The sequence below is a fragment of the Leptonotus elevatus genome, chromosome 6 (assembly GCF_054856555.1).
Source record: "Leptonotus elevatus isolate MCC_2025b chromosome 6, RoL_Lele_1.0, whole genome shotgun sequence".
Lineage (NCBI taxonomy): Eukaryota > Metazoa > Chordata > Actinopteri > Syngnathiformes > Syngnathidae > Leptonotus > Leptonotus elevatus.
This window is the reverse complement of record NC_141244.1, coordinates 10182808-10752807: the sequence shown is the minus strand read 5'-3', so window position 1 is coordinate 10752807 and position 570000 is coordinate 10182808. Positions and strand designations below refer to the sequence as shown.

Genomic DNA, 570000 nt, shown 5'->3' with positions numbered 1-570000 from the left:
ATGATCACAGTGGCGAGGGGTTATCCGGCTGTCCTGGCTCCAAAGGCTGCGCCCAAAACCGAGGACCAATAAACTAACGGAGATAACTTCATTAACACACATATAATTGTTTTCTACCTTTATACTCATTGTTATAAAAAATAAAAATAAAAAATATAGTTAACCTTTATTTATCCCACGGTGGAGAAATACACAGTGTTACCAGCAACAATACACGTCATATATAAATAATATGTATCACCCAAAAATATAAATAGACATGGTTCCTGCAAGTGTATAGTTTAGTCCTTTTACAGCCACCAAATTGTCAGGTGCACTTGGCACAAAGGAAAATGCTCTCACCAGAGCCACCATTGTGCAGAGCTGTTCGACAAACTCCCAAGCGCGGAAATCAAGATACACCAGTTTTTACACTGAAGTGTCTTTGCACTCTCTACAAATATAGAGCCCTAGGTGCAAAAAATGAAAGCAAAGCATGGTATGGTGTTCTTTTACACAACTCAATATGGCTACAGGAAGGTGCCGAGTCTGTGACAAAACAGTTTTACACAGCAGCATCACATTGTTCAAACACCTGAGGAGCACGCATCCCAAGAGCTACAGTGATCTTAAAAAAACATGAGGTGCGCCAAATTCAAGTCTCCTTCACCAACTGCTGTCTGGCAAAAACTGCTTGTGAGCTTGCAAAAAGGTTATGTTTGCCAGTATCTTGATAAAGACAATGCTTTTGTCTGTTCCTTAATCCTTTAGGACGACAATCTAATTTTAATAAATCACACTTCAGGTGTAGAGGTAATTATATTCAGTTGTTGATTATAAACAGACATTGGTTTTAGTATTGCTGACTAAATATTTTGCTTAAGTAAGTGTGCCAATATTTTTTAAGTCTGGACACTATTAAGCGATGAAGGTCCCCGTTCGTTCCTCAAACAAATCTTGTACACGCAGAAGCATTTCGAGACTTGCGTGTGTCCAAAAAATGACGCTGGGGACGTTTAATGGCTGTAATGTATGTACCGAAGGCGAAGAAAGCATGGTAAGCCTTTGTTACGTTCCTAAAGGGACGATCAAAACTCTTAAATGTGTCTGGTGAATGACGAGTGTTTTTTCTTTAAGAACGCTACAAGGCTTAACTTGCTTTCTTTATAGACTTTTCACATTGCTCGGCAGAGAGCCGCTGCCATTCTACGCCAGTACTCTGAATGTGTTGCAACGTAAATAACAATGGCGGCGTACGTCCAAACAAAGTTTCTACAAAATGTATTAAACTTGAAATTATTTTTGAAAAATGAATCTCATAGTTATGTTAGTAACAACCAAATAAATAATATAGCGCAAACTTGTCATGACAGTAAGGGTTCCTTTTAAGTCATCTTGATTTCCACGCCATAAAGATGAATGTACTTTAGTAAGTTGATTATCTGCCTCAGAATATTAAAAAGATAAGAAAATAAGAGATACATATTGTTCATCTCTGCATAACAGTTCCATTCATATCTACTTCATTTATTTTACTTTTGTTTGTTTTTGTGTGTGTATTATTATAATACATTTGTATAAATGTATCATGTAATCTACCTTAAGGCTAGTAGTATCAAAAAATTGCCAAAAATCAATTATCAATTCAGGTATTAATGAAAATACATGAAGTCCAAAAAGTGTGGTATCGCCCATTCCGAGTTCATACGAATCACACCATTCAGGTTACTACCTACATTTTTTGTGTTGCTTGTTGTTTAAACACTGAAGTCAGTAGCATGACATTTGGCCAAATAGACCATCAGCTAGTGTGAAGCATAGTGTGTATACAAATACAATTTATTTCCACTCATTGGATAGGCCAACTAACTAGTTTATATATTTCTTGATGATTCTTAACCCTAAGTATACCATGTTAAAAGTTGTCCACTTGAATCCTTGCAGTGTTTTTATGTACCAGCCATACGAACATACAGGTACATCAAAATCAGGGATTTCTTAGCTTTGAATCAACTTTATACACCCATTTCAGCTGACCTGGTGGTTGCTCATCCTCAAAACTTGGTGCCGTATTAAACGGTGGTACTGTGCACAAAATGGTGCGCCATTCAGTGCTGGTTTTACTAACTGTAGTATTTATTATTATGATGATGTTTATTATTATATGTCAGGTTTAGGCAACCTGAAATATTTAATAGGCAACAATCAGAAAGGAAGACAAGAGAATTATATTATTTTGCTGGACGAGGAGAGCAGAAGCTGCACTCTAAAGAGTGGGGGGCAGCTCCAAAACACAGTCACGGATACAAATCATCGCACGGATAACAATGCAGACATGTTTCAAGGTTAAGGTTGAGGCCTCAATCGTAAAACGTTCCAGTCGCCATCCTGGGCTAAGATCACGGCTCTTGCTCTTGTCAAGAAAGATGACAGGAGCACGGGTCATCCTCCCCTTCACAGAATAAATGCTTCACAACTTAGAAAGAGTACATATGGGGTAAATACACATATATAGGATATACATCAAATGTAACAATTATTATTATTATTATTTAACTTTGTTCACCCATAGCAAGGAGGGCTAGTGAGGCGCAACTTTTGGGCAAAACATCAGCATGTCCTCTCTCAACCTCAATCAGTTTTTCTGTCCAGAAATTGAAAGGGGCACATTGAGGACACACAGCATGGCTTTGATGACCATTATCCTGGCCTCATGTCAGTGGTTATTTTCCAACAAACTGGGATCACATAAGTGAGAACTAAAAATGGCAGTGTACGTGTCTTTTTTTTGAAGGTTTTAAAATGGCTCTAAAAATGGCAGTGTACGTGTCTTTTTTTTGAAGGTTTTAAAATGGCTTAAATAAAGCAATAAATAACTACCATATCTATTCCACATCCATATAAAATTATGTGTTCATAGCATGTAAAAATTTCAACAAATATATGTTGTAACTTTTGCGCTAATGTACATACATCTTCATTGTACATAAATATAACATTGCTGTCACAATCGACTTGTCATGACCTGTGTTTTTGTTTGGATTGTATTTAGTTTTGTTTCATGGTATGTCTGGTCTTGTGGTGCATTTCTTTGCTTGTTAAGTTTATTGTTTCCACCTGTGTTTGTCAACCGGTCCATTGTGTCTACCAATCAGCTCCCTCAATTGATGGTGACTTAGACCCCGTCCAGACGGAAGCAAAGCCGGCTTCGTTCCTCAAACAAATCTCGTACACACGTGTGTCCAAAAGAAGACGCTGAGGACGTTTAACGGCTGTAATGTATATGCTAAGTCTGGAGTGGCGTTGTAGCGCAGCCACAGGGAGTTTACGGAAAGCATAGAAGAAGAATCAGCGAAGAAGACGGACACTTTGAAAAAGAAAACTTTATTGCAATCTACAAACATGTACTTATATCAAAACAACATGAAAAAGACGAACACAGGAGAAGTGACAATGGCGGGTACTTCAAGTACAACACCAATTGTTGAACGTGGGAATAAAGAAACTAAATATTTTGCTGCTAAAGCATAAGCAAGTTAAGGAGGATGCGCAAAACGACTACCACATGGCTATCCGCCATTGTTGTTGACAGACTGACTGTTTGCGCGCAGTCACGCGAGAATTGGCGCATACGTCATCAATCTACCCGACACACGGTGGTACTTTCGCTGTAGAGGAAGAAAATAAGGTGAAAAGTACGGAGCGGAAAAGTCAATTTGTTAAATTTTTACTGTAGGTGTGGCAACGCAATATGGCCACCGCCGGCTTCACTTCTCGCTACAGTATGAGCAGCCCAGGTTATTTTTACGGCCGTGCTGTATCTTTCCGCGAATCCACCTCAGAGTCTGACCATGGGCTTTTTTTAAGCTTTGAGCCAGGACAGTATGGTAGCATTTTCATTTAATTTCCTTAACTCAAGAGCTATGGTTGTACACGCGTTCGGTCGGCTAGCATCGGGCTAGTTCCATACTATATGTAAGTCTGTGGATGAGCGCTACTAGCCAGAACGGCTTTTGGGGATCATAACATAAATTGTCAAGTGTACCAGAACGCTGATAGATTTAAGTCTTAATCAGTATCAAAAAGGTATACAGGAGAGTGGGCCAATCTGAGTTAAAAGAGGATGACAGAGGTAGTGATGAACGACAGCCAGCAAAAGAAGGATTAGCCAATTCTGGCAGTACTGACAGAGAATTTGATGACGGTGGAGAATGTGCCAATCTGACAGAGCTCAAGGACAAAAAAGGTTGTTTAGAAAAAGGTTGATCCATTTCTCAGTGGAAGTACTGAAAAGAAATTCAACAATCGACTATGTTGCAGAATTTATGTACAGTCCCCGTAGCAAAAATTTACATTAACTTGTATATAGCCATATATTAAATGATAGCCCTGTCCCAATACTCGCATTTTCACCCTTGTGCCCCTCAATTACGCGTTGCCGTTGATGGGTGCGAGTGTGTTGGGTGTACCAGTTCTCTGAAGTGCAGTCATCTTGCTATGCCCCGCCCCGTTTGCGCCCTTGTTCTACACTTCGGCTGAGCCTGAATCCATGAAGGCTCAGTTGAAGTGTATTACCCACAGTTCATTGCGGAGTTAGCCAAAATAGTAGGACAATGGCGGCCTTTGATGGTAATTCCTGTGCCCAAAAAAGTTTAAAGTGAAAGTATCAAGTGTGATTCGTTTTATCATTTGTATATGTGTAATTTTAATCGAAGTTTTAACGTCACCTACATCTTTTGCCCTAGTGCCTTTCTGTGCATGTGCCGCAGGTTGTGCAGGGGCCACAAATAAATGCTATAGCTGCCGTCGCAGTTTTGATATCATCTTAAGCAGCAAACATGCCAAAACAACAAATGCTGCCACAATTTTGATGACACAATCAAAGACAGTTGTGGGGTTTCCATCCACCCATTTTTATTCAAATTTTCAAGAAATACGAAAATAAAACTGAATGGAAACGATATAAATTAGAAAAAGACCCCAAAATTACACGTCGCACGTTTTGACCGGATATTATGTTACACGTACGTTTGTAGTCACAAAGCAATGGCAGACGATAAAGTAAGGTATGTTTGGGGGGGGACAAAGAAACAATTTTTTGGGGAATTAATGAATTAAAGAAGCGAATATTAATGCAATTTTAGATGGAAAACAGCAAAGAAACACTGCAGTTTATTACAAATTTTAAAAAAGCAAACTCATACGATGTCGTTGCACGGTGCAGTCGCTTCCTGTTCTTCTTCTTTTAAATTACTGGTGGATCACATTGCTATGGTGTATACCGCCACCTACAGCAGTGGAGTCCCCTCTTAATATTTGCAAAAGAAGAACAGATTGTAACGTGCATAAGTTGCATGTCCGTTTTGCGCATTTTCAGTAAAATTCGCTTACAAAATTCAAAATAATTGGATGGAAACCTGACTAGTGGCATAAGTCGATGACGTCACACGCACTGTCCCGATTCTACAATTTTCTCACGCTTGTAATCTGCGCTCTCGAACACTACGTGCGCCTCTATCAAGTGAATACACTGTTTGTAATGTACAAGTAGTCTCTAAATACGAATACATATGAATACATCATTGCAGCAGCAATTGGTTGTGAGTTTTTAGCCACAATCAAGCCATAACTTGCCTTGATTGTACTTATTCTGTTTCAGACAATTATTATTATTATTTTTGGGACAAACCTTTGTTTGATTTCTGCATATCCTCAAATATTTGCCTGTCTTATGGACAACAAAGGCTTCACTGCATCTTCTGCTGTTGGTGCTTTCAGATAATGTAAAAGTGTCACATGTGCCCCCTTTATAGCCTGCTGTTACGCCCCAGAAGTGTAAAGATGACATCATTTACATTTTCTGCAAAAATTATCAGCCAATTCGCACATTGTACACTGCATGTGCTGTAACATTTGGCTCATATCATCAGTGAGTGTGACAGACAGATGCCAGGGGTAATTAGATCCAACCGATTAAGGTGGGTTCTGCTGTCTGCCTGAAATACACCTCTGCAGTTCTCAGACGTCATCCATGAAATGAGACAGACACTCCAAATGAGTGAACAGCTCAGGCTAATATCCCATCACAAATGCTGTTTACTCCGGGTGTCTGGATTAAGCTCAGCTCTCCGTGACTGTGCCTAGCTGGATTATCAGAAAGAGGAAACACTGCCAAAAAGAAATTTCTTGAAAAATAAGGAGTGGTTCCCAATACTCAGCGAGAATGCTTCATATTTTATTTAACCAATTCACTGTCATTTTTGTCTAAAATCTTTCTGCGAGTTGGGGAGGCAGTCACTCCAAAAATTGCCAAAGGGCCACGTCATAGCAATATTCCAACCAACATAACAACAGATAACAATTTGCAAATTCACTGTACTTTTGGAAATCTATTTTGGGATTTATATAGCGCTTTTCTATCTAAGTAGGCACACAAAGGCGCTTTACAATGGAATTTACACATTATTTATGCACTCACACATCCACACTCTGGTGGCGGTAAACTACTTAAAAGTAGCCACAGCTGCCCTGGGGCAGGATGACGGAAGCATGGCCGCCAGTGTGCGCCTATGGCCCCTCCGACCACCACCAACCAAACATTCGCACTTTCCATATATCAGTGTCAGTAGCACTGGAGGCGATGTGTGTGAAGTGCCTTGCCCAAGGACACAACGACACATGACTTGGGGAAAGCGGGGATCGAACAGCGTCTCTACACCCTGAGCCACATCGAATTCACCGCTGCGATACTTACTGTATTTATGCATTTTTGACGTAGTAACCGTACCGTGCTTGTCACAAAAACTCACAAACTTGTAGTCTCTTAGTGCATATGCACACTGCAGACTCATTTTATTGAACACAGCTCACAAGTGACCATCAAAAAACAACAATCGCTTAATCCACATTTAATCCAACTGTTACATTAGTGTAACAGAGAGGATTAAGTGTAAATTGATTATGTTTGTCTTGAGAGGAGTTGCGGTTCTAGGAAGCGTTTACCTGGTTTGGCAGGAGATTCAGTTGGTTTTCAAGAAGTTCAAACACGAAGACTTTAAATGAATCCCAAAATTTGTCAAATTTGATCACGGTCTCTTTTCTCTTTGTCCCGTTTCTTTGCAAATTTGTTTTCATGACCAAGTCATGACTTTCTTGAAACAAATTTTCTTCCTTCAGGAAGATTCTGCTTGGGGGATTTAGAGCATGTATTCCCTTCTCACCAATCTTAGATTATTTACAATTACCCTAAACGTTTCTGTACGGTCAACTCGAGGTCTCTGTCCAAGGGTAGATGTGGCGACACTATCGTTTCGTCTGCTCGCTGCTTAGCTTTCCTCCATTGCATCACTTATATTGTAATATGACATGCTTCAATTACTGTATCCCTCTGCTAAGTATGGGCCTGCTAAGCGGAGCAAGCAGCAGCGAAGCTGCTGCTTGCGGAGCAAGCAGGCACATATTACTATCCACCCTAGAAAAGGGTTTATTATGGGCCTGCTAAGCGGAGCAAGCAGCAGCGAAGCTGCTGCTTGCGGAGCAAGCAGGCACATATTACTATCCACCCTAGAAAAGGGTTTATTATTATGGGCCTGCTAAGCGGAGCAAGCAGCAGCGAAGCTGCTGCTTGCGGAGCAAGCAGGCACATATTACTATCCTAGAAAAAAGGGTTTATTGTTGCGTTTATTATGGGCCTGCTAAGCGGAGCAAGCAGCAGCGAAGCTGCTGCTTGCGGAGCAAGCAGGCACATATTACTATCCACCCTAGAAAATGGTTTATTATTTTTTTTTTTATATTATCTTCCACCGACTTTTCCGCAAAAATGCGGCCCGAACCGTAGATCGCACCGGGACAAAAGAGGTATCAAACGATGCGGCTCGATCTGACTCGCTGCGCTATTATTTTTATAAGAATTCCCAGTTACCATGGCGACACAATTCCCCAAAATGTCCCCCAAAAAGTCCCATAGGAATGAATGGGAATTCGAAAATGATCACATCAAATCAAGCACCTTTTTCCAAGACACGCTGCGCGCGCATACGTTAACCGACCGATATGAATTTTAGCTCATTTTGTTGGAATTTTTGTCATCTTTAGCTCAGTGTCAAAAAAAAAATTAAGGAATGAAAGCTCTCCCCCCTGTGCGGCTTCAAAGACAGTGAGCAAAGGGGTGAAAGTCGCCTTTCTTGCATCAGTTAGAGCGTGACTAATTAAGGTCTGAGTGGTGGGAACCAAAAAATATATTTCCAAAAGTTTCACTTCAACTCGTCACCATGGCCACAATCTTTGCTCACTAGACGTCAAATTCGCACATTTTGTAGCCACAAGCCTCTGCTTTCTGAAGAACTAAGTTTTATTTGGCTACGGTGTCATTTAGTACCTTTATTTTAACTTTAAGCGAGGAGAAGTCGCACATTTTTGATCTCTTTTCAATGTAATTTTCGCCGTTTTTGCCTCTTCATTTTCGATCAATCATAAGTTTTCAACCTGCTCTCATTTGGTCATTTTTCATCCGATTAAAAAACTGAGAACATGCTCGCGTTCCCCAAACCCTTGCCGTTCTAACGAGCCATTTCTGGAATCTGCATCTTCAACCGTTAAGTCGCGAGAGGCTTTTGTTTGAGGTGAGCGTAATCCTATACAAATCAATGGAGTGTTGGTGCGTGACGTCTCCTCACAACTTAAAATCAAATGTGTGTGCGTGAATGTGCATGTTTTGTAAAGGGGCAGTGAGATACTGTTAATTATGGTAGATTCCACATTTCTTGACCGATTTCAATGGTTTGAATTTTAAACTGTTCAGCTCATTGAAATGTTACTTAAAATCAAATGTGTGTGCGTGAATGTGCATATTTCTTAAAGGGACAGTAAGATACTTTATTTGATCTTGATTATGGTTAACTTTTACATTTCTTGAGCGATTTCAATGGTTTAAATTTTAAACTGTTCAGCTCATTGAAATGTTAGTTAAAATCAAATGTGTGTGCGTGAATGTGCATGTTTCTTAAAGGGGCAGTAATACTTTTAGTAGATTATGGTTAACTTGCACATTTCTTGACCGATTTCAATGGTTGAAAGTTTAAACTGTTCAGCTCATTGAAAAGAGTTAGCAGGCCCATTCAAAATTTCCGCGGGAATTTTTCTAGTTATTATATCATCTTCCACGATTTTTCCGCAAGAATGCGGCCCGTACCGTAGATCGCACCGGCACGAATGAGGTATCAAACGATGCGGCTCGATCTGACTCGGTGCGGCATTATTTTTCTAAGAATTCCCAGTTACCATGGCGACGCTATTCCCAAAAAACTCCCAAATAAAAGTCCCATAGGAATGAATGGGAAAAGGAAAGACAAAATCACACATCAAGCACCTTTTTCAAAGAGACGCTGCGCGCGCATACGTTAACCGATTGATATGAATTTTAGCTCATTTTGTTGGAATTTTTCCCATCTTTAGCTCAGTGTCAAAAAAAATATTAAGGAATGAAAGCTCTTCCCCCTGTGCGGGTTCAAAGACAGTGAGTGTAATCGCCACTCTGATATGCAATTAAGGCTTCAGTGACGGGAACCAAAAAATCTTATTTCCAAAAGTTTCACTTCAACTCGTCACCATGGCCACAATCTTTGCTCACTAGACCTCAAATTCGCACATTTTGTAGCCACAAGCCTCTGCTTTCTGAAAAACTAAGTTTTATTTGGCTAAGGTGTCATTTAGTACCTTTATTTTCACTTTAAGCGAGGAGAAGTCGGACTTTGGCGCCTATCTCCTCCATGTTAATTTCGCCGTTTTTTCCCTCTTCATTTTCGATCAATCATAAGTTTTCAACCTGCTCTCATTTGGTCATTTTTCATCCGATTAAAAAACTGAGAACATGCTCGCGTTCCCCAAACCCTTGCCGTTCTAACGAGCCATTTCTGGAATCTGCATCTTCAACCGTTAAGTCGCGAGAGGCTTTTGTTTGAGGTGAGCGTAATCCTATACAAATCAATGGAGTGTTGGTGCGTGACGTCTCCTCACAACTTAAAATCAAATGTGTGTGCGTGAATGTGCATGTTTTGTAAAGGGGCAGTGAGATACTGTTGATTCTGGTAGATTCCACATTTCTTGACCGATTTCAATGGTTGAAATTTTAAACTGTTCAGCTCATTGAAATGTTACTTAAAATCAAATGTGTGTGCGTGAATGTGCATGTTTCTTAAAGGGGCAGTAACATACTGTTGATTATGGTAGATTCCACATTTCTTGACCGATTTCAATGGTTTAAATTTTAAACTGTTCAGCTCATTGAAATGTTACTTAAAATCAAATGTGTGTGCGTGAATGTGCATGTTTCTTAAAGGGGCAGTAACATACTGTTGATTTTGGTTAACTTGCACATTTCTTGAGCGATTTCAACGGTTGAAATTTTAAACTGTTCAGCTCATTGAAAAGAGTTGCAAGAGTTAGCAGGCCCATTCAAAATTTCCGCGGGAATTTTTCTAGTTATGGGCCTGCTAAGCGGAGCAAGCAGCAGCGAAGCTGCTGCTTGCGGAGCAAGCAGGCACATATTACTATCCTAGAAAAAAGTGTATATTATTATGGGCCTGCTAAGCGGAGCAAGCAGCAGCGAAGCTGCTGCTTGCGGAGCAAGCAGGCACATATTACTATCCACCCTAGAAAAGTGTTTAATATTATTATTATGGGCCTGCTAAGCGGAGCAAGCAGCAGCGAAGCTGCTGCTTGCGGAGCAAGCAGGCACATATTACTATCCACCCTAGAAAAGTGTTTAATATTATTATGGGCCTGCTAAGCGGAGCAAGCAGCAGCGAAGCTGCTGCTTGCGGAGCAAGCAGGCACATATTACTATCCACCCTAGAAAAGTGTTTAATATTATTATTATGGGCCTGCTAAGCGGAGCAAGCAGCAGCGAAGCTGCTGCTTGCGGAGCAAGCAGGCACATATTACTATCCTAGAAAAAAGGGTTTATTGTTGCGTTTATTATTATATCATCTTCCACGATTTTTCCGCAAGAATGCGGCCCGTACCGTAGATCGCACCGGCACGAATGAGGTATCAAACGATGCGGCTCGATCTGACTCGGTGCGGCATTATTTTTCTAAGAATTCCCAGTTACCATGGCGACGCTATTCCCAAAAAACTCCCAAATAAAAGTCCCATAGGAATGAATGGGAAAAGGAAAGACAAAATCACACATCAAGCACCTTTTTCAAAGAGACGCTGCGCGTGCATACGTTAACCGATTGATATGAATTTTAGCTCATTTTGTTGGAATTTTTCCCATCTTTAGCTCAGTGTCAAAAAAAATATTAAGGAATGAAAGCTCTTCCCCCTGTGCGGGTTCAAAGACAGTGAGTGTAATCGCCACTCTGATATGCAATTAAGGCTTCAGTGACGGGAACCAAAAAATCTTATTTCCAAAAGTTTCACTTCAACTCGTCACCATGGCCACAATCTTTGCTTACTAGACCTCAAATTCGCACATTTTGTAGCCACAAGCCTCTGCTTTCTGAAAAACTAAGTTTTATTTGGCTAAAGTGTCATTTAGTACCTTTATTTTCACTTTAAGCGAGGAGAAGTCGGACTTTGGCGCCTATCTCCTCCATGTTAATTTCGCCGTTTTTCCCTCTTCATTTTCGATCAATCATAAGTTTTCAACCTGCTCTCATTTGGTCATTTTTCATCCGATTAAAAAACTGAGAACATGCTCGCGTTCCCCAAACCCTTGCCGTTCTAACGAGCCATTTCTGGAATCTGCATCTTCAACCGTTAAGTCGCGAGAGGCTTTTGTTTGAGGTGAGCGTAATCCTATACAAATCAATGGAGTGTTGGTGCGTGACGTCTCCTCACAACTTAAAATCAAATGTGTGTGCGTGAATGTGCATGTTTTGTAAAGGGGCAGTGAGATACTGTTAATTATGGTAGATTCCACATTTCTTGACCGATTTCAATGGTTTGAATTTTAAACTGTTCAGCTCATTGAAATGTTACTTAAAATCAAATGTGTGTGCGTGAATGTGCATGTTTCTTAAAGGGGCAGTAACATACTGTTGATTATGGTAGATTCCACATTTCTTGACCGATTTCAATGGTTTAAATTTTAAACTGTTCAGCTCATTGAAATGTTACTTAAAATCAAATGTGTGTGCGTGAATGTGCATGTTTTGTAAAGGGGCAGTAAGATACTTTTAGTTGATGTTGATTATGGTGAACTTCCACATTTCTTGACTGATTTCAATGGTTTAAATTTTAAACTGTTCAGCTCATTGAAATGTTAGTTAAAATCAAATGTGTGTGCGTGAATGTGCATGTTTCTTAAAGGGGCAGTAATACTTTTAGTAGATTATGGTTAACTTGCACATTTCTTGACCGATTTCAATGGTTGAAAGTTTAAACTGTTCAGCTCATTGAAAAGAGTTAGCAGGCCCATTCAAAATTTCCGCGGGAATTTTTCTAGTTATGGGCCTGCTAAGCGGAGCAAGCAGCAGCGAAGCTGCTGCTTGCGGAGCAAGCAGGCACATATTACTATCCACCCTAGAAAAGTGTTTAATATTATTATGGGCCTGCTAAGCGGAGCAAGCAGCAGCGAAGCTGCTGCTTGCGGAGCAAGCAGGCACATATTACTATCCTAGAAAAGGGGTTTATTATTTTTCAACTTATTATATTATCTTCCACGGGTTTTTCCGCAAGAATGCGGCCCGTACCGTACATCGCACCGGGACAAATGAGGTATCAAACGATGCGGCTCGATCTGACTCGCTGCGGCATTATTTTTATAAGAATTCCCAGTTACCATGGCGATGCTATTCCCAAAAAACTCCCAAATAAAAGTCCCATAGGAATGAATGTGAAAAGGAAAGACATCAACTCCAATTCAAGCACCTTTTTCAAAGACACGCTGCGCGCGCATACGTTAACCGATTGATATGAATTTTAGCTCATTTTGTTGGAATTTTTCCCATCTTTAGCTCAGTGTCAAAAAAAATATTAAGGAATGAAAGCTCTTCCCCCTGTGCGGGTTCAAAGACAGTGAGTGTAATCGCCACTCTGATATGCAATTAAGGCTTCAGTGACGGGAACCAAAAAATCTTATTTCCAAAAGTTTCACTTCAACTCGTCACCATGGCCACAATCTTTGCTCACTAGACATCAAATTCGCACATTTTGTAGCCACAAGCCTCTGCTTTCTGAAAAACTAAGTTTTATTTGGCTAAGGTGTCATTTAGTACCTTTATTTTCACTTTAAGCGAGGAGAAGTCGGACTTTGGCGCCTATCTCCTCCATGTTAATTTCGCCGTTTTTTCCCTCTTCATTTTCGATCAATCATAAGTTTTCAACCTGCTCTCATTTGGTCATTTTTCATCCGATTAAAAAACTGAGAACATGCTCGCGTTCCCCAAACCCTTGCCGTTCTAACGAGCCATTTCTGGAATCTGCATCTTCAACCGTTAAGTCGCGAGAGGCTTTTGTTTGAGGTGAGCGTAATCCTATACAAATCAATGGAGTGTTGGTGCGTGACGTCTCCTCACAACTTAAAATCAAATGTGTGTGCGTGAATGTGCATGTTTTGTAAAGGGGCAGTGAGATACTGTTAATTATGGTAGATTCCACATTTCTTGACCGATTTCAATGGTTTGAATTTTAAACTGTTCAGCTCATTGAAATGTTACTTAAAATCAAATGTGTGTGCGTGAATGTGCATGTTTCTTAAAGGGGCAGTAATACTTTTAGTTGATTATAACTTCCACATTTCTTGAGCGATTTCAACGGTTGAAATTTTAAACTGCTCATTGAAAAGAGTTGCAAGAGTTAGCAGGCCCATTCAAAATTTCCGCGGGAATTTTTCTAGTTATTATGGGCCTGCTAAGCGGAGCAAGCAGCAGCGAAGCTGCTGCTTGCGGAGCAAGCAGGCACATATTACTATCCACCCTAGAAAAGGGTTTATTATTTTTTTTCTTTTTTATTCTTCCACCGACTTTTCCGCAAAAATGCGGCCCGAACCGTAGATCGCACCGGGACAAAAGAGGTATCAAACGATGCGGCTCGCTCTGACTCGCTGCGCTATTATTTTTATAAGAATTCCCAGTTACCATGGCGACGCTATTCCCAAAAAACTCCCAAATAAAGTCCCATAGGAATGAATGGGAATCCGAAAGAGATCAACTCCAATCAAGCACCTTTTTCCAAGACACGCTGCGCGCGCATACGTTAACCGACCGATATGAAAATTAGCTCATTTTGTTGGAATTTTTGTCATCTTTAGCTCAGTGTCAAAAAAAAAATTAAGGAATGAAAGCTCTCCCCCCTGTGCGGGTTCAAAGACAGTGAGCAAAGGGGTGAAAGTCGCCTTTCTTGCATCAGTTAGAGCGTGACTAATTAAGGTCTGAGTGCTGGGAACCAAAAAATATATTTCCAAAAGTTTCACTTCAACTCGTCACCATGGCCACAATCTTTGCTCACTAGACATCAAATTCGCACATTTTGTAGCCACAAGCCTCTGCTTTCTGAAGAACTAAGTTTTATTTGGCTAAGGTGTCATTTAGTACCTTTATTTTCACTTTAAGCGAGGAGAAGTCGCACATTTTTGATCTCTTTTCAATGTAATTTTCGCCGTTTTTGCCTCTTCATTTTCGATCAATCATAAGTTTTCAACCTGCTCTCATTTGGTCATTTTTCATCCGATTAAAAAACTGAGAACATGCTCGCGTTCCCCAAACCCTTGCCGTTCTAACGAGCCATTTCTGGAATCTGCATCTTCAACCGTTAAGTCGCGAGAGGCTTTTGTTTGAGGTGAGCGTAATCCTATACAAATCAATAGAGTGTTGGTGCGTGACGTCTCCTCACAACTTAAAATCAAATGTGTGTGCGTGAATGTGCATGTTTTGTAAAGGGGCAGTGAGATACTGTTAATTATGGTAGATTCCACATTTCTTGACCGATTTCAATGGTTTGAATTTTAAACTGTTCAGCTCATTGAAATGTTACTTAAAATCAAATGTGTGTGCGTGAATGTGCATGTTTCTTAAAGGGGCAGTAACATACTTTATTTGATCTTGATTATGGTTAACTTTTACATTTCTTGAGCGATTTCAATGGTTTAAATTTTAAACTTTTCAGCTCATTGAAATGTTGGTTAAAATCAAATGTGTCTGCGTGAATGTGCATGTTTCTTAAAGGGGCAGTAACATACTGTTGATTATGGTTAACTTTTACATTTCTTGAGCGATTTCAATGGTTGAAATTTTAAACTGTTCAGCTCATTGAAATGTTAGTTAAAATCAAATGTGTGTGCGTGAATGTGCATGTTTCTTAAAGGGGCAGTAATACTTTTAGTTGATTATAACTTCCACATTTCTTGAGCGATTTCAACGGTTGAAATTTTAAACTGCTCATTGAAAAGAGTTGCAAGAGTTAGCAGGCCCATTCAAAATTTCCGCGGGAATTTTTCTAGTTATGGGCCTGCTAAGCGGAGCAAGCAGCAGCGAAGCTGCTGCTTGCGGAGCAAGCAGGCACATATTACTATCCTAGAAAAAAGGGTTTATTATTTTTTATTATTCCACGACTTTTCCGCAAAAATGCGGCCCGAACCGTAGATCGCACCGGGACAAATGAGGTATCAAACGATGCGGCTCGCTCTGACTCGCTGCGCTATTATTTTTATAAGAATTCCCAGTTACCATGGCGACGCTATTCCCAAAAAACTCCCCCAAAAAATCCCATAGGAATGAATGGGAAAAGGAAAGACAAAATCACACATCAAGCACCTTTTTCAAAGAGACGCTGCGCGCGCATACGTTAACCGATTGATATGAAAATTAGCTCATTTTGTTGGAATTTTTGTCATCTTTAACTCAGTGTCAAAAAAAAAATTAAGGAATGAAAGCTCTTCCCCCTGTGCGGGTTCAAAGACAGTGAGTATAATCGCCACTCTGATACCCAATTAAGGCTTCAGTGACGGGAACCAAAAAATCTATTTCCAAAAGTTTCACTTCAACTCGTCACCATGGCCACAATCTTTGCTCACTAGACATCAAATTCGCACATTTTGTAGCCACAAGCCTCTGCTTTCTGAAGAACTAAGTTTTATTTGGCTAAGGTGTCATTTAGTACCTTTATTTTCACTTTAAGCGAGGAGAAGTCGCACATTTTTGATCTCTTTTCAATGTAATTTTCGCCGTTTTTCCCTCTTCATTTTCGATCAATCATAAGTTTTCAACCTGCTCTCATTTGGTCATTTTTCGTCCGATTAAAAAACTGAGAACATGCTCGCGTTCCCCAAACCCTTGCCGTTCTAACGAGCCATGTCTGGAATCTGCATCTTCAACCGTTAAGTCGCGAGAGGCTTTTGTTTGAGGTGAGCGTAATCCTATACAAATCAATGGAGTGTTGGTGCATGACGTCTCCTCACAACTTAAAATCAAATGTGTGTGCGTGAATGTGCATGTTTTGTAAAGGGGCAGTGAGATACTGTTAATTATGGTAGATTCCACATTTCTTGACCGATTTCAATGGTTTGAATTTTAAACTGTTCAGCTCATTGAAATGTTACTTAAAATCAAATGTGTGTGCGTGAATGTGCATGTTTCTTAAAGGGGCAGTAACATACTGTTGATTATGGTTAACTTTTACATTTCTTAAGCGATTTCAATGGTTGAAATTTTAAACTGTTCAGCTCATTGAAATGTTGGTTAAAATCAAATGTGTGTGCGTGAATGTGCATATTTCTTAAAGGGACAGTAAGATACTTTATTTGATCTTGATTATGGTTAACTTTTACATTTCTTGAGCGATTTCCATGGTTGAAATTTTAAACTGTTCAGCTCATTGAAATGTTAGTTAAAATCAAATGTATGTGCGTGAATGTGCATGTTTCTTAAAGGGGCAGTAATACTTTTAGTTGATTATAACTTCCACATTTCTTGAGCGATTTCAATGGTTTAAATTTTAAACTGTTCAGCTCATTGAAATGTTGGTTAAAATCAAATGTGTGTGCGTGAATGTGCATGTTTCTTAAAGGGGCAGTAATACTTTTAGTAGATTATGGTTAACTTCCACATTTCTTGAGCGATTTCAATGGTTGAAAGTTTAAACTGTTCAGCTCATTGAAAAGAGTTAGCAGGCCCATTCAAAATTTCCGCGGGAATTTTTCTAGTTATGGGCCTGCTAAGCGGAGCAAGCAGCAGCGAAGCTGCTGCTTGCGGAGCAAGCAGGCACATATTACTATCCACCCTAGAAAAGTGTTTAATATTATTTTTATATTATCTTCCAGCGACTTTTCCGCAAAAATAGGGCCCGAACCGTAGATCGCACCGGGACAAAAGAGGTATCAAACGATGCGGCTCGATCTGACTCGCTGCGCTATTATTTTTATAAGAATTCCCAGTTACCATGGCGACGCTATTCCCAAAAAACTCCCAAAAAAAGTCCCATAGGAATGAATGGGAATCCGAAAGAGATCAACTCCAATCAAGCACCTTTTTCAAAGACACGCTGCGCGCGCATACGTTAACCGACCGATATGAAAATTAGCTCATTTTGTTGGAATTTTTGTCATCTTTAGCTCAGTGTCAAAAAAAATATTAAGGAATGAAAGCTCTTCCCCCTGTGCGGGTTCAAAGACAGTGAGTGTAATCGCCACTCTGATATGCAATTAAGGCTTCAGTGACGGGAACCAAAAAAATCTATTTCCAAAAGTTTCACTTCAACTCGTCACCATGGCCACAATCTTTGCTCACTAGACATCAAATTCACACATTTTGTAGCCACAAGCCTCTGCTTTCTGAAAAACTAAGTTTTATTTGGCTAAGGTGTCAATTAGTACCTTTATTTTCACTTTAAGCGAGGAGAAGTCGGACTTTGGCGCCTATCTCCTCCATGTTAATTTCGCTGTTTTTTCCCTCTTCATTTTCGATCAATCATAAGTTTTCAACCTGCTCTCATTTGGTCATTTTTCATCCGATTAAAAAACTGAGAACATGCTCGCGTTCCCCAAACCCTTGCCGTTCTAACGAGCCATTTCTGGAATCTGCATCTTCAACCGTTAAGTCGCGAGAGGCTTTTGTTTGAGGTGAGCGTAATCCTATACAAATCAATGGAGTGTTGGTGCGTGACGTCTCCTCACAACTTAAAATCAAATGTGTGTGCGTGAATGTGCATGTTTTGTAAAGGGGCAGTGAGATACTGTTAATTATGGTAGATTCCACATTTCTTGACCGATTTCAATGGTTTGAATTTTAAACTGTTCAGCTCATTGAAATGTTGGTTAAAATCAAATGTGTGTGCGTGAATGTGCATATTTCTTAAAGGGACAGTAAGATACTTTATTTGATCTTGATTATGGTTAACTTTTACATTTCTTGAGCGATTTCAATGGTTGAAATTTTAAACTGTTCAGCTCATTGAAATGTTGGTTAAAATCAAATGTGTGTGCGTGAATGTGCATGTTTCTTAAAGGGACAGTAAGATACTTTATTTGATCTTGATTATGGTTAACTTGCACATTTCTTGAGCGATTTCAATGGTTGAAATTTTAAACTGTTCAGCTCATTGAAAAGAGTTAGCAGGCCCATTCAAAATTTCCGCGGGAATTTTTCTAGTTATGGGCCTGCTAAGCGGAGCAAGCAGCAGCGAAGCTGCTGCTTGCGGAGCAAGCAGGCACATATTACTATCCACCCTAGAAAAGGGTTTATTATTTTTCTTTTTCTTTTTTATTCTTCCACCGACTTTTCCGCAAAAATGCGGCCCGAACCGTAGATCGCACCGGGACAAATGAGGTATCAAACGATGCGGCTCGCTCTGACTCGCTGCGCTATTATTTTTATAAGAATTCCCAGTTACCATGGCGACGCTATTCCCAAAAAACCACCCAAAATTCAAGGAAGGAAAAACCCATAGGAATGAATGGGATATCAACTCCAAACGAGCACCTTTTTCCAAGACACGCTGCACGCGCATACGTTCACCGATTGATATGAATTTTAGCTCATTTTGTTGGAATTTTTCCCATCTTTAGCTCAGTGTCAAAAAAAATATTAAGGAATGAAAGCTCTTCCCCCTGTGCGGGTTCAAAGACAGTGAGTGTAATCGCCACTCTGATATGCAATTAAGGCTTCAGTGACGGGAACCAAAAAATATATTTCCAAAAGTTTCACTTCAACTCGTCACCATGGCCACAATCTTTGCTCACTAGACATCAAATTCGCACATTTTGTAGCCACAAGCCTCTGCTTTCTGAAGAACTAAGTTTTATTTGGCTACGGTGTCATTTAGTACCTTTATTTTCACTTTAAGCGAGGAGAAGTCGGACTTTGACGCCTATCTCCTCCATGTTAATTTCGCCGTTTTTTCCCTCTTCATTTTCGATCAATCATAAGTTTTCAACCTGCTCTCATTTGGTCATTTTTCATCCGATTAAAAAACTGAGAACATGCTCGCGTTCCCCAAACCCTTGCCGTTCTAACGAGCCATTTCTGGAATCTGCATCTTCAACCGTTAAGTCGCGAGAGGCTTTTGTTTGAGGTGAGCGTAATCCTATACAAATCAATGGAGTGTTGGTGCGTGACGTCTCCTCACAACTTAAAATCAAATGTGTGTGCGTGAATGTGCATGTTTTGTAAAGGGGCAGTGAGATGCTGTTAATTATGGTAGATTCCACATTTCTTGACCGATTTCAATGGTTTGAATTTTAAACTGTTCAGCTCATTGAAATGTTACTTAAAATCAAATGTGTGTGCGTGAATGTGCATATTTCTTAAAGGGACAGTAAGATACTTTATTTGATCTTGATTATGGTTAACTTGCACATTTCTTGAGCGATTTCAATGGTTGAATTTTTAAACTGTTCAGCTCATTGAAATGTTAGTTAAAATCAAATGTATGCGCGTGAATGTGCATGTTTCTTAAAGGGGCAGTAATACTTTTAGTAGATTATGGTTAACTTGCACATTTCTTGAGCGATTTCAACGGTTGAAATTTTAAACTGTTCAGCTCATTGAAAAGAGTTGCAAGAGTTAGCAGGCCCATTCAAAATTTCCGCGGGAATTTTTCTAGTTATTTTTTATTATTCCACGACTTTTCCGCTAAAATGCGGCCCGAACCGTAGATCGCACCGGGACAAATGAGGTATCAAACGATGCGGCTCGCTCTGACTCGCTGCGCTATTATTTTTATAAGAATTCCCAGTTACCATGGCGACGCTATTCCCAAAAAACTCCCAAATAAAAGTCCCATAGGAATGAATGGGAAAAGGAAAGACAAAATCACACATCAAGCACCTTTTTCAAAGAGACGCTGCGCGCGCATACGTTAACCGATTGATATGAAAATTAGCTCATTTTGTTGGAATTTTTGTCATCTTTAACTCAGTGTCAAAAAAAAAATTAAGGAATGAAAGCTCTTCCCCCTGTGCGGGTTCAAAGACAGTGAGTGTAATCGCCACTCTGATACCCAATTAAGGCTTCAGTGACGGGAACCAAAAAATCTATTTCCAAAAGTTTCACTTCAACTCGTCACCATGGCCACAATCTTTGCTCACTAGACATCAAATTCGCACATTTTGTAGCCACAAGCCTCTGCTTTCTGAAGAACTAAGTTTTATTTGGCTAAGGTTTCATTTAGTACCTTTATTTTCACTTTAAGCGAGGAGAAGTCGCACATTTTTGATCTCTTTTCAATGTAATTTTCGCCCTTTTTCCCTCTTCATTTTCGATCAATCATAAGTTTTCAACCTGCTCTCATTTGGTCATTTTTCATCCGATTAAAAAACTGAGAACATGCTCGCGTTCCCCAAACCCTTGCCGTTCTAACGAGCCATTTCTGGAATCTGCATCTTCAACCGTTAAGTCGCGAGAGGCTTTTGTTTGAGGTGAGCGTAATCCTATACAAATCAATGGAGTGTTGGTGCGTGACGTCTCCTCACAACTTAAAATCAAATGTGTGTGCGTGAATGTGCATGTTTTGTAAAGGGGCAGTGAGATACTGTTAATTATGGTAGATTCCACATTTCTTGACCGATTTCAATGGTTTGAATTTTAAACTGTTCAGCTCATTGAAATGTTACTTAAAATCAAATGTGTGTGCGTGAATGTGCATGTTTCTTAAAGGGGCAGTAACATACTGTTGATTTTGGTTAACTTCCACATTTCTTGACCGATTTCAATGGTTGAAAGTTTAAACTGTTCAGCTCATTGAAAAGAGTTAGCAGGCCCATTCAAAATTTCCGCGGGAATTTTTCTAGTTATGGGCCTGCTAAGCGGAGCAAGCAGCAGCGAAGCTGCTGCTTGCGGAGCAAGCAGGCACATATTACTATCCACCCTAGAAAAGGGTTTATTATTTTTCTTTTTCTTTTTTATTCTTCCACCGACTTTTCCGCAAAAATGCGGCCCGAACCGTAGATCGCACCGGGACAAATGAGGTATCAAACGATGCGGCTCGCTCTGACTCGCTGCGCTATTATTTTTATAAGAATTCCCAGTTACCATGGCGACGCTATTCCCAAAAAACCACCCAAAATTCAAGGAAGGAAAAACCCATAGGAATGAATGGGATATCAACTCCAAACGAGCACCTTTTTCCAAGACACGCTGCACGCGCATACGTTCACCGATTGATATGAATTTTAGCTCATTTTGTTGGAATTTTTCCCATCTTTAGCTCAGTGTCAAAAAAAATATTAAGGAATGAAAGCTCTTCCCCCTGTGCGGGTTCAAAGACAGTGAGTGTAATCGCCACTCTGATATGCAATTAAGGCTTCAGTGACGGGAACCAAAAAATATATTTCCAAAAGTTTCACTTCAACTCGTCACCATGGCCACAATCTTTGCTCACTAGACATCAAATTCGCACATTTTGTAGCCACAAGCCTCTGCTTTCTGAAGAACTAAGTTTTATTTGGCTACGGTGTCATTTAGTACCTTTATTTTCACTTTAAGCGAGGAGAAGTCGGACTTTGACGCCTATCTCCTCCATGTTAATTTCGCCGTTTTTTCCCTCTTCATTTTCGATCAATCATAAGTTTTCAACCTGCTCTCATTTGGTCATTTTTCATCCGATTAAAAAACTGAGAACATGCTCGCGTTCCCCAAACCCTTGCCGTTCTAACGAGCCATTTCTGGAATCTGCATCTTCAACCGTTAAGTCGCGAGAGGCTTTTGTTTGAGGTGAGCGTAATCCTATACAAATCAATGGAGTGTTGGTGCGTGACGTCTCCTCACAACTTAAAATCAAATGTGTGTGCGTGAATGTGCATGTTTTGTAAAGGGGCAGTGAGATGCTGTTAATTATGGTAGATTCCACATTTCTTGACCGATTTCAATGGTTTGAATTTTAAACTGTTCAGCTCATTGAAATGTTACTTAAAATCAAATGTGTGTGCGTGAATGTGCATATTTCTTAAAGGGACAGTAAGATACTTTATTTGATCTTGATTATGGTTAACTTGCACATTTCTTGAGCGATTTCAATGGTTGAATTTTTAAACTGTTCAGCTCATTGAAATGTTAGTTAAAATCAAATGTATGCGCGTGAATGTGCATGTTTCTTAAAGGGGCAGTAATACTTTTAGTAGATTATGGTTAACTTGCACATTTCTTGAGCGATTTCAACGGTTGAAATTTTAAACTGTTCAGCTCATTGAAAAGAGTTGCAAGAGTTAGCAGGCCCATTCAAAATTTCCGCGGGAATTTTTCTAGTTATGGGCCTGCTAAGCGGAGCAAGCAGCAGCGAAGCTGCTGCTTGCGGAGCAAGCAGGCACATATTACTATCCACCCTAGAAAAGTGTTTAATATTATTATTATTTTTATATTATCTTCCAGCGACTTTTCCGCAAAAATAGGGCCCGAACCGTAGATCGCACCGGGACAAAAGAGGTATCAAACGATGCGGCTCGATCTGACTCGCTGCGCTATTATTTTTATAAGAATTCCCAGTTACCATGGCGACGCTATTCCCAAAAAACTCCCAAAAAAAGTCCCATAGGAATGAATGGGAATCCGAAAGAGATCAACTCCAATCAAGCACCTTTTTCAAAGACACGCTGCGCGCGCATACGTTAACCGACCGATATGAAAATTAGCTCATTTTGTTGGAATTTTTGTCATCTTTAGCTCAGTGTCAAAAAAAATATTAAGGAATGAAAGCTCTTCCCCCTGTGCGGGTTCAAAGACAGTGAGTGTAATCGCCACTCTGATATGCAATTAAGGCTTCAGTGACGGGAACCAAAAAAATCTATTTCCAAAAGTTTCACTTCAACTCGTCACCATGGCCACAATCTTTGCTCACTAGACATCAAATTCACACATTTTGTAGCCACAAGCCTCTGCTTTCTGAAAAACTAAGTTTTATTTGGCTAAGGTGTCAATTAGTACCTTTATTTTCACTTTAAGCGAGGAGAAGTCGGACTTTGGCGCCTATCTCCTCCATGTTAATTTCGCTGTTTTTTCCCTCTTCATTTTCGATCAATCATAAGTTTTCAACCTGCTCTCATTTGGTCATTTTTCATCCGATTAAAAAACTGAGAACATGCTCGCGTTCCCCAAACCCTTGCCGTTCTAACGAGCCATTTCTGGAATCTGCATCTTCAACCGTTAAGTCGCGAGAGGCTTTTGTTTGAGGTGAGCGTAATCCTATACAAATCAATGGAGTGTTGGTGCGTGACGTCTCCTCACAACTTAAAATCAAATGTGTGTGCGTGAATGTGCATGTTTTGTAAAGGGGCAGTGAGATACTGTTAATTATGGTAGATTCCACATTTCTTGACCGATTTCAATGGTTTGAATTTTAAACTGTTCAGCTCATTGAAATGTTGGTTAAAATCAAATGTGTGTGCGTGAATGTGCATATTTCTTAAAGGGACAGTAAGATACTTTATTTGATCTTGATTATGGTTAACTTTTACATTTCTTGAGCGATTTCAATGGTTGAAATTTTAAACTGTTCAGCTCATTGAAATGTTGGTTAAAATCAAATGTGTGTGCGTGAATGTGCATGTTTCTTAAAGGGACAGTAAGATACTTTATTTGATCTTGATTATGGTTAACTTGCACATTTCTTGAGCGATTTCAATGGTTGAAATTTTAAACTGTTCAGCTCATTGAAAAGAGTTAGCAGGCCCATTCAAAATTTCCGCGGGAATTTTTCTAGTTATTTTTATATTATCTTCCAGCGACTTTTCCGCAAAAATAGGGCCCGAACCGTAGATCGCACCGGGACAAAAGAGGTATCAAACGATGCGGCTCGATCTGACTCGCTGCGCTATTATTTTTATAAGAATTCCCAGTTACCATGGCGACGCTATTCCCAAAAAACTCCCAAAAAAAGTCCCATAGGAATGAATGGGAATCCGAAAGAGATCAACTCCAATCAAGCACCTTTTTCAAAGACACGCTGCGCGCGCATACGTTAACCGACCGATATGAAAATTAGCTCATTTTGTTGGAATTTTTGTCATCTTTAGCTCAGTGTCAAAAAAAATATTAAGGAATGAAAGCTCTTCCCCCTGTGCGGGTTCAAAGACAGTGAGTGTAATCGCCACTCTGATATGCAATTAAGGCTTCAGTGACGGGAACCAAAAAAATCTATTTCCAAAAGTTTCACTTCAACTCGTCACCATGGCCACAATCTTTGCTCACTAGACATCAAATTCACACATTTTGTAGCCACAAGCCTCTGCTTTCTGAAAAACTAAGTTTTATTTGGCTAAGGTGTCAATTAGTACCTTTATTTTCACTTTAAGCGAGGAGAAGTCGGACTTTGGCGCCTATCTCCTCCATGTTAATTTCGCTGTTTTTTCCCTCTTCATTTTCGATCAATCATAAGTTTTCAACCTGCTCTCATTTGGTCATTTTTCATCCGATTAAAAAACTGAGAACATGCTCGCGTTCCCCAAACCCTTGCCGTTCTAACGAGCCATTTCTGGAATCTGCATCTTCAACCGTTAAGTCGCGAGAGGCTTTTGTTTGAGGTGAGCGTAATCCTATACAAATCAATGGAGTGTTGGTGCGTGACGTCTCCTCACAACTTAAAATCAAATGTGTGTGCGTGAATGTGCATGTTTTGTAAAGGGGCAGTGAGATACTGTTAATTATGGTAGATTCCACATTTCTTGACCGATTTCAATGGTTTGAATTTTAAACTGTTCAGCTCATTGAAATGTTGGTTAAAATCAAATGTGTGTGCGTGAATGTGCATATTTCTTAAAGGGACAGTAAGATACTTTATTTGATCTTGATTATGGTTAACTTTTACATTTCTTGAGCGATTTCAATGGTTGAAATTTTAAACTGTTCAGCTCATTGAAATGTTGGTTAAAATCAAATGTGTGTGCGTGAATGTGCATGTTTCTTAAAGGGACAGTAAGATACTTTATTTGATCTTGATTATGGTTAACTTGCACATTTCTTGAGCGATTTCAATGGTTGAAATTTTAAACTGTTCAGCTCATTGAAAAGAGTTAGCAGGCCCATTCAAAATTTCCGCGGGAATTTTTCTAGTTATTATGGGCCTGCTAAGCGGAGCAAGCAGCAGCGAAGCTGCTGCTTGCGGAGCAAGCAGGCACATATTACTATCCTAGAAAAAGGGTTTATTATGGGCCTGCTAAGCGGAGCAAGCAGCAGCGAAGCTGCTGCTTGCGGAGCAAGCAGGCACATATTACTATCCACCCTAGAAAAGGGTTTATTATTTTTCTTTTTCTTTTTTATTCTTCCACCGACTTTTCCGCAAAAATGCGGCCCGAACCGTAGATCGCACCGGGACAAATGAGGTATCAAACGATGCGGCTCGCTCTGACTCGCTGCGCTATTATTTTTATAAGAATTCCCAGTTACCATGGCGACGCTATTCCCAAAAAACCACCCAAAATTCAAGGAAGGAAAAACCCATAGGAATGAATGGGATATCAACTCCAAACGAGCACCTTTTTCCAAGACACGCTGCGCGCGCATACGTTCACCGATTGATATGAATTTTAGCTCATTTTGTTGGAATTTTTCCCATCTTTAGCTCAGTGTCAAAAAAAATATTAAGGAATGAAAGCTCTTCCCCCTGTGCGGGTTCAAAGACAGTGAGTGTAATCGCCACTCTGATATGCAATTAAGGCTTCAGTGACGGGAACCAAAAAATCTATTTCCAAAAGTTTCACTTCAACTCGTCACCATGGCCACAATCTTTGCTCACTAGACATCAAATTCACACATTTTGTAGCCACAAGCCTCTGCTTTCTGAAAAACTAAGTTTTATTTGGCTAAGGTGTCATTTAGTACCTTTATTTTCACTTTAAGCGAGGAGAAGTCGGACTTTCTCGCCTATCTCCTCCATGTTAATTTCGCCGTTTTTTCCCTCTTCATTTTCGATCAATCATAAGTTTTCAACCTGCTCTCATTTGGTCATTTTTCATCCGATTAAAAAACTGAGAACATGCTCGCGTTCCCCAAACCCTTGCCGTTCTAACAAGCCATATCTGGAATCTGCATCTTCAACCGTTAAGTCGCGAGAGGCTTTTGTTTGAGGTGAGCGTAATCCTATACAAATCAATGGAGTGTTGGTGCGTGACGTCTCCTCACAACTTAAAATCAAATGTGTGTGCGTGAATGTGCATGTTTTGTAAAGGGGCAGTGAGATACTGTTAATTATGGTAGATTCCACATTTCTTGACCGATTTCAATGGTTTGAATTTTAAACTGTTCAGCTCATTGAAATGTTACTTAAAATCAAATGTGTGTGCGTGAATGTGCATGTTTTGTAAAGGGGCAGTAAGATACTTTTAGTTGATGTTGATTATGGTGAACTTCCACATTTCTTGACTGATTTCAATGGTTTAAATTTTAAACTGTTCAGCTCATTGAAATGTTAGTTAAAATCAAATGTGTGTGCGTGAATGTGCATGTTTCTTAAAGGGGCAGTAATACTTTTAGTAGATTATGGTTAACTTGCACATTTCTTGAGCGATTTCAATGGTTGAAAGTTTAAACTGTTCAGCTCATTGAAAAGAGTTAGCAGGCCCATTCAAAATTTCCGCGGGAATTTTTCTAGTTTTTTTTCTTATTTTTTAATCTTCCGCGTTTTTTCTGCTAAAATGCGGCCCGTACCGTAGATCGCACCGGGACAAATGAGGTATCAAACGATGCGGCTCGATCTGACTCGGTGCGCTATTATTTTTATAAGAATTCCCAGTTACCATGGCGACGCTATTCCCAAAAAACTCCCAAATAAAAGTCCCATAGGAATGAATGGGAAAAGGAAAGACAAAATCACACATCAAGCACCTTTTTCAAAGAGACGCTGCGCGCGCATACATTAACCGATTGATATGAATTTTAGCTCATTTTGTTGGAATTTTTCCCATCTTTAGCTCAGTGTCAAAAAAAAAATTAAGGAATGAAAGCTCTTCCCCCTGTGCGGGTTCAAAGACAGTGAGTGTAATCGCCACTCTGATACCCAATTAAGGTCTGAGTGGTGGGAACCAAAAAATATATTTCCAAAAGTTTCACTTCAACTCGTCACCATGGCCACAATCTTTGCTCACTAGACATCAAATTCGCACATTTTGTAGCCACAAGCCTCTGCTTTCTGAAGAACTAAGTTTTATTTGGCTAAGGTGTCATTTAGTACCTTTATTTTCACTTTAAGCGAGGAGAAGTCGCACATTTTTGATCTCTTTTCAATGTAATTTTCGCCGTTTTTGCCTCTTCATTTTCGATCAATCATAAGTTTTCAACCTGCTCTCATTTGGTCATTTTTCATCCGATTAAAAAACTGAGAACATGCTCGCGTTCCCCAAACCCTTGCCGTTCTAACGAGCCATTTCTGGAATCTGCATCTTCAACCGTTAAGTCGCGAGAGGCTTTTGTTTGAGGTGAGCGTAATCCTATACAAATCAATGGAGTGTTGGTGCGTGACGTCTCCTCACAACTTAAAATCAAATGTGTGTGCGTGAATGTGCATGTTTTGTAAAGGGGCAGTGAGATACTGTTAATTATGGTAGATTCCACATTTCTTGACCGATTTCAATGGTTGAAATTTTAAACTGTTCAGCTCATTTTAATGTTACTTAAAATCAAATGTGTGTGCGTGAATGTGCATGTTTCTTAAAGGGGCAGTAACATACTGTTGATTATGGTAGATTCCACATTTCTTGACCGATTTCAATGGTTTAAATTTTAAACTGTTCAGCTCATTGAAATGTTACTTAAAATCAAATGTGTGTGCGTGAATGTGCATGTTTCTTAAAGGGGCAGTAACATACTGTTGATTTTGGTTAACTTGCACATTTCTTGAGCGATTTCAATGGTTGAAATTTTAAACTGTTCAGCTCATTGAAATGTTGGTTAAAATCAAATGTGTGTGCGTGAATGTGCATGTTTCTTAAAGGGGCAGTAAGATACTTTATTTGATCTTGATTATGGTTAACTTGCACATTTCTTGAGCGATTTCAACGGTTGAAATTTTAAACTGTTCAGCTCATTGAAAAGAGTTGCAAGAGTTAGCAGGCCCATTCAAAATTTCCGCGGGAATTTTTCTAGTTATTATGGGCCTGCTAAGCGGAGCAAGCAGCAGCGAAGCTGCTGCTTGCGGAGCAAGCAGGCACATATTACTATCCACCCTAGAAAAGTGTTTAATATTATTATGGGCCTGCTAAGCGGAGCAAGCAGCAGCGAAGCTGCTGCTTGCGGAGCAAGCAGGCACATATTACTATCCACCCTAGAAAAGGGTTTATTATTTTTCTTTTTCTTTTTTATTCTTCCACCGACTTTTCCGCAAAAATGCGGCCCGAACCGTAGATCGCACCGGGACAAATGAGGTATCAAACGATGCGGCTCGCTCTGACTCGCTGCGCTATTATTTTTATAAGAATTCCCAGTTACCATGGCGACGCTATTCCCAAAAAACCACCCAAAATTCAAGGAAGGAAAAACCCATAGGAATGAATGGGATATCAACTCCAAACGAGCACCTTTTTCCAAGACACGCTGCACGCGCATACGTTCACCGATTGATATGAATTTTAGCTCATTTTGTTGGAATTTTTCCCATCTTTAGCTCAGTGTCAAAAAAAATATTAAGGAATGAAAGCTCTTCCCCCTGTGCGGGTTCAAAGACAGTGAGTGTAATCGCCACTCTGATATGCAATTAAGGCTTCAGTGACGGGAACCAAAAAATATATTTCCAAAAGTTTCACTTCAACTCGTCACCATGGCCACAATCTTTGCTCACTAGACATCAAATTCGCACATTTTGTAGCCACAAGCCTCTGCTTTCTGAAGAACTAAGTTTTATTTGGCTACGGTGTCATTTAGTACCTTTATTTTCACTTTAAGCGAGGAGAAGTCGGACTTTGACGCCTATCTCCTCCATGTTAATTTCGCCGTTTTTTCCCTCTTCATTTTCGATCAATCATAAGTTTTCAACCTGCTCTCATTTGGTCATTTTTCATCCGATTAAAAAACTGAGAACATGCTCGCGTTCCCCAAACCCTTGCCGTTCTAACGAGCCATTTCTGGAATCTGCATCTTCAACCGTTAAGTCGCGAGAGGCTTTTGTTTGAGGTGAGCGTAATCCTATACAAATCAATGGAGTGTTGGTGCGTGACGTCTCCTCACAACTTAAAATCAAATGTGTGTGCGTGAATGTGCATGTTTTGTAAAGGGGCAGTGAGATGCTGTTAATTATGGTAGATTCCACATTTCTTGACCGATTTCAATGGTTTGAATTTTAAACTGTTCAGCTCATTGAAATGTTACTTAAAATCAAATGTGTGTGCGTGAATGTGCATATTTCTTAAAGGGACAGTAAGATACTTTATTTGATCTTGATTATGGTTAACTTGCACATTTCTTGAGCGATTTCAATGGTTGAATTTTTAAACTGTTCAGCTCATTGAAATGTTAGTTAAAATCAAATGTATGCGCGTGAATGTGCATGTTTCTTAAAGGGGCAGTAATACTTTTAGTAGATTATGGTTAACTTGCACATTTCTTGAGCGATTTCAACGGTTGAAATTTTAAACTGTTCAGCTCATTGAAAAGAGTTGCAAGAGTTAGCAGGCCCATTCAAAATTTCCGCGGGAATTTTTCTAGTTATGGGCCTGCTAAGCGGAGCAAGCAGCAGCGAAGCTGCTGCTTGCGGAGCAAGCAGGCACATATTACTATCCTAGAAAATGGGTTTATTATTTTTCTTATTTTTTAATCTTCCGCGTTTTTTTCTGCTAAAATGCGGCCCGTACCGTAGATCGCACCGGGACAAATGAGGTATCAAACGATGCGGCTCGATCTGACTCGGTGCGCTATTATTTTTATAAGAATTCCCAGTTACCATGGCGACGCTATTCCCAAAAAACTCCCAAATAAAGTCCCATAGGAATGAATGGGAATCCGAAAGAGATCAACTCCAATCAAGCACCTTTTTCAAAGAGACGCTGCGCGCGCATACGTTAACCGATTGATATGAAAATTAGCTCATTTTGTTGGAATTTTTGTCATCTTTAACTCAGTGTCAAAAAAAAAATTAAGGAATGAAAGCTCTTCCCCCTGTGCGGGTTCAAAGACAGTGAGTGTAATCGCCACTCTGATACCTTATTAAGCTTTCAGTGACGGGAACCAAAAAATCTATTTCCAAAAGTTTCACTTCAACTCGTCACCATGGCCACAATCTTTGCTCACTAGACATCAAATTCGCACATTTTGTAGCCACAAGCCTCTGCTTTCTGAAGAACTAAGTTTTATTTGGCTACGGTGTCATTTAGTACCTTTATTTTCACTTTAAGCGAGGAGAAGTCGGACTTTGACGCCTATCTCCTCCATGTTAATTTCGCCGTTTTTTCCCTCTTCATTTTCGATCAATCATAAGTTTTGAACCTGCTCTCATTTGGTCATTTTTCATCCGATTAAAAAACTGAGAACATGCTCGCGTTCCCCAAACCCTTGCCGTTCTAACGAGCCATTTCTGGAATCTGCATCTTCAACCGTTAAGTCGCGAGAGGCTTTTGTTTGAGGTGAGCGTAATCCTATACAAATCAATGGAGTGTTGGTGCGTGACGTCTCCTCACAACTTAAAATCAAATGTGTGTGCGTGAATGTGCATGTTTTGTAAAGGGGCAGTGAGATACTGTTAATTATGGTAGATTCCACATTTCTTGACCGATTTCAATGGTTTGAATTTTAAACTGTTCAGCTCATTGAAATGTTACTTAAAATCAAATGTGTGTGCGTGAATGTGCATGTTTCTTAAAGGGGCAGTAACATACTGTTGATTTTGGTTAACTTGCACATTTCTTGACCGATTTCAATGGTTGAAAGTTTAAACTGTTCAGCTCATTGAAAAGAGTTAGCAGGCCCATTCAAAATTTCCGCGGGAATTTTTCTAGTTTTTATATTATCTTCCAGCGACTTTTCCGCAAAAATAGGGCCCGAACCGTAGATCGCACCGGGACAAAAGAGGTATCAAACGATGCGGCTCGATCTGACTCGCTGCGCTATTATTTTTATAAGAATTCCCAGTTACCATGGCGACGCTATTCCCAAAAAACTCCCAAAAAAAGTCCCATAGGAATGAATGGGAATCCGAAAGAGATCAACTCCAATCAAGCACCTTTTTCAAAGACACGCTGCGCGCGCATACGTTAACCGACCGATATGAAAATTAGCTCATTTTGTTGGAATTTTTGTCATCTTTAGCTCAGTGTCAAAAAAAATATTAAGGAATGAAAGCTCTTCCCCCTGTGCGGGTTCAAAGACAGTGAGTGTAATCGCCACTCTGATATGCAATTAAGGCTTCAGTGACGGGAACCAAAAAAATCTATTTCCAAAAGTTTCACTTCAACTCGTCACCATGGCCACAATCTTTGCTCACTAGACATCAAATTCACACATTTTGTAGCCACAAGCCTCTGCTTTCTGAAAAACTAAGTTTTATTTGGCTAAGGTGTCAATTAGTACCTTTATTTTCACTTTAAGCGAGGAGAAGTCGGACTTTGGCGCCTATCTCCTCCATGTTAATTTCGCTGTTTTTTCCCTCTTCATTTTCGATCAATCATAAGTTTTCAACCTGCTCTCATTTGGTCATTTTTCATCCGATTAAAAAACTGAGAACATGCTCGCGTTCCCCAAACCCTTGCCGTTCTAACGAGCCATTTCTGGAATCTGCATCTTCAACCGTTAAGTCGCGAGAGGCTTTTGTTTGAGGTGAGCGTAATCCTATACAAATCAATGGAGTGTTGGTGCGTGACGTCTCCTCACAACTTAAAATCAAATGTGTGTGCGTGAATGTGCATGTTTTGTAAAGGGGCAGTGAGATACTGTTAATTATGGTAGATTCCACATTTCTTGACCGATTTCAATGGTTTGAATTTTAAACTGTTCAGCTCATTGAAATGTTGGTTAAAATCAAATGTGTGTGCGTGAATGTGCATATTTCTTAAAGGGACAGTAAGATACTTTATTTGATCTTGATTATGGTTAACTTTTACATTTCTTGAGCGATTTCAATGGTTGAAATTTTAAACTGTTCAGCTCATTGAAATGTTGGTTAAAATCAAATGTGTGTGCGTGAATGTGCATGTTTCTTAAAGGGACAGTAAGATACTTTATTTGATCTTGATTATGGTTAACTTGCACATTTCTTGAGCGATTTCAATGGTTGAAATTTTAAACTGTTCAGCTCATTGAAAAGAGTTAGCAGGCCCATTCAAAATTTCCGCGGGAATTTTTCTAGTTATGGGCCTGCTAAGCGGAGCAAGCAGCAGCGAAGCTGCTGCTTGCGGAGCAAGCAGGCACATATTACTATCCACCCTAGAAAAGTGTTTAATATTATTATTATGGGCCTGCTAAGCGGAGCAAGCAGCAGCGAAGCTGCTGCTTGCGGAGCAAGCAGGCACATATTACTATCCACCCTAGAAAAGTGTTTAATATTATTATTATGGGCCTGCTAAGCGGAGCAAGCAGCAGCGAAGCTGCTGCTTGCGGAGCAAGCAGGCACATATTACTATCCACCCTAGAAAAGGGTTTATTATTTTTTTTTTTATATTATCTTCCACCGACTTTTCCGCAAAAATGCGGCCCGAACCGTAGATCGCACCGGGACAAAAGAGGTATCAAACGATGCGGCTCGATCTGACTCGCTGCGCTATTATTTTTATAAGAATTCCCAGTTACCATGGCGACACAATTCCCCAAAATGTCCCCCAAAAAGTCCCATAGGAATGAATGGGAATCCGAAAATGATCACATCAAATCAAGCACCTTTTTCCAAGACACGCTGCGCGCGCATACGTTAACCGACCGATATGAATTTTAGCTCATTTTGTTGGAATTTTTGTCATCTTTAGCTCAGTGTCAAAAAAAAATTTAAGGAATGAAAGCTCTCCCCCCTGTGCGGGTTCAAAGACAGTGAGTGAAATATCCTTTATCCCATGTGTGTGTATTGCATGAGCTAGAGCGGACCAATTAAGAAACAGAGTGAAGACAGAGAAAAAAATTGATTTCAAGTTTCACTTCAACTCGTCACCATGGCCACAATCTTTGCTCACTAGACATCAAATTCGCACATTTTGTAGCCACAAGCCTCTGCTTTCTGAAGAACTAAGTTTTATTTGGCTAAGGTGTCATTTAGTACCTTTATTTTCACTTTAAGCGAGGAGAAGTCGCACATTTTTGATCTCTTTTCAATGTAATTTTCGCCCTTTTTGCCTCTTCATTTTCGATCAATCATAAGTTTTCAACCTGCTCTCATTTGGTCATTTTTCATCCGATTAAAAAACTGAGAACATGCTCGCGTTCCCCAAACCCTTGCCGTTCTAACGAGCCATTTCTGGAATCTGCATCTTCAACCGTTAAGTCGCGAGAGGCTTTTGTTTGAGGTGAGCGTAATCCTATACAAATCAATGGAGTGTTGGTGCGTGACGTCTCCTCACAACTTAAAATCAAATGTGTGTGCGTGAATGTGCATGTTTTGTAAAGGGGCAGTGAGATGCTGTTAATTATGGTAGATTCCACATTTCTTGACCGATTTCAATGGTTTGAATTTTAAACTGTTCAGCTCATTGAAATGTTACTTAAAATCAAATGTGTGTGCGTGAATGTGCATGTTTCTTAAAGGGGCAGTAACATATTGTTGATTATGGTTAACTTTTACATTTCTTGAGCGATTTCAATGGTTTAAATTTTAAACTGTTCAGCTCATTCAAATGTTGGTTAAAATAAAATGTGTGTGCGTGAATGTGCATATTTCTTAAAGGGACAGTAAGATACTTTATTTGATCTTGATTATGGTTAACTTGCACATTTCTTGAGCGATTTCAATGGTTGAATTTTTAAACTGTTCAGCTCATTGAAATGTTAGTTAAAATCAAATGTATGTGCGTGAATGTGCATGTTTCTTAAAGGGGCAGTAATACTTTTAGTAGATTATGGTTAACTTCCACATTTCTTGAGCGATTTCAACGGTTGAAATTTTAAACTGTTCAGCTCATTGAAAAGAGTTGCAAGAGTTAGCAGGCCCATTCAAAATTTCCGCGGGAATTTTTCTAGTTATGGGCCTGCTAAGCGGAGCAAGCAGCAGCGAAGCTGCTGCTTGCGGAGCAAGCAGGCACATATTACTATCCTAGAAAAGGGGTTTATTATTTTTCAACTTATTATATCATCTTCCACGGGTTTTTCCGCAAGAATGCGGCCTGTACCGTACATCGCACCGGGACAAATGAGGTATCAAACGATGCGGCTCGATCTGACTCGCTGCGGCATTATTTTTATAAGAATTCCCAGTTACCATGGCGATGCTATTCCCAAAAAACTCCCAAATAAAAGTCCCATAGGAATGAATGTGAAACCGAAAGACATCAACTCCAATTCAAGCACCTTTTTCCAAGACACGCTGCGCGCGCATACGGTAACCGATTGATATGAATTTTAGCTCATTTTGTTGGAATTTTTGTCATCTTTAGCTCAGTGTCAAAAAAAAAATTAAGGAATGAAAGCTCTTCCCCCTGTGCGGGTTCAAAGACAGTGAGTGTAATCGCCACTCTGATACCCAATTAAGGTCTGAGTGGTGGGAACCAAAAAATATATTTCCAAAAGTTTCACTTCAACTCGTCACCATGGCCACAATCTTTGCTCACTAGACATCAAATTCGCACATTTTGTAGCCACAAGCCTCTGCTTTCTGAAGAACTAAGTTTTATTTGGCTAAGGTGTTATTTAGTACCTTTATTTTCACTTTAAGCGAGGAGAAGTCGCACATTTTTGATCTCTTTTCAATGTAATTTTCGCCGTTTTTGCCTCTTCATTTTCGATCAATCATAAGTTTTCAACCTGCTCTCATTTGGTCATTTTTCATCCGATTAAAAAACTGAGAACATGCTCGCGTTCCCCAAACCCTTGCCGTTCTAACGAGCCATTTCTGGAATCTGCATCTTCAACCGTTAAGTCGCGAGAGGCTTTTGTTTGAGGTGAGCGTAATCCTATACAAATCAATGGAGTGTTGGTGCGTGACGTCTCCTCACAACTTAAAATCAAATGTGTGTGCGTGAATGTGCATGTTTTGTAAAGGGGCAGTGAGATACTGTTAATTATGGTAGATTCCACATTTCTTGACCGATTTCAATGGTTTGAATTTTAAACTGTTCAGCTCATTGAAATGTTACTTAAAATCAAATGTGTGTGCGTGAATGTGCATATTTCTTAAAGGGACAGTAAGATACTTTATTTGATCTTGATTATGGTTAACTTTTACATTTCTTGAGCGATTTCAATGGTTGAAATTTTAAACTGTTCAGCTCATTGAAATGTTACTTAAAATCAAATGTGTGTGCGTGAATGTGCATGTTTCTTAAAGGGGCAGTAACATACTGTTGATTTTGGTTAACTTGCACATTTCTTGACCGATTTCAATGGTTTAAATTTTAAACTGTTCAGCTCATTGAAATGTTGGTTAAAATCAAATGTGTGTGCGTGAATGTGCATATTTCTTAAAGGGACAGTAAGATACTTTATTTGATCTTGATTATGGTTAACTTGCACATTTCTTGAGCGATTTCAATGGTTGAAAGTTTAAACTGTTCAGCTCATTGAAAAGAGTTAGCAGGCCCATTCAAAATTTCCGCGGGAATTTTTCTAGTTATGGGCCTGCTAAGCGGAGCAAGCAGCAGCGAAGCTGCTGCTTGCGGAGCAAGCAGGCACATATTACTATCCACCCTAGAAAAGGGTTTATTATTTTTCTTTTTCTTTTTTATTCTTCCACCGACTTTTCCGCAAAAATGCGGCCCGAACCGTAGATCGCACCGGGACAAATGAGGTATCAAACGATGCGGCTCGCTCTGACTCGCTGCGCTATTATTTTTATAAGAATTCCCAGTTACCATGGCGACGCTATTCCCAAAAAACCACCCAAAATTCAAGGAAGGAAAAACCCATAGGAATGAATGGGATATCAACTCCAAACGAGCACCTTTTTCCAAGACACGCTGCACGCGCATACGTTCACCGATTGATATGAATTTTAGCTCATTTTGTTGGAATTTTTCCCATCTTTAGCTCAGTGTCAAAAAAAATATTAAGGAATGAAAGCTCTTCCCCCTGTGCGGGTTCAAAGACAGTGAGTGTAATCGCCACTCTGATATGCAATTAAGGCTTCAGTGACGGGAACCAAAAAATATATTTCCAAAAGTTTCACTTCAACTCGTCACCATGGCCACAATCTTTGCTCACTAGACATCAAATTCGCACATTTTGTAGCCACAAGCCTCTGCTTTCTGAAGAACTAAGTTTTATTTGGCTACGGTGTCATTTAGTACCTTTATTTTCACTTTAAGCGAGGAGAAGTCGGACTTTGACGCCTATCTCCTCCATGTTAATTTCGCCGTTTTTTCCCTCTTCATTTTCGATCAATCATAAGTTTTCAACCTGCTCTCATTTGGTCATTTTTCATCCGATTAAAAAACTGAGAACATGCTCGCGTTCCCCAAACCCTTGCCGTTCTAACGAGCCATTTCTGGAATCTGCATCTTCAACCGTTAAGTCGCGAGAGGCTTTTGTTTGAGGTGAGCGTAATCCTATACAAATCAATGGAGTGTTGGTGCGTGACGTCTCCTCACAACTTAAAATCAAATGTGTGTGCGTGAATGTGCATGTTTTGTAAAGGGGCAGTGAGATGCTGTTAATTATGGTAGATTCCACATTTCTTGACCGATTTCAATGGTTTGAATTTTAAACTGTTCAGCTCATTGAAATGTTACTTAAAATCAAATGTGTGTGCGTGAATGTGCATATTTCTTAAAGGGACAGTAAGATACTTTATTTGATCTTGATTATGGTTAACTTGCACATTTCTTGAGCGATTTCAATGGTTGAATTTTTAAACTGTTCAGCTCATTGAAATGTTAGTTAAAATCAAATGTATGCGCGTGAATGTGCATGTTTCTTAAAGGGGCAGTAATACTTTTAGTAGATTATGGTTAACTTGCACATTTCTTGAGCGATTTCAACGGTTGAAATTTTAAACTGTTCAGCTCATTGAAAAGAGTTGCAAGAGTTAGCAGGCCCATTCAAAATTTCCGCGGGAATTTTTCTAGTTATTTTTTATTATTCCACGACTTTTCCGCTAAAATGCGGCCCGAACCGTAGATCGCACCGGGACAAATGAGGTATCAAACGATGCGGCTCGCTCTGACTCGCTGCGCTATTATTTTTATAAGAATTCCCAGTTACCATGGCGACGCTATTCCCAAAAAACTCCCAAATAAAAGTCCCATAGGAATGAATGGGAAAAGGAAAGACAAAATCACACATCAAGCACCTTTTTCAAAGAGACGCTGCGCGCGCATACGTTAACCGATTGATATGAAAATTAGCTCATTTTGTTGGAATTTTTGTCATCTTTAACTCAGTGTCAAAAAAAAAATTAAGGAATGAAAGCTCTTCCCCCTGTGCGGGTTCAAAGACAGTGAGTGTAATCGCCACTCTGATACCCAATTAAGGCTTCAGTGACGGGAACCAAAAAATCTATTTCCAAAAGTTTCACTTCAACTCGTCACCATGGCCACAATCTTTGCTCACTAGACATCAAATTCGCACATTTTGTAGCCACAAGCCTCTGCTTTCTGAAGAACTAAGTTTTATTTGGCTAAGGTTTCATTTAGTACCTTTATTTTCACTTTAAGCGAGGAGAAGTCGCACATTTTTGATCTCTTTTCAATGTAATTTTCGCCCTTTTTCCCTCTTCATTTTCGATCAATCATAAGTTTTCAACCTGCTCTCATTTGGTCATTTTTCATCCGATTAAAAAACTGAGAACATGCTCGCGTTCCCCAAACCCTTGCCGTTCTAACGAGCCATTTCTGGAATCTGCATCTTCAACCGTTAAGTCGCGAGAGGCTTTTGTTTGAGGTGAGCGTAATCCTATACAAATCAATGGAGTGTTGGTGCGTGACGTCTCCTCACAACTTAAAATCAAATGTGTGTGCGTGAATGTGCATGTTTTGTAAAGGGGCAGTGAGATACTGTTAATTATGGTAGATTCCACATTTCTTGACCGATTTCAATGGTTTGAATTTTAAACTGTTCAGCTCATTGAAATGTTACTTAAAATCAAATGTGTGTGCGTGAATGTGCATGTTTCTTAAAGGGGCAGTAACATACTGTTGATTTTGGTTAACTTCCACATTTCTTGACCGATTTCAATGGTTGAAAGTTTAAACTGTTCAGCTCATTGAAAAGAGTTAGCAGGCCCATTCAAAATTTCCGCGGGAATTTTTCTAGTTATGGGCCTGCTAAGCGGAGCAAGCAGCAGCGAAGCTGCTGCTTGCGGAGCAAGCAGGCACATATTACTATCCACCCTAGAAAAGGGTTTATTATTTTTCTTTTTCTTTTTTATTCTTCCACCGACTTTTCCGCAAAAATGCGGCCCGAACCGTAGATCGCACCGGGACAAATGAGGTATCAAACGATGCGGCTCGCTCTGACTCGCTGCGCTATTATTTTTATAAGAATTCCCAGTTACCATGGCGACGCTATTCCCAAAAAACCACCCAAAATTCAAGGAAGGAAAAACCCATAGGAATGAATGGGATATCAACTCCAAACGAGCACCTTTTTCCAAGACACGCTGCACGCGCATACGTTCACCGATTGATATGAATTTTAGCTCATTTTGTTGGAATTTTTCCCATCTTTAGCTCAGTGTCAAAAAAAATATTAAGGAATGAAAGCTCTTCCCCCTGTGCGGGTTCAAAGACAGTGAGTGTAATCGCCACTCTGATATGCAATTAAGGCTTCAGTGACGGGAACCAAAAAATATATTTCCAAAAGTTTCACTTCAACTCGTCACCATGGCCACAATCTTTGCTCACTAGACATCAAATTCGCACATTTTGTAGCCACAAGCCTCTGCTTTCTGAAGAACTAAGTTTTATTTGGCTACGGTGTCATTTAGTACCTTTATTTTCACTTTAAGCGAGGAGAAGTCGGACTTTGACGCCTATCTCCTCCATGTTAATTTCGCCGTTTTTTCCCTCTTCATTTTCGATCAATCATAAGTTTTCAACCTGCTCTCATTTGGTCATTTTTCATCCGATTAAAAAACTGAGAACATGCTCGCGTTCCCCAAACCCTTGCCGTTCTAACGAGCCATTTCTGGAATCTGCATCTTCAACCGTTAAGTCGCGAGAGGCTTTTGTTTGAGGTGAGCGTAATCCTATACAAATCAATGGAGTGTTGGTGCGTGACGTCTCCTCACAACTTAAAATCAAATGTGTGTGCGTGAATGTGCATGTTTTGTAAAGGGGCAGTGAGATGCTGTTAATTATGGTAGATTCCACATTTCTTGACCGATTTCAATGGTTTGAATTTTAAACTGTTCAGCTCATTGAAATGTTACTTAAAATCAAATGTGTGTGCGTGAATGTGCATATTTCTTAAAGGGACAGTAAGATACTTTATTTGATCTTGATTATGGTTAACTTGCACATTTCTTGAGCGATTTCAATGGTTGAATTTTTAAACTGTTCAGCTCATTGAAATGTTAGTTAAAATCAAATGTATGCGCGTGAATGTGCATGTTTCTTAAAGGGGCAGTAATACTTTTAGTAGATTATGGTTAACTTGCACATTTCTTGAGCGATTTCAACGGTTGAAATTTTAAACTGTTCAGCTCATTGAAAAGAGTTGCAAGAGTTAGCAGGCCCATTCAAAATTTCCGCGGGAATTTTTCTAGTTATGGGCCTGCTAAGCGGAGCAAGCAGCAGCGAAGCTGCTGCTTGCGGAGCAAGCAGGCACATATTACTATCCTAGAAAATGGGTTTATTATTTTTCTTATTTTTTAATCTTCCGCGTTTTTTTCTGCTAAAATGCGGCCCGTACCGTAGATCGCACCGGGACAAATGAGGTATCAAACGATGCGGCTCGATCTGACTCGGTGCGCTATTATTTTTATAAGAATTCCCAGTTACCATGGCGACGCTATTCCCAAAAAACTCCCAAATAAAGTCCCATAGGAATGAATGGGAATCCGAAAGAGATCAACTCCAATCAAGCACCTTTTTCAAAGAGACGCTGCGCGCGCATACGTTAACCGATTGATATGAAAATTAGCTCATTTTGTTGGAATTTTTGTCATCTTTAACTCAGTGTCAAAAAAAAAATTAAGGAATGAAAGCTCTTCCCCCTGTGCGGGTTCAAAGACAGTGAGTGTAATCGCCACTCTGATACCTTATTAAGCTTTCAGTGACGGGAACCAAAAAATCTATTTCCAAAAGTTTCACTTCAACTCGTCACCATGGCCACAATCTTTGCTCACTAGACATCAAATTCGCACATTTTGTAGCCACAAGCCTCTGCTTTCTGAAGAACTAAGTTTTATTTGGCTACGGTGTCATTTAGTACCTTTATTTTCACTTTAAGCGAGGAGAAGTCGGACTTTGACGCCTATCTCCTCCATGTTAATTTCGCCGTTTTTTCCCTCTTCATTTTCGATCAATCATAAGTTTTGAACCTGCTCTCATTTGGTCATTTTTCATCCGATTAAAAAACTGAGAACATGCTCGCGTTCCCCAAACCCTTGCCGTTCTAACGAGCCATTTCTGGAATCTGCATCTTCAACCGTTAAGTCGCGAGAGGCTTTTGTTTGAGGTGAGCGTAATCCTATACAAATCAATGGAGTGTTGGTGCGTGACGTCTCCTCACAACTTAAAATCAAATGTGTGTGCGTGAATGTGCATGTTTTGTAAAGGGGCAGTGAGATACTGTTAATTATGGTAGATTCCACATTTCTTGACCGATTTCAATGGTTTGAATTTTAAACTGTTCAGCTCATTGAAATGTTACTTAAAATCAAATGTGTGTGCGTGAATGTGCATGTTTCTTAAAGGGGCAGTAACATACTGTTGATTTTGGTTAACTTGCACATTTCTTGACCGATTTCAATGGTTGAAAGTTTAAACTGTTCAGCTCATTGAAAAGAGTTAGCAGGCCCATTCAAAATTTCCGCGGGAATTTTTCTAGTTTTTATATTATCTTCCAGCGACTTTTCCGCAAAAATAGGGCCCGAACCGTAGATCGCACCGGGACAAAAGAGGTATCAAACGATGCGGCTCGATCTGACTCGCTGCGCTATTATTTTTATAAGAATTCCCAGTTACCATGGCGACGCTATTCCCAAAAAACTCCCAAAAAAAGTCCCATAGGAATGAATGGGAATCCGAAAGAGATCAACTCCAATCAAGCACCTTTTTCAAAGACACGCTGCGCGCGCATACGTTAACCGACCGATATGAAAATTAGCTCATTTTGTTGGAATTTTTGTCATCTTTAGCTCAGTGTCAAAAAAAATATTAAGGAATGAAAGCTCTTCCCCCTGTGCGGGTTCAAAGACAGTGAGTGTAATCGCCACTCTGATATGCAATTAAGGCTTCAGTGACGGGAACCAAAAAAATCTATTTCCAAAAGTTTCACTTCAACTCGTCACCATGGCCACAATCTTTGCTCACTAGACATCAAATTCACACATTTTGTAGCCACAAGCCTCTGCTTTCTGAAAAACTAAGTTTTATTTGGCTAAGGTGTCAATTAGTACCTTTATTTTCACTTTAAGCGAGGAGAAGTCGGACTTTGGCGCCTATCTCCTCCATGTTAATTTCGCTGTTTTTTCCCTCTTCATTTTCGATCAATCATAAGTTTTCAACCTGCTCTCATTTGGTCATTTTTCATCCGATTAAAAAACTGAGAACATGCTCGCGTTCCCCAAACCCTTGCCGTTCTAACGAGCCATTTCTGGAATCTGCATCTTCAACCGTTAAGTCGCGAGAGGCTTTTGTTTGAGGTGAGCGTAATCCTATACAAATCAATGGAGTGTTGGTGCGTGACGTCTCCTCACAACTTAAAATCAAATGTGTGTGCGTGAATGTGCATGTTTTGTAAAGGGGCAGTGAGATACTGTTAATTATGGTAGATTCCACATTTCTTGACCGATTTCAATGGTTTGAATTTTAAACTGTTCAGCTCATTGAAATGTTGGTTAAAATCAAATGTGTGTGCGTGAATGTGCATATTTCTTAAAGGGACAGTAAGATACTTTATTTGATCTTGATTATGGTTAACTTTTACATTTCTTGAGCGATTTCAATGGTTGAAATTTTAAACTGTTCAGCTCATTGAAATGTTGGTTAAAATCAAATGTGTGTGCGTGAATGTGCATGTTTCTTAAAGGGACAGTAAGATACTTTATTTGATCTTGATTATGGTTAACTTGCACATTTCTTGAGCGATTTCAATGGTTGAAATTTTAAACTGTTCAGCTCATTGAAAAGAGTTAGCAGGCCCATTCAAAATTTCCGCGGGAATTTTTCTAGTTATTTTTATATTATCTTCCAGCGACTTTTCCGCAAAAATAGGGCCCGAACCGTAGATCGCACCGGGACAAAAGAGGTATCAAACGATGCGGCTCGATCTGACTCGCTGCGCTATTATTTTTATAAGAATTCCCAGTTACCATGGCGACGCTATTCCCAAAAAACTCCCAAAAAAAGTCCCATAGGAATGAATGGGAATCCGAAAGAGATCAACTCCAATCAAGCACCTTTTTCAAAGACACGCTGCGCGCGCATACGTTAACCGACCGATATGAAAATTAGCTCATTTTGTTGGAATTTTTGTCATCTTTAGCTCAGTGTCAAAAAAAATATTAAGGAATGAAAGCTCTTCCCCCTGTGCGGGTTCAAAGACAGTGAGTGTAATCGCCACTCTGATATGCAATTAAGGCTTCAGTGACGGGAACCAAAAAAATCTATTTCCAAAAGTTTCACTTCAACTCGTCACCATGGCCACAATCTTTGCTCACTAGACATCAAATTCACACATTTTGTAGCCACAAGCCTCTGCTTTCTGAAAAACTAAGTTTTATTTGGCTAAGGTGTCAATTAGTACCTTTATTTTCACTTTAAGCGAGGAGAAGTCGGACTTTGGCGCCTATCTCCTCCATGTTAATTTCGCTGTTTTTTCCCTCTTCATTTTCGATCAATCATAAGTTTTCAACCTGCTCTCATTTGGTCATTTTTCATCCGATTAAAAAACTGAGAACATGCTCGCGTTCCCCAAACCCTTGCCGTTCTAACGAGCCATTTCTGGAATCTGCATCTTCAACCGTTAAGTCGCGAGAGGCTTTTGTTTGAGGTGAGCGTAATCCTATACAAATCAATGGAGTGTTGGTGCGTGACGTCTCCTCACAACTTAAAATCAAATGTGTGTGCGTGAATGTGCATGTTTTGTAAAGGGGCAGTGAGATACTGTTAATTATGGTAGATTCCACATTTCTTGACCGATTTCAATGGTTTGAATTTTAAACTGTTCAGCTCATTGAAATGTTGGTTAAAATCAAATGTGTGTGCGTGAATGTGCATATTTCTTAAAGGGACAGTAAGATACTTTATTTGATCTTGATTATGGTTAACTTTTACATTTCTTGAGCGATTTCAATGGTTGAAATTTTAAACTGTTCAGCTCATTGAAATGTTGGTTAAAATCAAATGTGTGTGCGTGAATGTGCATGTTTCTTAAAGGGACAGTAAGATACTTTATTTGATCTTGATTATGGTTAACTTGCACATTTCTTGAGCGATTTCAATGGTTGAAATTTTAAACTGTTCAGCTCATTGAAAAGAGTTAGCAGGCCCATTCAAAATTTCCGCGGGAATTTTTCTAGTTTTTTTTTTTATATTATCTTCCACCGACTTTTCCGCAAAAATAGGGCCCGAACCGTAGATCGCACCGCGACAAATAAGGTATCAAACGATGCGGCTCGATCTGACTCGCTGCGCTATTATTTTTATAAGAATTCCCAGTTACCATGGCGACGCTATTCCCAAAAAACTCCCAAATAAAGTCCCATAGGAATGAATGGGAATCCGAAAGAGATCAACTCCAATCAAGCACCTTTTTCAAAGACACGCTGCGCGCGCATACATTAACCGACCGATATGAAAATTAGCTCATTTTGTTGGAATTTTTGTCATCTTTAGCTCAGTGTCAAAAAAAAATTTAAGGAATGAAAGCTCTCCCCCCTGTGAGGGTTCAAAGACAGTGAGCAAAGGGGAAAAGTCGCCTATTTAGAGTGTGACTAATTAAGGCTTCAGTGACGGGAACCAAAAAATCTATTTCCAAAAGTTTCACTTCAACTCGTCACCATGGCCACAATCTTTGCTCACTAGACATCAAATTCGCACATTTTGTAGCCACAAGCCTCTGCTTTCTGAAGAACTAAGTTTTATTTGGCTAAGGTGTCATTTAGTACCTTTATTTTCACTTTAAGCGAGGAGAAGTCGCACATTTTTGATCTCTTTTCAATGTAATTTTCGCCCTTTTTGCCTCTTCATTTTCGATCAATCATAAGTTTTCAACCTGCTCTCATTTGGTCATTTTTCATCCGATTAAAAAACTGAGAACATGCTCGCGTTCCCCAAACCCTTGCCGTTCTAACGAGCCATTTCTGGAATCTGCATCTTCAACCGTTAAGTCGCGAGAGGCTTTTGTTTGAGGTGAGCGTAATCCTATACAAATCAATGGAGTGTTGGTGCGTGACGTCTCCTCACAACTTAAAATCAAATGTGTGTGCGTGAATGTGCATGTTTTGTAAAGGGGCAGTGAGATACTGTTAATTATGGTAGATTCCACATTTCTTGACCGATTTCAATGGTTTGAATTTTAAACTGTTCAGCTCATTGAAATGTTACTTAAAATCAAATGTGTGTGCGTGAATGTGCATGTTTCTTAAAGGGGCAGTAACATATTGTTGATTATGGTTAACTTTTACATTTCTTGAGCGATTTCAATGGTTTGAATTTTAAACTGTTCAGCTCATTGAAATGTTGGTTAAAATCAAATGTGTGTGCGTGAATGTGCATATTTCTTAAAGGGACAGTAAGATACTTTATTTGATCTTGATTATGGTTAACTTGCACATTTCTTGAGCGATTTCAATGGTTGAAATTTTAAACTGTTCAGCTCATTGAAATGTTAGTTAAAATCAAATGTGTGTGCGTGAATGTGCATGTTTCTTAAAGGGGCAGTAACATACTGTTGATTTTGGTTAACTTGCACATTTCTTGACCGATTTCAATGGTTGAAATTTTAAACTGTTCAGCTCATTGAAAAGAGTTAGCAGGCCCATTCAAAATTTCCGCGGGAATTTTTCTAGTTATGGGCCTGCTAAGCGGAGCAAGCAGCAGCGAAGCTGCTGCTTGCGGAGCAAGCAGGCACATATTACTATCCTAGAAAAAAGGGTTTAATATTATTCTTCTTATTTTTATATCATCTTCCAGCGACTTTTCCGCAAAAATAGGGCCCGAACCGTAGATCGCACCGGGACAAAAGAGGTATCAAACGATGCGGCTCGATCTGACTCGCTGCGCTATTATTTTTATAAGAATTCCCAGTTACCATGGCGACGCTATTCCCAAAAAACTCCCAAATAAAGTCCCATAGGAATGAATGGGAATCCGAAAGAGATCAACTCCAATCAAGCACCTTTTTCAAAGACACGCTGCGCGCGCATACATTAACCGACCGATATGAAAATTAGCTCATTTTGTTGGAATTTTTGTCATCTTTAGCTCAGTGTCAAAAAAAAATTTAAGGAATGAAAGCTCTCCCCCCTGTGAGGGTTCAAAGACAGTGAGCAAAGGGGAAAAGTCGCCTATTTAGAGTGTGACTAATTAAGGCTTCAGTGACGGGAACCAAAAAATCTATTTCCAAAAGTTTCACTTCAACTCGTCACCATGGCCACAATCTTTGCTCACTAGACATCAAATTCGCACATTTTGTAGCCACAAGCCTCTGCTTTCTGAAGAACTAAGTTTTATTTGGCTACGGTGTCATTTAGTACCTTTATTTTCACTTTAAGCGAGGAGAAGTCGGACTTTGACGCCTATCTCCTCCATGTTAATTTCGCCGTTTTTTCCCTCTTCATTTTCGATCAATCATAAGTTTTCAACCTGCTCTCATTTGGTCATTTTTCATCCGATTAAAAAACTGAGAACATGCTCGCGTTCCCCAAACCCTTGCCGTTCTAACGAGCCATGTCTGGAATCTGCATCTTCAACAGTTAAGTCGCGAGAGGCTTTTGTTTGAGGTGAGCGTAATCCTATACAAATCAATGGAGTGTTGGTGCGTGACGTCTCCTCACAACTTAAAATCAAATGTGTGTGCGTGAATGTGCATGTTTTGTAAAGGGGCAGTGAGATACTGTTAATTATGGTAGATTCCACATTTCTTGACCGATTTCAATGGTTTGAATTTTAAACTGTTCATCTCATTGAAATGTTGGTTAAAATCAAATGTGTGTGCGTGAATGTGCATATTTCTTAAAGGGACAGTAAGATACTTTATTTGATCTTGATTATGGTTAACTTTTACATTTCTTGAGCGATTTCAATGGTTGAAATTTTAAACTGTTCAGCTCATTGAAATGTTACTTAAAATCAAATGTGTGTGCGTGAATGTGCATGTTTCTTAAAGGGGCAGTAACATACTGTTGATTTTGGTTAACTTCCACATTTCTTGACCGATTTCAATGGTTGAAAGTTTAAACTGTTCAGCTCATTGAAAAGAGTTAGCAGGCCCATTCAAAATTTCCGCGGGAATTTTTCTAGTTATGGGCCTGCTAAGCGGAGCAAGCAGCAGCGAAGCTGCTGCTTGCGGAGCAAGCAGGCACATATTACTATCCACCCTAGAAAAGGGTTTATTATTTTTCTTTTTCTTTTTTATTCTTCCACCGACTTTTCCGCAAAAATGCGGCCCGAACCGTAGATCGCACCGGGACAAATGAGGTATCAAACGATGCGGCTCGCTCTGACTCGCTGCGCTATTATTTTTATAAGAATTCCCAGTTACCATGGCGACGCTATTCCCAAAAAACCACCCAAAATTCAAGGAAGGAAAAACCCATAGGAATGAATGGGATATCAACTCCAAACGAGCACCTTTTTCCAAGACACGCTGCACGCGCATACGTTCACCGATTGATATGAATTTTAGCTCATTTTGTTGGAATTTTTCCCATCTTTAGCTCAGTGTCAAAAAAAATATTAAGGAATGAAAGCTCTTCCCCCTGTGCGGGTTCAAAGACAGTGAGTGTAATCGCCACTCTGATATGCAATTAAGGCTTCAGTGACGGGAACCAAAAAATATATTTCCAAAAGTTTCACTTCAACTCGTCACCATGGCCACAATCTTTGCTCACTAGACATCAAATTCGCACATTTTGTAGCCACAAGCCTCTGCTTTCTGAAGAACTAAGTTTTATTTGGCTACGGTGTCATTTAGTACCTTTATTTTCACTTTAAGCGAGGAGAAGTCGGACTTTGACGCCTATCTCCTCCATGTTAATTTCGCCGTTTTTTCCCTCTTCATTTTCGATCAATCATAAGTTTTCAACCTGCTCTCATTTGGTCATTTTTCATCCGATTAAAAAACTGAGAACATGCTCGCGTTCCCCAAACCCTTGCCGTTCTAACGAGCCATTTCTGGAATCTGCATCTTCAACCGTTAAGTCGCGAGAGGCTTTTGTTTGAGGTGAGCGTAATCCTATACAAATCAATGGAGTGTTGGTGCGTGACGTCTCCTCACAACTTAAAATCAAATGTGTGTGCGTGAATGTGCATGTTTTGTAAAGGGGCAGTGAGATGCTGTTAATTATGGTAGATTCCACATTTCTTGACCGATTTCAATGGTTTGAATTTTAAACTGTTCAGCTCATTGAAATGTTACTTAAAATCAAATGTGTGTGCGTGAATGTGCATATTTCTTAAAGGGACAGTAAGATACTTTATTTGATCTTGATTATGGTTAACTTGCACATTTCTTGAGCGATTTCAATGGTTGAATTTTTAAACTGTTCAGCTCATTGAAATGTTAGTTAAAATCAAATGTATGCGCGTGAATGTGCATGTTTCTTAAAGGGGCAGTAATACTTTTAGTAGATTATGGTTAACTTGCACATTTCTTGAGCGATTTCAACGGTTGAAATTTTAAACTGTTCAGCTCATTGAAAAGAGTTGCAAGAGTTAGCAGGCCCATTCAAAATTTCCGCGGGAATTTTTCTAGTTATTTTTTATTATTCCACGACTTTTCCGCTAAAATGCGGCCCGAACCGTAGATCGCACCGGGACAAATGAGGTATCAAACGATGCGGCTCGCTCTGACTCGCTGCGCTATTATTTTTATAAGAATTCCCAGTTACCATGGCGACGCTATTCCCAAAAAACTCCCAAATAAAAGTCCCATAGGAATGAATGGGAAAAGGAAAGACAAAATCACACATCAAGCACCTTTTTCAAAGAGACGCTGCGCGCGCATACGTTAACCGATTGATATGAAAATTAGCTCATTTTGTTGGAATTTTTGTCATCTTTAACTCAGTGTCAAAAAAAAAATTAAGGAATGAAAGCTCTTCCCCCTGTGCGGGTTCAAAGACAGTGAGTGTAATCGCCACTCTGATACCCAATTAAGGCTTCAGTGACGGGAACCAAAAAATCTATTTCCAAAAGTTTCACTTCAACTCGTCACCATGGCCACAATCTTTGCTCACTAGACATCAAATTCGCACATTTTGTAGCCACAAGCCTCTGCTTTCTGAAGAACTAAGTTTTATTTGGCTAAGGTTTCATTTAGTACCTTTATTTTCACTTTAAGCGAGGAGAAGTCGCACATTTTTGATCTCTTTTCAATGTAATTTTCGCCCTTTTTCCCTCTTCATTTTCGATCAATCATAAGTTTTCAACCTGCTCTCATTTGGTCATTTTTCATCCGATTAAAAAACTGAGAACATGCTCGCGTTCCCCAAACCCTTGCCGTTCTAACGAGCCATTTCTGGAATCTGCATCTTCAACCGTTAAGTCGCGAGAGGCTTTTGTTTGAGGTGAGCGTAATCCTATACAAATCAATGGAGTGTTGGTGCGTGACGTCTCCTCACAACTTAAAATCAAATGTGTGTGCGTGAATGTGCATGTTTTGTAAAGGGGCAGTGAGATACTGTTAATTATGGTAGATTCCACATTTCTTGACCGATTTCAATGGTTTGAATTTTAAACTGTTCAGCTCATTGAAATGTTACTTAAAATCAAATGTGTGTGCGTGAATGTGCATGTTTCTTAAAGGGGCAGTAACATACTGTTGATTTTGGTTAACTTCCACATTTCTTGACCGATTTCAATGGTTGAAAGTTTAAACTGTTCAGCTCATTGAAAAGAGTTAGCAGGCCCATTCAAAATTTCCGCGGGAATTTTTCTAGTTATGGGCCTGCTAAGCGGAGCAAGCAGCAGCGAAGCTGCTGCTTGCGGAGCAAGCAGGCACATATTACTATCCACCCTAGAAAAGGGTTTATTATTTTTCTTTTTCTTTTTTATTCTTCCACCGACTTTTCCGCAAAAATGCGGCCCGAACCGTAGATCGCACCGGGACAAATGAGGTATCAAACGATGCGGCTCGCTCTGACTCGCTGCGCTATTATTTTTATAAGAATTCCCAGTTACCATGGCGACGCTATTCCCAAAAAACCACCCAAAATTCAAGGAAGGAAAAACCCATAGGAATGAATGGGATATCAACTCCAAACGAGCACCTTTTTCCAAGACACGCTGCACGCGCATACGTTCACCGATTGATATGAATTTTAGCTCATTTTGTTGGAATTTTTCCCATCTTTAGCTCAGTGTCAAAAAAAATATTAAGGAATGAAAGCTCTTCCCCCTGTGCGGGTTCAAAGACAGTGAGTGTAATCGCCACTCTGATATGCAATTAAGGCTTCAGTGACGGGAACCAAAAAATATATTTCCAAAAGTTTCACTTCAACTCGTCACCATGGCCACAATCTTTGCTCACTAGACATCAAATTCGCACATTTTGTAGCCACAAGCCTCTGCTTTCTGAAGAACTAAGTTTTATTTGGCTACGGTGTCATTTAGTACCTTTATTTTCACTTTAAGCGAGGAGAAGTCGGACTTTGACGCCTATCTCCTCCATGTTAATTTCGCCGTTTTTTCCCTCTTCATTTTCGATCAATCATAAGTTTTCAACCTGCTCTCATTTGGTCATTTTTCATCCGATTAAAAAACTGAGAACATGCTCGCGTTCCCCAAACCCTTGCCGTTCTAACGAGCCATTTCTGGAATCTGCATCTTCAACCGTTAAGTCGCGAGAGGCTTTTGTTTGAGGTGAGCGTAATCCTATACAAATCAATGGAGTGTTGGTGCGTGACGTCTCCTCACAACTTAAAATCAAATGTGTGTGCGTGAATGTGCATGTTTTGTAAAGGGGCAGTGAGATGCTGTTAATTATGGTAGATTCCACATTTCTTGACCGATTTCAATGGTTTGAATTTTAAACTGTTCAGCTCATTGAAATGTTACTTAAAATCAAATGTGTGTGCGTGAATGTGCATATTTCTTAAAGGGACAGTAAGATACTTTATTTGATCTTGATTATGGTTAACTTGCACATTTCTTGAGCGATTTCAATGGTTGAATTTTTAAACTGTTCAGCTCATTGAAATGTTAGTTAAAATCAAATGTATGCGCGTGAATGTGCATGTTTCTTAAAGGGGCAGTAATACTTTTAGTAGATTATGGTTAACTTGCACATTTCTTGAGCGATTTCAACGGTTGAAATTTTAAACTGTTCAGCTCATTGAAAAGAGTTGCAAGAGTTAGCAGGCCCATTCAAAATTTCCGCGGGAATTTTTCTAGTTATGGGCCTGCTAAGCGGAGCAAGCAGCAGCGAAGCTGCTGCTTGCGGAGCAAGCAGGCACATATTACTATCCTAGAAAAAAGGGTTTATTATTTTTTATTATTCCACGACTTTTCCGCAAAAATGCGGCCCGAACCGTAGATCGCACCGGGACAAATGAGGTATCAAACGATGCGGCTCGCTCTGACTCGCTGCGCTATTATTTTTATAAGAATTCCCAGTTACCATGGCGACGCTATTCCCAAAAAACTCCCCCAAAAAATCCCATAGGAATGAATGGGAAACCGGAAGACATCAACTCCAATCAAGCACCTTTTTCCAAGACACGCTGCGCGCGCATACGTTAACCGACCGATATGAATTTTAGCTCATTTTGTTGGAATTTTTATCATCTTTAGCTCTGTGTCAAAAAAAAAATTAAGGAATGAAAGCTCTCCCCCCTGTGCGGGTTCAAAGACAGTGAGTGAAATATCCTTTATCCCATGTGTGTGTATTGCATGAGCTAGAGCGGACCAATTAAGAATCAGAGTGTAGACAGAGAAAAAATAGATTTCAAGTTTCACTTCAACTCGTCACCATGGCCACAATCTTTAATCACTAGACATCAAATTCGCACATTTTGTAGCCACAAGCCTCTGCTTTCTGAAGAACTAAGTTTTATTTGGCTAAGGTGTCATTTAGTACCTTTATTTTCACTTTAAGCGAGGAGAAGTCGCACATTTTTGATCTCTTTTCAATGTAATTTTCGCCCTTTTTGCCTCTTCATTTTCGATCAATCATAAGTTTTCAACCTGCTCTCATTTGGTCATTTTTCATCCGATTAAAAAACTGAGAACATGCTCGCGTTCCCCAAACCCTTGCCGTTCTAACGAGCCATTTCTGGAATCTGCATCTTCAACCGTTAAGTCGCGAGAGGCTTTTGTTTGAGGTGAGCGTAATCCTATACAAATCAATGGAGTGTTGGTGCGTGACGTCTCCTCACAACTTAAAATCAAATGTGTGTGCGTGAATGTGCATGTTTTGTAAAGGGGCAGTGAGATACTGTTAATTATGGTAGATTCCACATTTCTTGACCGATTTCAATGGTTTGAATTTTAAACTGTTCAGCTCATTGAAATGTTACTTAAAATCAAATGTGTGTGCGTGAATGTGCATGTTTCTTAAAGGGGCAGTAAGATACTTTATTTGATCTTGATTATGGTTAACTTGCACATTTCTTGACCGATTTCAACGGTTTAAATTTTAAACTGTTCAGCTCATTGAAATGTTAGTTAAAATCTAATGTGTGTGCGTGAATGTGCATATTTCTTAAAGGGACAGTAAGATACTTTATTTGATCTTGATTATGGTTAACTTTTACATTTCTTGAGCGATTTCAATGGTTGAAATTTTAAACTGTTCAGCTCATTGAAATGTTAGTTAAAATCAAATGTATGTGCGTCAATGTGCATGTTTCTTAAAGGGCCAGTAATACTTTTAGTTGATTATAACTTCCACATTTCTTGACCGATTTCAATGGTTGAAAGTTTAAACTGTTCAGCTCATTGAAAAGAGTTAGCAGGCCCATTCAAAATTTCCGCGGGAATTTTTCTAGTTATTTTTATATTATCTTCCAGCGACTTTTCCGCAAAAATAGGGCCCGAACCGTAGATCGCACCGGGACAAAAGAGGTATCAAACGATGCGGCTCGATCTGACTCGCTGCGCTATTATTTTTATAAGAATTCCCAGTTACCATGGCGACGCTATTCCCAAAAAACTCCCAAAAAAAGTCCCATAGGAATGAATGGGAATCCGAAAGAGATCAACTCCAATCAAGCACCTTTTTCAAAGACACGCTGCGCGCGCATACGTTAACCGACCGATATGAAAATTAGCTCATTTTGTTGGAATTTTTGTCATCTTTAGCTCAGTGTCAAAAAAAATATTAAGGAATGAAAGCTCTTCCCCCTGTGCGGGTTCAAAGACAGTGAGTGTAATCGCCACTCTGATATGCAATTAAGGCTTCAGTGACGGGAACCAAAAAAATCTATTTCCAAAAGTTTCACTTCAACTCGTCACCATGGCCACAATCTTTGCTCACTAGACATCAAATTCACACATTTTGTAGCCACAAGCCTCTGCTTTCTGAAAAACTAAGTTTTATTTGGCTAAGGTGTCAATTAGTACCTTTATTTTCACTTTAAGCGAGGAGAAGTCGGACTTTGGCGCCTATCTCCTCCATGTTAATTTCGCTGTTTTTTCCCTCTTCATTTTCGATCAATCATAAGTTTTCAACCTGCTCTCATTTGGTCATTTTTCATCCGATTAAAAAACTGAGAACATGCTCGCGTTCCCCAAACCCTTGCCGTTCTAACGAGCCATTTCTGGAATCTGCATCTTCAACCGTTAAGTCGCGAGAGGCTTTTGTTTGAGGTGAGCGTAATCCTATACAAATCAATGGAGTGTTGGTGCGTGACGTCTCCTCACAACTTAAAATCAAATGTGTGTGCGTGAATGTGCATGTTTTGTAAAGGGGCAGTGAGATACTGTTAATTATGGTAGATTCCACATTTCTTGACCGATTTCAATGGTTTGAATTTTAAACTGTTCAGCTCATTGAAATGTTGGTTAAAATCAAATGTGTGTGCGTGAATGTGCATATTTCTTAAAGGGACAGTAAGATACTTTATTTGATCTTGATTATGGTTAACTTTTACATTTCTTGAGCGATTTCAATGGTTGAAATTTTAAACTGTTCAGCTCATTGAAATGTTGGTTAAAATCAAATGTGTGTGCGTGAATGTGCATGTTTCTTAAAGGGACAGTAAGATACTTTATTTGATCTTGATTATGGTTAACTTGCACATTTCTTGAGCGATTTCAATGGTTGAAATTTTAAACTGTTCAGCTCATTGAAAAGAGTTAGCAGGCCCATTCAAAATTTCCGCGGGAATTTTTCTAGTTATGGGCCTGCTAAGCGGAGCAAGCAGCAGCGAAGCTGCTGCTTGCGGAGCAAGCAGGCACATATTACTATCCACCCTAGAAAAGGGTTTATTATTTTTCTTTTTCTTTTTTATTCTTCCACCGACTTTTCCGCAAAAATGCGGCCCGAACCGTAGATCGCACCGGGACAAATGAGGTATCAAACGATGCGGCTCGCTCTGACTCGCTGCGCTATTATTTTTATAAGAATTCCCAGTTACCATGGCGACGCTATTCCCAAAAAACCACCCAAAATTCAAGGAAGGAAAAACCCATAGGAATGAATGGGATATCAACTCCAAACGAGCACCTTTTTCCAAGACACGCTGCGCGCGCATACGTTCACCGATTGATATGAATTTTAGCTCATTTTGTTGGAATTTTTCCCATCTTTAGCTCAGTGTCAAAAAAAATATTAAGGAATGAAAGCTCTTCCCCCTGTGCGGGTTCAAAGACAGTGAGTGTAATCGCCACTCTGATATGCAATTAAGGCTTCAGTGACGGGAACCAAAAAATCTATTTCCAAAAGTTTCACTTCAACTCGTCACCATGGCCACAATCTTTGCTCACTAGACATCAAATTCACACATTTTGTAGCCACAAGCCTCTGCTTTCTGAAAAACTAAGTTTTATTTGGCTAAGGTGTCATTTAGTACCTTTATTTTCACTTTAAGCGAGGAGAAGTCGGACTTTCTCGCCTATCTCCTCCATGTTAATTTCGCCGTTTTTTCCCTCTTCATTTTCGATCAATCATAAGTTTTCAACCTGCTCTCATTTGGTCATTTTTCATCCGATTAAAAAACTGAGAACATGCTCGCGTTCCCCAAACCCTTGCCGTTCTAACAAGCCATATCTGGAATCTGCATCTTCAACCGTTAAGTCGCGAGAGGCTTTTGTTTGAGGTGAGCGTAATCCTATACAAATCAATGGAGTGTTGGTGCGTGACGTCTCCTCACAACTTAAAATCAAATGTGTGTGCGTGAATGTGCATGTTTTGTAAAGGGGCAGTGAGATACTGTTAATTATGGTAGATTCCACATTTCTTGACCGATTTCAATGGTTTGAATTTTAAACTGTTCAGCTCATTGAAATGTTACTTAAAATCAAATGTGTGTGCGTGAATGTGCATGTTTTGTAAAGGGGCAGTAAGATACTTTTAGTTGATGTTGATTATGGTGAACTTCCACATTTCTTGACTGATTTCAATGGTTTAAATTTTAAACTGTTCAGCTCATTGAAATGTTAGTTAAAATCAAATGTGTGTGCGTGAATGTGCATGTTTCTTAAAGGGGCAGTAATACTTTTAGTAGATTATGGTTAACTTGCACATTTCTTGAGCGATTTCAATGGTTGAAAGTTTAAACTGTTCAGCTCATTGAAAAGAGTTAGCAGGCCCATTCAAAATTTCCGCGGGAATTTTTCTAGTTATGGGCCTGCTAAGCGGAGCAAGCAGCAGCGAAGCTGCTGCTTGCGGAGCAAGCAGGCACATATTACTATCCACCCTAGAAAAAGGGTTTATTATTTTTTTTCTTTTTTATTCTTCCACCGACTTTTCCGCAAAAATGCGGCCCGAACCGTAGATCGCACCGGGACAAATGAGGTATCAAACGATGCGGCTCGCTCTGACTCGCTGCGCTATTATTTTTATAAGAATTCCCAGTTACCATGGCGACGCTATTCCCAAAAAACCACCCAAAATTCAAGGAAGGAAAAACCCATAGGAATGAATGGGATATCAACTCCAAACGAGCACCTTTTTCCAAGACACGCTGCGCGCGCATACGTTCACCGATTGATATGAATTTTAGCTCATTTTGTTGGAATTTTTCCCATCTTTAGCTCAGTGTCAAAAAAAATATTAAGGAATGAAAGCTCTTCCCCCTGTGCGGGTTCAAAGACAGTGAGTGTAATCGCCACTCTGATATGCAATTAAGGCTTCAGTGACGGGAACCAAAAAATCTATTTCCAAAAGTTTCACTTCAACTCGTCACCATGGCCACAATCTTTGCTCACTAGACATCAAATTCACACATTTTGTAGCCACAAGCCTCTGCTTTCTGAAAAACTAAGTTTTATTTGGCTAAGGTGTCATTTAGTACCTTTATTTTCACTTTAAGCGAGGAGAAGTCGGACTTTCTCGCCTATCTCCTCCATGTTAATTTCGCCGTTTTTTCCCTCTTCATTTTCGATCAATCATAAGTTTTCAACCTGCTCTCATTTGGTCATTTTTCATCCGATTAAAAATCTGAGAACATGCTCGCGTTCCCCAAACCCTTGCCGTTCTAACAAGCCATTTCTGGAATCTGCATCTTCAACCGTTAAGTCGCGAGAGGCTTTTGTTTGAGGTGAGCGTAATCCTATACAAATCAATGGAGTGTTGGTGCGTGACGTCTCCTCACAACTTAAAATCAAATGTGTGTGCGTGAATGTGCATGTTTTATAAAGGGGCAGTGAGATACTGTTAATTATGGTAGATTCCACATTTCTTGACCGATTTCAATGGTTTGAATTTTAAACTGTTCAGCTCATTGAAATGTTACTTAAAATCAAATGTGTGTGCGTGAATGTGCATGTTTCTTAAAGGGGCAGTAACATACTGTTGATTTTGGTTAACTTCCACATTTCTTGAGCGATTTCAATGGTTGAAAGTTTAAACTGTTCAGCTCATTGAAAAGAGTTAGCAGGCCCATTCAAAATTTCCGCGGGAATTTTTCTAGTTATGGGCCTGCTAAGCGGAGCAAGCAGCAGCGAAGCTGCTGCTTGCGGAGCAAGCAGGCACATATTACTATCCTAGAAAAGGGGTTTATTTTTTTTCTTCTTATTATTCTTTAATCTTCCGCGTTTTTTCTGCTAAAATGCGGCCCGTACCGTAGATCGCACCGGGACAAAAGAGGTATCAAACGATGCGGCTCGATCTGACTCGGTGCGGCATTATTTTTCTAAGAATTCCCAGTTACCATGGCGACGCTATTCCCAAAAAACTCCCAAATAAAGTCCCATAGGAATGAATGGGAATCCGAAAGAGATCAACTCCAATCAAGCACCTTTTTCAAAGACACGCTGCGCGCGCATACATTAACCGACCGATATGAAAAATAGCTCATTTTGTTGGAATTTTTGTCATCTTTAGCTCAGTGTCAAAAAAAAATTTAAGGAATGAAAGCTCTCCCCCCTGTGCGGGTTCAAAGACAGTGAGCAAAGGGGTAAAAGTCGCCTTTCTTGCATCAGTTAGAGCGTGACTAATTAAGGTCTGAGTGGTGGGAACCAAAAAATATATTTCCAAAAGTTTCACTTCAACTCGTCACCATGGCCACAATCTTTGCTCACTAGACATCAAATTCGCACATTTTGTAGCCACAAGCCTCTGCTTTCTGAAGAACTAAGTTTTATTTGGCTAAGGTGTCATTTAGTACCTTTATTTTCACTTTAAGCGAGGAGAAGTCGCACATTTTTGATCTCTTTTCAATGTAATTTTCGCCGTTTTTGCCTCTTCATTTTCGATCAATCATAAGTTTTCAACCTGCTCTCATTTGGTCATTTTTCATCCGATTAAAAAACTGAGAACATGCTCGCGTTCCCCAAACCCTTGCCGTTCTAACGAGCCATTTCTGGAATCTGCATCTTAAGTCGTTAAGTCGCGAGAGGCTTTTGTTTGAGGTGAGCGTAATCCTATACAAATCAATGGAGTGTTGGTGCGTGACGTCTCCTCACAACTTAAAATCAAATGTGTGTGCGTGAATGTGCATGTTTTGTAAAGGGGCAGTGAGATACTGTTAATTATGGTAGATTCCACATTTCTTGACCGATTTCAATGGTTTGAATTTTAAACTGTTCAGCTCATTGAAATGTTGGTTAAAATCAAATGTGTGTGCGTGAATGTGCATATTTCTTAAAGGGACAGTAAGATACTTTATTTGATCTTGATTATGGTTAACTTTTACATTTCTTGAGCGATTTCAATGGTTTGAATTTTAAACTGTTCAGCTCATTGAAATGTTACTTAAAATCAAATGTGTGTGCGTGAATGTGCATGTTTCTTAAAGGGGCAGTAATACTTTTAGTAGATTATGGTTAACTTTTACATTTCTTGAGCGATTTCAATGGTTTAAATTTTAAACTGTTCAGCTCATTGAAATGTTGGTTAAAATCAAATGTGTGTGCGTGAATGTGCATGTTTCTTAAAGGGGCAGTAACATACTGTTGATTATGGTTAACTTTTACATTTCTTGAGCGATTTCAATGGTTGAAATTTTAAACTGTTCAGCTCATTGAAATGTTGGTTAAAATCAAATGTGTGTGCGTGAATGTGCATGTTTCTTAAAGGGACAGTAAGATACTTTATTTGATCTTGATTATGGTTAACTTTTACATTTCTTGAGCGATTTCAATGGTTTAAATTTTAAACTGTTTAGCTCATTGAAATGTTACTTAAAATCAAATGTGTGTGCGTGAATGTGCATGTTTCTTAAAGGGGCAGTAACACTTTTAGTAGATTATGGTTAACTTGCACATTTCTTGACCGATTTCAATGGTTGAAAGTTTAAACTGTTCAGCTCATTGAAAAGAGTTAGCAGGCCCATTCAAAATTTCCGCGGGAATTTTTCTAGTTATGGGCCTGCTAAGCGGAGCAAGCAGCAGCGAAGCTGCTGCTTGCGGAGCAAGCAGGCACATATTACTATCCACCCTAGAAAAGGGTTTATTATTTTTTTTTTTATATTATCTTCCACCGACTTTTCCGCAAAAATGCGGCCCGAACCGTAGATCGCACCGGGACAAAAGAGGTATCAAACGATGCGGCTCGATCTGACTCGCTGCGCTATTATTTTTATAAGAATTCCCAGTTACCATGGCGACACAATTCCCCAAAATGTCCCCCAAAAAGTCCCATAGGAATGAATGGGAATCCGAAAATGATCACATCAAATCAAGCACCTTTTTCCAAGACACGCTGCGCGCGCATACATTAACCGACCGATATGAAAATTAGCTCATTTTGTTGGAATTTTTGTCATCTTTAGCTCAGTGTCAAAAAAAAAATTAAGGAATGAAAGCTCTCCCCCCTGTGCGGGTTCAAAGACAGTGAGCAAAGGGTGAAAGTCGCCTATTTAGAGTGTGACTAATTAAGGTCTGAGTGCTGGGAACCAAAAAATATATTTCCAAAAGTTTCACTTCAACTCGTCACCATGGCCACAATCTTTGCTCACTAGACATCAAATTCGCACATTTTGTAGCCACAAGCCTCTGCTTTCTGAAGAACTAAGTTTTATTTGGCTAAGGTGTCATTTAGTACCTTTATTTTCACTTTAAGCGAGGAGAAGTCGCACATTTTTGATCTCTTTTCAATGTAATTTTCGCCGTTTTTCCCTCTTCATTTTCGATCAATCATAAGTTTTCAACCTGCTCTCATTTGGTCATTTTTCATCCGATTAAAAAACTGAGAACATGCTCGCGTTCCCCAAACCCTTGCCGTTCTAACGAGCCATTTCTGGAATCTGCATCTTCAACCGTTAAGTCGCGAGAGGCTTTTGTTTGAGGTGAGCGTAATCCTATACAAATCAATGGAGTGTTGGTGCGTGACGTCTCCTCACAACTTAAAATCAAATGTGTGTGCGTGAATGTGCATGTTTTGTAAAGGGGCAGTGAGATACTGTTAATTATGGTAGATTCCACATTTCTTGACCGATTTCAATGGTTTGAATTTTAAACTGTTCAGCTCATTGAAATGTTGGTTAAAATCAAATGTGTGTGCGTGAATGTGCATATTTCTTAAAGGGACAGTAAGATACTTTATTTGATCTTGATTATGGTTAACTTTTACATTTCTTGAGCGATTTCAATGGTTTGAATTTTAAACTGTTCAGCTCATTGAAATGTTACTTAAAATCAAATGTGTGTGCGTGAATGTGCATGTTTCTTAAAGGGGCAGTAATACTTTTAGTAGATTATGGTTAACTTTTACATTTCTTGAGCGATTTCAATGGTTTAAATTTTAAACTGTTCAGCTCATTGAAATGTTGGTTAAAATCAAATGTGTGTGCGTGAATGTGCATGTTTCTTAAAGGGGCAGTAACATACTGTTGATTATGGTTAACTTTTACATTTCTTGAGCGATTTCAATGGTTGAAATTTTAAACTGTTCAGCTCATTGAAATGTTGGTTAAAATCAAATGTGTGTGCGTGAATGTGCATGTTTCTTAAAGGGACAGTAAGATACTTTATTTGATCTTGATTATGGTTAACTTTTACATTTCTTGAGCGATTTCAATGGTTTAAATTTTAAACTGTTTAGCTCATTGAAATGTTACTTAAAATCAAATGTGTGTGCGTGAATGTGCATGTTTCTTAAAGGGGCAGTAACACTTTTAGTAGATTATGGTTAACTTGCACATTTCTTGACCGATTTCAATGGTTGAAAGTTTAAACTGTTCAGCTCATTGAAAAGAGTTAGCAGGCCCATTCAAAATTTCCGCGGGAATTTTTCTAGTTATGGGCCTGCTAAGCGGAGCAAGCAGCAGCGAAGCTGCTGCTTGCGGAGCAAGCAGGCACATATTACTATCCACCCTAGAAAAGGGTTTATTATTTTTTTTTTTATATTATCTTCCACCGACTTTTCCGCAAAAATGCGGCCCGAACCGTAGATCGCACCGGGACAAAAGAGGTATCAAACGATGCGGCTCGATCTGACTCGCTGCGCTATTATTTTTATAAGAATTCCCAGTTACCATGGCGACACAATTCCCCAAAATGTCCCCCAAAAAGTCCCATAGGAATGAATGGGAATCCGAAAATGATCACATCAAATCAAGCACCTTTTTCCAAGACACGCTGCGCGCGCATACGTTAACCGACCGATATGAATTTTAGCTCATTTTGTTGGAATTTTTGTCATCTTTAGCTCAGTGTCAAAAAAAAATTTAAGGAATGAAAGCTCTCCCCCCTGTGCGGGTTCAAAGACAGTGAGTGAAATATCCTTTATCCCATGTGTGTGTATTGCATGAGCTAGAGCGGACCAATTAAGAAACAGAGTGAAGACAGAGAAAAAAATTGATTTCAAGTTTCACTTCAACTCGTCACCATGGCCACAATCTTTGCTCACTAGACATCAAATTCGCACATTTTGTAGCCACAAGCCTCTGCTTTCTGAAGAACTAAGTTTTATTTGGCTAAGGTGTCATTTAGTACCTTTATTTTCACTTTAAGCGAGGAGAAGTCGCACATTTTTGATCTCTTTTCAATGTAATTTTCGCCCTTTTTGCCTCTTCATTTTCGATCAATCATAAGTTTTCAACCTGCTCTCATTTGGTCATTTTTCATCCGATTAAAAAACTGAGAACATGCTCGCGTTCCCCAAACCCTTGCCGTTCTAACGAGCCATTTCTGGAATCTGCATCTTCAACCGTTAAGTCGCGAGAGGCTTTTGTTTGAGGTGAGCGTAATCCTATACAAATCAATGGAGTGTTGGTGCGTGACGTCTCCTCACAACTTAAAATCAAATGTGTGTGCGTGAATGTGCATGTTTTGTAAAGGGGCAGTGAGATGCTGTTAATTATGGTAGATTCCACATTTCTTGACCGATTTCAATGGTTTGAATTTTAAACTGTTCAGCTCATTGAAATGTTACTTAAAATCAAATGTGTGTGCGTGAATGTGCATGTTTCTTAAAGGGGCAGTAACATATTGTTGATTATGGTTAACTTTTACATTTCTTGAGCGATTTCAATGGTTTAAATTTTAAACTGTTCAGCTCATTCAAATGTTGGTTAAAATAAAATGTGTGTGCGTGAATGTGCATATTTCTTAAAGGGACAGTAAGATACTTTATTTGATCTTGATTATGGTTAACTTGCACATTTCTTGAGCGATTTCAATGGTTGAATTTTTAAACTGTTCAGCTCATTGAAATGTTAGTTAAAATCAAATGTATGTGCGTGAATGTGCATGTTTCTTAAAGGGGCAGTAATACTTTTAGTAGATTATGGTTAACTTCCACATTTCTTGAGCGATTTCAACGGTTGAAATTTTAAACTGTTCAGCTCATTGAAAAGAGTTGCAAGAGTTAGCAGGCCCATTCAAAATTTCCGCGGGAATTTTTCTAGTTATGGGCCTGCTAAGCGGAGCAAGCAGCAGCGAAGCTGCTGCTTGCGGAGCAAGCAGGCACATATTACTATCCTAGAAAAGGGGTTTATTATTTTTCAACTTATTATATCATCTTCCACGGGTTTTTCCGCAAGAATGCGGCCTGTACCGTACATCGCACCGGGACAAATGAGGTATCAAACGATGCGGCTCGATCTGACTCGCTGCGGCATTATTTTTATAAGAATTCCCAGTTACCATGGCGATGCTATTCCCAAAAAACTCCCAAATAAAAGTCCCATAGGAATGAATGTGAAACCGAAAGACATCAACTCCAATTCAAGCACCTTTTTCCAAGACACGCTGCGCGCGCATACGGTAACCGATTGATATGAATTTTAGCTCATTTTGTTGGAATTTTTGTCATCTTTAGCTCAGTGTCAAAAAAAAAATTAAGGAATGAAAGCTCTTCCCCCTGTGCGGGTTCAAAGACAGTGAGTGTAATCGCCACTCTGATACCCAATTAAGGTCTGAGTGGTGGGAACCAAAAAATATATTTCCAAAAGTTTCACTTCAACTCGTCACCATGGCCACAATCTTTGCTCACTAGACATCAAATTCGCACATTTTGTAGCCACAAGCCTCTGCTTTCTGAAGAACTAAGTTTTATTTGGCTAAGGTGTTATTTAGTACCTTTATTTTCACTTTAAGCGAGGAGAAGTCGCACATTTTTGATCTCTTTTCAATGTAATTTTCGCCGTTTTTGCCTCTTCATTTTCGATCAATCATAAGTTTTCAACCTGCTCTCATTTGGTCATTTTTCATCCGATTAAAAAACTGAGAACATGCTCGCGTTCCCCAAACCCTTGCCGTTCTAACGAGCCATTTCTGGAATCTGCATCTTCAACCGTTAAGTCGCGAGAGGCTTTTGTTTGAGGTGAGCGTAATCCTATACAAATCAATGGAGTGTTGGTGCGTGACGTCTCCTCACAACTTAAAATCAAATGTGTGTGCGTGAATGTGCATGTTTTGTAAAGGGGCAGTGAGATACTGTTAATTATGGTAGATTCCACATTTCTTGACCGATTTCAATGGTTTGAATTTTAAACTGTTCAGCTCATTGAAATGTTACTTAAAATCAAATGTGTGTGCGTGAATGTGCATATTTCTTAAAGGGACAGTAAGATACTTTATTTGATCTTGATTATGGTTAACTTTTACATTTCTTGAGCGATTTCAATGGTTGAAATTTTAAACTGTTCAGCTCATTGAAATGTTACTTAAAATCAAATGTGTGTGCGTGAATGTGCATGTTTCTTAAAGGGGCAGTAACATACTGTTGATTTTGGTTAACTTGCACATTTCTTGACCGATTTCAATGGTTTAAATTTTAAACTGTTCAGCTCATTGAAATGTTGGTTAAAATCAAATGTGTGTGCGTGAATGTGCATATTTCTTAAAGGGACAGTAAGATACTTTATTTGATCTTGATTATGGTTAACTTGCACATTTCTTGAGCGATTTCAATGGTTGAAAGTTTAAACTGTTCAGCTCATTGAAAAGAGTTAGCAGGCCCATTCAAAATTTCCGCGGGAATTTTTCTAGTTATGGGCCTGCTAAGCGGAGCAAGCAGCAGCGAAGCTGCTGCTTGCGGAGCAAGCAGGCACATATTACTATCCACCCTAGAAAAGGGTTTATTATTTTTCTTTTTCTTTTTTATTCTTCCACCGACTTTTCCGCAAAAATGCGGCCCGAACCGTAGATCGCACCGGGACAAATGAGGTATCAAACGATGCGGCTCGCTCTGACTCGCTGCGCTATTATTTTTATAAGAATTCCCAGTTACCATGGCGACGCTATTCCCAAAAAACCACCCAAAATTCAAGGAAGGAAAAACCCATAGGAATGAATGGGATATCAACTCCAAACGAGCACCTTTTTCCAAGACACGCTGCACGCGCATACGTTCACCGATTGATATGAATTTTAGCTCATTTTGTTGGAATTTTTCCCATCTTTAGCTCAGTGTCAAAAAAAATATTAAGGAATGAAAGCTCTTCCCCCTGTGCGGGTTCAAAGACAGTGAGTGTAATCGCCACTCTGATATGCAATTAAGGCTTCAGTGACGGGAACCAAAAAATATATTTCCAAAAGTTTCACTTCAACTCGTCACCATGGCCACAATCTTTGCTCACTAGACATCAAATTCGCACATTTTGTAGCCACAAGCCTCTGCTTTCTGAAGAACTAAGTTTTATTTGGCTACGGTGTCATTTAGTACCTTTATTTTCACTTTAAGCGAGGAGAAGTCGGACTTTGACGCCTATCTCCTCCATGTTAATTTCGCCGTTTTTTCCCTCTTCATTTTCGATCAATCATAAGTTTTCAACCTGCTCTCATTTGGTCATTTTTCATCCGATTAAAAAACTGAGAACATGCTCGCGTTCCCCAAACCCTTGCCGTTCTAACGAGCCATTTCTGGAATCTGCATCTTCAACCGTTAAGTCGCGAGAGGCTTTTGTTTGAGGTGAGCGTAATCCTATACAAATCAATGGAGTGTTGGTGCGTGACGTCTCCTCACAACTTAAAATCAAATGTGTGTGCGTGAATGTGCATGTTTTGTAAAGGGGCAGTGAGATGCTGTTAATTATGGTAGATTCCACATTTCTTGACCGATTTCAATGGTTTGAATTTTAAACTGTTCAGCTCATTGAAATGTTACTTAAAATCAAATGTGTGTGCGTGAATGTGCATATTTCTTAAAGGGACAGTAAGATACTTTATTTGATCTTGATTATGGTTAACTTGCACATTTCTTGAGCGATTTCAATGGTTGAATTTTTAAACTGTTCAGCTCATTGAAATGTTAGTTAAAATCAAATGTATGCGCGTGAATGTGCATGTTTCTTAAAGGGGCAGTAATACTTTTAGTAGATTATGGTTAACTTGCACATTTCTTGAGCGATTTCAACGGTTGAAATTTTAAACTGTTCAGCTCATTGAAAAGAGTTGCAAGAGTTAGCAGGCCCATTCAAAATTTCCGCGGGAATTTTTCTAGTTATTTTTATATTATCTTCCAGCGACTTTTCCGCAAAAATAGGGCCCGAACCGTAGATCGCACCGGGACAAAAGAGGTATCAAACGATGCGGCTCGATCTGACTCGCTGCGCTATTATTTTTATAAGAATTCCCAGTTACCATGGCGACGCTATTCCCAAAAAACTCCCAAAAAAAGTCCCATAGGAATGAATGGGAATCCGAAAGAGATCAACTCCAATCAAGCACCTTTTTCAAAGACACGCTGCGCGCGCATACGTTAACCGACCGATATGAAAATTAGCTCATTTTGTTGGAATTTTTGTCATCTTTAGCTCAGTGTCAAAAAAAATATTAAGGAATGAAAGCTCTTCCCCCTGTGCGGGTTCAAAGACAGTGAGTGTAATCGCCACTCTGATATGCAATTAAGGCTTCAGTGACGGGAACCAAAAAAATCTATTTCCAAAAGTTTCACTTCAACTCGTCACCATGGCCACAATCTTTGCTCACTAGACATCAAATTCACACATTTTGTAGCCACAAGCCTCTGCTTTCTGAAAAACTAAGTTTTATTTGGCTAAGGTGTCAATTAGTACCTTTATTTTCACTTTAAGCGAGGAGAAGTCGGACTTTGGCGCCTATCTCCTCCATGTTAATTTCGCTGTTTTTTCCCTCTTCATTTTCGATCAATCATAAGTTTTCAACCTGCTCTCATTTGGTCATTTTTCATCCGATTAAAAAACTGAGAACATGCTCGCGTTCCCCAAACCCTTGCCGTTCTAACGAGCCATTTCTGGAATCTGCATCTTCAACCGTTAAGTCGCGAGAGGCTTTTGTTTGAGGTGAGCGTAATCCTATACAAATCAATGGAGTGTTGGTGCGTGACGTCTCCTCACAACTTAAAATCAAATGTGTGTGCGTGAATGTGCATGTTTTGTAAAGGGGCAGTGAGATACTGTTAATTATGGTAGATTCCACATTTCTTGACCGATTTCAATGGTTTGAATTTTAAACTGTTCAGCTCATTGAAATGTTGGTTAAAATCAAATGTGTGTGTGTGAATGTGCATATTTCTTAAAGGGACAGTAAGATACTTTATTTGATCTTGATTATGGTTAACTTTTACATTTCTTGAGCGATTTCAATGGTTGAAATTTTAAACTGTTCAGCTCATTGAAATGTTGGTTAAAATCAAATGTGTGTGCGTGAATGTGCATGTTTCTTAAAGGGACAGTAAGATACTTTATTTGATCTTGATTATGGTGAACTTCCACATTTCTTGACCGATTTCAATGGTTGAAATTTTAAACTGTTCAGCTCATTGAAAAGAGTTAGCAGGCCCATTCAAAATTTCCGCGGGAATTTTTCTAGTTATTTTTTATTATTCCACGACTTTTCCGCTAAAATGCGGCCCGAACCGTAGATCGCACCGGGACAAATGAGGTATCAAACGATGCGGCTCGCTCTGACTCGCTGCGCTATTATTTTTATAAGAATTCCCAGTTACCATGGCGACGCTATTCCCAAAAAACTCCCAAATAAAAGTCCCATAGGAATGAATGGGAAAAGGAAAGACAAAATCACACATCAAGCACCTTTTTCAAAGAGACGCTGCGCGTGCATACGTTAACCGATTGATATGAATTTTAGCTCATTTTGTTGGAATTTTTCCCATCTTTAGCTCAGTGTCAAAAAAAATATTAAGGAATGAAAGCTCTTCCCCCTGTGCGGGTTCAAAGACAGTGAGTGTAATCGCCACTCTGATATGCAATTAAGGCTTCAGTGACGGGAACCAAAAAATCTATTTCCAAAAGTTTCACTTCAACTCGTCACCATGGCCACAATCTTTGCTCACTAGACATCAAATTCGCACATTTTGTAGCCACAAGCCTCTGCTTTCTGAAGAACTAAGTTTTATTTGGCTACGGTGTCATTTAGTACCTTTATTTTCACTTTAAACGAGGAGAAGTCGCACTATTTTGATCTCTTTTCAATGTAATTTTCGCCGTTTTTCCCTCTTCATTTTCGATCAATCATAAGTTTTTAACCTGCTCTCATTTGGTCATTTTTCATCCGATTAAAAAACTGAGAACATGCTCGCGTTCCCCAAACCCTTGCCGTTCTAACGAGCCATTTCTGGAATCTGCATCTTCAACCGTTAAGTCGCGAGAGGCTTTTGTTTGAGGTGAGCGTAATCCTATACAAATCAATGGAGTGTTGGTGCGTGACGTCTCCTCACAACTTAAAATCAAATGTGTGTGCGTGAATGTGCATGTTTTGTAAAGGGGCAGTGAGATACTGTTAATTATGGTAGATTCCACATTTCTTGACCGATTTCAATGGTTTGAATTTTAAACTGTTCAGCTCATTGAAATGTTACTTAAAATCAAATGTGTGTGCGTGAATGTGCATGTTTCTTAAAGGGGCAGTAACATAGTGTTGATTATGGTTAACTTCCACATTTCTTGACCCATTTCAATGGTTGAAAGTTTAAACTGTTCAGCTCATTGAAATGTTACTTAAAATCAAATGTGTGTGCGTGAATGTGCATGTTTCTTAAAGGGGCAGTAACATACTGTTGATTATGGTAGATTCCACATTTCTTGACCGATTTCAATGGTTTAAATTTTAAACTGTTCAGCTCATTGAAATGTTACTTAAAATCAAATGTGTGTGCGTGAATGTGCATGTTTCTTAAAGGGGCAGTAATACTTTTAGTAGATTATGGTTAACTTCCACATTTCTTGACCGATTTCAATGGTTGAAAGTTTAAACTGTTCAGCTCATTGAAAAGAGTTAGCAGGCCCATTCAAAATTTCCGCGGGAATTTTTCTAGTTATGGGCCTGCTAAGCGGAGCAAGCAGCAGCGAAGCTGCTGCTTGCGGAGCAAGCAGGCACATATTACTATCCACCCTAGAAAAGTGTTTAATATTATTATTATTTTTATATTATCTTCCAGCGACTTTTCCGCAAAAATAGGGCCCGAACCGTAGATCGCACCGGGACAAAAGAGGTATCAAACGATGCGGCTCGATCTGACTCGCTGCGCTATTATTTTTATAAGAATTCCCAGTTACCATGGCGACGCTATTCCCAAAAAACTCCCAAAAAAAGTCCCATAGGAATGAATGGGAATCCGAAAGAGATCAACTCCAATCAAGCACCTTTTTCAAAGACACGCTGCGCGCGCATACGTTAACCGACCGATATGAAAATTAGCTCATTTTGTTGGAATTTTTGTCATCTTTAGCTCAGTGTCAAAAAAAATATTAAGGAATGAAAGCTCTTCCCCCTGTGCGGGTTCAAAGACAGTGAGTGTAATCGCCACTCTGATATGCAATTAAGGCTTCAGTGACGGGAACCAAAAAAATCTATTTCCAAAAGTTTCACTTCAACTCGTCACCATGGCCACAATCTTTGCTCACTAGACATCAAATTCACACATTTTGTAGCCACAAGCCTCTGCTTTCTGAAAAACTAAGTTTTATTTGGCTAAGGTGTCAATTAGTACCTTTATTTTCACTTTAAGCGAGGAGAAGTCGGACTTTGGCGCCTATCTCCTCCATGTTAATTTCGCTGTTTTTTCCCTCTTCATTTTCGATCAATCATAAGTTTTCAACCTGCTCTCATTTGGTCATTTTTCATCCGATTAAAAAACTGAGAACATGCTCGCGTTCCCCAAACCCTTGCCGTTCTAACGAGCCATTTCTGGAATCTGCATCTTCAACCGTTAAGTCGCGAGAGGCTTTTGTTTGAGGTGAGCGTAATCCTATACAAATCAATGGAGTGTTGGTGCGTGACGTCTCCTCACAACTTAAAATCAAATGTGTGTGCGTGAATGTGCATGTTTTGTAAAGGGGCAGTGAGATACTGTTAATTATGGTAGATTCCACATTTCTTGACCGATTTCAATGGTTTGAATTTTAAACTGTTCAGCTCATTGAAATGTTGGTTAAAATCAAATGTGTGTGCGTGAATGTGCATATTTCTTAAAGGGACAGTAAGATACTTTATTTGATCTTGATTATGGTTAACTTTTACATTTCTTGAGCGATTTCAATGGTTGAAATTTTAAACTGTTCAGCTCATTGAAATGTTGGTTAAAATCAAATGTGTGTGCGTGAATGTGCATGTTTCTTAAAGGGACAGTAAGATACTTTATTTGATCTTGATTATGGTTAACTTGCACATTTCTTGAGCGATTTCAATGGTTGAAATTTTAAACTGTTCAGCTCATTGAAAAGAGTTAGCAGGCCCATTCAAAATTTCCGCGGGAATTTTTCTAGTTATGGGCCTGCTAAGCGGAGCAAGCAGCAGCGAAGCTGCTGCTTGCGGAGCAAGCAGGCACATATTACTATCCTAGAAAAGGGGTTTATTATTTTTCAACTTATTATATCATCTTCCACGGGTTTTTCCGCAAGAATGCGGCCTGTACCGTACATCGCACCGGGACAAATGAGGTATCAAACGATGCGGCTCGATCTGACTCGCTGCGGCATTATTTTTATAAGAATTCCCAGTTACCATGGCGATGCTATTCCCAAAAAACTCCCAAATAAAAGTCCCATAGGAATGAATGTGAAACCGAAAGACATCAACTCCAATTCAAGCACCTTTTTCCAAGACACGCTGCGCGCGCATACGGTAACCGATTGATATGAATTTTAGCTCATTTTGTTGGAATTTTTGTCATCTTTAGCTCAGTGTCAAAAAAAAAATTAAGGAATGAAAGCTCTTCCCCCTGTGCGGGTTCAAAGACAGTGAGTGTAATCGCCACTCTGATACCCAATTAAGGTCTGAGTGGTGGGAACCAAAAAATATATTTCCAAAAGTTTCACTTCAACTCGTCACCATGGCCACAATCTTTGCTCACTAGACATCAAATTCGCACATTTTGTAGCCACAAGCCTCTGCTTTCTGAAGAACTAAGTTTTATTTGGCTAAGGTGTTATTTAGTACCTTTATTTTCACTTTAAGCGAGGAGAAGTCGCACATTTTTGATCTCTTTTCAATGTAATTTTCGCCGTTTTTGCCTCTTCATTTTCGATCAATCATAAGTTTTCAACCTGCTCTCATTTGGTCATTTTTCATCCGATTAAAAAACTGAGAACATGCTCGCGTTCCCCAAACCCTTGCCGTTCTAACGAGCCATTTCTGGAATCTGCATCTTCAACCGTTAAGTCGCGAGAGGCTTTTGTTTGAGGTGAGCGTAATCCTATACAAATCAATGGAGTGTTGGTGCGTGACGTCTCCTCACAACTTAAAATCAAATGTGTGTGCGTGAATGTGCATGTTTTGTAAAGGGGCAGTGAGATACTGTTAATTATGGTAGATTCCACATTTCTTGACCGATTTCAATGGTTTGAATTTTAAACTGTTCAGCTCATTGAAATGTTACTTAAAATCAAATGTGTGTGCGTGAATGTGCATATTTCTTAAAGGGACAGTAAGATACTTTATTTGATCTTGATTATGGTTAACTTTTACATTTCTTGAGCGATTTCAATGGTTGAAATTTTAAACTGTTCAGCTCATTGAAATGTTACTTAAAATCAAATGTGTGTGCGTGAATGTGCATGTTTCTTAAAGGGGCAGTAACATACTGTTGATTTTGGTTAACTTGCACATTTCTTGACCGATTTCAATGGTTTAAATTTTAAACTGTTCAGCTCATTGAAATGTTGGTTAAAATCAAATGTGTGTGCGTGAATGTGCATATTTCTTAAAGGGACAGTAAGATACTTTATTTGATCTTGATTATGGTTAACTTGCACATTTCTTGAGCGATTTCAATGGTTGAAAGTTTAAACTGTTCAGCTCATTGAAAAGAGTTAGCAGGCCCATTCAAAATTTCCGCGGGAATTTTTCTAGTTATGGGCCTGCTAAGCGGAGCAAGCAGCAGCGAAGCTGCTGCTTGCGGAGCAAGCAGGCACATATTACTATCCACCCTAGAAAAGGGTTTATTATTTTTCTTTTTCTTTTTTATTCTTCCACCGACTTTTCCGCAAAAATGCGGCCCGAACCGTAGATCGCACCGGGACAAATGAGGTATCAAACGATGCGGCTCGCTCTGACTCGCTGCGCTATTATTTTTATAAGAATTCCCAGTTACCATGGCGACGCTATTCCCAAAAAACCACCCAAAATTCAAGGAAGGAAAAACCCATAGGAATGAATGGGATATCAACTCCAAACGAGCACCTTTTTCCAAGACACGCTGCACGCGCATACGTTCACCGATTGATATGAATTTTAGCTCATTTTGTTGGAATTTTTCCCATCTTTAGCTCAGTGTCAAAAAAAATATTAAGGAATGAAAGCTCTTCCCCCTGTGCGGGTTCAAAGACAGTGAGTGTAATCGCCACTCTGATATGCAATTAAGGCTTCAGTGACGGGAACCAAAAAATATATTTCCAAAAGTTTCACTTCAACTCGTCACCATGGCCACAATCTTTGCTCACTAGACATCAAATTCGCACATTTTGTAGCCACAAGCCTCTGCTTTCTGAAGAACTAAGTTTTATTTGGCTACGGTGTCATTTAGTACCTTTATTTTCACTTTAAGCGAGGAGAAGTCGGACTTTGACGCCTATCTCCTCCATGTTAATTTCGCCGTTTTTTCCCTCTTCATTTTCGATCAATCATAAGTTTTCAACCTGCTCTCATTTGGTCATTTTTCATCCGATTAAAAAACTGAGAACATGCTCGCGTTCCCCAAACCCTTGCCGTTCTAACGAGCCATTTCTGGAATCTGCATCTTCAACCGTTAAGTCGCGAGAGGCTTTTGTTTGAGGTGAGCGTAATCCTATACAAATCAATGGAGTGTTGGTGCGTGACGTCTCCTCACAACTTAAAATCAAATGTGTGTGCGTGAATGTGCATGTTTTGTAAAGGGGCAGTGAGATGCTGTTAATTATGGTAGATTCCACATTTCTTGACCGATTTCAATGGTTTGAATTTTAAACTGTTCAGCTCATTGAAATGTTACTTAAAATCAAATGTGTGTGCGTGAATGTGCATATTTCTTAAAGGGACAGTAAGATACTTTATTTGATCTTGATTATGGTTAACTTGCACATTTCTTGAGCGATTTCAATGGTTGAATTTTTAAACTGTTCAGCTCATTGAAATGTTAGTTAAAATCAAATGTATGCGCGTGAATGTGCATGTTTCTTAAAGGGGCAGTAATACTTTTAGTAGATTATGGTTAACTTGCACATTTCTTGAGCGATTTCAACGGTTGAAATTTTAAACTGTTCAGCTCATTGAAAAGAGTTGCAAGAGTTAGCAGGCCCATTCAAAATTTCCGCGGGAATTTTTCTAGTTATTTTTTATTATTCCACGACTTTTCCGCTAAAATGCGGCCCGAACCGTAGATCGCACCGGGACAAATGAGGTATCAAACGATGCGGCTCGCTCTGACTCGCTGCGCTATTATTTTTATAAGAATTCCCAGTTACCATGGCGACGCTATTCCCAAAAAACTCCCAAATAAAAGTCCCATAGGAATGAATGGGAAAAGGAAAGACAAAATCACACATCAAGCACCTTTTTCAAAGAGACGCTGCGCGCGCATACGTTAACCGATTGATATGAAAATTAGCTCATTTTGTTGGAATTTTTGTCATCTTTAACTCAGTGTCAAAAAAAAAATTAAGGAATGAAAGCTCTTCCCCCTGTGCGGGTTCAAAGACAGTGAGTGTAATCGCCACTCTGATACCCAATTAAGGCTTCAGTGACGGGAACCAAAAAATCTATTTCCAAAAGTTTCACTTCAACTCGTCACCATGGCCACAATCTTTGCTCACTAGACATCAAATTCGCACATTTTGTAGCCACAAGCCTCTGCTTTCTGAAGAACTAAGTTTTATTTGGCTAAGGTTTCATTTAGTACCTTTATTTTCACTTTAAGCGAGGAGAAGTCGCACATTTTTGATCTCTTTTCAATGTAATTTTCGCCCTTTTTCCCTCTTCATTTTCGATCAATCATAAGTTTTCAACCTGCTCTCATTTGGTCATTTTTCATCCGATTAAAAAACTGAGAACATGCTCGCGTTCCCCAAACCCTTGCCGTTCTAACGAGCCATTTCTGGAATCTGCATCTTCAACCGTTAAGTCGCGAGAGGCTTTTGTTTGAGGTGAGCGTAATCCTATACAAATCAATGGAGTGTTGGTGCGTGACGTCTCCTCACAACTTAAAATCAAATGTGTGTGCGTGAATGTGCATGTTTTGTAAAGGGGCAGTGAGATACTGTTAATTATGGTAGATTCCACATTTCTTGACCGATTTCAATGGTTTGAATTTTAAACTGTTCAGCTCATTGAAATGTTACTTAAAATCAAATGTGTGTGCGTGAATGTGCATGTTTCTTAAAGGGGCAGTAACATACTGTTGATTTTGGTTAACTTCCACATTTCTTGACCGATTTCAATGGTTGAAAGTTTAAACTGTTCAGCTCATTGAAAAGAGTTAGCAGGCCCATTCAAAATTTCCGCGGGAATTTTTCTAGTTATGGGCCTGCTAAGCGGAGCAAGCAGCAGCGAAGCTGCTGCTTGCGGAGCAAGCAGGCACATATTACTATCCACCCTAGAAAAGGGTTTATTATTTTTCTTTTTCTTTTTTATTCTTCCACCGACTTTTCCGCAAAAATGCGGCCCGAACCGTAGATCGCACCGGGACAAATGAGGTATCAAACGATGCGGCTCGCTCTGACTCGCTGCGCTATTATTTTTATAAGAATTCCCAGTTACCATGGCGACGCTATTCCCAAAAAACCACCCAAAATTCAAGGAAGGAAAAACCCATAGGAATGAATGGGATATCAACTCCAAACGAGCACCTTTTTCCAAGACACGCTGCACGCGCATACGTTCACCGATTGATATGAATTTTAGCTCATTTTGTTGGAATTTTTCCCATCTTTAGCTCAGTGTCAAAAAAAATATTAAGGAATGAAAGCTCTTCCCCCTGTGCGGGTTCAAAGACAGTGAGTGTAATCGCCACTCTGATATGCAATTAAGGCTTCAGTGACGGGAACCAAAAAATATATTTCCAAAAGTTTCACTTCAACTCGTCACCATGGCCACAATCTTTGCTCACTAGACATCAAATTCGCACATTTTGTAGCCACAAGCCTCTGCTTTCTGAAGAACTAAGTTTTATTTGGCTACGGTGTCATTTAGTACCTTTATTTTCACTTTAAGCGAGGAGAAGTCGGACTTTGACGCCTATCTCCTCCATGTTAATTTCGCCGTTTTTTCCCTCTTCATTTTCGATCAATCATAAGTTTTCAACCTGCTCTCATTTGGTCATTTTTCATCCGATTAAAAAACTGAGAACATGCTCGCGTTCCCCAAACCCTTGCCGTTCTAACGAGCCATTTCTGGAATCTGCATCTTCAACCGTTAAGTCGCGAGAGGCTTTTGTTTGAGGTGAGCGTAATCCTATACAAATCAATGGAGTGTTGGTGCGTGACGTCTCCTCACAACTTAAAATCAAATGTGTGTGCGTGAATGTGCATGTTTTGTAAAGGGGCAGTGAGATGCTGTTAATTATGGTAGATTCCACATTTCTTGACCGATTTCAATGGTTTGAATTTTAAACTGTTCAGCTCATTGAAATGTTACTTAAAATCAAATGTGTGTGCGTGAATGTGCATATTTCTTAAAGGGACAGTAAGATACTTTATTTGATCTTGATTATGGTTAACTTGCACATTTCTTGAGCGATTTCAATGGTTGAATTTTTAAACTGTTCAGCTCATTGAAATGTTAGTTAAAATCAAATGTATGCGCGTGAATGTGCATGTTTCTTAAAGGGGCAGTAATACTTTTAGTAGATTATGGTTAACTTGCACATTTCTTGAGCGATTTCAACGGTTGAAATTTTAAACTGTTCAGCTCATTGAAAAGAGTTGCAAGAGTTAGCAGGCCCATTCAAAATTTCCGCGGGAATTTTTCTAGTTTTTTTTTTTATATTATCTTCCACCGACTTTTCCGCAAAAATAGGGCCCGAACCGTAGATCGCACCGCGACAAATAAGGTATCAAACGATGCGGCTCGATCTGACTCGCTGCGCTATTATTTTTATAAGAATTCCCAGTTACCATGGCGACGCTATTCCCAAAAAACTCCCAAATAAAGTCCCATAGGAATGAATGGGAATCCGAAAGAGATCAACTCCAATCAAGCACCTTTTTCAAAGACACGCTGCGCGCGCATACATTAACCGACCGATATGAAAATTAGCTCATTTTGTTGGAATTTTTGTCATCTTTAGCTCAGTGTCAAAAAAAAATTTAAGGAATGAAAGCTCTCCCCCCTGTGAGGGTTCAAAGACAGTGAGCAAAGGGGAAAAGTCGCCTATTTAGAGTGTGACTAATTAAGGCTTCAGTGACGGGAACCAAAAAATCTATTTCCAAAAGTTTCACTTCAACTCGTCACCATGGCCACAATCTTTGCTCACTAGACATCAAATTCGCACATTTTGTAGCCACAAGCCTCTGCTTTCTGAAGAACTAAGTTTTATTTGGCTAAGGTGTCATTTAGTACCTTTATTTTCACTTTAAGCGAGGAGAAGTCGCACATTTTTGATCTCTTTTCAATGTAATTTTCGCCCTTTTTGCCTCTTCATTTTCGATCAATCATAAGTTTTCAACCTGCTCTCATTTGGTCATTTTTCATCCGATTAAAAAACTGAGAACATGCTCGCGTTCCCCAAACCCTTGCCGTTCTAACGAGCCATTTCTGGAATCTGCATCTTCAACCGTTAAGTCGCGAGAGGCTTTTGTTTGAGGTGAGCGTAATCCTATACAAATCAATGGAGTGTTGGTGCGTGACGTCTCCTCACAACTTAAAATCAAATGTGTGTGCGTGAATGTGCATGTTTTGTAAAGGGGCAGTGAGATACTGTTAATTATGGTAGATTCCACATTTCTTGACCGATTTCAATGGTTTGAATTTTAAACTGTTCAGCTCATTGAAATGTTACTTAAAATCAAATGTGTGTGCGTGAATGTGCATGTTTCTTAAAGGGGCAGTAACATATTGTTGATTATGGTTAACTTTTACATTTCTTGAGCGATTTCAATGGTTTGAATTTTAAACTGTTCAGCTCATTGAAATGTTGGTTAAAATCAAATGTGTGTGCGTGAATGTGCATATTTCTTAAAGGGACAGTAAGATACTTTATTTGATCTTGATTATGGTTAACTTGCACATTTCTTGAGCGATTTCAATGGTTGAAATTTTAAACTGTTCAGCTCATTGAAATGTTAGTTAAAATCAAATGTGTGTGCGTGAATGTGCATGTTTCTTAAAGGGGCAGTAACATACTGTTGATTTTGGTTAACTTGCACATTTCTTGACCGATTTCAATGGTTGAAATTTTAAACTGTTCAGCTCATTGAAAAGAGTTAGCAGGCCCATTCAAAATTTCCGCGGGAATTTTTCTAGTTATTTTTTTTCTTTTTTATTCTTCCACCGACTTTTCCGCAAAAATGCGGCCCGAACCGTAGATCGCACCGGGACAAAAGAGGTATCAAACGATGCGGCTCGCTCTGACTCGCTGCGCTATTATTTTTATAAGAATTCCCAGCTACCATGGCGACGCTATTCCCAAAAAACTCCCAAATAAAGTCCCATAGGAATGAATGGGAATCCGAAAGAGATCAACTCCAATCAAGCACCTTTTTCAAAGACACGCTGCGCGCGCATACATTAACCGACCGATATGAAAATTAGCTCATTTTGTTGGAATTTTTGTCATCTTTAGCTCAGTGTCAAAAAAAAATTTAAGGAATGAAAGCTCTCCCCCCTGTGAGGGTTCAAAGACAGTGAGCAAAGGGGAAAAGTCGCCTATTTAGAGTGTGACTAATTAAGGCTTCAGTGACGGGAACCAAAAAATCTATTTCCAAAAGTTTCACTTCAACTCGTCACCATGGCCACAATCTTTGCTCACTAGACATCAAATTCGCACATTTTGTAGCCACAAGCCTCTGCTTTCTGAAGAACTAAGTTTTATTTGGCTACGGTGTCATTTAGTACCTTTATTTTCACTTTAAGCGAGGAGAAGTCGGACTTTGACGCCTATCTCCTCCATGTTAATTTCGCCGTTTTTTCCCTCTTCATTTTCGATCAATCATAAGTTTTCAACCTGCTCTCATTTGGTCATTTTTCATCCGATTAAAAAACTGAGAACATGCTCGCGTTCCCCAAACCCTTGCCGTTCTAACGAGCCATTTCTGGAATCTGCATCTTCAACCGTTAAGTCGCGAGAGGCTTTTGTTTGAGGTGAGCGTAATCCTATACAAATCAATGGAGTGTTGGTGCGTGACGTCTCCTCACAACTTAAAATCAAATGTGTGTGCGTGAATGTGCATGTTTTGTAAAGGGGCAGTGAGATACTGTTAATTATGGTAGATTCCACATTTCTTGACCGATTTCAATGGTTTGAATTTTAAACTGTTCAGCTCATTGAAATGTTACTTAAAATCAAATGTGTGTGCGTGAATGTGCATGTTTCTTAAAGGGGCAGTAACATAGTGTTGATTATGGTTAACTTCCACATTTCTTGACCCATTTCAATGGTTGAAAGTTTAAACTGTTCAGCTCATTGAAATGTTACTTAAAATCAAATGTGTGTGCGTGAATGTGCATGTTTCTTAAAGGGGCAGTAACATTCTGTTGATTATGGTAGATTCCACATTTCTTGACCGATTTCAATGGTTTAAATTTTAAACTGTTCAGCTCATTGAAATGTTACTTAAAATCAAATGTGTGTGCGTGAATGTGCATGTTTTGTAAAGGGGCAGTAAGATACTTTTAGTTGATGTTGATTATGGTGAACTTCCACATTTCTTGACTGATTTCAATGGTTTAAATTTTAAACTGTTCAGCTCATTGAAATGTTAGTTAAAATCAAATGTGTGTGCGTGAATGTGCATGTTTCTTAAAGGGGCAGTAACATACTGTTGATTTTGGTTAACTTGCACATTTCTTGAGCGATTTCAATGGTTGAAAGTTTAAACTGTTCAGCTCATTGAAAAGAGTTAGCAGGCCCATTCAAAATTTCCGCGGGAATTTTTCTAGTTTGAAGTGTTCCCCTTTAATATATTATTTTATAGTTTGCCTGAGGGTCGGGCCGAAGTCAACAACTACCCCCTTTGGTAGAGATTCTCATGCATGCCAGATCCACCACACCAGCATCTACTAAAACTAAAAAAGGATTTGCTTCTCCCACTGGTTGCTGAGTCAGTGAAGGTTGGCGTTGTGGTTGTGAATTTCATTCTGCTTCATCTATCCTTCCTTTCGTCTTTCCTCTGGTCTCCTAATGACTCCCAGATCTGATTGGGATTCTGATGTATCTGCGGTTGGTGAAAGGTCCTGGATTTGTAAATCTGGTGGAGGTCTTCATTCACTTCAGATCCACCACACCAGCATCTACCAAAACTTTACGATTCTGGCAGGAATTTAGCTTTCACCTTGGGCCTTTTTTAGCACAGTAAATTGAGCAATAAAATTTGTCAGTTTGACAGTAGCCCATGTGCTTCTACAGCACTGGCAGGGTTGGGCTCATTCAAGCTTTTGTCCAGGACCGTGACCATTAGTCAGCCTGTCCAAGAGTTTTTGGCCAGGAATGATACCACAGTCCCATCTGTGTTCTGTAGTTCCCGGTAGGCCACTGAACATACTTTTTCTAGGTTTTAAGCCATCTTTAATGGACATACGACCTTGACATGAATACATACAGTTTTTCCAGTAATCAGAAGCAGTATCCAGCTTCTGGTACCCGTTGTCAAACAATCTAAAACAGAAAACATATACGGTAGCAGTGAATATAGAATGCATACTTCGCCACGTGCTTGACTGTAGCTTATATGACAGAAAACTTTTTTAAATATTATTTAACTTGACCATTGTAGCCATTTTTGTTTGAAGTAAAAGTCTTCGTAACGATAGGCCTCGGCCGAAAAATGGACCACAACGCAGATGGTAAAAGGTTGGAACAGTAAGTTTTTATTCATACAGTTGTGTGAGACAACGCAACAACCCAAATGTCACAATAAATGATGACAAACAGTCATCATGGAAAAACAAAAAGCAATGAGAAAAACAAAAAGGTGGTGGACAGCACATTCAGTGGAAGGAAGGCACAAAAACAAAAAATAATCTATCTCGACAAGATAGAAACAGAGAACATAAATTCAGAGAGCACCCAGGCTGAAGAAAAAGGGAACACAAAATCATAGGACTACTTATAAGAAAACTAAACTTAAGTACCTCAGGAGTCAACAAGAAGAAATCGTACAGAAAACGAGGAATTACAACACTCAAAACTGTAAGCATAACAAGCACCTTCCCTCCACTGGAGCCACAGCTCAATACCAGTCAAGGCTGATTACCAACAGGTGCTGCTTGTTGATTGCAGGCAGGTGTGGCAAGGGGACTCCGCCCATCGATTCAACAAGCCAGAGTGTGGGGAGAGGAACTACCAGCAGGCGCAAACCCAGAACAGGACATTGTTGATTTTCTTTTTCTTTTTAATCACGAAGAAGCTAAAAATAAGATTCAATGGTGTGATTTGCCTGATTGCTGGCCAGTCTAATATGCAATGGCTTTAATGAAAAAAATGTTAAGTGTGCAGGCTTACATGACATATACGTGAATGCTGGCACGCAAGAGTTCTCCGCACATTTTTTTAAATGAATTTGCCAAGTTTGTTTGTGCGGCATTTTGTAACGGTAAGACACGTCTGTAAAATATGTACATCCTATTTGTAAATAGGGAGAGCCGAACGGGGACGCTGGGTAAACTGTCACGAGAAGGGACATATTACAGTGTCAATGGTAAGGGGCCACGAAAGAGCCATTTAAATTTGTTTCATACAGAAAAAAAAACATGGGAGCCACAAAAAACGCTTGACATCTAAAATAAAGATTGCTTCTCTTTTCTTTGTTTCTTATTTCTGCTTCAGACACAGTGATGAGTTATGTGGCCCTTTCCATGTAATACAGCATTGTGACCGCCATATTGGATAAGGCAATCATAATAGAAATAAATTCTGCAAATTATACTTGCAAAATGATAAGAATGACATATTAAAATCGAAAGTAATGGTTCAGAATTAATACCATGATTCTGGCTTGATGATTCATCTCCAAGGAACAACTGAACCAAGTATCTTCACAATCGTTTCTCTTTGCCACATCCAAGACGGCTGTGCCGTCCATTATGGTTCAGCGCTCAAGGTGTGGTCCATGTAAAGTATGTTCTGTAAACGTTCGTGTAAACATTATTTGGGGAATTCAGAGAGGCAAAATGTCTGCATGCGTTTTCGAATTGTGAATGTTCGAGCCAGCTTTTCTTTTCTTTTCTTTTTTTCTTTTTTCTATTTTCTTGAGAGCTCAGTATTGTTCATTTGGTAATTTTACCGATTCGACATGTCATCATCATTGCTCTCTTTTTATATATATTTTTTATTTTGTATGTGCGTGAGTATGTGCATGTGTGTGTATGTGTGTGTGCATGTGTGCGTGCGTGTGAGTGTGTACTCATTAGTTCACCTAAAACCTATTAAAAATCCCATACCGTTCACCTAAACCGAATACTTCAGAATCCAGCTAGAGTTGTTAGGTTGTCAGGAGACCCGAAGAAGAATCAAAGGAAAGTGAAATCCAGCACCGACCAGACATTACCTACTACCCACCGGGTTACCAACCAGAGTCTTTCACCAACCCCAGAAACATCTAAATTCCAACAAATTAGGGAGACCTCAAGAGACCAAAGGAGAGACTGAGGAAAGGAAGGAAGGATAGATGAAGCTTTTCTTTTAATACCAATCACTGTGGAATGATCTTCTTGCCCTTGTAACGTCTTTGAAAAGTGTTTTGATTTTGGCTGCATTGGTTCATTGGCTTTAAATTTGGATACATTTCAAATGAGAGGAAAGAAGCAATTAAGATAATTAATTTTCTACTCTATGAGTATTTCGCAATGACAGTATTCTACTCAAACCCATGTGTCCACTGACCTGCTGTGTGACTGGCATAGTATAAATTTCAACATAATCATAGTGTGCTTAAATGCACATTTACAGTAAAAACACATAGGCTACAGCTAAACTATACATAAACACCAGCGAGACCTGTAGTAGGCTTATGGTCCTGACTCTGTGCCACTGTTCTTGTCTGTCAGTCCTTCTTTGTCCCCCTCGTCATAACTTTTCTGCTCTCCCCTTTCATCCCACTAATCACTAAGGTCCTCTTCAATGCGCAATCATTCCTTACTCCTGCTTTGCTCATGTTCACCTTTCTCTGTCGCACCCTTGCTCTTCGTGCTCTTTTGACACTGCTGCCTCTGCTTTTTTTTTCTTTAACTGAAAAGAAAAAAAAGCTGGGTCTGCCAGCTTTACTCTGTCAATTCTTTCCATGGCTGCTACTTGGACCTGGAGAAGCAGAGGGAGGGAGAGATAGAAAGTAAATGGCTAGGTAAGCAGAAAAGAGTGTAGAGAGAATGTCACCACAAACACCTGACCTGGCAGGTGAGCTTACGTTTCATCTGCCGCCATCATCCGTACAGTTATAAGAAAGAGTAGGATTGTGTTGCAACTGGCACAATGTGCAGAAAGCTGCAAAACAGCAACAAAACAAAAAACTGTGGATATAAGAGACACGAGTTAATAGTTAAAATCTTCCAAGCACATCAGCACAACAGCAAAAATGATTGGTCTTACTTAAACAAAGAGAGTTAGTTTTAAAAAATTATATATTTTCTGCCCATAAGGAGGAGGGATACATTAATAGTTATAATGTATGACATATTTGAGTAAACGGGCTGAGAGTCCTCTTTTTTTGGGAAATCAAAATATTGTCACATTGTTGTGCTACACACAACCAGTGAATTGTCCTGGAATGACAAAAAACATTTTTCTTTTTTTTTTCTTTGAGGGAATTCCAGCTTATTAAGAAATTGTACATGAGGAGGATCGCCTCCGTGGTGATGGTCTTTTCACACAAAACATTCCGACAACTCATATCTGGTATTTAAAAGAGGGTTTTGTGCTTTGGGTAGCTCTGTGATGACTTTGGAAGTCTTGCTTGAAGATGCAAACATAGCACCGAGTTAAAGAAAATAAATCGACTTTGCCGGTAATTTTGGGGAATCCTGCAAAAACAAAAAAAGCCACGTTTTGTTTTATTTTAATTACCCAAAGTGTGTGACAGCTAGATGCACAGGTAACATAATTGTGTTCAAAACTAGGGAACAGTACGCTGTCAGCAATATGGCATGACTCCTTACTTACTTTGACTGACTCCAAGTCAGCACTTTGATCAAAAGCGGCAGACTGAATAGACATTATGTGGTTGTTTTTGTTGCGAAAAAGTTATCTCTACCACTGCTTTGCACTTGCCTTTCAGGTGCATTATTTTAAGACACAAAATCAGTCAGTGCAAATCATCTCAGATTGGATAAATTACCTTGCACATGCTAAATTCATCTATCTACATATTCTCCTCCGACGATGTACCAAATTAACTGCACCGCAATTGGCAGACTTAAACCTGGTTGCACCTGGTTAGTATAGTACAGGGTTCACCAATTTCGGTCCTCGAGGTCCGGAGTCCTACAGGTTTTAGATGTTTCCACCTACCAACACACCTGATGCTAAAGATCAGGATCGTTATTAGGTGTGCTAGTGGGTGGAAATATCTAAAACCTGCAGGAATCTGGACCTCGAGGACCGGAATTGGTGACCCCTGGTATAGTAGATCAGATTCCACATTTGTATGCATGTGCAATAAATTTTGCACCCGTTTTTCACGTGCAAATCTTTAGGACATGAGGTCCGTCATGTGTAGGCAGTCAGTTTACTGTTCATGAGCAGTTTGAAAAAAAGGAAGTTTCGTAAAATGACACACTTATTTTTATTCTGTCCTAAATACTGAAAACGGCCTTGCAAACAGGGCATATGTGCATATGCACATACACTAGTCAGTTTTTCATGCAATGCAAAGAAACGTTTTCAGGTTGTTGATGTTTAAGAAGATTAATATCTAATGCTGAGGAAATCAGCAACAACTCACAAAGGGCAAGAAGATGTTTTCAATAAACATGCAGAAAATGCAATCCACTCATTTGTAGGAATAAAGGATCGTCTGTCTGGAATTTGACAAGAAAGTTCCAAGACGAAATTTAATGGACTAATTTGTCAAAGGCATACTTTTACAAAAGTGATGGAAAGAAAGAAAGAAAAATATCTGCCATTATCATCTACAAGCTCATCTGTGCAACACAGTGGCGGTACTATCGTGACTTGATCTTGCATGGCATCGACTAGGACAGACTGCTTATTAATGATTGCAAGAGCAAAATTAATTCGGAAGACTACAGAAACATTTTGTCTGCCAATTTATAAAAAGAGGCAGCCAAACTGATTGGGATAATGACCCCAAAACATGGTGCCAATACATCAAAGGAGTTCATCAGGTGGAAGCAGAGGAAGGTTTTCGACTTCACATTTAAAGCATAAATATTATCTACAAAATAGGAAACTGAAAGAAGTAGCCCCCCAAAACAAACAACAACTGAAAAAGGCTGCAGTGGGAAAACATCACAAAAGAAGAATGTCACTGGGTCATATGCTTCATGTAGTTATTGTGGCGGTGGCCCCGGGCGTCCAACTGAGGCGGAGGATCCACCACCCCCTTTGACGATCATTGATAAAAGGGCATAAAACAATCTCAACGGGCATCCGTCTGTTATTTAGGTGTGAATAAGTCTTAAAATCTTCTGTTAGCACTACCAAATGGACGTGGTCTGGGTATGTATTCTTGCTGGCTCTTGAGCTATTACAAGAACACCTCACTGTGTTGATGATCTGAATTGTCGTGTGCACTGCTGTGCTTCTACATAAATAAGCACACATCATGCTAAAATCACAACATGTACTTAATGAATATGTAAGAGATGTTTTTTTATTATCCACTTATGCTTGATGTACTGTAGTGGATGCCCCCCCCCACACACAAATATAAGTGCATTAGTTTTTTTTGTAATCACTCCTTAAATTGAAAACTATGAAAACATGGTAAAGGGTGCATATGTTAATGGCTGCACTGACAGAACACGTGTCTAAAAATTCCAGGACTTGTGTCACAAAATTAAATATTTCAAGTTCTAACTATACGTTTTCCCCTTCAAAATAATCCCCCTGGAGTCTAACACACTTTTCCCAGCCTTCTTCTGGTATCCAATGCAGCTCCATCTGTCCCAGTTTGTCTGCCTTAACAGGTAATCAGAATCTGTCAGCTTTGTCGATGACTCACTGTCAGATTTAAAGACGCGACTGTACTATCCCGTAAATCCCTTCCATTTTCCGCCTCTGACCAAAAAGTCAGCCATATCACATTTGCATCTTCCTGTTGCGGGTTGCCCAGCGTTCTGCTGTGAGCACATTTGTTTGCCTGTCCCCATGGCTGGTGGATTCTGCTACAAAGACAACAAAGTATGAGTTCCCGATCCTGCTCTCTGTGAAATGGGTGTTTAAGACAACTGTAGCACGTTGTTTGGAAATGTGTATTTTTATTTATTTGGAAATGTGCATTTTTATTTACTTGCAATTTACTAATTTATTTTGTGGATTATTATTACTTTTTGTTTTGTATTTTAATTTCATACTGAGGTGTTTTGTTTTGTGTACTGCGTATGTCATGAGCCGAGAGAAGGAGAGAAAGGTGCAACCGAGCGAGCCTCGGTCTAGAGAGGGTAGAATAAAGTGAGACGTGCACGAATCCTGTCCTGCCGTGTTGGTTTATTTAACAGGAAGACGCCAGCATATCAACATAAACTCGAGACCATTTGAAGCCCTCCTTTCTCACTGAGTTGCTTCTGGTGGATTATTGAGCATTACATGACTTTGGCCTAAGACAAATTCCCAATCTTCATTTTCGAGTTAATGTGCGATTTATTTATTTTTTTAAGAAAAGTCATTTGTGGCAATTTACTAGTTGTCATGTTGGGTTCTTGTTTGATTTAGGGTGTTCATGTTCTTTTTTGTCTGTGTGTTCAGTGTTTTGTTTTGTGTTGTGTTCCTTGTCTTTACCCTCGTCTCGCTATGTGTAACCACGTCCGCCTGCGTGTCTTCCCTTCCCCTGTGTGTCAACCTATCAGTGTCCTCAGCCGCTTGTGTCCTCCCCAGGTGTGTCTTGTCAAGTGTTTGGTGTATTTAGGCCCCGTCCACACGAAAGCCAGTTTCAATGTATCCTACATGCAAAGCCATGTTTGTTCTGTAGATTGCAATAAAGTTAGAAAAAAAAGTGTTCTTCTTCTTTGCTGATTCATCTTCTACGCTTTCCTTTAACTTCCTGTGGCTGCGCTACAGTGCCACTTCAGACTTGGCATATACATTACAGCCGTTAAACGTCCTCAGCGTCTTCTTTTGGTCTTGAACTGCTTCTGTGTGTACAAGATTTGTTTTAGGAACGAAGCCGGCTTTGCTTCCATCTGGACGAGGCCTAAGTCGGTTGTGTCTGTCCAATCAGGGTGGGTGTATTGTTGATGTTACGTGTGGAAGGTCGTGTGTATCGTCTGGCTGTCATAGGCACGCCATCGTCACGGCCAAGTCATCGTCACAGCCAAGCCATTGCCACAGTCACAGGAATGCCAAGCTATCGTCACTGCCAAGCCATAGCCACAGCCACAGCCAAGTCAAGACAAGTCACTCCGCGTTAAGCCAAGTCAGGTCTTGGCTTTTCTGCCCACCTGTTCATCATCACCTCTGTTTGATCACTGAGCCTTCTTGCATTTGGGTCCACATCTCTCACTCTGCCTCAAAACCTGACACTAGTATATGATGCATCGCCTCATGATGACACGGGTATTATGGAGGGAATTTCGAGAAGGCCGACATTTGGATGAGGTTTTTGATTAACCCATTTAGGCCTAAAGCGCCTGCCAAAACATGCCTCTTAAACCTATGGGTGATTTTAGAATCACCCCTGAAAAGCTGAAGTTGTCCTGGAAATTCAACAATAGGCCTATTGTCAATGCACTAAATAATTGATATCTCAGCTCCTAAAACAGATAATTCCAAAAACATTTCAGAGCTTACACCTGTGATGTTCACACAAACCTGTTTATTATTATAAACCTTCAATATATATTTTTTCGAACTCATCAACTGTGTCGCATCTGCGGGTATATTTACCTTCAACACTGAAGCGCAGTTGTAATAACCTCCGGGAATCAAGTGGCAATTGTTATTCATCCATTCCATTACAAAGCCATCTAAATTTTCAACATCCTCATTGTCTACAAACATATTTATTTCTTGACGTCCCCCTGCGCCGTCCTCAATCACCGTCAATTATTTCATAACTCCACGAATCTGCTTCAGCCATGAATGCTACGAGGCTCACGTTACCCTCTCGTGTATATTGTGATGCATTTCATCGGCTAAGAGACCAAGAATTGGTCAAAATAAAACAAAATGACGTATCCGCTCTCCTGGCTTTAAAGGTAGTAGAGCGCTAAAGCGCTCCCGTCTCTAGTGGTAGAAACGTGGTAATGCGCTTCTCCTGGCCTTAATGGGTTAAATCAGGAAAAAGAAGGGAAACATGGGTTTACAGTTGAAAGACAGTGATACAACACCTACAACTTCTAACTTAGCAGTCAATCAGCCAGGTAAGCTACATCAACTTGACAGTTTATCTGACAAATAACTCATCAAATATTAATTAGGCTTGACATTGGATATGAGTTCAAGTGAGAAGTCAAAGTAAGCGATAATGCAGGTACTTAACAAAAGTATGAAAACCTATAATTTTTTTTATTGTACAATTAGAACAGATACATTTTATTTAATCAATTAATTAATTTAATTAATCATGAGTTAACTATTGAAGTCATGCGATTAATTACAATTAAAACATTTAATCGCCTGACGCAATTTAAAAAAAAGAAAAGAAAAGAAAGATTATTAAAAATTAGGAACGTCAGGCGATTAAAAATTGCAATCGTAATTAATTGCATGACTTCATGAGTTAACTCACGATTAATCACAAATTTTATATCTGTTCCAAATGTACAATAAAAAAATTCTAGGTTTTCATACTCTTGTTAACAAAAGTGGGGGGGAAAATGTTAAACTAATAGAAATAGTTAAAATGAATATTTGACGTCTATAACCGTCAATGGACTGGATTTGCCACCTCTGCTAACAGGCGTTTATAATTTTGATAATCAGAAATGCTTGAAACAATACCATTGCTGGGATCATGTATACATATGAAATAGTGACACATAATATCTAGCAAATGAATATAATGGCTATTTTCGTACCCCTTTGGCCACTGTTATATAGCTTATGTATACTGCATATCGTATAAATTTACTGTCATTTCATATTACGCTTGCACATTTTGAGTTAGTACAGTTAAGTGACTGTGTGTTGGAGTGTATTACTGTAGTAGAGAAAACTTTTGAAAACCCTTGCCTGGATTTATTTGTGTCCATGTGTGTGCGTCAATAATGGGAGGCACTGCTGGGATGATTGACGCTTATCTCTAGGTTACTCACACACACTGCGCTTAGTGAAGAGGATGTGAGCATGCAGCAGCGGGTGTTTGGTGAATTTGGAGTTGGCAGAGATCAGGTGCCACAAATTATCACTTGTACAGCTTGACCAGCTGAAGCAAGTGTGCGGGAGGCTAAAATCCAAAATAAAATTGTCACAAGTAAAACATTAATCAGTAATATAAGTGGATCTATGAACAATAATGAAGAATATAAAGTTGCAAAATGTTATCTGAAAAAAATATTGGAAAAATTTGGCAAAAACAAAATATGGAGAGAGAAAAAATTACGAGGTGGAAAATGCAATGAGCACCGCTTAACACAGCTGTGCAGCAGGAGAGGAAGTTAGTTTGACAGAAAAATGCTCACAGCTCCAATTAAACAATCAAGCGCTGCAGGACCAAGTGTGGAAGCTGAGTGAAAGGGTGAGTGCTACAGGCTATCAGTGCCTCACCAAAACATGATGCCTGGAGCTGTCAACAAGCTTCCTGAAGTGACAATCAGAAGATAATTTAAGATTGGTGAACAGAATTGAGAAAACATACACCAACCTATTGCATCAGAGTGACAGAGGCATCAGCAAAGGGAACAGTGAGAGATTAAAGATGTAGTGAAGGCAATAAATCCAGGTTTGAGTCCGCATGACATGCAGGAGATAAAAGTGACCTCACCCTTCCCCAACTGAGGACTATATTAAAATGACATTAGAAGGAAGACAGTTCCGTGGACCTTTACCACAGACGCATGAGAAAACCATGTTCCCTCAAAACGTTCTCTTTAAACTCATTGGGCTCATTTTCGTAGCCTGGCAATAGCCAGATTGATTTGTGCTTCACTCGAGGGAGTTCTCCACAATATCAGTCTGGGGCTGCTCCGCGTTGACTTGCTTGTTTCGACCAATCACGGCAAAGGATGAAAATGTCGTCACCGACATGCGACTGTTGCGACTAGCTGATATCATGGCGTTGAGTTATGTTGTCGGTTTTGCAATGTTGATATGCGGATACAAGGGACTAATTCAGCAAAAACAGAATTAATTGCAGCGTCCACGCATTCGTCCACCGGTGTCGCCATGTTTGGTTTGTTTCTTCCCACGGCTTCGGCGCTTCTTGTTTTTGTCACAGTTGCATATCCCGCCCCCAAATACAATGTCGCTCTGTGATTGGTCCGAACCACCATTGGTGCTTGCATCGAGTGTCGGTCCCAACAGGTCGACCACCGCTTAGCTTCCACAGCTGGGGCCTGCAGGTGGTCGTCCCTGACTCCCGTAATTTGAACTCCTGTCACTTGTCACCTTCTGCTTGGCTCTTGCAAGCTTTTACTAGCTTTTTTTACTAGCTTCTGCCGCTAGCAGCTCTTGTTAGCCACTCCAGCCTATGGCTCCGACTAACTCCAGCTAGTCGCTCTTATTAGCTGCTCCAACTAAATCCGGCTCGCTCGGTCTTTTGACGTTGCTTGTCGGGCTTCACACCTGCTGCGAAGTTGCTGTCGCTCGCCGAGATGCTCGTTCGCTCGCGCAAAATAAGAATTGGTGGTAGGTTTGTCGAAGACGACATTTTTATCCGTCAAGTCCCTCCTTTCCCGAACAAATCTGCCGGGCGAAGTTCCAGATTGATAACGTGAAAAAGTCCCTTGAGCGAATCACAATTATCAATCTGGCTTGCGAGGTTATTGAGCCACCATAGTGTACGTGCTTCTAACTGACGCTTCGGCTGCATTCTGGGGATTCTGGGGGTTTGGGGTCCATCTTTGGAACAGCTTAGAGGTACAACACAAGCAATGCCAAAACATCCACAGATTCAAACTGTTGTATAAACATATGGTTTGGGTTCAGTATTTGGAGAGTGCATCTTAAACTTACATCAATCTTCCATCTTATTGTGATAGTATATGATTTTTATTTTTATTTTTATTTATTTTTTACCATTGCAGGCGTATTATCCATTACCATTGTTGGTATATTTTTGTCTTTGAGGTTTGTCTCGTACCCAAGCTGGTATTGTTAGTTTTCATTACCATTGCTGGTATGAGTTTTTGATGTCATGTTAGTGAATTAACACATTGTTTTAGTTCTGTTTGTAGACCCACCTGTTTTTCAGTGTTCATGGAAACCGCTGCTGGTTACTGCAAGCTGGCAGGAAAGTAGCAAAATTTAGTTTTCAAAGTTTGAATTTAATGAGATTGGGGGTGGGACTTAATAAGGTTTTTTTCTTCCCACTCCTTGTCAGACTAGTTTAGTTGAATATTGTCTGGAGAAATTGATATATTGTTAATGTTGATTGCTGCCTGATATAAATGAACAATGAATTAATTATATGCGATAGTGGGAGTGAATGAGACAATATTTAATCAGAATTTATATAGCGCTAGTACAAGTTCAAGCTCCTTCCTCGCCAGAGAAATGGCCATCCATGCCCTAGGAGGAGAACAGGTCACAAAGGGGTAGCCCCCTCACCCCCGAGGTGAGGCAGAGAAGGTTAATTATCTGATGGGCTTATTCACAAGTGTGATAAAGACGTACTGCTAGATTGACAGACAAATTGCTGCACCCTGTAATGTTTCAAATCACCGACAGCAGGACATGAAAATTGGACTACCTCAGCGGGCAAAAAATACAGTTCTGAGCAAAATCATCTACTCATTCTACTGTGTTAGATGTGTGTCAAATGTACGCAAGTCAATCGGTCAAACATGGTGGCGGTGTGCAATGGTGGCTCAGAACATGTGCCCGTCAATACTAACTCAAAACTGTAAGCACCATTGTAAAACCTTAAGCCTAATCAAACACAGCTCGTGAAATGGGAGCAACTGACAGTCATTGACTGTTCATTTGAAGTGAATTATGAATCATTCAAATTGTTGCTCTCAACACATGTAATAGTGCTGTTCTGACTGAACGTGTGGGGGGAAAAAACATTCATACTCGTGACGATCAAATTTGGCCATCCCTGAACTGCACGATAAATAATATGCTTAAGAAAAACATTGTAGTTGAAAGCGAACCCTCGTCTTTTGTTTTTATTTAGGGGGTTGGGGGGCATCAACAAAATACAAATAATTCCATGTATCTTAAGTGACAGTTAAGCAATAAAACATCAACTTCTTGCTTTAGTTCTTTGTCGTTTCAAACTAGACTTATTTTCTTTGCCAATATTTTATTCTATGTAGCAGTCATTAGTGCCAGAATGCTGTTATTATGGCAAAAGGGAAAAGCTGACAGCATGACAGTGTCGCTCTGTTTTAGCCTTTAGATCCGTCAGCATGTAACATAAAGTGACAGGCAAAGCTGACTGCAAAAATCAAAGCCTTCTTTAGCTTCCACATTTTTCAAATTGCACTATTTGAGTGGCTTAGAGAAACTTCAAAGCTTCAGAGAAGAGGATTTTTTTAATTTCAGATAAGGCCCCTGAGTTGAATGTGAACTGCTGGGAGTGTGGAAGCTCACATCCTAATCAATGTGACCAGCTGAATTCAAGACCGAGGAACTCATCTTGTGAGTCCTGTTATTTTTTTCTCTCTCTCTCTCTTCTTCATATTTTTCCTTCTCTTTGTAATTTGTATAACAATAAGATTTTGCGTTGAGGCATTCAAAGCGCCCTGATTTAAAAAGCTCTCGCGAAAAAATTCATTTGATTGGTTAAGCTGCAGTAGTATCATTAGGTCCATTGATTTCTGCATTATTCTGTTGTCATTATCAAGCCAAGATAAGCTCCCCTAAGCTACCTTCAGCAGAGAAGTATGCATTAGGTAGTTAACGCCAGTTCGTCCCAGTCTCTTGTGTGCCTCTTAATCTCACCTGCTCTCCTCTGTTTGTGAACTATCGCATTTCGGAAACGCTATTTTTCTTGGAGCTTATTCCCTCCAATATTGACATGAAACGAGAGACCATGCATGGCAGACTCACGTGTCAAGTCGAGGAGGAGTCTCTAGTCAGTTCATCATTCATCATGTACGATTTATGTTTGTCTCTAATCCAAGTGTGAGACTTGAGTCATTTCTGGATTGAGTCGAGCCGGGGGAAACAGCTACGGATCAAATAGCTTCCACTTTGCTACATATCGTTAAAGCTACCTGTACATATAATGGTTAGTAACAAAGAATAATGTTTGAGTCACTGTGAAATTTTGCTAAAAATTGGACTGTGTAGCTTGTGCAAGTCCCTTTGCCCATTTGAATTAGAGATTGAATACTATGGCTGTTGGGATGGTGTCCATCTTGTAATGTGGGCACATGGATGAGTAGCTACCAACTGGGGAAAACATTTTATGAGTGGAGTGATTGCTCACGTCTCTTGATATCACAATCCTGCTGCACTGAATTGTGTGTTTGGATCGTGTCCTAACACCTCATGTTGTTTAAGAGCTAGCATTACTTTGTGTTTTGTCACACACTAAAATTGCTAATGTTTGTTTCAGTTTATATTATAGATAAGTGCACTTTCGCATCTGCAGTCCCGCGTTTGAGTTTGCCAGCCTGATATTCCCTCCATTTATAGATTTTTGGAAACCAGGCAAAGATTATGTACTATGATATTTGGTAGTACCTTGTTTGAAAATGTAGTGTTTGATTTCTCCTCCAAAGATAAGGACTAAGTATACTTTTAACTGAACCGGGTTTTGGAGGTGAGCTTATTAAAGCCTCGGTTCAACACAATATTACCAAGTATTATATTTGTTTGTTTGTTTTGAAATCAATGAAAGTGGACCAGCTATAAGTGACAACACACCCATTTTTCTGTTCATTTTGGCACTTTAATTACATACTAACCAACTGGAAAGATGTACAAAAAGTAAACACACACATTTAGTACATAAGCCTTGTTTCCACCGCCGGTATCTAATCTACTCTATTCTGCATTTAGTCCTGTCTCCACCAACAAATCAACCTGGCTCTACTCTATACTTATTAATATTATTTATTAACTAACCTCAACTTGCGCTGCACTCTTTAATGTCTTTAATGTCTTTGTCAGGTTGGTGACAGCGGATGGCTACGTTTAAGGTAGCACAGGTTGTGTTTGAGCAATAAACATCATTACATGCATTAAAGTAAAGCATTTAAAAAATGTTTAGAATTTAGAATATTTGTTTATGTCAAAATATTGGGGTCATATTTTTTTCATTTTAAAATATGCAAGTAATTAACTGATTAAAAAAAGAGGAGGATGAGCGTGTGCAGTGGATCAAAAAATATTGAAGACGTCCTTATAACATTAAATGCCAAAAGAATTAACACATAACTGGTGCTCTTCAAATTTGGCGGGATTTTTTTTTTTGATAAAAAGGCCTTTTTTTATTAAGCGATTAATCGTGAAATTCTAAGATGTGATTAATCTGATTTAAAAAAATCGTTTGACAGCTCTAGTGTTTACACAAATGGCCTAATAAAGCAATCGTGATCTTCACTATCATCCCCCTATCCCCGTCTCTTAATTTAAAAACGAGTTATCCATGTTGCTGGTATTATAAAATCACGATTATGAGATCACACGTGTATGTTTTGAAAGTTTTGAGGTTCTCCAAATGTCTTGCGCACAACAAAAACAAGCTTGACACCCCTGCTTCATATTGGCAGACAGCATCAATGAAACAATGCTTTTACAAAAAAGGTTACAAAAACAGAAGCAGAAAATTAATTAACAAGAATAATAATCATGCATCATAACAATAACAAAAACAACAATAGTAATAATAATTATTATAGTAATAATAATAATAATAATAATAATAGAAGTGCGAGTACTGATACCAATACCTGGTACCGATACCCAGCCTTATTTCAAGGTATCGGTACACTTGACGGTGGCTAAAACCAGTATCGGCTGCCTTCTTTTTTTGGGCCGTTTTACGATCAAGAATTAGAAATTATAGATATAGAAAATTGCCATTAATTTCATTAGGAAAATGCTTTATTTGGGGAATATAGGTATTTCTTTAGGATTATCTGTCATTTTTTTGGGGGGAATTTGATGTTCTATTTTGTATCAGTGACTACTAAAGAGTTGAGTACTCGTACTAGTATCGATCTGAGGGGAAAAAAAGTGGTATTGTACATCTCTAATCAACAGATGGTGATGGTGGTGAAGAGGAAAAACAGATCAATATTTTTGTTTTTTAACTATTACAAATATTTTGTGTGAGTGATATAGTGATAAATGAAAGACCCGGGCACATATTTGAATGATGATATGCTGTCATGCTGCCGCATTTCTAGCGCAAGAGATTTTTGACGGACAAACAATGCAAATATTCTTAATGGAAAAATACATTTATCAAAATTATAGACCACAAGTACTAGCAAGCAGAAACACTGCACTGAAAGCCAGGAACAGGGAAAACCATATTCACTGTATATTAGTTGAAATTGGATGTTTGACATTTAAAAAGATGCCTTACGGGACTTTTTTTTCTCTCAGAAAAATAGCACCTAAATCCATTCTCTTCACGAGCACATTCTTGTGGAGTCCAAATATATAGTCAAATATGTTTGTGTGAAGACAGCCTCTTAACAGCTTGTTTCTCAGTAAACAAATGAAATTGGCAAGAAGCCATATATAGGCATTCGGCTTAGTGCTGCTAACAATGGGTAAACACACTGCAATATATTTGCTCAAACTGAATAGAGCTAATGCAGTACAACTAAACAGCCCTTAATGTAAAACATAATCAATTTTGTGTTGAAGACAGTATTTAATATACTGTAATTTTGGGGACTGAAACATCATTCACGTGAATAAATGCCACAGGTTTGTCTGCATGGTTTAACCACGGTAAACACAGAAACTAAAAGTATTCTTATATTTAATATATTTTTCGTCATTGATGATTTTAACACGTTAAAGATAAAATGATCTGACAAATGACATTTATTCATGTAGGTCGATTGTTGTTACAGTATTCAGACAGTTTGGAACAGCCACAGCATTGAGGGCGATGATGGATGCAATCACAGCTCAGTACATCCTGAAGAGAATTACAGCAGGAGATAAGAAGAGAACAGACTAGCAATGTTGGATTTGTATTTAAAATTTAATTGGATTTTAAATCACTCTCAGCAAAAGCACAGCTCAGCGATAAACTGTGTACACGGCAATGCGGTCACTTGGCTGTTGGATTTGGCAAAACTATCAGTTATTCTTGATTGCCAGTCATGGTGGCCTTTAGTCATGGGCATTATCTAAAGCACAGGTGTCAAACTCACGGCGCAGGGGCCAGTTTGGCCCTGCAACATCATTTGATGTGGCCCATGAAGACAAATCATTGTTTGACATCATGGTTTTTGCAAATTGTCTTCACTTTTGACAGCAATGAGATGTTGCAAGATTTATTTATTTTGTTAGATTTAGATCACAATGGATAACGAACAGAACTGGGATCACTGTATGTCACACGGAAGCTAGAGATGGCCCTTATCTCTTCCATTTCCACAGTGAAGCTTCACAGTCAGCAAAATGCCCTAGGAAATGCTGCAGGTCAGAGATCCAGATCCATGAACCCTCCGCACCTTTTCCATACCTATCATTTTTGTCCAATACGATGAGAATAAGGTCACCAAAATCCAATGTGAATGACTTTGACACCTTGGCCACTATGCTAACCAAGCTGCTAAGACCAAATAGCACCGAGTCCTGGTAGGGATATGGTTCAATGTCCACAAAAGCACTCGTGGACTAATTGGGTAAGCTCCCATTGGTCAGTTTTCCACAACTAGGATGAAAATTGCATTCATCCTCTTGAAAACGGCTGGACTATCTCCAGGAGCAGTGGGATGTTACATTTTAATGACCCAATGGTTGTATAATTTGGCGTAACTATAACGCCAAATGTATCATACTAAATACAAGACATTTTGAGCATTCTATTTCACGAGTATAATTTTTTTCTCCATTAAAACCCTGACGTATATGATCTGACACATGCAATGTACGGATAATCCATTAGGCAGTATATCACCCAGCAGATGGCTTTTCCACTGACCTTGCAAGATGGACCCACTTTAGAAAGGAGAGACACCTATACTTATTATCAGTGGGAAATGTTCGTTCTGACTTTTGGAAATACTAATATGTTTGATATGTTTGTTTATTATTTTATTTTTATAAATGTACGAATTTAAAGCATTGTGACCGGATGTATCAAATATGACACAAATTAAAAGTCATATGTGGAAGTTCAACCCCCCCCCCCAATTTTTTTTTTAAGTTGGTTAAAAAGTAAATAAATACACTATTTACAAAGAATCAAAATCCTCTCTCATATATTTCAGGCTTTATAAGGTTAACCAAATAATTTATAGGACATTCACACAACCTTGCTCAAGCTCAGTTTAGCCAGTTGAACGTATTAAAACAAGGAGATGAGTGGGCCTAGTAAAGATTGTGAGGCAGGGGACGGTAAAATACAGGAAGTGGTTACCAACTAACAAGAGGTAACAATGTAGCAACAGTTGTTTGATTCCACCACCACCAGTCACATTTTATGATTGATATTTAAATTTTTACTTATTTGAAGTTGAAGAACTTATTTTAATTGAATTGTCATTTGCCAGTGTTTCAACTGCTCACTTGACCATGCATTGTAATTGGATCATTATTTGTTTTATTTATAAGTGACTGATTTGAATATGCCAGAATTCACTTGCTGTTGTAAGACACTTTCCGACTTTGGATATATGCAAATGAGATCCAGTGTATGGCATATTTTCTCAGTTCTACCTAAAAACAAATGTAATGTATTTTCATGTTGGGTGTTGGCTTGATTTGCAGCCATATTCTACTTTTCCTGCGGCTGCTTAACTTGTTTCATTATGCCTAAGTGTCCAAAACAAGCCTGTAGCAATTATAATCCTGTAGTCTGTGAAAGTCTTTGCTTTACTCCAAAGAAAAATCCATCCGTGTGCTTTCAAAGCCTAAATTTCAGCGGTTGAAGCATGTAGCTGCAGGCAGGGAGCTCGCACAGGATCCATTACAGTGGAGCAATAGTGCAGTTCTCTCTCTGCGGGCAGCAAATATATTTACTTTGGTTCAGCAGTAGCTTCCAAGAGAAGAAGTTCTTAACCTTGGTGTAATTGACACTTCCACACATACATACATGCCATATACATATATAATTGTAAGGATTACATAATTCTATTTTATTATTCTCTTACATTACATTCCTGTGAAAATAATGTTTGTCCAATGACTGCTAGATTTTTATGGAGACACAGTGTTAAAGTTCTGAAAAGCAATTATACATTATTTGTGGGTGCATATCTTGCTATTGATTTAACCATTAAATGTAAAGTAAGATGTGAGGTTGGTTAGTTACTGTAATTAGCAAATATTGTTTACGTGAAACCAATCCGTGTCCAAATCTGTAAAGAATTTGACAATTAATTTATTACAACAGTTAACTCAATATAACTGGATGGAATATCAGGAGGGGCTCCTGGTTCAAGATGGCAGCAAGGTCTACACATCCCCCAACAAGCCAAGACTTTCTCTCGTGTGTCTACTGTCTCTGGGCTTCTTCTTACCCATTGGCCAATGGAGCACAACACTCCCGCTACTTCAATGTACTTTCTGTTATTATTTGACATTATTTGAATATCATACTTAGGTTTGTTGTTTTGGCTTTGTGTCTTGCTCGTTTTTGTTTTCACCTGTGCTCGTTAACCTGTTCCCTTGTGTCATCCAATCATCTCCCCCAGCCACTTGTGTCTTGTCCAAGTGTCTCTCATTGTCTTGTCAGTTGGCTTCTATTTAGTTTCCTGATTTAGGCCCCGTCCAGACGGAAGCAAAGCCGGTTTCGTACACACAGAAGCAGTTCAAGACTTGCGTGTGTCCAAAAGTAGACTGAGGACGTTTAACGGCTGTAATGTATATGCCAAGTCTGAAGTGGCGCTCTAGCGCAGCCACGGGGAGTTAACGGAAAGCGTAGAAGAAGAATCAGCGAAGAAGACGGACACTTTTTTTTTTTTTACTTTATTGCAATCTACAGAACAAACATGGCTTTGCATGTATCAAAACAACATGAAAAAGAGGAACACAGGAGAAGTGAAAATGTCGGGTGATTCAAGTACAACACCGCTTGTTGAACGTGGGAATAAAGAAGCTAAATATTTTGCTGCAAAAGCATAAGCAAGCTACGACACGGCTATCCGCCATTGTTGTTGACAGACTGACGGTTTGCACGCAGTCACGCGAGAAATCTGCGACAATGCGTCGTCATCGAGCTGCGACCATTACATCATCGCTGGAGGAGGATCCTGCACAAGGTGTCCAGACGGACGTGTACGTAGCGCGCATTGACATCTTTCCACTCTGGAGCCTGGTTTCAAAAGTGGGGGTTTGTGGTACCGCCCTTCAAGATAGTATAAGAAGGTTGTAAGTGTCAGCAATCTTGGCACTTGTGATGAGAAGCAGCCATTTGTCTGCCATTCATAAGTGACCGGAATATTCTGTAAAATAAAACCTTCGAAGGACCTGTTCACCGATCTCCAGTCTGTATTCAGAAAATCAACATTCTCTCTACCCGAAAGAAAACAAACACGCGGAAGACAAAGAGGTTCTTCTAACAAACACAAGGTGATTCCAATCAGCAGGATCGTTATCAGGCTTATGCAGAGCTTGCTGATGAGCTGATCATATATCAGCTGTGTTGGAGAAGGTAAACATCCAAAATCTGCAGGACTGCGGCCGTCGAGGACCAGAGTTTGACACCTATGGGTTAAACGGTAAGAAACTTGTGAGGATACATTGAAACGGGCTTCCGTGTGGACGGGGCCTTAGTTCAGTCTTTGTTGGATCATTGGCGTTGTCACCACTCTTGTGTTTTGTTGTTACATTGATTTTTTTTTTTTCAGAACTTTGTTGGTTGTGTTTATTTAGCTTTACCCAGTACCCCTGTTAGTGTTTTTGTTAAATAAATGGTGTTCAGTATTCCATGCATCCCTGCCGTGGATATCTTGCCTCCCTGCATTTGGGACCGTGACACTTTCTTGACTCCCGCGTGCACTTTTAGCTGCTTTTCTGACCGACAGATGAAATATGCTACACATATGCATTAAATATATTTCTGTCTGTTGAACGCCAGCATGGAGCCTATCCCAGCTGGATTCGGGCAGTGGGCAGGGTACACCCTGAACTGGTTGCCAGCCAATCGCAAGGCACACAGAGACAAACAACCATCCACTCTCACAATAACACCTATGGACAACTTGGAGTGTTAAATGAACCTGCCATGCATGTCTTTGGAATGTGGAAGGAAACCTGAGTACCCGGAGAAAACCCACGTGAACACGGGGAGAACATGCAAACTCCACCCAGGAAGGCCGAAGCCCGGACTCGATCTCACGTCCTTTGCACTGGGAGGCGGACGTGCTAACCAGTCAGCCACTATTATATATATTTTTTTACTCTTCACATTGGACAGAGCAGCACTGTCTCACCTGCCTGCCCTGACTGCATGCTCCTGGAATAGATAAAAAAAAAAAAATAGGCCTTTATTTGTTTATTTGCATCTAATTGGACAACAATCAAATATCTAGCAATACCTTTTGACAATCATTAGAATAAACTTGTGGCTAGCAGAATTAAGTTTCTCTCATTGCTGTCTGCTTTCAATCAAGCTATCACCAACATTGCTCCAGAAGACACATCCAAATCCACTAACAATGCGCTACGCCCGCTAAAAGCGCTAAAATTGCTCCACATCTGCACGCGCAGCTTGCTCCCTGTTCACGTCCTATTCACTAAGGATATCAATCTAATGTTACACCAGCGCAAACACGGCCACAAAGTTTGACAGCTGGGATCAAATTTGCGCCCGATTTACCACACATGGCAATGGATTTGTGCCAAGAGCACGGCAGTACAGTTAGAGTTGCGAGAAAGATGACATTATCAGAAAGCAAGGTTAGACCGAGGAGGTCCAAAAGCATTTTCCTCATTTAGCGCCAATAAGCTGTAGTGAGCGGAGAGGACAATGTCATTCATTTAATGTCCTTAAAATATAAATTATTGGTGCGATCATTTTGTTATATCTTTTCAGAGGTTGACGTAGGCATAACAGCAAGTGTCTTTCACGTGAAAATGTTCGCAAAATAAACCACCAACCCACCCCCACCCATCGCACCGTGAATCTGGCCCATAGTCTTCACACTCAATGGCCGCATCCACCCTACTTTATGCACCGTATCGACTACATTGAGCACACCAAATCGACGGAGAATTCAACATACTTGGAGGAGTGCCACAAACTACATTGACTGCGTCTCACATATAGAGTTTGAACTCTATACCAGTATACCACATCAGCACAAAATTTGGTGAAGTCTCAGTTTCTAATACCTGAAATTGGGAGAAGGCCATTTTAATTGAAAACAGCCTTCCTTTTAGTCATTTTCTATCGGTTTTCCTGAGACTTTACATGATCAGGATTTTTGGGGTCTATTACCGATCAGCAAGGTTAAATAAACCAATCACTGATACGATCACAAGATGAGATGGTGCAATACAAAAATATTCTCAAGCAGTTTTGCCAATGTTCATCAGTTTTTACCTTGCCAACCAAGGAAGGTAAGGAGGAAAAAAACACCTAGTGTGATTCAGATATAAAACATTTATTTGTAGACAAGCAAGCAATTTTTTCCCCCATATCTATTTAGTTGCATTCAAAACATGGAACAGAAAAAAATGACAACTAAATGCTTTAGTTAGAACCTTTTTAGAAGTACTGTGAGGATTAAAACAAGCATTTCCCACATTTTAAGATGGCAACTAACCAACATCAACCTGAACTGGGGGTTTCATAAGTTTTCTTATTTTAAGATTTTGCATAATCTAGTAATAAGATAAATGGGAAAAAATACAAGTATGAAAACAGAGGAATGCAATATGGTTCACTTTGTCATATTTACTAAACTATATTTTCCTTGTTTCAGTACCAGCTCAGTGGTCTAGTAGTAGAGTGCCTACCCTCAGACTTGAAGGTTGTGGGTTCAATTCCTAACTGGGTCATGATGAAGAAAATGGGACCTGTTACCTCCCCTGCTTGACACTCAGGCTGAGTTATCCAAGTGTAAAAAAATACTCACGTAGTTTAAGAAAATAGTTCTATGTATTACAGCTTTTCTTATTTTTCAAAATCTTACAGGTAAATTTAAGTAAAATGTTCTTGTTCTGTTGGCAAATAATTTTGTTTATTTGAAGTAATAATTTTCTTATTTTATTATATTTTTTTCTGAAATGTTCTACAGTCCTTTTTGCAGCATCTGTAGACTTTGTCCGACCCTTGAGTGTTTTTTCAAAGCGAAAATACAACACAAATAGCATTGGGTGTGCCGATCAATACTGGCAAAAACGTTGATGCCACTAAGATTGATTCTCAGACTTAAATAATGGTACTTTTGATAGTTTAGTCAGTTTGTGGTACCATATTTGCAGTGTTTTACCAGAAAGAAAAGCGGTGGCATTGATTAGCAACCGCACAAGGAGCAGAACAACAAAGTTAATACAATGGTTACATATCGACAGGTAGCGCCAAAATCTATTAGTGGAGGTGAAAGTGGATTTGCAGCAGCCCTCCACAGATGGATGCAGGACTATATGTGGCAATGTGTTAATTTGTGAATTCAATCAATGATGTCATTAATCACACCAGCGAATTAAGACGTTTCAGCCGATCACAAAATGTGCAAAAATGCACAAATATTGACCGATCCGCTATAGCCAGTCAGATCACTGGAAACACTATTTGTCATCATTTGGGTAAATTCCAGGGCTTGTATTTTGACAAATTACATTGAGAATTCACCCAAACGAGTCCCAATTGGAACCAAGTATTTTAGATAGATGTGCAAAGCTAAATTGCAAAGATTCTTTGCCTTCAAGATCCAATGCTGAAAGAGAATGATGTTCATTTCAAGGATTTGCCATGAAAAAAAAAAAGGAAAAAAGAACAGGATGCGATGGCCTGTTCGTTGTTGCTTGTAATTTCAACGTATTCTGTTGTTGCATGCACATCACACAAGGCAATTATCATGGGTCCATTTGGTTTAAAGGTCAGCTCAATTGGACAGCGCAACTATGGAATGACATCTCTTTATGAGTGCTTTTTGAATAGTCTATTTAGAGAACATAATTTAAAACACATTTAGCCTCCAGCACAAATGTATCTTCTGTCTAAGTGCATTTTGCCACGTCATCTCTCATTAGGAGAACACATTCAACAGAATAATTCATTACAGTGAAACGACCACTGTCCAGATCCACTTTCGACTTGAATATTAAAGTTTCTCAAGACATGTTTTTCTCTATAAATGCTAGTGTGAATTCACACGAGAATAAATTAGTTTTTCTTGATAAACCAAAGATAAATGTTTTTGTTTTTAATCACCTTTCCATTGTTGACCGTTCTGATCTTTAAATGTGAGTTACAAGAAGAAGAAAAAACAAGCAGAATAAGGCAAATAAAATTTTAAAAAAAATGTGTGGTGTGCTTTACTGTATATTGTCCTGATCTTTGAAATGATGATACCAAAATGGAAATAAAGTGTAGCATCTCTCTGAAAACGTCTTGTTTGTTCAATGAGCCGAGGGACAGCGACACACTTTAAATAATTAATTAGCATGAAGAATTTGATGATAACATTTCCCATTAGGCTTTTGGTACACAATACGGTTGGTTATAGATGACTGCAATTTTTCTCAGTGAACAAGCCGTTTTCGACACATTTTGATCACAGCCTAAGGAAATCCCGATGTTCACCAACTGCTGAGGAGCGTGTTGGGGGGGGGGGGGGGGCACCATCCTCAGCAGCTTTAATGGAGTAATGAGGTGACATTGTAAAGATGTGCTATACACAGTAAGTGCTCACCAGTTCCACACTTTTTCTCACACCCTATTTAGCAAAGCAGGCAGTTGGAAAACTTTCAATGTGCCATTTGTTAAATATGATGTCCTTGAACACACCATCACGCCAGTTCTCATGTATTATGCAAGGAGTGCTGATATATTATAGATAGCAATTTCAATAACCAAACAATGGTTTTGGATTAACTTCATTGCCATTCAAAAACGAAATGTGAACAAATGCAATTTGACTACGTAACTGTTTCAAAACCTGAATATTGGCAATACTCAGGTTTTGAAAGGCCATGTAAATGCAAAAAAAACCCGTTTATTTAAATTATTTATTTCAAGTACTGCTGGAAGTGATAAGTGAATCTTTACAATGTGTGTTCCAAACGATGCCCAGTGCACGGCCGCTGTGAAAAACAATTCGCCGACACTTCCGATCCAGCAAGAAAGAACCAATCGAAAGATAAGTAAAGCTTAAACACACTCGTTAAAATCGCCAAGTTAACAAACATGCATCATTGACAAAGCAAGTAAACGGTGGTGAGGGAGATATCACTAAGGCCGCCTTTTTTTTTTAACCTGGATATGTGGTCATATAAATGAGTATCGGAGTACCTCCACTGAACAGAACATTCGTTTATGCTATGCACATGCTCTATTCGCAAGGAATCTTATGCTGCATTCGAGGATGGTCGGAAGTCGGATATATCCGAGTTGTTTTCTCCCAGTTCCGACCTGAAAGTGTTCGAGGCGAAAGTAAACGACCAAAATGGCGGATAGTGATACATTGTTTTTTATTTTGGTCCTCAAAACTGCTTTTGACCTCCAACAAACTTGCCTTCTTGCAATGTTGCTTCATTTATTATTTTTATCTTATTTCATAAGCATTTCATACAGTTCAGTCGTTCAATGTATAGTTTCATGCAGGGAGATAGCGGCATACTGTCACGTTACGTGGAATTAGTCGAATATTTATGAATGAAGAACGCTATCTAGTTTTATACTCGAGTAAATTGTGTTTCATCATTCACAGTTGGGGGTCGCCATTGTAGAGTGACGTCACATTTTAGTCCGTCGGTGAAGTCGGGGTTATTTTTTTTCTGACTTCACAAGTGGGATTTCTGAGTTCAAGGGGTGTGTTCCCGTACACACTTCCTGGTTTGAAGTCGCAAAAGTCCGACTTTCGACCATCCTCGAATGCAGCACTAGTCTTTTAAGTACAATATGCGTGGCAGCCATCTTATGTTGCCCGTCACTAAGTAAGCCTAACTTGAGCACTTTGATTTCTCTGCTGTGTTTTAACATTATTATTATTATTATGGCGAAAATACCACAGTGTCTATATATATACACACATGCATGTCTACAAGTCCGTATGCAACCCAAGATGTAAGCAAACATGGAGAAACATGACGACACAGCACAGAACCCTACTTTTGGAGCGAGGAGGAAACCAAATACTTTAATAGTGTGGTGAGTGACATGAATATAATGTCTTTTATTACCCGTAGAAAGTTAAAAGCGGAAATGACGTCTATTTGCGTAATGACGTTGCCCATGCATCGCGGTTTAGATCATGACATGTATATGGGAGTAGCTCTGTCCGCTCACATATGTAAATGGTTTGTCTCAAATGTTTCAGAAACAGACATTTTTAACAATATTGACTGTATGTAAACGTAATCAGTGATGGCAGATGTGTGCTAACTCCCATTAAACATGAGTTTGAATGTTATGGTGTAATTCTGAACACAGCACGCTCTCGAAAAGGTATGATTTCATTTTTCAATTCATTTGTACAGGTCATAGGTCATATTAACCGTAGGAGAAGTTTAGACTTTTTAGGGGCGGGGGGATCCTTTTGTTTAGCACATAAACCTGACCTTTGAACTGAGTGTGGACTTTATATACCCACTATATATTAGTTTGTAATGATCATAACCCACCAATATTTGTTCAACTCATTTGCCCAGATTGGGGTTTAGACCAGGCATGTTATTGATCTTTATATAAATATTTTCTTGAGTGAAAGTGTCTTTTCTGAGTTTTGGCCAGGATGCTGTAATGATAAAATATTGACATTCTGCTGCTAAATGTGTTTGTGGTGACACTTTTTTTCTTCCGGCTTTCAATGAAATAAAAGTAGGGAACTTGTCTTATTTGCAAAACTGTCTTCAAGTTCTGTCTGTCTGTGTGCTGCAACTGTCTGTGACTCACCCCCACCCCTAATTAAACATGAAAATCTAAAGCAAACAATTCTTCAGTAAACAGCTAGAGAAAGCTTTGAAACCACAGATTGAATTAATACAAAATCTTGTAGGCTCAGTGTTATGCTAGTTTGGGTGTTCTTTGTATGAAAAGAAGTTGAAGGGGGCATCATGCTACGATTGATTGCCATCGACTTCAACTTACAAGACAAACAACCCCCCGCAGTATGGAAGCGTGACCGCAGAGCTGGCGAGCTCCAGAACGCATGGCTTCGTCAGCTTTAGATCACTACTAACCACTTTCACTGATCTACAGTCACCCAGCAAACAGGATCATCTGGCCTACAGGTTGGTAGTCCCTGAACTTGATAAGATTTGCTTCCTTCTGCCCCTTCTCAAACTTCCTTCTTATCACATTGTGCTTTTTTTCCCTTTCCTATGTTGTGTTTTTTTTGCTGTGCAATGAAGTCAATGTCAGTAATGTGATTACCAGATTCGGGTGTGAGTATCCACACACAAGTGCACCGTATGGTAAGTGCCTTGTTTGCAATAGTGATTACTTGTGCTCGATCTGAGGTGGTCCACTCCCAAGGAGGCGTTGCTATGGAGGATTTAGCATTGCACCACAAATTGACTGGAAATTTGCTCTGCTGTGACCAGACAGCTGCAGCTCCCCCCTATTTGTGAAGATTTTGTGTTTTTTTGTTGTGGGTTTGGTTATTGCATTGTGGAGCAGTTACTGGAATAAAGGAGTGTCTCTCACGGAGTTATCAAAATGCCGATGTAACCCTCTGACCAATTAAGGGTTAAAATAAAATAAAAATGAAGCTCAAAATAGAAAAAAATAATTAATGACATCTTCAGAGAATTATTTTCAATCCATATCCATTAAATTGGATTGAACAATTGAAGCCATTTAAGGTTAGTCGCTACACCATAAGTGATTTTTATTTATTTATTAATGTATTTGTTTATTAACAAAATCTGCCGTTGAGTTTCATTCTAACCGGAAGCCCCCCCCCCCCCACCCCCACATACACAGTCACATGATTGACAGGCATATGCAGACGAGCTAATCGCTAAAATATGCTAACGCTTAGCCATGCTATGTTACCAGTACATTATTAAGTGTTTTAAAAACATTTATTGATACCAAAGCTGATTGAGTGAAATTTTCAAACAACACAAAACAAAATTGAGGAAACACTTGGGAGCTAAAAGGATCGGCTCTTTTTATAAAGCCGGGCCTCCAGAACCGTCTTGAAAAAGAGTCGAAATTCCCATAACTACTTACAGGTACTAGAGTGATGGCTGCAGATGCAGCAAATTTGTCCAGTGTTAGTTCAGCATTGAGTCAATTTACATGACTGAAATGGGGTGTTAGTGAGTAGGAGGATAAGACAGCTGAGGAATAATCGTTAAGATATGAGTGACCAACAAGAGGAAAGAAAAGGTACAGTCGGAATTATGGATGTTAGAGAGAAACAGAAGCAATGCGGCGCTGTCTGCTTGAGAGTGCATTTTAATCAGCTGAGAAAGCACCAGCGAATTAGATAAAATGTTTTCTGAAAAGTGGGAAAGTGTAGGCGGGATTTATGGTACATTATGTTCCCTACCTGAAACAAGTGCTCTTTGAATTTTAGCTCACAGAAGTCATTCATCACACACGCTCAAAGCACTCATTTCTTTGCTGGTGAGTCTTTTCTCAGACTCAAAACATTTGTCTGACTCAAAACATCATTCTGAAACAAAGTTAGATTATGTTTTTCTCTCAAGATGTTTATCGTTTTTATCCATCTCAGGTGGCGGCCATTTTGTCACTTGCTGTCTACTGAAAGTGACATCACAGTGCCTTAGGTCTCAGACGACGATCAATCACGGCTCACCTGTTTTCTGAATTTGAGCCATGATTGGTCAATACCTGAACAACTGTAATGTCATTTTCAGTTGACACCAGAGGTAAATAAAAATGGCCTGAGATGGATTAAAAACAGGTGGATTTTATTCCTTAACTCATATTTCACAAAGACACGATTAATCAGAATGTAATATTTACACTAGTGGGGACACATAGAACTCGTTCGAAAGAAAATGTTTATTTACTTCCCATTTAAGCTCGGCTCTCAAAAGAGAGCTCTTTTGTTTTGTAATATCAAAACTATCAACTCGATTTTTTCACAAGAAAGCATTTTATTTTTTTACTTGCTAAATATGCATTTCCACTTTTGAGTGTTTGATGCTACAAACAAACTAAACTCAACAATTTGTGCAACACATTCCTGATTAGCAGCAGATATGAACTCGAAAGCATTTTTTGTTGAGAAAAAGGATCATATCTGCCTTTTTAGGCAGTGTGTGAGCATTCTGGATCGATAGTGTCTCCTTTCATGGGAGAACACTGTACAGTACATGCTCACTTTGAAGCGTCAACACATAAATATGAGAACACAAGAATTTCCTGGTACAGAGGCAGATTCCTCTCCACCCATTTCTTGCTGGACAGTTTGGAGTGCTGCTTTGACTCTGTTCTGTGCCTCTTCCTCAGCGAAAGGCTCCTCCAGTGGGGTCTTTGGATGCCAAACAAACAACCGTCTATTACAACGGCGGATTAGTCACCAAGAGAGAAAAAAAATAAAACAAGACGAGATTTAAAGTCATGACGGGATTTAAAGACGTCAGGATGAGATTTAAAGTCGTCACCACGATGATAGCTGACAAGAGAATTCTAAAGTACGGCGTCCGAGGCAGCATTAAAGTCAACTTACTGAAACAAGTGAGTCTAACCTAGCAGCGTCACAACCAAGTTCAACATGACTGGTTGACTTTAATTAGGGTGACTAAACGTGCACTTTTGGGAGGACAGACCATTTTCTTACGTCCTGTTCGGGTTTCCGGGAGTTTTATAAATTCATGAAAATGTCCGGTTGGCATTGCGTGACTAATAGGAGGTGTGAAGTACACTGTGTAACTGCGGCTGGTACCACAATTTCAAGGCCAGGGCAAGTGTCCTCTTTTTTTGGGGGGGGGGAAATGGGATATGGTCACCCAACTTTAATGCTGCGACGGACGTCGTACTTCAGAATTCTCTCGTCAATTGTCATTGCAATGATGACTTTAAATCTAGTCACGATAACTTTAAACCTCGTCATGATGACTTTAAATCTCATCATGATGACTTTAAATCTTGTCACGACAACTAATAAACCTCGTCACGACGACTTTAAATCTCGTCTTGTCGCGCCTTTTTTTTGCTAGGTCACCCTAATGTAACCGAGCTCTGCAAGATGAATTCTCACAGTATTTGTGAGTTCACAAACTCCCGAGAATACATCTTGTACCGAACCCATTGATTTCCACCGACCAATCACAGAGCAACATTGGGTTTGAAGCGTGATATGCAGCTGTGACGAAACCAGGAAGAATGTTGAACAGCGAGATGTGCATCGTGCATTTCTAGCTGGCAAACCGCAAATGCTCATTCAAATGACCTTGGGAACTCTCTGCACCTTCTGTTTTTGTTTGAAATTAAAACTAAGATAAGTAAAGGTAATATTTCACATATGATGAAATTATTGGACACTATAGTATTTATTATAGAAAACAATATGGAGCTATTGTCTTAAGATTTCATTCAGATCCCTGAACTTTTTGTTAAAATTTTAAAATAAATATATTGTCTAAGATTGGAAAAAGAAAAACCTTTTGCAAATCTGAATTTTTTTATTTTTTTTTTTACTCGACATGCAAGGGAGGCCCTAAGTGCAATGCCTCTACTTACTGTACATGCTTGTCACTAAGATTTGCATATAAGCTTCAATCAAAATAGCAACCCTGGAAAGACGAATATTTTACATTGAAATTACTTGGCTGTGATTGAAAAGCAAATATATATTTTTGTCTTCTTGTGCATCGCTTTTCCTTGAGGACATCAGTTCCTGCTGATGAGAATGTAATATTATCCACGTAACAAGTTCAAAACAATAGGCTGTTGTGAAGTTGATTTCAAGAAAAATGCCATATAAGGCTAGATTAATATTACAGTTGAGTTGTTGAATACCAAACATGTTGCCGTTACAATGAGTTTGGTTCTGACTTGTTCCCCACACGATGGCATATTTAAGTCTTGTGCCTGACAGCTGAGCTGAATCCCTGTGGATAGTATGCAGTGGGCCCAACCCAATCTGAGCACTGCAGAGTAATAAAAACCTGCAGCATGCATTCCCATCTGACCGATCACAGAGGATAGGTGCCTAATAAAAGAGATATAAGTAGCCTGTCATCAAAACAGTGTGGAAACAACTGTAGACCGCATTCTTATTTTATGTCATATGCACCAAAATGAAATCTACTTTTGAATTGCACTCGGGGCCAGAAAAGAAAAGACAAATCTTCTGTATGTGCTTTTATTGCACCCACAGTTCCATTATATTGTTGCCAGGTTGTTACGTCTGAGATTTACGCATGTAAATGGCATATACTAAGGAACTAACAATTAAAATGAGTACCAGTCATTAGCACCGGTGTGTTCAATGGTGACAAAAAATGCTTCAAATATGTAATCTGAAACAAATAGTCTTTAAGGTGTCTATGTAAGTTATCATGTATTTGATAACATATTGTACAGTTAGGCCCTTGGTTTATGTACATTTCGACCTCAGCTTGTGGTTACGACGCTTGTGGATATTCTCATTCATCCAGGTCATTTGATTTTCAGTGCATTTAATCGATTGCAACCGGACTGCTCTGTTCATCTTAGACTGAAACCCATTTTCAAATCCAAGACATAGTAGTAGGGTTTACTGGTGAACAAAATGAGAGTAGCCTTTTCATTGAATCTAGCTTCCAATTCCTTCAATTTAGAAAGTGTTGTGTTCTTGTATTCCCCATCTCCAGTTTTGCTAGATAGCCAGTTGTGCTGGAATAGCAAATCATGCAGTAAGGACGCTGATTCCCATAACTCAACACTATATTTGTAGAAAGCTTTAAAACAACCACCTCAGTTTTCTCAAGATGGAACCCAGAACTAGAACTGCTCTGCTGCAAAGACTTCTGGGAATTTTACAGTTGAATGTACCTGTTCTTTTTTTTTATTTTTTATAATGTTATATTCATGTTTTGCCTGCGACCCTTGTGAGGATAAGCTAAGATAATTTTAAAGTTAAGATAATGAATGAATAGATCAGGATGCTCATGTTTTATTGTAAAAATATCAAAGTTGTTTTTGACACGGGGGTAAAGTTTGGTGGAGGACCCAGTCGCAGGGAAGCAGGGCAAGGAGGCAGAGGTGATGGACAAAAAAATATATTTTTTTCAAAACAAAAGCAAACTCCAAATGGCAAGTGAAAACAAAACGTGGAGAGGACAACAAGGCAAAAACTGGTAGCATGACGGGAGGAAAATGACAATGAACCGACCCAGACAGAGGGGAGACAGGAGACTAAATACACACACGCTAATGACACAACAAGACACACCTGGGGCAAGACACAAGTGGCTGAAGGCACTGATTGGTTGACACGAGGAAGGGCAGGATTACACTTAACAAGACCAAGGGAGACACACAAGAAAAAACAGAACCCAAACATGACAGTATTAAGTTCACTGTTCCGTCAGAGTTTTAGTGTTGGTATAGTAACGGGGGCATGTGGCACTATAATGTAATCATTTCCTGAAAAGCATTTATTATTCCTTTTATTGGTAAAATTATTTCAAGGTTTTCTTTTAGAAGACAATGGTTCTACTCTTTTGTTCACATTCACATTTATCCCAATAAATTAGAGAGACACTGTATGTCCACTAGGGATGTTAGAAAAAAATTGATTTGGCAATATATCGCGCTATTACAGCGCGCAATTCTCGAATCGATTCGCTATGCGGCCGAATCGATTTTTAAACATCAATTTGTTATGGGAATATTCAACAAAAAGCCTTACTTAGGGTTAGGATTCACACATTAATCATGGAAGAATGTTATATTATTGGAACATTAAGCCTTAATATTTTATTTCAGTGCTGTTCAAACATGAAACAGACTGCAACCTTTTTGTTAAATGCAGTGGTTCAGTTATAAGCCTGAATTTTCAGATAAATAAATACAGTTTCATACAAATCTTACAGTGTACATGTACAAGTTTACTGATTAGTATTTTCTAAATTTGAGTTAAAAAAAATCGCAATAATCAATTTATAGATTTGTATTGGGATTAATCTAATCGAATCGTGATCTATGAATCGTGATACGAATCGAATCGCCAGGTACTAGGCAATTCACACCCCTAATGTCCACATACCTTTAAATTTGGTATGAAAATAAATTATCCTATCAACAAAATAAACATAACCACATATTTTTCACTCTTATGTTCCCTAGACTTTGCGTGTGTATAAAAAAACAAAAAGTACATACAAACAAGAGTGGAATGCCAATCACAGAGCCAGTAAAAAGCTCTACCGGCAATTTTATTTCCCATAGTAAAATGTAACTTAAAGCTGTATGAAAATGACATTGCCATTACTGAGCCCACAGTACTTCTATCAGACCAAAGTGCTTGGAAAAGCACATCCAATTAATCTGAGAGCATTACAAGGTTTGACATTCAGAGGCTGTTTTTGACAGACAGTGCTGTGGAACATTGAATGAAGCAGCTTCCAAAAAACAAAAAAAATGCCGGCTAACGCTGCTCAGTTCTGCTCTTAGGACTCACAAAGTGTCTTTCAGACATGAGGCTATTAAAAAAACTGCAGTGACTGCATAGTAGCCGTACTACAAAACAACACGTCGTGTGTGTAATTATGTTCCTCTTCGCTGTGCAACAATTAGCATAGATTTTCTTTCTATTGCTCAGCATTCTTTGCTGTGTTTAATTTAGTCATTGCAATTTCAAATATTGCTCTTGTGACAGAAATTATATATATATATATATATTTTTTTCACGCAATAGTGTGTGGTTTTATGATCTCTAGCAGTGTGATCGATGATCATCACTGCTTTACCAAATGGCCAGTGATCTTCTCAGTGGGCGCATGGCCTGATTGCGGAATGGAATTGTCATTAGTCGATGTCCAGACAGCATAGGTCTCTCATTTGTGTCGCCTCCTGGCCAATCATATGCCCATTAGTCTTCATTTTGCCTTTTATTCCTTAGACCTGCTAGGTTCAATCAGCTCCTGCTCTCATTTCGTCACATTGTGTTTATCTATAGAATCGAAAAGACAGGGCTGGCTTCCCTCCAGCTGGTAACTTCTCCATTACTCACTGATAAAAGCACACATGTACTTCCAACAAAAACAACCTACAAGTGCCCTGACCTCAGCCAAGGCTAAAGAATCGTAGACATTTGTGATTGACTCGTTCCATAAATGAAATTATGATGAGTCATTGATGGTGTAATGGTACTGTACATTCAACTGTTTGGGTCAGGCCGCAATGGTATGAAAGTGAGAGTGAATTGTCTGTCTATGTGCATTGCGACTGACTGGTAACCAGTCCAGTGTGTAGTACGCCTTTAAGCATGAAGTCAGCTGTGATTCCCTACAACCCTGAATAGGATTAAGCAATATAGAAAATGGATGGCATTGTGACCATTGTGTCGAGATATGCATCATTGTTATATAAGAACACATTGTTACTTGTCATCCTCTACCCAGCCACAATATTGAGTACGCAGAGGTGGGAGTAATACGGCTTGGCCTTGAGTCAAAAACAAAACTTATAAAATACTCGACTTTGACTTGGCATTCATGAGACTTAACTTGACTTTGACTTGAACTCCATGACTTGACGAGGCATTTTGCTGTTTACTGTACATTTGATTTGATTAAAATTTTTCAAGTGTGTCGTTTGTTTTTGAATGAAAAGTTATTATTATTATCGTTTTATTTTTTTGTGTCGAGTGTGCAGTGCAACCCTGACAATGACAGCTACGAGTATGCTCTGGCCACAGACAAGGGCAGAGGCTGACTTGTTCCGCAAGTGTCACCAAAAATGAATATATTTGCATTCAAGGATTATTATTTTTGATTGAACTATGTTTGAAACTCCAAGATAAGAGACCCAACATCTATGACGTTTATTTTCATCTGTCAGACGCAGTTGAACTAGCTTTGAGAACTTTGAAGATAAGCTATAGGCATACTGGACAGATGTGTTGGTCAGCTATTAATTAAACTTGATGTTGGTTATACATTTAATTGATAAGACAATAAAGCGATCAATGAAGACACCATGGAAAGTGTAATATAAGTCAACCTTAAACATTTCTTGACAATAATATGTTATATGTGACCTCACTTGTCTAAACATGACATTCTGATTAATATTACATATTTGGAATAAGAGTTATGAAGCAAAGTCCAGCCATTTTTATCCATCTCGTGGGGCGGTCATTTTGCCGCTTGCTGTCGACTGAAGATGACATCAGTGTTTCTCAGGTAACTACCACTCACAGCTCAGCTTCAGAAAACAGGTGAGCTGTGATTGGTCTTGGCCTGAGCCCTGAGCAACATTGATGTCATCTTCAGTCGACAGCAAGTGGCAAAATGGCCGCCTTCTGATATTGATCAAAAGTGCTGGATTTTGCTGCTTAACTCATATTCCACTTCCACTAACGCAATATATTAACAAGAATAGCATATTTAGATCAGTGAGGCTACATAGAAAATATTATTGTAATTTTTTTTTAAATGGGGTTGACTTTAAATCTGATGAATTACATGTTTACGCCCACATTCAGCATACAGTATTACAATATTTATCATTAACAGTGTGAGACCAAAACAGTAGATAAGATAAGTGAAGCTAATAAGTCAAATGTTTTCTTTTTCATATGTTTTATGCGCCCCCACTAGTCTAACACAATATTCTGATTACTATTGTGTTTGTGGAATATGTATGAGGAACTAAAAGGCACAGTTTGTTTTCCATTTCTTATCCATCTAAGGGATCGGCCATTTTGCCACTTGCTGTTGACTGAAACTGACATCACAGTGCCTAAGGGCTCATCAATCATGGCTAACCTCTTTTCTGAGATGCCATTTTCAGTCAACAGTAAAGAGCAAAATGGCCGCAATTTATTCTCTTAGATAGGTAAAAGATGAGACATATTTCCAAATAAAAACCTCTGGTGTTTGCTTTGGCAACTTATTTTATCAGTGACCCAGCATCCATATTGAAATGACAAATAGTTTTTCAAATGCAATTTTTCAGAATGTTTGCCTGTTCTCTACAAAGATCGATATTAGAAGAGAAAATGTCCCTTATTGTCGCTGCTGCATTACCGTTGCCTCCTAACACTCCTCATTATGGCTTTATTTGGATGAAAAGGGGCAATCATTTGTGTCTGAGCTCTGTTTTCTTGGCCTGGGGAAGAGTTGCTCTGGGGGGACTCAACCAGCCATTCACGATAAATGGGATGTGGCATGGCAATCTGTAGAAAGAGGCTCGGGTCATAATATGTGCCCTCATACATAAATTACATAGTTAATGCACAGCTAATCTTCCAGACAGACGTAGTATCACCCGCTGGTAATATGTATACGCAGTGCATCTGCAAGACTGACATCATATCAGTATTGATAGTTTTATAGACATTTGCAAGTGCCATTCAACAAGAGAAAGATCATACATCGATAGCTATGGCCTATCTTTAAAAACTGAAAAATGTAACATTGAAAGTGTGAGTGGGAAAATAATCTTGCCAATTTCTGGATGCAAATGAACCTAAGAGTGCATTATGTAGAACATGAGTCATTTCTCAACAGTGATTACTAACTGATGTGCGTACAACTGGTGTCTGCTCGTTCAATAAAATTCAGTTTTTTGTACGCATATTTTAAATTTCAGACCTCTAAAAGAATGTAGACAATGCACAATGGATAAATGAGACCCCAGAAGATTCAATGAACAATCTGAATAATTTTCCCTTTCTATCTCAACTCAACATACAGAATGGCTAATATCATTACCCTCTCTAGTGTCATTTACAGCCAGAATAAAATTACACTTTGAGATTTGGGACAGACACAGATTTTCGTGCCCAGTACAAGTCTAGTGCAATTTTCCGCAGCTTTCTAGCATTTTTGCTAGGCTAGCGCAGCACCGTTGTGGAAAAGAACGCATTGAGTCAATTGAAGCGACTCTCCTCATGACTCAATTTAAATTCAGCAGAGAGGTGCGCGCATGCTCTACATGGGAGAAGGACTCGCTGGAGTCCATGCGGACTTCAGCAAGCGCAAAGTGCATTTACAGTGAAAGCAATTAAAAGAAGATCTCCACTTACAAATGATGTACTCGCCCACACGTGACATTGGCAATTGGAGATCGCCTTGCAGCCCCGATCATGCGTCTGCGTTAGACCACCTGCATCACCACTTAGACCGGGTTTTAGCAAGTCTAAAATCTAGTCTACGCTCTAAAAACAGTTGGGTCAAAAGTAACCCAATTATGGATCAAAAATGTACTGGTCCACTTTATGGGTCAATTCGATCCAACTTTCTGGGTTGTTTTAAAATGACTAAATTTTTTGACCCAAGTAAAGGATCTGACCAATATTTATGACCCAACGGGCGCCTGCGTATGAGAATAGGACCCCTTGGCCATGTTGGCAGCACAGTGATATAGTGGTTATAGCACATCTGCCTGTCTGGGGAACATGTTTTAAGACTCTAAATTGCACACATGTCTGAATGTATTATGAATGGAAAAAGTATGATGGAAAGTGGATGGACAGAGGATGATTTGGCAACATTGTAAATGATGCAGGTTTCACTGTACATATTACAGTAGCTAAACCTGACTCTGAACCACTAATGTGGCAATTGACCAGAAAAATAACTCAAATTTGTGACTGCTCAATGAATGAATAGGCCTGACACATATTCAACAACAACTTTATTAGGTCATAATATTTCACTGGCGGTTTTACAGCTTGTTCTGCCAGCTTGAAAAAGATGTCACGCTGCTTTAATGAGTCTAGTGAACAACCCATTTAGTTGTGTGACAATGGGAGGACGCTGCATGGGACTGTAGTAAAGAACGTTGACCTTCAAAACTAAGGATTTACAGAGAAATGGTAATTATAGCCAATTCTCAACATACATTTCAATGATACTCACTCGGAATTTGTACCTCCATCACTGAAGCTGCACAGATGTTAAAGGCAGCAGCAACACTGAAGCTGGAAAGGACTCATCACTCCAGAGCAAGACGGTGACTGCGGCAGAATGATTGCAAGAAAGTTTCAGGCACCAACGCAGCGTGGCAGATGACGAGAGATTCTCCGGCTAGCCAGCCAGCTAGGAGGCAGCGGTCACAGTCAGCCAAAAGTCAAAAGTAACCCAATTATGGATAATTGTTCATTTTGACCCAACTTTCTGGGTTGTTTTATACAAAATGACTTCTTTTTTTTTTACCCAAGTAAAGGATCTGACCAATAATTACGAGTTGTTTTACACTAAAAGACTCATTTCTTGACTCAAAGTTGGGTCCAATTGACCCAAGTAGAGGATCGGTCCATTTTTTTACCCATAGTTAGGTTATTTTTGACCCAACTGTTTTTAGAGTGCACAGTATGGTGATGGATCCTGATTAAAATAAGCCCATTCATTCCAAACTTTGACCAAGGCCCTTCATCTTCAAAGTCAGGATCGCTGAAATGATTGCTGCAAATTACGGTCGTCTCGATTGCGCCATCCCATTTTGTTTTGTTTTTATTATATATCTACCAAAATAATATCACGTAACCATGAGAACATGCTGGCGTTGTTCTGGCTTGATGTCTTCAGGCTGATGTGTCGATCACTGCGATTGACCAGGACATCTTTCCTATTCACCTTTTACTCAATGGATTTTTGCTACTGCACCCCCGACCTGATACCGGCAGAAGTACTCTGACGATTCTGCCATTTTCAAACTCACCACTGTCAGAGATGACCAGGAGTACTTTTGCAGGGCTTTGTGGAATGTTGGCAGAAAAAATGCCTTCACATTAACTTTGGAAAAACAAAGGAACTATTGGTGTTTTTTTAGCATGCGTTGCCGCTCTCCACCTGCACTGTAGAACATTTATTAATGAAAGTGTCTCAACCTTGGACAAATTGTACAAAAACAGTAGGGACTTTGCAGTAGCCGCTGCTCTGGCCCCAACAAGAACTTTGCACCTCGGTGTCCACATAAACAATAAACTGGACTGGTGTGACGACACGGATGTTCTTTACAGCAATGCTCAGAGCAGACTATTCCTACTCAGGATGCTGAGGGCCTTTGGTGTTCAGGGGACACTCCTGAAGAACTTTTATGACTCTGTGGTTGCAAATGTTATCTTTTACGGAGTGGGCTACTTGTGGCACATCTGCTGGGGATGAAAAGAGGCTTTCTTTGTTATAGTTAGTGATGTGACGTTCACGGACGAATCGAGTCTTTTGAACGGCTCTTCAATGTGAACGATGGGAACCGAGTCTTTATAGAGAGCCGTTCAACCACCAACCCCATGGTTATTGTCTTATCTAACACCTATACACTTAAAGTATACTGTAGTGTATACACTAACTATGACATGAATTGCGATGTATCACTAACCTTAGTGTTGATTTTATGAGTATAACATTGATGATTCAAAATAATGCTAAAAAGCATAAAAGAACCAGTCTTTTGAACGGCTCTTTTAAGTGAACGGTTCTTGGTTGAACGGCTCCCGTCAAAGAGCCATAAGTCCTATCACTAGTTATAGTGTAGCTCATACCAGAGACAAATTCCATGTATGTTTTTACATACTTGGCCAATAAAAAAATGATTCCAATTCTGACAAACAGATGAAGAGGGCTAGCTTGGTCATGGGTTGCTCAAACAGTAAGAGACCGGAGGATGAGTGTGAAGCTGTCATCCATGCAAGACAACTCGGCCCACCCACTCCAGTTCAGTTCACTCTGACAGCTATAGCTCCTTTAGCAACAGACTTTTCCACTTACACTGACCGAAGGAGATCGTTTTGGCGATCCTTTCAGCCTGAAGCTGTCAGAGTATACAACCGGAAAAATGGATAGGTTATGCATGGATAGTAGGTTTTTTTTGCCTTTGTTTTTCATTTTCTGCAATGTGCATCTTTTTGTATGATGCGTTGTATCTTCTATGTCATCTGGAAATTCAATTGCGATATTTATGGTTACTTTATTAGAAAATCACTGTTGGAACTCGGAACCTCACTTTCCTCTGGACTATGTAAAGGTAAATGTACATCTTCATGCACGCAATTTTATTAAAATTGTATTTTGTGTATTCGCTATTGCTTTTGAAACGATACAAATTCCCACATGATGAGATAAATAAAGCTTATTTTACCTTATCCAGCCATAATTTAACTGATCTCAGGACTTTCTAGTTCAGGCAAGAGAAACTGGCTGCCATGTGTTATATGCGTCAACCACCCTCACTCAGCGCCGCCTGATGCCATGTGAATCAGGTCCAAATTGTAATTTAAATCAGTGGGGAGATTAGACAAGCTTAGTAGCAGCCACCCACGTCTGGCAAGCAAGTTACTGTGGATCTCCCCAACCTGCAATACCCATCTGATTCAGTTGCAAGCTGCCAACTGGTCACCTGACAGCTGATGGAGCTCAGGTTCGCACCGCCTGTGAAAAATAAGCAACTTTGGAAGAAATTGTCATTTTAACGGAAGTAGTGCAGTGTTTGTGGTGTCGAAATGTATCCACTGATTTGAGTCACCACTACAGTACCGCACAATTATTTGGGCCAATCGATCAGCAAAGATATCCATTCCTGTTCTAGATGAAATAAAAAAACACCAAAACAAATAAATAAATATATTCAGCTAATCTTCATTTTCACAAAATATTTATCTTTGTGTATGTAGTTTGCATTGGTGCGAAACAGGCTTTAATGTCGCTGGGTCAGATAACCACAATATTGGAAACAACTTTCAGTATGATCCAGTGCACTTGTATAGTACTGCTGCTGTCACGGAATTGGCTCACACTGACTCACTTGCACCTGTGCTCGCACCAATAACAACTCTGCACTCTTCAAAGTCAATAGCTGTGTCCTGATTCAGTCTGTATCCTCCATACGACCGAGTTTGTGCTCTTGAGAGGAACCTCTATTATTTAATCTTAGGTCCTAACAGCACACAGTGTATTACCATGCAAAACATCTACCAGAGATGAGTAGCAATATATCAGAAAGGTCAATGTGAAGATATTTGGTCTCATCTACAATGTATAGTGATTTTTTTTTCTGCAATTGAACCAATAGCTGAAGATCAGTGGGAAGCAACCAAGTCAATTATTAAGATCTTGTGACATCACCTTGATCATCCGGGCCCAGTATTTTGAACATAATCCACCAGGATTAAATCTAGTGGATTAGATTAAACTCATATCTGATCCAAAGTTATTTCAAATGAAAATTCAAATCCACATTTTGGAAATCCAACCATGCCTTTAATCCAGAGCCCATGTTAGAGATTTCAAAACTTCAGTCCCAAATCTGGATCAGTTTGATTCTGAAAAACAGTATTAAATGAATCCCACTTGGGGGATTAGACTGTGATCGCATGTATTAGTTTCACATACACTCATCAATAAAGATGTAGTATCTCTTGAATTAGTAGTGTAAAGATAATTTCTTAATAAATGAAACCTCTGAAACTGAATTTCAAATTCCACAAATGTAAACATAAATAAATATAATAATCCAAATTACGAAAAAAATAAGAAATTGCCTCTCAACCCAAAATTTAGCAAGCAACAAAATTTAAAGGGGAAGTCAACCACAAAATGTTCTCAACCACATGTATGTATCTCCACTAATCTAAACAGCATTCAGGTTAATATTGCAATTTTCATTGGACAAGTGGCAAAATGGACACCCCTTTTCCATTTGCTATATTGATTTATCAAAGCCTTGTGGTCTACAGAACACACTTTCAGTCCCCTGTCTGTGATCCTGGGGGCGGGATGGATTTGAAAAACTCAATCCAAGAGGATCAGGATTATTCTGATACAATCTAGTGAAGTTTTGAAAGGGATAGAAAATCAGGAAAATGGGATTTGGAAATCTAGATCTGTATAATCTAGATTTACATTTTTGAAATACTGGGGCCCAGATGATCTCCTAAAATAATTTTTTAAAAAAATTGGCTTTTGATTTACTTAACCTGAGTTTTGGTGGTGAGTTCCACAACCAGTTCTCATGAGAATCTCTTAAACTCTGCTGTTGCCCCAGGTGAGAGCAATAAATGAGACTTGGTTATACTTACTGACCATGATGGTTGTACGTTGGGGTTCACCTCAATGGATCAAAGGGTAGATTATTTAATTTGCGTGTGGGGCCGTTGGTCCTGGCTGTTGGTCAGCGTATCCACCCTTTTTGGAGTCCTTGGCGGAACTTCACTGAGGACTTCCTCCTTCCGCTAAGAGACTTAATTGCACAGCCATGTAATTTTGTGGCAAGTGGAAAATGGCGGTCCTAGCTTGAATGGCACTCACTCTATCTTTGCAGGTGTGGCAATCCATATGTCAGAGAAGATACAATTCCAAAACAGCTGCCCAGTATGTCAACCCATTAAAAAAGAAGATAGTCTAACATTCCATTTACCTGTTGATGCCTCCTAAACGATCGATCAATGTTTTTGAAGGGTCCAAACACGAGGAAACTTTTAAAACGCGGCTCATTTGAAGCAGTAGTGCAAATTGTTGATTCTTCCAAATGGACGATGTGAATTAATCATTCACTGACATCAAAGGGAAGATTCAACCTTACGAGCCAGTCAACATTCCGACGTTTGCAGCGAGTGCCAGTGTGATCTCTGACCTCGTGCACAGCTGCGACCGAAGAAAATGACCACGGCTGAACGCGTGGATTTCCAAGTACCTAAAACCAAGTGGCATACGTCATAGTAAGGATAGATGATTGGCTGATGTCTACTTTTTTTTTAATACCATATGATCAACTGACACCACATTCGCTGTTCGCGATCAATGTACATGAAATAGTTTTCTATTTGTGTCATCATTACACTTCACCTAACAATTTTTTGGGGGGTGGGCACGTTGTCACCTCGCAGCTCTATGCAATGCACATGTAGCAGACCTTGTTAATAAAATTATCATCAAAACATATTTTGTTGTGAACCTTTTATTCACCATGTGCAACTTATTATGTAAATACAGTTTGTAACTGTATCACGTTGTACTGTTTGCATTTTATTGTATGTTGTCTGCAGAATCTCTTTTTAACTCATTCACTGCCATTGACGACTATAGACGTCAAAAATTCATGTGAACTATTTCTATTAGTTTAACTTTTTTTTCATTTCATTTTTTATGAAAACCTAGAGAGAACAAATTATTGTACATTTATAACAAATATCAAATTTGTGATTAATCGTGAATCAACTATTGAAGTCATGCAATTAATTACGATTACAAATTTTAATCGTCTGACGTCCCTCATTTTTAAAATATATATATTTTTAATTAGGGGCGTCAGGCGATTAATTATTTTATTTTTTTTATTAATCACATGACTTCACTAGTTAACTAACGATTAATCACAAATGTTATATCTGTTCTAAATGTACAATTTAAAAAAATCTAGGTTTTCATACTTTTGTTAGCAAAAGTGGAAAAAATGTTAAACTAATAGAAATAGTTCAAATAATTTTTTGGACGTGTATAGCCGTCAATGGCAGTGAATGAGTTAATTACCATACCTGGATAAATAAATAAATAAATAAACTGGCACTGCTTAGACCAATACGTCCATAGATGTAAGACTTGTTCCATTTTGTTCCACTTCACATAGCTATAAAAAATGGTTTTGAACGCTTGAACTTTTTTTGGGGACGTATACTAGAAAAACATACAGTAGATTAGCTTGTCATGTAATTCTTCACATAATTACTTAAAGGCACTTACTGCCAAATCATTGTCTACAAGTGCCAGCTAATAACATGCCTGGTTGTTTACCCCGTGAACACAAGTCCTGAAAGGCAGACAAAGGCAGAGTATCGCACTGATTTACATCATGCACCCTTTCCCTCTCCCTGTGTACATATTTAATGGCCTTGAATGAAGATAATAATAATAATATAAAAAAATTTAAAAAAATCTAATTGAGGTGACTCTTCAGAGATTGGCTCTGATGTTTCACTTTGCTAGTCCATGCTTAACAAATGACAGGTTTTCGCTGTGGTTTATAAGTGGATGGTTTGAGGAGGGTGGTGGATGGTGGGGTGGAGGGGGACGTCTTTGACAGAATTGTAAAGCGGCAGAATGAACAGATGTCTCCCAATGATTAATGTTCCTCCCCGCCTTGCCTCAGAGGTGCTGCATGCCCATGCATCTCTAACCCTACAACAGCGCTCTATACAGCTAATTTCTTTAACTTGCTGTTTTCTGTCTTTATTGAAATGTTTCTCTTCTTCTGCGATAACTATTTGGTGAAGGTTGAATTTGTTCACATTACCTAGCATTAAAATGTGTGTGCTTTGGCAATTGATGCAGTGGACATGAAGGACATTACAGATACAATATTTCTACTATGTAGGGAAAGGGTTTAAATGGAAATTTCCCTGCACTGGGACATGGCAAGACTACAGATGGCAAGGTGTGTTGAAGGGCTGAAAGTGAGTGTAAAGAGTCAGAATTTCAAAACACTTGTTTTTCTTTTATATTTAAATAATGACTGAACAACTTTAGCAAATGTTAACATGTTTGATGAAGACACACTGTGGTAAATTGTCATTTGCATTATTTTCAAACTAGTGCACTATTTCACATCTCATTTTCACAGAATGGCATCTATAATTTAAAAACATATATCTTCACACTTCAATGCCTATTTCCAAACGGATATTTTAATCTCTCCCCTCGTTCTAAATGTATTTACAGTATTCATATTCATACCGAAAGAGATCTAGAACAACAGCGCCCCCTGCTGCAGTGTTTTGAGAAATGGGAAAACCCACAAACTGTCTCGGGAAATAGCCCATTTAATTCTAGCACTGCATGGTAATGACTACCAGGCATATGGTAAAGGGCTCACATTAAATATTTACACTCATGGTTAATATTTTATATAGTAATTTTGTATTTAATTGGAATTCATATTTGATATAAATACATAACTAAGTGGGACATACTGTTCTCAAATTGCCAATGCCCCCCACTCCCCCGGCCCCAACACACACACACCACACACGCGCGCTTGCGTGTACAGACTAGGGAAGTACCACGAATTGCAAAATTGCCCATTGTGGGACTAAAAAAGGTTATCTTTATCTTATCTTAAATGCAGTATGCCATTCAACAGTACAGTTTGCATGTGTTGATTATTACATTTATAACACACGCAGCCATACCTGGGCAACAACAACTATGAGCTGCTTTGCTGCTGTGGGTTTATAGCTTTGTGTTCTCCTGTGGGTGATTGGGGTCAGAAACATCATTTGCTTCTATCATAGTCGACCGTTTACGCACCAATAAGCTAATAAGTTAAGGAATAGATAAAAAGTTCAGATTTTGTATATTTAATTATTAGTGAATTAATGAATAAGTGATAGTAGAATATCATTTATTGGATGCATCATTTGTGCTGACTCCTGAGTGTTGGAGTTTTAACACTCAGAGACAGCTTGAATTCCAATTGGAAAATATAACTGATGCATTCCATCTAAAACAACAAGAATAATTGTAATTATTAAATGTGAAAAAGCAGTAATGAGTATTGACGAGTATAGAGCCCATTTGCCACGTTCTGGAACACTTTTGGATGAGACATCTATGTTATGTTAACCATATGTACCTCACATCCCGCCCACTCAGCTCTTGGCTTGAATCCCTCATCATCGGCTTAGATTATAGTTACAGTATGCATGAGTGGAATTTCCAAGACTGCATAACCCCCCCCCCCCACACACACACACACACACACATAACCCACCCATACTGCCACCCCCATACACTCTTCTGGCAAAAATTATGTACAAATAGAACAGATGTGAGCACTGTGATAATATGATTGGGTTTTTATTTATTTATTTTTGGGATTAACCAAGTAAGTGCAAAATGTGTTTTCCTACCAATTTAAAATTTACAAGTCTGTTTTCAAAATCCTCATGTGGGGAAAGAAAAAATAAAAATCAATTTATGACCATATTTTATCCCCTCAAAAACCTTTTGTCTTGTATGTGTGTCTTATATGTCTGGTCGGTGATGGATCCTTTCTTTTCTTTGATCCTTCCTCGGGTCTCCTGGCAACCTCATGACTCTAGCTGGATTCTGAAGTATTCGGTTTAGGTGAACGGCATTTTAATAGGTTTTAGGTCAATTAATGTGTACACACTCACATGCACGCACACATGCACCCCCCCCCCCCCCCCCACACACACACACTCACGCACATACAAAAAAAAGGAAAAGAAGAAAAAAAGAGAGAGCAATGATGATGACATGTCGAATCGGTAAGATTACCGAAGGAACAATACTGAGCTTTCTCTAAGAAAATAAATAAATAAAATAAAATAAAGGTTTATACTGTATCACAATTATGGGGGGAAGCTATATACAATACCTATTATCTGACTATCAAAATCAAATGAGTCACTGATACTCTGTCTAACATGTCGAAGCCAAGATGGTAACCTGAAACCATTACTGTAATTTGAAGGTGTTTATTAAAATGTAGAATTAATGACTCTCTCTTTCTGCCACACCCACGCAGCTCCTCCCACACACCCACACAGAAAAATCTATTACTCCCAGTCACAAGTAAGAAAACACGTCCCTGCCTCCACAATAGACTTAATAGAATGCAATATTGGTGTTTCCCTCTCAATGTGGAATAAAAAAGCCAACATGGTTTGGTAGAAGAAGGATTTCCTCAGTCTGTTGGTGGGGCAGGGCTGTGACAGGCAGCCTGTCACCAAAGCTGCTGTTTTGTCTGGAGATGGTGTGTTGCAGTGGATGCTGTGGATTGTTCATGATGGACAGAAGCTTGTTCAGCGTCCTCTTTTATGCCACAGATGTCAGGCTGTCCATCTGTGTCCACGACAGCCTTCCTGCCTTCGTAATTTGTCCAGGCGAGAAGTGACCCTTATCCTGATGCTGCACCACCAGCACATAATTAAGTGTATACATGAGGTGCTCGCAACCATTATTTTGCAGATGTTAAAAAATGCCAGTTTTCAGTAGCCCAGTCCAGCCTTCAACCGTATAAAGCGTGAACCATGAAATATATGAGAGAAAATTCTAATTCTTTGTAAATAGAGTATTTAACAGTCCTTTTGAATCAACTTTCACATATGACTTTTGATTTGTGTCATATTTGATACATCCAGTCACAATGCTTTAAATGTGTACATTTATAACTGTCAAAAATAAAATAATAAACAGACATACAAACATATTAGTATTTCCAAAAATCTGAAAGAACATTTCCCGCTATGAACAAGTATAGATCCTTTCTCAATTGGGGGCGATTTTGCAAAGGCGCTGGAAAAGCCATTAGCTGGGTGATACTGCCCTCTAATGGACTATATGTGCAATGCATGTGTCAGATCATAGACATCAGGGTTTAATGGGAACAAATAATATACTCATGAAATAGAGGGCTTAAAATGCCTTGTATTTAATATGATAGGTTTGGTGTTATAGGGTTAATGCAGCGGTACGCCAACATATTTATCATCATAAATGCACACTGGTTTTGACTCAAGTTTGGGACATCGCAAGGTCAAATGTCTTTTTCACATTTATGTGAGGCCAACAACTGCATCGGGAAGATATCAAATAGATGACATATTGTAGACTTGAGTCAGCACATACAGTAATAGCTCATATATAGAGGTATGTCATTCTTGTCATTGGCCACTGTCACTGAATAAACATTAAGCTAAGGGTAGAATATGTAGCAGGTGGAAAAAGTGTTACTTTTTTAACCAGACTCTTTCTCTGGCTACAAGCAGTAATGTGGTTTACTCAAAGAAGAGAATAATGAAGACAATTTACTGTGCCTAAGTTTTGATGTTGGTATCTTCAAGTCCTGCAATTTCCAGGAACTTGAAGGTCTTAGCAGTTGACACAGGACACTTGGACAGTGTGAGGGGCAGCTGTGGCGGAGGATGTTTCCTGAAGTCCACAATCATCTTTACAGTAGTGTAGTGCCCCAAGGCTCAATGCTAGGCCCGATTTTGTTTTCCTTATACATGTTGCCACTCGGCTCAATTTTTTAGGAAATATCAAATTTCCTTTAATTGCTTCGGCGTTCCTGGGTGGAGTTAGCATGTTCTCCCCATGCTTGCGTGGGTTTTCTCCAGGTACTCCGGTTTCCTCCCATATTCCAAAGACATGCATGGCAGGTTAATTGAACACTCCAAATTGTCCATAGGTGTAATTGTGAGTGTGGATGGTTGTTCATCTCTGTGTGCCCTGCGATTGGCTGGCAACCAGTTCAGGGTGCACCCCGCCTACTGCCCGCAGCCAACGGCCCCCGCGACCCTTTTGAGGAAAAGCGGTTAAGAAAATGGATGGGTGGATGGATGCTTTCCTGACGATATACAGATATGTATGCTTCTCACATCCAAGGGTGGCTTGTTCCAATCTTTTTAAAACTCTCTGAAGGAAGTAAAAGATTTGCTGAAATTGAATTTTATGAACCTCAATGAGAACACATCTTAACTTTTTTTTTTTTACCTGACCATTCCATTAACCTTATGTTCCTCGCAGTTTCTGTGTAAAGAACATTGGCGTCATCATTGACTGGTAAAAGCATAGTCGTTGTCTTTCCCCATTCCTTCAAGAGTCATCTGCATCTCCTTTAATGTATGCCTTGATTTCTTGCATTTCACTCCCAACCTGTACGAGAATCACTCCCTTGACCCACTTAACTCATCTTTCCAATGTGACTAGGGCTCACTACTTTGAACTATCCTATTTCTTTCATCCTGTCTGCTGGCCCTCTCTGCTCTTCATTACTTTAATCACAACTATAGGTAACCATCAAAAAGTTTACATTTCCAGTTTCTGTTCAAATTTGAACATTTAGCCAATCTTTTTGTTGTTGTTTCTTCCAAAAATAGGTGTCATTGAGGAGATGACGTTGTTTTACCCAAACCTCAAAATAATTTTAAGCTCCTACCCCTCTTGATCTCGGTCCTGCAATTTTCTTCCTACTTCTGAATTTCTTTGCCTTCACCTTAAAAATTACTTATTTAATTATAAAACAATTGCTAATCTAGAATAACCTGACGATTTAGCGAACACTGGGGTAACTGTATTGCTGAGTATCAAATTGTTGAAATGAGGAGTGGTTCAGAAATAAGGGAGTGACAAAATGTCCTTGATGCAACAAAGTGAATTACTCACCTTGTGTACTTATAATTCATCCACAGGTGACATGGCTGGGGGCCTCGCCAAATTGCTTTTTTAAAATGATTATTATTACCCCAGTGTAACATCCAGTGATGGTTTGTTTGTGATGAAATGTCCAAATGTCGACAGTAGCAATGATTGCAAGTACCCTGAAATGTCAAAAGGCACTTTCAAACTTAAGAAAAGTAGTGACTATTATTATTGGCAAGTACAAGTCCAGCTTCCCCTTACTTGTCTTGAGTGGTTGATTTTCTACATTTGGACAGAGGAAGATTTTTTTTTGTCCGAGCACTATAGACAATAAGGTAGAAGTCTGATAATTTTTTTATTTGAGCATTTACATGCCCAAGTTGATCTTAATGAGCTGTGTACGCAAATAGTCTCTAGCTCTGCCTCACCACCTGACATCTGGATTTTGGCCTGTTTGACTACCACTTCTCCTCTCCCACCTACTGTTTAGAGAAGGGACTAGATGAAGCTGACGCTGTGGATGATTTTGCGCCCACTGTTTGGGACAGGACCCGAGAAAGACTTTCTTGGAGGCACTGCTGTGGAGAATCAGCATCAGTCCGTCAACAAGATGGATTGAGTCTGATACTGATTAAACTAACATTTTAGTGTATAGCAAGTATTATGTGTTTAATATCGCCTATTTGGCAGCCTGGATATATGTGGTTGAAGGGAGAATAGAATCGTTCTTGTCTCTGTCTGAGGCAGATACTGCCTCAAGAAGACCACGTTTTCAATGTTAAGACATGCTTTTAATCAGAAACTGTCACGTTGTCTGAAGAGCAGCATGTAATCTACCAAACTGCAAAGGAAGGTAGAACATACATCACCCGCTGCGGATTTTAATACGCTAAATCAAAAACTGGAGGTTAGAAGCTACAGAAAGTGCACTTGTGTCTCAGCGAAGGTCACTCCAATTATGTTTGATGGAAGTGCATCCTCATAAGCCACTTTTCCATAAGAGGTGTCTTATGAATATAAATCAGAATAAGAAGCCAGTGTGTGTGGTCGGATGAAGGTAACTGTCTAGTTTTCACAGTAGTGACAACACTTCCAATGTCAGTGTGACAGAAGAGGACAGAACTTCCATTTGCAGGGAGCTGGTTTACATTTCAATTTGAGCAAGCCCATGAAAATGGGAATGCAGTGGCCAAATTTTCCATGTTCCACTGTCAAATTAATGTTCAAAAAGACTCAATTTGTTTAATTGCCTGAATAATCAAACTATTTGTGACTTTTTTGATGAAAGACCAGTCATGTTCATAAAGATAAAACATTTTTGGAGGGAAACTCTTTTGAAGTTATATGCATTACTACATACAATATTAACACAGTGTATATATAGATTGGGATGCCCGTACAAGATAATAATTCATTTGGAAGCTTTGCATTAACAACAACTCCTGTGGTTACTTTCTGCGCTTTAACCAAAAGGAAACGGCTTGCTGCATGCTTCTTTTCCTTTTTTCCTCATATGGCCTACCTTTCACCAAATGTTGACGGAATATGTTATGTAGGACATAACGATATAGTGAGGCAGGTGAAAACAGAATTCATATGGATCCTCCCTGACCTCTAAAAGAGAGAAAGCGAGGGAAGAGCAGACAGTTTATTAGATTACTTCTGATGTCTCGGGATGGACTGCTTTCCCTTTGCCTAAAAAAACACACACACACACACACGCGCGCGCGCGCACGCACACTCACACACACGCGCACACAAAACCCAGATGCTTTCGCCATGGCTCGACACTGGCACCAAGTGGATTAAATAGAGCATTGAGTCAAATTTGGAGGGGAAGCAAGAGTTGTTTTGCTGTTCAATTAGTAGCAAACATCAATAACGAAAAAATTATAGGTCTAACAACGTGTAGTTGTTGAGTCCTACTTTGTGCTTTAGTAGGTACCGTTATGCATTGCTTACAGTATGTAATTTATTTCAGATGTGCGCACTAAACTGATAATGTCCAACGCTCCCCATAGTGTATATGCTAATTAAGCAGCAGCACCATAATTTTGTACGTTCATATCATTAAAAGTGACGGTCTCACCACTTTTCAGCTCATTGGCAGTCCTCCTCGATGATTCGCTTCATTGTAGCCAATCTGAGCAAACCTCTCGCCCGGGTGGTGTCGCAGAAACTATAGATATAAAAGATAGATGTCTCGAACACTGATAGTTAGTAGGACGAGGTGTCCGCCATCTTACGGCAGTCATTTGTTCGGAGCAACGACGCAGCATTGCACGGCTTGGTTGTACTTTGTCATGTAGAATTATTTATTTATTTGTTTATTTATTTATTTATTTATTTATTTATTGTGTTTATTTACGGGGTCTGGGAGCTATTTATTTGGTAATGATTAATGCAATCATGTAAAACTATGAAATATATTAAACATTCATACTAAGAATCAGATAAAAATTCACATAGGACGCTTGTGGCTCCTTGTCTGTTTCCCAAATATTATTTTACCGTGCGTGTGAATGAACAAGAAGTATCAACTAGTTGCACTTTGTAAAAAGGCGCTTTATAAAGTTCAGCCTATTTACTTTCATTAGTTTACGTGCAGATGTGCCACACGCAATATGGCAAATGCGCTGACGATCTTAGAAATGGACTATCACACTCAAGGCAGCGTTTATGTGCTATATATCTATGGCGGGAACTGTCAAGACTCAAAGGCTTAAAGTAACCAGGAAGGACCAGGCGGTATCTGGCGGAGTTGTTGGACATTTAATGTGAGTTGAATTATACAGTATACTATACACTAATGTCTTTACTGAAATAGAAGTTCAACGTAGTTAATGAATTACTTATCAAAAGGGTAAATGTAGCTGGCTAACGTTACTACGTAATAAATAAATAAACTTCCTAAACTTAATTGACACCATCTAACACAGTAGGATTCTCTTTTCAAAGACAGTATCATCTGCTTTGTCACACAGCGTATGTTTTTTGTATGTATCGTATTAAAACAACCAATTAGAATAAGAACGGGATGTCGATTTCGACAAATTACTTTTGCAAAATTTGTTGTTTGTGTCAAAAATTGTGTTTTAGAATCGTTTACGCCGCTGTGTTATACAGTACACGAACAAAATGCTTCGATGTAAGGCTTTATTTACACAATTGCTGGAATAATATCCATATTGTTAATTTTTATCATCTTTGAAATGCTCTTTTATGAGGCTTGCAAGATCATTTGGGTTTGAGGTGAGCACCCACTTTATTATTTTGATTCTTATTCTTGTTGCCAGGATCTGAGAGGTGTTTAGAGCAATAGCATGATAATGTCTCAAAATCAAGCCAAACAGCCACTGGATGAGCAGCTGTTCTTGAAGGAGGTAAGTCAGTCTAATCATTATCAGACGCTTGCCCTTGTTTGTTTCTGGGTTTTTTCCTCCCTTCACTCAGGTAAAATGCATCCTCTATGGGGTCAAGGTCCGCTTATTGAGTTGGCCACTCTAGACCACTCTTAGACCTTAAATTTTTCTCACCCCTGACAAAATCCTTTGACGTGTTGGCACTGTGTTTTGGGTCTTGTTTCGTGATGAAGCTTCTCCCACTAAGCTTGGATGCATTTTTCTATAATTAGCCAGACGAATGGTTTTGTAGACTTATGAATTTATGCTGCTGGGTTATCATGGGTTACATCATTAAAAAAGAGGAGTGAGCATGTTCCACAAGCAGCCATGACATTACCTACACAACGCTTCACAGATGAGCTTGTGTGTATGTTGTGCAGCTGCACTGGTAATATCTACACAGTTAGATGTTTCCAACATTGACCCTATTCGCTCAAGTGCAAATTGAATCAGTTACTTCTTTTTTTGATAGGATGTTATGCCTTTTTTAGTAAACCGGTATAAAATGCCACAGTAGCTTACAAAGCATACTAAATTTAAACACACAAATCTGAATAAATGTAACATATAAATAGAAAGTGATGAGTTATTAACATTGTTTTTCAGTTTTAATTTATATTTTAGCCGTTTTGGATTTAGTTATAGCAATATGGCTCAATGAATAGAATTGTATTCTTATCTGTGTTACTTTCATGAGAAAGGGCAACGGGTTTGTACATTTGCTATCTTTAATGGGAGTTTCGGTCTCTGCCGGTCGGAAGGGAGTCACAGGCTTATTATTATTGTTTTTTCTCTAATCTGATTTATACCCATGGGAACAGATTCTCTTGTATTCACTGAGTTGTAACCAAATGTACTGTGGGCTGATGGGTGGAGACATTTCGTATTTGCCCACTTTTTAATAAATAAGGATGTGACGGAGAGCCGGACACAGAACCTGATAGAACACGGCTTCAGTGTCGTCAGCCTTTTGTCATCAGAAGCTTCTGATAATTATTTACCTTTGCAAAGGGACTTCTTCACCAGGATCTCACCATTCAGTTAATTGAACACGCAAAGAGTACAATACTTAACATTGTCTACTCTAACAAAAGTTATTTCTCATAGTGACTTGACCATGATTACTTTTCAGTCTGTTTCAGATGACTCGGGGGATTTACATGACAAGCTGTCAGCTTCAAAAAGCAGTCATCAATCCCAGAAAGGTACCATGTCACAATTGAAAGTTAACAAACACAGTAGTGAAATAGGAAGAGGTAAATACATTTAACACAAAGCATTTAACTGATGTTGATGTGTTTATGTAAATGTATAGATTCTCTTCATGGTTATTTCTGTTCTTGTAAAGGTGCCATCCAGCAGTGCCATTAATCTACAATTTATTGTCTGTTACCCTTATCACAGGTGCAAACTCGAGTGAGGGATTGGACACTTTGATGGAAGAAGAGGAAAAGGCCAAGTTCTTTGGAGAATTTGAAGCGCATGCTTCATCAAATATAGATTATAGCCAGTTGAACAAAGAGATTGGCATTGCAAGTTATAACACTGATATTTACCTCAGGTATGTAAATACGTAGTTGCATTTCTGTTCAGCCCTATGTCTCCCCAAAGTTTGTGGAAATCATTTGTTAGTTTCTAAGTTATACAGATAATGAACAACATACTGCATGTATGAAAATACCTGTATGATCTCCTCTAGCGTGCTTTGCTTTGCCCAGAGATATAGTACCTTCAATGGTCCCAACACACAGCCGCCAAGATAATAACTGATGACCTCTTGGCTGTATCAGTCTGTTAAATTGAGGTTTCACCGCGTTTTATTAGATGGTACATTTATAGTTTTAGGTATGCATGTATTGAGTAAGGGTATGAATAATTTAATGTATTACCATTTCCTTGTCAGCCTTGTGTGTATCATTTCCAGCTAAAAGATACCTATTTACCAAATGTGAATTAAATCAGAAACTGTCCAGAGCATGAATAATTTAGGATATAACGGTACATTGTAATGAGAATGGGTATCGTCCCTGCAGGATTGCTGAGGAGACACATGATCTGAACGATGATAACCACAAATCGATTGAAGGCTCCCCACGTAAGCGGGATGGATATTTGACGGCTTGTTTTCCCTTTCTGAGTGTCTCCTTGTTTCTTTCTCCATGTTCATAGGTTTCCCACACCGTAATAATGATTTTGAAGATGAGGATGTTGAAATACAGGTTTGTTAAAACATTTTTTTGACACAATTTGACCTAAGAGGCCAAGTTAGGTTAATCATGGACAGCACAACTCGGTAACATCCTAGTGCTGTCCATTAATCCAGCGGTCTCGCAGGCATTGACTTCCACTGTCTGGTTGCATATTCCTAAGAAACAGAATGTCTACTTGCTCCAGATGGTGTTTCACCAGTGCGTGAATGAGCTTGTTGCTTCTCCTCTGTGGTAGTAGGAGCTGCCATCATTGTGTGAATGCTAATGTGATACTGTTGCTATATAAATGAAATACCATTTGCTGTTACAACTTTGCAAAAGCTTATTTGATTTAATAGCTGACAATGGCACTAGTCTTTCTCTCATTATAAGCATTTTTTTCCTCCTTTTTTAAATTCATGTGAACATTGTAAGGAGGAAAGGATTAATTTTAATTCTTTGGGCTTTTTTTGTTTTCCAGAAGTTTAGAATGTCTCCAAGTGTTACAAAAGGTAAGGCAAAAAAAAGATACACAGTGGATTTAACACCAGTTGAACACCATTTTGTAAAATGCATTTTTTTTGCTTCATGTACTGAAATGTAAAAAAAAAAAGAAAAGACAACTGAAAATACAATTGAAAATTTTGACTGAACATAACAAAGGAGAAAAGGAAAACTAATTATTGCACATTGTAAGGGGTGCAAATAAGTTTAGTTAGTTTGTGGTTACCCACAACGCAGTTGCTAGAGACTGTTGGATGCCACATTTTTTCAGACCAATACCACTACGAGTACTCAACTCTTGAGTAGTCACCGATACCGACATAACTCAAAGATTTTTTTTTGTTCTTCTTTTTTTATGCAAGCTTTTTAAAGGACTACGCAACAGGAAGTCAGACTCTTGCTCCACCCCTCACTAATATCATAAATCGGCGCTTAAAGGGGGTGTTGTCTGTAGGACCGTTGGGTCGCGAATGGGGAGAGGGGTGGGCGTGGTCTGACTGTGATTGACAGCAGCAACTCACTAAGAAGCCGTTTTAGGAGGCTTGTATGAGAATGAGCCTGTGGGTGGCGTCATGCGGAACAAGTGTACGTAGTACGTATAGTCTCGTGTAATGAGAGAACAAATAGCCAAATTGTGATTATCTCAGCAATTAACTTTAAAATGGCACCAACATTTATTTATTTTTTTGCCCCAAATTCAAGCTTCAAACAAACGTACTAAAATGTAAAAATAATGACCAGGACCACGTAGACAGCATTTGTAGACACCAGTTTATCAGTAACCAAAAAAAAAGATGAATAAGTGTTGAGTTATTCTTTAACTGAGGAAGTCAATATATTTAATTCAGTATATTGCTGGCATCGAGCCAAAACCTTGTACCTCTGAAATCGTCACTTTTCAGGAGACCCCAAAAGCAACATTTTTGTTCAAGTATTTAACATAGTATCATCAAAGTGAAACTCTTTAGATTGGTCAATAATTCGGTATAAAAGGTATCGGGTTTTTTTTTTAATGTGAAATTTGTCAAACTGTGATTTCTGAGGCTTCGGCTTGACGGCAGTGATATATAAAGGTCAATCTTTCATGTTTTATGTTATGTATGATGCATCATTTTTTTTTAAATCAGTTTAACATTGGCTACAGTTTCTGTATAATAATTCATACAATGACTCTCAAGGACAGATGGAAGGCAGAAGGAAAGGAGTACTAGAAGTTCCAAGATCTCAGGACAGAGGTAACATGCATGTGTCCTTTTTGTTCAAGGGCGCCATAATTTTTGTCCTGTTTGGTTCCATTATTTTTCAGTAATCCTATTTGATCACAATTAAAAAAACAATGCCTGATTTGCATTGGATAATTTTTAGTATTTCAGTAACCACCGTGAGATTCTCTTTTAATATTTTTCCTACTTATACTTATTATGTTTGCTCTTTTGCCAGGCCTGTTCTATGAACAGAGTACAGGGTCAGATATGGACGCTCTTCACAATGCCTACCGACAGATTAATACTGGAGAGGATTCAGATGACCCTAAACTCCATTGTCTGTCACTGGAATGGAATGAGAACAACAGACCAGTTGCTTTATCCTCGAAATGTCAGCAAGCCACAAAGTCACCTGAATGTGCCTCTACCAATGAGTCTGGTATTGTATTATGAACCCTACTTAGCTAATATATTAACAGTCAGACAGAAGAATAATGTTAATGACCAATGTAATACAATTTTTATAACATAGAACACAAATTATTTTAGATCAGTGGCTTCCAACCATTACATTCCCTTCATTCTGAAAAAAATATTTTTGCACCCCAGAGATAAATTTGGGTCTTGATCATGGGCGTGTCTCAAAACATTTGTATCTCAAATCAGCTTTCCGCACTGAAAGGAAAAGAAATACTATCAATTCGTTCCAGCTCCCCCCTACGCTTCTGGAACGGGCTAATGTCATTTCAGTTCATCTCAAAGGGGAAATTTGGTTTGGTTGGATAAGTGAATAGAGTTACAAGCTTCGTCATAAAACTAATCAAACTTGTAAAGGAAGAAAAAAAAACCTTAGATACATACACAAAAATATAGATACATTTAAAATAGCCAAATTAAGTTTTAAGTAGCCGTAAAATGTAATCATGTAAACCAGGATATAAATTTGGAATAATCTTAAAGTTCAGCATGTATTCTTCAACCTGGTTCAACCCTGTACAGTAACTAGATGAATATATATATTCTGTGTTTAGAATTACCCACTGCTGAAGAATTGATGCGACCCATTCGACCAGTCAGGTTAGTTCTCACAAATTCTTCAGCAATCAGACACTCAGTAATGTATAAAAAAATGTATGAAAGTTTTATGAAATCAATGCACCGCTGCAGGGATAAAAAAATAAATAAATGTATCTCTACATCTTGAACTCTGGGGAAAAAGAATGCTTAGTTGATGCTTACTATCAAATTTAATAGGCAATGTGTATTGGGTCTTGTATTCTTGAAATTAAATCCAAAGGATCCAGCTGCAGTGAACCAAAAATGCCATCTTCTTTTGTGTTGTGTTATCATCTTATCACGTGTGGAGTGTGCAATCAGCTGTCAACATGAACTAAAATGGACTATTCAATTAACTATGCAAAATAAACAGTATATTTGCAAAATAATAGCCAATGAATCAAAAATTAATCATAATAATAATCAAAACCATAATCTTCAAATTTGGAATTGTATTTGAAAAACAAACCAAGATATTTAAAATTCAATGTTTATTTTCCAAATCTAAGTCGGCTCTAGTGCCGCAGGTTGCAGACCCTTGACTTAGCCCATAGTTTATGCTCTGCTTTAGCATGCCTAATTGTGGCATTATTATGTATATGTAGCATTTTTGACTTGGTTAATATAATCTTCCGTGTCACATTGTTTATCATAGTGAACATGACAAGGAGGAGACCCTCTGTCCGTTAGGCAGAACTTTTCCAGTTTTGACCAAAAATGAGGACCGCCATGAACAACCAGAGAAGGAGGAGCCAATAAAGGTGAAAGGAGAAAATACATTGGAAAGCTCTCAATCCATCCTCCCAGAACATTCTAATGTGGGCTTGACATGGCACGTAAGAGAAGTGGAGAGACTAATGCAGGAACAGAACACGCGTGCTTCTGCCCGGGCTCCTCAGCTTGGCAAAGAAAAGAAAGAACCGGTGAGAAGAATTTAAAACTCTGGATGGAGTTGTACTTTGTAGATGTTTTATTTGAGAAGGTGTGACATACAGTGGAACCTTTGAATTTTAACATAATTGACTTGCGATTGTTCGTATATAGAATTATATACAGTGGATCCTCACATGCTTAGTTAGTTATGTGTTTTTTAGCAAGCTGTGCATAATCTGGCCAAATTCCTAATTGTACAATTTAAGGGTCATTCAAATTTGAAGGTTCCACTTGTAAAGCATTAGCAGTATATACAAAATATATAGCTCATCACATTCACTGCATTGAAAACCACCAATATCTAAACACATTGTCTGTATTTTCTCATAGCAACCCCGTCACTGCACCAGAAATCCTCCCTCAACAAATTTGTCAGTCAGGAAGCCCTTCGTGGCAACTCCAACAGTCCAGAAGGTTGAGAGTAAACGACTGCCAAGAGTGAATAAAAATGCTGCTGCAACCAAATCTTCTGTTTCCCAAGCGATAAAGCCCAGCCTCAAAACTGCGAAAAACAAAGTAAAAGATGACAACAACACAGGTTAATACTGATGTTTCAGGCGTAACTAACTTTCATTCTGATTAACCTGAATGTGTTTTCAGTGGTGATTTTCTTGCCATGCGGTTTGTTAATAATTGAGCTTGTTCATCTTAACATATACGCTGTATTTCATTTTTCATTTTTGCAGACCCAGATCTGAAGAAGAGCAGTGAGCTTGTGGTGTCTGTCCAGTCATTAGTGAATGTCCTTCAACAGAAGATGGCCTCAAACAGTTGCCAGGAAATAACAGATGTACGACTTTTGCAGCCCTGCCTTTGTCTTATAAATGTCTGAATCGACACCTTAATTTATTCTCATGTGCCTCGAATTTAGGGAATGAATAGTTGGGTTTCCACACCAACGCCCCAGCTAGCGCTGTACTGTCTTCAAAGACAATTAGAACAGTCCAGTTACAATGGATTTTAATGTCTTAAGAATGAAATTTAATATTCAGAGCCACACTCCATAATTTAGTCCTTGGGTAGGATAGGGCTATTTAACAAAACTGTCTTTGTATTTCACCATTTCTCAACACTTTTTAATTTCCAGAAGGGCATTTCTTTGGTGGAGGAGCTGAGAGGTCAGCTGACGCAGAGGGATAAGGAACTGCAAACAATGAAGCAACAAAAAGAGGAGCTCCAACAGCAAAACTACGTTCTGCAGAGCAAGGTTGATAATCATGCACAAATACCTTTTTTAGGAGTCAGAAATTGGCTATAAATGATGGTTTAGGTTTTGTCAAACACTGATAAATCACTGGTTACGTTGTCATGCTTCCTTGTTATACCTAGCTCAAAAACTCCCAGCGCATTTCAAGAACCATAGTTAATTGTTTAGCGTAAGAGGCTAAAAGTAATAGAGAGCCACCAACCCCTTCAGTGTTCCTACATTTAATGTAGTACACATCTCAAGGTATGCTGTATACTGTATGTATGGCAATTCTGCCTTTTATTTTTTTAAATATGATCATAAACCTATATGCAAAGGAACTGGACATTTGTGTTAATAATAGCTGGAGATGTTTTATGGCAAGCTGTGGTATTTTTCCTTTTCATAGTTGCATAGTGCAGAAGAAGACAGTAAAAGGGTCAGACTGGCAAAAGCGGCAGATCCTACGACTGAGAAAACCCTGCAACAGATTAATAAAGAAATAAGAGATCAGGAGATGATCATTCAAGGCTACCAACAGGTAAGCATTCTTGACATTTCCTCTCTTGGTTGTCATAATGACTCTTTTCTGGCCTGGTCTAGTCTATTTGAAGTATCTGACTTAAACAGGTATTGTTTGCTGCAAAGATTGCGAGGTGAACAAGTGTTTAGTTAGCTCTCCATTTTCATAACAGATTATAGTAGTACCTCACTATGAAGTACAGTACTAGCAAAGTATTTTTGTTTGTCTGATATGCACAGAATGCTTAACACGTATGGTGACCCTTTACAGGAGAATGAGAAGCTGTACTTGCAGTTGAAAGCTCAGCGGGCCAAGAGTACAGCCGATGAGCAAGCCATGTTTCATGAAAACCAAAGACTTCAAAGTGAGCTGGTTTTCACAAGGTAATATTAATAATAATGATAATAATAATGCTACATCATATTTATATGGTTAAATAAATGTTGGCAATGCAGCAGTGGCCATTTTTGAAAGGTGACCTTTCCAAATATGTTTTTGTTTAAAAAACACATTGAAAGTGTTGTGCCCTTATTATGAAGTGCATGCAGATTGTATTTTTTCTCTTGAACCATTTTGTCTACTGAATAATAAATTACCATGTTTTTCCACTTCATTCAGAGAGCAACTCAGTAAATCGTCATCCTCTTTGGATCATCGTATTAAAGACTTATTAGCTGACATTAATATATCTCAGGGAAGTATCACTACCACACACTTACCTTTTAATCTTAAGTTTATTTGGGGCTTCCTGACAGATCATTAAAATGTTTCTTGCGAGTAGATGAATGAGGCCAAGCTGTTGGAAGACATTCACAGACTAAGGCAGGAAAACCAGGCTCTGCATCTTGACATGGAACTAATCCAAAAGGAGAGAGAGATGGCTAAAGCACAGACTGTCTCCGCCTCTGGTAGGAATGACAACGAACAGTTAGCACTAGAGCAGAAATGATAAGATACAGTATATGATATTTATTTTTGATTATATACTGTACTCTTCTGAGTAATCCATAAATGTGTATTGTGAGTTGGTACACTTTTTGAATATGCCAGTCAAGGTACCTGAAGATGCGTACAAAGAAGAGATCATTGCACTAAAGAAGCAGCTCAAGTGGTTTGCAGAAAACCAGGAAGTGTTGTCCAAAAACGATGCAGAGCGACTGAAGGCTGCCACAGCAGAGATTAATCTACTTAAAGAGCAGGTCAGTTGTAATTGTGTAATAATTGCACGCAACACTCAATGCAGAGAATGGTCTGCAAATATTGGCCATAGCAATGCCAATCCCCATATTACAATAGGCTAGTATGAAAACAATAGTTAAAGACTTTGAATCCTTGCTGTTTTGAATCTAATGTTCAGGTAGAGAACATGAAAGCCCAGGTGGGTAACAGAAGTAGCGCGGTACAGTTCAAAGAGAAAACGGTGGACTTTGAAAGGTTGCAAGACCTACAGCTGCAGGTTCGGCTCACACACAATAATAAGCCAGCTTGTTAGAATTAATAGTGTCTCTTTCCTCTGGTTATTGCTTAAAAGTCTCTTTGATTTGACCAGGTCAAGCAGCTGGAGCAGATACTACAGTCCAAAAACCCAAACTCGCTGTCATCTCTCATCGCCGCTGCAGCCATTGCTGATGCTAAAGGGGTTGTGGCCACTGGGAGGAAGTCAGCATCTAACGACATCAACACCCTTCTTGAGCGTAGGATACAACGTATTGAGGCGGAGATGGAGAGACATGATGAAGAAGCCAAAGAAAATCTGCACTTGATGGAGAAACAGTTCCAGAACACCAAGGTAAAATTCAAATTAGTGCCGTCACTATTCAATATTTTTTTAGAATCAATTAATCGATGTATTATTCAATCGATAAATTGACTAATTGGATTCATTTTAATTCTGCATTTAAAGTGTATTACCCGAACGGGTCTGCCTAGTGAAGTACCAGTTTGATAATGTGAAGAACTCCCTTGAGTGAATCACAAATATCAATCTGGCTGGCGAGGCTACAGTGTGTCATATGTGACATATTCTGTCACTATTCCTACTTTTGATATCGTTGAGGTGATGCTTACCTCAACCTATACCACTAATTCCGTAAGAATCTTACTAAACCCAAATCAAATCAAAACTGTATCTATGTCTCATCATGTAGCTGCGGTACGAACATCAGATCTCTGAGTTAGAACAGCAGCTGAAGCGTAAACAAGAGGTGGCAGAAATTTCAGCGACGGGTACTGAATCATGGATGTCGCAAGTTGAAAGAATGAAGGTTGAGCTACAGCACGTAAAGGAAGCCTACAAGCAGAAGGAAATCTTTCTTCAGGACCAGATTGAAACTCTCAAGAGACTAGTCCAATACAAGGTGAGTATTGTGAGTAGTGATGGGCATGACAGTTCTTTTAAGTGAACTGAATCTTTAGAATCAGTTTATTAAATAGAACCGTTCAAAAGATTAGTTCATCGAAGTCTACGCAATGATGATTAAAACGTTGTTATTATCATGGATGATATGATCAGCAGAGCCCTAGTGGAAAAAGGTATACATCATATATTCCTTGCAGGCCCGGCACAGCCCAAGCCGACACCAGCGACAAGCTGAGGAAGCACACGGTGCCCGCATAATCCGACTCAACCAAGAGTTGGCTACCAAAACACAAACTATTCAAGAGTTGACCCGTACTGTGGAAAGATTGCAGAAAGAGAGGAGGAACTTGCTCTCCAGTCCTAAATTGCAACACAACTCTCAATTTAAAGAGACTAAACAACAACTATCCCCAGTCAAATTAGCCTTCTTGGCACAGGAAGAAATATTCCCTGCTGCTCAGTGTGAGAAAACCTACCAGCCCACAGTCTTTACAGGTATGCATGTGAGAACTTGCTAGAAGCTTAATAAGCTAAATATGTTCATATAATCTAATGTACTGTACAACACAATTAAAACTGACTTATCATTACAGCTATAATAGTAGTTGAGATGCAATATTTTTGGGTACATAATTCCATTGCACAGAGAGTCGCACCACAGAAGTGCTGAAGGAGAATGACGCTCTTCGAGATTATATGAAGCAGCTAGAACTTCACAATGAGCAGGAAAAGGAGGCACTGAAATCTGATGTTGCCCAAGCTGAGGAGGAGCTGTGCAGGTGTGTTCAAGTGCAACACTTTCAAGCTCTGCGACAGAATGGGACTGACTGAATATGAATATATGTGTTCAGGCAAAGGGATCACTTTTTGGAAGAGATTTCCTCTTTGAAGGCTGAAAACCTCAAGGCTTTGGACCACATGCGTGCCACTCATGCCATGGAGCACTCGGAGATTTCCTCTTTGAAGGCTGAAAACCTCAAGGCTTTGGACCACATGCGTGCCACTCATGCCATGGAGCACTCTTTTTCAAAGGTTGCCCAACTTACCAATGAACTGAACACTCGGGAGGTAATCATTTCACGCCAAATTAAATGTGTTGTCAGATGAATCAATAATGTCAAAAGACAAAATGTGTTTTACTCATTTATGCTCTTTCATCGTCTTGCAGATCATGGTAAAACTTTTGCAAGATCAGCTGAAAGAGCTACATGGGGCCAAAGAAGCACTTGCGGTATCCAAAACTCGAGAGGCGGCTTTGGAGTCTCAGGTTTCATTCTACACTCTTCCGTCTCACAAAACACAATTCAGTTGCTTGCTTTTTCCCGCGATTGTGACACAAACATCCCACCCCCGCATAGATGCGCCACAGTCTTAGAGGGTGTTTTAGGAAATATAATGATAACAGTCATAATTTGTTGTCATATCTATGAATGAAATACGACGAAATCCACGTCTGTGGAGCTCAGAATCTATTTGCCTGTGCCTCGACCAAATCCACAAAAATCGCATTGCACCACTTGCGCTAGAATGATTCTTGTTGTATTATTAAAACAATTTTCTTGCCAACTTCAGTACTCGCAAATTAAATGTGAAGCATTCATTCAACGCAGCATTATTTTCAGTTTCCCACAGTACTGTTTTGACAGAAGCTTCAACAGAGGTGACTAGAACTTAACCAGTTTCAATACTTAGCACCGTCATCAGTTTGGCTACCATCCGGAGAGTGATGTAGTACCTAAAGTAATTTAGTAAATTTCTTCTTTTTTTTTCAGTTAAGCAGACTGTTAAACGAACTGAAGGAAGCCAAAGAAGCACAGAGTCCAGAAGTGAAACTATTATGTAGTCTGGAGGCAAAGCTTCTCACCATGGACCTGAGATACCAAGACAGAGAGCAAGAGTTGAACCAGGTAGATTGGGTTGACATATGATGTGAATTCACATGGTACAAATTGTTGTTGGAAACGTGTTTTTTGAGAACAGACGAGACGATCTAGTTCTGTGAATCTTTTTAAAAAGATGTAGATTCATGAGGTTGTGCATATCAAGGCAGTATCTTCCGGGTAACATCTTGCCTTCAAATGTATTCTGGAGACAGGATAATGGCATGTTGTATTTTCTTCACCCTATTACCAGTTCTCCCACAGCTGGTCTGTATGTTGTGAACTTGTGACCACTCCAAATTGTTCCTACAGATCATTGGAGGCTCATGTATGGAGGGTGATCAGCAGTCACAAGTGGCTCATTGGAGAAGCCTTGCACTGGATAAAGCCAGAGAGCTGGAAGCCTTCCGCTTGGAGTTGGACTCCATTTTGGATATCATAAGACATCTGCAAAAACAAGGCATGATACTCCCTACTCCTGATTCATAAGCCCCAACAGAGGTTCACCGATCAATCACTGTGGCTTGGCCACACTTATTTAGCTGAACTTTTGAAGGAAAATGGCCTCTAATCATTATCATGCAGACAAAATAGTTTCACTTTTGAGGTCATGTTTTATTGGGCATCAGCTGACAGTTGGTATTAACAGGTTGAAATTCTTTTTCATGTAAAAATAAATTACACGGGTGTTATATATAGCATGGCGTTTTTCCACAGCAGTTGCATGTGCATCTGCCTCAAATTAGATTCGACTAGTACATAAAAACCCACCATGGACTGCAACAGATCCAGTACAATGCTTGCATACAGTAACTGCTTAACATAATTGTATTCATTTGTATCTTGTGTCTTCAATACTATTTAAAACTTTTTTAATAAACTTGACAAAAATGTTTCCTTATGTAAGATAAACAGTGGCTACAATGACCTTTTTCACATTTTGTCACAACGCTAATCAATTTTGTTGGTATTTCAAGTGGTAGACACAAAGTTGTATGTCACTGTTAAGTGGAAGGACATGAGTTTCAAACTCACTCACTGTGCTTGACATTTTGTTTAACAAAAAAGATGAAACCAACTGATGATACCAAAGAACAGAAGAAGATGGAGTCAACTTTTTTCCCTGGTGAAAGATGACTGTCTGTCTGGTAAATTGATCATAGAAAACAATACTCTGTGGGTCTTGGGGGGGGTTCAGTCAAAATGCTCTAAAACAGCTGGCAGTGAAAGAGTTCATATCATCTCGTCCTTGGTGCATAGAATGTCCTCTTCTCACACAAACTGTAAATGTACGGTATAAATTACAGTTCAGTCTGATTGCCAGTCAAAGGCACGTGCAGTCTTTGCAGGTTTGCAGCATAGCACATCAGCCCTGGAAGGCGTGGATCTCCTCTTCACTGTAGCCCTGCTGCTTCACCAACCTGACAGATGAAAATTTAAATCAGCGTCACTCCTGCACGATATCCTGCTGGTATGACCATGAATTAATTCACCCCCCAAATATCAATGATATTATTTAGTATATTCTGATTATGATTTGTTTTCCAAGTGTTCCATTACATACCCGACTGTCTGCTCAGTAAAGACCGTGGGGCCACACACACAAACATAGCACTTGGAGCCCTCCGGCCTACTGAGAAATTCCAGAAGTATTGACTCATCCATACGGCCCGTCCTGCCTGTCCAGCTTTCACACGGCTCAGAGAGGATGTGCTCCACCTGGAACCTGACAAATCACATGAACACAAATATCCTTAGGATGTCAAAAGATTCCTCTGTCATCAATGTGTAATTGTAAAAGTTGCTTCTCAAAATGGGCGATTAGGCTCTAAAATTAAATAAAATCCCAGATTACCCCCCGCCCTCAAAATCAGATTTTAATTCATATTTTTAAATAAAACACACATAACACACACTCAGTGACCTTTACGAAAAGATTTGTTTCACCATACATTAAAATGTGACACCTTTTAACGGTGTTAATAAAAACTGGAAAAGGCTAATAAAAAGCTTTTAACACAATTACTACAGTACCTTTCATCACTAGCAGTTAGTTCATCCAGTTCCCTTCGCCACAAGATGTCCTCTTCCCGTCGGTTAAAAAACAGCAAGTGGGTTTTCCTGGGGATGTACACATGCAGTCGTGGTCATAAGTTTTCGCATCTTCATCATGAACATGAATGTAATTGTTCATTTGAACCATTGTTTGACACTATCTTGTGACCAAGGGACTACGTCAAAGTGAGGGGAAAGACGAGAAAAAGAATGACTTAAATCATTAAAATCCCTAGAAAAATCATTCAAGCTCTTCCTCAAAACATGTCAGAGTAAGAACATAAACTTCCATAGAAGGAGTGCTACATTGATTGAATCGTTTTTCCAGACTAAAGGATTGATAAATTCATCTAAGGATTAACACACAGACGCATAGATGATTCCCCCCCCCTCTTTTTTTTTTTTTTTTTTTTTTTTAAACAGACCTGATAGTGGCGATCTCCTGTAGGGCCACTCGAATGAGACGAGACATTGGAGTGAAGCCTGTGCCTGCTGCTAAAAGGTAGAGAACTGTGGTATCGCGAAGGGAGCGGAGACTGAAGCTGCCATCTGGACCACTAACAGATACATGGTCACCTGAAGGAAACGTTACAAAGAGCATCAGTAAAACTAGGTAGGATAAAAACTGAATTAACTGAGCATTACAGTCTGCCTCATCATTACTTTATACATACCTGTTTGCATCACCTTGTTTCTGTAATCATAGAAGCAAGCCTACTCTGGTTTGTAGTGGACACATTGCACTTTTTGTTTTAGTAAGAAATTATCTTCTTTTTTTCTTTCTTTTTTTTTTTTAATAATTTGAGTTACAGTAATCCATCATTATCGCTCCAGACCCCAACCGCAATAGACTAATATAAATAATATAAACTAGGGCTGCAATTAATGATTATTTTGATAATCAATATAGAGTAATCTGTTTAAAAAAATTTTTTTAACAGGACATTGTTTCAAATTGAGAGTATAGAAAATGCACACGTATATTGCTTATGACTTGGTTACTGGTTTGATTTAGGTCAGAAAATAGACAAAAATGGCTGATTGTTTTCCAAGGTAAAAGTATATTTTTGTTAATGTCTTTTGTGATTAAACACTACGATAATCAGCTTGCTTTCCTGGAAGTCCACATCATTTTCAAAATATTTAATTCTGATTGGCTAACAGCAGGGTTCTTGCTTGCTTTACTGGTTAAGAGCAGCATAAGTGTATTGACTACAAAGACTTTCATAGCTATTCATTGTAAGACAGATTTGCTTAATGTAAATGTTGAATCAATTAAAAAAAATATTCAAAACATTTCCGTTTTACGTGTACAACAATCACTCTTACACTAGTAAAACGACAAAGACTTACCTATGCATAGGCTATTGAGATGTTGAGTCAGCACTCCATCAGGATAAACCTTAATCATGAGGTAGAGGTCTTTTTTTTCTGAGGAGGTATTGGGGCCAATTGAAAGACCCTGGTCGACTGCCGTGTATGGCCGCACTACCTCGATGTCTGAATAAAGCATAAACACGTTGAAGCTTGAAATTAGAAAGACAACCTTTTTTTTTTTGTTCATTCTTGTGTATGAAATGTGCTATATGGCCTTTTGTAGTGGCATCACATAAATATGCCGAGGTCTAAACCGGTAGACCAGAGTACACAGAATGATTTTCCTATACACAAGTTTGCACTTTCAAATATGTTTTGAACAGAGGCCAATTTATTTTTTTTATGTACCTTGAATGAGGGATTTGAGGTATACGTGTTTCCCAACAGGCACATGCATGATAGTCCCACGTGGAAGTTGCAATTGAAACACATGCGTGTTATGGTTCACCTCAGTCTTTGACACCAACACACAATCCCGAAAGAGAAGAGCTGAAAAAAACAAAACAAAAAAAAAAGCTGTTTCATATCCAGCGCAAGGTGATAGATTTGAAAAATAAGATGCTATTTTTGTCCAATTTAATTGTAAAGGTTATATGGGTCACAATATTGGTTGAAAAGGTTCTGAAATGACTTCATCAGTCTAATTTTTATATTACAAAAATCTGCCATTCTAACATGGGTGTGCAGACTTTTTATTTCCATTGTAGGTTAATTTAAGGGCATTGAAAATTGATCCCTGTTTCCACAAACTTGAAGCTCACCTCTTTCTTTTTTGCTTACAAATGTGTTGTGGAATTCCAAAGGCTGACCAAAACGTGACCATTTTCCTTCTGCTTGCTTGTGGATGGTCACCTGGATCTTGCCAACGGAGAAGGTAGTGTGAGCTATTGACAAAATGGCAGCACAGTGTAAGACAGAAAAACAAGACTTATTTAGCTTCAGTCATATAAGGCTGACGAAAATGTTTTACAGTCTTCCCCCGGTATATCGCTATATTTAAAGAGGTAATTGTTAATGTTTGTTTTTTTACAGCGTACTTCAAAAATAACATTACTGTATAAAAATTAAGTATTAATCACCAACAATCATATGCATGCGACATATTCCTACATTTGTTGTTAGGTGTGAGAAACTTATAAGTGTTAAATACATTATAAATAAATAAACTTAAGGTATCTTACCAGCAATGTCTCCATCGACGTTTTCTGAAAGACCTAAAACAGCGAATAAAGAAGATTTGGCAACTTATCTATGGGACAATGAGCCCATTTGTACACTTTGCATGAAAAAAAGAATACATTTTAAACTGCCATCACTACTCACGTAAATGTACCATGTAGGACATTTTCCCAAGCAGAACTTCTACTCGTAGTACACCAGCCTCAAGATCAATGACGATACAGCCAGAGCTGGGTAGCTAATGGTAATATCAAAATAAAGCATTACTTTAAAAAATTAATAAAAATGCAGTACGTTTTTTTTTTTTTTTTATAAACGTAAACCACACCCCTGGCTTGCATTCTAATGTAATACTGTATACAAATAAAAAAGTAAGCTAAGCTTCCTTTTGCATCTATTTGACTGAAGACTGACTCCTGATGTTATGGCTTTGTGAACAGTAATTTATTATAATTGAAATAAGCTCAATGGTGAGGTTATTGTGCCCATGGTAAGGACACATAGATACCGGTTGACTTTTGGCAAAAGTGCCAATAAGAAGTTAAACAAAATTAGTTCAGTGCATCTAAAAAAAACGTCACGTTTCTGCGTTTGATCATTTAACGTTTTGATGTTTGTTGATTTTGGACAAAGGTGTACATAGCAGATGAGTAGTTACCTTCCTTTGGGTATAAATAACCAGATGAACCGTTGTCGCAGTTTGGAACCAATCGTACCTGCTCGAACAACACAGAGATGAGACAGCAGAGATCATAAGGCTTCACCTGACATGATGAGGTTATTGTTTTTCATTCTATTGTAAAAGTCTTCTTATACCGAGGTCGAGAGTCTTTGACGGCCAGAGGAGCCACTTGGTTAGGGGGCGTGAAGACTGGTTGAGGGGGTGGGATAATTGCTGAGGAGAAAACGGGGAGAATAAACATTAAGAACATGTATAGCCTTGACAACATGTGCATAAATAATCTGTTTATTAATGCTGTTTATGATCCATCACCTATTTTAATGTATTGCAATTCTTTACTGGAGAATACAAATAAGCCAAAGCCACCTTTAGAATGCTGCAAAATATGTAGTTTCCTCAAAACTGTCCAGTAAAATCAGGGATATAAATTTTTTAAATGTAAAAATCTATAAAAAAATGTCAAATATTTTTATAACTATAGCCCACACAATTTCAGAGTATTTTTATATTTTGTATGATAGTTCCAGTTAAAGGAAACTCATTCAAAGTCTAATACCCAAGAAGATGAAACCACAATTTCAGTAAGGTTGCTTCACCTCATGGGGAAGTTGCATAATAGTTTCATCAACCCTTAAATTCCTTGACAAAAAAATGTCTTAAGTGTCTTAAAGTGGAGGTCAAATTAAAGAAATATACTTCATGTGACCACAAATATGTAGCCATGATGTTTGCAATACTATTGAAAAAAAAATGTTTGACTTAACTTCCATCTTAAATTAACATATATACACTTGTACTCATAAGTTTACAAAACAGGCCAGAATTTATTTGATATGTACCATTCTTTAAAGAAAACGTGAGTGATCATGCAAAAATATTGTAAAGGTCGATTTTTTTTTTTTATCCCTACTCCGTACTGTATTAAAAATACCTTTATTTGCTGTGGTGAGCTTCTTAGCCATCCTGCCCACCAGACACTCTTTCAACATGGACTCATAATTTACCCAATGATGGACCTGTGGACAAATAGACCACATACACTTTGAGTCTTTCCTTATCAGAAACAACTTAAAATGATAAATCAAAGTCAAGCCACAAGTACCAACTATTTAACACACTGTATAGGTAGTGAATAAATACATTAACAGTATCAACATTCCGTGTCAAGTCACACCCTCTCCAGTGCCACCTCTTCAATTTGCCAGATTTTTATTCCATTAGTGCTTTTCTATGTCAAAAAAAATAATCTGAAGTTTGAGCCTCTTAGTTCAAAGTCTTGAAACACTTTTCAAGTTATGGTGCCCTAAATGTGGGTGCCACGCCCACATTTGGGACCCAGGAATTACACACTACATTTTTTACCAAATTTGGAGGCCTTCATCTTTTATTTTAAAGAAAGTACAGACCAGCAAATTGCTATTTATACAGTGCTGCTCAAAAGATTGTGAACCTCTTGAGCAATTTGGACTTTGCAATTGTTTCAACCTGATTTTGTTGTTCATTCTGAACCATTACTTTTTATATAAAATAGCAAGTGTAGGTTTAGCATTTCAATGCATTGTTCTCTTTTAAAAAAATCAATTTTGTAGTCAAAACTAAATTAAAAAGAGTTTTTGGTTAATTCATGTAGGTGCAAAAGTAAGTGAACCTGAAGCTGCATTGCTTAAAACAAGCAGTCAAGTAGGATCAGGTAGGACAAATTGGTCGTTAAACTAACCACTGAAATGGACCAATGAAATGAGAGGTTTAGCGAAGAAATTGTGCATCACTGACTGAAACAGAGACAAAAGCACATCACTTTAGTCTTACCCAGGTGAACCCATACAGTCATGCTGAGAGGAAGATAAATCTCAGGGGACATCAGGAAGTGGGTAGTGACAGCACATCTGTCTGGGCAAAGCTATAAAGTCATCTAAAAAAAAATTGAGCTTCATCATTCCACTGTGAAACCGATCATCTGCAACTAGAGAAGACTGAAAATTACTACAATCCTGCCTAGAAGTGGACAACCTTCTGAAATATCAGCAAGAACCACAAGAAAAATGATAATTCAGGTAAAAAGCCAACTGGAACATCACATCAAGGGATTGGCAGACCTCTTTTGCTGCATCTGGGACACATGTGAATGCTTCAACAATCAGAAGAAAAGTCAATCTTCAAGGCTTTCGTGGAAGGCTTGCTAAGTAGAAGCCTCGGCTCACAAGAAAGATCACCGGGACAAACCTGAAGCTTTTTGGAAGTCCCTTCTGTGGACAGATGAGTCCAAAATTGAACGGTTTGGTCACAACTAAAACTGTCATATTTGGTCAACACTGCATACCAGCAAAATAAACTTCTTGTTAAGTTCTGGGATGGCTTTTCATCCTCAGGACCTGGACAACTCCACATAGTCCAGGAAATCATGAATTCAGAGGAATATTGTGAAATCCTGGATCCTAACCTGAAGCCGTTCTTTGTGAAGTTACAGCCTGGTAGAAGATGGATCATGCATCATGACAATAATCCAAAGCATTCCAGTAATACAACCAAGGAATGTCTAAAGAACAAGATTCATGTTCTGGATGTGCCCAGATAAAATCCTGACTTAAATTATTTCAAAATACTGTGGCGGGACCTGAAGCGGGCAGTTTATGCTTGACGCCCATCCAACCTCTCTCAACTGGCTGCGTTTTGCAAGGAAGAGTGGCAAAATCCCCTAAAGTAGATGTGAAAGACTGATAAGTCACTAAAGAAAGTGTTTGGATGAAGTTCTCATTGCAAAAGGAGGTGCAATGTCTGATTAAGTGAGAGCTTCACATACTTTTGCAGCCATGAAATCTAAGTTTTTCTTAAATGAACTTTTGCTCAATAATGAATGACAGTATTATCATTATTTTTTGTTCAAGTCCATTATTTTCAATGTCAACATTGTAGATTGGGGTATGACTAATATACTATAATTATTTTAATACTATATATATATATATATATATATATATACACACACACACACATATATACACACACACATTTTGTTGACATGTTGAGACTCCATATCTGGGAAATGTTTTGTGTTGGTGGAGTTTTAACTGATTTATCATCATATTTGGGAACTACTATGTACGGCATTTAGAGTTTCGAGGCACAGGAGGGCTCCAAATATAGCTACAGGACAAAAAAAAAAAGAGAGACCATTTTGAACCCCCTACTTCAGGCCACTGGTTGGCCATGTGGGCACATGATGATGGGAATTAACTTTCCCCTCCCCATCAACAGTTGCCTTTCGTCAACATTTTGAGCCGATAAAAACTTTATCCAACCCCTTCACTAACCGCCCGTTCATATTTCTGGCAGTAAAAACAGACCCACGTTATTAAATGGAGTAGTGTTTGTACACATCATAAGGCACTAATGGAATAAAAATCAAGAAAATTGAAAAGGTGTCACTGGGGAGGTTCTGGATATTTGTGTGAATGGACACAGAATGACCCATTAGATACTAGATAGAAACATTAACACTCAGCATAAAACCTCCACACCTGGTCGAAGAGGTCAGTGCCGTCTATGCCTGCCGCCTTCATCAACTCATCTTCTCCACCAGGGTGGTAGTCCATGTAGGGGGTGACGTTATACACCATACCTACAAACCATAGTCAATGATATCAGTCAAGGTGCGGCTGTTAACTCTTTGACTGCCATAAACGTTATAAAACGTTTAGCATAAACCTAGGGAAGGGCGCCGAGGACGTTAAAAGACGTCCCCTATGTTTTTTTTTTTTTTTTTCAAAAACGGGTGCAGGAAAGCCTTGGGCAGCTGTGCTGAAAGTATCAGGCTGATCTGATTAGTCAAAGACTCGTTTTGGCCCCTAGAGGGCAGCGATGACTCTCTTTGCACAAGGTTGGATGGGCCGCCCACCGTGGGCGTCAGTAGAAGACGTGAGGCGGAGCTAGAGTGTTGAGGAGACAATGGCTGATCCAAGCCACAATGGCTTGACCAAGCAACCGGTTACAAGCAGCTCAGCTTGAGCATTTTTTTCAAAGACGGAAAGCATCAATCAATACTAAAAAGCGCATTGATGTCAACGATGATGATGACAACGAGCTCTACGCCAAAGTTGGAAGCTTTGGCGTGACTGTTATGAACACGTAGTAAGCCTCACGGCTAAGCGCGGCTAGCGCGGCTAGCGCTGCTAAGGCCGGAAAACGCGCACAATAGCCGGCCGGGTACTTCTACACAATCGGACATTCGATCGGGCGATGGAGAGTTGGCATCGACCAATGCAGATTGATGATGATGATGAAGATGACTCCGAGCTCTACGCCAACGTGACTGTTATGAACACGTAGTAAGCCCCACCGGCAAAGCGCGGCTAGCGCTGCTAAGGCCGGAAAACGCGGAGCTGCACAAGCGGACATTCGATCGGACAATGAAGAGTACCCCGAGCCCAATGCATATTCATCGGAGGAGCGGGTACAGTCTGATCACGGAGAAGACACTGTTTCTGGACTACGATGCTACCATGAATGGAGTGGATAAAATGGATCAGAACATCTCCTACCAACCCGGTATAGCAACTGAAGGACACGGGGAAGCGAGACGTAACACCACCGTAACGTAACCGTAGCATGATCCTGATATTAGACTTGATGACACACTGCAGTATATACTTGCTATTCCCCGGAAAAAAACGGCCGGCAAGAAAGTGGCGCACGCGAAGAGGCAATCTTGTGCAAATGCTGTTGCGTCTCCTTGCACGCAGGAGAGTGTTACAAAAAGAAAAACTGTCGTTGAAACATCCACATATTTGTAAATAGCACCACAGTTGCACACATTTGTAAATAGTTTGCCAAATTGTTGTCAAATTGTTACACTGTTGAATGTAAATAAACGTATTTTGCTATCAAAAAACACTTTTTCATTCTTGGTGGTAGTGTTTTATAGAAGTAAAGCACTATTTAGGTGTTTGTGGCATCATTCATGGACAAAAAGAAGTGTCAAATTCACTAGAATGCATGAAATAATATCGTTTCACTAAAAGCTTGATTTCTCCGTATTTTGGTCCAACACAGGCGAAATTGGGTCAAACTAACCATTTTCTATTGTTGATTACTAAAGAACGGAATAAGGTAGAAACAAACTCTTTTTTTCTGATGAAAGATGAAAGTCCAATCTTTCATTTGGTAGTACGTGTGTTTCCATAGTCCAAACAGAACATTTTCTGTGGACCTTGAAAATCAGTCAAAATGCTTAAATCGGCTGGCACTGGCGGCATCCCTTTTCTGAAAACGTCTGGCAGTCAAAGAGTTAAGAGTCAATGTTAAACAATTATACAAAGCAGTACCAGTTGTGTGTGTGTTATCTGATGCAAAAGTTTTGAAACACTTGTGCGCTAACTTCAATATCGAGTTTGGGGATATTTAAAATAAAATTAGAAAGCAGGCATGGGGAAACAGTAACAGACAAGACAGAAATACTGAATGAATGGGAGCAAAAGTAAGATGTTGTATTGAAATACAAGTATATAGTGTATATTTAAAGGCAATGGTACCAAATACTAATGATAAATGTCTGTAAACGTCTGACCTTAAAGGAATTTTAAAAAGTTATTCTCTCATTATTCTGTCATTTGACAAATCTAAATAATTTTGGCAATCCTAATTGACTAAGAGTAAGAGCTTAGTCTAATTTCATGTCAGACAGTGGTTTCAACTGTATAAATAGGTTTGCCAAATGCAGGTGAATTTCAGCAACACTCTCAGACCACAGCCTAATTATCCTGAACCAGTGAGAAAGGAGAATAACCTGTCTATTAGGGTTGTGCCAAAAAATCTATTCTCATAAGAGTCACGCTTCTCATTTAGTACGATTCAGAATCGATTTTAAATGTCCCAAAATCGATTTCATTTAAATTATTTTATACTGTCTTCCCTTTGTTTGTGTGTGCCTATATTGCCACTTAGGGGCAGTGTGGTTCCATGCGGTCTGATACACTGTTAAGTTGTAGCCACATTAGAGAGTAGAAGGAAAAAGTCACGATCAATCAATAAAAGTAGTTTTTTTGCAGCATGGAGCCGTTCTTTTGAGTGATAAAAGTGCCGCGAGTAGAGCACTAATTAGAATTAGCGAGTCAGACTGGAGTAGATCATTACGATTTTTTGAACATCTATACATTGAAGCAAAAATCCTTGTCAATCAAGTCATTTTGAATCAAAAATTGTTCTTAATCGAAAATCAATTCTGATTTGAATCGAATCGTGAGACATTCAAAGATTCCCACCCCTACTGCCTATACTATACATCATTTTCTCAAGTGCTTCGACCTGTTTTACCAAATGCTCAAGTTGGTTCCAACAGCAAAATTGTGATGAGTGAAAATGCTGAGTGACTGAGTAGTCACAGCGGCATGTGTCATGGTGTCAAGCCTTGGTTGTGAGTGCCTGTCAGTCTGACTCAGAATAAGTGATTTAGAGAACACTTCAGTCATAATCTTAACCACAAGAGTCCTCAAGTTGATATCTCTTACCTCGTACACAAGTCCAGCAGTCATTCCTGGTGTTGTGTTTCTGCAGTTCTTCATAGGTAACTTCAATCAGACGCCCCCTCAACCCGGTTAGATCTTTACCACTTTTGGAGAACCGAATCCAGTCCATAAGACTGTGGCCTGGTTTCAAGGCAACCTGCATGATAAAGGACAGGAAAATACTTGAGGACACATTATCATTATTTCTAAATAATTATTACGATCAAAACGACTTTCATTAGTTGCGTCCTTACCTTGGTCCTCCCCGACTGTCCGACCCGCTGCTGGGAACTCGGCGCAGGGAACGACTGAGTTGGAATGTTCAACATGTTGCGAATGCCTCGCAGACACCTCGACTTTCCAAAATCTACTTGAAGAAACCGTTGTTACCTCAGCCGATATCAAAAGAACGAAAACGCATTCAGCCAGGATGCGAGACAAATTTGTGACTCGCAAAACCGCCTCCCCTCTGACACATCTGCCACACTGTTGAGCAATGCAGCTGAGCTACAATGCTATGCTAAGCTACAAAACAAGCTAAGATACGAAAAATATGAAGCGTGTTAATAACATTATTTCGCAGCTACCTATGGGTTGCGCGAAATATGGAACACAATGACAAACGCCAAAGAGCAATTTAGTAGAACTACATTCTTAGACCCATGTCATAACATCCCTAACATATAAACGTCATTAAACTGCGACGGAACTTGGACGTCATCTCGCGGAGACGGCAATTAAATATGACGTCACGCCACAGGAGTGAACCGGTTGATATCGACGGATGTGTTATGAATAAGTGCAGCCTGGTATTTGATTAATAAATGATTTTAAAGAGAGAAAAAAAGACTTCTTGTTAGTTCTCTGGTGGTAGGTGTTAACATTTAAACAGAGAAGCGAGGACTAAGTAGCTGCAAATAAATGACATTGAGCCGCTGTTACGACTCACAGCAATATATAACGTACTGTACTTATGTATTTACCACACAATAGCGGAATTAACTATATTAAAGGTTAATAAAAGTAAATAACTTACCGTAAATGAAATTGATCAGCAATTTGCTAAAAAATGAAACTCGGCCACCCGTCTCGCTGTCACTGTCAGTATCGTCGTCATCCTCTGAATCTTTGCGATTTTCATCAGACATTGCACACGCATGATAGCCTGAGTGTCTGACAGCGGTATATTATTTTTATTTGCAACACATCAAGCCTTAAGAAGGCAACCAAAGGCTGTCACTGAAGTGCTAATCTGGTAAATGGATTACTTGAACTTCAAAATAAAAGATTCCACACGTTGTGAAAACTTGACACACACACACGTAGGTTACTTTATTATTATTATTATTTTACTTATTCTATGGCAACAATGCTGGAATCCACAAGTGTACGCATTGTCACGAGTCTAGGCTGCTTTGTTTTGAACTCGTGGTGAAAGCAATTTTTTTTTTTTGATGTACTGTTTAAATCGCCCAACAGAGGGTCTCAGCGCCACACAAGTTAGACCGTTAATAAAAATCACACCCAAAGTCATACTTTTCTAATAAAAAAAATGTTTTTAATTGTTTTTATTTATTATTTCAGCCTTGCTAAAATGGAGACACGTGTAAAGAAATAAAACTTGGGAGGAAGAAGAGTTCAAAAGATCAAGTGTGACCTCGGCGGAGGATACATCTTGACCAGTTGTTATGGTGAGTGGACATTACATTTTAAATCCAACATTTTCCAGTGTTTAGTATTGTATATTCCTTTGTCAGAGAGCAAATGTGAAAGGTTTTAATGTAGCCACAACAGCAGTGCATTTGTGGGTATAGGTGTGTCATAAATGACATTTATAAATAAATGAAATTGTGTGATTTATTGCACAGAGCTGTGCAAGGGTGTTTCTCGACCCCTGTGCCCCACCCCATTAGAAAAAAAAACGGACAATGGAAAGGCAAAGATGTATTTTATTTTCATTTGTTTACATCATTGACACGAGCAATGCTCAAACCCCTAATGTCATTGCAAAGTGCATGGGCTTTGTACAGTCATACTCAAAAAGTTTCCACTGCACTGTCACTGAATACATATTCATCTATGGTGACTATGACGGGTGGCCTGGCACATGAGTGGCATGCAAATCGACCTCAAAGTTTTCAAGTTGCTTGTTCAAAATCAGGCTTTGGCCTCCCTTTGTAGAGTTGCATGTTCTCCCTGTGCTTGCGTGGCTTTTCTTCTCACAATTTCCCCAAACATGCGTGATAACTCCAAAGAAGTCCTACTGCAGTTTAACAACAACTTATCGCATAACAACTTTTATCAGTACTTGGCTCTTTTTTTGGGAGGGGATTATGGTAAGTAAGTTCATTGAAACTGTAGTTGGAGATCATGGAAAACGCCCAGATTTGCGTGTTCTGAGTGTCAGAGGTGTACATCGCACTCTACTGGTCAAATCGAAACAGCTGTTCAACATCTGGAGCTGAGTACAAGAACTACTATTGAAGAAATGTGCCTAAAAAATAGGCAAACACTGTCGCTAATTAGCTTCTTGGGGAAAATAAGCTAGAGCTAAACTCCTTGCAGGGAAAGGTGAAAGGAGCATTTGTTAGATTACGCCGTCTAGTACATGGATGCGCCAAACTTGCTTCTTCTACCCGGCGAAACCCAATAAAGGAAATCAGGAGTCATGCAGTCGACTTCTATACTGAGCTTTTCAGAGCAGAAAAGTGCATCATTATGTGTTGACGAGAACTCCTGGATGAATGAATGGTGGCTGGCAGTCCAGCAGATGGCATGCGGCGCACATCACAGATTGGCGGACAGTTTTCAGATTTCCACAAAGCCTTTCTGGCACATTTTTTCTGGAGTGTTTCAGGCCAGGATCCCTGCTCGTCTCCTGCCTGGACTGAAACTGTTAAAAATTTCTGTTACTAAGTACAAGGGAGCAAAAAAAAAAAAAATCTTATTGAGGCATCCTGTTTCTCCTGAAAACTGGAAAAAAAAAGTATTTCAATTTTATTTCTAAAATACATTTTTAAGATTAAATACCACAACTCCACCTTTCTTCAAATGACATATTCGACACTCATCCTCTTCACGTGTCATATATTCTAATGAAGTGCATTTTCTCGTTTAACCTTGTGTGTCCTAATCGTAATCTTGTTATAATTGTTCCCTTCTGTTTCCACCCACTGCCTTCATCCCTCCCACTGTCTGCTATATTTGATAAAGATGTCGTCCTTTGTGACCTCCATTCCAAGGCTTTTGCTGTTGGGTCGATTTGGTTTTTGACATACAGCCTCACTTGTGCTGAATGAGATTTCTACCACTTCCTCTTGTTTGAAAGGGAAGTCAAGTCAAAAAATGTCTTGAAAATAATATGTTCTATGTGGCCCCACTCGTCCCAATCTCAGGTGGCGGCCATTTTGGCACTTGCTGTTGACTGAAAATGACGTCACAGTCAGTGCTTGCGAAGGTCACATGACCAAACCCCAAAAAAATGGTGAGGCGTGCTTGATCATTACCTGACCCCTGACCAACTGTGAAGTCATTTTCAGTCAACAGCAAGGGGCAACATGGCCTCGGATGGATTTAAAAACAAACATGATTTTTTTTTATATAATTCCTAGCTATCCTAGTTATCTTATCACTCGTACCAACTTGTAAATACGACACCCACCTGTCACCACACCTGACCTCTGACCTAATTCTCCATTGCCTTGAAAAGCTCTTCTGTAGCTATAAGATATATGGGTTTGGTATTCGGAGCCAATCTCATGGCTGCTTATGATCCATGAATAGAAAGTGAGTCCGCGTCTGGTTATCCCCTCCAGACCCCACCCCGCATCTCTGGCTGGCTCTTCTCTTTCTTTGCTTGTGTACCCTTGTGCTTCTCTGTTGCTTCTCTCTGTTTACTTTCTCTTTGCTTGTTTTGTGTGGTTGATGTGCCAGACAGATGGCGCGCACACGAAAAGGTTTCTCTGAAGTTTGGAACGCATCCCCGACCCTAATACATTAAACTAACAGAGGAAACAAGTGATAGTTTGATTAAGGTATTCTTTGTGGAACTGGATCCTCTTGTGAAGTATATGTCACATTACGATGCAACCTTTATGGTAGCATTACGAACGTCACACACAGCAATAAATTCATATTTTTGGGACAGAAATTTCAGCACTACAATATTTTATCTTCTGTGTTGTTAACACATTTGAGGGTTATGTTATGCTTTAATTTAGGATATACTTCAGAGCGCCAATAGTGCAGCATGAGTGATTTCCAGTGTGATGGGATGTAGCCTAATTATATTTTCCTGATTCTGAGTTAAATTTGAGCTTTTGGAACTAATAAATATGGTTAAACTTCTGAAGTGTACCTCAATCCGTTTTGTGAAGAAAATCATTTTTAATGTAGGGTAATGCTAATGCAGGAGGCAATGTTTTTATTAACATTTGTGCATTCTCAATTTGGCAAGTGCAATGTAAGTAAACCACTGTTAATAATTAAGAGAATGAAACAATAATAGAGTGTAATCCCCCCCCCAAGCTGTCAAACGATTACATTTTTAATCAGATTAATTACATCTTATTATTTTTGATTAATCATGATTAATCGCTTAATTAAAAATACTTTTTTTATACAAAAAATGTGCCTGCCAAATTTGAAGAGCACCTGTTATGTGTTAATTCTTTCAACATTTAATCTTATGAGGACATCTTCAAAAAAAAATGTTATCCACTGCGCGCTCTCATCCTCCTCTTTTTCTAATCAATTCATTACTTGCATAGTTTAAAATGGGGGACAATGACCCCAATATTTTGACATGAACAAATATTCTGTATGTCATACATAAACATTTAATACATTTATTGCTCAAACACAACCTGTGCTGCGTGTTTAACGTAACCATCCGCTGTCAAGCTAAAGGATCATCTGTGGTCACAATTCATACTGTGATTGATCTGCGTTAATACATGATTAATGTGATACTTTTTTGTGTCAACGCTTTAACTTTGACAGCACTAATAGTAATATATATTAATTTTAAGTCAGAAAGCAATGAAAGAAACAGTAAAGTAAACATTTTAGTTGCCATTTTGAAATACCAAAGTGAGGACTACAGTTTTGGCCAATATATACATCACAGTCTATGTGTCACCACATTCACTCTGCATGCTTAAAACTTTGAATCATAATTAATCGCATCAGTTCAATAGTTAACGCGCGATTAATTGTAAAATTTATATCTGTTCTAAATGTACAATAAAGTGTTTTTTTCCTACGATTTCATACTCTTCATAACATAAAAGTGGAAAAAATGTTAAACTAATATGGATGATTCTTTTAGTCAGTGATACAGTAATTTTATAATAATTCATAAAATTTAGTTACAATTAAAAATATGTACTGTATTGTAAAAACGAGGGTGATATTGATTTGTGTTGGTCATTTTCTGCCACTAGATGGCATAATTGCATTTCTAAGACATTGGTGACAGCTCAGCTCATTGCATTTTTCTTTTCATATTAAGAGCTATCTAATAATCCTCTACTTGGGAAATTTTGCACATTTTTAAAATTGTAAAATACAACTTGACCACAGTCTCCACAAGTACTGTATATGTATTATTATTAAATGTATTACTTCAAATTTTTGACATGGAGATTTCTGCTGCATTGCGACTGGAGTTCCCCCAGTACACACGTGTGAAGTGACCAGAAGTATAGCTTTTTGAAATCATATGAAATTTGCCAAATTGTAACTTTCTATATTAATTCCAACTACTGTATAGGAACTAGATTCAAACAAACTATATTGAGCATACAAAACGAACACATGCACATTTGTGAAGCTATATTTGAGATTAACAGTAACAGAGAAGTGTTGACAACAGCCTTCTTGGTAAATATTGAATTTGGCTTGGCAGGCTTTTCCCCCCATCTTGCAATGGGCTAATGTTCAATTATCCAGATGGGCGGGTTTTATCGGAGCAATTTTGTAAACAGCTTTCATATGTTCAGCTATGTTGCAACCCAGTCATACATAAAAATGATTAACTAACGAACAGCAAGAGATGTTTTTCTTCATGTGTGCTGTCTGACGTAATCTGCAATATATTGTCAGTGTACAGCATACAAAAAGTTTTTTTTTTTTTAAAGATACAATTACATTGTAATAGTCAAGAAGACCTATGGTTGCTCAGTTATGGGGGAAAGGAAAATTCTACAACACCACCTGAAACCAATGGATCATTTGATAACTTGAGAAATAATTACACGTACAATTTGCAGTTTACCGTATTCAACTGTGTCAGCTGAATACAGTGATAAAAGTACAAAAAAAATGGTTGTCATTAGGCAAGGCAGCTTTATTTATTTAGCATATTTCATACACAGGGTACTTTAATGTGCTTCCCATAATAAACAATACAACATTCAAGGGCATTTACAAACGAAATAATTTAAGACATTTAAAAGCAAATAAAGAACATACTTCACAAGAACAAGATTCCGGAAGAACTGATTATAGAAATGCATTAAATAACCATAATCATTGATTTCAGGTGTTTTTTTTATTTTTATAAAAACCTGGATTTAAAATTATTTACGCCTGGGGCAAACTTCAGTTCTGTTGGCAGCTTATTCTATTTGCATACAGCATAACAGCTAAATGCTGATTCACCATGTTTGCTTTGAACTCTTGGCTTCACTAATAGACCCGAGTCTGCTGACCTCAGAACCCTACTGGGGTTCATATTCTTTCATGTATTCAGGCCCTGAGCCATTCAGTGATTTATAGAACAGTAGCAAAATTTAAAATCTGTTCTACAGCTGAGTGGCAGTCAGTGTAAAATCTTCTTAGGGCTGGAGAAATACAAGTATGTTCGGATCTCTTTGGCATTACAAGTCAACAATTTAAAAAGTTAATTCCGGCGTATTATGTTGGAATGGCTGTTGGTTTTGCCAGAGTTCTCACGAGCTATAGAAATTGTATGGATTATTTAACAGTCACTGATGGTGAAATGATGCTTTATGTGTTCCTCACTGGAGTTTTATAGCAAGATACTATCAACGTAGCACTTACACCATGCCACAACAGAGAAGACGAAGGGCTCCCCCTTCTCCTCTAGCTAGCCAATCAGGTGGCCGGTAGCTGTAAAACTTTGACTTATGCTAAATTGTATTGCCATCTTGCTTTTTCAGTTCAACAGCTGTAAACAAATAAATACACTTTTAGGATACACCATCTTCCTCACTTCTCGTTCTTGCCCACAAGCGTGTCTGTTGTGACCCCTGGCTTGGAATTACACCTATCTATGTGAACTGCATTGACTTTATGGGCGCATTCGGAAATATGCTCTGAAGTCCATGCACTATACTCTGCTCACATTCATTTCCAAACATACCAGTATGTCAGCAAGAATACTAGTGTTTTGTTTACAACTCGGCTCAGTAGTAATCAACTCACTAGCCCACACAGCTAGCTAACGTCAATATTAGCCAGCCTAACACCACCATCTTCAGAAAAGCCCCAGACCTAGCGCTACTAAACCGCAAACTTTCTGAACGGCAAATTTGGGCATCTCTCAGCTCTCATTGACAGATTAATCGCACCGCGAGAATAGTACAATCGTAGTTTGGTCTGACCATAACAAATAATTCAATATTAAATACTATTTCTATTAGTTTCACATTTTCTTCCACTTTTATTAGCAAGAGTATGAAAACCAATTTTTTTTTAATTGTACATTTAGAACAGATATAACATTTGTGATTAATCGTGAGTTAACTATTGAAGTCATGTGATTAATTACAATAAAAAAATGTAACTACTACACCTAATTTTTAATAATCTTTTCTTTTCTTTTTTAATTAGGGGCATCAGGCGATACAATTTTTTTTAATTGTAATTAATCACATGACTTCAATAGTTAACTCACAATTAATCTGTTCTAAACGTACAGTATTTTTTTTTCTAGGTTTTCATACTCTTTTTAACACAAGTGGAAAAAATGTGAAACTAATAGAAATAGTTACATGTTTGACGTCTATAGTTAATGTAAAACATAGGTGTCAAACTCCGGTCCTCGAGGGCCGCAGTCCTGCAGGTTTTCCATGTTTCCCTTCTCCAACACAGCTGATATATGATCAACTCATCAGCAAGCTCTGCATAAGCTTGATAACGATCCTTCTGATTGGAATTAGGTTGTGTTAGAAGAGGGAAACTTCCAAAACCTGCAGGACTGCAGCCCTCGAGGACCGGAGCCCTCGAGGACCGGAGCCCTCGAGGACCGGAGTTTGACACCTATGATGTAAAATTTATTTTATCGACGGTAGAAAATAAGAAGTGGAAGTGGCGTCTATTTGTGTCATGACATCATCCGTGGTTTAGATGGGGCTCGATCACATTACCGGCGGAATTACCATTAACTCATTCACTGCCATTGACGGCTATAAACGTCCCCAAAAAAATTTGATCTATTTCTATTAGTTTAACATTTTTTTCCACTTTTGTTAATAATTTTTTTTAATTGTACATTTAGAACAGATATAACATTTGTGATTAATTGTGAGTTAGCTATTGAAGTCAAACGATTAATTAATATTAAAAATTTTAATCGCCTGACGCGATTTAAAAAAACAAAAGAAAAAAATATTAAAAATTAGGACCAGCAGGTGAATACAATTTGTAATCGTTATTAATCGCATGACTTCAGTAGTTAACTCACAATTAATCACAAATGTTATATCTGTTCTAAAAATTCTAGGTTTTCATACACTAGTTGACAAAAGTGGGAAAAAAATGTTAAATAGAAATAGTTCAAATGAATTTTTGACGTCTATAACCGTCATTGGCAGTGAATTAATTAATCTTTCTGAAACTGGAATTTTGACCTTAACCCCAATTTTGACGGCATGTTAACGTAGTCACTCTGTTTTTATTCCTTCTTTCGCAGTGAGTTCACTTAAGACAATCAGCAAGTACTTTTGTGATGACTGAGTTGTTTCTACCCGTAAAGCCACTTCATGAGGGAATTGTATGCGAGGAGAACTGCGGCTCGGCTTGACGTCTCCGCGGTGATGATTTTCTCACACGAAAACATCCCGACAGCTCGCATTTAAAACAGGGTTTTGCTCTTTTGAAGCAAACTTGGACTTGATGTCCCCGTCTGTGCTCTTTTCACAATATGAGCGACCCACTCTGCATTATCCCGTAACATTGTCACACGCAGAGAAGCATCAGATGCTGTTGATGTGATGAACATTTTCATTATCAGGTGTATTGGCAGTGGTTTGTGTGAGTTTGTGTGTGAGTGAATGATTTATTAAAAAAAAAAAAGAAAAGCCGTCATATACATAATTTACAGTCATGTGTCAACTTTATTGGGGAATGGTAGAGTTTTGCATTTGTTTGACAGGCCATCTCTTCCTAAGCGCATTACCTTGTTAATATATTAGTGTTCGGAATTGATTACCTGGCTAATCCCATCACAGAGGCTGCAATTGATCCCTCTGCAAGCAGCGACACAATAAGCACTTTAAGCAAAGAGACGCTCAATAGCTCTCTCACAATTGGCTCTCTCACAGCTTAATTGGCTGAAACAAGCCAAACATTTTGGTTTCACTCTCAACGTGAGATCAATGGAGGAAATGAGGACTGCATTTTGAGTACTTTCTTAACAAGCTCAACTCTGTGTTTTTTTTTTTCTGTAGCTCTCCAAACTACCAACTCCCCCACAACCTTTCCCCTTCCAGGCCTAAAGTCTCCCTCCTTTATCATGATTGGGTTTGATACGATTCATTTTATGGTAATGTAAAGTGAAGTGGTACAAAGATCTCTCTGATTTCTTTATCACAACTTATAATAACATAGGGATATGCTGGAAATCTGTCGTGATTTTAGATTTCACAGAAAAGCAATGAGACAATGAGCTCCAACGATAAGCATTCTTTAAAATGGATGGATTGATGTACTAGCAGGTTACAACAACAATATTATTAATAACAATAATAATAACACACACTTGTATATGTTTCCATATTCTATACCTAATTTTTTCCCCTCTTTTTTCTTTCCTGTGAGGCCTATCTGGGGACCAGCTGCGGTCTATAAATCAGACAGGATTCACTTTTTGTCAGCCATGAAATAAAGATGTTGCAGAGCAAGAGGTCAAAACATTTAGAGGTTTGTTTTGTTTTGTTTACCCTCACCTGAAACAAACAAGTCTACAGTTGTGTTGTCTGCCTGGTTGAAATGTCAAAGTGCAGTAGCTGCAGTTGAGTTTTAGTCCTTTGCGTTTCAGGGAGCTGCCGTACATTATACTGATATATTTTAATTCATATACATATATCAACACAACCTTGAATCTATTTTAACTATTATGTTAACAATTTTTTTCCACATCTGTCTCCCATCCATGAAATTATTAAGCTCCCTTCACAATAACAACTAAGTTTGACACAAATTTACCACTCTTTCTTTTTACCTAAAATTTTTAAAATATGCCAATTTCTGATTATTTTATAATTTTGAATTTAACGTAATGTTGCATTCCAGCAGTAAAAAAACGAAACTAAACTAAATAAATTATTAGAATTTATACTCTCGATTGTGTATGTTGTTAATTAAGTACTGACAAATGATTATTTCTTTTGGTAGTCTATTTTATATTACAAAAAGAAATGAACCTCTTTACATTTATTTTTACGAGGTGTCCCTGAAAGCACCTTACTCAGCAAGGTTACATAACTGCAGTTCCTTGTTTGCAGGTGAAACAGCAGTGTGGAACTAAATACAATGTTCCCTCACTATAACGTGATTCACTTTTCGCGGCCTCGCTGTTTGGCGGATTTTTTTAGTGCAATTTTGCATGCATTTTTTCTTTTTTTTAACAATAATGCTTTTATAACATTTTAAACAATATATGAGAAAATGTAAATCCTTCGAGAAAAGTGTATACACACAAAGTTAACTACTAAAGCTAACGGAAAATGAGGGAACGCTGTAAAACCCAATGAAAGTGATACAAAGATGAATAAATGTAACCTGCAGCAACAGTATCACAGTTTATCAAATGTAATTATCAATTAGCATTCAAGGAATGTGACTGACAATAGTGCATTCCTCTCAAATTATTATTATTATTATTATTGTTGTTGTTGTACTCTTCATAGTGCGGGTGAGGCTCTGCCAGACCTGCCTCCCCTGATTGCACGTTCCTGCAAGATTATATAGTTCGAACCTCTCATAAGTGCAGAATATTTTATACTCAAATAAATGTCTGAAAAATTTTTTTTTTCCTAATCTGATGCAAGGCCTTATTGATAGTGTAGAACAAAAAATTGTGCCCAATGATTTTTTAACATTATTTATAAATAAGAGTAATTCAAACGTTCCTATTGCTCTGATACCTATTGCTGTATTATGTAAATACCTCATTATCATATTGTGCAGTGACAAACTGTTCTCAATTGCCTTAGCTGAAGGCTAAATAAAAACAAAATAAAAAATGCTAAACTATATGTAGCCTACCCTTTGGTACAAGCACACAACTAAACAGTAGTTTAATATTTGAAAGAGCTCATTGTTGTTGTACACCTGCCTCATCTCTATCGCAACTCCGGCAACACATTGCAATCAGATGTCGGGTTTTTGCTTAATCCACTTTCTGCTTGTTCCTGCATTAGTCTACTTGTCACAGTGTCATGTAGCCCGCTCCTGCCGGGCTGTCCAAGGGGATTGTGTTCACCCGGTATGGATGGCAATGTATATAACACATGTTGTTCATTCCTACATGTATCCACGCTTAGGAATGAACAACTGAACAGGAGAGGGCTGACAATACAGGTCAAGTCGTGAGGATGCAAGGGGCAAAGGTCATTGAATATCAGTTACGTTTAGTTGGTGTTTATGACCATCACCTATTGTACGCGGTGCTTGAACAACATTGATTACCCAACACTATGTTCTTCCTATTGAGAGAAACGAATACATTAATGAACTTTAATACTGATTAATGCTGCTACGCTAACATGCTGCCCCAGTCAAACCAGCCATATATAAATATATTTTAACTTATAAAAATGCGCATTATAGAGTTTAATTTGAATAGGAGATTTAAAAAAAAAAAGTGTGGTTCATTTATGCTATGAAAATATACCAGTGTATTTAATTCTCTTGAACACGGTTGACCGAGCCCAGGGGTCAGTTACCTGAACTGTCAAATGAGCCATTTTTGACCAAATAAATAGCACCAAAAAAAATCTGCCTGGAGCCGCAAAACCTTTGAAACTGTGTGTTAGTTTTAGTCTAATGTATTCAGGGCCCAAGAGGTCATTAGTGCTGCACCATAACAGAAAATATGCGGCATCCAACAATTTGAGATTCATTTTCTCCTAGCTTTTGTCTTCTGTTTTGGGATTTTTTATTTTTATTTGGGGGGGGGGGGGGTGTTGTAATTAGTCAGTTTTTTTCATTATTTTATTTTATTTTTCCAGACATTTTTGGCAGTTTTATGGACATATTTTCTCACTTCTTCCTTTTTGAGATATTTTATGGCTATTTTTTGACTTCCCTTTTTTTTTTGCATTTTTCTTTCTTTCAAATTTCTGGCATTTTTTGGCAGTTTTATGGACATATTGTAATTTTCAGCCTCTCTTCTTTTTTTATTATTATATATATATATATATATATATATTTTATAGCTATTTTTGACTCCCCCTTTCTTTCTTGCATTTTTTTCTTTCAATTTCATGACATTTTTGGTAATTTAGTGGCAATTTTTTGGGATAATTTTTGGGATCTCTTCTTTTATTTTGGCCATTTTATAGTTGCTTTTTCACATTTTATTTTCTGTATTTTTTTAATGAATTATCTGACTTTTTGGCAATTTTGTGTACATCATATGGCCATTTTCTGACTTTTTCTTTTGTTCTTGGACATTTCATGGTTACTTTTTCAAGGTTTTCTGCCTTTCTCCCCCAAAAAATTCAGACTTTTTACCAGTTTTGTGAAAAATGTATGGTAATTTTCTGGTTGTCTTTTTTGGACATTTTATTGTCCCTTTTTGGATTTTTTAGGTATTTAAAAAAAAAAGTATCTACCTTTTCGTCTGTTTTTTTCAGACAACTTACAAATTTAGAATTTGACATGTTTTCAATAATTAATTATTCATTTAAAATCTAAATTGTTTATTCATATTAATTCATATACAAATAATATTTTATCTAAAAATAAATAAATTGATATGTAAAAAAATAAATTCTACTATAATTTCTACATTCTTAGGGATCCACACGAAGCCACAGAAGATTGACTAAAGAGTCTCTGGAGTCGCAAGTTGCAGACCCCTGACCTCCCCTCAATAATGTGTTCAAGTAAAAAAAAAACATGTGAGGCAAAAAACAAAACAAAACGTACATCTGGCTGTTGGGCATCTACAATAGAATGCGGATGCTGGTCTCTGGAGAAGAGAATACTGTGATGTCTGAGATGTTAAGTCTTGCTTGTAAGAGATCAGGTTGATGTTTCCTTTTTAATGATCCTTGGAAGAGGAACAAAGAGCTGAGCTGTCATGGAGATTATCCTATTGGAGCATGGCTAGCCGCGCCCACCCAAGATGGGTGCAGACTTTATGGAGCTGTCATATCAATGACAATATGCAAGAGGTCCTTCTGGCCTGCTCATTGAGAAGTAGCCATAATAGGACAGTATTCTATTCACCTACAGTAATGCTGCTCAGTATTTGGTGTCTTGTGGGGGAAACAAATTGGGGTCCACTAAATGCTGCAAATTGAAAAAATTTTTTTTTTTTTTTTTTATGATTCACCCTTGTCATGTTTTGGTATGGGACCCAAACGCATAGACGCAGGCAGATGGTAGTTTAATTTAATGAAGAAGGCAAACAAATGTACTTGGGTTATGAAAAACGACTAAATCAACAAAAGGTACAAAGTAACCAAATAAACACTATGATAACTAGACTTGACACGGTACTAGGTTGAGACAAAAACAACAACGAGATATGACACGGACAATAAACCTACAAGGACTGAACGAAAGCAGGAAACGAAGGCCCCGTCCACACGAAAGCCATTTTCAATGTATCCGCACAAGTTCCTTACCGTTTAGGCCGTTCGTCCACACCATGGCGCGGTTTTCGGAGCTTGAAACTGATCACTTCTCACGTGACTGCGTCAGTCTGTCAACAACAGTGGCGGATAGCCGTGTCATAGTCATTTTGCGCAGCCTCATTAAAATATTTAGCTTCTTATTCCCACGTTCAACAAGCGGTGTTGTACTTGAATCACCCGCCATCGGCACTTCTCCTGGGTTCGTCTTTTTCATGTTGTTTCGATACATGCAAAGCCATGTTTGTTCTGTAGATTACAAAAAAGTTAGAAAACAAAGTGTCCGTCTTCTTCGCTGATTCTTCTTCTACGCGTTCCGTTCACTCCCTGTGGCTGCGCTACAGCGCCACTCCAGACTTGGCATATACATTACAGCCGTTAAACATCCTCAGCGTCTTCTTTTGGACACACGCAAGTCTTGAAATGCTTCTGTGTGTACGAGATTTGCTTCCATCTGGACGGGGCCTGAATACACACAAACTGACAGGACAACGAGAGACACCTGGACAAGACAGATGTGGCTGAGGGAGCTGATTGGATAACACAAGGGGCCAGGTTGACAAGCACAGGTGGACATAATAAAACTTGACGAGACAGACAATGACAACAGGGACACAAGGTACACATGACAACTAAAATCTGACCAAAACAAAAAGCAACAAACACGGATCATGAGAATACTCACTTAATAATAATTGTGTACAGTATAAAAAATTTGGCTCAGAATGGACAAGCTATATGGTATTTCTCTCCAACTTCTTTATGGCCACCATAATCCTGATGAAATGTACAGTTTTTAATTACCCTACGTGACATGTTGTTGGAATGTGGGAGGAAATATGAGAAAATAGACGCAGCCCAACATGCAAATTGCACACAGGAGGGCCTGGGCAGAGACTTGAACCCAGAACCTCTGACCTGTAGCCACTCAGAGCATTTGCTAATGTAGATTTCTGCTCAGTACTGTATATTACAATTTTTATGTAAGACCCCCCCCCCAATAATATTTAATTTGCACAGTAATTACATGCAGCACATTGGCAGGTCAATCCATAGGCCTCGAAGCTTGTAACCTTGTCACCACAGCAATGCAGACAGGCAGTCTAACGGCAGACTTCTGTCCCCATGTCATGGGCCTTCTCACCATATTGACCCCCTTAACACCTTGATGACATCTGCCACGAAGCCACATTTTACAGTGCAGAAGCACGATCTATGAACAAACGACGGAAGTCATAGGAAACAGCTGAGCAGTTCATTTCTGTTGACAGCGACAGTGATACTATCGACTGATAAATAAAAATGAAATATGTTCAAGAATTCAGGGGAAGTAAACAGGTACAAGGCTTGAGTTGCGCATATTCATATCACGAATTGGGATACTATATGACACAAAATAAGACAAAGTCGGGCAGAAACAGGGCGAGAATATGGAGCAGTTGTGGCCGCCAAAAACTTGAGTAAGCTGTATGCATGGTGGATGTTGTTTTGGCTTATAAACAAAACGACACAGGTGTTTGAACAATGAACATTTATTCAGGATGATAAACAAAATATATTAACTGCGGTGGAAAACATTACTAGTGGACAGTTCATACCAACTGAAGGTGAATTTTGTATCATATTGTTTGCATTGTTAAAGTCTTTTCCACAGCTGGCATATCAAGCTAACGATGCTGATGGTGGTGACATTTTATGACATTTGAGCATATGGACACACATGTGAAAATGGGATAGGAATACCGAGCAAGGAATGAGAACGGAGATAATCCGAAAAACTAACATTGGAGTCTGTTGTCTTCTTATCGGGGATCAATACAAAAGACATCCCGCTTCTTCACAGCTGAGCCTCACATACGCAAACACAGATGAAAATCCGAGATTTTTTATTCTTTTCTATTTTATGAGTGTTATCTCTTTTGTATAGTACTGTATAATAGTAATAGTCCTTTTCTAATCAGCTTCTCTCTAAAATATTAGTAATAATTTATATCCTTAAATAAATGTTATGCTTTTGATGTCTTAATATAACCCATAATGTATTATTATTATTATTATTATTATTATTATTATTAATAGGGATGTTATATACTTTTTTTCCGACCGATACAGATACTCCAATCTTCAGTACTCACTGATACCAATACTTAGTGCCGATACCATTGGTACTTATGATGCATAAAATTTCCCCCCCAAAAACAATAACAGATGAAACTATTTAAATGACATATAAATCCCAACTATAGCAAATTTCTTTAAAATTGAGTGAAATTAATAGCAATTATATTTTTTCAACATGCTCATAAAAGTCATTTTGCATGTTTAATAATATCTTGTTTTGAAATCCATGCTTCTAATTTGGAAGGCTGCTCTATATTTCCGTTTCCTGTTTCACGTTCTCTGTTCATCATTCATCTCATAGCAGTGCAGTAGTCAATGACAATATGCAATATACAAAGATAAGTCTGCACTTCAGAGCTAATTAAATTGTTGAGTACAACGGAAGACTTATGTGCTCTCTTACAGGAGGCCCTGTGGCGGTCAATAAATGCAAAATAACCATTTCAGCCTTTAGTTCCTGTAGTGTTGTTACAATGACTGAAACAGCCGAGAAAGACGAAGAAAAAAAAAAGAAAACAAGGGGCCCCAGTACAGAGCTCTGGGATACACCAGTGGAAATGGGACAGATGGCATTTGAAATACTGTATTTGAGTTGGTTAAACCGAACCACTGAACCAGTTAATTTGATGTCAACAGTAAGCAGAGGTGGCAAATCCAGGTACAGAAAATAAAAACCCTGCCACAGTTTGGCTTGAGCCCCAGGTGCTAGCTAGCCAGCTCCCTAGCTAGCTCCCCGGGTGCTCGGTTATCTGCTAGGTAGCTGGCTAGCTAGCACTATGGGCTTGAGCCAAACTGTGGCAGTTTTTTTTTACTTTCTCTACCTGGATTTGCCACTTCTGAAAGTAAGGATAATACAATAATTAAAAAGTAAATTTTCAATTTTAAAGTTTACCCTCAAGTTGACAGCATAACAAGGGTTAAAAAAGTTAGTGATCCATTTAGTATCCAATCATCTATTCAAGCTCTAAGGACGTTTTTATTCCACTTGGTAGCTGTATGCATGAAAAACACCTGGTTTCATATGCAATGAGATTGACGCCAGAACGGACACGAGTGGAGTAAGAATTCTTTACAAAATAAATGATTTTTGACGTTAACCTCATCGAACCCCAATTAGACATGGACCAGAGCGAGTATAACTGCAGTATGGTCAGGGGGGGGGGGGGGATGGGAGGCTAGAGGACATTTTGAGAGCAGCAGACAAAACGAATGATTTCACGACGTGTATATGAGAGCCAATAATATCTGCACAAACTATGCTCCGTATAGAAATTCAACACGGATTCATCAATTCATTGATTAAAATGGGCCAGTATGTCACAGCTACTTCGCTGGTTTCCCGGTTAGACGCTAGGGAAGAAGTTTGCATCAGCCTCAAGTATAATCAGTGAAAAGATTGCGAAAGAAGAGAAGAAATTATTAGGATGGAAAGCTCTTAATATGGAGGTAAAGGGGGAAGCACCCTGGGGGAAAGTGGAGCAGCAGATCATCCCGGGATGAATAAAGCAAACAGCAAACGTCCATCAGGCTGATGAGGAGGCTTCATCTCTTACCTCCACATCGGCACAAATCATCAGGCTTAATGGAGAATTCTGCCGTATTGATTTTCATCAGCTCTTTATTTGCCAGTGCTGCTTCACGCGAGCCCTGCACATTTTACTGACGCTTTCAGCCTGAAAAAAAGAACATCTTTAAAATCAGTTGAAAATGTGACTGGTATTTTGAGGGATGCAAAATGCATTTCCTTTTTTTATTACATTGACACATTATAAAATAGATATCTTTTTTAATATTTAATGTTCTAGAATATGCTGATAACTGATATGCACTGATTGTTTACATGCATATCTCTTCTGAGCTTGCAATGATTTTGATGTAATGAAATGGGGTGCATGTGAATCTGTGCAAAAACAAAGCATATTTAATCTCTGCAATCTGATTTTATTTTTGAAAGAAACACACAATGAAATTTGGGAAGATTGTAACAGTGTTTCAAACAAAGTGCAAAAACATGTTGCTACTATCAATTGAGTATATTTACAGGACGCCATTGAGAGACTGAGCACATCATTTAGCTCATAATAGGATTACTTAAAAAAAAAATCTGGGTATAAAGTAGGCTACATAGAACCAAGAGGTTTGAAGCTGTCCTTCATATTTAAACTAGTCAAACTGCATATCGCTGGCGTTGGGCTGAAACCTATATTTATTTATTTTATTTGTATATTATTGGTCAGTCCACACATAGGTGTTATTTTTTTACGAATTACGACCTGTCTAAAGTGTTGAAAATGGCTTGCTGTCTTTGATTATGCAATGTATGTGTTTTTTTGTTTGTTTTTTGGTGGTAGGCTACGGGTATTCCGCCCGTCGCCATCAATATGATTTCCCTGCAGTAATTACCAAATGGCTAGTATGGAAACAGTGCTTTATTTTCCTTGTGTATCTTTGTGGTAGTTTTGTTGTCATGTCAATCATTTTCTTCTTCCACACGTATGAATCTGCAGACATCTTGTGATATGAATACAAATTTCCTTGGTTATCATTTGGCATCCATGAGAGTCACGAGTGTCAGGATCTGTATGGAAATTAATTTATGTACAATACTGCCTCTTAGCAAGAAAAAGAAAAAAAACGCAATGAAAAAGATCCAAGATTTGCATATTAGTCAATTTACAAAAGATATACCATGGGACGTTTCTATGCATCACTGCAAAGTGCAACACATTCAACTCTTTTATTCCACCTCAACCAAAAGCTTTGATAACGCAAAGATTTGCACGGCCAAAGTGAAGAGTTTCACAAACGAATCTCAAGTCTTGAATGTGCCTTTAGCAGAATGAGTTGAATTCAATGTTTTGTAAATGTTGAAAGATCTAGTTAAATGAATTCAGAGATTAAAAATAAATAAAATATGTTAGACAATTATACAGTAGTGGTGTCCAATGAACAGCGATAATGTCCACAGAGTTCCAGAGCTATGAGAGAAAGGCCCAATGATCTATAATTGGTGTATAAGAAAAACATATAGAAACCTCTTGTCTTTGGTGTGTCAAATTCACCAAACATGGATGTAAATAGATTAAAATAACCCCAAGAAAAAACTGACGCAGATTCTGGTAGCAATTTTGAATTCAGTGGCATTGCTGCTGTGTGTGTTTTGTTGTTCTTTCTCCTTTATACTTGCATTTTAGTTGTTGGTTGATGAGCTAACTTTTAAGTTACATTTTTATTTCTATCATTGTCTTACTATTACTCAATTGACAAAAGTCCTTGAAATATGTGAACCCTCAAGTCTAGTAGACTACAAAGCAAAGATGTAAAACCAATTTAGCAGTTGTGTATCGCATGTATAGTCAGTGCTGGACTGTACTTGAGGACAGTTTGAAGCTCGATGAATAAAATGGCCGTTAAATCTTTATTCGGGCCACCGCGCACCGAGCGATGTGACTGAACACAACTGAACCGAACAAGTACAAACTGCTTAGAGTGGGAAACTCCCCGCCGATCATCTGCCGACTGTGGTCTACCATCAGAAAACAATGTTTCGAGGCTCCGCGTAAAGTAAAGTATTGTATTATTTGTTTAAAACCACAAACAAGATGGTGTGATTGTCAAGGAAGAAGCAGATTGCCCTGGACGTTGTAGCTAGAGAGGAAAGAAAGGACAGGGTGTGGATATTGGACACGCTATTGGCTGAACTTGTGCATTTCAGGTGACAGAGACTCTCCACGGTCCACGCTTTGCTTTTATAGCCACAGCTATATAAATACAATGAACTATTATTGTAAAACACTAATATATATATATATATATATATATATATATATATATATATATATATATATAAACGTATTGGTAAAGCTTTGTGGCAACCTTGTTGCTGTTGCTTAAAGATCATGTGACACGTGGCTTTTTTTTTTTTTTTTTTTGGCCATTAAAGCTGTGGCATTGCAACACTGTTCACCTGCAATTCAAATTTCAAAACTAGATGCAAACATTTTGCCACTCATGAAAACTAGTTTCAGATACCCTGACACGGTGCGACAGTTCATTAGCATCCGGTTGTGTTGCTTGATGTGCGGCGGGACTTAAGAATGCAATCTAATGGTCATGTACGAGATCTCGTTATTGGCATATTAAATATTAGGCAAATCTAGGCAATACTGGGGTAAGTGTTCTAAACCTAAACTATGAAATGTAACAAGTACTAGGAAGTCATTTTCAGGGAAGGTCAGCATAGAGGAGCCTGAATCAAAATGGTGACGTTTGATACGGGCTAAGCAGCCAGTCACAGGGGCTTATTGACATCAATCCAAGTGTGTGTGTGTGCGTAAAATGAGTGTTAGCTGCCATTGGTGATAATGACAGAGGTGCCTTTGGGTCCGGGTGTCTGTTCTGCCGGCATGCGGAGGTGAGGGGTCATATCCGTGCCGGCAGAAGTGCAGTAGCCTCGGAGGCTCTCTTGCTCGTAGAGGTGCTCAAGAGCATAGCCTGTCAGAGGGTAGGGTGTATGTTTTTCCAAGTATGGCCTAAAGTGGGTGTGGGGTGGGTACAGAGCTGGGGCCGGGGTGGGAGAATCTGAACATGGGCCTGCTCGACCGAACGGGTAATGCAATTGTAAAGACCGCGAGCCCAGGTCTGTCTGGAGGTAGTCTTTGGACTTGTTGAGGCTTTCAGACCCTGGACTTAGCCTTGACGAATGGGCGGGGCTGTGCACCGGGCTAATCACGTGACTCAAACCGCGACACACCACAGCCTGTATTGGCCTTTGAGGATATTCTGAGGTACAGCCGGGACCGACGCTGTTTAACAGTCCGTTGACCTGCCCCAGTGGAGTGTCTGGATGAGCCTTTCGTAGCTGTCGTCGACTTTCCTCCTCCTTAATCATTTGCTGTGTTGCTCGTATAAGTGTCTCCATTTTGCTGGATTCCTGTGGGCTGAACCTGAACTGGTCGCTGCGCTGGCGATCTCCCGAGTCACTGGTGGAGCCTCGATCTGGAGAGCTCACCACACTGTCCTCATCCCAATGATTGCGACCTTTAAGACACATAACACTGAATAAATGACACTTTGATCAAGTGAAAAGTAGTCAACCTGACCTGTGGTCTGATGAGACCGAGATACATTTATTTGGTTCAGATGTTGTCAAGTGTGTGGTGGCAACCAGGTGATGGCAGTGGATAAGGTTCATTAAGGGAACCGTTAATGCCAACATACTCTAAAATGGTAAATGGACTGCTTTTTTATATAGCGCTTTATCTAGACCATATGGTGCCTTAAGCGCTTTACAATGTCTCACATTCACAAACCAGTGGTCGACTGCTGCCATGCAGGGCGCTGCCAGGCTCACTGGGAGCAGATTGGGGTTCAGTGTCTTGCTCAAGGACACTTTGACATGCTCACCAGTGGTGAGGATCGAACCCACCACCTCACGGATGGGAGGCGACCGCTGAGCCATGCCGCCCCTGCCCTGTGACGTACTACGCACTCTGCGTGATCCCCTCCCCATCCAGAAGCCCTTGGCAGTATTCCAACATAACCCCAAACACACCTCCAACTTTGTTAAATATGAACAAGTCAGATACAGTGGCGTAAAAAAAGGATTTGGCCAAAATCCAATAGGGAGTCTATGGGAAACTGCCCAAATACTTTTTTTGCCCCACTGTCACAAAATAGTCTTAAACTGTATTAAAGATTACATGTGCGTTCTTACCATCGTAACTGTGAACTGCTGTAATATGCGGCATGCCGGCATCACATCCTTTGTGGTTCTCCAATGAGCTTTTGCTGAGGGGCAACATTGCCCGTGTTGCACTCCACCATGAGTCCCTGCTGGGAGGAGGCGCTCCAAGGAAATAGCGTCCCGCTTCACATCGGCCCCGTTCACAACTTTGACCTTGGGCTTGAACATGGACGTGTTTGTGACCGTCAGCGGTACGATGCTGCTCTTCAGACACACTGTAGCACAGCGGACCGGAATTGGGGAACTGCTTGTACACGCAGGAGGCGTCCGCGCCTTCATTTGTCTCCAGCATCTGTGGCGAGGCTGTGTCAGTTAGGGGGCTTCCCCTCCAGGGACTCTCCTGATCTGAATCCGAGCGCTCCATCTGAAAACTTGGATGCTGAATTGAGAGGGGGAAAAAAAACAAAGAAAAACGAGCATAACCTGATATAATCGTTTTCTTCAACACTTTGTAAACAGGTTTAACTCTAGATCAAAACATAAAAAAAAATCTAAAATACTCACCTGATTGTATGGTGAGAGTCTAGCTTTGGTTTTGGGGCGGGATACTCTGCTCTTGGTGGCTCTGCCTGTTTCGGTTAGACTGCTCGTTGTATTGCTGCTGAAAGGGAAGGGGGCCTTGGACATGACCTGATCCAGAGAGAGCTGGAAGCCTTTATACTCCGTCTCCCTAAAGACACAAGCATTAATTAGTTTTTTTGGGCGATATTCTACATTTACGTTCCAAAGATGTACAATACAGAGAGGTCTCCTGTCTCCTGTCTTTTCAAAAAACAACAACAGTATAGTTATTATTTTCCCTTCCAGCAAAAGCTCATTAGCATTTGTTTTAGCATTCTGAGCCTCATTGTGAAGGACCAACACACACCAAGCGTCGCGTGTCTATGTGTGACAGCATTAATACTTGGAAGTGTTGGGATGTGCTGAAAGAGCTGGAACGGCTGTTGGGAGGCTTTTTTTTTTGGACTAGAGGGATTGAAGCAAGGCCTTTAACAAACAGCGCACAGAGGGAAAGCAGACCAATCAAATACATTAGGAGATTAAAGGCTATGTCTGGCTAAATCAGGCCTGGGGAGTGTTGACATCTTAGTAATGTGAAAAAGGAATCGATTTCTCTCTCAAGTGTTCCATGGAAGTTGCCATGGCTGAAATCCTTGGCAGAGATTTACTCGAGACAAATAGTGATCCATTCTTCCTTTGCGATCAGTGTTTGGTCACAAAAACTAGATGGCAGAGGTGGGCACGTCAACCGTCAACAGTCGGGACACCCTTCCGTCATCATTAATCCGTCAATATTTCAAGCAGAACCGCATTGTAATTGTCAATCTGTCATTCGAAATGGGCCTCCGTCAAGGTTTGCGTCATTTATCAGCAAAATGGGAATTCCGTCATTGACAGATTGACGATTACAATGACGGACGAAAATCCAATTCCGGCAATGCTTAGTCCGTTAATTTTTCGAAGTATCCCGTAATTCGTTAATCGTTAATTGTGGAATGCCCACCTCTGCCGGATAGCAATATTGTATACAGTACATCTAGATGGATTTAATTCATCGGATTGGACACCCTTCCTTTATTCTGTGTTTAGAATTAGTCCGCTCCGGCTAAATCCGGCTCGCTCAGTCTTTTGGCGTTGCTTGCCGGGCTTCACACCGGCTGCCAAGTCGCCGTCACTCGCCAAGATGCTTATTGGCTCATGCAAGATAAGAATTGGTGGTAGGCTTACGAAGTATGGTCTCTCTGAGCCACCATAGCAGGGCTGGCCAAGTTCGGTCCTCGAGAGCCCCTATCCAGCCTGTTTTCCATGTCTCCCTCTTTCAGCGCAGCTGAATCTAATTTTCAGCTCATCAGCAAGCTTTGCAGAGGCTCGATCATGAATCAGGTGTGTTAGTGGAGAGAAACATGGAAAACGGGCTGGATAGGGGCTCTCGAGGACCGAACTTGGCCACCCCTGCACCATAGTGTGTGTGCTCTGAAATGCACACGTTTCGGCTGCGTTCTATGCTATAGCGACATCTAGTGGTCACTTATTACACACTGTCACTTTAAAGTAGGGAAACTATTGTACTGTATCCAGAGCTCTGTAAACCTGCAGCCTACTTTGCCATAGCATAACCTGTCACGCTGAAACTTGTAAAGGACCACATCAAATTCCAAAGGCAGCGTTTACACTTGCAATACCACGCTGTGGTCGTGACCAAAGTGAGGAGGTGAAGAGATGGGAAAATTGTTGTTCTTTTTTTATTTTTATTTTATATAGTTCATAAAACATGTCATTTCTAGATTGATATTACAAAAATATTTCTAAATCTCTAAAGGGGTTTACAATATTCTTCTGTGGCTCAGATTGTAACGGTAAATAATTCACGGTGCACACATAACTAAACTAGTTTCCCCTTTTAAGCTTTTGTGGTTACATGCTTTCACTGATGAAATGTCTTTAGTGAAGGTCTGCAGTGGCAGACTACATACAGTACCTTGAACACACACACACACACACACACACACACACACACACACACACACACACACACACACACACACACACACACACACACACACACACACACACACACCCACAGTGCGAGTTCACATCCAGGTGAATTGCCCTTATCACTTTGTATCCATTGTTCAAATGTACACAAAGGCTACTGGACGGACACATTTGCCCCTGATAACATTCCTTACAAAAGACCACCCCTTACCTATCAAAGATTATCTTATAGTTCAAGGTCTTGTGCAAAACCTCGGATTTAAGTATGTTTTATTTCAAACATTTCAGTCGCATATTCCAAAAGAGCCATTGCAGCCCTTAATATACAAAGACACTTGATTAAACATAACCCTTTTCTCGATTCTGAGTTTAGGAGGTCAAATAAACGTGTGTCAAGATTTGCTCTGCCTGTCAAAATAGGAAGTCTGATTAGAGACAAATTCAAAGTATCGTACTCAACCTGCTCGTTGTCCAAATAGTTTTAGAATAAAGAGTGCTCCTACATATTTCAATGGAAATCTGAGATTGACACATTGTCATGATTGCCTACTGAGGTCATGAGACAGAAGTAGAGTTCACCTTATGTGATGTCATGTGAGACCCAAACACTCGAGATAAGTTGCCAGTCACAAAAGATATCTTTCAAACCCAAACTACAAAAAAAAAAAGAAGAGTTTTCGCTTTCTCTATGGGCCGTATCATCCAGCAAAGATATCCTGCAGCATTTGCTTTATTCACGAGGAGAGGTCAACCAGGTCTAATTATGCTTCTTTAAAAAAGGGAAAAATAACATCAAATCTTGTGGATTTAATGATTTCAATGCTCTCTGACAAAGTCTCATGAGGTTTTCGGAGGATGGTCAAGATTAGCATGAGGGCGGTCTCCATATTGTGAGGCTTAAAATGAACATTGACATGTTTTATTTTGTGAGGCAAAGGGGCTGTAAGCAGCATTGAGGCAAATATCAAGCACTTACGTCAGAACGTAGTTGACGCTGACGATGCAGTGAGGTCTGGAGGAGCGACTGTTGTGTACGATGGTTGCATAACTCTGAACCCACACCCAGCCGCCATGTTTGGCCAAGAAACGGTAGTACCGAGTGGTGACTTGACCTTTCACAAGAACTACAAAAAAAAAGAAAAAAAAAGAAAGGGGGGCGGGGGGGGTTGGATAAAAATAGCTTCTAGTTAATTACATTATCAATAACCTTGCAGCATTTTTTTGTATTACCTTTCTTCAAAAATGTAACGGGAGAAGTTAGAGGGTCAAGTATGATAATATCGCATGTTCAACCACTCACGCAAATGATGTGCACAGCGCAGATGGAAGGAGTCACAGCTGTGGACGTGATGATAGAGGGTCTTCTCGATGAGATCTTGTGGCTCGTAGCCCGTTAGCTCTGCCACCCTAAACAACACACACACACACATTTTCAGCTGTCATTAAGTGTTCTCATGTTGACACACAATCCAAAGTGGAAACAAATCCATGAAAGTATTGAGGGGAAAACACACGTCAATATCACATTTCCAGCGCAGCAGTGGTGTGAACATGTAAAAAAATAAAATAAAAAATACCGCGAGTCGAGGAAGATGAGCTTCATGTCCAGACTGGCTCTAAACATGAACATGTTGCTGTGCAGTTTGATCTCTGTGATCGCGCTGGGTGGCAACGAGTGGCCGACGGCCACCAGCCCAACGTTCTGGTAGCAGCCGTCGAATGGAGACATGTCCAGGCTGTACTGGCGGATTTTCAAGTAGCCACTGCAGTGAATCACCTGCGTAATGAGACAATCTCCATTCAGTGTTGCAATAAGAACATGATTAAGTAATCACATAAAAACAAATGGGGGTTCCCCCCCCCCCCTCTCTGACCTTGTAACCGCCACATGTAAGGCCAGCATTCCTTTTTGCAAGGACGCATTTCATTCTCAGAAAAAACGAGCGCTCCATCTCATATTCTGAAAAGATGAAAAAAAAAAAATAAGTAGATGAGACTCGTCACAGAAATTGCATGAATACTTACATACTTTTTTTTTTTTAATTGTCTCCCAGATAAATAGGTTTGGCTCAGAAAAATATTTTTTTTTTAAAAAAGGGCACCTGTCTTGGCCAGATGCACATTTTGCTCTTTGATGACGTTTAAACCCACTGAGCTATGGTGCAGCTATTCAGCATGATGCGTGAGAATGCTGAAAAGCTTAATGCTATTAGCTGAATGCTAAGATTTTAATGCATGTGCTTAAATCATTTCAGTGCAATTGTAATCAATTTCCTGATATGATAGTAAGTAAAATATGATCCAAGCGGGTTTTGAACCCAGGTACTGGCCCTGTGGAAGAAGGCACCACTGAGCTAACTTGACTTCTTCAATATAATGGCGTATTTATTTTTGAAAAGTGACATCGGATGCCGAAAGCTAACATGCATTTAATCATTTCAGTGAAATCATAATCAATTTCCTGATATGATATACAGTAGGTATACATGTGATGTACAGTCGGAGGTGGGATTCAAACCCACGACCTCCTGCTTACTGGACAAAGCACTTTACCAACTGCTCCAGAGAGGTGGTAACGATGATCGTTTGGTTATATGTATAGAAGTGGCCATACAATGTGGTACAGTACTTGGAAAAAAATCAATGTCAGTCCCATTGAAAATGAATGGGAAGAAGTTGATATTTAACATTAAATTGTGGGAATACTATATACCCATTTTTGAATTTTGAACGGTGTAAATCGGAAGAATTATATGGGAGTTATTGCACGGCAAAAAAAGTGTGGAGAATAACAATCCCAATCACATGCAAACAAACGAAAGCTTCTACACTGGTGTGAATTGTTGTTTCTCATGTTTTTCTCTCGGTATTCACAATTGCGTGAAGTTAGATATATAATACGAGTTCATATCATGTACATGGTTTGGGATGGTTGTTTACCTTGGACAAAGTGTGAATGATAAGGCTGGTGTGCTGTCAGGACAGCTGTCATTTCATCGTGGTCTGCAGGATGAATGTATTCAAAGATGCTGTTTCCTGTCAACTCGACCTGAAATGCACAACCATGTCAGGACCGTGACGCCTCAGGTGTGACATAGCAACGGAGTTAACATTACCTTTGTTAAACCAACCTGAGACAGACCCAAATGGACCGAGGCCGTTTCCGATATGTACATTATTTTCCCATCTGGAGCAACCACAAAAATAAAGCCGTCCAATGTCTGGAATAAACAACAGAGACGTTACCATAGCTAATGACCACCAGAAGCCAAAGATCTGGACAACGTGATTTACAACCGCGGTGTTTAATAGCGGGCATACAGTATGTGGGTGTGTTGCAGTGTCTCATTGCAAGTTGATATTATTAGAATCGATGTGAACGTGCAGAGCTGAAGATGGAGTTGAGTTCAGAAAATTTCAATGAGCTGAATAAAAACAGGAGGCAATTTATTTGATTCATCGAGCAGCTTTGGAGTCTCAACTGTCTACAAGCTTACTCAAGTTGAAGCTAAACCCCCAACATACCATTTTGCTCTTCTGCACTTGAGTCAGTCTAGCAAACAGACTCACTCTCAAAGTATGCTGCTGAACAAGCACAAGCAGCTCAAAAATATACCTTTTTTTTTTAAAGTACATCACATACATATTATGATTAATTTGCATGTGCATTGCTATATATTTGATGTAGCTAACTTTCAAAATTGCTTTTCGGGTAAATATTTTTTAATATACAAATTTTTTTTTCCAGGTCCATACTGTGCTCTCCTTTAACGGAGCACAGATTGATATACACAGTATGTGTGTGTGTATGTGTGCGTGCTCTCACGTCCTAAAAATATCCTTTGCAAAGCTATTCATACAATTACATGGCACGCGTTGGTCTTTCCAACTGCTATGCATGCCTTTGTCACAGGCAAGCCTGCTTCTTTGTGTTGTTGCTAATGTGAAGGATGATGTTCGCTGTGTGAAGGCTCCAAGACAGATCGAGGCCTGAGCATGACCATGAATGCGCTCAGCTCATTAAGTCTTCAAGTACTATAAGGAGACCAGTGGGTGGCAAATGGGGCAAATGTGGGAGATACGACACAAGGAACGGCTTGAATAATAATAATAATAATAATAATAATAATAATATACCTGTAGGAGGTGGGAACCTAAATCCTGGCTGACCCCATCCAGGGAGCTGCGGCTCACGTGGCCCCATGACTCACCAAGGCCTGATAAGAAAATCACACACAAATACATAATGTTTAAATATATTAATAATGATGATAATAATAATAATAATAATAAACGATATTAAATAAATAATGTGTTCACGAGGGGAAAAGCGTGTAAATAATAATAATAATATTCGTAGAGGACAGCAAAGGAATTATGAAATATTATGTCTCGCACACAATTCAATTGCATATAATTTCGATGAAAATGAGGAAATGGGATGCAAAGTACCGCGACCTGATAATGTCATCAGATAAAAATCAACACATTTTAATAAACCTCATCTTTTAACACGGAAACCATCCCCGTATAATTTCGGACTTTTTTTTGTTCTGTGAAAGTATTAGCATAAACTAGTCAAAATAGGAGAGGGGGGGCTTTGAGTTAAGCTGCATGAGGCCCAATACCCAAAGCGGACAAAACAAACACGAGTCCGCGCAGCAGACTTGGAATTGAAATGCAAATGTGCAGCAGAATAAACAGGCGGCATGTGGGGAACATCATATGGACTTCTCTGTTTGGACTCGGAACACAATCGCGTCGCCTCCAGTACACTTTACTAAAGAAAAGACCATCGAATAAATTCTTGAATTGGATTAAGGTTTTCATCAGGAACAAAATAATGAATGTATAATTGATCACTGCCTCGGAAAAAAGTTTGTTTGGGATGCAATAATGTTAGCTTATTAAGATACACGACTTTGTGTTTCTGCTATAGCTTATTTTAGACGAGTTTGTGTTTATATTCTTAACTCGTAAATATTTTATTTACTATATAAACAACATAAAAGACTCAGTTGGATTTATTTAAATCAGTAAAGAAATAAAAAAAAACTAGATATTTTTAATATACCAATTAAATGTAAAAACAATTTTTTTATAATAAGTCACGTGATACGACGCCGCATATACAATGAAGCATTATTATTTTCGTCACGTACAAAATATACAAAATGGCAGAAAAGATACACTGCACTGAGCCTCATATTACACTTATAGAGCGGCTCACTTTTATTTAGTGGATTTGGAAAACATATATATTTTAACTCGCACTTTCTTTATCCATAATTATAATTATATAAACTAATATTAACACCGTACTGGATTAACCTGGAGTATTATAGCCTAGACTACAAGTGATAATTGGGCCTATAATTATTAGGCCTACCTTAAAAATATAAAGTGTTGCCCACTGATTGTTTGATCATTGATCGAAGTGGGCCTCGAAGACAGAATTTAAGTTTTTAACAGAATTTATACTACCGCTAACGTTCCAACGTCACGATGTTAAATTGGAGCGTTTATTTAAGTTACGTATTTTCAGTAAGGGAACACAAGAAAGTATTCGCCAGTTAAGATGCCGTTCGACCGAGGTGGACCGCCGTGGCAAAGCTCAGCAACACAGTCATAAAAGAAAATAACATTTTTACATTTGCTGTTGCTTTTTAGTATTGATGGTCATTTGTGTTCATGGCATATATTAGGTATCTTTCTTTCTTTCGGGTTTTCTTTCACATTCTGTCATGTACCGCAAAAAGTTTGTCCACAAATAAATAAATAAATGAATGACTATTTATTACCTGGATGCCGATGGTTGCCGCATTCGAGGCACACCGTTTCACTGCTTTTGGTGCTTCCCGTCAAGCCCCCCCCCCCCCCCCCCCAACTCCAAATATGTTGAAGGATCAGGCATGTGCGTGCTGCTAATTTGCGAGGCGAAGTAGCAGTCACGCGTGCAGCATGGATCCTCATCAAGAGACTCCAGGAAACCACATGACCGATGTTGCTCTTAAATGAGTCTGGCTCAAAGCTATTCATTTCATATTTAAATGCAAAACATTGTAAGGAGCGCAGTTGAGAGGGTGTGGGTTCGAATCTCGGCCTTCCAAGTTGTTCCCGGTTTCACTCAGGTCTGATTGGTTTGTGAAACGGAAAACGCATTCAATATATATAGGACCCTGTATTATTATTTTTTTATTCTCTCTAAATTATTATGCTATTATAATAGGCCATGTGGTAAAATAAATTCGTTGCGCTGTAGGCCTGTTTAGTGTTTATGCACAGTAGACCTGAATGTACAAGGTAAAAAATAAAATGCATTTTGTGACATTTAAATTATATATATATATACATATATATTTTAAATGAAATAGAAGAAATAGCCCATAGGCTAGAGCTAATGCGCGAGTCTTACCTTGAGGAAAAACGATCCTCATTTTGAGGTAGCTTGTTGTCAAGCGGATGATGGAGGCTTTATCCAGCTGCGACGTGATGGCCGACGGGAGCGGCAACAGTTTGGCCAGTTCATAAAATTCGCTATTCTCCTTTTCCCGTCGAGTCCGGGCAGCGTTTTTCGATTTCTCTTTCATGCTGTCTTCTTTTCTTCCTCAGCTCGGAGTCCACCTGCAGTTACGTGGAAAAGTCTGTCCGCATTCCAAAGCAGCTGCGACGCCCGTGGACGTAAGTGAAGGTCGGCGTCAGGTCCGCAGCAGCAACTGGAAGGAAGTCGTCACATTTCCACTGGATTTTACGTGGCGAGATTCTGGAGTGCGGGAAGAAGTGAGTTCAAGTTTAGGGGAAGACCCTATAGACCAGGGGTAGGCACACTCGGTCCTCGAGGGCCGGAGTCCTGCAGGTTTTGGATGTTTCCCTTCTCCAACGCAGCTGATGTATGATCAGCTCATCAGCAAGCTCTGCGTAAGATTGGTGACGATCCTGTTGCAGAACGCCGGCCCTTAAGGGCCGAATTTGCCCACCACTGCTATAGACACACACGGCCGACTGGTATTTTGTGTTAATATCCTCTTCAAAAAGTCACTCATAAAGCTTGTTTTCTTACCTCGGCAAAGACCCGAAAAAAAAATCTTGCTTTAGCCACAGTCCGTGAGAGTTGAAAGTGGTCAAAATGTCCAAAACTGTGAGCATCGTCCTTTCCGCATCCCGGGTGAATTAATGGCTCAAGTGAACGCGTCCAAAAGATTCTATACAGCTACGCTTCTATTGGACAACAGTGCACATTGTTCCGGTTCCCATTGGCTAAGCGTTTAGTCACGTGCTGTATGATGAACGATGATTGGCTATCAAATGAGACTTGATCACTTCTGGCCTAAACACCTGATACCAAGCACGGGTCTGTCTGTCCATAATCAGAATGAGGGCAAAACACGGAATGCAAAACGTTTTTGTTTTGTTTTTAAAAATAATGCATACATAAAAACAATTATGATGAAACGTGGAATCCAAAGAAATTGGTAATCCCGAGTCATAAAATTATAATACTAATCGCCGTTTCCAGGGTTAATTTGAACTAGCTACGAATCAAACTATTACAAAACAGTATATTAATTTGATATATGATTTCTACATTTTAATATCTGAAATGAATAGCAAGCAATAGCATTAATATATTTTCGAAAGGAGTTTTTTTTTAATTTTCCGAGAACGCTTATGTTGGATTGAAACTATTGTCACATTCCATGCCATGTGACATGACAACGTTGGAGGAGTATGATTCGTTTTGTTGGCTATTTATTTGTGCGTGTGCGTGCGTGTGCAAGTAAGCGCGCGCACTAATAGGATTCAGCCTGCTGCGAGCAAATCATCGAGGATGCTTGAAGATCACGGCGTGTTTGACGCTGGCGTTAACCTTCAATTTAAGTCCATATTTACTAGTAATTACAAGTCTCTTACTGGGAAAGCATAGGATAAATAATAATAATAAAAAGTTAATGTTCAAGCTTCATGGAAGTCAAGACGGACTTCTAACTTATAATGACTATATGAGCTGGGCAACTTAAATGATGGAAGGGGCCACCATTTTTCACCAGGACTCCTGAGGGCCATATGAGGACCACACACTTCCTAACCAGATGTACAAAACAAGTGCCGGCCCACGAATAGCAAAAGTCTGTGTATGATTGATGTCCATTGAAATGCATTGGGGAAATTGTGTGCAAGTGTGTGTGTGATTAATAATAAAAACCAAAGAACTGATTACAGAAGACATGATGAAAAAACAAACCTATTTGATACAGACCTGTATTGCACTCAATATGCGTTGAAGATTTTAACTGTGAGTGCATGAGGAATCCTAAATATTATAATTGTATGATGTCCTTATATTCAGCAATCATATTTCATATATTATGATCTTAATAATTTCATGTAATAAACTTTACTGTGGCATGCACTCATTCTAAGATTATACTTGATATTGTTGTATGCAAGGTTTTGAAAAAATATATTACACACACACACACACAAATGGAATCATCACTGCCACAAATCCACTCTGCAAATATATTTATTTTTTATTACCTGTTGTGCCAATTTTTTTTTCATCTATTCACAAAAGATAAGTCACATTAAAAAAAAAATGTCCAAAACAAGGAACCAGCAGTCATTACAATGATCAGGATCCACTCATGTAATTCAGACATTAATAGAATATAATATAAAATGCATATCTAAGTACATTTTTGTTCTATTAAGTCAATTATTTATTGGCGCACATTTTCACAAAAGGCTAAATTGAGAAAATTCAATCGAGCAGGTTTTGTGGTTTTTGATACATCTCTTCATTGTTTGGTTACAAAAAACTCACAAAAAAACCCACCCAAAAGTTCATGTTACAGTGACTGTTTCCAGAGTCAAAAAATGTTGAGCGTCCATCATTCGGCAATCGTTAACAGTCGGGACACCCTTGCGTCGTTGTCGATTTGTCAACATTTCAAGCCGAACGTTCAATCCGTCACTCGTCCATTGCTCAGCAAAATGAGCAATTCTTCAAAGTTTCTCATCAATCGCCAACAAAATGGGCGTCCGTCATTGACGGACCTTCCGTCAATATTGATGGAATGCCCACCTCTGACTGTTTCAGAGAATGCGCTGTGTTGAACTGATTGATGACCGCTGTTGGGTGCCATTTTTTTGAAGCGCCAACAGCAGCATCCTGTAATTTAGGCGGTGACTTCCGTGTTGACCTGGGCACTGATGCTGGCCCGCGTCACATTGAGGTGAATGTCATACTGCTGGTCCAGACCCAGGTAGCTGTCGCTCATCAAGTACAACGTGTAGATGCATCTGAAAGCACAAGGCAAACGTTTTGACAAACCACGTGACACCAATATGATGGCCTCTTATAAAATTCATGAACAAACGTTCTCGATAGGATGGTTCTTACTTTCCAGTCTTCTCTGGTGTGTAAAAGGCCACGGACGCTGTCGTGTGGTTGCGCACGTATCCGATTCGTTTGACTGCGAGCAAGGCCTTGTGATCCACTTCCCCAATGATGAGGAACCAGCCTTCATCTTTCATTTTGGGGAATCTTGGAGCCTGAGCCTTACTGTCTTGCTTCCTCTGTTCAAACAAAGACAGCAGTGGCAACATTCACTAAATGATCAAACAGTTAACAACTGAGTTGAGTTTACCCTTCTTTTTTTTTTTTTTTCTAAGCCTGCCATGAGGTAGAACGGCTAGGAAAGCAGTGCCTGTGATGACAGTAAAGCGAGCTTTATACAACGTGATGGACTGAAAGGGTGCTGAGCAAGAAAGAAGCTCCCGCTCTGAAATCGACACCTTCAAAGCTTTACTGAAATTTGCAGCTGCTTGCATGGAGAAACCAAATGCCTTCTGCTTCAAAGGCTTCTACGGCTACACAGGACAAAGAATCAAGTATTCGAAGTGAAGCTTTAAACTTAAGGACGGTCTCATAGTAGCGTTGCGGTGGTTGCGTTAAGTGGATGGAATAATGAAGTAACTGCAATTTCTTTTGAGATCAACTCAAAATCAACAGCGAGATGACACGTGGACATAATTGTTTCTTCCAAAGAGATCATATTAATAACCCCAAATATTTTCCAAAACTGGTTTGGGAATGGATAATGGAGACAAAATGAATGGGCAACTACCCTGTCAGAAATAGGCCACAAACGTGTTGATAGTCACAACAACAACAAACAAAAATATAGTTGAGTTCAAACTGGCTAAGGGACATTTAGCCAAGTATTAACGTGTTATGTATTTATGTGGATGTGTGTACAAATTGAACTCTTTTTGGAGTACAGAAAATTTCTAAATAATTTCAAATTCATGTACACAATTTGTGATTTTCAAACTTATTGTAGGTAGTCAATCAACTCTGAAAAAAAATCTATTATTAAAAGGAAAACAATAATACAAGATCCGTGATGATGATCAAGTACACACACATAAATACGTCCACATACATTTAATGTGACAGCATACCACTTCAGCAAAGACAGCATGTCATTTGCCAATTAATTCAAGCAAATTCCAATTCACTATAGAAAATTAACAAGGGGCAGTGCAGTATGCTGATATGACCTAAAACAGCTTTGAATCCTTCTTCCGTCATAATCCTCCCTATTTTTTTTTTTAAATGTGTTTCTTTTCCTGACCCATGCAATTAATTTCACTGAAACATGGAAAAAAATACGACAAATAGTGTCTCCATTCCATTTGAACGATTTTGGAAAATAATCTAAATGCAATGTTTTCCCCCTCAATATTGCAATCGCGATTTAATATGTGATTACTTTTTTCTAGGTTCTTTTCCAATAAATTTTTCAAACAAAAGCAATTACAGTAATTTCTGGACGACAAGCCGCTACTTTTTTCACTTGCATTCGACCCTGGGCTAACACAAAGGTGCGGCTTATCCTTCAGATCACAAGGGGGCGCACTTTAAAGAAAGCGCAAGAGCGTCAGGCAGAGCGAAACAAACCAAGTGAGCCCAAATACAGTAGAAGAGACAGAACGAGAGCGAGACAATTTGCACCCTCATTATGGAAAAGAAGCTAGCGGGAACCCAGGTGCGGTAACATTAAAACACCTGCGGCTTATATGTGTAACGAACTCGAGTATTCCCCAAATTTAGCTTACACGGCTTATAGTCAGGTGCGCCTTGTAGTCCAGAAATGACTGTAGTCTTTATTACATTAAACAAATGTCAGGTCCATTAAACATTATAGTTCGGGGCGGCCATTTTGTCACTTGCTGTCGACTGAAAATGACATCACAGTTGCGCAGCTAACGACTAACAACCAATCATGGCTTACCTGTTTTCTGATGCTGAACCATGATTGGTCATTACCTGGATTTTGCTTCGCAACTCATATTCCCCAAACACAATATTAATTAGAATACCGTGTTTAGACTAGTGGGGGCACATAGAACCTATTATTGTCCAAAAGTTTTTGGAAGGACTTGCCCTTGAATTAATATGAACTACATTTTATTTATCCACAACAAAATTTACTGACCCTCTGCTGGCCCTGGTTGATGCGTCTCAGTGACACTTGCAAAACATACTCCTGGTCAGCGTGGACATCCAACCAACTGCTGGCCTCCCTCAGGTTTGCTCCTGCAGCCGGTACCTGGCGCTCTGTTTGTTGTTGGCTCTCCTCCCACCAGCCCTTGACACTCAACGCCACCTCCAGCACTGGAAGATGACTGAGGAAGGCCCACATCTGACCAAACATAAAAAATAAAATAAAAAAAGAGGTCACAATAGCAGTTTGGGGTGCTTGTAAATAAACTGTCCAAATTTAGCTGAGGTAAAACACTATGACAAATTAAATGTCCGATGCTGACAACAACACAGTACAAAGAAAGATGCATTTGTGTGCATGTGCGTTATATGGGAGCTTGGGTGAGAAAGCCAAAAGGCTATTTATGTGAGGATTGCGCGCTCTGAGCAAACCAGACAGGAACACTGCTGCACATCTAATTATTTAATTAGCGAGGCCAGCCTACTGTGGGAGGGCAGGGGTGATGAGGGGAGGAAAGGTGGGGAAGGATGGAAGCGGGTCCACTGATTGGGTGAAGCCGCAGAGCCTGCCGCAGTGCCTGCTCACTCTCATTACTGCTGCAATTAGCACTTAGATTGGAGCAGTAAACCCCATCAGTGGAGCTGTAATTGGGGATCCTGGAGGTATCTGGGGTCGCAATGGCAAGACTGCTCATGGCATGTCATTGCTAATGGTGTGCAAGAGTTTAATATCATCTCTTGCATGGTATTGGTAACTATTAAAAACTCAATCTTCAAGTACTGTACGGTCTCACTTCAATAACTAACTAGACTGAGAGCAATTTCTGCAGAAATTGCGTGGGAATGCTGAAAGCTGAATGCTCATGAAGTCAATTGAAAGAATTATGTGAAAATTACAAAGTATTACTTGTGAATAATAAATAATATAAAAGAACACTTGAACCCGCGAGGCGTTAATTTTTGCAACATGGGTGGATCAATGGATATAATTTAGCAGGAAATGAAACAAAAGTAGATAAAATAAGCTAAAACTTTATTGATCCCATAGTTGGGAAATTCAGTCACCATTGTTGGGTTAAGAGACGTTCATTTGCATTTACATTTTGACAAAAAGTTCCAAAATTATTCATTCTTTTTTTAATACGTACAACTTATCCAAGGCTCAAAATCCTAATTATTGCTCTTGGTTGTTCTCCAAGTTACAACAGCCATCATATCGGCCGATCCCCAGCCTCATTTCAAGGTATCGGTACGCACAGCGGCCAATACCGTTTTAAGATCAGAAACTAGAAATTAGCAGAAAAGAAAATTGCATTTAAATTCATGTTGGTTTAAGGAAAAAGTCGATATTGTTGTCTTTCTTGAAAATGGTCTGTCATTGTTTTTTCAAAGTAACAGTGGCATTGGTTTTCAGCGACTGCTCAAACGTTGAGCACTCGTACTGGTATCAGTCTGAAAAAAAAGTGGTATCAAACATCCCTACTAGTGGAAAAGTGTTATGTGAAAGTACCCTCCATTCATTTAGTTGGAAAAGTGGAATTAATGATATCAAATGAAAAAAATAGCAAAAGCACCACCTAGGCATGCAGTACCCTCCATTCATTTAGATGGAAAAGTGGAACTATGATAGTCAGTTGGTATACATTTATATCCCTTAGCATAATTGCCATAGGATATATTTGCAATGTACAGTTGGAGGTGGGATTCAAACCTGCAACCTCCTGGTTACTGGACAAAGCAATTTACCAAATGCACCACTGAGCAGTATGATGGGCAGTTTTCATTTTTCATTTTGAATACTCAGTCACCAACTGATGACACAGCATCAGGAGCATTCAGTATCTTGCTCAAGGATACTTCGACATGGTCACACTGGCCTGGGATCAAACCCAAAATCTCAGGGTTGCAGGTCGACCACTCTACCACTGAGCCACGCCGCCCTCGTACCTGAATCCTCTGCTTTGCTTTTGCCGCACAATGTAAACCGGACATTTTCATGAATTTATAAAACCCGTCTGGATAGCCAGAAAGTAAAAAGGTAGACAAAAGAAGACGTTTGCTCAACCTATTGTAATGTAAACACCACATGCTTATTAAAAAAATAGATATCCTTTTTGATCAGGGTAAAAATGGATACATTATAAACAAATTTTACCTGAGTAACTTGGCTTGAAGCGAAATTATGGCCGACAATTGCTGCAAAAATGTTTTCCTTTCCACTGCAAGTAGCCATCAACTCAGGAAGCCCTTCAATTGGTCCATTGTAGCATCCTGCGTTTCCTCTCCCCTTCTGGTTTGACCATTTCCTAAATTCGATCAAGCAGAATGTTAAAGTTTTTAAGGACAAAAGGCCTCATGCCTCTTGTTTTTCCTAAAATTCCTTTTCACAAAATCCTTAAAAAGAAAGAAACAAGAAATTGGTATTTGTTTGCAATGTTTGTTCAGTTTAGTGAAAAAGCGTTCTTTAAGTTTGGAGGCACTTTTTTGTGCCCTTCATCAATGTTGTTCTCAACAGGAGAACATCAACGCACATTTGAAGGAATGGTTGAGCAAAAACAATGTTTGATAATGTATTTTTATCTAAAAGTAATATAATTATGGCATTTAAACTCCAATTATATCGACATCATTATAATGAAGTCAACCAATTCACTCCCAGCCATTTTCACAGAAGCAACCCCCTCTGCTCCCGGCTGTGTTACACAGAATATTGTGTTGCTATAAAAACATGGAACCTACCAAAAGAAAGATTAGAGTCTCTTCTTTCATCAGGAATAACAAGTACATTTGTATCTGTATCGTTTCTGTTTAGCACTGTAGGCAAATGAGCTTTTTTTCCAACATGGCCCTGGTTGATCTCTTATACTCTGTTGTCATCTGCTGGCCGTTTTTTGTAATAACTACCATTGCTTTAAGCAACCGCTTCAGGTCAGAGGCTATATATATAAGTTTTTGGGACCATGGCAATATTTAAAATACTGTAGTGTTTTTATATGTTTTTGGGAACAAATGAGTTACTGAGGCAACAGCTTTCATTTAAGATTTGTACGCACAGAAGGCCACTGTGCCATGTCTTTGTATGGGCAATTAGAGGGCATTTATATAGGCTAATTATTAACAGCAGACATCAGTCCATGATAACATTACAATAATGCAGAAATAATAGTGCATAATCTAAAATCAATTATTTTCAAATAATGACATTGCTACCACAGAGCAGAAATAATATATGTAAAGTAAAAACCTGCCAGTTTGGCGCTTTTACTCATACGGAAGCTAAACGAGTTGCCGTGGTCTGTAAAAAAAAAAAAAGGACATGTAAGAATAAAGACAAAAAAAAATACATGTCATGCCACAACATAATCAAAATGTTTGCCGAAATGAGATAAATGTAAAAAAATGCCCAACAAAAAATGATAAACCATGAAGCCAAGTGATTAAAGTTCAGATAGATATATATATATATATATATATATATATATATATATATATATATATATATATATATATATATATATATATATATATATATATATATATATATATATATATATATATATATATGTTACTGAATGTAATGCTTACCTGAACAAGTAAAGGTCCTGTTGCTCGACATGTGGCAGGGTCAGTAGCGAAGAATCATGCAGCCAGCGGCCTTGCACAATCATCTGCACCAGGTTGCAGATACTTAAAGCTGTAACAAGCCAGCCCTCATTTGCTGCTACATCAAGCAAGGCCTGAGTAGACAAGACAAGACAGCATCGTATCATTTTAACACGTATTTTGGTGCCAAGAAAGTGTAAATGGTTTTAGGTTATTTTGATGTTGTTGAATCTGAAAATGACACAACTTTTTTCCAGCCAAATGGGCTCTAGTTGTTAAGGTAATCTATATTTACGAAAAAAAAAATAATGCTAAAAATTGGCAATTTTGACATTCCTCTCTTGTTGCTACAACTTTGATGAGGCTTTATGTGTTCATACAGTATTCTTTCATTATTGATGCGATATCTATCACACCACCATAGTTAACTCACGATTTATCGCAAATTTTATATCTGTTCTAAATGTAAAATAAAATGTACAATAAAATATTTTTGTCTAGATTTTCATACTCTTGCTAACATAAAAGTGGAAAAAATGTTAAACTAAAAGAAATATGGCTGCATCTTTTAGTCAATGATACAGTAATTTCATAATAATTCATAAACTTGAGTTATAATTAAAACGATGTACTGTACTGTAAAAAAACGAGTATGATATTGATTTGTAAATAAGGTCATTTTTCTGCCACTAGACTGCATAATTGCATTTGTAAGACATTGGTGACAGCTCAGTGCCTTTTTCTTTTCATTTTAACTAATTTTCTCCCAAAACCTTTAGCTATGTTAAGTGTCTCAAAGACATATTTATACGTTTTTATGTTTTTTATTTATGCTAGAAGGCTTTGATACAGCCTCTGAACTGCAGAGAACAAGTGAAGCAATGGTAGTAATTACAAAAACGGCCAGCAGGTGGCAGCAGAGTAGAATAAATCAACCAGGGCCATTTTGCAAACAAGCTAATTTACCCACAGTTCTAAACAGATTTGTGAATAATGATTAAACTTGTCTATATTCTAATGGTAATTGCTGCAAAACAGATACAGATAGAAATGTACCTTTAATCTTTCTTTTGGTAAGTTCCAAATTTTTATAAAAATAGAACAGAATATTCTGTGGACCTTTCAAAATCAATCAAAACCCAGTAAAACAGTCGGGAGCGAAGGGGGTTGCTTCAGTGAAAATTGTTGGGAATGAGTTAAGAGCTATCTAATCTTTAACATGAAGTAACTTATGAAGTTTTTACATTTAAAAATTGTAAAATATAACTTGACCCCAGTCTCCACAAATATATGCATTATTATTAAATTTCTTACTGCTAAATTTTGACATGGACGTGTCTGCTGCGTTGTGACTGGAATTCCCCCAGTACAGGCTTTCCAAGTAAGGGGCAGTCATTAATCGCACGTTTAAAAAATTTGTGCCGTTAAAGGAACTTTAAATTAGCTCAAAATTAACGCGCTAATTTTGACACCCCTAATTAATATGAAATTAAATATAAACAATGGAAATCAGACATTGCATCAAAATAATGATTTCAACATCAACTTATGAATAGTATTTTGTTAATATTACTACAGTATTTTGGTTGTCTGTGATACGTCACACAAATGTTCTGTAACATTTTAGAGTGATACAGATGAGAAAAAAATACACATTTCAAAATACATAATGAGAAAGGGGACAAATACTTTTTGGAGGCACCGTATGCACAATTTCCAATCCCAAGTGGAGACGGAGAAACAAATCCTAGCTTTACTCACTACTCTGGCCAATCCCAACAAGTAAACAGCCCGAGTGTAATCCTGGACTCCGCCGACTTATTACAGCCACACATTGAATCATTCACTAAATCCCCTTTGTAGCCACTCATCTACAGAACGCCGCCATTACCCTCGGATTCCTTGGCTCGACTACTGAGCAAAATATTGGAACAGCTCCAATATGCACAGGAATCAGCAACATCAATGGCCATGGCAGCACATCGCCCCGTCTGCTCTCTAATACCCATCGTATTTCCTTCAACCTTGTGGACTAGTGCATTTACACTTTTTACTGTTTACAGGTGGAATCACCATGAAATTCCGAAACATGTCTATGGTTGAAGAAGAACAAGCAATTGGGAAGGTGAGATTAGATGGATATTTCATGTTTATGTTCATGAGAGAGCTGTAAAGAAATACCAGATTTTTTATTTTTATTATTTGAAATATTTTTGAATTATATATTTTTATATCCGTTTTTATATTCACGTATATTTATTTATGTATTTTGGCATTTTTAATCCACCATACAGGCAGTCATCAAACATGATTTATTGTGTGATTCTGACACCTAAGTAGGTTATGCTCTATGTAAAGGTCCCAGCAACATACCTGACAGATTCGGATGGCGTTGTCCAGAACGGTTTTGGTATCAGTTGAGTAGTCGCTGCATGGTAACTGGGCATGGCTGAAGTGAGCCTGAAGCAATAAGTGGGTTTTAGTATGGGCACTGTCATAGGAGTGGGGGTTGACCTTCAGGGGGAGCTGTTGAGCCAGGCTGCTGTTGAGTTGGTCTTCATTGTGTCTCACAGGGATCTCGGAATATTCTTCCGCATCCTGTATCAAACAGAGATAGAACAGGCTGTCTTTAAAAAATTTTTTTTTAATAAAAGCAGCCTAATTTATTTATTATTATGTTTTCCTATTTGAAGAATAACATGAGATATATATATATAAGAACCTATCATGTATTTCTACTAATCCACAAGGCCTACTACATTGGAAATATTTGTTTGTAATAATTGAGGAAATTCACTGGAAAACACAACAGAAAATATTTAAAGTAAAGCTCAAGGTTCTTCGCTATCTTTGTGCTTGATCTCGTTTCCAGTATTCTTGTTGTAAAGATGCGCACACACGCACACCTTCACTAATTCCCTCCAGTTTAACTTTGGCTAATATAGTCCCATCAACAGGCTGTGATTGCCTTGCAGTCATCATCCCGCAGTTCCAGGAGTGTTCATGTACCATCAATCACTGCTCAAAGTCAGTCTCAAAATCAAGGAGCTGAAAAATGACCATAGCCAAGTCAAGGTTGCTCGTGTGAGTGATAAAAAGGAATCATTAATGAATTATTTATTTTCCGTCTTGGGTCTGTAAATGAATGTTCTGAAAAAATAAAATACCATTTAACTTTGCTAAGCAAACATAAGCAGCAGCAACATTACTTCACTGTCACCAGAATAGAAAAATGGCACTTCAGCATTGAAGTAATGATTGCAACAAGAAAGTGTGACAGGAATAAACATACAGCTGAATCATTTTTATGGATTGTGTAAAAAAAAAATAGAATAGTTGACATAAGAATGTAAACTCCAGACAACAGCAACACAAATATGAATATTCACATTCTTCTCAGTTTTTATTTTGATTGTGCCTCAGACATATAATGTATTTGATTTGCAAATTATAAACAAGTTCACTTGATTGATGACTTAAATTGCAAAAAAAGAAAAAAAAAGCACTTTTGTGTTCCGTTTTGTACAGGAAAACAAATTGTACAGTAATTTCTGGACAACAATGTGCACCTGACTAGAAGCCGCACTAGCTAAATTTGGGGAATACTACTACACATATAAGCCGCACTCGACTGTAAGCCGCAGGTGTTTTTAATGTTACTGCACCAGGTTCCTGCTACTTATTTTGCACAATGAAGGTGCAAATTGTCTCGCTCTTGTTCTGTCTCTCCTACTGCATTTGGGCTCATTTGGTTTGTTTTGCTCTGTCTGATGCTCTTGTGCTTCTTTTATAGTGCGCCTCCCTGAGATCTGATGGATAAGCCGCACCTTTGCATTAGAAATTTGAAGTCTGAAAATTGTTCAATAAACATGCTTTAAGACATTACAAACAAGTCAAGATTGGCATTCGTATTTCAAAAAAAAGAATTGACACCTATAAAAAGTAAGTGGAGCAGCAGGTTGACAAACTTCACTATTGTGGTGCAGCTTGTAGGCAGGAGGGGGTAGGAGCCATGGGGGTTGGTTTGCTGCTGCTTTAGGCCCCGTTCACACAAATGAAACGTCTTGTAGGATAATTAATTACAGCACACTTAACACATTTACGGGGGGCGGTTCTGGTAGAGCCAATGCAAAGTGTGCATTTGCTACCAATAAGACCTGGGGCGGCGTTAAAGTGTTGGGACTTAGTGGCTACTTGTTTCTCAAGCAACTCAGTCTGAAAATAAACTTTTTATATTCGAGACAGTATAACCTTCAGTATGAACACTCATCTGCACACTTCAGACCTATACGGCACTGGCGCGATGTCATCTTTAGTAGACATCTCCATGAAATGAGGAGATCGATTAGCATCATCTCATTTCTCCAAAATATTTCTCCCCCCTCCTGCCTTGTTCCTCTGTCAATCGGAGATGAGCTGCTACATGCAGGATCGTATTTAACATTGTGCCACGCGATGCGTAATCTGTGCTAACACTACAGCTCATTTTAACTTTTTGCTTTAATATGATAGTGCTTCCTTCCAGTTTGGTGGCTGGATTTCCTGAAAATGGAAGCCTAGCTTCCAAGTCATGGGCAGAGAATTACGCTAAATTTGGCTAAGTTTAGAACGGCTCGCTTACAGAAAATGTTTTGGAAATAGGCAGTTCACAAAATATTTACCGTAATCTGTTGCATAATTTCTCATTTGAAATTAGAATGAACCATTACCCAAAACAACAAAGAATTCATTTTCTATTTTTGTTGTTATAATTAGCTCTTTTACTGCCAAACGTTATCCAAAAAACATCCCCTACAGTGCCAGCCGATTTCAAGCATTTTCACTCATATTTCAAGGAAAACAGAATATTGTGTGCTATGATTACATTAACATGGTGGATACCATATGAAAGATTGGATTCCATTATTTCATTAGAAAAAATATGTTTCTACCTTATTCCATTCTTTAGTAATCACCATTTGAAAATGGGTAATTTGAGTGACATCAAGCAAAAATGGGAAAAATAAGGAGAAAACAAGATACATTTTCTGCACAACAATGACTTTTACACTAATATTTTTTGTTTAGTGACGCTCTGTGAGTTTGATTTAATGTGACAAATGCTTTGATCATTCATGTCATGCTTGAAAACAGATCCGCCATGTTTTCATGTAGTTTGATACCCGAGGGCCCATTGAAAAGAGATACAATGGTGCCATCTGCTGGCCATAGTTAGTGGCTGTTTGTGTATTTTCACAACCCCCTTTTACAAAGCAGCGCTGCACAAGACGTTGCACTGCCCATTGAGAAAAAAACCCTGTAGTTGACGTCAATTGACGTTATTGGTGGCATTCATTGGGATTATAGTATATGTCAATAAATGTTGTTGAGAGTTAGAGTACGTAACTAATTATGACTAACTGACCCCAAACCAGTGCACCCACCACAGAAGGCAACTAGTTGAACCCTGTTCAACTAATGTCTTGAAATTATTTTGTTGCCAGAAAGTATTCTGCTATCATAAAAACAGACAAACAAATATGGATGCCGTATGTGAATACTCACAGTCAGAATGGAAAGAATCTCGTGGATGGGAAGTTCCCCCCTCAGTCTTTCTTTAAACAAGCGGATGGTCTGATGCTTCAGGTAGTAATATGACACAATGCGACCATACGGCAAAGGCTCAATCGACCGGTCATCCTTCACAAGCATAGAAATGTCACAAGTTCAACAGAAAATTCAGACAAAAGTATTTAACAAAAGGACACACCTCTTTTATTTCAATGCAGTAGGAGCACTCCAAGTCTCGTAGGCTCCTTTCCACCAGATTGGAGAGGTATTTGTTAACAGAATCATTGCTGATGTCTTCCAAGCTGTAATAACTGAACACAGACAAAACCATTTTGAAGTCAGTTTTATATAATATTTTATGATAACAACTATGTCTATTTCTTTCTTTTGTTTTAACATTTTATCCCTCATCTATTAAACATATTAAAAAGGCATGTACAGAATAGAACCCTTAGATGTGTGAAGGGTAATTTTACTCTGTAACAAGTCTGACACTGGGTGAGCATTAAAAAATTATACTACTGGAAACACGTCTGTATACACTTTACAGAAGAAAATAATAGCCATCCGAAAGGAAAATGACCAGTCTAAACAGAAAACGACTCCCAGATTACACTATCAAACTGTGTTGTAAATAGGTTCCATATTTGGCAGAGCCATTTAAGAGTTACCACATGAGGCTTCGCCAAAGTATAATCAAAGACAATTTTCACCAGGTCCGGATTGCGCTGGATGTGCCAAATGAAAGAGAAAATAATACCAGACTCTTTATTAAAAGCCATTAGGTACAAAACATAGAGCAATTCTAAATGGAAAATAACTTCAGTATGTAACGTAAAAAGTACTGTAGGATCACACGTTGTGTTTCTAAGTTCATTATCAAATCCTGATTCTTCTTTAAGATGAAGTAGTTAACTGTTAACGCGTGTCACAGCAAACCTAACCTGGGGTTCATCACCAGCCGTCTGAAAAAGTAAGTCCAAGTGATGTAGTCCATTGCATCTTGCTTGGAAGAGACGGTCCCTGCAGCTATCTCTGCATTCAAATGGTCTGACAGCACACTGAGGAGGCTGAGGATACAACAATCACTCACTTTTACATGAATCATTACAAAATTATAATGACGGTAATAAAAAAAAATAAAAAAATAAAAATGAAGGCCTTATAACCTGTTATATAAAGCATTTACATCAAACGCCCTACTCCATGCCGAAAGTCATTCACAGGATAGATATAGATAACAATAACAACTTCATTAAACATGGAAAAAATAATTACTTAAACATTTTTATTTCAGCCTTCTTTTCTTAAATTGTTGAAGGAAACGCTAAGACTTCGATATCCCTTCTTGCACTCACCTGGACTCAACAGGGAAAGGCTCATAGAGGAATTTCTTGTAGAAATCTTTTTTGATGTCGTGGACAAGAATGACCGCTTTGCCCTGGTCATCAAACTGAGGCCGACCGGCTCGCCCCATCATCTGCAGAACATCTACAGAAAAATATTAAATAATATTGACTGCAGGTCTATATTTTAGATTTCATGTGCTGTACACAATATTACAGTTGCTTATTCCAAATCAGAATTGTTTGCAACTAATGGTAAAAATTAAGGAATAATTCTGGGGAAAAAAAGGAAAAATAACGGAAGTTCCAGAATTCTCTATGTTGATTCTGATGTCAACCTTCTGGCTTTAAGAAAGACTTTGTCTGAATTTGTTGTATTTTTTATTTTATTTTTATTTTTTGAATAGGCCAAATAGAGAAAAAATAATGCAACCCTACGGGGGCCCCAGTAAGCAAATGCAGTTGTGTCAGGAAGGGCATCTGGCTTAAAACTTCAAATTCAAAGAATTCCATACTGCATTGTGGCTGTGGCCCAAGTTAACAACTGCCATCGGGGCTGTTAAACTACAGTTGAATGGCTTCAGGCAAGGGTTTTTAATTGTTTTACCATGATGCAGATAGGAAGAGAAATGGAGATGGTCAAGATGGTCCATGTTTCACTAACTTTTGACCAGGGAAATTAAATTAGCATTCATTTTCAATAACATCAATCACATAAATGTGTTTCGTACAATGTGTAAATAATTAATTTCCCCCGAAATGCCCCTTTTGCATTGGCAAAAAATTCAGTGTGGCACCAATATTCTCCAATAGATATAAGTACATTACGGCAAAATAATAATAATAATAATTTAAAAAACACCTGTAAAAATAAAAAATGTGAAGAGTGTACTGCAATTTTGTTTAACATTACACACAACATAACATTATATATGTTTAACATTATACATTTTTGTCCTAAAATGCGTAACAAGAACTATTCCAAAATTAGTGTCTCAAAGATTTACAAAACAAACTACACTACTCACGCTTTTTCATGGCCCACCATTATCCTTTTTTTTTTTTTAACTCGAGTACTTCAGAACTTTATGCACAACGAATTTGTACCTGTAATGGGGTAGTCCACATAGCGTCTGGTTTTTCCATCATAGTATTCAGTTCCTTTGACAACCACCAGATGAGCAGGGAAGTTTACTCCCCAAGCCAGAGTACTTGTGGCAATCAAAACCTGAGAATACACACAACAGTGATCAGTTGACAATCGTTAAACCCTGCCAATTTCAAATAAAATAAATACATTCCCCTCTTGATGATATTTAAGTGTGACAAAAGATGGCTATGATATTTTAGCTTTTATTTCTATGCATTTACACAAGGATGTTATACACAAAAATGAGGTACATTTTGTGTTTGACTCCACCCCTTTTTCCTTTGAGTAAGAGCATTGCAATATGTGGGTGACAGATGTGCTTGGCTGTCCAGGTGTGTCCTATTACATTGCTGATTCAAACAAATGGTACTGTATGTCTTCACTCAAATGTGTGGGGTGGATACCACGGACTTCCCATTTCTGGGTTTCCGGCCACTGCTGGCCGCGTTCCAACACTCACACCCCTTCCCCTCCGCCGCCCAACCGTGCGCTCCCCGCTCATCGGCGGGAGGGCGTCTCAGTTATCTGAAATGCTTCGGACACTGAGACAGACACTACACACTCGTAGCCTCGCATCAGTCGACGGAAACGCGCAACCGAGGGGCACAAAGATGGAAGCGCAAGTACTGGAACGCAGCCCACACGTCGCAAACCGGAAACTGAAACAAAGTTGATGAGTGAAAACCCGAAAATTCCGCTTTCTCCGTGGCATATAGTCCATTAAAACATCTATACAAATCGTTAGCAACAACATATAGTGGGCAGGAGTGAAGTGAAGGTATCATAAACTACTGGTCACAAAAAACTTCAGGAAGAAAAGTGCATCGGTTACACGAGAAGATGCAAATCATGCATAGGAAGGTTTATGAGCAAACAACTTCCTCTTTCGGCAAAGCAGGACAAAATACTCCCTTCTGGCTCTATTTCTGGTTCTATTTTTTTTAATGCACCACATACACTCAGTAACATGCTTGGGTGGCGGGTGGATCGGAGCGTGGGAATATCATTTCCATCGGCTCTGGTTCACCTGCTCCTAATTTTAATGCACCACACACACACACTTGTATATACACTGGGTGGGGTCACATTCACGGTTTAGGAGTAGAGTTCGCCAGTCGGCGAGCTGGCGGACTCAGTAACAGGGGTTAATTTTCACAAAGAACGCTGGGGTGACGACCGGGGCCTTCCCCCGCTGGGCCTGGGGTTCGGGGGTGTCGGCCGCCCTTCGGTGCCCCCATCTCCCCCTACTGCCCCCGGTGTTCCGTCCTTCCACACGGCGGGGGGTGGGGTGGGCGCGGCTGCCCTCTCCGCTCCGCTGTCCGGCCCCTTTTCGGCGCCGGTGCCTGGGTGCGGGTGGTCCCCGGGGGCTGGGGGTCGGGGGTTGGGGGGCTGCCGGTTGGTCGGGGTGGGCGGTGGTGGGGGGGTGCTGGGGGTGGGGGGGTGTCTGGGGGATTGGGGACGTGGGGGCGGCTGGGGCGGGGGTTGGGGGCCGGTGGGGTGCCTGGTGGGCCTGCAGTGCCCCGTCCTGCTGCGTTGGGCCGGGGGCGCGGGCCGTGTTGGGGCGGGGGGCGCTCCTGCTCCTGGGTTTGCTCTCCGGCCGGTGGCCCTGGCGGGGCCCGGGGGTCGTCCTTTGGCGCTGCCGCGGCCTGGGGGGCCCTGAGGTGTTGCGCTTGCTCTGTTCCGGCGGGGGTCGACGGCTCCCCTCTTTGGTGGAGATTTTCATGCATGCCAGATCCACCACACCAGCATCTACCGAAACTCAGACACAATCTGTTTCCTCCTCAGGTTATTGAATCGGTGGAGGCTGGTGTCTGCGGATCTCACGCGGCTTCGTCTGTCCTTCCTTCCTTTTCTCGGTCTCTCTTTTGGTCTCTTGAGGCCTCCCTGATTTTATGTTTTTTGGATTTGTTGGGGTCTGGATGTTTCTTGGGCTGGGGAGGAGTTCTGGTGGGGGGTGTCTGGTCGGTGCTGGATTTCACCTTCCTTGGTTTTCTTTGGTCCCCTCGGGTCTCCTGGTGTTCGGTTTAGGTGAACGGTATGAGATTTTTTCTAATAGGTTTTCTGGTGAGCTAACAAATACACGCACGCACGCACGCAAATACACATACTCACCCACACACACACACAAAAAATAAAATAAAATAAATAAATATATATAAAAAAAAAATAATAAAAAAATAATAATAATAATAAAAGAGCAATGATGATGACATTTCCGAATGAACAATACTGAGCTCTTAAAATAAAAAAAAAAATAAAAAATAAAAATAAAAAAATAAAAAAATAAATACTCCCTTCTGGTTGAGGTGACTGGCAAAGAAGCCCTGTGGCAGGAGACCAGGACAAAGCAGCCGTAGAAATACAGCAAGATTGTACCTGGATCTTGCAGTTGACAAACAGTTCTTCCACAGTCTTTCTGTCTCGTTCATGCAGGCCAGCGTGATGCATCCCGATTCCAAATGCCAAAGTTAGCTTCAAGTTAGAATCCCGCACTGTGGCAATGATGTCCTCAATCTACAGACAGCCCAAAAGAAAGTCACATAAATCAGAATTAGAATTCTATTTTGGTGTCTTTAAATAACCAAAGACAATGTTAGTCTAATTGCAAGTGCCTGTCAACTTTGCTTTCAATGTACTTATAAAGAAGAGGGGCAAAGACAATTGATCTCAGCTCATTTGAACATCATGTGTCTGAGATCTCTTTCTTTGACACGTACTAAGGAGATTTAACGTTTTGGGCTAACATGAAACCTAGTCAAGGGCAAACAACAGTATATGTATTCTATTTTTATTATTGTGTAAATATTTTTTCCAGTCAAGGGAAACCATAACTACAGTGTAACTATACAGATGCTGAACTGACCAAATCTCCCAAACATTTTATTTCTGCAGATGTTCAAGACCATAATTCACTTCCAACGGTGGATTATTTCGGACTTTTTTTTTAGCACAGAAAATATTCCTGGGGAATTGTACAATGCATGTATGTATAAACTGTGAAATCAATAGTGATGTAAATGAGCCGCTTGGTGGTAATACACAGTACTTCTCTCTCGTCCTGATGCAGCCACTGTTTGGGGTTGTCTTCTGTCGCCAGGTATGCAATGAGGTCCAAGGCTGTGAGTCGGGTTTGACGTCGAGATGAGACAAAGATCAGCACTGGCTTAGCTGGAGAGTGACTACGTATTGCTGTGAAGATGAGCACACCAAGTATGTTAAAGATAATTAACTCATTGAAACACAAAAACGTATAAATAAGTTAAAAAAAAAAAAGTTTTTTCATGCTAGAGCATACAGAAGGTTTTGATTGAGCTTCTGACATGAAGAGGTCGCTTAAACCTATGGTAGTTATATCCAAAAAATGGCCAGAAGGTGGGAGCAGAGTACAAGAGATCAGCCAGGACCATTTTGCAACAAGCTCTTTTCCTCAGTGATTTCAACAGGTTTGTGAATAATGATGAAACTTAGCTATATTCTAATGCTAATTGTTGCAAAACTGAAACAGATACAAACATACTGTTTTTTCCTGATAAAAGAAGAGACTCTAATATTTCTTGTGGTAGGTTCCATGTTTTATAGCAATAGAATAGAATAGTCTGTGGACCTTGCAAAATCAGTTAAAATCCAGTAAAACAGCCGGGGTTGCTTCAGTGAAAATGGCTGGGAGTGAACGAGTTAAATTAAAACAAAAAATACAATGAAAATGTATTTTCATTAGTGACATTCTGATTTGTTTTGTTTGATATTAGCATTAATCCTACTATGGCAGTTAAATGAAAATTGTCAAGAGTGTATGATATGAACTAAACAATGCAATTTCAGGTCCCTTCAGATATACCTTGAAAGGTGGGTTTGTTCATGGTGGCCATGCGGGGGCAGTAGTGTTGTCCCGGAAACCCATGAATGTGAACCTCCAGCGGTACAGGGCGAACAGAAGGACGGAAGTTAAACAAGCCCACCTGTCAGACAAAAGACAAGAAGGGTGTGGAGAAAAGCGGAAAGGGAAAAACAGAATGCATAAAGTATCATGTGAGCAGCTGGTATTACAAAGCCCCATCTGGTAGTAATGTGAGGTTTCTATCACTGTCATTGAGAAGGCGAGGCACAAATAGCTGCCGGACTGGTGCTATAAAGTCTGAAAGCTTTATGGTGGTGATGGATTTTAATGTGATTGTGGTGGTGTGCAGCAGCGCCGTGTCAACAACATTGAAATCAAATTGTGATTTAGGATGCCGTTACTAACATGTTCTGTCTTTGTGTGCATTGTGTATTTCAAATGCACTAATAAAGAATTGGACAATGAGTTGCAAATCAGCCCTCCCATTACAGAAAGCAAAAAGTAAAGCAGGCTCAAGGAGTACAAGCATGGGCAATAACCCCATCTTGTGGCCGGACTAAAGACTCATCTCCACACATGGACAAACTGGTAGCAACCCCTCTGTTAATGAAACAAAAAACAAGCGTGGGCACAAAAATAACTTGAATCTGAAAAACGTCATAAATAAAAATGTTATTACAATTTTAACCAATGAAAATCAGACATTGCTTTTGGATTATAGTGCAAACTAATTATTTAAAAAACAAACAAACTCATGAAACACTCCCATGAATCTTAAATGTCTGAATAATAATACAGTTTCTATGCTACCTGGGATCATAAAAACTGACATCACACTATAAATACAAAACAAAAATGCAATGCAACAGCACGCAACTGTGTCACGTGTATCATGTGAAGCAGTTCAGAATCAACATTTATCAAATAAAATAACAAAAAAACAAAATTTTAATAAAATGCATAATACTCACTAGAGATGGTTATTATTAAATGTATTAGTGTGTATATTGCTACATGTGTGTTTTGCTAATAAAGCTGAAATCAGATTGGGTTAAGAAACACCACCGTTAGTTTATAGATTTATATAGAATGACATGGAAAAAATCCAACACACACTGGAAAATGGAAACAGTGCAGGCAAAAACATTGCTACGAAATGAGAGAATGGACTTTTGAAAATAATCTCATATAATTTAATGTAACATGTTTTAGTTTTAGATCAGCAGAGGAGGCCTAGCTGACCCCCGACCTTTCAGCACAGGTTCCTTACCTGTACGATTCCCAACCAGTCAGCAAGGTCTCGCGCATTAGCCAGCGCAGTGGAGAGACCGACAACTCGAACACTTTTAGAAGTGTGGGAGGAGATGAAGTTGGTCCTTGACACAATGACTTCCAACACTGGACCTCTATCTTCCCCTATAATCACACAAAATGTTGTCAGGACACGGTAGAGTGAAGATATTAAAGTTAAAGTTTACGGTTTTAACTAATAAAATGTACACATACATTATAAGTTTTTGCCCTATTCCTAACTTTTGATTCTTTTTTTTTACATACCGTAGATAAATATATATATATATATATATATATTTTTTTTTTACACTCAAACGTTTCAGATTATCACCCCAATTTTAATATTTCACAAAGTAAATATAAAATGTATGAAATTATTATTTTATTTTTTAAGAGAAAAATAAATCCAAACAAGTGAACAAGTAATTGGCTCCTGGAACCAATAACTGGATGTGCCATCCTTGGCAGCAGTAACTGAAATTAAGGGTTTAAACTGGTGATGAGTCTTAGTAGAAGAGTTTGGCCCACTTTTCTTGTACAAAAGAATCCAGTGCAATTGAATAACAGTGAATAAAAGCACACCGGTGGGTTGTCGCTTTTAAATCATAAAACTTCTACCAGTTTTTCTTTTTTTTAGTATAACCTGGTTTACTTTAACATACGATCCTGCTCTGCATTGCGACCAAAGGTAGAATCCGGTTGGGTTGTGGCACCTATTGGTGTTGTACATAATAAATCCTCGTTTCCGGCGGGGATCAGCTGCATCCTATTGCTAAGCTAGCTAGCTGGGGTGATGTTCAGTGGCAAACTCACTTTGTTTGCTGCTGTGTGAGACTGAATAAGAGGGAGGCTGTCAACAAACTAACGACAAATGTGTTGATAAACTGCCGTGATGGGGTTCATTGACCATACTGCTTAACAGTAGATTTAAAGCTCATTAGCTGACTAACTATTCACATACAATGTGTATCCAGTTCTGAATATATCACTTGAATGAACCCACACAATGGCCTCCTATGACTGTGTTATTCATAATATCATTATTAACAACCTATAAAACAATACTGGAAGATCAGTCAGGTGTCATTAGTATCAATCCAAACCATCCTTACATACCAAGCAGGTGGATTTCGTCAATGATCAGGATTGCTACTTTCTGAACGTAGCTTCTGTTTTGCCAGCTTCTGCTTACTCCATCCCACTTCTCTGGTGTGGTGACAATGAGGTCAGCCTGTGCTATAGCTCTCATATCTGGGGTCACATCACCTGTCAGTTCCACCACTCTACACATCGATATAGAACAGAGAACAATTTAGATCCCTCATACATTGGATATAACTTAGATACAACTTACAATAAAATTAAACCATGGAAATAATAAACATGAACATGCTTTTGTCTTTTAAAAACAAAACAAAAACTTTATTCTAACACACTTATTCTAGGGCTGGGCAATATATCGAAACAAATATCAATATTGCGATATTGGCCCATGCAATATGCAAGGAAGGAATTTTTTGCTTTTACCTCAATTTGACCAGTCAGACACAAACTTAAATGTGCATCACCATCCAATAGCTAAACATATATCTAAGGTAATTACAATTCATTAACTAAAAATACAATGAGCTTGCTTATTTTGCCACATGAAAAAAAGTTATTCATTTTTTAGATGATAAAAATGTTATTTATTTAGGTAAATGTTAAATATCGCAATAATATCGATATTTAACAACTATAGCGCATATCGCATGTTTTTCCAATATCGTGCAGCCCTACCTTATACACACAAGAAAAAAGGATACAATGTTTACCAAGTTAAAAAAAATATTTACTTTGCCTTTGTTACAGAGTCAAGTATCTACAATTATGAATACTTTTCTCATTTCATTAATTATCGTGATTCTCTGCATGCACATTAATTGTTTATAGACACACACAATTGGCAACATGCATGTGAACCCCATCCTGCAATATAGCAATAATAGAATCATTTATGTATACGTTTGTGTGAACTTCATCTCGCCAAACTCACTTTTTGCCCAGTTTCTCTTCTATCCTGACTTTCCAGTCCTCAATTCTCTCTCTGACTAGAGCTTTAAGAGGGGCAATATACACCACCTGAAATCACAGCAAAAAACATATACTGTAAACATTTTTGAATGAGTGAAATGTATTTGAGTTTATGGCTGCAACTAACGATTATGTCAATAATTGATTAATATGTAACATTTTTTCATTTAATTAAATAAGCCTTTTTTTTTTTTTTTTCAATTCCCTTATTCAAAAACAGAACATTATTTCAAATTGAAAGTGAAGAAAATCCAGAATCATAACTAATTGTAATTCAGTTTCTGGCTTGGTACGCAACATGTCAGAAAAAAGGCAAAATTATTGATCATTATTACTCACAAAGATAATTCTGTATCTTTTCAGGAAGGAAAAGGGATGGGTACCCCGGTACTAGACTGGTAAGCTCCACCTTAACAGTTCCGTTAACAGCCTTGGAGAATTGTTTTTGTATTTGTATTTTGTATTTTCAATTTGTTTAGGCTATATAAATCTAGACCAGTTTCATAGTTCTATCATAAATCTAGACAAGTTTAATATTATACTAGTGATTTATTCAAAACGTCATCCTTTTCTGTAAACCGTTTTTATGTATTTATTGTATGTTAATGTTGCAGTTGCAAGACAACTTAATTTAAAAATAAATAATTAAAGCTGTATTAATTCTAATATTTGCTTTAGGTGACATGTACACATACTGTATCCTAAACCAAAATGAATTTGGAGATATCATTAAAGCACCGGCAATTTAAAAAAAGAAGAAAAAAAGAGAAAAAAATAAAGGCAATACATACAAAGGCCTACATACATACAAACTGAAACTGGAAGCAAGAGTTGCATTTCTAACCTTAGAGCTTGGGTACTTGTTGAAAACTCTGAACATGGCCATCTCAGCAGCTATGGTTTTTCCAGAGCCCGTTGGTGCCCCCAGCAGCACATTAGTATCAGTGTGATACAGTGTGTGGAAGATCTGTGTCTGGATGGGGTTGAAATGAGTAAACTTGTACAAGCTTTCATACTCCCGATGTCCCAAAGCTGTCACCGGCAGCGGCTGCAGGTCCAACAGCTCTGTGAGGGAAATATAATTTGGAAATTGGAAGATACATTTCTTGAAACAAAAAAAACAAAAAAACTCAAATCAGGTACAGTTGTTCATAACCAATACATTTTCAAACTTGATCTTGGTCTAATTTTTATATATCACAAAAACAAGATAGGGTGGATAAAAAAAAAAAATCCACTTTTTATATCAACTTTACCTCATCCTTAAATGATTCTCACAATGTAAATTCAACAATTCATCTAATTTCATAGCATTTCAGAGTTAAACGTCTGCTCTTTAGCATTCACAGAAATTACATTATTTGGTTAGCGTCTGGTTCTCATGAGATTTCCTGTATGACATAATCAGGCTTGGAGAGTAACGGAATACATGTACCGCCATTACGTAATCAGAATACCCCAATTTTTTTTTTACTGTATTCTGTTACAGTACAGGAAAAAAAAACATATAATCCGATTACAGGTACATTTATTAAATGTATTAAATTATTTTGAGGGATTACAATTCCTACAATGGGAGCGAGCAAGAAAGAGAGAAAGAGCAGGCGAGAGAGAGAGAGAGAGATGGAGAGAGAGAGAGAGAGAGAGAGATGGAGAGAGAGAGAGAGAGAGAGAGAGAGAGAGAGAGAGAGAGAGAGAATGAGCGAGTGAGCAAGAGAGAGAGACTTGCTGACGTGTAGGGCACGCGGCCTGTTTAAAAGGGTTCCCGGGTGAAAGGAGGAAGCAAGTGGCGACCGGTATATAAGGTTTGGAACATACTTGGACTGATTTATCTTTAACAAAGAAAAAGTTTCAGCTGAGAGTCGATCCTGTGGCATGCTACGCTGAACTTCTTGCTATCTGCTGCTACAACATAATGTGAGTTACTGTACGTCTTCCGAACAAATATCCCTCCCACCAATTCACCATACACAATATGGCTAAACTCGTGACTGGGATAAAAGTTCATTTTGCAGTTAATGTCACGTGTGGTCATCCTCATAGCATTATTAGTGCATGCGTGCATTTTTTGTCCCTTTTCTCCCTATTCATTGGATATCTATCTATCTATCCATCCATCTATCTATCTTTCTGTAAGGTGCTTTTCAGTAACAGTTGGAAAACAGCATATGGCTTTCAATCAATCAATCAATACTGTACATGCGTTTAAATGGTTGCCAATTATACAAGGATTTTTACTATTGGCAGGCTGCCCGGGTCCCTATCACCTGCAAATAGCAGGGGCGCACTGTATAGAAACATAAATTGTGGTGATATTTATTTTTATTTTGACTTCATGAGCATACTTGGTATTGGCGTAATCCAAAAGTAATCGTTACATTTCTTTAATATTATGGTACTTGGATTACGTTACTAACTACATTTTTTAGCAGGTAACTTGTAACTGTAACGGAATACATTCTAAAAGTAACCCTCCCAACCCTGGACATTATGTACCGGTGTGCGGAGGGTGTCGCTCAGGCAAGATAAGATTCTGGAAATTGATGATGCAGATGGCTTCGGCACCAAGCCAACGGTCAGACACTGCTTTGATGTAGTACTGAGAGGGTAGGGGTTCAAAGATGGGAATTGTAAACACAATGTGCTGGGGTTCCTCTGTTACCACCTGAATAAAATAAGGAACACACACAAACTCTCTCTTAGAAAGAAGCAGTCTTGATACACACTTCAAATCCTATTTTCAGTAGACAATGGATTTGCAGAATGTTCAAAGGTAGTTATATAGGGAGGATAAGAAGGTGCGTTTTCCAGAAACAAATATATACACAATTAATTCAACAAATAGAAAGAGTTCGGTTGCCTTAATTCAATCTTTGTAATTACCATAACCTGGGTACAAGCATGAAGGAATAGTAATAATTAAAATAAATGAATAAATAAATAAACTTTTATCACGTACACTGTATTTTTTTTTATTGATAGTGGGTTAAAAATGACTTTCATAGGCTAACAATATCACATTATATTTAGTTCCAATTAATCTTGGCTGAAACAGCGGATCTCTACTAAAAAAAATATATGCTGAATCACTGAACTTCAGGTTGTGATCATTTTTGTTTGCTGTTATTTTTGTTGTTGAAGACAAGTAATAATATAATAGAATTTGTGGTGTCATAAAACCAACCTGCTTTTTCTGGAGGAGGAAATACTCAGAGTGGTAGATGTGATCATTGATTGGGTCCTCCACCCATAACCACCATGGCTCACCCACAGACCCATGTACCTAAACCATGGACAGAAAGGAGAAAGATGTTGGATTTTGTCTTAGACGGGGGCAAAGCATCACCAGTAGTTGTCATCCCTTTGAATGATGAACCAGAATGGATGATTTGCGGGTACCAAAATAGTGAAATAATGGTAAATTGGAAAATAATCAGATAAAACCAATAAAAATGACTAGCCCACATTTAAAAATGAATTCAAGCATCATTAACAAAACTAACAGATTTTCATTCATAACAACAGTATAATTCCTTAAGTACCAATGTCTCTGAATGTACAGTTGCAAGAAAAGGTATGGGATCATATCGAATTACCTGGACTGCTGCATAATACAAACAAACAAGATAATTAATTTCCAACAATTAATTAGACCTCTAACCCAGTGTTTTCCCAACCTTTACTGACTCCACTCACCCATTTTACACAGGAAAAATCTCAAGGGACACCACTAAATTATTGTCTCCCTTCACTCACAAACTGACAACCGTAGCTTTGAAATCAGGGCCTGTTCATTTGAACACAAAGCTACTATTCAGTTGTATGAATGGCAAAAGGTTGCATCTTCTTCTATCTTATTGGAGGAGCATTCTATTGGTCTGCCTTTCATAACATGTCACTATCATTGATAGATGAATAAAGTTATATTTCTCATTACCAAATATTTTTCAGGCAATTGAAGTGAAATTGGATAATTGTTAGTTTTGTTTAATTGTTTATTTTTGTTATATATTGGATCACCAAGCAGCTAATCATGCGTAGCAAATACAATTGTGTAAAAGTTGTAATAAAAAAACAAACAAAAAAAAAAAACATTGTTCAAATTCCTCACCACAGGCCACCATATTTACCTGATCACTCCAACGGAAGTCAGGTGTGACAATGAGACGGACACGCAGGACAGTTCTTGTGATTGGTTGAACACTGGCCTCCATTGTGATTGAAGGGATCTGATGGACACACTGTTTTACTGTGAACCCGATGTTCACATGATGCAGCATGTGGCCTGGAAACAATACACCAGGTATTAACATACTAAGACGACAAAGAAGACAGACAATATACTCAAATGGAACCAAGTTCATCATGTGCCTATGCTAAGTTGACTTGCGGTACACTGCACACTTAGACATTGATTACTGAAGAAATTATTTCCAGTAATACATCACAAAACACCTTTTTGAATTTGATTTTAAGTACTGTATATTAGCAAGAACTATCCGCATGCATAAAAATCATTTTCTCCCAGAGTCCACCCTTGTTTGATTCAACTGTTGTGATTATGCCAGAGAACACTTTAAATCGGATGCCACCACGCTTTTTGAAACTAGGTACTGTTTAATGTGTAGGGATAACACTTTGATCCACACTTCTGAAATAACAAATTTGCTCAAATGACCTTTAATATAAATATTATTGTACGGCATTACTATTAATGATTAATGATATTCATTAATGTGAAGACACTCACCATTAAGAATGTCTAAATTAGGAAACAAATATCAATATTTGTAGAATAATTCGTAGAAAATTTTCTATAAATCTCTGCTAATGTTCGCACTCAATTCTACAACATTCCTAGAAAGTTACAATTTCCCCTCACTGGTGAGTAGCCCGAATGCTGCTCATGTGGCCCTTGAGGGCCCTCTGGTGCCCACGGGCACCACATTGGTGACCCTGCTGTAGACAGATCATGTCTGATATAAATGTTAATAAATGTTACATGTGTCATTATTTGGAATATGTAGCTTGTCATTGCTGAATATTTACTGTCTATGGATTTTTGAGTAATTAAAGTGGGCAGGAATAGATAAACATTCTCGCAAATTTGGACTGTTGCACACCCAAAAAATAAAAACGATTACATTTAAAATGTCTTTTTACCAATTTCATCCTTCCTCATATCCTTCAGTTTATCAACAGTGAGCTTCTTCTCCTCCAATCGAGTCAGAACAATGTGGCTCAAGTTGGAGAACTGGCGAAGAGGGTGGGCAAAGCCCCAAAGCCGCTTGTCAATGGCTTTACAGAGTGTGAGCAGCCGATAGGTCATGGCTGGCCAACGCTTTCTTAGAGCAATCTCAAACAATGCCCTAACAATTCGAGCAGCATTCTGAAAAGCGGCAAAAGTGAAAGAAAAACAGAAATTTATCATAAATAAAATAAATCATCTTTAATATTGTTGCCCGCTTTGAATACCAGTAGTTTTTTTCTTACCTGTGCAACATAGGAAAGGTCTGAGATGAGGGAGAAGCTGTCAACATCTCCACGACTTATGTATGTCTGCAACAGAATGTTAACTTTGCCGTAGCCGTTTTCCACTCCACCTGATGCGGGTAGCTCACAGTAGTTACACAGCATCTGCTCCAGCTCCTCCATCTCTTCTTCACGAACCTGCCAGCATGATTCCCCAATATGAGAACATGGGAACCATAAGACACATCCAATCTTGTAGTGGGACACTACTGTTTAGGTTCGGGGGTTAATGGATGACCTCCAAAAAAGGGGAGAATTATTTTGGAGAAAGAACTATTGTTTATTGTGGGTCCAGTTTAATGAGGACATGAGCAACCACTGTGGGATGACCGGTACAAGACATGATTGGCTCAAGGGTGATTGCTGTCGGTCGCGAGGGTGATTGCCGCCTATCTCAGGTGTAAATGCGATTTTTCTTGTTACAGTTTTGTGTCATGTAAAATTACAGACTGCTTTCAACATTGGCATGTTCATAAGGATACTAATGCATTCCCAGAAAGAAACACGTGCATGTGTTTTAACAACAGTTCCTTACGTTATCAGGAATCAATACATTTGATATTTGTTTAGTAAACTATTTTTTTGTTTTTTCTGTTTTACCCACAGTATTATTCCCCTTTGGCTGGTGGTGTGTCTTTTGTAAATACATTTCTTTCTGAACCACAGCCTTGGCAAGCTTACCTTTAGCTGTTCGAATTCCTCAGCCTTAGAGATGATATTGAGGATGTCAGCTTCTGTTCGTTGAGAGTTGAAAAGTTCATTGAACGTCTTTATGGACACAGGGAGAAGAAATAGATCGAATCAGTGAGTAATGTATTGAATATTCTTGCCTATCATACTTGTGGACAGATTAATTCTTGCTGCTTTTCAGCTGTTATTTGTCTACCTCTATAGTATTGTATCTGATGTAGAAGTGGCTGGATGTCCTCCCCAGGTCAGTGGAGGCAAAGTAGCCGGTTCGCTCTTCAAAGCGAATCATCCTGGCTTTGTCCAGCTTTCTGCCTGACTCTACCGCAAGCTCCTTTCTGTAAAGCTCTAAGGATGGATCCATCTAAAACATTCAAACTATTCAGAATCCTAATGTTTACATAAGATACACATTGTATATACTATTTAAAAACAAACCTGCAAGGCCTTGTAGTTGATGCCATATACAAGTGGATTAGCCCTCATGCGCACATAGAGGTATGTGTAACTGAGCCACTTCACCGCTTCATCCACATTGGTGACAGTACCCAGAGCAATCTACAGCAGCAAGACAGCAAGAGAAAGGAGATCACTATAACTACTGGTCTCTGTCACCATCTGATGGAGACTGAGAGAAGTTGCAGAGAGAAACAAAACTCCTCATCCTTCCATTGAACTCATTCTCATAATGTAGCTTTTGCATAAACAGTTCAAGGGACGAATATTTCTTGGGGGAGCTGTCATCTACCTACACTACACTACTGAAAATGATAATGAGCAAAAATGTTATTTTAAAATATGTACGCCACAGTTTTACATTAAGTATGAGATTAAGTACCATTTTTTATGGACATTTCCACTTAGTTTTTAACCAGATTTTATTTATGTTACACACTGTATTTACTGTAACTTTAAACAGTGTTGGGAAGAAATTTGAGCTGTCAAATGATTAAAAAAAAAAATCAGATTAATCACATTTTAGAATTTTTATTAATCACGACTAATCACTTAATTAAAAAGTTTTTTTTTATAAAAAATGTTTGCCCCCTCCAAATTTGAAGAACAGCTGTGATGTGTTAATTCTTTTTACATTTAATGTTATGAGGAAACCTTCAAAAAATGTTGATCCACTGCACACTTTCCTCCTCTTTTTCTAATCAGCTAATTACTTGCATAGTTTAAAATTAAGAAAAAAAGACCCTGGTAGTTTGACATGAACTCATATTCTGAATGTCTTATGCAAACATTTATTAAATGTTTTTGTTCAATGCATGTAGTGTATGTTTATTGCTCAAACACAACCTGTGCTACCTTTAACGTAACCATCCGCTGTCAAGCTAAAGGATCTTCTGTGGTCAGAATTAATAGTGTGGTTAATCTGCGTCAATACATGATTGTTGTGATTTTTTGTGTGATTAATCAATGGGTTAACGCTTTAACTTTGACAGCACTAGAAAAAATATTCACCCCCTTCCGCATTTTTTTAACAGAACTGCTTGAGCTCAGATAGAATGATAAAAAAATATTTGAAAAAAATGGAAAGGTGAGTTAAATGTATGTTTTCAACTTCTTTTTGTATTTTTCTTTCTTTCAAAAATATATGTTAATAATTCACATTCAACATTCAAAGGTATTGAATAAATATAACAAAACAAAACTAACAACAACCAACTAACAATTTTCCAAACAAAACTTCAAGACTGACCTCAGCATTGAGGTTGTCAGCCAGGCTGTCAAGAAACTGACTCTCAATGGGATTCTGCTGGGTGAGCAGGGTCAGGTAATGGCTGAGCTTCTCATGGGTGGTAATGATGGTGCCTTCTCCATACTTGTCAAACTGTGGCCGTCCTGCACGACCAAAGATCTGCATCACATCTAGGATGCCGAGGTCCACTAGGGTACCACGCTTGGCATCATAAATTTGTGTCCCCTGGAACCACAAGAGACAGAGACAAATAGAACTACAATTATTTGAGCAAAAACAATACAGTGAGAAGATGAAAATAGGCATTATACAGTGGATATAAAAGTGGCATTGTCTCAGAGTGGTTAGCACATCACATCACCAATTTTCAAATGCCAGGATTTTGTGAGGTTGAAAAATTAGACCAAGATGATCATATGAAAATTTTTACACCATTAATAGGACATATAAAGTGTATGACAAAAAACAACAACATATTTCTTCCCTTCTCCTTCTCTTTTGTTGATGACTATGGAAATTACTTTGTGACTGACATCTTTAAACAATGAGACCGATCACTCTGATGCCATGGAAGCTCTCTGGAGACCATGGCTTAAGATAAGACTAGAAAACAAGTTAGGAAAAGCCAACAACAACACCTGAACTTTGTTTGGGTTTAATCAGAGACACTTTAAATACTGGAAGGTGTGTGTTGACTCCTATTTAACATAACTTTGAATGTAACTGATTTATTCTAAACAGCCACATCCCCAGTTATAAAGTTGTTTTTATTTTCACTCATTTACACTGCCAGCCCAGTTCAAATAGAATTTTGACGTCTATAACCGTCAATGGCAGTGAATGAGTAAGTAAGACGTGTTTAAATGATTCATCTTGGTCTTGTGTTTTTATATCTCAAAAACTTAGCATTTGCAGGGGTGTCTAGACTTTTTACATCCACTGTAGGTAAAAAACAAAAACAAATAAAAAGTAAACCAAGAATAACAAGAACCTTAATTATAACAGCATGTGCTGGCAGGTTCACTCCCCAAGCCAAGGTGGCAGTACAGACAAGCACCTTGAGGTACCCTCTAGAGAACATACTCTCCATTAGATTGCGGTCAGACCGCAGCATGCCTGCATGGTGGATCCCAAAACCTTCTGGAAACATCTCCTTCATTTGCTTGTTTCTGGAGCGCTGGATCTAAAATTTCGGACAAAAGAGGCCGGTAAAAAAAAAAAAGAGAAGACTTTATTGTGAATGAGGAGACAAACAGATTCTTATGTTTTTGAAAAACATTTGGAAAATAATGTACAAATAATACAGACGAGATGGATTTTAAAAAGATGTAAGAAGATTTGCTATTTACACTGAATTTGCTGCTAAGTCCCTCTAACACACACACACACACACACACACACACATACTCAGATTGAAATGCATCTATGATTGACAGGTAGGTCGTGACCTGATTGTGCTCGATGGGAGTCCTCATTATAAAGCTTTATCTCATTCCAGGGGCATCTAGATGGAGGTTAAAGCACACCAGACTGCTGCACAGTAAATATGAGCCATAACTGTCAGCAGTTGCGCTGAGAGTTGGTGTTAAAAGAACGGTTTGGACTAGATGTGAATGCAATGTTGCTGTGAAAAAAATATATAAATGTATTAGTAATTAATGTCCTTCATAGGATTAATGAATAACAAAGGAACAAATTCAGAATTTTCTGATTGTATTGGAGGTATAACAAATTGGTGGATGGAGAAATAACATGATCATTACAACATAAAACTAGTGGCAATAGACATGTATTTATGCAGTACTGCACATACAATTCAGGGCAAAAATCTGAAACTACTGTATAGTGAATATAGTTAATATAGTTGGAAATACTAAATGGCTAGGTTTGACTTCTGCAGTTCGGAAACAATTAGATTTGTGAGGCTCAAACCAACAATGCGATATGTTCAACCTATAAATTGTTGAAGCATCGACATCTGAGGAAGGAATCGCAAAATTCCCTTACTAGATTAGCTTGATGCTGAAAGACGCTATTGACAGGCCAAAATTAATTGATAATTATAACTTAACTTTGGCTTTTATACAGTGAATCCCCAGTGTGTCCATGCTTCACTCTTTCGACATTTTGTTACAGACTTATTTCAAAATGGAATAAATTAGTCTCCCACTTAAAATTCTACACATAACACCCTGGAGTGACAGCATGAAATTATCTTTGGACAACTTGCCCATTCCATTTTGTAGCACCACTTAAACTCCATCAGGTTGGATGGGGAGCATCGCTGCACATATTTCTGCAGAGATGCTCAATCGGATTCAAGTCTGCACTCTGGCTGGGCCACTCAAGGACATTCACAGAGGTGTCCTGAATCCACTCCTTTGATATCTTGGCTGCATACCAAGGGTCGTTAGTCTCTAGGCAACCAGAACAGTCCAGCTGTGATTGATTCAATACCCCGAGGAGCACAATACATACTCTGCAAAATGTATACATATACATTATCAATCCGAGAGTATGCTTTAAATTGATCGACTTAAAGCTGTCGTCCGAGTGGCACCATTACAGTTTGTCCTCAGCACCAAGTCAAAGTCAAAGTCAAAATTCATACTAAAATTAACAAACTAAAACTAAAACGGTGGACTGTTGGTCTTGCGAGGGGGGAGAGATTTGGACGGGGTCTGGCTGTGATTGACAGCAGCAGTGAAAACTACAAATTGCTATACTACACTACAAGCTATGCTAAATAAACTAAATAAATGGTATACTAATAAATCACTAACCTGAAAATCGAGACAAAGATGTTCGCAAACGCTACTACAGCATTCCAACTCCAACTCGCTAAGGAGGCATGTACAAGATTGAGCCAGTGGACGACAATCCGTGCTTGTTCAATGAGAGGACAAAAAGACAAATTGTGTTTATCCCAGTGTTAAGCCTGAAGATGGCGCCACACAGACGGTTCTTGCCCCAAATTGAAGCTTTAAACAAACATGCACTAAAATGTCAAAATAATGGCTAGGACATGTAGACAGCATTGATAGACACCCATTTATACAGATTAACAGCAAAAAACAAAAAAATGTTGATTTGGTGTTGACATTTAGACATTAGCGAAATTTAAATCCCTGGAATACAACAGAGGCATTCAAATATAGGAATACTGTATACTACGCTAAAGTTTAAATGATCTGCGAAAAATCATCCCTGTCTGGACCCATTTTATACTTCGACTTTGATTTTAAGAAACCACCACAACTGAGGAAAAACAACCAATCAGAGACAGAAGGCATGACCGACAATGATTCTCATGCATTCACAAGCACAACCACGCGGCCTCACAGGTTACATTGGAATTGAATGAGCTTTGTTGAAACTACAGCAGAAAATCCATCTATGGTAATCACAAAAATAAATAAACAAATAAATAAATAAATAAATAGTAATTGGGGAGGTTGAAAAAGGGAAGCGTTGTGTAGACCAAGGAAAACTTCTAAGCATTAACATAGAAAACTTTATATGTCTTGAAAATAGGAAATGCGCAACAAAACAAATGAGGTACTGTGACCGAACTGTAAGAAACCGCTTCAAGGAAATGGGATTTACATACAGAAAAGCCAAATGAAAGCCATTCTTTAACACCTAAACAGAGAAAAACAAAGCTCCCGTAGGCTAAAGAAAAGCAATTACGGACTGTGGATGACTGGATGAAAGTGATATTCAGGGATGAATCGCAAATCTGCGTTGGGCAAGGTGATGATGCTGGAACTTTTGTTTGGTGCCGTTCCAAAGAGATTTACGAAGACTGCACGTGGAAAATGTGCAAATCATTGATGAGATTTAGGCTGCATGTCAGGTAACGGCAGCCATTACATCTTCAATAAATGCACACGTTCACATGACATTTTGGGCATTTTTCTGATTCAATCGCTTGAAATGATGTTTAGCGATGACATCATTTTCAAGATACATTTAACACTTAACACATTTTACAACAGAGCAAAAACAGTTAAAACCATAATGTCCGTGTCATGGCTTTCAAATAGTCCAAATATTAATACAATCAAAAGTCTGTGGTGGAAAATGGTTAATGAGGAGTTTCCAATGTGCAAAGCTGTGCAAAGAGGAAATTTAAGCCAGATTGATGAAGAATATTGTTTGTCACTGGTTAAATCCATGCCTCAGAGACTGCAAACGGTGAAAGAAGTGGTGCAACAAAGTACGGAGTGGTGTAGTGTTTTATTGTCTTGGTTTAACTTTTCTCTTTTCGTCAGAATTGAGCGATTCCGTATTTTTTCTCTCTACTGTAAAAAAAAAAAAGAAGAAAAAAAGGTAAAGGTAGTGAAGATCTTAACAGCTTGGCATAGGGTTGCACATTCAAAAATATTTGTGCTGGTGGTGCTATTAAAGATGACTTTGGTGCAAAAAAGGCTGTGGGCCGTGTAAAATTTGCACTTAAATGTGTTTGTGTGCTACATAATATTTTTTTACTGAGAACAACAATATCCAACATACAGCATTTGTGGGAAAACACATGCAGCCTGGTGGAGCCTTCAGTCAAGTTTGTACAACAAAGCCATGCGAGATGTGGGGAAGGGAAGGTAATTGAAATGCTGCAGCAGAGGCTTTGCTTTGATGTGTCAGTGTGTTACAAACTTGATTCTAGGCACTAATCTAAGGTGAGTCAGCGCTGATGTCTGCTGTGCCATGGCTACATCTGAGATGGCAGTGACCTAAGCTCCTGATCACATCCCATTAGGCTCCACCACATGCTGCTGCTGTTGTTGCTGAGCTCGCTCTGTCCACAGATAACTAGCTGCCAGCTCTGTTCATTGTTGATCCTGCTTGCGAACGTGCGGAGAATCTTAGCTTGCACTGGAGGTTTATTTAAATGTTGAAAATGTTGTAAGAACTACTGAAATAGCATTAAATAGAAATAAAAGCAGTTTGAAGATTTAAGATTACTTAAATTGCATAGAAAAGAAGCAACCTTTCAATAAAATTGGCCTTAGTATTGGAAACATTAAAAACATCTAAGGTGAGATTTCAATGCGAAAAGAATCACACCAAAATGTGTCAAACAAACAAGCCTTACTTCTGTTTAAAGAAAAACGTGGAGCTGTTTCATTGCATTACTGTCAGTGCAAATGCACGCAAATACCAATTAGCACTCGCTGAATAGATGGTCCTCATTTTCCTCTCGATTATACGCCATAGATTCTCAATGGGGTTTAAGTCAGGCGAGTTGGCTGGCCAGTCAAGCAAAGTCTAGTAACCTTAATTTATAGAAGGCTTGGACATCAAACAAGCTAGATGAAGTGGCTGGGGAGAGGGAAATCTGGGTTTCCCTGCTAAAGCTTCTGCCCCCATCACCTGACCCCAGGTAAGCGGTAGAAAATGGATGGATGAATGGATGGATGGGATTCTAACTGACCATATTTAAAACCATATTTATTTTCATATACATGGGCATGCCATTCAACAGAATCTCTTTTTTTCTTTGGTTTGTGGCTTATCGCTGTTGATCAATGTAGCACAGAGCTGTTTTGAGCATGGTGACAGGCTGTCATGGATCTGACAACGCGTGGACAGGTAGTGGGCTAGTTTCTTAAAAATAGCAGCAAATGAAAGCAAACATATTAATGAGGTCTGTGTGGCGGTGATGTGAACTCCCTGGGGGCTACATAATCAGATGCAGTCTGTCTACATGGGCAACAAAGCTAAAGCTGAGCATCTGAAGAATACACACAGATTTTGAAAACATAGATCTCCCTCAAGTAATAAAAAAACACACAAAAAATACCTGAACCAAATACTGATGATATTGTATGTCTTAATATTTTCATCTATGGAGGAGAATTGAATCTGATTAACTAAGGATGTAGCGGAGTTGAGCAGAGGTGGCAAGTATTTTGAGGAGATGTTTAAGGCAAAAAATGTCAAGGGTGGGTGGGTGTCAACATGGTCATGATCACTATTTACTTGAAACTACTTCAGTAACGTGGATACTGCTTGGAAAACATTCACAACTTATGTCCATGGAAGCCTACTATCTTAAATCTTTTTCCTTCTTTAGACTGCAAAATTGCAACTGTGTTACAAAACAAGAGTACTGTAATAAGCCCATGGGACCACAAGGTGTCTCTTAAACTCCACAGTATTTTGGTGGGGTTTCATCTCGAGGGACTGGATATTAAAAAGTAATGTAGGCAAAGAATGGAGGATAAGGCTGAGAAGAAAAATCAAGCAGGCTCATGCAGACAGCAAGCCTGGATAGAAACGCTGTATAATCTCAAACTAACAAAAATACTACAGCATACAGAAAAAATGCAATGAAGAGGTAAATTAAATATGAACATAAAGGCAGGGAAGCATTAAATTGCTCTGCATCACACTTCATGTTATGTTCATTAAATTTGTTATTGCTGATTTATATATATTTTTTTTTAAACACTGATTTGTTTTATGGAAACATTCCCCAACAGTGCATTACTGTAAAAACAGGGTACATTTTAATTACAATGGAAGTCTTGTTTTCAAGCATATAACGAGCAAGAAATTGTACAAGCGCCAATTCCAATGAAGTTGGGCCATTGTGTAAAATTTAACAACAACAAAAATGGAATTTGCAAATCTTGTTCAACCTATATTCAATTCAATACACTACAAAGACAATGTATTTGATGTTCAAACTGATAAGCTAAATTGTTTTTTGTGTGTGCAAATATTCAATAATTTCAAATGTAATGCTGCAACACGTTCCAAAAATGCTGGGACAGAAGCATCTTTCCCATTGTGTTTCATCACCTTTCCTTTTAAGCACACCCAGAAAGTGTTTGGGAACTGAGGAGATTAATTGTAGAAGTTTTTGCTTGATGTTCTATCTCAGGTCTCCGCTTTACCGTTTTTGCGCTAGATACTACAACATCTCGCTCGTACACTGTTTACATGAGTCTAGCATGACTGACCCACCAAGTTTGACCCCCACATTGAATATGAATTAATTCACTCCCATCCATTTTCACTGAAGCAACCCCCTTTGCTCCCGGCTGTTACTGGATTTTGACTGATTTTGCAAGGCCTATAGAATATTGTATTCTTTTGCAATAAAAACATGGACCTACCAAAATAAACATTAGAGTCTCTTCTTTCATCAGGAAAAAAAAGTATATTTCTATCTGTTTCAATTTTGCAGCAATTAGCATTAGAATATAGCTAATTGTCATCATTATTCACAAATCTGTTTAAAACAGTGAGGGAAAACAGCTTGTTGCAAAATGGCCCTGGTTGATCTCTTATAGTCTGCTGCCACTTGTATGGCTGTTTTAATAATAACTACCATTCTTCAAGCGTCCCTCTTCAGTTCAGAGGCTGCATCAAAGCCTTCTGTATACATTTTTTTTTTACGTGTAAATATGTCTTTAGCAGCATGGTAATATTTAAAATAGAACGTATTTATACATTTTTGGGAGCAAATGAGTGAATTAAGTGTGGTGACGTGTATCGTGCGGCATGCTATTGGATAGTATTCACTCATTTAGCAAACGATACACAGTAATCACCAGTTCACTCCCCAAAAAATTATTCAGCGATAATTGATTTCTGTAGCAGCAGTAATACATACAAGCTTGATTGGCAGCTTTTCAAACTCCCATGATAAACCAATTAAATAACACAGAAAAGTCGTATTGACTTCCATCTTTTAAAGCTGGATAAATAAACACACAATATGACTGACCTTTGAGGTGCTTTAATTATCTGCATATGCATATTGGAGATTAGCACACCTATAAATATTAATGCAGGGCAATTTCCAGAGTGCAACTAAGCGGTGCATTATCTCTGTGTGGGCTTAAAGTGGAATCGCCTTGATGCCCCTTGCTTCACAAGCACATGCCCAACCGACAAACACTCACAGAAAAAAATAATGGAGTAGATAATACTCATTGCGCTGAGATTGGGTTGAGGTAATGTAAACTTAGTGCATATAAAACAAACTAAATTCTACGAGCACATATTTCAGGAACAGTTGCGACAATTGCCTTTGAAAATCTGCTTCAAAGACTAATCAGGCGACAAGGCACCATTTTTAGTCGCCCGACGTAATCTCCTGTCTCTATTTCCAGCTTTGGAAAGCAGGGAAAGTGATCTGATTTGTATACATATCCCTTTTAAATAGAGAGGAGATTAGAGACACATCAATCATGGCTCAGCCCCAGGGAATGAAGGAAAATCATCTAAATTTATCACATTGGCTTTTGCTGCATGCAAGTGATTTAAAAAGGATAATTTCAGCTCGACTGACCGTCCTCTGTGTGAGAGTAGAGCTCCACCTCTGTGTAGTCTCACAGTACATACACTACTAATTACTTGACTGCAATCACTCTTTATCTCCATTGTGTGCACACATACCAACATAGGCAAGCACACACACACACACGCACATTTATGCTATATGTAGATACAAATGGACAAATATACTGCAAATGTTGATTTGCATTGTACCTGTTTTTCACACTGGCCGTAGTCTGGACCCTGGTCTGGTTGAAAGACACACGATTCTCCATGGTTCTTAGCTATCTCAATTAGCCCCATGGCTGTCCTCACTGTAGCATTACGAGCATGGACGAACACCATTACCTAAGCATTAAATGACAAATTTAACACAAATGTCTGTCAGTCTGTCTAGCTATATTGTTACGTCATATCTAATTTGATATAGAGTACAAACTTGGTTTAAAGTTTAGTTGTTACGTGACCCAGTTTGTAACCCAAAGCGTTTGCAGAGGTAATGTTTCCCTTCTTAGCGAAATGAATGGAAATGCAATTCATTCTTTCCAGCACCAAAGTGAAGTTATATTTATCTTGTTTTCTTGGGGAGTGTGATTAAAATAAATACGGTAGAACAGGGGTCGGCAACTTTGATTGGCCCCAGCCAATTTTTCCCCCGAACAATTCTATCATGGGTCGAAATTACGAAAATTATTATGGTATTACTGTATAACGTGAGCTGAATATTTTGAAATATGAGCTGGAACATTGTGAAACTTGTTTGATGAATGTCTTATTAGGAATGAATGGGAATTTTTTTGTGGAAATTTTATTGCTGAAAAATATAAAATATTGGTGTGTGGGAATTTTTCTAATGTTGAAGAAAGATGTTGCCTTGTATCAGGCTTCTGCGGAGCTTGAAGATGCAATGATCTATGATCACAAGACCAGACTTGGTGACCCCTGATTTAGAGTCTTTACATAAAGTAAGGGTACCATTTGTGCTGTAGCACCAACCAATGACAGCTGTGCAAACAACGGGGAGAGTCATCACGCAAAGAATAAAACAAAGTAATTACAATACAATGATATGTGTGCAGATGATGCAGATAATTGTTGCAGTACTTGTGATTATCTGAATAGGGTGGAGAAATTACCTGATGGCCAGCTTTAACTTGTTCAACAACTTTGTTATAGCAAACCTCCTCCATGTCATGAATTTGCTGGATCTAAGAACAATTGAAAAATCACAATTATTATTATAATTCAAAGTCATATTCTGTTCTTATCAATATCAGCTTTTCGTTTGTGGAGTCAAAAGACACCACGCGTCCTCATGCAGCAAAATGCCGTATGTCAATCATGAATCATGGATTCATTTTTGTGATACACTATAGCTCACAAAACATCTTATATAACTTCTCAAGGGATAATACGATAGAAATGTAACTTGGAAAGGAGGTACTTTAGTCACTTTGCAGCTTGTACAGCAATACAGATATACTATCCACAGAAAAAAATTCAACACAGTCATTATTGCCAAAAACTGGCACAAAGATACAAACCTCATGTTGCGTATGAACGTCGTTCATCTATGCCAAGTACATCATGTTGATGTTTTTACTGATTGGCTGACTAATAGATTAGAGTGGTTAAATTTGGTGCTTTAAGGTACACTTCTCTCAGATGGGCCACTGGATGTTCAGCACAGCGCTTGATGGCAAATAACTAAAGATTGGTAGCATCCTGGTAAGGACTACCACAATTATTATGTATTGCCATGAGTCAAGAATGATGGTAGCATTATGATCAGACGCTGCCTACCAGCGCTGTGGTTCACTGATGGAAACATGCATTCCAATGCACACTGCAGTGTGACATACTTGTGTGAACAGCTGTAGTCCTTTTCAAAGCACAGTAAATCTATGCCGTCATACAAACTGTACAGAGACTACTAGTTAAGTTAGTATTGTCCCTTGGGAAAATATAAATGGGTTGCTGACGTGACGGGAGTGGTAGTACTGTTGTGAGGTATCATATTTTCCTCTGTAAATATAGATACAGTATACCATGTTTAAGATCAATGCTAACTTGATAGAATAATTCAAAGTAAACATTGGCACTACCAAATATTTGCCATCAGTGTTCTTTTACCTTGTTCGTAGCTTTAATGCCAACAAAGGTCTGTCCGAGTGGCACTGGTCTGAAACGACTGTCAAAGAAGAAGAGGCCAATATACGGGTTGACATGCAAGAAGGTGGCCACATCTAGATAGTTGGGAAGAGTGGCTGATAATCCCAGAATCCTAATCATACTCTGGGTGGACTCCACCTGGTAGGCAAAAACACATAATTTAAAAAAAAAACAGTAAATTCCATAATGATGGGAAACGATCATGAAATATGACAAGGATGTCACGTGGACAGCCACTACCAGCTTAAGAGCAGGCTCGGTGAGTTGGCATCACTCACAGTGCTTGTAAATGATCAAATATCAGTATATTACTATTTTGCAATCAAAAGCATTCATTAATGTTGTTTTAGCTGCCTTATAAAACAAAACCACTGTTCATGTCAGAGGTGTCACGAAAGCAAAAATATTAGCAAAATCATTGTTCTGCTTGATACGTTTGTTTTCACAAAAAGCTAATTTTCTCAGGATTTGGGGGAAAGCGGTTGAATTTCTTAATACTCATCTATGAACTACTGCTGATTACTTTGGCAGGAATTGATTGTATATGGAACTGCACCAGTCTGACCGCAGCATTGGGCGCAGGGCAAACGTGAGGCTAAAGAGTTCATCTTATTGTAGGTGAAGTGAAATGCAGGTGCTCAAACAAACAGTGTATGTAGCAATCTGTCTCTTTTGCCCATGTCAGTGCGAACAAGCATGCACTCATTGTATTTTGCACAGTTATCAAAAAACAAATTTTAATCTGTCTGCATCTTTGCTGATTTAATGTCATTATTTTATTATTTAAGAGGCAGTTAATATAAATACTAATCTTGAGATTAAAAATAAAGCAGGATTCTGAACCATTTCAGGGAAAACAGCTTAATGATGACAATAATGTAGTCCTATACCTGTCTGATGGTCCTGGCCACAAGGCTCTCGAGTACTGGTCCTCGATCTTCATGAAGAAGGTGAACTTCATCCAAGATTAGGAGACGTACAATCTGGGAGAGAGCAATGTCTCCAACACTCTTTCTTGTCACAACATCCCATTTCTCGGGGGTGGTCACTAACATCTGGAAACACATTTGGTCTTCCATAACAAATATGCATTAACAAATGATATATTTGTTGACCATGATCAATATTTTACAACAGTTACCACTAAAGACTGGACCTTGACCAAGGACCCACTTCCAGAGAAAACCATCCCCAAAGAACAATGTTGCCACCACCACGCTTCACTGTGGGTATGGTGTTCGTGTGGCAAACCTTCCTTTTTGGAATTATGGCAGTGCTTGTACAGCTCTGCAGAGGAGCTAATACTCCTTGCACACACTGACAATGAGAGCGCCACTGTCACCTACTGTGGTGGATGTGCAATTACACTTTATGCTAGTACAGCAATTTACAAAAATAAAGTTCCCTGTGGTTAGATGCCACTCCCACCCCCCAGCCCCAAAAAAATATTCAACCTTGGTTTCACTGGACCATAACACATTTTCCTATAGCGATTGTGAGATTTCTAGTGTGACATTGCAAAATGCAGCCAGGCTTGGATGTTTTTCTGTGTAAGATGAGCCTTCCAATTTTACCATCTTACCCCGTATCCCAGATAGAAGACAGGAGATTGTTCAATCTTGCTGTCAGCCTCTCAGCAGCGTCGCTAACCAATTTGTTCTGTTATTTTCATCTATTTTGAAAGGACGTCCAGTTCTTGGTAATGTCCTGGTTGTGGCAATACGAAGCTTCTTCTTTTTTTTCTTTCTCTCTTATGCTGACTGATACTTTTCAACAAGGAGAGCGCTCTGTTGCTATGGAAGTTCACTGTAGACAATGCCTTATGCTGACAATGATTACAACCCAGAGTACGGCTGATACAATTGTTAATGATGCTATTCGAGTCATTTTTTAGGTTATTCCAAAGGAAGCGATAGCAGAGCAAAAGGAACCTTTAATAGCTTTTTCTGAAAATGCATTTGACAACTGAACAGACTTTTTGCATGGAGACCTATTTTCAGACCACGGCATGAGCAGGCAAAATTTCCAAGTTTAAATTCAATTGATACCTGCACAAAACTCGCCGGGAATCACCGAGGTGGATTTTGTTCATGGACCTGTTGTCAGCCCAGACTTTCTTGATGATTACACTTAGTGAAATGCTTAAGTGGACTTTTGGAGCATGTACTGTAAAAGGTGATAAATTATACACCGCATTGACTAAAGAGCTCAAATTTTCAAAACTGAAATGTTATCAAACCAAACAAATGGTGTTACAAATAAAGATACTCCATCATAAGATGTACAAATGGTAGTCAGGCTTATGAATATTCCCATTCATCCTGGTCATTTCTTTCTCAAGGTGTTGAATCAACTGTGACGGCAACATCTTTTAAGATAATCACAGCAGTCCAGTTGTGATCGATACAATGGCCTGATAGAGAGAAAAAAAAGGCTATCATTTTGAGTTACCTCATATTGTGATTACAAAAGTGTCAGGACAACTATTAGTACATCTGAAGTTTATTCAAGGTTAATCAGAGCCACTTTAAAAAAATCGGCAGGTGTGTATTTAAAGGATTTTCTCGAAAAGTTAAGTCAAATGTCTGTTTGTCATGCTTTAAAAAATGTGCATGCGGAAGACCATCCTACCAGCTCTCCTGCTCGTCCGGGGAAACACTTCTCAAATGTCACTAACGCGCGAGCTCATCTTCATTATCAGCTTCATCTTCATCAGACTCTGCAGCCGGCCTCACATCATAGACGGATGTACTCTTGCGGCTCTCAGCTATTTTCAAAGTATGCGGTGAGCTCGGTGGAGCTTCAGCGATGAATGGCTGAATCCGAAGCTCAGCAGCTACATGCTACAAACACTCAAAGTGCGCACGCGCAGCTATTAACATGCACGCACAACGTTGTTACGGCAGATTGATTGACAGGATCAAGAAACAATCATTAAGATGAGCCGGAAGATGCAGCAACAAAAAATCCTTGAATATGATTGGTCAATTTGGAACGTTATCTCAGTTGTTTATTTTTATTTCACCACTTAAAAATATTTAAATTTATTTCAAGGTAATTGTACAGGTTGAGGCCACATTTAATGGTGTTGGTGGTGGGGGTGTTACAAAAAAAAGAAAAACAATTGGCATTTGAACAGGGGCATGTGTAGATTTTAAAGCCATACGGAATTCAATTGAAATTCTCATGTCTCCTGAATAACTTCTACGATGTAATGTGTACTGTTTATTGTCTTGACGTGCTGGGACTTTCACGCTACAGGTGAAGTACTCCAGGAAAAGGGGTAAAAACATTCTAATGGTAGCCAGAACTGAGAAGCCACCCAATTAGAGGTCATTTTCCTTTTGGATATGTCAAATAATTTGGTATTCACCACATTAACCTGTCCTGTGCAAGCATATTAGCCCCCAAGATTGATACGCTAGATTGAAACTATACAGAAAATATGTTTAGCAGCAAAAGACAATAAAAAAATATAAATGAATAAAGATTTGCAATGAAATAATGCTGTGACATAAACAGGACCACACATAGTTAAGCCACTTGGCCTTCCTCGGGGACATACAGTATTTGTGTGTATGTGGGTGGCAGGTACCTGTGTTCGTAGAATCTCCCCTTTGGTTAGCTGCATGTCACCTGTGAGTTCTTTGACAGTGATGCCCAGTGGCTCCAATCGTTTACTGAAGTAGTTGGTCATCTCAGCTGCCAAAGCCTTCATTGGAGCAACATACACTATCTGCAGACACAAAATTAAGTACACAACATTCGAGAATAAATGAGAAGGGTAGACACCACAGCGGGGTAAATTGGATTAGGGATGATGGAAGATACAGAAAGTGGTCAGTGTTAAAGGCTAATGGACAAGAAAAAGGTCCTGGTAAAATGCTGGTGATAAATGTTCGTAAAAAAAAAAAATTGGTAAATGTCACAATTCTAAATTTACTGACAAACAGCTCAACAGTGACATACAGTATGTGAAGTGCTTTTTTTGTCACGGGAGGACAGGAGAACCTACTGTATGTGTGAGTATGTTTATCGAGAACAAAGTCTCTGTGTGTCTGAATTATTTAGTTTATGCTCTGTTTGACACCATGGACTTAAAAGATGCACACTGGTACCTTTTGAGTGGGCTGCCATCCGTTGAATATTAGAACAAAAACCAAAACGATGTTTATATAGTTATATTTCAACATCTTATGCATTTGTGTCTTTGGAAAGGGCATCTTGATGCTACATTTCTTGATAAATAAAGAGCTAGCTTATAAATCAGCCCTCTTTTTCTTATTTTCCGTGATCCAATTCTGACGCACACACACACTGTGCAGAAGATTTTTTTGGTGCTGGACAGATCTTAGCATGGGTCCTCTGTCTAGATTGAGCATGCTGTTTCACCGTCACCATACAAGCGCTGTGCACAATATAACAACCCAAAATAACTTCTAACCAGCCATTTCCCAACAAAATTATTGAGGTAGTGTAAAAGCAACTTTTTGCAGCATAGATTCAGTTGATTTTATTTATTTATTGCACCATAGCTACTCTAATGATTATTCAACAAAGCACATTCCCTGTAGGACAAAAAACATAAAAAATGTAGCTTGTCAAACCCTTTAGCCCATTATAGTTATTTTAAGTGGAGAAGGAATTTGGAAGAGTTTGTTTTCATTTGTCAAGCTGCCATGTGCAGTTTCAGTTAGCGATGTTCCAAAGTTCAAGCAAACCTGTCGTAAATGCTTGGATATGATTAATCAAATTCACTCATTTCAATTTACAGTAATTTCTGGACTATAAGCCGCTACCTTTTTCACTTGCATTCGACCCGGCGGCTAATGCAAAGGTGCGGCTTATCCAAAAGATCACAAGGGGGAGTACAACAAAGGAAGCGCAAAAGCATCAGGCAGAGCAAAACAAACCAAGTGAGCCCACATACAGTAGGAGAGACAGAACGAGAAAGAGACAATTTGTGCCCTCATTATGGAAAAGAAAGTAGCGGGAATCCGGTGCGGTAACATTAAAACACCTGCGGCTTATAGTCGGGTGCGAATTATATGTATAACAAACTCGAGTATTCCCCAAATTGAGTTAGCGCGGCTTTTAGTCGGGTGCGCCTTATAGTCCAGAAATGATTGTACCCAAAATGCACATTTCCCCCTACCCGAAAGTCATGTCCCTCTTTTCTGCCTGGTTTTGTAGTTCACTGAATGGGGTAGATGCCACGGACATCAGCGCCGTTTCTGACCACTGCTGGCTGCGTTCCAACACTAGCACCCCCACCCCTGCGTCCCCCATTTGAATACTCCCGCTGATGGCCTTACACACTCCCACCCATCGACGGGAACGCGCAACCGAGGGGCACAAAAGCGAAAGCGCAAGAACTGGGACGCTGCCCACACCTCGCAAACAGGAAACGAAACAAAGCTAATGTGTGAAACCCGGAAATCGGAAGACACGCCTCCTCCGTGGCATATACCCCATGAAGTCACGTCATCTTTATTTATATAGCGCTTTCAAACAATATAATGGACAGATTAAATTCACCAACATCAAAGTTTGGCGCCTCAGTGATGTCAAGTTCGGACCGAACACGAAATATCACTCCGGGTTATCTACACCAGGGTTGCTTCAAGCGAAGAATGGGAGGGGCTACTTTTCCTCCAACAGAAGAAACAAAAAAAGTCAATCCAGTGACCAGTTGTTTTATTACTTTGCATGCTAAATGCTAAATTATTATCATTATATACATAAAGACTAACTTTGGCATGGGCGTGTCTTTCATTCACAATAGTGTGTGCAAAGATGGTAAATGGTACTTCATTTATATAGCGCTTTTGCACCTTACAAGGCCCTCAAAGCACTTTACACTCATACACTCATTCACCTACTGATGACACAGCATCAGGAGCACCTGTGGGTTCAGTATCTTGCTCAAGGATACTTTGACATGGTCACAATGGCATGGGATCGAACCCATAATCTCTGAGTTGCAAGACAACCACTCTATCACTGAGCCACGCCGCCCCGTCTCACACACTTATATGGAGACGTCAGTGTCTCCATTAATCGTAAGTGTATGTAAGGGGGAGGTAAAATTAAATTCCAGATGAAATTTGCATTCGTACACTCGTGTTCATACTGCACCTTGAATTCATCCTTTTTGATGACACCACCAGGTTGTATGTGTTGCCGAATCTCGTGAAGGACAGTCAACATGGCGATGTTGGTCTTGCCAGCACCAGTTGGGGCGCAGATTAGGAGGTTTTCGTTGGTGTTGTAGGCAGTCTCAAACACCAAAGATTGGATCCTGTTAAGACGCTTCATTCCTTTGAATACCAGTTGTCCAATCTGGGTCAAATGACACGTACGCACACACACACACACACACACACACCAGCACAAGCACATATACAAACAGTGGACGAAATAGGAAAATTATAATAGGAAAAAGTTCAGTTGAAATACTTGGTTACTGTACTTAAGTAGATTAAGAAATATGTACCTAACAAAAGTATTTTGCTCTCTGACAACTTATTTTATGACTTTCTTTTTATTTCTATTCCTGACTTTGTCAATATATAAGCGTACTTCTTTCAACTTCTGCATATAAGGGCAGCACAACATAAAACATACTGCGTACCAAATTATTATGCAAATTAAGTTTTTCTCTGATTATTACAAATACTCTGCAAATGTCATGTCATCAACTGTTAGAAAAAGGCTAATGCAGTCAAAACATTTCAACAGATCAAGTCACATTTTATCTTATTTAATAGCAGCAGCGTCACAATTCTCGCATCCATTGAACTTTTGAATTTTTGGACAGCTTCTGCTTGAATTTATTTCCAGGATGTCAGAATAGCCTCTAAGTTCTCTCCAACAAGAGCAACAAGTCCAATTAACATATCTTATACAGACAGTGTTCCTTTTGATCAAATTCAGAGTAAGCTTAAAGTTTTTCACATAACACCTGGCACAAATGGGGTGCTAGGTAGCTTCAGGCTAAAGTTAGCTTTGTTATGCTCAGGTCAATTCATGTGTGTTAACCATTATTATGTTGTGAATATGCAGGGATCTTTCTTTCTCTAACTTGTCCACATTCACTAACCTTTGAGTGAGGGTGTAAACATGGGGGGAAATGTAGCATTTTACACCTGTTGCGATTTACCACACCCAAAACAAGCATACGAGCCCAACAGAACAAACACTTTACAGTATTTGTAGCCATTTGCAAGAGAGAAAGATAAAAAAAACTTAAGGGTGGGTGCTAGTCATGTGGTAAAGAAGTTACTATATTTATGTTTTACTTTTTTGCTAGTTTTCTATTTTCTTATTGTGGCACAATTTTGTCTAAATTATGAAATTTATAATATATAAATTATCATTAGCAATTATAAGAACTATGTGACCACATTTAGACTCGAACAATTTAGAGTTTTCGTTAACTAAAACTAGAGATGATAAAAATGTGACTAAGGTAAATTAGCATTTTCGTCCAACAGACTAAAATTATGACTAAAACGGCAGCCAAAACTAACAGTGCTACATACAAAGAGTACAGTATATATGTGATCTTACCTCATCCAGTTCAGAGATGTATATAGGTTTCTCTTCAAAGCCAATAGGCATTGGTTCATTAGGTGGAATCTCCACCTCTTCATACATTTTGGTATTTTCTCTGCGGATTCCCTCAGGTAGTAGCAACTAAATGCAAAAAACATACAAAAATAATATTGTGAAACATGATTTCGTATTAAGTTGTCCCAGAGGTATAACATTTCTCACTATGTTCCTTATTGTGTATTATCATTTGCAATTGTATAGAACTACAACCACAATAACCACAATCATAAACAATGTTAAATTAATACATCCCAAACTTTTCAACTTTTTAAGGCCAGAAAAATTGATACAGCTAATGTATTGTATATCATCATACTGCACAAGTGGTCATAAAGTGTGGCTGGTCACTGTACGTATATTAGCAACAATATCCATTATACAGTATTATGTTAAGATGATAAAGGAAGGAATACACTGATGCCAGAGATATTTGCACTTTTACTCTTTGTACACAATGCCTAATCCAATACTGGACAATGAGTTATAAGTCTTGTATCGCTTTAACAGTTGTACAAGCACTCTATGGTGTATATACAATGTGTGTACATATCTGTATATGTACATTTCTTGTAAATGCATATGTGTCTCAAGAGATGCCGAAAAAAGGCTCACCCTAGATCCTCCAACGAAGGCAGGTGTCTTGGTGGCCTCTCCATAGCAGTCATAGACATTTGGGTATTTAATCCGCTCATACACTCTTTCTCTGCCAAGTACAGGTTCATGGCGTGCAGTCAACAGAGCCTGCTCCCTGTTTGAAAGAACAAGAATGCATTTTACCATCACATACAAATGTGTGAGGAGCAAAGGCAAAAACCTACAACGTCTGCATTCCCCTTTGTACAATTAATCATTTATATGAAAATGTACTAATGTGTTTCATCATACCACAATTCATTTGGCTGGGCTGAGAAAATTGGAACACTATCATTTTGTCATCCTTTATTAGTCAAGTAACAAAATAAATATTTTCTTAAAAGGAGAGAGATAAAGTAATTTCCCATAAGTTTTTTTTTTTTTACTACACCACATCACCATGTCAGTTGTCTAAAAATACTCGAGGTTGTCAGATTTAGCAAAAGCACATGTGGAGAAAAGGACAAACAAAGACAAAACAGTAAAGAAAGAAGACAAGAGATCTGATATACCGCTGGGCTCTCATCTCTTTTGGGTCAAAGTTCATGAGAGCGTCTGAGCATTCCACATCATCAGTTCCTTTTCCTCTCTTCCTCTCTCTCTTCTCCTCCCTGCGAAATATCTTCATCAAATGTTTTTCCTGTTCGGACTGAATGGTCACCTGACAGCCGTAGGTGGGCCGAGTAACTTCGTCACTGGCTTTTCGGATGGAATCTGGAACGGGGGAAATGAGGTTACGGGGTTGATCTCAAACACAGCGGGTGAATCCACTGAATGCACTGAAATCACAGCTTGCTCAGCTGTCAACTATCAAACATAAACCCTGTCATCTAGCATCTTTCTTGAGTTGGAGCCTGACCAAGCTGACGTTGGGGTGAGAGGCATGTTAATACTTTACAATTTACAGTCACTTTCATACATACAGGCAAATTACCCTCCAATTGTTTTATTTTTAAAAGAAGAAGAAAAAAAGAAAAAAAATGAAAATAAATTCCTTGTTCAGAGTTTGCAAACTTCACTTAACTAAATATTTGTTTTTAATGGTCAAGTACAGGGGGGAAATGGATGCAGTATTGGCAGTCAAGAATTTAGGGCGACAAATGATAACAGTAAATAAGTAGAAGAAATTCAAATGCATCAGAAATGTTGATCGTGTGAGGCAAAGGTGGCATTGAAGGTGTTAAAGTTCCCCTTCACAGCCCATCTGTTTAAGGCACAACAGCTCAATAAAGTCAGATTCGCTCCTGAAAACTGATGAGATGTGATGATTGCACTGCAGCCTGTGCTGATTGACTGAATGATTTCTACTTTATCTCATCTTGAGATTCAACCTGCTGTTTCTATCTTGCTGCTACCCGGATCCTGTCACTAGTATCCCACACACCAGTGCCCTCGACACATTACTTTTCCAACTCCTGTAACATGAGCGCCCTTTATGGTCTAAATGAATCTAAAAATCATCATCTTTGCTCCACACGTTCTGGTTATTATGCTGTTATGCTGTACCAGTAATCATTGTGAGACTGGGTGAATGAAGTGACAGTGTAAAAGCACGTTAAGCATCTTAAAGTTAGAATACAAGTGAAGCACATTTGCCATTTATTTCCACTGTACATTTAATTTAACTTTTAATGACATAACTTTCTCCTTGGTCTCTTGCATGTACTGTGAACATTCAATCATGGAACAACCAATAAAACAACATTAAATTCCCACGTTTATATATATTAGTGTTGTTGCAATGCCAACATTTTTGGTATTATAATTGCGGAAATGATACCAAGGCAAAAACCTAAAACATTTTTGGGTCACAGTCGTGTGAAAAACCAGCACACATTTCTCTTTTCGTCCTTTCTAACGTACTTTTTGGAGAGTTCGTTAGTCGAAGGAGAAAAGTTTAAAAACATGCAAGTCTATTGTAGTGGAGTACCGAGCAAGTTAATAGTACACTCAGACTTGTTCAGGAGCATTTACTATTCTCATCCCTCCCCAGTTATACTGTATGTAGTACTGTATAGCCTATATGCTGTTTAGACCCTGAATTAGCACATCTGTAACTTTAGTCATTTGTCCACAGACAAGATAAAATGATTAGTTTCAGGACAATTTTGTGAATGTCCTTGAGTGGCCAAGCCAGAGCCCAGACTTGAATCCAAATGAACTCTGGAGAGATCTGAAAATGGCTGGCTACTGACACTCTCCTTTCAACAAAGCTTGTAGCATCATATTTATAAAAGACTATGTTCATTTCTTTTATTTTTATACATTTTGAAAAACAACAAGAATTGTTTCATGTTGTCATTATGTGGTATATATAGACATTTAATGAAAACATTTAATTGATTCCATTTTGGAATAAGGCTGTAACATTACAAATCATGGAGAATGTGATGAATGATGAATACATTCCAGATGTACAGTATAGGAAAGAAAGAAAAACTTGTATTTACTACCTTGTAAATAATTTGACTGTGGCTGGAAAAGTAGGGAGTCAACAATCACTGTCCTTTGCTGCAGAAGTGTGGAGATCATTTCAAGAGCTTCTGGGCCAAGCAGCTCAAATAACTAGAAGGACAAGGAGAGAGAGGGAAAAAAATTACAGTAGCTGCTGTAAGTCAATAATACAAACATCCATGTGTCCAGCAAGTATACAAGTGTGCTCATCTAGACCAGTGTTCCACAAAAGGAACACAAAAGTTGCACACATTCAGGCTAGTCAAAATAAATTATGAATATAAAAATTTTATATTTGCTGTTTGACTCTTTGCCCATTTGAGGCATCGGTTTTCATCAATACCATTGGGCTGCAACTAGCGTTTAATCTTTTGATCAACAGTATCAGATTTAAAAAAGCATGTTTTAATATATATTCCGAAAAGTAATTATCAATATTCAGTAAATGGTAAATGGACTGTTTTTAAATAGCGCTTTATCTACACCGTTTGGTGCCCAAAGCGCTTTTCAAAGCCTCACATTAACCCATTCACACACACACATTCATACACCAGTGGTCGGCTGCTGCCATGCAGGGTGCTGCCAGGTCCACTGGGAGCAAATCAGGGTTCTGTGTCTTGCTCAAGGACACTTTGACATGGTCACCAGGGGTAAGGATCGAACTCACAACCTCACTGATGGGAGACGACCACTCTACCATTGAGCCATGCCACCCCCACACACGCGTCATGAGGACATGACTATCCGAGAATTATGGAGGACCAAAACTGCCAAAATTAAAAATAAATAAATGACTAAAAGTGAAAATAAAAACAGATATAAAAAATATAATTCACTTAAATATAATACTCGACTTGTTGTGGAGCAACTCAAGTCGCAAGTTGTGGTGAAAGTGGACAAGATAGTCGTCCATTGCTGAAGCTCTCCAATGCAAGCCAGCGAGGCTTTCCTTGTTCGCCGAGCCGCTCACTCGACCATTGACAGGCAGTTTGCAACGGCGGCGTCCAACCCAACACACACTTAGGACCGCCCTCTCATTTAAATAACATTTCGACCTGGCCGACCGTCTGCAGCACAAAATAAATAAATGTGAGAGCAGAGCGTTTTTATATTTAATATTATTTATATATTTCTTTTTGTATCTATTATGACATTTAATTTTATATTTATTTTTATTTTTTGAATCTTGTTTTTTATTTTTGTATTTATTTATTTATTTTGGGATATATTTATATTTTGTTGTTTTTGTTTTCATTTATATATATTTTTTAATTTTATTTTTTACATCTATTTTTATTTTAACTTTTAGTCATTTATGCATCTATTTATTCATTTATTTATTTTTAATTTGGGCAGTTTTGGTCCTCCATACATAATAGCATGTTTATGATGGATTCATGTCATTCATTCACGCTATATATCCAAGATCCCAGATGAACTTTCTCACATTTCTGACACACACTTCTGCTAACTACCACCTCCACCACATACTTTACGAAATCTATGCATATACATCATCAATCTGTTCGAATGAATGCTTCAAATTGACCGACTTTGTGTGCAGCCCAAACTGCCATCTGTTACGGGTTGTGCCTCATTATCGCTCTGCCCAAGCTTAAAATTCAGATTACAGTACAGTAACATCAATCAGACCCTCCTCCACCCCTCGCCATGAATAAATATAAACAACACGAATACACGTTTTTTTGCAACGGTGATTCCAAAAGCCATAATATGTCTTTGGCACTGCACCACCACTCAAAAAGACTTACGGTTATGTATTCAGCTCATTAATATATTATCTTCAAAAGATGATCAAAAAGTAATATAACTACTACCACAGTTACTAATTTAATTGTATTTAATCATCAATATATACTGCTTTGTAGTGCGAAGAACAAACAACAAAACTGAACCAAAACTAAACGCCATGAACCTTCTTTTTTAAATGAGATTTTTTACAAAACACGTACCTCATTTTGCAGCTCATCATTACTCTTGTTGGAGGCAAGCATCTCAAATAAAGAGGTGCACAGATCCTCTGGGCTGGATGATATATTTCCTTCATTCAGATATTTCTCCACTTCTGTTCTGAGGATAGTTCCATTCAACAAGGATCTTTCTGTGAAGAAATTCTCTTCCTCATTGACAACATTGATCTTACTTTGTTGATTGTTTAAGAAGTTGGTAAAGTCCAAGCTCATGTTCTGATCTTGGATGCCAGAGCAGGGCAGTTCTTCCAGCGGCTCGAGCATATAGTACTCATGGGAGAAGGCAATGTTGTGTCCAAAAGAAGACCCTTGCTGAGGTTTGTGTCGTGGGCAATAGGATTGGATAAATTCCTCAATTCTGGAATCACTAAGAGAATCCATCAGCCGTGTCACACAAGTACAAGAAATTTCCGCAGCAGATGAGGGGAAAGGGCCAAACATCTGCTTAATGGCCCGAGTCTCCTCTGTGCCCACGTGGTCTTTGTTGTGGAATGTCTCCAAAAGAAAGACAGCAGCATGTTCAATTGCCTCTTGACCATTTTCACTCCCCACTGCAAATAATAAGAAAAAAAAATATCCTAAGTAATGATAGCACATAAAATAGTGTTCTGATTTATATTTCAAATCTAGACACAGTTCCTGCTTTTTCTGCTTCATGACATTCTGACATGTCTGCTACCTTGACTTACCAGTTCATAAATTTACAAGTTCATCACTTGGACAATTTAATATTTTGTGTTATGAGAAAGTGTTGGTAAATGGCTTAATACATTCCATTGCTCAAGTGACAATTAAGATGGAAACCCTTAGTGGAACATCATTCATGAACAAATCCATTTAAGAACAACATTTTCCGACAAATTTTAATTAGGTTTGCATGTGTGTGCGCATGCATTCCTGCGTTACCTATCTGTTTGGCTGCTGAAAGAAGGTTCTTTAATTCCTGTTGGACAGCATGTTGCTTCATTTTGTCCTGATGATCGGTGCAAAAGTGGAAAATCTTCTGCCAGGTGAGCCCATCTCTTGCAAACAGCTCCTGTCTCTTCAAACGTTTGGTCTAACATGAGCCACCAGAGATAAAACAGAATTACATTTCAGAAAATGGAATAAGTGGTTCAGAAAATGGATGGAAGGACGGACGGATGGATGATTGCATATGTAATTAATTTTTTTTTTTTTTGTATGTATTATTTTAATTTATTCATAGCAATAATATATCTATTATATTAAAAATGCGTAGAATTTATTAATTAAATAAATTGATTCTTGCATGTGTTTTCCATGCCCCATTTAATAATTTCGGCATGGTTGCCTGTGACTTCACAATGCCAAAAAACAATGCTGAACACATGAACACATCACAAACATATTTGTTGGGTATTTTGAGAGGCTGAAATGGCATTTCCATTCATTTCATTGAGGAAGTGTGGTTTGTGTTTTGAGTGTGGACACGAATTAAACTACAAAAATTCCCAAGCACCAACGTATATTCTGGAATTTTATTTCCCAATGAATTTCCCCCAATAGCCACAAAATAACTTGTATTGAATAGTGCAGGGTTAAATACAGAACACACACTGTGGCAAGGGCCTCATTTTCTATTGGTGGGGGCACATTTTGCACGAGGGGACGCATTTGCGCAAACGCGCAATGGATGTGTGGAATGCGTACGATCTCGTGAGGTACCCAAATTAGCACCATTTGTTTAAGGAAAGAGAAAGGCGTGGCAATGACGAGCCTCAACATCTGACCAATCAGAGGGGACGCTCAGAGCAAGACTTGGTCTAAATGATACCACGAGACGGGACCAAGCAAGAGGTAAGAGGTGAGGAGGGGAAGAACAGGAAGCTCATGCTTCAATTGATGGTGGATGCTGTTGAAATTAACTTTGTGGCTCAAACCTACTACTTATTAGATAAGAACATCTATATCCAGTCTCTGTCTAGAGTGAAGATTGATAAACTATACTGTATCCAAATCTCTGGATTGCCCTCCACATTGCAGTAACTCTCCCTGTTTCAGTTGCCTTTGCTGAATGGCGCTTTAAAAAAATAAATAAAGCTGACTAAGACAAGGACGTATGAGTGGCTAGCCGATTTTGAGTATCATCAATTATGACAATGCACAGCTTTGTCATTCAATTACTTAATGGAAGACTTTGCATAAAATCAAAAGTGGTCCTCTGTAAAACGCATACTTGCATGTTCACATTAGATTTGTCTTTATTTCAGTTTTGAAGTTAACTTTATTTAATATTAATTTATTTAATACAGATTTATTTTTTTTATTTTATTTTTTACAGCTGTTAACTGTTAAAAAAGTATCAAACGGAATGTTTTAGTATGGCCATCTTGTGTCTATGGCACATTTGTGATGGGGAGAGGTGGGAGTTATAAGTTGATTCTCAAAATGTCCGCAACTCAGCACACTTTAAAAATTCTGAATAATTTTGCATAGCGGTGACACGTTTTTAGTGAATGTTGATTATGTACCGCTATAATGCTCATACAGTATATATATATAAATTTCTCCTTACAACTTGTCTTAACGTTTATGATGAACACAATTGCGGTTAGCTTTGTGTGGCCCCTGAAAGCTGTCCCAATTTTCCAAAATTTTAAAAATGAATTACCCATATTGGATCTGAATTTACAATAGCCTGCAATTGTTCTATATGTAGGCTACTTATGTAGGATTTTATAACAAAAACAGCAATAATGGTATATTCAACAGGGATACAGTCATTATATTTGCTCACTGAACTATACAAGCTTAAAGTGAACAGGTTTTAAATGTTCTTACCTTGAGATCACAGATCTTTTCATCGAAGTTCTCATTCCTGGTGACATTAGAAAAGGAGCGTAGAGCTCCTGTCAGCCGCGGAGGCGACATATCTTACTCCCACAACGTCTTCAAAATGCTGCTCTAATATATCTCTGCTAGAGACAAAACAAAGAGAATAAAATGTACAGTCACTTTAACGTTCACGCTGCATTGAAATAATGTACGGGCTCTATCTGTCAGGTATGCTTTACTAGTCCAAATAAACTTCGACCCAAGCTAATGTTAGCTCGAGATCTTGACTGTCACTTCCTTATCTGTATAAGCTACAGCTATGCTAGACGCGTTTAGCATTTAGAATAATAAATGTGGTGACAAAAGAGAAGCAGAGCGTATCGAAAACTGTCAGTTTCATATAGCAACACATATGTTACTAAACACCTTCAACACCGGTCCGCCAGTAAGCAAAGGGTGGCCGACCGGGCAGGCAGGCAGGCACATGTCAACAAAAGTTCCACCGCGCAAAGAATTGTGGGTGACGTAGTTTTTATTACATCAACTAGTTAGAAGAGACAACGGAAGAGACTACGTTACCCATACACTTAAATACTTACGTCATACGAGGCTCTAGTTAGTTTTCTGAAAAACGAAATCAAAACAAAATTTCTGCAAATAAGGATAACGATAGAATAATCACTAATTATTTAGAAATGTACAGATATACAATGTAATATGTACCTCATAAGAAGGCGTGTTAGTTCATTTTATAGTATTTGTTTTAAGTAATAATGATCGGCAAAGAATTGCACTAATCTAACTTTATAGCAGTCCCACGACTACATTGCCACTTTGACTGACAGTGTATGTTATTTTTCCAGGTAAAACCCCTGTTATTATCAGTACGTGTTCTATGCTAGGATCCCTGTATGGAGTAATACCTCTCAAAGAACGAACTTCACAGTTTTTATTTACTCCTTCATCTCTCAGTATTATGAATCATGACTCACAGAGGTTAGGTTTAGACACCCCCCCCCCCACCCCCCTAATGGTCTTTTACTTTCATTTCATTGTTGATGGTTCTGTTCTGACAACATGATACAGATGAAGCGTTGAGTGGCACTAGGAGTTATACCATATTAGATCAAATTAAAAATCACATTCTTAGCAATGAAATGTGCATGTAGCGTTTCTCCCAGACTTAATGGTACAACTGTATGCCATACTGTAAAGTTGTAGCCGCAGAGGCAGAAAATAACAAGAAAACACCATTGAGAAATGGTAGCAGTCAATGGCAGTAGACAACTATACATGTTTTTGATTTGGGACTAGCTTGAGATCTAGATTTTCAAAAAATCCAGCTGCTCTATCTCTCAAGTTAATGTTGCATGCAAAGACATCAACAAACATTTCATTCATCACGTGAAAGAATTCCCATGCAATCATCTATCCATATATATTCCCCCAAAATTAAGTAGTTTATTACTTCATTTTATTTGAAATGTTCATGTTTTTTTGGTGAATGTGGAATGGCGCCCACACCCTCAATTGGCCAGCCACCATTGCACCGTACACATCCCAACTCCACAAGTCCTGTGCATGAATGGTGAGCCAGAGGCATTGCTGCAAGAAAATTCTGCAACCAGAAAGTATTGCGAGTCTAATGAGTGCGTATACTGCGCACACGCACACACACGCACGCACACCACTGAAGGGCATAGCTTGTAGGAAACAATACATCAGTTTGAGTCTTATCTATGTGAATTTCTCATGTTTGTCTTGTCATCCTTAATATTGTTGTAACCAACACAAACCTCATTTCAAATGAATATTCGGTGGATGACATTACCATGGGCAAAGTAATATGACCTGAACCACAAAGGAAAACTCTGGTTTTAGCTCAGTGCCTTTGAATTTAGATTCATAATGACAACCAGCACTATGGAAAATGATGGATAGAAAATACCATTCACAAATATTACATCTTTTTTTTTAATCATCATCATTTATTTTCCACAGCCTGCATGGCTTGCAATATGTCCGTCAGGTTTGTTTTTCAAATTCAATATATATGTTCCACGCAGTGTCATTCCCCTGTAGTTTTTCTGTTTCCTTCCTCAAAGGCTCCACAAGCTACTGGATCTTGTAAAATAAACAAAAAAACTGTCTGAAGCTTTACCCTAATTTAGAGGATGTATTCAATTGCCAACCTGGGTTGGGAGGGTTACTTAAAATTGTATATACAGTTACTAGTTACTTGTTAAAAAATGTAGTTAGTAATCTATCATGTATTTCAGCCTTCAGGAGATTTAATGATTGATTAAAACATGCGCTCAATGCTGAAATGCTGCTGTCTTATTATTATTATTATTATTATATTTACTTTTATTTTTCTTCTCAATTTCTACTGGAAAAAAATGGGAATTTATATTTATTTCAAAAAAAGTATAGTACATTTTTTTCACATCAGAAATTCTAGTTAAACGCCTTGTAAAATTTACTTAGAAATTCTGAGTCAATCAATCTTTACTAAGCTTTTCAAGTAAATATCACTACCATTTTTTTCCATGTGTTTTGTAGTGGTGGTGGCATTTTAAAGTTTTTTATTTTATTTAATAAAGTAAATTACAATTCGCTTGGTTTGACTTCTACAAAAGTTTTATGACCCAAGGAAAATGTGTGTCCGAATAGTGAGACTCGTATATATAATAATAATAATAATAATAATAATAATAATAATAATAATAATAATAATAATAATAATAATAATAATAATAATAATAATAATAATGCGAAAAATAAAATAATAATAATAATAATCATCATCATAATATCACAGTCATTACAGTGTGTCAGGGTCAGCTAATTATATTTCAAAACTCATTTGATTACTTACAATGAGCAGGGTGAGCACAAAGAAAATGGTTGTGGATCTCTCAATACTTTCTTTTACCCACTTCCCCTCAACCATTTCTTTCTTTGATTATCCTCTCCTCATTTCTGCCACTGAACCTGTTCAGACGCTGGTATTTATAAAACTGCTGTCGTGATACATAGCAGTGGCCCCTTGCCTCATTAAAATGCTTTGTTTGAACTTCTTCTCCAGTGTATTGCACTAATTGACAATCAGAGAGGGATGGACCAAGCATCCCTCTCTTTGAACTATACTTGATGCCAACCTTACTTTATTTAGTACACCACTGCTCTTTAGCATATGTACATGTACTGTATATGCGCTGAACCAAGTAACCAAATACAACTGACATAACAATACTATTCGATTTTTTGATGAGTTGCAGTGACTTAATTAAAATAAATACAAATGTGATCATCTGCATTTTTTTTCTATGAACAAAAATATTCAAAATGTGACTAAATTAACATAATATTTCATTAAGTTCATAGCAACAGACACCAATCACGGGCTACTGACTTGAGCTAAAGTCAAATTTAATGCCAGTACAGGATTAGTGAAGGTATTGCTCTCACTCGCACAACACTGTAAATTTCCAGATGCATGATGAATGCATGGCTCGCTAGAGTTCTGTGATGCGCCCACAGAATCGACTTGTTTGTTCTATGAGGGTAGCTGGGGGTTGCAATGATGATGATTTTAAAGGGCCCTAAATCCCTGGCAGCGCCCACACATCTGGAGATACAATTGTGGGCATAGCATTTTGCTTTTGGCTTCTTCAATAAACTGACACACCTGTTGGCTCTTTTAGCAACCGTGATCAATCAAATGCATGGTGAGAACAGAAACCTTTTTTCACACCCACACGGATTCGCCCATGGTTCTGTCCTCTTAGAAGTTTTTCCCTTCCTTTTCTTTCAAAATTGCAACATAACACTACATATTCACTATGTGCAATTATTATCACCAAATGAATGAATGCACATTGTATATATTTTGGCCTCTCATGTTTGCAAACCCAACAGTGTGGCTGCACATTTATTATTATTATGAGACATACATGGGGCATTTTTTATTGGGTTAAACTGCTCTGTTCAACAAATTCTACTTGGCTCTCATTGCAGTTAATGTCATCATCATCATAATTTTTTAAATATTTTTTTTTGTATTTGGTCCTGTCCATCTCATCAAGGTCACAAGTGACAGCTGACTTTGGGTGGGAAGTGGTGTACACCCAGGGTTGGACTGGCGCAAAAAAGAAAAAGAAAAAAAGAATCGGCCCTGGCATTTTGACTTATGCACACCGGCCCAGCCTGACTCCTGACCATACCTGTCTAACACATTGCTCTGCCACTGATATTGACTGATGTTGGCCCAGTTTGATGTATATATTTAAAATGAGTTAATGGACTAGTCCCTCTAAATTATGGGCCAGTTTCTTGGGGTAAAATGGAGGAAAATAATAACTAAAAAGCATTGCATCGGCCTAAAAGACGCCGGCCCACGGGGCACTTGCCATGTACGCCTGATGGCCAGTCCAGCCTTGTGTACACCCTGCACTAGTTGCTAGCCAACTGCAAGGCACATAAAGACAAACAACCATTCACACTTGCAAACTCCACACAGGGATGTCAGAGCAGAGGTTTGAATCCCTGAAGCTCAGAACTGTGAGGTAGACTTGCTAACTAATCTATCGAGCTGCCTTTCCCCATTATAATAAACTTTACGCCAGGTGTCCTATAATTATTTGTCCTATAATCAGGTTCTATAATACAATGGCAAATACCGGTTTTTTTTTAAATTTAAAAAGAACACAGTGTTGTGTTAAGACAGCACTTGTATAGCTGTACTTATATTTTGTACGTTCCAGTGGCTTTAATTCCCCATGACTGAGAGAGTAGGGCTTGCTAGATTACAGAGATGTCATTGACTATTTATTTGTCGACCTCAGAATTCAACTTTTCATGCAGCTCACAGGAGGGTATCAGAGAGACCGGGGGCAATCAAAGCTCCCTTTCATTTCAGCTCCAGAATGTGCCTTTAGATCAGTCCTTCATCACTGTAGGGATGTTCTCCTTCACCTTTAAATTGTATAGCTTGATGCTGTTACTGCTGCCTGATGGCCTTACTTTGTTGTCCTTTTTTTAATTCTCTCAATTGATTGGCTGAATATGCTAAAACTAAAGTCCTCATGTTGAGTTGTGAAGGTCAGAGAATGAAAGGACCTTACTTTGCTGTTTTTTCAGAGAAATTCAGAGGGATTTTCTCCAAACATAAGCTACCGATGCACTTCAAACACTGCAAAAAAACTGAGAAGGTTGCTGGTTCATCCCAAGGACAAAATCAGCAATGTTTCTTATGCACTGTATTGTAGTGAGGAGTGCAGTGACCTCTCCAGTGGACAAGACAAGCAAACCCTACAGTACAGAAACTCATTCCATAAAATAGAAGGGCAGCCTCTTCGGGTCCATTAGGTAAAACGATCATTCAACAGTCACACCTAGCAACAACCACAAATCTCATGTGACCATTCCTAATTTCCACACCCGCCAGAGCCATACAAAGGGGAATTCCACACCTAAGATGTAAATTTAAGAAGTCTTTTGAATTAAAGGTCCTTTATAGGTCGTCTACTTCAACAACGAAGAAGGGTCCAGTTGCCTTGCTTTAACGTTTGTTGATGACTTGGATTTCCACAGATGGGGTTTAGTTACAGTTGCAATACTGAGGTCAAAGGTATTTTGAGTCCTGTCAGCAAATTGGTTCAAACCTTCTCAACTGAGTGGGAAATTAAAAATAAAATGTTACTATTTACACCCCCCCCCATAAAAAAGTATTGCATTTCTTTGATAGCTGCTATGACATCCATTGAAACTCATTTTTCAAAGTCAGTGTGTGCAGAACGATACGTATGGACAGCGACAGGACATAGACTACTTTGACCAAAGCTTTAGTCTCACATTGACTTAAATCCATTTTAACAATAAAATAATGCAATATTAATATTGTCAGTCAGCATGTGACCTAAAAATCTAATTTCATCAACACAAAACAATACAACAAAATAACCTTAATCAAAAGACAAATACAGCTTTTAAATGACAAAATTGTACTAATTTTGTGTTAATTAACGGTGTAAAGCACATTTTCTACCTGATTTATGTAACACCAGCTTTCTAATACTGCGACCTAAACAAACAAAATTAATCCCCAACAGTGCCGTTATTGGAGGGATAAAAGTGATTCTGATTCTATGGACAGGGAAGGACCCTGATAACAATATTTTCGATTTGCAGTTGAAGTGGTATTGCCCATAGTGATATTTTTTCACTTGGCCACCAACTCCAATCTCATTCCAGTAGCTGTTAATTATTGTGCTATTTAGAATGTAGATTTGTAGATAATCTATTTTATAGCATTCCATCATTTTAATACATCTAATCACAATGAAGGGGACACTGCAGGTTACCACTAGTTTCATAATAGTATGCAATTTTTGTATTTTTATGTGTTTTCTGACCCTAATAGCAGTCCTGTATTTTTTGACAAACATTAATTGATATTGTAATATGAAAAGAGTGTGCAGATATACTGGAAAATTACAAATGTTTAATCCCAATTGCAGTCATTTGGCTGTCATTTACCATAATATCCTATATTACTTGCTCTGATTTAAATGATAATAATAATAATAATAACAATAATAATAATAATTTCTGATTTGTGGTTAATGGCGTTGGGTGTTGTATTCTTTGGAATTGTATGATTCAAATATTTGACCCATTCCACTTTAATTAAAGTCAGTATTCCAATAAGAAACATTTATTGTCACCTTCATGAATGCACAAAAGGAACTAAAACGTCATTTATTGCTGATGAGCCATGTTTGCGATGTGACAACAATGCAATCAAGAGATGTCATCGTCGAACAACAAAACAGATCAACATATATGATAATATTGCTTAAAGAGCCCGACAATCAGTCGTGCCCGCCGGATGTGTGCAGCGGTCCAGTGAACTGTTGTGCTTTAAGCAGTAAGTCCCAGAGTCCGACAGGGGGCGTGTCTTCCCCACGGCCGGGTCGAGAGCTGCTTTCCGTAGGCGACTTGGTGCTGAAACCGCTCTGCTCTCCCACCGAGAAACAAAGCAACTTCTTTGTGCTGTTCCGGCGACTCTTCCATGCTCCTCGCTGTCCAAGGTAAGTCAAATACAGCTAACTTAACATCTCTTGCACAATGTTTGGGCATACATTGTGTCTTTGTTCTGGCGCCACACCTAGAGGAACATGCTTACCTTTTTTTAAGACAAGAAATGTAAGTGAGAGCATTTGAAATTATTTTAGATAGGTACAGGATCTTGCAAAAATTTTGGTGTACATGCCCGACAACGGAGTGTGGTAAAAGCCGCTCACATCAAATTGGCACACGTGCAGCACACATAGTCTACATATTGAAGTAGCTCACAAAAAAACTATGGAGGAAATGATGACCTACACTGTAGCTGACCCCTACTTGGACAGCTTTTCTTGTCATCCTTTAAAGCCTGCGCATTTTGTGTAGAGAGACAATATGAGGGCATATACTGTGCTCTGCTTTATGAATGATCTGTGGGACGAGTCCTGAATTTAAATCCAGCGTTAAAGCGTAGTATCAACTTTATCCACGATACACCTCGACTTAATTAAATCTTAAAAACTATGGTGCACCAGTTCAGTAATTCTATAGAAGAATACAAAATACCGCAACACTAAAATCTACACAGCACGGTTACATATAGGCTATATGCTAAATACGAAAAAACATGCCCTAAGTTTTTTTTAAATTAATGTCAGCTTTTGCATAACTTGCATAAACTACTTTTAATTTATATTAGCCTACATCATTATACAAAGTATTTTCAAACGTAGCACCTGACGACAAATTAAATACGTACACGCACAGAAAAACCGAACCACCGAGGCTTCCGTACGGATAACTTTCCAACTTCCTCAAAACGCATCAGCAATGACATTCTAGCGTCGCATTCTAAAATCGAGTTTTAAGGTCAACGTTTATGTCATACATTTTGAGCAACTTTTCCTAATTGTTTGAATTGATTTATAAACTATAATACACCGACCATGTTCGTATTTGTGTCTCCTGTACGCAATTTTAAGAGGCATTAGTAAAAGGAGCAACATGGAAGTATTCATCATGGTGAGTGACCTCGTACGGTTCGTGTACAAACTTGACACCGATCAAAAAGCAATCTTGTCGAATTCATTGTTTGGAGCGGCAACTCGGCAAAACATGCGAACAATTTAAGAGAAAACAAACAGTACAGGTAAGAGTGTGTCGAGTGGTCAGCGGCAGGCGGGGAACATACCCGATCTGTTCTTTCTTCACATGCGTTCTCATGGCTCCACTTCAAATGCTGTGCGGCAGTGCAGCGGCAGATCACATCGCCGCTTAACTCGCTCCAACTCTCTCTTCTTGTGTCTCTCCCCAGATGGATTTCTTCAAACTGAGCCCAGCCTAACATGGATGCCCCTTCAGGTCCCCCACCATCTCCTCCATCCTCATCACCATCATCTCCTTCCTCGGCCAAGGACTATTATATTTTCTTCTTGGCGCAGTGAGCCGGACAGGCAGTGATTTTTTTATTTTTGCCTTATGGATGTAAGGAAGCAGTCGCCCAACCTGCCGGAGTGAAAGAGAAAAAGCATAGATCTGGGAAATATACCGATTCAGGGAATAACAATACTGTGCAGCGCACAAGCAACATGAAGATTACCTCGCAGTTGATGTCGAGGTGCAGGCTGCTTCTGCTGCTATTGCAATGTGTGGGATATTCTCATGGGATGCCACATGTCTTGAGATTCGGTGAGTCATTTCATATTAACTCTCATATTACCTCAAAAGTTTGATTGCTGTATTGTACCGTCGCCGTCCAGCCCCATGTGACCACTTTTCCACATACAGTATATCCTATATTTGCTTTCCTTCACATGTGAGAAACAGTAAAGTTACACCACAGAGTCACAAAGCTTTTTTTTTTTTTTTTTTTGCTACCTCAGGCAGGTAAAGATCTATCTAGTCATGTTTGGGGAAATAAGAATAAATGGGCATGTTGTCTTCAAAAATGCTTCCAATAGATCACTTGAGATGCAGGTATCAAATAATAATATCATTACACTAACATTAGCTAACCCCATGGGAATTAGTGAATGGAGTACACCTTATGTTTCGGTGAACAGCAATGCCGAGAAGTCTGACACCTGTTGCTATTTAGAATGTTTCACATATGCAGATGAAAGTTTAGATGTGATACAATCCTTTCCTCCCAATTATACCTCCATCTCTGTGTGCATACTCAGGGAGCCAAATACTTTTTCTATAATAAATGAAAATTGCCAACTTTGTTTAAACTGTGGATTTTACTTGTCCGTTATTTTGATATTAGACATTGAAATGGTACACGTTGTCAGGGGTACCTTAAGAGAGGCACCATAAGGGGGAACATTAAGGATAATTGCGTAGGGCCATGACTGACAAATACCCTATTTAGCATAAATTGAGCATGTCTTAATCTACGACCAGCTACCACTTACCAGTTGACAGATCTGTTTGTGCTTTTTAAGGCTTCAGTTACTTTTTTCTTTTTCTTCTTATTTTTTTCTGTGAAGCAGTTGCCCAACCTGCTGTCTTAAGGCTTCAGTTTCTAATGGAATGTGACATATTTCTAATTTGCTGTATTTATTAGATTTACGCCAGCAGCTCAAAAAAGTGATGTTAATATCACATCCCTATATTGACATCATCTGACGAGTGATGACATTTTCTCACACTTGACAAAGCTTCTTTACAGCAGGACTATCAAGCTGAGTTGAAACCCTGCTGCTGAGAGCTCCTCTGACGTCCTTCCTTTCAAACTTGACTTAAACAGCTTTCTCTTTGAGAAGTGACCTTGAGAACAAAGCTGTTAATGCAATAATCTCGGCAATAAATTCATAGGAACCATAATTAGAATGTCAGTTTCTGTTGTTTTGAATTAATCAGGAGCGTGAAACAATATAAGCAATGGATAAATTAATCTTCAGAAAACAGAAAATACGATGAGATTGAGCTTTATCAGACACCTGCTGCGCAAAACTCAAAGCTACTTTTGTAAGTGACATTTTTCATTCATATTATTATAGAATTCATATGTATTCATCATGTTTTTAACTCAACTGAAACTCAATTGAGAGACCCAATATATGTGTGTGTGTGTGTGTATATATATATACAGACCTTAAATCATCATTATATTCTGTAAGTGGTCAAATGTGGCTGGTGACTATAGTTTGAGTGAGTGGGTTGTAAAAATGACAGTGCTCAGTTGTTTATAACAGATACATAATGATTTTCTTATGGAATTATATTACATGTGCAGTTGGTGTGGATTGGTAGATAACAAATGCCTCACAGTTTTGAAGTTGGGGGTTAGAATCTGGGCTCTGCCCTTCCTGTGTGGAGTTTGCAATTTCTCCTTGTGGTTGTGTGTCTTTTCTCCTTGTACTTTTGCTTGCAGCGTCAATGTGAGTGTCAATCGTTCATTTAAATGTGCCCTGCGAATGGCTGGTGACCAGCTCACTCGTGACCCAATAGTTATAGAAAATGGATGAATGGATAGATACACTCGCAAGGAAGATTCTTGCACATATACGGTAGATCACACTGTTTTTAAATAGATTTATAACATTGATGTAATAAACAATTTTAGTGTGGTTCTCAAAGGAGCACCAGAGGTTGTTGCTTAGTGCTACCCCCCCCCCCCCAACCCACTGACCTCAATGGATTAATTAAGAATTAATAAAATAAACATATTTATCATTGAATTTCTTTGTGAGGACAACTCTTTTCAATACAGAAGCACCTCTTCAAGTACTTTAAAAAAAGGACGTTGGACGTAGTTTTAACTTTTGAAATCAACATGTAGAAAGCAACATGTAGAAACACATTAAAATGGTGCCGGAGTTACGGTACTTTGAAGTTACTCCTCTCTTTGACATGGAAATTCCCCCTCCTCCACACGTGACAATCTGCTAGCTCCCGCAATGTATGTGGTAACCATGTAAAGCTTAGTTTCTCTGCTTTCAGAATCCGTTGGAATTACGTTGCTTGCGCTAGCGGTTCAGAAATTACGGTGATTTGAAAAACAAGTGTGTTGTCCTGTCACCGCCGACAGCTTCGGATTTGGAGGGTTAAAATAAATACGTTTTGTGAATATAACACTTATGCTAATATATAAAATTCCTTCTATGTCCTAGTAGGAGTTATAATGATTGGACTTCAAGTCTTTGAGCTTGTCAGTAGCAATTGTTGTTGTTTCTCTCACTTTCAGTTCAAACGGAGGACAGTGGTGCTCTCTCTGACCACCTGACACGTTTTCTAACCACAAAAAATGTCAGCTAACTCCTAGTTAGACGTAACTTCTAACAAATAAACAGTGAACTATCATTAAATACAGAAAAAACAAGCATTGGTATTGTGTAGTCGAAATTAAGAAATGTTCCACATACTGCATCCTGGTTTAAGACTTACTTAAAGAGACAGTGTACAGATTTAATGCCATCTAGTGGTCAACTAATAGTTCATTCACTTTTAATGTAAACAATATGCAAAAAAAAAGGTCAGATCACATCAATGTACATTTTTTATATAATCGTGGGTCTAGTAATCACTAATTATATTACATAGGTCACGCCGCGCCTTACAGGAGGCTGATATGTTTTGCCGCCATCTTTCTGCTACGGATAACTAAAGGAGAAGAACTTCGCAAAAGTAGTTAGCCTCTGGCGGTGCTTGCAGCTAGTGCTGGACCAAATGGGTCCACCGCTGCTTACCTTCCGCACTCAGGCTTGCAGGTGGTCGTTGCTGAGTCCCGTGATTCAGGCTCCTGCAGCTTGCCTCCCTCTGCTTTCTCTTGCTAGGTTTTGCTAGCTTCTCCACTCCAGCTAGTTCTTGCTAACCGCTCTTGTTAGCCGCTCCACTAGTTTTTGCTGGCCACTCTTTCTCGCCGGTCCCACTAATTCCTGTTCATCGGGCTGCACACTCGTTCGCTCACTCCAAATAATTGTTGGTCGTAATTGGTGGTAGGATTGCAAAGTGTGGTCTCTCTGAGACACTGTTGTGTGCGTGCTTCAAAATCATTGCATTCTCTTGATTCCCCACTAGATGATGCTAAATCCTCCGCACTCTCCCTTTAAGGCATAGGTGTCAAACTCCGGTCCTCGAGGGCCGCAGTCCTGCAGGTTTTGGAGGTTTCCCTCTTCCAACACAAGCTGATTTCAATCAGCAGGATCGTTATCAGGCTTATTCAGAGCTTGCTGATGAGCTGATCATATATCAGCTGTGTTGGAGAAGGGAAACATCCAAAACCTGAGGGCCGGAGTTTGAAACCTATGCTTTAAGGCAAGACTGTGAATGATTGGAAGGCATCATACCCCTCTGCCCAGCCTGGGAGAGGTGGGAAGTATTGGGTGGAACAAAGCATTTTTTGAGGCAAGGTTCTGTAGTTTTGTTAAAATATTACTTTTCAATCAAGTACTGTAAGGCTATACACTTTTCTAGCTTTTTTAGGACATTCAGTAACAAAACAAAACAACAACAAGCAATTGATATAATCATACATTATTTACCAAACTTTTTTTTATCACTTTGATTGATTTCCTGGGAGCTGTAGACTTGTGAATGACATCAAATACCACTTTTAATGGATGGTCCTGCTGCTCTATCAGCACTGGTATGAAGGTCAACGTTTAATGGTTTAGATGAGCCTAATGTGGAAGCCTGTCTCTGAGAGGCCCATCTGTTAAGCATTAAAATAATAGTTGGCATTATCATCCAGATGCTCAACATCACACCATGGCACTGCCTTGATGTTGTTCATTGAACAACGGAATGTTTCTTCAGTTGTGTTTCCTTTTACTAAAACAAAAACATTTGTCACATGCCAGTGAGTTAGTGAGTCAATGAGTTAATCGTCATAATAAAATGGGATTGAAAAATATATCAAAGCGGCAGCATGGTGTACGACTGGTGAGGACATCCGCACATTACCACAAAATATAAAATCATGTGCATGCAAGTCCTCTGCTAATCTGTAATACAAATATGTAAGACGATACAAATAGTGCAAAATCTTCTGTTCTAAATACAATATATTTTAGTTTTCAACTTAATATTGTAGTTACAGATAACTTCCTTTCTCAGTTTAGTTACGAGAAAAATATGGTAGTTCGAATGGTTGTGGTTTGTGGATCCAGCATACAGCAGTCTGCAATGTGTCAGTTGGTTCTTGACCAGGTGATTTTCAGATGTTGTGCTGTTGAAAGAAAGACATGAGAGATAGGCCACACTGAATGACCTTCAGTTAAAGAACCACAAACTGGCTACTGCCTCAATTGAGTGAAGAAAGACTCTGTGATGTTGGAGAGTGTTGATGAAAACATCTGCCAGTCCCTTGGCATTGGTTTTCTCTTCTGTTGGGTTTTCTGTGATAAGATGCTGGCGATAAAAGTTGTCACAATGTTAAACAGTGGTATGAGTTAAAGAGAAACGTGTTTTTCCACTACAATGCAGACAGAGCCCTGAGAATGGATTTAGGGGGGTCTCCAGAAATAACATGACATCTTTATCAAACCTGATTCTTCAAGTAGTTGACCGCCCACATGTCAGATACTTATGTATAAGGTGGGGCTGGATGAGCAGAAAGGAAGAAAAGGCTATTTTTATTCGCTGCCTGTTTTTTTGCCCCAGAACAATCTCTGAGTGCATTTGTCAGTCCTCACTGTTGACCTTCTGATCAAAGCCAAAACAAAATGCTGCTCAAATTGTTCTCCTTTCACTGATATAGAATGCACAGTGCCTCTAGATAATGTGTCCCCATTTCTCCCTGTGGTCTGTTGTGTAGAGAATCATCTGCCGTGATATTATTGGTCTAGGCTCATAATACAAGAAAGAGCATATTATTTCTTTGACTTAAATGTCTCATTTTTATATTCTACGTACTGTATATCCTGGTACTAGTGATTATATATTTTATGATTCTTCAGTTAACTACTGCTGTTTCACTTTTCTTATTGACCCTTTAAAATAATTTTTTAATTAGTTAAAAAAAAAAAAATTATATGTATATGTAAAAGTATTAGAATATATGCATAAGGTACACTGTTCAATGTGTTCACTATTAATAATTACTATAATACCCTTTGGTATTGGTAATCAAGATACATTAGCTGTATATTAGCAGTTTTTTTTGTTTTGTTTACTATACATACCTACTATTTATTGTGTAAAGGATGTTAAAGGGATAAGACCTGATACGTTTATACTTCTTCTTACTCCTTTTTGAACACATATGTGTAAATGCTCAGCTTATATCTGGGTGGTTTGAACCACTGCAAAACTTTCTTATGGTGCTTTTGTTGCTTTAATGTTGTGTTTGTTGTTTTGTATGTTTTGTATATTTTGTCTTTACACATGTACTTTTATAACCAGACAGTTTTTTTATATGCATGTTTGAAGAAAAAAAACTCTAATATATATATATATATATATATATATATATATATATATATATATATATACATTACCCTTTAAATATAACATTATAAAACGGGCCCTATATTTGTTGACAGGCACCCACACGATTGGTGTAAAAACATGTACAACTCTAATTTGCCGTGTTTGGGAATTTGGCTGACTGCGCTGCGCCTCGCCGGGCGTTCAAGCAAATGGAGCTGATGCACCTGACAATTTGGTGACACAAAATAGACCCTTTTCATGCCAAGTCAAGTCTAGTTTGGCTTGTTTGTGAATTTACATATTTTATTGCACGTTTTAAGTCCCGGCACATTTGGCAATTTGGTCAAAGTAGACAACATTTTTGACTAGCTAAAAGTAGGTCTAAATTTTGCCGCAGGTGAACGCAAATTGGGTGGATTTGTATTAAGTGTATGTGAACACTGAAGATGAGTTTGTTCTGAACTTGATTATAATGTGTTTTATCCATTAGCATTACATTTGTTCTGCGGATTAATGTCATAAATTGTCTACATTATCAACTTATGTTCTACATGTAATTGATCTGCTTGACGATTGTTATGATGGTGCTGACTGATTCGGGAAGCGGGTGTGGCACTGTCCTCCATCTACAGGTGGTAAAAAAAAAAAGCACCAACATATTTAGCTTACCAGCCAAAAAAGCACAAAGCTCCTCTCGTTGTTCAACATTCAACATGGAAACGGTGAGTAATTCTGCGAGAACAGAATTAATTGCAGCGTCCCTTCATCCATGTTAGGTTTGTTTATTTGCCCCGGCGTTGGCACTGGCTTCCTGGTTTTGTCACAGCTGAGCTGCATATCACGCCCCCAAACACAATGTCGCTCCAAACCAATAAGCTACACCTACTTGTATTTTGAGAAGAAAAAGGACATTTCCATGTTTAACAGTCAGCAGTTTTCATAAAATCAAATACAACACGAATGCTTACAATGAACTACCAACAAGCCCAGTGGTTATATATGGCTGAAAACAAGCTTTTCAGTCAGGGGATGAATGGAGACGAGATGTGAGTATGCAGCTTTCAGAGCACTCACTGGTGTGTGCGTGTGCGGTTGTTGATTTTGAACGGTATTTTGGACTGAGCCAGCAGAGACTGTTTCCCCTGTGGTTGTGTGTTGAAGAGTGGCATTTCCAGTCATCTGAAGCTGAAGCACATCACAGTCTCTTGTGAAATAACAGATGAAATGTGTAATGCAATCTTTAGACAGGATGGACGGACAAAATAAAGCTATCTATACGCTATGAATACACCAAATTGTCAGACGGGAGACAGACTAAAATAGAGTTTAGTGTAGAGGTAATTTCCCGTAAATAGAAATACACCCTAAAAAGAGGAGTTATCATTGCCCTAGCCAATGAAGTTATGTATTGCGGCAAAAGTTTGGTGTCAAGCAAGGATGGATTTTATGGATTTTCTCATAAGCACAAAGGTGGTTAATGTGATGCATTTTGGAGAGAACAATCCTCTTGAGCAGCAGCAACTCTGAGCTATCACGTTCACAAGGGAGTTATTGTCTCAGATCTTAATCTTCCAAATCCCCAGTCACATTCAAACTACAACAGCACCAGCTAGAATGTGCCGCTCCATTCAGCATGCACATGATTGAGTAGACAGAATTAAAATCCTCGTGCTTTTCTGATTTTCTCGCTATTTGTGTACCCACTTTACATTGTTCCTACTAAGCAGTATTCTGAAACGTATTGAAAGCAAAGGTTATATAGTGGGTATCATGTCAATTAGATGCATGTTGATTGAACTCCATTTGACCTAATCTCATTTGATGGAGCTGCTTGCTTTTAGGAGACATGTTATATATAGGATATTGCCAGGTTTTGAGGGAAGGCGGACCCAAGTGCAGGGAAGCATTCAGAGGCAGAGGGGCTCGACAAGTAATTTATTTAACAAACACTAAAGGGCAAACAAGGTTGTTGAGTAATGAAAAAGCAGTCCAAAACAAGATACCAAGTAACAAAGGAACACACAGAAATGAGTCGCAAGGACGTGACAAAACTGGACATAGACAATGAACCAACAAGGATTGAAAGAAAGCAGGGCACTAAAACGTATGCTAACGAGACAACTCCTGGACAAGACCAGAGGTGGCAAATCCAGGTTCAGAAAGTAAATAGTTTGGCTTTAGCCCCTGATGCTAGCTAGCTAGCTAGCTCCATAAAAGGTAAGCCAGCACCGTGGGAGCTAGCTAAAGCCAAACTGTGGCAGGGTTTTTAATTTCAGGACATGGATTTGCCACCTCTGGACAAGACACACGTGGCTGAGGGAGCCGATCAGATGACACAAGGGACCAGGATGACAAGCACATATGGACATGACAAAACTTGACTAGACATTGACAAAGGGAGACATGACAGAATCCAACTAAACCAAACCAAAAGCTCAGACCATGACAGGATACATTTTCAAAGCCAAAATCAATGTCCTGCACTTTTGATTGTTTTGGGTGAATGGTATTGGGAATTATTACATTAACTACTAGTGGAAGACAACTAAACCATTTCTATGAAAATCACTTAAGCCCGTATGTCACTGAGCGGCGCAGGCTTGAGAGGGTTCACGCACGTGGCGAGTGTTTCTTTGTCATACTCTCTCAAAGCCTTTTTATGCTCTCAAAGCATTTTTCTTATCGCACATTTCTTTTGAACATGTTAAAAATGTGATGCTGACAAGAAAAAAAAAATGATGGTGGGGGTTTATAATGGTATGCAGCTCTCATGAGCCACAATGTTAGCGCCCTTACTTTTATCACTGATTGTAATGTTAAGCAGATAAGATGAGACTAGACTAGATAAGTGCTTGACAAAAAATAACTATACTATGCCAAAAATAGCATGTTCGAGAGGCGTACAGGTGCTATATGACAAGAGCTTCTCCATTAAACAATAGCCATAGATGTGAGTAAATAGATGCAACATGCTCCTTTTGAGCAGTGTGCCTATGGTGATGCTAAGCTAAGATCCATGCTTTCCATTTCTTGCCCATGATGGCACTAACCAACATAGCCACCCACCATGTAGACGTGTCTGTTAGCCTGCTCTTGTCTGTACTGTATCTCTGACAACAGCGCCACAAACTGGAAATATGTTCGTCGCTGTCCTGTGAAAAACACTTATGTCCATCTTTAAAAACAAAAAAAACAAAAACGTTTTTGGGATATCTGCATTCAGTTTCACGAACAAAACGTAAAAATTTTAAAAATGACAAAAATGGACACAAGTGTTTTTCATAGGACAGCGACGAATTGCTGTCTGTTAATTGTTCCACAGTGCCAGTAAACAACAACGGCCAATTTTGGAGCTAACAAACTCTGACAACTACTGTACAAAGGGGTGTTTTGAGGGGACTGGACGCTATTTTCTGTCCGTTAAATTTGGAGTTTGTTGGTTCTGGGTCTGTTAAATAAAGGTTCCAGTGTACTATAGGGGAGACTGCTCCTTGTTCTTTTCACGTTTGGCTAGCAAACACTGTCATCAGGTTTGCGATTCAAGGTTTTAGTGAGGGTTGGCTTTAAGCATGAATGATAAAACTCACTGTTCTTCATGGAGGGTTGGTTACTCCAGCATCGGATGCATCAGTGACTCTTGTTACACCCTTGGCAGCAGAACACACATTCAGTGGTCGGACTCCCCTTCATTTGTTCTTGACTTTTATGTTGATGTTCTCGCAAGGGCTGAAGCTGGTCTTACTTAAACAGAAGTGCAGTGCTTATGTTTTATAAGATAGAGGGGTCGGCATTGCTTGGCTGTCTCACATGTACTACAGGGTGACACAAAAAAAAACGGTCATCACCTAAACTTGAATAGCTTTAGAAATAAATAATCAATTATTTGTATTTTTCAGATTTATCAAGAAGATTTAATGTTCTAAGAGTCTACTAATTTGACCTTTGAGATGCCATGGACTACTGAGGAAAATACATTTATAGTTGAGGCATATTTTTGGCTGAAGTCTATCCACGCAGCTCAATTGCAATTCAAAGAACGGTTCGGATGTCGTGAATTTCCTGTCCACTCAATGATCTACAGATGGGTCAACAAGTTCAGAACCCATTGGACTGTGCATAACCTCAATGGTAAAGACACTAACTGAAAATCACACTCTGGACGACCAAAATCATCAAGGACACCACACAACGTTGCTGCAGTCAGAGACTCCGTTGTCCGCAGCCCAAGCAAGTCTGTGCTGAGAATTTTGATCGCAGAGCTGTCTGTTAGTGTCTTTACCATTGAGGTTATGCACAGTCCCATGGGTTCTGAACTTGTTGACCCATCTGTAGATCATTGAGTGGACCAGAAATTCACGACATCCGAACCGTTCTTTGAATTGCAATTGAGCTGCGTGGATAGACTTCAGCCAAAAATATGCGATCCATCCGTTATCTAGCGCTTATCCGGGGTCGGGTCGCAGGGGCAGCACCTTTTGCAGGGAAGCCTAGACTTCCCTCTCCCCAGCCACTTCAACCAGCTCCTCCAGCGGGATCCCAAGGTCTTCCCAGGCCAGCCGAGAGACATAGTCTCTCCGGCGTGTCCTGGGTTGTTTCCGGGGTGTCCCGCCGATGTGACATGCCCGGAACACCTTTCCAGGTAGGCATCCAGGAGGCATCCGAACCAGATGCCCGAGCCACCTCAACTGGTTCCTCTCAATGCGGAGGAGTAACGGCTCGACACTAAGTCCGCCCTGGATGGCCGAGCTTCTCACCCTATCTCTAAATATACTATAAATGTATTTTCCTCAGTAGTCCATGGCATCTCGAAGGTCAAATTTGGTAGACTCTTAGAACATTAATTCTTCTTGGTAAATCTGAAAAATAAAAATAATTGATTAATAATTTCTAAAGTTTTTCAAGTTTAGGTGATGACCGTTTTTTTTTTTGTCGCAACCTGTATAAAGTCAGGATCTGATCATTGTTCTCTTGATTCAAACACATTTTCCAGATAATTTTTCTTTAGAATGTTTAATTTGTCCTTGGAGCTTAATAAGAACATGCTGAAGATGTACAGTATATGCCCTGAAAACTCAAAACATATAATTTTGTGATTTTATGCCAGAACCTTCTCAGCAGTTGTGGATGACTGTACTGTGATAATTTCTTGTTGATTATTGTTGATATTTCGATATTCTCTGATTTATCACTCAATCTACAGTGACTCATTAAATCCATCATACTTGGCCACGATAAATTATGTTTCCCAGGATTTGTACAATTTTAAATATCTATCTACCTATCTGATCGGCTATACCAGACCATATTTTGCATTTTATTAATTTTTTGTGATCGGCTGTAATGTCTTCATTCGCCGATCCGATCAGTGATTCATCGGCTTCACGAATGCCATTGATGTCCATGTATTATCTGGTTAATACATGGATTCTCAAAACTGGCTGTCACAATAAGCATCCATGCATAGTGAGTGGGTCTTTATTTATTTATTTATTTATTTTCTCATGGATGGCTCTGCCTCTCCCTGCAGAGAGAAAAGTTCAAGATACTGTCATGAATGGAGTTTGATATTTGTGGAAAATGAATATTTAAAACCTTTTTGTTTACATTTTTTCTCATCTCATGAAGCCTCTGCCCTGTGTTGGGTATTTTAAATTCAGCATATGTGACTTGAGCTTTGCATGCTGCCTGCATTAGAGGTTGAGGTGACACTACTATTCTGGTGTACTTGTAACCTCAACAAAGGGAGGGCACAAGTGTGCGATACCTGGGTCAGTGTGACAGTAATACGAACCAAATTTTCATAGCACACTGTTCCTTGAGCTGAAACCTATCCTCATTAATGATTTGCAGATCAATATTGAAACCTAATACCAGTATTTGCCAGTTTTAGGACATCAGTCATTTAAGGTAATGCACAGAATATCGTATAACAATAACAAAAGTAATAAAGCTATTTACTGTAGATCTTAGCTAAATAATACTTGGTTGGTGCGAATATTTTCTGCCTGGGTAAGTGTGAAACGTGTAAGCAAGGAGGCATCACTTCACTGCACAGCTATTTGAGAATGCAGAAGAATCCTCTTTTTTTTTGTCATGTACTCACATGTACATGAAATTTGACCTCTGTCTTTGGCCCATCAGAGTAAACACACACCGTTAGTGGGACTCGCAGGGGCTGCTTGAGCACACTCCAGTCATGTGGGGGATGGTCTTGACCCGGGGTCCCCCCCAGTGGCAGGTGACAATCTTAACTTAACCACTTGGCCACGGCTGCCCTTGATGGGTCTTTGTCACATGTGGACACAAACAATCAGGGTGGAAGACAGTCTCCAAATGCCCACTTCAGATCGCAGATCTGTAATCTCCCTAGCTAACTTTACATTATAAGTCCTTGAACATGTGCTTGCAGTTCCTTATAAAAGTTATTTGCGCACTTCGATATCCCGCCTGAGTTGAACTGATTTGCTGAAACTGATACTGATTTATTTCTCCTTCCGCCTTGTAAATAACTTTTAGTGTGCCTCTCGTGCAGCATATTTAAAGGGAATGGGAGTAGCCGCTTTGATTGTTCACGCCCACAACAGCGCAAATTACACCACACTGGGACGGCTTGCGCTGTGAAAATACCAATACTGGGTCTAACCCGCTTTCATGCAGATTTAGACAGCTCACCGAGTTAGACTTCAGTTGGGCCTGAAAACAGAGCCCTCACTCTCAGTCTGACTGTACAATGGCATCATGGCTGGGCATAAACAGAGTCAGGTGTGGAGCTCTTTCAGCAACAAGAAAACAGCCAGGATGTGGTTTGTGAGGTTTGTGTAAAAATGATAAGGGGTTGTGGCATCTGAGTTGAGAAAATAGTTGTTTAAATGAATAGTTTGTTTTATTTAAACAAGTAACAAGAAAGACAGTTTTTCATAAAACCATTTATCAAACATTACTGTTGATAACAAAAACTATAGATATGATACAACACTAGCATAGGCATGTGTAGAAAATGTAGATCACTCCTTCCTTTTCCAGATATCGCTGTTATGTTTCCACTGTCAGAGAGATGTGTTCAAACACCAGAGTTATATTGTGAGTATAAGCTTCTGAATGAAAATGGCAGTGAAGCCTCTACTAGTCAATAACTCATTTGGAAAGGGTTATGAATCCAAATGATCTTGCTGATGGGAAGGTTCCCTCTCACCCATTTCACAGAAGAAAGAATAATAATCCTCAAGAAGAAATCAATGGCAGAATGCTTTGCCACAAAGAAAGATACCAGCATCACCATGCTTAGTTAGAAGAATTCTCACCCTGCATGCCAAAAATCAAATTCTTAGAAATGTCACATTAAAATTTCAGGCCATTAAGATTGGTTTATGGACGAAAGATGATAGCTTCCTTCTCCCAGGGGCAGGGATTATATGTCAATAATGCCAGGACTGTTCTTTCATTAGCTTGTATTTAGATTGAAGTGTCAGTCAGCTCCAGTATATTGCCAGTGCCTCTTAACAAACAGTGTACGTGTCTGTGGTTTTGTCTTGTTGCATGCTCATCCATGCCTTTGAATTGAAAAGAGCAGTTGTCAGTGACTGGGATGGCATCTGATTTGTAGAGCAATACAGGGATGAGGAAAACCTTCATATTGGGTAATTGAAATGTTAATTAAATTTTGTAAGTTGCGGTGCCTACTGCCTAGGTTAATACAACTGCCTGAGAGCAGGTACACTCCCCTCAAAAAGTATTGGAAGAATGACACTTTTTACTTTAATTTTGCTGTGAGCTGGAAAAATGTGTGACCCGCCATAAGAAAATGAGTCACAGTGACATTGACCCATAATTTAAAAAATAGGTTTCAGAAAGTTTCCGAATGAACCCCTGCCCGGTACTTTTATCTTTATTGCTTGTGATAGTATACTAACTGTAATGACCAGAAGACTGCATATTCTCAGTTCAACCATTTACTGGATGCCAGAAAGAGCGAGTACACCGCTGTGGAGTCCTTTTTTCTTAATACGCGGAAGAAGGTCTAATCTGTTCAAAATGGTTTCTACTCTTATACTGTCTTGGCTGCCCACCCACACAGGGGACGGCTCAGCCTAGCCCATGTGAAAATGTGTAGCCAGGTGTTCTTAATTGGTTTCAACTAGATAAATCCGCCAGAGTACAGAAAGACAGGAAGACGCTAAGCCAGGACAGGCCACAGCGACACAACGGCGTGTCCATTTTCCCTGATTGCTTATTGTGACAGGCCTACACAAGTTAAAATAGAATTCAATTCAATTCAATATAACTTTATTCATCCCCTAGGGGCAATTGAGAAATAGCAGCAACTGAGCAGCATTACATTTAAGATAAGTTTGCATTGTTGCTAGAGTAATGAGTAAAGGATCAAACTCGCGCCCCAGATGGCACGCCTCCATTTTTATTTTTTATTTTTTTTTACCAGAGAGCCACTGACACAGCTCAGGACCTTATTTGAACGCTCAGAAAGTGAGTTTGTAACGTAAAAAGCTGACCTACTTTTTTCTTAAAAAATAAGAATAAAATTACTTTTTGGATATATAAAAATAACACACACCAAAAAACTGCCACCCCCACCTCAAACAACCCCCCCCATACAACGCTCGCGATCGTCTCGGGAACAGTCTGCAGTCTACCAATCGTGGTAACAACATGGTGCAGTCCGCCTCCCATTTGTCACGCAACATGTTCTTAAAATTTAACATGCTAATTGGTCCCGTGAAAACAATGAAAACTGGACATTTACATACATTTATAACCCCCCACGACCCGCCTCCAAGGACACGCGGACAAGATGTAAAATTGTGGACATGTCCAGGCAAAAGAAGACGTTTGGTTACATTAATCAATACATCATTTTTGTTCCCTAGAATTTTGTTCTGTTTCACTTTGCATGAATGTTTTCCATCTGTGAATTGTCATTTGTAGTTTCCTCATGGGTGTTTCAAAAAGACTGTAGTTAATTATTGACTGACTGTGACTTTCATTAGTATGAGTTGGGTATGCTGCTGAAGAAATGTGGTGGAAACAGATCGTAGCAGCAGATGCATTATTAGGACAAAAGATTAATGGGTTGGATTTCGAGCTTGAATCCTGTGCTTCCAATATAAAACATCAGCTATGGCAATGTTTTTTTTTTCATTTGTCTTATTAGTTACTTGATTGTAATTTTTAAGTTAAACTGTATTTTAGTGCTTGATGCTACTGCCAGTCGTTGGGACTGACAACACACCTGCAACATAAAATAATATCATGCAACAAAATACAGTATGTAAGTAATGGACGTGCTTTTCGAATCGTTCATCTGAAAGTTGTCTGTTGCTCTGAAACACGGCCTTTTCCTTCAACTCATCCGTTTTTGGTTAGATCACATTGGCAGTCATCATACATGGACAAGGAAAATATGATTAAATCTCACCTGTAGCACTTCCGTGACCAACAGTGTGATCTAACTGAGGACTGGTGAAGAGTCGGGGGTGTGTTTCATTATAACACAGTAAACGCACATGCGCTGCGGCGTATGTAACTCACGCATACAATTAATCTGCAAATTTGACAGGTTCAAACAAGCTAGTAAGGAAAATTCCAAATTTGGATTTTAATTTGAATGTCATTTTTATCTACCACAATTAAATGTTTGTACTGTACATCATTGAGAATTGCTTTCAGGTAGGAACATCTTTCTGTCTGGAAAAAACAAAAACACTTCTTGAAGTTGCTATGGGCTTACTACCAACATCTGTGGGTGATCCTTTTTAGTTTGCGACTCGAGGCATTTTTGTGCGTGTACACTTTCTTTCTGTTGTCTTTATTCTGCGGAACTTTGTATGTGATTTTTCTGTTGTTTGTTCCTCAAACTACCTGATGTAATTCAGAGGGGAAATCTGGACATCTCAAACACCCCAGCAGTGAACTGTAACTCCTTCTGCCTGTAGGCTTTTCACAATGTGTGTGTTCGCTGGTGTGTTTTCATGCAGGGTGAAATTGCTACAGCAAGGGGAGTCGTTTTGATTTCCCAGGACGTCTCAGTCAGGTCTCATTGCTTTTAGACAGCAAACCAGTGAAAGAAGAGGAAAACGGTGAGGGTGAGAGCAAGAAAAAGAAAGTGTGTGCATTCTAGCATGTGTTTGAGACGGAGAGAGAAGATGGCATGCAAGTCAGTTGGGGAACATTTGCCGAAAAAAATATGGAGACACGTTAGAGAGGAGGGAGCAAATAAATAAAGGATGCTTTCATTGAATAAAACATGACCGTAAACGGTAGTAAGGATAGAGACATCACACTTGTAATCTGAAATAGTGTGTCAAACACACAACGACCACACGGCACATACTCAACACTGTCACTCACTAACTAGCCTGTTGGGATACTGGAGAATCTTTTCATTTCTATGTGTATTTGATCTTATATCATGGTTCATAATATCATGGATCAGACCACCATTGTCCTGCAATGGTGACCAGTCTAGGCGAAAGTCCCGCATTTTCTGGGCTTTATTTCTGTGCCCACCTGGACCAGAACGGCAATGATTAAACAATTTGCTTTACCACCTTAAACAGAAAACTGAGGTTTATCAAAAACAACTACAATTTATATCAAAACAATATGTAATTACAGTATCTGGATTGTTTAGTTAATCAAAGTTGAAGAATTTAATAGTGGCCTTTGAATCCTTTGATTATTCCAATTGGAGGCAATAGTTTGGACCTGCTATAGCATGTATGCAGATAGTGGTTTCATGTTTTTTTTAACAATGCGTTGACAGCATGAGACAGATCTACAAGTGGCAACCCGAGCCTGAAACAACAACATCCAATATATTGAACCAAGCTAAACGGCAACATCAACATCAAACAGTCACTGATGGTGGTTTGAGTTCAGTTGCCATTCAGTGAGGGTGTTAGTGTGAACGGTTGCGTGTCTTAACTTTATGTGCCCTATATGACTGAACCAGTCATTGTACTCTACCTTTTTCTCGGGATAAACTGTACAGAACAGTAAATAATTGTAATAATGGAACATTTGACACAGTAAGAAAAAAACGTTTTTGTCCCCCAAGATTCATTAATTCATAAAGCTTGTTTCCTGTTTTCATCACAGCAAGTAGCTATTATTTAAGGTTGACATTTCTGCATGAACATAATGTGCCAAGACACCATTACTGTTAATTTACTATACTCTAAGTTTGAAACTACCTCTTAACATGATAAACAACTCACAGAAGAAGAATTGTTACATTTAGTCATGTATTCAGTGATTTAAGTCAGAGAGAGAAAATAGATGGAAAAGGTCTAATTTAACAAGCAAGTGGGCCACTTCCCTGTGAGGGTTACAATTACCCTAATTGAAAACGCTGGACATGGATTGAAACTGGCAGTCTAATTAATAGTCTATTTTTATTTTATTTATTTATTTTTGTTACAACCTCCGTAGTACCCTTTCGTCTGTGTAATACATACATGTACGCATATTTGGCTCTACAGTAAGTCTTTGAATGCATTTCATATTTTCTTAGTCTCTATCACAGTCTGAGGGTTTTAATGGTGTTGGAGTCAAAAAGGTGGACCTAAACTAATTTATTTTCAAAACAAGGCGAACTAGCAATTTTGATGAACCAAAAATACCAAAGTAACAAAGACCTACAAATCAAGATTTTAAGTATCAAAGAAACAACAAAATGTGACAAGTGACAGCAGCAAACACACACACACACACAAAATAACCAAAACCAGGAAACTCAATACAAACAAACTGACAAGACAACAAGGCCCGCCTGGACAACACTTGAGCGGCTGAGGAAGGTGGTTGGTAGGCACAAGGGACCAGTCTGAGAAGAACAGTTGGGGAAAAAAAACTATCAAGCAAGACAACTTGCTTGCAAATGACTGTGAAAATCCCAACACTCGGTCTAACACACCACACAAAGTTAGACAGCTTACCTCACTAGACTTGCGCTATGTCCGAAAATAGAGGCCACTGTCTTTTGTGAATTGGTGCTATATAAATAAAATTGACCTTACTTGACTGGGTGCACAGACCTCTGCTATCCCATCTATGTCGTCCAATAAATCAGACGGTGTAGTTCGGCACAGGTCGTAACACATGGGAGCATAATTAATTAGGGACATGACCGCCAATTCCACTTTGAATGATTAATTCGAAGTTAGCAAGCACAATTTTAGTACCTTTCTCGTTAGCTCTTTTCTGCCCTCTAAGTCACTACTTCATGTCGAGAAAACGTTAAGGCCAATCATGTGACTCAGGTTGCTATGGCTACCGTCTCAAAGCGGCATTCAGAACATTGTTGGGTGTACATTAGGCTCTCAGTCTTGGAGAAAAATTGAGAGAGGGTCTTTTAGCAACCACAAGTGTTGGCAGGAGAGTGTGAGACAACCACATGCTGTACAACAAAATGAACACCCTACCAAACAGCAGCAGGTGGGATTAATGTCTGCTTAGCCTATAGGGACAAAAAAGTGATGTGGGTGATCAGAGAACCAGGTGATAGGTACTGACAAACATCACAAGACACACACTAGACTGAATAAAAAAAAAAATCTGGCAGAGTAAAAGCAAAACACTTCTGTCTGCAGTCTGTCAGTAGCCAACAACAAAAAAATAGTACAATGGCCACATTAAGCATATCAAAAAAAAAAAGCTGGTGTTTTGGCCCTTGGCTCTTTTGTCTTTTATTGGACCTTCCATGTTGCGCAGGCATGAGTCCAACTTGTACACATATCATGAATAAGCACGGTTCTCAGGTCCAGCGTTCCTCCCTTTGAGCCAGTTTGGAAGGATTAGAAGACATTGGGAGGCAGTGAAAGGAAGGAAAAAAGAAAATAAGAATAAACAAGGAAAGGTCCATCGCAAGGAGTCAGCGTATAATATATCATACAGTATAATATTTGCATGAAATATATGAATATATATGTGTAGTTCGTTCTGTCTTGAATCATTTGGCTATTAATCCGTGGTGGTTTGGCTCAGTTAGTAAGAATAGTTGTGAAGGTGTCAAACCAGAAGTGGTTAATAATGAAGAAAAATAAAACATATTTCTCTGAGAGTGACTTCATTAAGAGAAGTCAGATGAATAAATGTAATAGAGAAACTTTTTTACCCTAATTAAACGATGCCCAGCGAAAGTCAACAGCAACATGGGAAAAAGATTAATGTTACTGTATTTATGTGTCGATGATAGAATATATAAAATCAATACTAGTTCTAGATAGATAGCAAAGTTTAACAAACATTTGTTTAGATTTTTTTGGGACACCATTTTGCTACATACTAATCCTAATTTTCACTATTTACAACAAACATTAGAATAAAAAGTCCATTATTAATAATGACACAATGAATAACGATAATTCAATTATAGCAGCAAATAGTGTGAATCAAATTTTTGCTCCCTGTTAATATCGGATTTATGAAACAAACCTCCCCCCCTCCAATCCTTTCAGATACATTTGCATGCGTTTTGCTTTTGAAGTGGCTGCTCAGTGCAGGGGCGGACCAATTTTAATAGTAGCCATTAGCCAAGATCACCAAAGCCGCCCCCCCCCCCCCCCCAGGCTTTTCTAGTTTGTTAATAAGGACACAGTAAAACTAACTAACTAACTAACGAACTAAATAACTAACTAACTAACTAACCAACTGATTATCTCTCTCCGGGTACTTGAATTCACCCCCCAAAATAGGCTCAACGTGCTTATTGTATTAAACGTAAAGAGGAAATGAGGAAAAATATTTGGATTTCATTGTTTATTCCCTGGTTTGGATCTCATGAACAACTTTTGTTTTATTGTTTGCCAAAGTATTGGAAGTTGTGACAGATGTGTGTTATGTTGTATTGTGTGCCCTATTCCAATAAACATCACTGGATGTCTGTAAAAACCAAACAAACAAAAAACAGGCAATTGCAAGGCTGAGAGAAGATGGAAAACCGATCAGGAATTGCACAAACATTGGCCATAACCAATATAAACATTTGGAATGCCCTGAAGTAGAAAGAAACCACTGGCGTACATTAACAGACATCAAACGTAGATCCCAAGAGAAACAGTAGCAGTTGATAACAGAAATATTATGAGATCTATAAAGAAAGACCCTTAAACAACTGTTCGTAAAATCAACAACAACCTCCAGAGGGCAAGAATGAAGATATCACAAGCTACTGTTCCAATACTTTGGCTCACATAAAAATGTGGTCTTCGTCACAATCAGATAATCATTCATCGACGTGTTACAATCAGCATCCAGAGGAAATCTACAAAACAAATCATTAGAAAAAAATAAATAAATACATACTGTAAAAGCTTACATATAACATTTTCATAAGTAAAAGTCTGTGTGAGTAAAGTATGTTGTGTGAGTAAAAAGGTGACTTGGAAAATTGTTAGGTAGCAGCAGATTGGAAACTAGTATTGAGTCTTTGCATGACAGACGTTGTTTGATTAAGGGTTGGTGGTGAGGGGCACCGGTGATTTGTTGTGGGACACAAAGCTATTGTTAAGCTTGATGGTGGTGAACGCAAAAGAGCTCCTAGAGCACTCAGTTCTGCTCCTAGGTGCTATAATGAACAGCCAAACTGCCAGAGCTTTAGTGGGGAAGGAAAGGCAGTTTTTAAATAAAGTTTTGACATTCATACAAATGTAAAAATAAGTTTAAATCAATTAGTAAAGAACATATCAAACATCAACAATTAAAACATGTTTTTTCTTTAGCCAGTAGGTGGCACTACCACTACGCTATCACTGTGATGAAAAATAAGTTCATAGATGACTTTAGGCCTGGACTCTCATGAAATGTGTGAAATTTTGACAAAATGTAATGATTTGGGTCAAGTTACACTAGATTTTGTTGTCATGGCAATGGCAGATTTAAAAGGAAATTCAAAATGGCGGACTTCCTGTTAGGTTTTGCATGTGGCTCCCAGATACTTTTTTTGTACGCCTTGGACTATTACATACACCTCCAACTTTTTGTACATCAAACAGGGCTAATTTGTTGACAAATTGTAGGGAGTGCTATCGAGCCTTTTTTTTTTTTAGCCTGCACATTAAACGTGCACATTAAACAATTACATTTAAACCCTCAAAAATCATTGCTTTCTTGGCAAACGTTGCCGTGGCAGCACAGTTTACATATAGATGTCTGAAACTTAACACAACTGTGATCATGGTTGCATAATTCTCAGGAATTGCAGTTTATTCTGAACCTCAAAGGTATTTGGCATTTCACATATAACCGTATAAGGAACATTACTCTCTGTTACATATCTCCTGTAAATAAGTTAGGATAACTCTCATGAGTTGCGCCTGCTTAGTTTGTAGTGTAACAAACTTTCTAACCTGAGGATTTTAGTTGGGATCTTCTACAAGCCACGAGCCGACAGTTCAACAGAACCTTTAACTGCAAAAAGGCTGCTAATTTCCAAGATTTTCAATTGATCATGTCTGACTCATTTTGCTTCAAACAGAGTCCTTTATTTCTACCATTATTTGGCTACTGTCTTTCGATGCCCTTGAGGACATTTCTCATGATGCTTGCATCTGCGTTTGACAAATGAAGTAATTTATTTGCAGGTGAACGATGGATTTGCGGGTCAATCTGAACATGAGTTGGTCTATCCGTGTGACAGAGGTGCTCATCAATGTCGTGCACATACATGTACTGCAAAACTGCTCTTTTAAAATAGTACTTATCATTCTTGTGGACTGATAATATAAACCGAAGTACAAAGAACAACATTTAACCTCATATTTTGCTTGTTCCACTCTTTGATTTTCCTCATGGATGGAAAACATCGTAGGCATTCATGTCATGTCTTTTGACCGGAGGCTTAGCTTTGACTTCCGCAAAGGTTATGAGCATCTTAAATCTTTCAGTGTCCAGCAATATCCACTGCAGCCAAATGACACTAGAAGAAAGGCGCCTAAAGGTTAGAAACTCCACTTTGTTAATATACCTTAAAAGCTTCATAAGATCTTATTTTTGGTGTATAAGAAACTGTTACAATACAATTGATGAAATACTTGATGTGAATTTGATATGGTTGAAATTAAAATCAATTTTGTATCTGTGTTCATGTGTAACCAAAGAAAGTTCAACAGTCAATCCAGAAATAGTTTAGGTTGTAAGATAATTCCAAAAGGGAGTGTCACTTACACATGATGATGATGGTTCAAGAGAAAAGGAAGTAGTTATATTTAGAATCTGCTCAGTTGTTTCAGAGAAAATGCCCAGCTTTACTTTCATATTTGACTCTTGCCTTGAAAATGAACTCAAGCAAATTCAGTGATGGGCTCCAAGATGCCCTGTTGCTAATGGTGTTATTTTGAGAACATGGAGGATTTATCCTCACAGGGCCAGAGCAGCTGCCATTTGTATGCCAGTGTATTCTCTCTATAATCTCTCTGTCACTCACCTCTTCTGTAATAACCCTTACATGTTTCGTTAAAATGTCTTTCCTCCTCCTGTCTAATTATTGCCAAGCCCTTTCCCTCTTGCTTCATAATAGATGCCAGGAAACCTTAAACGCTCCAGTGCAAAAAATAGCGTTTGACTTGAAGGCTTCTAACTGAGATAATGTCTGCACACTTACAGTAGAAAAAGGAATGGAGGAGTGGGTGGTACCATTTTGTCATCTCCTCCTTTGCCTTTTAACTGCTGTGGGAATAGGGAGATAACGGCTTTCTCAAAAAAAAAAAAAAAACCTGGTGTGTCTAATCCAGACAGAGTGAAGTGAAGAGACTAGATACTGAGAAGGAAAAGATCAAGATCAAGGGTAAGAAAAGAGGCAAAGCTGACAGAGAGGCTAATAATTTACTGCTGCATTTCTTTCTTTTTTCTTTCTTTCTTTCTTTCTTTCTTTCCTTCTTTCTTTCTATTTTACCATACCATGCCATAGAATTTTGCCTGTCGTGGTCTGCGAGTCCTTCAGGTGTCTTTGGGCAAACTTCAGACAGGGTGCCCTGTGCATTTGAGTATGTGGTGGCTTTCGTCAGGCTTGATTCGTGGATTGCTGCAGAAATGGTTGTCCTTCCGCAAGGTTCTCCTCTTTCCACAAAGAAACACTAGAGCTTATAAGAAGTGACTATCCGTTTCTTGGTGACTTCACTGACTAAGTCCCTTTTTCCCAATTGCTCGGTATAGATGGGTGACCTGCTCTGATAAGAGGTCTTTTAATGGTTCTGAATTCTTTCCAGATCTGTGCCTCGAGACAATTCTGTCTATAGAAAATTCATTTGACTTCATGCTCATTGTGTGCTCTGACAACTGAATTTATCAAAGGTGGACTTCATTTAAACTGAAGAAACCTCTCAAAGATAATTAGCGGAAATATGATATCTGCTCGATTTTGAGCTTTGTGACAAATGCTGTGGATACTCATACAAGTGGTTAGTTTTTAAGTTAAAATTAGCAGACATTTAGTACAAAACATTTTTCAAGTTCTAATTATAAGGTTTTGTGTAAAAGTTTTTGGGAATACAGAAAACAGCAACATGAAGATACATAAATATACTTATGATTAGTCAGTATGTGAAAGTAATGAGTGAGTTATGAAATGGAAGACAATATCATCTTGTGTCTCACTCTCGGCACAAAGGCCTCCATATTGGCCTAATGACGTGAAGAGTCTGTGTTTCCATATGTCTGAGCCGGAGGCCTTGGATTCAGCAGGAAGTCTTATTAGCATAGTACTTGCTGCAGGACATGGTCGTATGCATGTTCATAGGTAATGAAGAATCATCTGAGAGCTGCGATCAGGCTACCATCTGCTACATGCTAACTTTTCTCACCCTAGCAATCAGGATGAAGCTGGAAAACACCCCACAGCCACACAGAGCTGTGTATTCAAGTGAGTTAAAAGTACCTCTTTAACAAACACTCCTCTAAAATTGGTAGGCCTGAATATTTATCAACTTTGTCCTTCTTTTTCATTTTTGTCCTCTTTCAGAAGAGGGTGGTGGCTGACCTGACTGTAATCAGTGGGTTGGGGCTATGATTGAATAATGTGTTATATAATCAAGAAACAAGTAGTGGAACCTGGGTTCACGAATGACCTGAGTCATGAACTATTCATTTAACCAACAACATTTTCAGAGGAGGTCAGCCTGGACACAAGCACTGAGGTTTTTGACTATCTGTTCAGGCGATGGCCATGATGCCAGACCCTATGGCATTGCATGGGCCAGGCCTGTGGATTAATTGGCAGCCGCATCATGTGAGCCACCAGAACAGAGTCTTGTGGTTGGCTGCAGAATGTGCGTCTTCGGAGTAGGGACTGGTGACGGCCGCAGGGTCTGGTGGCATCCGCAAGGCATGTGCTACCCAAATATGACAGAGCAGAGTGTGGTGGCGGCCGCAGGATGTGTGCCGCCGGTGGAAGGTCTGGTGGTGGCCGCCGGACGAGTTGTTTTTTGTTGGTCAAGCAGTTTGTCTTGGTGTAAAATAGCACAGTGTAATGCCTGTGTTTCTGCGGGGTCCGATTTTAGTCTGCTTGTTCTGTTATGAGTTGAGGGTTTTCATTGTGGTGTTGATAAATAGGTGGACCCAATTGCAGGGGAGCAGGGAGGTACGGCAAAAGAGTGCATGATGTACTCAAAAACAGAAAGCATTTATTCTCAATTTCTGGGTTGTTTTCTATAAAACAACCCAAAATTGGGTAAAGTGGCCCCAATTTTTGACCCAGCATTTTTAAATATGTTCGATGCAGCCCCACTAGTCTAAATACGTCATTCTGGTTAACTCATTCACTCCCAGCCATTTTCACAGAAGCAATCCCCTACACTCCCGAATTGTGTTCTATTGCTATAACTACATCCAAAAGAAAGAGTAGAGTGTCTTGTTTCATCAGGAAAAGAAAGTATATTTCTATTTATTTCCGTTCTGCAGCAATTAGCATTAGAATGTAGTTAAGTTTCATCATTATTCACAAATCTATTTAGAATTGTGAGTAATTGTGTTTTTTTTCAACATGGCCCTGGTTGCTATATTATAGTATATTTTGCTCTACTGCCACCTCCTGGCCGTTTGTGGGAAAACTACAATTTCTTCAACCGTTCTTTGCAGTTGAGAGGCTGCATCAAAGCCTTCTGTATGCTCTAGCATAAACAACGTAAAAATACGTCTTTGGGTAACTTAAAACATTTAAAATAGAACATATTTATACGTTTTCGTTAGCAAATTAGTTAATATTGAGTTTTTGGAATATGAGTTAAGCAGCAAATTCCATTTATCAATATCGGAAGGCGGCCATTTGTTGCTCAGGCTTTAAGTAACAACCAATCACAGCTCAGCTTCAGAAAGCAGGTAAGCTTTGATTGGTCGTTTCCTGAGCCTTGAGCAACTCTGAGCAAGTGGCAAAATGGCTGCCAACTGAGATGGATAAAAACGGCTGGATTTTGCTTCATAACTCATATCATATCATATCATATCATTCACAAATGTAATATTAATCAGAATGTCATGTTTGGACTAGTGAGGTCACATATAACATATTATTGTCAAGAAATATTTATGGTTGACTTCCCCTTTAACTGTGTATTTTTGGTTATTATACCACAAGCAAGTTGTTTAACGGTTTTATGTTCCTGTTCAAGTTACATAACATTATCCAAAGTTATTTTTGTATCAGAAGGAGAAATTTAGTGTTTGAAATAAAATACTGTAACTTAAGAGGACGATGTATTCAGAAATGTCAACTCTTAAATTATGTGTCAGGATAGGGTTTTCAATATGCTATGTTTATAGTACTTATATGTTATATACAGAGAGTGATTAACTAGATAACCAGATTTTTGGCCATCATTTTCTGCTCTGGTTATTCTTGGGTGGACTGAAAGAGCTTATAGCTGCGCAACACTGATCCTCTGAAATTGATTTCCATTTTCTTCTTGGTAACGCAAGACTGAAACTGAGTTTGCTTCTCAACTTGTCCACTGAAAATGTATTCATTACTTTTGCAATATTGCACACACCACGAAAAGAATGGAATTGTTTATTAGCTTGGAGATAAGCATTTCTTATTGAAAATGTAATAAACATTTTCCTCAGAATTGCCTGCATTATATTGAACATCACTTGCAGTTAATAATAACAGAAGGAAGAAGAGGACTCTGACGAAAATTCTTCAAAGGTTAGGGGTCTGTTTATATCTGAACGCAGCATCTAATCTATTGTGGAGTAAAGCAGGTTTGTGAAATGAAAGAAGGTGAAGATATTTTTTGGGGCATTAATGACCACAAAACGCTCTCTTCTTTGGCCCGGCAGTATTGGAGTAGCTAATTAAGTTTGCTGTCGACATAAGGAATGAGCAGCAAGTGTAAATACAGCCATGCTCTATTGGTCTGCCTTTCAAAGATGAATGCACAGAGCAACATGCACACAGTCCCACTCCCACACATGAATACTATCTTTATGGCAGGTGTATTGATTAAGCACATGTAGCGTTTCTCCTCTTTTATTTAATGATTCTTCTGGCAGACTTTATAGAGCGTCCTATCTATGCCTGGCTGCTTATTATGAGGTGTGGAGGTGGCCCACTGAAAAAGACACATGCACTGACTTCACGGTGTTAAAAACACTGTTAAATAACCATACACTCCAATACTGACGTCCCAGCATATGATAAGGTGTATTAGAGGTGTCAAACTCATTTTCTTCACAGGCCACATCCATTATGTGTTCCCTCATATAACGGTGAACTCTATAAATGTAAAAATTCTTAATCCCACATACGTCATTATATAATGGCCACTTCATTTAATTGCTATCAACATTTGCCAATAAATTGATAAAGGGAAACAGTGGCAAGCAGATATTCAAGTAGTGGGAGTATGGCCAAATTACCATTGAAAACAACGATATAAACTGTTTATGCAATGGGCTGTCCCTGTACCAATGAATGAAACACAATGACAGCGTTCATGTAACAAATATGCATGTTAAGCTCTATGGGTGACAAATCTGCGTTTGTGCTAGGGGTGCAGCTATTAACCGTGGTTTTTAAATGTCAGGATTATATAACCGCAGCTGTCCAACAACACTGGTTATTTCGCTCACAACAGTCCGTCACTTTAAATTCACGTGCGGCGCAAAATGCGCCATGCTGCTGTTTCCACACGGCCAATTTAGCGGGCGCACAACAACACAGGGCTCACCCTTACTGGATAGGCCATTGGCCTATAAGTGAAAGATAAAGAGGGTACATACCGTCCACTTGATATACATTGTACCCAGGCCAATACTTTGTGGCCCAATCCCAATACCGCCCCTTACCCCTCATCTCGTCCCTCCCCCTTATAAATGCGTGTTCACGCCGACAAAAAAGTTTCCCAATTCTCCGTAAAATGTAGAGGAAGGGTTAGAGACGAGGGCTGCAGTTCCCTTTTCACGAAGATCGACAGTCACGCCCACTTGGTGACACCGCGGGAAGCAATGGCGGAAGTAATCGCGACACCAGGAAATAACAAAATGCAGGAGACCCGTTCATGTAAGTATGCTAATATTTATTGAATGTGATAGTAATGATAGTGGTTTTATCGAATGTTTTATACTTTGGCAGAAATTGGCACAATTGTGTGTTTTGGTAAACGCTTGCTATTGTCGCAGCCATTACGTCACAACCAGCACGTAGCTGTGGCGGCTCGAGGTGACGACATAGCGTTTTTTGTTGTTGTCTTTGCCTCCCCAAAGAAGTCGAAGGGAGAGGGGAGAGATAAATGAGACAAAGGGTGCAGGGTGAAGAGGAAGTAATGGGATTGGGCCTATATATTATTATTCAGTTATTTATTTTCACTTTGTTAAAATAAACCTAAAGTCCATATTAGAGGCAAAGTAAAGCTATTTGTAAAGATGCCGTTCAGTTTCAGTTTCTCCTTGGAGATGTATCATCAAGCCACAACACATTGGATTAACAAGGAACCATTACCTTTGATTATATGATCCCATTCTAACTCAATCTTACTAACTATTTGCCGATTTAATGGTGAATACAATTGCCACATCCAATATGGCGGATGCGCTGACATATCGCTTCAAATGGGCCACTTGTTTGAAATGTCTGCAGCAGAATTAAAAAGAAAAAAGGAAAGAAAAATCCAACCTCATTTTAGATGCCCAAACGATATGTGGCTCCCGTGTTTTTTTTTTTCAAGAGGCTCTTTAGTTGCCGACACAAATTTGGTTTGTAGTATGTCTCTCCTCACTCGCCGTACGCTGGTCTTGTGCACCAGCGTCCTCGGAAACTTGCAGCTACGCTTGTACAAAATGTACATGACTCTTGCACGCCAACATTGACATATTTGTCGCGTATAAGCCAGTGTACCAAACATTATTTTCAGTAATGCAGTGATGGCTATTGCCAGCAATCAAACACAACCATACCACTATTTCTTCATACCATGGCGTCTTTAAGAATGCCACCAGAAAACGTTGCCTCGGACATGAGAGTGCAAAATAGAATGAATAAAAAACTAAAATAATAAAAAAGGAGAACCATTTTAGAGATCCATCCATCCCTCAAATGGGGGGCACAGTCATCTTGGTGGGCGGGCACAGAAACCATGGCGACGGGTGTGGTTCGATGCACGCTTTTCTCATATTTATTAAGTATGACGACATCCACCACACATATCAGTGGAGTGCAGAATCTGTGTGTCGGCGCCTCGATCAAATGAACCAAAACCACGTTACATTACCTGCGCACCAATTTTGACCTAATCCCAGCTGGTCTAAAGTCTATTCTACTTTCTGTCACCAAATTGTCAGGTACGCTGGGGGCGTGTAAAAGAAAACACCCTCGGTCCGTTGTGATGCCGACCATGCCGCGGATCGGTTTGCCAAATTCCCAGAGTAAACTAAACCTTCTCCGGCACAAAAATGAAGATCAGTCTTTACGCACAGCACATGATCGCTGTCTATGAAAAAAAGAGCCCATGAATTTTCGCCACTTCATTTTACAACACTGTATTGAGTTGATTTCTATTGTGTTAAGTGGTTGTTATAATCAATAACTAGCCAGATGTGCGATCACATTAGTCATGAGATTTACATTGCAGCTTGTGGTCTAATTTTTTCTTTACTCTTAACTTATTTCGTATGTGTGCTGCAGTAATTACTGTATGTGGGGGTTATCATGAACAACTGGCTAGAGGAGCGCTTGTATAATTATATGATATTATATTGCATATCCACGTGTCCCTGTGCGACCAAGCAACCCGTAGTCTTTTTGAAGCAAGTGAGCATTAATGTGCCTGTGGGTGACCTTGCACATTTCTAGAAGTAATATGTATTCATATTATGCAAGGTTGTGGTTACCATTAATAACTGGCAAGGAACAATCATTGCCGTAATTGAATGACCCATCTACATCCTGCTCATTTGCGTGTACATTGGCAATTTTGCCAGGCCATGGCCCACCGCTTTTCAAAGCATCCAGCTGGTGGAGGGGATGTGTAATAAATTTTAGCACGTATCGGCACTTTAAATTAACCGGATTTGGGAATCAAGTTGCTTGGTCTGAGTGTGTTTTTAAACTGGAATATAGTGATGCGATCTTTGAGTTTGTCTTCTGCCTGGTTGTTAATGAACTAACACAGTACATTCTGTAGAGTAAATTTGACTCTATTTATAGTGGGACCAAATAGACTCGGTTTTAGAGTAGGCTAATGTTTACACTTGGAAGAGAGTAAAATAAAGAATTGGAAAAATTAAATAAGATAAAAGTTACTTAGTTAGCTTGGGAGACTGACACACTACCATCTGAGTTATGCCCTTCCTACTGTTTGCTAAAATCCAAGAGGGGACCAAAAACATAATTTTTGGTCTCTTGGGAGTTACGAAGATTCGAGTGGACGCGAGCGATATACCAACACACAGCAGGAGCTGCATGGTTCAGGGACCGTCTCTCAAGCTGAAGGTTATGAGTACGGTCCTCAACCCTTGAGTGACATTCATTTCATCAATTCTTTATTTTGCTCTCTTCCAAGTATATTGGGCATCTTAAAATGCTACTCCTATGCATGAGCCACAATGATTGCAATTCAGTCAAATATTCCGTCTAACAACTGGTGCTGATGTTTTTATCATTTTATAACACAATGATCATCCTCATACTTGATGTACCTTGAGGTAGGCTGGAGAGAAACTGTGCTGAGAAATGAGGACATACAGTAGTCCTCATCGGCTGTATTAATCAGCTTCTAATTAAAAGACAGCGTTATGGCTGACTGGTGGCTGACCCACAGGGGCCATTGTCTGTATAATAACATGAATTAGGGGAGGCATATTTTAACTGATGAGGGCAAAAATACACACTCATGTTAAAGTTCATCACTGTCGTGAGACAGAGACCATGAAAGCCATAACAACCGCATCTCGCTCGATTGCTGCTTAGAATTCTGTTTGATCTAACAATGAAAGCTACAAAATATAGTAAGGTCTTTTTAATCATTTTTTTATTTATTTATCTAGCTAGATTTGCGCCTAGGGCGAACAATCCCTTGGCGCCCAGATCTCTGCTGTCCGTATTGCCATGTGAACCTCTTCTACCCACCGCATAACTCTAATCCTGCAGAAACTTCACTGGTGACTGTATTCAATATAAAATACAAATGTTCACATAAAAGGCCGTCATACTCCCATATCCTCCCAAACTCTCAGATCTTCGTACCTACACCACCTCACCAGCCCCTGTTCTCATTTGTCCACCATGAAGGGCTGAACTTTCAGCTGCTCTGACCCCTGTTTTTGGAACTCATTAGCAACTGACCTCTGTAATACAGTCATTAACCCTCTTCTTAAAACACAGCTATTCTGGACTGCCTACTCACTACACCAACTATTTATCATAGCTTACTGTTACCCATACCATTTGCTATTTTAATGGATGTTATGCACTGTTATTTCGTTTGTACAAGGTCCTTGAGTGCCCTGAAAGGTGCCAATAAATAAAATTTATTATTATTACTATTATAAAATATTTTATTAACTGGAAGGGCTGTATTTTAGTTTAAAGTTTAAATAGAAGTGAAAAACAAAATAAAAGGAAAATGAAGTACTCTACTTATCCTTTGAAGATGCCTGACAAATCAGGTTCAGTTTTCGTAGTCATCGCCTTGCAGCTCATGCCTGTGGATCCTAATTGGCAGACTGGTCTCCGCCGAGCTGGGCAGGCCATCTCAGCCAAAGGAGTGTCTTGGAGATGCACCTGGCTGAGTGACAATATGGTGATAGAAAGTTCATCTAAACCAGGCTTCCTCAATCTTGGTCCACACCTGATTCCTATAATCAGCTGATCTGAAAGCTCTGCAGAGGATAACGATCCTGATCTTTAGAATCAGGTGCATTGGAGGACAGAAACATCTAGAACCTGCAAGACTTCGACCCTCGAGGACCATGATTAAGGAAGCCTGATCTAAACCTTTTCAGCCCTCTGAATCATTTCATTATAAATATTATATTTTAGTATTTTGGCAATGATTGAAGTCAGCTGTGACCACTCCCAAAGCGATGCAGATCCGCCGGTCCGTGCTTGTCTGCGAAAATGACCAAATTGACTCTAACCCTTCATTACACAGAGATGCACTGCACAGGATTTACGCCTGTCATGAAAATAGAGCCCTGGCGTCATGGGAGATTCATTTGATAGTTATAAATAAATACAACTAATTCAATTAAATGTATTGGTCATACTGTATGGGTAGCCAGACTAAGCCAGACACTTGCTTCACTTCTGAGGTAAAAACTGACTTCAGTTCAGCATGTGTGTTACTGAGCTGCTCAGTAATAGATGAGTACATTTGTTGAAGCTGGATAGAGGAAAAAAGCTGACCATTATCACCATCATATAGTATAATGCAGACACTGTGCACAATGCCAAAACCTTTAACATTTACCATTTAACAAACCACAGGTCTGGTTTGAAGGTATCTTATTTTACTCAAAAACTTTCTTTCTGAGATTACATTCTTAACCATCTTATCTCTTGTCTTTTACCACATTCTGCTAGTTTCTTTCTTTTAAAAAGTTCCCTCCATCAAGTGACATGACTGTTAAACAGTAAGAAGAGAAGCTGTCTTGTCTGAGTTGTGCCATAAACTCTTTTGTTGAATATTTTTAACTCCTCTATTTATAGTCTTTCCTCTGTCCTACATATGTCTTAAATTGCTCCTCTGGGAGGTCTTTGTCATTGACAAAAAGATACGATATCTTGCTCTCTTTCTGTCTACAACATTTGATGGGGTCAGAAAACACAGCACAAATGGGACTTGAAATAGCAATCCTGTTCCAATATCTCAAATGTTAAATAAAACAAAGAACGGCTAAGATTTAGTAAGATTTTTTTTCACTCCATTGGAATATGATAGTATTGGCGGGATATTCAGGGTTGGATGGGTGATGAATGTGTTTATACTGGTGTTAGTTTTCTGCCAATTTCTGTTTTGAGCACGACACAGACATAACAATGCAGATTTTTAACACCTTGGAACAGCGATCGCTTCTGTTCTGCAGCCATTTTAAGTTGGATTTTTACTTTATGTACAGCACTTTGTATGCAGCAATGGTTGTTTTTAAAGTGCTCTATAAATACATTTTGAGTTGAGTTGAGATAACTTTTGGAAGTGCTATGATTCATGCTTTCCCAGATGAATCTCGAACATTATGAAGATCAGCACATATCTGACATTTGTCTTAACGCAACTTGGCTGTCTGGTTCAGGTTTGTAGGCTAAAACCCCTGAATTTGTGAGCGCTGTGTACACATCCTGTACTGGACCTCACCAGTCAACTGCAGTACTGTTGTTTATTGTTCATAGAGCATAAATCGAGCAGGAGAGCTAAATGAAAGTCAGCTATGTGAACCATTATGCTAAAAATGATACTATCTGGTCAGATATCTAAACACAGAGATTAGCCACTAAAGTTTTGGAACAAAGTTTTATGGGTTGAGACCAAGATTAACCTCTACCAAAGTGATGGAAAAACCAAATTATGGAGAAAGGAGGAAGGATTTGCTTAAGATTCAAACACACAAACTCATCTGTGAAGCATGGTGGAGTTAATGGCATTGCTTGGGCTTGCATGTCTTGCTTCTGGAACTGGCTTAGTCGACTCGTCTTTATTGATGATGTAACTAAGGTAGCAGGAGAATCAATTCTGAAGTCTACAAAAGCATTTTGTCTGGGAATTTACAGAAAAATGCATCCAAACTAATCATGGTGTAACAAGACAATAACCCATGATCTGAAACCCAAATGTGTTCAGTATATAAACACAAAACAAAGGAATTGACGTTGCTGTTCACATTTGGAGTGAACTGGATGTTCTAAAGTGATGTTCTGAATGACTAATCACTACATACACTGTGGTATCTCAAGGGATGTTTGACACATTTGCTAATTTAGTGTGGCGGTCGAGTGTGTTTTGTGTGTCATGATTTTTCCAGGACTTGTGTGCTATCAAGGTCGTGAAGGATTCCGCCCAAAAATTTGTGTAAAAATTATGATCCTAAACTCCAAGTATGTTTTGGTTTTCTTGACTCTAATTGAGACAGAGATGATTACTCGCTCATGTTTGTATGCTCTGTCTTTTTCTTTGAAGCACCTCCTTCTCTGGTGTGATTTTGCCAACGCCTCTCTCCTAGTTTTTCGAGGGAGATCGAAGAGTAGGAGGAAGAGGAAGGAAAACAAGTGTTGTGAGCCAGCACACTGACCGGGCTTTTGCCAGTGGCGTGGCCGCTTTGAAGCGCTTGATTCTTGGTTGTGATTCTGCCGATAGCCACGGAGAAAAATAAGTCAGAGATAGGAGAAGAAAAAAAAAAAAGTGCTGACATACTGACCGGTGTTTCACCACTGGCAAGGACGCCTCTTATCTGTCCACTCCCGCTGACTGTCAATAACAAATCTAGCATGGCTGGTGTTACATTTGCGATTGGGTGAGCGAGTGCGTATAGGCAGAACTTGCGCCTACACACACAGCAGCCTTCTTCTGTGGAAATTGGGATGAGCGGACAACTAGTTTGATGTTTTCTTGGTGTGTTTACGGCCATCAATAACCGTTCATTGTCTGACTGTCTCTTTTGGATATATGCTACGCACTGCCGTTGTATGGACTCAGCCAGCTCAATTTATTTCAGTCCATTTATCTTTGAGTAGAATGACTGCATTCTTCATAAAAATCACTCCAACGCATACCAAAACCTACTGAATGATGTGCGAAAATCCATCCATGTCAGCCCTACAGTACAGCAACTCTAGATGTATATGTTTATGTGACACCTTTTTTTTTGCCGCTGGATAGCCGTCATCTTATGATGATTTCAGGTGTCTAGGCTGTAGTTTGTGGATAACGATGTCACGTGGCGCTTCAATGCATCTTGGAACATAGCAAAGTAGAGATGCAACAATAACGGAAATTTCGTGATATCATGATGTTCAAACTGCCACGATATCGTGGCCTTAATGTCACAATATTAAAAGTAGCGCATCTGTTTAAAAGTCAGGTTGATTTCCATTTGTGCAGTTCTAGCACCCTCTGGTGGCTAGTTTTTTTTAGTGCAGTTTAATTTTCATAAGGCATGTTCTGCCCTTCTATCTTTAAAATCCACGCAAATTTAGGGTGACCAAATGTCCCTTTTTTTGGAGGACCATTTTCTTACGTCCTGTTCGGGTTCCGGAGGTTTTATAAATTCATGAAAATGTCCGGTTGGCATTGCGTGTCTAATAGGAGGTGAAGTACACTGTGTAACTGCGACTGGTACCACAATTTCAAGGCAGGGGCAAGTGTCCTCTTTTTGTTGGAAATAGGAATATGGTCACCCTACGCTAATGGTCAGATGAAGGGGAACGTAATATGCTTGTGAACCGGGTCAATATGTGGAGGACCTCAATGTGCATTTGCAAGTAAGTGCCTCAATATTAATATGCATTGCTGTTATGTACAAAAGCACAATATTGTTCTTTTTTTTTTAGTATGAGCTTTTTTTTAATTTTTATTTTTACAATATTGTGACCTCTTTGTTATATCACCAACCTCCCCACAATATCGTGATAGTTATCGTATCGTGAGCTTTGTTTGATGTTTGGATATCGTTGCAACCCAATTGCAAAGCATGCCTTCTTTAGTAGTTTCTGTACTGAACCAGGGGAATAAGTCTAGTTACTGCAGATCAAAACCTTGAAAGGGGACTCCGCCGCTGTAGGTGGTGGTATACAACATAGCGATGGGATCCACGAGTAATTTAAAAGAAGAAGAAAAACAGGAAGCGACTGTGCCGTGCAATGACGTCATATGAGTTTTCTTTTGTCATTCTTGATAAACCGTAGCATTTCTTTGCTGTTTTCCATCTAAAATTGCATTAATATTCGCTTCTTTAATGAATTCCAAAAAGATTTCTGTTTCATCGTCCCCCCCAAACATACTTTACTTTATCGACCGCCATTGCTTTGTGACTACAATTGTACGTGTGACGTAATATACGGTCAAAACGTGCGACATGTATCTTGTCAGCTTTTATGCGCAAAACCTGTTAACATAGCCAAAATTCGCATTTTCCTTTTTTTGAAACGCTTCAAAACACACTCCAAGTATAAATTTTGTGTGTGCAAATGTTGGGCCTATTTTGGAATTTCTAGCGTTTCCATTCAGTTTTATTTTCACATTTCTTGAAATTCCGAATAAAAATTGGGTGCATGGAAACCCGCACTATAGCTCCCCTCTTACAGCTTCCTCTCTGCCACATTTGAGGTTCTTCTTTCTGTGCTGTTTGTCCATGTCTATGTTGACTGAGCCCCGTCGCTTGTTAACCTGGTACTGTTGAGTCACATGACGGGTGGCACAACATCAAAACAAAAGAGAGGGAGGTGGAGCAAAACGTGTCTGCTCCGTGCTGTGACCACCCAGTGTGGCACTTAAGTTGTTGGTAAGGAGCAGCGACACACAGTCATCTAAATTCTGTCTTTGATAAAACAGCAGAAGAGCATGCAAGGGAGATATAGTGACTCAAGTATTGATCACATGACACTATTATATTATCGATATTTGGATTGATCCACCCACCAATATTTGGTCGCTGTTTGGGATGGGGATTAAAGGCCAGCACAAACTGTCATCGAGTGGATTGAAGAAGATTACTTGCCGGTTTATATGTGGTATCTTTGTGTTCATCCCCTTTTCATCCAGTAGCCCCTTCCCTGTGTTCCCCATCTCTTCATTGTTGAACCGCTTCATTTCTCTCTCAGTTATAGTATCTCCCTTCCGTGTACCTGCTTCTCCAAGGAGCTCCTGCATGATGTGCCTTTAGGCTTCACTGGCCTGATTCCACTACCTGTGGATACTCACCACATTCTCTTCACACTCATTTAAAGCTTCTACGTCTCACGGAGAAAGTGAGAATTATCCCCTGCGTAATCCCACCTCCATCACTGCAATGCTCACAACCCCCAACGTGTTTATGCAGTTTTGTAGTGCTCCGTTTGGAAAGAGTATATGCATTGTGCACAAGTGTTAATTTGCCTCGGAGGGGAAACAGCGTTGCGTGTAGACGCGTGTGCGAATGCAAGCGGAGGCGGCTGGAGAGTGGTGGGTCTGCGGAGGAGTAATGGAAAGCAGTGGTGGGGATTGTGTGGAGTGTGTGTGGGATTGTTTTGGACCGCGGCAGGTGTAGTTGTTGGTGGCTCGTGTGGGTGGATGTGATGGGCCTGGGTCTGGGCCACATTTAGTCTTGCGGCACAATTGCGTTTAGTGTTTAACAGGGAGGTTGAATATAATTTGGCAAATATTAACAGCCAGATGGACTTCTTATCCTTGTGCAGGTAACCGGTGGTGTGAATAAATACATAGTGGGAAAAAACACCCACACAAATGCAACATAATTTAACTTATTTGAGGTTTGTGACAGCTTCATTGTGTGGGGTGATACTTGGTTTATGAAGAGGCTTGATTCACCATGAATTGAGCTTTTACAAGTGTCAGACAGCATTTTAATAGGTCCAGAATTAAACAATGAAGGGTATTCGCCCACACAGCAAAACTGCAGACTGTTTGGACATGTAGCCACACTATTGATATGAGATTTTGGACAAAAGCCTTAGTGGGTCACATCCCACAAACGTCTTTTATAAAGTTTATTTTCTATCTTAGCACATGAGTTAGATTGAACTTTTATCACTTACCCATGATTACAACATCCACAGCATATTAGACAACACCTTTTTATGACTTTTATGACAGCTGCCTCAACTGTATCACCAATAAAGTAGCAAATTGCTGTCAAAATTAAAAAAATAAAATAAAATATAGTTACTTCAAATAAATGGTTAAATGTGTCGTGAATTCTTTAAGTATTTCAGTACTGAACACCCCCCGCCCCACGAATAGCACTACTTTTTTTTTTTACAAATAAATAAATAAATGAGAAAAAAAAATCCCATATCAAGAATCGGGGGTTGGGGGTATTATGCAGGGAGGTTAATAAGAAACAAATCTTTTTCTCATTGTTCAGCTGTTTACCAGCATCTTGGCAGTACCTTGGAGTAAAAATAAATAAATAAATAAGAATAGAGTCGCTGATTTATGATTTCATACACAATCTAACTCACTATGCTTGAGATTCTGTATTAAAAAGTACAACCTATAAAAGCAGTTACAAACAGAGTTAAATACGATTTTAAAGTAATGTAAAGAAACAAATAGCTTACCAAAAGAGTGTACAGCATAAGAATTTATTTTTTGAAAGATCTTAATCATAGGTGAGGGAAAAGAGCAGTTTTTTTGTATCCTGGATTTTGATGCATTTTCTATTTTTGAATCTTTATGTATTCATATTATTCAGTCCGATAAAAAAGTATAGCATGAAATTAGTGGAACCTAATTACAATACAAGTACAGAAAAAAATTTTTTTGGGGGGGCTAAGGGGTGGTATTATATACCGGTCTGCATTATTCACACGTTTTTATGGTAATTATATTTAATTGCATCACCATGGCTCCAGACTACTACTAAATGGTGTTTAGCTCCTGGCCGTATCCCCCACCAATAGCATGGGTGTTATTTATGTCATATTTTACTACTTTAATTTTGGCACTTTTGGTCCTTCATTGATTAGATTTTTGGTTCTTTATTGAACATATGAACATAAAGAAAACACATTACAAGTCTAAAATATAAATTGAAGTAAAAAAGAAAACAACAATAGGAAGAAAGAAAATAGTTTATATGTTCAAAAGGGGTCGGAGGAAGTTAAAAACATATCTAGTCCTACTCCTTATTTGTTTTAGGACTAGATACGTTTTCAACTTATTCTGCTCAAGATATTTTAGTATTCTTGTATCTTCATTTTATTTTATTAATTGTTTTTTTTTTTAAATTTCATCAAATCTACATTGCAAGACATGACCTTCAAGTGTACTGACCTCAGAGAGTAAAAAATTATCAATATTTAACTGGTGGAAGAGATTTGAGTTTTCAAGGTACGAATCTTTTGAATTGGGGGGTGCCGCCTGTCTCCCAGTGCTCCATCTCCATCAAAGTCAATTCAAAGACAATTCACTCACAAACAAACACATTTTTTTACGTGTGTGACAGCTTTCGTGTGTGTCGGATAACACCAGCCACGAAAACAGGTTCCTTCAAATGGGGAATCATTTGCACCAAATGCATGGTGATGTTTAAAACAAATACGCTACATTATGCGTAAAGAAAAAGCGATTACCCATTTTTGAAAGCTTTTATGAATATTTATAAAGTGTCTGTTGTTGCACATTTTTGGCGAGTCACATCTTTCTCACTGTTTCAACATAACCGATGCTTTTAATGCTTTGCCTTAACATCAAAGGATAACCTTTGAATGCTGATTAAAATGGCATAATTGTCTTTTGGGTTCATAAACTGCGCATCTATGTGCATGTTGAAAAGGAGCCTGCAGGCATGAAGTGTGTGATACCGTCGCTTTCCCTCAAGCTCTAATTGCCAGAGTTAGTTGAAGGCAAAGTGTCCAATGTTCCCATGGCTTTAAGGACAACACGATCTCGTAGCAGACGGATGAAAAGAGAGCGCTAACTCATTTGCCCCTCCATGGGGATTTTCTCTTCAAGGGCCGCATCACAATCTCTCCAAATGAAACCATTATCGCAACATTTCTGCCTTTGGCGCTTCCCTCTTACAATTTTACTTTTACTTTGACACACAATCACACAGTCACATAACATTGTCTTTGCTCCCCTGAATGCATGCTTCCCTTTTCACTCTGTTTTACAGTGCAGTATTTTAGAGCTGTAGAGACAGGATGAAAGATGGATGGTGACAGCAGGGGAGACATGGTGGATTGTTGGAAATGGAGGAAAGGGTTGAGCTGTAAGAGATGTGGGTGGGAATGTGGAAACATGTTTTTGGTGACTGGAAGTGACTACTAATTCATTCAGGAAAAGTTGGGATTTGCTTGTCATGCCTTAAAGTAGCCGAAGAGACACCTGTCTTTAGCTCCCCGTGAATAAGTCTGGCATTCCTCTTAATAAATTGACGATAACCATTGATGTCTACCCATTTTGAGTAATTAGTTCCAATATGTGTTATTATTAAAACTCATTCACTCCAAGCCATTTTCACCGATTTTGTAAGGCTCATAGAATATTGTGTTCTATTGCTATAAAGTCATGGAACCTACCAAAAGAAAGATTAGTCTCTTCTTTCATCAGGAAAAAAAAAATTCTATCTGTTTCTGTTTTGCAGCAATTAGCATTAGAATATTGCTAAGTTTCATCATTATTCACAAATCTGTTTTAAACAGCGGGGGAAACATCTTTTTGCAAATGGCCCTGCTTGATCTCTTATACTCTGCTGCCACCTGATGGCCGTTTTTGTAATAACTACCATTGCTTCAAGCATTCTCTTCAGATCAGAGGCTGCATCAAAGCCTTCTGTATGCTCTAGCACTCATAATATATAATAATTATGATAAATAAAATCAATTCTAAAACAGAATTACAGGTTTCTCCAGATTTACCTTTATTCTTGACGGATAAAAGGTAGCAGGGAGTTTGGGGATGTAAAACAAAAGAGCTTTTCATTTGCTTTCATTTGCTTAGAAGGGTTTTGCTAATAAAAGATCAATGTGTTGAATGTAAGAAAATGCTTCTTTAGCGGGTACTACGGGTAGAATTATTGTATTTTATAGAACTGGGACATTGGTAGAGGAATGGTGCTCAGAGCTGGCTTCTGTGCATTTTGTAGGATCAGTTACATTTGTTGATTGTTGCGCTTTGAAAGTTTGATTCTTTGATTCTATTTTCCCTTAAAAAAATTATCCTCAAATGTGTTTGATTTGTTTAGATTTTTTCAAATAAAGATGTGCTCACACACGTCAATGAAGAGACTCCTTAAAACAGGCAAAATGTCTGATTTCAAGTATTATACAGTGTGAACCAGCATGTCTTTCTCTTTTTTATTCATGCACCTTGAATATACTTGCTGTGTGACTTTGAGAGCAGTAAATGAGGCAGCTGAAAAGAGATTTATTTTGCACACTGTTACCAGCAACCAATTTAAGACGCGCTGAACATTTTTATCTTTTAAATGTGTGTATACTTTTCAACCGCTAACACTCGTTTTATTGTTTTCTCACTATTTTTATGTAGCTAAAAATGTTGTGGTTCAAACTTACTATCTATAGACATAGTATATAGATGGTGGGTAACTTTATAAATGGATGCATTTATAGAAAACCATAATGAATGGGCAAAACCATATGACATTACATTGGGGAACATTTATGATGAAACCTGGAGAGGACAGCAGGATAGAAATGGGGCTTGTAACGTCCAAGACTCCTGTGACCTGCAAACCCTTTATTCAGGGTAGTAAAGATCCAGTATTGATCCCATTACCGCTGTGAGACTTTATAGACGGCTCTGCTTCATCGCCATCAGGAACAATATAACATAATTAAACTGAATAATGGATGGGGAAAGAAGGTTGTGTTTGTGTAAAAGGGTGATCATTTGCTCCTATTTTCTCATTTCATCAACCAATTAATCATTCATCTTATCAGTAGCATGGCTGATCCCTTAAATGGACCATGATCATGTCAAATAGGTGAGGTCATGTTGTTGCAGCAGGAGAATATGACCTCTGAAGGAATGACCCGTCTTTCTTCTCATTTTCAACCATTACTTAAGATAATATCACACACTTGCCTCGGAGCAGAAAATCAATAAGACTCTCCAAACCAAAGCTACTCATTTTAAAGTAAAGGGTGCAGACACTGTGTGTGTATAAGATTTAGGGATTGTTGCCAGATTTAGCAACTAATTTGTAAGCAAACTGTATTTTCTGAGACTGAAGGGAAATTACCCTCAATAAGTGACTCAAGCTTCACATGAGCATCCAGGGATTTAGCAACAGTAATAGCAGCTATTGCGAGACATAATACTCTGTAATGTTGTCTTAACACCTGACTCTCAGTGGGAATGCAGTCATTTTCAAATTTTGTACAGTGAAAGATTGACAGACGCAGATCTGTACGGTGTGAGATCAGTTACACAGTACTGTCTTGTGTTTGTTGCAGATTGATGTCTGCAGTAAATCTAGCAATGACACTTTGGACTGGTTTGGCTACCAGGGCATGTACAGACTAATAATGATTCACAGTCACCTTTGAACCAATTTGGAATTTAGAGTTGCCAATGTACCTAGCGTACAGGCTTTTGAAATGTGGATGGAAACGATAGTCCCCAAAGTAAGCCCACACAACCTCGTGCAAGCTCCACAAAGGGAGGCCCAAGATGAGAAAAGAAACCAAAATCTCTCCACTGTGATGTCAACTGTGAGGCAGACATCATGTTCCACATGTGCTTACTTATATTAGCCAACCAATGTTAACGCTATATGTAAACTTATGTCAATAACCGTAGCTCTGTTTGCAACACTTGCATCCTAGTTTCACCTAGCTTCTTTAGCCAGAAACGTTACTACTTCCTTCTCTTATCCCTTCCCTTATTCCTCAAGGATAGAAGATGGTTAGTTAACACTTAATGTTTTATTAGTTTCAGCTAGTGATACACCTAATATTCAGCCACCGAAAATTTTTGTCTGAAAATGGCTATTTTTGCCATTAATTTTTTTATTTTATTAAAGCCGAAAGAATATGGCCGAAATAGGTTGTGGTGAGACAAGCAAAAAAAACTATTAATTATAATAAATGCAATAATAGTAAAAATTGCCATAATTTGTTTTCGGCGTTTCGGTTTTCGGCCAAGCATTTTTCATTTGCGGTTTTCGGTTTCGGCCAAACATTTTCATTTCGGTGCATCCCTAGTTTCAGCAAAATCCTTTTTTTTCCTTAAACAATTGTGAAGGTAACCACTGTATTAATGATGATGAGTTGTGTGGTGATAAAGGAGCACTCAAATGCAGACAGGTAATAAAGTACGAAATAACTTATTAAACAAAAGATCATTACACTAAGGGGTCTTGAAGAACTAAGGACTGGGCTCCAGGATAAACGGCTTAAACTCTGGCACTGCGAAAAACACAAACCAAGTACAAAATTGGTCAGCAAAAGCTAAGTATGAAGTTCGAAAGGCAATGTGCAATGAATATTACAAGACAAAGCTTTTAAGTTAAAGGCTGCACATGAAGATTTCAGGGCCGACGCATACCATGGAATGGGGAGAGATGTGGCTGCAAATAACTGTGGTGATGAGCAACCAAAGCCTTGCTCCTTGTGCCACCTTGTGTCCGACCAAATTGTGGCGTTTCACTTATTAAGAATCAGAAACAAAAGATTTTATCTTGCCGGCCTCAGCGTTCCAGGAGAATGGAGAGGTGGTGGCAATAAGCCTAGCAAGAAACATCTGTAGAAGGTGGCAAAGCCTGAAAACAGCCAGTAGACACTACTGCTACAACTAAGCTATAGCCAAGGAAGCTAACAAAAGAGGCACTAAATTAATACTTTTCAACTTTATCATGCAGTCAAACAATCTGACTACTGAGCTGATGTGTCTGGGGAAAGATTAGGAAGTAATTTGAATAAAAAGGGACAAAATAATTACCGTATTTTCACGACTATAAGGCGCACTTTAAAGTCATATATTTTCTCAAAAATCAATGGTGCGCCTAATAGTGAGGTGCGCCTTGTGTGTGGACCAAGGTCCAAAATCTGACTGACTGTGTGGGAGGACTTCCCACGACACATTGCTTATATACAAGAAATGCGGACCTGACTGAGGACAGATATGAGAGCACGGAAAAGTCAACTTGGTGGCGAGTTCTCCTCTCCCTCTCCCACTGCACCCCCAACCCCCTGTTCGGTTATGAGAGCGGGGAAAACAACGGGAGCATCAGTCAGACCGAACGGCATCAACGAATATTCAAAATGACTGATGGGGATTCTAAAAGTATTTGATTCATCACCTTGCAGATCAGATAGTGTTTGTCAAATCGTGGACTGATTGGAGAGTTCAGAAGAGGGTCTTAATGTGGGGAACAACAGAAATCTCAATGAGACCTCTGAAGTCAATGCAGGGGTCAAATAATCTAGTCTTTTTTTGTCAACTAAGAACCATCCTATCGCAAAGAAGAGAAAGATGGCTGGCTATCAAATACCCAATAATGTATTTCTCCATAGCTTCTCTCTCGGGACTTGGCAGGGGAGCGTCAGGAAGGAGATTGATGGCGCAGTTGAAAGGTCGGCGCAGGGGGAAGTCAGGGAGCCAGATTTTTTTTAAAACACTCTGGTCATGATAGTCAGGAGGTACAAAGGAAGGATCTGCAAGAACAGCATAAGGAGAGCACGACTGGTCTAGCAGAGGAAATATGGAAAGCATAACACAAAGCTCCAGATGACACCCAATCTCTATGATTAACAAAGGGTTTAAAGCAGGAAAGACCTGACACGTACAGTCATTAAATGTAAACCAATTATTCTACTTGTTCAACATGGACAGCAGTAACTGACCCAACACACATTTTTACTGTAATTAATGCTCTAACAACACTGACGTGTTCAAAATAGCCTAATTGGTCGACAAACTATGCATTACTTTAATCTTGGATCACATATTTGTTGCAGCCGAGTGGAAATTTCTATCACTGACTTGGTTGTTATAGATCTGTACAGTAAGTGTGTGTTTGCTTTCTGCCACCCAAGAATCTGTTCCTTCCCGCTGTGCAATGCCCATTGACATTTCCAGATGTGAGTAGTTCACAGAGGCAGTGACTGAGGAAAGAGGGTGACATTTTGTGCCTCTGTGACAAGGCTGAAAAGCACTGACATTTGTGGAAGTGCTGAGTGGATTTGCTCCCAAGATTTTCTTTTAGGAGAAATAAAGGGAAATTACTTATTACCTACTTATATCTGTAGCAATAATCTGTACTCATGATACGTCAGATGAAATAGAAGCAGAAATGGATGAATAGAGAGCGAAAATGCGGTATGAAAGACAGATGAATAAATACAACAGCCGAGCTGCAATTCTCAAGTGGCTCACTTTGTAGAAGCATCTTCAGTCTTTTCCCTCTAAATCTCCATCAACTGCTATATACAGCTCCCTGAAGTATACAGCCTTCTGCTGTTGATCTTGCATGAAAAGGTACAAACTGTTCTGTGCAAACAGACCATTAAAAAATAATGCTGCTGCTCTTCCAAACAATTTAGCTGTGTACAAGATTTGAACGGACTTGAAGAGCTACAACATACCTCTCTCGTGAATCTGATCATAGATGGCTGATGGGGAGGACAACAAAACATCAATCTAGAATGCTAACATACTAACACAGTAGAACCTTGTTTTGAAGTTAAAATGTTCAAAAACATTCTTTGTGAACTGAAAGTTCCGTAAACCGAAGCAACAATTGTCTGAAAATGTTCACAAATCGATTCATTCATGAACCGAGGTTCTATTTATATTTAAATAAGTGTGTGACAACTATCAAATTAAAGCTTTTACAATGAATAAGAAGCAATACGTGCACATCACAAAGCGTGTCATCTTTAAATTTGCAGTGCACTCTGTAGTGGAAATTCATGGTTTATTTGCGGCCTGAAAACAATGTATTGTATAGTATAGTATAGTATAGTATAGTATAGTATAGTATAGTATAGTATAGTATAGTATAGTATAGTATAGGGCAGCAAGGTGGTGGACTGCTTAGCACGTCCGCCTTCCAGTGCAGAGAACGTGAGATCGAGTCCGGGCTTCGGCCTTCTTGGGTAGAGTTTGCATGTTCCCCCGCGCTTGCGTGGGTTTTCTCCAGGTACTCCACATTTCCAAAGACATGCGTGGCAGGTTAATTGTACACTCAAAATTGTCAATAGGTGTGATTGTGAGTGTTGATGGTTTTTCGTCTCTGTGTGCCCTGCGATTGGCTGGCAACCAGTTCAGGGTGTACCCCGCTTACTGCCCGAAGCCAGCTGGGATAGGCTCCAGCGCCCCCGCGACCCTTGTGAGGACAAGCGGTAAAGAAAAGGGATGGATGGATGGAGTATAGTATAGTATAGTATACAGGGGTGTGGTTGTCATTGGGAACTGGTGGGTCGATTCCACGCCGAATTTGGTGCGCATTTGGGCCAGTCCTACCGCAAACTGTCCACCTCCCCACCCTCGCATTCCTGCGTCGGCTAATACATTTGGCTGCATGTCAACAACCATCTAGTGCAAGATTATGTGACATGGACAACTGTTGTCCAAGGTACGGCCATGCTCCCCCCAAAGGAATGCATTTTGCTATTATCCTAAACCCAACTCTAATTATTTTGGTGAGGTGTATACTGTTTACTCACTTGGTGGATGGCTCACTTAACTGGAAAAAAAAACGGCCATAAGGCCTGTCAATCCTACGACACAGAGGTGTGATATGTTAATAACATAATTCATTCATTAATCAACTGTTGAGTGATTGGAATATTTATATTATTATATCAGATTAATGAATAACATTCTAATCTTAATATAGCGCTGCTGTGTAGTTCACTCTGCAAACTTTACTTGAATATTTTAATTAAAAATGTATTTATTCGACTGACTGATTTATTTCACTTGTATTTTGATAGAGGGTAGCTACAAATTTAATGACAATGCTAAAACACTTTTGGAACATGCAACTACAACATGTCATGACTCATGATGAGCAATGGCGATTGCTTGTCGACATTAAATTAATTTAGCAACACAAATCAATTGCCATGGCTCAATGTAATGGAGTCTAGCTGACGGTTTCTCCATCACCTTATAAATGTCTGTTTGTTGTATATCGTAATATGGACGTTGATAAAAAACTCACTCATTCAACAAGCCTTCAAAGAGGCACTGGCCGCTGAGTGGGAGCTTTTAGCTTCGCGGTCAGCGTGCTCCACTTTAAAGTCGATGAAGAAGGTGGCAGCGCAAGTTAGAAGAACCCCTAGTAGATGGTCGGTGCAGGAAAAATGCCACCGGTGGCATGTATAACCCAAACCTGCTTATCAGCATGCTCACTCGGTCCCTCAAAAGTCTGCCCTGCGGCCCCAACGTGCTGATTGGCCTGAGCCAGGCCCGGACTTGACACGGCGGAAGCAGTGGGATTTTTTCTGGTTGGTCGCCAGGGGGCGCTGTTATTTTCGGGCCACAAGTTTGTTTCAAAAGCAGCAATTAAAGTGCTTTTGGTAGAGACCTAGCCAGACCCAGGGTGACTAACTGGCCTGCATTTACCCGCATGGTCAGACTGAATTATGGACCTTTTGGCCGCTAATATGTGCAGAATGGATCATATGCATTTTGAGGCAAGCGTCACTGCTATTATATGTATTCTCTCTCTCTCTCTCTCTCTCTCTCTCTCTCTCTCTCTCTCTCTCTCTCTCTCTCTCTCTCTCTCTCTCTCTCTCTCTCTCTCTCTCTCTCTCTCTCTCTCTCTCTCTCTCCAAGCCAGTGTTTGTGGGTTCGATACCTGACTCTTGAGTGACCATAATGAAGTGAAGTGTGTACCCAGTTGCTCCTGATGCTCCTCCATCAGTAAATGAATGAGAAGTAAATGTGAAGTAAAACTTAATATTCCTCATATTAACACCCCCACCCCCCCCCCCTCCTTTTCATTTGTTGTTTTGGTCATTACACTAAATGAAACCACTTTTTACAAGGAATCCAGCAATCAAAGTAATTGCTGAAAGCTGAATCTGCGTCCACCATTAATACCAAATAGATTAAGTAATAAAAAAATACCAGCATGGAGCGTAAACATAACAATCAGCAAGTCAATATGATGACAATGAATGTGGTACGAATGAGGTAGCCTACGTTGAAACATTTTGAAGCTGAGTAACAATGAATTTATTTTGCAGTTTCATCATAAACATAGAATATATATATTTTTTGTAGAATTTCTTGATACAGTTTTATGATCATTTGATTTCACTGTACATTAGTTCATTACTAGGAGCACGTTTTAATTTAGTTTTTTTGAGTTTTCCTTTTTTGTAACAACCAATCACAGCTTTTAGACAACAGCTTCACAATTATTTAACGGGGGTCAACCACACCTCCACACAGATTCAAGTTTCTGGCCCATCCTTGCTCAGAGTTACTCTCAGAAACTTCCTGAGTTACTCTTAAATCAAGACTCCCTGATCGGAATTTTTGCACTAAACTAGGAGTTCTTTGACAGGACTTCTCTGAGAATGTTTGTCAGTATGGGCCCTGAATTTTAGCAGTGACCTAAAAGTGACCCAATTTCTACCAGATCTTAATAAAATAGTGGAAAGCAAGCCACAGTCGCTCAGAGGATGGATGAGAAAAAAAAAAAGAAATAGTAGAGGGTTAAATTCTAAAGGCTAAATCAGACATATTGAGCTATACGTTTTGCTCAAATTCAGCTAATATTACCACTTCAAACTTGAGTAACCCCTTCAACAAGTAGTGGAAGGATAATAAATAAAATATTTGACTGCATTCCTTCAAATCCTCACAAATCTTTTTCTGACCTTGTCGTGCAGGTCTGGAGTTAGAAACAACTAATTTTCATATATATATATATTCATCTTGTTGCATTGTGTTATTATTTAAGCTAATACTACATACTATCTTGGTTGACAATTCAACAGCGCTAAACTCACCATTTTCCAACCTTTTTTTGCTCGGTCCCGGCAGCTATTGGAAGCTGGCTGTGCTGTTCAATCAGCCCAGTCCTGAATTGTAATAACATTTGCTACTAGAAAGCTCAGCTTACATTGGGTCCACCTCCCAGTATTCGGATAGTAGAACTACTGGTACTAGTTCAGGTTCCAGAATGACAAAAAAACATTGCTGCTTGCGAGTAGAACGGGAACGCAAATGTGAACGTCAAAGTAAATAAAAAGGAATTTAACAGTTACATTGATTTTTAATGGGTTTCTCGTATGAATCGTTATGAGAATTGCGTGATTGACAACCTGAATGGGACCTGCGTAACATTGGGACAAAACAATGGGGTTGATTAAATAAGATCATCTACTGGGCTCATCGGTTTGATGCTAATTTGACCTCAAATATTATTGCTCACTAAGGAAATTAATCACTCATTATTCATATATTCAAGAAATAATGCTATACTGTTGTTTATTATCTTGATTATTATTCATAATTAGCAAATGCCCGTTTAGTTAGCAATTTCATAGGTGAGTGATATGAATGGGACTTAGTTATGGCACAGTATGCTATAGTTGCTGCAGCTGCAAAATGTCATAAAAGAGAGTGTTTGCTATCTTTCTCTAGAAACACACACAAGTGGTGCTTGTCTTTGGATTCTTCTCTCTAGAGCTCAGCTAAATTAAAGACTGCTTTTCAATGAAAACCTTTTTTTCTCTTGTGTCAAAATCAATACCGATGTCAAAAATATGCATGTCACAACTTGAAAATAGAACTGGTCTTTTGAGATGCATTTTGTGAAGTTTGACGAGGAGAAGAGATGCTCTGAAACAATGTGTCTCAAGTGAGAGCAGAGGAATTCAAAAGGCACAGCTTTCCTATTACAGTGCGTACACTTTAGCTGATACTCATTCTTTCCTCCAAACTCATTATGGTATGCAAAATAGAACACCCCCATGAGATGAATGCAAATTAAAATAGAGGTACAGTGTTGCTCGTCGGTGGTATCTTTATTTAAATGTTGGCATTAAGCTGAAGAGAGCAAAGCTGGGGGGAAAAGAGGCTTTGGAAGTCAACAGGTGAAATCATCACAAAGAAATGATAAGATTCCGTCTGCGTCAAGGGTAGTGCAACACAGCACACATTCTGCAGGTACTTATGGGTGATATCAAGGCTCTACAATAGAGGTTCAAAATTTGTTGTTGAAGGGAAAAAAGGCCTGAGCTCCTGCTGACTGGCATCAAGTCAGCAGGGCCAGGCCAAGGGTTAACCCAAACAAAACACTTCAATCCCTCAGTAATGCTCTCTACAGCTCCCTATGGTCGTCATTGATTGAATCACGGGTCAGTCAGAGTACATTGATCTAAAAACCCAAGCACACCACCCCCAACTCCTCAGGCCTTATCTTTGTCAATTCATTTGCTGGCTGCCAGGAGTATTCACTGGAGGGCTGTAGCTGTGGGGGTCCATGTGTTAAGCACACTTTTCCATTCCATGTGCCTTACTGACGCCATTATTATTCTGTTTAATATCGATTTTATGTAAGGCTGTGATGACTTTCACTGGAATACACTATGCATGTTAACTGACTCGGTCTGTAAGGTTTTGTTTTGGTACCGGTCTCTATTGCATTGTCAACCCCCCCCCCCCCCACCCCCAAAAAAAAGAAAGATAAGAAAACGTGGGTATTGTTATAAAGAGGAGCCAGATTGCTTCTCGTTCACTGTCTTAGTTTAATTTTATGTATGTTGATGTGATATAACTTTTTTGTGTGCATAATACTGAAATTAATATTGCATTTTAAAATTGAATGAACATTGAAAAATCTAAAATTTCTACACACTGTCCCTTGAGATTAAGAGAATAAGAGATTCATATAGTCAACTTAAAATTTTGGATTCAAGTAATCTTTTTCGAAAAATGGATCATGCTGGCATGGCGTCAAGGTGCGCAGTTTATGAAATATATCATTATAACATAACACAAGTTCATTAGAGAATGACTAACATTTTTTATTACTGACTCAAGTGCTAGTTTATGAATCCCACAATCCCAATTATTAATTAATGAATTGCTCTCAACTGTAGGTGATTGTTAACGTTTGTGCCTTTTTTATCATCCATAATGTGTATTAATTTAGTAATTTAGAAGGTACAAATCCATATTTAATGCATTGTGTTACAAATCAATAAGTCCTGGAGAGACTTTGTGCTTGGTTAACTAAGATCCTAAAAAAAAACAGGTGCTCAATTGTATGGTCACTCCAACAGACTGCGTGCACTGTTGGTGGGCATTCTCTAAACCGTCTTAATAGTTCTCTAAACAGCCTTAGTGGTCTTTCTTGTCGCAAGGAGACCGTGTTCAAAATTAGACAAAATTGGAAATTTTGAACATGTTCTCCTTGCGACTTTCTTCTTAAAGATTGTTGAAGGGATTACATCACAGAATTTTAAGCCCTTCCACAGTTAACTAAAGGCATATAATGATTAAATCTTACCTTTGACACCATGGCGATGTAATTTTTTAAATCAAAAATTAGGTACGTATTTTGCTGGCTATTTTTTTTAATGCGGAAATAAAACACCCGTTTCAGTAAAACCCCGCCCCCGTGTGGTTTGTCGCGCCCCTCTCATCCGAGATGGAGCGCTGTGTGGCCACGCAAGACCAGCCAACCGTTGTAGTACAACCGTGTCTTCTTTACATGTGGAAATTTAATGGATGTTCAACTCTTCAATAAACATTTGAAACAAAACAGCTCCTTAAATTTTAAAGTTATTAACCTTAAAATGTGTATTTAAAAAATGGTATCATTAAGTATTGCAATACCACTTAATGGATCGATACTGCAGTTCGTGTGAACAAGTATTGCCAAACGATAGTAAATACCCTCAAATTAAAACAGTTAAAAAAGTTAAAATATGTTTTTTTTGTGCCTGATTTCAAATCCACTGTGTTGTCCATTTCCATCTCTTCAAACTTCATTTGGTGCATGAGCTCTTCTGAAATTATTGAAATTCATCAGCATGAAAGCACAAAATCTAAGCGGTGGTCTCCACCACTTTTTTACCTGTTGCCAAAACAACACACAATCTGTTAATCGCTAATGGCAACTCACCTTTTAGCCTACTAAATGATGCCATTAGCGGCCAACTCAATCAATACCCAGAGGCTGTACATACTTTAGCAGGCGATTTCAATCAAGTGGACTTAAAGTAGTGTTTTCCAGATTTCAGCAGCATATAATGTGTGCTAGAAAAGTCTGCTCGAACATTAAAGTAGCACTAAAGAACTTTTCAACCTTAATAAAATATTGTCATAACTGTTCTGATGAAACATCAACTTAAAAATAGTTGAATGGTACCTTTGCCATGGCCTATGGGTGTCTGTATAATTTTTACTGGCACTAAGCAACTTTGAGAAGGATGGTAGGAACACTGCCACACAAAAAACTACAAATGTGCTGATTGCTTTATGACATACGTCACTTCCCCCCTTACCCATTCGTTACAAAGACGGAAGTCAATTTGAATGTCGACGCACAAAAAAAAAGCCGCAATGCGCTTGTGCTCATGAGAAAGGTGGCCTTCCGTCAGGCATAACATTAGCACTTTTGTCGATATAACGCCGCCACAATCAACATAAACTGAAAGTTCCTTAGTGTTGCTTTAAACAGGCATATAGGGTCATCCTCAGCAACCGTCCAATGATAAAAACAGTTAAAATAGGGGCGTGTCCTCACTCCCACACAAACACACACCACACACACACATTGGAAAGTTACCAGATTTAGCGAGAAAGTCGGCAAGTTGGTAACACCAGTGTACACCATCACACACATGACTACCTGCTCCGAATAAGCAGAAGGTGATGGATAGTTATTTTGGAGGTTATTCTGGAGACTATTTGTAGTGCTGCTGAGCTGTCAGAAACACATTTGAAATCTAACCAAGCACCACTATGAAGGACGAATCAGTCACTCAGAATAGAAGGTTTGCAAGGTTTGAAATGTGGCATTCCCTCTATCTCAGTAGTACTCAGGTGCTGGTGGTGGGAATTTTTCCCAGGTCCATACTGTGCTCGCCTTTAAAGGAGCACAGATCAGGCATTTCCCCCCTCCCATCTTCCTCGTCTTTCCTTTTCTCCATCTAAGAAACTCAGGGCATTAAGTAGCCGCCATGTTTCCCATCCTCTCCCTCTATTGGTCATTGTAGTATTTTGCATTTCTTGGACTGGTTGTGGTTTGTTTTTAAATGCATTACTTGGCCAATACATCTGAATCTAATAATTACAGTACATTGAATATATCATGGGTTAGACTTAGATGAGTTTCTAAGTTGCAGATTAATTTGTAAATTGTTATTATTACTTATGCTGTGGTTTCACATAACTGCATGGATTTTTTTAAATTATTATTATTGTGAGAGGAATTATTTTGATTCTAAGCCATTAAGTAACGTACACATTATGAGTCATTTTTACAATCACGTGTATCAACAAAATAATTTTGTGTGTGGCAATTGTACATTGTTGTTACTATTACTAAAGAACATTTTATTACATCTTTTTTAATTCATTCATTTGATTAGAATCAGTTTTCGTATCACTCTCCATTCACTTTGTATTGCCCAAATGTTCTATGCCGTCAATGTTGTCTGATGAAAAAATGTCTTATGTCTTTGACAGGAGGGATATTTGAGTCCATCGAAAGCGGCCCATCGGGTGCTGAAGAACTAGCATTTAAATTTGCTTTAAACACAATCAACAGAAACCGAACTCTACTGCCAAACACCACACTTACCTACGACATCCAAAGGATAAACATCTATGACAGTTTTGAGGCCTCCAGAAAAGGTAAACTATGATTTTTATTATAGAGCTTATACATAATGTATGTATGCATGTTTTGTGTGCAGATGACAATTTCATATGCCCAGTCAGTCAAAAGGGCCTCCTTTGCTTAGTCTGTGACCATTTAAAACACACCATGAGGAAATGGCTTAGTGCTTCAAATATAAACAGCTACAATTGATTGGTTCCAGGTAATGACTCAGCGGTAGTAATTCAAAGATTGGTTTGTCCCCCAGAGCCGGCCAATAAAGAGCAATAACCTATCTGCTTCACATGTGCGTCAAGTGGGCAATTTAAGTCTTTTATAAATTATACAGGTTATTATATTGTGTCTGAGTGACTGAGTTGACTCCATCATATAAAATAATGTTATGAGACAGCAAGGTTTAGGAGGGAAAATGTTTTGCAGCTGCTGGATTAATAGCAATTACAAAGGGACTTGTTGGCTCAGGTTTCCAGAAGTCATCCACCACAGATGAAGTTTGAGTTTACTTGCATGTGGTCTTAGTCTGCTTGTTTGGTACACACCAGGGATTTGATAATGGTATTGACACAGATGAACCCCACGAGCAGAGCAATCTCATTAGAGTTTGTTTTGACTAAACCAAGCATTACCAAACAAGTGTGATTAGAAAAGGTGCAGCACAAATAGCACATCAGTTGCATCAACACTGCGTTGTACAGGAACCAACTCATTTACATCCTAAATCTTATAATACTGTCTGGTGTTTGTCCATATGTACTTCTCCAATGTGCATCCTCATTTAGAGTAGATCAGTGAGTGTATTTTTCTCTGTGCTTCAGCCTGTGACCAGCTTTCGCTGGGAGTGGCAGCTATATTTGGTCCTTCTCACAGTTCCTCGGCCAATGCCGTCCAGTCCATCTGTAATGCACTTGGGGTGCCTCACATCCAGACCAAGTGGAAGCACCAGGTTTCAGACAACAAAGACATCTTCTACGTCAGCCTATATCCAGACTTCTCATCCTTGAGCAGAGCAATACTGGACTTGGTCCACTTCTTCAAGTGGAAGACAGTCACAGTTGTTTATGATGACAGCACAGGTGAGCTTTGATTTCTTCATCCAAACACCACAAATGTTATCTTCATTTTCAATCCAGCATATGTTTGAGTTATGTCTGATTAGATGTTCACCTTTTGATTGAATTCTTGTTATAACATGTCAGTACCATGTCTGCAGTGATTCAGTTATTTTCACATTTTGTAAATTACAAAGGGGAACACCAGACTGTGAAGTTGGGTCACAAGTAAGCCAACCAGGCTTTGTCAATGTACAGTAACATATGTCAGGGTCAGAGTTGGATGCCAATTTGAAAACAAGCTGCCAGATTTGCCTGAACTTGATCCAACACACTGAGTGTTGCCTGGATCAGAGTCCTAAAGAATGTTCTTTGATGCAGCGATGTTCTTATTAAAAGAACAACTTTGATTCGACAAAAAATTAAGTTGCTGCTGTTTTTATTTACTACATTATGTCCTAAGGCCATGGCATCCTGCACATTGACGGTAACTTGTATCACAGTTTATTTCGTAGTTCTGTCAAGTCGTACATGAAAGTTAGTTGTAAATTTGCATATAACTGGACATACGATATACATTGTCTGAGAATGAATGCTGTAATATTTTTACATGACATTTAGCGTAATGACACTAATGATTTCTTAATGCCTCAATATCTCAAAATGATGTGAGGTCTTTGCCCTGGATGTCAGTATCTTTAGGACAGAATTTAATATCATAGAGAGACTCTGTTCATTAATTTGTTAAGTGATAAACAGTGGTGCCTTGACTTACAAGTGACCCAACTTATGAGCTGATGTGTTGCGAGAGTGATTTGAGTTACAAGTGCGCGTCAGTGACTCCACTGCTTCGGTGAAGTGACAAAAAAAATAAACAATTAAAGTGAAAGCTGTTAGTGAGGTGGTGGACAACATTGCTTGGACAGCTGAATACAGAAGAATCGAAGGATGCAAGGGCCACTTCAAAATTCCTCAACATTAATTAATTAAACATGCTAAAACCAATTAAGAAACTACCATATGTTTTGGACTATAAGTCACTCCAGAAAAAAAATTGCACTTGTTAAAAATACATTGTGGAAAAAGCATACGCTCTAAAAACTTAAAAGTTGACTCAACATGAAAAATTCAGGTAACAATTTGCATGCATCTTTTTAAGTTGTTTCAACTCAGCCGCCATTGTGTAAATGCCACAAGATTACTTAGTACAAACAAGGTTATTTGTTTTGCACGCTAGAATTTTAATTAAGTTGAAGAAACTCAACTTTCATTGTGTGACACTATTCCATTTAATTATATACTGTAAAAAAAATAGTGCTGAACCAACTTAATAAATTGTGGTAACTATTTGTATTTTTAAGTTAATCTAACTTAGCCATTGCGTAAATGCAACATAACTTCTCCAGTTAGGAAAACTTAATGCTTTTGTATAGAGAACATGATTTGTTGAACCAACATCATTTTAACCATGCAAAAACTACTTTAGTCAGTCTTGTTCTTAAATTAAATTAAATTCAATTTGAATCATTCAACTAGAATCAGGAACCGGAGATTCTTTGTCTTGGTCAAAGACATTTGGGACACGGTAACAAGGGCTGGGGATTGAACCCATAAACTCATGTAAAGAAGACACGGTTGTACTACATTGGGAGACAAGCACTACTACCACTGAATACTGATCCATGCCACCACTTGGTAACGATGAGTTGAACTGAACAGATGACTGCACATTGACATTTCAATAAACTGCTTAAAAAAGACTTAACCATTTGACAATCATACTGGTCAGATTGATTCATAGTCACAAACATGTAGATTTGCACTTTCTCTGGTTACCTCCTTTTGTCCACAGAACAGACTAACTTATTAATATAAGTTTTTAACTGATTAAAATGTGTAGTAATGTCTTGTTCAGAATCAATATATTATTAAGTTAAGACTGCTTTCTTTGTTTTAATTTAGTCCAACTTATTAAAATAAAGTATCAAATGATTATAATGTGTTCATGGAACAAACTAAATTTTTTATGCATCGAAAGCCCTTGATTTTAAGCTGTACCTACTAAGGCCATGAATCCTTTTTTAGAGTGTACACACTACATCGCTCTGGATGTACAAGTCATGTTTTTGGGGGAAATTATATCGTACAAAACATAACTTGAGCAGTGATTCTTAACCAGTAAAATAAAAATAAAAATAAAAAATGCTTTGGGGGAAATTGTATTGTACAAAAACTGTGACCTCAGACTCGCACCCAAAATCCCCGTTCCTTAATCATGGCTGCATTTGGAAATATGGTACGAGCGCCCACTGCTTCACTTTGACCGTTCAGAAACTCAGAATGTTGTTCAAATGCGCCGTTGGGTTATTCAAAGTGCCCCCAAAAATGAGTGTATCAGGCAGTACAGATGGAAAACAGTTGAAGTACGGGCTGCAGATTGGTTTATAACATCGGCTGTGTTTGGGAATTAATTGGAGGGGAGCACGCTCTTCCTTTTCCGAACACACACACTCTCAAGATGGTGTTAACGCGTTACAGTGAATTTACGAGCACACCACGTGTTGATGGCAGTGAATGAGTTCTGGTTGGACGAAATTTCCACTTCTAAATACGGAAAATGTTTGTTTTTTTTTTTTTAGTTTAAAATGGCTTACCTTAACTAGAATCCCACATCACATTGTGGCCAAAGGTAGAATCTAACACCTTTTGATTTTATATACGTATCTCGATTGATTGATTTTGTATACGTAATCTCTAAACTTGTGATCACACGTTTAGTTGTTGCCGTGACAACTAAATGTACTAAAATATTTTTTTCTTTCAGTATAGCCACCATATTGCATTGCTAAATGGGCAAATTCAGAGCAGCAGTCGCACTCTAAAACCATACCCCTGCTGTTCTGAACAATGCCATCTTTTTGGAAATGGAATTAAAAAGTGGTAGGAGAACAATCTCCGTATGAGCAGTTTTCCACCGAGCAGGGAGCAAACAAGCAAATCAATAACCACAATGGGACTCGTCTAATAGTTCAACGTTGTAATGGCAAAACGGAGATGGCAGCAGCATGTGTTATAGCTCTCCTAGCCAGGCATGACATCCTTAAACTCCCGAGAAAACTGCTGCTACTGCAGCTGTGGCAAGCGAGAGTTTTGATGAGGCCATAAGGGAGAAGAGAAGAGACTATGATAGCAAAACGCTGGTGTCAAAAAATGATTTGTTCAATGCATATACTGTATCCACAACCCTTTCTCTTGAAGAAAAACAATATTGATATCAAACGGGGCTGGCTTTTTAAGAGTCGGCATGCTACTTTTTTTCGTATCTTGATAAGGCTTTGTGTCTTGGGGCAACTTCAAGCTGGTGTTGTGCAAGAGCCATATTAACAGCAGAAGTGGGAAAAGATACCGAATGAAATTGGCCTGACAAAAATGTTGGTGCGCTTAACCTAAAGGACCACTGTGGTCAAAATGGTCCATATAGAATATTTACTATATTTTGACAACCTTTCAGGAAATATTTTCACACCAAGTTGTCATAACAGCACCCCAAACAGATCTTTAATCGCTAATTTTATATCCTAAGAATCTTGATTTATTATTTTGCTAACAATGAAAATGGTTTGATTAGTGCCATGTTGACTGGAGCTCACTGGGTTAACAGCTGCATCCAAAAAACATTTTAACTTCACAAAACAAATGTTCGTGTTATGTCCTCTTCCCAAACTCTTTCAAAGCCACAAGCTATACAATACATGTAACAATTAGCTTACTAAACCCGTTTATATAGGCAGAAATTTGTTCATACAAGCTCACTTCATGATTTGTTTTGCTTGTGAAGCCGTGCACCGTAAGTGGCTATGATTTATGCTGTGGCTGCAAAGATTTATTTTCAACAAAACAAGCCACGTTTATTTATAAAACGCTTAATCACAAAAGAGTCTCAATAGGCTTCACACACTTAGCCTAGTCAAATGTATCCATCAACACTATTTTCATTTGTTGTTGTAACATAAATAAATAGATCCAGAAATTCCAATATAGATGGAAACTACGTCTTCCACAGAACGAGGAATTAGACCATAGGTGACAAACTCCGGTCCTGGAGGGCCGCAGTCCTGCAGGTTCCGGATGTTTCCGTTCTCCAACACAGCTGATATATGATTAGCTCAGCAGCAAGCTCTGCATAAGCCTGATAACGATCCTGCTGATTGGAATCAGCTTGTGTTGGAAGAGGGAAACCTCCAAAACCTGCAGGACTGCGGCCCTCCAGGACCAGAGTTTGACACCTATGAATTAGACAGATTTTCTCACTCTTCTTCGGAAGCATCAAACTGCCAATGTGGAGTAAACATTTTTAACTAGCAAACGTATTTACTTTAAGTACGTTCAAACGTATTTAAGTAATTTTGAGCATATTTGCAAGTAGGTTTAAACAAACTTGCAAATACGTTCAAACATCCAAATACATTCAAATGTACTTGTGGGCTAAAAACGTAATGATTTTTGTTTTGCATTTTTTTCCCATAATGCCACAGGGTATTATTGACTTGTCCATGCACATACCCAATACTTGCAAATACATTTGAACGTACTTACAAATACAAATATTTTATAGTTAGGGTTAGTAATATTTGTACATTCAAATGTGCCAGACAAAAATGTTTATTCCACCCTGGCAGTTCCATGCCTTCATAATCCTCAGACATTTTGAGGTTCTACAGATTTGTTCATATGGGGAAATAAGCTCATCCTCCACCTGTGAGACGAGTCAGATGCTGCCCTAATTGTAGCCATTCCTAAATCTGATGAAAACTATCAGAAAACAAGCCTAAGATCACTGCTGAGTCTTTTGAAGAGGACATTTTTAGTGCAGACATCATTTTAAAGTCCAGAGCTATAAAACTGCCCATTATAGTGGCACTTTAAAATTGTGTTGCCCAAACCTCTGAGGCAAACTTTGATGATTTCAGTCCCACTTAATGAGGCTTTTGCACCTGTCTGCGGGTATTTTGGCTCACTCCATGAGTGAGAACCGGTGCAGCTGTCTGAGGTTTCAAAAGTGACTTTTCAACAGTTTCAGCTCGAATTTATTCATAGCACTGGTCTTCAGTACAGTCCATTGCTTTGTTTTCTGAGCTAGCCTTGGCTATCCTGTTTGAGTACACATAATCTGCAGCTGAGACCAAGCTTTCTGATACTAGAAAACAAATTATATCTGGAATGCCTTGACATTCCTGAGATTCCTGCACAATTTCAAGACACCCTATGCTGGTTGCAGCCCCAGAATACAAATGAGCTTCGTCTTCACAGCAGATACAAGGTTTCTTTTCTCTGTATGCTCCATTTTTGTTTCTGTGAACACGACTTACCAAAAAGCTCAGATTTGGTCTCATCTGTCCAAAGAACATTGAAGGTGTGTCGATTGTCATTGCGGGTAGGGTGCCAAAAAATAGGCTTGTGCCATATGTACAAATAACACTATACCTACTGTAAAGCATGAAGGAGGAATGATCTGAAGCGCTTTGCTGTCTCAAATGCGTTTTTTTTTTCATGAATGACAGGGAGCCTACAATTGTGTCTATGCATGTTGAAGCTATAGGCTCTTCCACAGATTTAGAATCAAGTTTGGCAGCAGTATATGGCAGGGACTACATTGCTCAATACCCAGACAATATGGACTAAACTGCACACAGCCAATCTCCGGTCTCATAGGGCTGCTTGGAGAACTGCCGTGACTAGTATCACCATCAGGTCCATCTGCACTGGTCCAGCATGGGAAGCGGAACATGAGGAGGAACGTTATGTTGAGCGATGATTCCAGGTTCAAATAGGGATAATGCTGAATGCGGCACCGAAAAAGTTTGAGTGGTAGCAATACTTTTGCAAGACACTGTAGTGTATTTGGTCCTTGGATACGACCTGTACTTATGACGACTTACAGATTTCAAACAAACAAGCTTTGAGCGCAATATGGTGTAAAAAGCGCTAAATAAGTTCTGTCCATTTACCATTTGTATATAGAATTTGAAAAAAGTGAGAGCCCATCACTATACTCAGGGTTACTACATGCTTCTTCAAGTTACATTTAAGACATTTAAAGAACTATTTAGGACAATTTAACCAAAAATGTAATACCTTTTTCACAGCTCCAAAGGAAGAAAAAAAATTGTGAATGTGCGTTAAATTATTTCTCGAATGTTTAAATGTGGAATGTGTGCAGGATGTAAGAATGAAAGCATGTTGAGTAGGTTACTTATACGACACCACTATAGAGCAGACACGGACCACAGATAATATTGCAATAATCTAGTTTGCCATCTGTGTAACTGCGTTTGTGTAGTGGGGCTCTTCAGTGAACTGTCAGATTATTTTGGTCATAGATCGCCACAAGTCTGACCAGGGCTGTGTTGCATTCTCAATTATTGGCTCATCCTTCCCATTTATTTAGGCCAAAAACCAAAATCAGGGCTCTAGACTAACTTTTTGTACTGGTTGCAGAGGTGTAACCAAGTTTTTTTCTTGGTTGCACCAGCGCTAAAGTTAGAAAGAGTTAACCTCAAGAAATTCACTTCCTGAACAATTTAGTTGAATTTTCATATTTTTACATTTCTGTCAGGACTGCGTGCAGGAGGGTTTTAAATATATTTAATAATTATATTTTTACGGTATTATTTTCAAAATTGTAAAATCAATGCTTTTAAGACCCCCGCGGGAACTCTGTATACTTTGACAGACCAATGTACCATGGCCCCTCCAGTAATCTGTTTGAATTTGAAGTTTGTCTACACCAGCAGTCCCAGTAACATCATGAGTTTCATTTGTTATTTGCCAGCAGCTTGTCTGCCATCAACAGTCCATCAATATTTTAGGCCGGCCTGTTTTTAGCCGCATTTGTGGCATGTAATGGCATAAAGCACACTTTACACTGTAAAAACAGTAGGGTCAAAATGAACCCAACTATGGGTCAAAAATTAACCAATCCTCTACTTGGGTCAATTTGATCCAACTTTCTGGGTTGTTTTATACAAAATGATGACCCAATTTTCTGGACCTAAGTAAATGATCTGACCAATATTTATGAGTTGTTTTACAATAAAAGACCAATTTCTTGACTCAAAGTTGGGTTTATTTTTACACTCTAAAAACAGTTGGGTCAAAAGTAACCCAATTATGGATACAAAATGGACCTATCCACTTTATGGGTCAATTTGACCCAACTTTCTGGGTTGTTTTATACAAAGTGATGACTTTTTTTTTTTTTACCCAAGTAAAGGACCTGACCGATATTTTTAAGTTGTTTTACGCTGAAAGACTCAATTCTTGACTCAAAGTTGGGTAAAATCGACCCAAGTAGAGGATTGTTCCATTTTTAACCCATAGATGCATGGCCCATGTGGGTCTTAACCTATGATCAAACAAGCAGGTCTTGGATTTCAACATGTGCATCATTATTTGCCACAAAAGAAGTTCTATAAAAGTCAGGATACATTTATTAACAGTACATTAAAAAATATTTTAATTTCCTATAATTGATATGTACTGTATATCACATCCATAAATTTATGGATGTTGTGTGATAGAAATCATTTCTATGATTTAGCATTAGTGTTTGGACTTGGCAGAGGTCTGCGCTCTACAATCTGCTTTTGTTTTATGGCATGGATTTATATAGCTATACCTTTGTCAATAGCACTAACCCTGTTAGATTGCAACTTCTTTTAATGTGCACTATTATGTAGTACCGTGACCTGCTGCTGACGCTTGAGCTGGAATTTGCTCACAGATTTTACGATTGTGAGAAACTAGGGCCCTCTGTGACATTTATTGCTTCTTCATTCATAGATGTGGACATAGGTTAACTTGCAGTGCAATTTTATGTATTTGTACCTTTCGTATACAACCTTCTTGGATGTTCTTAGTTTGTCAAAGAAGCTGATTCTGCATTAAATACGAACTTTTTGTGTCAGTAAAGTTTCGGTTGCTGCTAGAGGTGAATTTGATCGATTACTATCCAACCACCAAAGCTATTTAGTTTGTTACAATGTACAGTACAATAAATTTTGTTGGGCCCCAAACTAGAGAGAGAGAAAAAAATGAGCAAGAACAAAAAGTGATGCATACAGAACAAAGGAGCAAAAAGACAGCACAAAAGGGAGCACAAAAAAAAAAAAATCAAAGTTACCAAGCAGTGGTGAGCACAAATAAAACCAAGCTGATGAACAAAACTAATCAAGCAGGTCGTAGTCATTCTAGGGGCCGACCAGGACAGCAGAAACAACGAACTGCTAGGCTGGGCCAGGCAGGATGTCTTGGCTGAATGTTTGCCGCCAACATGACCTGCACAACTAAAGCAAGGTCAGATGGCACGTGGGAGATACTCACAATTTCTGTTTTATCTCTAAAGTTGTAATGGGAATCCTTAAATAAAGACGAAATAACATTAACCCTGAGCACCTCTAGGGGCACCATGTCTGTTTTTAGATACAGTAGAGCAGGGGTGCTCACACTTTTTCAGTATGCGAGCTAATTTCAAAATGAAGTCAAAATGATCTACCTACTACAAAAATGCAAATGTTCACATTTATTGAGGATTCTTTGTATGTACAATGTATGTTGATGCACCTAGCATAACGGAAAGAGCCAATATTGCAAAACACACATAATAATTAACTATAAACATTTTGTACTGAGTTTACATTGATGACTTGCACTGAATTGAATCAGCTAGGGATGCATAGTCCGGACAGTAGCTGCTGATAGCCAGCCTCAAGCACACTTCCAGATGTTCATCAGTCATGGTGGAACGGTATTTGGACTTAATCTTCATGTAGGAAAAGGCTGACTCACATAAATAAGTGGAGGCCAAATAATGCAGTTAAGGAGATAGAGCTTACATAACGAGAAACCTCTTTAAATCAGTCTTTTATATGAAGGTTAGTTGAATTTGATTTAGACTGACTCCACATTCACCTACTGATGGCATAGCATCAGGAACAACTGTGGATTCCGTATCTTGTTCAAGGAGTCTTTGACATGATCACAAGGGCCGAGGATCAAACCCACAACCTCTGGCTTAGGAGACAACCACTCTACCACTGAGCCAGGCCGTCCCATTATTACAGAGGTTTCAAGTGTTTTGGCAGACCTGGGTGGCACTTTGGAAAGCCGGATGGTAAGAAAAAATGTGAAATAGAAGAAGGTTAAAAATATGGTCTTGCTGCCAACTTGGAGTTGTGACTTACAACTTTTCTGATTGTGGGCTGTTGCAATAAAATGTGCTCAGCACGTGTGGCTCAAACAATTTTGTTGAACTTCCAGCCTGGCAGACAAAGCAGGGAATTTTCAACGCTGTTGGCCTGTTGCTGATTGCAGGGCTGTGAGATTGCCACACACACAAAAAAAAAAAGAAAGCACGAAAGACCTCCTGAGCCTGTTGGAGGCAGAAAATGGGCTGGATCAGGAGGACGAGAAGAGAGTTATTGTATAAGAGAAAGAGACATAGGAGAGGCTGACTCTTATATTGTGAGATATGCAAATTCAGAACCCACCATCCTTTGGGTCGAGTTTCAGGAAATGTATTAAATAATCTTGTTTAGAGCTTCGTGCATTTCACACCAAGCAGTGTATCATGGTATTTTCTAGGCTGTATTCTAGTACTGTATTCTGTATATTATACCAGCTCAGTGACCTTGTGGTAGAGTGTCCGCCCTGACATTGGGAGGCCGTGGGTTCAATCCCCGATCATACCAAGGACACTTGGCATTAAGGGTTGTAATTGATGAATAAATGATTCCCGAGCACGGCTCCTGCAACTGTCAAATTTGGAGAACGAATTCCCCTCCACTTAGTTGGGTGTGACAATCAATGGTACTTTAACTTTATGCATTATACAGTATATAGCTAGATAGATAGCAGTTTAAAACAAAACCCCATATATTTGGATGAGCAAAATTTAAATTTGAAATAGATTAAAAGGAGAAAACTGTATAAGACTTAAGTTGCAAACCCTTTGCTGGCACCATGTGTAACCTCACCAAACGTTGTCATCCTTCTTTTATGAGGTTTTTCCAGGTGCTCACTGCAGCCTTTTTCACAGATGAGTTTCATTGCCATCATTTAAAGTAGCGGTTGGAGGTGCATGGCACGCTGGGTGCATGCACGGTCCATATGAATTCCAAGGTACTAGCATTCGACGAGGAAGATTTCTCAGTTATGCTTTTTAACTAATTCTCCTTGATTGGAGTGCATTCAACTGAACATTTTCTCTGTGGAGTTAATTATGGCGGGGTTATTCTGATGTTGTGGTGCACAAAAACAGACTTTATTGGCCATCCTGCTGTGCCTCATTGCCTTGCCCGGCACAAATTAGCATGCCACCTGAAACACAAAACTGGCAAATGAGACATCGTCAACAACAACGGCAGCAGCAAATTGCACACAACCAGAAATTCAAATCTTTTCACATTGCGTACAAATTTTATGCAAGTACAGTATGTCATGCTTTCAGAACCAACATGGGCTTCCACTGTTCCACTGCTATTTTTACTGACACAAATGTTACGCAGAAATATGCAAGTTTATTTGAAGAATTTAGAACCTTAACCCGCTGGCTGGTTTTAATCTCTCTCCATTTTCAACATTGACCCTGGAAACCTTTTGGACTGTGACTCGTTCAATTATTCATTTTTATCGTCATGCTCCATCTCTCATAGGCAGTTTAGCATTTTTTGCAGCTGTTGATCGAGTAAAAAGGAAACAGTGTTGTGCACATCAAGGCTTGCAGGGCAATTCCCCCCACAAGGATATTTATCATATCTGCTTTATGCTCAGGAGACTATCTGGTGGCCCCATAATACATACTTATAGGGGATGAAATATTCATGCTGGGTTAAATGGATCTTAAAGGAAGGTCTGTGTTTCAGACACTATCATGACTGATCTCTGCAGACTCTTCTTTTCTAAATCTAAACATTTTTCTTCTACTACATTTTATTGATTATACTCACTATAATCCCTAAAGGGGAAATTCATCTTAAACTCTGCTGCATATTTTGTGTTGCACACCACTAGTGCTGGGGGTGGAGCTGATACCTTGCTCAAGGGCATCTCAACAGTAGCCAGGAAGCAGTGTAGCATCTCTCCAACAGCTAGTTACCATTTTTACATTCTTGTATGCAGCGGTACTCAAATCTGTGACAACCAAGTCCTTACAGATGAACAACTGCCGCCCTGATAATGTTGCTAGGCACACTGCTCAACTTTAAAGTTGTTGTTAACTTCCAAGGCACACTTCACAAGTAATTGAAAGTCAAGGCAAATTATTTAAATTGTCACAGCATTAGGACCGACTGAGAGCCATGGCTTGGGATGTTCCTCTTAGGTATGGTAAAAAGCTAGTCCCCTGTCTGACCCCCCTCTGGTACTGCGGCCATCATTTGAAGTTTTCCTGTCTGGCGCTCCGACACCACCTGAATGCCACTGCCAAGTCCATTATGTTTGGTGTCCCAGACTTGCCCAATTTGGCCTCGTTCAGTCATTCTGGTCAGCCACTTGTACTTTTGTGCTCAGATACTGCTTTTGTGTCACATCTTTGATTGCCGTCCACAGCAAAATCGTCAGTGTTAGATTAACACTGAGAGTGTTACATCTAACACTAGAAAAGTGTTTATAGGTGTCCACACCAATGTGTAAATCTTACACTTTTCAAAGCGTTACTTTTTCACACTTAACCAGTGTTACTCCAACACTGTATGTATGTATGTAAAATTTAACTCAAACTACACTTTCCTCAGATAAATGGTACTTCGTTTATATGGTGTTTTTCCTCCTTACCAGGCCCTCAAAGCGCTTTACAGTTTGACTACTGATGAGATGACAGAGCATCATGAGCGATTGGAGGTTCAGTATCTTGCTCAAGGATACATTGACACAGTCACACTGGCCTGAGACCCAACCCATTCTCTCAGGGTTGCGAGACAGCCACTCTACAACAGAGCAACGTCGCCCCGACAATAACAACTGTATCGCTATTGAAATGAAAATAATGCGCTGGAAAATTGGATATAATGAAATAAATGTTAGAGTATACTATAGATGTACTGTATGCTCCAAAGTCTGGCAGTGTTCATGCAAAAATGAGATTCATATGAAAATAGGCCATTTATAAGGAGTAAAGGAATCAACTTGAGGTGGGTAAAAGGAGTTTTTCACTGTTAGGCACAGAAAATCTTAGGAGATGCCAGATGGTTCAACATTTTTATTAGTTTTTGTAACCTTGAATATATTTTTTATATATTTTTTTATATATATTTTATATATATATATATATATTATTTTTATTTATTTTTTTACACAGTTGCATACATCGTCCATCCATCTTGTTGTCCTCATCAAGGTAGCATTTAAACTGGTGCTAATCCCAACTGACTGTTTACGTGTACAGAATGGGTTCTTTTGGCGAGGAAGTCCAGTAGCCAATTGCACAGAGGGGTGTTGAGACCGAGTGTCCAATTCTGCATGTCAGATGGTGGATGATCATTTTGCTGAGCCAAAGTCCAGAAAGAGCGTCCACATTTGAGTTTTTTTTACCCTCAAGGTGCTCTGGTGTAAGGCACAGGAGAAGGCATCATCTTTAGAGTGCTTTGACTGGTATGCAAACTAAAAATGGTAGAGTGATGGCAGACATTTGGAGATGATTTGGTCCTTACCTCAAACCATCCAATAGGTTTATTGGATGGCACAAATGCTTCAGAGCTGTTTTACCTCGATGAGCAGGAGCTGGTATGCTGGAAATAACATCACAGTGAGGTGGTCTGAGGAGTCTTGGTGGGGGCCGGGGCTACCATGAAAGCCCATTTGATGTTTGTGTTTACCATGTCCAATGTTTTCTCCCTCCAGGTAACACAGTCCAGATTCTGGTATAAATTAGGAATAACATAAAAAATAAAATAGTCTTCACGTTGGTCTGATTAAAGTCCCCTGCCACAATGAAAATGCCTTCCGGGTGATTGTTTTGCAGGTTACTGATGGCATCATGCCTTGCTTGGTGGTGCCGAAGGGGAGGTAGACTGCTGTGATTATTAATGCGGGGAATTCCTATGGGAGGCAGAATGTTCTGCATTTGATAATCATAAACTCAATGTTTGTGGACCAATGACTTAAGACTATGGTAGTGTTATTTCAGCAGCTGTTATTAGTGTAGATGTACACACCACCACCTTGGGATTTGCTGGAGAGGGCGCTGCTTCTGTCTGCTCTTTAGTGTAGCTAACCCCCTCAAGCTAATGCTGTCATCCGGGAACGATGAGTTCAGTCATGTCTCTGTGAAAATGAATAGTCTTAGTTGTCACGTTTCTCCTCTGATGGATAAATCCAGCTATATCTATTCCAGTTTGCTCTTTAGTGAATGATTGTTGGCTAGCATGATGAATGGAAGTGACAGTCTGAACCTCTAGCTTTGCTGCTAGCCTACCTACCATCACTTCAGACGGTTGATTTACAGTATGCCAATCTGAAGATTGCAGGCCATAGAATTCAATTCAATATAACTGTCTACACCTTATGCTTTTACCGATCCTAGGTTGGATTCTCAACAAGAACTCAAACCAGTGACCATAGGCACGTGTTCAGTCTCAGTTTAGCCTACATTGCAGTTCAACCAATCATATCATTGATCATGACTACTACCTCGATAATGGGCGACAGATTCATTTATTTCAAGTTACATCCCATTACATTATTCAGGGCTCTATTATTGCTGCTCTTGGACGTGCTGTTGCATCTCAAAATAAAATGCTATTTAATAAATACAAATGCAGTTAAAGTAATACTACTTACAATAAAAATATGGTCAGCTGTACACACACATCATAGAGTGAAGGTTTAAAACAGGTATGACAGTTCAGGTATGGATTTCTTAATAGTAACATTTATTTTTTGAGCAACCTCTTAATTATTGCTGAAAGTCTACACTGTTTTATCAATTTTGATGGTATATGAAGGCAACAATCCCAACTGTACTACTGACTCAACTATATATTGTTTTTATTCATTTACTGTTTTTCACAAAAATTAAACAACGACATTGAAGTAAGCATTTTAAATGGGTTCAACAGACCCTATACAAGGACTGCAATGGAATTGCTAGCACAAGCTTCATCACAAGTACTTGTTACTTTGTTTCTGTCGACAGGCTTATTTTTGAAAATGACCGAAACTGAACCCTTTGTATTTGCTTTCCAAAAAAAACCCACTGCCATGAGAAAAAAAGATGTAATTGCATTTGTTCTGCTGTTTTACAAGGTCTCATTCGATTGCAAGAACTTATAAAGGCCCCATCACGATACAACATTCGATTAAAGATCCGGCAGCTTCCTGCAGAGACCAAAGATGCCAAACCGCTGTTAAAGGAGATGAAGAGAGGGAAGGAGTTTCACATCATCTTTGACTGCGGACATGAAATGGCTGCTGGGATCATAAAACAGGTGTGCATTTGTTTTGTGTGTGTGTGTGTGTTTTGATTAAAATGGAAATAGTGGAGCAGACAATTGCATATTTAGCCAGAATCATTTACTGTGTGATACAAGTATGAAATTTGGTACATATACTCTTTAAACCTCGCTTTTTTCAAAAATAACTCTGGCCACACAAAATTACAAGATTGAGGCCACAAACCCCAAGATGTCTGCCCAAAAACATGCCCCCCGCCCCCATAATAACTCAAAATACATTGATTTTAAGCTACATGTATTAAAGTTGAATATAAAATTGGGTATTACAGATATTTTGGTACCAAGTATATGTCTGAGTCTATTACAGCTCTTGAATTACATCATATAGACACTTTTACAGTCTTGGGAGAGCAAGACATTTGTAATAATGATTGTTATTAATTGAATAAGGTTATATGAAAAAGTTTTTTCATAACCTGCTATTTTCAGCACAGTTATGGCATACAATTCTAAAACCTAGATAGAGTCCAAGATGTCTGCCATTAACTTGAAGTAATCATAAATTTAGCACAGTATTTAGACATTGATAAAAGCTGATATTTTGCTACCATGTGCATCTACGGTTCGCAAGATACAGCAAATATGAGTTACGCCTTAAAGTTGCAACTGCACAAAGCTGTACACGACACCCAGTTTATAGCACTTGCACCTGCCACAACAGCCAGACTTACAGCCACATTCGGAGAGTCGGCTGCCCAGAACACCTGCCATTCCTCACTAACCTTCTGCCATCCCCAGCTTGCAGGGTTCTCTTCTTTTGGCTGACACTGGGTTGCCTAGGCCACCACAAAACCAGCCTGATAGGCAGCACACGTGGTGTGTTGGAGCAGAACTATTACATACATTAAGATGACAAACTTCTCCAGAATCTCTAAGTCACAATCATTCGCTGTAGCCAGATAACTACCCAGTTTGGAGAAGACGGGTGAGACTTCTGGAGATATGTCCCATGCCTGCCAGTCCATCAAGAACAGTTCCATTAGTGCTGAGGACAGAAGCTTCCTTTGTGACAATAACCATATGTTAAATAAACATTTGTGGAGCCTTATCAGCAAGGAATTGGTACAATTCTGTCTTGTTTTCATTGTGCCTCAAGAAGTTATGCTAGTTAGATGGCATTGTGTTCTCATTTGTCACCTTCCGTCTTACTCGCTGACTTACGTTTAGACCTGGTCTAAAGACTTGAAGTACTGTACACATCAAATACAAGATGTGTCATTGTGTACTGGCTTGAGTATACTGTATGTACATCATTGGGAAGTCGAGAATTGTATTGTCCTCAAATGTCTTGGGTCTTTTTGGTGGCAGGGCATGGACCAAAGCTGACCCATCTACAATGAGAAGTCTGTCTCAGGTTCCTTGTCAACTGGTGGGACATAAGTCTCGAGGATAGAGGTCAGCTGAGACTTCTGGCAATAGTGCAATCTTCCATCCTTGCTCAATGCGGCAGAGCAGGACTGGTTCTCAAGCTGAAAAAACTCCTGAAGGTCACATTCTCAGCTTTGACAAGAGATGAAAAGCTTTGAGAACAGTTGACAGGCCTCCTTGACAAGCTTCTGCTTTGATGATTCAACAGAAGAAGAGTCTGTCTAAAGAAGTCAGCTTTCTTCTTCTTAATTAGAAAATTAATAGATTTCTTTACAGTGCATGTGAAAACGCCAGAAATTTTGCCTGACCTTTCTCCAAGTGAGGCTGCAGATGTTGTGCAAAGTCGGGGTTAGCAATGTCTAGTGTCAAGCAAATACAGGTCTTCACTGTCTTACTGGAATGGGTTACCAAGGTCTTATAGAGCTTAGGGCAACTTATCAACCCTCTACTTGAACTTTTTTTATTTTGTGCCTGTAAAATTTGCTCATGATGGCCTCTGTGCTTACTGGCCTCTTTGGTTTGTGTCTCTATTTTATATTGGGACACCAGACTGACCTCAGTATTATCTTACCATCCACCTCCTAAGTGTGGACGGGTCTTCAGTAAGGCTATTAGGCCAATGGCACCATTAGCCTTGATGATTGATGATTGATGATGATGATCATGATGATGGCAAATTATCAACTGATATTTACTCTATTGCATCTGTAAGCTTGTATCAATGTATAAATTCTGCACTGCAAAAGCCCCATTGGATGCATTTACCCAAAATATGTGCACGCCTAAAATTCATGTTTCATAGTCGCTGAGATATGATTACTTCAAGTCAAGGGTAGACATCTTGCACACCACCTTGGTTAATTGTATGGCCTATATGAAAAAAACAGATGAAAAAAAACAGATGAAAAAAAACAGATGAAAAAAACAGATGAAAAAAACAGATGAAAAAAACAGATGAAAAAAACAGATGAAAAAAACAGATGAAAAAAACAGATGAAAAAAACAGATGAAAATAACATTTTGATTTGACCTTATTAATTTAACAGTTAATGCTACAAATGTCTTGTTCTCCCGAATCTTTACAAGTATCTACATGCTGTATTTTAAGAGCGGTAATAGATAGACACATACCTGGCACCAAAATATCCGCAAACTCCAACTTTATATTCAACTTTAACACATTTTTGGCGCTTAAACTCAATGCAGGAAAATGGATTTTGTGGCCGCCATCTTGGTATTTGACGCGGCCAAATAATTTTTTTTAAAAGAGTGTGGTTTGAAGAGCATATGTACCAAATGTCATGCTTGTATCACAATGTGAATGATTTTTATTCATTATCTGCTCCACTAAAAATGTGCACAGTGGTTGGCTTTGGAATTCAGATATGAAGTCACTTGTTTCTGGACTTGAGGGGAGGATCCAACAAAATGATTGAATTGTGGATAAGAAAAGTTTTGGGTCGGATAACAGGCATGTTTTTGGAGGATAATCTACCTTTCAGGCCCAGGACCAGTGACGGTCAGCAATTAAGAGAAGTGAAGGTGCCCTTCCAGATCTTCTTATCGCGATATACAGTAATTGTCATTCTACACGAGGGACAGCAAAACAAAGAAGCTAGAACAACTGAATTTGAATAGTCTTGTGTTTTTCAAGGGTTGGGACATGGGACAGCTTTTATTAACTACCATATTTAATCACACTTTTCTATTTTTAGAAAAGTGTGATTTCCAACCAGGGTGATGTGGCACCGTGAGGGGTTGCAGCATATTATTCAATTTTGATACATTTATTATTATTTGGAATGCTAGCCATTAATGATACATTTCCAACACACCTTTTAGGACAAGCAAAGTCACCTTTAAAAGGTCAAAACAGATGGGTGAGATCATGCTGCAGTGATACAGCAATGATGCAGTTGCCATTTGATCTAACCGATCAAGTTTAATGTATGATGCTTACTTTGTTTCGATGCGAAGAGAGATCTATTGCATCACCTTTAGACATCATCACTTTGTAGCAAGAAATGCATTATGATGAGTTTAAAAAGTGTGCATGCGTTTCCTGCATGCAGGACTGATCAAATATTAAAGAGTGACAAATGATTCACTCCCAACACACTGTCACTCTCCCGGGGGGTTTAATCAGCGCCAAAGTGTTAAATTGCTGGAGAAGGTCAAGGACTCTTTTCATTAACAATGCCTCGGGAGGGGGGCTGCTGGACGTAGAATTGATAGTACATTGGGAGAAAATAGTATGCAGCGGACAGTTGAGATGTGTTTCAGAATCTAAACACACACGCTTTTACAATCAACACAAACGTACATTAAAACAGGTCAGTTCATTTTTAACACGTTCTTCAAGCTATTTTTGAACACATTAACAGACGCTCAATCTCACACTCACAACACTGAAATACAGTATATGCCGCCTGCTGATCATGTCAAAGTAAAAAAAGAAAAGAAAAGATGAGCATGTCAAACTGGAAACAAGCAATGTAAGTTAAGTAAAACTGTTAAATGTATGAATGTAAGTGAATATTGATTTGCATTTTATACACGCATGTTCATTCTTCACATGACGACTCAAGAAAAAATAAGCCAAGGCAACGTTTAAAGTTGTTTTAAAGAGTCATGATAATTTTAAAGTTATTGTGATGAGTTTTAAAGTCATGATTCAATCCAATCCAATCCACTTTATTTCTATAGCACATTTTATAAACAAGTGTTTCCAAAGTGCACATTGCGATCCACGCCCTATCATACATATAAAATAATGATAATAATAATAATAATAATAATAATAATAATAATAATGATAATAATAATAATAATAATACATTTAATTCATCAGAGCCTTTCAAGACAGCCAAGGACACTTTACAGGGCAAAGAAGACTAAGACAGTTAAAAACAAACCCAAAAAATGTGGGCAGAGAAATATAAATAAATAAATAAAATTTATTTTAAAAAAAAACAGTCGATTAAATACTAAAATATAATAAGTAAAATAAAATAAAAACATAATAAATAAATAAATAAATAAATAAATAATTTAAAACATGAAAAGACGCAGAGGACCACACAATTCACGCTGAACTAAAAGCCAAGGAATAAAAGTGGAGACTTAAAGCACTCCACTGTGGGAGCAGTTCGAACGTGGAGAGGATTGTTCCACAGTTTAGGGCCAACGACAGAGAGGGCCCTATCCCCTCTAGATTTAAGTCTCGTTTTAGGCACCACGAGCTGGAACTGGCCCTCAGACTTCAGTGCGTGCGCTGGAGTGTACTTCTGGAAGATGTCTGAAATGTACGGAGGGGTCAGTCCGTTCAAAGCTTTAAAAACATGACTGCGTACAGAAATAAAAGGTACACAACACTGTTCAAATGACTTTCTGATTTTTTGATTTTCCACCATTAAAAAAAAAACAGGAGATATTTTTGAGAGAGGAAGTACAAATAAATTCAGATAATTTAGTTGCACAAGTGTGCACACCCTCGTTTATCTGTGGATGTGTTCAGAATGAACCAATCACATCAAGCTCGTGTTAAATGGGAGTCAGCACACACCTGCCACAATTTAACAATCCTGATTAACCCCCAAGTAAAGTTCAGATGCTTATTCTCAAAGTTCCAATTCAAAGAAACAACAAACTTTTCAAAGCTAAAGGGACCCCCTTTTTGATTATGTGGTTAACATTTTATTATAGATTTTTAATCTTGTTATGGATTTTACAGCACTTCGAAAACCTGTTATGAGAGGTACTATGGAAATGAAAACAGAGATGTAAGGGGCCCTTTTGATGTCCCTGATGAAGTTAGCTTTAAGATGAATTGGTGATTTCAATCTACTGTAACAGACATTGCAGCTCTTTTGCTATCTTTCCATAATGAAATCACTACAGGCAAAGGTTCGTTGAAAAGATGTTGACGACCAACGAGTGACTATAGAAATAACTGATTCTCAATGCTGGAGGTTGCCTCAAGGTTTCCCACCAGATACCAGCATCCATTAGCGCTTTCTTCCTTTAATCACGCTCTATACAATACTAATCTGTGATACCTATTGATTTTGGGAGTTTTAGCATGGCAGGCAGGACCTTGACATCAGATTACAGCACCACACATTTAGAATGGATTGGCATCTGGCCAGCATGCGCACACACACACACCCGGAATGTTAAAAGAATTAGAGGGAACCAGTAATTCTACTTAGAAAGCTCATCTCCAAGATGCTTTTAATGATAGATTGCCTTTGTACACTTACAAGGGTGAGCTCAGACAGAAAGTGATTGTTCCTTCTTCTTCAATGGTCTCATTGTTTCAGTCGCCATCCAAATTTCACTGCCACAGGGTGAGGGGTGCAAGTGACAAGGTGATAAATTGAGAGTTTACTCTCGGATCCAGACAACCTCAAGCAATTTGAAGACAGCGGCTTGGAAAAACTCCCTCTCAGGAAGTACTGACACTCAAGATCCACACATTCTCTACAAGAACAGAGAAATGTTGACTTTTTATTACTGAGGTAGATAGAATAAGAAAAAAGTTTTTTTTTATGTGTGTTTTCCTGGCCGGGGCATTTAATTCTTCACAAGAACTCTTTATAAGAATTGTGTGTTTTGGGTTGGACACTCACTTTCATGCACAATTTTAGCCATCTCTGTATTCTATTACTGTATTATTATTATTATTATTATTATTATTCATTTGTGACTAGTGAAGCTAGAACTTGCTTTCTCAGATAAACCGTCGCTAACCTATGTGATTTTTTTTTTTAACATACAGTATGTTTAAATAATAAAGTATACATAATAATTAGAGATGAACAAGTATAGATACCAGTTATCCGTATCAGTGCAGCTACCAGCCTTACAGTACTTTAATGTATTGGTACACGCAACGGCAGGCAATACCAATATCGGCCGCCCGCTTGCGGTCGAATTTCAATTTGGAACTTTAAACAAAAAATTTTAAATAGAAAATTGCCATTAATTTCATGCAATTTTAAGGAAAAATTATATTGGGATATATAGGTATTTCTTATCTGTCATTGTGTTTTTTTTATTAGACATTTTATGTATCAAAAGTAGTAGTGGTATCGGTTGCATAGCCTACTTGTACCAGTATCAGTCTGAAAAAAAAAGTATTGAACATCCCTAATAATAATAACATAATTCAGTATTTTACACAATAAACTATATTTTGCAAATTAAAAAAATATATTGTCAAGGTTTTTTTCTTTTTTTGTCCTTTGTTTTATTTTCTGCATCAACCCTGCTTACACAAATACAAAACACCTTCATGGTAACACAAACGATGAACACCTGTGTTTCCCAATTCGACACATTTCTGAATCATTTGGTCAAACAGTTAACATGTTCTTTATTAGTTATAGTGCACCTAACATCTTCACTCTTCTGGAACCTAAACCTGTTCCTCCTAGGCTGTACTTCTGGTACACCTGACACATTCCAGTCTACATCACCACGCACTCCAAATTCCACAGGCCCCTCAGTCTTTTCTCATTTCTTCTTGTGGGATGTTTAAAGTTTCTGCTTACCGTAATTTCAAATCTCAGGTTTTTTATTTGGTGTCTTTGGTGTTGAACATTTGCTGCATTTATAAAACTCAAGCACAAATGCTGCACATTTTTCTGTGTATCTTCAAGTAGAAGAAAATTTTGTGTTATGCTTATGGGTGTATGGCCATATATTTCCAGGGCGACTGTTGGAAAGTTTTATGTGAAGCAAATAAAACAAACATAATTCCTTTACATCCGCTACAGATTTCGACTTGTTTGCCCTTTTGAGACATGCTCTGCACTTTCAGTATTTCACAGTGCAAAGAAAAGCAGAGAACCATGCCTATGCAGCCAAATGTCTATTTTTGTTTACCCCTAGAGCAAAATGCATGGTTATTAAAAAAACAAAAAGAAAAGAAAAAAGTGTGTGTTGAGTATGTTACAGAAAGGGTAGCAGCAAGTGTGGTTACTTGATGACCATTTCACTTTAGCCCCAGCTGACATTCTTGCAGCTTTCTGCGACTTCATTTTCAGTCATTTTAATCTCTCGAAATGGAATGAACCCTCTACAAAGCATGTGCATCTTTGAACCCAAAACTTACAAAAAAGATAACATGAATGGTCTTTTACAACACACCAAAATGTATGTATGTACGTTCATCTGACCACATTGTAGTCTAACCTAAGCAAACTGGTATCGGCAGAGGCCCTGATACTGCATTAAAACAGTGGTATCGGTATCTGTGAGTACTAACAAGTAACATGCCAATACCATTAATCCTGACGCTAATATAGGACTTTGAATGCAGCATCTTGTGTCTTGCTCATGCACAACATTCACTAATGTGTGTGACATGTTCACTGCATGCCGAGCCAAGATATCCTATTGGCCCTTGAATGGCAGGACAGCTTTTGCATGTTAAGAAAAAAAAAAAGGTATCGGTATCGTGGGCCAAAAAATGCTAATAATTACAATAAATATTTGCATAAAAACATGTAAATACTAAACAATCAAATGGAAAATGTTTGAGTGTTTATTGTTGTGCTGCGTGACGACATGTTTTTAAACCACAGAAAAAACTATTTAATTTGTTTGTAATCATAACCTTGAAATCTTATATTTTGGGTAGTGCTGTCAAAGTTAAAGCGTTAACTGATTAATTAATCACAAAAAAATTATTGCATTAATCATAAATTAACACAGATTAACCGCACTATTAATTTTGACCATAGATTATCCTTTAGCGTGACAGCGGATGGCTACGTTTAAGGTAGCACAGGTTGTGTTTGAGCAATAAACATAATTACATGCATTAAAGTAAAACATTTAATAAATGTTTGCGTATCACATTTAGAATATTTGTTCATGTCAAAATATTATTTTTTTTTTCATTTTGAAATTATTCAATATTGGGGTAATTTTTTTCCATTTTAAATTATGCAAGTAATTAACTGATTAGAAAAAGAGGAGGATTAGCGTGTGCACTGGATCAAAAAATGTTGAAGACGTCCTCATAACATTAAATGTCAAAAGAATTAACACATAACCGGTGCTCTTCAAATTTGTCGGGAAAAAAATGTGGATAAAAAAGCCTTCTTTGTTAAGCGATTAATAGTGATTGATCAAAATTCTAAGATGTGATCAATCAGATTAAAAAATTTAATTGTTTGACAGCTGGGCCTACCTCAAAGACCATTGCCAAATTCACCTGCATGTATGGTTTGAGATTTTCCTGACCAGGAGCCCAAACCGAGCACCTTGTAGGCACAACAAAATTAGCTCCCTATAATCGGGGCCAGCGACCAAGGCCAATAGAATTTGCTCTGAGAATGCAATGTAATATCTGACATAAGAGCAAATTGTGAAGAGAACGACGACGAAGAAAGTTTGTTATAAAAACACAATTTTTAACTAAAATTTTCATTTGTATTTATTTTCTTTTTATTTATCTATTAGAATTTAAACTTAAAATTAAAATAAAAATGTTTAGCCATCAACGTTGCACACCTGTTCTTTGCTGTCCCTTCAACATATGCATTTAATTGACATTTTGTTTTATTAACATTCTCTTAAATGTATTCTTGTTCATTTCTAGAATATCAATACAATCATCATAGAAATGCACAATTGTGTGCCTATTCAATCAGAAATATCTTACATTTTTAGGATTTTCTTTCAATCTCTTAGGCTCTTGCTATGGGGATGATGACAGAATACTATCACTATATATTTACCACCCTGGTAAGTAAAACATGCATCTATATTATATTTGATTTGGTATATTATAAATGACAAATGCTATATAACGACTTTCTTTGCCCTTTTAGGATCTATTTGCCCTTGATTTGGAGCCATACCGGTACAGTGGTGTAAACATGACTGGCTTTAGGATTCTCAACACTGAGAACAGCCAGGTGGCTTCTATCATAGAGAAGTGGTCCATGGAGCGACTGCAGGCTCCCCCTAAACCTGACTCCGGTCTACTGGATGGATTCATGACAGTAAGTTTGATCAATAATCTTTCTGAACAAGACGAGGCTTATTCTGTATAGCTGACAGTGAATTGAATGAAATGTTGTGATTGGCTGGTGACCAGTCCCAGGTGTACACCACTCTTTAAATACGGTATTTGCCACTCTGACGTGTGTCGATCCATGTAGGTCTGTAAAAGAGAATAGACTTGCCAGGTTAGACAAGCATTTCTTTCTTCCATCATTTCACAGCCGTCCAGGGAGTTTAGTGAAACCCTCCGGTGCCCATGTTGTGAGTCCCAGATGCGAAAAGAGAAATGTGTTATTACTATGATGTGAAACTTGTCTGATCAGAGCATGAAGTCTGTAACAAGCCAAAGTGTGCCTCATGCTTCTTTTGATAGCACACTCTTATCTGGGAACTCAGCCAAAAACCTCAACCCTCGATAGACGGAGAATGGAATAGGAATAGAAATGTTAGAAACTGAATAGGTAACATTAAGCTGGACTGTGGGGGGAATAAAAGAGAGACAGAAGTTAAAAGGTTTTGTTTGTTTTTTTTATCCCAGAAGGACTGTTATAGACTGGACTTGATGTAGTAGCTTGGTTTGTTCCAATGGAGCAATAACAATCTGGCTGATTCATAACAATTCCAGCACTGTTTTCTTTCTCTAATAAAGCATGTTCTTGTAGAGTCATGTTCTGTGCTTGGCTACTCAGTTTAAGTGCCTTTTGTTGCATTCCAGGCTCAATCAATACCGTTTCCCACTCAAGACCTCAACTAGACTGTGTGTTACCAGTGAGCTCTGAGAGATGACTAACTATTTTAAAAAAAAGTCCACAACATTTTGCTTATGATTCCAAAGCTCCATAAAAATGTGAAAAATGTAATTGTGGAGATCTGTTCAATGATGTAGTAACTGGCCAATGTAATGGAGAGTTATTTCTTTATTTTTCTGATTATTGACAGGAGATGGATGTGTGAGAGGACTGTGCCGTGACCCTGACCATCAGTGAATTAGTAGTGTATGGTTTACAAAGTGGGGGTTGATTTATTACACAAATAGCAATCAGTCAGAAGCTAATGCTTATTGACAGGGTGCGAGGTTATGTACAGGTCTGATTAACGGCTGCATTTGTGTGCTGCATTTACAGTTTTTGGTGCTTAAGTAGTGAGCTGCTAATGTAACATGCAAGTGAGCAGTACTTCAGTTCGTTGGACTCACCTCGGTACCACTGACTTGCAATCAATTGTTAAAAGGGTAGAAAAAACACTCAAGATGTGTCCACAGTTTAAGTTGTTACTGTATTTAAATATAAAACATTTATATAGAGACTCTGAAATGGCTTTGAATTGAAAAAATAACATTTGGGTCAGTGTTTGATAATACTATTTTATATGTCATTGATTTGCTTTTGTGCTCTCTCATAGTCCACTTCTAAATGATCATGCACTGATTTGTTAGCTAACATCCAATCAGAGTGATCACTAATGGCTGACATCGTTTTGCATTCTACAATTGATGGCTCGTTCATTCAAATCACACAAAAAAAGCACATTGACACAAAATTATCTCCATTCTTCGCAATTGAAAACGTTGCGTTTTTAATTAGGTTTGTTTCAGGTTTTGTTATGAATGTGATGAGCAGGAATGGTATATGTGTGGATTTTATTTCATGAAAACATTACTGTGGATGGTGTGATTAATGACTTTCCAGCCATGTCGTTTGCTTGCTATAGTGTGAAAGTAATAATTCTGACTGATATTGACTGTAAGAATCAAACGTTCTTTACTAACAACATCAACTGTGCATTTGTTATGCAGTTAATATAAAATAATTAGGACAGTGTGGCAATTTGTCTAAGAATACTGTATCCATTTGAAAATAGCAGGAAGGTCACAGGTATGAAAATTTGACAAGTGATGGCCATGACCACCCCTGGCCACCATGTAGCTCCGCCCCTGCTCCTCAGTTATAAGATTCGGTCCCATCAGAGTCTTATTAGTGCTATCTGAAGGACTTAGGACTCTCCCTCCCATTTGTCTTGCACACTTTCAAGTTACACTGATTCTCATGTCCATAAATCTGACACGTAACCTGGAAATTTGCGCGCAACCACCAAAAAATACTTGACTCGACAAAGTGTGAAGGTGGCACTAAGTCCTGGACCGTGACGTGTTCATGACACGCTTGAACTTTAAAACTGACATTATCTTGTGTAGTGCTGTGGAAGTTATACAGGCAATAATGGTCACCAGTTAGAAGCAAGTTTCTGCATGTGCCTCTCTCTTACACACTCATGTTTTGCACGGTACACCACATCAACCTCTCCCCTTGTCCAAGCTTATGGAGTGACCTTTTAGAGATCAAGGTCATCGTGTTCTTTTCTGCCGCTCGAAAAAAACACTTGATATTCAGAGCAAATGCATTGCTCCTCTGTCCTTTCCATCCACACATTACCATAAAAATGCTATACCTGTGGGTACAGTTAAATGGGACGCTGAAGGAAAGCTATTTCCTTTTTGACAGATATCATTTAAAGTCTGATCCAAACAGAGTTATGAGAAAATTCAGACATTTTTCCAGGATTTATATTTTTACAGAATCAGTCAAACCGACATATGGTGAGCGCCAGGAAAGGAGGAAATGAATCATATGAGAAAATATGATTTCAAAAACCTTGCTGAAAGCTTGCAGCCAAAATATGTTTCTACTTGGCAGTTCTGTATGTCGGCCAATGACTCTGCTTGCATTCAGTTAAATAATGTATGTGCTTGATGGGCATTCTTCCCAACAAATATTTTGTTTATTGGTCTGTATAATAATATTTATTGCAGGTAATTATATGGTTGGAAATTATATATGATGTCATAGAGGTGCACACATTTAATTTAGTTAGATTTCACTGTACAGTTAAAGGTTACCGGGCTGATAGTTTGTGTTTGTGTGAAGAGCGGTTATTAAGCAGCTTGCTGCAATACCACAAGGCTGTTGACTTGATGGATGGATTTTCTTCTCTAGCCTGCCTGTTCCTTTTTCAAACTGTCAGTCATTCCTTTTCACTGGAGACATGCATGAATGGCAGAACCAACTAGGAGGCATGCGCTGCAGTGTTTTAAAGGGTGAATATGTCAGAGGGGTTCATGCTGATTGGGGATGGAAGGGTTGTTTGGTGCTGACCCTTGGCATTGTTCAGGTGTGAGGCAACGGGGGATACTAAAGGTGTCAAAGCTCACAGCAAAGGAGTCTATCTACAGTTAGCTGCTTCAACCCTCCTCATTCTGCAAAGTAAAAGAATGCTGTTGAATGTCATTTGCTTTCTCTCAAAGACAGCTTTTGTCAGCTAGCTTTATTCCATCTGCTTCCCAGTGTGCGTCAAGTTGTTTCTTCGTCATAGAGTTGGATCTGGTTCTGCAATTGTCCACATGCTAGAGAATTTGGAAGGGCAACTTGGCTGTGAGATGATGGTGGGAAAATGCACCAGCAGCTGGCAGGGCAAAGCTAGTAAAGACATCAAACAGTGACTTAAGTATTTAGCTTCTTGGAATTTGCGTTTGTTGTCTCCAGATCTTCAATCAGTTGTACGTTGAGCTCATGATTTCGGTCTTTATTGCTGCAATGGAAAATTAAACGCGTTTTAAATATCTTGCCTCTTGTGTGAATCGAACTAAAGAAATCAAATACTTGGAATAACTCACAGTTGGATGGAAAAATAATGTGGTGGCAATCCCACCGATACGATGCAAATATAAACCAAAGGGGTTTTGAACAAGTTAGTGGAATGAAAGAGCCATTAGAGAGGATTCTTTCCGCCTGCTTTAAGTCTTTGTCATTGCATCATTGCCATGACACTGATTTTCTGTCCACGTTCTCGCTTTAAATCTTGCATGATCATATATATATATATATATATATATATGGATGGATAGATGGATAGATGATGTCAAATTTGATGCACTTTGCAGGACGAAGGTTAAATCCTTCCACAATTCTCTTCCACTTTACAGTACCAAACCAATTTGTTCTTCTTTAGACGGAGCCATCTTCATTCTAGAGAGGAAAAATAATAAAAATAAATGAGTGAAATCCCCTATGTACCCAGACTTTGTGGACACCCTGTACTTGTACAATGTGTTTTTGTTAATCCTGCAATGCTCATGTTTGTATTTGTACAAAGGAAGCTATGAAGGTTTTATAGGGGATTATTTTCTCTGCTCATTATCTGCTTGCTGGGAAAAACTCATCAGATTCACTTGAGTGTTAAGACTATTAGTTCTACTGACAGTGTGTCTAATTCACGGGACAGTGGATTCTGTTACTAAAGCAATACGGCAAAGCTCTGCTTGCAGTCATGTTTGCAGTCCATTCAAGGCTGGCCATTACTGTGCTTGACAGACCAGCAGTCTTTTTTAATTAGCAAAACTCTGCTTAGAGAATTAACTAGTTGATGTTGCTTTGAGATTAGATACAATGATAATGCACTCTGTGTCACTTTTGTTCTTTTTATTAGGTGGGGGGTCCCTCCTTAAGGGCTCATGTACTAGAAAGTACAAATGAGCTACAACACATTTGTCAGATCAACAAATCCGTTGCTAATATAGCTTATTCGTCTATTGCACTACACAGTATAATTTCAGATTTTAGCAGCATATTGAAACAATAGTGAGCCTAGCTTGCTAACTTTTGAGTCAAGTCAATATCTTGCCTAAGGGTCAGTTTCCTGCTATACTTTGGCAAACATTACCCAAGCAGTAGTTTGTCATACAAATACATGTAGAGGCCAAAGGTAACGTGTGATGTCTGAATACATTTGCTATTATTTTCCTTTTGCTGATGTGTATGCATTCATTTGGCTGACTATTATATTCAAGATAATGCATTTTTCACTGGTTGTCAATTTAATTCAACGCAGTGAAGGAAAAACAAGAGCTACGATCACTTAGAGAGATCATTTATCAATCCGCTCAGTCACTTTAAAAGCTATACTGCTTGATGACTTTCCTCATCATTGGAGACATTAAAGAAGCCTGTAAATTAATGAGTTCATCCCTGAGTGGGTGTAAGGCTGTAACAGAGGCTGCGATGATGAGTCTCTTTGGCCATCTTAAGTAATAGAGAGACATCCTGATGAGAGACACCATCAGTGTTTTGCTGCAGGAGACAATGTGACGTACAACCCGGTTGACACTGCAAAGTCGAATAATGTGAACGTGAAGGAGCAAATAGCTAAGAGGAAAACGCAAACTGTCTAAAAGTTGGTTAGGCACAGTTGGGGTTAGAAAAACAAGCAAAAGGACAGGAGAAGGTCAACTGCAAATGAAATTGCGCTACGACAAAGTAAGAGCCGCAATGACATTAAATCCATGTCTGGAAACTGAAAACAACAACCATTTAACACTCCATTGATTCTTCTGGTTTCCTGGGTTCATCCTGGCACTGAAAAATATTACTACTTTCCTTGTGCTTCATAATAACTACCACTCAAACCTCTTTCCCAAGAAGATAGTAAGATAATAACTATGTACACTGACACTAATTTTGGATTAGGTATAGCTTTGACCCGCTATTTGAATGTTTGACAAACACAGGATGGAAGTCAATTAAAGGTCTGATATCCTCCATGAAGAAGTTGAAAGTCATTCCTCCCTGCTTGTAAAGCTCCAATTTCATTTATCTCAAATTATTACTTATTATCACAGGGACCCCGAGGCTAATTGTTTCTCTGTCGAGCTCTGCCTGTATTCTGCTTTGCTGATAGTGGCAAAACTAAGCTGCTCTATCAGTTCCTTCTGCTTTCGAGTCTGTCATTCAAACAGCCTCATCACTATCACAGCATGGCAAGTAATTGAAATGCATATGATTAAGTCATTACGATTCATACGCTCCCCTCAACGTATTGAATCAGTCATGCCAATGATCATATTTTTGCTGTAGACTGAAAACTTTTGGATTTGTCTTCAAAAGATGAACATGAGACAAGTTACCAACATTTCAGCTTTCATTTGTAGGTTTTTAGCATAATAAAATATAACATTTAGCCAGCTAATGAGCATTATATTAAACTGTTAAGCAATCAGTCAATAAAGCCTATCTGGGCAGTGTCTGAACATATTTATTATTTCACTGTTGGCCTCTGACACCTTCATAGCACGAAGGGAGTTCGCAAAATTGAAAGACAAACCCTCCTATCTTAGTTTAGAGCTAGAGCAGGTGGTATGACAGATATGGATGGATGACACAGATGGATAAAAAAAAAAAAAAAACTTAACCGAAAGTGAAAAGACACCCCGGGTTCTGTCATTGGCCAGTGCATGGCGAGGGATCCTGGGGGTTGAAGTAAGTTATTTTCAAGTTATAAGGACGAACAGGACAATCTTTCCGTAGGGTGGTGAGGCTGCGTTAGCGCCCAGACCGCACAGTCTTGGTACGCTCCGATTTGTTTTCAAAAAACCTTTTCACTCTGCATTTAGTAAAGTGCAGTGCGCTGTCGACCAACTAACGCTAGAAGCATTTATTTATTTATTTAATCTATTATTACTCCTATTTGCTTATCAGGAAGACTTAGATGCTGTCAAATGTCTGTCATTACCCCAAACGTGACTATTTCACAAATCAAATGGAGCCATGCAGTCACATGGCTACACATAGTTTCGGTTGCCCCACATACAAGTTTTTAAAGTGAGTCATTTTTTGTGAAGAATGGCAGAAACAATGGAGGAAACAACAACTATGTCATCTCCACCTGCTGGGTTTATTGTACTGAGTGTAAACTATTAAAGTTATTTAAGACATTTTCTTGTGGCTGAAAATATTAAAATAAAACCATATGAAATTGGATATTCTTGGATCAGAATCAGGCTAGTGATAAAAAAAAACAACCCGGCAGCTCTTTTGACTGTATTGAATCACCAGAATCAGTTCATTAAAAATACTTTCTTTGTTCACAAGATTCATATTAATTCCTTCTGAATATTCATGCAACACAGTCTTAACTTGCTTCCTTTGCAATCTTCAATCCTTCTACCCCAAGGAAATTTGAAACAGGGGAGTAGCTTTTCCAATTTGTGAATTGAAACCTAAATGATTGTTTCCCCTTATTCAGGCACGACTTAAAAGGACAAAAGAAAGCATGCATTGTATGGGGTGGGCGGGCACTATACTGACATATTGACACTATATGGGGTTATATACCAAAATATTACATTTAAAATAATAATAGCACATATCGGCAGAACAAATCTGTCAGAAAAGGTTCAGGCCTGACTCCATTCAAGGGAGGATAATTACAAAAAATGCAAATGAACGCAGGGATCAAGTTAAGTTACATTTCCATGTCTCTGATGTAAAGACAGTTGTAGAAAAGACTAAATACCAGCAGAAATCTCCAATACTGCTTGACATATTGGCGGCGCAGATCAAAGAAAGAGCCACTTCTATGACAAAATACAAACTCACATTCATTTTAAATTGGACGTCCTGCAAAAAAAGAGAAACAGTCAGTACATTACTAATACATTTTCAATTAAGACAATATATTTACCAGTGACGTGCAGTGAGATCTAGGTTTGGATAGCCAGTCAGTCATAAATTGAGACGTGCACACCAATTACAAATTTGTGTGTCAGCAGGCGAGTACAACGTATCCTAGGGTGACCATATTTTCATTTCCAAAAGAAGAGGACACTCGGCCCGACTTCGAGTTTACTCTAAGATGCCATACATTCAAACTATTTTAACATATGCCTGCTCTGTATGGGTAGAAAATAATACAAAAAAACATGACTCTCTTTTGAAGTCACTCAGCTAAAGTTCTGGGCCACCGTCACAGCCAGTCTGCCAGTCACGGTAAACATGTTGCAGTGCACACCGCCTACCATTTGCTGCACAATGAAAAACGGACAATTTCTATTCATAAAACCGCCCGGACGCACTGTAAAACAGCTTAATTCCGCACAAAATCAAGCTAGCAATAGCAATAGCAATGCCAAACATCATGTAAAGTGAAACAGCCAGTTAATTGAAACACATCCACAAAGTCCTTTTGTACCATTCTTTGTGAAAAGTACGAATAATTCTCTGTTACTTACTTTGCTGAAGATCCGGTAGCTAAGGCGTAAGGATGGCGTTTTTCCTCAAAAGAAAGGCGTGAACATAGTTTTATATTCTCCAGAGTGGCGTCATCTTACCGCTTTGCGTGTGTTTTGAATTTACGAACGTACGTTCGCGTAGGAATAATACATAAAGAGGCAGCGTAATGATCTGCCTATTTGCGTAAATGACTTTTTTACTAGGAAACGGACTACTCATGCGTGAACACACATCGCTACGCGGACAGGGCTGGTGAAAGCACAGTAGCGGTGTGCTTTCAGGAGGATAATTTATCAGCTTTTTTTGCCTGCAGGCCAGACGAGGTAATGAGTCATTTTTAATTGAGCTATGAAAATCACCAAATGTTGTCACTTTCATACCTATATGTAGTGTAGTCTTTCTGAAAACATTTTTTTTTTACAAGAAATAGAAGAAGCTAAATGGTTTCAACTTTCATTTCAGCCTTGGGCAGGCAATGCCTCGTATGCCTACCTTGCCTGCCCTGACCGCACGTCACTGATTTACCTAATGCTGGGAAGAGCAATAGTAACATGCGTGTCCTTGACTTTCTTCATATTATATTTTCAGTTTGTTGGTTTCGGTCACAGGTTATTGACTGCATGTAAATGTAGACACAGTGAAGCATTCAAGATGGGCATGTGTCAGTAGGTTTTCCTGTTTTCCCTTGCTGTTGAATCACACAAGTTTAATCCTTTTGTTTATTTAGGGATCACATCGTTATCATCAAAAGTCTGTGTAGAGTATTCCTGCTGAAGCCAAAAAGCAGTCTTTTCTATTTTCTGAGAACGCATTTTCGGCCCGTGCCAAAATCCACGGCATCTCAAAAGATGCCCCTGTTAAACATTTGGCAGTGGAAGTTGTCCTGTGGATAAGATTTTTCTGTTCTCAGAGTGAAGCAATGAGCTGTGTTATTTTCTTCGTTCTGAGTTCACTGCCAGGTGGATAACCTTCATTGAACTTTGATGCACATTTTGTGTTAAGAAAAAAAAAAGACTGAAAAATGCAATATCACGGTTCAAATACTGTGGATACTCTACATTGCATTATATATATATATTAAGGGTGTGAATTGCCTAGTACCTGGCAATTCGATTCATATCACGATTCATAAGTCACGATTCGGTACCAATTAATCCCGATACGAATCTCTAAATTGATTATTGCGATTTGTTTCCCCTCAAATTTAGAAAATACTAATCAGTTAACTTGTACATGTACACTGTAAGATCTGTATGAAAATGTATTTATTTATCTGAAAATGCAGGCTTATAACTGAGCCACTGCATTTAACAAACAGGTTGCATGCAGTCTGTTTCATGTTTGAACAGCGCTGAAATAAAATATTAAGGCTTAATGTTCCATTAATATAACATTCTTCCATGCTTAATGTGTGAATCCTAATCCTAAGTAAGACGTTTTGTTGAATATTTCCATGAAAAATCGATGTCTAAAAATCTTGAATCGATTCAACATGCAGCCGAATCGATTCGAGAATTGTGCGCTGCAATATCGCGATATATTGCCGAATCGATTTTTTTCCAACACCCCTAATATATATATATATATATATATATATAATCCCATATGTAACAAACAGATATAGTATTTTCTATACACAGGCTGTTGGTAGATTCTTCTTTGCCTGTTATGTTCTTTCTTCATTTTTGATCCTTCTATCGTCTCTTTTTCCTTCTCTGCACACTGATGAAATGATACATCAACCAAGCTGCGTTTTTATCATTGACTGTGAAAGCAGCCAGGTGCATAAAAACAAGCAGTTTTACAGACACATGAGAACATCCACAAACACATGCACACACCCTTGTAGTCACGCGGCTCCACAATATAACAGGCAAAAATAGAAGGTGTAAAACACTAAAAATGTCACATACTGTATCACTACTTGAAATGCTGACATTACAGAATGTGGAAAACAGGGATTTTAATGGCAGGCGGTGAAGCATTTGTGGCCACAAAGGTGTCCTGTGGGAGTACTTTGAAAAACAGTGAAGCAGTCAAATCATCGCTGTCCTGTGAAAAACAGGTACATTTTTGTCACTTTTTACATTTTTACCTTTATGGGATGAAACTGAATGCAGACATCCCAAAAATGTCAAAAAAATTAATTAAAATGGACATAAGTGTTTTTCACAGGACAGCGACGGAATTCATTGTGTTACTAATCTTTGACATATCTAGCAGTGAAGGAACTACAAAGAACATGGCATTAACTCATTCACTTTCATTGACGGCTATAAACGTAAAAAACATCATTTTAACTATTTCGATTAGTTTAACATTTTTTCCCACTTGAATACCTACCTATAATTTTTTTATTGTACATTTAGAACAGATATAAAAATGTGTGATTAATCGTGAGTTAACGAGTGAAGTCATGTGATTAATTACAATAAAAAAAAATAATCGCCTATCGCCTTTAATTTTTAATAATCTTTTTTTTTTTTATGAACTTATGGCAGTGAATGAGTTAATATGACATTTCTTCAGAATTTTCAAATATATTCATGAATGATGCCCAATGCTTAGCCGTGCAGATTATATCTGGTTGTTTTTCTATAGCTCGTCTTGAAATCCCATCAGATTTCTGTGAAGCGTCTCAATACAATGCTCATATCAACCCTGTTGTTAATGCAGCCATCCTCAAGTTGTCATCTGTGTTACTCTCATTGGCAACCAGCAGTCATCTTCAGGTCTCATTTCCCGGCGTCATTTTAGGGACATATACACTGATGGGATGTGGTGAGAGCCATATCGTCATTACAAAGGAAAGCCAGCCAATGTAATGATTCAATTTTACACAGGCAGTTTGCTCGCCTTTTGAGGCACATTACTGTCAAACAAGGTTGCAGTGTGGATGGTGAAAGGTCTTTTTTCTTTGATGTCAAGTCCATGGTCCTTATTTTGACTTCACATTATATCTAAATAACAAAAACAATTTTGATTTAAAATGTAGGCCCTACCTCTATGAAGTGTACGGCCACTGGAGTTAAGTGGGAAAAGTGGTTGCTAGGGAAAAACAGTATATATATATATATACATATATAGAGAACAGAAACCCAGCTCCATTCTCTGCCGTAGACTCAGTAACACAAATAAACAAAAGCCTAAAGGCGGTCATCTGTGCTCCAATCTGACAGTCTGTTCGTTTGTTATCACTGCCAAAAAGATTGTCTAGTTGTTGTCTGTGCCTCTAAACAAATTATATTGAATTTAAACTCATTTGGTGAGATGTTGTGCAAAGGGCCGATGAAGATTGGACAAAAATTTTCAACATAATAAAATAGTAGGGGTGTTAAAAAAAAACGATTCGGCAATATATCGTGATATTAAAGCGCCCAATTCAACATGCAGCCGAATCGATTTTTAGACAAAATGTCTTACTTAAGGTTAGGGTTCACACATGGAAGCATGGAAGAATGTTATATTAATGGAACATTAAGCCTTAAAATTTGATTTCAATGCCGTTAATTAATTGGTATCGAATCGATTTGTAACCTATGAATCGTGATACAGATCGAATCACAAGGTACTAGGCAATTCACACCCCTATAAAATAGGATAGCTTCTCTAACAGGAACACAGGTCCACTGTTGTTTTCCATATATGACCGATCATGTACAAGTATCTGCATTAGGGCTGGGTTTTAAAACATTGAATAATCAATATTGAATAAATGTTCCTTTTCGAGCCTGACATTCATTCATAAAATCATTAATCGATTATTTTAATGTCTCTTTTTCCCATAAATTCATAAGAAAATAGAATTTTAAAAGGCCAATTTTTTTGTATCTTACGGTTTCCTTGAAATTCACTGTTCACATGAATTTAAGAGTATTTTATTACATTTATGAAATACCTGACTTATTGCACTTTAAGACAATTCTGAATCGTTTTAATTTATATTTACAATTATTGAATTAGACTTATGAACATTAACATTTAAGTGACTATAACATGTTTTACTTTCTTTAATAAACAAAATCATTTAACCAGTTACTGCCTCCGCAAGATTTAATTTGGAATTAAATGTGTGTGGAGTTAACTTGCAATCATGTCCCTGATTTTTAAGAATAATTGATGTTTCATAATGAATCTATATCAGATTGAAGTGAAGCGAATTGGATCGAATCGGGAAAAATAAATAAATAAATATCGAATCGAACTGAACTCTTGTGAATCAAAATCGAATCGATTGAGGAAATTAAAATCGATACCCAGCACTAACCTGCATTCATGCTTTTTTTCCCAATTGTTTCAATCCATGTCAGTGAATACAGCAAGCACACATTAGTGACACAGTGAGAAATTGGCAGCTTTCCATCACAAAAACAGAAAATTTGCGAATGTCAAAGTGCAGATAGACCGGGGCTTCAGCTGTATTATAATTTCCAATACATTGTTATCATTTTCAAAGCAGTTAGAGGATTAAGAGTTGTTCATGCTGTATTTAAACAAAATAACAAACAAAATGTGCAATTTTGTTGACTGTAGAGTTGTATTTCACCATAGCATTTTGTATATTTTATTTTGTCGTCTCTTTTGTCTTTGCTACTAATTTTGTGTTTGTGACAGATTGATTATGTTGTGATTATAACCCACCCAGGACCAATAATCCTTTCCCAACACTAAGCTAACATGTGAACTTCACCAGATCATATTTAATGTTAACATGATACCACAAGAATGACTTGAATGCCTCGATTTAAATCATCACTGTGAGTGCATCAAATACATTGCCAGGAGATAGAAATTCGTTCAGTCGTATTTTTATACAAACATGTTTAAAGGCAAGCATAATAATTTCCCTCTGTTTTTATCATGAAGTGTTCGAGTAAAGTGTCTGGCCTTCGACTGTAGAGCGCTGATGCTGTGGGATGAGAAGTGAGAACTGCACTTTGGTGGATGGTAATGAGGTAGGAGTGGGAGGGTATCCACACTGAAGCTGGCTGGTGAAAGCCAATTTGAATCAGAGAGGCTGGTCGCAACAGCAGTGTGGCCCCCGAGGGCTCCGGGCATCACATCACATTATAACCTAGCCCAAATAGAGGCGCCAAAATGCTTGGGCCTGAAATAACAGATAACCCTGCCAAATCACATTATCATCCAACCCGCTGCGGTCTTAATCTGCCTCATCCTCCTGCACTGATGAAGCTAATGGGGGGAATAAGTGACATGCTCTTTCTTCGCTCTCTCGCTGTCACTCTTGTCACTTTCACGGCGGTGCTGGCGTCTTTTTACCTTGCAGGTTATTTTAAGACGTGAGCATTACATGTTAATATATAAATAGATATATGGCATTATTAGGTGATACTACCGCTCCTTTTATTCAGCGCATGCAAAGTTAGTTAGTATGTTCATCTTCAATATAACTGACTACGACTATACACAATTGACATTACTATATAGACAAGGTCTTTCTAACTTGTTGTACATTTTGAATATTTGCAATTTCTATCACGTAATTGTGACTAGTCGAAGAGATATCTGGAATTCGTTTTCACTACATATTATTCACATGGTCATTTTGCGTAGGACAAATGATCACTTTTTCATTCATGTGTATGGGGTTTGTGATTAAAGCTATCGAAAACCAAATTGCATTTATTCGTAGATATATGCAACAAGATATTAAGGATAACTGGTATAATATTATCATTTAAAAAAAAAAACTTTGTATGTGATATATTAGGGTATCAATTGAAAAAAATATGATGCCATTTTCTAATACAAAGAAAAATGGTAAAAGCAATGCTATTCCATTTCTTTTGCAAGCATATGTCAATTGGCAATGGAAGAGTGTGCCATATAAAATCTCGCCAAGGACGCCAAATTGGGGAGGTTGAAATTCCGTGAAAGTGCTTGAAATTATAAGTGCAAGAGTGCTATTGTTGCTAAACTTGACACATTTTCTGTGATGTTTCACACAACTTCCACACCAATAAATATCAACCAGATGGAATTCAATAGTGTTTTAAGTTCACGTAATATTTTTACCAGCCTGAAAGGCACATGGGCTAGAATCTGTGCTGTTTCTCTACAAATGGGTGGCCTTTGGACACAGGGACTTTGTCAAGTTATTTAAGCAAGAGACAGATGTTCAACCTTCTGTTAGAATTGTGAATAATGATGTTCAATTATTTATTTTTTTTTATAGCAAAAGAGCACCATATTCAGTGGGCATTTGCAATATCAGTCCAAATCCAGTAAAACTGCTCTATGTCTTGGATGTTGACAAGAACTGCCTGGGGAAATGTAGCGTCCGGATACTAGCGTGTGACAGCTTCATGACTGAAAAGCTTTGAGAAGCAGAACAAAATTGTTATGTTCATGATGATACTTTATTGTCAGGAGTTTTCTGTAAGAAATATTGCACGGATGAGAGAAGAAAAGTTTGCAGATTCTTCTGTTCGATTGAGTTAGGAGGGAGAGAACGAGTCACTGCTTTATGTGAAAGAATGATGGTGTTGATTTGCTGGAAAGTCAAATACGTCTCTGGGATAATTACTGTCACATTTTGAGGCAAACAAGGCTTGCTTGTCTGGTTGAGATTTCTGAATGGGCATTGGGGTTGTTACTTTTTGAATGACAAATTGATACAAATGAGCCAGAAAGAGGGGCCTATTGAGATTCACATTACAATAGCATGTTTCAATTCCTTCCAGTATCCAACAAGTTCGCATAGCCATTGAAGGGGAATTTGACCAACATTCCACAGGCCACAATCAACAACCCGCAAGAGATATTTTGTACTGCCTGAGGCAAATGGTGATCACACCAGACGTATGTTTATTTATTTATTTATCTATTTATTTTTTCAGAGCTCAGTATTGTTCATTCGGTAATCTTACCGATTCAACATGTCATCATCGTTGCTCTCTCTTTTTTTTTCGTCATTTTTTTTTTATGTGTGTGAGCATGTGCATGTGCGTGTGTGTGTGTGTGTGTGTGTGTGTGTGTGCATGTGTGTGTGCATGTAGGTATGTACTCATTAATTCACCTAAAACCTATTAAAAATCCCATACTGTTCACCTAAACCGAATACTTCAGAATCCAGCTAGTCGTGAGGTTGTCAGGAGACCCGAGGAAGGATCAAAGAAAAGAAAGGAAAGTGAAATCCAGCACCGACCAGACATCACCTACTACCCACCGGGTTACCAACCAGAGTCTTTCACCAACCCCAGAAACATCTAAATTCCAATAAATTAGGGAGACCTCAAGAGACCAAAGGAAAGACTGAGGAAAGGAAGGAAGGACAGACGAAGCCGAGTGAGATCCACAGACATCAGCCTCCACCGATTCAACGACCAGAGAAGGAAGCAGATTGTGTTTGAATTTCGATAGATGCTGGTGTGGTGGATCTGGCATGCATGGAAACCTCCACCAAAGAGGGGAGCCGTTGACCCCTGCCAGGACAGAGCAAGCACAACCCCCCAGGGCCCCCCAGGCCACGGCAGCACCAAGGCACAACCCCCGGGCCCGGCAGGGGCCACCGGCCGGAGAGCAAACCCAGGAGCCAGGAGCGCCCCCCACCCCAACACGACCCGACCAGACGTATGTTTAAAAGGAACTGCAAGCAGACCTCCATGTGCAGATGATATAAAGTTGACCAGGGAGCTCACAGATCTGTGAAAAGACCACTTGGAGACCACCTTCCACCTGGATTGTACTTGTTTGTGTGTGGACCTGTATCAAGGCTTGCCAGTTTTCAAGCACAACTGCTGTTTCTACGCATATAGAGCACTGTCAGTAGTACAACATAAAAAAATCAGAGGTGGGCAATTGACAAAATGTTGCTGCTCCGTCATTCGTCAGCGCTTTGGCCATCCTTCTATCATCGTTAGTCTGTCATTTTTTCAAGCCAAACCAAACTGTAATCATCATGTCGTCATTTTATTTCAACCACACGATTGTCATCACTTCATCACCATTATTTTAGGACTGACAGACAAAGGTGGGCATGCCGTCAGTACTGACAGACTGTCCGTAGGTCTTTTGTCAACAAAAGATGCCCAGTGACGGACTAAAAGGTCTGCCGGTACCTGACCCGTTTTTTTGACGATTACGCTGACGGACAAAACCTAATTCCGTCAGTGCTTAGTCTGTCTTTTTTTTCTCGTCTTTCACCAAAAAAAAAGTCAGTCAGTGACAACAGAATGCCCACCTGGTACAAAAACACACTAATCAAACATATAAAAATCCAAAATATAAATGTCAATACTAGCAAACAATCTGATGATGGTTTATAGCTAAACCGCAAAACACTTCACCCCAAATATTTACAATACTACTGAGCCCGTTCTCTCTCCGTCTCTCCTGACATCAGAGAATATGCTGGACACATAATTCATGCACATATCAGTTCTGTAACTCGTGAGCTCAGTGCACTGCTGAGAATAGCAAGAATAGCTGATGGCAGTGACTGACCTAGTCATGAGTAAGACCTCAGTCAGATCCCAAAAGACTACAAAATAGGCTCAGCTTTTAATCTCTCCGAGCAGCAGGCAGCGAGGGAGGGAAGTCACTGGGCTGCTTTGTGGAGTGCTTCTAGTGATAAACCTTTTTCCTAATGTAGACTCTCACATACACCGTCCTCCTATACTCACTTTCATTGACTTTTTTTTCTCCGAAGTGCAGTCTCATATCTCAAGGTGTTTATGTTCTGATCAAAAGAACCAGAGCTCCGTGACAACAGCTTTCTGCAAGACCATCAGAGCTTGTCCCCACCTCTCACCTACTTCAGAATCAGCTATAAAATACCACTTCAACACTTTTTATCCATCTTACCACACTTGACTTGGGTACATATTACAAAAGTTTTACCGAAAAATGAATGTGGGGAATAATTCTATTTAGTGCTGGTGTCTTTTTCCTTATATCTAGTTGTATTGTGTTTTTAGTAGTTTTGCCTGTACTTGTAAGTTGATATAACTTGTTTATACATAAGTTTGATCTTAAATTCTTACATGTGTCGTGATTTACTTTATTTTTTTTTGTAAATCACTTTTGCAAGGAGGCACTCTGTGAATCTTCATAATTGCATCATATTTGTATTGTTTTCAACAATTTATCGATTTGTACTTGTGGATAGGTAGCACGTGCGAAGAAACCATGCATTACATTTTGTTATAAATCTGAAAAAAGATAGAGGATAGAGGAATGTATGTCTTCACTCTAAAAAAGCATTTCACTAGTATTGTGTCAATCAATAATGCTCTTTCAAAGATAGCAGAATTAGTACTTCCAAGCAGAAGCAGACAATACGAAATATTAATTCTCAGTCACTAAATTTTAATGTTAGACTGAGGTTTGCATTGTTTCAGCGAGACTAATGAACAGATTGCTCAAGTAAATGCACAAAAAATAAATAAAAAAATGAGCTTGTAGATTGTTTTTCTTTCTCAAAATGCTTCTAAGTAACAAAAGTAATTTGCAAAAAGGGATAGTAGTGCTCTTATCAGTTGGCACAAGGGAATAGCAGCTTTTAAAGCATTTAGCTGTAATTTAATTCAGGAGTGACATAATTGGTTTTAATTAGATGTTTATGCAGTGAAGTGTCGGTGTTGCTAAATCATTACTGAGACTGCCTGGCAGGTTCCTGTGATGCTCACACTGGGGACAAGCGATGAGACACACAATCTTAGTGCCAGAACTCCTTCAGCAAGTTTCAATTTCACTTTCACACAATTTTTGACACTGCTGAATACATTTGGCTGCTTGTTGTAATAAAGAGCACATTCAATCATGGAATTAGTGCTTATGATGCTGGACCTCCGTTTTGCAGCTCTAACAGCTTCAGCTAGGAATGTCTTTATTGGAATTTGTTGCCATGTTTCCAGAAACACATTTGTGAGGTCAAACATATGTTGGACAAAAAGACCCAGCTCTCAGTCTTAGGTCTAATTCATCCTAAAAGTTAGATAATATGATTTCAGATTTTGTGTTTTGCGTTCATCTGTTTTTTCTTTGTTCTGTGGCAGATATTGACACAGTTTAAAAAACTATCTGCATACCCACAGCAATGACTTTTGCCCATCCCGTCACTTGGCATTGTCTAAGGACAATCCTGTTTTGTCCACAGTGTCGTCTAACGGGGCTGCTTTGGAACAAACATGTAAATGTACTGGGCAGCCTCATCTCAAAGAAATGTGTACAGGCTTCCTTTCTGCAGACACAAGTATAAGCACTGCTTGGGAAGAGTTTGAAATAAAAAAAAATTTGGACGGTATAATAACTCATCATCAGTTGCAGTTCTGTGTCCCTATGAAACTTTCCAATTCCGGCTATTTTGTTTTGACATTGTTCATTTCAGACCAGAGAGAAATAGCCTAGTGAGTAAATTCTTACAGAATATAGTCCATGATGAGAAATTGTGTTCAGTGGAATAAAGGCATTTGGATTGATGACAATAACTTTAACCAAATTATTATCATTTAACAATAACTTAAAAAAAAAAATTTTGGAGACCGTTTGATGCCACGGGTGTCAAACTCATTTTTGTCGCAGGTCACTTCGTAATTTTGGCTTCCCTCAGAATGCCGATATGATGGTGAAACCAAATACATGTTGATAGATTACTCGTTTTGAAATCAGAAGTCAAGAATAATAGATTGTTAAATTATAAAAAAGGGTAACAAAAAAATCTTGCAAAATTCATCCATCCATTTTCCCAACAGTCTCAATACTATTTATTCTACATGACAATTGAAATGTTGGCACAGATTTTAGCAAGAATCATGGAAAAATGATGTGGCAGGCCTGTTCTGGCCCCCAGGCCTTGAATTTGACACCTGTGCCTTAATGTGTAATATTTTCCTTTTTTTCTTTGCAAATGCAATGGCTTGGTTCACTTGCTTACATTTTTAGGGTTAATAACCGGCCTGCTTTTAAATTGAGGAATGCTTCTCATTCTTTACGCAACAATTTTAACAACAACATATTTTAGAAAACATATTTAAAAGAAAACAATAAAGTAACTACATCTGTTTGTCAAACCTCACAAATTGCCACTTGGGGACAATAAAGACCTCTTGAACCTTAAGTCAAACAATTCATTCAGTGACACTATGTTTCCTTTTTCAGATTTCAAAACTGTTTACCCCATTGACAATACAGTTTTTGACAATTTCTGCTGCCGGGCCTTATGTATTTCATGTTAATGACGGTCCATTTCCTGCCCCTCTCTGCTCTTGCAGACGGATGCTGCTCTAATGTACGATGCTGTGCACGTGGTGGCCGTGGCTGTGCAGCAGTCCCAGCAGATCACTGTCAGCTCATTACAGTGTAACCGACATAAGCCTTGGCGCTTTGGGAACCGCTTCATGGCCCTCATCAAAGAGGTAGATGTTTCTTTATCTGCTCCCTGTTCTTTCGTACATGCTTTTAGGAAAGCAGGTGGAGACTGAATTTAAACCGAGGTTGAGGGATAATGTAATATAAGAAACAGGGAATGAATGGTGTTACTGTTACTGCATTTTGTGTAGCAAATGTAGCCCAGCTGTACAGCGGGAGAAAACGTGAGCCTTTTCTCTCGAGTAGAAATTAGACCCCACAATAAAAAAAACAAAAAACAAATGAAAACTGTGATAGCTGACCATTGTTAGTTGCACAACAAGGATAAGGCTTTTGTTTGGAAGGCTATAATAATCAATTAGCCAGCTGTTAAACATCCTGTTTCTCCTCAGCTAAAAATTAAGTCTTGAGCACAACATTATTCTTATTATTATTATTATTATATTTTATTTTTATGTAAAAAAAAATATTATTTTATTTTTATTTTTATTTTGTGTTTTATTATTAATATTTTTATTTTTATTTTGTATTTTGTATTTTATTATTATTATTTTTATTTTTATTATGAACACAACTGTACACTATGGAGGCCACAAGTTCAGTGCTATAGATCACTGTGTGCGTCAGGCCCATTTTGTTTTTGGACAGGGAGCATTTGACGCTCTGCTCTCTTCAGTGAGCAGAAGGGTGCCGAGGCGAGAGCAATATGACAAGAAGAGTGACGAGTGGCTGCAATTCTGTTAAGATGTTGCAGTTATGTTCATCTCACACACACCTGCCTGCTGCCAGAAGTGAACATGTATTCAGCTTAACTGACAAGGCACTTAAAAGTGCCTTGAAGTACATTCAGTCTTGAAACTTTTTATTATTAATCTTTATTTATCCAGGTAAGGCATCTGAGAACAGATTATCTTTCGCAATGTCGACCTGCAGTGGCGGATCTAGACAGTTGAATCAGTGTTTGCGAAAGGGGTGGCATGAGGTTCAGTTCTGAGTTCAGATTCAGGCAGCGGCTATAACCCACTGTTCAAATTTCCACCGGCCCGCAGCATCTGGCATAAAATTAATAATACGTGACCCGTCAACACTGGAGACCACAGTAGAAAATACACACGTACAAAAAAGCTATTTTATATTTCACCAGAAGATGGCAGCAAACCCGTGGCCACGCTCTCGGGTGTATTCAGAATACGCTCTGAGTGCACTCTACCTTTTCGAAGACATCACTCTAATAGTCGTGTTAGGCGTCGAGTGAATTTCTGAACGCAAGCTTAGCTGCATGACCCTTGGTATGTGACCCTTTGCACTTTATTTCTAAAAATGGGGACTATAGCGAAGAAAAGGAAAATTGACAAAGAGGGCCGCCATTTCCAGGACAAGCGGAATTAGGCTTTGTTTTTTCAACTGAAATCCAAAACAATTTTCGGACTAATTTGACAAGCGACTGCAGCTGTTTTCCTGGAATTCAATATCAAGGGGCATGCAAAATATGACAAGATGACTGGGAACGAACGCTGTAGAAACTTAAAGCTACTGGAAGCTGAATTTTCACCCCTCCACACACATTTTCACCTTACCAAATCTGTCTCTCTCTCTCTCACACCACTGACCGAGGGGTATGTAAATGTATGAGCACAACTGTATGTCTGCCAAATAGTGTTGAATGGTGATATATTCTCACCCTCATTTATTTTTATTTTTATGGATGGCCTGTTTTCCTTCCCGCAGACACACATAATATTTCACAACACATTAAAGCTTTATGTCAAATCAAATGTACTTTTTACTCTGTTTGTTGCATTTTTTATTTATTTTTTAATCTTTAGGCCCACTGGGACGGCCTGACTGGGAGAATAACTTTCAACCGGACCAATGGCTTGAGGACAGACTTCGACCTTGATGTTATCAGCCTGAAGGAGGAGGGGCTAGAGAAGGTTATGTCCCTCTATATTGTGTGCACATTCATTAATTAGATGGGTAAATAATCAGTAAGTAGAGACTTGAGGTTGGAAGATGACAACTTGGAAGGGCACGCAAGAAATTGGTAAATACTGTGAAATTTGCATTGGAAAAAAAAATTGAATCCACAAGACAATCACTAAAACAATTATTCCAAAACGTACCTACTCTCCCTCACTTTGTTGAGAGGAGCTGTAAATAAAGTGGATGCATGCATTATTCAGCTAACCAGGAATTCACGAGGATACAATTTGCATCAAAAGCAACAGAAAACACAATAAGCAAGTCTAAAGTTAACTTGCATTTTGAGGATAAATTGTTAGTTCATGATTTACAGTTTACAAGTCCTCAAACGCAAATCAAGATATAAAATAATCAATGACTTTCTACATAGTGGAGATTATTATTTGCTAAGAAGATTAGCTTGAGCTATTGATTAGACTTGCCTAGTTTTATTAAGATTCAGATTATTAACAGACATGCTGACATATATGATATAAATAATCAACTCAAATGAAAGTAAAAAACACTTCACACTTGAGCAGTGCTCGACCTGCGGCCTGTGTGTGCATGCACCTCAATGAATAATTTAGTCCATTAATAAAAAACCCTTCAGAAGCCCTCCAGCCTCATGAAGTCTGAATTAAAGCGTTGATTTGCAATTACAAAGCCTATCTCGAGTCAGTCAAATACCAAGAGCCCTGAGGGGACTTTGGCGGATGTGGGTTGGAGTGTTTGTGGTCCTTCGTTATGATGATATGGGCATGTTGGTTGGACAGGACAGAAGGTTAGTGATGAGAGGATTTTCCATTTTTAAGAAAGGACATAAGTTATGGTTAAGGGCCGTACCATTCTTTGTTCTCCTTTTATATTTGTCATCATCACCATTTTACTTAAACCACCCCCCCACAAAAAAAACCTGAGGCCAATTTAGCTCCGATATACAAAACTTCAGTGTAACCACAGAGGTTAAACACAATGGGCTGTAGGTTCAAAGGCAGCACAAATGCAGGCAGGTCTAAACGTTGCACGAACTTCTACAAGAAGTTTGACATTTTATATTGAACACAAAAGTGCATAGTTATTTGGATTACCATTGGTCTTGCATGTTTGGAGTTTTTCTCGATGTAGGCGATCAAACTCATGGATAATGAATGAAGGTTTTTCTATATATTTAGATTGGCACCTGGGACCCTCCAAGTGGCCTTAACATGACTGACAACCAGAGAGGGAAGACGACAAACGTATCGGATTCCTTATCCAACCGATCCCTCATCATCTCAACTATACTGGTATTTAATTTTCTGCTTTTTATCAAATATACAGCATGTTATGATGAGGGCAGGCCCCTGCTGTCAATGTGATGCCTGAGGCGAGATTTTATATGGCGCCTACCTCTATCCACATCGTATTGAAATTGATGTAACCCAAATAAGTATTTGATTCTGAATAAAGTGAAGAAAGTGGCTTTTGAAATATTTCATAAATACTATTTGGCCAACCATTACATGACAAAGTTCAAACGGGGCAGATTCTTGTTTGCATTGCTGACAGGGCTGTAGGCAACACGAAAAACCCAATAATATAATAATTACAAAATTGACCAGATGTTATAAGCAGGTTTAAATAATGCAATGAAAATATCGATGTTGAGAGTCTGTTTGCCATGTTTCTTGCTGTAATGATGTTATGATCTGTTTTTTGATTAGATTACATTTAGTTTTGTTTCATGGGTCTTGTTTCCTTGTGTGTTACTTGTCTTACCTGTTCTCGTCATGCTAGTCACTTGTGTTAACCAATTAGCTCCCCCACCATTCATGTCTTGACCAGGTTTTAATTGTTGTCCCGTCATTTTGCTTGGATTTCGTTCCCTATTTCCTTTTCAGCCTTTATCGGATCGTTGTTTCTGTTGGTGTTCCTATCAATTCCCATTTGGGAGTCCTTTTATATTATTGGTTTGCTACTCTGTGTCTAGTTATGTGGACTTCTATTAAGTTAGTGTCATTTTTCCAAAATGTCTTGTTTGCCATATATTTTACTTTTTGGAGAAGTACATTTCGTTTTAAGCTCATCCTACACTCCTGGCCTTGCCTCTTTGCAATTGGGTCTATCTTTTTTTAACTACCACAATGACGCGCAACTTGTGACAGATGAGGCATTGCATTGATGTTGCCGAATGGTGTCGCAAGACGACTTTTGAAGGAGGTTTAGACTACCCAGAGAGTCTCTCCATGGATTTGGAAAAAAAAAGTAGACTTTCAATCTTTTTTTTACAAAATATGGGGACATTAAGAAGCTTGAAACTCTGCGTAGGATTTGAGGTGCAAAACAATTTGAAGCTTTAAGTCAAGACTGACAATATTTTGGTAAATGTATTCAGTGATGCAGAGCCTGTAGATCAGTGGTGGGCAACAAACATTGAGGGCCGGAGTCCTGCAGGTTTTGGATGTTGTCCTTCTCCAGCACAGCTGATATACAAGTATGATCAGCTCATCAGCAAGGTCTACATAAGCCTGAACACGACCCTGTTGATTGGAATGAGATTGTGTTGTAAGAGGCAAACCTCCAAAACCTGCAGGACTCCGGCCCCCGAGGACCGAGTTTGCCCACCCCTGCTCTAGATCATGATTCCAAAGCAGTGGCGGCTGCTGGTCATTCAAATGATGGGAATTTCTATTTTATTTTATTTTTACGCCTCAGACAGATCATCCAATCATCACTTTCCTCACTTTATTTTTTGGAGGGGCATTTAGGGAAAGCTGAGCTTCCCTTGCAGTTTTAGAGCAATCGCCACTGTTCTGAAGGCAACCACTGAAATGAATATCCTCAAGCACTCAAATTTTTCTTCTTTCAATTCTATTCTTACATGCAGTCCAAACCCGTTTGTCGCTCCATAACAATGCTACCAACACCCATAACTAAGAAACTGGAGTTAACATTCTTCCTTATATAAAGTGAACTAAATTGAGTTGGCAGGCAGACATCAGGCATGGGGATCCCACAAGGCTGTGTGCTCAGCACTCTCCTGGTACAGAAAAGCTACATAAATCTGATGCATTATTATTATTACAACTTCTCTTCACCCATAAATATATTTCCTTCCACTTCACTAAATGTCTTTCTCTGTGCAGACGCCACAGTCTCTTTTTCTACTGTTACGAGAGAGCCTTTCGTGACTTCACTGTAATGACTGACATTAGCTAGTGATAGCAGTTGCCCTACAGGTGGGCGCTCAAAGCACTTGTGCTTTGTTAGTTTTGTTGGGTGATGCATCATTGCCGTTAAAAACAAAACACTGTTGTTAATGTTTGTTGTTGTTGTGAAGCTAAAATGATTATTGTACATTGGCAAAGTCGACTAGTCGGTTCTAGTATTAGAACTAGTAGTATTAATACTAGTATTTTTCTAGTATTTAATTTTTCCCAAGAAGGAAGCACATCCCTATTTTTTTTTTTTAAAGGCTACTATTTATCGACGCTCTGCTCTGTGCAATTTAAAAGTCTCTCAGCAGAATAGTCTGGTCATGAAGACAAAAAGTATGTTCCGCTCACAGCCATTCCAGTCTGACAGTGTGCATAATGTGCAAATGAAACCTCGCAGAATATAATGTGTAATTATTGGCAAATCAAAACATAAAGGCCCTCAGCCATGACAAACTTCATCCAAAGATGTCACTTTTTATAGCTTTTCCACTTGAAAAATCTCCTACTGCTTTACTTAAGCTGCCTTTTACTTTGAGAGCACTTTTTGGGGATACTGCTGTCCAATTTAGAAGATGATACACAGCACTCTCAAACTGCCAGTTTACTGCCTCAGTACAATAAAATTCAGTTTTGCTGGTAGTTAAGTTTCAAGTTCAGACATTGGAATTGAATTTTATGGTTTATGGCTCCACTTTCCTTCAACTCATTTATCAGTCATATTGTATTATCTCTGTTGCAAGGAGCCAGGAAGAAGCATTCAGTCATTATTTTTAGCTAGTAATGTTTGGAATTTGAGGATTACACCATAATAAGATCAAAGCTAAACAATAAAAAATAAACATTCTTCAGTTTGTGAAAGATCCTCAATTTTGCAGTCTCTTGTTAAAATGTTCAGGGTCACAATCAATTTGTGACCTCTAATTTGGGACCATTAAAATGTAGTTAGCTTTTGACCAACTTTTGTGTTTGTTTTTTAATGTTTAACATAAGCTACAAGTGGGAACCTAGTGTTTTTTGTTAAAGCAATTTAGTTGCTTCTTGTTATTTGTATGGCAAGTATAAAAATAGCTAAATCAAGTCAATTGTAGGTTGCCATTATCATGAGCTTTCTTCCCTCCCGAGCATGCTGTGAAGTGATTGGATTGCCATTATTAACAACTTTGTGGAAGTAATTGCCATATCAGGATCAAGTCATGGGGAAGTGTTTGATGGGTTGTGAACAGCGAGGAAAGCAGGGGAGGCCTGGCAATAATTGGGTTTGTTACATTTGATTGATGCATACTTTCATGCAGCTTCTCCTCATGTTCACAGGGATTATGTACTATAAAACATGATGTAATTGCTGTTAAGATCTTGGCCCATCAACATTTTATGTACTTTAGAAATCACTACTGTAATGTGGTGAAACCTTATGTAATCGAGACCGTGCAGCTTCCATTTACACAAAAAACAGTCTCGGGGATATTGTAAGATACAGTTGTGAGCCATTTTATGCACAGTATAGTGGAACCATGAATTTCTTCTTAGTCGTTTTATAAAAATTTGGACTAATGATATAGAGATATTGGCTACCTTACATTGAGTGACGAGTAGTCAACAGCTGATCAATGGTAAAACTTCACCACAGCCAATCTTGATTCGGAACTTAATTGTCTGCATCAACCCCACAAGAAGCCTTATCTGTCTATCAGATCTCTAGATTCCACTCTACTGGAAGCTTCCATCACGCCGCTGTTCAGCTGGCTGACTATCAGTTGTGGGCCAACGTTCGCCACCCCTTTAGCATAGCACCACCACATATACATTCTTTCTCGTCTTTGTTACATTTACGTGGCAAATTGATGCAAAGTTTATGGACATGCTATAGCTGCACTTCTCTACAACTGTGATTATTTAGGACCTGCCAACACCGATGACTACGTTTACAGGCAGGCAATAACCCTTTTAAAACCCGAATATTGGCAATATTCGGGATTTGAAAGGCCATGTAAACACGCGCAATAACCCGAATATGGTCTTATTCACAAACACTAAGAGAATCTATCTTGTACTGCTGCCGCTGATCCATTCGCATTGACCTTTTTTAGGTCGAACCAATTAGGCGTTGTTTAGGGTGGGACATGCAGCTGTGACGAAAGCAGTAAGTGCTGACGCCGGAAGAAACAAAAAAACAATGCCCTGATCGATCGAATGTGTTTATATGCCACGAGATTTCAGCTTGCTGGCAAGGTTACCTGTTCACGTTCCCATGTAGATTAGACAATGAATGTGCACATATGAACCTGACTGTGTACTGTGTGTGTGTGTGTTTTAATTGGAGATATGCTTTTAAACTGTGACACTTTAACTTAAATTGTTCTTAGTGTAGCAACCTTTAAATGAGTTTAATTTAATGAGGATTTTCATCATTTTCGCCCTACCAAGAAAAATCGATACGGTAACCCTAGAGGCAGTTGATGGTAATGCAGGCAAATGTCCAAATGCTATGAGTTGGTATAAAATGCCAAGCAATGTACATACTTGTCCTTTCTCCCATATTTCACAGGAGGAGCCATACGTGATGTTCAAGAAGTCTGATAAGCCTCTGTATGGGAATGACCGTTTTGAGGGCTACTGCATCGACCTGCTGAGAGAGCTCGCCAACATCTTGGGCTTTACCTATGAAATCCGCTTAGTAGAAGATGGGAAATATGGTGCCCAGGAAGAAAACACAGGCCAGTGGAATGGCATGGTGAAGGAAATAATGGACCATGTACGTCTTAATCATTTTCTGTAGTCACCAACCTATGTTATGCAATTTAAAAGCAGTTTTTGGTTATAGGATGCTATTGAAAAGTCAAAAAAAAAAAAAAAAAGACTCCTGGATACCTAATTACTTATTTATTCATTGAGAATGCCGATATTGACAACAAAAGTCACATTTTAGTTGATCTACTCGGAGAATCAGCAAAAACATTCTGAGAGGCTTTGTCAGTAGAGACAGGGGAATTAAAAGTACCCGGTAGATACTGTATATTTCAGAGTAAAGTGCTGCAAGGAGAGCATAGATCCTGTGATGAGTTGTTTCCCCTCTAGACCCTATTAAAACATACACAATCTGCTCACAGTTACCAGTAATTGCTCCCAACAACATCCCAGTTGTGCTAAACTGCATAGATAGAAAAATAGCAGCCACTGCGCAGTCAATATCTGACCCATTAGAGGTAACACCCAATAGGTGTCAAGCTCTTCTTAACTCAGACTTCTGCCCTTGATCAATACACTGTACGAATTGTGTGTGTCACAGTAGCTGCAGCATCGAGGCACCGATTTAAAAAAGTGGCTATTTCAGGCAGGAAAACTAAAAACGTTTTTCAAAAATTTCAAAAGCTCAGGAGGCAAACGTAACGATAGCACTTGACATGCCATGAACCAAATAGTGATTTTCTTAACCACAACCAGCAACAGAAAAGAGGTCTCAGATAAAACAATCTCGAAAGTGAATAGCATGGGATCATGACAGTGGCGTTGTACTATTCTAGTCATTACAAGACTGGACACTGTCAAGATGATAATGAAACTGTTGTTCTGCAATAAAATGACTTTATTTATTTTAACCTTGATGCATGAATATAAATGATAATTGCTGTTCTATAGCAATTGCCTTGCTAATATCTCCCTAGGAGTCAATACAGGACATTCTAGTCGAGAGTACGATAGCCTAACTGCTCACAAATGTATTTGGTGTCGACTGCTCCCTGTAGTATGCTTGTAAATGCTTCTTTTAAGCGAATGCTAATGACTCGATTTATTTTTTGAAACAGTCCTCACCATCTTATATTGCTTGAAAACACATTGATGAAGTGAATGCTGAAATAGAAATGTATTCTGCAGCTTCGGGGTTTAAGGGGTGCTTGAAAAAGAACGTGGAGCATGTAAAGATTGTGTTTTCTTAATGTGATTGCCTGCAAACGTTTCCCGTGCCCTTAACTTATGGCCTATCCTTCTTCCTTTTTATGTTTATTGACAGAGAGCTGATCTGGCAGTGGCGCCACTTGCCATCACATACGTGCGTGAGAAGGTTATTGACTTCTCCAAGCCCTTCATGACATTGGGTATAAGTATACTCTACCGCAAGCCAAATGGGACCAACCCAGGGGTCTTCTCCTTCCTCAACCCCCTCTCGCCTGATATCTGGATGTATATTCTGCTGGCTTACTTGGGTGTCAGTTGTGTGCTGTTTGTCATAGCCAGGTAACATGTCACTTGTCAGTGATCACACAAAAGTCAGTGTCTTGCTTCATTGCTACCACTCAACGTTGCCTTTATGACTAACGACAGGCTACTCTCAGTAATTGCAGAAGCAGTATCCCGAGCATGCTGAATTGGTGAAGCATCCTTGAACTGACAAACTGATGGTCACGTATACAGTCTGAGATGCTACATCATTGTCACGTAACGCCTTTAATTCAACGATCGCAATTCTGCTTCCTTTGGAAAATTTGAGTTTTTTAGGCTGTAAGGTTACTCCTGGCCTGTTTCTATCAACAATGGTATCAACAAGAAGAAAACCTCATAGACCCTGACAACCATGAGAAACACAAACCTTGGACTGAGATGCTCTATACATTAATGGTTGTGTGGATGTGTCTGAGAGTGACAGGAAATATGAATGTTTGTGGGATGCTACACTTCTCCCAACCTTTCCCTCATTTTTCCCGGTCTCTCAGAGTACTTGTTGTCTTTTCTCTTTCTTTCACCATGCCTCAAACACGTTGTAGAAACGAAGGGACCCAGACAATGTGCCTTTTGACCCCAAAATAATGGCAAGCAAGAGACCAATAACTGTGGAAACTGGTATTGATCAGAATATTAGTCATGTCGTATCTTGTCGTGTCTGATTTTGACAACAGAAATACAACGATAAGGGAGTTTACCTGGAATAAGGCGAGTAACCACCATGTAGTTACCATTCAAATTAGCTTAGATGGGACCCAAGGTGGTGTGAGCCAGGATATGCCGTTGGTCGTTTCATCACGCAAACGTCCCACAATTAAATTACACCACCCGCCACAATGGCAATCTAGTAAAGTAGAATAAAGAAACGGTGGTAATGCTGAATCTTTTGAATCATTTTTTTAAATGTAGCAACAGTATATTAAACAAAACAGTTAAATTTGTGTGCAGTTTTCTATTGGGCAGTTCATCTCCAACAGACATTAACACACAATTACAGTTCAGCATTTGCAACTTTTTTTTGGGGGGGGGGGCATTGTTGTTGGCTGTGAGGTTATAGTTTGAAGCATGCTGAGAAAAAGAAAAGTTCAGGTTAACTCTAAAACTTTCAGCAGGCATTGGCTGGCCTCCAGCCATGACTCGACAGTTTTAAAGTTAGCACTTATGTTTTCTGATGTTACTGGCATTATGATTACACAAAAATCAAAAGGCAGCAACTGTCATCTAAGTTGGCTCAGAATATGCAACTACTTTATTTTATAGCATAATAAGCGTTTTGGTAAGTGCATACAGTTCAATATCTCTTTTCTCCTGTACACAAATGCACGACTGGCAGTGACATGTTTTTTTTAGAAAGCTCCAGATGACAATCTCATAACATTATGAAATAAGTCAGTTACAGTATGAAGAGAGACTGTTACCACATGATGAAAGAACGTGTTCAATAAGACTACGTTCAACTAAGTAATAGTAAGTCCAGCAACAAAAATGTAAGTTCTGTGCCTCACACAAATAAAACAGCAGTGCGTCATGCATATATAATTGGTGATGAAAATATTTAATATCATTATAGACATATTTTAGCTTTCTGAATGAACCTGTCGTATTTTTAACTAGACAAAATATGCAATATATATCTATAAACCCGTAACTGAAAAATAAAATCCATTTAGGAAAGTCTTATTGCACATTACACATATTAAAAAATAAATATACACATTTTAACTCATGATGCCATAAATATATAGTTCATTGGAAAGCTCTTTTGTACATTTCACTTTTTTTCCAGGACTGATTGACAGCTCAATATTTTATATTTTAAAAGAAAGAAAGAAAGAAAAACTGCTCATTTACACCAGAAATATTAAAGGAACTGACGTGAGAGGCAGAAGTTGGGCCCAGCAGACATTGACTCAATCAAAAGTAACATTTATTAGAAAAAAACACATCAAGTAACAAACCTATTGAGAGTTGGACGTGGCAGTGGCTGAGCCTTGTTGCACATTACACATACACATACATATAAAAAAAAATATATATATATATATATATATATATATATATATATAGACTTTAACTCATAATGATGCTAAATATATAGTTAATTGGAAAGCTCCTTTGTCCATTTAACCAACACCTGACCACGCCCAGCCCTGCAACTCAACAAAAGAGAGGCAACCCAGAAAACAGAACAGCAAGGATTTCAAAATAAAACAAGAAAAAGTGACGCAGTTTTCTTTCTATAGCGCATTTCATACACAAGGCAACTCAATGTGCGTTACTCAGACACCTATGAGCATCAACAAACACAACAGTTAACAACAATTTCCACATATTGGCTTTTATATTTGTGTGTGGATTGCGCTTGCTTTTTTCTGTTCTGTAGTGTGTGTGAGATTTTATGAATGAGGCATAGTAAAAATAATGAGAAGAATTTCATTTAAAAAACATTTAAATACACCACTAAATAAAATTTTCCCCTAACAACGGAACTAATACTTACACTACATTCTCTACATTTGACAGTGTAAGATAAGATGAAAATCAGCCATTCCTTGTGACACATTTGAACATTTACACCTATATATTTATATATATATATATATATATACACACATACAGTATGTGTATGTATGTATGTATATATATATATATATATATATATATATATATATATATATATATATACACACACACATACTAATAATGCCCCTCAGTCAGAATCTTGACTTGTGGTCACAATTGCACGCTGAGACATGTTAAAAACTATTTTAACAGTGATGATTCATCTACCTTGACATTTCTGTGGGGTGACCCCGCCCTCGTGAAAGGATAAAAGATGGACATTCCTCACATATTGCAACTGATTTCTTCCCATCCATTCTTATCTGACCTTGCACAAAATATCTCTCACTGCACAGCAGATGACCTAAGATAATGCAAGGACAGTTTAATTGAAATGACAGCAGAGTAGATAAACAGTGCCAGAATAAAAAAAGAGTGTAGTTATGTTGCCTCCTACAAATACTTACAAAAGCAACGGCAAAATAGTTCATATGCAGTCTACACTATGCATTGTACAGATAATGATGATCATCCATTATCATGGCACGTGGTAATTGTTTACCTGAATTGTTCAGGAATTGGGTCACCTGATGACATGTGGGCCCAGTTCAGCTTATGTCAGATAACCACTACAAATTGACAAGGAAGCAAATTGAGTGAGCAGAAGAAACTCAAGAAAGTAGAAATCGGCAGGACATGCAGAGAACATTGAGCTCCACTCGTCAATGTTGGCGAGTGTCGTGGGGTGAAAAGGAAAGCACCTCATTTGCACTCCATGATGGGTTGCAGTTAGGTTGATGTCATTTCATGGATACAGACCTACATGTTCTTGTATTATGTTTTTAATTGCACTGTGTTGAATTTGAATTAAAATGCAAAGTAAAAGGCTCAGAGTGAGACAAGTATATGCCATGCATTAAAATTGTATTAATCAAATCCATGTGTCTGTTAGAGTCCAGCTTGGACTTGCGTCCCCCCTGAACAAATCAAACCTGGTTAGTATATTTAATTGTAGACCAATCAACCTTTGCTAATGCAGTGTCACTTTTATTCAACATGAATAAATGAGAAATGTATCTGCTTGCGGACCGTGTCGAGTGGTGAAATCACAAAGGCCAAATTTGGCATAATGGAAATGAACAGTTTGATCTGCTGAATATTAATATTTCTCCAGTATGACAATGAATTTATTTTCCCAACCTGTTCATTAAATTACTTAGAGGACTGAGGGGTATAAATTCTGCATTGTATTATTATTTAGACCAGGAGTGTCCAAACATTTTCCTCCAAATGCCATATACAGAAAAACTAAAGGATATAAGGGCCACATTGATTTTTATTTTATTTTTATCAAGCACACCAACATCAGTCAATCAAGCAGTCATATTTTTATTTTACAGTGTTTTAAAAAAAAAAAGTGACCTGAACAGCTTTCTACAAGGCAAATAGTAGAGGATTTTGAAAGATTTTGGGGTGGTTAGAGACCCTGTAACCCACGAGAAAAAATCTGCCCCTATACTGAACATCAGCAAAATTCCATTCCGACATGACAGCAATTTTTAAAGCATTTACTTGGAAATCATTCACGTAATATGTTCAGTATTTGATTCTTGAGCAGAAAGTGGAGAAAACCATTTTTGCTTGTAAAAAGTAATTACATTTATTTCATCACAGTGTTATAAAGAGAAATGCTACTTATTTCACTGTAAATAGTTAATTTGCATCTTTTCATTTTTGAAAAAAAAACAACCTCTACAGTTTATAACACTTTTTGGGGGTAGCAATTTTATATACATATATATATGCAGTATATGCTGCGGGCCGATTACAAGTGGTTGGTGGGCCACAAATGGCCCCCTGTGCCATAGTTTGGACACCACCGATTTTATTTTGGTTTATGAAAGGTTTACCAATTTGACCAAAATCTTACAGCAATTTCTATAAAATGCATTTAATTTACACATTTCACATCAGAATCTTGAAGTCAAACTATATAAGAAACTATACTATCCTATGTAAGATCAAAATATTTATGCAGGGATTAATCACTCAAGTGACTAATTGTTTTCTTTTTCCCATCTCCCATAGGTATGATGGCCTTAAAAAGTATCTGCCCTTTTTCAGATTTGTCTTCATGCAACTACATTAAACCCGTGTGTGTTCTTTGTCGATTGTCACAGGTTTAGTCCCTACGAGTGGTATAACCCTCACCCTTGCAACCCTGACTCGGACGTAGTGGAAAACAATTTCACCCTGCTAAATAGTTTCTGGTTCGGAGTTGGAGCTCTCATGCAGCAAGGTAGACGCCTCTGCCTGCCCTTTTCTCTAGCACAGGTCCCACTTTTTTGCTGGGGGTCATTCTTGCACTTGACCCAGGCCCGTGACCATGCATGGGGGCCTCTGTGCATGGACTTAGACTAGTAGGATCTAATAGGTCGGACCGTGATTTGGGGTTGCAGTAAAGGATTTTTTTTTTATGTCAATGATTATTTTGCATGTTCTGAGCCTCCCTGCCCTTAATTGATGTAAATAATTTGAACAGGTAAGTACGCCCATAATGAGTAATATTACTCTACCTTACCCACCCTGCCTGTTTGATAAAATACTAGTTTGTACCACATCTTCTCAACTAGTTGTCACCTATAAAATATGGAAGCTGCCACTGTTAATATTTGAATGAATACTTTGAATGATGTCACTCTAAGCACTGAAGATGCATGTAACAAATTCACATGGTAATGAGGCAGCATGCGTTTAGCATGTTTGACTTACAGTCAGAAGAAGAGTTTTAATTGCCCATAGTTGTAAATGGTGGTCTATATACGGTGCCCTATTCAAGTATTGGAACGGCAAGGTCAACTCCTTTGAAATGCAGCTATTATTTCATGGTATTTACATCTAGATGTGGTAAACAACTCAGGACAGAAAATGAGACTGAGGGGGGAACTGAAAGAGGCTGCAGTAAAGGCCTGGACAAACATTTCAAATGAATACTGCAGTATTGTGAAGTCAATGGGTCGCTATACAGCGATACGTAAGGATGATGCCACCAATTATTAAATGTTGTTTACTTTAAGTTGATTTAATATGTCTCTTACAATACTTTTGCTCACGTGCAAAGTGGGTAGCTTCAAACAAGGTATTTGCATAGTGGTTTTCAAATGGGGGTGCGTCAGACACCGAGCGTGTATCCCTCGGGGTTCGTGAAGGCGGCACTCCAGGGGTGCGTTAAATTTTAAAATACATTTCAAAAGTAGCATAGATGGATAAATCCTTATGAATAATATTCAATAATTATTCAATTACGTAAATATTTCAGAAAAATATAAGTTCATAAAATGAATGTTATATTCAGTAGGCTATTCAATTTAATTGTCCTAAAAGACCTGATTCTACCAATAGTATAATGGTTTGACCCCGTAGTTCAAGAGGGACCGCCATACAAATCAAGATCCAAAGTTTGATCAATCACACAATGGTGGCACAACACTATTTTAAGTCATTTCTGTTTTTCAACAAAAAATATTTTGTGCTGGTTAGGGGGTAGTTGGCTGAAAAAATATTTCACAGTGGGTACATCAATGAAAAAAGGTTGAGAACCACTGGTTTAGCACATCCAATAGCATGAAATAAAAGCTGGAATTCTGAACTTTTACTTATATTAATCTTTTGATTTGAAACCCAAATGACTTCAGCATACAACAAAAACAAAGAAATTGACCTTGCCGTTCCAATACTTTTGGAGGCGACTGAACATCCTGTGATTGACTGGAAACCACTCCAGGGGCGACCACCCCTCTTGCTCAAACTCAGCCGGGATACACTACTGCTCACCCGTGACCTTTATGATGATAAACGGGAGAGAAAATGAATGGAGTCATTTTTTAAATGAGGACTTATTTCTAAGTCAGAAACACTTCAATGTGTTTGAGGCTATGCATGGTCACTATGCCTGCCTTTCATTTTTTTCAGCAAAATGAGAATCACCCACATATGTGAGCTGCTCTGTCTGACATGTTGGTTTACCTGCAAAATATTTTCTATTTCAAGTGAAATTGATTCATGTACAGATTGTATGTGTTTGTTTTCATTTTAATGAAGTTGAGTGTAAGATAGGACAACAAAGTTAAGACAAAAATCTTTAACTGTTTCTAGTAGTTCCAGAAACAATATCTTGCATTGAATGAATTATGGTGCATGGTTCACATTGGAGTGGGACCACAGTCATCAGGAGTGGATTATTCTTAATAGGAAGTCAATGTGATTATTTGAAGTAACAACAACTTTCATGAAAAATTTGAGTGTAATATGTTATTTAATCAAATTTTCTTAAAAAAATAAAAATACATATATATATTTTTTTTAGGTTACAATGCAAATGAACAAAGTGATTCATCAAAACTTGAACAATTTTGAAACCAACATTTTTTTTTCATGTTCAGTTAGTTAACTGTTATTATTCATTCGTAGCTATAACAACAACAACAATAAAATTAATACTAATAATAATAAATCCGGTACTTTCTAGTGGCACCATTAAAATGTGGCAGCGATGATCTAACCCTTTTACTTTACTATAGAGACTTTTATCATGTTACTATGTCAAAATAGTGATTACGGTAAATGCATAGTATACGTGGATATAAAAAGTCTACACACCCCTGTTCAAATAATTTTTTATTTTATATATAAAATAACTAGAATCACTTCAAAACGTTTTACAACATTAATGGGACCTTTCATCTGTAAAACTCTAAGTGTGCACACCCCTTTGTAACTGGGGATGTGACCATGTTCAGAAGTAATCAATCACATTCAAATTCACATTTAAGCTGCCTCTAATTAACCCCAAATAAAAATCAGTTATTCTAGTAGTCTTTTCCTGACATTTCCTTTTTTTTTGGTCACATTTTACAGTCCAGTGCATGAGCTTCCACAGTATCAGCGCGATCTCATTATATAACAGTATCAGCCAGGAAAAGGCTAAAAAAAGAATATACAAGGCATGCCAGTAAATATACCATGGAACACTGAATATAGTCATCAAGTAGAGAAAACATATGATATTTGAACAGGGGTGTGTAGACTTTGGATATCAACTGTATACTGTGTGTGTGTGTGCGTGCGTGTGTGTGGGTGTGTGTGTGTGTAGCCAATATGGTTCAGCTCTAGTTGAGAAGATGTGGCATCTGGCCCGAAGGCTGCTCAATTAGATTCGAGGACCAGACAATGCCCGCGTAGCACCGTGCTGAATCACAATGTAAAGAGGCTCCCCTGCCCGGTAGCTTGCCCCGCCCCCAGAAAATTGTGGGAAGTGCTGTTCGGTCATGACGTTACCTTGGGTACATGACAGTCAGCCCCAACCAAGTTCAGCAAACCTCATGGATCGGCCTTTTTTTTTTTGGTGTGCCAGTTACTGCATGACGGTAAGATTCTGCTCTGAAAAATAAAATGTTGCTTTTTAAAGAAACCAACATCCTTTAGAAAGGACATCACAACTATCTTGAATTATTTGTTATTTCATTTTCTCTCTCAGATTTGAAATGGGTTATGAATACCAAGGGCCTGATTTATTAAGATTCCAAATAGTGGGTGGGAAATTGGGTGTTTATTCACAATAATGGAGCACATGTGCTGTAAGCAACAGGCGTAAAAATTGTAGTGGAGCTCTAGGTATCCATGATGGTTTTTTTGTCCATGCAAAATGAACTGCGCTGCCTGTTTGGCAGACAGAATCCTGGGTGTGCTTGATTATTAAATTAAATCAGCATCCACATCTGTTTGCGTAAGCAAATTCCAGTTTTTGCACACACAAACCTTGAGTAAATCAGGCCAAAAGTGTGTATTTGTTATTTGCTATCACAACAAAACTCCCATGCTCCCTTTGGAAATGCATGATGGACCTTCATTTGTTCTTCCAAGTCTTCTCATCCTCTCGTGTATTTTTAGTGTACTGCTGTTACCTATAATTTAAATAATTACCACAGCAATCAATTAACTGATGAGATTTTTATAATTATTACAAATACAGGGTGACCCAAAATGATTGCAACCCATACCACGGCTGATCAAAAATTATTATTATCTCTTTTACTGCCAAAAACGTTCAATGACGTACACTAAAATCCAGATGAATTCTGCCAAAAACGTTAAGTGACGTTAACTACATTTTTTTTTCAATGGGCAGTGCAACGTCTTGTGCGGCGCTGGTTTGCGAAATACCCACTAACTATGGCCAGCAGATAGCAGTATTGTATCTCTTTTCAATGGGCTCCTGTGTATCAAATTATACGAAAACATGGTGGATCTTAAGGAATAGAACGTTTTCAAGGATGACGTGAATGATTAAAGCGTTTGCCACATTAAATCGAATTCACAGAGCGTCACTGAAAAAAATTATTTGTGTCAAAGTCACTGTTGTGCAGAAAATGTATCTATTTGTTTTCTCCTTATTTTTTCCATTTTCGCTTGATGTCACTCAATTTACCTATTTTGAAATGGTGATTACTAAAGAACGGAATAAGGTAGAAACATACTTTTTTTCTAATGAAAGAATGGAATCCAATTTTTCATATGGTTTCCACCATGTTTATGTAGTCATAGCACACAATATTCTGTTTGCCTGAAAAAATTGTGAAAATGCTCGAAATCGGCTGGCACTGTCGGGATTGTTTTTGGGATAATGTTTGGCAGTAAAATAGTTAATAAAGCTATTCATCTCATTTTGGGATTATTCAAAAGGAAGTATTGAAATAAAGAGAACCTTCAGTAACTTTTTCTGAAAATGGCTTGAACAACTTTTGACTTTTGGCGTACTAGAGACCGATTTTCAGACAAATCTGTGCAGACAAAATTTCGAAGTAAGTTCAATTTGATCTGATTTACAGATTGGTCATTATGTTCATGACCCAGAAGAAATATTCAGAACCTGTACTCTAAAGATGAAGGCATCCAAACTGGATTGAGTGTTAGCTTGGAATATTGATGTCAGAAATTCTGTCGCGCAAAGAATTTGATTTAGAGGCACAGCCAGGAGCTAGACATTCCCTGGGGAATCACTGAGGCAGATTTTGATCATGGACCTGAAGTTGAACCTTTACAAAATTAAGAATAAATAGAAACTCACTCAAGGGGAATAATAGTGATAAAAGAGGAAGTAGGTGTGTCTCAGGCACCAAGGTGGTCATTTGGAGCATATTTTATAAATAAAATAAACATTAACATTAATAAAATGTAGACCGCATGGAGCTCCAATTTTCAGGACTGAATTGTTATCAAATCAAATTAATTTGTATTACGAATAAAGTAATTTCGTCATCAGTTGCAGATATGAGTTGCAATCAATTTGGGTCATCCCAGTGGCATGCAAAGCACAGTGGAGCCCAGGTTGAGCAACAGATATAGATGCTCTCTAAAAAAAAATTAAAAAAATGGGGGCGCTGCTGATGGAAAATTTTAAAAACTTAAGTCGCTTTAATTTTTAACCACACATCAATCACAAACGGATGCCCGTTGATCAACGATTGTGGAAAGGGGGCTACTGTGGATGCACCCCCGAGGAGGACCCCATCAGTCGCAACAGGGGCAGACTGACCATCGGGAATTTCGGGAGTTTCCCGAACAACTAGTCCATTTTTAGGCCAGTCCATAGATATAATTCGGCGCAAGTAGCCGGTCGCCATCCTTCCCCCGGCGATAAATGAAGAATAGGAATAGGAATCGTTGAATGCCGGCCCCCGCCCCTCCGACGATGACAACAGGATTCAAAGACTAATAATAGGATTCCCCGCGTTAACGAGTATCTTCCCAGGCTGAATTTTGTTCCCCTGGGCCCCCCCTTTGCATGCCATTGGGTCGCCCTGTAGTATGCAACATCCTGTTCAAGTAGATTTTTTTGTATGTACCAATGCAGCAAAGTTATTTAAAATTAACATTTTAGTCTGATTAAATGAAGTTCCCTTGACAGTTGTATCTATAGCAGTGCGTATGCACTGCAGTTTCCTTTTTTCCTTTTCCTGAATGCAGATTGAGTTTCTCACAGAGGGAGTGGAGAACACAGTTCTTAACCTCCTATCTTTATGGCTCTTTATCAGCCGTGAATGAATGTCGAAAATCCCAGCTTTCAATTGCTTAAGAAGTTTGGGTAAAATGGATTATACAGAACTCTGGCTTCTCCTTACAACTGAGCAATTTCACTCCCACGCATACAGTAGATTTGTATTTTTCTGTATAACAGATGGTGTAAATGGTCTAATGGTCAATCAATTAAAGTAAACTACATACAAATATTATGAAGTCCTAGTCTGGTTCCACACTGCTCCTAAAAGTCATATGTGATGTCACTAGGTGTGTGTCTCAAAAAAAAAAATTATGATACAACTTAACCTGCTGCAACAACAACCCTAAAAGTAGTATGTGTTTCAGTGTATTTCTGTTGGAGTTTAAGCCTGGTAGAAGGTTCAGAGGCCCAGCCTGGTCTCTGCTTGCCAGGATGCTGCCCCTCTCTCTCATCTACTGCACAACTAGATCTCATGACCTCCCTTTGCTCCTCTCACTCAGGATCTGAGCTCATGCCGAAAGCACTCTCCACCAGAATTGTAGGAGGAATCTGGTGGTTTTTTACTCTCATCATCATTTCCTCCTACACGGCAAACCTTGCAGCCTTCCTCACTGTGGAGAGGATGGAGTCGCCTATTGACTCCGCTGATGACCTGGCCAAGCAGACCAAGATAGAGTATGGAGTGGTAGAGGATGGCGCTACGATGACTTTCTTCAAGGTTAGTTTTATCTATATATATTTACTTTCATCCTCTCTCAATTTGTGTCAGGCTATTTTATATCACTTAACATTTGGGAGGAAATGCTTACAGGGATTGCCAAGTTTTAACAAAGGGATGTACGGTACATAAATATAAGGGTGTGTCGTTAAAACACAGTAAACGAGACATGCCCGGCACGGAAATGTGCCCGTTTTTACGTCAAGCGCAGGTGAACCTGTCTTTGATAATAGGCGCCTGTGTGATACAGCACTCAGACATGTGCCTGATAGCCAATTGATATTGATAACCATGATTCGTATTATTAATGTGGGTGTGATTAACACTTTGCTATGTTTGTGGCTGTGAGTTTGCACACGCAATATATCTTGATAGCATTTCACTTGCTTGAGCACTGCAGGTGATGGGTGATGTAATTGTTTATTGAGTAGGCAGCATGCAGTGCATACAGATTGAGTAGGTACTTGGAAGTACTTTATTAGGAACCCCGACTGTAACGACCACTTTGCTCTATATGATTTATTTGTTTGTTACTAACATAACTATGAGACTTTTATTTTTCACAAATCAATTCCAGTTTAATACATTTTGTAGAAACTTTATTTGTACATACGCCGCCATTGTTGTTTACGTCGCAATGCATTCATTGCATAGTGACGTAGAAAATCCACTCGCTCTCTGCCGAGCAATGAGAAACGGATATAAAGAAAGCGAGGTAAGCCTCGTTACGTTCCTAAAGAAACAATGTGATGGGGAGAGTCACCCTCCCCCTCTTCTTGGTCATCGGCTGCTGTGTTGTCTCATCACTGGGCCTTTTCTCCGTTGCAAAGAAACTTTCCAAATATGTCTGTTTTTGACTCGTTTTTTTTTACTTTTTGATTAGCATCAGCGCTACGGGACAGAGATATATAGCATCTTGACATGCATTAAGAGTCCATCGTTAACGGAGAGAATCCGGTCACTTTTCAAAATAATATATTTTTAAGCCTCGGCTAATCAATTAACCGGGAGTACAAATACATTTTTGAATTCTTTCAACTGTGCGGCCCGCTGCGGCCTTGTCCAAAGTGGTCCATGGCCCGTGACCGGTCCAAGACACGGTTTACAGTAGTGATGCACCGAATATTCGGCCCCTGAAAATTTTCGGCCAAAAATGGCAAAAATATGCATTTTCGGCATTCGGCCGAAATATAAAAAATTCAAGCCGAGAGAATATGGCAAAATGCAAGCAAAACAAAAAACGCTGCAAGCAAGTGTCTGTTGAATTAAACCCCAAACACGGGAGTGAGTGTCCGTCTTGCTGCTCACTGCCGTTTGTGAGTACCGGCAGCTTCATTGTGCACAAGGAGAGGGTCGCTTGGTAAACTATATCAAAAAAGAGAGCGCTGCCGAGTACTGCACTACAGGTGAGCCACTCTTTCTCCTGAAGGGCCTTCCTAATTTTTTTAATGAGAGCCCCTCGAGCACTTCCACTTTTTCACTTGCATTCTGGTGGCCATGCTAAATACTTAAGCTTAATGTTAGCACTATTGCTATCAACAGTTTTAAACAAGTGAACACTTAACACTATCTCCGGGTGACTACATATCTGTACAGGACGCTGTGTGTGACTTTGCAGTCCGTTCCCAAAGCCGATTGGCTGGTGCGAAGAAATGTATTCATTTTTAAACGTTGGTGAATATGTGTGCCGATTTTAAGTGTGCCGCACCGTGTCCCACTCCAAATAGCCTACAAATGCGTCATCCGCACGGCACGGCACGGCACCGCACGCATCCGTGCCCGCCATTCGCCAACATGTCTCTGATGTCTGGTGTGGACGCATTTCAATTTATATTGTGCATTCTTAAAATAGGTATAAATATTTTATAATAATATTATAATTTTAATTAATTATAATAAATGCAATGATAATAGGATGGATGGATGGCCGGATGTAATTAAATGTATTTTATTTATTTATGTACTGTATAGAAAGCATATACTATATCAGTGGTTCTCAACCGCGGTCCTCAATTACCCCTATCAGGGCCTGTTTTCCATGTCTTCGACAGCCAACACAGGTGTTTTAAACTATCAGCTAATCAGCCCGTTCTGCATGAAGCCTGATAACGATCCTCAGCTGTGTTGGCTGAGAGAGACATGGAAAACAGGCTGGAGAGGGGTACACAAGGACCGCGGTTGAGAACCAGTGTTATATATAATTTAAAAAATGTCATTAAAAAAAATGTTTTACATATTTTACTATTTTATTTTAAATAAAGAATTTTATAACATTTAATTGTGAACAAAATGTAACGTCATTCGACTTACAAACAATTTCGACTTGCTAACAACCTCTCAAAACCCATTGTGTTCGTAAGTTGAGGACTAGCTGTACAAACAGGACAACAAGGCTGACCTGGACAAGACACACGTGGTTGGAGGTAGCTGATAGGTTGACACAGGAACAGGGCTGATGAGCACTAGAGGTGACAACAAGACATGAGCAAGAAACACATCTTAATTTGCTACAAAAGTAAAGCCACTCAATACAATGCAAATGTCCACAAATACAAGGAGTGGCTGCAAACAAAATGTGAAAGGAAAAAGTAAACAAAAAAAGATTGCCTGATGATTCCTCAGGTTAGGCTCCTGTTAAAACCTCCAACTAATCCATTCCTCCAGTTATCCTGCGTATAGTCACTTTTCTCATAGATGTTGTCATAGCACTGTTTTTAAAATCCACTAATGGTGCCATCTGAGAACTAACAGCTGTTTTAACACATTTTGTCCATCCAAGTGTGCATTAAAATATGTACGCAGGTGCTTTCGCACTAACAACATTGTGGTTAACACAGTATGTCTTCAAAAATGCCATATTCACCATGAATCATTCAACAACCGTAATTTAAATTCTGCCCTTTTAATAACTAAAAACCAACAGTTGGCGGTGAGCAGCAGGCGTGCTTGTTGAACAGATGCAGATTAGACATCTGATAGGCCTAAATTTCAAAACAAAATTGTGTGATTTAAGTTGGTAAGGGTCGGACATATGAAGTTTCTCCGCAAATAAAAACTGTGTCCAGGTGTTGTCATAATCTGTTTGTGAAAATGATTACTGGTAGGTCAAAATGCCAAAAGGATGAAGAATTACAGCATACTTTCTTTTGGGTTTTCAACGTCTCACTGGACCCACTATCGAAGCCAACGCAACATGGCACCAGATCTGTGACTGTCCCTTCTTTCAACCGAGTGTCTAGTAAAAAACTGGTCATCAAACTGCAGCCTAGGGTGCCCTGGTGCCAAATCCATGAAAGGTGAATGGTGTTCGTTTTAGCCGTCTCTGATGTGCACAAAATCCAATAGCAAAGTATTTCCACTTGTTCTAGAGCCCAAGCCATGCATCGAGGTGAGCCAGACTATACTATATCTAGTCTGAACTTTTCGATCTTACACAACAGCTCAGGCTCCCTCCCTGCCGGAGAGGTAACATTGCTTGTCCCTGAACCAGCTTCTGTAGCTGACGTTGCACCCGAGCCCCGAGCCCCTTGGCCCCTTCCACAAAGCAGGCAGCCTATTAACAACATCCTCAAGACAGTGAAGATATCACAGTCTACTGTTTAATTTCAAGTATAGAGAATAGGGACCACTTTAGCAATTTAGAACAGGAAGTCCAGGCTGGAATTTGCCAACAATTAAACAGACATACCTCCCAGTGCTGAGGACGTGAGATCGAGTCCGGGCTTCGGCTTTCCTGGGTGGAGTTTGGATGTTCTCCCCGTACCTGTGTGGGTTTTCGCCGGGTGCTCCAGTCTCCTCCCACATTCCAAAGACATGCATGGCAGGTTAATTGAGCGCTCTGAATTGTCCATATTTGATTGTGAGTGCGGATTGTTGTTTGTCTCTGTGTGCCCTGCGATTGGCTGGCAACCAGTTCAGGGTTTACCCCGCCTACTGCCAGAAACCGGCTTGGATGAGCTACCCCCCCCCCCCCAATCACCCACCCACCCCCAACCCCCTGGAGCTCGCTGTCCAATACAGTGGGAAGGAAGTGTAGATACAGAGCATTTAACCTTATAAAGCCTGAACCATGAAATATATGAGAGAAAATTCAGATTATTTGTAAATACAGTATTTTGATTTGTGTCATATTTATCATCTGGTCACAATGCTTTAAATTCGTACATTTATAACTGTCAAAAATATAATAATAAACAAACATATTAGTATTTCCAAAAATCAGAAAGAACATTTTCCACTATTACTAAGTATAGGTGGGGGCAATCTTGCAAGGTTGCTGGAAAAGCCATCACACTGGGTGACACTGCCCCCTAATGGCTTATCCATGCAATAAATGTGTCAGATCATATACATCAGGTTTTTAATGGGGGGGAAATATACTCATGAAATAGAGGGCTCAAAATGTCTTGTATTTAATATGATGTTTGGCTTTACAGGGTTAATTGTCAGTTTTAGACCTCACATTTAACACAATGTATGTATTGCACTCCTACCGCCTATAAAGTAAATTATTCCATTCTAGAAAATGGGGTTGGAAACAAACACTTTTCGTGGTATGTACTGTATACTCTGCCTTATTAAGTTTACGGCATAATAAAGCAAGAGATTTGTACAGGTACCGTTTGACTAATTCAGTGGTAAATAATCAAACAAATCTTTTTTATCTTCAAACTGATATACATAATGAATACTGAACTGAATAAATCAATAATAAACAGATACAAGTATTTAAAGCAAACATGGTATTTGTCTGTTAAGTCCTTCACTTGAATAATGAAGCCATCCAAATGCAGAGGGCAACTGAACTTAATGCACTTATCAAGGTGTTAAAAGCACACCGTTATGATGATGGTTAGTGTAGTGGCAGTACAGAGTACACACAAATAATGTGCATCACAATTCACATGCAGGAAAAACATTTACAAAATACTTACAGTTTAGGTAATTACCGACTCGTGCTGGAAAATAGTATAATGGTGGCTAATTATGTAAATGTCTGCCTGGGATAGTCTCTGAAGCATGGAAGCGTTTCGCTCGTCTCTCGAGCAGAACTCCCTGTGGACTTCTGCTCCAACAACACTGAATAATTTAATAGCAAACACCCACTGCTGTAGATACTTGCTTGTTAGCTAATAAAATCACATCTTGTTAAAGGGTGGGCTGGATTTTTATCTTGCGGGTATAATTAGGAGATGGCGGTTAATGTGTAAAACAGGACCCCTTTAGTTGACCATGTCTCCAAATCTTCAGGCTTTACAAAAATCAGATCGTTTTGCATGAGCCACAAAAAAAGTAGGAGTTACAGTGTGGTTATTAAATCGGGGGAAACTTTTGGAGGTGGTGTTCATGATACTGGAGGGAGAAGAGTAACAAAAAAAATGGTGATCATGAATAATACAAAATTATACAAATCCAATCATCAGGACTGTCATTGTGCATTGTCAGGTAATATTCTATTTAATGTACATGCCATTTTTTTATATATTTAATCACACACTGCTGCATTTTTTATAATGATCTTTTGCACTGATGACTGGCGAACTCTCGTATTTAATAGGATCTTTCTTTGTAGAGATTCTTAGCATTTTGATTATGTTAGGAGTCCTAAAAATATCATTGGTAGTCGAAATTGTAATGCATTTTCTTTATTGTCTATTCTGTAGGCCTACTGTATGGAATAATAATAATAATTGTGGTGGCGTATATGCCCGAATCCTAAAAATTCTGGATAAAAAATGTCATACTGAAACCTGCTTTTGGCTTGATTTCCAAATGACAGAATTTCAGATTGACTTGCCCTTTTTATTCCGTAATTTAAAACAGCTCAATCAAGGTAACAAAAAAAATTGAGAAAAAGGTCAATAGTCCAGGAATTCAAGTAAATAACTACTACTTTTTTGTTTTTGTTTTAATATAACTGGATAACATTAATTATATTTTAGTATTAAAAACATAATATTGGCAAATGAGTTTCTACATATTGTGTAGTAACATCACAGAAACATGATGAGTGTGGTATATATAAAATCACAATGGGGGGAACAAAAATTGTGATTTATCCATTGTGTAGACAAGACACCAAATTAAAATAAAATGTTCATCAATTTCAAATGTACATTTAAAAGGAAAGACTGAATTATCATTTGCATTATATGCACATTCTATTATTTAAGTTTTATTCCACTTCAGGTAAAATATCCACCTCAATGGGTAGGAAATTAGAAAATATGCAACATTGATTTTCAACACTATATCCGCATCTGATCTGCAGCTCTAATAGTCAACTTTTCTGCTGGTTGAGTATTCAAAGCTGAACTATATAGTGTGCTTCCAGTGCAGAATTTCAATTCCTATTATAGCCATTTTGTTTCGTGTCTTCCCTGTATCATAAACAGTGTCTGTACAACAACGCCAGGGGAGAAGGCAACATAAAAGGGGGGAAAAAGCTGTTGTTTGTGCAGACAAAAAACATGCACCATCTTCCTCCACTCTCTGGATGCTTTTGATTAAGGGCCTTTGAAAAATATGCAAAACACTTTGACAAGCAGCGAACAGAATCTTGACAAGGACCAGTGTGTGCTGTTCTCAAGGCTACATAAATCCATATGCTGAATGCCCGAAAGCACATTACTCTCATTCACTTCCCAAGGATATGTGCTTAGACCCCCCCCCCCCCCCCCAAAAAAAAAACGGTTGCATTTTGCCTAAACATACAATTAACATCCTTATGAATGAATTAATGCAATTTTAAGACCATTGAAAATATCAATATAATAAATATATAATATAATGAAGATGCCACGCTGTTTATGCCAGCGCCACAAACAATAGAATTCAATCAAATTCATTAAGTGGATGTTCACTGGCAGCCGTTCCCATCACGATGGGGCCACGGATCTGCATTTGGAGGAGACGGAGGCTGCCGCAGTTAACGTACGCTCCTTATGTAACCCAGTTACACCCACTGAAGCTGCCATTTTGTCTACATTAATTCAGTATTTCAGTCATGTGGACCAGCCAGCCAATCATCAGTGGTGCGGCTCCTTGGGTTAGCGGGCAATCGGCTGCCTGTATAAGCAACGTGCCCAACGGAAATGGGCGGCCACTGAAATTTTGTATGCTAGTGCAAAAGTGTATGCCTAACTGTAAACTGTAAAGATTGCAGGCATTGTTTAAAAGGCTTAAAGGCTTATGTGACAAAATGACAGGTGCACTTTGTGTCATATTTAACTGCTCCAATGGAATTTATAGGCTTGAATGTTGGCATATAAAACACGATTGTAAAGCTTTAACAAGTTTATCCAAAGACGGAACGAAGAAATGCAGTTGTAAACCTCTATTCATTCTTAACAATTTCATGAAAGATACTTTTGTTTACTTAAGTAAGACTATTTCAATTATATTTGTCTATGTTCAGAATCACTCATATGCAGTAGGATTACAATTTATTTTTGGAGCTTGGTTATTATTTTTACCTTTCCTTGTCTAACATCGCAAATCTATTGAACTGTTTAGGTATACACATGTGGTGATGTACCTCTGCTGTCTGCCTGTTTTGGAATATAGGAGTTATCTATCTGTCCATGTATTCATAGCCACTGCTTTCATCTTATCAGCAGTCAGAAGCTTGCATGCTCAATCGCCTGATTTGTCAAGGGTGACTCCAAAAGATTCTGATAGGCACTCCACAAATCAGCCAGTTGATCTAAAATATCGACCAGCCACAAAAAGTCATTACACACAATAATGGCGGGCGGGACCTTGAAGATGTGACTTAATTAGGTTTCAAATGGCTTCAAAACTGCCTTCAAATCGGCTCCTCAAAAAAGTAATGTTCCCTTGTATTCGTTCTATAAGATAGCAGGTATACAATTGGAAGCACACGCTTATGCCCAAGCTGGTGCGGCTCCTTAGCTGCACACCTTCCCATCCAGGAACTACTGTGCATGTTCTATGATCCATGTTGTCTTAGATAACTTGCTGTTTTTGATGAAGCAATGTTAATGGTTGAAAAATATACAAAACGACATATTTTTTATTATGATTATAAACTTTATGTGAAGAATGGCTGAGAGAAACTATGTGGTTCTACTGCCAAATGCAGTGGTGTTTATTTCCACACAAGTTGCCAAATATGTTTCATTACACTATAAAGACTACATCAATGTTTTTGTCTATTTATTTCACACTGTAATTGTGTCTCCTCACAGAAAACCAAGATCTCCACTTACGATAAAATGTGGGAATTTATGAGCAGTCGGCGGCATTCTGTGATGGTGAAGAATGTTGAAGAAGGCATTCACAGAGTACTCACCTCAGATTATGCTTTCCTCATGGAGTCGACAAGCATTGAGTTTGCCATACAACGCAACTGCAACCTCACCCAGATCGGAGGACTTATTGACTCACAAGCCTATGGGGTTGCCACTCCAATGGGTATGTACACCGCATTGAATAAATATTATATATGTTATTTGACAGAGGTGAGCATTCCGTCGCATTTGACAAACTGTTTTTTTGACGAATGACGAGAACCTTTAAAAAAATGATAGACTAAGCACTGACGGTTTTCGTCCGTCGGTGTAATCGTTAGTCTGTGACTGACAGACAGTCCGTCAGTACTTACAGAATGACCACCTCTATCTGTCGATCCTAAAATAGTGGTGACGGAGTGAGGACAGAAGCATGGTTAAAATAAAATGACAGACTTTTAAAAAAATTATGGACCCACGATGACGGGGGGGCGTTGACGAAGAACGGAGCAACACAATTTTGTCAGATGCTCGAGATCGAAAAGGCTCAATTCATGTTCTCAAAATATTATTTCTACCTCCTCTATCGATATGAGACGATCAAAAGATGAGCCCCGACAACAGACTTATAAAATGTCCATGACCCTGACACGCTTGACCATGCTTATTTACTTCCATAAAAATAACGTTATGAGTGATGTCGTCTCTTCTTCTATACATGCTGATCACTTTGCGGATACAATTAATATGTGATGTGAATGCTTACTCAAAAAAATCGTATTTCACCCCCAAAAAATCAGAATTGACGGACCTTGACTATTTTGGAGCATAGTTTGCTAAAGGTCAATTGTGAATTAGACAGTATTGAAAATATATACATATATTTTTTTAACTTAACAATGTTCGTGTGCTTCATATTGCTGTTAACCTAATGCTGTTAATTGTGTGTCATTGAAAGAAATTGTATTTTGAGTGAGAGGAATGTGAGCAAAATGAAGGAAGTCTGCAAACTGTTTCTATATGGGCCAGCATGTGTGATGTAGAAAGGAAAGGTGATAGCATCAATACTCCCTGGTGGCTCGTTCACATGCAGAAAGAACAAGGTATTTAAATTGCTAATCCTACCCTTTTAGTAGCCTTTACCATCTGCAGACTGTATTCCCATATAGCCTGTCCATTTAGCATATATCTCATTGACTTTAACAGCGTTGGTGTCAAACTGCATTAGCACTTGGGCCTTGGTAGAGCCACAGCTGCCGGTTCCCTTGACAACTTCCTCAGTTGTCTAATGGATACACTTTTACCTCCCAGCTGTGTGATATTGACTTTCTAAAAGTGTTTACTTAATGCATCCTTTACCACTTAATCTTTATGTTAATGTGTACAATGACAAATACATGGTAGAATGTAGGATTTAGAAAATAAAATAAAAGCATACCAGTAGTACTTTTTTGATATACTATATCCCTATATTTGCAATTATAATTTTAAGCTGCATGGTAAATTTATGTTGTAAATTTAAATACTTGCATATTCAGTGCCTGAGAGTAGTGATGGACCATACCAGACAATTTTGATTACAGGCTCTTAAAGAATGGGATCGTGCCTCAATTTCACTTGCGCAAGCGTGGGTGATATCACAGCCAATAAGAAGGCTAGTACTGTGCGTCACAGGTTGTGACTGTATGACGCATTGCACATGTTCATCGTGTTCATGGTATCACAGCTGAGGTCTTTGCATTTGTTTGGATCTGACAGACCTGGCACAGTGTCAAGGCTGGCTGTCGTTTGGCGAAGCACAAACACATTGCTTTATTGCACTCCTGGGCTGAAAGGAAGTTAGACAGTGAAGATGGGAATGAATAACAAAGCTATGATCGCAATTCATATTTGCCGTCACTATTGTGATATGTTTTTGAAACATGCTGTCTGTGAATTTATGCTAAAATAAAAGCCGGATAGCAGAGGCCCTTCTGAAGAAATGAAAAACAGATGAAACTGTAAGTTGAATAAATCACAAATTGAAGCTATAATTTTTTTTACAATTCCTAAAGTGACTCTGCACAATTTAACGTTATTTTATATTTTCATAGACAGCGTACATGAGCTCAGTGTAAAAATTGTCACATCTTCATTTTCGCACTTTGACATTCTAACAATTTGGTGACAGAAAAAAGACTAGACTTTAGACCAGGTGAAACCAGATCTAAGTTGTGACGCAAGTGATGTAGGTAGGTAGATTCTGAGCTCCGCTGATATTTGTTTGGGGGATGTCATGGTATTTCATTCATGAATATCTGTATGGAGTCTTAACGAGTCTATTTTTACTTCCGCAATGTCAAAGATGTGCGCCCCTCTCCTGCACTAAATTTCAAGGGAAAGAGTGGAGCTGCTATTATTGGCCAAGGTTTGGGCACATTCGCACTCTGAGCATGCTCTGCTCCACTCCAACTATTCGGAAACTAACAGTATTTTTGGAATGTGCCGTTCAGTTATTCAAATTACCACACACTGTGTGTGTGTGGGGGGGGGACCTCCGGCCACTGTGACTGAGCACCCGGATCAGAGTGTTTTTCAGGCAGGATGAGATGGAAGCTATACAAACAAGATGCGAGGGTTGTGGGTTTACGTGGGTTTGAAAACAAAATGTTTGTAAATTCAAAGAAAAGGAGTTTGCAATGCCTCGCGGAACACTCACACTCAGAGTAGAGTTAGGTTTTCCGAATGCACCCTAATTAATGACTGGAAAAAGTGAATGTGTCACTTCCACAATTGTTAAGAGACCTTTCTACATAAACTGGCTGTATGACAAAAAATTATTGATGCTCCTGAATACTAATCTTACATTGTAAAAGTTAAAAAATATCAGAATTTGTTTTAATTTTATAGGACATTTGTTTTGAATAATCCTGGTCAGGCGCGTTGCCATGGTGAAGCAGCCACAGGATCTCTTTGTAAATGTGCTGGTTGATCGTTTGGCCCTGTGGCAAGAATTCACAGCGGATGATGCCCCTCACATTGAAGAAGAATGCAATCAACATGATTTTCACATTGGACTGAGCAGCCAGATACACATATAAAGACAATTGAGCTGTTTTTGTCATGATTTTGCCCCTTCCAGACTAGGGACGTCAAACGCCCGACAATCTTAGGTCTTGAAAGGTTGTTTAAAGATGATGTTTTTGTGTGAACTGTGTTAAGATTGGATTTGTCCTGATAATTGGGTCAAAATCCAGTTGCAGCCGACAATCTTAAATAATGAACGTGTTCAATATTTCCGACAAAAATATTCATGTGAGTGGTCTGCTGAGCGAGTTGACGTGCACGGAATGTAGTAGCCAATCAAAGAAGCTCTCTGACATGACGAACGAGTAACCGCCAGTGAATAAAACTGTCCTACCTGAAGTGCATCCATCCATTTTGTGAATACGAAGTGGTTACAACAAGCACCTTTGCCGTGAAGTGCGTGATAATTACAAGGAGCAATTCTATGCACGTGAATGTGTACTACCTTGTGAAATAAAGGTTAATGCGCTTGTCAGGCAAACGCCTGTTCATGTGATTGAATCCAGCTTTTTCTGTTTTTTTGTCTTTTTATACCTACAATTTCTTACAGCCTTTGGAAACATTCATCCATCATCGGCGCATACCAGGAAGTGCCTGGTCATCTTGTGTTTGTGAAGTCGTGTGTGATCATGCGAGAGCAATCCTCCTCATTTTTGTCCAATGGGAGCACAGATCGACGTGATTACGCAATATAGTCCACTTGCAAAAAAAGCACAACGTGAATATGAACCTCACCAAATGTGTGTGTATGTGTGTACCAGGCTTTAGAGACTGTTTGACTCTCTCAGGTCCAGAAAAGGAAAAACTCTGAAACTAATTGAAACTAACTCAATTTATTTCAAAATTTTTAAGTGAATTTACTGAAAATGCACAAAGCGGACATGAGACTTATGCTTGTTTCAATGTGTTCTTCTTTTGCGAATATTGAGAGGGGACTCCGCCGCTGTAGGTGGCGGTATACACCATAGAGATGTGATCCACCAGTAGTTTAAAAGAAGAAGGAGAACAGGATGCGACTGCGCTCTGCGATGACGTTGTATGAGTTTGCTTTTGTAATTCTTGATAAACCGTAGCGTTTCTTTGCTGTTTTCCATCTAAAATTGCATTATTTGCTTCTTTAATTAATTCCAAAAATATTTTTGTTTCGTCGTCACCCCAGACATACCTTACTTTATCATCCGCCATTGCTTTGTGACTGCAAACGTACGTGTCACGTAATATCCAGTCAAAACGTGCGTTGTGTATCCGGTCTTGTCAGCGTTTATTCGCAAAACCTGTTTTCATAGCCAAAATTCGCATTTTCCTTTTTTCAATACACTTCAAAATCCACCCCCTCCAAGCATAAAAACATTTTGCGAATGTTGGGCCTTTTTTCGATTTTGTAGTGTTTCCATTCAGTTTTATTTTCACATTTCTTGACATTTTGAATAAAAATAGGTGGGTGGAAACCCCACTACAGTTTGACTTTTAACCACAGGTGATTCGACTCAACAGGTTAAAGGAGCTTGTTTACCTGCTAGTTGAGTAGAAGCACCTGTGGCTAAAGCCAATCTGTGGCAGGGTTTTTACTTTCTGGGCCAGGATTCCCAATCCTGTCCATCAGTGATAACTCTCCTTAGTTATTGTGGTCTCATTGGTCTCATCATCACTCTCTCTCTCTGCTCATTGCTTGGTGACCTGAAACAGAGACTTTTTATATGAAAGCATGCAGGGGAAAAAAATGCAGAGAGCTGAGGTCACACCTACTGTATATACTCCTGGGCAATTAAATTGAAGGGGTTTGAAATCTTGTTAAATCTTGTAACACCAGTCCTGAAACCTTTCTGGCGTAACCCATATAAAGTGCATGCTGCACTGCATTACACGAAATAGTCTCCAGCATTATTTAATTGGGCATTTTATTGGGCAATTGGTTTTGATCATCAGACTGAGAAAGGATTTTGGACTTCTATACCTACAATGTGTTTAGATATAGAAAGGGCAGGAGATGCAGGACACAGGCACCGGGGGAAAAAGAGGAGGGGGATTCATGTATTGTCAGACACACACACACAGGCACACTGACACAAGAAAGGATTTCAAGGCACATTATTGCCTCACTAACAAGGAAAAAGCTCAAGTTGAAATCTTGATAGAACCACTATGACATACACCTACCATGTTGTGATGTTCTATAATGGTATTATTTTGGTGTTAACAAAAAATGGTCAGATTAATATTTTCATAATAATCTATGGGTAGTGATGAGGGGGTCAAAAAAGGTCAACATTGATTTCATCGGACGATAGCACATTGTCTCTTCTTTTATTGGGAGATTTGGTTTTGGTTCATTCAAACCAAGGTTGGCGCAAATAGAACACTGATCATCAACAAAAGAACACCAATGAAGCATGGTTGTAGAGATGGGCACACGTCTCCAAGGTCAAGTCCAAGTCAAGTCTCAAGTCCTTGACCACGAGTCCACAAGATGAGAAGAATTATGAACAGTTCAAAGCAGCAGTCAGTGTTGCATTTCATAGGATTCTGCGAGAGAGAAAAGCCTAAAACAGCTGAAATGTATTTTAGATTTTATGGTGACAGTTGTGTCCTGAGCATTTTCTCTCAGTTGTATTGTTTTACTTATTTTGGACGTAAAAAGTGAATTACAACCTTTGCGGCTTGTTGAGGTAAACAATTTTAGATCCTATGATGGAATTTACAAATAGGAGGAGTCACCAGAGATAGCATCCACAGTCATCTTTACAGCAACCACTGTACCGCTGCGTTCAATCTTGCTGTCATGGCTGCTGACTTTATTTTATCTACGGACAATGGACTGTGTTATTTTCAGAAATGTGAATCTTAGCAAGAAGGATTGAGGAGATTACAAACCAGTATATGCGAGTAAATTTGTCTAACAGGTTTGCGTCTCAATCGCTCCCTCAGGTTTGTAAATGAGCTACTGTATTATTGCTATGATCTGGTCAAAGTTTGTTCACAGTCTGAGCTAGTCTTCTGGTTTTCCAGGCTCTCCATACAGAGACAAGATCACAATTGCCATCCTACAGCTTCAGGAGGAAGGCAAGCTGCACATGATGAAGGAGAAGTGGTGGCGAGGAAACGGATGCCCGGAAGAGGAAAGCAAGGAGGCCAGTTCCCTCGGGGTGCAGAACATTGGCGGAATCTTCATTGTTTTAGCTGCTGGGCTTGTCCTCTCCGTGTTCGTGGCAATGGGAGAGTTTCTCTACAAGTCCAAACAAAGCGCTGAACTTGAAAAGGTAGGATCATTATTATTGAATGTGCCTTGAATGAGTTGCATAGTACCTATAGACGTTAACAAAATAAAAACAAATGCTAATTACACTAATTTGCAAAATGCATAACACATGACCATCTGTTATTTTTCGCATTATCATACCAGTGCGCTTCATATGCAGGAAGATAAGGGTTGGTTTCTTTGCATTTATTCACTTAGGCCCAATGGCGACAACGAGATAAGAAACGTGAGGAATTCTGCTGTCACCATGGATCCAAGCTAGACTTTAACCACCATCTCAAATGACCGCAAGACACACTCAAGAAACTTTTACAAAATCTAAAACTGCCACAAAACACTCATTGTCACACTTTTGACAATATAGTACAAATACGAAAAGCCCAATTCCAATGGAGTTGGGATGTCATATAAACTGTAAATAGAAACAATAAAAATAATTAGCAAACCCCTTTCAACCTGTATTCATATATTATATTCAATTCAGTACACTAAAAGACAATATATTGAATGTTCAAAGTGATAAACTATTTTTTTTTTTTTTTTTTTTTGTGCCAATACTTATGAGTAATTTCATGCCTGCAAAACACTCCAAAAAAGCTTGGACAGCAGCGTGTTTACCACTGTGGTTACATCACCGAATTGCTGAAGCTTTGTAGGTGGAATTCTTTCCCATTGCTTGATGAACAACTTCAGTTGTTTAACTGTCTGGGGCCTCCATTGTCACATTATATGCTTCATAATGTGATAAGGTGTATCATATTTTCATTGGAAGACAGGTCTGGATTGCTGTCAGGCCAGTCTAGTACTCGCACTCTTACTACGAAGCCACCCTGTTGCAACACGTGAGGAATGTGGCTTGACATTGTCTTGCTGAAATAAACAAGGACGTCCCTGGAAAAAGGCAGCATGCTGCTCCCAAAACTCGATGTACCTTTTAGCATTAACGGTTAAAAGTTACCCACCACCAACAGACCTCCGTACTATCACAAATGCTGGCTTTTGAGCTTTGCACTGATAACAATCCGAGTGTCCCTTTTTGTCAATGGCCCAGAGGATACAACATCCAGAATTTCCCCAAAAATAATTGAAATGTGGACTCGTCAGACCACAGCACACTTTTCCACTTTGTGACAGTAAATCTCAGATGAGCTCAGGCCCAGAGAAGCCGGCGACGTTTCTGGGTATCGTTGTATACATGGCTTTCGCTTTACATGGTAGAGTTTTAACTTGTAGATGAAGTGACCCACTGTGTTAACTGACAATGGTTTTCTGAAGTGTTCTTGAGCCCACGTGGCAATGTCCGTTACACAAGGATGTCAGTTTAATGCAATGCCGCCTGAGGGCTTGGAGGTCATGGACATTGTTTTTGTTTTCGGCCTTGCCACTTGTGTGCAGAGATCTCTCCAGATTCTCAGAATCTTTTGATATTCTGGACCATAAATGATGCAAGCTGTTGTGAACTGTCAGACTATTTGTTCACGCACTTGTTCACAAAGTGGTGAACCTCGCCCCATCCTTGCCTGTAAATAACTGAGCCTTTCGGGGATGTTCTCTTTAAACCCAATCATGACACACACCTGTTTCCAAATAACCTGTTCACCTGTGGAATGTTGCAAACAGGTGTTTTTTTTTAAATATTCCAATTTATTGTCTTTTGTCTCTGTCTTACCTTATTTGGAACCTGTTGCAGTTGTCAAACTAAAAAAAGGGAAACAGAGTATTAGTAAAAAAACAAAAACATTCATCAGTGTAAAAATTAAGCATCTTGTGTTTGTAGTGTACTCAGTAGTAGATGGGTTGAAAGGGATTTTTCAAATCAACGTTTTCTGTTATAATTTACATTTTGCACAATGTCCCGACTTTATTGGAAATTGGACTTGTAGAAATATTTAAAATATAAACTGAAACAGTGTTGAAGTGCTGGCAGTCACACTCAGTCAACAGATTGAAACCAGGCACATGCACTAAGCATTTCATGCTGCATGATCCACGTCAAAAGTCACACAAATCCTGTTCGTCCCTTCTTCTATTCATTCATCCTGCAACTGCCATATTGCATAAACTCTGTTATACTACACTGCTCCTTAATTATAAAAAACATTTGTTAGACACCCTGTTCTCAAGAAAATGTAGCTGAATGTTGGATGAACAGCAATTAGAGTAGTTCATATAAATAATAGGTAGACTCTGACCATTTGATATGTCCCACCATGTAATTTTACAATAGACTAAAGATTAAGAAAAATGTATGGACAGCAATTGCTTTTCTACAGTATCACTGAGAGCTAGCCATGAATGATCTAGGTTCACGGTCAGTGAATACAAGACATCACAAGTCATGGTAAGTGATGGAATGTCACGTTTCTTAGAGAAAAAAAGATGAATGAGTTGCAGGTTGCCTAGTTTGTGTTCAGGTGATGGCAGTGATGGAAAAAGGCCAATCTTGTTATTAAAGTGGATGGCTGAAAAGGCAAATACAAAATGGTACGTAGTATTTGGGGGGGCCCAAGAAGCAGTTTTCACTAAAATGACAAGCAATGATGCTAATTCCATGGTAACCTTATTGATAGAAACAACCTTAAAGTTTTAAACAAAGTACTTTGCCCAACACAAAGTGAAATTTGTTTCCTTATTGTATTATTAATGCGTTGTAAGGAACCAACAGTTTAAAAAACATTTTAAAGCCCCTAAAACCCACACCATAAGAGCTCAATTTTTCACACCATCAGAAGCTTTAATCTCAGCATTGTGCATATTTAGTATGGTCTTCACACAACTTTCTAAAAGCAGAAGTGGGGGGGGGGAACACTCCCCAACCCTGCCATTAATAATAGAAAACAAAGATATTTTAGGGGTACTTGAAAACAGTTCATTAAGGCGTGATATTAGAATTTTGCAATGATTTATTTTATTGGTGAGCATCTTAAATTGAGAGCAAGTGTTATATCTATTCAATGTATTCATATAGTATGTATGGTAAGTCAGTGCCATTCAAGTAGAACAAATGTTACAGTAGGCCAATAAAAAAAAAACATAAAACAAAAGCAAATTCAACACTGAAACTGATGAGCTTTTATGGGTTTTTAGTACAGCTGTATAATCCCTCAAGGGTTATATAAGTCAGCAACGAGAAAATAAACACACGTCTACAATGATTGAGTAGAATGATTTGGAAGAGAAAGGAAATTGTGATTTTTAAGGAAGATTTTGCATTTCACTCCATTATTTGAGACTTTACTGGTCGACGAATACCCAACAGTGATACACTGAACCAAGGAATCACTTTCTAATTTTGAACAGCATTTATTATAGCCTACATGACATTGCTTACACATGATATATCACATTTTAGTAGTAGTATTAGTAGAATTTCCTGATAAACACAATATGCTTAAATTTATAGGTGAATAAATAATGGAGGCGGTCTTGGCAATCCTGGGCAGGCTAGCATAGAGCTCAGAGTATGCGTGTAGAAGAACCAGACAGAAATTCCATCGAGCATTTTTGCGGTTAATGTAGCTGGGAAAGTTGGCAACGTTTCTCTGGTCACATTCATATTTTGTAAATATTAGTATTATTTGTATTATAATAATACCTTCGACCCTGAGGATAAGCAGTGAAGTAAGTGATGGATGGATGGAATGTTAATGAGTGGTTTTGCAGTGGTTCACTCACATGAATTGCATGCAGACATCGTAGGTTCATTTCCCACTCAGTAATTGTATGAATGTGAATATGAAGTGTCTCAATATGTGCCCTGTGATTGATTGAATGATTGATGACCACTCCAGAGTGTAGTCTGTCTTCCACCAGAAGTCAGTAGGGATAGGCTCCTGTTCACTGTAACCCTCAATAGAATAAGTAGTATAGACATTTCTGTTCAATAATAATAATTTGTCCATCCATTTTCTATACTATAACTTAGCAGAGTGCTGACTTGTTTATATTTTTAGAAAACACTTTCTCAATTGAGTTAATCAGTACTGTAGTTTCAGTTAAAAAAGACATTGCTTCGGAACTACCAAGAACAAAAATCTGCTAAGAATAGCACTGAACTTCAGTGAATTGATTTGGCATACACTGCATAATGTCCCTTCATAACCCGACATCTGTCATTCCCTGTGGTCTTGTAAAAGCAATACTCAAAGCACCCTCACCTTCATGTTACACTTCCACAAGGCCTCGGCGTTCATTTAAGGGCCTGACTGCAATTTGCCTCTTTGAATTATATAAATAACCAATTTGTCTTGAAGATCTGCTTCTTAGATATGTCTTCCTTCTTGGATTTGGCCCCTTAAATAATCATAGGACCAGATAAAAAAGGCACCAAAAAAGTTTTAAAATATTTGTAAGAACAGTTAAGACATCTCTTAGTCTCCTCACTCACCAAAAACATGGAACACATTTTCATGTGAAGCACAGAGTGGACACTTATTAAAAATAGCAGGAACAACACGTGTTGTAGTAAGTAGCACAATGCAAAACCCGTCATAGTAGATCACAGCGACTTGTACAAAGTCCTCCATGGGCCTGGGTCTTGTCCCCCAGTCTGTCAACGCCCATTCACAGAGATCTTTGAAGTCAAGCTTCAGGTAGAAAAAGATGCTAAATCCAGGTCCAGAAGGTAAACCCCTTGCCACAGTTTGGTTTTAGCCACAGGTGCTTCTTCTCAACCTCCAGACATCTGTGGCACCTTCTGGAACTGGATTTGGCACCTACGGGTGGAGATCAGGAAAGTTGTCCTTGGGGTTAGGTCGAGCTCCTTCTTTTAGAGTAGCCTAGTGCAGGCAGAGGTTCCTCTCTGCTGCAGACAGTTTCTCCTCCAGAGTTCCAGGCTCCTTTCAACTAGCCACACAGATTGCACTCCCAACAGAGAGCCTACTTCCTGGGCATCAGTGAATACTGGACCCTCTTCATCCACTAGTTTCTTTAAAGGGAATGCTTTTTACCTGCACAGTGCTCTTCCACCAGTCCTGCTATGTAGGTGGCCACATCTTTCCACGCTAAGTCTGGATCCTGAAAGCAGCTCTAATGCTGACCAGGTGGACAAAGCTCTGACTCCCCCCGAAATAATCTCTGAGTAAGAACAAGACCAACTGTGGTGCCAAATGGAAATCATTCCAATACTATTTTTCTCTGTATACATGTTAATACCTGATGGTGGGTCCAAACAGGCAAGTCAATAACACAGCAATGCAACCACAAGGTTACTCAACACAAACTGTGTCATTAATCATAAGGCCTTACTAATTCTGCTTTACAAACATCTCTTGACCTTGAATCACACCAAGGTATTCAAAGCCATCCTTTTGCCCGTCTTTTTTTCTTTTCTTTTTTTTGGAAGAAGAAGAGCAGGGAGCATCTTCCCAACAGCAAGGTTGTGTGCAAAACTCTGTCATACATCTTGAAGAAGAACAGGAAGAAGACCATCTTGAAACCTGGTGACGAGATTGAAAAACGTGTAGGGTGCTTCTCAGTCTCTCTCATCTTCTTACCCTTTCCTCTCTTTGTATTTTCCACCGATTTATTAAGTTAAAGCGTCCAGTCACAAGCAGCTAACGAGAATGAAACAAAGTCACAATTTAACACATGCTGCCTGCACAGAAGACAAGTAAGTGATCCACATTGCAGTGCTAATCGGCATGAAGCTTATCTGTGAGAATAAACCATCAAGAAAAAACGTTTTGTGGTTTTTTTCCTTCTTTTTTTTTAACCAGTTGCTGAAAGTGTCGACTTGAAAAAATTAGTGTTGAGTATCTCTTTGTTGTTTTCCACATGCTTGATAGCACACTGCAATTTGCATTTTATAATTAGTTCTGTTCTGTGACATTAGACAGAAGCAAAAATAGCATCTCCTCATTTCAATACTGGGGATGAGCCTTGCACGCTCTTATAGACTGATGGTAAAATGGTAAGTGGAGTGCATGTATATAGTGCTTTATCTACACAACACGTTACAATGCATCACATTCATCCATTTACACACACATCAATAATGGTGTGTGTGTACCATGACTGATAAACTAGGCTCGCTCCAGTTTTGTCCCAGTGACGAGACATGGCTACGGTAGGTTTTACCTTTGACTTCAAGTTTTCTTTGTTAGGGCAAAGGTCTAAGGCAGATGAGCTCTTGTTCCACTTTAAAAGTCAAAAATGCCTGATGCTAAGGTGAAATCAGCTAATATTTTAGATTTTCAATTGTATCTAACGGAACATTGTTATCGCTAGCAGATTGCTAGCTAAAAGTTATTATAAATTGTACCCAAAATGATTTTAGTAACCTGGGTCAAAGTAATACCAACTATCCATTCAACCAGTTTCTTCCACCTATCCGGAGCCAGGTAGTGAGGGCAGCAGCTTTAGTGGGAAGCCCAGACTTCCCTCTCCCCAGTTACTTCATCTAGCTCTTCCGGTGGTGTTCCTAGACCAGCCGTGAGACAGTCTCTCCAGCATTAATTGGGTTGTCCTCAGGGCCTTTTCCCAGTAGGACATATCCGGAACACCTCACCAGCAAAGCATCCAGATGAGTCACCTCATCTGGTTCCTCTCGACACAAAGGAGCAATGGGTCTACCATGAGCTCTTCCTGGATGACCAAGCTTCTCACCTTATCTCTAAGGGAGATACCGTGCAGAGGATACTTATTTTGGCTGCATGCATCCGTGATCATAACTATTGGCGAAGGTGGGAAAGTAGATAGACAAGTAAAATTGAGGGCTTAGGCTTTTGGTTGAGCTCCTTCTTCATCATGACGGACCGACAGAGTCCGCATCACTGCACCGATCTGCCTGTTGATCTCCCGTTACATTCTTCCCTCACTCTTGAACAAGACCGCATCACACTTTAACACCTTCACTTGGGTCAGGATCTCATTCCTGCCTGGAGAAGGCACTCCACCCTTTTCTCACTGATTACCTGACTCTCCGTTGCGAACCGCTCCAGTGAGGGTTGAAGATTGCGGTCATATCATCTGCAAAAAGTAGAGATACGATACTGAGGCCACCAAACCTCAGATGTGCCTTGAAATTCTGTGCTTATGAACAGAATCGGTAACAAAGGGCAGCCTTGTCAAACCCTCACTTTAAACAAATCAGACTTACAGCCTGCAGTGCAGACAAAACTCTGACAGCGGTCGTAGAGGGGCCAAACAACGCCTATCAAGGGTCCAGTACCCTGTTCCCCATTGAGAGCTCTGTCCCTCTCTTCATCTGAGTGTCCAAGACATGCAGCTGCAAGTCCGATGATATGACCAAAAAGTTCATAATCCTGTGTCCCGGTGCTAAGTGCATGTTTGGACACCCTTATGTTTGAACCTGGTATTTGTTAGCGATGAGCACAAAAGTTAGAACACTGGTCGGGTTCTGATCCTCCCAATCACAACCTTCCAGGTCTCACTGCCGTTGGCCTTATGATCATTTAAGTTACCATGATGAAGTCCCCAGTGAGAGCTCTCGCCTGCACCTCCTCCAAAGACTCCAAAAAGGGTGGGTAATCTGAGCTGCTCAGGACCCATCTCGAAGGTAAAAGGAGTCTACCCTCTCATACTTTGGGTAAACCTCAACGAACAGGCACGGAACCAAGGGGCAATGAGTAATGAGCAATGAGGGGCCATATCTGCTCTGCGCCTCTCACCAGGGTAAACTTCAGAGTAAGAATCCAACTCCTTTCAAGAGGACTGTTCCCGGAGACGAGTCTGAACTTTTTAGTCTTGCAAAGCAGCTTGGGCACATTCAATGCCAGAGGTGACATTCTACGCTCATAGAGACATATTTGGTATCCGAGGATTAGAACGCCAAGGCCTTCACACTGCTCTCCAAGCACCCACGTTGTTTATTGTCAGTGCTCTTGTCATAACTTTTCAATGAATTATTTTAATAGTCACGTGATTTCCCATTGTCATGTGTTTTTATGTTTTAATCATGTGTTGCATTTTTATAAATACCTCAATCATGTTCTCACAATTTTAAAACATGGAGTCCTCATATTATGTGCAAAATAAATTATGTCTATAACATAACCCTCCACCCTCTATTCTTAAATATATCATAGTTGGACTCATTATCCACCAGTTTAAATGCATCATTGACTTTAAATGGATTGTCATCTCCATGCTAGCCTGTCAGATTTCCATGATTACCATGATTATCCCCTTCCTCCCTCTCCTCATCCACTTCCTGCTCCACTCCTGTCCTGCCATCTATTGTCTCCCTTCCTTAGCTCCTCCTCTGCTTACTACTCCCACTCCTCCTCCTCCCCCTCTTCGTCCTCTTGCTGCTTTTCCCGCTCTCCTTGCCTGCTGCTGAGGCTGCTGCAGACTAACCTGGCTTTCGGGGTACAGGGACCACCAGATGGCTGTGTGTGAGGAACCCATCTTATCTCCTGTAACACGCACGCATCATGCATACACACAGATGCACAATCACCTTTGCACCTTTGCATGCTTACGGATGCACACATATGCACATATAAAGGTGTGTGTGTTGAAAGAACAAGTGGAATGTCGTTAACATAATTTGATGATGTTAGCTTCCACATGACATGTCAGGATGGGTAATCTAGTAACAAAGAGCTCCCTATTGTAATTCAAGGAATCCTGCTACTGCTAATACTTATACTGCAATTTGTCTAACCAAGCCTCCTTTCAGAGTCAACGTTAAACACTGATTTATTTATTTTTCTAGAAACATTTAATACTGTAACTCTTTCAAATGTGTATAGTATTATTGTACTTGACACCAAAAATTCTTCTTAACGTAATTCAAATCACTCATTCCTCCTTGAAAACAATAATTGTGTGTAGGTGACATCTGTTGCCATTGAGAGCTGGTCTCTCAACTCATTAGCTATTGACCAGTGGTGCTTTGTATCCAAAACTATTATACTGCGAAACCCCCTCAAGCATCACATTTGAGTGTGCAAGGCTGTTTGAAAAAGATGGAATATGATGACATTTACATGTAGATGAGTGCAAGAAAGTGACTACCAGTTGATGGTTTCTGCCAGAGGCTGCTGTTCACTTACTTTATATATGTTTCTACATTTGGCATTTCAGTGCTGCTTATGTTTTGTAAATCTCAAAAATCGTTATTATTTTGTGTTCCCAATACTGACATAATAACAAATGTCATGTAACCCAAAGCTGCATAAGTAGCCTTAGCTTCATGAATCATGAATTGCCTCTGCAGTTGCCAGTTAGAATTGTGCCATGACTTGGATCAGATGCTGCTGTCTATACTACAATGACATATCACCAGAGGTGTGCACTTCCGTCAGTCGTCAATTCCCGTCATTGACTATGCCCACCTTCTGCGAGTCCTTAATAACGCCTCAAAAAAATACATGGACTAAGCACCGAATGAAACAGGTTTATGTCCATCCATCAGGATGTCTTTCTCATTCCGTGTATTTTTGAGAGACTTTGCATCATAAAGCATTCACCGAAAATGCGGAAGCAATCGATGAAAAATGGGCATCGTTGTCAACGGTACTTGACGATTGATTAAAATCAAGGCACTTAAACTGTGTAGTACAACTACATTTGTCGACCATGAAGTGTCTGTCTGTCTATGTATCTATCTATGTATCTATCTATCTATCTATCTATCTATCTATCTATCTATCTATCTATCTATCTATCTATCTATCTGATGCTGATGTAGTGATCACAAAAGTCAAAGCAGACCAGGGGCCTCATTTAAAAATGTTATTAGCTGTAGAAAAATTATGCCACACTTACATTCACCCCATCATTGACTGGGAATTGGATCCAAGTTGCCGGCACAGAACTCATACGTGAACCACATCATCAGTTACTCTAAAGTAGGATGACCAAGCATCCTGTTTTGGGAGGACAGACCATTTTCTTATGTCCTGTTCCGGCGTCCGGGGGATTTATAAATTCATGAAAATGTCCGGTTGGCATTGTGTGACTAATAAGAGGTGAAGTACACTGTGTAACTGCGACTGGGAATATGGTTACCCTTCTCTAAAGACATAACTTTATAATGACCGGTGACTCTTGTTGCCGCTATTTGTGCCAATTGATCGCATCTGAGATTTTTTTGAATGGTAAACACACCAAAATATTCAAGAACAATAAAAAGACACTAGAGTATTTTTGGATGGGCATGGCTGCCTCTCTAATGACTGGTGGTTATGCTAAATTGTATCCAAACTGTGAAAATTGTAGAATAGGTCTCTACAAGTATCTTTTGTGAATTTGCTCCTATCGTGGATGGGCCTGAAACATACAAAATCCCTCGCAATACACAGAGGTTCACTGTAGAGAAAACAAAAACATTTTCTGAGTAGTGATACGCCACACCTTAAGTTGATATAAGAAGCTAAGACTGATAACCAATCTTTTACAGAATTCATTTGTGTGATGACGCCTGTGTGGCACCCTACATGCTCTTTTTGCCTTCTTTCAATTTCCACTTCCTGCATTGCATTACAATGTTGCCATTCTCCATAGTGCTAACGGGCCCTCCTTCAGAGCTGTGGCACAGCTGCTGATTGTTGAGCATCATAAAAACTCTGTAATCCAATGACCCTAAGCTGCCGCTATCAATCCAACATACCACCAGCAGGCAGATTTGATGGCAATGTGTCCCCTGAGCCTGAGTCGAGTGGGCCAGTGCACTACAAAGCCTGGAGCCTGCATGGCTTTTACCAGTAACCCACAACAGTGCCATTTAATTTTACAGATGGTGGAGTGGGGGTAAATGAATAGCCAGCAAAGCCTGCCTACAGTGTGGTTCAGGTAATCAGTAGTGTTTATTGCCACACATGATGCATTTGTGTATGTATGGTGGTACGTGCAAACACAAATTTCATATTGCATAAGTTTAAATACAGTATTTGATCTGTGGGGCCTGTTAGCAGTAGTAAAGCGCAATATGTTGTCAGCCTAGCAAACAAACCATTATTTGGGAACAAATGTGTTCTTAAGTCCCACTTATGCCCTTTTGTAAAAACAATATGGCATTAAACAATATTTTTTTTTTCAAGAACACTCAACAAAATACGTACAAAATGCGTACACAACTTTAAAGTGCTTCATAATTGAGGATTGCATAATTGCATTTTTCATGACTCAATAGTATGATTCTTTTCTAGCATTGAAAGATTTATCCATCCATCCATTTCTTGTATTGTACGTTTAGCTTGTCCTCATTGTGCAAGATGGCTTCAGGCGCGAAGCAGGGAACACCAGTCAATCATAGGACACATAGAGATATTCACACCTATGGACAATTGATATGATATGAATATTATTGTATTTATTCAGAATAATAAGCATAAAACAATCAAACATTCCGTTTGGGCCGGTTATCAGAAGCTAATGTTGGTAACATTGTTCGCTAACGCTAATCTGTGCAAACACTGCAGCTCTGCAAAGCAAAAGCATGGCTTTGGCATGATAGCTCTTCTGCAGCCACTTCAAAGTGATTCTTTTGCTTTGGCACTTCGGCCAGCCTAGCTGCCAAGTCTTTGGCTGAGAAACTTGTTCTGGGGGTGTTTATTATGTAAATTAGGCACAACAGTGAGGACGGAAGTGTAGAACGATTCAGAAATAGTACACACAAAACTAAGGATTTACTTGGGTGTTTAACTTTGCATAGGGGCTAGAGACACATAGTTATTTGAATATAAGCAAATATAAATACAATTTTCCATAATATATCCATTCTAGGTATTCACAGTGTGAACACAGGGTGGACTGCCCTGTGCCCCATCCAGTGGACTCACGGCTATGAGCTCCATTAATGCAACTTCTGTGAAAACTGGTGATTGAAAGTTTTCACTTCCAGGGGTGGTGCTCAATGTAATCAAAACTCAAGCACAAAAACTAGGGTGACTAGATTTTCAAAATGAAAAAGTGGTATGCTATATAATATATAATAAATGTCATCACTAACGGGGGAGGGTGGCGTGGGATTTGGGGGTGCGAAAGACGGCCAACATGCGCATCAATTGCTAATGCTAAATGCTAACTGTTCAACAGTGCTAAGCAAGTGAATGCACTCACCATTAGCAAACCTTTTTTTGCTCGTTCCCGACAGCTGTGCTGTTTACCTCGTGCCAGTCAAGCATTGTAACATTGGAAAAATACCCCTAGAAAGCTCGGCTTGTGTTGTCTGTCCTTTTTAATGGGTTCATCGTTATGAATCGCTATGGCAACTGTGTGATTGACATACACGTGGCAAAATACAGGACGCCGGGACGGGACCTGCGTAGTAGCAGGACAAAACAATAAGGTTGGTGAAATCCGCCGAGATGTGAGACCCAAGGCTCAAAAGCAGGATGTCCCAGCCAAAACTGGACATCTGGTCCTAACAATAACCATTATATTGATTCATAAATACCCCTGACATTGTCAATATTGTGGTTGATTAGTCTACGTTAATTTGCTCACAACAAAGTGAACAAAAACAACAACAAAAATTAAGATGATAAAAAAGTATAAACAGAACTAAAACAAAATTCCCAGCTCGCTGATTGTGTCATACGTAGCACAGAATTTCATAGTATGCTTCCTCCTCAGCATAGGCATGGGTCCATTTGTGTTGTACTGTAGCTTTGCCGCCATTAAAATGCTGTGTGCTATAAAGGGAAAGTTTTAAACAAGCCAAGCGCATAGAGTACAACACAGCATAAACAATCGTAAAGTCCAATGGAGTTAACAACCGCATAGTAGGTCGAGTGAATGCCCATTAAGTTTAATTAAAGTCCAAAATATGAGACCTAACGCTAAATCAGATTCAGTCTGTGTCCTTCTGGTTCAATTGTAATCATAAGCCATAAGCAAAAACACTTTTTTTCCCAGGTATTCTCAGGTCCACACTACATTCCTACCAAACATTTGTGCACTCAGCCAAAATAGACTTACTTTTTGGCAGAATAAAAAAAAAAAAATCATAAAAAGAATTTACTGTAGTCTACTTCTTGTGACGGAATTGGAGATGCGCTGATGGGCGAGACAGCTCAGCACGCTGGAACGCCCAAGGAAGGGCAGTGTATCTACTAAATTCACAAACACGTCGCACGACTAACACTTGCCCCTGCACAAAAATTTGGATACGCCCGCGTTTAGCCCAATCGCAGTCTACATATTGTTGTTGCCAAATTGCCAGATATGCTGGAGGTGGGGCAGATTTGTTTTCCAGAATAACCAGAAAAAAGCAAGACAACCCCTAATGGTGCCGATTTATGTTTCACTGCCATGAAAATTGTGATGTGCCAATTTTTGTGTCAAGTGCACAAAAATAGAGCCCAAGATCTCCACTTGCGGTGATAAGTTGGGTGCTGTAAAGTGAGCACTTGGAGATCATCTTGCACCCCTGATTGTGTGTCTGTGTGTGACAACCCCGCTGCTGTCATATTTATGAATGAAATACGATGACATCCAGCACACACATCCGCGGATCTTAGATTATGTCTGCGTGGACCTGGTTCAAATCCACCAAAATTGCTTTACATCACCTGCGCCACAACTTAGACCTCATTCACCTGCTCTTAAGTCTATTAGCCACCAAATTGTCAGATGCGCCAAGGGCATGTAATAAAAAACGCCCTCGCTCCGCCGGAATGTCTAGCGAGCCGCAGTGCGAGAATTCCTAAACAAGCTTAACTACCGGCAGTCTTGGCTCGATATGAAATTGAAGATGCGCCAGTTTTTACGCTGGTCCTGTCTACAAAATTAGGGCCCTGAGTACGTATTTTGGGCTGACATGCCATGCGTGTCAATCTTATGTGATTCATTTGATGTTATGAGTTACATCATGAGATTTATTGAAAACAACTTAGATCTATGAGTTCTGTTGAAAAACTATGCAGACTTTGGGGAAGTCAATAGGAAACTAATATGGGAGCTAAAATTGGAGGATATATTGGAAAGGAGTCGAGATATTAATATCCATACGCATATAAATGAGTATTGACATGGCAGCTCTGGTACACCGTAAAAAAACTGTAATAACAGAATTTTACTTAATGTCTTTCTTTTTTTTCTTTCTTTTTTTCTTTATTTTAAGAATATCATTTAATTTACAAAAATAAACTCTGATTTTACATGTCAAATGAAAAATAACATGTAATCACTGTAACTGTAAAAACACACAATATTTAGTAGTACATTTATTGATTGTTAAAATACGTCCACAAATGTATCGTAATTTTACAAATATGTGTTTTTTATTTAATGGAATAAAATGTGAAATCCAACTTTAAAACCCTAAAAGAATAAAAAAGACAAACCATTTATATTTACGGAGAAATTAACAGCATTTTTTTTTTATTTTACCATCATTTCTTTGTGAATTGACAATTTTTTAAAAGTAAAAATAACTGAAATTTCTGTAATGTCCTATAGATGGTAGCATTCATTGTATTAGCATTTATTTTGAAAGGACATCTAATAAGATAGCTATACTGTATTTATATTGTTCATCCAACAACAATGTAGATGCACAACCACTCGACAACTGTATTCTATTTTATTCTTCTCTATAAAATCCTGAGAATAGCATGCACCCGTAAGTGAGTTGATCAAATGTTTCAATTCTGAAATTATAAAGGAATAATAAATCATAGTTCAATCCATCCTTGATTCTGCCATCCATATCAACTTCAAACATCAAAATGCACACCATTACCATCAAGTCATCCCAACACATTCTCATTTGCAACCTATTAAATTATACTGTATATTTTTGATAAATCAAAATCGTTTGAACAGCAGCAAGAGTCTCAAACCAATTCTGTTCTATTGTCTCCCCCTCTATTGTCAACCTTAGAGGTCCTTTTGCAGTGTCATGGTGGACGAACTGAGGGTGTCACTGAAGTGCCAGCGCAGGCTCAAACACAAGCCTCAGCCAGCCGTCATGGCGAAAACGGAGGAGGTTATCAACATGCACACCTTCAACGACCGCAGACTGCCAGGGAAAGAGACCATGGCATGAAATGGCAAACTCTTCCTCGCCCTCGTCTCCGCAATGAGGAGGCATGTGGAGACACGTGGGAGAACCGCGGGGGGAACTGGTAAACACGTTGGGTTCTTTTTGACATTGAGCAGAGGTGCTTGAGAGTGCGTTGACAAAGTGTCATTCGTATTAAAGATTAACTTGGATTCAATAATATTTCCTGTGGAAATAACTTGAACCGAGCAGAATATTCAGCAAGTTACCTCATTATTCTTACCACAATAACAAGGTGCAAAGTACAGGCAGTGGAATTTTCAAAGCCTGAAAAAAGTGGGTTGAAAAAGGCAGAAGTTGGTATATTCAAATTTTAATAATGGTGGAATGGACCTTATCGTCATCATCATCTTAAGTTACTTTATCTGCCTCCAAGGGGGAGCAGCAACACGAGCATCTTAATCATCAAACTACACATAGAGGACTGGAAACTAATACGATTTGTCTGTTTTCAATCATGGATAGAATAAGCAAACCAACTCAAGTTAACCCCAAGCCTCAAAGACTGCAACGAGTGCAGCTGATTCGTAAATGAATAGGGAATATTTCTTTGTCATATACTGTATAATTAATCGAGAAAAAGTAATATATCATCCATCAGGCAATAAGTGAGATTCATTTATTTGTGTTTCAGAGTACTAACATGTTTAGTTTTCAAATGTAGTGTATGGGAAGGATGCAGAAATATAACCAAAGGATGCATGGTTTAGGGCCGATATATACAAGCTATTGAGTTACATGTATTGTATCAGCCTGTAGTCGTAAATAGGGATTAAATGGAGGCATACACCATTACTTTCAATTTAGAGGAATTTTAGGATGTGATTGGCACAGTTCCATCAATTCACAGCAAACACACGTGAATAAACTGTATTTATTCAAGTATTTATTGTTTTATTTATGAAATTTGCTGTTTATACAGACTGGATTTTCGCTGCGGCTGTAAATCTCAAATTCATGTCTGTATGTTAAAGTTTCTTACGATACGCTCTGTGTAATGTCTCTTGTGGCTTTTTTTTCATTTCTTTTACAACAAATCTAATATTTATGTGCATCTACAATTTCTAAGAAAAATTGTTTTGTACAAAGAGAACCAACATTTTGTATTGGTTTTTACACACATGAACTTAACCATCAAGAGTGCCATTCATGGTAGTCGTGCAGGGGCGTAGCCAACATTTCAGAAGTGCGGGGGACGAATCGAATCGTTCAGGAGTCAAGCGACGTTTACACTGTGTTCCCAGGGGCCATGGCAGTTTTAGGCCACCGTGGACAAAACGGGATTGCCGTGAGACAAAAAAAAGGCTAAAAACCCACAGCACACTACATTTTGGGCAAATGGGGCTGTCGTGACCACTTTGAACATCGTGTAAATGGAGCTAAAAGGGGGAAGTCAAGCCACAACATTTTTGGGGGACAATATGTACTATGCAGCCCCACTAGTCTAAATGTGGTATTATGATTGATATTGTGTTAGTAGAATATGAGTTATGAAGCAAAATCCAGCCATTTTTATCCATCTCAAGGGGCGGCCATTTTGCTGTCGACTGAAGATGACATCGATAGTGGCTTTTCCATCCACCCATTTTTATTCGAATTTTCAAGACATGCAAAGATAAAACTGAAACTGGAAACAATAGATTTTTTTTTTTTTTAAAGGGCCCAAAATTCGCAAAATAAAGTTTGCTCGCTTGGAGGGGGTGGATTTTGAAGCGTATCAAAAAAAAAGGAAAATGCAAATTTTGGCTATAGACACAGGTTTTGCGAATAAACGTTGACAAGACCGGATACACGTTGCACGTTTTGACCGGATATTACGAAACAGAAAGAATTTGAAACAATTGGATAGAAACCTGACTAAGGTTGCTCAGCGCTCAGGCAACGACCAATCAAAGCTTAGCCTTCGCGCATGCGCATACGAAGGTGCATACCAAAAAGACACATAGTCCAGTATTCCGAGTGACGAATGTAATGTGTATAAAAGGACATTGAACCCGAAAGACAGTCCCTCAGAACCTTCTCGCGAAAGCTGTGATTAGCTGCTTTTCCACTAACAAGCCCAGGATCTTTTAGTTCTGGGTAAAGGGAGTTGTTGTTTGTAAAAGTTCCGCAGGGAATTTGTCATTGTGTTTCCACAGCGTCATACAGTTCTTGGTAATTTATTCAAATGAGTTTGATGAGCCCAGCCGATGTAAAAACAACCCACACCCAAATTTGACCATTCAATCAGCCTTAGTCAGTGCAGCCGGCCCCCTCAAAATTCCAGCCGGGCTCAGCAAGACCCTGCTACTGAGATAGTACTCGGATGCCCCCTGGGGAATTTAATAACCCCGGAAATTGTTGTTGGTGGAAAAACATGCAATTTGACCAAGGTAAATTGAAAACTTCTCCAAAAGTTCTAGCGGTGGAAAAAGCCCTATTGGTTGTTGCCTGAGCCCTGAGCAACACTGATGTCATCTTCAGCAAGTGGCAAAATGGCCGCCCCCTGAGATCGATAAAAACGGCAGAATTTTGCTTCATAATTCATATTCCACAAATGTAATATTAATCAGAATGTCATGTTTAGACTAGTGAGGTCACACATAACATATTATTTTCAAGAAATTAAGGTTGACTTCCACTTTAAGCTAACTTTTATGAACAAATGATCATTCTCTCAAGTTCAACTTCCCCTCTCCATAGTGGTCAAAGAACTAAATTGACAAATTGTTTGAGGTCAAACACAATGACAGTAAAACCCAAGTTGCCAAATAATCAAGGGGCATATGTATGCTTTTTGGCTGCGCGTATCCTCCCATCAAATGGAATCACTTTCGCACCTTCATGAAATCTATCCACACTGGGCGGTGAGACCATAAAATAACTTAGGGCCGCTGAACACTGGGCGATGATTCCGAATCCCTCTAGGAGTGCAAAAAAAATGACAGCTGGCCACTCACCCCCGTGCACATTGGGCAATTTAACATAAGGACCCATTGCAATGTGAACTGCGAGCCTGTATCTTGTTCTTGGATGAGAATAAAGATGAAAAAAATGGGGATATGTTTAAAAGGTGGGACTTACTTCAATTCATTTTAATGGAAGGCAGTAGGTATGTCACTCGTATATGTTTTTACCAGCTTCACTATTTCATCTACGGGTACATATGAAATCATATTGTTGTAAAACACAATATGTGTACTATTCTGTATTTCTGTTGCGGCAGTGGAAAGCTGTGTCTTTCTCACTTATAACCCAGAAATTGAGTTTTCCAGGTTATGCATGGTGGGCGGGTCTTAATTCCTTCACTTACGCATAAACAGGAAAATATGGCCCTAAATTTCCAATGGCAAGACTGAACGCAAAAATTCTTGTTGCACACTAAATAAAATGGAGGGGATTTGAGCCATTTAAAATAAAATGTGAATACTGATTTCCAAAGCAAGGCATTAATGGACATCAACTTGGGCTGAAAACTCATTAACATCTGACATCTTTTGACAACTTGAAATATGTAAAACCTCTGAAGCCCACCAAAGCCTCAATATATATATATATATATATGTCAATATGAAAAATATGAAAACCTTTCTTATTTTTTGCCTCTTGCAATAACCGGCAGCAGGCAGCATATATTTGTCTTATCTGCTGTCCGTGTGATTAATCGTCTGTGCAATGACTGTTGATGATACATTCAAGCAGGGCTTGGCATTAACTTGCTCACCAGCCACTGTGGCCGGAGGTTTTCCAAAGTTACGAGACAAAATTTTGATGTTGGATAATAAGGGTGATGCACAACTAATTCAGTAAAACAGGTCAGAGATAAAAGCTAAAAGAGGAACGCAAATGAAAATCAGATACTACTAGTACTTGTTGAATAACTGCCATGGCATATCTCTTTTAAGAGGCTTAATGAGTGTGTGGGTGCGCACATGCTGCACCGACGGAATACTCTCCCATCAGACGTGCTCCGGCGCTGACACTTCACAGTTTTTATGTCACCAACCAATCCGTTGACTTTCGGAAAGTCATTCATAGGAATCACGGATCAAGGATGATCCGTTGCAGTAGTATTCATTATATAGTTTATATCAAATTCAACCTGCCAAAGTGGTTAGTGGGGAGTGGCGGTGACAAACGCCACTGCTGAAATGCAACCGCATTTGGTGGGTTGGCGGGTGCATTAATGTCAAGCTCTGCATTCAAGGGCAGCTCGTTAAAACATGTTGCGGCATGTGAAAAAGGTATTGAATTGTTTTGTGCTATAAAAGCACCCCTCCCCCTCACAACTACGCCCCTGCAGTAGGGTACTCCAGACTGGTACTCACATACACCTATACTAAACACTGAGCTGACGTACACAAGGAAGAGCGTTGCAGTAAACGTGTCCTCACACCGGTAGGCACTCTGTTTTCCATTGATGTTTTGGAGAAGAAAACTATTTTTTATCATATAAAGGAACAACATATAGAGAAGAATATTTTTACCTCACACACGAGATGATTATTGACAACATAGTTGGAAACAAATACAGTGTATGTATTTACATAAAAGAAGAAACACTTAAAAGATGCCTATTCATTTTGCAATCCTAATTCATGATATTTAGGATTCAGAGTTGAGCAAATGTGTGTAAATGGTTTTTAAAAAATGTATTAAATAAAACATGGATTTGTTGTGAAAACTAAATACAGTGCACTGTTTACCCTTTGAAGTTGACACACAAGTTCAAAGCAAATAAAGTACAACATTCACAAACTATGCCTAATTTGCTTTGTTGTTGTTGTTTTTTACAGAATATGCATGGATAAAACATGAAAAATACATAATTAAAATATATATAAAATACGATGAAATATTAACACATGGATTCAGTCATGTGAAAAGTACCTGGAGGTCATGTTTTGTTTCTTTGACAAAAGTACCTGTACCCGCTTCCTTCAAGTTATCCTTAACACTTGGTTTCATAAAGAGAGGAGGCTTAAATCCCTCTGGATGGAGAGGATGCGAGCGGACATATAGCTCGCAAGCACAAAATTTCATTAACAGGCTAAGCAAGCAAAGACTGATAAATTGCTTTTCCACATTAAACACACTGATTTCCACATATTTTAAAAATAAAATAATGTGTAAAAGTTTTAGGCCACAGTTAGGGCCGTGTCATATGAGTGTTTTTAATAGAGTGCTCAAACACAGGAAGTGCAGTGTGTTAACAGCAAAATGGTATGTTAAAAAAAAAAAAAAAAGAAGAAGATCACTGCGTCATCACAAAGTAAGCCAAGTTCATATTTTTTTAATTAACAAAAAATACAATGAATAAATCAAAATCAAATTAGAATGACTGCAATTGTCACTGGCTTGGTGGATAGTAATATTAAAGAACGATGTTTGTTTTTAAGGGTGCTAAATCAGTCTGTCATAAGTGACTGAAACATCGTTATTATAGCATCAGCCTCCTTTGATATCGGGAGATCATCAGAACCAAGGCTAGAATGGCAATCTGGGGCAGATGCTCGGTGGGCCAGTGTCTTGTGGGGCCGATGTGGTGCCATTTATTAATCATCATTTTCCTCCATTTTACCCAAAGAGACCAGCCCACAATATATAGAAAGTGCCTAACTTTTTAATATATGCTCCATTTCCCCATCAATAAATCGAAATGTTAAAAAGGGAATACTGGAAGCAAATGGTACCTCCTTATTCCCCAAAACTCCACGATTCTTGAACTGGAGCCTTTCAAGTGGTTCCAATTTGACAGGCCCAGAACATAGGTAGTGTATATACTGCTTAGAACCTATAGAGCTTTGCTCTGAGACCAACAGCTGTGGGGGATCAAATTGCAGAAAGGTATTCCAAAAGGGCAGACAATGTACCGTATTTTCCACACAATAAGGCGCACCTAAAAGCCTTTTATCTTCTCAAAAACCGATGCGCCTTATATGTGGATCAATATTGGTTAGGTAAGCTCCATCTAGTGGATGCTTAACACAACCCCCAGCCACTGCTGTAGCTTTATAATGCAGCGTGCCTTATATATGGAAAACGTTTTTATTTGTTGTTTTTTTCTTAAGAGAGCTCAGTATTGTTCATTCGGTAATCTTACCGATTTGACATGTCATCATCATTGCTCTCTCTCTCTCTCTCTCTTTTTTCTTTTCTTTGTATGTGCATAAAAATGTGCGTGTGCGGGTGTGTTCTTGCATATGTGCGTGTGTGTGAGTGTGTGCTCATTAATTCAGCTAAAACCTATTAAAAATCCCATACCATTCACCTAAACGGAATACTTCAGAATCCCGCTAGAGTCGTGAAGTTGTCAGGAGACCCAAGGAAATATCAAAGAAAAGAAAGAAAAGTGTTATCCAGCACCGACCAGACATCACCTACTACCCACCGGGTTACCAACCAGAATCTTTCACCAACCCCAAAAACATCTAAATTCCAACCAAAAAGTTTTTAAATAGGACATTCATTGAAGGTGCACCTTATAATCCGATGTGCCTTATAGTGCAAAAAATACGGTACTAAGAACTGTATTGACTGATCGTAAAAATGCAACAAGGCGATCGTCTCATTCAGGGATGTTATGTAGATATACTGATTCTTAGATGGGAGGTTATCTTTTTGAAGAAAAGGGAAAGAAAAAGGAAAGAAAAGGACAAAAAAGGACAAAAAGCTCCATAAAGGCAAGAAAATTTCATCTAATTGTGCTGTCTCTACCTTCATCATGGCCACAAAAAGATTGCCCCCTTCTCCCTAACATCGAAGTGACAGCAACAATTCGCCTGAGATACACTCACTACTATCTTGCAGATGCTATCATCTATGAAAGGTTTCCCTTGCTGCTCGTTGGTCCTGATGTGTTTGTGCAATTCCATGCTTGCCAAAGATGACAAAAGTTTTCTTCCAGTACTTGCAACCACAACTGACCAAACTATCGCATCTGACGTTTTTTGCCACTCCACTTGAGAAGCATTCAGGTCAATGAATATTTTAACCGGTTGTGTTTTTCAAACCAGCTGTGGTGACATGCTCACTTCTGCATACAAAAATGATCTCGTGAGTAAGTTGCCCTTCAGCTCTACCTGTCCGGACCCTATGTGTCACCTCCCTACAGTATGGCGGAGGGAGAGAGATGCTGCAGCTGCCTCATTATTTTTCCTCTCTTGGTCTGTTTGCTCTCCTTCTCTCTGTCTACGTATACCAGAACCAGAGGTGTGTAAGGAAGCCATAATTTAGATTTGATAACCCTTATTAGTCCCCCAATTGGGAAATTTGCATAATTTCAGCTGGAATCGTGGTTGGAGGAGACAAAAAAAGAACAAAGAAATAGCAGACAGTGAAATGACAGGAAGCAATTTTATGTGCTCAAGCACGTCAACATAACAAACATGAACCTGCACACGGTGCAGAGGGAAGAAAGCTTCACGCAGTGCCTTACAAACATTTGTACTTCCAACCACGACTCTGTAAACACGAGCTGGCTCGTGTAGGGTTCTGGTAATTCATATTTTAATCATGATCATGATTTTGGTTGCCACGATTAAATTAACCTGACCGTTGGTGATATTCACATTTAAAATATGTGCTGTGTTGCATATCTAATCAAGCACTTTCTTAATCAGTGGTCAACTAACCATCTTTGTTAAGACTTCCTTAGGCTGCATTAAAAACATACTATCATAATTTAGTCAGTTAACTCTTGGAATTTATTTTAATTTTATTTTTTTACAATTTATTCTAAACTTGATAGTTTGTTAATTTTCAAGTGTCATTTTGTACTTTTTGTTTTTACATAATGTTTGTTTGTTTGTTTGTTTGTTTAAAAGTACAGCAGCAAAAATCCAGATGTTTCCCATAAAGTCTAGGAAATCCCATTATTATGAATCCCAATGTAGTCCTCGCTCGTTAGTCAGTACTGGCCTTCCGTCAATGCTTAGTCAGTCAATTAGTGTGCAACGATATATGATAGCTATATAAGATATCATTCCAACTTGAATGAAGCGGTGTTCGGGAACTCAAACGAGTTTTTCCTGAAAAGTAGTCATTTTGGATTCCGCCTGACAACAATATAGTTTCAGAAATCTGAACACTTAAGTAAGGTACTTCCAGTTCCTTAGAACAAGTAACATGGAACTGAAACTAAATACAAATAAAATAAAAATGAATGAGCCAGAAGCAACTTTATAGGTATTGTGATTGTTTGGCCACAAGTTAATCATGTTATTTTTCTATTAAATCGGAGCGGTTGGTAACGTTTTAGCACATCTGGGGATTGTTTTGAACTTTGGTAAGAGTAGGACTTTCTAATGCAATAAATGTGTGTGGAAACAAGTTACATAAACATTTATTGACATTGAGGTATCTCCCGACACAAACATACTAGCACACTCGAGTGAGTCAATATAAGCCAACGTGAAGCATGAATTTGCTGAATCCTCACCAGTCAGTAAAATAAGAGTAACCAACATTGACAGGCAGGATATCTCTCATAACTTTGATCATGCATTATGAATTTTGCATGTATTATTCATATAGACGGAGGAATGTAGCTTGAGGATGTGGCCATTTTCCTCTCTCTGGTTGCTGACTTGAGGCGTTGCAGCCTTGTTGTCTTTCCACTATCTTACCTCCACCTGCTAATAATAATAAATAAATAAAATATCCCCCCAAAGTTCTCATATGCTGCACACCTCTCCAATAACTCTGCAGGGGCTATGCTCAAATTCACTCTAGAGGGAAAACAGTCCGGAGGGCTGCCTGATTACCAGAATATTTCATTTGTGATCCAGTGTTGTTTTGGTTTAGATGACTCCGTTGTTGATTTAGGTTTTCAACTGTGACAGGTTCAGCAAGTTTGTCTAAAAAACGTCAAAGGGGTATATCTAATATTTATGAAAATTTAAACATCGCATAACACACATATGCAGAGACCTATAAAGTTATCATTTTGACAATGTGAGTTGGTAACCAACCATAAGTACCAACCACATTTTCCTTTTTGGATCATCAGTCAATCAGAATTATAAAGGTTTATAGGAAGCAAAGATGAACAAAAGAGACGGCATATACAGTTGAAAACAGCTCAAACTAAGTCCATAACACACATGGCATTGAATTTTCTTCCGCCGTCTTCATTTTTAAGGCCCACAAAACAGCAAGTGCAGCTTCTATTATTGTCCTTATTCACTAAGAGCTCTCTAAACACAGGTTTCTTTTAATTTGAAAAAAAAAAAAGATCCACTGGTGGAAGTGCTGCTTCATTAGCTAACACCCACTTAGCGATAAACCTAACTTTGATGCTAAGACAGTGACTAGATTAGTTTGACAAAGCAAATCAATTGTATCATAACACAATCATTTAACATTTTATATGTGACATTCAGATAGTTTCAGGCATGTGCGAAGTCAAGTTATCTTGGCCCAATTGCCGTCTTGCTATGAATGTGCAACAACGCTGTTCACGTACCCCAACCCCCACAGTGTGGACCTTATATTTTCTCCGATGTGGCAAATCCAGTTAAAGAAAGTAAAAAAAAAAAAAAAAAACCTGACTCACTTTGGCTTTAGCCATAGGTGCTTCTACTCAAGCCGCAGCAATCAAACTCTCGGGATATAGGTTACCTGCCTTAATTCCAGATTGCCAGACCATGGATGAAATAGCGCGATAGTGATTTCGTGAGCGGTATGCAAAAGCTCGCTGCCAGGCTTGAGATGTTTCCCCCTACTAGCACACCTGATTCATATAAATCAGCTCATCAGCATGCCTGATAAACAATCCTGATCTTTAGTATCAGGTGTATTGGTAGGCGGAAACATCTCAAACCTGCAGTATTCCGGACCTCGATGACCGGAATTGGTGAACCCTGGTTTAGCCTATAACAGTGGTGTCAAACATGCGTCCCACGGGCCAGAACCAGCCCATCAGGGGGTCCAATCTGGCCCTGAGGACAGAACACAAACAGCAGTTATCACAAAATGTATTGTTACTAATTTTGTTCACTGGGGTGCGCACTGACAACCGATCTGACAAACTTTCTGAAACTTGGCAGATACTCAGAATTTGATGCAAAAATTTTGCTTAAGAAATTTCAGATGACTAAAAATGAGAATGTTTTCAGAATTTATGTGTAATCATTTACACCAGAAAAATTAATATTTTGACCTGCCATTAATGATAGCTTATTAGGCAACAGTCATATCACTCAAATTTGAGTGAAAGCGGCCCTTGAATTCAAATTAGTTTGACACCCCTGGACTATACAGTAAGGTTTATTCTTCTTGCATCTTATTTGCGGATTTTCCGGATCTCCGGATTATATTGCTTTCTCTATTTTTCTCTTCTCTTCATGAAGTTTTCAATGTGCTCCATGTTGAAGTCACAAGCAGCAATGCAGATCAGTATTCTTATCTGCACTACTCAAACACATATCCTTATCATGTCGAAAGAACTACAGTAAAAACATATTTTCTGGAATATAAGATGCTATTTTTTTCCCACACTTTGTTTGAACCTTGCGGTTTTAAATGTCACATTTTTTATTTGTGAATTTTTACTCATGAGCTTCATGCTGGCAATAGATTTAACGATCATGTCACATCAGACCAATGCAATTCCCAAACACGTCACAGTGGACCAATGAAATTAATCTGAAGAGTGATGTTTGCTAGAGCCACTATTGTTGAAGTTTGTGGATCCTGACAGCGTGGAGTTTTACCAACGGACTTCAAATGGTTGCACTGCTGCATGATGAAGACGACAGTTCAAGCTCATCGGCTATTTTGCCTCGTGATGCAAGCGACGCTGACGCCGACAATGAATTGTGACTAAGAATGCGTGTACGAAGGAGTTTTGGGGCAGCTGCTATCCAACAATCAGCTTGCTCTGCAAGCTGATTTCTCGCGGTATTTGTGAGTTCACAAACAAACCGAGCCTTTTGATTTCCACCGATCCAATCACAGAGCGACATTGTGTTTGGGGGCAGGATATGCAGCTGTGATGAAACTAACTAACTAATCTAACATTAACGAATGCTATAATTAATTCTGTTCTTGCAGTATTACTCACTGTTTCCTTGAATGTTGAACAGCGGCGCTTCGTGCATTTTTATCTGGTAAAGGTGTTTGTATTTTTTTCCTCCCTAAAACGAGACTGAAGACGCGGTTTTCATCCGTTGCTGTGATTGGTCAAAACAAAACATCGCCACATCGTCCAATCAGCTCAAAGTATTGTACAGAATGTCCCGCCTTTCCCAAGCAATTCTCTGTGGAGCAGTCCCAGATTGATATTGTGGTGAACTCTCTTGAGTGAATCACAATTATCAATCTGGCTATTGGGCTTTATGCAGGAGGAAAACAGATAGCGAAGATAGCGCTCAATTACTTTTCTGGGAATTGGAGGTTAATATGTAACAAGCATTTGGCATTGTTTGGGGAAAAAAAATGTTTGCCGGCGGTGTCAAAGGTAATTAAACGTTTTTTAAATCCTCTCTTGGCAAATACTCCATGTTATAACGTGGAGACCCGTGGTTAATGAAGCAAAGCGGCATAACTGTTTTTATGGCCAAATTATTATTATTTTTTTTTTCATTGGGTGCAGTTTATACAACATATCAGTGTGCTCAATAGTCTGAATTTCAGGGTACACAATTTACCAATCATCAACCACACATGAGCCGTGAACACAATAGCTTTATAAATTAATACAGTAAAGGTGCTCCGACATGCAAAACTACGAGTGAACAAAACAACAGCAACACAAGCCTAGTCTCGTACCCCACAGTGCAGAAGCCAGATGCCTGAGCTTCAGTATGCTTCTTTGTCATTTTGACATGGAGAAACTAACAAATGCAGTTCCCAACCATTTTTACACGATGGTGCACTACACATACACAAGCCTCCCCTCTAGGTTTTTTGTTATCATCAGAACATGTATCTTGTTCTTGGGAAATACGTGATTGAGTAAGAGCTTCTTACGCCATCACACACTTTACAGCCAGAGTAGTAAATGTGTTTCAATCATGACGCTGAGTAGCTTTCCCACAAGGTTCCTGCATAACACACAGACACACTCCAAATGTACTGTTACTGAAACTGCCGAGGTGGATTTCTTTCCATTGTAATCGACTGAGTTTGGAATGCCACTGCCTGGCAGAAGTGTTTTGAAACAAAAGCGCTCATTAATTCAGCACAATCTTTTATACATTATGTAAGTGTATCTGTGTAAAATGTCAGCAGACAAATCACATTGTCAAATAGTAAATGTACATAAATTGCAAAGGACCAACAGCAGCAGCTATATGATGCAGCGCCAATAGTTACTATCATGCAAATGTACAGAAAGAGTCGGCAGCGGATGTGTGACATAATATATGGAATGTGGATGCAAAATAGCAGAGGTTGTCTTAGTGTGCAAGTGGATGCATTACAGTACAAGGGTGGATGGTGGGAGGTAGTGGACCGAGTTCAGCATCCTGACAGCCTAATGTATGAAGCTATTTGTGAGTCTTGCAGAGGCTTTCAGCAGGAGGAAGTGCAGCCTCTGTACCACACAGTGATGCAGTCAGTGGCAGCATTTTCAATAAGGCTCTTTAGAAAGTGCACATGCTGAGGGGTGGGGCTCGAGCCTTCCTCAATTTGCAGAGAACATAGAGGCATGTTTTGAGCCTTCTTGGCCAATGATGGGGTGGTGTCGGTCCAGAAAGGTTTCCTCCTCGGATGAGTACATCCCAAGAAGCTGGTCGATTGCTGCAACTCAGTAGCACTGATACTGTAGACGAGAGGACATAATTCAAGATGACATCTCACACAACAAAAGTGCGCACGTCTGTGCATTTTGAGCATCTGTTAATTGTCAACAGTCGAGACAACCTTCCGTCATCGTCAGTCGGTCAATATTTCAAGCCGAATCAAACTGTAATTGTCAATCCAGCAACGGTATTTTAACTCATTCACTCCCAGCCATTTTCACTAAAGCAACCCCCTTCGCTCACGGCTGTTTTATTGGATTTTGACTGATTTTGCAAGGCCCGCAGAATATTGCTATTGCTATAAAAACATGGAACCTACCAAAAGAAAGATTAGAATATTTTCTTTCATCAGGAAAAAAAAAGTGTATTTGTATCTGTTTCTGTTTTGCAGCAATAAGCATTAGAATGTAGCTAAGTCATTCCTGGTGAAAACAATGGCAAAAAGAGCTTGTTGCAACATGGCCCTGGTTGACCTCTTATATTCTGCTGCCACCTGCTGGCCATTTTTTTGGAATAACTATCATTGCTTTAAGCCACCTCTTCATGTCAGAAGCTGCATCAAAACCTTCTGTATGCTCTTGCATTAAAAACATAAAAACGTGTAAATATGTTTTTGGGAGTGAAGGACAAAGTATTAAAAAACGTGTTTACACGTTTTTGGGTTTTTATGAGTTAACCGGGCTTACGTAATTGCTAAATTACAGAGCGAGGGTTTGATGCATGCTGATGTAATATTCATGAATGAAATACATGACGTACACCACACATAGCAGAGCGCAGAATCTGTCTACCTACGCTTCAATCAAATCCGCCGAAAACGCATACACCACTTTCAACACAACTTAGACCTGTTTTTACAGGTCCTCCATTGTGTGGTCTGCCAGATTCCCAAACTCGACTTGTCCCCACACAAAAATGGAGATGAACCAATTTTCCCGCTGAGCGCACATGAGCCTGTCGAGGAAAATATGTTCATTCCAATTTGCTCTTTCCATACAGTCCCAAAGTTTCTTGATGCAACATTGTTATCAGTGTTGTTAAATCATTCACGTAGGCTCAGATTGGTGGTATCCTCTGACCACTGTGTAGTCATGCTCCTCCCCTCATCCATTTCCTGCCTGCAAACGATCAAGCTATCCTCCATTGCTATGCTGCACTGCTATGTTATGTGACGTATTTAGTGACATGAACTATATCGACACAGATTGGCTGTCGCTGAGGCGATGGCGCCAAAAGTTCAATTCAGCCAACGGCGACGAAATGGGCGAAGTAGCGAAAGGCTCGCCGGAAACGTCCCAAACGAGGTCCACTGTTGGTCTGAACGTAGCATAAGTAAACAATGCAGTCCTTTGTCTTGAGACTCTTGACCCTTAGGCCCACAACATTTGTGTTGTCTGTGTACTTTGTATCTGGGACGACTGACATTGGTGAACAGCAAGGTGCTGAGGACGCAGCCTTGCGTGAGCTACTGTTCACGGTGATGACACTGGACATGTTGTTGTTCACACGGACAGACTGGGTTACGTTGATGAGGGAGCTCAGAAGCCAATTGCAGAGAGGGATGAATGCCAGTGCTGAAATGAAGTAAAGTGACATAAGAAAGTCTGTTATGTTTTATGTACAGCACTTTTTAAAGTGCTCTATAAATGAGTTGAGTCGCGCCTCTCACTTTGCAGGTTGTGTGTGGACTGTTGTAGTGTATTAATATCAGGCTAAAATAGACTACATTGGTGAGATTTATTCTCTCCCGATGCAAACACCGAGAACAAAATATGATGGATCGTGTGGCCATCTATTCTTGTTCAGGCAGCTTTGTTAGGTAGCACACTACACATACACTGTGGCTGAGTGCAACATTTATCAATTGCACATTCTCAGTCATCGCACAATCCATGCCTGAGTATTTGATCACTGTCTGCACCCAATTTATCACAGTTGCCTTACTTATTGCTCCTTTTGCCAAAAGACAGAAGTCCTTTTTTGCATTCCTATGTTTGTAATTTGAATATACTTGTTACAAACATTAATAATGTGTACGACTTGGTACTGAGGTGAAGCTCAGAGCAACATAGTCAAGGGAAGGATGTTTTGTTGACAGCGGAGCGCTGTTAGATTTTTGCATCGGTAGATTTCATAATTTATGTTTTTACTGTCCGGAATACTGCAAACAAACTGTGTGCTGTGTTCAAAGCGAAATAAGGTTTACTAAAAGTTCTATCGTTCTATCAGGATGATGCATAAAGTTGTATGGTTTGGAATTCAGTTTGTTTTTCTTTGGAAATTGGTCATCTCCTCTGAACAGTGAAATTTAAATAGAATTGTATTATTTATTTATTTTTATATCTCTTCCTTTTATAAGTGTATCCCTACCTAATCGTTGGGTAAAGGAGGACAGTGCGGCCTAGATTTTCCTGAATGACTGGTTCAAACCCATCTGTGATCATCACTGGATGTGTGATTCTCTTTTCCCGCAAGAGCAATTTTATTATGCTGATGAGCCTCTCATCCTCATGGAAAAAACATTAGGGTAAATATATGCAAATAAAGTGCAAAAAAAAAATGCAACTGTTTGTAGCTCAAAGGTAAGAAAATGAAATGAGGTTTAATGTTTTCATAGAATGAGAATTATTTTTGCGGTCGACAAATATGGCCTTCCCATAAGATGCATCCTTCATATCCACTTTCATCTGGATGCGGACAACGTTTTAATTAAGGTCATTTGTGTTTCTGTTTGGAGGGTGAATTGAGATGGGGAGTAAATTTCTTCTCAGGGTTGGTTTGGCTCAAGAGCATGCATGTCATGAGTGCAGAACCCCCCCCCCCCCACCCCTCTTCAACTTGTATTCTATTAAAAAAAAAATGTATGATTTGATTTCAATGAACTGTTGCCTTTGTTTTCCAATTCACAATTTAAATGTATATATATATATATATATATGCAGATAAAAACTGAGTTATGCAGCTAGATTTAGACATGCCCATGTTCAGGGCTGGACTGGCCATCTGGCGTACAGGGCAGATGCCCAGTGGGCCGGTGTCTTTTGGGGTGCTATTCAATTATTATTTTCCTCTATTTTACCCCAAGAGACCGGCCCACACACAGCAGTCCATTAATCCACTTACAATGTAGATAGCAAATTGAACCAATGAACATCAGTGGTAGAGCTACGTGGTAGCCGAGGGTGGTCAGGAATCGGCCTGTAAATCAAAATGCCATGTATTTGTGCCAGTCCAGACCTGCCTATGTTAGAGTTATAATGAATGAAATATGCTTACATAAAAACATATGGAAGTTGTTTGTTTTTTTTGTCTTCGTTTTCATATTGTAAGCATTTCCATAGTGCAAGATGTTCCAGTAAGTATTCAAGACCCCACAGACCCACTACAGCAGCTACTTAGACAATTGGATTATGAGACAGTGGAAAATGTAGGTTGCCGCTAAGCATGTCAGGGATATTTACTTTCTCCCATGTGGGGAAATGAGTTTTACTGACATCAATCAGCTCTGCAAATTAATTGTTGGTCTTCAAAAAAAAAATTAAGCTACGTTTCAAAGCTCCCTGTAAATGTAACGCCTAGAAGTATTAAAAGCTTTACATTCACTTGTGTGGTGGCAACAGTAAAAGTCCAAATAAATCCTTTCACAGAGTGATTATGTGAAATGAGCTGAATGTGCACTAATTTATCGGTTCTCAACAGGATTTTTGATGAATGCTTAGAAGTAGTTGTTAAAAAAATATATATAAAAAAAAAAGATAAAAAGTTGCATAGTACTGATGTTATGTTTTCATTTTTAGGTGAGGACACTAGATCACTATGGCAGTTTGGACGGATGGACGTACTGACTATTACAGTTTTGTTTGGCTTGAAAAAAAATGACGGATACCCAACTCTGGAGTGTGAATATTGTTTGTCTATGTGCACCCTGTGATTGGCTTGTGGCCAATCTAGGATGCACCCCCACCTCTTGCTCAAAATCAACAGCGACTCCGGTATAGCTGAAAGTGGATTGATGGTTCGTACATTAGCTTGAGTTTTGTACAAAGACAAAGAAAGTACAGATTGTCTGCGCATGGAGAAAGAAAATGTTGCAATTATGGCTATTACCCATACGAACAATAGCTGCAAATGTAATATGAATCCTTATCTGTAGGTTTGAGCAGGTTACTCTATGTATGTAAGATGTGGTAGAAAAGATGACATAGATGTAAATTTGTATTCTATCTATGACCCCCAGACTACACTGTCATATCAAAACTAAAACGTGATCAGAGCTGCATTGGTTGCACAGAATAGTTAGCTAACAGCATTAGCTTTAAAAAAAAAAGTACTAGTAATTCATAGCAATGGAAAATATGTATTCTGTCATCTGCTTGTACAACATTTAAGGTTTATTTCAGATAAAGTACAGTAATACTCTGTTTAGTAATCTGGGAGGCAAGTGGCATCGGAAGAGCACTATGCGCCCATGAAACATTTAAATCATCGTGCTAAGCAACAGAGCTCATGAAAAATGTAGTGATCAATGTTTAACAGCCTTTTGGATTTGCCATGCAAGGCAACTTTTTACATAAATACAGTGTCATGCAGAGTATATTCCATGTTGTATTCCAATATATTTGAAAGCCGAGCTTTATTTGTATTCCGTTTCAGTCAAATATTGTTTTATTATTCTCCGTAACTGAAATACCTTTTTCATCAACATACTGTGCCATAAACAACTACTTGTGATTGTACACTTGCAAGTATTTCCCTCTTATCCACTCGGAGTTATATTTTGTTTTCACGCTCTGTCGGCTCTTCCCTGTGTTTTTTTTCTTTGTTCCCCGTATGCCTGACGGCAAAAGCTCAAACTCAGTTTGGAGTCGGTGATTAGGACTATTTAAAATAGCATTAGCCTTCCTCAGGATCTGTCAATTATGATTGACATGAAACCAGCTTACTGACTTTTATTTTTCCAGCAATTCTGACAATACTATAGAGGCGATTCTTTTGGGGCAAGTTCAGGTTTCCAAATCATGCAGCCGCACTAAAGGATAAAACAGATGCAATACAAGTTATGTAAAATAAAGCATTATCCGAGATGAAACTTACTTGCTTAAAAAGTACAATCGTTGATTACCCTTTTTGGAGGTGATATCAACACAAGGTTCAAAACACTTTAATTTGGTTGAGAACCACACCCAGATATTTCTAGTTCTCTACCATCACAACATCAGCACATTTAATAACAGCAGGTGGTGGAATAGAGGTCGACGTCCTAATATCATTCATCATGCTCTTGCATTTTGACACATTCAATTCAAGATAAGACAAGTTACGCTTATTAGTCTTTGTTTGGTGCCATAGTACAACTCAATGTCACTCCACTGACATAATGCATAGTGTGGTATACTATAGAAGAAGAAAAAAGTACCCATTTCTCCACTATGACACATTTGTTCGAATAATTAACTAAGCAAATACTGTGCAAGACTGCCCCCCCCCCCCACTCTTCAAGTTTCCGTCTATTTCAAATCATGAATCATTCTTGCCCTTCACTAAAGACCTTCCTTTTATATCTCGCCAAGGCTAGACTCACACCCACTGCTTCATATTGGAAACATCCATGAAACCATGGCAACTGGAGTCACAATCTCACAATGCATTTCAAAAGCCAAGTTTGTCTCATTCAGATGTATTAACATCTGAAAAATGAATGTGGATGAATAATGTGGTATAAAAGGAGACCAAACAAAACAATTGCAGTGTTTAGTCCCCAAGCAGAAATTGCAGAGTGGAAAAAAAAGTCAACTATGATGACCTGCTTACGTTTTCAAATTGAATGGATGAATTCTTCTTCATACTGTCAGCATTTCAAAACAACCAGTGAATACCCATCATATTTTTTTTTTAAAGTGTATGTCCATTCATACCACAATTAGTGTTCAACCAAACAAAAAACTGAAGTCAAATAAGTGCTAACAGCCTTAGATGAAGAACCTATGGTGTGACCTGAATACTCAGCAAACTATATTTTCGGTGAACTGAGTCTGACTAATATACATTTTATTTATTAGTTGTCTTTCAAGCCACTCAAGGTCAATAGTACAAGACAATTAAAACCATGTTAAAATCAGTTACCAAGCACAAAGTAAACAATATATTGAATTAAAAATTCAACAGTTTGCCGCAGACAACCGAGGGTCAGGAGCATCCGATTTGATCAAGTTAATCATATAGACAGTGTATGGTTTGTCCTCAGTCTCAGTCATTCCTTTTGCTGCCATATGCCTCTCTATGTCTCTTTCTCTGTCTCTTTCTCTCTCTTCTGTATAAACAACATTGACTTGACTTGTCAGCCTTCTTGTAAACCTTTTCATATATGCCGATGCTATCCAACAGTTTCCCAAGCAACATGTGGATAATTGCTGTAATGTAGGTTTCGTGTTACTTCGGTGAAAAATGTGGATTTCCTCTTTTGAAAATGAACGGATCTTTAAAAATAGATAAATAAATAAATAATGCCCTTTCATTTGTGCTTTGCATTTGACTACAGCAGTAATGAACAAACTCCAAGTTTGTATGTGTGTCGCATTTGTCTGTTCTAGTCTTTATTTTGATAAATGTAAAAAAATTAACAAAATAAAGGCCGTCTGAGGATGAAGGTTGACACCATAGCAACAACACAGAGTTTGAGAAGTTGTTAGCTGGGAACAGCAGCGGTGCTTTTGTGGAGTTGTTGGACTGGAACAGATATACGTTAATTGGGAGTAAATCTGACAGCTCAGGGAAGCAATGCAGTACACCATAGAGAGGGAAAGAGAAATGCCATCATTGTCACCTAAAGCCAAGAATGTATTAAGGAGTAAAATCTGTCTTCATTATGCTGCTTCGTTTTACTGTATGTTCATTTTCCTCCTAAGCCTGTGTTGATACATTATACACATTAATACAATATAAATGAACAGGATTCTATAGTAATACCTTTTAAAACGTCTGATTGGTCAGCAAACAAACATACACATCTACAGGTGAATCCTGTTCAACTATAACTATATTTGTTATAATCTTCAGCCGAGCATCAATGAATAAATTGGGAGTGGATTTAAAGGTCAGCCTTTAATTTGCAAAAGGCTTTTTACAGGAAAAAGGCAAAGTTGTTAATCGTAACCCTTCAGATAGATCCCACTATCCGAGACTGCCGTGAGTCTGAATTATCATTGCCATTTTAATTATACCATAGTGACTAATTAAAATGAATTCATACTGATATAAAACAGGCCTTAATCAAAGCAATTTGCCCCATGCACAGTCATTTAATTTTACATGCTATAACGCTAAAATATAGCACTGAAACCAGCAACCTTTACATGGACAGGAATTGTACTATTGTGATCTTTCTGGGATGTCACCTATCTCTCACCTCAAGTCTGCTGGGAAAGGTTCATTAAAACTAATTTGCTCCCAGAAACATATAAATACGTTCTGTACTGAAATGTTTGGAGTGTCCCAAAGACGCATTTATATGTTTTTATGTTGTTGTTTTTTTATGCCAGAGCATACAGAAGGCATTGATGCAGCCTCTCAACTGCAGAAAATGGTTGAGGAAATGGTAGTTATTACAAAAACGGCCAGCAAGTGGCAGCAGAGCCAAAGAGATCAACCAAGGCCATGTTGCAAAAAAAGCTCATGTAGCCACAGTTCTAAACAGATTTGTGAATAATGATGAAACTTAGCTATATTCTAATGCTAATTGCTTCAAAACGGAAAAAGAGACTCAAAATTTTCTTTCGGTAGGTTCCAGTTGTTGTTGCTGTTTTATAGCAACAGAACACAATATTTTGTGGGCCTTGCAAAATCAGTCAAAATCCAGTAAAACAGCTGGGAGTGAAGGGTGTTGCTTCAGTGAAAATGGCTGGGAGTCAATGAGTTAGAAGACAGCTGAAATGGAAAACTTCAACAAAAGTGCCCAATCAAGAAAAAAACACTGTCCACAAAAATACTATCTATACAAATACATTGTAATAAGTAATAACTTTAAAAAGCAGAGTCAATAACTTGAACGCTATTTCTATTGCTGCTTGCTGGTTGTCAAGAACGATGGTACTTGATTTTGACATATTTTTGCTGCTGTAATCAAATGAAGACCTGGTCAATGTTATTCTTATTTATACAGCCCATTTTCTCACAACTCTTGCTACACAAAATGTTGTATAAATCAAAGAAAGATTTGATGTATATTTTACATCAGTGAAAATTAATCCGTTCACGGTTCTGTTGGACCTTCAAAAAAAAAAACTGAAAAGTTGTAATATGTCAGGCCAGTTGTTAGTTGTTGGCACTATTCATGAACACTTTGTACTGTGAGAGCCATTTTAGAATGTCAATATTTTCAGGCTCTAGAATTTCATCAAATAGTATAAATAAACAACACATGATTTAAATATCTTTTTTTTAATCCAAACTTTTTTTTTTTTATTGACACTGTCAGAGAGGTATGAATTTAACGTTTATAATTGAGGTTGTACTCAGCTAAGAACTCTGCTGCATCATAAGGAGACCTCTGTAAAAAAAATAAAAATTAGACAGACACCCAAACTGCACACCAGAGAATGCTACATATTGGTACATGCTAATAAATAAAACAAATATTTTACACACCATTTTGTTTATCTTGGGTTTTTGTATGTAATTCAGTCAATGGGCTAAAATGGAGGCTGAAACAGCTCTTTGCCTTTGTCTTTGCCCTGATCAAACAGTCATTCATGGGGAAGGCGCCTAATGATTAGCATAATCACTCAGTCCCCAGAGCACTCGATCACCTTTGGTGGCAGTTTGCGAAACAGAAGAACAGGCATGATGGAGAGGAGCTTTTCTTGCTTATAATTGGTTGTAAATGTTCAGCTCGGAGTATTCTCCGTTTTGTTGCTGTGAGGCATGGAATCTGTGAGATGTAAATGCGTGTTGCATGAAACAAATCCTCTCCTGTTGCTTTCAAGAAACCTGTCTTCTTCCAACACACGTGGAAGTAAATAACATTTACCAGAGGCAGCAAAACACAAATTTGGATTACAAAGCTACGACACAAGACTATAGTGCAAAGCTTTTGTTTGTACTGTATGTGTGAGCAATGTGCACATTTTTGACTACATGCTGTTGCTTTCAGTTTGAAATTGTGTGTGCACAAAACCGTTCTGAGAAATATCTGTTATAAATAAATGTGTTCACCTACAGTCAAATGTGGCATGAAATTAATCATCAGTCCTGATTTGACAATTAATTGTTTTACAAATATTTGATAATAAGCTCTGTTGCTTTTTATGTTAAAAAAAAAAAAAAAAACCTTTGCTTGTTGTCTTTCGTATTTTGTCGTTTATATTGTTGTGCTTCCCACTTGTGCTCTTTTGGCTACATTATATTCAGCATTCATTTGTTTGCGCTGCGATCCATCCTTGGGCCATTTGCCAACCACTACATATTTGCATTCAATTACATTCATCACTTACACACGTAAAATCTTTCAAGTGCTTGATGAAGCAGCAGAAAGTATTTCCTTATTAGTGTGTGTGTGTTAAAGCTTTTGTCAGAAGGTTACATTAGCCAGGTGGTTCTTAACCTTGTTGGAGGTACTGAAGTGCATACGCGCATTCAATGAACCCTTCTGTATTGATGCCATTTTATTTTATTAATTTTTTCAAATTCAAAACATAGGTAGGGTTTACTGGTAGAGTAGCCTTTTCACCAAATCTGTCTCTCTTCATCTTGGATTCAGAAAGATTTATTTTCTTGTATTACCCATGTACATGCAGCTTAAGGAAGCGTTCCTTTGGTTTTTCTAGATAACTAAAATTGCTCAACTTGGCATTGCAATATCATGCAGTTAGGAAGCTAACTCTCTTCAGTCAACTTAACTCTATATTTAACGAGCACCACCACTGTTTTCTTAACCCAGGGGCAGCAGATACAATTAAAACAGCAGAGGCCCCAGAATTGAACCCTGTGGAACACCAGACGTTCCATTATACATGTCAATTAATTTTCCATACATTTGTCCGACCACTTTCTTTTTTTGCTCAACATAGTTAGTATGAAGGAATAACATTGTCCTTTATTTGATAGGATGCAATCTGTCATTCAGTTTACAATTTATTTTAAAGAGAGACCAGCCCAAGATGGTTGGAGGTGTTTAGATTAGGGGATGCCTCTATTTGACTTGACTTCGACTAGTATGCGGCAACACATAAGAAGAAAAGGTAACGCAGGTGAGATTGAGATGCTGAGTCGACATTATTGACCTGCAGCCTTTACCACTGCCGTCCCTTCTTTCCTCTTAAAAATGACGACATGAACGTACACGAAAAACAATCTACTCATCTATTTTAAGATACTCCCTTGTCATTGTTTTCTCTGGTGGGACCTCATGGAGTAAGCATTGATTAATGAGACTGCATATGGAAATTGTAATCTGCAGTTATGAAATTCATGACCTACTTTAAAGACTAATTAGGAAAAGGAAACATTATTTTTTTTATATACCGTACCTATGGTACAAGTACAAGGCACATCACATTTCCCCAGGGTTATATTTTATATTTTGTAATGAATTGCCACTGTCAAATCTTGGATGGTGGACTGGACCTAGAAACTAGCTAGATTAAGTGTGACACTTTCATTTTACACGAGGGAATATTTCTTCCCATTCACCCTAAACAAATGAATATTCCACTTCACTAATTAACAGCACCATGATCCTTTCTACTTGGACGGGGAGTAATGAGACTTAAATAGTAATTTCTTGCGCAGACTTGAGTTTCAACAAATCCCCAGCCTGCCTGTTGTGTTTTTACATTACATGTGTATGAAGATGTAAACAAATGGAAACATAAAACTTGTCTTTACTTCCTGTAGTTGTCAATCATCTTCTGTAAGTCATTTTTGAAGGTGCTGTGCAAATACTGTGAAACTTCTAAAGCCGAACACCTTTAAGCTAAAATTTGGAGTTTGACCAATTTGATGGAAATGATAAAAATATCTGCACACTTAAGTCAGCATTTCACGAGCGCTGTCAGTACACATCGCTAGACTTAATTTGGACCAGCATCAATAGCATCTTGGTGAGTTTTTTTTTTTTTTTGCAATTCCCTTTTTTGAAACACTATTTTCTGAATCAAGCATATTGATAAAGAGAAGAAGAATATAAGATACCCTACTTAATGGTTGTATTGCTTCCACTCAAGTTTGTAGTCAAGTCCAATCGAGTCCAAGTCAAGTCCAAGTTCACAAGTCCCAGACCAAGTCTAGATGAGATTAAGAGTAAAATTTAAGACTGAAAAATTGAAAAAAACTATTTTCACAACCCCAAATTAGAGAACTTTCATTATGTTACATTTGATTAAAAGTGAAATGAGTGATTTTCAACCATAAAAATGCAGCATTCAAGTCACAGCAAGGGAAAACAAGTGACAGCTGGATGCAATACTCACAAAACTGCACTGCAGTGTTCCGAGAGAAGATCCTAGCATAACGACACAATCGGCTCAAGGGTGTTCAGTGTGGTTCTCACACCATACAACAACTCGCTGGAGCACGGCTTTACTACGGGCAGATCACTTGACCGAGGAGCTTTATCCTGACAAAATATTACACAGTTAGTAATATAGCTAATAATATACAGTAGCTATGTTGTCTGTTAGCAAGATGTGCTAAAAATGCTTCTGCGAAGCTAACAATATATAAAGATTAGTTCTGTGAAACATGGAATATAGTGTAGGACTACAGTAACAAGCAAGATCAAATATTTTTAAAGTTGCTGTGTGTGTCATAGTTGATAGTTGTGGAAACAGTTTTATTTAGCAAATACAACCTGTAAGCTTGAGACTATGATATTCTCTACATGTCTTGTTCCTGATTGCCATTTCCGGAAAACATACAATTTACTAGATTACTGTGACTGACTAGCCTACAATGTACATTTCCTGTCATTTTATTTATTTATTTATTTTTAGATCTGCACAGAGAAGGGGAAACTTCCAAGCAAGCTTGCGCAATACAGCCAGGTACTATATCAATTAAATCTGAATCTAAAGCTGACATGCTGCAGGCTTTAAAGAATCGGTTTGCTGCAGTCAATGAATATTCTCGAAGCCTGTTCAGCCGCAACAAGAAGGTGAAAACAAAAATAGACTCAAAGTTGAAAGCTGACATTGACTTGGGATAGCACAGTTGGAGTGGCCAATCAGTGTGTGTTGAGGCGGTGTTGTTTATTACAGGTTGATAAGACAAAACATATCCACTTTGAATGGAAGTATTTGACAGCTCAAGAGGTGCAGGCTGGGGATACACAAAATGTTATTACTGCACCCGAAACGTACTACAAATAATTGTTTTAATTATTTCAAAACAGATTTCATTTTATTGATTTAAACAATTATTATTCTCCCATTCTGCCAAATAAGTAATAAATAAATAAATAAATAAACAAATAAATAATAATAACAATAATAATAATAATAATAATAATAACAATAATAATAATAATACATTACTTGTCAGTATTTAGCCATACCTGAAAACACATTGATGGCTGCTTCCGACCTTAAACAAGCAAGCATCATATCAAACAGCAAGCAAAAATAGAAGAAATTTAACACAAACAATTCCAGCCGTCATCACAACGCTTAAAGGCATCAGAAGAACATGTTGGATTATTATTATATACGCCTGGGAGAACATTGTTGCATTTTAAAAATGATCCTCCTTAATCTGTAAACAAGCCACAATCCTTGTTTTCAAATGAGAAATCCTCAAATCAGCTTAGTGCATAACTGTCCTTTTTTTAGAATAACTGGGTCACTTTAGTTAATTTGCCTACCGGTATTGTGCAAGCCTTTTTATTTCATTTCATATGAAGATGCTTCAACTGCATTTCTGAAATAGAAACTGAAATATGGACTTGCAGTTCACCACATGCGGAGAGGGGGGAAAACAATTCTGATACTTCAAGTTGGTCACAGAAACCTTCCAAGAATTGTAACAGAAATATGTAGATTTTGTTCATAAAATCTGAAAAGGGATCATTCCTGTAATCTAGCTAAACGTAAAACACAAACAAATGCACATTTACAACTGTAATTATGTTAGATAATTAAACACAGAAGAGACGGTAGACCTCTTTGAATAGTATAGTCCCTATAATCTGCAAACCACCTGCAGTAATGTATGTTGGGTAACCTACAATATATCTAGCTGCAACATAATGTCTATATGTGTTTATTGGATATATAGGCACAGGAAAAAAGTTTAATGTTTTTTAAAAAAATTAATAATGCAAAGCTAAACCTCTGAAATGTTGCAGAACACCTTAGTGAGAAGCAAAACCATGACCGCTCTTCATTTTGCTGACAAACTCCTGTGTAAATTTGCTTTAAATATTAATTATTGTGTGGTAAATTATTGAGGATCTTAAAGCGTGGTTCAAGCTCCTAAGGCTGCACACGAGCCATGCTGCAAACAAGAATCTATTTAAATGCAGGACTTTTTGCTGCCGCTTCAAACCTACAAACAAAACATGATTAAATAATCATAATATCATCCACAGGCCCTGATAGTTAAACTATATTTGAATGGTATCGATGGGGGAAGCGTTTGCTTACTCTTACGCACAGTTTTCTAGTTTTGAAATTGCTTATGAGTTTTTAAGACACACACATGCGGCGTTTTGGATTCAAATACAGCAAGGTTACAGTACTTTAAAAAATGTGCATGGAAGGTGTACGGTAGATAGATCGCCCGCAGAGTCACAGCGCGTGAATAAGCGTGGTTGTTTGTCTCTGTTCGACAGGGTTGACAACTTGACATCAAAGTGTCAAGACAGACAAGACAGTCAGTCATTAATTACACACAGATGCAAACATCGGAACTGTGAATGTTGCCATTCATCATTGAAAATAAATTGAAAGAATGCAAACGCTTCTTTTGCTCCAAGCTTCAGTATGGCGTCATTGTTTATCCATGTCACAGCAGAGCTTCGGTGGACGAGCACTACTAGCCAGCTTGATATGTTATTCTTTTAAGCAAAACCCATCAGGGAGTAAAGTGTTATTTATATGGACTGTAGTGCATTTTATTTTTATGTATCCAAATGTTCTGTACACTACAGTATGCCCTCTTTATTTCATGTGTCTGCCCGAGGGCGATGGATGGCACAGAATACTTAAGTCGTTCATTATTGGGAAACAAAGTTCTATTATTAAAGCAGCATTGTGTCCTGCTTATGTGGCTCATTATATTTTGTACATACCTCCACAATGTTCTTTGTGTGTCTTTCTACAGTACAAGTGTTTGCTTCAGTCGTTACAAATCATTCATAACAGGGTTTCAAAACACAAGACACAACAGTCAATTCAAAAATGAATACCAATTAAGGGTGTTTTGAAATGTGCACTTATATGATGGCATAACAAAATGAAAGTGTGACTTCATTGCAAAAGAATATTCTATTGTGACAAATAAAGTGGATAATTGCGGAATCCTTTGCTTCGTGAAGAACAACTGGAGCAGTATTAGGCCCGATATAATTGTATTTATTTATATTTTTTATTAGGCCATGTGTCATCAATGTTAAAGCAGAGGGCTTTTACAACACGGTGAAACCCACTGGTACCATTCAAGAACAGTGAAGTCAACACATACCACATAGCATACCATAACACCGGGGAGCATATTTTTTTGTTGAATTAGGTCCAACAGCTGTTTTAAACTAATTATTTGGTGTGGAATCCAAAACTAGTCTCGGTTTTTCCTCTATCATGTCATATTTTTGAGCTATTGGATCCCTGATTTCTAGGGATGTCCAAATCCTGATCATGTGATTGAATAACATAAAATGGGCACAAAAAAAGGACAAAAATAAACCAAAAATCAAATGTACATTAAATGGGACATTTTACACTTCACAAAACACACTTACCAAATGAAGTTAAACCACCAAGATTAAGGCATCTTACACTGTACTTCCTGTTAGTACTCTTATTTTGAAAAGTGCTCTCAACTTCTCACCACTTCACTGTAAACTGACTAACACTAACTTTTAGAAATCGTAGGAGGCTTTCCCATCATGCTTTGTTGCTGTTACTAGTAGCACTTCTGATTGTGTTTTGCCTCTTTTATGTGTTATTTTTGTACAGACAAGGTTTAATGTAGTTATATTGTTTATTGTTTCTATTTGTGGATTAAAGTTTTGCTAATTTTGATATTAAATTAGTGTAACTCAGTGACACTCTTTAGTAACAGAGGCAGGCATGCAGTGCTATATATAATGGCCGATATATATATTTATATACATACATATATATTTATATATATATATATATATATATATATATATATAAATCCCTAAACCATATATATATAATGAAATAAAAATCCTTAAACCTTATATGGAATAGCTACAAGCTATGAAAACTAAAATTCCTTCTGTTTTCAAATATTGATAGCACTGACGTATTGGGAGCTGTAACTGTTCACACCGTCTCAATTTTGACTGCGCAAACGAGTTGCTACAAGTCCCATCTTAATCATCCAATCATCTTCTTACTACAGTCTTACTACAGCTAATCAGTGGATTTTGCTTATCTGGAGGGTAAGCTGTGGAGAGAAAAACATGACATGCCAGGAAGAAAAAAAGAAGCTGATTGCAATTTTGGAATCAGCATGACAATTTAAGCTGCATAAAAATTGTACTTGATAAAATGTTTTGTTTTGTTTTTGGTTGGGGGTTCTGCTGAAGGAAGCATTATGGCATGGGCATGTATGGCTGATAATAGAATGGGCACAAATATTTATATTAAATATATGGTTTCATTTTAAGTTCTGTTTTAACATTGATTGAGAGCAATGGTCCCACATTTTGTTTTCTTTTCACATTATTAAAATCAATTTTATTCTTTTCAATCTATTCAAACGCTTTATCTCATTTTCCCCTCACCATCCCCAACGTTTGCTACCTTCGATTCATTCAGCTCAATCACTTCAACAGTGATGGCAATCATCAGGGTGCTCATTTGAACAAGTTGGGAGCTACACTTGCTGCAAATGGCTTTGGTTAAGAAGCAGGTTTTAGAGTTGCAGGCCTCATTTTCATGACAGTCACTTAGAGGAAAATGCTACGCTTGTGCTGACATGAAAAGTAAAAAGCTCTTCCTGATACCTTCTCATTAATATGTAAATTTAAGCCCACAAGTGTATCCTCACATCATTAAAAAGTCACCAAACTCCTTTTTACTCATTTGGTTAATGGAGCATCAAAATTAAAAAGGAAAGACATTTAATTGTGGGAAGAAAAAAAAAAGCATTGCATCTTTACTGTTTACATACTGCATGACTCAACTAATTAGACTACTAGACCAAATGGAGCATGACCTACAATAAATAGCTCGGTCAGAAAGTATTGTTGACAGAGGTACAGCTCAATTCTAATTTATTGGACACATTTAAAACGTATTGCTCTCTATCAGCATTACATTAAAATGTGTAATCTTATTATTATAATACTAAATTGTGTTGATTAATTTGGCTGGGATTAAGTTGGCTGTTCTTTGTGACCAGTGGGTTTAAGATTAAATTCCTGTTGTGCTTCATGATTAGCTAAAGTGCCCTTTACAATTAGATGATAATTGTTGTTGTTTAAATGTGCAAACCTATTGGCATGTGAATAGATGACATGATTTCGCCATACCACTAATATGCCAGTCCACAGTGGGATGGATTCAAGAGAAAAGCACTATTCTTTTGACTTTGTCTCTCATCAACCGCATTGTTTTTCTGCTATCCGCTAGAGATTAGATTATCTGTTGATTGCACCATAATTACCTGTGGAGTTTGAGATTAAAGTGGTCGTCTCTTTGCTCATTGAGCTCAACCAAACTCAGAAGGCAAGAGAAAAGTATCTTGAGGCAGAACAAATTGAATCTATCTATTGAAGTAAACATTATACAATTTAAGGTTAATTCAATTTGTGCGTGCGTGTGTGTGCGTGCGTGCGTGTGTTTTAAATACCTCGTTCGACACTTCCTATGTGATCATTGTGATGATGTACTGTAGCAATATATCGCAGCATCTCTGGCTGAGAGACATTCATAGTGTGTGCTTACTTTGTAACTGTTTTCTGTATTCCTTCATTTTATTGACTATTTTACTGTTCGTAGCTGGTTACTCTCCGCTGAGGCAGGATTTCCAGCTAGACTACATTTAAAGTGTAGCACTTTACACAGCACTCCTTTTTTGTGTGGATTTGCTACTTTAATTTAGCTAGCTTTAGCCGGTTAGCGAGGCCTCTGACTCTCCTTGAATCGCCTGGTGTGTTATGTTATGTTACATTATGTTATGTTCAGCCCTTTTAGGCTAAAGGTACTTTTAATAAGTCCAGGATCATATGTCAGAACAGCTACCCACAGTGTTAGGAAAGACTACAGCCACGGTAACCAGGAAGTTAGCTTAACAGGGATGTTGGGTGAATGTTCAGCAGAGATGGTATGATGTTAGACCATGTTGAGAAATGATGATCTATTTCAAAGGCAGAATTGAAAACAAACCTAGAATCAGCAGCAAAAAGCTCATTTGTACCTCTATACATATTTAATTCAATATTTTTTCCCCATGATATTATTTCTCTCTCTTATGGCGTCCATTACAATTACAGTATATGCCATTTGCCAGTCTTGGGGAGTAATGGAATACATGTACCGGCGTTACGTAATCAGAATACAACAATAACAACAAATGTAACTGGTACAGAAAAAAACCATGTAATCAGAATACAGGTATCGGTCACCGCCGCGAGTACCAACACCTTCAAATAAGACTGTATTGGCACCGATACCTGGTATCAGTAGTCGCCCATTATGTCAGATGGTGCCACCTCTGCCTCAATTTGAACCAGGAAAAACCCTGGTTGTTATATATTAATCTCATCGGGAATATATATTTTTTACATTACATTGTTGAACATTTGAAATGTTTTATGAAAATGTAGCTTTGTTTTAAAAGGGCCACTTCAAAGTGTTGAATATTATCATTTGAATTATCTTTGTATTGAAAGACAACAACAACAAAAAATCAATTAAAATTGAAAATTGGAATTTCTCCTTTTTTTCCAGTAGCCCAGACTGAGTACTGGATATAAGAACAGGTATGATAATTTTCAAACTTTAATTGTACTTTAATATCTTGCACCTCATGAAAAAATGATGACATTTATCTATTATGAGACATAAAGCCATGATGGCCTTTTTGTTTTTTCCAGTCATTTATATGCACAAGATGTCCTCCCTGTATCTGCCCCTTTTATAATTGGGCCAGTAATCTATAAAGAGGTAGTGTATACATAACTATTCTTATCATTCTGAGTGTGTGAACTTTTTTACATTTGAGTGTGATTTTACTTCAAAGAGCTCCCAGAGGTTTAAAGACCCAATCGAGTGCCTTCATCTATTCATCAATGTCATAAAACAGACACATCTCACATATTAATTAGAAAAGGATATCTCTCATATTATTTCTTGCCCACTCTTCACCAATATCAGAGGAGCATTCTCTCTGAAGAGTACCAGGAGCTCAATATGTGCCCCGTTTTAGTTCTATTCCTGAATCTGCTTCATCAATCCATTCCATTTAAACAATAGCTTGCTTCTTAACATGCGACCTTGTTTACTTGGAGGTTGTTGTACTTTAAGAAAGAGTATACAGTGACGCAAGATGTCAGCAAATGAATACTTGTTTTAATATCCCGAGACTGTCATCAGATTGCCTCTTTCCTTATTCAATGTCACTTAAGTAACTTCCGTTCACAGGTTGTGGTGAAAATCAATAGGAGTTCCTAACAAAGGACATGCACCGCAGCTCAATACAGTATACCAGAAGTCTAAAACGTTGAAATGAAAAAGTCACCTTCATTTTCCATGTTCAATTAAAATCTACTTTGCTGCAATGGGATGTTCAATGGAACAACATCATCCGTATGCAATTTTCACAATCAGAATCAGCTTTATTGGCCAAGTACATAAAAACATGCAAGGAATTTGTCTCCGGTAGTTTGACCCGCAAGCAACTATAATAAACATTTAGGAATTAGGGCACAACACAAAGGTACAGAGAATTATCAAGCATTGCATACAGCATACCATTACTGCCGTTGTATTGCACAATAACAGCTATGCAAAAAAAAAGTGTGCCTTTTTGATATATATTTTGTCGTTCTTTTTCAGTTACCGCCACGTGCGTGCTTCATATAACAAACCCTGTACACTTTTGTTTAAAGCGACTAAAAACAAAACAAAAACAATGATGGTAAAGCTGACATTATATGATTTATTATTTATTATCTTCTTAATTCAAAGTTTTATTTCAACGAAGTACAGGTCACATGTAGAGATGCTCGATTGTGGAAATAATAATTATCTTGGGAATGGAATCACGATTATTCAAACAATCATTCATTTTTCCATGCAAAAATATTAAGACTAAGAAAATTCTTCAAAACACTATAATTATGTAAATTCCTTTTGGAACAAATACAATTTATAAAATTTATTATTAAAAAAAAAAAGCAAAAGTATGGTTTCCTAGTATAAACAAACAGTGCACTGGAGTGTACTTGCTATACACTTATAAATTGCCACAGAATTGTTGTAGTATTTAAATAATAAAACGGAGGAACTCATGTGCACTTGCCTCACAACTCAAAATTAGTATTATTTCTTTATTTATATACATATTTATTGTTTTATTGTATTTTATTGTATTTTATTGTATTTTATTGTATTTTATTGTATTTTATTATTTATTTATTATTATTATTATTATATATATATTTTTTAATATATAGTTTTTTTATAGATTTTTTATTATAATTTTTTTATGAATTAATTTTATTATTATTTTATTTTAATGGCTATGCCAATTTTGTAATTGTGGAATGTTGATCATCAAAAACTAATTGCATTGTTGTTAATTGCACAGCCCAAGTCACATGGATCGACCAACTCTACCCACAATACCACTCTCTTCCTCAGAACTTTCTTAATGAGACATTTTGCATGTTCGGCAACTGTTACTGACTGACTAAGAATAATTAAAACAGAAGAATGTTAACATTTATTTATATATTTAAACTTACCGTGGTACACGCTTATGTACCAAATAGTCTATATATTGTTTAAAAATAAAATACATCAATTGTGTTGTTTTTTTTACCCAAATATTTGAAAAAGTAATGTAATTTTAATACCATCATACCGTGACATTTTTGCTTCACGATTATCATACCGTCAGAATCTATTCTATGCCTACCCAGTAAATGGTAAAAGGTTGAAGTCATTTGTAAGTTTTTAGGCCCACTCGAAGCACAACCGATTGGCCCAATATGACAGCCAGGCAGAGAGTATTATACACATGATGCATGCTTGTGTAGCTTGCTGATTCTCTGCTGACTCTTCCAAACCTCAGTAAAAGCATATAGCCTGCAACTCACTTAACCAGTGGAGAATAATTGAGTTTCTGCTGATTCTGTTCCTTCCTGCAATATTTACAGCTGTTGCACTAAAAAAAGTTGAAGCTGCATAATTTATGGTGTACAATAGCAGTAATGTGTACACTATAAAAGCCTTTTAATGTTAAAACAAAGGCAGCAGGAAGTGATTTCTTTTAATTAGTAGTAACCTAATGGACCAGTGGAACAGCAATTTGCTTTCTGTTCAGTCGAACGGGGAATTTCATGACACCTTGTTCTCTTAGCAATGCATTCAAAATGCAGAAAAAAAACAGGCAAAGTCACAGCAAGATAAAGCTCAAAAAAGGTCATTAGAATTTTTTATTTAAAAGGGCACAAGGAACAATTGGTGCATAAGGGACAAGAATGCGTACATATAGCAACAATGAACTAATGAGCTTGCAAAAAGCAAAATACCTAGATACACAAAAAACATTCACAGAAAACAGGACATACTGTATAATAAGTCAAGTTAAGTTAATGTATATCGCCCTTAATCACATAAGAGTCTCAAAGGGCTTCAAAAACCCACAATCCCTCCCCCCCCAAACAAACATTCGGCTGAGGGAAAACTGAGAAGAAGAAACCTTAGGAAAGGATGATAACTGGAACGATGCCCCCTTCCAAGACAACCATTTTAAACAGCAAACGAGTCAATTTAATGAAACAAAGCAACACTCTGTCACCTCTGGGGAAGTGACTCTCAATAATCGCACCTTTACTGCTCGGTCAATCCCGAATCCTCCACAGCAACACGTCTAGGGAAGTGGGCCCCTTCAGGTGTTGTTGCGCAGAATCTTACACAGTAACAACCTCACTTGGCTCATTGGGTTAGGGTTCAGTTAGGCAGGCCAAAATATGATACAGAGACTAGTTTCATACTTGATGTGGTTTGTCCAAACGAGAGCGTGTAGAAACAAGTCTTAAGTCAAGATTTAAGCATTTCTACGGAAGTAATCTGTCACTAAGGGTTTTTATTTTGAGTTTCTGAAACACACAAAATGTGATCTTACTAATGTTCGCATACATCGGTGTTTCCATCTTGTGTGACTCTTCTTCACTTTAGAATGCGAAGCTCCCCTTCAGCCATGCACACTTAGTAGCGAACGCTGCCACCTGTTGGTCGATGTTATCAATTACAACTCCTTATAGAATATAACTATTAAGCAACAAAACAAAATGACCACCCTCTGAACATGAGCTGCACTATGAATTAATATCAAATATATGTGGGAACAATGTAATTCTGAATATAATGATTTTGAATATAGCTGTATACCGCACTAGCAGCTATAATTTCCACTGCTAGGGCATTCTAGAGTACTGGGGCCCAAATAGAAAACAATCAGCTCACTTATTTTTAGCCCTCGGAGTCACAAGAAGACCATCATGTTGCGAGTATCAGGTTCGAACATAAGGTCAGCAAGATAGGATGCTACTAAGCCATGTCATATTTGATGATTATCTACCGTATTGTAATTCGGTCAAGAATCACGAGAGTCTTGCTGTAGCATTTTGTATTAACTGCAAACTTTTAATACAAAACATGGGAAAACCAGAAAGCAAGTTACAATTGTCACTCCTGGATAGAATGGGTCATATCCTACACATATTACTCATTTCAATGTGTCAGTATTTGTATTTAGAACACAGTGCACATTTCTGCCTGGATTATATATTGTCATGTGACTACAGTCTGGAATTTCCTTCAACCGGCACCAAATCTTTGCTCTGCTGGTTCAAAGTACTTAACCCCACTGCAACACCAACCTCTCACTTCTGATTTCACTGATCCGTGTTATTAGTTTCCACTTTTACTGACAAGCCATTCATCTTGAATGTACAATATATTGAATTTTTCAGCGCTGTTCTCCTTGCCCGTGCGTGTGCAGCCCTGACCTACTGTACTGTAGATTCATCCAGCCCTGCGTCTCCATATCAAATTGTGTGTTGTACGGTTAATCCTCTTCCAAAATACATTTGTTGCTTTTGACACTTCTTTCAGGGACAAATATGGTCTCAGAAGGGATGAATAATTGTGCAGTCATGATACTGAGCATCCTCACTCACCATAACTCGGAAGGAGTCCCTTACACTTCCTCTCAGAGACGAAATTAATAAACACTGTAGGGGAGCACTGAGTGTTTCGCATTGCTCTTATTTGAAACCTTGATCGTGACACAGAAGTTGATTTCACATTGATATATTGTTCATTTAATATTCCTGGAATAAGCATTGATAACAGGGAAATTCTCAAATTTCACTTAATTGGCAAGAATTTTTTGGGGGGGGAATTTATCTTTGTCCATCTATCTATGCCAGCAACTTATCGTGACAGACAGAGCAAATAAATGTTATTCTATTAGATGGTAGAAACTATATAATTGACACGTATAAACTTTTTGCAACAATTTTGATCAAAATCTCTTGGCGACAAGAAAAACTATTTGCAACCTGTAAAACTGCTTACAAAACATCTTTGCAACCATTTGCAACCTTTAGGGAATCTGATGAAAAAACATTTGCAACATTCACGAGCACTCACAAAGCCTTCGCTGCTCATTAACTTATTCACTCCCAGCCATTTTCACTGAAGCAACCCCCTTTGCTCCAGGCTTTTTTACTAGATTTTAACAGATTTTTCAAGGCCCACAGAATATTGTGTTCTATTGCTATTAAACATGGAACCTACCAAAAGAAAGATGAGTCTCTTCTTTCATCAGGAAAAAAAGTATATTTGTACTAAGCTAAGTTTCATCATTATTCACATTCCTGGTGAAAACACTGACAAAAAAATATTTTTGCAACATGGCCCTGGTTGTTCTATTATAGTCTGCTGCCACCTACTGGTCGTTTTTTTTGTAATAACTACCATTGCTTTAAGCCACCTTTTCATGTCAGAAGCTGCATCAAAGCCTTCTGTATGCTCTTGCATAAAAAAAAAACACATAAAAACATGTAAGTACGTTTTTGGGAGTGAAGTCCAAAGTATTAAAAAACATAGTTGCTACTAGACTATTGGTGGCATAGAGGCTAGTCAGTAAAAATTCATAAATAAATTAAAGTGGCAGGGTTCAAAGCATACGAAAAAATGTAGTAGCTTGTAATCTGGAAAGTACAGCTGATATGTAGTGATATTTTTTAAAGAATAACATCAACAAGGGCTGCTACCAGTCTACATTTAAGTCATGAGTTTTCTAACATCAAAATGACCCAAGGCCACAGCAAAACTTTTGAAACACCCCAAAATCAAGGTTGTGGAGTGACCCTCTCAAAGCTACGATTACAATCCGATCAAGAATCTGTGGAGCAAACTCAAGGCTCGGTCCATGATTGGAGGTCAAGCAATTCTTGCCATCAAAACTAAGATGTACCAAATTACCATAAGAGGTTGTTTTGGATCATAAAGACTAAACTATTGGCAATTAATTGTCAGAAGGCTAATCATTTTGACTTTAACTGTGTTTTTTAAAAAACACACACAAAAAACATGTTTACTAATATTTCTTTATTTTGGAAATTGGGAGAATACTGGAGTGTAATCAGAGCAACAATCTGCAAACTGCTGAGATTCAAACCCCAAATCTCAGAATTGCGCAAAAAAACTGTGCTAACGCCCTGGGATAACATGCTGCCATAAAATGTTTCACTGTTGGATTAAAACTTGCCAACCTCTTAAATTTTGCATTTCCTTTCTATTTTCCAATACTTTATACCTGATCAAGACTGAACATATTTGTCTTTCTTTTAATACCAGACTCACTTCAGACACAGATCTGACTATGATGACTATGATCTTACTATGGCGTTTACAGTATAAAAAAAATATGTTTTTGCATGGATCTAAAGGCCCCATGTAAAAGCCAACAAATACGAATAAAGGCAAAACTGATGACAGATAAGGCACCCTCAGACTATGACAGATTTTCTCCATGAGAATCACCTATATGGTCACCTGAAATTCCATTTCGGCAAACTGATAAGAGACAAGTGATCGCAGATAACAATCTGTCAACACAAAGTAAATTAAAATTGTAGCGACTTAAAAGCTGATAGTATCTTCTAGCAAAATCCAATTTATTCTAACGTAACATGCTGAACTCCTTTGATGATGGGTGTGTGATGGTGTGGTGTGTTTTGCTGTTTATTGATGCTTTTGGTTAAGTTCATTTATAAATGGACTTTCTTTTTTCATTGGCAATATTAATTTACTTGTATTTGGAAAGTATTGGTTAATGAAGTCAATTCCAACTAAACCCATTGTTTACTAACATACAGTACATGCATGCAAGTACAACTCACCATACTTCCTCACTTGCCTTTATAATATACTCTTTATACGTACATACATCATAAAGACGATGAATAATCTATACTAAATTGCTTTTTTTGACAAATAAATCCTGAAACTTATTATTATTGTCATCTTCTTGAGGTCTCATTTTTCAAAGTATGATAATAATTGCTACAAAGAGAATGAAAATGAAATACAAGCAAAAAGGATTGGTAAAGGTGCACATGTGCGGTTTTCTGTTTATTAGTCACAACCTGGAAATCAAATCCCCTTTCTTTCCTTATTCAATCATAAATGTCAATGCAACGCATATTATAAATGAAATCAAACCTGTTCATCAATGGCTCTTGACTGTGAACCATGGCCAAGAAACAAATATTTACTTTCAGAAATTGAGGTGCTTCGAGATGAGGTGGGGATTAGAAAGTAAATATTTCTATGGATTTGGTTATGAAGGTGGAAGGAAAATAATGTATAAAATGCACTCATATGCATTACATACAGTGGATCTAAAAAGTGGATATAATACATTTACGAACAGTTTGTGTTACAAAATAACACTGAGATAAATAATTTCAAAAACATTCCAAATTTATTGGCGAGAAGAAAAATTGTTTGCAAGTATAAACATGCTTTGGCAAGTCTGCCCTGCTATGGGTTGGACAGCTATGCAGTGTTCCCTCGCTATAACGCGGTTCACTTTTCACGGCCTCGCTGTATCGCGCATTTTTTTACTGCAATTTAGCATGTTTTTTATTTTATTTTATTTTTTTACAGTAGTGTGCCTATTTTTTTTAACATAGAGAATGTTTAAACACAAGAGAATAGTGAGAAAATATAAATGCCTCGTTAAAAAAATGTGAGGGGTTTTAGATCCTTAAATCATTTATAATAAATGTTAAACATAAAGCCAACTACTTTTACACTTGTTTGGTTCATAGCGCCACCTACTGTATAGGAGGTGCATAGTGTTTCCATATTCACCCTCGCCAACAGTGATAATTTTGTCCGCGAAAAACGTTCGTCATATTTTTCGTCACAATTTTTTTTTTCCAGACGAAAATCAATTGAAAATTAAAATGGAAGCCATTCATTGAGACAATAACAATAACAAAAATTCACACAATCCAATCAGAAAGATTGAAACGTGGGTGGGAGAAAAGAATCACAAAAAAAACAGTTCACTGCACTTTATTTACTGTTCAAACATGATTACATTCATTGTGCAGCTGTAAGTATTCATCTCAAGCAATTATTAACTTTTTTTTTTATTTAGATGAAAACTGAGTTACAAAACGGCATATTTTTGTCAGTTCAACATGTTTCATTGAAACAATTAATAAAGACACCGTTGTTAAATATGTCTTGCGTGTTAATTAGGTGTGTTATAATTTCTGGATAAAAGTTGAAATGAATGCAGACTAAAAATGCTCTTTATTTTCGGCGATTAAAATTGGTTTAAAACTAAAATACAGTACAATCAGATCCGATTTAATTAATTTTAGTCATAAGACTATAACTAAAACTAAATTAAAATTTCTTGTCAAAATGAACACTGCTCGCAAACTATCACACGAAACAGGCAGGGCGTGTTTTTTGTCAGTCGTCAGCCAAACGGGCGCACGTCAGTGATGGACTGAGAAGTCCGTCAGTACTTAGTGATGATTACAGTGACGGTCCGGTTGAAAACCCACTTCTGTCAGTTTTTAGTCCATCTTTTTTTTTTTTCCTTCATTCGTCATCCTTCAGCAAAATGGATGTCTTTGGGTGAGGGACTGACATACATTCTGTCAATACTGACAGAATGCCCACATTACAAATGTTACAATGTTACAAAATGGCTTTTTGTTGTGTTTTGCTGTTGAGGCAGCAGACGATTTTTTCAATGGAAAGATATATCAACTAAAAAACAACAACATTCGAATGAAATGGATTTAAAAAAAAAAATCTATTTACTCACTAATTTTGAGCTTATCTTATTCAAGAAAACCAAATGTGGCACCTCATTCCGCAGCCACAGTCTTGTGGCTGTGTTACGACAAGTGTGTGCATGTGTGCAATACAGATTGGTTTGATAGTTCTAGGAAGGCTGCAGCTGACCTTGACTTTTTTTCTTCGATGATCAAATACTTTTATTTTTAAATACTCCTTTCCTTATTTTTTGGGCAATATAACTCAAACAAACTTTCACAATAATACAGTAAACGACTTTTCTTCTCTCTGTAGTTCAAATTATGGAATGGTGACAGTGCACCAAAGGGGAGATATTCATTATCTGTCATCATATTCATTTCTATGCTAATGTGACTGGAACTAGTTTCAGACGAAAATGTATTTTGATTCTCTCAAATAAAAATAAGAGGCTATCGCACTTTGTTTTTCAGGCTTACCTTTAAATGAGAGAAGACATTTCCAACCATGTGCTATTTCCTGGCTATATAACCATAAATCATAATGAATGCAATGCAAATACTAGCCTGTTTCTTGCAGCTATCAAAGCAGCCTGAACCTGTCAGCGCTCAGATGTTTCATTTATTCAACAATATAAACAGAGAGGGTAATGACAGGGTTGATAACCATTGAATGATGAGTTTATTAATACATCTTTAAAATGTTTTTTTCCATAAAGTTATAAATAATGAAAAATGAGCCTAGTGATGATAAATACACAAAACCGTCCTCAAAAGCACCAGTGTAGGCCTGATTTACGAAGATCTCAAATAACAGGCTCTGACCTCTAACAGACAATTGTCGGGCATATTGCATGTGACCTACTAAGTACCATAAAGCAAGCGCTAAATTGCGTGTTCATTCTAACGCTCCAACAATGTCATGATCTTGTGATTCTGTTTTTGATTATTATTATGTTTCCAGTTGCCTGGTTGGGCGAAGCCACCTGCTCACCAGGTGGCTCAGTCGGGTTCTTAGGCACTGAGCATACGAGAGTTAGACGCCGGAATATTGTCCACCTTGTTAAAGCGTGTGCTTTTTGCATTGCCAAATTACATCTTACTACTCTCTTTCTTCACCTTTGCATATCATTTCCTGTTTTTTAACTACTAGTTCTAAACTTGTATATTTTCAATTTTGTTCAAATTTATTGTCATGCCTTCTAAACTTGTACTTCAGATTCTGTTTTCTTCCTTGTGCTGTTTCTTTTTGGTCTTTTTGTGTTTTGATCCTAAATCTGTGGTTCTTAACCTGGTTGGAGGTACCAAACCCCACCAGTTTTCTATGCGCATTCATCGATCCATTCTTTCTTTCTTTATTAATTTTTTTAAAGTTAAAAAAAATAAAATATTATTATTATTATTTATGTATTTATTTATTTTCAAAATTCAAGTTATATGTATAGGGTATAGGTATAGGGAGTGTCTCCTTTTCATCAAATTTGGCTTTCTTCACCTTAAGTCAGACAGTGTTGTGTTCTGTTATTCCCCTTAACTCATTCACTCCTAGCCATTTTCACTGCAGCAACCCCCTTCACTCCCAGCTGTTTTACTGTATTTTGACTGATTTCGCAAGGCCCACAGAATATTGTGTTCTATTGCTATAAAAAACATGGAACCTACCAAAAGAAAATTAGTCTCTTTTTTCATCAGGATTTTTTTTTTTTATCTGTTTCTGTTTTGCAGCAATTAGTATTAGAATTTAGCTAAGTTTTATCATTATTCACAATATTGTTGAAAACACTAGGGGAAACTACCATTGCTTCAAGCATTCTCTTTCGTTCAGGGGCTGCATCAAAGCTTTCTGTATGTTCTAGCATAAAAAACTGAAACAAAAAAACGGTTTTGGGACCATGGTAACATTTCAAATAGAACATTATAGACAAATTATAGACAACCGCCATTGTTTTCTTAAGATGAAACCCAGGGACAGCAGAGACAATGAAAACAGTAGAGGGCTCAGAATGGAACTCTGTGGAACACCTTATGTTCAGTTATACATGTGAATTCAAATTGCACATATTTGTCCGATCACTTCCTTTTTTTTTGCTGAACATAGTTAGTATGAAGGGATTACAATCAAGAAATCCCACGACGTACCATTATAACAGTCAAAAGTCGACTACTGAGCGCACCAATTTCCCTGCAGCACAGATCAGGCCAAGCAATGTAGCGTGATAATCAGCAGCCAATCATGGCTAAGTGTATGAATCATGTGAGGCGGGTGTGTGTCTTGACCTCCGCTGAACACCTGAGACTGACACACTGAACCCCTGGGGTTCGATTGAATCCATGTTAAAATGAGTTCCTTAGTTGCCGTTCTTTTTTGCACTTTGATTTATCCTTCCTAATTTGTGTAATTGTTATTCAGTTAGTACCATATGTTTTTCTTATTGCGTTGTGGGTCTCCTGTTGTGACTCTGTCCATCCACTTTTGTTATTAATTCTAGCTACTTATCATTTTCCTTTTCTGCTTCTCGTTTGTGTTTATTATTATTGGTCACGTTGTTGTGCTCTTCATTCAATAAAGTTGTATTTGCTCTTATTTTGTGGTTCTCTGCTTTGGGGTATGGTCCAATATTCAATGTTCCTGTTCACAACAAAAAGATTGCGTGCACGGTCGGCAACAGGACTGAAAACTGTGAAGACAAAAGAAAATTTTTGTGTCTCAGGACTTCCCAGGGGCACAAAAAGAAGAGGATATTGGCAAAATGGGCCTGAAGAAGCATCCGTGCAGTCCATCGCTGCTAGCTGCTCTACATCCCCCGTTAGCTGCACATTAACAATTCATTAATTTAATCTCTAATGTTATGATGTTATCCAAACCATTAAGCACTTTGTAGCCTATATTATTGCCATTATCTCACTATCAATAATTTCTGAAGTTGTTATGTTGTGATCTGTAACATCATTGCCATTGATTCTGTTTTCATTAATTATGCATACAATAAATAAACGTATTGTCCTAGTCTGAATGTATTGTCTTATTGGCAGGTGCACGGGTGCTGTCCAGTGCTGTATCTGTCTCCTTTACAAGTGAAACATTTTTGCCATTGCCTTGTGGTAACTTGCTTTAGGCTTAAGATTTGGTTGAATATTATTTGGCCAAATTCAGTTAAAAACAGTCTTTTGTGCTTTTATTGAAAAAAATGAGAACCTCCTTCTTGAACGTCTTCAGATGGAACACCTTCAATTTGAAGACAAAGGAAGCGTTATTTAAAATGTGCCCTCTATAATAGCCCAAAAATGGGGCCAAATTTGAAAGAAAATTAATAATGGCAGCCTTATTGTTAAATTTTGCATATCGCTCCATTTGACTTTATTGCAGGTCTTGGGCTTTTACTCAACTTTTCATAAATTTTGTTGAAACATACAGCCGGGGCTGTAAAAATCACAAATTTCATGCTTCAACATCATGAAGGCCTAGAGAGTCTTTATGAGCAAATAGGAGGTAGTTCTGTTTAGCCAGTAGGTGGCGCTACCACAACAATAAAAAATAAGTTTGTCGATGTCTTATCAAACGTGTGACATTTTGACAAGATATGATCATCTGGGTCAAGTTACAGCAGCTTTTGTTGTCACGGCGATGCCACTTACTAAAGTCATGAAAAAAAAAGCTTAAGATTCGCTCCCGAACCGCAGATCATTATTTCACTCGACAGGAAAAGAGGGGCAACAGCCATTGTGCCACAGTCTATTATTCAATTCTTAAAACATGTGTGGGTGGAAAATATGTTTATTTTAACCCTCCAATTTGCATCAATATTGCGACATGCACCTTTAACATCATATGGTTAATCTCTGCTAAAGCAATTACTATCTCCTTATTTGAAAACCCGACCAAAAAGTATTGGCAAACACAGTCGAGCAGTACGGGTATTTCTTCTAAGTTTCGGAGTTTTTTTCCCCAGCAAATTTGCCACTTTATAAAGCGTGTTTTTTCTTGGATATTGCCCCCACCCTCTTTAAAAATAAAGATTTATATGTGGCCCTAATAGACCGTCGTAGTTAAACCTCACTTAGCACTGAGAGAGAGAAAACAAAATCCCGGAGCCGTGCCTGTATTTTGCCCACATAAAATGATGTGTACATTACAGTCAGAGCTTGAAAGTTACCGTCGAATTTCCGCCATTGTTGACCCTGCTCATCTCTCCATCTTCTCCTGAGAGAAAAGCAAGAGGTAGGATTAGCAGGAAGATGCCATCTTCTTCAATCAGCTGCGCAATCAGACGCCTGCTCAGATCCTGACAGTGACAAATGTGCCTTTTAATGTCCTGCTGCATGCTGGCTCCATATTAATTGCATTTTTCTGCAAGGTAGATGAGAGTCACGCAGAGTGACAATGGGTGTTACAATTAACACTGAATAGTATTTATGGGCTGTGGCTCAATGTGTTGGAAGTCTGTGGAGACGTTGAGGTTGGGTATAAAAGGCCAGGCTCGCTGTTTTCATGCAATTTCCTTGCCGCATTTAAGAAAGAGAAGCATAACACTTTTGGGGAAGGTTTGAATGTTGAGCTTCCGCTTTGTTTACTGTATTGCTTGCGCAGAATACATATACAGTTATTGAGTAAGCTCATGAAAACCAGCAAGAAATCTGCGGGTAGAAAAAATGAGCCATTGTAATGCTGCAAGAAGACGGAAAATCAATCCGTGCTATTACACAGTTTTTACCAAAACAACAATTTGGATTGACCTGAAAAAGACACCAACGGTGTTTGTGCAGCATTGCGCTATTGATCATAATGTGCGCCTTAGACAGAGGGTATGTGTGAAAATGCTCCGCTTGTGTTGTAAAAGAACAAACATTTGTTATATGTGACATGTAGGATGATAAATCGACTGCTACCGGTATTTATTTGGTCTCTATCAAGTTTTGGCTGTGGATTAGATGTCCCGCTTCTCTGTTTGAGCCCCGGGCAAGCTCGAAGGCACTCATGCAGCTTTAACCTTGCCGTTTGCCACTGAGTTGGAGGATTTTCAAACTGGGTCAACGGATCCATCAATATTACAAGAAGTGGACCCTATTAGCAAATAAATTGTTCATACAACAAATATGCGAGTTTTACTTTTGCAAGCATTTGACAGAAGTAGTCAACCATACTGCTATTTTTTCTATCCATTCGCGATGTACACACTTGGGATGGGAAGTTGCTGTATTTTACTGAATAGTAACAGCATTTCAAACAAAGTAAGGTTTATACTGACAAACTCACTGTTTTGAAAATAAAAAAATTCTCACTGTCAACTTCCACTACCAGCAGACGCTGGCACGCAATTATCTATAAATAGCTCGATTCACCCAAGGGTGACGCGAGAGCCGAGAATCATGGATGGTTGACTACACACAATCTGTTAAGGCAGAAGAAGTCCTGAATTCAAAGCAAAGGACCTCAATGGTTAAGTCTGATGGGTTTTAGGTATTGTATCACTTGACCACACAAACGCTACAGTCAGCACATTTGTCACCTAAGCAAGATTAGCGCTACGCATTCAGCTTCTCACACACTTTTTACGAGTCTGTGAGCAAATATAATCAATCTGGAAGTGAGAACATGTGGATCATGGTGCCCTCTACATCATTGGTTTTCAAGTGTTGTCACCTTGAGACACGTATTTTTCTGTTGTCAGTAGGTCTCGACCAGGGTAGTTATAGTTTTGGAATTTTCATTTGAGTTCGTTTTCATTAAGTTTTGAGGTTTGTTATTTAAATGTATTCCGTTTTAATTAGTTTTCAGGGTAGTTTTGTTAGTTTTTATTAGTTTTAGTTTAGAAAAATGCTTAGATTTAGTTTTGTTTTCGTTTTTAATTAATTTATTTTAATGTGTATTACTTGTGCACAATGTTTAATAAACACCATAATAAAATGAAATCATCACTTCAGTGTGACACACTTTCAAACATCTTCATTTCAATTACTTTGAAATAAATATACTTAAAATCATATTTAAAATCATCCCCAAAGGCTCATGTATTAAATTAATTACCAATGACTAAAACAAAGGACATTTTCGCTATAATTATAGTTCGTTTTGTAAACATAAAATGTAGTTGCGGGGGGGGGGGGGGGTATTTTCTTTCCTTTTCCTGCCGTGAATGTTGGGTAAAGAGTTAGAATAAGATATATATATATATATATATATATATATATATATATATATATATATATATATATATATATATATATATATATAATTTATTTATTTTTATTTTTATATATTTTTTTACTTTTAAGTTTCCAAAGATTGTTCAACTAATTGTTCTCTTACATCACTTAAAACAGGGGGTGCTCAATATGTCGATCGCGATCGACCAGCCCATTGTATAGTTGGTATTGGTGGATAGCATTACATTTGTAATTAATTATTTATTTATTTTACAATATAGCTCACTGGTAGCACTCTACACTCTCAAACTGGAGACATGGTCGCTGCACGGGTTCGATACCTGAGCGAATGTAAACCATGCATGACCAGTTAAGTGAGCTATATTGCAAAATCTGACTAAATTCACAATTATCCAACTGAATTTGGTTCTGGTATTTTTTTTTGCATTTACAACTCATTCCATTCTTGTGAAAGGGTGTTACAACAACAAAAAAGCCTCTGACGTTACAGCTTCATTCCTCTGTAAAACAAAATCAAGCATCAACACCCATTGTCATCCAAGCCGGATCATCACGATTTTCACTGGGGCAATTTTATTAAGTGCTTTTTGCTGCCAGGGCTCATTCACAACTCTGGTGTTTATGAGTCCAATTTAATATTTGTTAGAAGATCTGTCAGACATCCCCAGGCAAACATGTCCGAGAATAAAAAAGACGGAAGAAAAGTTATCGGTGCCAACGATGTTTCGGAAGTGTTTCCTCAGCATGTGAAGGTCAAGTGGGCCTAAATCATGTTACGTTACCAAAAATACATATTAAAATTAGGGGTGTCAGGCGATTAAAATTGTTAAATTGTTAATTAATCACATGACTTCAATAGCTAACTCATGATTAATTGCAAATTTGATATCAGTTCTAAATGTACAATAAAATGTACAATAAAATGTGTTTTTCTAAGTTTCATACTCTTGTTAATAAGGGTATTTAAAAACATTTATTCGGCAATATATTGCAATATTACAGTGTCAATCCATTTTTTATGGAAATATTACTTAGGGTTAGGGTTCACACTAAGCATTGAACAATGTTATATTAATAGAACATTAAGCCTTAATATTTTATTACAATGGTGTTCAAACATGAAACAAATTGCAACCTGTTTCTTAAATACAGTGGTAGTTTCAGATACAGTAAATACACTTTAATACAAATGTTACAGTGTGCATGTACAAGTTTACTTATTAGCATTTTCTAAATTTGAGTAAAAAAAATCACAATAATCGACTTATAAGTTCATAATTAAATAATCAATTGGTATTGAATCGAATCGTGACCTATGAATCGTGATACGGATCGAATTGTGAGGTACTAGGCAATTCACACTGTCTCCTACTTGCTAACATGGGGGGGGTGTTAAACTAATAGAAATATGGCTGCATCTTTTAGTCATTGATATAGGAATTTCATAATCATTCGTAAAATTGAGTAAAAATTAAAAAGATGTACTGTACTGTAAAAAAACAAATGTGATACTGATTTGTGTTGAGGTCATTTTTCTGCCACTAGATGGCATAATTGCATTTGTAAGACGGTGACTGCTCAGTGCATTTTTCTTTTCATATTAAGAGCTATCTAATCTTTAACATGAAGAAAGTTGTGAAATTCTGCACATTTTTAAAATTGTAAAATACAACTTGACCCCAGTCGCCACAAATATATACATTATTATTTCATTTATTACAAATTTTGATGTTGACGCGTTGCGACTGGAATTCCCCCAGTACAGGCTTCCAAAGTAAGGGGTGGTCATTAATCGCGCGTTAAAAAACATTAGTGGCGTTAGGAACTTTAAATTAAATCAAAATAAACGCACTCATTTTGACACCGCTAGTTAAAATATGTTTTTGCTCATTTATGCTATCACTTTGTGCACCCTATTTGAAGTTCTGCATGACCTGACCAAACACATGCAAGCATGAAGCACATTGGAATACAACTTGTGTTATATTAAATCTCATTTGAAATTGGAAAGTAAATAAACATCTGAGGAAAAACAAAAGGATAGCAGCGACTCAGCCTGGGATTGCATTCCATTTCTCAGTTACCTCCTCCCACCGAGCCTTCGGAGGTGAACGCTCCCAAAATGAGGTGTCATTGCGAATTACGTGAGCAGCTGAGGCCCGGCGCCATCCCATCGGCCGGGTCCGTTCATCCAGGTGGCACCCAAGGTAATCGCTCACGATCTGGCTGGCGCGCAGTTAAGTGACAGAAATTGGTGCTGATATGGTGCCTGTGTCAAAGGTGGAGGTTCGTGTGTGTTTGTGAGGGAGGGGGGGGCTTGCTTTGAAATAGCTTCACCGAATTCCTGATACAATCAAATTGTGGCACAATAAGAGTTAAAAGGATGTGGTGACATATTTTTGTTGGGTGGTTTAGGTAGGACTAAGCATTTTTGAAACGGCGGTGACATCTCTTTCACATTGTGTGACATACAATATGCATAATAAGTGAACTGGACTTTTGTCCCTAAAACAACATTGACCCTGGTAAGATTTTGAGGACATGGCAAGGATGTGTTGCTGCTGGGGGTGATCGTCAATGCCGCAGGGGACGCTGCGGTGCAATTCAAAGCCTTTTATCCCCAGTGTCACTTGAATGTGTGTGCTTACTCAGTCTAATGCAGGATCATCCTCACACCCCCTGCCCTTCCCCGACGCGTCCTGATTTCATCAGACATTGTAATTAATCTGCCTCCCGAGGAGCGTGATGAGGCGACGCATATGAACAGGACCTCGGCAACTTTCTGGTACACACTGCATGTGCTTTCAAAGTCTGTCTCATATGCAATATTGATTATATATGATGACACAAAATATTTGCCTCTATTGTTTAAAATGTACATAAAGTAATGAATGATGTTATACACGGTACAGAAAAAGAAAATATGAAAATGTGTATTTTATGCTAGTCCTCACTTTATATGTTGCAAATTTAAATAAACCTTTTACCTGAATTTAAAGATATTCTGAAAAAAAACCCCATAAAAAAGCATTTTTAATGTCTTCAATCCATGATTTTTAAGATAACAGATCTTATAAATAGTTGTTTATTCTAATCAATGACCGCCCCTTACTTGGAAAGTCTTTACTGGGTGAATTCCAGTTGCAACGCAGTAGACACGTCAACATCAAGATTAGCAGTAATAAACTTTATAAAAATGCATATATTTGTTGAGACTGGAGTCAAGTTGTGTTTTTACAATTTTAAAAATGTGCAGAATTTCACAAGTTACTTCATGTTAAAGATTTGATAGCTCTAAATGTGAAAAGAAAAATGCACTGTGCTGTCACCAGCGTCTTACAAATGCAATTATGCCATCTCGTGGCAGAAAAATTACCTCAACACAAATAAATATATTACAGTTGTTTTTTACAGTACATCTTTTAAAATTGTAACTAAATTATATGAATTATTATAAAATTACTGTATCAATGACTAAAAGATGCAGCCATATATCTATTAGTTTAACCCCCCCCCCCCCCACACACACACACCTTTATGTTAATAAGAGTATGAAAAACTTGTTTTTTTTATTATACATTTGATTTAGAACAGATACAAAATTAGCGATTAATCGTGAGTTAACTATTGAAGTCATGCAATTAAGTACGATTACATTTTTTAACCGCCTAATACCACTAGTTTAAACGTAACAATTATTTAAAAAATAAAATTATTTCAAACACTATAATTATGCAAGTTCCTTTTGGTTTAATTTTTTTTTATTAAATTAATCATTTAAAAATGTTAAAAAGGTGCAAATGTATAAATGTAAACAACTGAAACGATTATGCTGATTTTGTAATTGTGGAGTGTAATAATTTAAATTCAATTGTATTATTTTTTCTGCAGTTTAATAATAATAATCTTTGTGTGCTGATTAACCTTTTATTATGGCATTAAATAAAAAAAAATCATCCCCAAAGAAAAAAAAAAAAAGGAAGGGCGGGGGAGGGGGGTCCAGTGTATTCTATTAAAACCGTTTTAGGTTGTGTGCAAGTGAGATTGGGTTGTGCCAACTCTGTTGGGCTGTTAAAGGATGTGCATGGCGAAAAAATCAAAGGGGAGGGCATTATTTACAAATCTATTCAAACAAGACATAATGAATTATAGTTTGCTTTTGTTTATTTTTGTGTATTACTTTGCCCTATGATTTGGTTAAAAAAATGTATATAACTCTCTGATTACCTTTTTAGTGCTGATACTGAGAAGAAGAAGAAAAACTTCCTTTTGTTTAAAAACTAGCACAGTTTAGCTAAACCTTTATGCTATCAAAATGTGTTGCCATCGCTTTGCTAACATTGTGAACTGAGTAAAGAAAAATGCTAAAGTAGCCTATGATAACAACTGAAAAAAATTGACCTTGTTTGTGTTTTATTTATTTATTTATTTATTTATTTATATTTAGATCAGACAAGGAAGTTTAGCTACTGGCATGTGTGTGTGTGACTCAAAAATGATTCCATTAAATTATTTGAAAAGCCATATGTAGGTGGCCATTCACAGGGATTGGAATTCTTTATGTACATATATGCATCAAAACTCTATTTGAAGCAATAGGACATTCTTGAAGAGGAACACACAACCGCTTACATTAATTCTGTTATGTGATGCAAATCAAGATGGCAGCCCCCCTACCTGAATGTCTATCACTGCCAGTCTGCCGTTCCTCAGGGGGGTCTGATACCTCCCACGCTCCTGCAACTCAACATCCAAGCAGGATTATATATATATATATATATATATATATATATATATATATATATATATATATATATATATATATATATATATATATATATTCAAAGTAATTATTAATTATATTCCTTCCTTCAAGTTACCATTTAAAAGCAGTTGGATGAAAATTAAAAGATGCTATTTTGCATGCAGGATATATTGCAGCTAGTTTTATTTCCCACAGCATGCTTCCTTGGAAAGAAAATAGTGCACTGACAATGTGACACTCTTGATAGGCGTGGGTAATTAGCTTGTTCTCCCGTGTCACAGGCTGGAAATAATACTTATGTGATATTAGATAGAGACTCGGTAGCTATAAATGTTGAACTTAAACGGACCATGTCAGGTTTATGGCTGTTGTATAAAGCAACGGCACTATGTCGTATTCAGTGGAATATGTGAGGTGTACACACATGTATTTTATAAGTTCATGTCATTATTTGTAATGCAGGCTTTGCTACTGAATTTCCAGAGTCTAGTAGCTGGACTTGTATCCTAAAAATGGAATTATAGTTGCAGTAAATGTTAATTATGCTATAAAATAGGGAGAGGTCTGTTTCAAAATGTGTAATTCTGTGTACAGTAATTGACACTTTTCGTATTCTGTTGAATAACAATCAAAGGTAAGGTCAATTTTTATTATTTTTATTTATCCACTTCTTTTATTCTTGTTTGATTCTGACTGGTGAACAATTTCCAGTATTTTTGACATAAGATTAGTTTTTGAGATTAGTCAAAAATGTTGAAGCAGATTTCACAAGGTCCGTTTTCTTAAGCAGAAATTGCACCGCAACGTGTTTAAAACTGAAAAACAACACCACATGACCAACTGCTCTATATCAGAAAAAAAATCACTTGTAAAAAGAAAAAGAAAAAAAAGTGAGTCCTAAGGATAGTGTGGCAATGTTAAGGTTCAGTTAAAGTCATGCCACATCATTACCATTCATTTATTAGTAAAGAGCAGTGTACTTGCGCCATCAACAGCAGTGAATAATTCATTCACCTAAACAACAACTTTTCAAAATACCAGCATCAGCAGTCTCACGGTGGGCATCAAATGCAAAAACAAGAATCTGGCTTTAGCCATAACTGATCAATGTTAAAGTCATAAATGCCATAATGAGTGGACCTTGAAATATCCTGAAACTGTAGAGGAAAACTACGTGCACGACTTTAGTTTCCGGCAATGAAGTCATTTAGGACGGTTCAACCTTGGGTTAGCCATTGTGGGTGTGGGTTCCCAATGTTAGCAGCTGGTTCATTTGTACTGCCAGGTGTCCATGGAGTTAGTCAGCTTCCTTAGCCAGTAGGCGTGATTCATGTCAAGCCCTTGTGCTGTCCAGTTCTTCATCCTCGAAACTCTTGCTTGGATATCATCTGCCACTGTTTTGGTTCCTGGTTCCTGGCCTGGGAGGTTGCTGTGCTCTGCTGGTGAGTCATTGGGTCATTGGTATTGTTCTGTCTCAGCCTTGGGTGGGTCTGTTTCGGTCTTGCCACTTTGCCACTGAGAATACACCTTAGCTGGGTTGGTGGAGAACATCATGTTTATCCGCCTGGCCTTGACCTCTCTTGTGTACCTTTTCAGGCGAATAGCCAAGGCTGTGAGTCTTTGCTCGGCAGTCTCAATGCCTCATCCGTGGACATCTTGCTGCATTTTTTTGGGGACAGTTCTTTCTTTTTCACTCCCAGCCTTTTTTACTGAAGCAACCCCCTTCGCTCCCGGCTTTTTTACTGGATTTTGACTGATTTTGCAAGGCCACAGAATATTGTGTTCTATTGATATAAAAATGTTGAACCTACCAAAAATAAATATCAGTGTCTTCTTTCATCAGGAAAAAAAATATTTCTATCTGTTTCTGTTTTGCAGCAATTAGCACTAGAATATAGCTAAATTTCTTCATTATTCACAAATCGGAGTAAGTGGGGGAAACAGCTTGTTGAAACATGGCCCTGGTTGATTTCTTATACGCTGCTGCCACCTGCTGGCCGTTCTTGTAATAATTGCTTCATGCATTCTCTTCAGTTCAGAGGCTGCATCAACGCCTGCTGTATGCTATAGCATTAAAATAAAAAAACATATAAATAGGTCTTTTAGAGCATGGTAACATTTAAAATAGAACGTGGGACCAAATGACTTAAGTGTTGTAGTCAAGACAGCACCAGTCAAGGCCAGGACTTTATCAAGAAGACCGATACAAGACGAACACTTTTGGAGGTCGAGACCGAGACAAGCTCTAGACTGTACAGATATCAAAGAAAAACACAGAAAATACAGAACAAAATGAGCAGCAGTATCTTTTTATTATTTACGTTTGCAAAAAACAAGTTTTGCTATGTTGTTTTTTAAATCGTTCAATGGAGAGGGGGGTGTAATATCACAAATCTAGACACAGATCTGTGTTTTTCATTGATCACACACAGTAAATTATGTAGAGTAAAACTGACTCTATTTAGAGTGGGACCAAATAGACTCAGTTTTAGAGTAATATTTGCACTTGGAAGAGAGTAAAATTAAGAATTGGGGGAAAAAAGTCACTCAAGGGTTGAGGAACGAACTCACGATCTTCAGCTTGGGAGACAGCTGATCTACTCTTTGAGCCCACAGCTCCTGCTATATGTTAGTATATCGCTTGTGTCAGCTGGAATCTTCCTAACTCCAAGACCAAAAATTATATTTTTGTTTTCCTCTTGGAGTAGTGTAGCAGTCTCCAAAACTGAAGGTCGTGAGTTCGTTCCTCAACCCTTGTGACTTTTATTTTGATTTTTTTTTCTATTCTTTATTTTACTCTATTCCAAGTTTAAATATTAGCCTTACTCTAAAACTGAGTCTATTTGGTCCTAATGTAAATAGAGTCAAATTTACTCTACAGAATTTATTGTGCATTAGTACAAGACTGGTCTCAACCAATCTTGATTATAAATCCTGTCTCAAGACCAAGACCGATCTCAAGAACTACAACACTACCGACACCTGACACGGACCTTGTGGACCCGGGCGATAGCTGAGCCGGTATAATTCTATCAAACCCAACTACTTACGCTCTAAATTGTAGACACGCCCCAACAATGATTTTTTTTTAAATAAAATGTCAGTTGTTCAGATACAGAGAGACCTTTTTCTTCAAGGACCAGGATTAGGAAAGCCTGCTCTACTGTCACTGGGGACCGATTTTGTTGTTTACTGGAGCCAAAATTATTGAGTGTCAACATTATGTGTGATGGTTAGGTAGTGTTGTGGTTATGTTTATAGGAGGTTGTTGTCTGTAGGAACATGTACCTGCACTGGAGGAAGGCATTTATTTAAGCCTAACTGTAGAGACATTTTCAGCAATGTCCTAAAACATGTGAGAAATGTAAAAAGAAAAAAAAGAAAAAAAGAATGTAATCCTGTTCAAACCATCCTCTGGCAACGGGACGTCATGTCATTATCGCATCCCTATAGGAAGGGAAGCGACCAGATGAGCTCCCTAATCAGAACATGGATTCCCTGACTCAATCATCCCTGTCAGAGGGAATAATTATGCTACCATCATCTTAATTAAAACTTAGCCTGATAATTAAAAGTCATTGTTTACCTTGCAGGGGCTGCATTGATATGCGTGTCATCAAATACTATTTCCTGGCATTCTTTGCCCTTGCTTCAATTTGCTTCTGCTTCAGGCTAAGAGGTTGTCATTCCCTTCTCCTTTTACTTATGCTCTTTTCCTGTCAGGAAGGCACTCTGGGCTTGAGGGAAACCTCAGACGACACCCAATTATCCAATGTTTGCTGATTGCACCAAAATGACTCTTGATGGACAGCTTTGATGTGTGAAAGACCTTCCCGGGAGGTGAGCTCATGGCAGAAGAGGAGTGCAGAGTAAAGGAGGGGGGGGAAACAAGGGTCAGAGTTGGTGAAATGTGAAGGACAGAAAAAGGCGAGGAGAGAGGTTCAGCAAAGGTAACAGTGAAGGGATTATCAGCAAGATTTCTTATTCAAGCTTTATCATTGAGTTCAGTTGAGTATTAATATAAAAATGATATTAAGTGGAGGATGTTGAAAGTCAATTCATAAAAATAAAAAAAACAGCACTCGAATTTGATTGAGTATTATATCCTTAAACATCCAATGTCTTATTCGTTTAAAACAGGCATGTTATTTTTTCACAATATAAAGATGCATTTGTAACGCACCAATGAAGTGCGCCCGTTGAAAGAGACACCACCGAACAAACTGATGAACTGAATCATGTGAGAGAATTGTTGAATAGCTTTTTTTAATAAATAATAAATTTAAAAAATTGTAATGGCTGTTTTGATGAGCTGTGTATCAAATCAAATCTGTGGTGTATGGTAAATCTAAAGCCTAATTAAAAATAACAATTCAAATTCCAGTGTCCAATTTGAAGCTTCCAGATGATGAGATCACAGTACATGCAGCCAATGTGGAGAAAGGTAGTCTGTTTTTTTGTTTTCTTTTCTTTTCATGTTTTCCCTTATAACTTGTTTCCCCCAAAAAGCCGAATCTCCTGTTGGTGCCCTTAGGGGGTGTAGCCTATACTGGAGAAGCAGACTGATATGCTTGATGTATTTCGTCATGAGATTAAACACCCAAGGGAATTGCCAAACATTGTAATCTGCTTTTATGTTTTAGATATATCGGTATTGGGAACAGATTATTTTATGAAGCTACCGTCAGTGGACTTCAGTTCAATTTTCTAAAGAGTATTCCTATCTTCCACGTAGAACTGTTGGTGAAATAAATGCAGTGTTAGATAAATACTATGACAAGTTGGTCTCTTTCATGAAGGACTGGCGCAACAACTTTCTCTGCATAGGCTGTACTTCCGTAGTCTGTCTTTGGATAATGCGAAAGATCTAGAACCCTGTCTACTTGTTTATTTATTTTAAACACAACTGAGTATGAATAAAAAAATCATCATATGGTTGTAGTATGGTCATTTTGTATCTATGAGAAGGGGAGCGGTTGGGTGGATTGTGGGGGCCTCCAAATAACATTTTGCTTGGGGCCCCAACTTGGTCAGGGACAGCGCTCCATATGATTGAATCTCTTGCTGGCTGATACATTTACTCTAATTAAAGCAGCTAAGTTATGTATTCTATTTCAAATTTGTTTCAAGGATATCCATCCATCCATTTTCTGAACCGCTTATTCCCTCATATTATTGGAGCCTATCCCAGCGGGCTTCGGGCAGTTGGCGAAGTCCACCCTGAACTGGTTGCCAGCCATGTTTCATGGATAGTCAAACAAAATACGTAAACGTTTGGCATCTTAGTATAAAGTTCTTTACAGAATTGTTTAAATGTGTAATTTTTTATTTGGAGTCTTCACGGCTGCTGAACGAGAATGATCTGGAACTGCTAAGGATTAGGTTTAACCCATACATAATAATGTCATAAACACAATATAGTAACTAACAACACATTATAACTTTGGAACTTAAATACTACTAACTATTGATGGGAAAACGAAGCTTCGTGAAGCACTTGTGATATTTTTTGACTCCCCTAGATGGTGCTCTTGGTTTAAATATAAAGGCTCGTGCAAAGGAAATTGATTACATTTCCACTGCATCTTTCAACCAAGAGTGGCATCTAGGGGAGTCAAAAAATATTACAAGTGCTTCATGAAGCTTCATTTTCCCATCACTACTACTAACTATAGTAGCAATTTACTGCATCATGCCATACAACATTTTTTTTAAATGATTTGACGTTTTTTTTTCCACGTAGTACAGTTGCAGTTCATGTGAATGTGCAGTCAAACCTGGTATTCATTGTAAAATCCCAAATCTTCTGAATGTTGTTGTAAATTGATAGGTCACCACCTTGGCAGCAGTCATTGCTGGCAACACTTTGCTGGCTGGAGAGGACTGAAAGCCTCCAGACTTAGGATATTAAGTGTGTTGTAACGGAACAAAGCTTAGACAAACTTGGCAACAGCACTTAAAGCGTAAGATAAATCTCGTAGTTCGTTCGGGGGATTTTAGGCCTGTGAGAAAAATGCGAGTTGTTCTATACAACAAGACCATGGGAGCCTCCAAGGGACCAATTTCTGCCTGTTCCGCAGTGCACGGCTTTTGAGTTATATTGAGGAGGATCGGGAGACAGCGTAACAGGATGTGTGATTAAAGTAATTGGTGTGAATGTTAACGCTCGGGCAAATGCCATTGTTTGGTCTCTGACACAATCTCTTGACCTCACTCTCGTATCTCCCAGATGTTTAGTCACCTTACACAACTACTTTGTACACAGACAGCACCAATCTCTATTGAGATAATGAATTACATAACTGTAACAGAAGTTCTCTAACCAGCTCCAATTATTTATACTTATTTCTTTGCTTTGTCTGCCCTTGGTCTGAGTTGCACAATATTGTGCGGGGCAGTAACAAAGAAGCTCTCACTTTGAGGACTAATATGATACTGCGGTCAGCAGTCACTGGTCAGACAACGCAAGATGAGCTTTCTAAAGTAAATTTGACTATTTAGAGTGGGACCAAATCGACTCAGTTTTAGAGTAATATTTACACTTGGAAGAGTAAAATTAAAAAATGGGGCGGGGGGGGGTGGAGAAATAAAAGTCACTCAAGGGTTGAGGAACCAACTCATGACCTTCAGCTTGAGAGACAGCTGATCTACTCTAAGAGCCATGCAGTTCCTGCTGTGTGTTTTTGTTTGTATATTGCTCACGTCAGCTGGAATCTTCCTAACTCCAAGAGAGCAAAAACGATGTCTTTGGTCTCCTCTTGGAAATAAGCAAACAGTAGGAGGGGCATCGCTCAGGTGGTAGTGTGGCAGTCTCCCAAACTGAAGGTCGTGAGTAGGGGTGCAAAGGTTTCAGATGTTTGTGTATGATTATTGTTTGAGAAAAAACGCGGTTTTACGTTTTTTTGTTTATTTTATTATTGTAGACATTTTTTAAAAAATGACATCAGCATTCTTTAAAAATGTTTTTTTTTTTAACAAGAAATAACTGAAAATAAATTAAAAAAAAGAGAGCAGATTAGACAGACTCTTAAAATAGGGCCTGGGTACTATGTATAACAAGTGGACGGTATGTATCCTCTTTTTCTTTCATCTTTTTAATTTCCTTCCATTTCAACCATACTTACAGGTGAAATGTTCGTCCACAGCCTTTAAACTTTCCATTTGTGCAGTTTACCGCTACACATGTAGGCATTTTGCAGCCATAATGCATATGCCGAGATACGTTTCTTGGGAGTCCCAAAATGGCGGCCCCGCGGGAGCTCCCCGCCCTGCCGCGGACCGGAACCCCGTGGTCGGCGAGGCGGCCAGCGGTCGGTCGGCGGCGGCGGCGAACGCCACCTCGTTTCAGCCTCCCCTTTCCCCACGTCCCCTCAACCGGGCCACGGCCGGCGCAGGGACGCCCACCGCCGGTGTCAGCGTGGCCCGGCTGCCTCGGAACCCTACCAACAGCCCTCGGGTACGCATCTCTCTCTGAGCGCCCGCTAAATGGGCCGTGTGGAAACAGAAGAGCTATTAACTATGCCGCATGGCACATTTTGCGCCGCACGTGAGTGGAAACAACCGTTGTTGTTGAACGGCTGCGGTTACGTATAAAAACCACAGTTAATCGTAAAAAACGGTTAATTGCTGCACCCCTAGTCGTGAGTTTGCTCCTCAACCGTTAAGTGATTTTTATTTTATTTTATTTTCAATTCTTTATTTTACTCTCTCCCAAGTGTAAATATTAGCCTACTTTCAAACAGAGTCTAAATAGAGTCAAATTTATTCTAAATAGAGTCAAATTTACTCTACAGAATTGACTGTGTAGTATATTTCCAATGTGACTGTTGTGGGATTAACAGCACAGCTTCCAATAGCTCTTGGGAACGAGCAAAAAAGGTTGAATAATGGTGACTGCATTGATTGTTGTGTGCTGTTGAACAGTCAACCAAAAGCATTTAGCAATAGCGATTGACGCACGTTGTCCGTCTCTCTCCCCCAACCACCAAATGTGTCTCAGTCCATTTTTGTTGTTGTTGCAAAGATAGCATATCAATTGAGCAAGAATAATGGGAAAGAAGTTATCAGTCATTTATTGAACTGGTAAACGCTTCACAGTAGATAACAAAGATGATGAAATCAACAGAGAAAAGTTCTAGCCCCCAAAGCACAAGTTTCATTCAAATGTCAGTTTTTAGCTTCAGGTCCCCAACACTCAAGGGCATTTAATAGAGAAAATGAATTATTATTCATTAAGTAAAAGCGGACCTTGAGAGAGAATGAGATGAGCAAGAGAACAAAGTTAATCACCATCGGAGTTCTGGAGATTTCAATTGACATCCCGAAGACGCTGTGGAATTTCTTTGGGGGCGTTGAATACTTCTGGTATACCATCAGTATCTATTCTTAGCATTGTGGGAAAGAACAAAAGCGCATTTTACTTCACGGTCTTGTAGATCTGTTTTAATTAGTAACTGCTTCTTATATAGCACTTTAACTAACTAACTAACTAACACTGTTTGATTTTGATCAAGAACGCATCTGTCGAGGAAGAGCGAGGAATGTGCATGGGATTGATAACGATAAGAATCAATGACTATCATAATCAATGTATATGACTGATGCGTATAGTAAGAATCAATGGGGACAGGTTACTAATAAGCCATGGCTTTTACCCGTCAGCCCTTCTTTCGGATGTTCCTGTTGCAAATGATATCATGTGATCGATGTAACCTGTAAAAAAAAGAATAAAACAAACAAACTACACCATGTGTTACACAACAATGATCGACTGCTGCCACGTCCATTGGGAGCAAATCAGGGTTCAGTGTCTTGCTCAAGGACACTTCGACACGGTCACCAGGGAAGAGGATTGAACCCACAACCTCGTGGATGGGAGACAACTACTCTACCACTGAGCCATGCCACGTCCTTAAGTCCTTAGTGTTTTACAAGACTGGTGAAGTGGATAATCATTATTAAAAATCAGTTAAGAAGGCTGGTTTATGTACAGACTGAGACTTCAGCACTCCTTTCAGCATCAAGGCGGCCATCTTCTTCTTGTGCCAACTCATCTTCAATACATCCGCTCGACTCAGGAAAGCTCAGGAAAACGGTTGAACGGCTGTGCACCTGACGAAACGTTGCATCACCTGCCAATCTCGTCGGAGTTGAGAAATGAATGACACACACACACACGCACACGCACACACCGACACACACACACAGGGAGCATGTATAGAAGTCGTAAAAAAAAAAAAAAAAGCACTGTTTGCATTTACTAAATCAATCAACTGCTGGAGAGCACATGACATTTTTATTCGAAGTCACACAAAAAATGTGAACTGAAAAAGGTGCTTGGTTAATGCTTATTTCATAATAAAATTGTAAACGTCTATTTGATCCTCCTTTTATTCATGAAAGTCAAACTTAAATTATTTACCTGGGGTGAAGCAAAAATACAAACCAAAAATGTCGGCTTCTGTGTTGCGTCATTGTTTTAGAGCGCCTGGAGCCTGCAGTAGTGGAGCCCTGGAAGTAGTGGACTTGTGGCGTGCACTAAAGATCGTGCTCGCATCAACGAACCTTACACAGATGCTGCAGTTACACTTTGGGCCAGAGGTGGCAGTCGTGAGTAAAAAAGTGACAAACTGCAAAAATATCCTTTAATGCCAAATGTGTATCTGCAAAATAAAAGCAAATTAAATTTTTACAATTATTTTATGTGTGGTTTAATGTGATTTTTGGTCTTGAATCTCAGCGTAGAGCAGTGGCACAGCAGTAGACGTGCCCGTCGTAACCTTCATTTTCACACACTATTTAAAGTGAGGCGTAAGCAATGTTTGTTTTGAATAGTAATAATAACTAATAATGCATCGGATTTATATAGCGTTTTTCTAGACACTCAAAGACACTTGAATGGATACATTATTCATGTACTCACACATCCGCACTGTGGTGGCGGTAAGCTACTTAACTCATTCACTGCCATTGACGGCTATAAATGTCAAAAATTCATTTAAACTATTATTATATTAGCTTTCCACTTTTGTTAATAAGAGTATGAAAACCTAAAAACTAAATTGAACATTTAGAACAGATAAAATTTGTGATTAATCGTGAGTTAATTATTGAAGTCATGTGATTTATTACAATTTAAAAAAAGAAAAGAAAAAAGAAAAGATTATTAAAAAATGAGGGGCGTCAGACGATTACATTTTTTAATTGTAATTAATCACATGACTTCACTAGTTAACTCACGATTAACCACAAATGTTATATCAGTTCTAAATGTACAATTAAAAAAAAGGTTTAAAATAGGTTTTCACACTCTTGTTAACAAAAGCGGAAACAAATATGTTAAATAGAAATAGTTCAAATGAATGTTTGACGTCTATAGTCGTCAATGGCAGTGAATGAGTTAAGTAAGTAGCCACAGCTGCCCTGGGGCAGGCTGACGTAAACGCGGCCGCCAGTGTGCGCCTACGGCCCCTCCGACCACCACCAAACAATCGCACCTCGTGTGAGTAGCACTGGAGGCAATGTGTGTGAAGTGCCTTGCCCAACGACGCATGACTTGGGGAGAGCGAGGATCAAATAGCCGACCTTCTCGTTACTGAACGACCGTCACTACACCCTGACCCGCCCACCAACATTTGATTATAGTTCAAGTAGCACGTTGCATTTATTAACCTTGGATTTATTCACAGTTTGCTTACCGGGGGTCAAATAGCTCAATAAAGTAAATGCGCTTGTGACGCATAATGTTTCAAGAGTGCCGTAATCTTCAAATTAAGAATTCCATTTCAAAACTCTTTTCATAATCAGCCACATACTGCACAACTGAAAGGACGGCACCTCACAGTGCAGATGGATAATTATCCCATACTATCATAATTAAGACTTTTCAAAGATAAATATATTGAATTCAATTCAATCTAATTATATCCAGTAGAGCGTTCGTTTTCTTTACTAAATGTGAAACCACAAAAAAAAGCAGCTGCAATGACAGGCTTGGTAAATGAACACTCTGACACTGTCCAACCCCTTTTAAACCAAACTGTAGGCTATTTGATGATCAAGAAATGAAGTCTCAAAATGAAAATTTGATGTTGCTTTGTCACCTTAGTTTCCTTACCACGCCCAAGATGCCATAGCACATTTTTGGATGATTGAAAGCTCCCTCCAGTTCTTCACTCCTTGCCATCTGCCTCCCTCCTGTCACAGTACCGAAGCAGTGGGGTGGAAAATTGTGTCTTGTCATTTAATTCATTTAAGAAGAATGTTTTCCCTCCACAGAATTAATCTTTTTTTTTTTTTTTGCTTCGCTCTGCTTAAGTTCAATGATCAGCAAAAAAAAACATCAAGCTGTCTGCATCTTCACACTATGCAGATGGGTTTAGGGGTTGTGCAATGCCGGGGGAGGGTTGGGTAATAAGGTGTAATTGCACATTCACTACAGTAAGTGGTGAAAAGTAACCTACGACATGCAAAAGTTTGGGCACCCCTTGTCAAAATTTCTCTTCATTTAAATCATTAGGCAAGTGAAGATGAAATGACTTTCAAAACGAAATTACAGTTGATAGGCTACAGTCCCTTTACATTTGAAACACAATCATATTTCATTTTCCTCAAAATAACAGAAATGGAAAAAAGCCCACAGCAAAATTTTGGACTCTCTTGTGCTCAGTGGGCTAACAGCTAACCCCTTAAAAAATCTCACTTCCATTCATCTTACTCTCCAACTGCTCCCTGTAAGAGCTATTTGGATCATCTGCAGCTGAAACCAACATCTGCACCAAAATTCCTTGCATTGTCTCAATTAGTCATCGATTAGACATCCACCGTTTTACAGTAAACTTCAGGCTATTACAAATTACAATAACTGTGTGCTATGATTGGTCTCTACTGGACTATCAGTGAGGTGAGTTGCCCTAGTTTCTTGCACTGGCTTCAGATAACCAGCCTCCCCAGTTCTTGCAATCCTTTGTCACAAGGAATGGAAGACATTTTGATATTCACTTCAAGTACTTTGGTGCGGTTTACAGAAGCAGTGAAAAATCTACAAAATTATTTTAGATCCTGAGGCTGTTCAAAAAAAGCTTCATGGGATCACAGGCAGAAAAGCACAGGTGTGGAAGGCCAATCAATGTAAAACCTAAGAGCAACATCCCTGTAGCCTCATTAAACAGAATGGATATTAGTCAGACATTCGCTTCCTACTTTGTATGCAATATAGCAAACTCATAAAAGGCACATTTGTAATGAAAACATATATGCATCAATGCAAAAGGGCATGCATTAAAGCGCCAATGAAGAGAGGGATAAGGTGGGCAAGGGAGTCTGTGAAAAAGGGTTACACTTATTAACCTTTCTGAAATGGCTTGTGAGTTGAGTCTTTATTGATGACCCAGGTTATGAAGCCACAATCATTTCTCTGAGAGGCCAAAACGAAAGGTTAAACTATTCACATTAATTAAGCTACAAGGTTTCTTATCGGCAGACTTAAGCTTCAGCCGAGGAAAGATAGAAGTCATTAGATGTTGCTGCAAGTTGTCAGCTAACTCTTCTGTGAGTTATGAAAGGCAAATGTAATGGTAAGTCAACAGACTCTGGCAACTTTTTTTTTTTTTTTAAATGTTAATTCACAATATGCCTTTATTTGTCTTGTTTAACACAAAAGGGCCAATCCCATTCCTCTTGCACACATTCCATGAAGTTCTGCATTCAAATTGTTTTCTGAACGTTGACAGCGACACTGCAGATGAATCACTCAATCCGGCGAGGATTTACCTATCTTGTGTAGAGTACTGTGGTGTGTGTGTGTGTGTGCGCGTGTGCGTGTGTATCTCAGCATGAGCGATGTCAGGTCACCCGTTTGGAGCAGCAGGTCAACTGCTGTTAAATGGCCTCTAACAGGTATTCTGAGTCCAACAGCTGCTGCAGCTCTGTCATAACGCGTTATGTTGGTTGAAGCTTGAAACCTGCGTCTCGCTGCTCCTAATCTGCTTTTAGCCACTTCTTGTCACACAGTAATCACCAGCCAATCCGTTTCAAGAAGGAAAAAGCACCCCAAACAAGCACTTAATCATAATAATTAATAATGATAATAAAAATTGAGCATTACTGCAGATTGCACCATCATTTAAATATATAATGAGGAAACTGCATTTAAACACATTGTTTTGCTGTCAAGTAGCCACGAAAGACAAGTTTAATTTCCTTTTTCTGTTATGTTCATGCTCTGCAAACAAATTAACTCATTCACTGCCACTGACGGCTATAGACGTCAAAAATGAATTTGAACGATTAGTTTCACATTTTTTTCCACTTTTGCTAACAAGAGTATGAAAACCTAGAAAAAGGGTATTGCACATTTAGAACAGATATAAAATTTGTAATTAATCTTGAGTTAATGCCCCTAATTAAAAAAGGAAGAAGAAAAGATTATAAAAAATTAGGGGCGTTAGACGATTAAATGTTTTAAATTGTAATTAATCTCAAATTTTATATCTGTTATAAATGCACAATAAAAAAATTCTAGGTTTTCATACTCTTGTTAACAAAAGTGAAAAAAGATGTGAAACTAATATAGTTCAAATGAATTGTTGACGTCCATAGCCGTCAATGGCAGTGAATGAGTTAATAAAGTCTAATAACATTAAAAACAAAACTTATTTTTTGGAAATTGTTCTTGTTTTAACTTAAACAGAAACATGATCTTTAAAACGTTGAAAGTTTTTAATGTAAATTTAAAAAAAAATTGATCTCAAAATTATTTAAAGGTAGTATTACGCTATAATTACCAGTAACAAGCTAAAACTGAAGCTGGAGTTATATTCCCTACACACTTAAAGCTGTTTTATGAAATAATAAGTGCATATTTGCAGGGAACATAATCAGATAATAAAATATTAATTTAACCCTATATAGCCTGAACCATGAAATATATGAGAGACAATTTAGATCCTTTGTAAATAGAGTATTTATTGGTCCTTTTGAACAAAGTTTTTTTTTTTTATCAACTTCCACACATAACTTTTGATATGTGTCATATTTGATACATCCGGTCACAATATTTTAAATGTGCACATTTAGAACTGTCAAAAATATGATAGTAGACAGGCACATGAAACATATTACTAGTATTTCCAAAAAATCACAAAGAACATTTCCCACTATTAATATGTGTCTCTCCTTTCTTGATTGGGGCGATCTTGCAAGGTTGTTGGAAAAGCCATCAGCTGGGCGATGCATGTATCAGATCATATACGTCAGCTTTTTAACGGGGAAACAAATATTATACTCATGAAATGGAGTGCTCAAAATGTCTTGTATTTAATATGATATGTTTGCCGTTTTAGGGTTAACTCAATATATAAGAAGTGTTTTGCCCGTTCCCAGTAGACACATTTCAAATGCTAAAATGCTAATTCATCCGTCTTACTTTTTTTTTTACCAACACGTGTACCTGGTCTCTATGGCAACACCTCCACGCAAATAATTGACTCCACACTACTTTCAACGCAGGATGTTTGCCATGGCAACTACTTCTCATCAAACGAGTCTGGTATTGCCATGGTCACAGTTTGTCAAGACTCACCGCTTTCCTGCTGGCAGAACAGAAAAGAAACACAACGAAAGTCAGGAAGGTCAGTTTCAATAAGAAATGCGATTCCTCAAAAAAGCATCATTTGTATTTTTTAACCATATTTGGATCTTTTCTTGTTTCGTCGTGCCGTGTATAAGAACCCAACATATTAAACGTGGCTTGTGAGGAACATTTGCAAGTCATCATGGTTATTTATTTTTATCCTAAGATGTGCTTTGCGACACCTCATTTTAAAACGAATGCTGCTTTATCGGCTTCTTTTTTTCTTCTCCCCCTTGTTTGCGCCACGTATTTGCGACAGATATAGATTCACTTCTATGGCTTCTGCCTGTAGAGTTATTACCTCAGCGTCCACACCAGCTGATTACATCTGTTGGACTCAATGGGCTTTCACACATTGTAGCTCCCCTGCTCAATACCTTGTTTCATTCTACAAAAGGCTCACTCCCCATCATTGCGCTTTTCTTTCCATGTTTTAAAATGTTTATACGTATGGAACCATGTGTCAAGAAAAATGTGCACCTTAAAGCACCTTAAACTGAATAACTACTCAAATACATGCACATTGCTGACCATCATAAAGCCCATGGCAGCTCAGGTCTTCGCTGTTGGATGAATGATCGGACATTAAGACTCACCTTGTCCCTTTTGAACCCTCTGATTGCATTATAGGAGATGTGGGCACTCATCGGGCTTAGTAAGCATTTGGAGGCTAAAATGCACTTCAAATATCAGCAATAACCTGACATCTGATTTAAATTTGCATGAATAGATCATTGTCATGGGCCTCCGGGTCGCCTCATGGTTGCTGAGGCTATTATGATAAAAACCCTCAACAGTGAAACAGGCAGTCTAGTATGAAGACATGAATTGGGAGAGCAATTATTAAATGAAAGCACAAAGGTTAAGAGAAATGGGGAATTATTTTGCAGGTGCACCTAAAAATGTGGCTAGACATTGTAAATGACTGTTTCTGTGGTAGTGTGTGACCCACCATTGGTTGTGAGGCAGAATACTTGACGAGGCCATCGTTATCCTCGAGCCACACAGCAGGGTTTTGTTCAAAAAGCAAACAATTCTTTTCATCAATTTAGGAGGCAGTTGTTTGTGCTCACAGTTCCCTGTGCCACTGGCGCAAATCTCGCCTCAAATCCTGAAGTTTCTGTGTAATCAGTTCCTGTCAACTCAAGTTGTCTGGCTGAGGGGAAAAAAACAAAAAAACAAGACAAAAAAAATTTTCGGCACCAGAGAAGGAAACATTGTTGGAGACGTACAGCACTAAATATGTAAGTAAATTCAGAGCAATGAAGAGCTCGCCGCGATTTTAATTCTCAGACAGATTTTATTACAATCCAGATTTTTTTTTTTATTATTATGCAGCTTTCAAATTTGATTCCATGCTACAAAGGTTTTTTTTGCTACAGACGGAGTTGTCTTTTTCCAGTTCTGACCTGAAAGCGTTCGAGGCAAAAGTAAACAACCAAAATGGCGGATAGTAATTGTGATATTTCTTGCTTGTATGAAATATCAATAATGAGACAGACAACGATGTGCTCACAGCGGCTTACTTGTTGAATCTCCTCCAGTTGGTACTGCACGTAACTGATTAGTTTCCAACCCGATGTAGTGTCAGACCTTTCCCAATAGAGGGTGCTAATACACAGTAGAACATCTCTGAAATATTGATTAGCCATATTCATTTCTTGCAAATTTGCTTTTTTCATCGTTTTTCTCTTATTTAATAAGCATTTCATACAGTTCAGTAATTCACTGTATAATTTCATGCAGGGAGATAACGGCATACTGTCACGTACGTTGTGTTGAATGTCTATGAATGAAGAAAGCTATCTAGTTTTATACTCGAGTAAATTGTGTTTTAACATTTACGGTCTGTGTTTCCAAAGAGGTCGCCGTTGTAGAGTGACATCACATTGTTGTCCGGGGGTGAAGTCGGGGTCCTTTTTTTTCCCGACTTCGCAAGTGGAATTTCTGAGTTCCCGTACACACTTTCTGGTTTGAACTCGGAAAAGTCCGACTTCCGACCATCCTCGAATGCAGCATGAATAAAAACAATTTGTAAGTCAGCTCGAGGGACCTGATTGGAACACGAGGAACAGGGCTGACAAGAACAAATGGAGACGAAAATCTAACGAGCAGACAATCAATGAACGAGATATTGGAAAACAAAACTAAATGTATTCAAAACGACGCAGAAGGCCCTCAAACGCGACATGAAACTCATCTGAGTTTCGCTCCATACACTAAACTCAGAGCAAATGAAGAGCTCGCCACGCTGTTAGCTTGATTTTAATTCTCAGAAAAACTTTACTGCAATCTAAAAAAAAAAATAATTATGTAGCATGAAAATTTGATTCCAACATGCTACAAAAGGCTTTCTCCTTCTATATTGATAAATGAATAACTAAGTATTCCCAATGTACATACTTTAGTTTTAATAACCAACCTCGTAAAATAAAAACGGCACTGTAATATTTGTTCAATGCTTTGTTAAATTGCTATTGCTGTACGAGTCCATGGTCGAAGGTTTTCAAGCTAGCTTAGCTTGCTAGCTGCTAACAAAGAGATGCTCGGCAGACATCAAGTCTGAGTGATAAGTGATAATATAAGTGATAAGATTATCGTGTGGAAATAGTCAGCGGGAAGGACCTATTTCTACATAATTAACAGATTTATGTACTGCGTGCCCTCTAACATGGATGCCTCAGCGCACAGTTAAGGTTCCGTCACATTGGAGGGGTCTGTTCCTAGCAGTAGTGGGTCGCACCTTTTTGCATGAAGAAGTTAACGCCAATAAAATGTTGTTAATGTGACTTTTCTAGTGCAGATATTCAAATGAAATTCAAATTCAATCATGGAAAAAAGGTCTGCGGGTCAATCCATTGTGTGTCCTGGTGGCAGCCTCGACTCAGAGGAGAGCGTGGATTTGCAGAACAAATGCCTCAGGGTTGTTCTTCATGCATGGATCCACCTCCACCTCCTCTTCTTTCTCGACTCCTCGATCTCTAAAGGGAGGTCGGGGTCATGGTCAGAGTCATTTCTCCTTGCATTCCTTTATTTTGCTTGCCTAGAGCATTATGAAAGAGTAAACCCATTAAAGTGTAGATTAACTTCTCTATAGTGTATTGTGTGTATTCGTGTGTATTCCATCCCGCGCTGGCCTTGCCTCAGAGTCATGAATACGCATCAGTATTGAAGCTTGTTGGAGGGGTCGGCAGTTCAAAGCGATAATCGTGTTTCTGGGTTTGAAGTCTTTCCAGCTCTGTTTGACATTGGCTGTGATGTTGCCCCTCGCGGAGCAAGCGGGGCTGCCACACTCTTCTCACCCTTCAATCTTTGGAGCTGGCCCTGAGGGTGCATTTACAGGCCTGTAGGCTGCTGACATGCCCTATTGATCTCACAGCAACCTTCTTCCAACTTCATGTCAGGCGTTTTCATACTGTTTGGCCCCCGTAAAGCCAAATTTCCTTCCAGAGGCCGGGCTGTGTTATTATTGCTTTTGTTCTACATAAATCATTCTGTCTTCAGCAATCATTACCGAAACATTCTTCATAAAACTTCCAATACAACTTCTTGTTTTGAAATTGGAACGAAAGAAAAATGGCGGCGGGGGAACAACATCCTCATTAACACTTGTTTGAGAAAACAAAGATTAATGATGTTGCTTCACAGCCACTTTTAACTCTTGTGATGAAGGTTTGAGGAAATATCAAACTTGAATTTCGTGATGGGAACAGGCGAGAATATGCTTAGTCCATGAGAACTCTGGATTATTGCACTGTGTGAAGTGGTACGTGATATCTGGTGTAACCCCTCCAGATTGTTTCTGAGGCCGCTGATTAATCTTCCGGCTGGTCTCTCTCTGTGGCTGTGGTGAAAACATGCGATAAAAACAACTAATCCTCACGCTACCGCGTTGAATGGATAGTAAGAGCAGCTTTAGGCGAAATGCAACAACCTCCCGTGTTTCCTTCCTTGCTTTAATCATTCTTGCTTTCTTCAGCAGCTTTTGCCAAGATAAGAACACAATTAATAGCAGTAGTGCTAATGAAACTAATAAAGAATCTGCATTTGGTTTCAAGGTGGACTCAAGCAAATGAGTAAGACACTAAGTGCTGATTTTATTTCATTCGAAAGGACTTAGTTTCTTTCTGCGCCTTATCTTTGTAGAATTTGCTTTGATAGAAAAAGTAAAACATGTTGATGACTATGTTTGAGGTCTCTGGAATTGTTGGCACTCTTAGGTTTCTACTGTGAATGCGTCATTATCTTGGCAAGTCAGTCGGTGAATCTTGCGGAACATCACATGACCAAACTGGAAAACAAGTCTCCGGACTTCGTGTAAGCAGAGTAATGACTACAGGCTAATAACATTTTTGAACCCAGAATATTGTTTTCTTTACATCGTCTGACAAAAATAATAACGCATTGGAACCTTGATTTAATGAATTCATAGGGGGGGAGAGGTCATTCGTTTAGAGGGTCATGCTGGCTGAAATCACCCCCTCATGCAATTTCAACCATCTCAAAATTGGATGAAACTTGGTCTATTTTTTCATTATGGTCTTACAATACCCAATCCAAAATGTTATGGACACTGCACCAGTGCTTTGGGAAATATGGCTTGCCTAATTCTTTAGACTTCTGTAAAAAAAAAACAGACATGGAAGCCAACATTTACAACCCAATATCTCGGGAATTACTGGGCCAATTTTCAAAAGAATATGTATATGGTATATACAATATATATCATAATATTTGTTTTAATCCCAAAAGGAACTGTATATTTAGAATCACTGTGGAATTCCCTTTCCAACAATACCTTCATTTTGAAAATTTTCGAGATATTGGGTTGTATAGGATGGCTTCCACGCCTATTTTTGCCAAAATCAGAAAAATTCGAAGAGCCGTATCTCCCAAACCGCTTGTGTGGTGTCCATAAAATTTTGGATTTGGTGTTGTAAGGTCATAATGAAAAATTAAACCAAGTTTTGTCCAACTCGATACGGAACAAAATGATTGTTTGATACTTTTTTGTGGCCTAAAAATGTCCATTAGAGTACTAAACTATTGTAAATAAAAATGCTTGAAACAGTTTGTCAGTACTTCCTTTGACCCAAAAATATATATATTCTGTACCAAAACAGCCATTTAGAGAGACACGTTGATGTCCAATATTTGAAAGTGTATGGACATTAATTGAGAGTTCCTATGAGGAAAACTTATCACCTCCACAATTCCAAAATTGTGCCAATTATGTTTACATTTACACAAGTTAAAGTGGACATGAGAAGGAATGTGCGTACAAATTTTTGTGACGACTGGTTGTAGTTTTCGGGCATTTTGGACGATCAAGCTTTTTTACGCTCCCTAGCACTTTTACTGCCAAGATTTTTTCCTCCCTGCTCAAAAGTCTAGTTATGTGGTAGTTTGTGTCAGTTCAACATGAACTATATTTTCAGAAAAATACTTTTATAAGCATCAGTTCAACACTGGTGTGTGCGACACTGGCTGGGTCACATTCCAGCATAATGGCTGTGTGGTACATTTACATATGAACAGTGTCTGACCGTTAAGACAACAACTTCTTAATTCAAATGTGCAGGGCCAAAAGGCCCCGCACCACAGTTTGAGCAGGGGAAGGTATATTGGTGCTAGACAGGCAGCCGTTAGCAAGCATGGCGTTCATCGGCAAGCCCGAGGGCAGCGGCGCCACAGACAATGGCTCCTGCGCACCCACATTTAATGCTGTACAGCCTACGTCAGAAATTCACAGCTGGCGCTTTATGCCCCGCGACTGTTGACGGCCAAGAATCAGTGTATAGTGTCCTCATAACCGTGGCTGGACAAGAAGCAGTGTGAACTGTGCATTCTCATCGGCTGGAATGCGTTTTTCTTGCACCTTAGGTACAATTCCGGTCCTCAGCTAGAGCCTTTTTTGACGCTTAAGTGTCCTTGGATGACTTGACGGGCTTTATATAAATCTCATGTATTATTATTCCTAAAGACAAAACGGATCTGGCATAAGAGAAAGTGATGATAAAGTGCTCATTTCCTCTGTCTGTTTACAAGTGAGCGCATAGAGGGGCTTATTGTTGTGATATTTTTTTAGAGGTTGAAGTGAGTATAAGTAGAGATGTCCACATACATTTTGGTGCCAATTGATCACCGTTTTATGGCATTACAGGCGATGTACGTACAATGATTTTGAATGAACAAATTGTGACCGGCTTCTTCACTACCACCAAGACATGGAGGAAGTGGACCATCCCATCCTAGCAAACGAGTCCCTTTAATTTTACACTCCTTTTGAGCTCCACTATTAGAGCAGCTTCATCTTTATCCATCCAGCCATCTATTATCTGAACCTTAATATTCATAGAGTAGTAAAATATTCCATCTTGGTCAAAAGAGAGAAGAAGAAAAAAAAGACTAAGAACAAAGAACTAGAAAACGCTGAACAATTAAAACTCAATTTTTACTATATATTCTCAATATATACATATGCAATATCATCCTGACACATCAGTAAATGCTATATCAGTGGTCCCCAACTTTTTTTGCACCACGGACCAGTTCAAACAAAGTACATGCTTTTTGCGAACCCGATGATTGATTGCTGCTTTGGTCTGGTGGCTGCTCAGCTACTTAGTAGCGGCTAAACTTATCATATTTTCCACATGTTCTTCCACTTGTTCAAATGATTCATTAGGATTGTTGTGTGGTGTTTTTGAGGCTTAATTTACTCCACGTCGCTTTTGAGATACTGCCAACCAAACAAGCGATGGTGAGGAACGATCTTGTCAAAATTGTGTAATCTTGGGAAGGTAACAGCAAGTCGTGGCTGTCCATCACCTGCACATTCGGTCATTGTTTACTTCTTGTTTCTTTTACTTTCTGTTTACGTTTTCAACTTGCAAACCAAAGTTGGGAAGGCTGCTGCCATGGACATTTCTGCCGCGTCTGATCCCTGTCTCCAAAAAAATAACAATTCTTGGTCATGTAATCACCCATCCCTATTAATTTTGCCCTCTGGAAGGTAAGCAACTGGTGTGTGTGTGTGTGTGGGGCGGGGGGGGGTATTTATGGGGCCAACATATGACCTAAAAAAAAAGTGGTTGGGGACCACTGCTTTAGATTATAACTCCATCATAGATGAAAAACTCACACACAACAAAAACAGACAGGCGTGACCCCAAAGGGTTGACAGGCAGGTAGGAATGAGGATGGAGAGTTTTTTTTGTAGGCAGCTCATCTCTCCTCTCTTCAATCTGATGTGCTACTCCAACTTGTGTTTCTTAACAAGAATGAATTTCCCTTTTTTTGGTCCAGCAAAAACAGCAGGTGAATACAAAGATGATGTCTGGAAAGGCTTGAGTTACATGACTGCAGACCCTTCCCAGCAGCACAACCGATAGGATGTTCATGCCATTGTATACCCGTAGCTCCCACAATGCAACGCTACCAGGAGGCGGTCTTTCAGGATCTCCTTGCTGGGGTATTCAGGCAGTTTCAGCATGTTGATACTGGAAATGGGAGAAATAACAAGGAAGCATGGTCAGAATAATAAATTGGCTCCAGATTTACGTTTTTTATGTTTTATGGGTCTTTTTTTAATGCAAGAGCATACAGAAGGCTTTAATGCAGCTTCCGACATGAAGAGGTGGCTTAAAGCAATGGTAATTATTACAGAAAACGGCCAGGAGGTGGCAGCAGAGTATTAGAGATCAGCCAGGGCCATGTTGTAACAAGCTCTTTTTGTCGGTGTTTTCACTAGGAATGTGAATATTGATAAAACTTATATTCTAATGCTAATTGCTGCAAAACTGAAACGGATAGAAAAATACTTTTTCTTCCTGGTGAAAGAAGAGACTAATCTTCCTTTTGGTAGGTCTATGTTTTTATAGCAATAGAACACACAAAAAATCTGTCAAAATCCAGTATAACAGCCGGGAGCGAAGGGGGTTGCTTCAGTGAAAATGGCTGGGAGTGAATGAGTTAAAGGGTATTTATGCAAAACCTGAATAATTGGTAAATTGGCTGCAGTCATTGCTGGAATGTAACCATCCAAACTATTCACACACAGTTAAACAAACGTACAAATCGGCTGAAAAAAGAAGTGTGGTGTGTTTACCAAGTACTGGAGGTAGGCAGAAGGTTGGAGGTGAATGGCACTGCAGAAATAGTGAACTTCTGTAAACCGCTGCCTCCCATCAAAAAGGCAAAGCCGCCATGAGGAACCCTGGAACTGATAGTGGAGAGTGAAAGTGGGTCAAAGACGGACTCTAAAACAATTTTCTTAAGAAAGAAGGGTCAACGGCGCAGACAAACCTTCCAGTGACAAACTGAAGCATCAGAACTCGTTCCTCCTGGGTGAGTTGTTGCACCACTTTCCAAAACCACTGGATACCACAGCAGACAGTAAAGTTAGCTGAACGCTAATGGCAAACAGTAAACTATGGTAAAATGTGTTTTCCCCATTCACACATTCAATATTTCTTTATACTGAATTCAATTACTTTTTCTCTTTATCACTGTATTATCAATGGGAAATAGAATCAACATCACGTTAAAGACGATCATGAAATTAAACTCTTATAGCGTCTGCACTGTTGGACAACAGGTCGTCCTTCCAATACTTTTCTGACAACTCTGTTTGCACATCTAGAAAAAACTCTTTGAGGAATCGGTCCAAGTCACGGCAGTAGATAAAGAGCCCACCTGGATGACTGGCTCCTGCGGGTCGTAGCCGCTGGTGTACTCCGTGTTCCTGCACCAATCCTGCACATCAATCTCTGGCATCCCTGACAGGAGGAGCTCCTGCACACAAGCACAACATGCATTCGGGGAAATTTATTTCACACAGTGATTGGCTTGTTATACGGAACATATCATTGCCAGTAATATGTCAAAGCCGTCTGTGTATTTATGGGAGCAATTCAGCATTCACTATCAGGGGTAGCGTGTGTGAATCATTTTGAATAAGGTGTGCAGCTGATCCTGCTGTGGTGTTCACACAGGCAATAAGTGTCAGCTTTCAGCTTTTTCAACACACAACAGTGAATTAGCAGCAGGCTGCTGAAAGATGACGATAATATGTGATAGTGAACTGATTATCTAAACAAGCAGGTTCGCAGGGTCTTAAAACGTTGTTTTTTAAAAGTCTAAAATCCAATCATTTGAATTTAAGGCCTAAAAATGTCTAAAATTCTCAGAGTTTACCTATTGTTTTTATTTAATTATTTTGTCTGACTTCCAAACAAATCTTGGTTTACAACAGAGAGGTTTTGTGATGTTTTTTTTTTTAGTTATGTTAAGTGTTTTGCATTCTAATGTTGAAAGAGCTGTGAATAAATTCTGGACCTCCAATTTTCCTTCAAGTCTTACTTTTTTTCCCATTATCGATGCGAAATGGGTCTTAAATTGTATTCATTATGGTATTTAAGAAAAGTCTTAAAAAGTCTCAAATTTGGCTTGTTGAAACCTGCAAAGACCCTGCAGTCGACTTGTAGAGTCAAGTATTTAGACAGTGAAAGTTCATGATTTTGTCTTGACACCACCAAAACGGATTTGCAGTAAAATCCAAATTGAAAGGATGAGGTCACTTTGTTGTAAATTGTCTGTATTTGTGACGGTCTTGATTGTTGATATGATTACCTTCTCCAGAGTATCTTTGACTGATGTTGTATTTTTCTTGCCTAAGGAAAGGTTTATGCAATCATCCACTTGAGCTGTGTTACCGCAAGTTACTCTAAAAGTAATTCAAGACTTCTCAAGGACAACTATTGAGTGTCTTCACTGATCAAATATCCAAACCTATCTGGCGCAACGTGAAAAAGTAATTGCCCCCGGAACTGATTACTCAAACTCAATTTGGAGCTTCATGGAAAGGTTGTGAATACTTGTGAAGTGGTGCGGAGCATACACTGTAGAGCAGTCGTCCACTGCCCGCACCTCGATCTCTCAAATCACATTTCCTATTATGTGTATGACGGCCTACCGTCTCCAGGCCGTGCACATGCTAGCAATGCTTCACATGAAAACTGGAACATGTTCAGAGGCTGCTACGAGACAAGGACCGGTGGATGAATATGCATCATCTGTCCTCGGCTTTATCTCCAAGTGCATAGAGGATGTTACCAACGCCAAGACTGACATCACTCACCCCAATCAGAAACTCTGTCTGAATGCAGAGGTAAAATCGCTACTGAAAGCCAGGGATACTGGATGAGATGCCCTTAAGAATTACTCAGACTGATGTGTGGAGGTCTCTGAACAGAATTAAGCCACATAAAGCTGCCGGCTCCGACAACATCCAAGGGCGGGCTTTAAAGGACAGCGCTCCAAGTGTTGACAGACATATATTGTATTGGAACATCTCCCACAGCGCACACCTCAAAATGGAGAAAGTATAAGTAGCTTGGGATCTTGTTTACAACAGTGAGTGTACTGTATGACACATAGCATATATTACTGTATGGATAGATATCAATACATTAAGTTTTTTGGTTTGCAATTCTAATTCAACCAATGCAGAAAGCAACCTTTAATTTTGCTTCAAACTGACATGTTCGTAATATTGAATGATTTTGTGGTGCGAGGAGAGAAAACAGGTTTCCCAGTCAATACTTTCAAAGGGAGAAATGACAGTATGACCGAGGCGTGTCTAACAAACGCAGGGTGGAATAATACAATTGATCCATCTGCGAGTGAGAACATTAAATCTGCCGGCACACAAACATCTGATGGAGCTAAATAAGGAGGGGCTTCAAGGTGACCCCAGCCTCCTGTTTCCACCCCCAAGCTAGGCATGGCTAATCAATCCCTACATCAGATGCAAGTGGGACAAGCCAGCATAGGGGAACAAGGAGAATACCAACTGTAAAAGAGCGCAATAGAAAAAAGAGGCAAGGACAAGCACTTACCAATTCGTATTCATCAAAAAGCTGAATGAGCGAGGGCGGGATGAAAGTGTGGAATCCTTGCAAGAAGGCGTTTATCTGAGGCTGGATGGCCCTTGTCATTCTTAGCTCAGTCACCAGCTGGACATACTCTGCCTGGCATGCACAAACGTACAGACACACATGCACCCACAAAGATTAAAGTCTTTGTGAAATATAGATAGACAAGTGAAAGACACAAGGCTCATTGTTACCATATACTTTAACACAGGTCATGCTTAATAGTACAGTGCCATCAACAGAAAGAAAGTGGTACTACTGCCCATGTAAAGGGCACCCAACTGTCATCGGAACTACAAAAACACACACAAAATATTCCAAATCTTTTGCTTCTTTGATAAACCTCTGATTACCTTCAATCAAAAAATATTCATGAAATAAAAGGAGCAAACAGCAACAACGAGAAGCCCCCCCCCCCCCCCAAAAAAAACATTCACATTCAGCATTTTCATGTGATTTGTTTTGTGGTTGGTTCAAGGTTATATTAATTAACGACTTCCCTGCATTTGATGGGTAACCCTGCAACCCGCCCAAAGAGTCCAGCCTCGCATTGAGTGCTAAATACACAGAACCGGTATCTGACAAAAGGCAAATGACTTACCAGGAGCCTTATGAAAAACATTTTGCTTTCCGTATGCAGACTGGTTGACTAGTTTGTGCATGTGATTAATATTTTTTAAATATTTTATTTATTATTAAAGAGAAACTTTCATTCATTAGAAAATTTAAAAATTGCATATTTGTACCTATTGTACCTTATTGTCTTGAGTCACAAGGATGCTTGTGCCTCCTGGTTTGAGCGGAACTTCCGCCATGGCGCCAAACACATCTGTTTCCACAGAAAAGGTGAGCTCCAGACCCAGATCACTGATGTCATTGTCCAAGATCCACTGCAAGTTCTTGGCATACTCCGGATCGATGGATGACACATCCTGGTAGTTCACTGGGATTCCTGAAACAGTCAAATGCACGCATGCCACAAAAATAAGCCTTACATGCAGTCACTTAAGTGAATCTAGACACTTGATTATGACGGGAACAACTACATAAATAGTGCAGCATTAACTTTAACATTAACTCTGTGGTTGAGTACTAAGAACCAAGCTAATACAGGGAGCTAGTGCAATCCAAAAAGTATGATGGACTACAAATATTTTTCATATTCAAACTGTAGAATTCCTTTTACCCAGGATGTGCTTGTAGAAGGAGCGGGTGAAATAGATATTAACCAGCTGCCTGTGATACAGAGCCAAACCCAAGATCTGGCCTGCAAATCGGAAGTAGTTCAGGTGGTCTGGATTTACTGAGGAGTTACTGTTGGGCTGGAAAGTGGTACCTGGGAAGGAAAAAAGCAAGCAAGAGACACAGATACAAACCTTAATTCAGAAAAAAATGGCTTGTCATACTGGTCTCAATAAAATCGAAACACTCTGTACCATCAGCTGATTGAGTGAAGAGAGCATAGTCTGGATTGATTATCTCATTGGACAGGATGTCAAACCATTCCCGAACAACACCCTGACCCTGCAAGATAGACAAGACAGTCAGACAGATCTCTCGCCAAGTGGCATCAGTGGTGATTAATCATCTGACAACTGAGAGGGTCAATAAAAATTTTCTTGCTCAAACAAACAAAACAAAAACATGAATGCCAGTATGCCACCATCCAAAAACCCACCATCCCCTCCTCGCCATGAAAGCGGACAGCAATCCCTTGCTTCAGTTTCTCATTGGTAGACTTTGAAACCATCTCACAGCTGCTCCAGAATATTGAGTCTGATTGCAAGGGAAAGGGATTTTACATTACGTGGAAAAATTGAGGAAATAAATACATCAGATAATTCATGAAGAGCATAAAAAAAAATCCTTCATGAAAAGTGTCTCTAATAAAAGTATGAGATCAATAAAACTTTATGAGGACAGAATAATCACAACTCTTGTATATTAAATTTGTTCGTCTGTTTAGTCAATGCTGCGGTCGCAACATATTTTTTATTTTGTTGGGCTGTGTGCACCTCGATGGATCAGCAGGATGTCACTCTCATTGACCGGACGATGAACCATATCGGAGTCTGGCTGTCCAGCCAGAAGATGCTCGTAGAACCACTCACAGCGATCCTTGAAAGGCTGCAGTGGAAAACACAACAAATATCACAAAAAGCATTTCCCCCTTTAAATTAATGAATACGTTAAATTGCTTTAGACTCTGGATTTTCAGTTTCAACCAATAGCCTAGAAGGGCTTCATTGTTGAAATACTCCTCTGTAATACAGAGTTGAAGCTAAGCGCTATTTGCATAATGTATGCCTTTGTTCTCTAAGTGGTAGAGGTAGAGCGAGGGTGAGCATGGAGGAGAGAATGGCTTTTCCTCTGTGAGGGCTGTGAGGCGTACCGAAAGTCAGATGAAATCAAATTCACCAGGTTAAAGTCTGTAATTAAAACAAGGGCCGGCTCCCAGGTGAGCCATAATCCGTACATAACAAGGATTCAATGCTGAAGCTCAGATATGAATGCTGACAAGCAAGTGAATATTGCAAAAACTTTTTAATTTAAGGAGCCACATGAATCGAACTTGAGGAGAGTGTTATTGCCGTGGCTATTTAGGCAATCATCCAGATCCTGTAAGGGAACTGTCAAAAAAATAAAACAATCAACTCAAATGTTTACATTTTTAAAACTAATTAATTGCACAATTTCCCGTAATTAATCAACATTTTCTACATCTACTATTTTCTATGAAATTTATAACAGATATTTACATGAGCAAAAATTCTGGAATTACTGTAAAATCCTCAAATAGAAAGTATATTTAGATTCAAATATTGTTTGAATTTGGCTTTTAATCACACCAAAATAAATACAAATGTAAACAAAATTAACAAATGAAAATCAAATATTGCTTTTGAATTGTAGTTCAACAGAATTATGTTTAAAAACAAACTTATTAAACAGGCCTGGACAAAAATGATGGTATCCTTAATATTTTGTTGCACAACCTTTTGAGGTAATCAAACTTTGTTTTTTTTTGTCCATGTGTGTTTGTGTGTCTATATCCAATAAATTAGCAGCCTGACATTAAAATCTGGGACCTGATGTTTACAGCAAATCTTTCATCTCTGGTGCCAGCCTGCCTTCATTTATTGGATCCCGTTTTGACTGATAAATCCAGGATTTTTTAAAGATTAGATATACAGTAAATATGTTGCATGTTTGGATTTGGTTTGGAGCAGATTTTTAGAACGCATTGGACTTCATCTTCCTCACATTCAGGTCAGCATGTTTATTTCCTCTTCCTGAATCAAATCTGAACTTGCTGATTAAGAAAATGGACTCGTCCGTTGCATGATAAAGGAGTGAGCTGTTAAAAACAATCATGATAAATTAATAATTTTGATGGTTTTTAAACGTGTAAATTAAGAGTAAAATAATTGCTTTAAATAAAAATAAAACTTCATTATTCAGTATTAGATGTATGGGGACACTTGGAAATCTTGAGGCCTCGTGCATTTGCCTGTGGTTGCCTAACGGTAACTAAATATGTAACACAAAAATATTTAATATTTTCCCTAAGCCAGAGATACTGAAACATCAGACTCTTTTTCACACATTGGAATGGAATGGACATACATTTCAACAGAAACACTCACTGTAAATACTCTTATAGAATGTCTCACCAGAGTGGAAGCTATTTTAGCTGTAAAAGGGGTATCAATTCTATATTCAACATAATATTTTAGTTTTTCTGGTAACAATGCATCTGTGTCATGATTTTTTCCAGAACAGCTCAAATAATATATTAAACACAGATCACAACTGTATCGGGCAGTCACCAAAATCCACTGCACACAATTCCCCAAATCTTTTGTCCAAGTCTATTTTAGAGGGGTATCAAAACTTAGACCCTGCAAGTAAATACTGGCCTGTGGGAAGAATTTTAAAGTGAAAAAAATAAAGTAGCAAGGCTGAAGTTTTACGTTGCGTTAAAGGTTCACTTGATCATTTTTCTGTCTGTGAGGCGGTGAACTATGATTGGATGGGGGCAAGAAAAGGAAGAGCGAGACTGTTTGCAGAGAGGAGAACAGACAGTTTAGCAGACAGCTACTTTAAGTTCTGCAAGCCAACAGCCAACATAATATGTCCTTCCAATTCCAACGATAAACATTTCCGCAGAAATGAGTCCTGAGGAAAATCATATAAGTCTTACCAGAGTGGAAGGTCTTTCAGCTATAAATGGGATACCAAATTTATTTTCACTTCTTCTAGGTAGTGGTATAGTGATTAAATAATTTTGTTTCTACCATTTAGATAGTAAGCCTCCATGAAAATCGAGAAACAATATTTAAGGTATAAACTATCAATACTTCTCCGACTGCGTTTTTCTTACCTGGCCCTTAATGATATGCATGAACCGTGACATCAGCTCCGGACATTCCAGTAGAAAATGGAAGTGGTTAAAGATTATCTTTGGATTCCTATGAAGTGGAAGCACAGACAAAAGAAGATTCTGCAATGTGAATGGTGGGCAAAAGGACAAAAGTCTAAGTAAACCCATTGATGTCTTTCCAATCAATAGCCAGTCTCTTGGCACTGTGAGGAGTCTGATGTCCTACACCGACTCACCTGTTTACAAAGCACTTCAGCACCTCGCCATGCTTGCAGACAAACTCAATGAAGTGAGGGGATGTCATTCTGGGTGAGGAAAGAGAAGAAGTGATGAGTGAGAAAGGGGAGCCAAATGGACAGCAACAACAATTCTGTGGCAGCCTCTGCTTTCCAATTAGATATAGATTACTCATCTGAAACAACCAAATGTCTACACTGAAAATGATGAATTGCCGTAGCAGACCAAACTAGACCAGACTCCTAATCAAGAGCAGGGTGAAGAACAACAAAAACAGGAAGACAGGCATCTTATTCCGGCAGGCGGGTCAATAGTGGAATTCCATTGGCTGTTAATTAGGTATACTTAATGATCTAATTTAGTATAATTACAGACTGGCTGAGAGTTTAACTTAACAATGTGTGGAGATAAATAGGTAGACGAGGGCAAGAAGAAAGAAAAATATTGAAAAAAGTATTAAGTAATTGTAATTGTGCCCCTCCCATAATGCAATAATAATAGCAGTAGTTATAGTAGAAAGATCATTGGTTTACTGAATACAAACTTGAAATTGTATATCATACCATTTTTACACTCTCCTAAGAGACCCATAACAAGGCTACTGTTTAACATCCAAATTATAATGGCCACAACAACACTCCAATAACTAACATGAAAATTGTCCAGTCTTTAAATAACGACTTAGCCATCCCCTGTGGCACAACAGTGAATATACACTGTATCTGTTGGAAGTTAAGCACCCTGTGGCGTCCGTGGCTCAGGGTGTAGAGACGGTTGTTCAGTAACCAGAAAGTAGGCTGTTCGATCCACGCTCTCCCCAAGTCATGTGTCGTTGTGTGTCATTGGGCAAGGCACTTCACACACGTTGCCTCCAGTGCTACTCACACTGGTGTATGGAAGGTGCGAATGTTTGGTGGTGGTCGGAGGGGCCGTAGGCGCAAACTGGCGGCCACGCTTCCGTCAGCCTGCCCCAGGGCAGCTGTGGCTACTTAAGTAGCTTACCGCCACCACAGTGTGAATGTGTGAGTGCATGAATAATGTATCCATTCCATTGTAAAGCGTCTTCGAGTGTCTAAAAAAGATCTATAAAAATCTGATGCATTATTATTAAAGGAAAAAAATAACAGAAAAGCTACTCTTCATTAATATTTAGAGAAGGGACTTTTTGTGTTCTGCATGAATTTGTTATTAACACTCTACGTACTGTTGCTCAACAGGATCATGTCCAACAAAAGTAAATCTAAATTATCCTGAACAACTCCATGTGTCGTGTTTGGTAAAGCTATTTGGTTAAGGTCAAATTATAGAGCCTTATATCTGTATTCTCTATGCATGTAAGTTCGATCGCTGTAAGCTAGCGCGCAGCTGCTACACGCACACACCTTGTGTTGTCATTCACGTCCTCTTCTCTCGCTGGCGCACACACCATACGGAGATCACGATAATGCTTTCCGCTAACACTTTGTGCCGTTGCCATTATTCCTCGCCGCTGATTTGAGATCGACCGGGTTAGCCTCAAGACGCTAGCTTTCGGCTACTGCTCATGCATTGTTGTCCTACAGGGTGTTTTGTTCTTTTCTTTAATGTAAAGTGATGCATAATAGTGATTATAATAATAATAATAATAATAAGTTATTATTATTATTATCCATCCAGCTGAACGTTCACCCCGGCGTTTAATTCATACATACGCTTGCTTGCAACAGTTTTTTTTTGCTTGCATTACCACAACATCCTATTTCGGCAATATTTTTTCGACCTCCAATTTTATTTGGGCCGAATGCCGAAAATGTATATTTTTTTCTCATTTTCGGCCCCAAATTTTCAGTGGCCGAATATTCGGTGCATCACTAGTAAAAGCCAGGCTTCTTGCCTTCTCTATAGACTGATAGTCATTGCAGTAGACAAACCCTTGTGGCATCTGGCAAGAGCAGCACATGTAGAAGGCCTGGATCACAGCACTGAGCCGATTGGCTGTCATGGAGATAACGTCTTCCCCATCAGCATATGCTTCTGTTTCCATGACAATCTGAGGATCCAGGGAGGTGGGGAGCTTTGGTGTGGTGCTAGAGTGATCGACTTCCCGCTGCTTGAGAAGCAGGGAAGCTATCTCACTGTTGGAAGAGGTGGATGAGGGGTTCCTGTTTCTGTCCAGTTCAGTGGAGATCAGTACGAGCCACTCGTCCAGGGAGTGCCAAAGCAGCTCCAATGGCTGTTAACATAAGCAGAATGTGAGAGGTGAATTAGATTTAAAACACAAACACACACACACCCAGGGAATGTTTATTTTTTATATTATAAAAGAGGAATTGATTTTGCCTTCAGGGTATCTTCAGGTATCACTGCTGAATTCTAGCTTTTAATTAATTTTTCATGTTATCTGCAAACAAATTAAGGAAAGGAAGTTTCGTTCTATATTTTAGGCCACTTTTGAAACATTTGCTATATTTACAAATACCTGAAGATTTCCTGCCATGTAGCACCACCCCACACATTTTAAAATCAAGATTTTAGCAAATAAACAGGGGGACAAAAAGGTTCTAATATATTTCTAATGGTGTGAATTTTTGTAATCATACTCCAAATGAATGCAATGGCTTTGGCTATGACTAGTGCTAGACGTCTTATCAATTAATTTTAAATGCATTATTAATTCTTAAAAAAGGACAACTGTGTTTAACAATGCGTGAAGAGTGTTTTCTCAATTAGCCTGGAAGGAATATTAATAATATTATGGGAAAGTATAATTACCACTAGAACTAAGGAAAGAAATTTAAATTGTCACCAAGACCATTTGTCTTCAAAACACATCCACTCGCTTTAAATTTTAGAATGTTTAAATTAATTATATTTCTATAGTGACGGAAATTAGTAATTATATTATTTGAGTGTAACAGAGTACAATACTATCACATACAGTACACCTCCAAGATAAATATTGATTTGTTTTTTGATCCAACTTTTTAAACCGTGTATGTACGTGTGCCTATACATACTGTATTCTGCAGGGTTTGCGTTCCTGAGCATAACAGTGTAGGAGTAGGGTATACATCAGCACATTTACCTTCACACTGACATGACACCATTGCTGGCACCAAAGAGAACCAAACCAAAGCTCTGTCATTAGGTCACCAATATAACAAACAAATGTGTTTTTGTTTATACAGCACAGCAGTATATTTGGGCCAAGGACCTGTGATTTGTCGCTAAAAGTTAATGTGGAAAAAATAGATATCCTAGATGAACAAACAGTTGCTAAATATAGGAACAATGCTGCTAATACTAGGACATTGCAAAAGTGAGTGCATAAGTATGTGTGCACTTTTGTCCTACAGGGTGTTTTGTTATTTTCTTTAATGTAAAGTGATGCATAATAGTGATTATAATAATAATAATAGTTATTATTATTATTATCCATCCATCCATTTTTGTGACCGCTTATTCCTCACAAGGGTCGCAGGGGTGCTGGAGCCTATCCCAGCTGCCTTCGGGCAGTAGGCGGGGTACACCCTGAACTGGTTGCCAGCCGATCACAGTATTATTATTATTATCATCATCATCGTCATCATTATTGATGTATTATTGTTATCAATAATCATCATCATCACATTTGATCTACAGAGCAACCCATAAGTTTTTAATGATTCATACAACAGCGATTATCTCTCCTAGGCCATATTTGTCAGTTTAGAAAGGTCACTTTTTAAATTAAACCATCAGAATTGACTACAATTTAAATTTGTTCAGAGGAAACCCTGAAGTATTGTAAAAATAACTAAAGTAAATTTAGAATCAAAGACTCTTCTAATAGCTTTCTTTGCTCCTCGAATTTCTCCTGTAAAATACAACTGTTAAACAAAACGATCAAAACGACTGTGCTCAGCAGCAGGACACTTCAGAAGGGTTGATTTGCGAGGCCCCATGGTGGGAACTTGAGCATGCCATTTTACTCAGAGATGATATGCCAAAGACATACAACTAATATGCTATTTAAATTTGACTTCGTAAAGTGCACAAATTACTTGAGATTTCTCCAACAATCGTCAAATAAAACTGAAAGGAAAAGTCCATGTTTGTCCATCTTCTCACCAGTGGTTAAGTTAGGCTGCAGGTTACAAAGACCATAACAGTCAGGAAGTAAATAAAACTGACTTTAACTGAGGGTTGTTGTTTTGTTTTTTTAAATCTCCCTCCAGAGTTAACGCTTTAATTTTGTTAGCCCCAAAATAAATAAAAAAAGAGGAAGAAGCAAACTACATACCTAAACTTGAATATAATATAGTTGCTTTGCAATTGTACGTGTATTGGATTAAAGCAGAGGGGAAACACCAACATACTGTTATATACAGTATGGTTGTATTAGTCTATGATTTTACTGGTTTGCCCCAATTGACCTCGAACTATGGGGTACATGGGCCCTGAACGACAATAAATTTTGACACCCCTGGATTACAGTATATACTGTGCATGTTCGTAGCCACATAGCTTACTTAGATTTCTTCTAAGAATATTACATTTTCCTTAATCAGATGGAGTAGTTAACAGAATCAAGCAATCAAACAAATCAAGGAAGACAAAGCCTTGGGTTAGGCAATAGGACAACATAGTGAAATTTCAAATAAAAGAGATTATTAATAAAACATTTTGTTTTTCAGATTTTTGACTGACATTTTTTTTCTGAATGACGCTGAACAATTTTACTTGAGCTAGTACTGTAAACAAATAAAATATTATTGACCTTATTGTCAACTATTGCCTAATCCAAATTGTATTTTCAAATACGTTTGAAAATAATAATAGATTCAAGAGAAAGGGGTTAAAATAAAAAAGCCCAGATCATTGATTATATGAAAAAACAACAACGTCAATATATTGATATTCACAGATTAATTAAATAAAGTGAAATAAAAGATGTCCATGGCTCACATCTAATACAGCAGAAGCTGTCCAAGTGTCTTTTGGAACAGCGTCTCCTTGTCTCATACGCATCTGCAACCAGCAGTGAAATGGAACCAGACGACAGTCATTGGGGGAAATTGTTACATAATGTAAACAGGTAAAATTACAAGTATTATTAGTGGATAAATATAATATTAGTAGTAGTAGTAATAAATGGATTAGTGCAGTTCACATTTGACAATGGTCTCTGGCATACAAATGAATCAACCGTATGATGATAGTGGTAGTATTAACTATTTATAAAGTCAATCTAATTTTGAAACCGAAATACTAATAATAAAAAAATGTGATCTCTGAAAAACACTTAAAATGAGTGATATACCCCAGCCAATTTAATCTGCTTGAATCTAATCAACTAGTATACAATAATTTCTGTATTGGTCATAATTATAATATGCAGTTATTTTCAACCTTGCAATATAAATAAGGAACAGTATATACTCTTAGACTAAAAATGGCAAAATCAAACATGCAGGTTCTCTTGGACTCTCAACCGCTATCATTAGGTCACGTTGCACCAAAATCATATTTCTCAAGTGTTCCTGGTATGCGATTTCACTAGTCATCTTTACCTGCTTTGCAACCTGGCAATACAGTTCCTCTAAATGAAAGCGCTTTACTGCCATCTATAGGTAAATATTATAATGACACACACTGCCTTAAAGCAGCATGTCCATGATAGCTGGCATCAACTCAGAAAATGCGTCACTTTACAGATTACAGTACACTGCACTACCAGTACAATGTACCAACCTTAAAGACCTGACTACGGGGAGTCTTGTTGCCGTTGTAACCCATATCGTTGCCATTACTGGGTGATGAAGGTCCCAAGCGGAATACATGGCAGAAAATGCGAACAATCCTCAAAAGGCTCTTCATCTGAGCATCATAGCTGCTGGACAGGCTGTGGAGGGAAGGAGGCATGACATGCAAATATGCTGTATACTGTAATTTCTCCCTCAGAATATATTTGATTACATTGAGTAGTGGCACGGCTATTGATTTCAGTGTTTCAAATCCTACCTGAGCAGTTTATGTCCATTAGTGGTGGCAACTTCAGCCAGACTTGTCAAGATTCTCTGGTAATTACTGTCACTCTGCTGAGAAACATGCTCCAATACCTGCCTGAGCTAGACACACGCACAAATTCCCTTTAACATATACTCAGGAATGAATCAAAGAATACCCCACCCACAAATTGCTCGAACCATATTTTCTTTGATGTCCTCATTCTGTGTCATCTGAATGAGTATCTGGAAGAGTTTGCTGTGGTGCTGAATGAGGATTTCACAGGTTTCTCCATATCCTCCCTTTAAAAAAGAAAAGAAAAAGGAAATGCACTAACATTAGCGCTAAACATCAGAGCAGGGGAAATGGGGCATGAGGTATGTTGCAATGCTAACCTGCACACAAAGATCGAGAGGAGAGATCCCATTCTTGTCAGCAAGATATTTGGCTCCTCGAGAAAGCAGGATCTGTGCCGTATCTCTTTGGCCATGGCTGCACAGTTGTTTGAATATTCAACTTAGTATACTTGTTACTTAAGAAAACTAAAATCTTTTATCACATTTGCTCCCAAAAACTTATATGTTCTGTTTTAAATATTACGATGCTCCCAAAGATGGATTTATACGTTTGTTTGTTTTTATGTTTTTTTATGCTAAAGGATACAGAAGGCTTAGATGCAGCCTCTGAACTGAAGAGAATGGTAATGGCAATGGCAGTTATTAAAAAACGGACAGCAGGTGGCAGAAGAGTATAAGAGATCAACCACGGCCTTGTTGCAAAAAGCTCTTTCCCCCAGTGTTTTAAACAGATTTGTAAATAATGATGAAACTTAGCTATATTCTAATGCTAATTGCTGTAAAACGGAAACAGATAGAATTTTTTTTTCCCTGATGAAAGAAGGGACTCTAATCTTTATTTTGGTAGCTTCGTTCTTTTAAATGTTTTTTTTTATAGCAATAGAACACGATATTTTTGCCAAATCTGTCAAAAATCCAGTAAACCAGCCGGGAGCGAAGGGGGTTGCTTCAGTGAAAATGGAAATTTTTCACAGGAGGATTTAATAGCAATAGAACACAATATTTTTGCCAAATCTGTCAAAAATCCAGTAAACCAGCCGGGAGCGAAGGGGGTTGCTTCAGTGAAAATTTAAAATTTTCACAGGAGGATTTTAATGAGACTAGTATTTCCATTGACACGATATAAGATTAAAATTAATTTATTGTTGATATTACCTGCAGGCAAAGTAAAGAGGTGTGGCCCCTGAGACGTTTGGTCGGTTGATGTTCGCTCCACTGTCCAGGAGGCACAACACCGTCTGACCAGACATGACACACATCAATCATACATAGGAAATTCTGGAAAAGGGCTAGTCTTATTAACAATAACTAAACTTATTAGCTACATACAAACCATGTGAGCTGGGAAAAATACTGTGTATAGAGGGTGCTCCTTGGTAAGCCTCAAGTCTAAGAAAGTGCCTGCGTATTGTCAAGTGCATGCAAGGCACCTTAAAGACAACAAAAGCTTCAAGATTCAGTATTTTCAATCATGGAGGCAGCACTTAATGAGCAGTAGGGCTGAACAATTAATGAAGCAGTATGCAATGTAGTCGAGCGCAATTTTCTAAGGCTGCAATTTGGGGGGGGGGGGGGGGTGCTGCTTCATTCTAGTCAGCCGGTTTCCAAATTATATGTAGTCTTTAATTGTATACATTTATTTAGATAATGTCATTGTCTAGATAAGTTCAATGCTTATGGAGTGCAGTCCACAAACTTAAATATCATCATATAAAATGGAACATATAAATGTAAGTAATAAAGCCACAAATTTGTTCACATTGTTGTGTGTAATGTGTCTAATATTTACGCCACACTTGTATGGTGGAATTTTGTTGCTGAAGTTATCAAAGTGAACACTTAAATCACTGCAATTCGAAGTGTCAAAATACATTAATGCTAATAGAAGTAGATAACTAGACTGACTTTCTATTAGTTCATGATTTAGTTTCCTTTATTTTAGCGTAAACCTAAGTGATAAGACCAAAAAAAAGGATGCAGGATAAATCTGATATTGTTTATTGTAATACAGATTATTTTATTGCTTGTTTGTTATAAAATACATGGAAGAGGACCTGGAAAAAATATATAATAATGTTAAATGGCAATCGTATATTGAGGGAAGAAAAAAAAATGCAATTTGATTATTTTTCAAAATTGTTGAGCCCTAATTAGCAGTCTGCCGAATTACACTTGTCAATTTGTGTGCAGATCTGTGTGGTGCATGTAACGAAACATCTTCAATCGCCATCATGATACGACAAAACTCTGAATGAATTGCTCACAGACACATATTCATATTCATTGTCAACCACGGCAATTTTCCAAGTAAGGCATGTCAAATAATGCGGCTAGAAACTTTAAAGTGGCTTACAGTTTTGTGTCCATTCTGACAGGCTACATGCAATGCAGTTTGCCCCATGGCATCCTCTACATCGACGTTGGACACATGCTGGACAAGATCGTAAAGAAGCTCAGTCCGACCATTCACTGCCAACCAGTGGATCTAAATCAAATGGGAGGATGAACAGTCAAGTCAGTGAGAGACATCTGACGACTGGTGAGGAGTTGAAATAAAACACTATTTTGGTTATTGGAGTAACGGTGATGATTACTAGCATTTGTATATAAACCAGTTGATTATTGACAACTCACTGCAGTTAGTCCCTCATTGTTGCAGATGTTGACATCTGCGTTGAATTCCAGTAGTTTGCCCATACATTTCTTCTGGCTGAAAGAAACAGAACCTTAGCTATTGTTTATCAGGGGATGTCTTTGAGTGAATTCACAGGACTTTAAAGCTGTTCAGTGTAGAAAGTTGCAAAAAAAATATCTTTACAATATGTTTTTAATGTGACTACTTATGACTCAAACATCTTCTCATTAGCAGAATAACACCTTAGCTGTTCACAATGGGTACTCCTGCAAGCCTGTGGCCAATTGTTGTCAGACAGGATTCGGGTTCGCATTTCCCGCTGTGACGTCATGCGCGCATTGTGTACATGAAGAAGGGAGTGTGCAATTTCATGGTTTGGCCACACGTGGCAGTAGCGATTGAAAATTCAATTGTATGCATTGAGCAGCTTTAATAATTTAAACTCTTACCCATTCCTTGCAGCAAGATGCAGTGGGGTACAGCCTGAGATGTCCTGGTAGTTTGGATTGGCACCTCGCTTCAACAGCAGAACAAGACACTCCACTGACCCACAGCTATGCCAAGACAAAATACATATCCAAAATAAATATCATCAATCGCATAAAGATACAAAAAGCCCTAAACTAAGTTTAAAAAACAAAAACAAATACGCTGTATTTAAAAAATTATATCTTCTATATAGCTTTCCAGTTCTCTTTGTCACGTTTTCACATTCCTTTTCCAGTTCAACTTCAAATTACTTACTAATAGTTATTAATTATGTCAAGACACATCATGAACTTACCACTCTTTTGTAAAAATAAAAATAGTGTAAGTAGACACAATAGTATTCCACTTAGATACAGTACAATGAGTATTTAGAAGCTATTGTGCAGATACTGTATCCTACTCCTACATTTATAAAATTGCAGGCACTTTTTGCAGCTTTTCAATTGCACGGTACCGGTTTGGTTCAGCTCTACTTACTGTAAATTGGGAGCAGCTTAATACTTAATAATTATACCACACTACCACGCCATGTGTGAAAACCAAACCATGTTGAACACGGCATTTGGAACAAGGATCCTAACAAGCAAAAAAAAGGCTAACAACGGATGAGCTTTCATTATTTTTAATTTAAGTTTTGATTAGCTACCCACGATATTCTGAAAGACATGATTTCCTAGTATTACACCTTCAAATTTGAATTACTGCTATTAGCATTCTCAGCGTCTCTGAGAGACAATAGTAATTATCTTTATGATATAACTACCCAATGTACTGTCACCACAACAGCAAACATATATGGGGTCACAATTCAGACGGATGAAAACGACTTAAAAACGGAAGATCTACATAAATGTTATTATTTAAAATCAACCATGTTGCAATGCTTCAAGTGCACGTGTGTTTTAGTTGAGATTTCCCTCTTAGCAATGTGATAATGCCATGATGATAATTTTGGTCCCTATAATTGTGACGTGAAATTTCCACACCCTTTCATCACTACAAATCACCAGCATTAAGCCTAAGTAAGTTGTGCACAGTGGAAAACCGCAGTTTGACATTAGCAAGGTCTTACTTGGCAGCAATATGAAGCAGACTTCTCTTCACACGTCCAAAGGCGTAGTTCACGTCAAACTTGGAGTTGAGTAGCAATTCTGACACTGACCTGTACAAAGCAGAGGGACAAGTGTTTTGTTTTCTGAGGTAAACAAGTAACAACACACATGTTCTCGACTGTTTGCAGCATGTGGAGAATGAAAGACACAAAAGTGGGCAAACGTTTTTGCATCAAATGGGTAATATTAAATGTGCGAACAGCAAAAAGAGAATCTTATAATATTTGGTTGAATGCTTACCTGTGTTGGTCAGCCATAACCATTGGCATTAGTGTATACACTGCAGTTTCATTATCTGTGGATGCAAGAATGAAGAAAGAAGGAGAATGGAGCTTTGGAATATCTTTTGTGACACCAGTCCTGGAACTATTCTTATACATCTTGTAATTATTATCATTTGTTTTCATTTGTTTTAATGCCAGTCCATCAAAATATGTCTTTACCTAAAACTGGTCCATGGTGCAACAATGGTTGGAGACTGCTGATGTAACGGATGTGTATTTGATCAATATGATGAATGCTTTGAGAATTGTCTCACATAGCACCTTTGTGTATTGTATAATGAAAGCTATCATGACAACAGGTGGCGGGAGGGATGTAATCAATTCATGTTGTGTGGGACAACATTTGACTCATCACATCTTGAACAAGTGAGCCTAATGGTCTGCAACCAGTACTGGCAATGGTGATTATGTCTCAACAAATTTGTGTTTAAAAAAAAAAAAAGAGAGCATTTTCTAACACAGGAAGTTGAGCAACATCCAAAATGACGTCCACTAAGGCAAGTCCTGTAGTCTAGACTGTATTATTTCAATTTTGGTATCATAACAGGAGCTCAGGACATTCACAGAGCTCAAGATTAATAATGATCAATAAATCTTATCAGGAGTTTACAAAAAATATTCCAGAAATGGGGGAAAATAAAAAACACATTAGGTACAACAAACACAATTGTATCCCAAACCAGCTGCTTATGGAAGAGCAAGTTTTCTTTCTCTATTTGTTGCTAATGATAATGCCAAAGGCACAATTCTTGATACAACTGGATTAGAGCTCATAAATTTGCTCATATTGACAGTACAGCCGCAGCTGCTGTACCTGTACGGAAACTGACGGAATGCGTTGCTTCCTCCGCATGCGTCATATTGTGTTACCTTCGGGGAGTTCCACAGTCCTGGCCCGGCGAAGGGAGCGTGTCAGTCGGTTGAGCTGTACGTTAAGCTGCTCCATCGCCCGTTCCATTATAGGTGGACAATCAACCAAGAGAAATTGCGGCGAAACCGCCGTGTTACCCGATACATTTATGTGTTCCAAATTCAAAAACGTTGCTCCTGGGCGTCGCCCATGGGCGCTGCGCGAGTATGACTTGTTCCTGATACAGTACACTGCTTTACAGCAAACTCATTATTTCCCTCCTGTGCTGCCCTCCTTCACGACAACGTTTACTGCCCCTTCCCGTTCATACTTCCTGTTATGATGACGTTCTACGCTAGTATGGTTCCCTGGGTAATGCAGTCTTTTAAGGTTTCTCGAACTTCCAACTCCCTCAAAATAACGATTACAAACAATACAGTAGTCGTAAAAATAAATAAATATAAAAAATAATTGGAATAAAATAAAATAATAATAATGAAAATGTTCTCTGTTTACAACTAAATTGAATATTTATCATTTTTATTTACCAGACAGACGCCATTATTATCATTTCGAATTTTTTATATTATTATTTATTAACTTAAAAGAGCAATGCCAATCACTAACATCAATCAAATCAATAATTACTTTGAAACACTGACATGGATATGGATTTAGGTTTCGCATTTGTGGAAAAATGTTGTAAAACCAATAGAATTTTTAAATAGAACACGAACTGTAAAAACCTCTGTAACTGAGTGAGAATCACGCTGAATGTAAAAAGGACACTTAATTAGGGAGGTGGTGGCAGGGTTTATTATTAGCCATACTGTAATGTCACAATCCCACAAACTTCAAAACGACTTGGTCAACAGACACATTTTCATAAAAAGTAGGCAGCTAATAACAGTATAATAATAAACTTTCCTTAGTTGTTTAAATTAACACGTGATGGGTGGCCAGGCACATTAGACAGATTACTCGCAATTAAAACATTTCCACAATATAAAGAACAATGACAACGGATATGTAAAACAAACACATTTCAGCATATTATATTACAAAAAACAAAACCAGTCTAAATTATTTAATCTTTTATATTTCTTGGCATTCATGATGTAATTCGGCTTGGATTGTGTGTGTGTGTGTGGGTGTGTGTGTGCGTGTGTGTGGGGGGTGGGTGTGGGGGTGTGGGGGTGTGGGGGTGTGTGTTTCCCCCAGGTTACGCTTCCTCAGTGGATGTGCTGGACAGACGGCAGGACTTGGAGGGATGAGATTCATCAAAAACATCATCCTCCATACCTTCATCAATTGGCTTCATTTTTGAAGAGACCTTGGCACCTGGTGATTTTTCTAGAAACAGACCACAACATAAAAAATAGCTATTTGATGTAACAAATTAGTTTGACCTGAGGGCAACTCAAAACATGATAACCCATTGTCAACGTATAGCTAATAATGCACATAGTGGGTTAATATTCCAGATCCTGCAACATGCTGGTGGATTTTGTAAAAGTAGATATAAAAAGCTCTCAGGATGGTACCCCATTAAAGTTGTGTCCATATTTAAACGTTAAGAGGCTTTGTGCTAAACAAAAAGAGCCTCTCTTCAGCAGTAAAAAGCATTTTGAAGGGCAACAACCTCTATTCTTTTTGACAAATTGGATTCACCTGATACAAATATTTGGTTTAATATTTTGCTTCATGTCTGTAAGTGCATAAATGACCTCTGCTGTGCTAGTTCAATAATAATGAGCTGTGGAGGGAAGAGATTCATTTAGTGTTTTTATATAAAAGCTGCAAAGAGCTGATTGAGGACCTGGGTTAGTTTAAAAAAAAACACACGTTTGTTTCTACTACACTCCACACTGGCTTGCTAAAATACTGTACCTATTTTGGGAAGATTTTGAAACATGAACTGCTGTATTTTGCACAGCACAAGTCTGGCACAAAGTGCAGTCTAATTGTGCGCATGAGTGGAGTTGTCAGCATTGTGAGCGTGAACACAGGCAACTTCCATCCAGTGGAAGCAACCCCTCTTATTCCCTTTAAACAATGTAATTTTATAATTTTACTTAAAGAGGATCAGTAAAAAAAATAATAATTTTTTTTTACAAGAGGGTGTACAGTATGTTTGGGGACCAAAACCTCACAGTGACTTACGGAGAGAGGATCCCGCAGATCCACCTCTTAGGATCTGATTAAGCACATCGTCACTATCACTGGTGCTGGCCATGCTGTTCCGCATTTGCATCATAGACAGCTGGGAGCAGAGACTGGGCTGCCGGTCCATCTTCTTCACTGCCTGAGAAGCAACAAAAGTCATTTTATCATCTGCTATGCAATCACAAATCAAAAGACTTGTTGAATTGTTGTGATCTCGTCATTATCTTCTAACTATTATTGTACCGACCTTGTCACTGAGTGTGGGGTCATTGAGAGAGTAGAGCTTATTGGTAATGTCCTTACCAATGAGGTACCTAAACACCTCATTAAGGAATGAATCTGACTCCAGGAAGTAGGTGAGTCTCTCTCGTGACCAACAAATATATTTACAATCCTCCTCCGCCACAATGGTTACCTATCAGTCACATTATTAAAAAAAAAGAAGGAAAAGAAAGAAGGCACACTGTAAATGTTTCACACATATTAGCTGGGAATAGAAACACAAATCAAACATCGAGCCTCATTCACCAATAATCATTGTGAATACATTTGCGCCTTTGCATGCGCTTACAGCGTTTTCGAAAAGCAAGCGACAGTTTCACAAACATGAAAGTACATGAACGCACCATGTGTTTTGACTTATTTTATAGCAATCACATCTAAATTTGAAAGTAAATAAAGAAATGGAATACCTGGAACTTCTCTCCTCTGTGCATTAAAGTGGACCGAAACTCTGGTGAATCAATAAATGCGTTGTAGTAGATGTTGTGAAGAAAATGGCCTCGATAGGACACTTTCATCCTGTTGCACAGAAACTTACAAGTCAGAATGAATACTTAAAAACAAAAAAGACGGAACACATTTCCTTCTAAATGTAATCTTAATCATGTTCATACAGAGCCTTTTTTCTAAAGTAATGTTTGCACATCTAATAGTAATTAAGGCTAAGAAACTCGGTAACAGAGTCATGGAACCGTACAAACCTCCCTTTGAGAAGAATGCTGAGTCGTTCGTCCACAGAGGTCTTGTCCTCTGCAGCATAGGCCTGTCCTTTACTTAAAACCTCTATGGTGCAGAACTGACCCGTGAGTCTCCGAAATAGAGCCTCTCTCACATGTAGGGGTTCAAACATCCGCTTATACACCGACCTCAGCTCCCTATCGATCTTAATCTGAAAGAGCGGGGGGGGGTGGGGGGTAGTCAAAATGTATTCTTTGTATAACAGTATAACAAGCTAGTACTGAAGACCTCCAAGAGTAGAAAAAGGCACATTGGCTGAGGAAGAGAAGTCTTGTATTGTATTGTAGTCCTGCTCTGATTCTGTCACTTTGCTTTTGGCATATTACTTTGCCAAACCCCACCAGAGGTATTTTCTCAAAATGGCATCACATTACTACAAGGTAGAAGAAAACTCAGGAGGATATGTGACCTCCTTCTCAGACAATGTAAACCTGGACTCTAACTCTCAACATAAATATACATACTGTACTTCCCACCCCAAATGCAGTTGGTTAGTCACCAGCAATGCGTAACTCACCGGCCTGCGTTTGTATAAGAGAAACAACAAGTGCATGATGTTGACCACCAGGAAAACCACGTTCCAAACCATCACGTCCATGTTACACCTGTACAAAGTTGCCCAAGCAATGAAGAAACCACATCCTGTCAGGATGAAATAAAAATGAGAAACACAAACAGCTTAAAGGTACAGTGTATTTCAAATTTAAAGGTACGGTAATATGTAGGGCTGTGTTAGTGGTGGACTAATGGAATGCACCAGTTTTATGAAGCACTTCTACAGTGTCTCAGACAGACTTCACGTGGCAAGCCTACCTCCAATTACTACCAAATATTATTTGAAGTGAGCAAGTAACCGGGCGAGGAGCAGTGTGAGCGGGGAGCAAGAGCGGCTGAATTATTAGTTCACCACTAGATGGCGCTAAATAATATACACTATCTCTCTAAGACAGTGGTGTCCAAACCACGGCCCAGGGGCCATTTGCGGCCTACTGTCCATTTTCTAGCGGCTCTTAGCATATAAAAAAAAAAACTTTAACACAGCCTGCTTTTCTTGATATGCAAAGAAACTATTTAAAACCAAAATAGAAATATTTCTCTTTGTGATTTAATTAATGAAGTCAGATATTTCAGTTTCAGACGCATAAATATTGTCCTCCATGTTCCACTGTCTCTGTAAAGGTCTGCTTTGTGAACATATCATATTAGGGATTAACTAAAAATCCTCAAGTAAACACCGCTTTAAAAATAGTTATTTTATTACCGATTACTCTTCCTTTGATTCTGAATGTGGCGATTGGCTCAGGGCTGGGGCGGATTTATTCTGGCAGGATACAGGGGTGTGGGCCACCCCAAAATCATGAAAAATCCCAAACTGTTAAAGTTTGGACACCACTGCCTCTAAGGACATATTATATTTACATCAATACAAAGTGCCACTAAAATCCAGCTATCCCATATTTTTTCTGTTCTATTTCTCTTACTTGAGCCCTTTCCCCTTTTCAGTCCCTCTGAGACATGGCTCTTTGAACAGACTCTAAATAAATGACCCTTTACAACCGCCTTTCCCATGAATCTTGCTGCTTCCTGTCTCTTGTCTGGTTCCAAGTGGAAGATAAACATGTTGTAAATACATGTTCCCTCCACCATTATATTCTTCCTTTATCTCTCATCTGTTGGAACCTTACATAAGGGACATCATTTTTATTTAGCTCTTGAAAAAAATAAAACAATGGCAGCTTCCAGCTTTGAGAATGCCACTAGATGATGGCGCACTACAGACCTGTCGCTAGGAGAAGGCGAAGTAGGATCATGTGCAGACCAAGCGTGGTGGGGATGAGCAGGCCCAGCAGCAGAGACATATTCCCCAGGTGGAAGAGAAGATGGTGGGCGTTCTCCCATTCCTGGCACGTGGTGGCATTGGGCTCCACAGACGAGAATACAGGGGTGGCTGAGTGGAATGGGGGAAGACTTGTGAAGAGGAGGGGTGAGGACGGCCCAGGGGTAGAGGACATCCTGCTGCAGGGTCACCTTGGAGTGGAGGTTAAAAACAGATCCCAGTGGGAGTGAAAATTTACTCAGGGTTGAAGCATTGAGGATTGTCAAATAGGATTTCTTAAAAAAAAAAAAAAACTTTTAGAAGGTGAGTGTGTTCTGGAATGTCAAGAATGCAGAGAAATCAAAGTTGACAATGTACGCATTTTAATTGCAGTTGTTTTGTTCTAGATGAGCTGGTGTCAATTTTTGTGTTTTCTTCAGTGCAAAGTCCAGTTAACTGATCATGTTTCTGAACTGACAACAGCATGGACCCGAAAAACAAAACTGTAAAATTGAATTGCAGGGGGGACTTGAAAAAGTATTTTCACACTGTGAAACGTTAATAAAAATGTTTATGAAAATATCAACCCAGCACAAAAACTAAGTTTTACACTGTATACTGCATACACATTATTCACATTTAAAATTACCGACGTATGGTTTAAAATGTACTCGGATGTTATTTCATTTAGTTAAGCTCAATTATCATATGGAATATAAGAGTTGGATTATTTTTGTCAGTCTATGATGAAATATATTTATTTAACACATGATCCCATATACCTTTTGTATCTTTCCCGAAGATGGACAACAAAAAATTTCCGGCGTTATCTCTAGCAGATGCTGTGCATGATCTTGGCCGGCACTGGACGGGGTGCTTTTAAAAATAGACACGCACATGCTCAGTTTCCATCGTGGAATTTGTCACACCTACAACTTTCTGAATTTGTGCTGAGAATATAAATGCTGTGTTTGTTACTTACCGATTCAGCGACAGCCAAAGGGTTATTTGTGAGGAGCAAAGATGGAGGGAAGACTTCTTTGAGAGACTACGTCAAAAGAAGAGTGAGCTGCAGAAAGCATTTGCAGAACACTCTGGTGGGAGAGTGGTAGGGGGAGGTGTTGGTGGGGGCGTGTGTGTGTGTGTGTGTGTGTTGGGGATTGGGGGGGGGGGGGGGCCTGGATGATGTACATCGCACATTCCACGGGGTTGACAGGCAGAGACTAAAAATGGACAAGGAGCGCAATTGCAGTGCCTGCGAATTTCGACAGGGGGAGCCACAATACATTTGAACAGCCATCCATTAATTTATTATCGTTGAAAAACTTGATACACCGTTAGATGGTTCTCTATTAATAAACCACGTCTCTCATTATGACATAATATACTGTATTATACAGTGTAGTATACTATATTACGATATGTTAATATTGTTAAATATCAATTATTTCAGATACAGTTCTTATTTCTCAGAGAAGCCTAATTAGCTCTCAACTTTGGGTATACAACTATAAATTGAATTTGAAATGCATTACTTCTATTCCAAATGGTAAAACGCTGAGAACTCACTGAAAATGAAAGGGTTTGTATTAAATGTTTCTATGATGATTGACGATGTAATATATTTGTCAGGCAATTGAATTATTTGGAAAGAAAAGACAAGCATGTTGAAAACAAAATGTTCATATGTAGGCCTGCTGTGTATTTCAAGATGCATACACTGTACGGCTGGCTCCATTATACCAAATTAATTCACAAATATATTTTTTAGTTACTGTATTTACAATCATTTAAAATATTGATAATAAAATGCATAAAAAAAGAAAGGTGCGAGATACTCTGAATGTCTGTACAAGAGGGGACATATAGGCAATCCCCCAAATAAACCTAGAGAATGGATAAGCAAAAATTTTTTTTTATTAAATAATCAACACATAAATAACAATAACAAAACCAATACACCATAACCCTTGGCTACAATATTAAGTTTAAGATGTTTAGCTAAAGCAAATAAAGAATTGTGCCAAAATTACTCAACACGTATGGAATATATAATGAACAGCCATTTGCAGTAGCACTTTTTACATATCATACATTTTGTTTAATGTAACATTTAACCTATACAAGAAAAATACATAATAAAGTTACCTAAATCTTTTTTCCCCATCCACTTGTTGTTTGCAATGCATCGCCTTCAGTAATAAGTTGTGTGTTTCATCCAGATGATTGGAGATGGCAAAATTTTGTTGCAATGATAAACTCGTGTTTTGTTATTGATATCAAGTTGCTTGTAAAAAAAAGAGTGACCCTGGATCTGTAAGAATGTCAGCATCAAAACTAAAGTGAGAAATCCCATTTTGATGCCATTATGTGAAACATCACAGAAAATATCGACGATGGAAGAAGCTATGTTTGCGTGGTCAAGCAGACATTTCAATCTGCACTGGGACATCTGTTTTTTCTAATTCAGTCCCCGGCATGTGACAGTAACTTGGTAAGCGGAGATCATAGCGATGCCCAGAGCAGTTGAACGCGCTGTCGTTAAGGGAGTACAGCTTCTCTGCAATGTCATTCCTCACAACCAGGGCAAAGATCCTGGCTATGTAGCGGTGTTTAGCAAAAAGAAGGTAGAGTTTCTTCCTCCTCCATGCCACATATGTACATGGGTTATCAGCTGATAAGGAGACCTGAAGACAGAAAAATACAGTGAGCGACAGCGATGACATTATAAGCTCATTACAACTTTTCAGATTTTGCCTGTGTATATGAATGGGAGGTGACCTGGAAAACTCCATCTTCTGATGGCTTGAGAGAGTCCCATTCGGGTGAATCCAGAAATTGGAATGGGTAGATGTAGTGCAGGAACTCGCCGTTAACAGTCACTCGGATTCTGTAGGGCAAAACATTGACTTCAGATAAATACATATTTTTAGACAACATATCAAACAAATGTAATTACAGCCCTTTTTGTGATGTATTTGATGTCTATTCTTTCAACATCTCAGGGGATGCAGAAGTTAATCACAGCACCTGTAGGGTGAGCCTCAAACCCAGCCTATAGCCCGAGACTGATCAGAAGTTGATCGTGAAACAATTCTGAAAGAGAATTGACTTCACATCATCTGCATGGAAATCTACTATGTGAACCACTACAATTGCAATGGCCGTTATTTGGCGCACTTCTTGTACGGCTTATTCTTTAATGTCAAGTTAACCATAGAGATATCCTAATATAACAAATATTGTAGGCTACTAAGACTTGACTAGAGAAGTTTGCATGGTAAAAACACATACATTTTAATTTTTTTTTACAGTAACAGTTATTACAAGCAAAGTACATACAGGATGTGTAAGAGTTTGTTAAATTTGCTCCAATTTGTCCAATTGGTATGTATAAAATTCACGACTCAGTTAGCGAAGGTCACATGACCAAAACAGAAAACAGTTGAGCCGTGATTGGACGTTACCTGAGCAACTGTGATGTCATTTTCGGTTGACAGCATGTGGCAAAGTGGCCACCAACTTCATTCATATTCCACAAAAGCAAAATATTAATAAGAATGTCGTGTTTAGACTAGTGGGGGCGCATAGAGAGGGAAAAAGAAATAACAACAGTTTGAAAACGTGGACAGTGTGCTATGATCAGGATTGGCTTGCATTTTAAGCAAGATTGGCAGATGCAAAGGGCGCCGTAGACTAGTGGGTGCCATAACGTGGGTGAAAATTCACCTTCAATATATTTATATTCAAACTAATTAATTACTGACCCTTAATTTCAAGTCAAAAAGAAAGAAGAGTAACATGACATTGATAGGCACAGGCAGAGCGACAGCTTACACACTGTGCATCACCTGTGTTGATTTAACTCTTGAGTGAACAGGTCAGTTGCAGTACGTTTGTAATATTATTAGTCTGGTAGTTGCAATCTAAATAGTATATGAAAATAAAATGGTGGCATGATTGAGTAACAAAATTTGAAACAATCAAATTCTTAACAAAATAATATTTTCATATTAAAGGGCAATAAGAACATGTAAATACATTATTTAACCGTGTTCTGATTTTTTTTTTTAAAGCAATGTTAAACGTTCTATCACACTGTACAGTGTGTTGTATATGTATTTGCATTTGCTTTTACTTTAATTTGTTTTACTCTGCCAGAACCACATTGCAAATGAAAATCTATTCTCTATTGCCATATCTGGGTGGAAAAAATATATACAATACATTAATATAGCCTAAAGTAAAATTGTGTTAAATCAATTATATGAAATCAAATAAAACATATATAAATAAACGTACTTATATAAATAAGTTATTTTATCGAATACCAAAAACCCAAACGTGTTTATGGTTGGTTTGCTCTCAAAAGCAACATGAATTGCTTGTAAACAAACATGTGGAATTGTTATATCAAAAGTGAATGTATCACCTGCCGGACATGAGCAACGATAGTTTATCGATGGCGGTCTTCCCTTCAATGGCGAAAGAGTGGTCCTTCTCTATGGTGTGGATATCCCCGTCACAGCAATTAACGATTTTTCCAAATTGTGAGAGAGATACTCCGATCTTCTTAAACACGCAGTTGTAAAGCTCCTGGAAGTCCCTTTCGAATGAGACGCTCCTGATTCTGTAGGCAAGATGGAGAACTTGAGCCAAACACACAGCGAAGATCGCGAGGCACCACAGGAACGCGTCAGTAGTGCACGAGTCTGTCCAAGCCCACAGAGTGGCACAGAAGAAGCCCAGAGTCAGGAAGGTGAACATATAGAAGAGTCCGTAAATGCTGCTGCCACCCATAAAGCCCAGGAAAAGGAAGACGTTGGCGAGTTGGAACACCGAACTCTCAGAGCCCTCTCTCCATTTGTCACATATGGGGTTCTCTGCGGGATCCGTCAAGTTCATGGCTTCAAAGTCCGCAGGCTCCATCTTTTCAAAAATGATTAAAAACTATCAACACATTGCACCGTCAAGGTTCCCGCAGAACCAGACAAGCGAGAATAAAAGTCTCTCTCCATAAGGCAGATAAACTCACAGTCGACACCTGTCGGTGTCAAGACAGCGGAGTTTGGTCGCGGCAAAACCGGAAATTGGTTCAATGCTAAAACAATAAAATAAAGTTATAATATACACACGTTTAGATATGATAAGCTTACTTAACAAAATGAAAAAACGGCAAATATAATATCTGGGCCTATATTCGTCCACATATTACTGTCTTAAATGACATAACTAAATGGCAATTTTTCAAATTGGAAACAAAATGGGAATGCATACTGCATCTTGAAATAAACTGAGCATTTACCATATTTTTTTCAACTGAGTTTCAACCTTCAATACAATGTGACTCAGCAAACCAAAAGTGCACTTATATGTGTGTGAATAACTTTTTTTTAAACTAATAAGATGTACTCAAAACTCAATTGTAAAATGTACTTAGAATTTCCGAGTGAAAAAAAACCTTACTTTTTTCACGTAAATATCAATCCTCATTTTTACAGTGATTTTCTGTAGATGTATTTTCTTCTTCTTAGCTCTTTACAGTACACCTTTCAGCATGTATGCAACACTATAGCTGAATTGAAATGTACATTTGAAAACTATCCGTGGACATAGCAAATTGGAACTTTGTTAGTTTTCACTTTTCTCACAATTTTGCAACGCTACTTTTGAGTTAATCTCATGCACACACAACAGAAAGCTGTCTCATTGCATTTGCTGTGGGTAATGCAGCAGTTCTTAGTTCTGCAGTTTTCCTGTAGCCTGTTAATGTCAGTCAAATTTGTGGTAGTTTAAGGATAAAACAACTAAATAGCATAATACAAAATAGCAGCTTTTCCCCCTGAATGTGCAATGTAAAGCCCCCCCCCCCCCCCCCCCCCTCTTGTTCTATATTTTTGGGCGTGTAGAAACATGTCGAGTGAATAATAGATGTCCTTGTAGTGTACCTGGTGAAGGTGACAGATTTTTTTTTCTGCATGGAGAAAATGACAGGAGGTAATAGATCTGGAGCAAAAAAAAAAAGGACAGAGAACGCATTCCACATTCTCTCAGCATATGGCAGGTCACTGTCGCAGGGATATTCTTGCTGGGTCTGACCTCTTTTTTCAGGCAGGGGTTAATACCATGGAGAGAAAAAAAGGAGGAGGGGGGAGGTATTGCAGATTTTGAGCTATTTATATTGAGGTTAAAGGAACATGTTAGAATTCTGGAATTAGTATGTTTATGCACAGATACAATATGTTTGACAGGATGAAGAGAGCTTTGGAATTATCTCCTCACAGTCCTCATATATCACCAGACACCCAACACCAACTATTTAGAGGATGTTCCCACCCTGGTCACAGTGCTGTACGTACAATATAAATAACTGCAAATGTAAAGTGGAAGTACACCCGCATAGGTTACAATAATGGGTTAATGTTTTGTAATGAGGTTCAAATACAAAAGCTTTATATATATATATATATATATATATATATATATATATATATATATATATATATGCAAATACTATAGCTTGTTGAAGCAAAACATTTGAAACGACTCGCATGAATGAAGTGCCTCGTCTACAGTTCATTCTTACTTAAAAAGTTGAGAATGTATATATGTATACTGTAACTCTCAAATTCATTCTGTTTTGCATAATTTCCCCACGAAAATGTTAATATCAGACAAAGATAACCCAAGTAAACATATAATCGTATATAGTGTTGTTGTTGTTGTTTTTACTGCATTTAATAAGAAAATAAAATCTATTCAACGCTATCTGGCGCATAGTGAAGTACTGGCCCAGTTGTTTGCTAAACCAGGGGTGTGCAGAGAGTGGACCCAAAGGACCCGGCATCTACCTTTCCTTTAGTGAATCAATAATACCAATAATTGAAAAACAAATAAGTTGCTCTATAGAATGCTGTGAATGGGGACCAGTCCAGGTTGAACCCTGCCACTTGGTGAAAGTCCACTGGGATGATGCTCCATCACCCATGATACTCACGAGGATGTGCTTGTGATGTGTGAGGAAATGCCACGTGATGGCGCGCATATAGTAGTTTATTTATTTATTTTTTACTCTGGATCCATTCGTGACCTATACTCAGTCCAGAACCGGACTGCGGTCTGCCATTTGAAAATGGCAGCCCTAAACCTTGGATGTTACATTGGTGCGCCCTGGAATTTAGAGCTGTTTATTCTTTGGACAATTAAGGCTAAGGTACCACTGATCGTCACACCCACCTAAGTGCGGTGAAATTTGTTCTAATTACTGACCTTTCTCATCGGCTCGCCTGGCCTGTTCACTGTACTCCTGCTTTGGAGCGGCATGTTGAGAGGCATGACACGCGACGGTATGGATTTTGAAATGGATGAGGATGCATGGAATTCAAATGATGTCGTGACAGTCGAGCCCCCGATGCTATCTCGCAGAGATGGCGAGAAATTGTTTGCTACATTAACAAAGCAATTCGAAGCCACCACATGCGGCCATGCCAGAGCCCAGAAGCGGAATTTACACCACCGATCCGGTGATTCTCCTCCCTACAAAATTGGATGGCATGGCTTTACTGCGATGAGAGAGACAATTTGTCAACGGATGTTCAGTGCAATTATGAATAGGGATGTAACGAAATCCAAACATCACGATACGAGGTGATGTTTGGGGGAGGTTGGTGATTAAAAAAAAAAAGTCACAATATTGTAAAAAAAAAAAAAAAAGAGAGCTCTTACTAAAAAAAACACACAATATTGTGCTTTTGGACACAACAGCAATGCATTTAAACAACCTACAATCTATAATAACATTTAACTGATTGAATGCCAGCCATTTTGCAGCGCTGCCATCCCCTCAGTGCCAGCCATTTTACAGGATTTGAACACATTTTTGACGGCCTACAGAATATTGTGTTCAATGGGTATATAAACATGGCACCTACCGAAAGAAAGCTGCCTTAAACCATCATCTTTGCTGTAGTTTGTCTCTAGCATTTGTCATTATTGAGTAATCAGCGGTAGAAGAGAGGCGAGTTGAACCGAAAATCCTGTTTTTGGAAAAAATAAATAAAAATAAACGGAGAAATCGAGGGTTTTGTGAAAAGATGCAAGTAAAAATTGATCTTCGACAGCAATACTTTTTGTTTTTATTACATGTCAAACATATAAACAGTATTTTTTTCCTTCAAAATAAAATCAAGGTCAACAAAAACAGCATTGCTTTTTTGGGCCAACAGCGTGTTGCCACAGCAACAGCTTCTGGCGAAAACTCTCAAACTTCGTGTTTTAGCATCAAGAAATTCTTAACACTTTTTTGAGAAAATATGAATTTGATCTACCAATCCCGAGTGCCAAATTTCAGTTTTTGCTGTCAGCTTTGTCCTCAGAATTTGTTCCGCAGCAATGGCCACGTCCTCTGCTTAAAATATTTACGAGAGAACGTATCTTGAGACTTTTCTGAAAAAAATCACATCGCTCTGGTCAATGCACTCGTCGCAGTACAAATGTAATAAAATATGGTATTTCTTGTCACTATTAAGTGTTCCTAACCTGCTATATGTGCAAACAAATATCATTGTCTTCAAGTTGTGACTCTTATTATACGTGAAGTATATGTATATGTGAAGTTTGGGATTTTTTGGAGGGGGGTATATGTACAGGAGCGTTATTAAGCATTTCCTCTTTTGTGGCAAAGGAAATGCTGAAATGAAAGTTTTTTCTTCTTCAAGAATTTTAATGTCCCATGTCGAGAGATGATACTGACCATGTTTGAAGTCAATCGGATGAATCCACTTGGACAAGGGGGCAAAAGCACAATCCCTCGAAATGTACAAAAATGTGTCACAATTTTGCATTCAAATAAAAATCATAGTTCACTTCCTGTTGAAGTTATCATATGGCTCCTTCTAATTTTTTTGGACGTTTTGGGGAGTTGCAAGTGCTTTCCGACTTTATGACAAAGGGCTTCGTTGAACCTCTATGGGGGTGCTACAGAGCCGTTTTTTTTTAATACGACAAAAATATCATTTTTCATCAGGCCCCAATGGGTGTGCAAAGTTTCATGAGTTTTCTCGCATTTGTAGGCCCTTCATTAATCATTCGTCAAAAAGAGACCAAATTCTTGCGACATATCAGCTGCGCTGGCCCTAAATATGCTCAAGATAATTGCTGTCCATACTTCACCTGCGTTCCTTCCTTCTTTCCTCCTTGTCATTTAATAAATATACAGTAATTTCCGGCAGCCTATCTTTAAACCAAGGGACCAGCAGTCATGCTGAGTAGGAGTTCATGTTGATTGCATTGAGTGTTGAATCACAGCATCCTTCGATGACTTTGCTGAGAGGTTAAAGACCACTTGGTGTTCTTCCACAGCTACAAGATCAAATGTAACCAGGACAACCAACATGGTAGCATCAACACAGCCCGCACACCAATCATTAGTTGCTTTAAGTGCCATCAAGTGATATTTTGTGGCAATTTCTACGCAATAATCAACTGTAGATTAATACAGAAAATACGCAGCAAAAAAACAGCGAGGCCAGGAAAGAGACACCATTTTTTTAATTTCCAGTTCTATGGACAAAATCCCATTTTTCTCTTTGCCATGAGTGGTACACTTTTTTGGTAGCATTGTAAAAACACATTAGGAGGCCATAGAAAAATCAAAACACACTTGTGGTGTCATTCCATGGTGCTGAAGATGGTGAGCAACTGTGCTTTTATCCCCTTTTGGTGGTGACAGGATGTTCATTAAATATACAAATTTTGATTCCTTTTTCTCTGCATATCTTAATTCCTTGAAAAGAACACTGATCATATTTCTACCCATTACAGTAAAGCTTTTACCACCACCTAGTGGACAAAAGCTGAAAGGTCCACTCAAATGGTTTATTTCTCCATTCTCAGTACAGGTCTCATCAACACGACGTTCTGCTGTAACAGAATATGAATAATATACAATCACATTTACAATTTAAATTCTTAAATATACAAATTGTGAGAAAACACCTGCTCCTTAGCATAAGTGTATACAACTGCATATAAAAAACACAGCATACTCGTAACAATCATGACCAAATGCAGACAGTTTGTACATACAATCTTATAGTAACTAAGATGCTTCTAATAAAAATGACTTGATTAAATGATAAATAAGTGTCATTACCTCTCTAAAGTATTTTTTTGAGAGACATCCGACATAAATTGTTGCAAAATATCAGTCTGGAAATGGTTTAAATGGCCTTTTTCAAACAGTTTACTTTCCCCCATTTTACCGTAAATGAGGTTATTCTCAAGTGGAAAACACTCGGGATAGCCAATCTCCCCATCCAGTGTGCGTGTGTGTGTGCGTGCGTGCGTGCGTGCGTACGTACGTACATATATATATATATATATATATATATATATATATATATATATCATAATAACCCAACATAAGTAACCCAAGTAAACATAAAATGTACATATGTACTGTATATATATATATATATATATATATATATATATATATATATATATATATATATATATATATATATATATATATATATACATACACACACACACACGCACCCCCGCACACACGTATATATATATATATATGCATACAGTATATATGTACATTTTATGTTTACTCGGGTTACTTATGTCTTGTATTTATATTTGGTTGATGATCTTAAATATTTTAAGTGGGGAAACTAAGCAACAACAAAAGAGAGAGAGAGAAATTGAAAAGAGGGCAAATACTTGTCATATCACTGTAGCTTGCCAAAAATCTCAGGGCCGCTGAAGCTACACGCTTGTAAAATCACAGATACAGGTAAAATACCAGCAGGGATGCACTGTAAAAGCTAAAAATAAAGAAAGAAAGAAAGAAAGAAAGAAAGAAAGAAAGAATAAACAAAACCAAATAACATAGACTAGTAAGCTTCTGAAATTTGTGAGAGAATCTCTCCCTGCTTGTCTTTCTTTCCACGGGGTGTCAGTGTTGTCCATGACTGTTTCCATTTGTGCAGCTGGTGAAGGAAACTTGACTGAAACAGAATCACTATCAATTTCAGAAGGTCCTCTCCATTTATAGATCAATTTAAAAGTAACATATAAATGTAAAAAAAGAAAAGAAAAAAGAAAAAAAGCTGATTGAAAGAATTACATGACATGATCCATCCATTCTCTGAACAGTGTATCGTACCAGAATCGCAGGCAGATTTAACATGATCCTTGTGTGGAGTTAACATGGGTACTCTGACCTTCTAGATTCCAAAACAGTTCAGGTTAATGAAGACTGCAAATTATCCATAGATGAGTGGGAATGTTTATTTGTCTATACTGCATATGCATCGTGATTGACTGGTCCAGGATGTTCCAAGTCAGCTGGTTGTTGTACAAGCCAGCTTCAGATGCTCCACTGCTCGAGTGAATTAAGTGGGGAAACACAGAGTATTTTAGTAGGACCTCTTGGTGGATCTTCAATTCACTAATATCTTATGGACAAAACCTTTGGACAAATATTGCCTCGGTTCACAAACTATTCGAACTCTCAGTTGTGTATTCTTTTACACAGTGTAAACGTTATTCGCTTTGCACACAAAATCTTTCAGGTATCTTTGTTTTTACTTTAAATTCCCTCACGGTATGGCTCCCAAGAAAGTGAATTGGAATTGGAAAGCCCTGGAAAATGTTATGGCTCTGACGGCATCCGGTTGAGCTCTCGCCGCTGTGGCTGGGTGCCGCCTGATCTTGAATGGCGCCCTGTACAAGATCCCCCCTGAAAGTATGAAAACAATGATGCACGTGATAAGATTACAGCGATAAAAACACTGAGTACGGTCCCTTTACTAATGGCATTGAGCGAAGGGAGGCGTAGTGACCAGAAAGATGGCGGATATTGACAATAAAGCGCAAGTGAGAAGGAGGCCAGACGGATCTCAAGTGGTGATAGGCTAACATGCAGGCGGGAACAAGACAACCCACTCCTTTACATTAAACAGCGAGGAGTAATTTAATATTCCTGCACTATCATCAATAGAGATCCGGGCGTTGATGTCACATGTCCCAAAATGGGCGTTAGCGAAGCCATTTTGGCAGCATAGAAAACGCCTATGCCATTTTGAGTAAACGGCAAACGCCACACTTTAACAATGATTGACAGCTGTTGTGGACTAGCCGCCGCAACGAAAAGAGGCAAAAAAAAAAAAAGGATTGAGCCTGCTCCAGGCTGCCAAAAGAGGAACCAATGCAGCCAATGGTGCACTTTGTAAATGGCTGAATCAGCAGATGCTAACTTATCACACGCAAAATGTGGGGGAAATAATCTGTTCCGTTCATTTGTGCTGCTACGGTTTAATAGACAGCTGAATTTAATAACTGAGCAACACCATAAAGGAGACCCTTTATAGTATAAATGACGGCGGCCGCGGCAGTTGCTAAGTTGCTAACGTACCTAAAAACACTGCAAGACTTTGGTAGCATTTTGACCACATATAAAGGGGAAATAAATCCGAATTGTACAAACTTGTAAAGCCGTTGTATGATCAGATGTGAAAGCACTCACCGGCAAGAGAGGAGGTAATTCCACGTATCAGCGTCGCCGAGTTGAAAAAAAAGAAGCCTTTTTGATACTTCATCAGCAATCCAACATGTCCACCTAGCGCATGTATATCATTTCATCAAAGTGACTATCAACGCTCTTGGGCGGAAAGTCAACGGATAAACGCTAGCTTTAGCCCTTCTTGTCGTTCTCGTCCATCAAGAGAAATAGTCATGTGACGTCCACATCTCTCTGAAAAATGGTTCCCATGCCTACAAAAATGGAGGCGCAGAACATAGTGAAAGTTCTGCTGGCGGAGGGTGTTGAAGTGCCTCCTGACAGTAACGGACAGACAGTCCACCAGTACTGACGGAATGCCCATCTCAGTAAAAATCCATAACAAGTGCAGAAGTCCAATAACAGCACCACTCATTCCTCCCAATCACAACCTTTGCAGGTCACGAGGGATTTCCAAGCCAAGCGCTGGCCAGCAACACCTCCAAGTACTTCAAAAGGGCGGGAACTTTGAGCTGCTGCTTTTGCACAGGCACAAACAACATTCAGGATTTCCCGAGGTGGAGGGAAGGTTGTCGTCTCGTCAACTATGATGAACGCCAATGTGCAGGTGTGTTCAGAGCCATGCTTTGTCTGGTCCCTCAATTAGGACCTATCTATCACACACATTTTACACAGGTGGCGAAGACAGACAGGAAGCCTGTCAGACAACAACAAATAGCAAGTGATTCAAATAGTTCCATATTTTTGGGGGGCCAAAATAAAGAATGATTACGATTTGTGTTTAACTGAATATGGAAGAATTGTTTGTGTACATGATTGTGATGCGGCACAAGTTATGTACTACATTTCTCAATATTTTCTGTAGTCTGCCAACAGGCATACGTACTGCTTCTAATAAATTCAAGCACTTTATTTTTTATTTTTACAGGCACACACACACGCCATCTGGCCTACATTGTCTTTTTCCCGTGCCAGCAGTAATGAAATCAAGGTGCAGATGTGATCATGGGAAACAAGGGGAGGATATGTTCACAAATACAAACAGTGTATTACAAATCTGTCAAAGGCACCACAAGCACCACTAACCTTGACCTCAAAAGATCTGCCAAGTACAATGGTGCCCTGAAGTGCGAATGCCTCGTGTGTTCTACAATTTGTAGCTCAAACAATATTGGAAAAGAAAACTGTTGAAAGGCTTTTTGGAGTTTCAAATCTTACTCATCAGTTGGATCGCTCAGTAATTGGAGCTCAGCAAGAAGCCAAAAGAAGAAAGTTGATTATTTTTCTTTCTTTCACTTTTCCCAAATGCAAGCACAAAGGATAACTGGGACGAGAAAAGCTGCCCTGATGACCACAGGGTACTTACCGCCAGCATACTGTATCACGTGAGCCGTAAGTAGGTCTAACTTCAGCCAGCATCAAAGGATTACGTGTGTGTGTGTGTGTTTTTGCATTTTTCTTTGACATTTTGTGACACAAAAATGTGAATGGGAGAAGAATGTAAGAGAAATTGAAGCATGTAACTAACATGAAGAAAACAAAACCTGTGACTGGCCGGCGAACCGGCCCTACATTCCTCACAGAACACAGATCTGAGTTGACCACGCCGAGGATGAAAAGGAGGATGTAGATGTTGACATTAAGTGATGTTTTAAGGTAATGTTTGTGTTAATGCCTATCATGGGCAACAGAAACACCTGTGAGAGTGCCACTAGTGCTGAAAGCAATACACGTTGTAAATAGATGTCTGTAATGTGTTTCTTTTATTTCTGTATGTATGTAAAACAGACATCTTAACAATGAAACACAACAACAATGCTAATCATTTATATTTTCATAATCACCACAACTTTGCACTGATCTGTGTCTGCTCTCAGCCTTGTGTTTTGATCAGCAGTTGTTCAGCAAAAAGGAAATTACAAACAGTTTCCAAGACATTTTGTCTGTTGTCGTGCCAAGCTACTTAGCCGAAGAGAGAAAGAGATTTTTCTTCCTTCACAGCCTTATCTAACAGCTTAGCTGTTGCTCTTTTTTTGTGTTTTCAGTTTTCTGGATGAACTGCATCGCCGGTGTTTGTCATTTAACTGTCTGGTCTCCGACCAAAAGGTCGTTTCTGGTAGTGTCATAAGTTAACCGTAGCTGCAGTCTGTTAGTGATTTTAACAGAACTGGCATTTATAAAAAAAAAGATTATAATAATCCAATGGAATAGAGCACAGTTGTTACATGCTTCCTTTATATTCTTCCTTTATATGGAACCTACGGAAGCGTATTGCATTCACTTGGGGAAAAAAAAAAGTCCTGTTTTTCTGACTAATTTTTGGGGGAAGCTTTGTTTTTTTCAGTATTTTTTTTTCTGTTTCATTGATTTCCCCCCGTTTTTTTTTGTTTTTTGTTTTTCTGTTAAATTTTTTTTTTATTTTCCTCTGTTTTTCTGAATTATTTTTTTCTGTTTTTCTGAGTAATTTCCCCCTGTTTTATGAAATAATTATGTTTCTGTTTTTCTGAATAATTTTTTTCTGTTTTTTTAATTATTTTTTTTAAGGGGTTTTCCCTCAGAGATTAGAGAACAAACCACAATACAGTATCCTTTATTGAGAGCCAGTAAGTAAACATGACCATCTTATTGCATATGGTGGTATACGGGAAGGTGTCCGCTTCCGCTATTAGCGAGTCTACAACAAGTCACTTGGATGTCAGGTAAATTCAACGCTATGACGTTTTGTAAATCCAACATAAAAATTAATACATTCAACAGTAATTTTAAGTAGATTTAACATAATAGCACTGACCAAATTCAACATAACTATATCATGTAGTAAAGAATGTTTGCTGAATTGTAGTCATCTATTATTCTTCCAAATGAAATGAAATAGTTGTGTGGGAAATCCAGGTCCAGAAAGTAAAAACTGTGCCATAGCTACAGGTACTCAACCAGCAGGTAAACGAGGTCAGTACGAGAAGCACCTGTGGCTAAAGCCACACTCTGGCAGGGTTTTTACTTTCTTGACCTGGCTTTCCCGTGTCTCTGTGTAACCTTATTATTTTAATCTGATGTTCTATTTCTTTGAGGTGCACAGACTGCATAAATGGATTCGCTGGAGTCCGTGCAGGAGATCAACGCTGTCAAAGTACGTTTATAAGGAAATGCAAGAAGATCTCCAGTAAAGTGGCTACTCGGAGACCGCCTTCCACATCAATTAGTGACAAAAGGCTCGGTGAATGTTTAAAGCCCTTTTCCATCACCATGCCATTCTGATAATTATTCAGTTCCCTTCCCATTGTTGTCTACAATAAACCTTTTAGATATGCTAGACTCTTGACTTCCTCAAGACCCCAAATTAAATTGCACAAAATGCAATTCTTTGTTTTGTGGTGACTTAAGGAGCTCAAATAGAAATAATTGTATTTAATGCAGAGCAGTACAATACGTATGCTTTCATTTAATGGCGGTCAGGCTTAGATCGAGACCAGCGAGGCTTCCATTCATCTAATATGCGTGACACCAGAGAAGCTGGAATCTACAATACAGTACTGAGGCTTTGTAGCTTAAGTGGGCGATGGTTGTGCAACAGGAGATGAGTTTCAAATTCCAAAACAGCGTCAAAGAGGCTACGTAAGAGTCTGTATTTAGTGACAGCTGTATCAGAGGGCTCATCACGACAGATAGACATCTTTAGCCTCTATCAACTTGTTGTGCTCTTAATGATCGCATTGAGCGGACTTCTACAAGGCAGGCAACACAATCTGCTGCAAGGCGCAAGAGAAGTTGTTTTGAAGACAGCGTTGTACAGACTTGAGTGTATGTACTGATGACGGCTGATAAAGAGGAATTGGCACAAAAGGGGTCCCTTTCAACTTCTAACATGGCAACAACATAGCATGCATATCATTGAACGCATTTTAATATTCTGCCAAATTTAAAAAAGATTGCGGATCATTCTGTTTTCAAAATGACAAGGGTTCCTACAAGTGCTGAAAATATTTAAATACCACTTTTGCCACACTGGAGGCTTTTGTAGCAATCTTCAATCACATACAAATAGTTGACTTTGTCAGGCAGTCACTCCCAAAATAACACATTTAAGCGTCTGTGTAGGCTCAGGACATGTTGTTGCAGGTAAAGAAGAGCAGATGAGATATGCCTGCTTATCATCATCATGTTTGTGGCTTTGAAGGCTTATCAGACACCTGACCATAACAAGGCTGTATTATGACAGAACCCGTGCAAAAATTGCACTGTACATAGCTCAGGCTTTCACGCCACAGGATATGCTGGACCAGGGGTGGCCAAGTTCGGTCCTCGAGAGCCACTATCCAGCCTGTTTTCCATGTTTCTCCCCATTAACACACCCGAATCAAGATCAGGATCGTTATCAGGCTTCTGCAAAGCTTGCTAATGAGCTGATCATTAGATTCAGCTGCGCTGAAGGAGGGAGACATGGAAAACAGGCTGGATAGTGGCTCTCGAGGACCGAACTTGGCCACCCCTGTGCTAGACCTTTAACATACACAAATATATTAAAAATAACTCAGAAAGAAATCTATGAAATGCTATTCCAACCCAAAATGTATTTCTTATCAAGTTACACGTTGACATACAGTTGAAGCCCCTCTTTGATATGACCAAGTCTGGCTGACTTTTTTTTCGGGAATCCCGCGGGTCCAGGAATTCCCGCGGGATGGTAGTGAACTTTAACTTTAATCACGGGATTGGGACGGGACAGGATAAAAACTTCACGGGAGCAGACGGGAGCGAGATTAATTCAATATCCATTCTGGAAAAAACCTTGGACAGATAAATACTTACGCTGCCATTTGTATTTTTCTTTCCATGCACTGTTTTTATTTTTTTAGTTGACCTCCATAATGGGAATGGTACAGCAGGAGTGGAGTAATTCTGAATGGGAGCAGGACAAAGTCGTTTTCACCGGGAGTGGAACGGACAAGATAATTTTTTTTTTTTTACTATTCTCCAGGACTGGGACGGGAAATCGACTCCCGTGTCACCTTTTACTTGGAAGTTGGATAGTTTCTGCCAGTATCTCATTTGCCTCCTAAAGTTGCTGCTTGGAGGTACAGTATACTGCCACCTAACCACAGAGACAAATGTCTAAAATAAAATAAATAATACATTAAAAAAAAAAACACACAAAAATAATTAAATAAATAAATAAAAATAAATAATTAAAATAATATATTTTTTAAAGGTTGTTCCACACCATACATTTTTCTGCCTTTATGCACATTTTAGAATTAAAACTCTTTATTAAGCACAAATCCTTCACACAGAGGACGCAGACGTATGCATGTACCTACATTATCATACGACGCATACTTAATCCTATTATCACCGCCTTTTTGTTGGCTCTTCGACAGCCCCTCTCGTTCCCTCAGTGACAGTCCAGGTGCCCTGTCGATGTGCTCGCCTTGAAATGGCTGCACTGTTACTGAACCCAACGATCATTCAAACATAGGTGGAACGACTTTGCAGTGTGTTCAAAAGACTTTATCAATACATTTGAAGTCAAAACAGTTAGACATTCCACACTTAGGGTTGGGAGGGTTGCTTTTAAAATGTAATCTGTTACAGTTATAAATTACCTGCTAAAAAATGTAGTTGGTAACGTCATCCAAGTACCATAATATTAAAGTAATGTAACTGAATTACTCTAATATTGAGTATGCTCCTGAAGACAAGAAGCTACAGCGCGGAGCATGCCGCTGAACACTTAGCTCAAACTTTCGCTCCAAGTAAGTTCCAGTGAATACTTGTCGCTATTTCTTCCTCCCGTGAAGCTTTTTCAAACTTCCCGTGTGTGGAGGACACCACTAGTCAGTTCGTTTGTTCCCACCTCCCCGACATGTAGCAACGGTCCCACTCGCGCGGCCGTGCACGTGCTCTCTCTCGCTCTGTCCTTCTCTCTGTTTCTCTCTTGCTCTGTCTCTCGCTCTCTCTTTCTCTCTCGCCCTCTTTCGCACTCTCTCTCATCGTAGAAATTGTAATCCCTCAAAGTAATCCCCATTTATAATAAATGTACCTGTAATCTGATTACATGTTTTCCCCCCTGTAACTGTAATGGAATACAGTTACATTTTTTTGTAATCTGATTACATAACTGCGGTACATGTATTCCGTTACTCCCCAAGCCTGTCCACACTTCCGTAATACTGAATGCAAAAAACTGTAATGTTGAGTTACAAGTTGTCTCCCCAAGACCACTGCTATGGGATTTAGTCATTTGGTGCTGGGTCACTTTCTTATTGCTACACACGGCCCTTTATTGATTCCTTTATTTTCTTGGACTGTCCTCTCATGTGCAGTCAAATCCTTTACAGAATAGACTGGCACCGCGGAGCTACTTCCACCAATAGCACTTCGGGACTTCTGTCTGTTCAATTAAAAGAGTATTTTCAAATTATACAGTACTTCTATCCGACTGAAAACCAAAACTTAAGTACTGAATGTTGGACTCGAAAAAATGGAGACAGGAATACAGTTGTTAGGAGGAAATGAAAAGAGAACAGCCTGAAGAAATAACCTGCACCTGATTGCGATTAAACCTACCACATAGATCTGTTGTTTTAAGGGGTGGTGAAGCCTTGGGAGGTGAGACGAATGGAGGGGAAATTTACAAGATTTTGTTGTTGTTTTCGTTTTGTTTTTTAATCCATAAATTTACCTCCCAAAGTAGAAAGAGGAAGGATTAATTACATTCAATGGCAAACTGAGTTTTTAAAGCGCTAATCAAAAGTCAGAAGATTCAATCAGTATAGAGCACACATGTATTGCTTTACAACTAAAACTAGGTACACTTTGAGGCAGGCTTCACCAATTAGTTCTCACTGAGGGCTAAATTATGTCAAGGTTGACAACTTCTGGGTCATGTTGTCTTGGAGTTTTATTTATTTGTTTGTTTGTTTTCATTGGTCCAGTAAATATTGTTTTATGTGCAGATGTTAATGTTGCTGATGTTATTAACTCATTCACTGCCATTGACGGCTATAGACGTCAAAATCTCATTTGAACTATTTCTATTAGTTTCACTTTTTTTTCCCACTTTTGTTAACAAGAGTATGAAAACCTAGAAAAATTGTTATCGTACATTTAGAACAGATATAAAATGTGATTAGTCATGAGTTAACTATTGAAGTCATTCAATTAATTACAATTAAAAAAAATTATTGTCTGACGCCAAAATTTTTTAAAATATTTTCTTTTTTGTTTAATTAGTTAATTATTTAAACTCAAGATTAATCACAAAATAATGGCCTGGAACAAGCCAGCGCTTTTTCCGGATCACGTGATGTATCTGATGCAGCTCTCTAGGTGTCTGTATAGAAATAGTGGTCAAACAATGCATTTTAAATTTAAATCCAAGTTATAACTGCCCAAAAAAACAACAAAACACTGAGAAATACAGGAGAAATGTGATGCAGAGAGGAGCCACTCAAATATTCAATGGCCAAGTCACTTGTCATGGTCTGTATTTTTGGACTTTTTGTTTCATATCTTCTTGTGTCCTTCCTGTAGTAATGTAATTTACCAAACACAGAATTTCTGCCTCCTCTCTCAAAGCTTACTGCGTTATTCCTCTAACCAGTGACCACCCTTCCACCAGCAGTCATTTAAGGCCAACAGACATGGGCTTAAATCAATTTGGTCTGGTTGTGGTCTTTGATATTTAAATGAAAGAAGTTGGCTTATAAAAACAATGAAATCATTTTTGTCACATGAGGAGCAGTGCCATTTCACTTGAAGTGACTGTGAAAAATGCTGATTTGAATATCATGGAGCAGATTTCCAGAACACAAAAGTCAATTCTTGTCTCTGAGTCCTTATTAAGTCTCAATGCAGCTAAAACAAAGTCTAATTGTGCTCTGAAGTAAATTTTTGCCAAGTATACTTTAAGTTACAGTAAATACTGAGAGGGGACTGAACTTTCCACTTCTGAATCAACAACAAATCCATATTTGCACTTTGCTGTGAAGTTTGTCCATTACTAGAAAAAAATATTTTTTTTCCTACACCACCCTCCCTTTTTCTCATCATAACCTGAATTTCCACCCAGCTTCATCTGAAGAGGACAAAAATATTGTATACATTCAATAGATTGCACAATGGGCAACACGGTGGATGAATTGTTAGCATGTGTGTGTCAAAGTTCTGAAGTTCCGGGTTTGCCTGCTCCCCCCTTGCGTGTATAGGTTTTCTCGGGGATCGCCAACTTCCTCCCAAATTCCCAAAATATTCACATTAATGTTATTGAAGAGGCTAAATTTCCCATAGGTGTGAATGGTTGTCTGCCTATGTGTGCCTTTTGATAAGATGGCACTTGCAGGCCAAGCTGTACCCCACTATTACCCCCCACCCCTTCCTCCCCAAGTCAGCTGGGATGGGCTCAAGCTAACCCGCAACCCTAATGAGGATAAGCACTATAGGAAATGACTATTCTTGCTCCCCTATGGCATGATCTGTTGCGTTAGCTGTTAGCCAGCAGACGACGTGAGCCTTCACCCCACCGTAGCTCTGCCAACCAGAGCCCAGGCTGATATCCCCTTTTCTCCTCCCCCTCCCCTTCTCTTGTGGTCTACGTGCAGAGTAGCAGCATCTCAACTCCAGTCTTTGATAGAAATCCCTCCCCCTCCCCTTCCTGTGTGAGCTGACATCACCCCATGCTGATGGGTTTTACCATCAGTGCTTAAAGGAATACAAGACTTATGAAAAACTAACCAGCTATTCTGTGAAATGGTTAATTTCAACTCTTTCCTGAAAAAATGTTGAGCGATTATGATTTGATAGCACTTTTTACGTGTATTTTTGCATTTAGTACAGTATCGCCCATTTTGGACAGTCACATGATCATCGTGACATGTCGCATATATATATGACATGGCCGCCAATGACAAAAAAGCCACTCACGAGGAATTATTGCACCCCATGGCGGACATCAAAGGTGGAATTACGCCCTATAGCAAAGAAGCACTAATTCAAAAGAAGTATAGCCACGGAGGACTCGCCAAAGATTTGTATCCAGCCGGTCGGCTCATAGCGAGTCGAAGTTGGGAACCGTCTGTAAGTTGCATGTTACAAAGGCTCAAATTACCAGTCAAGTCACCATTGACATTGTTCACTATGGAAATGTAATTTGTGGACGGTCCCCAACCTGGACTATAAACATCCGAGTGACTTTTACTCTGCTAGGCCAAGCTACATGTTGTGTGCTAAGCACACTTTTGCCCACCACATTAGGAGAGGCCACCCCCCACCGCCCCACGCCCACACGGAATGACATGAAACCTGACGTGCTGAGGATTTTACCCTGATCGGAATTGGCGCAGTAATTGGGATAGAAGACAGCCTTTTCGTCAGCAAACTCCCATTGAAATGAACGAAGGCGGCTTTCGTTTACGCACGGGATACGTCATCACGAAAACGTGACCAGGATAATGGCGTTCACCACGGTACGTTCTTATTTTGATACTTAATCGGTTTAAAAGAAAATTCAGGGAATAAGATGCCAGAGATATTTGCACTTTGACTTTGTACACAATGCCTAATCTAATACTGGAAAATAAGTTATAAGTCTTGTATCGCTTTAATACACCCTCAGCTCACTACATTTTCTAATGAAACATAAATGAAAAATGTGTATACAGACAGTGATAATACAAAAGTAAACGCTATTTGTAATAAGACCATTATAGGAATGACTAATTGATGCAAATAAAGTAGGGGTGTCAGGCGATTCATTTTTTTTTATCGGAATTAACCACATGACTTCAACTCACGATAATCACACATTTTATATCTAAATGTACAATCAAATGTTTTTTCTAAGTTCCCATACTCTTGTTAACATAAAAGTGTGTGTCGTTTAAATAGAAATATGGCTGCATCTTTTAGTCTTTAATACAGTAAGTTTTATTAAATTGAGTTCAAATTAAAAAGATGTACTGTACTGTAAAAATAAATAAAGAGTGTGATATTGACTGCGATTGGCTGGCAATCAGTTCCGGGTGTACCCCGCCTACTGCCCGAAGCCAGCTGGGATAGGCTCCAGCACCACCCGCGACGCTCGTGAGGACAAGCGGTTAGGAAAATGGATGGGTGGATGGTGTGATATTGATTTGTGTTGAGGTAATTATTCTGCCACTAGATGGCATAATTGCATTTCTATGACATTGGTGACAGCTCAGTGCATTTTTCTTTTCATGTTAAGAGCTATCTAATCTTTAACATGAAGTAAGTTGTGAAATTCTGCACATTTCTTAAATTGACCCCAGTTCCACAAATACATGCGATATTATTAAATTTATTACTGCTAAATTTTGACGTGAATGTTTCTGCTGGAGGTGAATTGGACACTCCAAATTGTCCATAGGTGTGATTGTGAGTATGGTTGTTCGTCTCTGTGTGCCCTGCGATTGGCTGGCAACCAGTACAGGGTGTACCCCGCCTACTGCCCGAAGCCAGCTGGGATAGGCTCCAGCAACCCCCGCGACCCTTGTGAGGACAAGCGGTACAGAAAATGGATGGATGGATGGATGTTTCTGCTGGAATTCCCCCAGTACAGGCAGTACATTAATCGCACACTAATTTTGCCACCTCTAAAATAAAGTATTGAAACAGCAGTTGTCTATTTCAGATCAAAAGATGAAGATTTAGAAACAAGTGAAAACAGAAGAGCTTTGTGAAACAAATTACCATCTCATTTTTTGTCAAATTATCAAAATAAAATCCCTATTGGTAAAAAGCCAGTCACCACATGGCTTTCTTGAATCACGTGTGACATCACTTTGAGGAATAACTTAGTAGAGCGATTAAGGATATTCCCAAAAATGTTGTCAGGATGGGAAAGTTACAGTTTCCAGTTACTCCCTTCTTTTGTTATTATAGGGTGCAAGATTTGCCTACTATATATTTAGTCAAATGTCTGTCTGTGAAGGCCCTTCATTTATTCCGTGGTAATCATGTTTTCCAAAAGAAATGTCATCAGATTGGCAAAACTGCTTTCTCGGAAGTCACAGAGTGCAAAATCATGACAAGTGTGTCACCACCTTTTGCTCAAATTAAAGGAAAATAATATACCTATGGGGGGGAATAAATATATTTTTTTTATTCAGCTCCTTATTGGGAATCAGCATCCCCATAGTGTTTCTGAGAACCTGACAAAAAAGTCTTTCTGCAAATGAATGGATTAAAAAGGTTAAATGCACAGTTATTCATCAGTTATTCTTCATTATTTTTCATGGACAAATAGTACCTTTAAAAACAAAATTTCCAACTTGCTGTCGACTGAAGATGACATCATCTGTGCTGAGAAAGTAGGTAGTGACCAATCATGGTACATTTTGCTGACCAAAGCCATAAAACAGTTGAGCCGTAATTGGTCCTTACCTAATTCCTCAGCACAGGTGATGTCATCTTCAATTGACAGCAAGTGAAAAAATCCTGCAAAACAATGAAAAAAGCTGCTGAAGATTCATTAAATAAAGTTTTCATCATTTGCACTCACATTAAATTGACAGTGTTCTAATTTCCTCATAAATTCTTAGCACTGTTGAAAGAGAGCATCTGGCACAAAAACACCAGATTGAAATCAAGAAATGACATGACATGTTGACCTGCATCACGGAAACTGATTGTGTTTGAGTCAGTGGGTAAATATGCTTATTTGACCTTCGGGAGACATATAATATCAGATCAGATCAATAAAAGAAAAGCCCTTCCCTGAGAATCACGACCAGATGCAGCAGCTTTTTTCAATTTGTCTGGAATTCTTTCCCATCCTTTCCCCTTCTTCCCCACCAGCTTTGTCTTTCTTGCCACTGCCAGACTCTTTTGATAGAGAATAGCATGGAGAAGGTAGATGAGGTCCTCACTCATATTTATGGCATTCATTATTCATCCCGTGTGCATCTGAAAAAGATTGAAAATGACTTCTATGGGACGACTTTATGCCTATCAATATAATCGTGAGAGACACTCATGACTCTTTGTGACATTGCTTCTATTTGAAGGCCTTGAAATTGTGCATTGTCATGCTATTGCTGCTCTCTTTGCCTTGGTCTGCTGTAAGGGAATTGTACATAGTTGGTAATTATGAAGGACAGGTATCGGTGCAGAAAGTCGATGCTAAATGATTCCTTGCATTCTTCCACAGTGAACACAGAGCTTCAAATGAATAACAGGACTACAGCAGTGTCCTGTCAGTGGAAATAATGTCTGCCATCTTCAATGGATCTTTTTCCACAATGCTATAGGATTTTAAAAAAAAACACACAACAGTATTTTGAGGGTTTCAGTATTCTTCATACAGTTTGAAATCGGTTGGTGAAAGATTGTGGTTGGTAACCCGGTGGGTAGTAGGTAATGTCTGGTCGGTGCTGGATTTCACTTTTCTTTCTTTTTTTTGATCCTTCCTCGGGTCTCCTGAAAACTTCATGACTCTCGCTGGATTCTGAAGTATTCGGTTTAGGTGAACGGTATGGGATTTTTAATAGGTTTTAAGGTGAATTAATGAGTACACACTCACACGCACGCACATATGCACACACACACCCGCACATGCACATACTTACGCACATACTCACGCACATACAAAAAAAAAAGAAGAAAAAAAAGAAAAAAATCTGTTATGTAAATTGAGGGTATCAAATATGTTGATGACTTTCTCTTTTATCGTTAAAAAAGTTCATTTGTCTTCTAATTCATACAGTCTTTGTTAATTTTTGTGAGGGAGGTCCTATAATTTATCATTCACCTTAGTGGCACATTTCACACACACAAAAAGTGGTCAATTTGTGCAACCTTTTGGATTCCAGTGGGTGCCGCATCGTGAAAGTTGAACAATAAACTGAATCAACACAAAATTGTACACCTTTTTGGGTGACCAAAGACCAGTGTTGGGAACGTTACTTTAAAAAAGTAATTAGTTATAGTTTCTTGCTTAAAAAAATAACTGAGTTGGTAATTGAATTACTTCATAATAAAAGTAACTCGTTAACCAGGTAAAGTAACTATTTTCACTACTTAATTTTTTTTTTTAACAAATAATTTTTATTTGTATTTCTTATATCATTATTGTTATTATTATTATTATTATTATTATTATATTTTTATACAAATAATTCAAATTAAGTCTAGCCTATATAGTTTTCATTTATTTTTGAGAATATTTATGTTCCACAAATGCCTCACTCCATAATGACATATCATATAATAATAATAATAATACATAAATCATAATAATAATAAAAAATTAAATAAATACTGGATATATGGTGATTTGTGGCACATATGTCATCTATAGGTAATTTGCAGACAGTCCTAGCCAGTCCCTAGAGGATTTCATGAGCATTTTTTTTAATGATTGTTGCGGGCTAAATAATCAATAATATATAAAAGAAATCGCCAATGCTATGAAATATACAGTGTAATACTATCAAGGCCAAAATCATTGTCATAACTAGTACTCATTTCCTCATCAAAATCATCAGCTTCTACGTGATCTCTCTGAAAAACTTTTGTACACTTTCAATTAAGAGACTATGGTGATATATCTTCCGTTTATAATTTTACACATTTAAAGACGTGTTTAATGATGTATTTAAAAACTGCCCAACTCTAGGCTTGCATCATTCACATACAAATGTTATATGTCTACGCACCTTTTCTCACTTTAATTAGTTCGGTGCTCCCGACACTTTTCACGCATTTAGCACTAAAATAAAAGTAAAATAAGAGAAATACAATTGTTGGCGCTATTACTTACACTAGGCGAGCGTGTCGCTATGACATACCAAATACAGGTATATTTTCTTTATCGCTCTTATGGTGCTTGCTTGTGGAGTCGCGATGTTAATGGTTCTTGGTGGAACAAATTGTCAACAAATCGCTCTTCTTGGCGGCCGTTTTTCAGCAAATCTCTACTCTTATTTTGATTAATGTCGCTCTTGTCAAACTTGTCAAACCCGATGACTTGCAGGCTAAGGACGTGGACTCTTTGCTAAAATGTTAAGCCTTAGGGAAGGAAGACACGTCCGTCACTTCGTGACACGCTTCTCGCAGTACCTAAAAAATAAAAGTCACTAAACATTTCAGCTGTCAAGACACTTTTATTGTGACGAGACCCGACAACCACAGTGCCTCTAACTTTGCGCAAATGACATTTTCACTTTTCTGAGCAAGTTTCTTTTCAGCAAAAGAGCAACACGACTGCACAACGTCTTGTGGCTTACTTCAAGCCTTGAAACTAATCAATGAATTGTAACGCAACACATTTCACATAGAACAACGATATCAGCATTTCAAATATGGGGAGAATATTGGGTCAAGTTTTTACTTTAGTTTGGTGTTAAAATTATCAACGATAAAATCACAGATACAGGTAAAACACCAGCAGGCATGCACCGTAAAAGCTAGAAAGAAATTTAAAAAGAAATTTAGAAAGAAATTTAGAAAGAAAGAAAGAAAGAAAGAAAGAAAGAAAGAAAGAAAGAAAGAAATTTAGAAAGAAAGAAAGAAAGAAATTTAGAAAGAAATTTAGAAAGAAATTTAGAAAGAAATTTAGAAAGAAATTTAGAAAGAAATTTAGAAAGAAAGAAAGAAAGAAAGAAAGAAAGAAAGAAAGAAAGAAAGAAAGAAAGAAAGAAAGAAAGAAATTTAGAAAGAAATTTAGGAAGAAATTTAGGAAAAAATTTAGAAAGAAATTTAGGAAGAAATTTAGAAAGAAATTTAGAAAGAAAGAAAGAAAGAAAGAAAGAAAGAAAGAAAGAAAGAAAGAAAGAAAGAAAGAAATAAAGAAAGAAAGAAAGAAAGAAAGAAAGAAAGAAAGAAATTTAGAAAGAAAGAAAGTAAGAAATTTAGAAAGAAAGAAAGTAAGAAATTTAGAAAGAAAGAAAGAAATTTAGAAAGAAAGAAAGAAAGAAATTTAGAAAGAAAGAAAGAAAGAAAGACATTTAGAAAGAAAGAAAGAAAGAAAGAAAGAAAGAAAGAATAAAAATAAGAATCTGCAGCCATATCAGAAGGCCCCTGAGAGTTAAAAGTGGTGATGTTAAGAAACGCACATTAGCGGACAGAGGTCAACAGCAGAGGACTCATTAAATGGCCGTAGATAATAATGAGGATCAGACGTTGTGAGTAGGCAGTTTGTGTCACGTGCTATTCGAAGTCCATGCAGCTTAGGTTTAAAAACTCCCTGGACATTTTTTCAGATGTATTATTTATGCGGAAATTAAAATCACCACTTATTAAAACCTGGTTGCAGGTGGTTGATTTGATTGATAACACTCAAAATTCGCTCATAAAAGAGATGGAATGCCCGGCCGGGTGGTCTGTAAACTGTGAGACAGAAGATCGGCGGGGCCACTAAAAAAAAAGGCATGGTATTCAAAGGATGTGTGTGTTAAAAGAAACCTCGTTTGAGTTAAGTGTTTCCTTAATCAGTGATGCAGTCTCCCTTTTAATCATCCCCTTGTGGAAAATGTAAAATTACAGGTTAAGTGGACAGGCCTCAGTAAGAACAACAGGTGCATCAGTAACAAGACTCGGATGTCTTTGTTGGTTAAATAAATAAATAAATAAAATTTCTAGTTTATTGTCAACAACTAACTCATTTATAATAAAAGTTTTGTTTTGGAGGCACATTTAGCATTGCCAAATTAATGATCGTGCCAAATGTGCGCTTATCAAAACCAGATGTTATGGGAACTTGTACGAGACAGGACCGCCTCTTCCGAGGGCTTGAGATAATATTGTGTGGAAGCCTGTTTGAGGTTATGACCAGGATGTAGAAAGGCGCAGAATTGGGGGAGCTGGTTATTAAAGGATGGCACCGACCTGCTGTAATGCGGTGGCTGTACTGATAGCTAATTCAATGTTGAGAACAGACGAGATTCTGTGAGATTTGGGCGGAGACGGTCTGGTTTGAAAAGGTCCAGTTTATTAAAGAAAGTTGAAGTCCACATATCTTCTCCCTCTGTATTCTTTGAGCCAAATGTGCAGTACCTTCGAGTTACGGCAGATCACATGTGACAGTGTCCATCAGCAGCTCAACCACACTGAATTGGTACAGATTAAAAAATAAGTCCCTCCAACTCAGCAACGTTCTCAGCGAGATGGAAAGATCAATGTCGATAGCCTGTTAGCTATTTGCCTAGCCGCCATCTAGCAAGTAAGCGAACTGCGCGGCTAGCGTTCAGTCTGTGATTGGGGGGAAAAAAGAGCAGGCAAGAATCAATTCAGATGGGGTCAAATAAGTTGAAACCCCGCAAAAAGGAAAGCCAGATGAAAAAAAATGTATGTTGAAAAAAGAATGCTGTCTGTCAAAGTCAGGAGTCAGGGTAGCGTACGAGTCATCGTTTGACATGCCAGTCATGCATTACTCACTGTAAAAGAAAAATGTTAAGTGGAAAAACACACACCTTTATCTGGATCCATAGCAACAATAGAATGGGTTCGACTTTGGCCCATTCTCAGTTTTTGTTGAGGAATTAGTTTTTTTTTTTTTAAGGTGTTCAAAACAAACAAATAAAGAGCTATGGATACAAAACTTTCAACAATTAGTTTTTACAGCAACTCACAGAAGATGACAGACAAATGGTAGCCATTTTGGTGCCTTAGCATAAATGCTTTGTGGTGCCCCACCCCTGACAAAAATTTACAATATCTGAGTATTTGTCAGTTTTGCTTCATTTTACAAAATAACTTGTCAATATTAATGTTTCAAAAACTTTCACAAAAATAAGACTCTTCTTTTTGTGAACGTTTTTGAATAAGAGACCTACTGGAATTCACTATGGATATCAACGATTTCATCACAAAAATTTGGTGATATAACTATTGCAAATGGGCATAGCTTATAGAGTCATGAGTAGTCCCTAACTCTGTTGCTTTGTGTGAATAAAGGAGAGAAGAAAAGAAGAGTAGTCCTTCACTCATAAGTGTTAATTCTAAAAAAGTTGAATGGAGCAGATTATGATGGAACATTTGATGACATTTCATTAATTTGAGCATTTAATTCTTGGGCATTGTCTTCTTCGTTTCTCAAATTAATATACTATATGAGTATAATGATAACAATCAAAATAAAGAATAAACCTGCATTTGTAATATATAATTCTCATAACATTCACCACAAAAACTCTGGAGCTCCTTTGAATAAGTTCCCTGTAAACAACAGGTATTAACAGCATGAACAAAACACTAAAGAGAATAATAATCAGACCTGCTATAGCATTTTTATTTCATTTTCATCAGTCATCTGAGGAAAATAAATAATAGAATGTTTCCACGTACCCCCTGCAATGTGCTCATATAGGACTAGTTATCGCTGTTTGGTGCACTGAATGAGTTTTTCTATGTAAATATGAGATTTCCTACTATGTGAGTGGTCATTGAACGTACCTTGAGTCTGCTGCCAAACGCGAGTTTGAGTACTTGCTTTTCTTTTGCTTTTGCGCAGATATCGGTTAAATACAAGCACTTGAAGTTGTTTATAAAACTGAAATATAAGCATGTTGTTCGTGCCTTTAAATGAAAAGTCGGGCCGTAGTAATCCCGCGATTTCTTTCGGGGCTAAGTACATTGGCACAACACCTGTTACGCAATGGGCGCTCTCGGCCCCGCTTCGTTGGGCCTCGACTTGCCTTTACCTCCGCGTACGTGGAAGAATTTATTTAATTTCACTCAATATGGGCTCTAGGAGAGGATCGCAAATTTACTCGAGGCCCCCGAGTCTGGGGACGAACCAGCGATCCCGACTACGCACTAGGCACTCTCGGCCTTTGCCTTTAGCTCCGCATACGTCCAAGAAATATATTTAATTTCTTAATTTCACTCAATAAGGGCAAAAGAAAAGGAACACAAAATGTATGCTTTCCAAAATTTCATTTTAAACATTACACAGTGACATTATTATAATTACTATTATTATGAATTTTTACGAGCTTGATTTTTTTTTGGTGCCCCCTCCAGGCAATTGATGCCCTACACACAGTGCGTGATAAGTGTATGGCCTAGCGCCGTGTCTGCGTTTGGAATCTGGGTTCTATTGTCTAGAAAAGAGACATACTAAAGAATCAAACATACGTAGATGTGGGTGTTAACGGTGTAGCACTGTTCAGACATTCACCAAGTATACATCTGGGCTACCACCCCCACCAACACTTATTTCGTGTTAAGTTGCCTTGCAATAAAACCAGAACAGGATAAAAGCCAGATGTTACAGAGTGTTTCTGTTTTATGTCCTGTTCTCGAGATGTGTGGGTGTGGAAGAGTATGCAAGCAGATCAGTGGGTCTATTGAAAAAAGATTTGTCTTTAATTGAAATTTGTTGATGCATTCACCCCCCCCCCCCCAAAAAAGAAATTGGCTCATGAATCATTCATGTACAAGGACGGATCATTTCAAATCGGTATCAATAGCTGGCTTTATATACAGGCTTAAAAAATACATCTGTATTGTTCAAATACAATAACTATTGTTAAAAAGGATTGCATAATTATTAACACCAGTGTTAATAACTATAATAAATAGTCAGTGGGAACTTCTTTCTCACTGAAAAATCCCAACTTTGATATACCTAATTGTGTGGCTTTGTATTGATATGAGTGTGTTCACTGAAAGAAGCGGGCTTCACTATAGGCTAGTATAGCAACATCCCCCAACAGGCTGAGTGGAGGCTTTTGGTGGTTGGGTGGGTGTCATGCAGGGGCACTATGACATCATCTGTTCATGCTTCACTTGCACCAAGACCGGCAACACAGCAAGAGTTTTTGGAACTCATTGACCCAAAATTAGCACTAGGAGGCCTATCCCCCTCAACACGCAACATTAACACGTTTAAGCATGAATGGTGTTGATCACCTTGATCACAAAGGCAGCAGTGCCACGTAAAGATAAAGTTGGGCTTTATCTGTCTATTTTTTTTCACACTGGTATTTCCACTGAAGTGGTTTTATTAATTTAAGATGTAAAGCTATCAGGCTTTGCTCCCACGGTCCACAGAGTATTGAGTAAGCTTGGAAATGTCGAATTATTTTTTTTAAAGCGTCCTTTACTACAACACACGACATAGCATCGACAATTACAGCAGTCTTTGCCAGGAATCACCGTGAGAAAAATTACTGTAACTCCTGGCTAAATAAAGGTTCAATGAAATCAGACACTTTCAGCATGCGAGCTACTTATAAAATGACCAAGTCAAAAAGATCTACCTATTATATAAAACATTTTTTTTAACCATTTATTTATCAATTTTATGAATGACGTTGATATTGATATTTATATAATAATAATCTTTCATGTACAATAACTACCTTCCCTGAGCATGCTTTAAGTTATTTAATGACACCCCAATTGGAGCTTACTCTAAATCTAAACACACAACAAAAGTAATTACACGTTTACATTATGTGTAAATACAAGATATGCGTCATTTTAAAAACATTGCCAGTGCTAATGCTGAAGTCAAAGTAAAATCCCAGTGACATGCTAATGGGAAATTAGCATCGATTTCCAGGAGTGATATTATATATTCTATTCTATTCTATTGTGAACTGCGGAAGTGTGGAAAGTAAAGTCATTTGAGCGTCTCTGTTTTTTGTTTTAACATTTTTTTTTTTGAGAGAGAGAGCTCAGTATTGTTCATTTGGTAATCTTACCGATTTGACATGTCATCATCATTGCTCTCTTTTATTTTATTTTTTATTTTTTTTTGTATGTGCGTGAGTATGTGCATGTGCGGGTGTGTGTGTGCATGCGTGCGTGTGTGTGAGTATGTACTCATTAATTCACCTAAAACCTATTAAAAATCCCATACCGTTCACCTAAACCGAATACTTCAGAATCCAGCTAGAGTCGTGAAGTTTTCAGGAGACCCGAGGAAGGACCAAAGAAAAAAAAGAAAAGTGAAATCCAGCACCGACCAGACATCACCTACTACCCACCGTGGTACCAACTTTCTTTCTTTCACCAACCCCAGAAACATCTAAATTCCAATAAATTAGGAAGACCTCAAGAGACCAAAGGAAAGACTGAGTGAGGAAAAGAAGGAAGGATAGCTGAAGCAGAGTGAGATCCACAGACATCAGCCTCCACCGATTCAACGACCAGAGGAAGAAGCAGATTGTGTTTGAATTTCGATAGATGCTGGTGTGGTGGATCTGGCATGCATGAAAACCTCCACCAAAGAGGGGAGCCCAACCCCCGGCCGGAGGGGCCACCGGCTGTAGAGCGAACCCAGGAGCCAGGAGCGCCCCCCACCCCACCGGCCCATAGCCTCCCCCCCCCAATACCCCCCGGCCCCCCACCCACCACAACCCAGCCCCAGCCACCCCCCACCCAGCCACCCGTATCCCCCCCACCCCCCAAACCAAGCCGCCCCGTCCCCACCAGCCCCCCAAACCCCGGGGACCCCCCTACCCAGGCATCGGTGCCGGAGAGGGGCCGGACAGTAGAGCGGCAAGGGAACCCACGCCCACCCCACCTCCAGCCACGTGGTGGGACGGAACACTGGGGGCGGAAGGGGAGATGGGAGCACCGTTCGAATGTACTGGTAAAGTGGTTTGAACGCATTAGCCCATGACTTTGAGGCACATCACATTATTGGAAGAAAATGCTCTATGTTTTTAGCATTTGGCAAACATTTGTCTAATAAGTTTGAATGACTCTCAATGTCTTCCCCCTCCTGTTTTTGGCCTTATCGACCACAAATAGCATTATCAACATGTCAACAGACAAGTGAAGATACTAATTAATTAAGCACAAAGCTGTAAGAGGCTACATCATTTTGATGTTTGGCAGGCCACAAAGTTCTCTACAGAGGTACAGAGAGAGTGCAGGAAAAACCGTAAATCAGTCAGACTGCTGTGCGAAAATCTAGGGAACTCAACTTCAAAGCGTCGGAGGGCTCCCATGAAAGGCTGTTATGCTTGATACCGAATGAGGTTAGCCCTTCTTCACTCCACGTGGCTAGCATGTCCAGCTGTGATGGTTTGATCTACATCGGGATATTGTCCAAGGGGTGGAACTGGAAACACTAATATAGGTTTCATGGTTGAGTTAGGGACTGCTAAAACAGCGTGGCAGCAGAGAGGGTAGGACAGAGGAAAGATATAGAAAAGGACAGTTAAACACAATCTATTCTACGAAGCTGATTCACGTCTAATAAGTTTGGATTTCAAAATGTGACATAGGCTATAATGTACATTCAATGTATCTTCATTAACATGTCACTATCATAAAACCAGTAAAAACTTGACAGGCAATGTTTTCGGTAGCATTTGAACATTGATAAAAATGTAAAGACAAATAAACACATAACAGATCTAAAGATGACAGTCATGGGCCCACAGAATCAAGATCACTTTTCTCCCCAGTAACGTCTCTACTGACTTTGATGACATCTGGCTGAGCCCTAGCACAGTGAGAAATGTCACTTTGTGATGTTTTATAAGTATTACTGGAATTAACAAGCCCAGTGCTATGTCTGTTGGCAGGAATCAGTTGCAAACATTTTGTGCTTTGTGGTTGCTACATTTGTATTTCCCTTCTAAGAAATTGATACTCAACATACTTGATTGTGAAACTGAAAACAACGCTGTTTGTTGTCAAGCTTCTCTGGCTCTTTTAGTGCTTTTGCCACTTTCTTGTATTGTTTTATGCCGGCTAGGAATATTTTGGGGCCCTGTATATTATAAGTAGGGTTTGGAGGGTTACTTTAAAAATTTATTCCGATACAGTCACTTAACAAATGTAGTTAGGAATGTAATCCAAGTATCATATTATTAAAATAATGTAACAATTACTTTTAGGTACTTTTGGATTACTCTAAAACCAAATATGCTAATGAAGATACATCCATCCATCCATCTTCTACTGCTTATCCGAGGTCGGGTCGCCTGGGCAGCAGCTTTAGCAGGGAAGCCGACTTCCCTCTCCCCAGCTACTTCAAACAGCTCCTCCAGCGGGTTCCCAAGGCGTTCCCAGGCCATCCGAGAGACATAGTCTCTCCAGCGTGTCCTGGGTCGTCCCCGGGGCCTCCCGCCAGTGGGACATGCCCGGAACACCTCTCCAGGGATGCGTCCAGGAGGCATCTGAACCTGATGCCTGAGCCACCTCAACTGGCTCCTCTTCACGTGGACCGAGCTAAGGGAGAGCCCGGACACCCTGTGGAGGAAACTCATTTCGGCCGCTTGTATCCTCGATCTTTCGGTCCCGACCCACAGCTTGTGACCATAGGTGAGGGTAGGAATGTAGATCGACCGGTAAAGCAAACCTTTTTCACCACAACGGACCGATACAGAGTCCGCATCAGATCCGCCTGTCGATCTCCCGCTCCATCCTGCCCTCATTCATGAACAAGACCCAAAGATACTTGAACTCCTCCACTTGGAGCAGAATCTCATCCCCGACCCAGAGAGGGCACTCCACCCCCTTTTCCGACTGAGGACCATGGTCTCAGGTTTGGAGCTGCCCAACTGCTTCACACTCAGCTGCGAAACGCTCCAGTGAGAGTTGGAGATCACAGCTTGATGAAGCAGAGATGCAATGCTGAGGCCACCAAACTGGGTGCCCTCAACGCCTTGGCTGCACCTAAAAATTCTGCCCATAAAAGTTATGAACAGAATCAGTGATAAAGGGCAGCCCTGGCGGAGTCCAACCCTCACTGGAAAATAATCCAATTTATTGCCGACAATGCGGACCAAACTCTGACACCGGTCGTACAGGGACCGAACAGCCCGTATCAAGGGGCTTGGTACCCCGTACTCCCGAAGCACCCCCCACAGGACTCCCCGAGGGACACGGTTGAACGCCTTCTCCAAATCTACAAAACACAAGTGGACTGATTGGGCGAACTCCCATGCACCCTCGAGGGCCCTGCTGAGGGTGTAGAGCTGGTCCACTGGTTCACGGTTAGGACGAAAACCACACTACTCCTCTAGATGCAGTAGATAAATAAATAAGCAAATAAATAACTAAATAATTTGACTTTTTGGGCCAATGATTGATGGATGGAAGAGTGGGTGAAAGAGTGGTTGGGTTGATTAATAGAAGGCCATTTAAAACAATTTCTTAGTTTTATACACTCATATTTTTTTCAGCTTTTTTATGTTATTCATGTTTGAATTTTCTCTGGAAAATGTGTGACTGCAAATGATGCTTGATTAATTTCATCGCTCATATTGTACTGAGCAGCGATTGTAGGACTGATGGGTTTGCGGAGTGCTTTACACATAAAAAAAAGTTGAATTCATGAATTTATAGTCATCAACACATATCCATTTTTGAAATGACTGGCACTCAACACAATTTCTTTCCCTGTTCACTTAGTGTAAGTCACTGGGGATTTCATTTTACTTTAATTTTATGAGGTATAGACTACTTTTCAAGAAAATGTTAATTGGCCTTGAAAATGAAATTGCAGGGGGGGGGGGGGGGGCCGACCGCAGTAAAGAGCAGTGCTGCGATCCCCTGTCCGGGTCTCCGCCGCGCCACCGGCTTGGTTGGATGGGGTGGGGGGGTCGTGGGGGGAGCGGGGGCTGTGGACCGGTGGGGTGCCTGGCGGGCCTGCAGTGCCCCGTCCTGCTGCGTTGGGGGCGCGGGCCGTGTTGGGGTGGGGGGCGCTCCTGCTCCTGGGTTTGCTTTCCGGCCGGTGGCCCCTGCGGGGCCCGGGGGTTGTCCTTTGTCGCTGCCGTGGCCTGGGGGGCCCTGAGGTGTTGCGCTTGGTCTGTTCTGGCAGGGGTCGACGGCTCCCCTCTTTGTTGGAGATTTTCATGCATGCCAGATCCACCACACCAGCATCTTTCGAAACTCTCTCACTCTGCTTCGTCTGTCCTTCCTTCCCTTTCTCAGTCTCTCCTTTGGTCTCTTGAGATCTCCCTGATTTGTTGGAATTGAGATGTTTCTGGGGTTGGTGAAGGACTCTGGTTGGTGGCCCGGTGGGTGGTGGGTGGTGTCTGGTCGGTGCTGGATTTTACTTTCCTTTCTTTTCTTTGGTCCTTCCTCGGGTCTCCTGACGGCCTCACGACTCTGGCTGGATTCTGAAGTGTTCGGTTTAGGTGAACGGTATGGGATTTTTTAATAGGTTTTAGGTGAACTAATGAATACACACTCACACGCAAGCACACACGCACATGCACATACACACCCACATACAAAATATATATATTTTTTTAAATAAAAAATAAAATAAAAAGAGAGCAATGATGATGACATGTCAAATCGGTAAAATTACCGAATGAACTGAGCTCTCCAGAAAAAGAAAAAGAAAAAAATGAAATTGCACTTTCGACCATGTTTTCACACATGGCAACCTACTGTATATTCTTTGCCTAGATTTTTACTATCCTGAAATACAATTTGAGTAATTCCATAGCCCTAGTATCTATCCATTCACTATCTGAACTGCTTATCCTCACAAGGGTCGCGGGCGTGCTGGAGCCTATCTCAGCAGTCTTTGGGCAGCAGGCGGGTACACCCTGAACTGGTTTCCAGCCAATCGCAGGGCACGAACAGACGGACAATCATTCACATTTAACCTACAATGCATGTTTTTCGAAATGAGGGAGAAAACCCCACGCAGGTACGGGGAGAACATGCAAACTCCACCCAGGAAGGCCAGATCCCGGATTGGATCTCACGACCTCTGCACTGGGAGGCCGACGGGCTAACCAGTCGTCCACCGTGCATTCTTTTATTTATACAGGTCCAATTAATGCATTAGAGAAAAGCAATTGTAACCCATAAGAGAGAGAGAGAGAGAGAGAGAGAGAGAGAGAGAGAGAGAGAGAGAGAGAGAGAGAGAGAGAGAGAGAGAGAGAGAGAGAGAGAGAGAGAGAAACTGAGCTCTATAGACAGACTGAAATAAACAGACTAAAAATATATTTTTTTAAATACTCAAAGGGTTGAAAAGTTTATCAAGTTGTAATTTTCAACTGTGCCTCTAGGTACAGTAGAGCACTGTAGCCCAACTTTTACTGAGCCAAGGTACATATTTAATATTCGAAAATAAATCACAGCACAACATTGCAGAAAATTCTCATAAAAGTATAAAGTACACTGAAAAAAAAAAAGTGATTTCTTCTCAATTTACACACAAACTATCTTTACTCAGTGTAAACATTTTATGCTTAACACTTTATGTTACTGGCACAGATAAAGGAACAACGGTAGATAGATAGATAGATAGATGGATGGATGGATGGATGGATGGATGGATGGATGGATGGATGGATGGATAGATAGATAGATAGATAGATAGATAGATAGATAGATAGATAGATAGATAGATAGATAGATAGATAGATAGATAGATAGATAGATAGATAGATAGATAGATAGATAGATAGATAGATAGATAGATAGATAGATAGATAGATAGATAGATAGATAGATAGATAGAAGTCCTATGACAAACATGAATATCTCTCATGACACACTAATTCATTCTAGCTGTGCTTTTGTCCAAGACATGCTTTAAAAAAAAATCCTGGAAATGTCCAGTGGGATAAATTGTAGACTTAAGTGAAATACATTTTTGAAATGCTGCATTTAAGGCAAAATTCTAAAGTGAATAAGATCCTATTAACAATGTTTTTGGTTTTTGTATCCAATGTATTGAGAATGCAGAGAAGTAATCACTAATGAGGACAAGCCAAATTTAAAATGTAAGGATGAATGTATTTCATTAGTTTCAACAGTGATATCATTCAGGGACGAATATATATTTAAGTGGACTGAAATGACAAATGATCAACCATGTCACTGAGAATGTAACCTTGTTTATACAGTCGTAACATCATTTCAAAATATTTTCTTCTGACCTGTCTACGGTAGTTTTGCAAGAGAGTTCAGGTACTTTATGAAGAAGAGGGAGTATGTGTATTTTGGGGGAAGGTTAGCCTACAGATTTCAACCTGCTTCACCATCAGTTTGCCATGTGTGTGTCAGCCTTCGGAGCCCTGCTGCTCAAAGGAACATCAAAGTGTTGAACTCACCCTGCTCAGACAAATATGAGCTCATGACAGGCTTCTTCCCTCATGACTTTGAGAGCTCCAAACATCTGTGGATGAAACCCCATCCTGGAACAAGTGCTGCTGCCCACGTATGCAATTCAATGAACATGGTTTGTATTTTCACTGCATATGTAAAGTGCTGTAAATGGAATTTTCAGGATTTACAAGAATCCCTGCTTTAATTTCCTTTGTGTCCAATTTCTGATAAATGCACGACTACACCTGAGTCATATCTAAATTTGGACCAGGTGGTTAAACTAGATTCTGTCAAATTAATATTTGGCCACATTCAATGTAGAAATTCGGACCAATATTTTGTTGGACTGGAATCATAGACTGGACTAGAAAAAGTGCCATTGTAAAAAAAGTGTTGTGTTATTACCAGGAAAAATTAACCCTAAATTCCTCCTCATCTGCTGCTCATTTGAACTGAATGTTAAACTACCAACTCATTCACAAGTTCTAAATGTGTAGTGCAAATGAGAGCCGTGTTGAAATGCTCGAAAGTCATTGTTGCCTCAGCTGGCCAGTGCCTTAGCACCAGCATCTGGATCTCATCATAAGGTTTAAACACGGTAAAGGGGGCGATGTGAAACAAGTAGTCGAACCGAGATTTGTTGAGGTCAGAAATGTTTGATGAACCATTCTGGTGTTGTTAGCAATACAACACGATTTAATTTGATAATGGATGAGAAAAGTCGCTTTACACATGAACCTATTGAAAAAGGTACATTCGTATTGCTCGTTTTCTTACTACTATTTCGATGTGAAATGACTATTTTGGCTATTTTGGAAACCAAGCTGAATGCGGACTTTTCCTTCATTCCATTGCTTTAGTGGTACAACCGTATGCCACACATTAGGGTTGGGTATAGACCCATCAGAATTCTGTGTAGCCCCAGTTAGGACCTTCAAACATTTAATTTGATATCCTAAAGTATATTTATGAATTATTTTCTCAACCCGCTTGAGTCCAAGGAGAGAAAAAATCCTGGATCTGTCCCTGAGCCATGCAGAGTATACGCTCCCTGTGATCCTGCTTGCTTCAAGTGCCCTGTTGAACTGGACTCAGCACTCGGACCTCCTTAATCGACCGCATTGGACCACCTGCGGTCCACAACTTCCCCACCACCTGTTGTGAAATAACCATTCCGCCATCTTAATCAGCTCGTTCCCTCCCTCTCGTTTCTCAATGCATGAACATGGATAAACATATTCCCAAAAATAATAGTCCTAAAAACGGGTCACATTTAAATACAACACCAATATTTAAAATATACACTAAACACGCCAGGCTTGCATTTCAGTACAAACTGTATTTTGTTGCCTGTAAACCAAATATAAGGGTTGGCAAACCACTTGGAAGCAAAACAGGCATCTCAGGCCTAAATCCATTCATAAATGGATTGACACGTTCTTTACGACCAAAATGTAATATTTATTTATTTATTTATTTATTTATTTGTTTATTTATTCATTTATTTATTTGGAGTACGCTTCTCTCTAATAAAGACGATTCACTACGCATCTCGATAAGTGGCATACGATGTGATTAAAAAACTGTACATTTTAAAGAGGAACGTGGGATTATGGTTTGACTCAATATGGTACGACTGTAGCTTTTGTCGTGTTTATTAACTCATTCACTGCCATTGACGGCTATAGACGTCAAAAATTCATTTGAACTATTTCTATCAGTTGAACATTTGTTTCCACTTTTGTTAAAAAGAGTATAAAAATCTAGATTTTTTTTTATTGTACATTTTGAACAGATGTAAAATTTGTGATTAATTGTGAGTTAACTAATGAAGTCATGCGATTCATTATGATTAAAATTTTTATTCGCCTGACACCCCAAATTTTTTATAATGTTTTCTCTTTTTTTTTTTTTTCATTCACTGCCATGGACGGCTATAAACGTCAAAAATTCATTTAAACTATTTCTATTAGTTTAACATTTTTTTTCCACTTTTGTTAACAAGAATATGAACACCTAGAATGTTTTATTGTACATTTAGAACAGATATAAAATGTGTGATTATTTGTGAGTTAACTAGTGAAGTCATGTGATTAATTACAATTAAAAATATTAATCGCCTGTCGCCCCTAATTTTTAATAATATATTTTTTAATGAATTTATTGCAGTGAATGAGTTAATATTATGAAACATGTAAAAATTCTCAAAAGTGCAAACCATTCAAGTTCAATAAATACAAAGAAATAACTATTCACCAGCAACATCAAACCGATTTAGATTTATATCAATTTATAACTGGTGTGCTTCTCTCATATAAGACGATTTGATACTATCTTGGTACTGGAGTGCAATAGGACTATAGGATAGTACATTTTAAAATGTAACAATTTGATTAAATTTGGTTAATTCAAAATCAATTTTCCAATTTTGAAAATGAATCTGCACGCTTAGCTTTGCTGCTGACAGCCTCACAAGTTCCAGTTCCTATTACACATTCTTAACAAACCAGACTTAACCAAACATACTAAATGAGTAGGCAATATGTGACTGTAGTTCCAGTTTCACGTCTGGTCTGCGGCTGACGACCACTACACTAAACATGACATCCTCCCGAACTTGATTAATTATCCCCTTTAATTCCAATTCCAAGGCTCTACGAAGGAAACACACAAGAAGCCCCAGCAACACAAACCAGGATGTGAATAGTCCAAACTTGGCATGGCCATGGTTTATAAGAAATTGCAGCTAATTGTTGGAGAGATGCCAGTGCGTCTGTCTACTGTCAACGTGCCTTTGAGCAAGGCACAGGCGCTTGTCTAAACCTGTGTGAACTGGAACAAATTACGGGTCATAACATTTAGCTGGACATAAGTCTACTACTCTGTACTGGCACTTAATTTTGTGCATAGTCAAAAAGTTAGTGAAGCATACTCAAAATTGAACAAGTGCTTACAGTAATTCTTCACTCTTTCTTCTTCTTTTCCCTTCCTCTTGTGCTCCAGCCTCAACTTCTTCCTCTGTTCTCATCCAGGTCTTTGTTAAGGTAATGGAAAAGCACTGGAGTGTCTCACTAGTTCCACGGAGGTAAAGACTCATCCATCTCAGTGAAAAGTGGGCTGATTGACCAGAAGCAACATTGCTAGGTCATACCAAAGACTATAAAAATGGGACCCATTTGCCTCCCTGCTTGACACTCAGCTTTAAGGGTTGGAATTGGGGGGTTATATCACCAAATGATTCCCGAGCTTCCTCAGGGGATGGGTCAAATGCGAAGAACGAATTTCGCACCAATTAGGTGGGCGTGGCGATCAGTGGTACTTTAACTTTATATATATATATATATATTTGAGCTGTCAGACGATTACATTTTTTAATCAGATTAATCAAATTTTAGAATTTTGATTAATCACGATTAATCGCTTAATAAAAAGGCTTTTTGATCAAAAAATTTCCCCCGCTAAATTTGAAGAGCTCGGGTTATGTGTTAATTCTTCTGACATTTAATGTTATGAGGACGTCTTCAACATTTTTTGATCCACTGCACACGCTCATCCTCCTCTTTTTCTAATCAGTTAATTACTTGCATGATTTCAAATGGAAAAAATGACCCAATATTTTTGACATGAAAAAATATTCTAAATGTGACACGCAAACATTTATTAAACGCTTTTCTATAATGCATGCAATTATGCTTATTGCTCAAACACAACCTGTGCTACCTTAAGCGTAGCCACCGGGCTGTCACGCTACAGGATAATCTATGGTCAAAATTAATAGTGTGATGAATCTGTGTTAATTCATGATTAATGCGAGAATTTTTTGAAAATAATTAATCAGTTAACGCTTTAACTTTGACAGCACTAATATATATATATAATTTATAATCCATCAAGGGGCAATTTAACTTCCACTCTGCTGAATATATTTGAATGCTGCACACCAAACGGAGAGACAGATCACTGGCTGTCATTAAAACAAAAATCAATATAGATTATAAACTAACAAACATTGTGACTATATGCAAGACACAGATGGGTTTAGCCTTGTTGATTTTGTCCAGCTAACATCACAGAGCATCCGACCACCTGTTGACCGCCTTTGGCCAGCGCTATCACCACCACAATCTCATGATGAAAGCTGTTAATGACGCGAAGGCCGTGTGTTGAAGGTCTGCCCAAGAACAGATATGAGTAAGGCACAAGCTGAGTGACCGGCACACTGAAATCTTGCGAAAGCATGTGATCAATATTTAGAGCTTGCGACCTTCATGTCCCCGACGTCCTCCTGCAGCACGAGACCGATATACGTGTCACATAATCTATTCTGAGCGATTGCCCCGTGAAAGTTCAGGATACTGTCGTGCATACTGCCAGGAACATGAACATGGAGTTCATACAGAGCATATAACTTTGTGTAACTCTTATTTTTATGGAGATGGACATGGAGACATGAATTTAGATATGAATCCAAATAATTTCAAGCACATGTATTTGCAAGGACATTCAAACATACTTGCAAATTCGTTTAAATGTATTTATGTACGTTGTAACGTATTTGCAAGTACGTTCTAATGTATGTTAATTTAAAAAATAATTATTAGCATTTGGCCTGTATTATACCAATGCGTTTAAAAGTCCAGTAAGCAAACATTGTTTATTTGTAATTTTTCAGATTTGTTTTTAAGTCTGAAGAGCATGATTTCCGTTCACCTTCATCATGCCACAGGGTATTGATGTGCATTTTTAGCCACTGTTGATCCATGAATGACTCTGCATATATATTAGTATACATACTGTATATCATTTGTTTTGATCTTGAAGTTGCTAACAGAGGCTCCATTGGTCAATCCCTTCCCCAGCAAAGTGGTAGAGATTGAAAGAATGAGGAAAAATAGGTAAAATTGGGGTGAGGTGTGTGTGTGTGGGGGGGGGGGGGGGCACAAAAGCTCTGCTCAATGGTACCTAATAAGCTTAAGAAGCTGGAATCTTTCCACTCCTTCCCTCCAGCAGATCAAAGTCAACTTTGACTTTTGGATCTGGCTCCTTAATTCGATGGATTAGTATCAAATTAGGTTTTGATTTGATGTGATTTTGCACAGCAAAAACTGGGAGCATGTGAGGACAACTAACATATGCAATTCTCCCATGAGTGGCATCATTGGGGGGAAAGGAGGGCCTCATCACTGGGAGGCCCCGGAAACATGCTGGAATGGGTCCTCAAAGGCATTCTTCAGCAACAATGGACTGTAGCTTTTTTCCCTGCCTTCCTCCTTTCTTCTGCTTTTTATGCTGCTGCTCAAGTGGGCAAGGAACGACTGCCAAATGACAAAAATGTTGCTCTTTGGTGACAGACGTCTTGGCTGCTGCGATGAATGGATACTTTCAGATTTGGGTTGACTATTGGGCTCGACACACGGGAGGCGACAAACGAAAGTACCTCGTCGCCTCGCAGGTCTCAACACACGATAAGCAGCCGCGACGGCGGCAGAATTTGTTTTCATTGCAATGTAAACACAGAAGTTTCACTACAGTATGTAATTTCATTATGAAGATCCATCCATTTCCTATTATTATTATTATTATTATTATTATTATTATTATTATTATTATTATTATTATTATTATTATTATTATTATTATTATTATTATTATTCTTTGTTACAAAAACGGCAAAGGAAACATACTGGACAAATTAACCCTGTACCAACAAGCTCTCATGCACCGGCCTTTTTGTTGACGTCACGGAAATGATTGTGTGAGGTATCGTACAAAATGTTTATTTTATTTTATTTTTTTACAAAATGATAAAAGCTGCTTAAATTATCTCATCCATTTTGCTGGACAGCCCTGTGTTCATTGGCTCATCAATGAAACCTTCGCTGATTGGTTGAAGCCCCGGCGACAGCGACAAAAGTTGAACATGTTTTAGCTTTCTAGTATCGGGTCGCGGGCGCAATCGAGGGGGGGGGGGAGTCGATTTTCGCCTTGTCGCCCTGCTTCCATAGGAAATAAATTGAGAGCGAGCGACGTCGCCCATTAGGGTTGAACCGATTAGTCGACGAGTTGACCTAACGATTGCGGGTCATTGAAAATAATTAAAAGTCATTAAATGGTATTTGCTAAAACTAAGGCCTAAAATAGAGGACAGGCGACTACTTGTAATTCACATTGAGCAAAAAATGGCATGGAGTCCCTGAGTTGCTTCATGTTCCAAATACCAATTGCTCTGAATTTTAAAAAAAATGTACTGTTCCTGTCACCAATGCCCAACATGAAACGCTAATGCCACTCAGTGGCAGAAAATTACCTCAACACCACTCTATGACTCATGTTTCACAGTCCTCTTAACCGTAACTCCGTTAATTACTATGAAATTGGGCTGAGTGTGTAGAGACAGTCTTTCAGTAACCAGAAGGTGGGCTGTTCGATCCCCGCTCTCCCCAAGACACTTCATACACATTGCCTCCAGTGCTAGTCACAATGGTGTGTGAATGGTGCGAATGTTTGGTGGTGGTCAGAGGGGCAAACTTGCAGCCACGCTTCTGTCAGCCTGCCCCAGGACAGCTTTGGCTACTTAAGTAGTTTACCATTCCATTGTAAAGCGTCTTTGAGTGTCTAGAAAAGCGCTATATAAATGTGATGCATTATTATGATTATTATTATTATTAAAAGGACTTACTGTTAAAAAACAAGTTTTTGCTATTAACTCTTAAAATCAAAAATCTAACATAGATGAATATGTAAAGAGATATTGTTAGAAGGCTCTTTGCTTGTTGCCTAGAACGTCCAAACTTTTCAGACTGAGGCTTTGATCCAAATTAAAACCAAATCGGATCATGTGATCAAATCTAATTTCAGAATCCTTTTTTGACAACCAATTTTCAATAATTGGTGCAGATCATTATGCAAAATCCCGTCAGATCATCCTTTTGAACAACTGTTCCTTGAAGATTTTGGTCAACCCTCGAAGAAGGAGGCTTTGAATTTGTTGTATTCCCTGTTGATTTTGTTTCCAAATATTTTAGGTCTTTGAAATGTGCTATACAATTAATAAAGTTGCCTTGCCTTGTCTAGCGTTCCAACAATAACATTATTTCTGCACATCTGCATGAGCACTCCCCTCGGTGAAGCAAGAGCTTCTGACTGTTAATATGAGAAGAAATCCTCCCCCTAACTAGTATTACTGACATATAGGTCAGTAATACGTCACATTAAGAAAGACGTGACCCAGCTGCTGCATAATGGCCAGTCCAGCTGAGAAATCACAACTGATCAAATAAAGTAGGGAGCTACGACGTGTGGATGCCAGAACCTCAGACATGCTTTCGCTTGGCACGTGCTCAAGCGGCATGGGGCAACCCCGTGACCGGCCTTTTTATGACTGATTTACGTTTAGCGAAAAGGAAAAACATGTGACTCACTGCCAAAGAAAATGGTGCGTCATTTGGTGTCTGCGTGCACTAAGTCACGTGTGTGGGCGGGTGCGCATTCGTGCGTGCCTGTTCATGCGTGTGCTCATTTGACAAGCTGACAGACGTTCAAGGGATTTTCTGTTTACGCTGAGACATGTTAGTCATCACTTTATGTCTGACAGACATTAACTAATGGAGTCGCTTTTCCGTAGCTGCGGCAAAACCCGATTCATGTTTGGATATAACAATTGGACCTTGTCTAAATTTGAGAATGACTCATTCAAGGATTCTTTCATCTTTGTGTGTGAGTGTTTATTTACCTTTAGACTGTTTGGAATCAACTGGGGGATCTGTCCAATCCAGGGTGAACACCATCTCTCTAAGGCCAGAAACATAGAGCTGAACCTGAACAGTTAGAACTCCTTTAACCCTTAAAGGAATAATTGACTCATTGAGCCATTTTCAGCAGCAAAAATTTAATATTTTGTCCAGAATGAATTTGGTAAATTCATTATTTTTCATGTACAATTAATACCTTAAAATACTAATTTTTCCACTTGCTGTCGACAGAAGATAACATCATCTATTAATGGAAACGCATTACTTTTTTGTAGTAGAAGTAATCATCAGAATAATTTAGTTACTTTTAAAATGAAGTAACTAGTAACTGTAACTAGTTACTATTTTTTTTTAACGAGCACAACAATGGTGATGAATAAGTGTGGAATTAAATAAATAATTGACTCATTGAGCCATTTTCAGCAGCAAAAATGTAATATTTTATCCATAATTATAATATTTTGAATTTGGTAACTTCATTATTTTTCATGTATTTTTTATAACTTCATTATTTTTCTTGTACAATTGCCAGCGAGTGGATTTTTTTTAAATTTAAGATATTAATTGTACATGAAAAATAATGAAGTTACCAAATTCATTCTGGACAAAATTAAAAAAAAATTGCTGCTGAAAATGGCTCAATGAGTCAATTATTTCTTTAATTCCAGCACAACACACTTATTCATCACCAGTGTTGTGCTCGTTACTAAAAAATAGTAACTAGTTACAGTTACTTAATTTTAAAAGTAACTCAATTATTCTGATGATTACTTAAACAAAAAAGTAATGTGTTACTATTAAGAGTAACGCTTAAGTTCCTTAAAAAAGAACATACACTGTTCTTTTATGCTCAACTAAAGTAAAGTAATGAGCATATTTCCATGTCCAAAAACTCCATGACTGCCAAATCCGATACCTGCCCACAATGCATCTTCTTCGTTAGCATGCCAGTGGCAACTGTAACTAGGAAGTAGTGCAGTACACAGCAGTCATCCATTCATTATTTGATTCTGAACTGCTTATGCTCATGAGTGTCGCACAATTAAATGATTAAATTTAATAATTTATCAAGTAACTGACTAACGCACTATATTGTAACTGTAACTGAGTTACTGTATTTAAAAAAGTAATGCGTTTTATTATTAATATTATAATATTAGTTATTGTAAAAAGTAACTAGTTACTATCCAACACTGTTCATCACTGACACAGCTTTTATGAAGGAGCACTGAAGACACATCCACTTTTCTTCGGCCTCTTTAAGGCCTGCATATGTTCACTGGTGCCCGGCAATGTTGAAGTCAGGGCCAATGCCAATATTACCCCTCATGACCCCGGACGACTCTCGTCCCTTACCCCTAGATTTGCACATTCAAGTGCCACAATTCTCCGTAAACTGTAAGGGTTAGGGCGACAGACGAGGAACATATGGCCCAAGAGCATCAATATGCGGTAGACCCCGATTTCCCAAGACTCTACACATGGCGCCTCTGCAACACAATGAAGGTATATGACAATGGCGCCAGTCCCGCCCATATTCGCAATGGCATTTTTGTGTGATCACGTCATGCCAGGTAAGTTTGAAAAAAATGTGCTCTGGCTGGTTATGAATGGGTTTTGCGTGTCAATATGACATACAGGGGAATCCCCTCTTTCGCTTTTTTTTCATTTCATGAGTTCCAAGTTCCAAAAAAGTGTTGCAAGGTAGCTTGCTTTTTTATATTGACATATTTCAACTAATTTTGAGGTACTTGAGGACATGCTGACAAAGTTACATCCAATTTGTACAATACCGACGAAAATGGTACGATGGCAAAACATTTTTTATCATACTGTATTTATTGTTGATAATACTGTATTTTCCATGATGGCGTCTTCATTATACACATAACTTTCACTGCTCCGTTTGCTTGACCGTTTTTTTCGAGCCCCCAAGGCAGATATCGCTCGATGGCCGGAGTTGCCGTCCTACAGGGACAACACCCGTTTGAAACAGGGGGTCATATTTTGCCCACTTTGTGAAGTCTTTAAATTGTCACAACCTATTGAGCAAAAAAACAAAACAACTTTAAGCTCTTTTCAGTGACATTGGTTTTGCTGATATAAAAAAAAAAGATTAGATTTTTTTTTTGCAGAAATGGCAAAATCAGCGAACGGGAAGAAGCCGGAAACATTTGAATGTAAGTCATATTTATTGAGTTTTATAGTAATGATTTATACTTTGCTACAATGACATGTTTTGAGGTTGGTAAACGCTCACTATACAGTTGTCTGCCAGACTAAAATCAACCACGACGTTAGAAGGTACTGTAGTACAGTATTGTTGCTTCCGACAAATTACTTTCTTACTATACTCGAGATTTCATTTTCATTAGATATTCTTTAGTTTGGTACAATTCGTGTTTTCAAAGTTGTTGGTAAGTGCTCACTATAGCACTGGCATGCCATCGGAACTAAAAAGAGAGACTAGACTGCTTCTGCATTCTGTGGCATCCGTTTTTCATTGTTTAGTTGTCTATACAATCATGTTATGAAGTAATTATTAGTGAATTTGGTTAACTGTTGTCACTCTAGTCAAGAAACACACCGTAGGCCAACGTAATTCTGTACGGACTTATCAAACATGTTTTTTTTTTCTCCAAAAAAGGGAAACAAAAGCCTCATGAGGTTCAACTTGGACAACGCACAACACTTTTTAAGATCACAGTTTTGTGCCAAGGAAATCTGGGAAGTGAGTGCATTATGCTAATTTACCATTCTTACATGCGTGCTCTTCAGTTGTGTTGTTTTAAGTTAGTGTTTCTCAACCGTGGTCCCCGAGTACCCCCATCCAGCCTGTTTTCCGTGCCTCCCACAGCCTACACAGGTGTTTTAAATGACCGACTAATTAACTAGCTCTGCATGAAGCCTGATAACGATCCTCAGCTGTGTTGGCTATGGGAGACATGGAAAACAGGCTGGATAAGGGTGCTCGAGGACCGGGGTTGAGAAACAGTGTTTTCAGTAATATGGGACATATATGATTTAGTTTTTTGTTTCTCTTAGGGGAAAGTGGTAGGAAAAGTTTCAACCTTGACAGTAACAGTAAAGTTTATTCATGTCACACCATGTTCAGCATTACCGTGGTTGAGCTTTAACTCATCAAAGTATTGATTTCTTTTTTCAGCTATGAGTTTGCCATTAACTCAAATGGAAGGGCGAGCGGTTATAGTGAATGGTTATTTATTTATTTTTAGAGTGGAAGGGCAAAATTATCTTGCCGTGCTTGGTATGTCAATGTTTGGAGTGGAAAGTGGAGAGCATTGTTCTTTGATTCTTTTGTACTTTGTGAATTGCTGTCACCTTAAGAACACCTTAAAGTTGAACTAAATTTAACACAGGCTGATGCCCAGAAAAGCTCACTCCAACCACGCTTATTACAGCTTTGTGTTTTGCATTCATTTTGTTTTGACTTGTGTTTTTACAAATTGATTTCATTTTAATGAGTTTTTTAAAGTGAGCTTGTTAGTGCTCATTTGTTTAAAAATGTTTTGTTTTAGTTTAGTGTATTAGTTTTAAGTTTAGATTAGAGATGGACGAGTACCGATATTTTGCTATTGGGCCGATATCAGGCCTTATTTCAAAGTACTTGCGACGGTCGAATGCCCTCTTGTAGCTGTTTTACTACCATCAGGAACTAACTAGAAATTGGAAATTAGATGAATAGAAAATTGCCATTAATTTCAGGACATTTTAAGAGAAAATGCTATATTGGGAGATATAAGGCTTTCTTTAAACTTATATGTCATTTATTTTTTTTATTTTTTGGGGGGGGGGGGGTATGTATAGACCTATGTCATGTTTTACGTAAACAAGTCTTCTTGAAACACTCATTACAGACTCCCTATTTTTTTGCCTCTTACACTAATAGTAAATACATATATTATGAGTGCTATATTTATTTGACTTATTTGACTAAAATGTTGCTGTTTGACAAATGTTACAAACGTCAATAAAAAGTGGCCCCATGTAATCATTGTGAAATGGCCACCAATCGCATGTGTCTGCTTTTAAATATTCACCCTTTGTGTTTGAAGGCCTGTGTTACAGTTTAATCTAAAGAACCGAGATGTAGCAATAGCTTGACCATCTGCAACAAGGTTAGAGGGGGTAAAATGGGAGGGGGCTGTTCTTCCTGATCCGTGGTCCACGTCCACTGAGACAGCTGGTGCTGAAACTCTCTGAATCAGGATGGGAAATGTTTTCACACCTGAGAATTTAATGGGCCCTGCTAAGGAAGCAGCAAGAGGTTATTGCATGCATCCGCTGTGTACGCGTTTTGGTGTGTGTGTGCATGTGTGTTTAAGCAAGCAAAAACACCAACATTGTATGTCTTTCATCAGGGGGATGGTATGAAACCATAACTAAACCAACACAATTCTAAACTAGCCCAGATGGGGGGCATCTGCAGCATCCCTTCTTCCTTCGTCTGTGCAAGCAAGTCAACCAGGAAAATCATCCATCTGCTCATCGACAATCATTTCTTAAAGGGGCATCCGGCATTGATTGAATGAAATAAGTTTCCTGTTAACGTAGCTGAATTCATTGTGTGAATGATATAATTGATGTATGTGATTATGTTTGGGAATCCGGTGATGGTGTGAAACCCTTGTATCATTTCAGATTGTTTGTGATGTCTGTATGGGAATCAGATGTAAAATTGGGGTCAGATAAATAATCACATCCAACGCTGCCAGCATCATTTGGCTTTGTTGGTTGCGAAAGGCCGCATATGTGTCCAATCTCCCACTTAGACGTCCCGGTGGCCAAAAATCCCAGGGCAGACGGGAGCTGGATGCGGATGTCTCGTACTCACGGTCAGTACTTTTATTACCGTATTGTTTTTGTCAAAGTGATTGCCTTTAAAGGTTTGAATTCCTTTTTCTAATGTGTGCACTGGGTATCTGCCCACTTTGACAGCTGTTTGCACAGTGCAAAAAAATCCTCCTCGTCAACTTCTCTGATGTTGGCCTCTCCTTTAGTGTCTGTCTGGTTGTGCTCTTCAGTCGTCATGTGCACACCACTCCGTCGCTGGGATTCGACATCTCTGCTGTGGTGTATAGTGATGGAGCTTGTCTTGAAGCAAAAAAAGGCAAACGTCTTCTGCCATGAGCAACTTAAGGCTTCAGCTTCAGTTCTTTTCTTTTCTGATGGATGGATGGCTTCTGTATATAGTGCTCATTTATATAAGTACTGGACCTATTTTCCACTTTGTAAAATCCTTATTCTGTCTATTTGACATCAATTGATCTGGGTCTGGCCCTTCTGGACTCAAGTTTCATTGTACGATGGACCTGCTCTACCTTGACATTCTCCTGCATTTGGAGTTTCTCCATGAAAACACTCATAAGCTTTTCCTGAGTCAGCCAATTTTGTTCTGTGTTTCCTCAAATTCCATGAATGGCCAAATTGTTTATTATCGACTGACCCTCTAGAGCAGGGAAACCTCCAAAACCTGCAGGACTCCGGCCCTCGAGGACCGAGTTTGCCCACCACTGCTCTAGATAGTCAGCTATCAGTTACTAAGGGCAGACATTCATGGCTAATTATTGTTTAAAAATGTAATTGGACACACCTGGCAACATAAAACTCCTATCAGTTACATTTTCCCAGAGGTGTCAAATCCAGGTCCAGAAAGTAAAAACCCTGCCAAAGTTTGACTTTAGTCACAGGTGCTTCTACTCAACCGGCAGGTAAACGAGCTCCCGGAGAGCTCGGTTGAGTAGAGTTGAGTACAAGCACCTGTGGTTAAACCAAACAAAAGGTGGGTTTTCATCCACCCATTTTTTATTTGAATTTTCAAGAAATGCAAAAATAAAATTGAATGGAAACGCTAGAAATTCGAAAAATCACCCAATATTCGCAAAAATGTTGTTGTTTTTTAAACCTGCTACGGTTTATCAAGAATTTCAAAATCAAACTCATACGACGTCATTGCACGGCACAGTTGCTTCCTGTTTGTCTTCTTCTTCTTTTAAATTACTGGTGGATCCTATCTCTATGATATATACTGCCACCTACAGCGGCGGAGTCCCCTCTAAATATTCCGAAAAGAAGAACAGATAGAAATGAGCATAAGTCACATTTCTGTTTTGCACATTTTCAGTAAATTTGCTTTAAAAAATTCAAAACAATTAGATGGAAACCTGACTTGTTTTTACTTTCTAGACCTGGATTTGACACCTCTGCATGATTTCCCATTTCTTTGGGTGGGCTAAAGCACAAATGGAACTATCTTCCAAGTTGTCTATCAGATCCAAATGTCTAGAAATTATAGCAGGATTTTTAAATTGGAGTTATGTAAAGGAATACTTCCTATAGTCTGGATTCTTCACTACATACGCTTTCACCCCGATCCAACTCTTGGCCCGTGATGAGGCATTTACAAGGCAGATGTGGTTTCCTGTCTTGTCAGCTGGTCGATCAACTGAGCGGGCGCAGCTGCTTGCTAGAAAAAGTGAATCTTCAACAAGCTGTGACTCGGTTCTTTCCCCCTCCACTTCCTTCCTTCGTCACTCTAACTTGATTAAGGTGTGCTGTGCATTTATGAACAGCTAAGTGTGCGTGTTCATGCGTCTGTGTAAATCAGAAAGCATAAGAGGGAATGTGGCAAGACCTTTTTACGCAATGTTTTGGAAGTTGAGCAACTGAGAGAGAGCCATTACATACTACGCTATATGCATTGGAAGAATTCCATTTAGTCAGGCTCTCTAGACGTTAGTAAGTGAGAAAACCTTATATTACATAGAAGCTAACAGAGGTGTGCATTTCGTCAATATTGACAGAAGATCCAACAATGACGGACGCTACTATTGTTGAGGAATTATGAATGACGGGAAACTTAGGAAAACCAACGGACTAAGCATTGCCAGAAATGGGTATTGGTCTGTCCACTTAATTAATAACTGGGTCAGTACGGAGTGACGGACTCCCAGTTCATCACGATAATGTGTAAGTAGCGACTGTAATTTAGCGATGATGGAAGTGCAGTTAAAATCACGATGACAAATTGATGGATTGTCGATTACAGTTTAGTTTGGCTTGAAATAATGACAGCTTGACGATGATGGGCGGGTGTTCCGGACGTTAACGAATGACGGATTTTTTTTTGATGTGCCCACCTCTGCTTACTACAAAAAAAAAATATTTTTTAAAAGAAAAAAAAAGAAGCTGTTTCCACTTACTTTGGTGGAGGTCTCAAATCCCAATAGTGCATGATAGCAGTTATACTATACTTATTAGTCAAGTCAAGTTGATTTATATAGCCCTTAATCACACAAGAGTCTCAAAGGGCTTCACACGCCCGCAGTTGACAAATATCATCGACATCCCCTAATCGAACCACAAGAGGCAAGGAAAAAGAAACAACAACAACAGGCAAAAAATGAGAAACCTTGAGAAGGGACCGCAAATGTGGTAATCCCCCTTCCAGGATAATCAGGCTGCAATGGATGCCGAATGGGCAAATATGTACAGTTTGTGATACTAAACATTATTAACTAGAATATTGCGAAAGTTCTTTGAAGAAATTGATAGTTATTAATAGTGGGAAATGTTCTTTCTGACTTTTACAAAAACTAATATGTTTGATATGTCTGTTTATTAATACATTTTTAACAGTTATAAATGTACCCATTTAAAGCATTGTGACCGGATGTATCAAATATGACACAAATCCAAAGTCATATGTAGAAGTAGATTTTCATTTATTATTTTTTTCAAAAGGAACAATAAATACTCTATTTTCAAAGAATCCGAATGTTCTCATATATTTCATGGTTCATGCTTTATAGGGTTAGACACATAAGGTACTGTTTTGATGTAAAGCAATATGCTCACAGAAAGGCTTAAACTGACACAAATTTGAACCTGAGACTACCACTAAAGATATATTGCTAACCACCAGTCCATATACTGAAAGTAAATCTGTATTTGTTTATTGGTGAGACATGAAAATGACCAAAACTGTTTCTTCTCTGGAGAGACTTGGCCAGGCTTTCGCTAACCTCATAAAGAAAAAAAATACTGTTTGGTATGTTAAAATTGGGCAACTGTGCTGGCTATTGAACTGAAATGAATTTCTTGGCGTACAAAAAGTCAATACTCTTTACTTCAGTCCTCTAGTTTGACCGAAATAAAACTAAGGGAAACCATCTATGTATGATGACTTCCACAGATGGGGGAGCAGACAGTATACTGCTGTCATCCAGATTTATGTTCACAGCTGACTTGCACTGGTTACATAACAGAAAAGAAATGGGGCAGAGTTTTTGTTACTGTGATGAATCCGGCAGATGATATGATCCGAACAAGGATGTGACACAACCCTGGAGATTTCTCTGGAACGGCATAATCCTGAACAAGAAGGTCCACCCAGATCCTCCCATGTCAAAGAAGCAGGGTGGCCTTTTTCTTTTGGGAGCACACTGCAGCTGAACCCTGCATAAGCACTCTCGAACATGCGTAAGTAACCGGGACAAAACATAAAATATGTCAGCAGCAGCAACACAATCGCTAAAACCATGCACAATAACAGATTTTTCAGTGAGACACACCTCATCACAACGCAGGCAAACCACTGACTCCAACTTTTAATTTCCCCAATGACACATTAAATATCACAACTGTACATGCACAGGACATGTTTACTTCTTTTTTGCTGTACTTTTAATGTGATTGTGAATTGGATTATAATTGAACTATGGAAGTGACGCTTGTTAGCAGCTCGAGAAAAGTGAGCACCTTGGATTGTAACACCAAAATATTAAGGTTGAGAAACAACAACTCTACCACCTGTGCCAAGCCACCCAATGACCTTTGAGACGATGGCCTCCTTGCTGGCATGCAGTTCAGTGACAAATATTATTCATTGGCTTCATACACTTGCTACACTGTGTCGCACATATGTTGTAATTCTCCTTCACTGGTGAAACTAAGGTTTTCCCCAAACAAAAAAAGAAGTGTAGGTGAAGTACAAAAGACAAAGGCAAGTCAATGCTTTCAAGTTTTTTGCCAGCGATGAACTATTGCAGTATATCAACCGTTCTTCACAAACCAGCCCTAGCTTGTCGACTGGTTCATCAAATGATTTTTGGGGCGTGTTAATGCTCTTCCTCTATTCTGCCTTCTACTGTCTTTGCGGACAAAGGTGTTGTTGTTGTTTTTTTTTGGGGGGGGGGGGTTGTGTAACAAAAATCAAGATACGAACTATAGTATCTCTAGATTTGGGTGGTGTAGTAGGAGCAGTATTTTTGGATCTTAGGAAAGCGTCCGATACGGTAAATCAATTCAATTCTTCTTACTAAGCTTTTAAATTTTAACTTTTCCATATCTGCAGTGAAATGGATTGAATCCTACTTAAGCAATCACTCTCAGTGTGTTTCAATTAACAACTTTAAATCTGAGCTTCTCAAATTTCCAACAGGTGTTCCTCAAGGATCAATTATAGGCCCCTTATTATTTAGTCTTTATATTAATGATTTGCCTTCCGTTCTGCCCCCAGATGTGGAATATATCATGTATGCAAATTATACCGTTGTATTTGCTCATGGTCGTTCCAAAGACTTGTTGGAGCCAAACTCACTAAAGCAATGGATAATGTTACTACATGGCTGCAAGAGTGCTGTCTACTCTACAGCTTAATGTATCCAAAACAGTCAGCAAGTTTTTTTAGTAAGACCAATAAAAATTCCCATGATCCTGATATACGGGTTTTAGGTAAAAAATAAATAAATAAATAACTACAGATCTTGGACTATTGATTAACTCTAAGCTTTCCTTCATAGCTCCTGTTGACAAATTATGTACAAAAAAATGTAGTTAAATGTTGCAAATTTTCGTTCAATCAGGAATGCTGAGGCGGCAAAAATCTTTTTACACACTATGATTTTTAGCCACCTTAAATATTTTTTAACGAGTTGAGTCTCAACTAGCACAATGAGACCAGTCAAAATATTGTATAAGCAAGCCATCAAGGTTTTGGATTTTTTTTTTAAACAAGTCACTACCATCACTGTAATATATTAGACAAATATGGTTTTCTAAACTGGACTGACCTTTGTAAGTTTGCAGACTTGTGCTTGATTTATAAAGTTACTCACAATTTAGCCCCAGCTCCACTATCCAAGTTGATCATTCAGAGAAATAACAGTGAGCGTGTGACGAGAGGAGCTGCGAAAGGAGACTTTGTTATCCCTCTGCGTAAGAACACATTCAGTCAGTCCGTCTGGTCTGGCTTTTTTAACTGAATATCTATGTGTTTTATTAAATTGCACTGTCCCCTTTTAAATAAATAAAATAAAATAAAAAATAAAATTCATCAACCGTTCCACCCCTAATCGCACAGGACAGCGGCACCAGCACTGAATTCCACCACTCCCGCCAAAAACGTTTAAACCAAGTTACTGTTACAGCCCATGTCACTTCCTGTCCAGCTCTGGCAGATCTTTGAGCACGTTTGGAAATACGCTCTGAAATCCGTGCGTATGTTCGGAGAGATCGCTATTCAAGTGCCTTCCACTCCCATTAATTTCCGAACATACCAGTGTGTTGTTAGAAAGACTACTATTGTGTTTTGTTGTGGTTACAGTAGGCTACAACAACTCAGCTCAGTAGTAATCAAATCTCTAGCCCACACAACTAGCTAACACCAACGTTAGCTAGCCTAAGAACCACCGGTTTAGGAAAAGCCCCAGACATATCTCTACTAAACCGCAAACTTCTAAAAAAAGTTCATAAGTTACCAGCCTGAGAATTATCCGCGGTACACGAATGGTGTATGCCAACGTTCAACCCTCGCATCTCCCTGGTACTGTTTCCATATCCTACTGCCCAACGCAGTGACATACCGTGTCCCCAGTCGCAGTTCACGCACCGGCACCTCGTTTTTCGAGCACGGCAAACTTCCAAACAGAAAGTTTGAGCAACACACCAGTGCATGCTTGGAGCGTATTTTCGAGCACACCCTTAGTGGCCCCTGCCTTAAATGGCATCTTGCCCCATCCAATATGGCCTATTGTGTGGTGGCCATATTGAATGGGGCTCAGGAAGGCTTCTACAATTTATTAAGTTTTGTCATAGTCAACGTAATGAAGTCACGTAAATATATTTCAAGAGGGCAACGTGGAACTCGGGCAGCATGGTGTATACAAGTGTGGTGTATTTATGGATTTAATCATATGTGTCTCAGCAAAATTACAGACATACAGGCTAAATAAAGGGCAACTACATTCTTCGCCCTTGCCATGACTCAGCACTTTGGCTGACTTAGTAAAGATATTGGCAGTTGTATGCTGTGGTCGAATGATGGAGTGATTTGTGCCAATGGCTTAATCAGTGAACAGTGATGATTTTTCTGGAGTGAGTTCAATCCGCAGCTGGAGTAACTTTGTATTTATTTATTTATCTATCTATTTATTTTAAGGTGAAATGCCTTTCTTTATTTGAATGTTGTGTAATAATTTTGTTAAAACTCTACTTTATACAGCACTGCACAACAACCACAGGTGTAAAAACAGCTGACAAATATCATTTAAAAAGTAAATGTTATCTTCTAATTAAAATATGCAATAGCGCCTCTGACAAAGCATACAGGAGTTGCAGGTGTGCGAGCGGGGTACATCCTGAACTGCTTGCCAGCCAGTCGCAGGGTAAAAATACAGACCATTCACACTTACATTCATGCCTACGGACAATTCAGAGTCTTTAATTGCTTGTTTTTTGAATTTGGGAGGAAACCAGAGTACCCGGAGAATACCCAAACTCGCAAACTCGACACAGGAAGGCCAGCCCTGTATTCGAACCCTCAGCCTCTGCACTGTGAGGTGGGTATGATAACCAGTCAGATTGTGCTGTCCTATTAGTGATTATAAAATCTAAATACATATGTATGAATCGAAAATATAAATAAATACTAGAGATGCACGATAATGCTATGTTCAACCCATGCCGATAAACCAATAATTTAGAAAGCGCAGATGTCGATAACCGATAAGTAAGTCTATAATTGCTTGCAAAATTAACTTGAATACAAATATACTTTTGAGTCTTATAAGTCAAACATGAGCAAATACATAGGAACATTGTGTAAAGCACCATGGAGCTGAATTTTATTGATATCTCTGCTTCAGAGACAAACAGTAAGTCATTTTGAGTTTGCCAAAACAAAACAGTTATGTTTTACAAATGAAAAAAAAAACTGCAAGGGTAACATTTTGGAGAGACAGTAAAGAAAGCCCACACTGGCGACTGCCATATCGCCATGATGAGGCGACACAAGGTCACGCGCATTATGATGTCACAAATATGCGGCACTACCATAGGAGAGGGGAGGGGTTGAGGAGTTGGGCACAACTTGAGCCACAGCCACAACTGATGAACCAACCAATTATCGGCCACCAATATTGTTGTGCATCCCTAATAAATACAGTATATAAACATAATTTATAGCCGACCCCCACCGCCCTACCACTCCCAAAGCCTCCGGCAAAAACCTTACCAGCCGCCACTGATCATGTCCTATTTGCTTAAAGGATGAACAAGCAAAGTGACTTAGGTTGCAGCAGTGGGCTGCATTGAAATTTGAAACACTGCTGGGGGCCCACAAAGGATCATTAACTCACAAGGCACGCATAGAATATACAGTAACCCCTAACTGTGTTCTTATTGCATTATTTCATGAGCCAAAGCCACACGAAGCGCTATATCTTGAAACATTAAGGACATTTTAACCAAAGACTGAAGTGATATCACTCTGGAATACTAAAAAGTTGGAAACAAGACAAAAAAGGGTTTTACATAATGCTCTGCTTTCATTCAAAGTAGAAAGTCGCAACAACTTAACCTGTCTTTGTCGTCTTTTTTAACTTCACAGTGTTCCGGTTTAATTCAAGTTGACATGTTTACAAAGTTTTGTAGGGTTCCTTTAATAAATCCACCCCTCCTCCCAAAGAAAGCAAGCAGGTACGAATCAACAGGAGAAGCAGACGGTAGTTGGAGGGCGGTTGTGAGGTAACCAGACTTAATTGGTATTCTTATTTGTGGTAATAAAAATTGAGCACTGCTTTACATTTGAGCAGAGGTGAGCGACTCATATGACTTGGACTCGATTAGCTAATATCATGACTAGACTTGCTTGGTAAAAACTTCTGAAAGGCTCAACTTGAATTGTCATTCATGAGACTCTACTTGACATTGACTTGAACTCCATGATTTGGCAAGTCGTTCTGTGTACTTGAAAATATCCATATTTTTTAGTGTGCCTTTTGTTTTTGAAGAAAAGTTTATTTTTATTTTTAGGGGATCGTTTGCGCTGTCCATCTATCCACCAGTAGGCTACGCTATGTGACAAGGGTGAGGCTGCCTTGTTTTGTCATTGAGGAAGCTCCAAAGGAGAACACATGTGGATTCAAGGATGAACTTTTTAATGAAATTGCAAAAAGCACAATAGCAACAAGGTTTGCTACTCAAAGATAAGAAAGACAACATCTAGGACGTTTACTTTCATCGGTCAGATGCAGCTAAGGTAGCCGTGTAAACTGCGAAACTAAGCTAGCTATCTTGGTTAGCTTGACAATTTAGCATACCAATGACTGGACAAATATTAACTAAACTTTATGTCATTAAAGTATTTCATTTAGAATGCTAAAGTGATAAGATTAGACACTAAGGAGATTGTAGTCTTAAAAAAAAAGCATAGACATCTTGAAACTATTTTTTATGTTTTTATTTGTTTATTTTTAAGTGATCGCTATTCAAGCATAGACATTTATACATAGACTGCACTTTGGTTTCATTTTTAGCTGTGATCCTGTCTGCCATATTTGATGTGGCAGGGCCCCCATAAACTAAACCACATCTACTTGATGGAACTTTATGAAGTAACAACCCATAAAGTCAATCCCTCTCATTCACCCATTAACAATGCACTAATATATTTGGGGAAAGCTGGCAACAAAATGTGTGTACTGTTTGTAGTTTTCAAATCTGATGATTACACATTTAATCCCACCTACAGCATATTTCAATATTTATCATCTCAGTAACAGTTACATTAGTATCTGTAAATGATTTATGAAAAGGTTACAGAAATACAAAGCTGATTTCAAAATAGTTCACTATGTTCATCTTGGCTTGTTCAATTAAATTGATTTTATTTAACCCTTTCTCCTCCTTTGACTCAACATTAAGAGTTAATAGCAATAAATAGTTGTAATATATTCATAGTATATTGAAGGTGATCCCCCAGCAACCCCACCAACAACAACAACAATTTGTGGCGCCCCCTGGAGGCTATGGTACCATTCAAAATTTCTCTGTATTGCCTGATGGGCAAACTGGCCCTGCAAACAAGTGTAAAGGTGAAAGTAAATCAGGGATGTCAACTGAGGGTCAAACGGTGAGTGGCCACTTGATTAATTCCACCGCCTCAAACCCAATGATTTTTTTTTTTTTAAACCTATGGTAATGCGAATCCACGGGCGTCGACTTTAGTTTTAAGTTATAATATCACCAATCAATGGCCGGGCACATGTTACCGGCCGCCATGCACGCTACCTTCCCCCGGCAATGAGCGACAAATAGTATTCGCTGAATGACAGCCGCAAATCCTGACCCTCCCGTTGATGAAAAATTTCCCGGGCCAAATTTTGTTCCTAGTCTGGCCCTGTGAGTAGTCCTAATAATTTTTGCAGATTTGGAGTGTAATGCAGGACAAACATAGTACCTTAATAATATTGACAGATGCATTGATTGGTTGATGGATTGATTAGCCACTTATTGTGATCTTGTGTTCACACAGCACTGACCCCTGTCGCCTTTCCCTCCACTAATCCCCCACTCCCTCTATTCCCTCACGTTTGTCTTTTATTGTTTTTCCATTCATCGGGCCAGATTTCAACATCTCTTTATCCCTACCTCAGGCACAAACACAAACGCAGACATCACTGGCACCCTTTCCGCCCGTCCTCTCCAAATTCTAATCAAAGCTTGTAGCGTGTTGTTGAGACCTGGAGAGGCAGTAGCTAATTATCGAGCACATGACCCAAATTGACCCTTGACCTCTAGGCCTCAGTCCATTGTCTTAGGGAAGAGTACACTTATAGATAAAGAGAATTTAAATATTCAATCATGAAAATAACTGTACAACTTTCTGTGATTAAATGCAATAGCAATGGCTAATCCAAATTTAGGCTAAAAAATTGGACCATTAGGTTTGAATGCAAGTGACGCAGCAGCAGTCCAACAACTTCTTGCTCTTCCGTCTTCTTTCTCTGTAACTGATCACACTTGCAGTTTGTTGTGTGACAACGAGTGTTGTTCCGATACCGATACTGGTATCGGCAGAGGCCTCGATACTGCATTAAAACAGTGTTATTTGTATCGGTGAGTACTAACAAGTAACATGCTGATACCATTAATTCTGAGGCTAATATAGGACTTTGGATGCAGCATCTTGTGTCTTGCTCATGCACGACATTCACTGATGTGTGACATGTTCACCGCATGCCGAGCTAAGATATCCAATTGGCTCTTGAATGCTCTGAACCAATGGCAGGACAGCTTTTTCATGTTGAGAAGATAAAAAAACTTAGGTATCGGTATGGTATCGGCATCGGCCGATACTGCAAAGCTGGATATCGGAATCTGTATCGGGTGCCAAAAAACGGTATCAGAACAACACTAGTGACAACCCATCCAATATGCTGACAAGATTTAAGCCTTTTTGGAAGCATGTTTATATCGTGATCTCCTCATTGGGAGGCGCACTAGCATCTCGTGTGTTTGGTTTTCATCTCTTAATCTTTGTGCATTGTGTTCTCTAAATTTCTGGCATTTGTCTTGATTTACAATACAGTTGTCATGAATTGGAAATGGGTTAGGATGGGACCCTTTAGATGAACCTTGGAGTATTTACGGTAAAGACCATCCACATCAATCTAAGAAAGATGATATCTATGGCTTTAGACAAAATCTCGACATAAATTTGAGCGCTACAAAACACAACATTATGATTACCTTAGTGGCTCTGTTTCATCATTATCTGTGGTTAAACAAAAATCTCTGGCTAAACATTTTCAATATAAACCCTACCCACTATTTCTGCACCCATGCTGGAAAACAGTAGGTATGTGAATTAGGTCTCTCTTTTTTTTTAAGTCTTCTTTTTCAGGTAAGAATTTGTAACGTGACTATAATAAAGTAGCTTTGCTTCCACAGAAGATCCACACACCCTTCCTGGAGGATAATGATGAAATACACTCCAACACAAATTTTTGTTTTCAGTAAATATAGGCAAGTTTGCCAATGTTTAGTCACACTTTGATCTTTGTCATCCGGCAGCCAAGACAGGACTCACTCATTTACATGGAATCAACAGGCAGACGCATCAGCACTGTGAAGAAAACTGAGTTTCCTCTGCATATGTGGCCAACATGTTGCTCCTATCATGACTGTGAGCTTTTAGCAGATGTTAATATGTGTGTGCGCTCTTGTTGTGGGGATATAAATCTGCTTACGAAGTCAGATTTTTGGATACGCTCTTCTCCTTTGGGGGGTCAGAAAGCAAGGCCTCGTGATGTAAATCATTTGATTTTTGACCGAAGACTTTAGGACTAGTCTTCAGGAAATGAATGTCTGAATGTGAATGTATTGGTTTGAGTGTGAGAGGCAGAGATAGAGCAAGAGAGAGAGAGTGAGTGAGAGAGAGAGAGAGTTTTGTCTTGAATGATATACTGTATAGAATATTCTTATTAGTCTGAAACTGATAGATCCAGCCAAGGTGTAGCGGCTGACTGTTTATCATTTGTATTATATTTTCAGATGCTATAGTCCTGATGGCTTCATGAAGCGGCGACCTCCATCATCTGCTCGGCAGACCTTAGCTGAGTAGACACTCAAGCTGTAAGGAAGGGAATCATCACTTCAATAGCAATGGTTTTCATTGGAGTCAGGGGAGCCCTGCCCAGGTGAAGTCATTCAGTATTCTGGGCTCTTGTTCACAAGTCGGGGAAGGAAGGATCTTGGGAGCAGATGGATGACTGTTGATGGGAGCTACCATCAAATCCGACCTAGGTCACTTTCATATACAGTAAATTCTGTGGAATAAATTTGACTCTATTTAGAGTGGGACCAAATAGACTCCGTTTTAGAGCAATATTTACACTTGGAAGAGAGTAAAATAAAGAATTGAAAAAAATAAAAGTCACTCAAGGGTTGAGGGACGAACTCACGACCTTCAGCTTGGGAGACTTCAGCTTGGGAGACTGCCACACTACCACCTGAGCTATGCCCCTCCAAACACATTTTTTGGTCTCTTGGAGTTATGAAGATTCCAGCTGACACAAGCGATATGCTAAAACACAGCAGGAGCTGCGTAGCTCAGGGAGTAGATTGGGTGTCTCCCAAGCTGAAGGTTATGAGTTTGTTCTTCAACCCTTGAGTGACTTTTTTCTCCCAATTCTTTATTTTACTCTCTTCCAAATGTAAATATTACTCTAAAACGGAGTCTATTTGGTCCCACTCTAAATAGAGTCAAATTTACTCTACAGAATTTATTTTCCCAAAATATTATTTCCACTTCCTCCCTCATTGCTCCTCTGTAGATATGTGATGATAAAAAGCCTCGTCATCAGACTTATAAAAGTCCGTGGCCATGACGCGCTGGACCATACGTGTTTACTGTAAACGCTACGTTGCGAGTGACGTCATCTCTTCTTCTGCGCATGCGGGTCACTTTGGGGACGCATTTGACACGCTAGACACACAAAAATGGAATTCGGCCAAAAATGCGTATTGAGCATAATTTTGCAGACATTTATCAGGTCTTTACGACATTTATTGCATACTAACCTGCATGAGCAAGTGTAATTATTTAATTTCAGTATGAAACACTGGCCGAAATAAAACACAGACTCAGCCAAATATGTCTATTTAAATTCAAATAATCATGGAATGCCAAAAGGCAAATTTTGAATATTGCATTTTAATATAGTGTACAATCAATCTCTCAACACTTTTCATCTTTGCACTTTTGTGCTTGGCAGAGGTAATAAAAGAATGGAATGTCCGGCGCAAAGTCAGCTGCGTGCAGTCATTAAAGCAGTCGTTACTTTTTGACTTTACGCTGTAGAGGTTGTGTTGCACTTGTTATAAGTTGTTGAGTGTTTGGGTTGAATCTGTGTTTGGTTGTACCATGAAGTAGTTAGTGTGGAGAAAACACTGTCTCAGTGACAAGATTGGCATGACCTTTTTAATTAATGTTTCCCCTTTCTGAGCTAACACATTCAGTCATAGAACACAGAGTTCACCAAATAGCCCTCAGCAGAACCTCTGACCAGCTGAAAGTACATCAAGTGATAATCGAAGCGTAAATCGAGCAACAGAGTGTAAATGACAATCTTACCTTATATTTTACATCTTGTTATTTTGAAATGACCCGTGTCAGTCGACACTTTTTAGAAAGTTGCATAACAATTAAGAATCCAGCCAATTCAAAATTGCATCGATGTTTGCGTAGATAATACAATTACCGGTAAGCCATTAACGGTTCATCCATTTAGGTTTATGTAAGCCTTTCTGCTTGTATTGGCCTACAATAGAAATTTAATTAGACGCTCCAAAACACATTACACTTGTTGAAAGCCATGTTCTTGACCCCACTATGGCCTTAGTCAAGTGCTCTGGAGAGTCTTGAGTATTGCATAAGGTCACTACTGGGTGGTACAGATCAGGGACAGGGTGGGATAACTACTGGTCAAAGGTCATAGAAGTATCTGGAACACAGCCTTTTTTTCCCCCCTTTTTAAATCAAGACTTACACAATAGCATTGTAAGAAGGCCACGGCAGTTCTTACGTAAACAAGTTTCCATCCGCCCAAACGCGGTTTTATAGAGAAGTTCAATATACACTATTTACAGTTACTTTGCGGTCCAAACAATCAGTCCTAAACTACTTAAGTTGTTTTAAAAAATGTGACTCATCACTGACAGTTCAATTAAGTAGCTGGACAGTAAAGGCGTATCCTCGAAAGTCTCTGCCAGTTACAAGAAAGATGGGTGGTCCTTAAGAAGTCCAAAAGTCAAAGGCTAACTTCTTCACACTTAAGCAATTCTCCAATATGTCAAATAAGACCAAATATTCACACAATCCAGAGGGTTGAGGACAGAATGATGTAAACTGTCATTAATGGTTGTAACCGTTCAACTTCAGAACACAAGTTTTTGAAGGATACAATTCCTGATACACTAACTAAACTGAATTATTCCTCTTGGGGACTAGATAAGGTATGTTCCAAAATGTGGTCTGTGTTAAGCAATCATGTCAAGTAGTTTTTGGACTTCATAAACATATACAGTTTTAAATATTCTGATACAATTTTGATTGTGATGGATTTTATTGCATTGCTGATACAGGTCACCTCAGCAGGTGGTAAGCAGGGGAGTCAACCTGATCCATTTCCGTGAACATAACGTTTTGTTTAATCAATGAAATGAGTATTTATTTATTTTTTGCAAACATTACAGAATGTCTTCCCGAGATTCATCAGATATGATGGATTTGCTACGACGAGGAGAAACTTAAAGGATTACATCACGGAATTTTAAGCCCTACCACAGTTAACTATAGGTATTGTAATGATTAAATCTTACCTTTGACACCATGGCAATGTCATTTTTTAAATGAAATATTAGGTATTTTGCTGGCTATTTTTCGAATGCAAAAGTAAAACGCCAGGTTCAGTAAAACTCCGCCTCTCCCCGTGTGGCGCTTGTTATGAAATCACCAAACACCGACTTACTTGTTCCATATTTGGTATATTGGTTTAGTTTTCCAATTTGCCTGACTGATTTCTTCCTGTCATGGCCGTGAATATTTTTACGAGGATAACAAATCACATTGGTTCACATACAATAACATCACCTGATAAAAAAAAATAAAAACACCCGAATTTTTTATTTTTTTTTAAAGATCCAAATGTCACCATTTACACAGTCTGCGCTGATGGCAGATAGCGTTATGTAACATTGTCTGCGATTAGTTCCAAGTTATGAGCTTGATAGACAATTGAATCAGCGCAAAGCTCTAACATATGTTCCCCATCATTTTTTTGTCCAACTTAAAAAATAATAATAATAATACTCAGCGGATCTTCAAATGAAACTCCTCCACTGTATTGACTTTCACCTGCTATGCAGCTCACCGCGACGGGAAGAGAGAAAATTGGACAAATAAACCAACTTAAGATGTTTCACATCTCTCCGTCACACAGCATGTTTCCCGGTGTCTAATCCCAAAATCACTCTTACTACTCCAGAGGACTGAATGAAAGACGATGGCAGAAAAATAACAGGCAAAGCAATCAGGTTAAAAAAGGGAATTTGAGAGATGAGGTATCTTGGAGGTTTGTTTGCTGTTGACATTTGGCTCAGTGTGTGTTTGGCTCCTTGCTCCATTTGCTTCCTGCCCAGCTTTGTCCTAAAAACAACTTAAAGCCCAGCCATCATCACGTGCTGAAGGACAGACTAACTGGACTCTTTTCAAAGTGATTAGGTTCTCTCTGTGAGGTGCTCAACAAGGTATTTTGTTTTAAGTCATTTTTAGCCCGCTATTAGTGTCTATAAAGAGAGAAAGAAACTGCTCATCTATTTCAGCACATATCCCAAAAAAGAAACCTCAATGCGCTCGACAAATAAGATGGAGTTATTTGTTAATATTAAGATAAGTAGAGGCAAAGTTTTTAAATTCACATGTAATTGTCTTTATTTCATCTTTAGTTTGTCAGTCAACTTAAATTGGGCATGTCGTTAAAAAGTTTGAATCCATCCATCCGTCTTCTACAATCTACACTCTCTACTCATCTATTTTCTCCAAACAGGCCCTCCTTTATTATCTTCCCTCCTTTTCTGGAGACCCAAGAAACTGATTCCCAGCAATGCTCAGTCAGTCTGAGCAGCGCTTTGGGGCATTCACACAGCTGTGTGTGAGGTCAATTCACAATGATGCATTTTTATGATATTAATTCCCAGGATGGACACATCTATGGCCATGATATCAAGATTATGTCAGAGATTAGATGCCAGGTGCAATATATGACAGCACCGAACTCAAATAGGTCCTTACAACAACAAAAAAACCTCATAGTGTACGTATAACCACACACATACATATTTCCTCCGTCATAACCTGTATTTATGCCTAATTGGGTTGTTAACAGATCTGCTAAATGTGTGTGTGTGTGTGCAACCTTGAACATATCCACACATTCAGAGCAGATTTGTGTGAGAACAACAATATAAGAATGAGTTGGATTGACCATCAAACAGATGTAAACTTTGCCAGCTGCCTTTCTGTGTAAGTCTGAGTCGCGCTAAATGGAATCCATATGTGAGAAAAGCAGGACGTTAAGAACAAGTCTGCTGTTGATGTTTTTGTTCATGGGCCTGGGTGGAGACGCAGACAATACAAACTGACAATATTAATCGTTGAACAACAAAGACATGTTTTATCAATTTATTGCTTGATATAAAAAAAAAAAGTCCAACATTTAGCTTTTGTATTATTATTTATAACTTCAATAGAAAGATAACCAATTTGAACATGTTTTCTGCATTATTATTTTTTGTCTTTTAAAGCAAGAGTTAATTGTCCAATCTGAATAGTCTGAATAGAACTTGTAGCAACATTATGCTCACTTGAGCAAGTGATTTGATTCTTTAACTTCAACCAAAAGGAGAAATCCAAACTGACTTTGGCTGCCATTGTCAGGCTTCTGAGCATTTGTAATTGTTTTATCTCTTGGCACATTTTCCAATCAAAATCATTTTGGGGTGGGGAGGGGGGGTTAAAACGTTTTTTTGTTCATTTAATTTATCTATGCCAACCACATACTTTATACCAACAGGCAAAACATTCAAATGCTCTTCCATTCGACGACTAAAGGCACATAATTAACCTGTTTGTGAATTGTTTTGCTATGTGATGTCAAACACATGGTTTGGTCAACACTGGTTGAGTTCATGGAAGACATGGGAAAGTCATCTGACAAGTCTATGGAATTATACCACTGACTATTAGAAAACACAGCCTGAGTCATCAGCTGAAAAGTCCTTAGAAACCGTTTTGGACGCAACGGTGACGCGTCATTTGAATCTGTTTAGCTTCTTGGCTATATAAATGTAGCGTTGCGCAAACTCCACCAAGCCACTTTCGCAACTTTTAAATGCAAACCCAGTTTAAAGCTTATGCTAGGTCATGGCCAAACATATGTAAATCAAATAAAATGTAAGTAAGATACTTAGAAAGCAATAACACCTGTATTAATACAGTAAGCTATACAAAGTTTGTACTTCTTTGAAAGGAATTTAATCTGATCTATAGAATCTGTCTTTTTTTCTTCTTTCTTTTTTTTACCTCATGTCTGACACGCGACTATGCTGAAATGTTTGCCATAACATAAGGTAAAAAAAATACTTTTAAAAACCTGACCAGTTTCTGATTTTCACAACGATAATGCCTAAAATTCAAAACTGTCTGTGACATGGCGTGCAGTTAAAAAGCAAACTAATAAAACCGTTCTAAAGGTGTAGTTGTAAGAACTGTAATTACCTGTGACTCAGATGTTGATCATGTGTTTGTGTCAGTGCGTGGAGTTTTCCATTTCAGCGAAGGCCATCAGCATTAAACATAATGTGTCTAGAAAGAGGATTTCATTCCACTCATCAGGCCACTTCATTTATGTATAGTAGTATACTGTGCTAAAAGTTCTCCAGTGGAATCATTTTAAATATATATATATATATATATATATATGCCAGTCATCCTAACATTGCCTACCAAAAAAGTGTCAAACTCGGGGCTATTTGGGATTCAAAACAAGTTTAGCCGCCCATATCTGCTGAGCCTGTGGTTGGTGGAGCGAAATAAAGAATACAGTACATACACGTAGTACATAATCCACATGACCAAGGATGAATACAGGCAAAAATTGATTGACACGCTCACTAAGATAACGTAGCTCCAGTAAATTTAGCGTAGCGTGCTAACATTACAGCACACAGAAAGGAACGACGTTGCTTCGCTAGCGTAACCCTTAAACCAACATGAAATGGTGATGTTGGGGATGCACACGCTGGGGAAATACATCAACCTTGTTTGACAAAACCAGGCTCGCAACACAACTGCTCTGCCGCTTCCTCGCTTTTCCCATTTGCCCCAAAATGACTTTATCTTTCACAAAGGACCCAAGAAATAGAAGCCACAACATTGCCCGCTTGCAAACCATAACATTGTTTTGACTTGAGTACAAAATCTACCACGCTTGGTGAAATGCTTACTTGGTGTCCTGTGGCTCTCGATGAACATTCCGCCTTTTTTTGCGACACAAAACACACACACACACAATAGGGGTGACCGAGTTTCAACCTAGGGTGGCCACGGCCTCTCCAGGCCACCTTCTTGCTCGTCCCCTGCTTTAGACTTCATTTTAAGATTATGTTTTCAAATCTCTAAATGATCTCATTCCACCTCAGCTCCCTGAGCTGCTCCATTTCTTTTCTCCTGCATGTTGCCTCAGGTAAGCTAACCGGCTGCTTCTCGAGGTACCGAAGTATTCAGTTCAATATTCTAAGAGATTCTGTTCTGCACAGTGTCACTTCTATTTAGCAACAAAGCACAGACTGACGAGAACTCTGTGAGACAGCTTGGAGGCATATAATATTTTGTTTTTCCCTACTGTTTATATACAACTTTATTTCCACCCTGATTTCTCATCCACTTATGAGAACTCTCTGAGAAAGATAAATAGGACGGCAACATCGGCAAAACAAACAAAGAGTCCATGATGGGAAGTTCATTTTTGTTGTTTAAGTCATATTGAGGGTGACGTGAGTCTTAAAGTCTTTACATGCTCCGAAGGAAGAAAAAAAATGTGTTCTTCTTATAAAGTGGTCTTGAACCAAAACTAAAAATGTCTGCTTTTCCACATGAACCACAGCAACTTCAAATGGACCATTGACCAATCACATAATAGTTCTCGGACAAATAAAAAGTTTTGTCCAGATTACATGTCATGAACAATCTACAAGTGACATCATTATTCATCATCATTATTTTCTTGAACAAATGTCTCTGTTTTTGTGGAGCATTTATAGACCTTCAGTGTCGGTGCTTGACAATTTGGGTGACTGTTGTGTTCCAGACGAAGTCACATAATGATGTCTTCCTGATTTCCTCAAGCTGTCCAAGTGCTATTACCGCTTATATTTTGGCATATGCAGTTCAAAAAAAGCCGAGCGAAATTATCACCGGTCGTAATGAGCAACTCATCAATACTACATAAAACACGGGTTTGTGACTATTAGATCTGCAATCTCCTGACTGCTCCATATGCACACTGCAATTTAGTTGGATTGCCCCGGCAAATCGCCAGCTGTATAAATGAAGAGCAGGATGTATGGAAATTACTCCCTCACAAAGTTGGCAAGGGGGGAGGGTCGCACTTCACTGCAAAGATAGTTTACAGACTTAAGAAAAGTGAAAACAATGAAGTAAAAAACGAAAATAAAATAAAGCCACATATTAGCTTCATCAAACAGTCCTACAGAAAAAGGATGCAAAGGCCACTTTGAAATTCTTCGACTTTAATTTATTAACTCATTCACTGCCATTGACGGCTACAGACGTCAAAAATTCATTTGAACTATATCTATTAGTTTTCCACTTTTTCCACTTTTGTTAATAAGAGTATGAAAACCTAAAATAAAAAAATTACATTTATAACAGATGTACAATGTGTGATTAATTGTGAGTTAATTATTGAAGTCATGTGATTAATTACAATGGAAAATGTTATTTATCTTACATGATTTTTTTTTTTAAAGAAAAGATTATAAAAAATTAGGGGCGTCAGGCGATTAAAATGTAAATTGTAATTAATAATTTGTAATTTTATATCTATGTACAATAAAAAAAAAATCCAGGTTTTCACACTCTCGTTAACAAAAGTGGGGGAAAAAAATAACTAATAGAAATAGTTCAAATGAATTTTTGACGTCTATAGCCGTCAATGGCAATGAATGAGTTAAGTTACTCTGATTTTGCTTTGGAGTGTTGGTTGGTGTTGACTGTGAGTCTGCTGACTTCACAAAAACTTTGAGTGTATATTATAGTCTAGTCTCGTACTCCAAATCCGCATTTGTTTGTCCGTTTACCATTTAACCACAGAATCCCGAATCCATTTGAATGGGTTACTATGGTAACATGTCAGTCCAAAAAAAAAAATTCCAATTTGATCATACACAGTAAATTTTACTCTAAATAAGACTATATACGGTCCCAGTCTAAAGAGAGTAAACTTTACACTTGTAAGAAAGGAAAATATATTTTTTAAGAAAAATAAAACAAGGTTTGAGAAACAATCCCACAACCTTCAGCATGGGAGAAAGCCACTCTACCACCTGAACCATGCCACGCCTGCTGTTGGTTGACATGTTGCTGGTGTGTTCAAAAGGAGACCAAAAATGTTCTTGGCAGTACAAGGATTCCACCAGACACCAGCGATATACTAACACACAGTAGAGTGGCATGGCTCAGCAGGTAGATCGGCCGTTGAGTATTTATTTATTTATTTGAATATTTTATTCTCTTCCAAGAGTTAAGTTTACTATCTTCCAAGGTTAAAGTTGATTCTGTTTAGACTGTGACCAAATATAGTCTTACTTGTCTTACTAACCTGCAGGGTCCATCCCCGTAAATGGTACTTCATTTATATAGCGTTTTTCCACCTTACAGGGCTCTCAAAGCACTTAATATCGGACTGCACATTCACTTATTGATTTCTGTCGTACTACTTGCTAGTTAGCACCAAAGGTGTCACATCCAGGTCAAAAGGCTAAATACCCTGCCGCCGTTTGGCTTTAGCCACAGGTGCTTCTATTCAATCAGAGGTTTGGCTCTCTGGTCCAGCGTCCAAGTTTGCAAACTCCTTTGTGCTTTGGCAGCAGCTAAGGCTAATAGCAACGTAACGATCAAGATGGAGATGAATGACATACAGCATTCAACGCCCCACGAAGGATATTTTGAGTTAGTTAGTTAGTTAGTTAGTTCCCTTTGGTCTCAAAAAAATGGCTCTTGTTGAAAAACCAGCTCCCAGTGTTTCAATTCCTTGGCATTGTTTACCGTTTTTGCTAACGATTCTGACTCTGCTCATAGGCAAGGCAACTCACGGGAGTCACACACCAGTCTACTGGCTGCGTCTGTTTTGACTGAGGGAGGGAGGAGGAGTTTTTGAATGCTTATTTCATTTGAGTGTTGAAATGTTACTGGAGTTGGATATTATTGTCACAAAATAATCTAATTCTTTCTTTCTTTTTTTTGGGGCGACCCCATGGCACCCCATTGAGGAGTCCTCAATTGTGGACCTCTTAAAACTTCATTGTTGGATTTGTAAGACCATGTTATTTAAACATATCTCTTGTTTGCAGATACAACTAAATCATAAAAAAGTGGATGCTAATCTATGTTAATTCACCTTTTCCCCCCCAAAAAAGAGTCGATAAAGAATCGAATCGTTAAGCACAATCCAAAACAGAATCGTAAAAATCTTACCAATTCCCATCCCTAGTCTCTAGACTAACATCCTCCAAGATATGCTCAATCACTTATGTGCATAGCATCTTACTTTTTTTCCCCAAAAAATCACCTAATCTTCAAACTGTAGAAGAGCAAATTCCATTTCTCATCAGTTGGTTTCTTGATAACGGATGCCAAGTTCGTAAAAGTTGTTGCCACCTCGTGCATTCCTCACTGAAGTCCTCGACCGGTAGAAGAATGTGGGCAAAAAACATCAGCTTCACCAAGTGTGGACAGACGCAATAATCAACCCCCAAAATTGAACAAGACACACATACACTTAAGTCACCGCCTGGTCCTTTTGTGCCACTAACAGTGTGTTTACTCTGTTTACTGCTGTGTTAAGTTAAATGCAGATTCAATTAAAATTTCATGAATATGCATGGGTGGGGTACTTCGCATTCGATCCTGCCAAGATTTAAGTCGCAACCGACTCGGGAAAATGCTGAGGCCAGGCTAGCAAGGACCCCAGGCAGGGCCAGATGAAATTGGGGTCCGGTCCTCATTATCCAACACCTTGAACCAAGACTCTAAAGCTCAAGTACAAATAGATCAAATATTTCTGTGTAAAGTAAAATAAAAATATATTTTTCAAATATTGTCTAACGAGACCGAGATGTAAGATTAAGCATGTTAAGGAATTTACAGTCAAATAAAAAGACTGGGCGGGGTACAAAGCAGAGCAACGCTCTTGCGGATCTACAAAGACTTTCCTGAACTTGTTGACTTTCCCCCTCTTACTATCTCCAGTACCTACTTGAATGAGTTCCAGAGACCAACCACACAGCCTTGCTCAAAACCACTCAACCCACACTTCACCTTCAATAAATCCACGTTCTTCCTGTCTATCCTCATGTGGGTCTGCTCCTGGGTGCAATAATTCAATGTTGGATGCAAGCTCTAAGTTTGACTTGTGAGGCGTGATTTCCCCTAATGTCACCCAAAAAATAGCGCTGCATTTTATATGATACAAGTCAAGTTTATTTATATAGCCCTTAATCACAAAAGAGTCTCAAAGGGCTTTACATGCCCACAGTTGACAAATATTCTTGACATCCCCTAATCAAACCACAAGAGGACAAGG

At 38.7% G+C, this 570000-nt stretch overlaps 8 protein-coding genes and 2 long non-coding RNA genes across 21 annotated transcripts; 3 read left to right on the top strand and 7 right to left on the bottom strand.

The window, feature by feature from the left end:
• Positions 1-129963: 129963 nt before the first annotated feature.
• On the top strand, positions 129964-144776 carry cep162 (centrosomal protein 162). Of its 2 annotated transcripts, none has more exons than XM_086078120.1 (28): positions 129964-130009; positions 130529-130615; positions 131769-131841; positions 132041-132197; positions 132670-132731; positions 132806-132855; positions 133307-133337; positions 134513-134564; positions 134770-134973; positions 135566-135611; positions 136246-136513; positions 136854-137061; positions 137210-137313; positions 137611-137730; positions 138119-138250; positions 138503-138615; positions 138851-138926; positions 139014-139140; positions 139283-139431; positions 139590-139688; positions 139782-140021; positions 140380-140589; positions 140789-141086; positions 141238-141370; positions 141443-141659; positions 141760-141858; positions 142364-142498; positions 142784-144776. In XM_086078120.1, the coding sequence occupies exons 5-28, from the start codon at positions 132699-132701 to the stop codon at positions 142958-142960; spliced, it is 3321 nt and encodes a 1106-aa protein (XP_085934246.1). In that variant the 5' UTR covers positions 129964-130009; positions 130529-130615; positions 131769-131841; positions 132041-132197; positions 132670-132698; the 3' UTR covers positions 142961-144776. The 2 variants fall into 2 exon arrangements, with proteins under 2 accessions (XP_085934246.1, XP_085934245.1); XM_086078119.1 differs by having other exon boundaries at positions 134508-134564; positions 142784-144772.
• On the bottom strand, positions 143066-155513 carry cyb5r4 (cytochrome b5 reductase 4). Its single transcript, XM_086078123.1, has 16 exons — positions 155301-155513; positions 154519-154631; positions 154268-154421; positions 151283-151383; positions 148696-148780; positions 147899-147977; positions 147741-147798; positions 147227-147320; positions 147085-147117; positions 146665-146787; positions 146252-146392; positions 145880-146026; positions 144952-145102; positions 144506-144592; positions 144036-144197; positions 143066-143892 (listed from the first exon to the last, which is right to left on the bottom strand). Exons 1-16 carry the CDS (start codon positions 155410-155412, stop codon positions 143838-143840), a joined length of 1695 nt encoding a protein of 564 aa, XP_085934249.1. The 5' UTR covers positions 155413-155513; the 3' UTR covers positions 143066-143837.
• Positions 155028-186387, top strand: LOC147172019 (uncharacterized). 2 transcript variants are annotated; one of them, XR_015095348.1, is made up of 3 exons: positions 155028-155519; positions 155849-155955; positions 185351-186387. It is a non-coding gene; the product is annotated as an uncharacterized LOC147172019 (long non-coding RNA). The 2 variants fall into 2 exon arrangements; XR_015095349.1 differs by having other exon boundaries at positions 155032-155134.
• On the bottom strand, positions 174842-185328 carry sim1a (SIM bHLH transcription factor 1a). 2 transcript variants are annotated; one of them, XM_086078122.1, is made up of 12 exons: positions 185154-185328; positions 182876-182955; positions 181855-181959; positions 181679-181787; positions 180613-180698; positions 180316-180515; positions 180039-180145; positions 179715-179862; positions 176747-176912; positions 176333-176621; positions 176213-176248; positions 174842-175536 (listed from the first exon to the last, which is right to left on the bottom strand). In XM_086078122.1, the coding sequence occupies exons 1-12, from the start codon at positions 185326-185328 to the stop codon at positions 174842-174844; spliced, it is 2196 nt and encodes a 731-aa protein (XP_085934248.1). The 2 variants fall into 2 exon arrangements, with proteins under 2 accessions (XP_085934248.1, XP_085934247.1); XM_086078121.1 differs by having other exon boundaries at positions 176213-176621.
• Positions 186388-187246: 859 nt separating the features above from the next.
• On the bottom strand, positions 187247-243490 carry ascc3 (activating signal cointegrator 1 complex subunit 3). 2 transcript variants are annotated; one of them, XM_086078232.1, is made up of 42 exons: positions 243409-243490; positions 242989-243122; positions 241093-241243; positions 240169-240737; positions 238195-238306; positions 236254-236455; positions 235721-235856; positions 235064-235189; positions 233630-233833; positions 231087-231227; positions 228382-228546; positions 227453-227629; positions 226456-226527; positions 225533-225667; positions 218019-218210; positions 217028-217252; positions 215761-215880; positions 215522-215686; positions 215317-215403; positions 214597-214773; positions 214267-214492; positions 213234-213388; positions 212288-212386; positions 211600-211768; positions 209948-210168; positions 209066-209151; positions 208147-208313; positions 207008-207153; positions 205738-205858; positions 204946-205088; positions 204276-204413; positions 201857-201977; positions 200762-200894; positions 200348-200473; positions 199603-199714; positions 199398-199532; positions 196227-196451; positions 193836-193987; positions 192406-192556; positions 190243-190449; positions 188142-188317; positions 187247-188041 (listed from the first exon to the last, which is right to left on the bottom strand). In XM_086078232.1, the coding sequence occupies exons 2-42, from the start codon at positions 243076-243078 to the stop codon at positions 187918-187920; spliced, it is 6579 nt and encodes a 2192-aa protein (XP_085934358.1). In that variant the 5' UTR covers positions 243079-243122; positions 243409-243490; the 3' UTR covers positions 187247-187917. The 2 variants fall into 2 exon arrangements, with proteins under 2 accessions (XP_085934358.1, XP_085934357.1); XM_086078231.1 differs by having other exon boundaries at positions 242989-243125; positions 243409-243463.
• Positions 243491-249728: 6238 nt separating this feature from the next.
• On the bottom strand, positions 249729-255044 carry LOC147172017 (uncharacterized). 2 transcript variants are annotated; one of them, XR_015095459.1, is made up of 3 exons: positions 254745-255044; positions 251243-251556; positions 249729-250067 (listed from the first exon to the last, which is right to left on the bottom strand). It is a non-coding gene; the product is annotated as an uncharacterized LOC147172017 (long non-coding RNA). The 2 variants fall into 2 exon arrangements; XR_015095458.1 differs by lacking the exon at positions 254745-255044 and adding an exon at positions 251651-251724.
• On the top strand, positions 249979-403712 carry grik2 (glutamate receptor, ionotropic, kainate 2). 3 transcript variants are annotated; one of them, XM_086079521.1, is made up of 18 exons: positions 249979-250076; positions 251366-251739; positions 304215-304382; positions 305184-305441; positions 319719-319900; positions 329000-329053; positions 329140-329313; positions 348609-348752; positions 350532-350639; positions 351843-351956; positions 356413-356619; positions 357877-358100; positions 362828-362946; positions 369207-369424; positions 377635-377860; positions 383749-383999; positions 384197-384224; positions 398796-403712. In XM_086079521.1, exons 2-18 carry the CDS (start codon positions 251640-251642, stop codon positions 399041-399043), a joined length of 2823 nt encoding a protein of 940 aa, XP_085935647.1. In that variant the 5' UTR covers positions 249979-250076; positions 251366-251639; the 3' UTR covers positions 399044-403712. The 3 variants fall into 3 exon arrangements, with proteins under 3 accessions (XP_085935647.1, XP_085935646.1, XP_085935648.1); XM_086079520.1 differs by lacking the exon at positions 249979-250076 and adding an exon at positions 250862-251073; XM_086079522.1 differs by lacking the exons at positions 249979-250076; positions 384197-384224 and adding an exon at positions 250862-251073.
• A 66716-nt stretch (positions 403713-470428) lies between these two features.
• hace1 (HECT domain and ankyrin repeat containing E3 ubiquitin protein ligase 1) lies at positions 470429-491288 on the bottom strand. Of its 2 annotated transcripts, XM_086079145.1 has the most exons (25): positions 490986-491288; positions 490072-490126; positions 489792-489881; positions 488680-488784; positions 488230-488305; positions 487949-488080; positions 486751-486833; positions 485914-486010; positions 485719-485820; positions 485534-485640; positions 485264-485414; positions 484478-484540; positions 481462-481763; positions 479551-479619; positions 479315-479402; positions 476946-477057; positions 476609-476706; positions 476367-476454; positions 476117-476266; positions 475686-475882; positions 474895-475026; positions 472691-472789; positions 472301-472371; positions 472104-472217; positions 470429-471495 (listed from the first exon to the last, which is right to left on the bottom strand). In XM_086079145.1, exons 1-25 carry the CDS (start codon positions 491071-491073, stop codon positions 471393-471395), a joined length of 2772 nt encoding a protein of 923 aa, XP_085935271.1. In that variant the 5' UTR covers positions 491074-491288; the 3' UTR covers positions 470429-471392. The 2 variants fall into 2 exon arrangements, with proteins under 2 accessions (XP_085935271.1, XP_085935272.1); XM_086079146.1 differs by lacking the exon at positions 484478-484540.
• A 470-nt stretch (positions 491289-491758) lies between these two features.
• popdc1 (popeye domain cAMP effector 1) lies at positions 491759-497110 on the bottom strand. Of its 4 annotated transcripts, none has more exons than XM_086078424.1 (9): positions 496950-497110; positions 496750-496843; positions 495932-496179; positions 494669-494793; positions 494115-494302; positions 493824-493932; positions 493379-493546; positions 493129-493270; positions 491759-492318 (listed from the first exon to the last, which is right to left on the bottom strand). In XM_086078424.1, the coding sequence occupies exons 3-9, from the start codon at positions 496161-496163 to the stop codon at positions 492188-492190; spliced, it is 1095 nt and encodes a 364-aa protein (XP_085934550.1). In that variant the 5' UTR covers positions 496164-496179; positions 496750-496843; positions 496950-497110; the 3' UTR covers positions 491759-492187. The 4 variants fall into 4 exon arrangements, with proteins under 4 accessions (XP_085934550.1, XP_085934552.1, XP_085934549.1 ...); XM_086078426.1 differs by having other exon boundaries at positions 494669-494756; XM_086078423.1 differs by lacking the exon at positions 496750-496843.
• A 752-nt stretch (positions 497111-497862) lies between these two features.
• On the bottom strand, positions 497863-501017 carry popdc3 (popeye domain cAMP effector 3). The gene is made up of 3 exons (XM_086078427.1): positions 500400-501017; positions 498749-498857; positions 497863-498654 (listed from the first exon to the last, which is right to left on the bottom strand). The coding sequence occupies exons 1-3, from the start codon at positions 500894-500896 to the stop codon at positions 498388-498390; spliced, it is 873 nt and encodes a 290-aa protein (XP_085934553.1). The 5' UTR covers positions 500897-501017; the 3' UTR covers positions 497863-498387.
• Positions 501018-570000: the final 68983 nt, after the last annotated feature.

Coding starts and splice junctions, on each gene's coding strand:
- cep162 (XM_086078119.1), top strand. CDS start 130,556: ATGATAATGTCTCAAAATCAAGCCAAACAGCCACTGGATGAGCAGCTG. Junction 132,198..132,669: donor AACACTGATATTTACCTCAG/GTATGTAAATAC, acceptor TCGTCCCTGCAG/GATTGCTGAGGAGACACATG. Junction 132,732..132,805: donor ATCGATTGAAGGCTCCCCAC/GTAAGCGGGATG, acceptor CCATGTTCATAG/GTTTCCCACACCGTAATAAT.
- cyb5r4 (XM_086078123.1), bottom strand. CDS start 155,412: ATGTCTGATGAAAATCGCAAAGATTCAGAGGATGACGACGATACTGAC. Junction 148,781..151,282: donor GCACTGACCTCTTCGACCAG/GTGTGGAGGTTT, acceptor ATTTGTCCACAG/GTCCATCATTGGGTAAATTA. Junction 147,321..147,740: donor TTATTTATACCCAAAGGAAG/GTAACTACTCAT, acceptor TATTACCATTAG/CTACCCAGCTCTGGCTGTAT.
- sim1a (XM_086078121.1), bottom strand. CDS start 185,328: ATGAAAGAGAAATCGAAAAACGCTGCCCGGACTCGACGGGAAAAGGAG. Junction 181,788..181,854: donor CTCAGGTTGGTTTAACAAAG/GTAATGTTAACT, acceptor TGTGCATTTCAG/GTCGAGTTGACAGGAAACAG. Junction 176,913..179,714: donor AGCGTCAACTACGTTCTGAC/GTAAGTGCTTGA, acceptor TTGTGTCTTTAG/GGAGACGGAGTATAAAGGCT.
- ascc3 (XM_086078232.1), bottom strand. CDS start 243,078: ATGTCGCCTCCGCGGCTGACAGGAGCTCTACGCTCCTTTTCTAATGTC. Junction 215,404..215,521: donor TCAGATACAATACTATAGAG/GTAGACAAATAA, acceptor GTGTCCATAAAG/ACGTTCAATGAACTTTTCAA. Junction 207,154..208,146: donor TGACGAAATCCACCTGCTTG/GTATGTAAGGAT, acceptor GTGTGATTATAG/GGGAAGATAGAGGTCCAGTG.
- grik2 (XM_086079521.1), top strand. CDS start 251,640: ATGAAGATTACCTCGCAGTTGATGTCGAGGTGCAGGCTGCTTCTGCTG. Junction 348,753..350,531: donor TCATGGCCCTCATCAAAGAG/GTAGATGTTTCT, acceptor TTTAATCTTTAG/GCCCACTGGGACGGCCTGAC. Junction 358,101..362,827: donor GTGCTGTTTGTCATAGCCAG/GTAACATGTCAC, acceptor CGATTGTCACAG/GTTTAGTCCCTACGAGTGGT.
- hace1 (XM_086079145.1), bottom strand. CDS start 491,073: ATGGAACGGGCGATGGAGCAGCTTAACGTACAGCTCAACCGACTGACA. Junction 484,541..485,263: donor CCCGTAGTCAGGTCTTTAAG/GTTGGTACATTG, acceptor TGCTGGTTGCAG/ATGCGTATGAGACAAGGAGA. Junction 476,707..476,945: donor CATCCTGCTGATCCATCGAG/GTGCACACAGCC, acceptor CCTTGCAATCAG/ACTCAATATTCTGGAGCAGC.
- popdc1 (XM_086078424.1), bottom strand. CDS start 496,163: ATGTCCTCTACCCCTGGGCCGTCCTCACCCCTCCTCTTCACAAGTCTT. Junction 494,794..495,931: donor TCGCCTTCTCCTAGCGACAG/GTCTGTAGTGCG, acceptor TCATCCTGACAG/GATGTGGTTTCTTCATTGCT. Junction 492,319..493,128: donor ATCTGCGGGATCCTCTCTCC/GTAAGTCACTGT, acceptor GTCTGTTTCTAG/AAAAATCACCAGGTGCCAAG.
- popdc3 (XM_086078427.1), bottom strand. CDS start 500,896: ATGGAGCCTGCGGACTTTGAAGCCATGAACTTGACGGATCCCGCAGAG. Junction 498,858..500,399: donor TCGTTGCTCATGTCCGGCAG/GTGATACATTCA, acceptor TTTGCCCTACAG/AATCCGAGTGACTGTTAACG. Junction 498,655..498,748: donor CAGAAGATGGAGTTTTCCAG/GTCACCTCCCAT, acceptor TTCTGTCTTCAG/GTCTCCTTATCAGCTGATAA.